This window comes from Hirundo rustica, chromosome 1 (genome assembly GCF_015227805.2).
Source record: "Hirundo rustica isolate bHirRus1 chromosome 1, bHirRus1.pri.v3, whole genome shotgun sequence".
In the NCBI taxonomy this organism is placed as follows: domain Eukaryota; kingdom Metazoa; phylum Chordata; class Aves; order Passeriformes; family Hirundinidae; genus Hirundo; species Hirundo rustica.
Window position 1 is genome coordinate 36609570 of NC_053450.1, and position 576716 is coordinate 37186285.

Genomic DNA, 576716 nt, shown 5'->3' on the forward strand with positions numbered 1-576716 from the left:
TCCATAATTCTTGTCCCTGGCCTGTGCCAGCCTTGGCAGGACTCTGAGCCAGCCTGTGACAACCATTCTGAGGAGACAGTGACAATGCCACGGCCGTGGTGGCCAAGGGCTGGTGCCTGAGTCCCCGTCCTGCATGGTGCTCTGGGTGATGCAGAGCCTGAACAGCTGTGGGCAGACCCTGGCCCCCCTCTGCAGACTACACTTGGGGGAAGAGGGGAAAAATGAAGGAATTGGATGACAACACAGGTTTGCTTTGGGACTGAGGTACAGCCTTGCTCCTTTGTCTTCGCAGCAACGTGACCATCTGGAGTCAATGGAAATTGTATCTAGAAGGTGGCCTGGGAATGGCTCCCATGCTCAGTAGTCAGCAGCTCTGCTAAATGAAATAAGCCAAATTTGAGTAACATCCTGTTTCTGTGAGCAAGCCCACCATAGCTATTATTATTCTCTTTTCACAGGGTGTTATACCAAGTGATTAAATTATGACAGTGCAAGTCCCATGGTGTCACAGCCACAATACAGTGAGTGCCATGAGGTTGAGGTCTCACTCAGCTGGCAGCATCGCTGTTTCAGAGAAGTCCCAGAGTGTCTGCTGTTCCCTTAAAGTTTCTGTGGCAGATCTAGGCTAGCAAAACACCTTGCATTTTCCTAGCATAAAGAGAAAAAGCACAAAGAGCCTGCATTTTCTTCTTGGTTTTCCAGTTAGGCTTGGACTTCAGGGTGACAGCTGTGTTAAAATAATTAGCCACATCTGCCAAGGAAGTTGAATCTTCATTCTTCTCCAGAAGGACAAAGGCAGATCTACATACCTTAAATTACTGATGCAATGGCCCAAGCAAGTTTTCATCAGTCATTTTAAATGTCATTATAGGGGATGTGAGCGCTTTCAGAAGATCGCTTTTGGAGTATGTATTGCAGTCAGCTTTATGTAATTTGGAAGCAGAAATTGTATTTATTAAGGAGTCCCCACTTCCAGCTTGCTGCCTAATGTTATGCAAAATTATATGTCACACAGAGCAGATCAAGAGTCATAATAGTTACACTGGATGAACAGAATGAATCTCAAAAAGGTAGGAAGCTGGTCCTGCAATACATTATTTATGGCTGGCCAAATCAGCTCCAGAAGCTGGAAGTAAGGCAAAAGGGGATAATTTATAGCTTTCTTTACTCTCCAAAAATTCTGACTCCAGTGTTGCATTTGCTTTGTGCATGATCTCCTTGCTTAGGCAACCTCTAGAAAGAAGTTTCAGGGTGATTAGATACTCCCACATTGTAAGTGTGCTTACAGCATTTTTGAACAAAAACATTACTATTACTACAAAAATTTTAATAAATGAAAGTATTTTGTTTTGCTGTAACTATCAATTGCTTCTGAGCAGGTAGTAAATGGTATTATTCTGATGAAGCTGGGATTTTAATTTATTTGCATAGTAAGTTATCCTTTAAGAATAGAGATTTTCTGGCAAGACAGAGAAATGAGGACAATCCCTAAATGTATCAGTAATTTTGTGCTGCAGATTACTGCTCCAGGAAGTGGATTCCCTGGACAAGAGAGATAGAATCCATCCATAGCCTTTCTAGACATATAAATCAAAAGTATTTTATTATCTCTGAGTCTGCATCAAAAAACAGGGCACAGACCTTTTTTCAACTACATTAATAAGAGAATCTGAATATAAAAAATGCAAAGAGTGACAGACTTTCACATTAACTTTTACACAAACTTAACCTATAAATCTCTTGCTGACAGATAATGCAGGTAAGGTTTCTCTATCACCTGCTGGGATGAAAGACTGTGGTTCTCTCTTGAGGAGGTGTATTAAACTATGCAGTCATTTCTCATGTGTCCTGGATCACAGGCCATCTGGTTTGTGAGTTAGCCAAGTCATAGAAAAAACTCTGAAGACCTAACTTTTTCATGGATCATTTCCACTTCTCATGATGCCAATAAAGTGTGTGTGTGCCTAATTAATAAATTTTTCTTTAAATTTTTTATTTTTACTTAATCTCCTCAGATTTTACTTTATTTCCTCAGATGCTCAGAAGCTGACCATACTCTGAATTTTCTGCAGCCAAGAATACTTCATTGAAAGATCAGGAAAGTAAAATCACAGGATTTGGAAGTACATTTGTTTCACATTCCTCTGACTTTGGGTTGGACTGAGATGCCCAAATTAAGAGCATGATTAGCACAAACCTCATACAAGAGCAAGGGAGACACAGCTCCTTTCCTCCTGCTCCTTTGCTAATGTCAGGCCACTGGGCTGATAAACTTCAATATTTTGTACTAAAAAATGCCCAAGCTTAAGTAAGATTATTTCTATTCATGCACGAGTCCTCTGAGTCTAACCCATTCATTTTAACAAACATTTTCTCCAAAGTAACTTTAGTGTAGCCAAGAGTCTGGCCATTCCCCAGCTGACTGTGCACTCAGGTCACATCAATTCAGCCAGCTTCCACTTCTACTTCGTGTAATTTATTCTAATGGAAAAATGTAACCCGGTCTTTGCATGGGAACTCTTGGCTCTAGTGAAAATCATATTCTTCTGAAGTTTTGGATTTTTTTATCTTAGCACTTTTAGGTCATGGTAAATTCCAAATTCAGTACTTAAGTGTATGCTATATACATCCAAGACTGTAATTTCATGTTAGTTACCCAGTTGTAACTAAACATTATGTCTTGTTAAAGAGGCAAAGAGATACTTCCTGGAGTGGATAAGAGTGTGTTCTTCCTTCTGAAACAGGCTGAACACAGAAAGTCCACAGTGGGAGGCATTTACGGGCTAGTACCAGGTGAAAGTTGAATTATATGTTATATTAGCGATATGTTGGCAGCAAAGCAGCAAATGCAACTGTTAAAAGGAGATGTGTCTTACCGTGCTTTGTTTTATATATAATTCAAAGATTTGATCTTAGCACTCTGCAATGATTGATCCCAGTGGGACTTCTGACGTTTCAGCAATATATACCAATAACTGAGATGTGCTACTCTTTTTCCTGTGTTGTATTTCTGAAACGCCACCGAGTGTGGTGGTGTTCCTGCCAGTAACCATGAGGTGGCACAACGTGCTCAGCAGAACAGCAGCCAAATCTTCCTTTTAATATTCCTTTGTACATCATATTTCTTGGCATATTAGGTCCTAATGGGGAAAGACAGGCTGTAAAATTAGTTGAGCTTTTAGAAACCCTACTCTATTACAAAAGCAATGACAGAGATACATATTTGTGTGCTTGTGTTTTGTGGTGCTTTTCAGTCTAGTAAACAATCATTTTGAGCATTCTGCTACATGATGATGTTAAAAATAAAGATAATTTTTCTTCTCCTTTCTTTTGTTTGTTCGTTTGCTTTCTACTACACAGTTCTGTTTTTAGTGTGCTGTGTTTTTTAAGGCTGATTTCTTTATTTTCCCAAATCTCTTTTTCAGGGCCTCTTTCAATGCTTGCCTGTCCAGGCTTGATTTTTCCTTTCAGATTATTGTGATGTGAAATAGGTTGGATGAGATTAAACTAGCAACAAGTCTCATTTCTTACTAACTAGGCAGATTATTAGAAGTGCCTTTTAAATCAGATACTTATTATACATCTGTTAGATATATACCTGAGTTTAGTATTTCCCCAAGCACACAGCTTACCTTAGATGAAGTCCTAATTTAGATAACATCTTTATCAGAGTGCATGAATTTAATATTTCATCATCAAAAGCACATCAGGATTCATTTCTTGAGATCAGCTTTTTGTATTTTGTTGGGGTCAGGGGGATCACTGGCCAGTCACAGACAGAACCACAGCAGAGCACAGCTGAGCACCACAGGAGCAAAGTTTAAAGGCAGGTAAAGGCAGCCCCAGAGCAAAGCAGGAGAAGAGTCCCATGGGGGTTCCCAGGGCTATTCCCCAGCAGGCTGCTGCAGGGTGCAGAGCCCAGAGGTGAGACCTGCTGTGACAGTCACAACTCAGGCCTCCCCAAGAGATGCCAGCCAGTGCTGGCACCAGGATGGGTCCTGGGGGTTCTTCCACGGGTGGGCAATGATCTCCAATGGATGGTGTTACTCTCCAAACCTCCAAATGCTTGGAGGAAAACTTCCTGTGGCAGCCCAGACATATCCTCTTCTGAACTTCAGGGAAAACATTTATTTGAATAATAAAATCTTTGAAACCAAACCATGACTATTAAAATATCTGTGTGTGTGTGTGTGTGTGTGTGTGTGTGTGTGTGTGTGTGTGTGTAAAAGTTGCATAGAAGGTTTTTCATTATCACACACCTGAAGGTCTGGATGCAGTTTATATGCCAGGCAGCTTTATTTGCCAAGAGAAAACCCAGAAATTGCAGTGTGGATTATAAATATGAGATGAAGGTTGCTTAAACAAACTGTTGGCTTGCATTTGCCCCAGCACTTGGGACTCTACCTGCTTGCCACCCTGGTTCTGGCTATGCAGATAAAGCAGCATAAGAACGCACCAGTGACATTTTGTGAATAGCATGGGCCAAGACGGGAAGCTGATTTCTTTGCTCATGTGTAGCACAGTTCTCATTCCAAATCATGTGCTAGGGGATGCTGTAACCCCTCCTTGTACATGATGCTCTACTAATTGGGCAGGCACGCAATGTTATGGAAAATGAGAAATTAGATTACTCTTGGAATTACATGCAGCCAACTTAAAATTTAAGCTTCAGCAAGTCTGCTTGGCACTGACTTACAGGAGTGTTTTGAAATCATGGCTGCATTTGGGTGGTGTGAAATAAATAGGAAACTGGGACAGAAAGCTTGAAGAAGTGATATTAGGTCCTAGGGGAATAAGCAAAATAAGGGGAATCCTTTTTGCATTCCTGGGATTATTTATGCATGGCTGTTGCTTAGAGGGACTATCTTCAGAGTCTGTTGCTGGTTTTGAGAGGCAACGGACCATACAAGGGCAGCTATTCCACAAAGCTGTCACATCCAGGACTATGTTCTGTGACTGATGAGCAGGTACTCATGTGGAAGCAGGAATTGAATCCAGATGTTTAATTTGTTTAAAATTAAAGAGAATCATTCAAACTGTGACTTCTGTGAAGGAAGTGAAAATTATGTCAAGAAACCATCATTTATTAGCAGATAAATAAAGATGGTTTGTGAGCCTGGGGAAAAAGGTACAACCTATATGTAGTTGTCAAACAGCAAGCAGTGCAAGCTAGATCTGTGTCCTTAGCTTCTAAATAATTATTTAGGGTCTTAAACAGCCTTGTGTCCCCTTAGAGTGAAGCAGAGTGCTCCCGGTGGTGCTGGGTGATCAGAGTTGACACGCTCGGAGCACACGCACTGCCAGCATGCAATGCAGACATAGCTCTAAGGGGCAAACACTGCAGCAGTAGCCTTGACATAAAATATCTTCTTTGTGGGCCCATTTTCAGAGATCTGAATTCCCTGGTTATCTTATCACATGTGTTAGTTTGCTCACAAAGCCTCTGCAGACTGATGAATCTTTCAGGCTGATCCCCAGGTGCGGTTGCAGGGATAGTCAGCTGCCTGGGCAGAGTCAGGAAAGAGACCACTTCTTTAGGGCTGCATTGATGAGGGCACCCTCCACCTTATGCAACCCTAACCCATCTAACATGACCTCAGGATGCAACCTGGCCACTGTCCCGTAAAAGTGCTATTGTGCCACGTGGCAACAAAACCCCATCACTGTGTTGGGCACTAAGGAGAGGGTTTCTGTCAAATTGCCAAGAATAGCAGGTAAAAGATGAACTCATTTGTGAAAAACACCCTGCTGATGTTCAAGTTTTATCATGGAAGGAACATTTTCCCAACCTGAATATTTTTGTCTAAAAAAGCTGCCAGGTTGTAATTTGTTATCATTAAACTAGATGAGGCTGATACTGGAAGGAGGTAAGCCAATTAGTTTGGCATGTCAGTTTTTGTTTTCCACTGTCAAAGTCTGTTAAAGGACCTTGATAGATTGCTGGATTGGCTTTTTCAACCTGCTAATCCCCACATGAAAGACAGGCAGGCAGCTGTGTGCAGAGAAGCACGTTGCAGCCAGTGTTGAGAAAAAGGCTGCATCTGCCAACATGGTGCTTGGCGGTGACAATGGTGTTGCAATGCCTGAGCTGTGGGCAACTGGAGCAAGAGGTGAAACTCAGGATCCAAACATGGAGAAGATTCTCGCATGGTAGCTGTGAAGGAAGAAAGCCTGCACTTGAAGTTGTTTGGGCTAAAATCTGCCATATTTTTGGTGCAGAACTACAGGCTTTTTAGTAACTCAACTAAGTGTTCTCAGGTTTTAAATAAGAGAACTAAGTATTGTCTCATGCTAACCAGAAACCAGACCCCTAGCTTCAAATTCCAATTAATAATACACAGTAAATATCATTGTCTTAATTACAGAATCACACAGTCAAATAAGTTGGAACAGACCTCTGAGGTCATTGAGTCCAACCCGTGACCAAATACCACCGTGTGAACAAGACCAGGGCACTGTGTCACATCCCGCCCTTCCTCAAACACTTCCAGGGATGGTGACTCCACCACTTCCCTGAGCAGCCCATTCCAATGTCTTATCTCCCTTTTTGTAAAGAAATTGTTCCTAATACCCAACCTAAACCTCCCCTGGTGCAGTTTAAGACTATATCCTCTCATCCTATCCCTAGCTGCCTGGAAGAAGATGCTGAACCCCATTTGGCTACAACCTGCTTTCAGGGAGCTGTAGAGAGTCGTAAGATCACCCCTGAGACTCCTTTTCTTCAGCCTAAACAACCCCAGCTCTCTCAGGTCAAAGACTTGTGCTCCAGGCCCTTCACCAGCTTTGTTGCCCTTCCCTGGACAATGTCACCTGCACTACTGAAAGCAGTTTCTGGATAAAACCAGGCATCAACTCCCATGGGTTTAACTGATAGAGCTCTATTGAAAATGATCTACAATAGTTAATATATCTTATACTAATATAAATAATATACAGTGTCATATCTTAGCACTAAAAAAAACACCCTTCAACCAATCCAAAGTGTGAAGTCTTTCATTTTAGAGAGTTCCTTCAGATCAAAACTGAATTTCAAAAAAATTCAAATTTTATGTAAAAAATCTCTATGGATATGAAAGAGTCCAATCAATAATTCTACAAATTGCAATATGTAATCATGGTATGTCATTGCACCAGGCAAAAATCTGTTCATTTCTTGTTACAGTTTTTGTTTTCAGATCCTCAAGACATCAGCTGCTCTTTTAAGAAACTACCAGTACCTGGCTCAGCGCTTAGTGAACATGTAGGGCCATATTTCTGCAGTCTCATCCCCACTTTTACTGTCATCTAAAGTACTGTGGCAAATCTGACTCACTAAAAAACTGGAATGAAACAGAAACTCTGGAAAAGGGGAAAAAAAAAGTCCAAAAGTTTGAAGGACAGATCTTCAGCTGCCCTAAAGTTTAACAGTCTGACTCATTAATGCCACCAGAACAGTGTGTAGCAACTGATAATCTCCTAGGTTTTAAGATTGTCAGCAAATCCTGTTTTGCAGTACAAACCTAGTCATTTCCTGAAATTGCATGGTTCAGTTAAGCTTAAGAAAACTATCCAAGTTTATTTAGAGAGTCAACATTTATTTCGTACATAGCTGGCTGATCTGGCACTCACCTAACACCTTACTGAAAGTATGTCTGGCAAAAATAAAGGAACTACTACTCAAAGCTTCCTGCAAAAATGTTTGCCAATATGTCCTGGTACATTACAGGACACGGAAATTAACAGTCATTTATTATTCTCAAGATTTTTTTTACCCCAACATGTACAGGTTGATTGATACTATTTTGGGTGTCTCCATTTAGAAAAGAATGACAGTTTCCTTTGGCATTTCATTCTGCATTTTTGCTGGTTCTAATGAAGACAAATTCTTCTCAATCAGGATTGTTCTGTTTATTAAGTGAGACAGATGGCACACTCACTGTATTGGTAACGATTATGAGATTTTTAGTGTATTTGGGGCATTCTGGTTTTTGTCCCCTAGCTAAAAAGTGATCAAAATTTCAAATGGAAGAGAACTCAGGTTCTGTCTTTGCAGAGTATTTGTGATATCTACACAGTTCTGAAGGACCTACAGAAAGAGAGGTTTTAGACACATTCAGACAAATGTGTAAACCATGGTCCAGCAGACATGCCTTGGCAGAAAATCCAACACACACTTCCAAAACCCCTGCCAGAACTGCATGTTGAACCTGTGCCACCAAGAGGCGTGTAGCACTCATTCCTGTTCTTCTCACCTGGCTCCTGAGGGCAGCACTTGGTTCAGTTGAAGGCTTTTATTTGAGGTATGTCCAGCCCCAGAAACACTTAAGAAGGGATTTTTTCAGTTGCCATTTCTTGTTCACTTTGTCTTAATACTTACATCATACTTAGTTGCAGGGAAGGTTAACCAAAGTTCAGATTGTGTTTTCTCTAAAGTCAGTGAGGTCTTTAAGTTAACTAGCTGGAAAGCAGGTGGATGTACCACAAAACCCATGTTACCTGAAAATATTGGACTCTATTTCCATTGTATTTATTAGCGTGCCTTATAGGTTCATATTGGTAAATAACACAGATTTTATGGGGGAAAGAATCAAGACAAGCTTTCTTCTAGCTCTCACCTGCTCACACTTGAAAATACACGATAGAAGACTGTAAATTTAGGACCTAAATGTTGTTTAGATCAGCTGAAGATTTCTTAGGGTATCTATAGAGGAACTTTGTGAGCATCTGTTCAGCCTCTGGTGCAGAGTTAGAGAACCACATATCAGAAGGAACAGCCTTCCTGGCTGTCCCACCAATGAAATGTTTAAGTGAGAACAGTGCAAAACCACAGACTCAAAACCCTCATGATATTTCTGCTCAATGTTGAGGCATGCAGACTTTGTAGAGAGACGTGACTCTCTGGGGCATACAAATCTACACAGCACTTTATATTGTAATTAAGATGAAAGAAACAAAGTGTTCTGTTAAAAAGAACAGCTCTCCAGAGAAAATAGCTTTGTGTATCACTTTATGCTAGTGGTGACAGAATAGAAAACAAAATACCACAGTTACATACATGTTCTTTGTCTAGAAGTATTTACAAATAACTTTACAAATTTTTACACACATTTTTCAGTTTTGCTTGTTTACTTTTAAATTAAGAGAAAAATTAGTCCCCAGAGGCTTCTAAGGCTTCAGTTGGTGCCTTGTACTGTACATTCATGCTTGGCTTCTTCCTGGGAGAGGGGAGGAAAGGAGTTTAAAAATGTGCAAATCACAGACATCTAAACAGCCCGGGGTGTAAGGTTTCCTAGAGATGGAGAGATGGACATCCATTGAGCAGTTGTCCTACATCTCTTCAAATCAGAGACAGCTACTCGAGATGGACTTGGGGCAAAGGAGATTAGGAAAGGAGGAGTCATATATGAACTGCAATAGTTAGGTGAGTACATTAGTGCTTGAACCTCTGGGTAAGAAGAGTCATAGATCAATCCCTACTGCATTCAGCAGTTCAAACATTGCAAGAAGTGGACATTGTGTATTTTAAGACAACATTGAAATGATCTCTTGAGCACTGTTAGGGTTTGACTCCTGCTGCATATTTTGGAGTCAAAATTACTGTTTACTGACATAATCTTGACCAGGCACAGTATGATCCTATCAGTCAAAAAATACTGATTTTTTGAGAAAGACGCACCCTCCTCCTAGTTTTCACAGGTTGTTTTGTTTTCATGCCTCAACACTAAACATTGTAAAAATATTGAAATTAAAAAAGAAAAGAATTTACAATTTACAAGTGTCCATATAAGTAAATTATTTAAAAATTCAAGATCATCTACAAGGATCTACGAAATAACAACGCTGATAATGACACCGAGCCTGTGGGAAGAACAATCCACATGCCGTAAAGAACAGATGTGGTGGGTTTCTTCCAGAACGATGAGTCACAAGGTTGGTCTTTTTTTCTAAAACCTGTTTCTTCAGCTACAGCAGCAGAAGTCTTGAGTCCATGTTCATTACTTACTTCGACCTAAAAAGCAGGATATAAGAATTACTTACAAAGGAAAATCTATTTTGTTTATCTTCTAATATATTTCTAATTTGTAATCTGTAAATTCATACCAAATGAGAGGTTAGTAACTAATGAACAAGTGTTCATTAGTTCATTTCTAATTTCATCAGCTGTGAGACTCACCTATATGGCCAAGAAAGAATGGCTGGGTACAAAGCAGTAACTTTGTACTTTGGATACCAGAAAAGCAAAAAACATTTAGGAGAAGTCCCAAATAAAGCATATCTGAATCTCATACAATAATAGTTTCATTTTAGCATAATATATTTCAATAGCATGAGACATATTTTCACCCAGTTATAAAATTCTGACATGATCTTATTACAAACGTGAGCATTTGAGCTGGACTCATGCTATTTATAGTCCTCACCACAGTGACACACCTGCTGCATCTATGTATTCTCACATGACTCCCTGTAACCATTTTCACTTGTGTAATCTTGGAAAATCTGTGTTGGTCTTTCAGAGCAATTAAAAGATGGGTAAAGTCTCAGGAGAAGATACAAACAGGACAGGATCACGCAGATGCAATTATGGAGCGGTCACCTCTCCACTGGCACAGATTCTCATACCGTGGATCAGTTCCACAAGCACAAATTAGTAATGTTCTTAAAAAGGCTGGGGACATCCCTAACTGGAATTAGGAATTCAGCGTCTGTCCAGAATGAGTTGTTCAAAGCTCTAGGAGTTTTATTTTATTATTATTATTACTATTACAATTATAATTAATTTTTTCATTATTATATTAGTACATTGCTTTTATTACAGCACGATTATTATATTATATAATATTATTAACATATATTATGATATAATTATTATTATTATTAATAACCTCTAATGCAAGCCAAAACTTAGCTTCTTATTTTTCCCTTCTAGCCACCATGCTCCTCTCTTTTCCGCATATCAGTACGTGAAGCGTTTCTGAATATTACTGAGCGACCTGGCTGTCGATACTGTGATTCAAACAGGCACAACAGCCTTCTTGATTGTCCATATGCTTTAGTCCCAAAGAGAACACGAACCTTTTTCTACTCCCCCTGGTGTTTTCTGCCTTACACACATCTTAATTGAAACTGCGTGGCTGAGGGCAAAGATCCTGCTCCTCCTTGTCCTGTAGCCTAACAGAGTTACAGGCAGAAGAACAAAGAGCAAACAGGCAAGCAGTGATCATTCATATTTGGATTAAAAACTGGTCCCCGTGGGAACAAGTTCAAATTTAACTTCTTCTCAGAGGTGAGAAGGAAAACTGATCTTAGTTTTGCCAATCGTTAATGATTATGGTAGCACTGAGCAGACATTATACTGAATGTGAGCACCTGATAAAAGCAGACTGTCTTCTGCATAGTTTGGATGAGAACACAGTGCCTTGTATTTTCAATGGGCTATGTTAAGTTAATTTATGAATTAAATAAGGGATATAAAAAGGATGAGAAAAAGAGAAATATAGCCAAGCTTTCATCTATAAAGTAACATTTATAGAGGTGTTGAATGTATTTTTACAAGCATTATTCATGTTCAGTTCTGAGAGAATTCTAACTCTCAGAGTTTTGCGCAGCCTGGGCACCAGAAGTTGCATTTTAGAGATATGAAGGACTTTCAGAGTGTATATGACTGATACAGATAGCAATTAACTTATCAAAAGAAGTCACGAAGGCTAATGTGCTGCAGAGAGATAAGCATCTGCAAAGTTCTGGCACAATCCACTGACCAAATTATTTCCAGCAACTTGGCTTTTAATTCAGACTTTGATCACTGACAGTAATTTCCCTCCCAACTTAGATAAAGGTCCTCTATATCTTTCAGTACATACAACCAAAATATCAATAAAGAAGGAAATGCAGTATAATTTCTGAACCAGTTTTGTACCCCTTGAAGCAATAAAGAGGCCAGAGAAGGCCCTTCCAGCAGCACAAGGATACCCGCTCATCGGAAATGGGAAGATAACTCTTATTCTCCAGTATTGTAAGACCACCAACAACCCTCAAATCCCTTGAGCTACTTATTGAAAATCTCCTGTCAAAGAACAAATTATCAGATGCTGTGACTTTTCTACTGCAAAACAAATGAATATATTTTGCAGGAATGTATTTGTAAGTATTTCATTAATATATGTCTTTTATTCTCCTCTTTAATTATAGTAAGTTCGCTAAGAAAGTACTAAACATTTACGCACTTGATGCTTAAAAACTAATCTGAATACAGGCTGAGATTAAAATCTTTTATGCAAATGTTGCAGGTATGGCCCTCTTGCTCCTGAATATCAATTTAACTTTATACTCTAGCAACTTATTTAGAAGGTTCAAACCCCAATTTCGCAGTCATCTTTCTGACAGAAAATGCAGCAAAATAGATATTTAGTGAAATATTACTACAGAAATGTAGACTTCAATGTAGAGTATGTATTTAGTCAAAAGTCAGAAGGTTCATAATTTCATTTAGTTGTCTTAATGTGCTATTTGTTCTTGTTCTAGTATACACCATGATTTTGGGCCTTCATAATTCTATAATGTTTAGATAAATTTTTAGTAAAAATTTGTGTCTTTTTATTTCTACAAATCGAAAGCTGTATCACGAATAATATATATTTTAAAAACCCGCAAAAATTAGTAAAGTCACGAAGTTCAGGTGTCAAGTTCCAACCCCAAACAATTCTTTAGCAATTTTCCATTTTAAATTAAAACTCTTAGCATGCGCACACATGTGTACACCAGGAAAAAACCTTCAACCCTTTCTGATTCTGTTAAGTGATAAGTAAAAAAGAGTAAGTCATTAAATCAGTTTCAGTCAATTAGGTGTATGTGCATTTCATTTAAGAGGCATGAAAGGCCCAAACGTAAATTTAAAGACAGAGAGCAACATCACAAGTTCCAGCCTTAAAGAATTTCCAAGTTAACAACTTCTGCTTTACCAATAATACTTCAAAAAATCATCTACTTGAGGTTGTATGAGGTTCTGCCAAAATACATATAGTACTAATGTCTCCACACATCCTAATTTTTTCCAAATAAAAAGAATAGACATGCATTCAAACTTATTCATTAAGCAGCAAAGCAGGAAGAGTCTATGAAAATGTGATTTTCATGGTGCAAGCAAATAATTGATGACAAGGAGATAATGAATTTCCAGTGCAACTCTATAGATAGATTTTAAGCTGACAAGCAGTTTTTCAGCAAAATGTTTTCTTTCAGTTGCTAGACAAATGTAAAAACTACTGCCTCTTTATAAATGGGTTAATCTCATTAAGGTTTCTGCAGATGCAGAGGATATAAACCAGCTCTTTTCGTGCTAAAAATTCAGCAAGAAAGCAATTCCATCCTTCAGCGAGAGCCTCTCCCTGCATTAAGACGAGGCACGACGTGGCAGACATGGTGATATGTCCTAATCCTTGCTTTAGCGGATATGCCATCAACGACAAAGTGTCCTTACTCGAATGCTTTATGTGGATTAATTTCTAATTAAGTTCTAATTAAAATATAATTAAATTATCAGTAATCTGATGCCCAAATTATTTTAGGAGAAGGTTAGCTTTCAGTTCAGTTCAGTTAGAAGGATTAATGTGGTCTGTGAGACCAGAACCTTACCTACAGGCTTTACAGGCTTTAACTCAACATGTTCCTGGGGGGGCTGTCGGTAGGAGTATGTGTCAAGTCCACCTATGAAATCAACTGAAAATACAACAGTTCCAGAAATGAACAAATGGAAATGAAAATATGTCAACTGAAAAAGAAATGTGGACAAATTCTGTTTTAAAAAAAAAAAAAAAAAAAAGTAAGTGCACACAGAGGCTTGCATACAAGAAATAAACCAAATAGATAAAGATGCTGTGGAAACTGCTTACAGAAGGTTCCATGCTCTGTCTTCCTGGGGGCCTATTTAGCCCCATGCCTGGAAAGACAGGCAGCAGTTGGATGAGCAGACATACACACTCCTGCCAGTGTGTGTGCAAAAGGAGCGTTCACGGATGCGCAGAGCATGTAAAGAGAAACCACCACGGGGTAAAATAGCTGGTTCTCTTTAGGGAAATCTCAGTGTATATATATAATTTATTTAATAATTCCCCTTTAACTCCTGTATAAATGTTTAGAAATTTGAGCAATGGAAACAGTTTAGCTTGTGAACCTAATTTCACCTAAACTCTTCAGGCTCAATGGACTTGTAGAAAAGCATCAACAAAAACCAAAGGCATGAGAGCTGAGTTAAGAATAAACAAGAGATCACTAAATACAGAAAAGCAGCAGCATCTTCTCTGGATGAACTTGTGGGGTCAGGACACCTTTTCAGGATCCTTCTACTTTCTATGTCAGAAATAATGTGCTCTTGAGAAGTTTTTAGCTCCTTCTGTGGTGATAATGATTTTTTAAAAAGACATTTTAGTCTGAGTCTTGTATTTTTTTATTTTGGTAAGATTTTAAGCAGCTCTAAGAGGCCACAATTTCAAGCTATCCTAGAAATCTTAAAAACAGGTTTGTGGAAAAGGCTACTCTATTGATTTCAAAAGGCCTTTTGCAGACAGGTCCAGAGCTGGATGCAAATTCACAGCAGGATTCTTTGGTCACATGGAAAGCAACCTCCTTCCCCTTTTTATATACAGGCATATTTGCAAACGTCCTCAGCAGAATTTTGATACTCATTGTGCCAATTGCTGTACAAGCAATGAATGAAAAAGCAGTCCTTTCCCAGTCAATGTGTGCTCTAGGTAGACCAACAAAGACTGCTTACCCAGGGTGAGGAGGTGGGAGAAAGAGGCTTAGAGATTGACAGACTAATGAAATAACCACTGAAATCTGTGGAAATAATGCTCCTGTTGATTTCAGTTTGCTTCTCCTCCTGAGTCCAGAAGTAGCTCAAAACTGAACTTGATGTACTCCAACCACGCAGCATTACCTCTTCCCCAAGACTGTTCTCTTAAAACTGCCTGAGCAGGACATAATGTGCTGAAGAGCTTGCCCAGCTCCAGTGCCTGCCCCAGCCTATCTGCACCTCTTCTTTCTACTGTATTTCTTTCATGCTGCAGCTCTCCTTCAGAATGTTGTCACTATATGCCATAACATGCATGAAAATTTACCTCAGCCCTACTGGGATCTAATCCTTGCAGAGGAAATAGTTGCAGATGGACTGTTGCAAAAGTTGATTTTTAAGCCACATAATCACAGAATGGTTTGGGCTGCAAAAGACCTTAAAGATCTTCTAGTTCTAACCCCTCTGCCATAGAAAAGACACCTTCCACTAGAGCAGGCTACTCATCCAACCTGGCCTTGGACACTTCCAGGGATGGGGCATCCAACTTCTCTGGGCAATCTGTTTCAGAGTCTCCTCAGTTTCACAATAAAGAATTTCTTCCTAAAATCTAATCTAAACCTACTCATTTTCAGTTTGAAGCCATTCCTCCTCATCCTGTCACTACATGCTCTTATAAAAAGTCCCTCTCCATCTTTCTTTTAGGCTACCTTACTTCAGGTACTGGAAGGTCAACATCAGGTCACCCTGAAGCCTTCTTTTCTCCAGGCTGAACAGTCCCAATTCTTCAGCCTTTCCTTATAGGAGGGGTGCTCCATCCCTCTAATCTATTTGGTGCCCCTCTTCTGGACATGCTTTAACAGATTGATCTCCTTCACATGCTAGGAACCTCAGAGCTTAATGCTAGATATCTAATACATTATAAATTTACTGAATATTTTTTAAGAATAAATCATGTCCACAGTGGTTTGGTTTTTTTTTTGTAGTTGAGCACATGCTAACACAAGGAGCTAAAATAAAGTTTCTGAGGCAATTCACCACTTCAGAACCACACGCCATTCCTCTCAGCAATCACAAGCATTATCTGCAATTGTAAGCAGGGAGAGAATTTAAAGTAACTAGCCTTTCTACCAACAAATCTTTTTGAGTGAGGAATGAAGCTGAGATGTATTAATGATTGACAACAGAGACATGTCTTTGTTCTGACAAGGAGAATATATTTAATAGCACCATCCAGCAAGTGTTCAGATGAGCTGCTCAAACCTGTTTAGCCAAGGCTTTCTCTTTAGCAATTCAAGATGCCTTATGTAGTATTAAAGCTGAAGTTCACCTTAAAATTTCTATGAAGCTCATTCTCAAAGCAAGAAGCTGTTCTATCACACAAGGCAATGGAATGTGCCATTTTTCATTATGCACTCTATTTTATGGCTGATAACTTTTTAATATGAAGATTTGTCCTAAATTATTTGAATTTTAAGTTACTTCTAGTTTTAAAAATTAATTTTGATTTTACCTGGTATCTTCATCCCTTATAATTAGTAGACTTACAAGACTAAGCCCACAAATGGCCATTAAACAGGGAAAATTGGATTTTAATTTTCATTGGATGCAAAGACATTATTACGTACATTTCAGTGTAAGCAGGCATCAAATATCTTAAAATTTTACACTAGATGAACTTTTTGATGCATACATACCTCTCCTTGATTGGCCAGAAGTAAATACTTCCAAGGTTTTCCAAGGGTAAAATATTGGTTTAAGGACAATATAAAAATTTTTTGTTGTTTATTTCTACCTGGTTAATGGATTCTGTATAATTTCTGCCCTAGCTTCACAGGACTACATTAAATAGCTTCAGCAGGTTGCATAACCCGGGAAGAAAGTTCAATTAAAAAAACCAGTGTGCTATACAGTTCTATAATTTTATGCTTTAAATTAAAAACAAAACAAAAACCCCCAAAATAAAAAATAATAATAATAATTTAAAAAAAACACCCAAAAAACACCAAAAAAAAAATCACCAAAAACCCCCCCGAAACTAACAACCGCAGCAGTAGGGATATTCAGTCACTAAATAATGAACACCCCATGTAGTCCAGTCATTAACCACAGTCATGCAGAGAGAAACTTAAAATCCTAGGGAGAGGATTTTTTAGCATCCCACAGATAATAGCAGGTTACAGCAGAAGCTGGTTATTTTATCTGCAGCTGGCTGCAAAACATGATCCCTATTCCCAGGGAATTGCTCTCTCCTTGTGTCACCTCAGTTTTGTGGTCATGTTGGATGCTTAATGGCCAGTGTGAAGTGTTCCTTTAGAGTTCACTACCTGCTGTGCTTGGAAGTGCAAATCTGTGCTGGCTGTCCACCCAGGCAGTCCATTAAAGTGATGTTCATCCATTCACGGCGGTATCAGAGCAACAGCTGTCGTAATCTGCCTGAGTGAGAAAAGTGCAGTGTGCTGCTGGCTGAAGAAAGTGTATCCACTGTCATCAGGAATTTTGAGGGTTATTCTTTTCTAGACACATGACATTTCGGGTTGCCTTACTACTATTTATCCAGCTCATTCACCCATATGCAAGTTAAAATTTGCTTTCCTTTGAAGTTAGCATAAGAGAATCAGAGGTCAGGAAAAAAAAAATCCTTTCTCCTTTTCCACCTTCTCATGCGGAATTCAGTTTCTCTGGCAATATCCTATTGACCTGCTGGCAGGCCCTTTGCAAAAAGCTGCCAGAGCTTGTCAGCTCATTGGTATATTATTAAATTCTTCTTTCAAAGTTGACAAATTCTAAGCATGTCTGGAGATGCAGCGTATGAACCGAGCAGCAATGTGGCAATAGCACAGTTCTTAGTAAATCCTGCAGTCTCTTGGCCTGGAATACCTTATATTCTTGCCTCCCCATTTTATAGATGGAGGTAAGCCCCAAAGCTGATGGCTCAAATGGTTGGCACCTCCCTTTCCAAGAGAGAGGCAGAGTAGCAGGTGCTCAAACTTGTACTTTTATGTACAGAGGATTTTCTTAACCTATGGTGTTCCAAATACCATTTTGCACTGAAGTATTCTCCTTGTAGTGAGCTTTTTCATTGAATGGCAATATATCAATGCAATTACTTTCATTAAGAAAAGGTATGCAACAGAGGGGGTTGTAACTAGCAGAAGAGGAACCAAAATCAATTAGGAACAGGAAGCAAAACTGGGGGGTTGATGATAAATCAGTGCTACAGGCATGAAGTCCAAACTTTGGACTTTCCAATGTTTGCACTTGTAGCTTACATAAACTTTCCAGATAAGCATGTTTTTTTCCTGAAAAAACTGCTTTTTCAGTTGCCTTCCAACCTCAAGAGATCCTCTGCCCTTTACACTCTTCACTGCACGAGCCAGCTATCCATCTGGAGCCAAAACTTCCTATTTTCCCTTCTTCATACTAAGCCTGGACACCTAAGTCTCAAACCACGTAGCAGAAGAATCAACATTCCATTGCAGGATCACAGGACTAGCTTCTCATTTATATAGAGGACTAAAGGAGGGAAAATGTGTGCAGGACAATTAAGAAAGTGAGAAGAAGAGGCATCAGTAACCATTTGTGGCACTCAGATTGCTGCTCTGTCTCTATAAAGTACCGGCAGATGGTAATCAGGTTAAAACAGGATAAAGTGGTAGAAAATTACTAAGAGGCAACCTTTTACTTAAATTTTTATTACTGGAAGCTGGAAGGGGAATATTTCAATGTTCCACAGTAATTATTAAGATATTTGCACCAGATATTCTTCTTAGTTTTCACCACTGGGATAGATCATAATTTTAAAAACTGCTCTACCTTGTAACATGTAAGTACCACACTTCTCTGCAGGGCTGCACTGAAAGAAGGATCTTCTCAGAAGCTGCCCTAGAAAGGGCACTGGCATGTTACTTAACTGTCTCCTCATTTTACCAGTGATGTGACATCCAAGCTATCAATATGATTTATTCTCTAAGGATATGACTGTCCAGTAAGATGAAGGAAGTATGAAGCAGATCCAAGATAGGAAGTGAAAATTGCTCAAAACTTCTCAACCCAGACCTCCCCAGTCATTCAAAATCTGAAAAGTATCTTTCAAAAATCTTCTCTGTGCCATGCCTTTGAACGATATTTACAGCCATACCATCCCATTACTGAAACTAAGTGACAGGCTGCCTGATGATGGTGTTTTGCTGGGGTTTTTTCCCCTAAAAGTAAGTATTTTTCAGTGCCTTTGAAGTCATTAAGGACTCCTGGCCACTGCATGGTAAAAGTCTCTAGAAAAATATGGTTATCACACATAAGGCACATAGTAAAATATCTATTATCAAGTAATATTTACTACAAGTTTGCTATCACTAATTCGCTATCAGAAAAAATAATACTTTATGCTGCAGGTATGTATAAATTGTTTCCTTTAGGCTTTAGAAAACATTCATTTTTCCTGACATTGTGCCATCTGCCAACCCACATTCAAAGTTTAAGTTTATGAGGAGTAGTTTTCCATTTTGCTTTAAAATGTTATACTGTAATCTCTCTAAATACTTGTCATCTTGGGCCTCAACCATCCCATGCATCTCATCATAGCTGGCTGTGACTTATGTTATTCTTCAGCAATGCAATTCAAACTAAGTATGTCTGATGATACATTTTCTTCCTTTATAGGTATTTATGTTTTTCTGTTCCTCATTTTAATGAAAATGCTAACATCCTAGTGAGAATACTAATATATGGAAGTCATACTTTAAAACATTTCAGACAAATAAAGCTGGGGTTTTTTTCTGAGGCTTGTATTTAAAGGTACTATTGCTAGTTCTAGTCTGAGATCTCAAATACAGTGAAGGGTAGCTTTCTTTCTGAATATGATCAAAGTAAATTGTAGACAATTTTAATTGAAACTTCCTAGATATTTTTTTTTAATATACAGTGAGAAAATTAGAGACGTAAAATTGGTAAAATTTAGTCTTCACTAACTACTTTTTTTTCCCTTTCTGGCACCCTTTTTGATCTATTCCCTTTTGGTGCAGAATGTCCAGTGTTTCCCTCTTTAAGTTACTATACTGCCTATGTACAAATTAAGCCTGCAAAGGAAAAATAGTCCTTGCATAAAAGACATTAAATGCCCAGAAACTACATCTATCAATTACATTCACATGATATCAGGACAGAAACAAGTCAGTGAGTTCTATCCCCTAATCCATCCAATCTATCCACTAAAGTGGCAACTCAAATAGTCCCAAGACTATTTACAGAAGGCTGTTGCAGCTTCGGTCACACCTTCAGACACGTGATCTTCACAATAAATGTGTCCAAGTTGACTTCAAAAGAGACAGAACTCTGAGTCTGCTTTTTGAAGTTATGCTTTGATCTTTTTTTTGGTATTCCGATCCAGGAATACACGCTGTGTATTAGTGTGCCTTTATATTACTGCTGAGGCTGATGCCATAAACTACAGCATTCTTTCAAAAATGGTCAGTGCAGATGCTCAGACCGATTGGAATTGATCTATTCCACTCACAGTTCATTGTTAGGCTGCAGGTTAGGTGTTTTGTTCTTTCAAGTTGTTAGGGGTTTTTTTCCTATCAGTTGAGTCCTGCGAGGCTCTGTTCCTGGCCTGTCTTTCTCTGTCTCCACAGAATTTCTCCTGGCTTCAGTTATTTGTCAGTATGGTCCAATTATTTATTTCTGAGGCAGCACTTAAGTTATATATATATAACTGCCTCATTATTATATACCCAAAAATATCACAGCTGCTTTTTCTAACCGTAAGTACAAGCCACTGATATTTTAGTATGAGAAATGAATGTTCCCTGTTTTTAAAATTAATGCTGAACCTGTTCAACCCTAATGAAAAATTAAAGATAAAATTCCAAGAGAAAAGTATTTGCAAGATCAAATATATGACATACTAGAACACATGTGACATTTGGAGGAAAGGATTTCTATGTATTGAAGAAAGTTCACATAATCCATTCACAACAGAACATTAATTTTATTTTAAAAAGGTAGGTTACAGGACTGAAGGAATTCTTCTTATCACTGATTCTGGATTTTCTCAGCTTCCCACCTTCCCAGGGATGAAAGGCTGCTCCTGAAATTTGTTACTATCATCCTTGTCCTGGTTTGGGACAAATTTGGGAGAAAACCCCTGTAGAGGATCCCTCTAAGGAAGCAAGCCCAAATGGCCTCTCCCTCCAACCGGTCCGGTAAAAAAAAACCTCTTTGGAGAAAAGTGGAAAAAACTATTTTACTAAACAAACAAAGTGCATACAAGTACTAAGAATGAATAATATGAAACAATAAAACCTCTTGTTCTGGAGTGAGATGGCAAATTGAGAAAGCCCTTGCCGTGGGTGTAGCTCGGCTCTCTCTCAGTCTCTCCTCAGTCCCAGTCTCTCCGGCGCTGCTGGAAAATGCCGAGGTCCAGGCCCCGGTGGGCCACAGGTGCAGCCCCCAGTGCTCCCCTGGGTTTTCAGTCCAGAGCAGGTTTAAACAGTTCCAAGAAAAAGGAAAAAAAAACAGTCCAGGGAACTTCTCTGCCCTAGCTAGCTGAAACTAACTAAAAGCAAAAAAAAAAAAAAAAGATCTCTGTCCTGCAGTCTCTCCAAGCCTCCGCCGAACACGCTGTCGGCAGAAGAATGTGGAGGAGTCAGGCAGTTTTCTCAAAACAAACTCTGCGCTTCTCCTTGCTCTTAGAACCAGTCTTAAAGGCACAGGACTCAATATACAGCACAAACAGAACAGACAATTGGGGATACAAGCATCATAAAGTTACCCTAGGACAATCCTCTATGACATGATAGTTGCTTCATGCGTTCGTATCTTTACTTGTCTCAAAAAAGCGCAAAGCGAACCAAGGACCTTTGGGAGAGTGTCTGCGTTCATGGCACAACACAGGATGCAAGCCAGAGAGGGAAGGAGCTGCCAGCCTGCTCCTCAAGCAGAGACTGCAGTGGGGAGCAGCAGACCAGGCAGGCCTTGGAGGCAAGGAAAGAACCTGGGAGGCCAAGCAGAATTCCTGCAAATCAAGAAGCAAGAGGCTTGTCTGAGACTCAAATGGTCCTCCAACTACACAGATGTAGAAAACGATGAAGGAAATGCTATAAGACTCTCATTTCTGTTCTGTATGATCCAGTAACTTTGAGTTTTCCATTTTAAAAGCCTGCTACTTTATAATGCAATTAATTCTGCCTTTTATGAGTTTTGTGTTGCGGTACTTTTGGGAAGTTTTCTATAAAAGGAATCACACACATCCACTTCAAAGGTCTGGCTGACTAAAGCTCTGTCACATGCAGCCCATGTTGCAATTTTTATTTCCTTTATAACTCTTTTTTATTTGCTTTAAAATCTGCTTAACATGCCTGCCTGTTAAAGTCTTTTGCTGTCAGTCAGGGAAGTCTCCTTTGTCCCTGGCCCTTCCTTTATCAGTAGCTGACTTTGCTGGGATCCAGGTACAGAACTACCACCTTTACCTCAAAGAGTTGATATCTTGAACTTGCTACAGATGCTAAAACTTGTACTTCCAGTAACCTGAGAGGTCAGATGTCAGTTTTTTCAAGAGTACCGATCTGATGCTATTTTCCACTTTATGACATCAAACTCATTAACACTATTGAACATTTTTTTTTTTTCCATTTCAGATGAGGCTGTTTCCATTTCCTCATCCTCCTTTTCATTTATCATCCTGACTTTGCCCTCATGACTACGAGTGGCATTCTGAGCAGAAATATTTCTTCACCACATGACATTTTCTCCTTTGTGTGGGGCACTGTATGCATTGCCCACCCTACATCTACACTGCACTCACAGCTACACCTCCCTTAGGGGTGGTCTGCTTCAATCCTTGAAGTGGCAGTCCCCAAAGTTTTCTATCATAAACCTGCCAGGGTTTTAGTGTCTTTAGATCCGAACTGCTTTACTCCTCTGCTAAGCAGGCAATGTTTCCTTCAGCAACGATGGAGCCTCCTCTTATCCCAGCAGAACATCTCTCCCAGCCTATGGCCCTACTGTGGCTTCTCTGAATCAAAGTCTACAGATATGCAACAGAAGTGGATAAATCCCTTCAGTGACCTCCAGATTCCCTATATCTTCCTTTTAATTTTTTTTATCTCTGTGAATGGGTGCAAATCAATAAGCTCTAATCTTCTGTTTCTTTTGCTTTTACTTTCTCAAGATGAGGAAGCCAGCAAAATAATCTTTTATCAGTATCATGTGAGACTTTTCCAGCACCAGTAAATGCACTATAAGTTTTTCAATGGTACCCTCATTCTACCCCGGAATATATGATCATCCAACATTTTAGAGCCATTGTGGATATATCTGATAAGTTTACTACTTAATCACATCCAAGTGAATCCATAAGTAGTCATTTTTCTCTGTGAGTGTTTCTCTGCAAATGAGGAAATCTATTGCTCCATGTATTTTTGCTGCTTTTTTCCTGCTCTATCTTCACATTCAAGGGAACTTCCTCATCTCTTAATATTGCTTTTGGTATTACCATCTCTTGTCACCAACTCAAATCAGCTCCTTAACACCCCAAAACATAAAATAGCTACTTTTTCAGCTTTGAAAATAGAGCTGAGAATGTAGAGTATTATAAAATGGGAGCTTACAATAACTAGTGGTCTTCTCATATATGATGGAGTGAAAAAAGAAATATCACATGTGTTAGCAAACATGATGGTTAGGAAAACGGTTTTCACACTGTTAGGAAGTGGTATCCTTTCATATTAGGAGAAAGATGAATGTCTGGAGTAGAGTCTGTAACAGGATTAATACTCACTTTGAAGCCACCACTGAATCAATCTGCTAATGAAAAAGAAAGATAATGGAATATTGCCCTCATCATTAAAAACTCTCCCTGAAGAAGGATGAAGTAAAAATACACTTTTCTGAAAACCTTGTAACTCTCAAATTTCAGTCCTCCAAAAGAACACTTTGTCATGATTAAGGAGGAAAAGAGAATGAGTAGAAATCAATGCCAAGGAATAAGAGCCATCATATAAATGGTGAGAGTCACACAGTGTCACCTAATTTTGCTGTATCTAGTCTGTGATATTGAGAAAAACACAGATGAACTGAGATTAAATTTCTGCTAGCAAAGCCAACTGTATATTTACTGATTCAAGGCAAAAGAATGTCAAATGAAGTTTAAAGTGAGTCCAGCTATGACCCAAATCACAGAGCACTGGTAAGAGAAAGACTTGTTATGACACAGAGTTAATAAAACACATCAACAATACAGACTAAATGCAATAAATATAATGTAGCCTTTTTGAAAAACAGCTTTTCTAGGAACAGACAATATATTTTATTTGATCAACTGGCCCAGCTGGAAAACTGTAACAGCTATATCTCCTGATTTATTAAGACAACACCTCTTGCTATAAATCTTGCTTATCTTATATACTGAAACCATTAAACCTGTTGAAATAGAACTAGAAAATCTATAAAGCACAACATATAGACAACAAGTCAAAGTTTAAAACAGGAGGAATTTTAAAAGGCTACTTTTTGAAAAGTTGAAGCTGTGATGACATCAGAAACACAGCAAAGAGAACTAAACAAGAGGTAAGAATTTCACAGAATAAAAAGAAGTGTTTACCAATCATCACCTAAATCAGTTTCAATATTTTAATCACAGAATATTCTGACTTGGAATACTCACAAGAATCACTGGGTCCAGCTGTTAAGTGAATGGCCCATACAGGGATCAAACTTACAACCTTGGTGCATATTAGCACCATGCCCTGACCAACTTCTCCTTTCCCTTGCTCTGTGACTGTGGCTCTCCTAAGGAATTCTTCTGATACTATATTTGCAACTGTCTTTCTCCTGTTCATCTTATCAGTAATCATTGGTTATCCCACTCTCTTAAAAAAAAAACCGACAATTTTTCTTGGTGGAAGATGCTGCTTGTCATTAGATTTATGAGATTCAGACCTGAGATTTTCAAAGATATACAAAGTAGTGGATAGTTAATTCTTATTCAACTTTATTCAATTTTGCCACATCTTGAGAAAGTATCCATTACCAAATAAAATTATCTTCAAAATTTACCTGACAATGGTCTGAAATTCATGGCTAGGTTCAATGTAATTCACTGATTTGTGGGGGTTAGCCATCTCTTTATGAATTTATAGTACCTTCTTTTCTAGGCAGTTTGAATATCCTCTAAGGCTCTAATGTATGATTACATACATAGGAACCCATTAGATAAAAAGGGACCCATATTTTATGATTTTTGTCATGGATACTCCCTTAAAACAAGAAACCAGCAGCTTTGGCTTTTCTACTGCTGTGCTTCAAAGCTTAGTGCTATTAGAATTGTGAACAAATCTTATCTTCAGGAAAAATCAGTGGCAGTTTCTCAGCTCAGGTGGCCTGCATGGATCTGTTTTAATTTTTGAGGCAAGTATCTGTAAAGAAGAAGGAAGGACTTTTCTTTCTTCTGAGATGAAACCTCATCATCTCTCTTGCAGGCCAGGCATGGGCATAAAGGAAAAGGCATGGAGAACTCTGACCACTTAAACTCCTAATTTATCTGCAAGTCTGTGGGGTGTGTTGAACATGTTGAGTTACGCATCATATCAGGGAAACTGTGGGTATAGATGTCTCAACTGTAACTGTTCACTGTTCACTGAATTACCAGATTCCTTATCAGCATATAATAAAGACAGTTGACATCCCAGGGTAGAGCCTGACTAATCCTGTGCCCCCCTTGGCTCAGCACACCCTTTCATTATGGGGACACAACATTTTCTCCAGGCTTACACTTCCTACACCGAAGGCAGCAGTTATTACAAGACAGAACTCTTAGACAGGATTTGCTGACTGGGAAATTACCACTCAGGCCACAGTAGCAATGAAATGGATGTTACTAAAGCTGAGACCCAGAAATTAGGATAACCTACTTAACTAATTAATTAACTGCATGACAGTTAAGATTTGGGAGAGTTGGCATTTGAACAGAAGAGTGGGAGTCTGAAAACTTTCTTTTTAAACTCCACAAGCTAAAACAGACACAAGACTGCTGTCACTCAGAAATGAAGACGTAAGAGGATTGCTACTGGAAGTGGAAAATGGATTTGTAAAGAGGTTTTGTTTTAATGGAGCAGCTGGATGAAAGGTACAGACAGGAATGGGCACCACTTAGGCCTGTATGTGATGTTGAGTGGAAAGCTCAAGAGAGCAACGCTGGATGCTGGAGTAAGATTGATTTAACAATAGATGCAATTTAAGTGAAAAGGCTAAGGTGCTGGCAACTGGGGGTTGGGATAGCATCCATTTAAAGACAGATTTAATTTAAACAGAAAGGCCAAGGAGGTGGAAGGTGGAGACTAAAACAAAATCAATATTAAGTTAGGCTAGTAGAAGCTAGGATCAAATGAGCCAGTTAAAAAAAAGGGCATATCGAGTATTTGGGAGTAGGGAAGCAATGCATGGGTCTAAGAACTATTGAGGAACTCTCATTAAATGATATAACCCCTAAAATCAGAATTATTATTCCATTTTTGTAAGAATATTATTTATTAAAGTAGTAAAAAGAAATCTTAAAGGAAGGTAGGATCATCAGTTTTAAGAAAACTGCATGATTATAAGTATATTCCTACTTGAAGATAATTCTCTTCTATCACAAAATCACAGACTTGTTGGAGTTGAACGTGATCTCTGAAGATTGTATAGTCCAACCCCCCTGCTGAAGCAGGTTCACCCACAGGAGTGAATAGCTACAGAAAGAGACTCCACAGCCTCTCTGGGCAGCTTGTTCCAGTGCCCTGACTCCCTTAAAGTAAAGACTTTGGGTTTTTTTCTCTTTATACTCTAGTGGAGCTGCCTGTGTTTGAGTTTGTACCCACTACCCCATGTCCTGTCACTGGAGACCATTGAGAAGAGTTTGGCTCCATCCACTTGACACCTGCCCTTAAGATATCTGTATGCATTGATACTTTCTCCTTCCGTTCATCTCTTCTCCAGAATGAAAAGGCCCAGCTCCTGAAGCCTTTCCTCATAAGAGAGATGTTCCAGTTCCCGAACGACCTCTGTAACCCTCTGCCTTTTCTTGTCCTGAGGAGCCCAGAACTGCACACAGCACTCCGGACGAAGCCTGGCCAGGGCTGAGGAGAGGGGCAGGATCACCTCCCTCGGCCTGCTGGCAATGCCCTTCCTAATGCAGCCCAGGACACCATTGGTGTTCTTGGCCATGAGGGCACACTGCAGGCTCATTGGCAGATGTTGTCCAGCAGGACTCCCAGGTCCTTCTCTGCAGAGCTGCTTTCTGGCAGGTCAGACCCAGCCTGTGCTGGAGCAGGGGATTATTCTTCCCCATATATATTTCTATATGTGATATGGCATATAATCACAGAATCACCAAATCATAGCATAATTTGGTTTAGACGAAATCTTTAAAGGCCATTTAGTGCAATCCCCTGCACTGAGCAAGAATATCTTCATCTAGATCAGACTGCTGGCCTTCAGTTTTGTTTCCACTGATGGGGCACCTGGCACTTCTCTGCACAACCTCTTCCGGTGTTTCACCACCATCCTTGTAAAAAATTCTTCCATATATCTAGTCTGAATGTTCTGAATCAACAGTGAAAATGTACTTGTACATTTAATTAATTGTACTTGTAAAACATAAACTGATCAGGTAGTAGTGAACTAGCCTTTAAAAACTCTCTAGCTATCAGTCTGGAAATCAATTCAAAGTTAAGGGGAGTCTGTACATACCTGTGTTTGCACCAAAATATGTATATATTCAACTGCATACCCATCCATATGGATATACATATCCACCTACATACATATATACATATATATATTCATGTACATATTATCAAAACAGGTCAAATTGTCTCCTGACGATATAATATTGTTCTGACACATCTCTGCTCAGAAAACTGTTAGCGCTTTCTGAAAATAGTACATCAAATCTATTTTTCTTTCCTTACAGATATTTCTTAATACTTTACCTGCACTCCTGATGTCTCATTTCAATGACTACATGTAATATATATGCATATTTCTACAGTCAGAATCCAGAACTGTGGATGGAAGCTAGTGATTGCAGCTCTGCACTTTTTGGCAGCTGAATGCTCACACAACTCGTTGGTGTAACAGAGATGTTTAAAAAATAGTGAATTTTACTTTCTTGAAATCTTCCTCAACTTTAAAAAAAAAAAAAAAAAAGAAAGAGAACTCCAACTTGACCTAAGTGACCAAGTATTTCAATGTATGAAACAGAGGAGAATATGCCTCACCCACTGAGCAGTCTGTAGTGCCAGATAGATCTGGCTCTGGGCACTTGGGATTTCTTCATCCACAAAATAATTTTTCAAAACTGTGTTGTGAGTTAATCACTACTGCTGTGACCTACTGATATTCTGGAGAATATCCAACAATTATTTTTTTGCTAAAGTGATTGAGGTGATTGTTCACTACTGAATTTCATGGAGAGATTTCTGATTTGTGCTTAAGGGAGGAATTGTGGGAAGGCACTGGAAGTACTCTTAATATTTGAGTGATTTATCTCCTTCCTTAATGAAAAATCAATGAGCTGCTGGCTTGCATGGAAATGCTTTCTTGAGTCCATATTGTTATCTCCATACCTATTCAAGCAACCCAACATTAAGAAATTAATTCTTTACTGAAGATAGACTAAAATACTTTACTGGTTTAGAAACTCAAGTGGGATTTCCTCAAGTTATTTGATTCACCCCTTAGAATAAGCTATGTTCAACCAATGAAAAATTGGAATTAGCTTACACTTCATTTAGATGATGACATTTCCTCACACCTTGTCTGCACCCTGTCTGGACACATCTTACATGCTGCATTCCACATGAAACATATGGTACTCTCAAGCAGGTAACTTCTGCTCCTGCTAGAAATATCCCACAGTTAAGACTCCCCTTTCCATACACTGTGCACAATCTATTATTTAAAGACAATCTCTTAGAACAGTGTTCTGTAACTGTCAATGGAGAACACAACTGAAGTGAAGACCATTTTGTATATTTTGTTAGGGAAATGTAAAAGCAGACAGTTGCATGAGTGTGTGTGTGTGTATGTGTGTATGTGTGTGTGTATGTATGTATATATATATATATATATATATATATAATATTTGCTTTCCTGTGACAGATTATACATCCACGGTTTTTAAGCAGAAAAAAAATAAGGGGGGGACACCATGCACTTGCTGCACTTTTTTGCCAACAACCTATCTAGATTCAAGACGTTTTTCCTAGTATTTATATTTATATTGTTTAATTGCTTTTATTTCACACTACCTCAAAGATTTTACTCTTGGTTTTGTGCATTATATCTATGCATGTTTCCATAGGAACTAGAACAAGTGCTTTCTCACGTAATGTATGATAACTGAATGTAAAAAAAAAAAAAAAAAAAAATTGAAACAGTATGTAGAGGTAATTTTAATAGTGCAACATCCCTGCAGTATTTCTTCCTTTATTAAATAGTTCAGAATTAATTGTGTTAGTTAGTTAGTGTAGGAATGAGCATGCATTTTCAGGTAATTCACGCACGAAAGCTAATAAATAAAGAGGACACCAACAGGACTGTAGGACCATACAATGCTGTTAAAACATAAAGTGTTGTTAGAGCAGAGGTTTATCCTTTATATTTCCACTACAAGAGAAAGTGGAGTCAGGTATAAGTAGGGTAGTAAACAGATGAGACTGCATCTAATCAACAAATTCCAGCTGGACAGACCTCTAGAGTCTACAGAAACTGCACCTTGACATTTGTCTGGTGGGGCTGTCCCGGGCCACAGCTGAACTGAGAAAGCCCCCTGGGACATTTCTAGTCATACCAAAACCTCTCCTTCAGTTCATGGCAGGCATCTGCAAGATGATGATAGAGGCTGCTAGCAGGGAATGAGCCACCCTGAAATGTGCCTGAAATGTGGGCAGCACCTCAGTGCAAGGAGCAGCAGGAACCACCTGTGGCATTGGCTGGGCTCCCTGGCTTTCCAGATGCCACAGACAACCTTTGAGGACAGGAGTGTTGGACACCTCAGATCTGCAGGAGACCACTTTTTATTTTTAGAAGACTGTTCAGTTGAGCTACAGAATACATCTGGTTATGAATCCATGGCTATTCTATGCCTAGCAATATGTATGGCAATCTGGCAAAAACACCTGATTCTGTTGTTTTTCCAAAACAGATGAATCAAAATTCTGAGGGTTTGGGTTTTTTGTCTAGATGAACAGAAAGGTGCTTTCAAGCCTTCCAAAAATGCTGGTAGTCACTCTCATTTTCCAGAAAGGCTAAAGTCAGGACAATGCTGTCTACATGGTAGCTTATAGTCCTGTTTCACTGCCAAGCAATAATGCTTACTATCATTGAAAAAGTCTGCATCAAGCATAGTCATCCACTGGTCAGGAACATTTTGTTTCAAGTCATTATGCTTTAAAAGTGAGAGTGGTGAGTGCTAAAGCCCAGCAATGTCCTGTGCTGGTGTTTGACAGGTTTTGTTAAGTCCTCATTTTTCAAGGAGATAATTTAGGACAGTAGTTGACTGGGGATGTTTGATTCTTGTATTGCCTAACAGAAGAGTAGTGCAGAATCCTCCTTCTGGGTGATCCTTGATATTAAACATTTTATCACAAAAATTTTCTTCTCAGAAGGAAAATGGACTGAACTGCATGTACAATTGCAATTAATGTAAGAATAGTAGTAGTAGATTCCCAAAAACTCCTTAGTTAAGGAAACTTGGATACTGATATATAAAGGTAATCAAATATTTTTAATATTAGCTATTGTTAGCTAGTTCTTCATTTGCTTTGCAAAAAAATGCATACTTACATGGAATTTATCACTGCTGGACCTACTGTATAACTATAAATATTAAATTAAATGTGATATAAAATTCTTTCTCTCTTGTTTGATTACTGACAACAGATGCTCAATGGTGTATATGAATGTAATGCCATATGTCAGATAAAGCAATGCAGTAGTTTTTCAGAGGAAGTAGCAATGTATCTTGTTTTACTTAATATCTTTCTGATGATAGCATATGGAGGGTCATATTGATACCACAATATGGGGAAACTTGTAGTTTGTAAAAACAAATTCATCTTCCGCTCTGTTCTAAAGGTACAGCTGAGCTCTGAAAACAACTAGCGTAGAGCACAGACAAAAAAAGAAGAGAATCCTTTCTTTCTTTATTAATTTTGTTCTTGTGCTTTCATTTAGGGGATAAATCTTCATGGTGAATGGAAGCCCTTTCCTTTATTTTTGCCCATGCACAAAAGAGGCTTAAGTTTCATTGGATTGGCTGTTTTGCATTTCAGCCTTATTTTTACAAAAATGTTGAAATCACAGCTGTAGTTTTGTGGCAAACCTTCCCCTCTGATTTCACTGTTATTTCCTTATGCAATTTGTTTACAAATCAGTTTCCACTCCACAAAATCCAGTACAGTACAGAACTATCACTTTTGACATGTGTCAGTCACATTTATGAACTAGCATTTAGCAGTAATAGTGCTATCAACTGTTTCTCAAAAAAGTACAGAAACTATTTAGAAATGTATTCATGATTTTAGCAATGTATTTTGCTAAATATCCAGACTCCACTGAATTAAAACAGTTAACTCTGACAAGGTAGAAATTAGTTTCTGAGTTCATTTTTCAGAGAAAATGATTCACAAACAGGGTAGTGACAGGCTTTTATGATTACAGATTTCACATATTCTACTCCTTCAACAGGGCTTATAGAGATTGATAGATCTACAAAGAAAGAAATGAAAAAATGAAGGGAAGAGATATAAATAGACTTTTTCATTAGGATGAATGATGGAAGGTATTAACCCCACTACCCTTGTGTGCCTTTTACATGTCTCTTTTTTATTTTTTTTCCCCGATCCTTTTGACCTCCTACCATCTTCCTTCTAAGTAAAAGTTAACTACAGAATGAAATGGAGGTAAGGTGAGCAATAGCTGGAAATAAATGTTTCCTCAAGCATTATTACTGTTCAGAAAAGTGTCCATCAGCTGAAATGTCAGGCTCAAAATCCATTTAAGCACTGCACAGAGGCTAAACAGGCAGCTATTATTAATTTTTAAGACTGCCTGATGGGTTTTAGACCAAGAACTGGGGTTAACTCAATGCACTGAATATTGCAGAGTATATTTAATTAGGGAGGCTTTGACACTCAGATGGCTGAGGATTTATTCTGTGCAAACTACTGCTAAAATATGACGGAATAGCTGCATCTACCTGAGAAAAAGACCCACTGCATCATATTAAAATGCATTAAATTGGTCTTAGTTGCAGGTTTTTGGACTTTTATCCTAATGTAAACACTGTCTACTTTCAACCTGTTTTGAAGCACCACTGTGCTTACATCTAGAATAATTTTCTGTTCATTATGCTGCAAGTTAGCAATGTGAATTTCTCCAGAGTAAGTCCTGTTCTTCTCAGCTAATTACCAAATCAAACCATTTTCTCACTGTGCCTTAAGCAGATGTTCCTTTATTCAAGTCATATCAGTGGGACTCCTATGAAGGGGTTAACATTTGTCTATAATGTATTTATCGATAAGCATAGAGGGCTCTAAAACACAAATAGACACGAAGTGATATATTAAAGGGCTGTTTATTTGCTTTTGATTCAATTCAGAATCTTAGAAGGCAATAAAAAAGTAGCAAATTAGAAATAACTTCTTTCCAATGGTTATAAAATCTCCTAGCTGCGTCTATTCCACTTATTTGCTCCTCTTTTTCCTTTCTTTGTGCACCACTCTTGCCCCTGCCCCGGTCATTCTCTATCAACCAAAAAAAGCCCTATTTACACAAGAGTATGGAAGATCAAATGCAAAGATAGAAGTGAAATGGGAAAATTGTCCATTACTAACAAAGGACATTACTTGTAACACAGAAGAACAAATTGTCATCGACAGTTCTGAAAGACAAGCAGAAATTAAATGCAGACCCCTGTCACTGAGACACACAAAGAAATCACACGCAGACAAGAGATTTTCGCAGAGGTTCCTCTGATCCAGCTCCCAGCTGAAAGAGCGGAGAGAAGAGACCCCTTTGTTTATTTTTTTACTTTTTATACATTTCTGGGTCTAGCAGAAGGTTGGCTTTTTGGGGTTTCCACCCCGCAGCCTCAGTGGCCAGACGAATTGTCAGTTACAATTGTTTTCAGGTTAGAAATATGCAAACAAAAGACAGAGAATGAAAAACAAAGGATTTGTTTATATTACTTCTGTGGGAAAGGTAGAAAACTGCTCTAATATTCTACAGTAACTAAAAGATCTGACTCCATTTATGAAAATCAAAAGGCTAATAAAGAAACTCAGAAAAACCAGGGTAACAGACCCCTGAGTCATTTGAGGAGAATTGGAACGGGGTTAGTTCATCATGCTGGATCACCTTAGCACTTGATGTGCTTTATTGGTTGATAAATATGTTATCTGCTCTCCATTCTCAGCAATTTAAATTTCCATCTGTATTGTATGGCTCGAAACCCTCAAAAGACAATTAGGTGGGCTCAGCATCAGAGGAAAATGAATCAGCCCCACCTCTTCTGAAACAGATATGTTTTCAAAGTGAGCAGGGCCCTTAACTTGACAAAAACCCTCTTGTGGGGCCTTGAATATGTAAACCACAGGCTCTGTAGCACATAACTGCAATTTCCATGAACATCTATTCTTTGTTGGGAGTTTTGTCATTCACACATGCCCAAAACAGGGTGTTGTGAAGCACACTGTAAGGGGCTAAACAAACCCAACAGTAATGTAACATATTTCTGTAAAAAGCAAAGAATCTGTCTGTCCAGGTACAGATGCATCTGTGTTTGCATGTGGGTGTGCATGTGCACACACGATTATTCTTCACAGGCACTGTAGTTTGTGTCTTTCTCCTCAGTCTGAACCTCTAACACCTGATGTAGCCTCCCTCTTCCAGGCTTTTAGTTAGTAATTGTCTCATAGACAAAGTTTCCAGCTATCCCCATGAAACCCTGGCTACTGCCCTGACTCATCACAGCCCTATGGAAAGGAGTAGTGTCTGGATTTCACTGAGCAAAGGCTGAGTTTATACATCCCAAACTGTACAGCCATTGTGCTGCTGTGCCATCTGCTGATACCCTGAGTTACCAGACCCTGCCTAACTGGCAGTTTCCAACTTCCCCAGGAAGCATTTTCTGGGCTGTTTCTCCTCAAGCCCTACATTTTATGTTTCTTCCCCAAGTGTTCATATTTCTCCTTTACAGCACCCATCTTTATCCAGGCTCCTTTTGTCTTTCCACTTGTGCACAACATGTTTATGGCTCCTTACCACTCAACCTTATCTGAAAATCTCTTTGATATATTTTTTCCTAATAAAAGCCTTTAATTGAAAGTGTTAAAATAGACTTGATACCTTGATGCCTGTTGCATTATGGTGGAGAACTGAACATTGTACCATTTGTAGCAATGGAAAAATATTTTGTTTATAGTCCTTCACACTGTTTTAAATAAAACATTCTGCTTTTCCATCACAAACATGAATTACTTGAATTATGTTTTCAATAAGGTTTTCAAGTTATTATCAAAGACTTTCCTACAAGCTAAATTAATTTTTCCTATGATATTCAACCACTAGACCTATTTGGTGAAGAAACAAAACAATTGTGTAAAGATTTATGAATGAAAGTTTATTTATAAATATTTGGTTACACCTATAACCATAAAAAGCTATTGACACTCATCCTCTTTTTCCCTTAGAGAGAGCTATTTTTCTATTTATCTCTTTATAAATGAGAGGAAGTAATTTAAATGATCCCATGTTGTCCCTTTTTAAATTTGTTCTTGTATATGCTCCTCTGCTCATCCAATATTTTTCCATTCTCTCTACTGCTTTTACCAATGACCATCCCAGTCATGTGGGTATGGTGACATCCTCAGGCAATTCTCTCAACCACTTTTCACACAGCATCCTACCAAAATACTCAGCTTATTCAGATTTTTCCAATACCCTCTTAATGACTTTTTGAGAAATACTTTCTTAAGGTGTGCACATCTTCAAAGTTTGGAACAATATGAGTATGCATATAAGGGTTTCATTGACATAAGCAAGTTAAGAATATGGGGTCAGCATTTTAAACACATGGTCTAGGTGCCTGTAAGCACAAATCAGGTTTACCTACTTATTGATCAGAATGATACTGAACACTGTAAATGGCTTGGTCTGTCCTCTCCATTAATTTTACTGCTGATAAAGCTGTCAATTAGAAAAATAGATTAAGAGGCTTCAAGAGCTTTGATTGTAAATTGACATACATAAAGGCATACATGTATATCTATATGTATGCAACATAGACCACATAATTTTGATTAATGTGACTGGCTCCTGTGAGAGGTTCACAAACCTCTATGAAGAAGCTCAGAAAGTTCAATCCTACCTCGATAACTTGTTAGTACCTAAGTAAGTATGTCCTTAAGCATAACTGAGTGTGTACATGAATGCCAGATTCTGCCATTTTTCAAACTTTGTTCTTTGCCTTGGTAGTTCAATTCAAGACTAAGTCTCAGCCCAGGTACCTTGGCTCCAGAGATGGTGAGGTGTGTATCAGTACTTACAGCTGTCCTCCTCCTCCATGAAAATACTGATCACATAACAGGCGTACACAAATCCAATCAGCTGTGTGAAAAAAAAGAGTAAAAGCCATCATTAGAACACACTGAACACTTATAAAGCTTTTACTACAATGATATATACAGGTATCACGGCTAAATTTTAAAGATATTTACTTCTATTTCCTGCATTTCCAAATTCCGGTGCAAGTGCTCACAACAGCTAAATTAATTTCCTCTCTTTTGCATAACATGTATTTTATATATAAATATGCATTTTATAGTTTAAAATATTTTCCTAGTCCCAGTGGAATCAGTATTGATGAATACTGCTATTGAGTAATAATAATGGTGGAAAACATCTGCACCTTGATACTCAGTTATTATTTTAATTTCTTTGTTCTTCAATACCTCTGTTCTCACATGGCTTTTCCCACATGAATGTGGGCCCCCTATGCACCTCATATGCTTACTAAAATGCCAAAATATTTATTGACTGCTGCAGAATTAAGTCATAGTAACACTTCTGTGGAATCCACAAGAAATGTCTTTTGGTCCTGCATAAAGCATCCCAGTGAAGAACTGTTAAGCAAAATTTTAAATTGATAGCTGAATTGTCATGATGCAGATGAACAGTAAAACTGGGTTATGATTCACTGACATCAGGAAACACCTTATCAGTAACTCATGTTAACTATGCACAAAATGAACAGTATAATTTCCCCAAAGAACAACAGTCAAACCATGCCATTATTTTAAGAGCAGCACCCAGGAAAACATCCTCCTTAACCCAGATCTGCGTCACTTGTGCCACCAAGGGGAGGGGATTAAGATCTTTAGGATCAAGAAATAGAAACTCCACTCACTCTTTATCCATATAGACAAGAGGTTTTCTTATGACCATGACCAAAGATGAAGAAAATCCCAGTGGGCAAGGAAAAGCTATTAAACTGCACGGCCAGACATGTCCAATCTTGAGAAAATACTGTTTGTGCAGCTGTACACAATTCATGCTATCTGAAAGCCTTGAAAAGACTCTTCATGAGAGATTTCAAAAATAGCCCAGAGATTAGTTTTAAGAACACTCATTTTTCTCTGGTCCATTCAAAAAATCTAATTAAAATAGTTATTCTAAGGATGTCACGGATCAGCCATCTGAGAAAGAGGTAATTTAATAGTATCTAGACAGGCATAAGCTCCTTCAGAAGCAGAGAAATCATTCCAACCTGCTTTCTGGTTGGGCTGCACCAGGAGCTCCAAAAGCCTCTCTGCAGACAAAAAGCTTGTCCACACAAGGGAATTTGGGGAAGTTAAGATGAATTAACTAAAGCTGTGAAATCAATGCACATAAGATAAAGTACATTAAATCCCTGTGTGGCCTTTCCCATTCAGAAATAAAGTGGCCCTAGTTCACCGCAGCTTAATCCTTCTCCAAGGGATTAATCTTCCCATGGAGAATTAAGCTACAGTATGCTGAAGCTGAGCTACTTGTGAATGAGGGCTGTCACAGCACTGTGGCACAGTCCTGTCGGAGCTTCCTCTCCAGGGCATTCACCTCACTGGTGTTTTGACAGTGACTTTAATCCAACTTTTCTCATTCTGGGCAGACTGTAGTATCAGCAGCTTCCCTGACTGCCTTTTCACGTCCAGTTTGCTGCGCGGTATTGCCACAGCCTCTCTCAGGTGAACGGCACTTTGTTGCACTGATGCTCTGAGCCAGCTAAACGCAATCCAGCTCTGGAGGAGGCGCTCGCTCGGGACGGATCCATGGCTGCGCTGCCCATCCCCAAGTGCCTGGTGCCACGGGGGCTGCAGCAGGATGGGACCCGCAGACACAGCAGGGCTGGCTGGGTCACGGCGCGCTCACTTCACCTGCTGGGAATTCTGTGGGTGATTAGGAGCAGTCCAGCTCCTGCTGTAAATGACAAAGGGATCTTTCCGTTCTGCTGGCAGCGCATCCAGGGACAGCATTGGCTTACACACTCCTTGACAGATTAAGCACATTTTTTCTCTAAACTTCACAGTTTAGAGTAGCTTTCAGGCATGACAACTAGAACAATACAATATAAAGGCTTCCAAGAGATCAAAAGACAAATCATACCCGAAAGGCAGTGCTTGTGCCACCTGAAGGTTACATATAATTAAAAAAATATTGCGTTGGTACCACGGAAAAACTGGAATACATGTGATTTTTCATAACAGGATGTCACCTGTTTATTTAGAATGTTTTCTGATCACCATTTGTGTTGTGCAATTTGACTACATAAAGGCTTCCAAGAAATCAAAAGACAAATCATACCCGAAAGGCAGTGCTTGTGCCACCTGAAGGTTACATATAATTAAAAAAATATTGCATTAGTACCACAGAAAAACTAGAATACATGTGATTTTTCATAACAGGATGTCACCTGTTTATTTAGAATGTTTTCTGATCACCATTTGTGTTGTGCAATTTGACTACTTAAGTCACCTGGGTTTGTTTCATTTTCCTAAACATGACTGAAATATTTTTGAAGAGTAAAACTGCTGAACAAATAATGAACATGATAGAAATTAATTGTAGTACAGGCTGTGGGTTAAGTGTTTGTGAAGGAAGATCAAGTACTGCAATTATTTACTCTTTCTCCATAATTTATTTTTTTTTCTTATTAGCAGTATTCTGTATTAAATTAACTTTTTTAATGCAATTTCTTCTTTATATGTACATTGTACGCTATATCCATGCTTATTCTAGAAAACATAATTAAACATTCTCTGTAAGTGCTTCCAGCAGATTTCTCAAATGTCTAAGATGTTGGACAAGTGGATAGAGCACAGCAAGACTTCTACTCTAACGAGTAATAAATTGCCTGACACAGAGAAAGCAATAGGGAAAAGTACTCAAAAAAGTCTTCCAAAATATGTGGGTCATGACAAGTCTGAGTTTGAACAGTCCTAAGAGCTTTCACCTTGCTCTTTCAGTAAACCTTCTCCTTAATCTTTTCCCATTCTCTTCAATGTTTGAAACACACTTTGCCTAACATATGACATTCTTGCAAAATCAGCAGCCTTTCTCTACTTCTCAGAAATATATTTGTTTATATTCCTCAGCATTAGAAATCACTGCTAGCTGTTGTATTTATGATGTAGATTTGTTTAAAACACACCATTTCCCCCATCTGTTCAGTTATTAATACCAGGAGAAATAAAAATTAAAAAAAAAATACATTCACCCTCTTTCAATGTTGTGGTCTTTCCAAGGGGAAAAAAAAAGATGAGGTGACTGACCATAACCCTCCGTAATCCAACAATATCCTTCTGTAGTTAACTGTCAGAATGCATGTTTCTGAAAGAAAAAAAAAGCAAGGAGAAAAAAGAGCCCTTGGGCTGCTTGGGGGGTCAGCAATTCTTGGCTTGTAGCTAACAAACAAGTGGTTATAGTTGGGTAACTGATATCCACAGCACCATTAATAAGAAGTGATAAAGTGAGAATATACTCCTTGACAGATTAGGCCTGTTTCCAGGTCCTTAAACAGAGTTACAGCCAACACTGTGTGAGCATTTTTGTAAATAAATTAATTAAAATCTTTTATTTTGTATTACTGATGGACATGCTAATAAAATATTTATCCCAACAAATTACTTTTGGTATCTTGATTAACACAGCTGCTGTTTGATTAATAGTGTTATGCACATGTGAACCCATCTAGCCATCATGCTAATTGCCAATCTTGGTACTGGAAATGTTGGCTATTGGCCTGGTACCAAGTGATAGACTTAAATGTGTGTTCCCTGATAACTAAAGCAAATACGATGTATCTGAGATGGAAGATTCTTAATTTGGTCATCTTGAATTTCAGTAATCATTCAAAGGGACCAGTGAAGTGGTTGGAACGGGCTGTCCAAAGCATCAAACATCACTACTAGCACCTGAAAGTATAAATAGGAGCCTCTGCTTGATCCAGAGAGAAATATAGATGACCAGGAGGCCTGGTCTTGACAACACTGAGTTTAAGGCATGGAAACCTTCTGGGATCCCCGCACTGTACAAGACTGCCTGTCTTACCTGGAGAGCCCAGTCTAGTTAAGAGTCTCAGAAGACACCTGTCAGTGCTATTCTGCAGAAAATCAGGTGGGAAATTGTGGGTAGAGACTGCTGTCCCCAGCCTTCATCCATCTATGCAGTGGTTGGGGTATACACCTTTCTCTAGAGAGAATAAATACATAAAATACCCAGCTATTTCAGGAAACCACAGAATGGTTTTTGTTGGAAGGGACTTTAAACCTCTTCTGGTTCAACCTCCCTGCTGTGGGCAGGAGGATCTTTCACTAGGCCAGGTTTCTCAGATTTCATCCAACCTGTCCTTGAACACTTTCAGGTATGGGGCATCCACAATTGCTCGTGGCAACATGCTCTAGTGCCTCACCACCCTCATTGTAAAAAATGTCTTCCTTATGACCGATCTTGATCTCTGCTCTTTCAATTTACAACTCTTACCCTTTGCCCTCTCACCACAGACCACGGTAAAAAGCCTCTTTCCATCTTTCTTATAAGCCCCCTTTATAAATTGAAAGGCCAAAATGAAGTTTAAGTAGTCCCAACTCTCTCATGGCCCTCCAAGCGGATGGAGTATTATGAAAGCAGAGTTAGAGGGGTAGAATCACCTCACTTCACCTACTGGCTACACTTGTGATGCAGCCAAGGCTACAATCGGCTTTCTGGACTGCAGGTGCACTTTGCTGACTCATGTTAAATTTGTCATCCACTGTGATCCCCAGGTTCTTCTCAGCAGGGCTCCTTTCATGTCATTCATCCCTCAGCCTGAGCTGATACTACAGATTGTCCTGAGGCAGGTGCAAGATCTTGCATGTGGCCTTTTTGAACTTCACATGGTTCACATGGGCCCCGTCCTTGAGGCTGCCAAGGTCCCCCTGGGTGGAGTCTCTTCCCTCAAGCCCATCAAGAGCACCAATCAGCTTGGTGCCATCAGCAAACCTGCTGAGGGTGCACACAACACTGCTATGTCAGTAATAAAGGCATGAAATAACACTGGTCCCACTATGGGCTCCTGAGTGATACCACTTGTAATTGAACATTGAGCCATAGTTCTTTGGACATGACCATACAACATTTTTAGACCCATCAGAATTTTCCTACCAAAACCCTTATTTCTTCAATGACTAGCTGATAAGTGTTGCTGAATTCTCTAAGCCATAGCGAAGGATAGACTCAGGATGTGAGAAACAGTTGTCACGTAGGCAATGATTTGGCAGAGACTTCAGTGTGGAGTCCACAAAGGGATTTCTTATTAGTGGAACATGGGTACTCTGATATGATGCTATTATCAAGGCTTTTGATGCATAATTTATTTTCTGCTGATATCCTTAGGCAGAAATAAAATAGTAGCCTCTGTTATTTTTCTCTCATGCAGGCAGCAGAGTCTCAAGAGGACCATAATGCTTTTGCCTAACTAAAATCTCCAAGCTTAAGTTATGGACATCTGCATGAAATGTAAATACCTAGTTTAATAGGACTGAAATTAGATTATATAATTGTCCATCATTAAACTGAGAGAAACTATTAAAACATGTAAGAAATTAAAAAAACTAATCATTTGAGCAAATATATGCTGTGAGATATAATTGCTTTAATAAATGGATATTACTAGAATATATCCTATTAAAAACAAGAATCAAACGGAGTGAACAAATGTATGTTTACTTGCTAATTCATATATTTTAATAGTTACTACTTAATGTGGATTAACCTTTCCTTAGGAAAGCAAGGATAAATGCAAAATAAAACTAGAGTGATGATTTAAATCAAGGCTGTTTTCTACAGACTGAAATACTTTTTATTAAAATTGGTGATTTGGATAATTTTGATTTAAATCTTCCTGCTTTGATTTGTCATCATCAGCTGTGCGCTTTAAATACACTCTCACAGTATGAGATTACTTTCCTATCAGCTTCACATACTGCTGTTCCACTGGTTCAAAGTAGATACGTGAGTCTTCCCTAAGTATTTAAGATTACATGAAGCAGTGCTCTGGGCTATCAGGTTAATCTTCAAGGTCAGGTGTACAACGGCTCTCTTACCACTGTTAAGCAACTACACAGAGTTTTGTTGCGACAGCATGGAACCATTCACATAAACAAAAAAAATGTACAGTACTCCTGGCCCCAAGATGTAGGTGACATTGTAGGTAAACTAGGTTTGGAAGATTTCTCCAATCAAAATGGAAACTGTGCTTCACACTCTTCCTTGTACACATCAAGTCCACCCAGACTGTCACAGCACTGAATACAGCTTTTTCTTGACTTCTGTTTTGCTGATGAGAGCTGAAAATCATTATTTATTATTTAACTCTGGGGTTCTTCAAAACTGTAACTTGAAAAACACAATTTCTTTTTTTCTGCAAGATCCTTCACTATTATCCAATTTCTCACAAAGGCTGAGGAAGTATCAAAGGATGAGAAACTTTTAAAGCTGAATCTTTATGCATAAAAAATTTGTAGGATACAAAGCTTGACAAGATGTCTTAAATTTAACTTATAAAATAGAAACTGTGTAGCAAGAGTTTACTAAGCGAAAAGGTAAAAATGCATTGAATTACAAAGCATCCTGACTATTACTGTCTCCTGATGAGCATTTTCAGAAGAGCTAACAACTACTGAGGAAAAGCTGAAACATGAGTAGTTAATCTTCTTAGCTACCTACTTGCCATTAACACTTTTATTACTCTGCAGAGAGGACTATAAAGCCCTTTTCCTCCATTAAAGACTAGAATAGTGCTAAATCAGAATGGGAGATACATAAGGGAAACAGGATATTATCCCAGTATCTCTGTGCATATACCATTCAGCAACATAGAAATATGACCAAGATTATCAGGCACAAAGAAATCAGAACTCTACATATTTCAAGACAATGACAAAGGAAAGAGATCCAGAATAATAGAAGTATATAGTTGGAGCATAATAAAAAACATTTACTACTATGGTATATAGTTATCCAATTATATGACTCTATACAATTATGCACTCTATCTGCTTGATTATAAATATTCTACTAGAAACATATTTTAAAACTGTATCATTATAGATAACTTCAAAACTGAATACATTTTTTTGAATTAAATAACAGACAGTCTCAAAGTTATGTCTCCATTTTCCAGAATTATATGATGACATGCATAACATTTTACACTGGCAGCAGGGGGAGGCTCAACCTGAAAGTACTTAGAAATCTCAAACCGTAAAAGCACACAGCAGGGAAAAATGTCCAGAAAACATAGCAGGAAAAGGTAGCAGCAATAGCTGAAGTACCCTATGTTTGATTTTTTTTTTCCTCTCCTTCTTCTTCCTAAAATATATTTGATTTGAGTTGAATAAAATTCAGGCTGTAGGGGTATTGTCTACCAATTTAATCAGCACAGCATAGATCTGGTCTGGTCCAGCTGTACTATTTGCAGCTGTAGTGGAGAGCTCCTAGAGACTACAACTCTCATCACCCTAAATGTGCTAAGGACTCTAAAAATGGGTGACAGGAGCTTGAGGGTACTTTTGCTATATATATATTACAGTCATAAAAACAAGAGAAGCAAATGAGCAGATACTAAAATGTCTGCTCTTAAAATACATAGAGGTTGTTCTTGGCTGATACAGCAGGAGACAATTCCTCTTGAATACCATCTAGCTAGCACTGGGAGCGCAGCAGCAAGCTGGAAAAGACTACTACACCTGTTAGCTAATGTGCTTTTTTAAGTTCTACCCTGTATTTGCTGTTCTCAAGTCCTTGTTCCCATCGTGTCTCTATGACTTAATTTAAAAAATTGTATTGGTAATCTTATTTTCCCAGGCCAAGATCAGAAACTTTGTTGCCTGAACTTGGTCTGGGAATTTATTTCTCCGGCAGCATAAATGTATAATTATCCCTGTTACCCAGTTGGCCAAAATGACTTTACCAATTAAGAGGGAGGACTGATGTGTTATGCTGCCAGGATGTGTCCCAGCTTTGTTAGGGCTGAGAGCAAGAAGGGAAAACTTAGTGTTTGCCCTCCCCTCTTGCTCTTCAGCTTAGCTATTCTCCCTCCTCTGTTTTTGCTGCAAGTCCTTAGAAAAATTATTTTGTGTTCTGAGACCTAAAAGATGGATGATTTTGAACAAACTGTGAAATCCAATCTTGTGTATAATTTCATAGGTCACAGAATTTCACCTAGGTACTCTGTTAACACAATGATAATGTCAGAGCAGCCCTCACAGACTACTTTGGGGTGCTCCAAGATGAGTTATGGACACAGAAGTAATCTGGGAACCTGTGTCCTTTACTCAGAGAAGAGATTAGAAATAAACCCCAAGCATTAATTCTTATCTATTTGGTTATCTATTGTGTGATAGAGATCTAAATTTCCTATTTGGAATGAAAAGTAAGTCTCAATATGCAAAAACACTGAACATAGTACTTAAACATGACTCGTCAGAAGAGGGTTTTATCTTGAAATATATTAATTGCTTGTTAATGATACAACTGGATACAGTGAAAGTCAAAAGCGTAAAATAAAGGCAACTTTAAATGTTGAAAGTTTAAGAGCAAAACAATGGAAAGAGAAGGGGGTGAGGGTGGTAAGAAGGAAGAGAAAGGAGATCTACATCTGAGCAGACTCTCAACAAAACCACCAAAAAAGAGCTGGATAAACAAGTGAGACTTTAGATCTAGCTTTTCTCCAGTGTGTAAAGAAAATAAAAGTCATCCTAAGAACAGGGCCAAAGTTCTCATATTTAATTCAACGACTAATTAGTTTGTCAGCTGAATAACAGGAACTGAGAGAACCCTTTACATCTAATCGTACAATAAGCAAGCGAAAAGATGACCTTCCTCCATTTCTGCCAAACTGACTTTGTGTTATTTGGTTTTATATTTTCAAAATATCTGCTTTTATTTGCTTTCACCTTACTTATCAGTGTTAAGGATAATTTTAGATGTACTCGCAGATCACACTATATTTCACATCTTTTGATATAACAACAAAATTCAGGTTTCATGGTGTCTTGTAACCCAAAGTATTTCCTAAAGTACTCATCAGGTAATGATGAGTTACCTCCACCAAAGCTGCATGTACCATTTTGGAAGCTGGTAATGAAATCAGAAGAAAGAATGAAAGAAATATCTGCCTGTGACTAAAGCCAATGTAAATCTCTTTGACATGAGACAAGGTGCTTGGGAAGATTTTTTGAATCCCAGGGAAACCGATTATGCACGCAGGGGGTACAAAAGCAAACTGCTTTCAGAACAGCAGCAAATCTTGGCCATTTTTTATGCTAATACTCCTTTTAAAATCTTTTCACTGCTTCTACTGCAATTATGAAAGATGTTCTTTGTTGATAGAATGCCAAAAGATATTTTTTCCCTCCTTATTAAATCTGAAGGCACATAATGAGAATATTATTCCCACTTACTTCTTACAACAGACGCAGAGAATGTATTTTAATTCCAACAATGCATTGAAATCTGTAAGAATGACTTCTTTTTTATGGAATCATTTCTTTCCCTTCATGCACAAGGTAAATAACACATACATGAAACAATTATATTACCATGAGGCAGTACACATTAAAAGACAAACAAACTGTGACATGGAAATAAAAATATCTAATTCAAGATTTCAGTGAATTATGACAGTCTGATTCCCACTATCAGCTAAGCACCTTTATAGATATATCTTAAATACCTAAGTAATAATAGCTAAGATACACAAAATATTATTCTGGCTCCTGTTAATCCATAAAGATGGCTTAAAAATCAAGTGAAAAAAATTGCAAAGCTTTCAGCAACAACAGTTACGCCACAGCAGTAAGTCAAGGGAGGTGATTCTGCTCCTCTGTTCTTGCAAGACCCCACCTGGAGTGCTGTGTCCAGCTCTGAGGCCCCCAACATAAGAAGGACATAGACCTGCTGGCGTGAAGTCAGAGGAGGCCATGAGAGTGGAGAAATTCATACAAAGCAGCATGAATGAGCACAGGTTGTCTGAAAACTTTTCTTATAATCTGGTTTGCAGGACAGGGTGGAAAAGTAGCATACAGTATTTCTCTCTGTGGGTATCAATTCCTAAATATTTTTGGACATTGCATAGTTCAGTGTTCTTTTTCTATTACTATTTTTTTAATATATGGAAGGAAAATCACACCAAAAAAACCTTTCCATGTTCACCAGACTCTGACTTTTTTGCTTTTTTGGGTGTGTTTGTTGAAATATTACAGTGACGAAGAATGTCAGATGACAGCTAGAAAAGGTGGAGTTATGATGATCTTTCTTGATCACCCCTTTGTTTTTGCTAATCAATTTACATCTAACAGCATATTTAGTAGATGATCTATCCCCACATGTGGTTTGTCTTGTGTATGAAAATGCCATATTTAAACCACAGAACAAATGATTCAGTTTTGAGCCACAGCTGAACTGGGGTTTTTTGTCTTTGGAAGAAACAATAGTATAATTAGAAACATTTCAGAATTTATGTGCTTGGCAGCTAATATAGCAGCCTCTTCACTCAGCACAAACTGTAATTATTCAATATGAGGATATGGGGACAAACATGACAGAATGGTGTAGGATGAAAGATGGTGGAAGGGGAAAGCTACATCCTTGTTTGATCCTTCCCACTGTAATTCTCACTATGGATAACATTATTTAATTTGTCCAAGTTACTACCTGAATGTGCAGGAACTACTAAAACATGCACGCACACACGCACACACACACACACACACACACACACACACACACACACATCCTTATAATCCTTTGTGGAGTGGTCTGCTCTGATATGCGAGAAACAAGAATACCATAAAAGCTGCAATCTTATCAGTTTGCTCAGGTATTCCCAGTTAAACTGTGTGCTAAAAGGCTTTTGTGCTGGATTCCCACTGGGCAGAAAAGCTATCAAGAATTGCAGTGAAGCTTTGCTTTCTATCAGTGCCTAATGAATTTCCAAAGCTGCTTCTCCCGTCATGTCTGACCCAGTGTGATCTCTTATATCACATATCCCTGGCGCAGTTTATTTGCTTGCAGTAGGTGGTCCCTGTATATACGTTGTGGCTTCATGTCCTATTCACTCCTGTTTCTTACCAGCAGCTTTCACTTGGCACTGCACCCCACTCCGCTGCTCCCTTTACCTTCATCTGGGTCTGATTCTGCAGCCTGAAACCCAAGGTGCTTCTGAAAGGAGCATTTCCTTTCCAAGGTATCTAAGCTCAGCCTGTAATCAGACAGCATGCACATACACAAGCTACACTGGAGACATTCTAGAAAGGACTTTTCTCCCACTATCAGTACAAACCCACCACAAGCATCCCGTCATGGCTGGTGAGTGTGTCCCCACAGGTTGGGTGTGTGGGAGGCATTTTCTTGCCTTTCCCCAGAGCTAAGTGTCAAGATGTTCTAGCACATGGGAGGTAGATTTGGCCCTAACTACTGCCTTGAGGCTATTCCTGAAAAGAAAGGCAAAACCAGCAAGAAGAGTCTGCACCCGGCAAAAGTAACTGCTCATTTGCAGCACTGAGATCATTTCTCCAGTCCTGACTGGAGAAGAGTCTTTGGAGTACCTGGCTCTGGCTCATCTAGGCTGAGCTTCTGGTTACAGCAGGTAGTTTCTTTCTGGGAAACAAGCTCAGGTTTAATCTAGGACACGGGTGATGGTGCTTATTCGGGGTCATGTCCTGGCATGAGGAGAGACTCTGGATCACCCAGACTGAAGGCGATTATGTCAGGCAGAGAAAATGTTAACCTACTTCTCCTCCTTCTCCTTGCAACTATAACTGGGATGGATCTTTGCCAAGAAATCTTCGCCTGTACATGAGAGACACCAGAACCTCAAGAGAGTGTCTTTAGAAGAAACCTTATTATACATGGGGGAAGTTGAAGGTATCACCAAAACAGCACCTTTGGTCGTCTGGAATGTTTCTAGGGTTCCTGTGCTCTTGGACAGGGTGTTTGAACTCTCTTTCTTTTCTTCCCTTCAGGTACAAATAAGTTTAAGCCTACCAAGACATGCTGTGCAGCTCAGACTAGCTGAATAAATACATGGCAGGTTAAACTTTATGTCACTCTTTCCCCTGAGGAAACAATTCCCTCATAGTCTGAGCAGAAGTAGAGCTGGCTCATTTAAAGGTAGGTCTACTTTAATGGTAATTCTCACAGTTCTTTAGAATGTTAAATTTTACAAAAGCCAGTTTAGACCAAAAGGAAAATAAAGGAGAGGCAGTCTGACTTCTGTAATAAGCAAGTTGGCAGAAAATGTAATTATTCAATGACATGGGGTCAAATATGACAGAAAGGTGTAGAATGAAAAATAATGGAAGGGGAAAGCCATGTGTCATATTAAAGCCCTTTGAGGGATAATTCAAGTGATACAGAACAGTTATACCTTGAGAAATTTCTTTGACCAGATCCCTAACCACAGCTTCTCAGTAATTACATGCTGTCATAGAATAAAAGCTGTTCATCTCTTAATCTCATAGATGAGAATAGAATAGGACCAGGCTATTTCAAATGGAAGGGACCTACAACAATCATCTCATCCAAGTGCCTGACCATTTCACTTCTGACCAAAGGCTAAAGCATATTGTTAGGGACATTGCCCAAATGCTTCTTACACACTGACAGACTGGGAGCATCAACCACCTCTTTAGGGAGCCTGTTCCAGTGTTGCACTCTTTTCACAGTCAAGAAATGCTTCCTAATGTCAAGTCTGAACCTTCCCCAGTGCCGCTTTGAACCATTCCCGCATGTCCTATCACAGGATACCAAAACTGAATAAAAGATCAGGACTTGCCTGTATACTTGCCCTCCTCAGAAAGCTGGAGAGATTAATGAGGTCACGCCTCAGCCTCCTTCTCTCCAAACAAGCTGAATGTCCTTAGCCGTTCCTCACAGGAAGTGCCTTCCAACCCTCTCACCAGCTTTGCTGCCTTCCTCTGAGTGCATCCAAGGACTTTCACATCCTTCTGAAACTGTGGGGCCAGGAACTGCCCACAGCACTCCAGGTGGGGCCACAGAGATGCAAAACACACCTCTTTTGACTGGCTGATGATGTTGTACTCGATGCACGCAAGGGTGGAGTTTGCCCTCCTGGCTGGCAGGGCAAACTGCTGACTCTTCCTGAGTTGCTGCCAACCAGCAGCCCAAGAAGTATAAGAATATATAAACCATGTATGATTTACACGATGCAGCAAAGCAAAACAAAAGTCCACTGCAAAATGCTGGGAAACAAGATGAGATCTCATGGCATTGAATGACTGGATGATAAAATCAGAGCTGAAATTCTATGTCAATAAATTCAAAGTAATGCAAATAAGGAAAACCAGCTGTAACTACACATATACAGTAAGAAGCTCTAAATTTGATATTAGCTCTCAGGAAACTTGTGAATAGTTCATTATAAGCCTCAGCTCAGTGCTCAGCTGCAGTCAGAAAGGAGAATCAAATAGTAGAAAAGCAATAGAAAAGAAAGTAGAATACATCATTATGCCACCATACAAATCCCTTGTGTCCTGCATCCTCAATGCTACACACAGTTCTTTCTCCTCATCTCAGAAAGGAAGCAGTTGAATCAGAACACTTACAGAGAAAAGCGTCAAAGATAATCAAAGATATGGGTGGGTTTAGAAAAGGGAGAGATTAGACAAATTTGGAAAAGAGACAATTAATTACAGAAGCATAGAAAAAAATAAAATAATGAGTGGCTTGGAAATGATAAATACAAAATACTTAATCCCACGTTTCATTATATAAGGACAATGAAAAATCAAACCAAATTACTAGATCACAGAAAGGTATTGTCTTTAATCACAAACTGATGGAAGGACACTTTCCACACAAATCAGAAATAAACTGTGGAACCTAATGCCCTGAACATGCTGAAGAGATGAGTCCTATAGATGATTCAAAAGCTGTTCTTTTCAGGGAAAAACGTCCATAGAAGGCTGTGAGAAACCAGACTTCCCATACGACAGGAGATGTTAAACCCTCATCTTTGGCACATTGAACATGTCAATTTATTACTGTTTACATTTGCTGAATTCAGCTGCAAATGTTATAGTTGGAAAATTAGGATCATGGAAATCTAATGCACACAATGGGAAAGAGATTAAAATATTAACTCTAGGCTTAATGTACATATTGTAATATCAGCCCAATATTTGTTGAATTGAAATGAATAAATTGAAGTCCTTTGGAATCAGGTTTTGAACTTCATAAGAAATTGTTTAGCTAGGTATGCTACCTATTCCAGATAAAAGGGAAGATGTGATGTTGATGCTTCCACATAAATATTGAGAATAGATGAGTGAGGCTCAGCTATTATGTTTGATTTCTAGGATTACTCTCAGCAGTTCATAATCTAAAATTTCCTGGCAACCTCATTCATTGTGAAAAATATGGGTTGTGATTGGAGCTGGGCCAGGAAAACTTTTGTTTAATTATGACTAAATTGGCTATTACAAAATGTCAAAATACTTCATAGATTTCATTCTGAAGTCTTTCAAAAGTCAAAAAAGTTACATTAATCAGGCAGTATTTGCAGTAATAAAAAATTTACTACTTAAGAACAAAAACAGGTGCAAGGGGAAAAAAGGAGACCTCTCAAATGAAAAGAATGATGTGTTACATTAATTGTCACATTTCTAAAATACGATTCAGCTCACTGTGGGATGCATTTTCACAACCATCGCTAAAACTGATGTCAGTCTGGCAAGTACTAAACTATGAGCTCTTCGTATTTTTCAGATTTTTCATCCACTGTCAAGTTAGTAAATAGGTTGCAATATATAGCAAGGCTTTTGACATTGTCTCCCACAAAGTCCTCATAGCTAGGCTCAGGAAATGTGGGTCAGATGAAGTGACACAGAGGTATGTCAAGAGCCACCAGAATGGCTGAGTTCAGAGGATTGTGATCAACAGAGTAGAATCCAGTTGGAGCCCAGTAGTTAGGTGTCCTAGGTTACAATGGAAGATGTGCCCAAAATATGTATTCTATCACCATCTACATGAGCTGTTGAAACTAGGTTGGGCAGCGTTTCCCTTGCCCCCTCCCTCCAGACTATCTTCTGTTAATGGCCCTCAATGCCCTGCTGCATGACTCATAGATAACTCCCTCCAGGAGCTATCTCTGTTTAATGGGCAATCAAGGACCCATTGCAAGACTGATAAAATGGTATCAGCCCACTGTGAGATGCTCCACCCAGGGGGAGGAGCCAAGCATTCCCACCTGGATATAATCTGGGATTTGGGACAGCACAGGCAGCCTTACCCACTGGATTTCCAGAGGACAAGAGCTACCAGACCTTTCTGTGGGAACACTGCTTCAGCAAGACCACTTCATCTGGACTGCTACCACCACGGTTTCAGGTTGTATTCTGACTCTGTCAGTGATCTTTTGTACTATTGCATGTGTTTTATTTTATTTTATTTTATTTTACCTTTTTTTTTTTTTCTCTCCTATTAAATTGGTTTTTTCTGACTGGGAGTCTCTCGCTGGTTTTGCCTTCAAGCCAGCACATCAGGGCATTCCCCAGGGATCAGTACTGGGTCCACTCTTACCCAATTTGTTTATCAATGACCTTTCATCCAGGTCATTGATAAACAAATTGGGTAAGAGTGGACCCAGTACTGATCAAGTTTACCCTTAAGTTTATCAAATTCTTATACAGCTTTTTATAATTCTTAAATCTGGCAATTTTGGGAACCCGGTGCAAACATAATAGCTGGGGTTTTTTTGCAGATTTTACTATTCCTAGATAAATATTATTTGTTTTAGAACACAAAGTCATTCTGTCTTATGTATGGCTTTTCTAAAAATCTGCATCACTGTGAAGAAAACAAAGAAATATTTCTTAGAATTCTTTAGAGGTAAGAAGTGCGCTACTACAAAAACTTTAAAATTGGTATGATTTTACTCACTTTCATGAAGAAAGTCCTGAGATATTTCCTTTTGATGTTGTAATACATAAACCAAATAATATCTATAAAAAATAACAGTGAATGGGAAAACAGCTGCACTACAGCTGCCCTGAACTATTAGATGAGACAATTCTAGGAGGAGAACAGTGGAACAAGGACATTGAACACCCAGGAACCAGATTGCAGCGACCTGAGGTGGAATGCAGCTTCCAGGGGCAAAGAGATCCATAAAAAAGAGAAGTTCAGGAAAGTGCTTAGACTGACTGGGAGAACACACACTGAATGAGCACAAACTTTTCCAAGAAGAAACATAGAAAATGATGGATTTGGCTCAATAGTGGTCTTCTGGATGCCCTGCACACAGATTAGAGAGAAAAATATAAAATAACACAAACCAAATATAGAATAACATCCCAGAAGTGTATAGGGATGAGCTCAGAAAGGTCAAGACAAGATACAACTAAAAAGAGAATAAAACATAACAAGAAAATACTCAGTGGCATAAACTAATAAAGGCCAAGCTCAAGTAATGATCTGCCACTGTCCACAGTGATACAACCCTGCCTGAGGCTGTAGGTTTGTGTGGCAGCTGTAATTATATTCCAGATGGAAACATCTCTTCCAGGACTGGAGGCATGGGTTTGAGAGGTGGATATAAGGTTTGGCTATGTTCCATGGCATTGCCTTCAGGGGACTTCAGACCTTAAGGTGGCAAAAAAATTCAATGTCTTTTGTCTTTATTCTCTTCTTCAGCAGAAAGATTACCTGTGGTTGGTGAAGTAATGCAACTGACACTCATAAGACACTCAGGTGAGAATAAAGAAGAGTATGTTATTGATCATCTACCTAAAATAGAAAGCTGAAATAATTCAGATGTACTAGTCCTGGTAAATTCACCTCAAAGCATGTAGAAGTCTAGCTAAAGCAGTCTCAAGCATGTTAGAATGTATTTGTAACAATTTAATGAGAATAGGAGAGGCCAAAGATCAGAAAATCAAAGATTGTACCCATCTCTTTACACAAAGACAGGAAAAAAGAAGGGAAACAGAAGACACAGAATTCTATCCCTAATTTAATTTACCATAAACTTCTTAAAAAAAAATATATATATTCGTTTGTAAATAAACATACTAGTAGGTTAAGGTGTTAAGTACTGAATCATGTTATATCAAGTCTGCTCCTTCTTAGGAGAGATAATGGGCTTTGTAGTTAGGGAAGGAGAATCAGATGCGATAAATCTTGATTTTTAGTAAGCATTTTGGCACTGCTTGGCATTCTTAGAAGTAAACGATGAAAATGTTGCTTAGACCAAAGTACTATTGGTATAGACTGAACAACTGGCTTGAAAATTGCACTCAGAAGTAGCCACTCATTGTCCTCCATCAACTTAAGAGACAGCTGTTGGTGGGGCTCTGTGGAACTCCACCTGGGCCCAGTGCTGCCCAGCAGTTTCAGCAGTCACTGGGTTATCTGGATAGAGATACTATGACATTCACAATTCCAAATAAAATAAGCTGGCAATGGTTGCAAACCCCATGGTGGACAAAAATAGAATTAAAATAATATTGGAAAATGGACAACGGATTTGGAGAAAAATATAGCCCAAGTGTAAATTATTGTACTTGAGTAGGAATAAGGAATAACCAACTACCTGAAGACAAAACAGGGTGAACAACAGGCTACATAGCAGTTCCACAGAATAACGAACCACACCCAGGCTGTGACTGCCCAAAATCATAGTGTTGGGGCAATAAACCGAGACATCATGCTGGGATGCAAAACTGAATTTCAAGGTTAATCAGAAGTGCCCTGGAACACAGCAGCAGTGTGACATCAGGTTGTGTATATTTTGTAGATTGCCCTTCAGCAAAGAGGAGAACCAATCAAAGAGATTTCAGGTGAGTTATGAGGATGATCAAGCATCTAGAAAACATGACATCTTTGGAAATCTTACAATACTAAATTACACGCTGCTTTAAAACTTCTGGACCTGGGAGTCTGCATTTACAGTGTATTGTTAGTTTTCATTGTTCACAGAAAAGTGAAGTGCAAACGGCTTCTTCAGAATGCTGCCACTGAAACCACGTATCAAACAATTTTATTCTAGAAATAATAAGTTACTGTCAGAGGATAAAAATCTTAACAGAGCTTTTCAAATTCAATTACAACATGAAACAATTACCAATATCAAAAGACTCAAGGCTTTTCTCATTAATATTTTAAAGCAGCATGACAGATTATTTTGAGTGTGTCAGTAATGATTCATACTTCTTGTTGAGTACCCATTGTAAGGGAGAATGTTAAGACAGTGAACTGTCTTTTTTCAGACCAATATATGAAAAACATCATTAAAGTCGTTATGCATCTAGACAGGGTATAACCTTGTCTGACAGCTGTAACAAGAGCAGATGAGATGCAAAGCAGAATCTGATTGCTTCTTCAGGTTTTGTGCTGGCTACTGTGTGGCAAGATTCAATTATTATGAAAAAAACTATGACACACAAGAAATCTGTCCAAAGCTGAAAACAGAAACAAGTTGTGTGGGTGTGTTATTCTCCAATGGTGAAGAGATACTATTCAAGGTGGGATATTACCTTCCCAACAGGCTAAATCAAACATCACCATGAAACAGTAAATATCCTCAACATGAAAAAAAAAAAAAAAAAAAAAAAAGAGTACATTACCGCAGGACGCTGGGCTGTACGTGAGAATAACTCTGTATTTCTTTTTCAGAAGCACCTTTGAAACATTGCCAGGTAGATAGATGTCCAAATGTCCACACCCACCCAGAAGGTAAAGAGATGCCTAACATATGCATCTACTATAAATTTAGGAATCATAAAGTGTTCTGTCAAGCCTCCAGCTGCCACTCCAGGAGGCTGGTACCTTGTAGGTCTAACCTCACACCCCCTTACCATACACAGATATCCAAGGCATTTAAAATAGGCAGCTGAAATCCTGGTGGGATAGGACAATCACACCAAATACTTTCATTTAGAAGCCACAAGATATTTTCCCAGCTGAGGAGAATGAAAAACTACTGAAACAAACAAACATGAAAAAAATTAATTAATATTACACTGAATGATAATATTTTATAATTTCAACACATTAGTTTCTGAAAGCTGTATCCATCTCAGATTTCTACAACGGATCAAGAGGTTACACCAGTAAAATAACCATTGTTTTACCTTTTTGTCAGAAAATGAAATTTTTGCAGTAAAAAACAATGTATGCAATTCGCTTACTATGCTTTGTTCATTTCCTTATTTTTCCTTTTCTCTATTTGCCTCTCCCATCTGTTTTGTACTCATGCTGAGTCCCATCTGCATTACAGAAGGCGAATAACCCACACAGGAAGAATTTTCTCTGCTTATTTCTCTGTACAAAACCCTGGGAAATTAGATATTTTGACAGATATTTGTAGTTTCTTTTACTGTTAGTTTTAGCATCTCCCAATACTTTCTAAATATGTTTACTTCTTCTGAAACTTCCTTAGATGAGTTGCACAGAAAACCAATCATTGTATTACAATAGTATTACAATATATAAAAACTAATTCCTACTGAAGCTGAATTTCTACCTGTGGGACACATTTAATTCAAAGAGAGATTTAATGTGTCTGAAAATCATTTTAGGTGCTAAGCTACAAACAGAAACAGACATAAAAAATATTGTCATATGGGCAGTTAGGTAAGTAACTCTTCTACCATGCATTTTCTATGTTTTTGATAGCATCTTATTAGCATAATGTATCCTTTGTGCTAATCAAGTGCTTTACAGATCAAGTTCAATCTATTCAAAATATCCTTATTTTTTAGAGGGTTGAACTAGCAAGAATAAAGAATTATGGTAAGTGCAGTACATATGAAAATATAACTTTCTTTTAGGTAAGTGGCTGCAGTTTGGGCTTCTGCCCAGCTTAGTTAGTTTAACATGACTAATACACAATAGGCATTAACAGCTTAGCTCACCTTGTTTCCTAAAGGTGGGTTTTTTGTTTGTTTGTTTGTTTGTTTGTTTGTTTTTGTGGGGGTTTTTTGAGTTTTTTTTGGGGGGGGGGGGGTTGTTTTGTTTTTGTTTTTGTTTTTTAATGTGCATGATGGAAATTGACAGAAAAGAGAGGTATATGGAAAGAAGAAATATTAAAATATTAAATGCCATGGGAAAGAAGAGATACTAAAAGTGAAGCAGAGGTTGTGTGGGAAAAAACTCTGCCTAAGCCAGAGCAAAAGCCTTCATTATATTTTCTCATTCCTTGCTTGCAGGAGGCCAACTGACTCCACAAAGGGCTATGGAAATAGCTGTGGATAATCTGCAGCTTAGCAAGGATTTCAGACTAACTGTGCTTTCCAAAGCTATTGCCTTGCTTATTTTACCCTTCAAAGGAGGATCTACTGGAAAGTTATTTATTTATATTGCATATAGATGGTATGCTTTGGATATTATGGTTAGTGTCTCCAGCTGCAGAGCTCAAGGACATACTCCACCATGGTGCTTAGCAATTTTCTGTCCTCAGCTCTCACAAAGATAACTTGTAGTCAGAGCAGCAAGCTAAGATCAGGAAAAGAGAGATTTATTTGTCTAGATCATCCAGCAGTCAAAGCTCAGCTAAATTCAAAGAAAAGCACTTATGGAAAGCAATTTCTCTACATTGAAAAGAAGCCTCACTCTAGGAGTAGATCAGCTTGGCAACTCTTAGAAGAGACACACCTGGGGCTTCTGGGGACCTTGGGGGTGGACAACAAATCACAGGTGAATCCAGCTGCACTGCCCTAGTGGTTGATTTATTAACAGAAGAATGGGTGACCATAGAAATTGTTTTAACACAATACAGGAAAACCTTTTCTATTCCCAAAAATGGTTTACATCTTCCTAAAGATGGTTTACAGTGCCTGACCATAACTTATTTGTGCTCTTTTATAGTATATTCTAAACAAGTGCTTCATAAAAATACGGCACCTTATTGGACAGAGTATCTAAGCTAAATTAAGAAAACAAACACCTGACTAGATATTGCAGGTGAGGCAGCTGAAAGAGAATTTATTTCTTCAGTGAATAAAAGCCAATACTGGCATAGTATTTATTGGATAAACATGGTAGCATTCAAACATGGGTTTATTGAAATGTTATTTTAATACAGTTTAAGATCAAACGATTCCAGATGGTTAATCTGGAATCCCTGCAGATGGGCTTGTCAGATATACCAAAAGTTTAATCAGACCTTGAACAAACTGATGGGCTTTGAACAGCCTGGAGTCTTGGGGAGAAAAAATCCTTAGGAACAATCATGAAGAGATTGATGAAGATATCTGAATAATAGGCAGCAGCCATTATGAGCATCAAGAGAATGCTTGAGTGCACTAAATTAGGCAAAATGTAACAGCGCATAAAAGCAAAGCAACTGTAGCCAAGAACAATACATTTCTAAGACAGGAAGCTGTGCTTTTGATTTTTCCCTACCTGGCTGAGACTTCAGATCTTGAAAAGAAAGACACATATATAAAGGATTAGCAAATACTTATTTTAATACTTTGAGCAATACTTAGACAAAGATCACAGTAATCACTATCTCTAACATTTGACTACTGACAGAAGGTAGCAAATGTCTGTCCCTGTTTTGCAATGGGCAGAAGCTGTTCAAACTAGAATAAGTCTAGAGCAGATACTTTGCCACTCCCTTCCTTTCACAGAAATGCAAAAATCATGCTAACTTCTATAAGCACATTGCTAATTAACCTTCATATGAGGTACATAGCTACATACAGAAATATCAGTTTAATAGATATCAAATCAGAATGGTTACAGAACCACAGAATGTTTTGGGTTGGAAGGCACCTTAAAGATCATAATCCCACAGGTAGAGACATCTTCCACTAGACCAGGTTGCTCAAAGCCCCATCCAACCTGGCCTTGAACAGTTCCAGGGATGGGGTATCCACAGGTCCCTTTGGGCAACCTGTTCCACTGTCTCACCGCCCACTGTGTAAAGAAGCATATGGAAGTACAACTTCTCAGTTATTCCCTGCCCGCACTAAGTGTCACACAGAACAAGAATAAGGACCAAGACCTAGCAGCTTATGCATTTCCATCAGCAAACCACTTAGACCTTGTCTCAGCTGTTAAAAAGCACACCGGGTGTGAAATGGTATCAAGCCAAATAAGAGTAACTCATGAACATAGTTTAGAGCTTTTGTGATAAGGGCCCAAAGAGACAGAGGATCTTAAAGTCACATTAAGAAAGGTTAGATAGTGGATTTTAATTAAAACATAGTAGATAGAATAAGAGAAACATAGTCCTGATCCCATGTCCCATACTAGCCAACATCCTAAATCCCACAGTAACATAAACAGCGTAAAGAAAACCTCCAGGTGAAAATCAGGTCTCTAACCCATCCTCATCTGTTTTTCTTCACTTTAAAATACTTTTGATAGTACTTCACACTGAATTTTTTTCAAAGTGAAGCAGACAACAATCTAATGTCATGACACTTCAAGTAGTGTTTCTGAGTGGCTTTGAGATATAGAGAGTAAGAAGCTGTATATAGAGAATAAGGAACTGTTCCGACATCAAAGAAATTTGGTTTCTTTGCCCAGATCTGCTAAATCACTGCACTGTGCCCTATCTGTTTCACCTACTCCATCAGCAAAACCAAGTGAAAGGGTTCACCTCTCTCTTAGGGTTGTGTCATCCCATCATCACCTGAAGCTTTGAAAGCACCTGTATCTCTCAGTTACTCCCTGGAAGTGCAAATCTTCTCAGAACAGCAGTTCATACTGCTCTGAAAACCTTGTCTGAGAACCACTGCACCCAAAGGCTCTTGAGCAGCATTTCTGTGGATTTCCAGAGGCTCATTTGAGGTGGCTCCACACCACCCACCTATCCCAGCTTCCCAGAGGAAAATCCTCTCAGTGCAGGAATCTGAGCCACTGTAACACTGTACTCCACCACAGCCATGCAGGTGAATAAGGATGTGCCCCACAGGTAATATTGGCCAGACTAATGTATCAAAGTCCCTAATAACAGCATACAGATGCTAAAGCCCCACAGAAGCCCTCCTGCTCACTGGTAATTATTTCTGCTGGGTATTTCTGGCTTCACAGGGTGATTATAACATGTTCTCTCATTATTAGACTTTACAGCTTCCATGTCAGGTCTCAGCCTAATTGTCCCATAGGTAAAACTCATTCAGAGCAAAATGAGGGATCTTATGTCCTGACAATTAATGTCTCAATTAGTGACATTATTAATATGTTCTAGCAAAAGAACAACTGCACTTTACTGCATTAACAGGTGGAAATGTTCGATTCCTAATTAACATTATGGGACAGAAAATTATTAGACTACATCTAGAAAGGTCAAATTAAAGGGTAAGAAAAGAACAGAACTATACTGCAATAACTGTGGCCAGGGAGCCCATTTCAAGTTGTGGACCCCTTTGCAAGGAAAGGAAAATCAAAAAGCCAAAATCTTATCACATGGGGAAAAAAATCTGAAGGTATATGCTGTGTTCTTCTAAGAAATCAATACTGCATTTGTAGAACAAATTACTTCACAAATGCCAACATGCAGATACACTGTTGCCTGCTGCTACATTTAGAAATTCAGTCATCATTCACAGTAACAGGAAAAGCCTCCCCAAGCTGCTTTTTCACTGACTGTTTAGCTAGCCATGCTGCAGGAATTCTTCTGCCTTTCAGACCCTATGGCCTTCTATTATCACCCTGGTTTCCACCCTCCTTAGCTGAGAAAATATGATCTGAGGATGATTCATAACATAATAGGGAAGAAGACAAAAATAAAAATAACAGCTTTTACACAGAACTTGCAAATAGTGATGAAACTTCAAAACACAATAATAAACAAATCTAGGGTCTCCAAAATTCCCAGGATTCCAATTAACCTTTTTTAATTTTTTTTTTTTTTTTTGGTAGCCCAGGCACTCTCTTTTTTAACACTCTTTTTTCTGTCCATTATGTTTTGTTTTCCCAAAGGATTATCTCATATAGTGTTTACAGAATTAGCAAGTGGGTTTTCAGAATACCACTAAATAGTGTGTTTGTGTGGAGGAATTAGTTTCAGTCTTTAAAGACTGGAACTATTTTCCTCTAATAAAGCCTGTTTTCATATTTTCAGTCCTCACAATTTCACTGCAATGGAGCTAAACAATTGGTATTTCACATGCAAACTTAGCCATGGAAATCCAGAACAAAGTCTTCAAGCTCCATGTCTAGGAATCCAGCAGGTCAAACAGTCTGAGAGGGTCTCAGGGCACTTTCCCAAATTATTTTGCACGTTTTTTGTTTTGTTTAATTTTGTTTGTTTATTTTGTATTTCAATGCTGATTTAGACTGGAAACTCACCTTTGTCCAGAGTTTTTGACAGATACTATTAAATAGTTTAGACACAGGTCAAATCAGTAAATAATTATATATTTAAGAAGATTTATATGTATTTTGTAAAATCTTATGTCCTTGCAATAGACATTGCCTGCTCTGCTGAAAAGCCTTTGTAGTTGGTATGGTGCCAAAGCTGCCTTTCAGATTTTGTGTGGCCTCATTGAAGTTGGCCACGGAAGGAGTACTAACAGCCAAGGAACAGGCACAAAAGGGAAAGAACACTTTGGGGATGGGAATAACACAAGACACTCAGTAAGGAGGCAGAATTAATATGAAAGTGAGCAGAATACCATGTGCTGTACTGATTCCTACGCTCCTGGCAGCAGACAGATGTACTGAGTGAAGAGCTTTTCTCTCTTTATCATTATTATGGTTATTATTGCTGTTGAAAGGAAATGGTCCCTGAAAATTTATTGGAGACTGATGTGCTATTTCCTTTTCATTAGGTGTTGTTAGTACCTAATCTAAACTACACTTATCACTTATAGTCTCAGCATTTTTGATTTTTAAATAGTATTGCAGTATTTTGTATATGTGGTAAATCTGTACAAAAAAAATATCACTTCTTATTTAAACTTCAGTGAGAGTTTTGAGATTCACAGCACCAGGGCCAGGCTTTCAACCACACTCTTAGCTTCTCTCAGATTCTTCCTTGTTTTGCTAACAAAAGTGATTTCTAAAAATAATTTCTCATCTTCACAAGCAGCTAACTCACCTTTTCTTGTGCTAAACTGCTTCTGTTTCTTTTATCTGACAAGGGAACAAAAGGAGGGATTTAAAACTTTGGTTGTCTTCACATTTACAGAAAAAAGCAAAATATTTTGCTTTTCAGCACCCAGAGTATTTAGCAATGGAGGCTGAAATAACTCAGCCACTTCCATCACCAGCAAAGTGGACTCCTCACCCTGAATCCTCGAATCCTCCTTGTTGTCTCCTGTTTGTCTGTGGCATGATCTGCCGCTCTTCTCCCACCTTTGTGCACAGAGGCTGAAAGACTCAGTCACAGAACTGCTGAAATTGATAAAGTCCTTTAAGATCAACGTAAAGATAAGGGTAAAGACCTTTAAGGTCAAGTCCAACCACCCACCAAGCACTTTCAAGTCCACCACTAAGCCATGTCCAAAGCACCACATCTACATGCCTTTTAAATATGTCCAGGAATGGTGACTCAAGCACTGGCCTGGGCACCCTATTCCAATACTTGACAACTCTTTTTGGTGAAAAAAATTTTCCTAATATCCAGCCTTTTGAGAATTCTGAGCTTTTGAAACATGTGAAAAAGAATTTTTAATAAACAATGAAGAAGAATATTTAAATTCTTCAGCACAAGAATTTCCATCAATAAAGACATGGAGTTGAAGCATGCTGGGTCAGAACTCTCCAAAATTGGCTTTCCCACTCTGAAAGCAGATTTCTAATGCTATGCCTGGAGGGGCTGCTCCCACCTGGAAAACTCTCCCGGTGTGTGAAGGTTGAGGGTCTCTGCCTGCATAGCACAAGCAGGGATCCCATGCAGAACACCCATCTTGGATTTTCATTCCTTATTTGTTTGTTAGTGGAGACCCTACCACATTGTTTCTTTAAGGGAAACATTAACTGAAGGATGGATTTTGATTCTTGACTTTTTTTTTTTTTGTCAAATCCATAGCATATTCACCAATCAAAAAAATAGCACCATTTTCTCCCCGACTTCTTTTCATATCTATTATTACTCTGTTTACAGGTTAAACTGCAGGATACAGAAACCTAAATATCTTTACTTTGAATTGATAACTTTCAGAAAGCACATAGAGCCTCTGGAAGTCCTTATGTAAAGGGTACATTATCTCTTTTAACTTAACAGAGCTTTCCTTTCAAATAAATGACCCATGACCTCAAACAGTCTTCAACTTTCATAGTTTTCTCCCTCTCTCTTTTTCTCTACTAAAATATGGAATAAAATCACATTTTTGTCTGATGGTCTTTCATCATGACTTTGAATGAGTGTGAAACTTTCCCTGGAAATAAATGATTGTGTTAATTTTCCAACAGTTATTCAGGAAATGAAAATGCCTTCATAAGTCATGTCTCTATAGATTTGATTGAGAGTCTATTTTCTGGTAGAAGGGAACAGTCACATTTATACCAGAGTTCCCCAGATCAGCCTCTATTTTTCTTCTCTCCTCTTTAACTCTCTAAATAGATATTTTAGAACATACTTATGATACACACAGTGACTATTTTTAATCCAGTAGATTTATGCCTAGACCTTTAGAATCATAATATTGCTTAGGTTGGGAAAGACCTCTAAAATCACTGATTCCAACTATTAACCCAGCATGGCCAAGTTCAGCACTAAGCCATGTCCCTGAGTACCATGATGACTCAAGTATAACAATTTAGCATCTCATGTGGTGTATGTCTAGAATGGGTATTGTACCTCTCTGCAAGGGAGTATACTTTCTCCTAGTTTTACCTACAGGATAAAAGCAGGGTTTAAATATATATATATATATATTTTATATATATATATATATATATATATATTTTGTCTTTAAAGAAAAGCAGGAGACAGCTGCTTAGTTTTACAGCTCTTGTCTCCACTAACATCCTCATTTGTTCTTATGGGAAGATTCATTTTATTCCTTCCAATCAGAACCAGTGGTCAAATGCAAAATGTGAATGGCACATAACGAAGTAAATAAGGCACTGTATGGGGGAAAATTTGATTGGTTAGAGCACAGGTCTAGGATATAAGGACAATAATAGATCTCTAAAAGTGCCATATGGTGACTAAAAGGCTCAATTTGTTTCAGAAGTGCTGCATTACATTAGATAAAAGACCTTTTATATCGGCTTCTTTGTATCTCATCTTTGCAAATCGACCCTGCTTTATTCCTTCACTCATTTACATATTTTTCTGTTGTTAATAGCAAATGAAAGAAAGCTCCAAATTTCTCAAGATCCATAAAAAAAACCAGATTTAATCTTTACAAGCTTGTAAATGTATAGATAGTCTTAGAACTACTAAATATATCTTTTACACTTTTGCCCAAGACAAATATAATAAAATAGGCTGTATGGATGGTGATAGGAGTTATCTATAAAACCAGACTTCAGTAGCATATTCCAGATGAGATCTTTAATCAGCTAGACTGTGAAATAAGTCACTTGCATTTTTTTACTTTCAATCGACATAATATCAGTTTCATGTACACATACTAAAATATATGTTATCTATATTTCAGATTTACAGAAAATAAGGCAAATGCAGTTTTAGGAAAGGAAATCAATATCTGCCTACAAAGAAAACAAATTACATTGGTTTGTTAGTTGTATACACCCTTAATTTAACCAAACCAAGCTTTATATCTAAGTAATTAACATGGTTTAGCTGAAGCTAGTAACTAGAGTACCATGAATATGCTTGGTCACTCCTTGCTCCTTCCTGGTGGGGAGGAGAATGGGGAAAAAAAAAGGAGTAAACCTAATTGGTTGAGATAAGAACATATTAATAACTGAAGCAAAATATAGAACTACTAATAATACTAATGACAGCAATAAAATTAATAACAGTAGTGTTAATAACTAATATCACTAATGTAATGCTAATAATACTAATGATAAAAATAGAGTTAGAAATGAAACGGAGAGAGGGGGCAATAAAATCCAATACAGATGCTCACCACCCACTGACTGATGCCCAGCCCATCCCTAAGCAGGGATTGGTGGCTCCTGGCCAACTCCCCCAGTTTATATGCTGAGTATGATGTTCTAAGGTATGGAATATCCCTTTGGCCAGTTCAGATCAGCTGTCCCAGCTGTGATCCCTCACAGCTTCTTGTGCACCTGCTCAGTGGCAGAGGATGGGAACCTGAAAAGCCCTTGACCTAGGGTAAACACTGCTTAGCAACAAACAATTAAAACAGCAATGAATTATCAACAGCATTCTCATACTGCATCCAAAACACAGTGGTGTACCAGCTACTATAAAGAAAATTGCCTCTATCTCAGATGAAGCCATGACAGTAATTGAATTCTTTGGGTTTTCATTTCTGTACAAATAATAAAAATAAACGTAAAGCTAGCATTTGATATATATAGGACTTGGTTTTAATCTTCCTTAGCATGAATCAAAGGTCACTGAGTTAACAGCACAAGAAATACAGCAATGTATGTGTGAACTGAGAATTAAGCCATATTCTCCTTTTGACTTTTTCTTTTTCTCCTTTTTCTTTTCTGAGATGTAGTATTATGTGCAATCCTCTCAGCACCAAAGATACTGTCTTTGCCAAGGCCATAAAATGTATTGGCTGGCACACCAAAAAAGCCCTCATATTAATGCAGAACTGATGCTTTAGAGTAGGAATTTGTTTGCCATATGTTCCTGAAAAACATAGTAAAGCATAATTGCTATTTTCATTAACTATCTCACTTACTGAGTTACTTGCAGTGGTTTAGAAAGCCAGCAACCTGGACTAATCCCAAAAAAATCACAGATAGCTGTTTCTTTGATACCCTGGTAGCCAGGGGCAATATTCAGTCCCTTCTGATAGACAGTATCTTTTAATTGGATGCTGGCCCTTCTTTATACAGTCAAGCAAAAATCTGGAAAGTAAGAAGGAGAGAAATGAAAACTGTCTGAAAATGTTTTGACAGAGAATTGTATCATACAAACATTTAGAAATAAGTGTCAGAAGCTCAAACACAATAAAAGGTAGAGTAGACCATCAGGATATGGAGTACTCTATTCTTGAACAACTAGTTTTCTGGAAAAAGGATGAGGGAGTCGCTTGCATAAACTTTTAGCAGTGAAAGCTGGCCAAAGAAGAGATAGAAAAAGGAGATGGCTAAGAGAAGACAAAAGTAGGAGGATCTGAAATTGCCTTAACTTCCCTTCCCTTCCCTTCCTGTCAATTCCTTTTCCCTTAACTTCCCTTCCATTAAATGACTGAACTTGCATACTTCACTGACCTACCTTCGTACATTCCTTCAATCCTTCCCTTCCCTTCCCTTCCCTTCCCTTCCCTTCCCTTCCCTTCCTCCTTCCCTTCCCTTCCCTTCCCTTCCCTTTAACCTCTCTCCTTCAGGTTCATTGCTTAAACAAACAAAGCAAAACAAAACAAAAACCAACATTAGGAAAACCTCACTGTGGTGTTCCAGAAGCACGCCCAGTGAAGTATCAAAGAGAGAAGTGTTATGGCCTGGGGAGTACAAGCTTCCCTGCTCCATAAATAAATGAGTACACTAAGAGTCATAGAGCCATGTATTTTTCATGAGAGAAAAGAAGGACACCAGCATGTAATGAGAGACTGACATTTTATAACATAGAATGTCTTCTCATAGTTAACTAAAAATAAATGAGATAGTGAGAGCATTATATGAGAAAAAGAAAGACAGAGAATTTATAAGAATTTTGTTTTAAAAATGCCATTTTTATGCACCTCAATTTGGAGTGGCCTGTATCCTCAAATGCGTCTCATTTCTGAAAATACCAAAATTTGGCCATTAGCCATAGCGCCTAAATATCATATAAAAAGATTAATTTCTGCCACATAATTTAAAAAAAGTGAAACCTTTGTACAATATCCATTCTTATTTTGTTAAATTTAGCCCCGTACTTTTAAACACTGATTTAAGGGAAAAATATTTCCCTAGTGTTTTATGTCTTGATACTTAATGAACTACACACACATATGGTTGCTGCCATGTGCTCTTGGCTTGTGTGAGTGAACTACGCTGCACAAAACTGTCATTCCTGACTTTTAATTCTTATTGGTAATTAAATGATTGATTGCTTTGAAATCAAACCATTAGCAGTGGTGCAAGCAGGAACAGGCTGCAATTCATCTGGGAGACCTCTGGAGAGCAAAGGTCTGATCAGGTGTACAGGAGCATTAGAAGAGCTGTATTTCCAGCGAGCTTTACTGAAGTGTCACACGCCATCATCACCTTACCCTGTAATTTCCTGTGTTTACTTTGCAGATGTCTAACACATGTAGCAGGGAGGCTCTAGTACCCTCCCACGCTGGAAAGCTGAGACAAAGTCTTCTGAAATCTGTAAGAGGCGTAGCATGTGACATCCATTATTACGGTCAGCAGAAAGTACGGGCTCCTCGGGAGCACATTGAGTATTCTCAAGTGTTCATTCAAATTTTATCCATTCCACCCCCCCTTTTTTTAAATTTTTTTCCCTAATCAAACAACTTAGAGTGTAATTATCTTGATATACTAAAGGAGAAGAGCTGACCAGAAACAATTAGTACTTGCAATACTTGCTTCATTTGCTAGCAGCAGACTTTAACACCCTTCACTCCTTCACAATGTCATTTAATTCTTGCTTAAATAGCTTCAGTGTTTTTATTTCTTCAGCTGTGACTGTTGGACCATTTACTATAGTCTCAGCTCTCAATATCATAATGGCTTTGCAATCTTCAGGTACCTGTCCCAGATCTGTTTTCCTTCAAGTTTACTTTATGAACATATTTCTTCTCGAGTTACTATCTAGCGTGAATAGAATAATATACCAAGAGTATATTAAATAAAAGTAATACACACAACTAATTTTAGAGGATTTTTATCAGCTCCTGTCCCTCCTAATATATGCATTTATGTGACTCCCATGTCTCTGCTTTTTGCTTTTGTTGTGCTAAAATACATTTATATTGATAGACCACATTTGAATTGAATAAGTAAACCCTGTGTTGAAAAGAAAACCAATCCTGTTTGGATTCTGAACACACAACATTTCAAGTAGAAAAAAAAATTCCCCAATTAAATGTGCATGAAACCACACAGACAAAAGTACAGACTGATCTTTCAAAATCATGTCCTTTAAATATGTATGTAATAAAAATGGGCCAGTTTTTTTCATAGTCACTATCAAGTAATGAGAGAAAAGAAAGAGATTCAAAATGACCTGCTGAAAAGACAAAGTGATTTCCATTTTTCTGCATCCTCATTCTATTTTTATGGCAATTTAACTCATTTTGCAGCTGTCCTGTGCCTACCTCTCGAATCCAAATCTTAGGCTTTTAGAAAGAGTTTAGCCTGTCAATTTTTATCAGGGGCTTCTGAAGCAGCTAATAATTTACATCACTGGATGTAGACTGCCATTAACATTGAGCCTGGGTAAATGAAATATTCCTGAATCCTAACTGACCATCTCTAATGAGGCTATTATAACTCTGTATTCAGTAGTTTTGCATCCAATATGTCCTTGATATTCCTAAGGAACTCATTCATTGTGGACTTTCCTCTAAAAATTCACATGAAAATGAAAGCATGTTAAAGATAAAAAATAACAGCACTCATTATGAATCAGCTTCAGGTCGACCAGCTGGTCTAATCCCCCTACATATACCAGTAAATTTAGTTGCCCAGAAACCATTTTAAACTTTTTGTTTCTAAACCTCATTTTGTTTTTAAATCCCATGGACATTTCTCTGGCAACTAGAACCACATAATTCAAGTCTATGAACATAATAAAGGATTATTTACATGAGTGAATATTTCTAGGACTGACTCTTCAGCTCTTCAATCCCATCTCACACCTTCCATTGTTTCACAGTCAGATTGATAAGAATTACTTCAATAAAGTCTGAGTCTGAGCATGCCTAACATATCCCCAGAGATTACAAAAAAAGCACATCTTCTTCTTCTTCTTTGTTTCTTTCTCTGCAGTCCTGTATTACTTAACTCTTGAGGGAGCTCGGGGATGCACTTTCTGTCTAAATGTCTGAATGAAAGTTGCCACGGTGATATATTGCTAAAGAGGAGATAAAACATTATTCTTCAGAGCCAAGAGATCTCCTTACTCTGAAAATAGTCTTTAAACTCAAATGCAGTCCTGAATCAAGATATCTCAGGGCAAAGAAGTACAACATAAAAGCTGTTGTGACTCTTCCCACACACATTGTGGAGAACCAAAAACATTCAGCCTGTTACTCAACAAAAATTCAAGAAAATTAAAGAGGGGCCATCAAGAGAAACAGTATAGACACTGTTGGCTACAATAAAATGAGCATTCCTCTCCTTAGTAGGAGCTCTAAGTATCACAGGCTACTGCGTTGTACCACTTTTCAGCCCTATCCTTGCCAAAGAGATTTTCACATCCTACTGCTGCTTTCCTACTACTTTTCTCTATAGTTTGCTGATAAAATGATTTATTCCATGGAGGCTGAAGGACAGAGATAGGATACGTGTTCTTTTCTTTGTCCCATATTATTTCCTTTTCTTCTCATAAGGTTAACTATTTTACTTTCTCTGAAAAATGTTAGTTCCATGCTCTCTGGTCCATCCTCTATTACTTCTTACATCACAAACCATGTGATCGTGACATCAGCTGCATCTTTGTGCCAAGTTCAAAGTCTCAGTGTTACCCATACTGTTACCTCCTTGCTTCTCCATTTGGTCACTCCTTGTCCCCACCCTTTCTCCTTTTGTTATTAATCCCCATCAGCTCCTATAGTCCTTTAGATGCTATCCACACTCACAGCTCTCAAACACATCTCTTCAGCCATGCTGTGACTCCCTGATCATGTCACTTTATGTCCCTCTCCTTTTTCTCTCCTTCTCCCTGTTTTCAGGAATGTTGACACTTCCAAAAGCAAAACTTCTGCACCTCTTCCACAGAAAGCACTTTCATATTATTTTTTTTCCAACTACTCTATTATCTGTTACTTTGATATAAAATATTAAAGTTGGTTTTGATTAGCTTCCCTTTCCCTCCTTTTATGTTCATATCAGTATTCTTGCACACAAACTAATCTTCTTACTTCTCCCCTTGTAGCTGTTCTAAATTCCTCTGTTCTCCTCCACTGTTATCTAAAACTATGTTATGGCTACGGCTTTATTATTTCTTTGTGTTTTATCAGAACAACAAATCATATTTTAGTCACCTCAGACCTTTCAGAAATGAACTTAGAACTATTTTTAGCAACAAAAGTGGAGGGCAGTGTCTGGAAGGGCAAAACGTGCTTGCTAAGACTGGAATGAGTAATCTGTCACAGGACGTACACAAGAGTGCACGCTCATTAAAAATGCATGTTAATTCCTTAAGCAATGCTCCTCATAGCCTTTCTAACAAAGCAATGCTCCTTATAGCCTCTCTAACACAGCCTAAGCCTTTGACTCTTAGCTGGCACTTCTCAGAAAACAGATATTAACAAAATCTTGCAGTAGCAGCAATGAATAGAAAAGAGTAGATCCTTCAGCTCTCTGTGAAGTGAAAATCACTTTTAGTGGCAGAAAATTAGACCTTTATTCTTTCTGGTCCAGAGGGAACTTCCAAATGGCATATACTCATCTCCATTTACTGGCAGTATCTCTGCTGGCTTTATCCTTGGGAGACTGGTAGTATTATGCCATTTAAGATTAATTGAACAAGGTTAGGAATTAAATTAATATGTTTTCATTAATATTTGAAAAACATATTACCACTGCTTGTAAGATTATTTGTGGCTCTCTGTGTGCCACAATATTATTAATAGATTTGTCTAAATAGAATGAAATTCTATTCAGAATGTGTCTGATATTGTGAATTAAAATACATACTGCAAGGTGAATGCATGCAATAAATGTATTATTAAAATAAATGTATATGTGCATTAGCTAATTATTTAATTCACTCTTCCCAACTAGCAGCAGAATAAATCCATTTGTATGACACAATTCCATAAATTAGTCACACCATGAGTAAACTGACCTTCCTTCGCCCCACTAAACAGCTCTAGAAGGTTGAAAAAATATTTTTGCATGCTGAGAAATTCAATTACTCAACCTCCAAACCCCAGACCCATTTATAAAAAGAAATGTATTCTTCTGAAGTGAAGTCGTAATTTTAGTTTTACGCTGTTGGTTCAAGAACAGGCAGTAAATTGGGAATAAGGCTCAGTAAGGACTCTCTGGATTAGCAACCACCCAGTCTACTCAGCAGTCAATGCTTTTTAAGAGGAAAGACCAGATTTGATGGTGTGCAGAAAAAGAAGTATATAGTTTCCCAAATTATGCACATTACGCTAAACTAGGAAAAGCTACAAGTAGAGAAAAGAAAATAACAAAGAATAGGGCAGCAATATGAGCAGGATTAGGAGCTTGAGCTTCAAGTGACCAAAAAAAAAACACCACCCCCCGCTCCCAAAAAAACCAAAAAAAACCCCAAAAAACACACCCCCCCAAAAAAACCCAACCAAAAAACCCCCCCAAAAAACCCCAAAACAAAAACAAACAAACAAACAAAACCCCAACAACAAACAAAACAAACCAAACAACAAAAAAAGGCAGGCCAGCATATTCTGAAAATAGCAATCTAAACCATAACTTCTTCTGATGGAAAGCAATACTTGGAAAGCAATAATCCTAGGAGAGACTAAAGGGATATACAGGTCGTAAACTGGTGAATCTGTGCTGGGAAACTAAGAAAGCCAGGATGATTTTGAGCTGGATACCCATAAACAGCGTAGGCAAGGACACCAAGAGCCACGTTCTACACAGCACTGACAAAACCACATCTAGAATCTCCCATCTCAGTATTAGAAACTGTCAACAGAGAGAATATTTGAGGAAAATAAAGAAATATGTACATGTACGAAATGGAGTTTTCACACATGGAAAGATGAAATTCATGAAAAAAGCCTAACCAAGACTTGAGAAATGGGAATATAACACTTAATTCCTGAATTTATGTCTCTATGCCTACATTTATGACTTATTTAAAATATCTCAGTTTGGCATAACAAGAATTTCTCCTTGACACCTTTAAAATAAAGCTACTTAGTAAGAAAAAGCCAAACTTAACACATATTTAAATTTGGCAGATAAACCCACTTTAGTTTACTTTTGGTTTTATTTTGAGCTGCTGGTGATAATGCATCATTTAGATGTAGTGCTGACACATTTTAAACAAACAAACAAACAAACAAACAAACAAACAAAAAAACCAACCAAAAAACAGGAGGAACAAAATAAAAAAAGGTAAAATTAGAATAGAATTTCCTTCAAATATATTATGATAGAGTTGATAGAATTTCCTTAGGCATTCTGCACTTTCATATGTCCTGAGCAAGTGCTCACGTCTTGCACTTCTCACAGCTGTAGCACTGTTTCCTCGCTCCAGTGTGTTAATTTGGAGAGGATATCAGAATATTTTATAAGCACATATGCAAGTAAAAATACTTTTAAAAGATGAAAGAATCTCAAAATATTTGTGATGGTGAGACAGAATGAGATTCAGATTTTTTCGCCCATACATTAAACAAGGGGAAATTTTATAACCATAATTTAAAAACTGATTTGCTTTGAAGCGGGCTTCTTTTTCCCTGTATGGATGTTGACCAGAAGAACTGGGGTGTTTTTTTGCATCTGTCATTTAAACAGGCTGGGGTTTCTTTACCTTCTCTTGTAAGAGCAGTGACAGAAAGAGGGCAGGAAGTCAAAGCCAACCCAGCCTCTACTCAGGGCAGGACACAGTGAAAAATTGCTCTGATTCACCATTTTCAATGTGAAAATTAGTGAGGTCATGAAGAGAAATGAGAGCTGCCTAATATTTCCTGACAGTCCCAGCTTCATCTGATATCTCTTTCTCAAGGACAGAAAGACACTGGGTTCTCTGGTTTCCCCAAGCATTTTTCTTTCCTAAAGCTGAGAGATTTGCTACAATTTATAGTCATAACCAGAACAAAATGTCAGATGGTTTTAACCAAGTGTTAGGCCACAGAGCAGTGCCTTGAGTTCATTAAAGTAACTCAGGAGGCATTTTCAGGGAATGCTCTAAGCCTTTACTCTTTTTCATATCAAAGAAAACGTCAACTAGGCAAAATTGGTCCAGTTAGAAAATCTGCCCAAGGAAAAAAGTCTGATTAATATTGAGTTTATATAGAACTTAATTGTAATGGCAAAACTTGTGTGTGCTCTGAAATGAAGGTAACATATAGACATATCTGTGTCTTGGATGAATACTTGAAAACAAACTACTTGATAGCTTGAAGAAATAAGTGTGGATTACTGATGAAAAGAGCAGGTATTTAATTTTCATCCTAGACTCCTGGAGATTTTGGTAGTGATACTGACTTTTGAGGCAAGTTAATTAGCTGATCAGAGATCTACCCTTTAAAAAGCCAGAAGCAAGGGTCACTTCAAAGGTTTTTCTAAGTCAAACTCTGATACATTTTCAAGGCCATCACATTTTGAATTTGATACTTTTTTTGACTGTTGTGGCTCCAACAAAGGTATTCAATTTGGAAAAAGAAGTCTTGTGAGATAAACTTAAATGAACTCACAGAAAAGCTGTTTTATGGAAATAAGAGCAGTGTTTTTGAGGGTACAGATGTCCTCAGCTCTTAGGGGTATCTTTATCCCTGTAATTCAGGGGTGTTTTAGTCAGTTTCATCACAAAAAAATTCCTGCAGACAATTCTTTTGTCAGTTTGGTTTGGGCAGTAACCTCTTAAATTTCTCCACAAGGAGTTGCCTTGACTGACCTATACACCCACTGAGCTTCTCTTAAGCAGTTGAGCAACAAGGAACTTTTGGTGCTTGCCGGTTTTCTATCTTTACAACTTGATGCTTACAGTCCTTTATCTTCTGAAGGGAGCTGCATTGATCAGGGGATGGTGGCTGCCCTTGGGAAAGGATGGCTAGAATGGAAAGAGAGCACAGCAATACACGTGGCAGCAAGTCAAAGGATGGGGAGGGCTGGTGGGAGGAGATGCCAAACAGCCAGGTCAAGTCTTGTGCCAGCCCTGGGATAGCGGGGAAGGCGCACAGCTGAACCGGGATGCGATTCAATCCCATTTGGAATGCACTGTCAAACATCTCTTGAGGTTAAGGTCAGAGGCTGGGCCTCAGAATTTACTTTAAAAAAAAAAAAATTAGGTGAAATTAATGGATGTTTTTATCAAACTGGCCAAAGCCAAGAACATTTTTGTTTTATGCATGCATATTACAAGTTTATGAAATTAGCAAATTTAGCAGTAGATGCTGCTGGCTTGTCCTGCTATAGAGTGTATCTTGATTCAATATGGAAAACATAGGTCTTTTTAAATACATCTGGTGAATATTCAAACAGAATTATGCACAGAAAAGTCTAACTTATCTTAAATAGAAAATTGCATATATTTTTTTCCCCTGAAAGCACTTTACCAAACTGACCTTTGAAAAGCTCTCATCCAAAATTAAGCTAAAGAAACCAAATAACCATTAAACTATTTATCATTTAAATAGTATATTAATCAATTAAGATGCATAAAGATTATTTTGAAAATAAAATTGCCTAAAAATATTATAAATGTAAGACTTTTTCTCCATTTTATTCTACTCAACAAGCAAACTACAGGTCATAATAACTCCCAAATTTCAGTATTTTGGCCAGGAAAAGGAGGACAGGTTGGCCAACAAAGCTACATTATGCCCTGGAGAAAACCAAATATTTAAAATGTAATTACTTACTGTTGTAGCAAAGCACAGTTTGAAATGATTTTAAGAAAATGATCTTCCCACTTTTAAATATCTTTCCACAAGCCTAGAATTTTGAAGTACTTGTAAAAATGTATTCATTTATGAACATATCTATAGCATATATAACATTTATGCACTTATATTTTATTATTATAATAATATCTTTTATGCATTGCTCTTCTAAGGGCTCATATCTGTGTAATCCAACCACAAAACTAAAACAACAGAAGGGAACACTAGACTTTTTGAGAACATACGTTATTATTTATAGAAACCATTTAGGTTAATATGAATTTTTTCTTTGAAGACTTTGGAAGGAGAATGCAGTTGGTCCATGAGACAAGCCCTGAGAAAGGGTGGCACTTTATAATACCTGCATAAATATTCCTGCAGAAGTTTCCTTTTCTGAGGAGGACAATATTTATTAATGTGCCATTGCAACAAAATTAGCATCTTATGAAACCATTTATCTATATTGCTTCTTCTTTCCTGAAGACATATAACAGCTTGCAATGTATGCAGGCTGTATAATCCTGTGAGTAATTTGAACGTAACAAGATAAAGCAGAGGTCGGCAAAGTGCAATGTTCCTCTCAATTTTTCTGCTTGTAAAGGCATTTTACAAAAAGGTAATAAGGCAGAAAAGACCATAAATGTAAAAAAAGTGCCTGCATGCACGTGAATCACACTTCCAGATAGCACCAATATAATGAGACGAGTTCAAACTGGGATCACTTCCCGGCCTCATTTCCACCTGCAGGTCTTCCTCAGACACTGGTCCACGGGTTCATTTGAAGCATGTGGGTGCTCAATTAGATGTTTTTATGATGCCTATTAAATTATACAAGGTGTTCTATGCTCAATCCTGTGAAGCACTCATTAGCACGGTGTTATAATGGTGAGAGAGCTTGATTGCAAAAGCAGAGGTTGGGAAGCTTGTTCACATTCTCTGAATCAAGCTGATTTTAATTGCCTGCCACCATGCACACTTAGTGCCGCTGCAATCCCTCATCCTAACACAGAGAATTAAAGGCCCTGCCAGCTGTGCCCATGCTTTCATCTCCCTTTCAGTAACAGCTTAATCAGTGGGACATAGGACTGACGGCAACCACGGGAAGGCGAGTGCTCCTTGGCTCTAAGAGCCCCCTTAGGAAGCCAACCAGTCCTCCAGGCAGTGAGATCAGCACAGCTTTGTGCTGCAGCCCTGACAGTATGCTTGGCTCTCCTGTCAGAAGCAGCCAGCTTGACTTGATTTCCTTAACTTGCTCACAGCTGTCTCTGTTGCTGCTCTGCAAGGCTGCTGGAGCCTGCTGCAAGTTTTCAGCAGCCTGGAAGCTGCTAGGAGCTTTTCATTTCATTCGATATTTCTCTCAAGCACTTGTCTTCAAAGGGAACCTCGATTACTCCAAATCAGACTGACAGCTTGCATGAAACACATCTGTGAGTCCCATGTCCCTGAGTCACATCCTTGCTTTTGCTCACTATTAACCCTACTGTTACTTGACTTTTAGTGTCTACCTTTCTTGCAACTACCTGTGACTCAGCAGTGAGCCAGGGAGGACATTGATCTGTGGCTAACACTGTGAGCATGTTGAAATACTGTGTGATGTTGTGTCAACACCAGAGAGAGGTCATAGGATTAAGGCACTTATTAAGACAATACTGGCTGCACAACGCAGCACCGGAGAGGGATGAACCTGGCAGTGCCTCACCAGGGAAGAAAAGCCCATAAGAGATGCCCATCAGAGAGACCTCGTAGTCTCTGTGAATATCTAGTGATTTATTTGCTGTACAGCTCCTTCAGGGGTGTACAGCTACTTCAGGGGCTCCCTCTGCACTTGAGAGCTGCACAGCTGGAAAAGCACAGCCTCACGAAGCAAGGGCATGAGGTAGGAGGCAAACCATGGTCTGCCTGAAGAGGGAATATCCCTGCTTCTCCTCCACAGGGGAGTTTCAGGCTACATTAGACAGTGCATAACACATTTCACACAAATATTTACTAAGGGATGACTAAGGTGATAGTATTTAGAGATCTCTTAATGGCTCACAACGGTTTGTATTCCTACACTGACCTCCTTAAGAGAGAATCTATACCTTCTGCATGTTTCATTTACAGCAAAAGTAATTGAAAAATCATTTTGCCTCTCGCTGCTATGTGTAAAATGGGGAATTGGCATTTCCTAGGGTTGCTACACAATGCTCCTTTCATAGTAAGGAGTCTCTAAATGGAGAAAGTGGCTTTTAGCAATTACCTCAGTAGCAAAATAATATACACAAGATAACAAGATAACACCTGTTATCAAATCAGCTACCAGACATGAAGAAGGACTCGTATCTGTAACATTGTTTGTTCTTAGCAGCTACAACCTTTGGTCTGATATCTGTTTCCTGTGTTTTGTACAACCTTTGTAGGTGCCTGGGCCTCACAGGTTCCAGCAGAGATGTGACCGAAGATTAGACTGGCAAGACAGAAGAGGGCCGAATTCAGGGACTCTGCAGTCGTACCATAAGAACAGAAGCAACCCACGAAGAAAGAGGGTCACTTTATCCATGATATAAATGGCACTGAACTGAACTCATCATATAGAGGGTGAAATTTTTAAATGATGCATTTTGGAAATTCAATGCAAGTATGACATCAGTGCTTGAAGACTACCTTAGCTGCCGTGTTTTCTGCTGGGCACCACACCTCAGGAAATATTGTGGAGGACCCAGAGCACAATGGCAATGATCACAGACCTGGCAAGAGTTGGGAGGGAGGTACCCCAGTAAATAGTGACTGAAAGTCACAATTGGAAGAATGAGTACAGGTAATCTGGAGAAGAAAAGACTATTGTACATATGATAGTAGTTTTAAATATTGGGAAAAAAAATAGAGAGAAATCTAAAAAAAGTTTGCCTGCTCCATTGAATGAAAAAAGTGTGAGGAAAATGTTCTCCAATTTTAGTAAAGAACATTTAGGTTGAAAAACTTTCTATCTATTTTCAGTCTAGGAAGACTGGAAATGCTGGCTAGCCAGACTTTGCAGAATAGACTGCATGAACAACTAAAAAAGTGGCAAACATTACTTGATCTTGCCTCAGTAAGAAAGCAAAACCCAGTGATCTCTTTGAAATACCACAGAACATTTTTCACTTATTCAGTAATGTCTTATTAAACAAATATTATATGCTAAATAAACAAACACTAAATTACCAAAGGAAGCACTTCTAGCAGCAGTAATTTTCTTTTTCCAGCAAACATATGTAACGCTGAACGATACTTATAAATGTTGTAGACTAGAAAAGGATAAAATGAGAGCAGATTAATGTTTCCATGGCCATATGTCAAGGTCAATTGTTTATTTACCTGTTTTCCCCAGCAGCTATGTCTGCTGTAAGTTAATCTCATAGACTACTTTCTCCCAGGAAAAGATAAAAAGAAGATAATAAGTCAATGTCCATTTATTGCTTTCTCTTGGATATTTCATAAATATGTATTCCAAAGGCTTTCTAGGGTTCTGGGAGTTTGAGCGGTGTTTTCACACACGTCTTTATGTGAATGCATGACGTGTGTTAGGAAGCTAAAAGCAAAACGTGTATATGGTGTATGATAACAGGAGGAAAGAACTAAGGAATTCCTCCTGGGCTGTAGGTGCTAATTGCTGCCTGTATGGCTCCATAACCTGGGTTGGTTGATTGCAGTGGTGAAAAGGTTTGACGTAACGGAAATAATTCCTTGTGCATTCCTCCAATTTGTTGTTTCTTTGGAGGTGTCTTTCAAAAAGGCACCAAAGAGCTCTTTGCAGAAAGGCAACAAGAAAACAGGGCAAAGGTGGTTGTTGTTATTAACTCCAGAGCTAATATAGAAGAGGAAGGTGCAAAACAGTGGCAGCAGGATGAGGAGAGCTGCATAGCAGGGCCTGGCAGGATGGGCTCCATACAGAGAGAATACAGGACACCATGGTGCTCATTGTCATTCCTGCAAACCAACACACGGGGCACTTCAGACTTCAAAAAAATTACAAATAAAAATTGGACAACTCATCTTTCAATATTTCGTATCTGGTCAACGTAGACTCCTTACATGCAACCACAAGACAACTCTCTTCTTTGCTAGTTTTTTTTTTTCCCTGCCTGTTGCCATAAATGTTCTTTTTTTCCTTGAACGTTAACCTGGGCAGCCCATGAAGTCCCCTAACCCTGGGTACGGACAAAAAGAAGGACTGAAAAAAAGCTGCCCCATGGCTGTGTTGTCTGCTTAGGGAAGTTCTAAGTATTTGTATATTTTATCATACATGTCCCATTTTGAGCAGTGGGTGGTAGCAGGGTGGGAGAAAAATGTCTGAGAGCTCAGGAGGACAGGAAGACAATTAGAATGGTGCTGATGCCATAGTGCTCACCAACCATCTCTTCTAGACCTTCATACAACCATATCACACTGGGCTGGTCGAATTTAGTCTCCTCTTATCTTTGGGCCTCCAGCACAGGCTGGGTGGCAAGCCAGGTATTGTGGGGCACCCGTGAGAGGGCATGGTCACTCCACCTCACTTCTGGGCTGGGACCCACCAAGGCTTGCTAACAAGAAAGGCAAACCTGAAGTTTTCAAAGCAAGTGTGACAACGCTCATGGAGATGACATAGTGTACCCAGACACAGGAATTATTTATGAAAGAAAAACATGTCAATGAAAATAAATCCTAGCTCATCAACAAGAAATCTGAAGTTTTGACACATCTTTTTTCCCACAAAAATTTTTCCTCTTGACTCCGTAAGAGAATCAAGGGTTTTGGCATCTGAGCTTAATAGTCCTATTCTCTATTACAGTCTTTTAGTTTCAAATAACTAGAGAACTGGGCTTAAAGCACAGGGATGAAAACCCTATTTCCAGTTAATAATTATAATTTGTACAGTCAAAAATTGTGTCTAAAATGTATTTATGCGGAATATCTCCTGAACAACTTTCTGTAATAAAAGCAAAAAGATCAGTCTATTCACATAAGATTTGTAAATGAATGTGAGAAAAAAACTATCTGTAATTATTTCCTGCTAGTAGATGGGCCTTCTAAATATTCTGTCCAATTTAACAGAACCAGGCTGTGAGTGCACAATCATAGATATCAATGGTGGAAAAGAACCAGAAAATTCTCTTTAGTGGAATACTGTTGTCCTTTCTCTTTGTGATGTACTTCCTAATAAAAAGCCATGAGGAATTTTTAAAGTGTCTGTGCATTCCTTTGATGCTTTGTACTTGCCCAGTTTCAAAATTTCCAGCATTGCTTTGAGCATGTCTGCTCAGCTGAAAATGTTTTAATGACAGTAGGTTTTTTACTGCTTACTGAGATTGATGTTTTCTTTGAAGGCTCCTTGCTCATTTAAATCCTTGCCTGGTAGCTAAAAAGCAGTAGTACATGCCTGTGTGACAGGCATCACTCTTCTGTCTGCTTCATACCATGTGCCTCACTGTAAATCATAACTCACAAACAAGACACTAATAAAACTTCAGTGAATGAATGTTCAGAGAAGATCAAAACGCCAATTAGGAAATGACAAATGCAATGAGTTCTTATTTATTCAGGATTATAACTTCTAAAATAAATTCATTTTGGTATCTAAACCTTGCGGGGGTTTTGTCACTAAGTTATCCAGAAGATCTGATAAGTTTCTGATTACTACTGAGCATCTTGTGCCTGCATGACAGTAGACCATCATCAGGCAAACAGAGTGCTGAAAGCGATGACCCGCCCTGTCTTAAAAAGACTACTTATTTTCAGAAATATATCACTGGAGAAAGCCTAAACACAGTGTCCAAGCAATTGCTCACCACAGAAATGAAAATAGCAAAGAGTGGGAAAATATGCCTTACAGTATCGTGTGGTGCAAACAAGGAGCCTGCCCACTGCAGTGTGGAGCACCTTTCTCCCAGGGCTGTCTTATTTCACTCACTGGCAGATGAGGGTGTTTCTTTCTGCTAAACACCAGCGTTGTGCTCACCTGGACAAGTACAAACAGAATCACTCAGCCAACTCGTTTATATCAAAGAGTTCAGTCTGGGAAGTACTCATCACATTCTGAAGATCTTAAGTATTTTTTACAGAATCAGAAAGATGAGAGTAAAGTTAGCAAAGACACTACAAAGGAAGAAAAAGAATGATAGTTTAATTTGCCCTAGATTGTACTGTACATGTCACCAGAGAGGCAACTAGCAATTCTTCTTAATCTTTGCATTTTTTTTTTTTCCTTGAGAAAGAGTAAACAGCAATTAGTCCTAAATATAAACAGGTATGAGATAGCCCAGTGTCAATTACTGTCTACATAAATGCATAGAAGAAAAGTGAAGAGAATTGGGGTATTTCAAAATTGGTACTAAATTAGTAATGCTCTTTCACTTGAATTCAGACATAGTAACTGGAGCTAACACTTAACCTAGAAATGTCAGGCCAGATTACATGTGCACAACTGTTCAGGTGCTGATATGGAAAGGTGCTTAACACTAAATCTGAAGGATGGATCAAAATACGTACAAGAAATAGAGCATCTGTACTTTTGTGAATATACTTTGTGAATATACTGCTTAGAGTGAGCTTATATGTCTTCTCTAAAGAGCACACCTGATGTTAGAAGCATCTTCACACATTTTTCCCTTTTCTGCCTTCTCTGTGAGTCCTTGCTTACTTTGCCTCCTCACTCTCACCAGCAAAAGCATGAGGCAATGCCTTTTGATGACTCCTGGAGGAGCTGCTCTAAGTGAACAATTTGCTGGGCCTTTGCAACTCACCTCTGGTGTCAGTGCAAGACAACCATGAGGGATGAAGCCTGCTCTGAATTAACACAGAATTATAGACTCTTTAAGGCTGGAAAAGGCCTCTAAGATCATCAAGTTCAACCATTGCCTTGGCACTGCCAGACCCAAAACTAAACCATCTCCTGAAGCACCACATTTGCGTGTTTTTTTCTAACACTTTTCTGGGCACCCTGTTCAAATACTTGATCATTATTTTTTTTTTTTTCCTAGCATCTACTCCAATCTAATAATAACAATCAAAGGATAATCAGAGAATGAACATGACTTGTTTAAGAGCAGTTACTGAAACAGGATTCCACCATATTTCTGTGTAGTCAGAGAGCAAAAATACTGAGGACTTCCCCTCATCTCTTCCTCTCTGCAGACTTCAAGTGCCTGCTCTACAACAAAGATCTCCTTGGTTTTTCTAATTGGTAGGGTTGAACTTTTTATCTCAGTCTTCTCATTCTCAGAAAAGCTCTGTTAGCTGAGCTAATTAAGCTTCAGGCATTATCATACTAGGGAAAAATTTAGGCAGAATGTCTAAAATTTGGTAGAATTATATGAGAATGGATGATATTTTGTAAAGCTAGGCAGCTTAATGACAGTGATGGCCACGGTGTACCTACAGTAGCCAGCAGTGCAGACCAAAAAGCACAGAACTCTGTAGTCAAACAGCTGGACCTGAGACTCTCATACCCTAGCTCCACACATATCAGGTTCTTCTGGTTTGGTTTGCCTTTTAGTTATATACTGGTTGTGGTCTGATCCATCAGCTGAATGCCTGTTTCAGGCTCTCATGCCTCATCTGTCCTTCAGGAGCTCCTCTTCCAGTTCAGATTAATGCAGAAGGAATCCAGATCATGCGCCTGGAGATGTCACCCTGATGTGAACCCCAGCACTATCTGGCATGGTTGAGAGGTGTCTTGTAAAAGCCAACTCTCATCAGAAAACAAAAAAGAACACAAATTCATGGTATCGCTACTAAGGGTATTATTGCAGGAACTATATTGAGGTTATACACCAAATGCTTTCCTGTTCCCATGGGTCTGGCATAAACTGGTGCTATTGGTTTTTGCCTATGTCCACTCTTCAGAGTGACAAGATTGATGAGCAGAAGAGAGAAATGTCAAAACAGGAACATCAGTGACTTAGCCCTCAGTTCAGAACAACTGACAAAAAAAAAAAAAAAGTCCTAAATTTGACAGGTAAGAGAAAATTGGGAAGGGAGCAAATGCCTTGCTCTACAAAGAGAGTAAATTACAGTTATTTGATGAATAAAGGTGAATCATAGTCAGGTCAGTGAGAGCAGCATTGAAATTACTCTCAGTTGAAAGATAATACTAAAAAATTTGACTCGAGCATGTGTCATGTCCATGTGATAATACCAGAAACAAAATGAAAGATCCATTTCAGGAACAGGGCAGCCTTGCAGACCATAAGGCTCACAAAGTTGCCAGCTGGCATTCTTAAAGCCATTGTACCTATAAAAATCCAACCAATAAAGTCTAACTAGATTCTATTAAAAAAAAAAAAAAAATTCTCTCCTTTACTTTTCACTAGGGTTATTGTTCAGTGTGAACTACTCATTTAAAAACTACTAATCCACAGAGCTCAGCTGATGCTACCGTAGGTCGAAATGCAAAGAGCTCCTACCTTTCATCCTCTCCAATATATGCTGCACGTATTGGCTTTGAGAATTAGGTGGTCATAGCCTAGTTCTTCCTGAATTACACCCCAAAATACTGTCTGTGTATTACTGTCCAGAGAACAGCTATACGTGATGAAGAGCCATGCTATTAGAAGTATTAAGTAGCAAGCAAAACATTAGGGTTTACTTTGAACTAACACGGTGCGCATTATAAAATCTCCACATGCTGGAAGAAAGAGTAAATCCTCCGTGGTTTACTCATAAATATTTAAAGGATTATTCAGTCCATTGTGCAGTGAATAACCGAATGCATTCTGATGTAAACCAGCCCAGCTCCTGTGTTTATATTGTCTCTCTGATGGAACACAATTACAAAACACTTTTTTCATTTTCAAATTTCTACTTGAGCTCCTTGAAGCAACTAGAATTTGAACTTGGCAATGTAAGACTGAAAGTGCCCAGGGACCTGGCACCTTACAGATTAGAAGTGCAGGTATTCTTCAAGGACAAAACTATATGCTGTATAGTTTATATTCGCAGAAATGTGTTCTGTAAGGGCAAATCAATATATTATAAATGTACATCTTATATTTTTGCTCCTGGTAGGGAATTCTATCCCCAAGTAGAGCAAATCTACAAAAACGACTTAACTCTACAGTTTTAAAAAAAGAATACTGAATTTACTTTTTATTACTCTATTTTATGTTCAGAATGAATATGGCTCAGGTGTAGACTTTTGAGCTTCAATTTAACATATTCATAACTGGGGCAATTGGCAAGGTCTGCTATTTCTGATGGATGTAAACCGTCAACCTCAGCCCTAAATGTGTCTTTTCTTTGGGTATTTTTTTTTTCTGCTTGTTCCCCAGTATTCAGTTTATTTGCTGTTGAAAGTTCTCTTTTATCAGAAAATCATAAACTGAGCCAGGGACTGAAATGCTGATTTCAGCCACAAATTAGAAACTGAAAAATAAGAGATGAAAGCAGTGGGAGTCTGTACTATGCAGATATATTTTCATTTTTCAAGAGCCTCTGTTTCCTCAAATGAAAGGCAATCTGACAAAAAAAAAAAAAAAAAAAAAAAAAAAAAAAAAAAAAAAAAAGGTTAATTCACCATGGAAATGTGCAAAACTTTTCAAGGCAAAGTCTTTGCATATGCTAAAGGCACAGATGATGTTCCATGTAAAGCACTACTTTTATCTTTATTGTTTGGAAAATGTTGTATCATAAGAATGGACACACTCCAACTACCACTTCAAAGCTCTACATATAATCCCACATCCCACTTGCTTTGTTTGCATATTTAATTTTGCTGAAGTAAAAGGCAAATCAAAGCTCATTCTCTGAAAAATTTCTGTACAACCCTCCTCAGCAGTCCAGAGCATCTAAACCAAGGTAGGTTACAAAGATTCCAACTCATTTGAGGATATTTCTATAAAATTATATTATATTATATTATTTATATTATATTATATTATATTATATTATATTATATTATATTATACTATATTATATTATATTATATTATTACATTATATTGGTATTTCTATAAATAGAAATGTGTCTCCCTTACTTTTCACGATAAAGTGCTTATTTTCTCACTGGATTGAAGTCATCAATCTCCACCATGTTCAAAAATTCTTCCTCTGTAGATCAGGGGGCTCCTAATCTGTGGAGCAGGTGTTGGGTGTTGAAGCAGGCACAGCTAGAGGAATGTAATTGTTTCTGATGCATGAGGCAGTCATTGTCAATCAGTCTGCAACGCAGGTGTCAACACAAGCAAGGTCAGACTCCCAAGTTGCAGGATATTTTTGCCTGTTCTGATCCCTGAGACTGAAAAATAGGGATGAGAGCAGGCAGTCTGTCCCCAGGTTTCATATCGCCTGTCTGCAGGCTTTGTGGGAAGATGTGGCGCCTGCGGTGACTTGCTCAAGGGAGGAAAGAAACAGCTGCAACAGTAAAACGACTTCATTCAATGAAAAAATGTTTCCAGATGACAGGGAGCAGAGAAGTCCAGTGTCTCTTCATCTGGCAGTTTTCTTCATTCCCTCCTTGAAATCTTTGAATCTCTGTTCAGGCTCTAAAGGAGACTCCAAAAGGTAGAGCTCTACTGCTGAAAGTCTTTCAATCCCAAGAAAGAGGTCAAGAATACTAATATGAAAGAAAAAGAGCTAGTTTGGTAGGGTTTAAAGATCAAGAACTTTTCAATGTCATTTCTATTCAAATAATTTCAAACTCCAAAATATACTCAAGTTAGGAGAGCTTTAAATGAAAAAAGCCTTTTCTTCTGGATTACATTATTTCCTCATATGACCTGATATGCAGTTAAATATGTAATTAGAAATAAATATATCATGATGATACTCCTTTGGTCTTTCATGAAATCTGGCACCCAACATAGATAATATGTGGATTCACTCCTTCTTGCCAGAGGGAATACTCTTTTCATTCCCTCTGTAAAGCCCTACAAAGAATTGAATGTCTAGAAATACACTGTCTATTGTAAAGAGTGCAGTAGGTTCAATAGAATTGCTAGGAAATATGTGAGAACCCTGGAAACTGCAGTCTACACAATCTTCTCCTTATTTATTGTTTCCTACATAAATTCTTTATCAATGAGCACCTAGGGACTTCTTTTTAGTTGCATCAGCTTTACTACTGTGTATTTCCATTTATTACATTGTAATTATTTCCGGTGAAAAAGGTGGTGTGTTTTAGTGGTGTTAGTTTACAATATTTTAATAAAAAATGCATTACTCCCCTACGAAAAAGAAAAATCTCACATCAGCTATTTTCAAGCAGCACCTCTAGACTGAAACCAATAGACCAAAGGAGAAAACACCAATAGCGATAAAATATTCTTAGCCTGGAGGTATGAGAATCTGCCAATTTCACATCATGAAGAAACAAGCATGTAAAAGATTATAATGTTATTTATCCTTTTTGCCAACAAACCTCCTATAGAGTCCCATATCCACTGTCTTCAGACAAAACCCACAAATCATTAAAGTAAGAAGAATTTCTGAAAGATTTATAACCAAAAGCAAACACCTGACTCTTTCAGACATTCTATTACAAGAGTAAATTGGACATCCCCCCATGTTTGATAAAGGAGTTGAAGAGTTTGTATGAAATTGCTGGCATGGTACCAGGCAGTCCTGTTCCTGTGAAATTGAGTACATTTCCTCAGGAATTCCTGGTAGTGAAGTATGAATTCTCATTAATGTAGGGCTGTGTGTAATCTCACAACTGGCCACTACTGGACAATGAAAACCAGACAGGCAATGTGGAAAACAGGGGAAGGGGAATCAGAAAAGACCGACACAATCCCAAACCCTAAACAGCTTTTGTGACTGCATCAGGCACAAACACCATAGAAATGTCCCATTTGGGATGTTGAATCACAGAAAACCCAAGCAAAGAAACTCCACAACACCCTTGCTTCCATGGACAACAGGGCAGTAGTAAATAAAACGGGCCAAGGCACAATCCCAGCCACCTCAGGGTAAGTGGTGTGTCTGCCATGGCCCACACCTCAGCACCTACGTCTTCCTTGTCTCTCTCCCAGCACAGACAAACAGGGTGGGCTTGTGTGCCCAGGTTCCTGGGCAGAATCCCTGACCTGTGCTGTGCCCACCACTGGTGGTCAACACGGCCTTTTCAGATTTCAGTAAAGCTTTTGATACCGTCTGTCACTGTATCCTTCTGGACAAAATGTCCTGCACACAGCTGGACTCTATGACCCTATAAAAAACATGATAGTAATATGCACACACAATAGGGAGAACAGAGGATGATGCTAAAACTCATTTTCTGGACCTCTTGGGTTCATCGGTTCAGACTGGGCTACTGAATTCTGCAATGAACACTGAGTGTGTTGTAAGCCTGAGGACATCCTGCTAATAAGTATGACCAATACAGAAAGCAAAGCATTGGAGGGGATTGGCAAACTGGGGGTTTTTTTAGGACTTTCAGAATCCATTTTAGCTGCCAGTGGAAAGATATGCAGATTAAAAATATTCTGAAGTCTTTTGTGCCTTTTTCCTTGGTGCCTATTTCCTTGCCTATTCTGTGCCTTTTCCTTGTATCTAATGATTTCAAACATATTGTAATTAGATAAGATTGCTAGGGAGAGTTACAGTATTACTATTATTAATTGTATATCATATGATATTATTAATATAATAACACATTGTACCGTAACAATATAATTTTATATTAATATTCTATGTTGCATTAGAAAAAAATCCATGGTTAAAAAAAAAGCAGATAAACTCTCTGGTGCAACAAGCCCTGATTAAAGCACCATGTTTACATCACCATGTAGGATTTGCACAAGAAAATAAAAAAGCTAAAACAAAAAAAAAAAAAAAAAAAAAAAGGAATATTTCTGAAGATAATCACTATTTTTAAAAATTATATCTATGAAGATTTCTGCTTGGAAGGGCCTGTCCCAGATTATCTTTTGATAAATCGTACTACTTGTTAAAGCTTGGTAGCATGAGGCTGATATGGTCCACATTACCAGTGAACCACAAGATGGGACAGATAACATGACTCTGATTTTTGAAGACTGAAGTGTGTTTAAATAAGGCTGCAGTTTAAGCCCACAAATGATCATGCTCCAAAAATAACAAATGGAGCACAGATAATTTTCTTTTCTTTTATAGTTCGGTTTTGGTCAAGCATCACATTGATGGTTCATTTTCCGCTAACGTGGGCAGTAAACTCACTGCCTTCCACAATAAAGGGGAAGCTTCAAATGTGTGCTGAACGTGGCAGGTGCCCCTGTCCATGGCAGGAAAGTGGGAACTAGGTGCCCTTTAAAGTCCCTTCCAACCCAAACCATTTTATGATTCCAAAAACCAAAGACCCTGTGAAGGGACCATGACCCATACATAGTCTCAGATGCTGTCCTGCATTTTGAGTGGGAAAGGGAATTCTGAAGCATGTTTATTGGGGAAGCTGAAGTAAATTACCTTAGTAAACTTGTGTGCTTTCTTTTTCTTAAGAAGCAATCCTCTTCTCTACTTGAAAGTTCAAGGAATGGCATTAAAGTTGGTTCCTAAAGTAGGATAGGTGGTCTGGGGTAGCTGTTATTGTTAATTAGGCCTAAGACCCTTTTCAGGCAAAACAAGATAAGCACATACAAAAGAAGAAAGACATCAACCAAAAAATTTGCAACTACGCCTTCTAGCATGGCCTCTTGTGTGTGAGATTAGTGGGAAATCCCAGCATGGCATGGGTTTCTGTAATTTACTCTCACTCTTGGTCATTCGTACCCAAAACAAAACATGTAGAAAATTGATCTCAGTTGCCTAAAGCAACTACAGAGTCATGGCAGGGAAGGGAAAAGATGTCTCTTCATAGTTAAGCCAGATCTCATTGCACAAGTGGTAGAGAAAATAAGAAAATAAAGTGGAGAAGTAAAGGAAATGCAAAGCTTGCAGTCCAGTTGTGTTCTAGACTCAGCTCCTTGGTGGGCTCGTTTGGGGAGAGCATCTTTATATGAGGTTACTGGTGAAATAATGATCCCAGGAAGAGGAAAGGGAGAAGAAGTAATAATGAAACACTTTTCAGTTCGCTCCTGCTTGCCTAGGTAAAAAATCACTATTCGGGGAAGGGAACTTGGCAGTACCTGGACCCACAGGACTTCACTCTTGAAAACTCTTTCTGGGAATCAGTGTATTACTTGAATAAACACTCAAACTGTCTCGTATAATTGACCAGGATGTAACTTTAGTTTTCTATGTTGATCTTTATATTTTAATTTACTATTGAGATATAATATTTTTATATTATGCATGTATGCGTGTGAAGATATTAGGTACATTATAAGTTAAGTAACATGATAAAAATAAATAAAATAAATCACAAGTAAAAATGGAAATTATCATGTTCTTTTAAGAGGCTGTTTAATTACCTACCACTTTTTACTGTCATTCACAATGATTATCAATTAATCTACATAGCATTAATTTACATAGGAGGTAATGGAAAGTTAAGCTAGAAAGTTTCACATCACTAGGAATGATTTCTTGAAAAATCTTTACTTATGACAGAGAATCAGACAGATCCAGCAGATGTCTTTTCCCACACCTGATTTATTCAATTATCATTTTCAGACTAACATCAGCATCATGGAACAACACCATTATTCATCACTATTCTCCTTCCCTGGGGACAATTGTTTCAACTTAAGCCTTCTACATGGGTGAAAAGAAATCAAATTTGCTTCTCGGGCTTAATATTTTAAGATGATTTTGTCCTTTTGGAACAGTTACTGACACCAAATAAAAACTATCCAAGTGAAAGTAATTTACATCAGTCTCCCTTTCAAGACCACTAAAAATCTTACCTATTTAGATCATAACCAAAACACAGGAAAGAAATGCCTCAAGCATCCATTTCACTCGTATTCTACCTATTCTGAACCTTCAGAGAACACAAAAATCCTTACAGTTACTTATTCCTAGGTATAACCTCACACTATCTGTCCTTCTCATCTGTGTTTTTTGCTTTCCTTTTGATGACAAGACTCACTTCTTTTGTTCTATAAATGTGTAATAAAAGTGCTTACACCCTTAGGCAAGTTTGATAACCACTGAAAATTTCAAACTTAAAAAAAAGGAGAATTCACTAGGCAACTCTGTAAATTATTACTGTGATATTGTAAAGCATCCCTTCTTGGGTTTCTATCAACATGCATCTTGACTGCACTCATGTACAAACTTTTTATTAGTCTCTCTTGTTATATTGTAGTGGCACCCAAGCTCTGCTCCCTGGTACCTCGTCTTGTGGACTACAATCCCTCCCCGCTTTCCTTCCTAATCCCTCTCCGCTTTCCTTCCTCCCCCATGGAGCTATTCACACACCTAATATGTGAATGAGGAGTGTCGTGTAGCGATCTCCTTTGGCAGGCTCAGAAGCAGCAGAAGAACAACGCCTGCATCACTGCTGCAGCACAGTGCCTTTCCCTACACAATGCGTCCGAGGATTTTGCCTGAACTGGGCTCTTTCCAGCACCTTCCACGGGAGAGCTGAGAGAAGATAAGTGAGAATTTACAGAAAGGGATGAAACAGCCCCTTAACAAGTCCACCATGCCCTGCAGTCAAACGTGTCAGCAGCATGGGTGCCATACAGGAAAGCACATCGTGAGCCAGACCTAACCATTTTGGTGGGATTCCCTGCTCTGCTGTGAAGAATATAAAGGAAACAGTTACATTTTTAGCAGTTTCCATAATACTAGATAGTGAACAAAGAATGGTCACAAGATGAGAAGATTTATTACAGAATTTGGGCAAGACTTAGCTACAAAAGCTATGAAGGCAACATTTGGAGAGCACAGGGCTTTTAAAACTTACTCTGCACTACAATCTTCCTGTATCAAATTCTCTTTTCCTAGAAAATCTGGACTGTTTTTCTGTGAGTAGTTCTGAGAGCAAGTAGTTCTATGAGCACATATGCACCCTGACTTCCTTCCTCAGTAAAAAATCAAATAATTTCCTCAGCTCTTGAGGAATATGGGTTGCTTCACTGCTTGTTTAATGAAATCCTTCCCCTGGCATCTCCTATTTCCCTAGGAAAAAACAGAGAGCATTGCAAATCACTGGGACTGTGTTTGGGAGAAAAGAAGAATTCTTTCTGCAGTCCAGTCACATTCAGGCAACAAATTTTAATGGAAGAGCTAGGCTGTGGATTGAGTACATGATTAAAACAAAAATGTCCTGTCAGTGGAAGCTCACACAGAGATAGGTTTTAATCAGTGGATATTTTTCCCCCATATAAGAAAGTCTGGGCACACGCGTATCAACTACAATATGCAGAAAGAATCATGCTGCTGAGCAGTAGTGAGCACACATTTATTGCTGTTAGGCTCAGTGAGACTGCAGTGGGAGGCTCACCTCAGATGAGCCTTTGTCTTTTACAATACATGTGCAGGCTAAGGAATCAGTAAAATAGTAAAATACGTTTTCTTTACATAAAATCATATCTACATATAAAAATCAACTAGAGAACTGTGTTCTTTGGAAATAAACAAAAACAAACAACCTCCCCAAACAACAACAAACCAACAGCAAAATCATGCCTATCCAGAGCTGTCAATCACCAAGTGAACTCTTATCCTAGAGAAAGAGTTAATTTCCTTGGTTGGTTTATCAGCTTCACAGCTGGAGCAAACCTGATGCAGCAGAGCTCTTCACATTGAATCACAGCTTGGCAGAAAGGTACAAATTTTATTCCACCTTCCAAGTAAACTATCATGCACTGATTCCCACAGGCTGCTGAAAGCTCGTAAGTGTCCTGAGAGGCATGAAGGCAAATATCTTAGGAAACAATGTGCTGTGGCTTTCTGAATTTCCAGGATCTTTGATGTCCCAGTGGCTCATCAAAGAGTTAATGGTTTCCAAAGACATATTCAAGAAGATATCCCTAAAGTTCAAACAAAATACTGCCTTCACTTTTCTTAATAAGAATTATCTGATTTCTATGTTCTGTAAAAAACAAACAAAAAAAAGTTTTTATTAGCAATCTCTGTCACACTTTTCCACTTTATTCTCTTATAATTTCCAAATTCCTAGTGCAACATTCAGCATTCTGCTCAGCTCTAAAGATAGCATGTAGGCATACAAGTTTGCTGAAGCACTTTAACCTGTCTTTACCTCTTTTACCACCTCTCATGCTTATTTGCAGAGATACTCACTTGTTTTGGAACCTGTGATCACCACATTTACTGTGCATTGGGCTGCTGCATTTCCCAGCTCAGTGCCAGTAGAAGTTAACTTCAGAAAAGAAGTCAAATTAACAAAATGAATAAGAATTAAGGTATCTATCTGAGAGCTGCAGTAACTCAGTTGCAGAATTTTAGTCTATTGCAGTGTTTCTGCCATGGGCATAGCAATTATAGGCAGAGGTTGAAGGGGCGAAACCAACTATTTTCTAAATGTCCCATTTACTTCCAGTTCTTCTGCATAATTGGCACTGAAATATTACTGAGCTCCATAAAACTTAAAATAAAAAATTGAGTTTTATTTTTACTAGAAATACTTCTGTGTAAATAAAAGTATTTCAGAATTCCTGCCCAGATTTTCACTAACATTTTTGGCAATTCAGAAATTGTCACAGTAATTTTCAATGTTGTGCAAAATGGCGAACGACTCTATATCAAGTACTAGAAAATTCAATTAAGTTCTCCTGTAAATTAACTGTCAAGGTGAGGGCACTTCTGTCCTGCTAGTGTTTGAACTGTTGTCTGAAAGAAAGTAACATCTCCCCTCAGTCGTGGCCAGCTCTGGTGCAGAAGTTAGCCAAATTTTTTTTTTTAAATCCTTATCACAACAGTTAATGAATGAAAATGCAAGTAGCTACAATATCATGGTTTTCAGTTCCTTTTAAATGAGATGCTTGAAAAAGCAGATGACCTGGATTGACAACTGAGATGGAAACCCACAGATTTATCTTGATCCTGTCTCACAGAGTTGCTTTATTGACCCAGACTGGTAATTAGACAAATATACGTGTGTATTTTACTATCTACACACTACCATGAATAAAAATGTCTAACTAAATTCAGCAAGAAAGGACAAGGCCAATTCTAGAAAGTTAATGCAGATACAATCTCTCACCATTTTTCTTTCTCTTGGTTATACTTTTTTAACACTGAAGGCTTGTTAATGGCAAAGGTGAAGTGGGCTGTATGCATCCCTGAACCAATACTACAAACAGTGGAGGAAATGCACAAGACATAGATCATGATACAAACTCAGAGGAGAACTAAAACAAAGCATTGGAGGCAAAGTCAAATTTGCATAAACCTCTGTAACCTCTTTGCAAACCATTTCGGAGATTGACAACTCCTCTGTAATACTGCTCAGGCTGACAAAATTCTCCTGATTTTCAATAATCTGGTCATCTCACTAAATAAATCTGTGAGAAACCAACAGCTCATTGTCACTGTCTATTCACATGACCAAGAGAAAAGTGCTCCTGGCTATTTTTGGATTAAATTGTTCTTGTGATGATGATGATGGTTGTGATGAAGGACAGGTATATCTTTCACACTCTTTTTTGAAGTAATATTGAGTTCAGCTCTGCAGACAAGAAAAAAGTTAATTTTCCACACCACTTGTGCAATTGTTTATCATGAAAAAGACATAAACTTTTCTAAACAAAAAATGTGGAAAGGGTGCAAACTAAAACTAAAGAAAATATGGAATACCTTCAGGACAGCTACATTTTACTCATGCGACATTCCTGTAGCCCTTAACTCTAAATTACCTCATGCTTTTTTATCACATGTGGATGTTTACTGGCTTTCTTAATCAATCACATGTCACTCAAGGAAATGGAATGAGAGCAAGGAGACTGAGCACTAGTGTCACCCCCTACAGGGGTTTTCGTTGGAGAACGACATACATGACCCACTTCCTTGCATTCTTTTCTGTCCAATTATAAAAATAGCAGGGCCACAACTAAAAGGAAAAAAGGGGCTGCTGCAGTGCCCCAGAGGAGCCACATTATATTTTGCTATCATTGAACTTTTTGTTACATTTAAATTAATATAAACCAAACTGCAGCTCTGGCTGACTGAAGGCAGGGGCAAAAGCTGCTTTGCAACCTCTTTTGGAGCAATTCCTGGAGCTTTCCCAACGACATAGAGAAGGCCATCCGAACATCAGGGATAGAAGAAGAGTCATCCAAAACAACTCAAAAAGCATTCAAATTTATGGGTCAGTAGTAAAAGCTTGGTCAATGACCTCAAATACATTAAGCCACTCCAGCACTGCACATGATCATAGTCTCTATAGCTCAGTAGCCGCAGTGTTTCCCTTGATTAATTATTTACACAAGACTCATAACCTCCATTTTAATGTCTGTTATACTAAATATCTTTTTAAATTAAATTCTGTTTTTCTCTGATAAAAAAGCACTTAAGTCTACCAAATGTCATAATTAATTCTTACATCAAATAATCAACATTTGGCAGATTCTTTGAAGACAGAAGGGCAGAAATAATACACAAATGAGACAATTGCATGGAGTCAGTATGAGGCATTGACTGGTGACAGATATTCAGAAATTAAGTCAGATCCTTGCTTATCATTTCACTGTGGATGTGATGCTTGTATGTACTGGAGAGAAAAACAGAGATTAAGAACATCAGAGAACTGTGAGGAAAAAGTAAGAGGAAGAGAGTCCTCAAGAACAAGAGGATGCATTGATCTTTATGACACTTATGATTTTACTATTATGATTAATAATAATAATCATAATAAAGAAAACTCAAAATATTTGAAATCATCATACCTGGTTAATTAAAGCAGGATAACCCTGCAAATATATGGATGACAAGTCTAAGAATACTAACAAGTAGATTTTAAAAAGTGTTTAGCATCAATTTATATCAATAATTATGAATCTTTTGGGCAGGTAGGGACAATTTTTATAGAAAATTACGTAGGAGCTTGGGCTGTATTGGGCAAAGTACTGACAGCAGATGAAGGGAGGTGATCCTGCCCCTCTGCTCAGCACTGCTGAGGCCTCACCTGCAGCCCTGGGTCCAGGTCTTGAATGGAGTGGGTAATGAGGATGGAGCCAGGCTCTTCTCACTGGTGCCTGGTGCCTGGTGCCAGGACCAGGGGCAATGGGTACAAAGTGGAATATGGGAGGTTCCCTCTGAACACCAGAAAACACTTTTTCAGTGTGAGGGTTATGAAGCCAAGGCACAGGCTGCTCAGGGACATTGTGGAGTCTCTGTCCTTGAGATGTTCAAAAGCTGTTTGGACACAGCCCTGGGAAGGCTGTTCTAGGTGTACCTAGCTAAGTGTGAGGGGGGTTGGATAAGATAACCTCCAGAGGCATTCCCATCTCAACTCTTCTGTGATTTTGCGATACAGAGCTTGAAATTTTTCTACTAGTTGTAGACATGCTACTGAGCATTCAGACACTCTATTGGAAGCTGCTTTAGAAGCCTGTTGCCTCTTAGGGAAGGTATATGACACTTATAAATTCATGAGTTGAAAGAAGCACTGGGAAGGCATCTTTTTGGGACATACACTTCAGCAGATACTGACTCTGCTCACAGTGACCACAGAATTCAGTTTCCAGTTTGGCTACCAGGAATGCTTTTTCTTATACTTCTGATATTACAACTTCATTATATTCTATGGAAAGTAATGTATTTTTCTATTTTAATGTATGTTTTACATGTGCTTAGCAGTATATGTGATAAGCTACTCCCCACTGATAACTTTACCTTAGGTATACATGCTCACTGCTTTTTACTTCACTATGGAAAAATGTCAATATTCTTAATTTCCCTATATCACGTCTTTGTCTGGACTTATAGATGACTCTGCAAGAGTGGGTTTGGGGTTTTTTTGGTGGCTGTTTTTCCTCTGTAGGTTCAGCAGGCTGCCTGAGGGTTACAATAATTGACACTTATGAGAGGCAACAGATGGACCTCCACAAAGTAAACCAGAAGCTTCCTTCACAATATCCTGAATTTGCATCAACATGCCAAAGAGCTTCCATGTTGCATGTTGTCATGGGTTAGCACAGTTTATTTTTTAGTCATAGAGGAATGTGGAATGATTTTCTGGGTCAGGACCTGAGAATTGCTTTAGAAAAGACAGGGATCTATCAGAAGGTTAGTTGGAATATTGACATCTAGTTTGACCACTAAAAATGTCAGTTGCGACTTTGGGAGTATACATATAAAACCCCTTGATTTCCTGCAGGTCAGCTCTTTTTCCTTTGACCAGAGAGAGAAAGGTAACATTTTACAGCAGCCAGGGGCCGGCTGGGCCTCCTCCGCCCTGGCCGGGGCTGGGCTGAGCCGGGCCCAGAGGAGCGGCCCTGGCCCGGCTGTGCCTCCAGGCCCCATCTGCTGCCAGCAAGGGCGGCCAGGCAGGCCCTGCCGGCTGGGCCCCTGATAAGAGCTATGGTTTAGACCAAAGCCCCCCAGATTTACACTGAGGGGTGGGCCAAAAAGGCATTTCTGATCCTGCTTGTATTTTTTGATTCTGGGCTGTCCAGGTGCTCTGATCTCTGATGTTTCTGTGTGAGTTCTTCACCCCCCCACGAGCGCGGCCTTGAAAATCTAACACCATGAGCTGCAACGACAGAGAAAAGACTCCGAGCAGATTTAGCCCTTTCCTGGCAACATGAAGCTTCCAAAGCCTAACCCTTCCCTGAGAGAGAAGAAAGGGACAGAGTGAACATAAAGAAGGAACAGCATGAAGTCAGTGGAGTGAGAGTGAAAAGACTGTTGGGACAGGGGGTTGAGGAGTTCGTCATTCCATCCTTATTGAGCCATGAAAATGAACTTCATATGTAGATTATCCCTTTAAATCATGGGAAAGATATGCATTTGGGGAGATGATTATTTAGATTTGTGTGTGGATTTGAGCAAAGGTGTTTGTGATGGACTAAGTGATATTAATCCTATAAGATGCTTGAACAGAGATAGAGATGAGAAGCCCTCTGCACCAGTGAAGAAGTGAGAAAATATCTCTGTGCCTTGAGATGAAGAATCCTTTGCTTTTAGAGTTATTCATCTTTAAAAGCTGACACTCCAATATGCAAAAGTCTAAGACCCATGACCCATCAGCAGCTTGGGAAATGGCTAACTGGAGGGGCCACAAAAGCAGGTTTCTCCAGGTGGTTGTTTTTGTGACAGATAAAAAACCCACAAGAGAACTGTTCCAGGTTGTCCGTGGGATCCATGACTCTAAGAGAGACTCCTCTCCTAAAGATTAGTGAAAGACTATTTTCAAATAGTGAAACTGACTGAAAATTACAGGTTTGGCCTATTTATGTTGTTTTGTAAGAAAATTAACAGTTTGTAAGGGGAGGGAAGGGTGGTTTTGGAGTTCCATTCTGTTTTGTTTTAGTTTTTTCCCCAACTTTCTTTTTCTGTTCTTTTAGTGTATTAATAAAATTATTTGTTCCTTTTTAAGCTTGAGCCTGCATTGCTTTTCTCCTAATCTCTCTCCCACAGAAAAAGAATAAACACTAAGACCACTACACTAAATTTGGCAACCAGAATTTGGTGAACGTGAAACCACTACACGTTTTTAGGGTTTTCACTTTCTTTGCTTCCCCTCTTCCTTCAGTGGTCTAGATTTTAGGTTATCCTTCCATACCACAATGAGAATTGTGCAGCACAGTATTGAAAGAAAGTAACATCTCCTGGCCCAGAAGCTTCTAGTTGAGTCAATCCATTGGTCTGCCAAAATTTATTAATTTTGCTTCTTCTGCACTGATGAAGTTATGTGGCTGCTAATTCCAGAGCTAGCACAGTGAACCCTGGCTTGGGGCTTTGTGCTGCACTGTTAATGTCATATTAGGCTCTGGGGCTAATACAAATCTCTCTGGAATAACTTGGAGAACTTTTTAATGTTCAGGCCAGTGTATACCTGGCATTTAATAATCTCAGTGTGCATTATCTATTTTCAAATAACAACAAAAACTGTATGAAGTGTCTTTCTCAAAGATGCTAAGCTGTTACCATTTGGACTGTATTATTAATACAGTCCTGAAAGTTGAGGTTTCTGGAATGATGATCTGTTTTACATTTTAAAGTTGTTGTGCAGAAGAATTTCTTCATCAAAATAAGAAATATATTATGCCCTACATCAAATAAATATAGATTTTGAACACAAAATTTAACTGTAATTATTCCTTACTGTTGATTGCATCATATTCTCTCATACTTCTCTTGATTTTCCCCCAATTTCAAGAAACATTAAACATCTTCAATCACCAATCACTTAAATAAGCACCCAGAATCAGGATGAGATACAAAGTTACTGTTTTACTAATAAATATATATTTTTAGAAACCACTGTAAAGCAGATATAAAAATAGCTTTACTGTGTTAAAATTAAATAAATCACTGTTAAGCTTATTTCCTGAAGCAGGGTTTAATGTAGTCACAGCTGCAACATTCTGTGCATATAAAAATCTTTATACCAATTTAAAAAAAAAAAAAAAAAAAAAAAAAAAAAAAAAAAGTCACCTTTCAAAAATGCTGCTAGTGAGTTATATATCTCGACAGGTATCCAATACTTATCCCCAGAGGTGTTTCTTCTTTCAGAGGCTCTAGCTCCCTACCAAATGGAAGTGTTTGCATTCCCAGTCAGTTGGACAAAGGTTAGCATGATAAAATGATTTGTTATGCCAATAAAGCTTTTTGTTACACTGTAAAATGGTTTGTTACACTACTATTGCTACATAAAAATGTTATGAAAATTAAGTAGGCTGTAAGGTCCAAAAAGGAATAGTCTGCTTTTGGGACTAGCTACCAAAGGAAAAGGTAGAAAGAATGATCTTATGATGTACAGCTCCCCGGGCCTTTGAAAAGACAACCTAAATGACCTTTTAACTAACAACTGAAATTGGTACCCCAATTAGAAAAGCAGTTATGCATCCATATGGATGGGAACTTCCTCAGGTTAGTAGTGTTCAGAAAATGGAAGCAAACTGCAAATTACTTGATAATCCAGGTGGTGACTTCTGTCTTGTGTGACAGTACATGAAACAAGCCTAAATTACAATTCAGAATGGAAACTGATGTACAGGTTCATGGTATGTTAATCATAACACGTCACAGATTGCATAGCAAGATTGTAAAACTGGAGGAAAACCTTACTTGCCATAGAGTATTTTAATTTTAGCATTGTTTATATCCATCAAAGCAGTATCTGAAACTGACAACTATTTAAGTTACAGTCATGCCTTATAAGCTCCTGGCACACTTTTAATTTTCAATTTAATTAAAAATTTGAATATTTTTTTTTAAATTCAGCATGGCAATCAGTCACTTCTTCAGAAAGAGAAATCCAGTTACAACTTATGCTTTACCATTATCACAGAATTTCTAAATTTTTTCATTTTCGTATTTTTAGTTTGTATATATTAATTGTGTTTATTCTAATATTCTAATATTAATATTTGTGTTCTTGTCATTTGATAGAACTTTAATGCACTGATATGTGCAGAAGAAAACACTTCCTGTGATCAACAACCACCTGAATTTTCATCGAATTCTAAATTGGTTGGTAATCACAAAAAAATACTAGAAAAAATTTTAACATAGACATTTTTTTCTTGTAGAAATGAGGAAGTATTTGAAATATTTATGGTTTTCTCCTTTTAAGCTACCCACACTTTGTTTTTCTTTGTACACTTCACTGATGCAGAGTGAATAACACTGCATTGAGAGGGAAATCTACTGCAAGTGAACTCAAGGGTGAAGCAATCTGCTTTGAGTACCAGGGCCCCACAAATATAAGGAAGGTGCCTGCAGTTAAGCCCGACTGTGCAGAATTGTTTTGGAAGGCCCACTTTCACAGTAATGTTATAATTTATGCTGGCATACACAGGGCTGGGCTGCAAGAGAAGCAATTGGAAAAGATCCTGACTCAAAGTCTTTGCTTCCTGGCTGAAGGAAGGCCTGGAGAAGGTCTTGTGTAAGTCTTGTGGTGTCCCTGATGCCTGAGAAGCTGATAGACCAGGGTAAGACACACATCTTGTGTAGGTGCAGGTGATGTCACTGGTGTGGAAACCAACTGCACTAATTCCAACCTGGATCTAGTGGAAGTTCATTAATCACAGATGTACAAGTTCATCTGTTTGACTAAAAGTAGAGGCAAGGCAAAAGCACTTGGGATCTTACAAAAGGCATTTAGTACTGGAGAAGAATTATCTTGAACTTTCAGATAGCTGGACAGAATGATACAACCACATATATTGATTTTTTTCTCTTTTGAAAGAGAAATGTCCTTATGATGAAAAAATGTAAAAATTGAAATTTAAAAATAATTTTAAATTAACCAGTGAGATTTATTCCGCAGATGCCGTTTACTTTGCAAGTAGTAGCATAAACCAGATTTTTAGTAAACCAGCTTGAAATACTCAACAGAGCAGAAATATGCATCCCTTCTGGCTGCTCAGACCAGGTAGCTCACCTGACTAGCAGGTGTGGGCTGCAGACTGCACCTCTTCTCTCACTGTCTAACAGGCCCTGGTACGACCATGAGCTACGAGCATTTCTATTCTCAAAATAGGTCTGGACATCTGGGGTGATCGATCCTGTGTGCAACTACATAAGGTCAGCCAGTTGCAACACACTACACACAGATATGAAGAGCAAGAGCTAATTCCAGGAGATTGCACACAGCTCATGCCAAACAACCTGTTAATCACAAGCAGAAGCAGCCAACACACCGAGAAAAAACTGTGCCCAAGACTGGGCTGTTTCTCCCTAAGCAACTCATTGAGTCCCAGTGCTTCCCGGCACTGCAAGCTTTTATAACAACTTCTCATTGTTGATTTTTTTTAACAGGTGTTACAACAAGTGTGGACAATGGAGGTAGAGTGTTCTGATAATGTAGATCTCAAGGAGAGAAAAAATAACACAGCTAAATATGAACACATACTTTAATTCCTAATATTTTTCTGACCTTTTTAAAGGATTAATCCATAGCTGAGCCTGGGAAGAAACTTAGCTACGTATGATGTAAAATATATTTACAATCAGGGCTGAATAAATGGCATCATTGGTTGTGAACTTCAGAAAGGTTTAGGCAAATTACTTTTGGACTAGTCTGCTTTGCTTTGTTTTACATCTCAATGATTGAGAGCCAAGGACTCAAGTTCATTTCCACCTATCCCAGCTATGGCCAGAATGGGTACTATGCCTGTACAGGGCATTAAGAGATATAAGGAACGAAAAGAACAGTGCTCATTTTAACAATGTGTATATAATTCTCCAATTCAAAACACAATTAAAAATATCTGAAGCTCTCTATCAGCCACTACACCCCTTTCCAGGACAAGCAACAACAGCAGGCTGTGTGTGAAAGGACTGATGGAATCCCAGTATGGAAAGAAACGTGAACTTACCGAGAGGAGTATTTGGATAGCGCTGTGAATGACCTCTAGATACTGGAAATCAATGATGCAGCCTGTGACAGAGACGTAGGAGTAATCCTCTAGGATGCCAGGGGAGGAAGGACGCACCACCCTTCGTATGCAGCCGGGCCCATGTTCCCGCCACCAAGAGCGGTGCATTGAGATGTTAAAGGTCATGAGATCTGTCTCCTAGGAGAGGGAGGGAAAAAGTGTGAACACGTTTGACTTTCTGTTTTTAAGGTAAAGAAATGGGAAATAAAAGACCTTTTCTGTTATAAGGGCAATGGGATAATTATCCTTAATCCTCACCCCAGCAATTCTAGCACGAAAGTAGAATGTTAAAGTGGAGTGATGAAATTGCAAATATTCATTGATTATTTTGTAGTTGTGAACAGGAACTTCTGCCGGGCATAAGAACCATCATATCAGGTACTGTACAAAATACATGTTCCCTTGGACTTACAGCCTGAAAAGCAATTTTGATGTTACTTGATTAGAATGTTACTTAAGAACTCTTTTTGTTTGTTTGTTTGTTTTTTAAGCAGACAACAGAGCCAGTACTGGAGACAACCTAAATCAAATTTATGTCATATTTTATGATTTCCATCATCAGATTCAAATGAGATGTCTCCAGCCAAGCACCCTGCTCTCTTTTCTTCCCTCTGCCCCTCATCCAGATGACGAACTTCTCATCTTAGTGAAGAAACATACATTTGTGAACTGATCTGGGTTTAAAATAAAAGCAGTAAGTTCTCTTCACTCAAATCATCTTCCTGGTCACATATTAAACCTTCCCAGATTAGTACTGGTTGCACTCTAACCCATATGGGATGTCTAATGTCTGTGCATTTTAGTAAACTTTATACTACTTCCACTTGGAGCGGTGAAAGTAGCAAACCTACTAATGTACTAAAGATTTTCTAAGAGCTTACCTATGAAGTACAAACAGGAAAATTAATTTGAATTAACAAAAAATTAGGGTCTTTAGGTCATGTATAAGTAAAACACTGAAGTTGAATGAATGCCATTTAAATGCAAAAAACCCTCAACCCTCCCCACTGGAGATAAATGAGAGTTGAGTTATACTGATATTTTAAATAATTAATTCAGATTTTTGTTTCCATGTTTCCCATTCTGAACTCCAAGTAAAAAAATGTCTGCAAAATTGTCAGCTGTATGACCACAAAATTCCCCTGGGTTCCATACACAACAGTTTGTGGCACTGTCATGACACCAATTTGCCCTTTGCATCCCACAAATATGTCCTGTCTGTGTCCATTTACTTCCACCCTGACCAAAGGGAAATTTGGTTCAGATTCCAGTTGCAGAAGTAGTTAATTTGTTGTTTTACTTCATTAATTGCCTTTATTCTGGCCACACCTGAAAACTAACAAGGGAATTAAATCCTGCCATCCTAACTATATCCTAGTTATCAGTAAGAAATCTCCTTTGTGATCTGCTGTTTTTTTCTACACAACTTCTCTACCCTTCAAATACAGAGATGCTAGATTTCCAGATGCATTATTTTCAGTTGATGATGCATTTGTCTTTTGACTTTGCATGTCAGTCCTTGATAGTGGTTCAAAAAATTTTCAGCTGCAACATGAAAACAACTTGTGAAGTAAGAAGCTGACAGACAACACAGTTTTATGAAAATATAATCATAAATATAGAGTCACAGGAAACAGCCAGGGTTTTCTGTGTAGAGCAATGCCAGAGATTGCACAGTGTTATCAAGTGCTTTTAAAAACTGTCAGCTCTAAGAAATGCCAGTTGTCAAGCAGCACACACATATTCAATCTAACCTATTTCAGAAGCTCTTTATTGAGAAGGAATATGGACTGGGTTAGTGTGTATCAAATATTGTGAGGTAACACTTTGTTGTCACAGCTATGGGAATAAGTTGTGATGTCTATGGTGTTGGTGTCCCAGCTTTCTTTGCTCTTGAGGATTTATTTATCCTTTATTGGTTTTTGTCTTTATACTTTTAAAATTATAGCCAGTGTTCATACTTGGTTCACAGTCGATGACAAGATTCCATAGGGAAACAGCTTGAGAAATTTTGTTAACACATGTACAATATAAGATTTTGGCACGTGAACAGTACAAAAATTGCTTACTTGATGACCATGTTCATGTTTCAAGGCTGCTGGCGATTCAGGTAAGAAGGAAACAGGGGAAAAAACAAAAAAAGAACAAAAAAACCCCAAACAAACAAACAAACAAACCCCAAACCCAAACAAACAAACAAAAAAAACCACCCAAACAAAACAAACCCCAAAAAGTAAAAAGTCATCACAGCATTTGCTACCTTTAAAAAAATAAATTTTTATTCAGAAATTCTGGATAAAGTCTGCAAGAGGAGATTTTCATAATTACTTCTCACTTTGTGTATTACATCCTGAGCTCTCAAAACAGGTAAAAGTAGATAATGACAGCCCAGCAAGGATCAGTTTTAGAAATGCAAACAAGACCACTTGGTGCATTAGCTTGACCTCTGAAATATCACTGCACAAAATGGCAGCCATAAGCTGTTCGAGCTGATAAATGTTAAGCTGCCAATCAATAAAAGAAAACCTGACAACAGGAAAAATCAATTTTTACTATTTTTTTTTTTTTTTAGCAGCTGAAACACTTCTCTCTAACTACTTGTAGATTCTTAATCTGTAAAGTGAGTTAAATTCGACAAGCATTAAAAAAATTAACCTGTATCTTTTTATAGTCATTTACAGAGCCATAGAAAATTCTAAGACTCTTTACTGGGATGTACAGGTTTTAAATATCAGTGAACTCCAGAGAGTGTTTTGGTATTTGTAAATTCACAGCTTGGAAACCCTGAGCATGCTGGAAAAGCTGCTGCCCAAGTGGCTTATTTTCAGTACTACGTTTAATGAAAGAAGTTAAGAATTTTCAGAAAGTACAAGCAGATGCCTGAATTTTTTCAATAGATCATTTACTATCTTCCAATTTTTCATATATTAAAAAAAAAAAGGTATAAAATGCTTAATCATCCGCAAGTGATAATTCAAATGCTTATTTCCTTGAACAAAATGCTACTTCAAAGCAAGAGACTCAATTTCAGGCTCTGTACAAGAGAAACCAAGTCATCCTTCTAACTAACCCAGTTGGGATTCATTTAACAGTTGAAATTTCAATCATGGATGGAAAATTGCTCTCTTCTGAGTATCTATCTTGACTTTAATTCCATACAGAAGCAGGTAAACTATACTTTCTCAGGTGATAACCTCTCAGATAGACACCACGAACAGAGAGGGGGCAGAACACAGGCTACGATCTTCTAGGAAAACTGTGAGATTTATGGAAGTGACACAGGGAAGTGAAGTCCCATCTCCTGCTCCTCTCTTCTTTAGTCAGCATTAAAGCAATACTCCAGTCTGTGGTAAGAAGTTTGCCCCTGACTATAGGATCAGCCTCATAATCATACTTTACTGCTGTAGAGTCCCACTTTAAGCCTTTAAACTATATACAGGATTTGTGTTGGCTGTCAGCCCAAGGATTAATTTTGATTATTATTGGAAATCATTGCTATGGCAGATACGTTCTTTTAAGGTGAGATGTAATCCCTGTGAGTCTGAGTAACGCTGTTTCTAAGTGCTTGGAGATAACGTTTAATTTCATTATGTCTGCTTAAATTCTGCATTTGGTTTCAAGTGGATGTTTTCTACTGGGCAGGGCTTTTGAGCAACCTGATCTAGTGAAAGATGTCCCTGCCCATAGCAGGGAGGTTCAGATGATCTTTGAAGGTGCCTTCTGATCCAAAGCATTCTGTGGGGTTTTTTTATTCAATTTTTAGGTGGTGAATCTAGGTAAAATTTAACAAATCATAGCATAAGAAGGCTAATTTTAAACCTATACTGTAGTACCAGGGATGATGTTCCTTTCATTTATTTGTGTAACAGTTACACACAGTGTCTATAAAAACAACATTAGAAAAAATTAATGAGAAATTAGGACTACCTAAAATAACTAGTTTTAAAGAAAACAAAAAGAAGACGCTGAAACTCTAGGGAGAAAACCCAATGCACCAAGATTGTCTTGCATAACAAACAAATATTATGCTGTGACATGATTACCACCACAGTGTATGCTTCTGCTTTATGACATGTTATTTTATATTTCTTTCATTCCTTGCTAGTATTTAAAAATACACTCTTAGGAAAAGTATAACAAAAACAGTGTGGTGTTGAGCAGGATGGAGGAAAAGCACGTATTTCCTTCAATAAACAGCAGTCAACACTTGAAATTTTATAGACAAGTGAAAGAGCGCAAAGGTCTGGCAAAGCATAATGTTAGAGATCTCGACTTTATTGTTGCTTATGTGGTAGCTAGCCCTTCCTAACACTTTTTATTTTACTGATACATACTATATTGCTTATTATAAATGGACATTATGCTGAGGCATTAAGTATTCCCATTCCATTTCTTAAGTGTGACACTGATGCTCTATTCTGACTTGCTACACATATTTTGTTTAAGCAGCAAGGAGAAAAGATTTTCAATCAAACACCTGCTCAACAGGAAATAAAAGTTTATACGCATATTGCTAGAAAAGGAATAGTACATTTCCTTGTAATTCCCTACATCCAATTATGTTTGTAATTAAGATGCAGGGGTGCTGGCAGGGACAAGGGACACACACATTCCTCAGTATCTAATCTCAAGGAGACCTTAATCCTCACTAGATGTAAATGATGTGTTCCAGCATTAAATCCACTCTAATTGTGTACGTACTTGGAAACATGACCATCAGCCATCAGCCAAAGACCCCCACTGGCAGCATAAACTTACTTTTCCACCCTGTTTTTACTGGAAACAACAGGTTCTGATTGCACCTTCTACATTCCATCTCCTCTCACTGCTCCTGAGCAAACAGTTTTGAAGGCCTGGGCAGACAATACAGAAGAAGAATGAGGCCATTTCCCATTTCCAAATGGGGAAACTTGCATCACTAGCTCCCACATTTTCTTTACTGGGATGACAATTTTTGAATATTGATTAATTTTTTGTCCTGTTTGTTTTGAATTTAAACTCTTGATTCACTGTTACACTGATGGCTTTTACCTATTCCGTGAGCTAGAGGTTGAAAGTAGCTCGCTCAATAACTGTGGTAGCCCACTCAACTGCTAATGGGATAGGGCAATGAGCCATGTTGATTCCAGGCTGCTCAAGATATAGTACAGTCAGTATCTTTACCTCATCCTGAGGTGAATAAATGACATGAAGAGCATTATTAAATTGAAGCTTGACTCTATTGGGACTATTCATCTCTCTGAACTGGATGGCAGACTGGACATAGTAAATTCATCTCTGTGCTAGCAATGCACACTAAACCAGAGCAATAGCGTGATACACCTAAATTAATTACCACTAAAAGAGAAAATTCACAGTACCAAAATCTGCAGACATAGGCCAGTAGGTAACCCCAGCATCATGGGCTGAGAATGGTTAAAAGAGGTACAGAGGCAAAGCAATTTTTTGCTTGGTGTGATTAGAGGCTCATGGTTCCCACTTACAGAGATTAGAGGTTCACAGACTGTAATCATAGCATCAGACCATGACTAAAGGAAGAGATTTCCATATTGAGCATAACTTTTTTTTCCCCTAATCTATCTCCACTACAATGCTTTTTAACCATTTGCCAACAGGCTACTCTCCACATCTACAAGCCTCCAAAACAAAAAGTATGAGTTAAGCTCAGCCAGCACTGGCTTCTCATCCTTTTTCTACTTTTATTCCTTTGGCTATGCAGTGTTGCCAGATTTTATTTAATTTTTTTTTAAAGTGAACATAATATTTTGGAAATTTATTTGGAAATTAGGCAGATGATATACCTATGTTTTAAAAATAGTTTCCCTGCATTGTTTAATTTGCTACACGCTCAGAGATCTGTATATGGGTTTGCAAAGCGAGCAATTTTAAAATTAGATTTACCAAAATTACTAGAAAAGTGGAATGCAGTGGAATGTCTTTAGGAAGCAAGAAGGCAAGTCAAGAAGAGAAGCAAACCACTGTCTTCTTCACACAGTATCACTTGCAAGAACAAATTAAGAGAACCAACAAGAGGCTGTTTTTGAACTTGTTGTTCCTGAAGATGAGCTCTGATCTTTGGCAATACTCAGATACATGCTCAAATCCCAGCTCCACATCTTTTCCTTGTTTGATCTCCCTTTTGTGACAGTCTCTCTGTGAAGCAGCCCAGAGAGGTAACAGAGTATGGCAGGAAAAGGCTCCAACACACAAGGAAAAAGTGGCTGAGACAGGGTGATTTGATCAATATGAGTCTTACCTTCCACTTGTCATAGGAAATTCAACATGAGCACAAAGAAGTCACAACTGCCCAGAAAAGCTGTTGTGTTCCAGTGGAGTCCTTGACATGTGATTAAGCCAAGCACTTGCTTTGAAAATTGCTCTCACCTATTCCCTCTGATGATCCAGAGGTATGAAAGAACACCGATTTGGAGTGATGCCAAACTCTAAGCTCTGCTTTGAGTTTTGAAGACTGGGAATACGACAAGGGTTTGTATAAAGCCAAGGGTTTCTGCAGATTGATGTGTCCCTGTTGTGGTTTCAGGCAGATTTTGGGAGAAACCCTCCCACGGGGGCCCCCTCCCCTCCCCCAACCGGTTCGGGAAAAGACTTCCTCAGCGAGAAGTGGAAAAAACCTGTTTATTAAACAGGCAAAGCACTCCCAGCACAGTACCCGATGACAAGAGCTTCGTGCCGCTTACGGAGGATAACAAACTTAAAGAAAGTCTCCTCTTGAAGATAGTCACTGTGCTCCGCTGCTCCGTCTCCGCTGGCGCTGGGAGAAAAGGAGATGTGCAGGGCTGGTCTTGGTGGGGTGAGTCCCCTGTGGAGGCCCCCGGTGCTTCCCCAGGTCCTTAGTCCGGAGAGGTTGGAACAGTTCCGAGGAGAGGGCAAAAAAGAAAAAAAAAAAAAAAAAAAAGAAAAAAAGAAAAAAAGAAAAAAAAAAGAAGAAAAAAGCTTCAGCTATTCTACAGCATCTAACTACGCTAGCACTAACTAACTCACTGCCGGGGAAAAAAACAACAGAGTTTCTTTCGTCTTGCAGTGTTCCAACTCCCCTGCTTCAAGGTCACTCCGATGAGCAGAGTTTTCCTGGGGAAAAACAAACGGCGCTTCCCTTCCCCTTTGCACCCAATAGACGATTGGGGGATACACAGTCACCCTAGGACAGTCCCTAACTCAAACCATACCCGATTTTGGGTGAAATGAAGAAGCAAGGCAGAACTGAAATGTAACAGATTGAAGAATTAGAAACATCTCTGGCAAGCCATATACAGCCATCTTTACCAATGATGTAGGAAAACATCTCGGGCCAGAGAGATGGCAAAGGTTAAAAAAAGCTTGAAACATCTTAGTGTACAAAAATAGGAAAAGACTGCAATTATGGGCCATAAAAAATTCTGTCCAAAAGGTTTATAAACTACAAGCCTTTCAAAAAGGAGTTTATAACATAAAACAATTTCAAGGCTCAGCAAGAACATTTTAACTTTGTTGTTGTTGTTGCTGGTTTTGAGCAAAATTGCTGAAATCCCTGTGGACTCATTCATACATTTGAAAGATCACAAAATTAAAATTTAATGCCTCAAAAATAAGCTGCTGCAACACTTATAACAAACTCTTTCCCACACTATTTCATAATATTTACCATATTTCTTACAAATTTTTCTTATTTAATATTTCTCATTAAAGCAGACAGGATCAGATTCATGTGCCTGAGTACCTCACCATATTAACAATCTAAACATTCAAAAAATACACTGCTTAAAGAAATGGAGAAGACTTTTGGAATATTGATGGGAACTGGATTTCTACAGTTAAAATGGAGAGGTCTGGATTGGGCTGATCATACTAAAAAGTATTAATTGTTTATAGCACCTTGCCTTGTGCCACAGACATCCTAATATTACAAACCTTGCATTTGGTTTGTCATTTTTCATGCATTTCCTAGTGATGTAGAACCTTTTTAGTTCTAACATCACTAGGAAATGCATGAAAATAGAATACACAGTTTGTGCCAAAACCCCACACAATCCCATATGAGGAACAGATGCAATGTAGCCTCGAGCCAAAACAGGATTTAACTTTGTTATTCTCCAAATAACCGTATTTTGTTCACAGTGGTTGTGAACAAAGACAAAGCACGGGGATAAAGGTATGATTAAGAATATAATGTCATAACAATAGTACAATTAATTTTAATATTTACCCTACTTTCTGGTGGGCTCTGTGCTTTGTCTGTCCGTCTCAACTATAGGAATACCATAACATCTCTTGCTATGCAAGGAGATAAATTCTATTCTAGAAATAAACACAGGAGAGCCTGGGTCCTAAATTTAAAGGTTTGTCCCAGAGTCTGATGACACTAAAAAGGACCATAAAAAGACTTTTGAAAACTCACTTAAGTGTTAAAATTTCTGACAAGAAAAATAACTCCCCATTTTAAGACTAGCCAAAAAGCTCCTACCTGCACCCAGGAACATTTTAAAGATTAATAGGCCAGTTTAAGTAACTGCTGTTGTGTTCTCTGCTTTGCTTGCTCAAAGCAATGCAATTGTTCCTGACATTGCCAGCTCTTGTTTTATGACAAGTTTAGGTATGTTCAGCATTTTTGTTAAAGCCTTCATTCCCAGGCTGTCCCAGGGACATGAAATTACAATAAGAAGTTTGCCTTGTTATGAGAAAGTGAGCTGAAGAGGAAAACTTCAAAACTCATGAGCTCTGCTGCTAGGCACTTCCACTCTGTGCAGTAATTTTCACTTTTTGCTGTTTCTCTTAAAGGTGGGTCCTGGAGCCCAGAAGGGAGGCTTCTGGATCACAAGTTCAGATCACAGTTATCCAGGGCATCACATGTCATAGTCCCTCATCTTGGACCATCATGGATCCATCAGGGTATAGGAAAGGGCCAACTGTTCTTCAGTGTTTCAACAAAGACCCAAGTGCACCCTAGTAGCTTAAAAGAGAGGATAAGGAATATTAATATATAAATCAAACTCTATGATTCATGGAAATTTTGTAAGAACATCCAAATTTTTGTTTTAGAGTGTGTGCAAAGGGCAACAAAAAAGATGTTCTAATTCAGTCCACAGATTAAACGAACTCTGTACAGCTCATTGGATAAGACTGTCTTACTTCTCAACTGCCGAGAATTAAGAGTACACACTACCGAAGCTCTTCAGAAGACTCAGAATACAAAATGAGACACGAAGCAATAAGCAGCAGAAATTATTGAGCTGAGAAGGGTCTGTTTGCTTACTTGCTTTCATTTCAAAGAAGCACAAGATGCTCTCAGAAAAATACCTTTCCTCACAACACTTTTGTTTCTATATTTCTTCTCTGCAGTTACAGATCATCATATTTTTGCCACTCCCCCAATTTTTGTGGTGCTGTTTGCCAATGACCTTGGCTTTAGCAGAGCAATCCTTTATCAGAGGCTTCATCTGCATTCTGCTGAAGCAATGACAGTCTCCAAAAAGAATTCAATAGCATTTTTTTAAAAACAGCAAAGACATTCCCTAAAAAAACTTTAAAGTCAGATGATGAAGTTTTAAATCCTTCCTTTCCCAGCAGAAGTGAAATACCTATGACTACAGAAAAAGAGAACCTGCTGCAGCAGAACTCAGTTATTAAAATTAATTTAATTATTCTTTTTACATTTACTACAGGCATTAGTCCACATTTTAGGTTCCTTGAAACATTTTTTACATGTACGTAAATATATAAATATATGTGTATATGTGTAGAGTCTATTTTATTTATGTATATGTATGGTATACATATATTTATACATTCATATTTAGCTGTAAAAATTAATAACTCAACAGTGCTTTCCCAAGAACAAATGCCAATTGTGGTCAAATAAGGCAGCATTACAAATTTCCTTCAGCAGTCCATTGTACTTTGATCTTAATCAGATTAATTTAATTTGCAGCCTAATCCACCTCCAAACCTCAATAAGCTCACAGACATTCACACAAAAGAGACTTTTTATTTGTTCTCACAGGAATTTTCAGGTTTTCGGAGGACTATTTCAGAAACAAGGATCCTTTTTTCTCTGGCATCACCTCTCTATGGGTAAGTCTATAATCATAATGATCAAATTCCTCAAATTCATTTGACAAGATTAATCAAAAGTATTTGACAGTGTCCAGTAACTTTCGGACAATTTCAAGATTGCCATGCTGAAGAAAATCAGTGAGGTGCTAAGCCTTATTTTTTAATTTATTTTTTTAAAATTTTGAAGAAATTTCTCACAGAAACTATTTTAGTCAATATAGTTGACTATGATCCCCAGAAATATATATTTTTTAACTCAAGAGGCAACTATAAAAGTCTCTGTTAATAACAAGTCTGGGTGGATTACTTGATGGTCCTTTAACAGATGTTATATAAATCTGGTCACTTTAAGAGATCCATAAAGTCGCAGTGAAGCCTAATGATCCATTCACTCTGTCATGTCACAGACTTGTCACAGACTTCATCATGCAATTTTTAATATATTCTCCTCAAATAAATAAGAATAAAATGAGACCACAACAAAGATATAAAAGCATATTAATATTTGAAATTATTGTTTTATTTCACTCTCAAATTTGAAATTATATCAACAGACAAAGAGAAGAAAGATGAACAATTTTTAGATGTACTGATAGAGTTGTGAATGACAGCAGGACACAACGGGAAAAGAACAAGTAGTATTAACACCAATTTACATATTGACTGAAAACAAAATCATGACTACTATATAAAGTCTTTCCTCTAACACATATATATGTATTAAGAATTTTCAGCTTCCCTGAGGAGAAAAAGAACCAAAATATCATCAATATAATTTTTTCTGTAAGCTCATGAGCATCTACAAATTCCAATATATTTTGGAAATCATTAAACTTTATACAGTGGTAATTATTAGTATCACTAGAATTTTCTCTTTGCAAGTGTTTCTATTTTTAAAACTGGTTTCAGGAGCAGTGATAAAGGATGTCAGTGTGACTCCAGGAGACAGCTGAGAGCCTGAGAAGCCTACAAAGCTACAGAGTTGATTTGATAAGCATGCATGTGCATTATTTAATTTCAACAAGCATCCCATTGACATAAGGGATCTGCACATATTTGCTGGATGAGGGCCAGTAAAAAAAGCTATAAGAAGTATATGAGAGGAAAAGGACAAGAAAGGTATGAACATGTGGGCACATTTACAGGCCTAATTGTGTATTTCTTAGGGAAAATACAGAATTTCTTTGGGATAATACAGAATTTCTTTTCAGTATAACATGTCCTATATAGGGTTGTGTAGCACACTGAGGCATAAAAGAAGGCTTTCTTGAACAAACGTGGCATATTTTGCTATAAAACTCTAGTTAAATCTATTAAAACTGTCCACAGGTAACTGTAGTGGATTTTAGAATTTCAGGTGCAACTGTTGCTGGTTTAAGAATATGTATTTAAAGATTTCCCTTCCAGTCTTTGGGCAAGGAATATGAAGAGAGTAAATGTTTACGTTTAGTTTATTCCTCACATGTAGCCAGCTGATGTCTGTGTGCTGTGTGCTGGGGCTGGTTTTTAATTGGGTAAAGTTAATTTTCTTCAGAGTTGCTGGCATTGGGCTTTGCTTTGGATTTGTGCTGAAAACAGTGTTGATTACCCAGGAATGTTTTTGTTATTGCTGAGCAGGGCAAGCTGAGTTGTTTTCTGCTCCTCACCCTGCACCAGCAGTGAGTGGGCTGGGGGCTGGAGCTGGAAGGGAATACAGTCAGGGCAGCTGAAGCAGCTGTGCGGTGCTTAGCTGCTGGCTGGAGCAACTAAATTCCATGACAGTGCTAAATAGCAAAGAGAGAGAAAAATTCAGTGCTAAACTTGTCTTGGGGAGATGGTCGACAGGAGAAAGCAGGGAAATTTAAAGATGTGGAGATATTAAGAAGCATGGGAGAAAGCTTCCTGCCTTTGATTGCTCCCTGGCCTTTGCAGACTTTCCCACTGCTGTTCCTTCACTAATTACCTCTTCTCAGAGCCACAGACTGTGCAAGAGTTTTGCTTCTAAAAGCTCTGCTGAGGGCTGTGTGGATGAGAGGGGATGGGTCAGCTTTAATTGCACGCTGGCTGGGCACAGGAGGCTGCATGGCTGTGGGCATCAAACCACTGCCAGCTCACGAGAAGGCATCTGTGGAGAACAGCAATCAGCCCTGCTCAGGAATGCTGCCTCAGTGTTGTGCATTTGGATATTGTCTAACAAGGACAGGGGTCAGGAAACATGATGGGAAAAATCTCACCAAATGCCAGCCCCACTTGGTACTTCTAGGTAACGCTCATGTCTTCACATCTAAAGCAGGGCAAGTCTTAACACCCACACGCCTGGTTTTAAATGTAAATTGCATAGTTGTGATGTGTTCAATCAGCCACAGGTAATGCAGAGCCTCAGGACTTCAGACAGCTTTGGAATGGATCCCTTTAAACGTAACTGTGGACAGGGAAGCACACACAACGCTAAACCAAAGGGATTTGAGATGACAGCACAGCTACAGAGGCATATCAACATGCACACCTAGAAAACAGATACACCTTCACTGCTCTCCACTGAACTTCCCCGTTTGGCATCAAAATGGATTTTGCCAACTTGATAGGTCCATTCTTTAAAAATACAGCTACTCAAGCAAACACATGGAGGGCATTAAATCATTCATACACTGTAACCAGGCAGGCCTTTGCACAGCTGGCAGAATGCTGTGGGGAGAGAGTACTTAGCTTTGCAAGGTGGAAAGCAAGGTAAACAAAGGCAGACATCTGAACTTGGCAACCCTTTTAGAAACTGTAGCTGTTATTTATGATACTTTTCCCTTTCCAGCAAGAAAAGTGAATATTATACAGTACAGACTTATGGCCTGATCATGAAAAAGTAAAATACCCAAATAGAAAAGCACCCCACCCCCCAAAAATCCCTGAATGTTCACATTGTTCTCTTGAATTTTAAATGCACTCAAAATGAAGCAGTTTTTTGGCTGAAAATGCACTTCCAAAGTAAAAGTACTAAAACCCAGTAATTAAAAAACCATATGTCTCAAAGTTTTTCTCTGAACAGGCTGGCTTTCTACAAAACACCTTATTTCTCAGAAGGCAAACAATTTGTTTTCCCTGAAATAAAAACCATAAAAGCCAACAAACTTTATATAGGAATCTGTTAGTAAAACAAAAAGGAGGAAACATCTCTAAACAAAGAGGTTTGCTTACACTCACTTTAAATTCTGTCACAGATGATTCTTTGGACAATCGTTAATTTGTAAGAGCTTTCTCTGTATGGACTGTACTAACTCATAAATGAAGGAAAAAAAACCCCAAAATTAAAAAATCCATACTGAACAAAAATTTCCTATTAATACAGTATCAAGAAATCAAAGAGAAATAAATCACACATTGTGGCAGCCAAACCCTGGTCACAGAGAAGTACTTTTTCAGCTAAACTATTATGATTAGACTGTCATGAATTCCACCACCATAGAAACAATTAATAATGTTATAAAGGCATTTTAACCACCCTTCTTTTTGTGCTGTCATATGGAGACTAAACGGTAACAAGATGAGGAGGCTTTGTAATTCACAAACGTAATAATGACCAGTTGTGACCACACAATTTCAATAATTTAATTAAACTAAATTTAACTCCTAACTCTTGTAGTAGCATTGCTGTTTAGCCCAGGCCTTTACTCTGTGTAAACTATAAGAGTAAATTGCATTTTCAGAGTAAATTAGAACCCGCCCTTCACTGAAGCATGACTGAAGAATTCTGCATATGGTACTCACAGACACTTTTTAAGGAAATGGAAATCTGTTTCATCTGCACACATCAGCTTCACCAGTAATCTACAAAATTCTGATAGTGATGTGTCGAGTTTCTGGAAATACTAAACAAATGAACACAGCTCATGTGCAGAGCCGCTCAACATCAAACGTATATTGTGCAGATGTGCTGTGTGTGCCAGGTGAACTGAGTATTTGCAGTCCATTCGTAGTGAGAAATGTTGGACCTGTCTGTCTTGAATGTCCAACACTCACAGGTGTATAAAAAATCAGGCATGCTTTTTTAATCTCACCCTACCTGGTTTTCATTTGGTTTCCTAAAGAAAGAACACTCACAGCTTCTCAGTACATACCAATTTCTGTCTCTCTGTCCTTTGGGGCATTTTAGCAGCTATGCAAATGTCTCACATATATTAACTTAACCTCAAGATTTCATTAAAATAAGAAACCAGGAAGAGAATAAGATCCCCAGGGAAAATTTGTCTTTTTCTGATAACAGAGAAATCACAAGAGAGATTGATGTCAATGCACAAGTATAAAATGAGGCACAATTACTTCTGCTGCTCCTACAGCCATTTACAGTATGCATTTACTGGGGTTTCAACAAGTTACAACTGAATGTTTTCAAGTAATGAAATTACTACTTTTTTTGGGAGAATAGCCACCAGTAATTGTGAATTGTTATCAAATTATCAAACTACATTATGTACCCATTAAAACTAAAAAGAAATTAAATAAAAGCTTGCTCAAATGGCATGGAGAGGCACAGGCTGACCTTTTCCTGCCTGATACATTCAGGCAGGATGCCTAGGGATGTTGGACATAGAAGATTCTGTAAGAGCAAGGAAAGCTGAAACGAAACAGATGGATTGTATCAGATGAGAGGTTCAAAATCCTAAAAACACTGCTCATGGTTAACCCAAGACCATGAGAAGAAATGTGTTTTCCTGGAAAGCCTTGATTGTTGCAATAGGGAAAAGCAGCCAAAGAGCATGCTACTGTTGAGTGTATTGGTACAGAGGAATTTCTGAAGACTGGGCTAAAGAAGAATCCCAAAAATGGTTAGATAAGTTGTGTTGAAAAGTTACAAAGGAGCTTCTCAGGTTTCAGCTCCTTCGTATGTGTTCCCAACCAAAAGGGACTGGTACTTCCTATTTTGCTTTTTGATACCTTAAGATGCATGGAAAAAGCAACAGAAGTCTGATCTAGAATTTGGAAAGAAACATAGTAAAAAAAAAAAAAAAAAAAAAAAGAGAGAGAGAGAGGCTTGAACAGAAAATCATACACAAACAAGTGATCTAACTAAGAGAGTAGAGGAAGCTAGGAAACTCACTCCCAAACCTGTAAACAATACTTGCTATTCTAGAGTATCTGAATTCAATTTTAGATGAGAAAGACAAACAAAAAATCACAGTAGGAGGAAAAAACAAGAAGGTTTTTTAGGTTGGAGAAGTATAAAGCAGTCTTTAAAAAGTCTGAAAAATATTCCACCAGGTTTCTGGACTGTCATGATCCCGGGGAACTGATGAAGGAGAGAAAAGATAATGCATGCAAGAAAGCAGAAGGGCTTAGGACTTATCTTGTTGAGCTCTACATAACAGTAAACACCACTTCCTGCAAAGGTTAAAGTAGGGAAGTCATCAGAAGAGAGTTCCCCGTTTAACTCTTGTAACATTCACTTTCAGTATAATTTCTTCCAATTTCCCACCACTGCTTTTACATCTAGCCACATGTATTATACTAAAGAAGCCATCTGGGTCTTCTGTGTAATTATATTTTTCTTAGATTTATGTCTTGTTCTAGCTGTTAATTCAGCAAATAATTACTTTTTCTTTATTGTTCTATTTTGATAATACTGTTTATTTTGCATATTTTGATCTGTACAGAAACACCTGCAAAAATTACATAATCACATCTGACAAAATGCTGGTCTGCTGACACCAGCATGTATTTCTCTGTCAGTTCTACTGGGGCTGAAGTTTGACTCCACATGCATTACTTCTGCTTCTGCCTCTGCTTAAATTTTCCACATCCTATATTGCAACTTTGTCCTTGTTTTCCAGACCTGTCTCATTCCCAACTCAGATGCCATGCTGGAATGGTTCTCCTATCACAATTTTTGCTCCCTTATATTTTGCCGAGTGCCAAAAATAGGCACTTTTTTTCCTGTGCTTTTATAAAACCGAAAGACAACAACTCTTATCTAAAACAATTCTTTTCTAAAAATCACAGTATTTAAAAAATATTTTTCTTTAAATACATCAGAGAATTTTTTTCCCACTATGGTTCAATATGCAAGCAAACTATATGGTCATGGAAATTACTGCTACAGAACATGGCAGGAGACTGTGGCAGTAAGGAACAGTATGTCCAGGAGAAAAAGGTTGTCTCTCTAGGATATTATCTTTCCTCTTCCACTAAATCCGATATCCTGCTAGAGAAAGTGGGCAATTAAAGGCACTGATGCATCTGCACTGAAGTGAATGAGAGAAAGAACATTTAGCATGCTAAGAATTTTCATGATGGGAATGTAGTAGTCAGGGAAGAAAAGCAATCTGGCATGAGATTTTTGTTTAGGAAAGCCAGTAGTAAGAGAATAAGAAACACCAACAGCTATGGATACAGACTCCAGCATCAGTTGGGCAATTAGTTTCTCCAGCTGCACTATTCTAGGCATTAATACCTTTGCCACTTAAAGCCATAGAGTGATTATTAAAAGTGTAAAAATTGCCTGCGACTAAGGTTTAATGTTGCACATTAGACTTCCAGTTAGATATCTACTGCCATCATATTTTACAATATTTTCTATTGCCACTAATAATTCCAGGTGACTGAACTGAAAGATAAAGTGATACCAATATGATCTTGTTAATATTTCATCTCTGCCATGATCAGAGAAGTCTGTTGTGTTATATTTTTGCTTTCAGCTTTCAGAATATAATGGTGGATTTTCACTAATTTTTTGAGAAAAAATACTTGAAATTAGGAAATCGTAAATATCGCAAACATTTCTCCTATTTCAGTATCTAATTTTGTAAACTGTATGAAATACTAAGTCTGAAATCATGCAAATGTTGACCAATTAATACAAGGTCACTGCAGCCCTGATTATTATCCATTCCTTAGGTTCGGTTTTTATGTGCTCTCTGGCTGTCTAAGAAAGGGGGAAAGTAGCTCTAATTCAGCCTTACTCTTTTGCCAGATCCTGATGTCAGGCTAACTCAGTTCAATCATTTTGTAGCTTCTTATTTCACCAGGCAAAATAATCCTTTGTAATGGAATCTCCTGTACATACCGCACTTCTTGGAGTATTTTATTTAAACTCTTAATATTCCAAATAGGTGAGAATAGGTTTATTACACAAGAGTCTCCTTAAAGGAAATCCTCAACTACTTAGTAAAGCAGGATTATTTGGACTTTTTAAAAATATGTTTCCAAAGAAGTACAATGAGGAGTGGCATCTCTCCCACCCTCTGTCTGCTCATCCCTCCAGTTCTTCAGAAACATCTAAAAGCGGCGCCCGACAGACACCATCTGTACTGACAGGAACATCAGTAAGATGTCACAAACAAAATGCTGGAGGCAATGTCATCATTACACCTCCCTCCTCAATTTAGGCATGATTTTCTTTTCCCCCAGTAGCACAATATGTAAAATAGATTAGCACTACCAGCCAGGCTGGGAAATACCCTGAGTACCATCAGCAATCACGTAACTACTCCCATTTCATTACCTCTTAGACTTCACAGGAAAAGCCTAAACTTTCAGTTTTCTACCATGTGGCCCATTGACCCAGATTAAATTTGTGCCATAGCAGTGGAAGAAGTTTCTTAGTCTTTAAAAACAACTATGGATTTCAAAGGGAGGGTAAAAGTGTGAAAACAGTGTTTGTCTCAGAGATCTTTTGTGAGTTGTTTGTGCTCTTAGTCCATCATCCAGTGTTTTCAGTATTGCCAGTGATAGTTCAAGAGAGAAAAAAGGACAAACACAGAAACTAATGCTGAGAACCTCATTTTAAAATTATTTTTCTGGAAATTTTCCCAGATTTCACATCTGCCCTGGCACAACAGCCTACATTTCAGAAAGCGGGTCTCACTGGAGATGCAGTGAGAACAGCTACACTTTCTCAAGTGGGTAAGCTGTTTTTCTTCTCTCAATTTGAAGTATTGTGCCTGCTACTTATCCTTAAAAAAAAAAAAAAAAAAATCCAGCTGGCCAACATACTTTATAAAATCCACAGGTAGGTCCCTTTCCAGTGCCCAGTATTCCAGTTGCAATATCAAGAGCAGAGTAGAAACAGAGCCCTGTGACAGAGCTCTAAAATAGTTGCTTTCTTTTGTTATCTTAGTTCTGAAATATTTTTAGATGTTTCCTATGTTTCTGTCCTTAGCTGTAATAGTTAAGGTCAAGACACAAAAAGTACTGTCTCTGACACTGATGTTTTGGAAAATATTTCTGTATTACAAATATCAGATTCAATTTTATAGAATCACAGAATGACCTGAGGGGAAAGGAACCTTAAAAGATCATCTGGTTCCACCCTCTATGCCATGGCAAGGACATCTTCCATTAAACTTGGTTGCTTAAACCCTATCTAACCTGGCCTTGAACGCTACCAGGAACGGGGAATACACAACTCCCCTGGGAAACCTGTTGCCGTGTCTCACCATCCTCTTAGTAAAGAATTTCTTTCTAATACTTCACCTAAATTTTCCCTCTTCCAGTTTAAAGCCATTCCCCTTGTCCTGCCACTTTTTGCCCTTGTAAAAAACACTTCTTCAACTCTCCTGCAGTCCCTTTTACATCCTGGAATGTTGGTATAAGGTATCCCTGTAACCTTCTCTTCTCCAGGCTAAAAATCCCAACTCTCTCAGGATGTATCCATAGGTAAGGTTCTCCAGTGCACTGAGCATTTTCATGGCCTCCTCTGGAGTGGTCAAACAGATCCGTACCCTTGTTAGGTCGGGAGTCCTAGAGGTGGACACACAACTCTGTGTGGGGTTTTTTCTCTCCCATAGGTTTAATTTTTAGAATATCTCCATTACTATAGCTCAGCATTCATAGCCATGTAATGTTAAAAAAAAAAAAAAAAGCTAAAATAAATTGCATGACTTCATGTAAATCTTTGTATTTATTCCAGATAGCAAAGAGCAATCACAGCATATCTGAAGGATTTTTCTCATTTCTGACAAAACAAATGAACAAATATTCAAGGGTGTTTTTTTTCTCAAAATGGCAAAGAACAAATGGATACAAAGCTATACAGGATGACTAGCTGTTATTTTGACAAGTTCTTAAATTAAACTACATAAATTTGAAAAAAGTGAAAAAGTTAGAGTTTCTAAGACGCAGCCAATTCTTCCCTCTAAAATTAACTCTGTCTTTTCCTTCTGAGGAGAGTAAAATAAAGAAAATCTTAGTAAGAAAAAAACCCAGACAAAATTGTTTCTTTCACAACCCACAGAACGTTTAAAGAAATCCTTGTTTATTGCAGAAGGATTTTTTTGTGTTTTGCAGAGGACTATTTCTTTATGTGTAACACAATGTAAGAGTGGCCTCTCTTTTCTTTATATGGCTAAAGAGGACACATGGACAGCCCTTCCAGTCCTTTCTCTTCCTCTGGCTCTCTCCAAAGCAATTCTTTGAATGAAAGCCCCACTTCAAAACCTTAAAAGAATTTCTAAAAAAGAACCAAACCAAACACCAAATGCTGCAATAGACCCTGTAAGTCCCTATTTTTGTCTCATGGCTATTCATCCTATGTAGAAAATAATTTCTCTATTGGTAACGGAATTTCCTTTGTTCTGCACTCCCATTAAGGCACTGATTTGTGTGTTCCCCAAGGACCAGGGCACATCTTGAGACAATCATGGGCTCAGGTGTGCTGAAAAGGTTATTCAAGAGATTCCAAGGGCAGCCATAGTCTCTTCATTCATGTACCTTTTGTCCCTGATGAAGCTTCAGCATGCTCATACAGTATGGGACATTTTTTTTTTTAATATGTTTGAGATCTTCCTCATGTGCTGGTTCTGTGCTCTAAATGGCCCATAACTCAGCTGTAGATTGTAGGTTTCATTCTGATTTCCTTAAAATATTACGGAAGACACTCCAATATCTGCATTAGTGCAAAACCACATAATCTGAATTCTTGACAGGAAAAAGAGAAATAGAAAAAACAAAGACAAAAAAAGAAGGAAAGCAAAAACTACCATTAGATCAAACAATAAGAAATGAAAAAAAAATAACATCTTTTTACTCAGCAGAAGGAAAACTGACTGCTGATGATATAGATTGGGGGCTAGGAAATTACTTGTTAACTGCTGAATATTGAATTACGGTAGTGGGGCCAGTGAAAATAGTTACTGTTTGTTAATGCAGTTTCATTTCATTCAGAGGAAGGTATAAACAACAAAACTGGGTAGAACAGAAAAACCAATTTGAATTGGTGACCTGGGAGTAAGATGTGCACTGTTCCTCATATGACTTGTCAAAAAAATGATCAGCTCATATCATAACTGAACCTTCTCCAATTAGAAGGCAGACTCCAGGATACCAAATTTTCTGACATTATGGAATTAATAATTACCATTACTACTGGAGAGCAGTCCCATCTGATTTCTGGCTTTCCAATTACTATATCTCAAACAAATATCCATTTTTAAAGATTTTAATAACTATTTAAATAGAAGGATGAAACAACACAGGCTCTCAATATTTTTCCTTGATAATAATCTTTTCACACTTAAATAAAAAAGTAGAGGAAGATTTTTATGGAGGACAAACATTTCTGAGTCAATTAATAGAAAGGAGAGTGACAAAGAAAGAATCTTAAGCATCTTTGAGGCAAGAGAGACAAAAAGAGAATTTTGTCTTTCCTTATCGGTTCAGTGGTTTAAGCTTATGCTTAATTTTACCAATTCTTACTACTTCTTAGGTGAATTCAATTTGTAGAGCCATGCAGTCCATTCACCACTTATCTAAAGTATTTCAATGGCACCAAGTAGGAGTTTTCTTGCAGGGTATTAAAAGGAAACTAATGAATAGGCTCTCAGGAGAAGAGATCAATCTCACTTATCCTCAGCTCTTCACTGTTGAAAAGTTAAGTACCTCATTTCACCCCATTGTCTATCCCTCCTGGAAAGTGAGATGTACCTCTAAAGGGCTCTAGGGTTGTTACTACAAATGCGCATTTAAAAGGTCTGTGACAGGCCTCTGGAGGATGTTTCTCCCTCTTCCTACTGAGGGTGGAAGGAGCCCACATAATCAACCTAGACTAGTTTGAGATGATTAATCCTTCAAATTGTTTTGAAATGTAAATCAAGACCTTAAATCCAGCAGACGGGATCTGCACTATATGCATTTACTTAATAAATGTCATTTTTTTCATCATTTAGAGGCACTGATGAGGCTGAATCCATTTATATGTATAAGTTGCTTTCAAATCCTGGAAGATGGTGTATAATAAGGTGATTACTTCATATTTTTAAATATCATGTTGAAAAGTTGAAATGTAGTAATTTAAGAAGCAGGCAACAGCTTGGCTTTCTTTAAATGCGGTAACCATACCAATAAATTATATTAGCATTTATTAATAATAATATTTTCTTTTAATAAACTAGTTCATTCCAAGTTGACATTTCTATCTTTTTATTTTATTTTAGTGGCAGAAAAAAAAAAAAATCCAATTTCCAGCTGTAAATAACGCTGTTGTGAGCTCTTTGGATTTTGAAAAATGTTGACAATTAGAGGATAAAGGAGAAGAGAAAAAAACAACTAAGCAGCAGAAACGGGTGTTCTGAGGGCACAGTGGAGGAGCTGGACAGGCTTAAACATTTTAAGTACCAGGTACTTAAAGAAGGACAATATGTTCAAGTGGATAAACTGAACTTGGAGACTTTAAAAGACTGTAATGGGGTCCTAAGAAGAAAGCCAAGGGGTCTTTGGGAGCACAGGAAGAATAGCATGCTGGGCAGCCCCACAAGGCTGCAAGACCTCCATCTACATTGCTTTCAGTAGTAACCACTGAAGACTGGGTTAATTTGTTCCCAGAAAAAAAAAAAAAAAAAACCCACAGAAATGCCATAACCTCTATAAGAGAAACTTTATGGTCTACCTTCACACAAAAAGGGCAAAGACCTTAAATTATATGATATCAGAGGATGGCCTTCCATCTGTGGAAGTGGCCAAAACATCCCCAGTTTGCAGTCTAGAGCTGGCCCAACACCAAATCTCAATTTGCTTTCAGATTGTTGCATTGGACTTCAATTCCTTTCTTACCTAACATGATCTCTGTTACCTTCCATATATACCTTACTTCTGCTGGTGCAACAAACCTTTTATAACCCAAAAATCTCTGGGTTCTAAAATCTCCCCATAAGGCGCTTCTGAAAGGAATGGTTTACATATATTTATATTTCTACCATGTGTAGAGGGAAAAAAGGATTTTTTGCACACTCACTATTTATCAGTATCTACAAAATCGCCATTTCGTAATTACTTGAATTCTTCCAAACTACAAAACATGAAAGCAGCCTGCAATCCCAAAGTAGACATGATCAGTGTAATTCCAGAATAGCTTGGCATTTTGTAGCAGATAACTTACGCTGCATTTATCAAACTGAAAAGAACCTTTCCTCAGGGGTGCATAATCCTTTCTGCTTCTTGCCTTATAATAAACTAGATTTATCCCTAACCTTCTCTTCTGTTTAACATTTTGCAGACCTACTACATGTAGGTTTTAAACCAAATCTGCAAAGATAGTGCTTTCCAATTTTCTCCAGAAAGCACTCCTAATTATTTAAGGAAGTTGCTTCCTACATTTCCTTCTTGTAAAGCTTCCAGGCACAGAAATCAGACTATTAATCTCCATAAACATGAAAAAAAAAAGAAAACTTCCAGTAGCCAATATTTTGTGTGTCTGTTTTAATAGTTGCAGTTACTCTTGCCAGTAGAGTGCCTGAATTCTGCACTTAATTCCAGCTACAGAATTGTGTTATATATGAAAGTACAAACCCAAATAATACTCCAAGAGTCAGCAATTTTCCCAGTGAACAGAGGGCCGTGGATAATGCTAAGCAATATTGATGACAGTTTGCTCAAGTCCAGAGAGGAATTGGACTTCAAAGAATGTGCTACAGAAGATGAATACATGACAGGAAAAAACCCTCAAACACTCCTTTAAGAATAGTACGGAAATAAATTATTCAATAATTCACTACTTTCCTCACTAACTTTTTATCACTTATAGCTTAAAACTTACAAAATGAAATTTGCAGAATGAATAAAGAAAAGTGTTATTTTTTTCCCAATGAGACGTAGTTCTTTTCACCTATATAATTTGAAAGCAAATTGGGCCATCAAAGTTAGGTTGTCCAACAGTCAAACATCAGTTCTACTGCATTCAGAAATAGTCAGAAATATCTGTGAAACCAAATCAAATAAAAATTCATGTTTTCTCTGAACAGCATCCAGTCTTGTCTGCATAGGGATACAGACGTGAATCTGGCAGAATAGCTGCTCTCTTGTGATAAAATGTCAAATTTTCCTAAGATAATAAGGGTATCAGCAATATTTGCCCTCATGAAAAAGTTGCCTTGGAAGAATAAACATTAAGAAAATTAATTACAGCAAGACAATTGAATTATTCTTGCAAAGACACAAGTTTCAAGAACAGTTCAGAGAAATGTTCTCATGCATACATGAAAAGAAAGATACGATATAGGGTTAGGTTTAGTCTATTGAATCCAGCTCATGGGTATGAAATTGAAATGCAATAGCTATGAAATTGCTTGAGATTAAGTGGCATATATGGTGTGAGCAATAGTGTATTTGATTTCTCTACCACATGGGAGTCCAGGCTCAGGCCAAAACCAGAAATAAATGTGGCATCTTCCTCCTATGATTTATTTAAAAAATCAAAATTTTAACAATTTTCCAAATAAAACAACAACAACCAGAATTCTTTGTTAATTACAGGAGACAACTCAGACTCTCCAGTCTGATGGAGAGTCTTCCCACAGTCTTGCTGGCTTTTCCTGGCAGCAGCATCTGTGTTCACCAGCTGCTCTTGGTAAAGAGGTACAAATTGATGGAGCACCCCTATGAAAACTAAATCCTTCAATAATTTAATGAATAAAATAGGAAAGTTACACATTGAACTCATATATGTCCTCTTTCTTGAAGCTTAGTAGTGAAGCAAAAAGTTACTCTCTGAGAAAGATGGACTGGAACTTTCCTATGATTATAGTCAGGATGAGAATTTGATGTTACAGCTACATTTAAAAAACAAACTCTGGAAAACCTGTCTTCTGCTGCCTGTCATCAAACTTAACTTTATACAAAACCCATAAATAACACTGTCTCTGTCCACGTGGATGCAAACAGGATGATCATTGCATCAACTGAAAAATAAAATACGTGCTTTTAGCAAAAAAACTTTTGCTGTACCAGCAGGAATTTTGAAATAAAGGCAAAGCAACTCTGACATCAAGCATCAACAGAAATGTCCTTTATCTCCATATAAATAAATAAGGTGTAACTCCTTTTAGATGACAAACGAATGAATGGGTACATTGGCTGTAAAGAGTTGCCAGCAGACTTGTGTTTTCAGATCCACAAACACAAAGTGATGAAAAATGTCATCCTCAAGTAATCAGGTGTATTTTGAAGCTACCAGAAGCATCTTTATATAATCAACACCAGCAGAGATGACATTTATGTAAATTACTTTCTAAATGGCTATTGCAATAAGTAACTGCTGTACTAAATTTCAGCGAAATTATGGCTTTAATTTACAGCACTTGGGAGAATTTTTTCCTATCTATTTCTTTCAATGTATGCATAAACATGAAAAAAAACTTCTATAATTCAATGAGAAATGTTTTATACATCCTAGAGAAATTAACCATTTCTGAAGAACATTTGTCAAGCACATATGAAATAATCCATTTTTTAAGTAATAAATTATCACAAACTTGCAGACTTTCAATCTCATGAAAATGGTAACTTTTAGAACTCAGAAAAAAAGAGAAGATATAATTATGTACCACTAAGGGTACTGTGTCATCAGTTTTTACGGTATAATTAAGATTTTACATTACTGTATAGAAAAATAAGAGCTGACAGGCAGTGAGGCTGCACAATTAGGGTGCCACCTCAATAGTGATGTCAGATGAAAGGCCAAAGAGTAAACAATTTCTTTTCCCAGAAAGATGCACTCCCATAGCACGGTTTCTGATATGAAATAGGATTTAATTCAATGAGGGACACCAGACTCAAGTGTCATTGCCCAGGCTCTGACTTTTAATACCATAGCAAGCACCAAAGAACATTGTGAGGGAGAAATATACCAAAGGTTTCACAGAGAGTCATATAGGGAGGGGAATGCAAAGTTCTTTTTGAGCATCTCAGGCAGGTTCTTATTCTCTAGCTACCCAAATCTTAACCCTCCATGTCATGACTAAATATTTCCTAAATAAGGAGTTATTCTGAAATACTGAAAACATTCTGTAAAATTAAAAAATTTGGCTGACAGATAAAGAGGGCGTGATTCTAAGTCATTCAGATTCCTCTTGTGACTCTGATGTCTCCTGACTAAAAGAAGAAAAAAGTTAACTAAAAAAGTATTTTCCAATTTTCTAAACTAACTTTCTGAAACATGGGCAACTACACATTGGATTTTTGGCTTAGAAGGGTCCACATGATTATCTTTCAACTGATTCCTGTATCTATCCACAAAACCCTTCCCAGAGCCTTGTAGATAATGTAAGACCTTCAGCATAAAAGACCAAAACTGATAAAAACATAACTTAGTTTCTCTGAGTTCATCATGGCACTGATGTGATTGAATATATAGATCTATTTCAAGAAATTGCCTTGTATCCAGATTCCTTCATCTTGTGGATTCACAGAGCATTTCTCAAATCAAAATTAGGATATCTAAGGCCATATATGCTCCATTCCTCTGCAGCACCTGGGGGCTTTTGTGGGTTTGCTGGTAATTTTGTACAGACTGTGTTATCAGAGCATCTTTCGTTGCATACTGGATCACACAGTCAACATTTTTTCCAACATAGTTTGTACATTTTTCCTTTCTAATATTTCTTTTGGGGAAAACCGTTTGACTCTGGATTCATACTGGCAAATGAAGGATCAAAGCTAGGTCCATGTCATGCCTCCCATCTCTGAAACAGAGATGAAGAATTATAAAGCCAAGAGCAATTCACTTTATTTTATTGTATATATTATGATCTTCCAGCTGGGCTCCTGGCAGGCTCACAGAGTAAACCTCAGCTGGGAGAGATTTGGGGCATCTGTGCCTTATCTCATTTATGTATTTATACCTGCCAAATGGTCCTGAAGGCTCTGACCTCCTGAAATACCACCCTTTGCTTGCCACAACAGAAAGATTATTTTAATTTCCCTCTTGCAGCCGCTCAGGTTTACTGGTGAGGTAGCCCAGATATGAAATTGTTTCACTATCTCATTCAGATGACTGTGAATCTCAGCACTGTTTTCTTTTAGGAACAGCATGAAACCATTCCAGCTCCCTTTTATAGGAAATGAAATAATCTATTTGGGAGTATTAAAAAGGCTTGTCACTCTGCCCTTCCTGCAAATCCTACAGTTTTCTCTGTGTGCACCATAAAAGACGGAGTAACATACAGACATCACAAAGTTTTGAGGCTAAATGTGCAAAACCATATTTTTAATAGCTTCAATTGAGAAAGATAAAGCTATTTTAAAAGTACAGCTTAGTAGGAAAGTGAGGAGGAAGGAAAAAAAAATAATTGAAAAGAAAGAGCAGCAATGTCACTTCTATTCCACTCACTTGTGTTCTGACTCTTCATAGTAACAGAATTAAATTAGAAGAGGAGAGAAATAAATGAGAAATAATACCAGGGCAAAGGAAGCTGAATCGAGGTTGTGGAAGGTTGATGGGATAGGACAGAAAGAGGACTAGAACTGAAGAAAAGGTCATTAGCAAGCTTGAGAAGGTAGCAGTAGCAGAGAAGTCCACAAAAAATGACAAAGGAGAAAACAAAATTGAAAACGGATAGAGAGAGGTGAGCAGGGAAAGACATCACTACAGATAATTCAGGGAAAGCAAGTCCAATCATACAAAACTCCCTTACTTCCCATGCTCATTGATTTAAAAGGTCCATCTTGAAACTATACTGACCTTCATAACTATTCATCCTGCCAAGAACAGAATCACTTTTTCATGTTCTCCTATACTTACTCACCTCTTCACAAAATTCCATTACTGAGATAAGCCATTAGCAAAAAGGTACTCAACATTAATTTGTGAGCACATTAACTTCTCCTCTGTTCTGTCTCTTCATAAACTCACTGTGCTGAAGACTCTTAGACTCTTCCATGGTGTTTTGTGCACACCTTTATTTGTCCATGCTCAAATATTTTTTACATAGAGGACACTTTCTAATAGTTTTGGAAGCAAGATGGAAGTAGAATCATTAGCAGACTCGTCCAAATTTAAACTTTTCACGCTGCCTTCTTTGACTTACTGTCATGTTGTAAAACTGTATTTAATTCTCCTTCCAGATCTTCAGCAGCAGAAAAGCATGTAATAAAATGTGAAACCCTCCCAAAGTACCTCTTGCCGAGTGCATGTAATGTAATTTGTCTCTGTAACATTTCATGTGTTCACTAATGATCTGGAAGAGATAGTTTGTTACCAGCAATAAAGTTCAGGTAAGATGTCAAGCTAAAAGATGTTTCAAATTGCAGCATAGGAAAGGGATTTATGGGCAGCTTCAGAGCTGGGAATAGCTTAGAAGGATACTATATAAGGGAAAGAAGGTGAGAAGGGAACAAAAGGTCCTGAGAGGAAGATCGGGACTGTTAGTCTTGGTCTAGAAGAAATGCAAAACTGAAGGATGAAGGGAAAGGCAGAGATGCCAAGGGAATGCAAATCAGAGGATATGGCTCCTGCATGCTGGAGTGGGACTGACAAGTGATATCCTTCCTCTGCTAGCACAGGAGGGAAAAACATATAGGAAGAAAGGGAGGGAAGAAAAAAAAAAAAAAAAGTGCAATAGAAGAACACAAAGAGATGGGAAAGAAATTGAGGGGTGTCTCAGTCAAAAAGAAGCCTCCTTGAAGAGGAAGGATTCTAGAGTAAAATACTAGTCTACCTTTCAATAATAGACCATAGACAGATAAATATGGAAAATAATTATTTAGGGGGATATGTGTCATACATATAGAAGGTATAGAAAGTGAGGAAGCAATATAAAAGGCAAGATATTTATAATAGATTTATTATATAATGTAAATTCTAAGTAAAATGTCAGTCCTTCAAAAGGAGTATTTCCCTCCCTCTGTGTGTTTACCCAGCGTGTGGATGTGGGAGGGTGGTAGTACATTGCAGAACTTTAAAGGGTTTACAAACTACTGGGTGAGAAAGAGGAGTGAAGCAGAAATGAAGCAGTAAAATGCCTTTTGTAGTGTTGCAGATTCTTACGGATAACTAAGGAAAGGAAAACTAAGAAAATCCAGGTTCTTAAGGTAGCTAATTTAACAATGACAACAACAACAACAACAGAAAAAAAACCCAAAAAAACCCAAACAAACAAAAAAACCCCCACCACAACCCCCCCTCCCACAAAAACCCAAACAAACAAAAAAAACCCCCCAAACACCTCAAAACACAAAATCAACAACAAAAAAGTTAAAGCACCGTGTAAAGAATACATTATCAAAGACTAAGATGGACTGAGGACTTAAGCTTTTGTTACTGGACTTTGCTTCTTGTGTAATTTTCATGATTCAATACTCTTGCAATTTATGTAAAATAAAAAGGAAAAAAGAAAAGCACTTGTATGTAGAAATACAATTAGCATGTAGGTAGGAAGGAGCCTAGTTCATCTGCATAAACATAAATACATGTAGAGGGGGGCTTTTTGGACCAAATACCAGCCCATGGAAACCAGAGGGTTTCAACAGGGAGGTCATTTGATGACTGTCTATAAATTGAATTACTTGTACTTTTCCACTGTAATCTGAAATTTCTTTATTTTATTATGTAACTCTGTGGCCAAGGACCACACTGCTTCCAAAGAACCAGCGATGGTAGAGGGGCACATAAGGTGACAGTTTGAAGTGTCTGTAAACCAAAGACACTCAGAATAAATGCAGAAAGAATACTGGGATTTTCTTGGCCACAGAAACCTCACAAAAAAAAGTAACGGAAGAAAACAGATTATTACCCACAGATGAAAACCACAATTATTTCAATTTCTTCTGGCAATACTGCATCTTCAAAGGCAACCTAGTAATAATAATGATAACAGCAATAATAATAAAAATAATAATAACAACAAAAATAATTTTGCTAGAAATTACATTGGAAATTCTGTATCTCTATTGTAGAGCTGAATGCAGACTAAAAGAAAGAATCAATAAAAAAAGGAGGCTGCAAATGCATTGTGCTCCACAAGGAATTAGCAGCACCACAGTGTAATTTGTGGCTGCCACAACAGTTGTTTCAGAGGCCCAATTCTTATTTCTTATTCAGAGAACAGAGATGAGCTGGATCCAAGGGAAATAAGATTCTCTCTTAAACTAAGAGTTTCAAAACTCATAAACCACATTTTCAGATAAAATAATATCTTTATTGTATATTTTGAAGTCTAGGACTAGGCTTGTACTACTTTTTTTCCAATCTAGGCTGTGTTGCCTGTATATTATTTAATGCACAGGTGGTTTAAAGCCCTTCTTTCAGGCTGTCGTAAATTACAGATGCACCTCATTCACTTCTGGGCACTTTTACACACAACACATTTGTATCATCATGTGCATAACTCTGAATGGTTCCTCACATACAGGTGACTTAACGATTAAAAGGTGATTTTTTGGCTTATTATTTTAGCTGAAATACACATAAATTTCAAATTTTAGATAGAAAGATCTTCACTTTAAATAGTTTATGCCATACAAGCCTGGCCTAGATTTCATAGATGATATCCTTATCTCACAAAGCTGCTTCCCTGGAAGGTATTTGATTTAGCAAAGTCCTATTAGTTGTCTATATAATTGTTATTGATTAAGAACATATAAAGGTGACAGTCAGAAAAAGGGTTTGGTACTGCTGAAGTGAGTAGTCCTATGGCATACAACGTTGAAACAGGATGCCAAGAAACTCCATCACCTTCCTCCTTATCAGGTGTAAGTCAGACTCCAGGAGGTTTCAAGAATTCCTTTCTGTTTCTGTCCTCATGAAGTACAAAACCCCTCTATCAGCCTTTTTCCGTGGACACTTTTATCCTGTTACTACAAAATAACATTTTATAAAAGTTTAGCAGGGTTACCAAAGATTATAATGAGTAGTATCAACTATTAATAGTTGTTCTGGCAAAAATAAGTAGTTATGACCTAGTAAAAATTTACTCTCTGGGACACACCAGAAGTAGAAATATCTTAGAAAAACCTAGAATCCGAATAATAAGTGGTGCAAATGAACTGAATTTTTACTAACAGATTAAATCAAATCCTCCCAAAGTCTTTCACTTCAAATGACAAATTTTACATGTTATAAAATGACTTGAAAAGGGCTGAGTTGAAGCAGGACCAGACACAGTAGCGTATTTTGGAGTGATTCAGAGCTGCTAGTGTATAAAGGAAAAGGCAGATACGATCCATTGGAGGGAATTCCCAAAGAAATAGGGAGGCTGTGATGCAAAGCACTGGTCACAAATGTTCAGCTCAGACCATCCAAGCTCAGAAACTGAAGCAGAGGCAAAGATTTTTGGGACCACTCAGGGAAGACTGGAAGTACAGACTGGGAGGAGATCAGCAGACTGCCATGTTTAGGCCAAGCAAAATGAAAGCTAAAGGGTTTGTGAACCAGTCAGGGAATAAGGAAGGAGTGGAAAATGCAGGTGTCAGGGGCAAAGGGAAAGGAGATATCAGCACAAATCCATCCCCACCACTGGCACCAGCCAGTTTTGTGCGTCCCTTTAAATTGTATTAATTAGGATCACAATCCAAAATGCAGGATCTAGAGAAGATGCACAGCAAGCTCCCTAGAATACATCCAAGCTGAAGGTGCTCTGCAGATCAGATCCATTCCTTGGTACCTTCCTCCCACAGCCCAAGTACAGGATAATAGCTTCAACTCTCACCATGAATAAAATGAGGCTATTGCAACCTAACACAGCTTTGAAAATCTACACATTACACACGTCCCAGGTCTCAAAGACTGCCAAAGCAGTGAAAGAAATCACCTTAATATTGCTTATTCACAATTATTTGATTCTACATTACAAGTAATGATTTTATTGATCTATATCTTTTTAATAATAAAAAAGTTGTGGATATATGAATCTAAATCTAAGCAAAGGGCTCCAGAAGCAAATTACAGAAATCTTCTCACCTTTCATTATGGAAGAAAGAGTCATGACATTTCAAATAAAATTAAAACATATCACTCTGAAAACTTACAGGTTATGCAACTTCAGCTTCCTCAGAAACAAGAAGAGACTGAAACAAGATATCTAAAACGAAAACACCTACTGTTTTATTCTGAAATGTCAAAGTGACGTGAATTACAAGGAAGAACCAGGAGAGGATACGTAAACCAGAAAATATTATTGTTTTGTCCTTTCATGACACTGCTTTTCTCATTTCATTGAAGTACTCAAGTCTTGAGACTCAGTCTCCGTTTCACCTAATATGTGATACTGTCGTGGATTCCTTTTTGATCTGTTAGTTTAGGAGGACGCTATTCATTTTTTGACTGAAAATCTCTGAGGACAAAATCTTTGTGAAATTATCTGTCTCATATGCTTAGCCTATGCAGAAGTGAAAAGTGCCTCTTAAATTACTTCAAAATCAGTATAGATTTTCCCCCTATACTCAGCTTTATTAGCTTGAATAGGGGAGGTGAAGGCAGCTTTAGCTTCCAACAGTACAGCTGCTGGCAAATATAATCCACTGGCCCAATAGTTAATTATCCAGCTCAGCAGGAGTTAAGATGGCTCCATCTATCATAGGTCATCTCTTTCCATATGACTGTTCCAACCAAATGAATGCAAAATAATAATTGTTCTAAGCAGTCAAAGGAAAGATTACATTGAAAGCACAGTATAAACTCTCTGGACACTCCAGCACTTCTTGGAAAGGTTTCCTTTTCTCTGTCTGCCTCAGGTTCATTTATTTTCTATTCTTGAAATATTTATTTCGATAGTAGAGACATTACTGTGAACATTGTGTTGCAGAGCACATTAAGACTTTCTCATCCAAACAGAGATTACAATACAGAAAACAGGATTAAGCAGGACTGACAGCAAACTAAATGAATACAGGCAGGCAGATCTTGGTCTCTGGTCCAACAGTTGTATGTATAGTACTTTTTTTTTTTTTTTTAAAGAAGATGAGCTAAGAAAAAAAAAACAAAAAACAACAAACAGCTGTCACTTAAAGCAACCTTAAAAATGTTGCTTAAATTAATGCCAGAGATAACTAGAGGACATAATCTGATAACTAGAGGACATAATCTTCTATTAAATTTTTTAAGATTTAGAACATTAAAAGGAACATTTACATTTTGTGGAACATTTACATTTTGTCCTGAGAAGGATACATTCTACAGAAAACATTCAGAGTTTTTATACAAATGAATTTCACAGCCCCTGTGAAGGATCTGAAGATTTATTTTGGACCATAGGAAAGCAGTTCCTAAGGCTGTGATCTGAGGTCACCCACGACCTTTGAGTTCATACGTGAGACTGAAAAGTAATTGAATACACTAGCTCTGCTGGTTTAAGGGATTTTATTTAAAAGCAAAGCAAGAGAATATACATTAACATGTCTATAATCAGTGCATTTAGTGTAACATAACTCTTCATTAAAACAGAGCAATACAGTGATCAGTCTGAAGCTGGGGCTCAGTGCCAGTGTATCTTCCAGTTTCATGAACACTGCCATTATAGCAATATTTTCTGTTCTCAGGTTAGCTGTTTAAAAGCTGCCTAGCTAACTGCCACAATAAGGAGTTCAAGATCCGGGTCCAGAGACTTCGCCACCAAATCGTGTTCAGTTCAAGGATATGAGGGTTCTCAACACAATCTATTTGCAATTCATTGCTATCAGAAATTACTGACTGCTTTACTAACAAAAGATTACAATGACCAATTTAATGACTGATTGACTTACTCAGCAAAAACATGTATAAATGAACAAATAATAAATGACATATCAAACTCTTGTGTCATCCATATTTAGAGAAAAAAATACTTCGCCTTTTATTTTGCCCTTTTGTTTCTTGAAATATAGCTTTTGCAAGCAGTATTTTCTCCATACAGATGGGATGAGGTTGAAGCCTTTCCTAAAGTTGCAGATTCTCAGCTTAATCCTCAGAGTTTTCACCTCTTTTTTATTCCAAACAGTCTGTTTAGAGGGCTTATAACTTTGGAATTTGACAAAGACACACGTGGAATGAGAACTACCTGCTTATCTGTCTGCCCCGTTGTCCAGTGGATATTTTTTAGGCTTTAAAGCTCAATTGTATCAAATTGAGAGTTTTGGAAAGGCAATGCTGAATTGTTCCTTTTATAATAGACAGTCCTAGACTTGTTCATGTACAGAATCTAAAGACCATGAGTCCGTTCCAGGACTGTTTATTCTGAAAAGTTATGGACATGCAGAAGGACTTTGTCACATTGGGCTGGAATAATCACAGAGAGACGCAATATGAAAACATAATCTCGTTCTCACAAGGACAGCTCAGATTTGTTTCAGAGATACACAAAGCAGGCTTTATGAGGAAAGTTTTCCTTTCAAACTTGAGATGGAGTAGTCACAGCAAAGACAGAACTGATGCAGTTTTCTGATGAAAAGGACATTAGAGGCCCATGGGCTGCATCATGTGCAGGAGAAATCATGCAGTTGTGTCTTCCCACCTTTCCCCCTCTCATTCATTCACAGAATCATAGAATATGTCCCCATATTACAAGTAGGGTCCAATAATTCCTTAATAGTGTAAATGAACTAAAAAAAAAAAAAAAAAAATCTTTAGAAATAATTAACATAATTCTACTAAACACAGTCTTCTTTATGACAAGTACGCCAATGTTCTCCATAATGCTTTAAATTTCATGATCTTTTTAAAAAATAAATAATCTAAAAATCAACACTGGAAGACAAGCAGAACAGCCACAGCTTTCCCTAATGGCTTTTTTTACTTAAGAGAACTTAATATTTTACTGGAATGAATTATTTTACAACTTTTTTACTTACAGGTGTTGTGGCAGCACCATCTAACTGGAACTTTCTAGAAATAATTCAAATTAGGATGGTTCAGACATCAGGTCTGGAAATGATCATCATAAGTACTTTTATAAAAATAAATTGAACTACAGCTTTTATATACAATAACTGTGAATGGCAGAAGAAGTGCTGAAATGTATTCTAGTGGGGCTATTCAGTTGTTTTTAAAAGCTGGATGAGAATGGTCAACACCTTGGAACCAATTAACACATTGCCATGCTGCTACAAAACTGGTATTTTCGGTCATTTAAAAAGCCTTAGCCAAATGTTAACTAACTGATGCATTAGGCCCTTGCTGCCTTGAACTGACATTTGCTGATCACACCCGATGGACTGACAGGAGCTTTTGCACACAGTGTAATCTCTCAGTGAAAGCACAAAGGCTTTTGCTCAAATGCATCTAACCATAAAAACTTTCACTTATTCAACCAGAAAGATTCTACCCCTACGTGATCAAAGGCAAATGTACTGTTGAATTTTGATCCAAAAGCCCTAAGCATTGAGAAAATTGTGTGTGATGGCTTTGGGAAGGCATTGCTCCCCGTTTTGTGCAGCAGACCATACAAAGATATCCCCCCTCATAAAGGGAAGCTGCTCATGATTGCAAGGAAGAATATCTGCGCTGTAATGCACCATTAAATCAAATTAACCCAATCATCCACCTGCTAAGTGAACAAAATAAAGGAAAATCTCATTCTCAGCATGTTCCTTTGCTCATGGTCGGCAGGGAATGGAAGTATCATGTGAAGATTTCCTTAATGTCACCAGTTAGCCGGTAGATCTTTCAAAGCCAAGCAATGTACTTTGTTCATAGTGTTTTAGCACATTTATCATGGCCAAATACAAGTTCTTTGTCAAAATTAATGGTAGCATGTAATTCCTTTGAATGCTTTTGTCTGTTTGCCTGTGAAGTGGGATGGGTTTATTTGTAAAATAAATAATTAATTAGAAACTACCAAACAAATAGCCTCAAGCCAAAATATTTAATATTTCAGATGTCACTACACCACTTTTTAGTTTGCTAGTGTTGTGCCTCCACCCCACCTGGGCCTGGACTTCCATCTAAAACTACATTTTTCTTTATTTACCTCCTCCTTACAGCAACATGATGCACTGGAAACTCCCAGAATTTGCTGGTTCAGAGTAAGGGCTACTTTGCTTTTCTTCCTTACTGAATCAGCATCATGAAAACAAAAGCACTATTTTTTTTCTCTGTAAGACGAGTTAGAGACTGAACATCAAGGAAATGTGTGTGAAATTGCAACAGGCCCATTATCAGGAATAAACTACTACCTAGGAAAATTGAATCCTAGTCCTACTTCAGTTTTACAGATTGAAGCATCATACTTTTAGCCCTGCAACAGCATTTCTGTTAATGTGTTATGACACCAGGTGGTTTTATTATTCATATAAACATAGTACCTTTCTTTCTTTGGTAATTTATCAATAACACACAGTTTTCCTACCTGGTGAAAAAGTGTTATATTTTTATAACAGTAAGGTCTTGTTTAAGGGGAGGGTAGGTGAGAGAAAAATCATGACATAGTGTCTTATATAGGAAAATTTACAAGCCACTTTCCTATTAATATTGACAACAAATTAAATCAAATTATCTTTCTATCTACACATATAGATGAGCTTTCTTGTTTATGATGGTAAAATATACAACTGTTTCAAAATACAAACTGGAAAAACAAAAAGAAATCAGGAATGACTGCAGCTGATTTGACTTCCATTGCATTTAACAGGTAAAGTATTGGGGATTAAAACATTTGAAAAGATGTGGAAGACATGTATTTATTGTTTTTATTAAAGTAAAGAATGAAGAGATTTAGACTGGAGGATAACTTAAAAACACTGAAGATCACACCAGAATATCAGATTATTTTTAATAAGACGAAATGTTTCTTGTGATCCTATAAGTAAGCCTTGGTTTTGGTTCTGTGGGTGTATGTACATGTATCATGATGAGATTTTAAAAAAAAATGCAGCAAGAAAAATGATAATTTAAAATTACATGCTAAGATTTCTGTTTAAGATTAGTTTTTTCTCCATCTTGGTCATTCCATTTTATGACTGTTAGTAATGCAGTAAATTTTGAACTTAAAACGTGGAATAAAACAACTATACAGAAAATCTTGACATTCTACCACTATAAGTAATAAAGACATAGTGGAAAAACTGATCAGAAAGTATGCAGTAAACAGAAAGTGAAGAAATGTGTGAGAAATAAACATTTTATTGCTCAAGTTCCTGAACAAACAAGAAACATTTGGCCTACATTTCAGATAAGGAAAAAACATTCCTAAAATAGGAGAAGCAACTTATATGTGAAAAATATTAAATGGAACAACTTACTTCTTTCAGGAATACACAGGTTTGCGTAAAGAGTTTTGTAGGTTTTCAACATTTAAAATTTTTGCACATACCTAGTGTCTCCTAGGATGTGTGGCAAACTCACAGTGGAAAAGGTTTTTGTGATCGGTGCTGTGGAAGTAAAGACTCTACTGACAAAGAAGCAAGGTCCTCGGCCCAACGTGATCTGCTATAGCACAGGATATTGGAAGAAAAAGTACAGGCTGAAGAATAACACAAAATCATCATCCTTAATAGCTTGACAGTCATCATGAAAATAAAAATTGCATCGGAAAAACTACACCCTCCACACATAGAAAAAGGCCAGAGAATAAGAAGCATCTGCTTTCAGAGCAGCACACCAGTAGCATCTGGTGCAATCTGGGCCACCAAGGACGTCGTCTGTAGCTCTGGCCCTGACCTTTTTGAGGAGGAGCAACAGGTGGGGCCAGTGTTTCCAGGATCTATGGACACCTCTGGCTTCCAGCAACGCTGCAGGTCGTGTACAGTGTGAATTCTCTCCTTTACCCTTGAGCTGGCCTGGCAGTCAGGAGTGCAAGTTACTCTTTGCTCTCTCGGTGTTTAGGACTTGATCCAAAGGGGGAACCTGGTGCCCCTGCGTCCCAGAGCAGCGAGGTGTACATTCATGCAGTGTCCAAGAGCTCTCCATGATCTTAGCTGCTGACAAACACCAAGTATATTTTCCTTTTTTGAAGAGGCTGTTCGGGAGCGACTTTTACATGACTTGTATCACCCAGACTGAATCCCTACAGGCAATGTTTCGTCTACATCAAACCTTTTCCTGCAAGAGCAGGTTCACCTGTTTTTGCACACAATTATCTAAGATAACACGGGCTGCTTTCTAAAATTTAAAACTTAAGAAAGCTCACTAAGTTTTACTGCTTTTCAGCAAAACACTGAAGCAAAGGATTTCCTGAGAAAACAAGGTTCTCTGGATAACGTGATTTCACTGCAGCATTCCACACTAAGGACAAGATCTTCACCTGCGTGGTTGAAACACCAGGATACTTGGGGGATGCCTTTGAATCTCAAGCAAACAGTGCTTATGAATGTCCACACACAGAACTTGGGGAAAGGACTTTATGGAATACAATTAAATAGTGAACAGAAACAAAAATCCTTGCAAATGACAGTCAAACTTGATTAGTAACAGGAAAAAAAGAAAAAAATCCAACAAAAAACCACATAACTGTCATGGCATATCTCATGTTACTTTGAACCTACCCGCCCTTTATTCTCAGCCCCTGACCAAGATCTCTCTTATAATGTTTGAAGTCCTCCCACAGCTAGATATGATGTGCACCTAAAACTTTTAAACTGAGGAAGAGCTTAGAAGTTTAAACTCTGGAGAAAAGATTATAAACTCTAAAGTGAAAGACCAAAACTTGAATATGACTTTGACCAAGAAGAATATCAGATGGATCCACATTTTCAGGAACTACTTTCACATTTTCCACTAAATATATTTTCCTCTCCCTGTCTCTCTCTCTCTCACACACATTTACTGTGTGTTTTTCATACCACTTATGAGTCTAAACAGATAGGATAGGATAAGTCTAAACAGATAGGATTCAAACTCCTTGCTACACAATAACACCGAACACAGAATTGTCCTTTATAAAATTCATATTACTGTAGGTGAGGATGCTAATCAGCATATGATAGAGGTTGATACAATCTTTTAGTTGATAATTAGGCTAGAAGCTGGCAACTAGGACCCAGTATGTGTCTGAGCAATGCTGAATAAAGCTGAGTAATACTGAATACTGCCAGGCAAAGGACACAATGGGCCAGCAGTTCAGATGAAGCTGGGCTTGTGAATAGCCTCATATATGCCATCTCCTTCAAAAGGTCACTGGCAAGCTGGAGCTACTCCAAACACAGCAAGGATGTGCAGGTGATAATTGGTGGCAGAAGACACATATATATCTGTGCACCTGAACTCTACATCTATTTTTGAATGTAGTATGTAATGTCCTGAAATAGAACATACAAAGAAGTTTTAGTTAGTAAATGTTAGATTTCTAGCTCTAGACAGTTAGAAATTTCTTTGTGATCCTGCTTCCTGAGGCATTACATAAACCAGGTTTTTGTTTTGCAGCTTCCTCTGCTGCCTTACAATGCTCCTATTGCATTTGATCGGGCTGAGAAACCCAGCAGGAGGGGCAGGGGCAGGCATCACATGAAAAGACAAAAATATGTTACCAGACTAAGCTCCACACATCTCTACATGACAGGTAAACCACGGGGAAGAAAACACAAATCCTGTGTGATAAGCAAACATCTCATATCAGTTATAGATGCATAGATATAGAGATGTATACCAGTTACTAGGTCGTGCTACTTTTGTTTTCTCAGTGGTCAAGAGCAAGCTAGGAAATCCCTGTGTAAAGCATGCCTGAGCAGCAAGTAAACCTCAGGCCTCTGGCTCTAATAAATACAGATCACAGAAATTTTCTGCCTTGCTCCAAGGATTTTCTATGTCCTTTCACTCCCAGTTTCACAATTAACTCAGCTGCAGGATGGATGGCGTGAAGGAAGAGTTTAGAGGGGATGCTGAGCAGCCCAAATATCTGCTTGAGTCTCAGGAAATATATTGAAAGTATCTTCAACAATGAAGATCAAAAAATTCATCTTTGGGATGCCTCATTCTACTAAAAATGAAGACTCACAGAATCACTACAAAAGCAGCAGTGCAACAATAAATACATCACGCAACCTTCTGAAAAACATGGTCATAGAATCAAAGAATCATAGAAAGGCTCGGGTTGGAAGGGAGTTTAAACGATCATCTATTTCCAACCCACCTGGCAGGGGCAGGAAGGTAGGTCCTCCACTAGACCAGGTTACTCAGAGCCCCCTCCAAGCTTGCCTTGAACATCTCCAAGGATGATGAGACATGGATGCTGGATCTGCTCAGTAAAAGCACTGGCAATCGTAGTGAATTGCATATACAAATTACCGAAAAAGGAGACACTTTTCAAATTTTCATTTTATTAATGGTTTTCTCCTATGAATAATTTTGACTTTCTGGAATAATCTTGGAAAGAAAAGTGGAACCTCTTTTATCATGCAAATGTCAATGCAAAAATGAGAACCAAAATTAAACTACAGGTTACACAAAGAAGAAAGAAACATATCAAAGTTGCTCTGAAAAGCTCACTTCTCCCTAGGGAAATTAAACTTGCAAATGTATTCCTTTTCTTTTCAAACATTTGTCCTTCCCCCCCGCCCCCCCCCCCCCCCCCCCCCCTTTTTTTTTTTTTTTTTCTCCTTTGCAGGTGCTGGTGGGAAATCAGGGAAGGTATTCAAATGGAGATTAATTTAAAAATATACATCTGATTGGATACTGTATTTGCTGTGAGGTTTTACTGACTGCAATTCAAAGGTTCAATTAAGACAATAGGAAGAGACTAAGACAAGGCTCTTCTAATAGAGGTTCTCTTCTTTCCATGGAGAGCAAAGATTGCTATTATAAAAGTAAGGCCTTATACAGTCAATTCCATATGTGTAGCTGAGACATAGAAATCTTTATTTTTAAACAATCTTCCATAAGTGATGAACACACACATGCACACACACACACAGAAAATAGCATGCTGCAGACACACACACAGAATCCAATATTTAAATCTACATATTCTGGCAACCTGACACATTAAAATTCTGGCATGAAGAGTTTAAAACATTGGTGAGTATCCAAAGGAATTACTTGCTTTCTTCATCAATAATAACTTATACTTGAAGTATGGGAAAGAGGAGGTGACAATCCATTAAAAACAAACAAACAAACAAACCACCACCACCACCAACAACAACAACAAACCTGGAAGAAGAACACACAAAACATTACAGAGAAGGCACACCTTTCCCTTTCATATACTCTTGCTGTGGTCACTGCCTGCATGTCCTCTTGCTGGCGTCTGTTTTGGGACTGCCAGGTGTGTGTGTATGTTTGGTCCATGGGGTGACCAGATCTGGAAGTCCTCTCTCCCAAAGTGTCCCAAGTCTTCTAGTATGCAATCTGGTGACTCACCCAGAACAGCACCACCACTCTCAGCATCCTGTCAGAGACTGAGCTACTGCCATGGATTTACACAAAGAGCTACCATCACCAAAAAAGAGCAGAGGATGACGAGGAAAAGTCAGGCTATTGACAGCCACAGCATTTCCAATGTAGAAATCCCCAAAGATAAAGATATTTTCTGTTTAAAAAAGGAATGAGAGCAACTTTGCACATTCAACTCCAACTGCTAAGAAATCCATCCAAACAGAAGCCTCTGGAAACTAATATATCAGCCAGCAATTGAGCCCCTGACATTCCTATGCAGAATCTCAGAGCACAGGGAATGTACTTTTGAAGTGTCTTCATTTGCTGCAGTGGTGTAGGAGCCCTGAGAAGTGGGGGTCAGCAGCATCCCATCTTGAACCCTAAAGCTGCCTTTACAGCAAAACTCTTCCAGCTGGAGCCACTACTTAGTGATCCCTGCTCTGTGCTGGAGTTGCACAGCCCTGAGTACCCCTTCACTGCTTCACTATAGCTACACAACTCTATTAAAAATCCACTTCTTATGTCTCCCCCATGCTGGTGAAAAACATAAGACAAGTTAATGTATTCAGAAGTGAGGTCTTCAGAGACTATGCTTTATCTCCAGGATTAACTATATTGAATTTAATTATTTTAGGTATATTTATATTAGTAGTTCTTATATTAGAACCCAATTAAACTGCTTTATTCTGAGAATTATGAGAATGATGTATCGGTAATTTTAGTTCTGCTTTCATCAATACTTATTACTATGATGTGTTTTGCTTGGTATTGTTCTTAAAATACTTGGTCTTGATGTTTTTTCAGCATCAAGTTGTTTTTCTGTTAGTGGCACTGTTCATTTAAACCGTTACAAGATACGCTCCATGTGCTGCTGAGAAGATACTGCGTCGCTGCTATACATTCATGCACAGTTGTTACCCTGAAGTTTTTTCTGCTACTAAATAACATCTGACTATGATATTTTTCAAATTATTTCAATTTTTTGATCTTCAGCTCTGCAGCAGATTTAAATTAAGAATAACTGGAGAAATATGGAAAAAAACCATGTTGCTTGGACAAACAATAAAATATTTTTTTCATATAATTGCCATTACCACAAGCAAGACTGCCACCCTTTCTTACAGAAAGTCCATTGATTGCCACCTCCTATTCAGCAAAAAATGTTCATAGAGGTTATAGGTACAAAGGCAATACAATAGCTTCTGTGCACAATGTGAGGTATTTGTGTTAAGGGAGATAACATCCTCTTTTTTTTTTTTTTTTTTTTTTTTTTTGTTCACAGATTTAACAATACATTTATATACATCTCTATACAGGTACATATATTTCTATATACAAATAGATGCACATGGGTATCTATCAATATATACACACATACATGTATACACGAGCCCAAATACAGTGCCTATCATGAACATAACCCAGATGCCATGGGAATGATGTAAACAAAAAAATGCTGGAGCATTTAGAAGAGAGCAGTATTTGCCAGAAAAGTAAATAGTTACAGGCAGAATGTTTTGCACAGAGGTTTATATGGTGTGTCTGAAAGGCCAAGCCAGGCTCGAGAATGAAAATATAGACCCAAACTCACTGTCTCTCAGTGTCTTTAAAGGTTTTACCAATTATTATTAGTTTCTTGTTTGTTACGTAATTTATGGACTTCTGGCATTCCTTTAGAATACTCTAATGTACATCTGAATTCCTATCACTTGCCACTACTTTTGCCCAAGCAATTACATTTTAATGCAATAGTTACTTATTCCAGGTTAAAAAGATTCATAGAATCCTAGATTCTTTTTAGAAAACATCATAAATCAGCAACAGACATAGGTTTTATAACTTACTTTTCAGCTTTAAAGTGGAAAAAAAAAAAGTATTACTCCTCTTGTTGGGGAACGTAGCTAATGCACCACCTCTATGCTGATGAATAGCTTGTCTTTTAATAGCTAGTTTACATAAAAATTACATGTCTGTGAACAGTAAAATTATTCTAGAGTAGTGTTATATATAGAATTATTTTAATGCATTGGTTTAATACATTTCAGTAGCACTCCTACAGCATGTTTTCAACTAGGGAGGAAAGAGTGGGCAAATTTTAATTGCTCAAACCTAGTTTTAATGTAAACTGGCTGCTCAGCTGTATTTCATGACTCTAAGGCCTCTTACTATGGTGGAACAATAGCATGGTATAATTACCAATTCTGCCAGAGCACACAGTCAAACAATATACTTGATAGAATTCAATGACCTCGAGACTACACTGTCTGTGCTCTCATATATAAAACTGTAAATGACAGGAGGAGTAGGAACTCATCTCAGAAAAGAAAATGACTGCTGCCAACAACTTGCCTGAACAAGAGGTATGGCTCAACTGGCAATGCTCAGAAAGCACATTCATTTGCAAATGTAGACACAGAAAAGCAGTGTTAGGCATCCTCAGAGAAAGGACCGTCTTGATCTAGTGTGGAAATATTTGCTCATGGCATCAGTGAAAAGTATAATATTTATAGTATAATCACATAAGCCATTTGGTGATAGGTCCTCAGCTAAAACGCATGTAGCCCAGGAACCCCTCTGGTGTACTTCATGAGCAAGGAGATTAAAACAAAGAAAACTGAATCCCACAGGAAGAGCAAGAGAAAATTCTTACTGCAATGCATCACTGGTCTTACTTGTATTTTTGCCAGCAAAGGTTAGGGACCAGTACTTCAGCATATATGCTTCCCAGGCACTTTATCTCATTTGTTTGCTCTGTATTTGGCACATTTCATTGCTGAGATCTTTCATCAAGGAATTCAAGAATGTCCTGGATTTAACTCAGAAGTCAGACAGGCATTTAAGGGTTTGGCAGAAGGATGGTCTTATGGAAGGCTCTGGGGAGACTTTATTGCAACCTTTCAGTACATTAAGGGGACTTGTAAGAAAGACGGGGACTGACTTTTTAGCAATGCTCATTGTGTTAGGACAGGAGCTAGCGGTTTTGAACTGAAAGAAGGTAGATTTGCATTAGCTATAAGCAAGATTTTTACAATGAGGGTTGGTGAAGCACTGCAATAAGTTGCCCAGAGAAGCTGTGGAAGCCACAGTCCTGGAAGTGTTCAAGGCCAGGCTGGATGGGGCCCTGAGTAACCAGATCTCATGAATGACATCCCTCCCTGCGGCAGGAGGGTTTGGAACTAAATGACACTTAACATCCCTTCCAGTCCAAATCATTCTGTGACTCTATGCATAAAGTGCTATGCATATAAGCACAAGACCTGCAGTTGGTGTGAAATCTTTTTTTAGAGGTGTAACAAGCACAATTGTTGCCAAGCTACTTATTTTATTTCAAATGTTGGAAGAGACAGAGCATACAATGAGTCTTTTCTTGGATGGTTGCTTTAAGAAGCAAATGGTCATTTGGGGACTCCTGATTTATTTCTTTTATTTGCATCCATTTTATTTTAAGTCAAAGCAAAGCAATAAGAATATTTTTTTTTTCCCCACAAGATGTTAATGGAACAGCAATACAGCATCCATTTATGGGACTAAAATTTTTCATATTATTAAGGCATCCATGTTTCTCATAAATGGAACTCTGGGTTGTGCTGTCTTGTATTGGTCAAAAAGATTTACAGCAGCCAGTCAGTTAATCTTACATTTATCTGAAACTACCAGAACACTCTTGCAAAGAGAACACTCTTGCAAAGCTAAAGATATATAAGGTAACGTCAAGACAACAAGCATCTGAACAACCACATATTACTAGGAAGTACTAAGTATTACACAAACACAGCTTTGCTTCTCCTTATGGCCTATAAAAACTAGTAATTTTTTACCTTTAAGATCATAATGGTAATGAACATGTCTTTCACTCATTTCCTCACTTTAAAGTTCTCAAAAGAAATGTCTGAAAGGGTGACATTGCTTTGTTCTCCAAAGCTGTTGAGTTCCACATGATTCAAATTATCTTCCATAGGTTGGAATCCCCAAGGAAGCAGCAAAAGATGAAGCATCATCATTGTACATAAATGTCCAAATATGCATATTTTTAAAATAACATTAATAATTTTACTTTTCAGCTTTCAAAATAACTCTGCATAAAAAGAGGTTTTTAATTGTAGAAAATACTAAAATAACCTGGGAAGAGTAGGAATACTTGAGCAAAATAAAAAGACAATATCATTATTTTGCAGTGACCTGTCTCAGCTTGATTTGTTTGGGCGATGGGTACTAATGAAGCTGACAGCCTACTGAGGGAAATAGTCAGATGAAAACTCTTAAAGAACCTAATAAGAGATTAGGATCATTCAAGGGTCCAAACTAGTCATAGATTTCAGTATTTTGCAAAATTAACTCAAACCCTCAATTTCCCTAGTTTTGGTAATTTTGAGCATACAAAAATACAACGTACCAATTCATCTGCAAGTAAAGAAATAGACAAAATTTTAATCAAGAGATTGGAGACTGGAAGGAAGCAGTAACAATTAAGAATTAATAAACCACAAATGATTGACACAGGCTTAGACCTGAGAATCAGACATTTCTTGTATAAAGAACATTTTTTTTAGATCCTATTACTAGAAAGTCATTAAGAGGTAACCTTTTAACCTTTATAAACCTCAGAGGATGAAGGACAAAGGCGATGCTACATTATTAGCTCCCCGTAAGAGATTTTGCTTCTTTTGCTTTAATTTTCATCTGAGTTTAAAGCTGGTAATTTCTTTGAGGTAATACTCAAATCAAGCCATTGACAAGAAATTTTAAAATTTAAGGATGAAGTGCAGCTTACCACTGGTGTCTCTAATGCCTCTCAGTAGAAGCATACACACCTAAGTTAACGATCCCATTATTTCATTACTACCCACCAGGAACTTTCCTTATTGCAGCTTCAGTAGACCTGTAGGCACTGTTTATCTGTTCATTTGGGAACACCTGTGCTGGAACAGCTCAGCAGGCAGCTCTCCTACTACACTCTGGCACTTTCAGGGAAGGCTTCTAGACCTGAATTGCTTCACCCAGACACCGAGGACAACAGGAATGTTTGCAAAACTTTAATTTCAGTGCTGCATTACAGATCATTGGAGCCTTGGAGCTGTCCGTGGGGTAAAAGTGTATGATGGCTGATCCATCCAATTCCATATCTGTTTCTGTTAGTGTCCCATGTGGACATAACTCTACTGTTGAGTCAAAATGACATTCCCTGGCTCACCTCACACGTTTCTTGTGATTCAGCAGTTATAAGGTACCTTCTTCTTGAAACTCCACTCTATCTTCTTTTCAGTAAGTCTGCTTATTTTAACCCCCTGTGTAACCTCTTACCAGTAGTTATACCACTACTTTATCAGTAGCTGAAGCACTGATTACATTATTAATAGAATATATATTATTATATTTTTTCTATTAAAGTGCTCTGCTACCATTGCAGCAGAAGAATGTTTAAGAACTGTACCTTGCTCAAAATGCAAAGATTTTCACTTGTTATTATAGACATCATTATAGAGGATATCTCGATATCTGAGAAATCTAAAGGCAAATGAATAGAATTAATATCTTAGTTAGAAATCTCATTATTTTTCTGGGTTTGATTAATTACTTTTGATTGTCTAGGTTAGCAGTACTTTATTTTACCGATTATTCTGAGACAGTAATGGACTCAATTCTTTTGAAAGATATTTAAAAAAAAAATCTAAATGAATAATTGGTCTTTAAAAATCCTTGGGTCTTTCACAATACAGAATGACAGTGTCATTGCCAGATTTTCACATTGCACAACCACTCAAGAATTATCTCACAAATGACTCAGACAAAAGCTATTACCTACAGAAATGTGCTGATTTGGTAACAAAGATTACACAGTGACAAAATGGATGACAAGATTGACCTAGCTGGACACCATCCCTTTCCCTGGTTCCCCTGGCTGCCTGCAAGGAGAACTACCAGCAAGCAAAAGCACTGAGCACACTTATCCACTGCACACAAAGTCACACAGCAACTCTGGTTTCACTCCTTTTGAGTTCCCTGAACAAGGTCAGAGTGCTGCCAGCAAGGAGAAAAGAAGCACTAGGTGCATAATAAACAGTGTTGTTAATCAAGAGAGAGACTTTCTCTAGCCCTTGCCCAGATGCACAGGGCTATAAACAAGCATGTAAGGAGTTTTGCTCTTTTGTGTACCCTTTGGGCAAATCCAGGCTTTGGGGAAAGGAGTGACTGCTCCTGTATCAATCCCCGAAGTGTGAGTTTCCCTGGAAAGGAGAAGCAGTGTTTCATCCACAGTCCTGACTCACACTGGGGAATTGGGCAGCTGAAAGGAGCCTGCGTGCTGTTATCTCTTCTGGGCAGAACCTCTCGTAACTAATGTGTACCAGCAAACGTTGCCTTGCACAGTTTAGTTTTGAAATGCTGTGGAGATGCGTAACTAATCACCAGAACAGGCAGGACGTCATCTCTTACCCATTCCCTGAAAAAAATCAATAGAATAGAATTGTGCTCTGAGACTAATTCAGTCCCATTAAACACCAGCGTAAATAACCATGCTTTTTCCATTTAAAATGCAATTCCAAATTAAATTCAAGCAGCACCAATAATGCTTGGGTACACAGTGCTCCAAGCAAGTACTGCTCATAGCATATCTGCTAATTTTGCAGTAACTTCTGTCCTAACAGTTCTAATCAGCAGTCAAGCAGAGAGGTGAGCCCATGAGAAATTATAAAGTTTAACACTGAAACAATAAAAAATATGCAGATAATAAATTAATAATATATAAAACAACAGATAATATCTGTTGGTCATTAATGTTCAGCTTTGTTGGTTTAATTCAAGAGCTCATCTAAGAAATGCTCAAGACAATTCTGACTGATTGGACAATCAGACTGACTGCATAAGATATGGAAATGGGAGGCAACCAAAATAAACGGTTGATGTCTGAATTTTCCAAACACTACATGACAATTTGCATCCGTACCTTTTGCAAAAGACCTCCTTGTTAACTGATAATTTCTACAAGAAGATTAGTAGCTCACAGAAAACATTGGTGGGTTTGTTTTTGTGTTTTTTTGTTGGTTTTTTTTTGGCAGAGTTACTAAGAGTGGCTTCAATTTTGCAATACAGAAGCGACAAGACTACAGGGTCTGGGTTGCTGTTTTTGGGTGGTTGGATTTTTTTGTGTGTCCAGCACCAGAAAAGAGGCTGTGACTGGGAAGACAAGATTTGTAATTCAAATAATAATGAATTCTAACACTAGAAGTCATTTCCCACTTTTTTTTTGACAAAAAAAGACTGTTGTAAGTGATTATTTATCAGTCCCATCTGATAAATGCATCCAAGAAAGAATAACATAAAATTCCCATTTTAAAGTGAATTGCAGAAATAGGCAAGAAATTGCCAAAGAAATATTCATATGCACAAACATGAACATACATGTACACACAAAAGAAGTATTTTAGAAAATCCTAGTTGCACACTACAACACAATCCTCTCTGTTGTTGACACCTACTATTACTTATCCACAGGTTTTTTTTAAGATGGAGATGAAAGGATTGCTTTTCCAGCATCCATCCTCCAATGACTGAACCTACAGTAGCAAAATAGTGATAAAAATAAATCTCTGAGAAATGCTGTTGTTTTAATTCATGATGTTGTGTCATCCTGAGAAATCAGTCTCTCTACGAATATTAAGTTGGATTACATAGGAGTCAAACATCTGTTTCTCTGAGTGCAATTTATACCTTCATGACAATTCCTTTGGAATTTTTGACTGTCTTTATTAACTGCTGGAACTGTCTGATGTTTTTACCGTAACTCAGTAGCTACTGTATCAAGTAAGACTTTGAAAATTTGATTGCCAAGAGCTACTGCCCTGTTTACAAATTTTCCAGTGTGGTAATTTTCCAGATAAAGGAAGATGTTGTCAGTCACTGTAAACTACACGGGACCTCATTACTGAGTACAGACATTCCAATTATTCTTAAATACATGCAGTGCCAAGAGAGTAATTAGCAACGATAAATTGCTGTGATTTTTTAAAATAACAATTGCTCCTACAAATCTCATTAACGCTTCATAAACCCCAAAAATAGGAAAGTGTATTATTTACTAGTGCTATTTTTAAAGACAGTTCCTTTCTGACTTTCACCAGTGAGCAACCTCATTCAGTCTCTCTACCAAACTCCTTCATAGAAGCCTAAAGCACCTAAATTTTGCAAAATCGAGCACAAAAACTTAATAAGTGCAAGACTTAAATTTGCTTAATAAGCCTTTACTTGGCCCCTTTGTACACCTGCAGTTTGATACCATCTTCAATTCTATGCACGTCTTTCTTTCCTCCCTTAAAAAAATATGAACTTGATAATAAATATTTGCATAATTATTCACTCCTTCCTTTCATACCTGTTATTTAGCACATAATCTTTACTGCAAACAATCTACTTACTTTTACTGGATGTTGATCAAGGAGGCATGCTTTAAATTTTCCTCCACAATTTCCTTGAGATATGAAAGGGTATTGTCAACCCTGTTTTACAAAAGCAAGAGCAGATCAAGAAGGAAAAGATTAAGACCAATACTGTTTTCTGCTTTTAAAACCATCAAGTAAAGCATATACTTTGTTTGTGCAGCACTTCTGCCCCTCTGTCTAATCAGTAAATGAGAAAAAAGAGGAACATGCAACTAATGACTATTACAATGTTTGTATCAGGAACTGTCTCATGCTGTGCCAGCAACAAAAGGATTAGAAGAGGCTATTAATCTATTTGGATGTTGCTAATGGGTTGTCCAGCAATAGGAAAAAGTTCAGGGTGAGATGTGAAGATGGGGCTGCCACAGAGACAAATATTCCCCTGCATGAGCCTGTTCATTATGGAGCGGCTGAAATATGAAAGAACAATCACAACTCTGACAAGGAGAAATACTAGGGGGAGGTAAATCTCTGCATTCCTCTGCATCCAGAACCATCCCTAGAGCAGCAATGTGGACCACAAAGTCAGGTGAAAAACACAGCAAAGTGACAATTCTTTCACTGATGGCACAAGCACGGGCACACAAACTTCTCTGGCCAGTGCCAGAGCACCAGAAGGAAGCAGAGCAGCAGCTCCAGCAGCTTAGAGGAGATGGGCAGCACTGCCTTGGTCACCACTGGGTCCCTTGATGGCCACAGTCAAGCCCAATAATAAGATGTGGTTGAAGAGGCTTTATTTTTCCAAAAGTCAAATTGTAGTTGCGTGGACTGAGGCTTATGACCAATAGCTTTACACTGCTTTGAGGGGAGCACACAAGCAGTCTGCCCTGCTCTGACTCAAAAGCAGCTTGTGGTACCCAGCTGTGAGTGTGGCCTTACTAAACTGGCAAACCGGGTTGTGAGAAGAAGGTTGCATACCACACTTGTGCCAATCTTTTTTTTTTTCTTAATAGAATCACTGCAGTAACTGGGTTCAAGAAGAGTTGGGTAATAGCTGGTGGCTTCAGGCAATAGACACTATTGCACATTATCCAGTATCATTTCTTCCTGTTCAGTCACAGCTGATCTTGTAGCAGCTGGGCTCTCGCAATTTTGTGAAGACTGTCCTAATGAGAGACTGAAGAACACATTTCACTCAATTGCTGAGAGACAAACCAACCCACAAACCAAGAAATTGATTTGAAGCTTTAATCAAAAGAAATGAGAAAAAGCTTCACATAGATGGGCCTATACCACTGGGAGATGATTCTCCTATAATTTCAGATTGCTATAAGAGAAATTTTGCAGGCCTCAGCTTGCTTCTCCTCTCCCCCTCCCCATTTGTTTTTGTTTTTTTTTTTTTCTTCCTGGAAGCATTTGAAGTCTAGGAAGAGAATGCTTAAAACCACAGATGGACCTGTTCCTCCATGACAAATTTTGCACAACAGTCTCCAGGAAGTCCAGCTGGTACCAAAAGGATTTACAGAAGGCATTTTTTAAACATGACAATCAATACAGTTCTCTTACTCTAAATTTCTGAAGAGACAACATGAAGATCCATAAACGTACACCTTACAAAGTTTAATATTCAGACTGCAAGAAAGAGAAATTATGTTACTTAAATTAGTTATAGGATCACAGGATTCTTGAGGTTGAAAAGAGCATTAGGGGTTCTCTAATCCAACCTCCTGTTTCTGGCAGGGTCACCTGTGAGATCAGACCAACTTGTTCAGGGTTTTGTACTGCTGGATCTTGGAAAAAATCTGTCAAAAGTATAAAAGATTCTCATAGTCTTCTATCTGTAGAACTATGAAGTGGAACCCAGTATAGATCATTTAACAGAAAATCTTAACCTCTAACATAGGAGTGAACATTACATTTGAGAGATGCCTTCCATGTCTAAGATCTAAAAGAGATGGAGGGGTGGAAGGGAATATTGAAAGAATAATATTCAGAGAGCTTTCAGCTATGTCAGTTTCTCTTCTTCAACCCCAACTTCCCTAGAATAAAGGAAAACATCTTTGCACAGACTTAGGTTCCCATAGTGCTTGATTTGGGAACTTGCAGTAAAAAAAGTGCCAGAAACCAAGGCATTTGCAGAAACTGTTCTGTAGGCACTAAATTTTCAGTGCTAATAACACCTCTGACTTCTATTGCATTAACCTTATTTCCATCCCCAGGAAGTCAGATTTCTTTAAGAGCTGTCAAGTAAGCTTTGTGTTGTAGAATACAGGCTGCATTCATCTTTGCAGCTATAAGATTAAGGGAAAAGGGCCTAATCCCAACAAGAAAAACTCATTAGTAATCCAGTAATGCCTAATAGCACATTTCCTTCTGTGCTGGATTGCACTAAGTAGCTTGATGAGAAAATGACGTTCAGGATAACTGGAATGAGACTTTGTGCTACTTAAAAATCACAAGATGAACTTGTTAAACACACAGAAATATTTCTTGAGAGAGCTACTGTACCTATTTAGCAGAAGCTGAAGGACTTCTCAGAATACATGCTTTTTCTTGGAATTTGCTACAATTTAAGTAAGTCTGCCTCTCACTATCTCCTTTTGTTTAACTCTTGGTGTGGATAGCAGTATGCTCTAAGTGAACCGAATTAATTCATATATTTTAGGGACTTGGGATTTTCACAGTAAGTGCTAAGATATAGTAACTAATATAAATTAAAATCTCAGTGTCCTTTGGGGATTTTCCAGGGCAGCCCATAAGAGGAAGTTAGATTTGAAACCTGTGTGAACATAAGAATTAATGTTGCAACTTTATCACACTGTTAATACAATTAAAAAAATCCTCAGATACTCAGCTAGAAGGAATATTCCTTGGCATAAATATCCTCTTTCTTTGTGCTGGAGCTGATAGAAAATAGTAGCTACTGCCATTAAAATGTGAATCCTATTGCACTAGAAAGCCTTTTCTCGGGTGGTCTCAGCCTTGTAGACCATTCCTTCTTGCTTGCAGCAAAGTCAAAATAAAGGTGTATTAAAAAAAATGTTTTACTGTGTGATTGAGTTATTTTCTAGGCTAGCTTAAAAATTCCTCTGCTCTCTCTCCTTAAACTCCTTCATTCTCTGATAGCATTTATTATTAATTGCGACTCATTTTTTAACACAGGGTTTACTACCTAGTTTGAAGGTAGCTTGAAAGACCATACAGGGAAACAACACAGCCACGTGGTACCTCTGTTTCACTACCAAGTGTGACAGGAGATTTGTACATCTGACCCTTTCATATAGCTGCATGACGACCAGGTTTTGAAGGAAAAAGGACAACTGACTCACCCAGTTAGAACAGTGCTACTGCAGCATCCCTCTTTTAGAAAGGGAAAGAGACTTCTCCCAGGAGAATTCAAACTATGAAAGATTATTTTGCCTTCATAAGGAGGCAGAAGAGGTCTAGTCATACCAGTTCATTGAAAAGGCAAAATCATGTCTCACCAACTTCAACAATCTTCTCTCTGTTGTCTTGCAGACCGTCTACTTTTTGTGCTTTTAATTCATTACCCAGAGTATCCGTCCAGGAGTGATGCAGAAAATCTTCCTGCCTTTCCTTTTGGCTTTATCCCCTGTTACAAATGAGGTACTAAATGGAATCAGCATCCTTATATATCTGTTTAGTGCTGAAATAATATTTAAGAGCCAGCAAATAAGAAAGTGGCTGTTGAACACAGCTTGAGAAAGGAGTCTGCAAGGCATTTGGCTGGTGGCACTTAATCTATAACACGAATGAAAGATGTGATCTCCTGCAATCTTCTTCCCCCTCTCCCATTTGTAAGAGCTGAAAGATAGTGTCCTTGCACTCAGATCCCTGGGAGACAGATCTTACTGACTGAGTGATACACAAGAGTGTCTTCCTCTGACACATAGTGCAGGTATGCCACAGCATAATCCACTGTTCCCAGCCCACTAAATGGATGCTCAGTGTCTAGGGTGCTTGACATTCAATATATCTTTTTCAAAGCACACTAAAGCAGGCAGTCCAGTGCAGCAGCAACCATTTTTCTTCTGAAATCTGGGTTTGTATCTGCCCCTCGGAGGAGACCAGCTCCCTTTATAAGTTTTTTATAGCATGGAATACTATACAGAATAAAAACAGGAAATACTTTTAAATATCCGTTCTTAAGTTTTGCCTTGCTGCAGACAGCCCTTGTGACTGAGGCAGTGCCATCTGTGCAACAGAAGATTAGACCATGACCCCCTTTGTCCCACATTGTGGTTACTTGCTCTGATCATTGATGACTTAAGAAAAACCCCAGACACCTGAATCATCATTTGCGATTTGTGAATCTAGAATGAGGAAGAAATCACCAAAAAAGCCCCAAACTACTGAAACTTTGGGGGAGTTGGGATCAGTCACTTTTGCTGCTTGATTTTCAGGAGATGAATCTTTTACTGGAAAAAATAAGCACCACAAGAATTTAAAATTTTCTATCTGTGTCCTTCCAGAACACAGAATAGTTCATTCTTGATGTTAAAGCAAGCTTATCTAGCTGACATAAGGGAAGTACAATAGACCTCTCACCTATTTAAGGCACTCCAGACCTCACCTGATGGGAGCAGTGCACAAGGGCTTCTCCTGTTTCCTATAAAGCAGCACTACTTACCAGAAAATGTTATTAAAATCTTTACCACATCTTATTCTTTCATCAAATTTACTAAATAGTTTTCACACATTAATGCTGTATTAATATAGTGAAAATATATGTGTCTAGATGGATGATGTGTTGTACATACATATTTAATTTTTTTTCCCCTAATGTCTGCATTGGGAATGGTGCCAGTTACTGCATTTGAAAAAGGACATTTTAAAATGCAGTTCATTAATTTTTGGCCGGGGTTAAAAATGACTCCCTAATGGCTGGGCTCTGATCCAGCATATAATGTTTTTCTGTACCTAGTTGCACTTCTGTAGGCTGTCCCATATGGATATGGATGCTGTAAACAGAAGTGAAATAAAGAGATTGTTTACTACTTTAGCTTTATCTAGTAGTTTGGATAAATAAAGACCAAAGAAGGTGAAAACACATTGTTCAAACAGCCCTGTTAAAATTGTTTTTACAGGGGTGCTCTGTTCACTCCTGGAGAGTGAAAAATACCTGTTGTTTAGTGACATCTTAGCCTTGATATACAGAAATAAACTCTCACACACATAACTATCAGCTTTCTGATAACAATTTGGAGTGGAAAAGAAAGGATTCTGAAACATCATCTTGATGTCAATGGTAACTGTACTTTGTTTCTTCCTCCTTCAGCTGACTACAGATCACAGTGCCATAGTGGTTCAGCAAGAATGGATAACATGGGTCAAAAAGGATGTGTGCACCTAAGATCTCCAGATCAGAAATAGGAATTCTAGACACAAGGCTGGATGTTAGTCCTGTGAGATGCTATAGAGCACATCTGGCTCAAAATATCCAGATTTCAAGTAAAGGTGCTGTTTCATTGGGAAATTCTTAGTTTTCCATTTACTTGTCTTGAAAAATCATGAGTTATCCCTAAAGATATTCTTAGTATTTGCAGAGGTGCTTCTCAAAGGCATACGAAGTTCTGCCCATCATAATAAATACTTCATTTTTTTGTAATATTATATTATGTATGTAATATATATATTATATATATTACATATATGTATATATGTAACATATAATACCCTTACTGCAGCACTGAATTGCTGTAAACATTTCCTTAATTCAGTGTGAAACAATCATTTTGTAGCATAAATACTGAAAAAAATAATGATACAGTAGGAAAAACTATTCTTATATTCCACATTTACCTTTTCCTCAACGAGGTCAGAGACAGAGCTGTAGCCCAGAACGTACTAGATGGAACAGTATTACTTTGAGCTGCATCTGAAAACCGTGGTCCCAATCATACTTGTCCACAGGCAACAGTACTGACACAGACTGAGGAGCAGGCAACATCATCCTTCACTTCCTTTGAAAGTCCAGGTATTATTTTTATGTTTTTAATTTCCTATACCCACAAGCAAAGCTGAAAAGTCTGGTACGCAGCACATTGTATGTGACCCTAGGATAGAGAACGGTGTTTTTAATATTTCCCCAACACACATCAAAAGATCACTTATGCCATGTCTTAACTTGCCAATTCCTCTTTGTTTTTAATATCTCATCTCAAAAGTGATGAGCTACAATTTTCCATATCTCTATCGTAAAAGAAGGCTAAGAATCAGGAGAAAGAATTAAAGTTATGTACTTGGAGCTCTTCATGCAAAGGTACAGCTTGTAATTAACAGCTCTAACTCAGTATTGAAAGTACTGAAAGAAGTCAGTCTCTCTTGGTGGTTTGGTTACAGTTATCTCTGAACACAGAAAAAAAGGTGTTTTCCTTTGCAGCAATGTAACACTTGAATAGTCCAATAAAACAATATAATTACCCTGGCTCAGCTGTAACCTTATCAGAGCTATCTGATAAGATAAAATTTTAATGCAGTTAAATTTAAGAACAAACGACACACAACTATTGCAAGCACTTTTCACATGGTTGTGACCAACTGCTTATCTGAAAATGGATTCAGCTCTTTGTTTTTGGTTGTTTTTTTGTTTTTGTTTTAGGCTTTTTTAAGATGCTCTATCGGTTCTTCTCTGGAAATAAAAATCCCAGTCTACGCAAAGTAGATCAGGGATGGTGTCCTGAAATTATAAAGCAGATGCCTTGGGTGAGAGTCTTTGAGCAGTTACAATGCTGAAGTGAGAGAAGGAGTTAAAAGAAGAGACAAGATGACTAAAGGGGTTTAGTAAGATCATAAAAAATACTTAGGATCAAGAGAATTCCATCGTGTTATCCACCAAATCCAAATTTCACAACTGCAAATGATTATGTGGTACGTGGATCATAACATTCGTGTATTTTGTGATATGGCAAGATAACACAATAGTGGGTCACACAATCACAGGATACATAACAGATTGCTTAGTTTATGAAGGAGATTATGTGACAGCCCCACGAGTTTTTCAAAAGACTGCACTTGGTGACTAAGCGTGTCTTATGTTCACTTCTCTTAATCCAGCTCCCTTTTACCCACTAGCTCACAAAATCGAAATACCCTTACCAGGATGCCCCTCTGGATACTACTTGCTCTTGGATTATTTTCTGAGGTATTTGCTTCACTTGGCTGGCCTAGGAAATACCAGCTGTGTGTGCCTCATATTGCCTGGGTCACAACTAATGGATTTGGAATCCAAAAGCCCTTTTATACTATAGTGTCTCTGAAAAATGGGAAAAAAATCAGAAAACCCTGAGGAAAAAATAATGAAGCAAATACAGAAACTGTGAAATCTGCAAAGATTCATTAAAAATGGAAAAAGCAATGCCACTGAGACAAAACTTTCAAAGCAAAGTTACTTTGACAGATAAATATGAGATTTTATTAAAATAAAAAAAGATTTACATACAGTAGAAAGGTTTGAATGTGGAAAAAGCAATGTAAAATGTACAACAGAAACATATAAATCATTATAGTTAAAGCTAGTGTGCAATTTCTGCTATAGCAACTCTCAATTAATTTAAAACTGAGGTTTGACGGAGATTATATATTCAATCTTTCTTAACCACAATGTTTTTCAGAAAATGTGAGCCAAGTGGAAACCTATTCTTTAGCTGTTCAAGGAAAGAATAAGTACCTTATTTCATCACTTGAGTTGATAGACATAATACTTATCTTTGAGTATACCTAAGGTCATAGGCTGTGAAGAATTATTTACATATTTTACAAAAGCATTTTCTAACAGATTCCTTTACTCTGAGTAGTTTATTTAAACAATGTTCAGATTCCAACAATATTTTCTACCCCTTCCAGCTGCTTTAAAATAACATAGTATCATGGATGTTTCCTAAAGGAAGATCACAGTACCTCAATAGCGCACAGAGGTGGGGAAAAAAGAGTAATTTCAGAAGTGGGCTTTTTTGATCAGTGTACATGACCAGTTATAGCTACTGCATTTCATTGCATTCAGCTCTCCTAGGGGAGATTCAAAATATGTAATATTTCAAGATGTAAAAAGGATTTCTGTCTTAACCTTCTCCTCTGTTTGATGTAAATATCATTCACTCCAATAAAAATCTGCAAAAAATGAAGCAATACTCATTTTAGTGATCTAAAGGATGCAAATTTGAGAGGGTAATGAAAGGTTACATCACTGAGTGTAAATTGCGAGGGCTGTACCCAATACACGGAATGAAATGTCAACACAGATGGGATTTCATCATTGATTTCTACCGATAACTTATTCAGAATTTAACACACACCAAAACGATATTATTTACTTCTTATCATGAAGTCACAAACATACTAGAAAATTAAAAAAAAAATAAATAGTTGTCTTCTAATTGAAGGCAAATGTCAAACAAGAAAATTAATTTACATCAAACAGAGCTTCTTCCTCAAAAATGCTTAATAAGAAGTCTAAGTGCATCTTGCATTGGCATTCCTGATCCTCCTCTCATTTCTTGGCTATGCCTTAATTTTTTTTAGACTCTTAAAAATAATGAAGCATCTCTTCCATTGTTCTGGAAAAAACCTGCACACTCATCAGAGAAAACTGACTGTACCAAGGAAAGCTGCATCAAAATATCACAATACAATATCACTCAAAATATTCCCTGATGTTCCAAATAAAGAATTTTTCTTTCCATGTCAGATATTAATGCAATTGTATAAAGCAGCAGGTTAAAAAATCTAGAGAATAACCAAACTTTTAAATCAGCATTTTTTTGCTAAGATCTAACATAAAAATTATTACCAAGCACAGAATAGGTTTATTCCTCACATCATTATAAGTATTTAAATGATAAGCATCTTTGCAAAAGAAAAACAAGAATAAATTTTAACAAAGCTACTGTTAACTGTGCTGGAAAAACACTGAGATGTCAAAACCTTACTGCTAAAGACTGTCCTAATTTAAAGGCCAATTTCATTACCACAAGTTTTCAAATCTGTGATATTAATTAAGAAACAAAAGGAGACAAATGGCCTGCAAAGAGGTGTATCTGCCTTCTGGCCTACAAATGAGCACTCACAATCTGTGTAATCGATACCAAGAAACTCCCTGGAATTAATGCCCAACCCCACAGCTTTCTGCACCAGCTCCTTCATTTACCTGACCTTTCAGGTAAATGTATCCTGTGGTTCTCAAATGACTAACTTGCACCTTTCACTACTTTAATCATTGACCTGAAAAAAAAAAAAAAAAAACAACCCTATGTAAATTTCAGCCTTTCTAGGACCACATTTTGATATATCCATAATTTAAGTATAAAAAAGATGTATCAGGAGTCTGATGGCTGGGAAATGGTGTTGCTCTAGTAAAATTAAAATGATGTTCACTCTCAGCTGTAACAGTGTCAGGGTTGCTGCTTGGTATGCAGCAGAAGAGACTTTACATGTTATATCAAATATTTTCTGATATAAAATAACTGGATAAAATACAGAAGTCCCAAGTCTTGTAAAACTTATTGTACCTTCTTGAACTTCAAATCACCAGATAAAAGAATGAAAAATTCCAGAAAAGCAACAAAACCATCTGCCTTAATAAGACTTGCCAAGAAAATCGGAGAACCAATAGATTTTTCTGAATGAAGACTACGAACAATCCAGAAACTTCTTACTCTCAGTTAGTGATATCCAAAAAAAGGTTACTTCTGATAGAGTAAATATAAGATTGAATTTCAGATAAACTTTCTCTCTGTGTTTCATATATATAGATGTGTCTATGAAGTGATGGCATATCATTCCACTGATTCAAGCAAATCTAATTACAGGGAAACTATCAAAGAACTTGGTTTTTGTTTGTTTGTTTTCCTGTTTATGGGGTATTTTTTTTGTTTCTTTAATTTGTCGTTGGTTGTTTTTTCTTTTATTTGTTGCTTCTGTGGGTTTATTTTATTAATGGTTTGGAACTGTGTCAGTCGGGGTTTGGACTTGGTATCAGGAAGCATTTCTTCAGTGAGAGAGTGGTCAAACACTGGAACAGGCTCCCTAGAGAGGTGGTTGATGCCCCCAGCCTGTCAGCGTGTAAGAAGCTTTTAAAAAATGTCATCAGCAACAAGTTTTAACTTTTGATTAGCCCTGAATTAGTCAGGGAGTTGAAATAGGTGGTCACTGTATGTCCTTTCCAAATGAAATAGTCTACTCCGTTCAATTCTAAAAGTAAGCATTAATTTTTTTAATATAAAAATTAACATTAATGTCTCCAAACACTAATTTATCATAACTGTATGTAATTAAGGAATTCTAACCCCAGAAAAAACTGACTCTGGAAAAACGTTTTAAAGACATAATTTGGGATAGCTCATGATCAGGAATCACATTATGACCAAGAATGGTCTCTAGAGAACAGTACCTTTAAAACTTGTGCTCCTGGTCCCTCAACCCCTCACAAGCCTGTCCCAGCTGAAATATAGGTTTGCTCAGGGATTCAACTTATGCATCTTCTTGATCTTTCTCTCCTCTCCAGAATGTAATACAAGCTTGTTATTTAGGTAGAAAATGCCAACATTGTTTTAATTTGTTATGTAATATGCTTCAAATAGAAGTACTATATGACACTTTCAAAAAAAAAAAAGTAATCTGATGAATTTATAGTGTTTCCCCTATCTTCGGACATATGCTTGTATTGTGTACAAAGATTAGTGATTAGGTAGGATGAACAATAGAAGTCTTGATCAAGAGAATAACAGACTAAACTCAAACTAATTTACTTGTTCACCTTCATGTGGAGTTAACAACCACCACCATATCCTGCTTTTCATTCATAATGTTCTCTTCCATTTTCAAAGCAGAACTCCTGAGTTCACAGTCAATATGCTCAAAAGCAATACATGACAAAATTATATTATTTTTTTCATTAAAACATGTCCTAAAAATTAGTTGTAAATTTGGTTATTTTCATAAAGATCTTGTAATCCCAAACTACTGAAATTAGGAATATATTTTTTTGTATTTTTCAGCAATTTTTTACCTTCTTTATTCATCAAAAGGCATTTTCCCAAGTGAATTGACCCCAGATGACTTATGCCTCTAAAAAATACTTGGTCAAAAGATGTCACAGCAGCTTACATTTTCCAATACAAAAACTGATGATAAAATGCCAGGGTTGAGAGCACTCAGAGATTCTAGGGGAAGATACTGCCTGACATACTCAAACAAAAATCTACAGATAGCAGAAAGCAGTTTGTACAAAGCTGAGCTTTCCACAAAGTCACTTGTTCCATTTTTGATCTTTTTTACGGAAGCAGATAAAATAAGATCCTCCTTGCAGCAACTGAAAAAACAAAGCTAAAACAAAGACTCAGAAGCTGACAGGAACAAGTTATAAATTATGTGTCACAGAACATTTTAAAGTATTACATTTTAAAACATTGATAGAGAATTCCACAAGATGTTTCTCTATTTCTTAATTACATACAGAAGTCCAGGGATCTTCAAACAAGCCAGTAATTAATAAACTTTCACTCATGATTTATTATTTTTTGATTATGTTATTTTGACATGTTTTCATTTCAAATGGTAATGAAACAAAGAAAAAAGCTTCTCTGCAGGATTGCTTTTTATTAGAGCACATTTTAAAGCTGAAGATTCCAATGTATTTTAAAAGAATGATAATTTCACACTAAAAGTTGACTGCGCCTTGCTCAGATCAAAATCAGATGTGGTGCATGTATAGATTGAGAAACATTAAAGAATCCCCAACTGTATTGTTAGGTGCATTTAATCACAATGCTACAGTCAACTTCTTTAAACCAAGTCCTTCTAAACAGGTTTCAATCAAATTGGTTTTAAAGTCAAATATTTGTACTTGAGACAGGGCAATAAGTGTGGTAGCAATTTAACTTATTGCTCTTTTCTTTTTGTGTGTGGTGTTATTTGGTGCTTACAAGTATCTGTTTAAATGTCTTGTGTTTGTTCATGTCAGGTGACCGGGAACGGCATAAGACATTGCAAAACATGAGAGGGAGACCAACAGCAAGCAGCTCAGAGACAGTTATTTGGAGAGACTTGCATTTGTAGAGTATCAGAAAGACAAAGCAAATGAGCTCACACTAGTGAAAAAAGTATTTAATACTAATACAAAACTGTGCTTATAAAAATTAATTTGGCCATTTCCCTTGTTTAGATATAACACTGGAAATAGAGCTTGTTTAAAGCAGTTCAAAAGAACTAGAGATTTGAATTCAGTGATTCTCAATGACCAGGGTAGGTTTTGATTTATTTTTTTCTTAAGGATAATATGAGTAAAGGAACTATGTTTCTTCCCCATAATTCAAAGCAATGATTCTGTTATTACATCAGGTCTTCTGACTTTGCAAATAACATGCAGCCCAGATATACTCCATGCTCGAGGTGTGACTGGTAAAATACTTACTATAGCAGACACAATTTAAACTGTCTTTCAATTATTTGTGAAAAAATCAAAAGCTGACCGAAGATTTCACAGGCTACTTCAAGCTAGTTTGTGTAATATTGATCTGATGTATGAAATAACACAGGTAATACCAGAATAATGGAATATCATTAATCTGTATTCATTGACAACTTCAGTAGTTAATTCCTGTGATAAAAGTTCTAATATTTTCTGGTTTTGCTCATGGAAGCTAAAAATGTAAAGAAAAAGAGCAATTTATTAAAGAGCTGCCACATCTTTCCTATTTGAGAAAAAACTGGGTGAAGGTTGCCATTTAGGCAAACCAAAGTTGAAAGGAGACACTAATTTGGAGTAGGCTGATTTGTAATGCAAGGAATTAAAAAAAAAAAGATTCTAGGACACCTTTAGCAGTGTTTGTTCTTGCCTTGCTAATCCACAAAGGAGCATGACTGAATTCCCCAGGAGGCTGCATAACTCATACTGGCACCCAGTGAGGTGAATTCCCGCACTTAGGTGTGAGGCAGGAGAAGAGCAGAACTCTGTATCACCATTGGCACTGTGGCAGCTTTGTGTTGTCACAAGGTCTCGTCCAGGCAGACCAGACTAATGTTCCACCAAAGAAAACAGAACTAAGTGGCCTGTATACCCACCTCACAGAAACAAAAATAAAGTTTCTAATAGAGAAAGAGGGAAGAGGAATCTTTCTGCATGTAGGCATGTGTATATTTGGGGTACTGGAACTGAATTATAAATCAAAGATGCACCAGTAAAATGTCATTGCAAGAAAGCATGCTGTTAAGATTTCATATCTTCAATAAATCAGGGACTAGAGACTTTATTACAGAGAAAGTGACTAAAATATCAGCTAGGGACAATTAGATCCCCACATATTAACTGACGTTTTTTCAACACCCTGTCTAGTCTGGTATGATGAATAATCCAGGTTCCCTCTGGAGCAAGACTTTTACTTACAGAAGGATAATTCCATTCATTCTATTTCCCCCTCTATTTTTACATGAATATTCTAAAGAACATATTTTTAATGAAATATCCTAGTATCAACTACTCTGTGTTTCAACCTTATGGGTTTAGAGTGTTCTTCCTACAATGCTGTTTAAAAGCAAAAAGAACGGATTTTTTCCTTGATATTGTCTTTTTTGCCTGTTTCACCACTTGCTTTTTTCCCCCTCACCAAATTCTTCACAAAAGCAGAATTCCAAAGACAATCCCACACAGCTCAACTGAAGAAGGCAGTGGAAGTCTAGCTTTATTGATGAATACTAATACAAACGGGCAGTAACAAAAATAGAGTGCATATGAAACACTGAATTCACTGTTACAGTACAATAGTTCCCATTAATTCCATATAACCGAACTCAAATCCACTGTCAGATGTGTTCCCAAAATGCCTGGTGGCTGAAACCTTTCATCAGTTCAGCCATAGTAACAGGAATGGCAATGCCTGAGGATCACTTGGTTTCCAGAAGACCAAACTGTCACCTGACTGCAACAACTGTAGCTTGTCTGGTTCACAGAGAGGACCATTTTAATTTTTGTGCTTGTCTCTGTTAGGTTTGCCCCACATTTCCATTGCTGTTGTAACCATCTGCCTATAATGCAAGTGTTCATCGGGTCCTGGTCATTCCTGGCTCATACAGGTGAACAGAGCTGTCTCTGGATCTTCTCCAATGCACTTGTACATGTAATACAGATCCTAGTGGTCTGTGTGTTTTCCTTTGTCTCTTTTTTGATATATGGTACTATCTCACAGGAGATTCTTCTGAAAATGTTGAGCTTTCAAGTTACAGGGCATTTCCTCGAATGTTCTCCAATTTTTATTATCACTTTCTGCTTTAATGTCTGAATCATATTGGTCAAATAAGTTTCAAAGTATGCAGCGCTACGAGACATCCTTCTTTGTGTCCATCTCCTAGAGCAAAACAGTCTGGTGTATCCACAGAGCAACAGCAAAGGAGAGTCTCTTGTTAATATTGTTAATTTCTGGGTTTACTCACTTGGACATGATATCCACAATATTCCAGGCAACGCAATTTTAGGCTGACCAGCTTTCTTTCAACTGCAATGACTTTTTCATACCAAGGACTTATCCAGAACAGCCTGCAAAACTGGCCAGGTGTGGTTGAGTGATTATATCAGAAAGTACTTTGAAACTGTTTATAAGACAGAGAACTCAAGCAGAAGCTATTTGATGTCAAAAGTAAGTTCTGGGGAACATCAAGGTATCTGATTAGAGCATGTCTAAGTGCACGTTCATTTCTGATGGTTACTAGAGAACCACAGTGAGTGTCACTTATACTGAAACTGCTCTCAGGATGTCAAAGAGAAGGCAGTGAAGACAGTGATGAAAAATATTCCTTATGGCATGTACTGCATGTCTACATGCCATGGAAATTTAACAGGAACTAAGTTGGTAGGACAACTCCTAGTTTAGTTAATAATTTAGAAAAAAAGAGAGTAAAGATGAATATTCACCCGTCTAGCCCAACATGACTTTCTGGAAGCCAGCAGATCATCTTCAGAAACTATTTTGATAACCATTGCTTAGAGACAAAAATGAAGCCACTGCATTTCACGAGAGTACACGTGTATGTAGCACTTACAGCAAGGTATGTCTGAAATACATTCCATTTTGAGATGTAAAATGGCAGCACAGCACCATACACCATTAGAGTACATGAATGTCTAAAAAGATCATGTATAATTTCCCTTGAAAGTGCTAATTTGCATGCATTGATATTTCAGTTGCAGTAGGAGGTCTACATGCTCCTCTCTAACCAAGCAGAAACACAGTTCAACCTCAGTGGTAAGAAGTCCCTCAGTAAACTTTACAACTTCATTCCAAACTGACTGTCAGTAAACAGCTTTTCAGAATGACAGTGTAAATCAAGAAAATGTCACGTGTATAGTAACAGGTCCAATCTTTTCTTTAAATTGTTGCCTGTGATTTTCAGAAACACAGTCAATTGCTGGCGATTTGCAATGAGTCTCACTGCAAAGATAACTTGACTTTAACACATTTAACCAACATTCTTAAATTATTCATGCATATCATTCAATGTTTGGGCAATTTTGAGAGTCATTGATTTCAGGAACCTGTAGTGTACCTTTTTACTAGATAAACATAAATTTAATAATTGGCTTTTGCTTCTCAAGTGTAAAAATCTATCCTGGTACCAAAGATCTGTAATATATCTGATCTCACTCATCAAGGGTAAGTGGAGAATTTTTTCCAAATTTTGGAATTTTAGGTAAGTGGATTTTTTCCAAACCCCCAACATGTACACTTGTTTAGACTATATTTGTATATAGTACATCAGGTACCTCAGAGTCACTGGCATCTGCAACACAGTGATCCAGAACACTACGGCATCCATGTTCCTTTTAAAAACACAGTGAAGCCAAAATTGCTTTCCATGAGTCAAACACCTAAGGAATGGCTGTCTGAAAAGCAAGGGATAAGAGAAATACATAGGGGTAAAATACACAGCTCGTGGTGAAAAGCAATGGCGTGAGTTGGTGGACAGTGCTCTATGGAAAAAGAACATCAAAGCAAACTTTCTTCTGTGCTGGTAGATGGATGAGGTGGGACCGTGGATGGGAAGAGATTTAGTCTATTTATGGAAGGACATAGTAGGAGAAGTCCTGAATACACAAGATGCCTCTGAAGAGGCAGCAAGACTCATTGAGAGAAAGTTTCCTTCCCAGCATTGCAACTAAGACAGAGTCCTCAAAGGAGACACTCCATCCTTGCCCACGGGAAGCTCATGTGAAACCTGTGACTGCATCCCCAAAAACATTTTGTGGATGTCAAGAATAGCTTTACATCGCTGCCCTTCAGGGGCTTCCTCCTCAGAACAGGTAACAAAACCCACTCTCTCCTTTGATGTTACTTTGCATACAAGTATCTTACTTTTCCTTAAAGAAATGGCTGACACAACAAGGTCAAACTTTTATATAATCTATATGATCAAGGTTTCAATGCATTTTTCTTTAGCCATGTCAGTTTATACCATCTCGGCAGAAAGCCAAGTACTTTGAAATTTTAACAATTCACAAAATGAAAACCTGGGGTTTTTTTCCTCCTAAAATAGTATCTACCAACAGCCTATACAGAAAAATGTGCAAGCATTGAAACACTATGTTTTGGTTTTCAGTACTATGAATAGCTATCATGTCATACCTTTCATTTAACATCCTGCAACTTGTAATCTCCTGTGTTTCTTTCATCTACAGTGCAAACTGACTTAAACAGTCACTCACTGGACTGACAGAGTAATCTATTAAGGCAAGTGGAATTACAAGTAAAATGAAGTGATAATTCTGCTAGAAAGAACACAACCCCCTGAAATACTAAATCATACTTATTCAATGTTCCAACTTATTTTACTGTTGGCAAAGCATTTAAACACAGAAACACATTTATATTTCCATGCTAATAAAGGACTCAAAATACAAGTACTAAATTAAAAGTCCATCTATGTTAGAAAGATTATTTATTACACTATTCACAACCTTGGTGATGTGATGTAGCAGGACAAACTGTAATGACGAAGCTGCAGAACATAAAAAGCAACATATTGCGCAGTCTTTTTCACACAAACCTAATACTAATACTAATAGAGTACAAATTTCTTAATCTCTAAACCCTTTTTGGGTTCTAAGACTAGCTTTAACACTTAGTGATTTTTTTATTCTCCTTTATAAGGATGACTTGTTTTTTAAAATCCTGAATGTTTCAGAAATGCACTGAAATAGTAAACTAAGGCAGATGTTTGGTTAAAAAAACAAATATATAACACAAATTTCATGCATCTACATATTCTTCCCTGACTTTTTTTGACTCAAGTTCACTGAATTTCTCTCACCTCCTATTATCTATTGGAAGAAGTTACAAAGCAAAAGCAGAACAGAATCACACAGTGCCACAATAATATATACAAGATCAATACAAGCAAATGCAACCTAGATTACTTGAAAAGGCGGTTAAGAGATACTATTAGGCAATATTGTAATGTGCATAATACACAAACAGAATTATATAGATAGACCAACACATAGCACTTATTTAACACATTGTATTTCAAGCCTTAGAATTTCAGCTTCAGTGCATATGACAAGATTTGGGTACCTGATGAATTCCTAGGGGTTTTTTCAGCTTTGATATTAAAGCTCCCTCCCTTTCTCAAACTTTTTACATGAGAAGTAGAGAGGTCTATGGATTGCCTCTTATTTTAACGCTGATCCTGCAAACTACTTAAATGCATGGTAAGCATGTGAGTAATTTTATTGAGTTTAATGAGACTACTCATGCATTTTAAGTTAATCTTGTGTCTGAGGCAGCAGATAAAGCCCCCATACAGAAATCTAAGCATTAGGAGTATAAAATGTTGCAGGACAATAACGACTGTAATTTGCACACAGTACCATTGTGCTTTAGGCTATAGCAGTTTATTGGAAAAGTGATGCTCTTGCTGCCTTTCTGAAGCAGAGTTTGTGCACATTAAGAACACAGGAAAGACTTCTCAATGAGGAACAATATATTTGTTCAAAGAGAATTTGTTCAGGGACAATACAGGAAGAATGGCTGCGGAGACTTTAGGTGAATGGCACATGGAGTTTCAGGGGTCCTTCAAGTTAAAGACTGTTCCAGGTTCAGGACTAGGATGCTTTGGATGACAGACAGAAACTAGAAGAAATACAAAAGATCTCTTTCTGTTTTCTTCCACTGTGGTCTTCCCTCTGGTTTAAACTAAAACCAGGAACTATAAAGCTTCTAATGAGAGACAGCAGCAAGGTTTCTCCTGGTGGCATAAAACAGGTCCTTTTGCCCACCCTCTTCTGGACACCTTTCCTCATTACTAACAGCCCATATATATAAAATTAACTATGAAACATTCATCCTTTGTGAATATTTCTGTCAATGGGTACAAAATCTTTCAGTGTCAAAGAAAACCCAAACAAATACACTTACTGTGTCATCCCATTCCTCAAGAAACAAGAATAAAGATGGCAAAAAAATCAGCCAATATAAATTAGAAGATATATAAGAGAGAATATTTAATGTTGAAGAAAAATAAATCAGGTAGGATCCATGCTAGCAAGGTTAAAGGCAGTAAAAAGTTGTTCATTAAGTTTATTAATAACAAGAGAAAATATAGCCCTTCTAATAGATGTTTACTGTGATTTTTTTTAAGAGGCAAAAGAAGTAGACTGTTTAATACATTCTTCTGGGTTTTTTTTTTTTTTTTTTTTTTTTTTTTTTTTTTGTTTTTTTTTTTGTTTTTGTTTTTTTTTGGTTTTTTTTTTTCCCAGTGAAGAATGACAAGAGGAGGAACAAGCATTTTCTAAATCACTAGTAAGAGGTCTGTGAATTTATAACTCATGTGCAATCTTTACAGCTGAACAGCTAGCAACCAAACAAAAGCTCTGGCTATCAAGGTCCATAAACGCAAATAAGTTAATTTTTAATAGATCTCTGGAACTACATGAGAGTGAAAACTTTAAAGCCTATAGAAGATTCAGAAAATGCACACGCAATGGCTCAAGGATCATTAATCTAGCTTGAATCTCAAAGCAAACGGAAGAAAAATGACTTAAAAACATGCTGGAGATGCAGCAAAAGCAGTATAATTGATGTCAGTCAATAAAATTTCTTAAGACATTAGGACCTGTTAAACAAACTCTATTTCATTGCTTCCAGAGGTTAAATGCTGAGTTGATAGGAGCTGCAAGAAGGTAATATACTTAGAGATCTATAAGGCATTCACAAAACATTCTTATTGAAAAAAATTGAATGACAGTACATTTTAATGGACTGAAAATTAAATAGATTGAAAATTAGCTAATTAACATAGTTTTCAATGGAAAATCATAGCTGAATAAGAGTGTTTCTAGCAGGACTCCCTTGGGATTGATGCGTGTTCTGATGTAATTCCACATTTTCATCATTGATCTAGAAGTACGTATAAAATCCCTGCTTGCAGTGGATATATTCACAGATGACACAAAGAGAGGGAGGAGGGTAAATAATGAAAAGGCAGGCAGCTGTACAGGGCCATCTGGACTACTTGGTAAGCTGGGATCAGCAAAACAAAATCCATTAAACTACAGGCAGGCACAAGCAAAATTATAGAGCCTGGAAACAGGAAATACAAGTCATGACACAGATCTGTAAACTGCCTTCTAGAAAACAAAATGTTTGGATAAAAGTTAATATGATCCTGGGATGTTTAAGCAAGCTGCCTAGCTACAGACGTAGAGTGATCTTAGACATTCAAAAATTAATATCCTGGGATACTGATAGCATTACTAAAACATTTTAGTAATGCAACATTACTAAAACATTTTCATAATTAGGAACATTTTAAAACTCTTAAATACCTCTTAAAACCATTTGGTTATTTCACATATTATAACAAGGTAAATTTGTGTCCCAAGCATATTTTAAGATGTAGACATTTGCACAAAGATTAGCATATTGTATCAGAGTAAAGTAAGAAGTTTCGAAAGAAAATGATGCCACAAAATTATTTAAACTTTTATAGGAAATCACAACTCTAAAACTGTTATATAAAGTATAAACTAATCAGGTAGTCAATTGATTCATAAGAATAAAATATATGCAAACTAAACCTAAAATAGATAAAAATATCAAGGAGTATTAATTAAAAGAAATTATTAAGAAATTATTAAGAAATTATGGCTTTTCCAAATTAATTGTTTACACCAATTGTGCTAATGTTTTCAGAGTACACAGTATCCACATGCCTAGAACATTTAAGAATAAAAATAGCTACCTCATGTGAAAAACAAGACATGGAAGATAGCCTGAAGCAAACTAAAAGCTGCAAATCAGGATAGATGTGAAATATATGAAAATGGTCCCAACACAGCATGAACTACTCTGAAGTTAAACAATGTACAAGTGTATTTGAGATAAGATTTAGTGAAAATCAGTTCCTTCACAGCTGGACATGTACTGACTACAGTCTTTTATCCAACAGCCCACCTCTGAAGTGGAAAAAATAAGAGCACTTGTGAATGCCCTGGTAACAGATAAAGAAACATCAATTTAGTCAAGATTACGTGGATCAAAAGGAAAATAATCTGTCCTGGCAAGCTGGCCAGCAGTTTCGTCATATCTGATCAAACTGAGGAAAATTTACTAAACTGAATGAAAAGAAAGCTGAAAGAAATCCAGATATCATCAATAATTCACAGAAAGGAAAAGTAAAGTGAATCAACTGTGTTATATCTGCAAATAATCAGGGGTTGAGGAACAACACCTATGCCCCTTGGAGCAGAAATAGACAGACTTCAGTAGGCAGTTCAGAGAGTTTGAACTGTCTCAGCATAAAACATATCCAAGCCTTCAAACATTTTTGAGATAAATAAGGAAAATCTTCAGCCAAAACTTTCAAATCAAACATAAGCTCTTGATCTACCAAGGAAGAACAAAAATAACCAACATAAACAAACAAACAAACACAAAAACAAAACAAAACCCCCAACCAACCAAACAAGCATGGCTTCCAAGCATGTGGAACAGTACCACAATAACATAGAGCAGCAAACCTCAGCAGATGGGTATAACATCTCCCCCTGGAATAGAATACTTTGCTCAAAACAACATTTTAAAGAACGTCTACATGCTCTCTAAAGAGATAAGCAGAGAGGGAATCTAAGTGTACAGAATGCAATGCTGCTATGACACAGACAATCAAATTACTCACACAAGCAGCATTTGCCCTTGGAAGACTGTGTTAGTCAGGCACTGTTACCATCCCTGTGACTTCTCTTCCAATATTTCTGCCTTCCCCATTTGACTGAATAGGTCAAGAAGACCTGGCATTATTCCTGCTATACTAAAGCCACTCAGACAATAAACCTCCTAGCAAAGCAAAGGCCAGGAGGGCAGCTAAATCCCCAATATGATTTTCTCACCCTTTCCCCATTAATCCAAACTGAAGAGGTCTGCTCAAAGGAATTCTGATACTCATGAATAATAAATTCAGTCACATCATCAACATGAGCAAAGGATTTCCCTGAAGGACAGCTGAAAGAGTATAATAACCTAGACAAGGAACAATCCCTCCAATTCCCTTGTGCAATTGAAAAGGAGTTCTCAAAGCCCACTCACCTTATAGAGGTTAAATAAATTATTATATGAAAATCAGATTTAGGAGGCAAGTTGCTCCAAGATTCAAACCACAAAGAATAAGAGAATTCTTCCTATGACATTACAGAATTGAAAACCTTCCTCTAATTAAGACATTTTAACACAACATAAACATTAAGCATTCCACAAAAGAAGAAAAGATTGCCAAAACAGATATGTGGGAAATACATTTAAGGCTTACCTAAGGTTATGCTATTGAACTAGAGCTTGTTGTTTGCTGAAACCTTCAAAAGAAATTTATATGGGAAGTAAAGGCAGGGACACTGCCATATTGTCCACCAAGAAAGAACCAGTTAAAAGGAGCTGAACAACATTTTTTTTTTCCACCAGCTCTTTTGAAATATCTGGTGAAAGTTGGGTTCAGGTAGGAACACCATAGTTACAAGGTTTATAAAAATCAAAGGCAAAATTAAAACACCAGATTCCTGTATAGAAGCAATTTAAGGAGGATGTTAACAAAGTATAGGATTACATAAATCTAATGACAAGACACTAGAAAAGAATGGAGAATAAGGAAAATTCTTAGTGGATATAGATGATCTATGTAGTTAGAAAAAAATCTCCTTGGTTGTTAAATGTAGATCTATGAAAAATAAATCAATATTTCTCCCTTGTTTTTACTCTAAACTAGAGTTCATGTATCCCAAGGGATGTAAGCAGTCACCTGGATGACATTTAGAGATAATAAACAATAACCTGCTTCTTATATTTCTTTTACAGTTCAAAAATAAACCCATGTTAACACACCTATCTAAGTAATATCTAAAGAGGGGCCTGGACAGGCTGGATTGATGGCCTAGGCCATTTTTATGAGGTTTGACAAGGCCAAGTGTGGGGTTCTGCCCTTGGGTCACAACAACCCCAGGCAGCTCTACAGGCTGGGGCAGAGCAGCTGGAAAGATGCCCAGTGCTAAAGGACCTGGGGGTGCTGGTCAGCAGCTGACTGAACTTGAGCCAGTGTGTGCCCAGGTGGCCAAGAAGGCCAGTGGCATCCTGGCTTCAACCAGCAGAGTCATTGTCCCCCTCCACTCAGCACTGGTGAGGCCAGACCTTGAGCACTGTGTTAAATTCTGTGCCGCTCAATTCAAAAAGGACATTGAAGTGCTGGAGTGAGTCCTGAAAAGGACAACAAAGCCAATGAAGGATCTGGATCACAAGTCTAATGAGAGCTGGAGAAAGAGAAGTTCAGGGGAGACCTTATCATGCTCTGCAACTACCTGAAAGCAGACTGCAGTCAAGTGGGTGTCTGTCTCTTCTCCCAGGTAACAAGTGACAAAAGGAAATGGCCTCAAGCTATGCCAGGTGAGATTTAGATGGGATATTAGGAAAAATTTCTTCACTCATAGGGTTGTCAAGTATTGAGACAGGCTGCCCAGAGAAGTGGTGGAATCGCTGTCCTTGGAAGTGTTCAAGAATGGTGTCCATGTGGTCCTTGAGGAGATGGTTTAATGGTGTACCTGACAGTGTTAGGTCAATGACTGAACTTCAAGACCTTGGAAGTATTTTCCAATCTTAATGATTCAAGGATTTACAACTATGAAGTCCCATAAGAAACATAGTGTGCTTAAAAATCCTATGACACTCAGCATCAAAATTTATGAGAATAACTTTTTCAGATTCTACTGAAAACGATCAAAGAACATCAAGAACAAATATTTGCCTTGCACTTTCATCAAGGTCTACAGCTGTCTCATGTGCAAATTATTACAAAAAAAAAGGTACTTAAAATTACATTTTCTTCTTAACAAGCACTGTCTTGTAATGGAAGGAAAAACTCCAAGTAAGCAACCTATGAATAAGTGCGAAACTCCCTTCAAAACAGTTAAACTCTTTCCAAACCAGACATCAATTAAATAATTAAATCTTCATCAGAAGACTGATGAAATGACAGATTTCTCCATAATTAAGATGAAGTCCTTACTTGGCAATTGTTGGAATTAAAATCCCAAAGGATACACTACAGCAGTAAAAATACTGTATAGAAATTTTTATCAAAAAACATAAATTTGACCTTAGCAGGCAACAAACAGATCGGGCACTAAAATAAGTATACTGCTTCACATATGGGTCGGAATCTCTGCACAGCAGTCACTTCACCTCAGCAGTTAGAAGGTGCTGGACAGACAACGATGATCTAATGTCTAAACAAGAATATGATTAAAGAAATAAAATCAAAATATCTTCCACTGCAGTTTTATCAGAAGGTCATCACATTTCTAAAGAAGAAAAATAAATACCAACAAAAGCCTTCCCACTTCTACAAAAGGAGCATAATGATCACTACAAAACATATCCAAATATCAATAAGTAGGCAAAATAATCCCCTGAGAAATGAAATTTAAGTTCACCCTTACCTGCAGATGAGTGTGTCATACTGTTTACAACCAAACCACAACTCAGAGAAATTTCCTTTCCTCACTCCATGAACAATTCAATTTATTTCAGAAACACAAGGTTAGAAGAGATGACTAGATGGTCCTTCCTGCTCTTGTATTCTCTCATTCCTTATTCCATATATTCTTGGTTCTACAGGTAAATATCCACCATTTTTTCAGGTCTTTTGCTATGGGCTTCAGACACAAACCCTAGGTATGCAGGAATTACTCTCTCTGCATCTGTAGCCATGGCAGCATGGATTCCTGAATCACAGAAATACGTTTTCATATCCAAAGGTCTCTTTGGAGAAATATTGCAAGCTACTTGAGTTACTTACTTCCTTGCCATAAGCTGACATTTTAGGTTTTTTTCTTTTCCTTTAAAAAAACTTCAACATCCTAGAAATTAAGCCAATGAACTGAAACAAATATGACTGTGATGCTTGTATTAATAAATTTATCTGTGCAGCCCTTAGCTAAGCAGATATATCATACCCATTATTCCCAGATCCATTTAATATTAATGTTATTAAATGGATTATTTAAAAAACCCCACAGAGTTAAATAACTTCAGTTATTTAAACCAATGAAGAAGACGGTATCCTCCATTCCAGATATCAGCATTAGAATTTTTCATCATTAGGGGTTATAAAAGCAAACCAGTTCTGATTGAAACACCTTTTTTAATGATGTTCATTGTATACAATAAATTGAACCACTGTAAATGTCACCTGAAAGGATATAAAATTCAATATTCGCACCATCTGGAATGTACTCCTGATTAAGTTGTTCAGCAATGTGATTGTATCACCTAAACAAACTAATTAACGTCAGAATGACACATTTTTGCAGTTTCACTGGCATTTATCTATGTCCCATTTATTCTACATAAGTTTTTGCCCAGAATGACCTTATGCTCAAATAGTGCAATGAAGCTAGTGCATGTTAACTCTCTTTTCAAGAATAAGCATATTTTTCATTAGACCTTACACGATGCAACACCTTTGTGCAGTAGAGTAAAACAGACTGAACAACACATTAGTTTTGGAACATGAAATCTGGAACATCAAAGTCTTCAGCTAATGAAGTCTCCTCAGCTACAATAGATTTACACCCTTTTGCTCCTCAATTTCCTTCTTCTCCTTTTCTTTTCTTTTCTTTTTTTTTTTTTTTTTTGAAGAAGCACATATTAAGTCATTTTTGCAAGTCACCTTTTTTGTCTGAGAAATTTCAATTGCAAATAAAATTATATTTTCCATAGCTTCCTCATTATGAATTCACAGTTCGTAGCTAATTCTTCTCTAACTTTTCTCTAACAGTCATGGTATTCTATATAAAAACTACCACATAGATTTTCTGCTCCTGCACGTACTGATGTCAGCCCTAACACAACATCAAAAAACACTGTTTGCAAATACCATTGAAAGGCACCCCAACAACATGTTAATTTATGATTAATGCTACCTAACACCAGCTAAGGCCAGAGCTATTATTCTGAAGTGCTGAAATGTTGTTTCTGTTCAATATTACACTGCATAACTTCACAGCAAATTGGTTTCCAGGTTTATTGCCAAAGTAATTAAAAATTCAAAAGGTGTCTGTTAGAGCAGAACATTATGGAAAAGTATTAAATACATTTGAACCTAGAGATTATTTCTTTTTATAGTTAGAGAGCAGCAGGATGGGAGGAGCAACTTGAATAAGGAAGTCATATTAGAAGTTCATATTTTAGCAAACACATTTCATTGAAACCTCTACTGTAGGAAAGGGCAAAAGAAAAACTAAAAGGAGGCAACTGGTTCTAAAACCTTTCCATAAAAAAACCCAAAAAATTACTGCTGAGAGCTGGTTCAAAGAAAGGCCAATGGATTATATGATGCAAGCATTAAAAATTATATTTGGTCTGGTTTCCCTTTATTTTATCTTAACTCTATTTTCTAAAGTACTTTTTTAATGTCAGAGAGGATTCTGGAGCATTACTTATAAAAAAAAATATTTTTTTTAATCCTTTGGGAATAATAAGGTAGAGGAAGTAGAAGGTGAGAGGATCCAAACCTCAAAGAAACAAACCTGACCTTTGTATCAGGTTTAATTTCTGCAAGCTGAATTTTACTAGTGCATATATTCGGAACAGATTATATTTAACCACTACTATAAAATTAGTAATTTATAATGTCTAGAAATTGCAGAAGGCCTACAGCCACGTCAATGCTTCAGCATGAGTTGTCATTGTGCACATCTCAGCTGGTAGCAGCTGATGGCATCACTTGGAGCAAATAAACACCCAGTAGTAAAGAGAATTAGAAGTTAAGGGTGTGTAGTCCCCCAAGAGAGATGGTGATCAAAAGGATGTGATGATGAGTAAGAGGTGTGTGGGAAGAAATTCTCAGCTGAGCTGTGCATTAATGTTTACACTATGTACAGCAGCAAAGAAATCACTGTTATCACTCTTGCTTTGCCCTCAGTGAAGGCAATGATTTGTGTTCAACTGAAAATCCATCAATTGAACAGACAGCACATGAGTTTTGTCTGTAACAGAGATCTAATCTCTTTCAAGAGCAAGCAGCAATGACAGCATTGTCTCCCTCTTGTTGTCACACAGCTGAACAGTAAAACTTCACCTGTGCACATCCAAAATCCAGTGTCAGCCTCTCAGGAGACTTCACTGGTGTCCCCTATTTTCTGGGTCCCTGCACACCTTCTGGGGAGAAAAGCCAGAGACAACCTCAAGCTCCCCAGCAGGAATGACAGTCATGATGAAATGTTTAAGGCTGTTAATTAAGATGAGATTTTGAGTCTTCAACTTGTATTCCTACCCTAAACCATCCACAGACACTCACTTGGGTTTTTATCTTGACAGAAGCTTATTTCCATAGATCAAAAAAAGTGGAGTAGAAGAGTTGTCCATTACTAAGGCTTCATAACAGCTTTAGATCCTCTTCAGGGTCCTTATTATCAAAAAGCTTCTCTTGACCTCCAACCATATCTTCTTTGCCTCATGCTCAGCAAATTCTTTCTTGCTCTTCTTCCCAATGGATGTAGAAAAAAACGTATTCCTCCACATAAAAGTCACTTACATGTGAGTAGATGCACAATGACTGTGCTTAGTCTAAGGAACTCCTTTATCCTCCAAATATTGATTTTCCATATAGGTTTTATGGATGCTGCCAACTTTGTCCCTGAGCTTTTTGGGGTGGGTAATTCTATGGAACTAATTATGATTATAGTTAAACCAAAATTATGTTCTCTGTTTTCTCACATCAACACAAATAAGAAAGAGAATCACTTTTTCTTTCATATTGTTAATGTAAATTCAACCAATGGTCTCATTTCACATTAAAATAAAAAGACACAAGCCCAAGCATGCACCATAACAACTCTATTAATAAAAATTAGCATTGGTTCTGAGATTAACTTACTCCATTTGAGATGATTAGATATAATTGCACAACAATTAAGGATTGACTGACATGCACCAGACAGAATAAATTTGATTTCACAAGCAGCCAGTATAAAGTCCACGTAATTAACCCTCATTCTGATATACAACATTTTGTTTGGAAAAGAACACCAAGTTTCCAGTCTCTCACATTTCAATAAGTAAATTATTAGTCCAATTTTTCCTCAGATGGAAGAAATAATTAATTTTATCAGATAATTTTATCCTCCAACTACAGATCCATATAATAATTCAGTCTATAGTTCTGTCTCCAGTTTAATAAAGTTGGATAGGAGCCCAACAAACTTTGATCATCCATTGACCAAAGTAAATATTACTAGGAAAAAACATATGAAAAAATATTATTTCCTTAAATGACATAAAAAAAATTTTCTTCAGCTTCAGGGGAAAGGCTAATGAAGTTGGTGCCACAGGCACATCAGAGAGCTCACATTCACTCAATATGTAAAACTAAGGACAAGATAATAAACATAAGCTGTTTACCAGTAGTCTCCTACTGAATATATGAGTGTGTGTCAGGCAAATCCTTGGCCAAAAAAATTAGAAGAGTCAGTTGACATAGAGCTCAATTTTGAGAGCAAAACTTAAATCCAGAATGAGGTATGGTTCACAGCAAAGAAGCATGCCATGGAAAAGTCATGCAGAACAAAAAAATATCCTTGAAAAAGAAAAGAGCTCATCAGTGGACCCTGGCTGCTTAGGTAAGGTATATGAAACAACAGGAAAGGTGTACACAATACCACAGTGCTGCTACATATTTACCAAATAAAGGTTTTAACACATGGAAAGAAATGACAGTAACTCACAAATACAAAAGCAGTAGAAAAACTTTCTATTAAAAAAAAAAAAAAAAGGAATAGCAATAGCAAATTATAAATATGAATAAATACAGCTGTTTTCATACTGAATCTGAAATACTGGAGGGACGTAAACAACAGAATTATTAACTGTACACTCTAAACAGATGAAGACTCCCTTCTACAAGAGTACATAACACCATGTATTGCTGCAGATGGAGGGCTGGCTTATACACATTAGAAATCATGTGGTCCATATTTAACCACATACAAAACTTCAGAAAAACAGTTTGTGTTTTTGTCTACATGCTTTAAATTGCCTACACTCTGAAATGTGACCATTAGATCTTATTTTCATTTTGAGACACAGAATGAGATCAAAACAATTAAGGAGCTTATGTATGGATGTAGCAAGCTGTCATCCTGCAGCGGAGAATTATAAGGTCATGTTATAACAGCTTTGTTTCTCATATGGAATGGCTAACACTAAAAATTATGTTTCCAATTTCAGAAAAGTAGTAAATGAAAAAAGACAGGCAAATTTCATTTATTTCATATGAGCAGTTTCATTGCTGCTAAAATCAGAAAGAAAAATACAAATAAAAATATGTGTATACATGTATTTCTTTTATTTCTGATCAAATACAATTTCTTCAGCCCTGAGAAAAGCATTACAATTTTATTTGTGCATCTGTAACGTAGGTGAAAAAGGATCTTGACCTCTATGTTGTTTATAAGGCAGTTAAAGAGGAAAGAGCTGCTCATTAGATTTCTACTGACAATAGCCGGCTGTGGGAGAGCTTTTGCACCCAAGATGGCTTGAATCTATATCATCCTTTTCTCAGGAGGCTGCCTTAATCACCATAGTGTGGCTATTGGAGGGTGCTTTGTTTATCAAGAAAATTATAACAGAAGGTAATTGAAGGGAAAATGTTTCAAACTTTCACAGTAAACAGGCCTACATTGCCTATGTCCTTCTTATTCAAATTTTTCATTAACTGCAGTGGAGCTTCCTGGCAGAATTCAAACTGTGAATATTCAAAGAAGATCCTCCTCCCCACTTCAGAAATAAGATCTGAGCAAAATTTCAGTAATGTTGAGTTTGTATTATGACATTTGAAAAGTCTGCATTGTATGCATACTCCATGGACAGATATTGAATTAAAATTACCATTTATTATTGCACCAAGTTAGATTTTCTGAAGCATTCATGATTGAAGACTTAATAAACTCATGGGACTTCAACCAAGAGCTAACTCATTCTGGTCAGAGCAAATACAAACACGGCAGTGCCTAAAACAAACAAACCAACAGAAATCAGTCACCTGCCAGGCAGCATTACAATTTTCCCTGATAGTATGTCAACAGAAGTTTAAAAATGTAACCAATCTGTATTCATCTCAGAGACACAGCTTCTTTTTCTTTTTTTAATGGAAAAATAGAACAATAGGAAGAAAAAAAGCACAAATATTGTCTGCCAAGATTTCAATGCTAAATAAACAGCCATGCTTGGAAAGCTTATTATGGTGTTTGATTTCCCAACCATACTAATGTGCTCTGATAACAGCACTTTTCTATCATGTCTGACAGCACAGGAACACATTAATGGAAGAAATGATGATTTTTTTTTAACTAGCATCTTGGATAAAATGTGGTTCCCAATTAAAGCTGGTGTGACATATTAACCAAATGGTAAATACCCAGGATTTTATGCACATGGGGCAAAAAGACCCTTGATAGTCTCATCATTTGTAGCATAATTTTCAGAAAGACCAATAAATAGACCCAAAATACCATGATGTACTGAAAAAAAAAAAATCTTAATTCTATCATTGCTAAGTCAGTCTCGATACTCACACCTTTGGCATAATTTATACAAGAGCAGTTAACTTCTATGGAAATGATTTTGTGTCTATCACCTTGTTGAGAAACACTTTTCAAATGTAATTAAAAGCCACAAGATAAAAGTTCCACAAAAATGTTGAGATTAACTGAAGTATACACTAATAAAAGGGAATTTGGCAACTGCCAGGTAGTATTTTTGCTACTATTTCTCTGCATTGTGGTTTGTCGTGCATGTTAAGCAAGAAGAGCAAAAAAGGGAAACACAGAAGTGAAACTGGAAGATGAAGGATTTCAATTCATACCTGCTGATTTATGAATCTCTTAACTGAGGATATGATCAGAATCTGTTGCAAACAAATTTAAGGGTCAGATTAAAAGCTTTGCCTCACTTCCTAGGCCCTTAGATAAACATATTACTTATACGTAAAATATAATAGTCACTGCAAAAACAGACATGACCCAACTAAATAAAAGTATGCAACATCTATGTATCATAAGAATGAACAATTATTTGGCTAGTCATCATTTTGTGTGTTTCTATGTCTTCTGTTAATCTACTAGATTTTTAAGCCAGAACATACCATTAGGATAATTTTATTTTGATCATCTGTTAAGTGTACTAATTTCTTAATGAGTTTGTGACTTCTCATGAGCTACATATTTGAAGGAAAAATAAACCGCTGCAGCTTTTCATTACGAAATTTTATAACCAAAGGAACGTATAACTGAAAGCTTAAATTTAAATGGAATTTCTACCGAGAAAATTAAGTCTTATTTCTTATTAAAATGGTTTCCTCAGTTTTCTGTTTGTTGTCAACCAAAAGCTAGGAGCTTTAATGCCAGCAAGTACATAGTTCATAAATGTTCCACTCTGAACCGAGTGGAGTAAACAATTCACAGAATCACTGAATGGGTGAGGTTGGAAGGATCGACAGTGGGTCATCTGGTCCAACCTCCCTGCATGAGCAGGGTCTTCCCAGGGCACACAGCACAGGATTGCATTCCCTAAAAGCATTGCATGACTTAACAGCGAAGCAGTTCACATCACTAAATATACAACCAGTAACAGTGACATTTATTCTATTAATAAGGCTGGGATCAGCATGTGCCATGGGCATACTGTGCCTGGAATCATTTAAATGTGGTAAATGTGGTAAACCAAGATCTGTATCACCTGTGTCCAGCTGGAGGATAAAAACCAGCAGGTGTGGTATGAAACTCCCTGCAGACACAATGCTAAACATAACCTATGCTAACATAAGTGCTACCTTGAATGAGAACACACATCTTTCAATAACCCCAGCAAAAATTTCTGCTCTAATCAGAGGATTGAATAAAGAATTGGTGACCTAGAGCACTGAGTGTCACATAAAGAAAAGTTTTATTCAGATGTGCAAAGTCATCCTTTGCCATTTGTTCCTTTTTTTATAAAGAATTAACATTCTCACTGTGAGATCGATTTGCTCAACAAGTTATTACATCAACCTTCTCAGTAATTTTCTTTCAAAGCAGTTTTGGAAATTCACACTTTTTTCACACACTTGACAATTCAACCAAAATGACACTGCCTGCTTTTCAACAATCAAAAAGGACCTCAAATTTACAACTGAATACCTTCCCACCTCTCACCTTGGGATGGTACTTCAGGCGACAACTGTAAGTCAGATTCATTGTATTTATGTACTTCAAACCTGTGGCTATTTACTAGCAGGGAGAGAGGTTCAAACATTACAGTTCTTGTTGGAGGGAAACCCCGAAGATCAAATTGTAAGTTCAAACAACCACATTTTTCCTCCGTGGTTCCAGTCTTCTAAAATCCGAGAGTCCTGCTGTTGAAACACCCTCCCATAAACCTGAAGAAGGATAAGTGACCTACCTTAGAAAGCCCGCCTACTTCCAAATAGAAGCAGATAATGAAAACATTCCAGGTGACCCACAGGGCAGTCCACACCGTGTACTAAACACAAAGCCGGATGAGAGCAAAAAAGAGAGAAAAAAATAAAACGTGAAGATGAAACGACTTCACACTGAGCAGATCAATAATAAAAAAACTGATATCAATAAACATTGTTCTTCTGGGAACAGCCAAGAACAGAGAGTTCAGAAAAGGAGCTCCCCCTGCAGAAGTCCCCTAAGAACCACCGGAAATTACAAATTCAATATTCATTGCTGTACTAAATAAATACCAATAAAACAGATTTATTCTTTACAGTTTTACACTATCATAGTGATATCTATTAAGTCCAAAATGCTGACTGAAACACTGGTTTTGGGACAACTCTGAGTCATTTTTAAATAATAATTTAGCTCTCTTAAAGGAAATTTCAGATAAGCAAAATACCTTAAATAAGTAAATACTATTGAAATAACATTTAAATATTATGAAGAAAGGCGCAAGAAGAAACCCCACCACCAAACAAAGGAGAAGATCTATTGATCCAGTAATCTATATTTTTTTTTTTTTTAACAAATAGATAAAGTGTAAATCTGATCTCTTGAGAGTCTTTCACAGAAAAAATGTACTTTATTACATTAAAATTAGCTCACTACTTCTCCAAGCCTTTTGCCATGAGTCTGACCCTACAAAGCACACTTAATAGTTGAACGTATCCATACCGCTTCTGGGTTCTCCAGAACTCATACAACACCCACAGCATGAACGGGGCATTAATTCACCTACTTTAAATCATCTTTTGCTTTTTAATTGTCAGCATAACAGACTGACACCATTTCTTTATGAATGCACTGTTTGCTGACATACAGCTGCACACTATTCCCAATGAACTCCCCAGGCACTCCACCTCAGGAGCGTTTCATCCTGATGGGCCAAGTGTCCATGTAGCCATGCTGGAGCTACATCCACTGGAACAAATCCAGTGAGCAGCAGCACTGCCACTTTCCATTTACACACTTAGAGCCTTCACAGTGGAGAGCTGCTGCTAAGAGTTTCTGCAAGTCTACTTTGCTGTGGCCAGGTGAGGGTTAGTGTCTACGGTTTTGCTTCAATATAATCAATAAAGCTCCACATACTGATCTGCAATGGCACCACCAGTTTAGCTCTGGGCAGTTTTGGGTTTTGTTCCCCTCTTCGTTCCTCTCCCTGTCATGTAAAATGAAAGGCTCAGGTAAAGAGGATTGAATTTTTCCCCTCCTTGATTACTTCCCCCTGAATAGGGCCATTTCTGTTCCCCAAAAATGTCAACTGTTTTAATATAATTTCTTCTAAGGTATGTAGGCAGTTGGGCAATGGCCCAAGAAGTAGGTCATTAATAAACAAAACAAGAGTAACAGTCCTGGGCCATTTCATCTGTCTTACAGAGAAAGGCAGTGCGGCAGCTGAAGGCTGGGTTATTATAAAATAGACAAAGCTGTTGTGGTCTGTGACCAATATGAGATCTGTTCATATGACTAACCTAGAGTATATCACATTTTACTACATTTATTGACTTTGTAGTAACTCGATGTCATTATCAACTACTGATTTTCTAACTTTTATATTCAGAACATTACGTGCAGAAAGTTCAAAATTAATGAACAACTCGTACAATCCCAGTTGCACGTAAAAAGCAGAATTGAGACTGTTTGGAAGTATTCTCCTTTTTAAGAAACATTTTTTTATCTCTCTGTGAACTACATCTGTCACCACAACAAAAGGAATTCTATTTGATCTGCCAGGCCAAGCCAAATCTGTTAATGGCCTCATTCTGTCCCATGGGCACCAATGACAATTCTGTACTGTGCAGGCAAAAACTGTCTGAGCCTGCTTTTCCCAGGCTGTTTTAACACAGTTAGGACCAGTTTGGTTCCTGATCCACCATGAGGATTACTGAAAGAGAAGTGCAGGTGCAAAGCAGGTGTGCACCTTGAAACCCAGCTGCTGTGTATGGAGAGGCTTTTTGTACACTCTCACTGAGCTGCAGAAATCTAAATTTGAGCTCCATTTGCTTTGTAAACATAATCATTACATTATATTCAATAATAAGTACTATGTAATTCTTTTAAGTAGGAAAGTTATTGTCTTCTTGGATATTCAAGGAGCAAATTCTCTCCTTGCATAGTTTTGTAGGTACTTGAGGAAAGGTAATAAAACAGCAAAGGCAAGAAAGCAAAATTAGGAAACGTCAGAATTTGGGCTGTTCATGCCAACTTAATTTTTTTATTTTGTGTCTGTGCAATGCAATGCAAAAATTAATAAAATCATCATAGATTTATTTTTATTTTAAAAGAATCTTACTTCCCCTAACACATTCTATGAACAGCTAGCTCAATACTTCTTTTCTCCTTGTCACTCAGACCCTGCTCTGAGGACAGAATATCAATTTCCTCATGAGGTTTACTAAGATGCTCATCGTTGTAATGTGTGAGAGCTGCACAAACATCAACTAATTTATTTTATGTTATAAGGGAATGATACAGCTCTCAGAATGCAAATGATGTTCTGATACATGCAGAGATTACATTCAGAAATATTCATACATTATAAGCATCCAACTTGAGGTCCTTAAGAGTTGATTTTTCAGACTGCTTGAGGTTATACACTCAGTTTATACATTCAGTGTTCAGCTCCCTGTGGCTGAATGTGCAGCACTTGTGCAAATCAGACCACAAGGTCTCAAGACAAGAATCCAGACTGCAAGGGGAAAACAAAGCATGTGACAGGTTTTCGTGTCAAAAGATGTTTCAGTGGTTGAGAGCAGAGATAAAATTCAGCTACTGAGCACAGCCTTCAGAGCAAAAGCCATCCTTTTTTTCCTGGTAGCATGTGCCTCACTCTTCCCATTGTTTTCTGTTTTCTGAAAGTAAAGTTTCTATTCTACACCTGTGATCTCCAGAAAACCCCTAAATGTCTGTCCTTTCTACTGAAACTGAGGCAACAATATAAGAATTAGTAGGTATCTATCTAGTTCAAATCTGCAAATATATAAAAGCATCATAGTAAGACTGCACAGAAGGGCTTTAATGGCAGCTTTTCTAAAATTTTGAGTGTTTCTTTCTGAAAAAATTGTAATACTTTTTGACATTACATGAGCACCAAGCAATATTCCATTATGTGGCATCACACTAACACCTGCTTTAGTCACTAAGAGAGGAGTAACTTTTAGATCCATTATGCAGATTTGTTCTTTTTGCTGGCAGAGCAAGAGCCCAAATTGCCATCCTCTGTGAAGGGACACATCATGCATGCTGGCAATTTTCTCTCAGTGTAGGAACGGTTAAGGTCTGAGACATCAGGTCCACACTGACCCTCAGGTTTCATTTCTCTCCTGAGGCACCTAACTGGTTTCATGGTCTGACCTGCCATTTAACCTCTCCCACTCCATATCCTGAACATTATGCTGTCCATCCTGCTGGGTCTGCTCACTCTTATTTCCCCACCCTACGCCACACCCAATTCCTGCCTAGTTCTTTGGCCACCCACATGCTGTCCACCCTAGCTCAGCTGGCCTCATACTCAGTATTACAATCCTCACCATATTTGGCATGAAGAAGGAATTTTCCACACAGGTTGAATCAATAAGAAGAGTTGGTATTATTTTATACCCCAAATGATGCACCACTTAAAAATCACCTGGACATTTTTGTAACAGATCCCTTCTACAAGAAGGACCTAGGACCAGGTCTTTGCTTATTTCTCCCCACGATGCACTACATCTTTTCTTGCTTTTGATCTTTTGCACTAAGGATTGTATAGGATGCAGTGTGAGGAAGTATTTGAAGTCTTACCAATAACTGGAGGGAGCATTCATTAAACCTTATAGGTTAAACACCTAATAAATAACCACTTTCATAATGTTACCCTCTCTACAACAGTGAGATTTCTATACTTCTTGATGCTACAATCATACTGAAACCAATATGCAGAGATACACTTCATATATGAATGAAAGAAATACACACATTGCTAGAGTTAAAATGTTTGCACTGGATAGACACAATGTCACAAGAACAATTTGTTAAAAGAGAAAAAAGGGAATTTTCTAAGCTTGAATATTACAAGAATTGTGGGATAAGTTTAGCTTTAATAAATAAATTATCTCAAGAGTATATTTAAATCTGAAGTGCAGCGACTACTCTGACAGTGTCATTCATGGCATGAGAGAATGAATGTTGGCTTGGGGATACTTCAGGGGAAAGGAACAACTGCTGACTTGTCAAATCATCCCCCTGTAATACCTGGATCGGTACTTGCAGAGCCTTATTAGCCATATTTATGAAAGATGGCAAGGAGAGTGACATAAATCAGCACGATGGAGTAGTAACAACACAGGACTTACAAGGAAGGATATTCAATGAGTAATTTTTGAAGCCTAAATATTTCACATGTATTTTCACTGTCTATGTAACATTTGCTTGACTACTGAATAAAGTACCCTATACAGTCTTTCTTCTGCTGTTCTGATTTTTTTTTTTTTTTTTAAGAAATTCCTTCCTTGCTTTTCAACTATATCCATTGCCTATATATAATATTATTTAATGGAATACATTAAGGCAAGTAAAGCAGATTTCCACCAGAGATTCTCCCTATTTAAGTGTATTATTTTCATTCTTCACTATTTATTAACATATTTTTTTTTCAGCTTTGAGCCTTGCTTTTGCAATTTTAGCAATATGACTCATCATTCAGAAGCCTTTTGAAGTTCCAGATCAGAAGTAGCAGAGGGAGAAAATCCCCAACTTTAACAAGTATCCTGTCGTCACCATTAATCAATTCTAACAGCCTGAAAATCTTGCTGGTGATAGCAAGATCTATTAAGAAAAGAAAAGCATGAACTTCATGGAGCTTCATGACAAGAGTGAAACAGTGTAGTTAGAAATGAAATTCAACTTTTTCTTTCCTCTTTGCAAATGTTTGGGTAAATTTCAAATGAGCTAGTCTGGGAAAATTAGGAATCAGCTCTGCACTTTTATGTCCCCTGGGAACTTTGTACAGATTTAATTCAGTCACAAAATATTCAAATACTGAAAATAGTACATCCACTTGGTGACAGGACAAACTGTTCACAACAGTTATCTAAATTACTAATTAATACAAAACCTATTAGAAATAATTATTGGATTTAAACTAATTAGGACACTTGGAGTCAATGCTATCACTCCCTCCCTCTCTCTTTCCTAAGCTCTGAGGACTTGAAATTTTAAGTATGCACAAGTGAAATTCCAGATTTGTTTCAGAATCACCATCCATATAGTTCTGTATTGGAGGGACTGTAGACAGTGAACATGAACCACTATCTTTAACTACTTGGAATGAGAATTCTATCCTACAGAGATGCCTCATTATCAGCCACTGCACGGCAGCTCTTAGATAGTGGGGCATTTTTTTTGTTAGAAAGCTCTCATGACAAACTTTATATCACTCAAACTAATTTCTTTATTTAGAATTTTAATCTACAATGGCTATGCTTATGGTGCAGCTTATGTGGTCCCTAAGTCCTGGTGATAAACTGGCCAGCCTGTCTTCAATGGCAGTGGAAGAGTCAGAAACATGCAGCTGCTATTGTTTCTATCAGTTTCTATTGCAGCCCTCACCGAACTCCTTGGCTCTATGTATCTGCAACAAAAGCCTGCTCAATTATGCCTGCAGGAGCAGTTTCATATTTGGCCGCAGTATAGGTGTGCTTCAAGTTATGGCCCTACAGGTATTATATTTATTCACTTACTTTCCCACTCTTTTACATATTCTAAAATTTGAGGAGACTGAACATGGCACACACAGCATAGAGGACAAAGTGAAAGCTTTTGTGCAACTTCACTTACCAGGGAAACCTTCAGGCACAGACTTCATTGTACAGAAGACAGATTAAAAACATTCCATTGAGGTTAAACAATGGCTCTAGAGCTGGTCAGCTGAAGTCATGATCACCACAGATTATGACAGATTATCATGAGGACAATCTGTGAGCACATGTGCCAGATTAATTTTGTGGAGATCATTTACAAAAGTAAACCATTGTATCTGACATGATTCTCTCATCATTTTTTTTTTAATATTGTGATGGGATCATCTGCACTAGTTAAGCTGATTTCCAGGGAAGTCTTCTGGAAAAAACAATGGATACTAAGCATAAATTTCTTGAAGCAATTAGTTACTTTTCCATTTAAACTGGATTAAACTTAATCTAAATCAGAAGCTTCATCAACCAGAGTACATAAAAGCAGGACTCAAAATATTTCTTCAGCCGCAGCACCAAATTCTTGGGATACCAACCACTAACAAATCCAGGGGTTTAGATGGGGCTCAAAGTGGACTGATGAACATGGAAGGCCATGAAGCTTCTCCATAAATTTGAAGCCTAATTCACGCTACTCAGAGCCTTGGTAAGAAATCTCTCTGCATAGTGTTGAATACTGAAATTCAGGACACTACTGAAGACTTTCATTAAACAGACTTTAAATTTAAAGTCAGCGATAAAAATTTACAGGTGGACTGTCCCTTTTGCCTTAGTGAGTACAGCCAGTATGCAGCTGGCACTGGTAGGGGTCTTTACTGTCAGTATCACTGACTCTTTCTGGGGCTTCTGGGGACAGTGGACAAAGCTAAACTGTGGTTGGCACAGCCCTAGGAAGCCCAGCTTCTGGGGAGCATGTGTCGGTATAGACTGGAAGATCCTCAGGCTATGCTCAACAAGAGCTTCAAGCTGGTGTAACCCTGCACTGCTGTAGAAAGATTCCATGCACTTTTCTCCTTCCTCTGGCTGCTTGTTCCCATTTCCCCTTTCCCATCTGCTGGAACATGCAAAACAAAGAGCTATACTTAGCAGTAAAGAAAATAGTCGCTTTTAACCAGGATCTGTTCTGGTTTGCCAGTTTACCAAGTGGTTGAACTGTTACCTTTGCTGGTGCAAACAAACAGCACAGGGACTGAGGGCAGCAGCTGAGCAAAGGGAGTGTTGCTTATGTTGGCTTGAGGTATTCACTGAATTCAGCCTGAGGGCAAGGTTAGGCATGAGGCTGAACTGACAAGATTTGGGGCTAACAACAAGAGAAGTATTGCAACTCCTCCTTTCCCTTCCACCTCCACATTGCTGTTCACAAACATGCAGTCCCCATCCCTGCCTTTATGCCAACCTTCGCAATGATTGGAACTTCACAGACTGGATTTGGGTCACCAATTTAGCAAAAAAATCTCCACTTTTTGCTAGGTTGGTTTTCTGACAGCTCAGAAATAGAACTGACATACTGACAGGTCCAGTTAACTCCTGCCAGAAGTGGGGGAGAGGATCTGGGGAAGTGTTCAGGCAGGGAACAGTGGGAGCAGGAAGACATGACAGCTGCCCCATTCTGCTGATGTTGAGTTGTGAGGTCAGTTACAGACACCCTGAGTTACAGACACCCTTCAGATTTCAGGATTTGACTCAAACTATTCCTGCTTCACTGTAAACCCTGTGTTAGTAAGGATATAATCACAGATTGCTCAGAGAGGTGGTGATGGGATGAAGAAGTGGGTAATCACAGAATATTCTAAGCTGGAAGGGATGCACAAGAATTATCACGTCCAGCTTTAAGTGAATGGCCCCTTACAGGGATCAAACCTGGGACCCATGGCATCATTAGCACCATGCTCTGACCACCTGGGCTCTAAAGCCTTGATCTTCCCCAGGAATGAGTATTGGCACCTGCTGTAGCTAGAGCTCCTAAATATATGCTTAAAGATAAATCAGAATATGAGTTCAGTTAAATCAGCAAAAAGTGCCTTGCTGGGGAGGTGTTTCTTTCTTAAGAGTTTTCTAGCTCTACTTTAAAACAACTTTTGTACAGCCTAGAATGTTCAATTTTATTGGAAAATATATAGAAACAGTCAACATCTGTTGCATTTTATTTGAAAATTTAAACAGAACTTGCATCATTGAACAGCAGTGCTGAACCTGAGGGGCAAGAAATTTTGTAGTGTTGCACTGCAGACATGAATTTCCCACATAATTTTACAGATGCTTACACTCACTTCTTATGTGTAAAATGGAGAGCAAGAAGCAGAAAGGTGAGTCATCAATACATGGATGCCCAGTCCTTTAAGCACAGATAATAGATAAAAGCACTATTTTTTTATATTAATCCATTTTCAATTCACTATAGCCTGCTTGTAAGCTTAGCTAACATGAGTATAATCTTGGATGCACTTTTTGTTCACTTTTTATTTTAAGACATGATGAAGAATTACAGGATTCCAGGCTTGACTGGAAAGGATGAAGCCTTTTAAGTATTTGTTTAACAAGATTTCCCCAGCAGAAATTTATTTCATTCCTTTGTGAGGACAAAGAAAGATAACTTTGGACTCTTAAAATCCATTACTTACAACGCAATCAAAATGTTCCAAATACAGCCATTACCAGGTAAAGACATAATATTCTTACATTCAATAATGAACATGGGGGAGGAACTGAGGTTTTTTTGTTGTTGTTGCCAGTTAACTTCACAGCTTTGAAATTTCTTTTTATTCCTGGCTACATTGAGAACATAGTGGAAAAAAAACAAAAACAAAAACAAACCAAAACAAAACAAAACAAAAAAACCAAACCAAACCAAACCAAAACAAAAAAAACAAAACAAACAAACAAAAAAAACAACCAAAAAAATCCACAAAAAAACCCCACCACAGAGGAGGTTCAAGTTATAAGCATCAGAGAGAATTTAGGGTCAAAGACGTAAATACAGGTCTTGACAAAATTGCATGTAAGTGAAAGGGAGACTTCTTTGGAACCCATGGGTTCCAAACCAAAGAAATTTCTACAATCCTTGCTCCTCTTTGCTTAAGAGAAAGATGTAGTTAAATATAACTTGGCCATTGCAAATATTTGTTTTAATCGCCATCAATTCTGCTAATCTGTCACAAAAAGAACAACAATTTGTACTTTATTTATTTACATATAGTCTAATTGACTTGTACCACAGTCATAATTTCGGCAGCACTTTCTCCAGGTTACTTGTTTTTGATAATGTCCAAAACCTCAAAAAATTCACTTAGTAGTCCTAAATTTGCAAAAAGACATGGAGACCTCTACAGTTTCTACAGAAATACCATCTAGTGTTTTGAAACCAAGGAAATTATGCTTTGTAATATGACAGGTTTTATGGCAAAAAACAAAACAAAAATATATAATAAATGAGACTTACCACAACTATATATCGAGGCCTAAACTGGATGGTTCCAAACAAACCCAAAATGACAACTATTATTTGCAGGAAATTGCCAAGGATAGGAGCCCACTGGAAACCCAGGAAGTCAAAGATTTGTCTCTCTAATGCTGCCAGCTGTAAGAAAACACATAAACAGAACATCCACTTTTTAATTATGGGCTGGACAGAACACTTGGTATTTTCTGATTTGCACCAGGCTTCAGCAGCAAGTGAGCAAAGCTATGCAAACCTTGCTATTGTTCTGAAATACCATCATGCTCCCTCCCTTCCCCATGTCTTTGTTACCTAAGATTTACTCTCAACTAGACTCAATTGGAAGTTCCTAAAAGCCCAAAAGGGCAGAGCAGGCCCAGACAAGCGCCAGATGTGGCCACGGTGATCCCAGGAGTTCCTTAACGCAGGAATCAAGGAAGACTGCTGGGAGCTCCTCACTACCTGAGGCACAGACAAAGGCTCAGTGGCCAAAAGGCAGTAGAAAATGCTGGAAGACCTCGGAGCGAACTGCTTCAAAGCCAACAGCCAAATGAACCATCTGTGCTCTACAAAAGCTGCTGCGTTACTTCTGGGCAATTACGAATCAGAAAGAAATGGTGGCAGCGTAATAGCTCTCTTCCCACTGTCCTCATGGCATTTTGGGTCTGGGTTTAGCTGGGTGTGGAAAAGTAGGAAGCTAAGAAGCATCAATCTTCATCAGCATGTGGTTCTTAGGTAATTCTGCATTTCTGAACATTAGGCAAAAAAGAAAAACAAAAAAGCCAGATATAAAATTCTTCTGCGAACACATTTGCTACTCATTTTTGACTGTTCTAGAAACAGAAAAATCAGCTTTCTTAGCAGCATATTTGTTGGAGTTTAAACTTAGTTCAATATTTTTGCAGCTGCAGCAAGATATTCTGGAGCAGCTAAATAGAAATCTACTGAGAAACAACTGAGTTTCTGTGCTTGTTAGAATTTATTAACATCTACTTGATTTTACTGCATTGTTACAAACCCTAAAATTTACTGAAATACGCACTTACAATATTTATAACAGACAGATGGAGCAAGAATGGCTCTATGAATACCAACCAAAGTATTATCATATGTGGGTATTTCACATAAACTATTTCATTTTACACATTATGGCCAGATTCAATCTTCACCTGCAAGATGAAGCTAGGTGTCACTGAGTGCAGAATCCATTTTTTGTATACAAAACCCCTCCCTTACAGCAGACATGAAAACCTTATTCTCTGTGCTGAGGTTAATAAATATAAATCTAAACTATGAAATGAACAGAAGTTGAATCATCAACTTGGTGCAGCTCCTTTGCAATCAGTGGAGTTACACTGACTTTTATCAGCTAAACATCTGGCCCAGCATATATAAACAAAAAATCACACAGTACAATACAAGGGCGCCTCAAATCCCATGTACAAGATGGTAAATAAAGAGTTTTGAAAGCTCTTTGGCACAGGCAGAACTTACAGTCTATGGTCTGGCAACAACATACTGAGAGTCCTGTACCACATAGGAAGGCATTTATGGCATCCCTGACCAGAGTCAGAGACTTTTTCATTCCCATTATAAGTGGAAATCCTCTGGGTCAGCAAAACAGCTAAAAATTCACAGACCACCAGTTTTCAGAGACAATGTGTCTTCTTCCTGGAGACATGACTTTAGCAAGCAGGCAGAGGATGGAGCTGTCAAATCAGACTAGGACTGGCTTGGTGCCGCCTCTGCCCTGACATTCATTGAAACTCTCCTGCAGCTTTGGTCCTCACCTACGCCAATAAATGGAGTGTGTGCTGTCACACTCCCAGCACTGAAGGCAGCTGGCACAGCACTGTCTCCATTGAAGTGTCCTTGGCTCTGAGACAGGGCAGCTGTGTGCAAACTATATACTTACCTACTCAAAACGGCCCTTGGCCATGGGTTTCCCACTCTTTGGGAAGACCACTGGTCGCAATAACCCTGGTTAATGTGACAGCAAACTCTAATGGCACACTAACATCCACAGTGTCACCGCCTGGCTACTTCCCCAGGCATGAGAATGTGCTGGTGTTGGGAGCAAAGAGCTTGCCCAGAGTGGGTAGTGAGGAAATTCACATGGTGGGTCACTGATGCCGTTATGCATTCTATGTAGCTTTGAAACACATAGAGCTATCTGAAAGACAAAAGCCTCCAGCACAGATATGAATGAAGCCCTTTAGTATCTGTTCCTTCTTAAACTGACCCTTGGGATAAATCTTCAGATCATCACCTTAAATGCCTGAAAAATGTAATAACAGAACATAAGTGAACACAACCATTGCACTTCGCCACCAGACTCATGCTAAAAGGCTTGGTGTTCAGCTCATGCCTAAACTGGATCAGATAAAAAGTTAAAAAGTTTGCCTTCATGTGCATCTCCCTGATATCTGCCAAGCAAGTCCTGAGTACATCCATCAGGCAGGTCTGGGCTCCCAAAAAAATAGTTCATTGGCCAGAAGTTTATTACCAAAGATGAGGATGCACATGTGTATATTCACCGTAGTCAGAGTTATGCATAAAAAAAATTATTAATCTTTCCATGGATTACTGTGGCTAAGGCACCCACCACAAACACAGAGAAGTTCAATTTCCTCTCCTGCTGCCAGTGAGTTATTCATTCCTCTCATCCCACTTCCTATGCATTAGGATACCAAGGGAAAGAGCTTCTCTTTGATGTAGTGTCACAGGCAAAAAATAAAAATTTGTATTTTGCAAGTCAAAAAGAGAGCACAAGTAGAAACACGAGGGTACAGCCTATTGCTTTTGGCACTTATACAAAACTAGGAGAGTTGCTCATGTTTCTTGCCTACAGGGCTAGCTCTTTATTTTATATACAGTGACAGCATGAAACCACTGAAGGAGCACCGGAAGCAGGATGCCAAGCATACAGTACCATTCCTTTCTCACTAAGAACTGTTTTCACCATCAGGCTATGCAGAGAGACCTTTCTGAACAGCTAAGTCTCATTTATTTTGCTCTTGTCACCAACACAGAGTAATTTGTCTCATCCCCAAAGCCCACAGAACACATTAGCAGGCATGGTGAAGGGGAAGAGGGGAATCTAAAGAAAAGAAAGAGGTAGGAGGCATGTCTTTCCTTCTCAAATTGCTACTCTCTTCTAAATTATAACACCTTGCAGGCAACACAGGCAGAAGTTAAAAACCTAATAATCCACGATCATGGCAGAGGAAACATATTAAGACCTGTTCTCTTTATACCATGACCAATATGGACTGATTAGAGGAAACATCTGAGTGCTGCTGTTATTATGTCTAGTATTTACCCAGTGAAACCCCCAAGAAGCAGTGAAGGCCACAAAGTTTTTAGCTCTGTGCAAACAGAAAGACAATCCATCCCTAACATAGGCTGTGATTCAGGTAATTGATTTGACAGAACTCATCAGAATAAAGAGAAGGAAACAGGCCCTTGAGCCCATTTTTACAGGCTGGTTTTGCATAGCTCTTAAGAGCCCATACTGTTGATGTTTCCCCAAATCCAAAATCCCTGTGTCCATCAGTGGACACCGAACTAGCCTAGATTCTGTGAAATATGGTTTCACTGGGAGTTATGTGCATGTGAGTACTTCAAAATGTTACACCAGATGTTCAGATTCTTCTGAAAACAGCCTAAAAACCTGAAGGGAAGGGAGAGGTTCCCAAAATTAGCTGACCTAACCTCTCCCATTGCTAGAAGACAGTAATCAATTTAGTAGGGCAGAGGAGCTCGAGGCTGCAGCTAGGGTATGCTCGATGTGACTGAGGTCCTCTGGGGGCTTACTGTCACACCAGTTCCCTACCAAGATGGGAGAGGCTGCACCTCCTTTACTTGTGACAATTAAGACCACAAAGTTTGCAACTGTCCATGACAAATTGTTGTTTGATACCTTTTAAAATGAGTAACATAGAAGTGGAATAAAACCTCAAACCTTTCTTGCAAATAAAAGAGGAGGGCTTGTTTCAGCAACTTAGATACCAGGTGTATGTTCGTAATGAAACCTAGTTGAGTGAAATGTTTTCATGAGAACTTCTAAAAATCTATCAAAGTTGATGGGAAATAACATTTTCTTATCATAACAACACTTGGAAAAGGATATACGATATTTCTTAATACAGCTGGCAAGGGAGAGCTTTGTTATTTAGTCATCATCATCACTGACAATCCTGTAATGCCAAGTGCATGACTAGCAGTAAAATGCTCCAGTGGGAGTGTAGCACTTCACTTAATGAAGCCTTGGGTTTTTACCTCTTTGTTTCACTAAGTCTTCCAAACATTTCCCATTTCCCACTTCCTGCGGATCGCAAGGAGGAGGTACTAAACTGCAAGACGGGGCTGCAATAAAGTTACTCAGGGTGAACTTTCTCTTCCAGCCATGCTCAAGCCCATTTGTATTAAGGACAGCAAAAACTTCAGGTGAAATAATCTCTTTGAATCTTGAGCTTCTTCTCCTAGAGGGATCAACCAGATGCGCAGCACAACTGGAATCTCCAGAACAGAAAAAGTAGTGCAACTGTAACATTAATGTTTGACAAGCAGCTTAAGGCAAAGGAGTAGCAAAATAAAAGGCAATGCTGCATAGGGTCTGCAGAAAGAAATCACCAAGATGTTCCTCATTAAAAGAGAAATCAAAAAACATTTTTGAGAGAGGGCATCAAGAGGGAGCCCTGTGTATTAAACCCCTCCTCTAAATTCTCAGGTCCTATTATACTTCAAAATATATATCAGAAGCTGTCGGAGTGATGAGACACCACAGCAGAGTTACAAAGTCAACTTTCCAAATACGTGTTAAAACTCAATTTTCTCTTCTGTCAGAAACACCAAGGAAAACAGTCAGTTTTATATTTTAATGGAAAAGTTTTATAAATGACATGTTAGTTTGAGATTAATAAATAGAACCAAATCCATAACAGAAGTCACTGTATCAAGATGAAGAGTTTTCATATGTAACAGATCATTTCATACGAGAAAAGACCCAAAAGTGGCACGATATAAACAGAAGACTCTAAAATTGTTAAATGTAAAAATAAAAGGTTAATGATACAGCTGCAAATTTGATAGCTTATAAATTACTAAATTTAAAAACCTGGGAAGCATAATCTGCTCTGCATTTGATATCAAAAAGTTGCTTCAATCTGTTATGCAAAACAACCCCTAGAAATTATAACAACCAGAAAAATATCAGTAGTATATCTAACAAACTTGTATTTGAGAAATCTAACAAAAATCAAAGAATTATTTAATAACTGGAGAGCTGTAAAACTATATAACTTTGAAATCCTTTTCAAAATTAAAACAATTTTACAAGCTAGGGGAAAAAAAGGAGAAAAATTCTGACTTCAGAAATGGACAGTGTTACTGTTACAAATGGACTCAGCTTTCAAAAATTAAAATAGTATACAAAAAATGATGAATCAAAAAAATTACAGTTCATAATACCCATTTTCTAAATTCAGGACAGGAATTGTCTGTAACATTTGAATTATGCATGTAAGACCCAGAGTTGGCTGATAGTGCTAGTACTTATCACAGGAGAAGTTCCAGGGCACAGCGCATCATCCATACTAACTGCTGATCCTCAGGGTAAAGATGTTTTCCTCAAAATTCTCATCTTCATCTTATGATCATAAACTTAACCAGTGGCTTCAGGAGGAGTTTCCTGGACATGATGAATCTCTGAGGATTGTTGGTCTTTTTACCATTACCACTGGTTCCAATGTGCTGTGCTAAATTACAGTTTAGTCCAGTTTGGCAGATGCAGCTGTTAAAAACTGAAGTGGTTCCCCAGCCTCATGCAAAGAAGCTCCACCTGGAGCTTTAAGTGCTCTGTGTTCCAAAGCCCTAGGATACCTCTGCTAAGTTCAGCAGTGCAATCATCTTTTCCTCCCATGCCATGCCATGCCATGCCATGCCATGCCATGCCATGCCATGCCATGCCATGCCATGCCATGCCATGCCATGCCATGCCATCCCATCCCATCCCATCCCATCCCATCCCATCCCATCCCATCCCATCCCATCCCTCCTTTCTTCTTCCCTTCCCTTCTCTCCTTGTGTGCCCGGATTGGTGGGCACTCCCAAACAGCGACACACCAACACAAGGGAGAGGGCAATGGCAAGGCAGGAGAGGAGCAGTGGGAGCCTCCTACACCACCTTGCAGCCTGTGAGTTCGGCTGGAATACACAAGACCTTGGATCAAGGTCGCTCTTAGCACTAGCCACGTTTGACTTAACGTCTGTCTTCACATAGGACTCTTAGGTGTGCATTTCTTTTTCTTTGACAGATGTTCCACTGAGAAAACATTTTTGTAAAACCTTGGGGCAAAGGCTCAATGTTCACATTTGGAAAATACGCACTTTCTAATTTAAGGGGAAAAGACATCAAAAAGCTGCCAAGCTACTCTGGATAAAACCTCAGTATTGGAAGGCAAAAAATTGACTTCTCACATGCTAAACCCCAGGATTTCTAACAGGAAATTACAGGTGATGAAAGAAGAAGGTTAAAATAAATACGTAAATAAATAAGCCGCATCAAAGACCAATGGTAATGAATAAACCATTTTTTAATACAAATTTTATACTCCTGCTGTGATTTCTGAATTTTACTGACAGGCTTGACTTCAGTAAAAAGGAAGATAAGATTTAAGACCAGAAAAATGCCAGGTTTTTAATGCAGGGGGGAGCATTTAAACCTGAAGAGGAAGGGAGGTGTCAGATGATCACTCTCAGCTGAAGAATGCTACTTAGCAAGTTACTGTTCCTCAGCTAAATATTACAGCCTTCTTATCTGTAACCTACCATCCTTCAGTAGAGGTTTCATTACCAAAGATGAGTGTAGTCAGTGTCACAATTAAATGTTTAACTTTGACTTAGATCACTACTTCATAGCTTTAGTGACAGTTAAAGGAATCATCTGACCATAGAAGAAATTCTCACTATATTTTTAATGATCTGTATTCACTTGTCCAATTGAAATACTACCTTTTGGGTGATTTTAAGACAACAATCCTTTATAACAGCTCACTAAGTACATTTATAAGACTATGTGTCATGGAGGTCATTGAATGTCAGGAAAGATTCTGACTAAATCACAAATATTTATAGTTAAGTTCAGTTTAATGGAGCAAAAGAGAAACTCGGCTTTCTGACAAGTAATTGTCAGAGAAGAAAAAAACCCTGATGATCAAAAGTGCCTTTGCAGTCTTGGTCAGACAGATAGGTAATTGGCTGTCACTTGCATAATTTTAAATAAAATATAAAGCAAAAGAAATATATGTGCTGAGGGAGCTCAATAAAAGAGCAATAGCAAGATTAGCGAAGGCCAAAGTATAAAAACAAAGAAAGGCAAATACATTGTCTTTTTAAGACAGTCTGTGCTGCTTTCCAACAGTGAATGCTATTCTTATTCAGCTGTTCAGCTCACGTGGAAAGTACTCTTCTGAGTAAGTAAAGGTTTTCCCACAATTCTGGTAATTGCTTTGGTGAGCTAATACAGTGGAGGGTGAGGGTAGTGACAGCACATAATATTGCTGAAGACATGATATTTGAAAGAGACAAAAATAAAATTTCTGAGGAGAAAGAAATTCTGAGGAGAATTTTTTTCTGTTTAAGAAAAAGGACAGCTAAGCAGAGAGCAGTACATGTACAATGATTTTTGAAAGCCAATACACTGCTCTAACAACTCAGAATCAAAAGACTCCACTATATGAATAGCAAAGAATTTGATCTCATCAAGTAATTTCCCTAGTATAAAAGGGAGAGCTGGTAAAGGGTCCCTAGTATAAAAAGGAGAGCTGGTAAATGCCAGATCTTTAAAATCTATAAATGTAATTAGAGGGTGCTGAAAATATTATTTTCTCCACATTTTAATAAATTATATATATATAATTTATTTCTATTTAATACATAAATATCATACGTATATATATTTCTTTTAATAAATAAATATATACACATATATTCAATATCACTATTTAACATTATCAGACAGACAAAAACCAAAGGTAATTCTTAATAGAAAACTGTTTTTTCTAATTATGTGTACTACAAAAATCCTGCAGCTGTGATGTGCAGGAAGATTTTGAGTGATGTTGTTATGTATTTCACTAAACTGAACCCAACCCTCCAGGTTTGTCTCTGACAAAGCTCACATGAACTCAAAAGAAGCTATGACTGCATCAAGGCTGCAGGATCTGACTCAGAAATGCAACAGCAAATTATCTAAGAATCCCATCAGCATGAGAAGAAGAGTTTGTTAATATTTATTCTGCAGGGTCACCTGACTGCAGTGATATAAAAGGCGGCATCAAATAGTTCCAGTTCCCAGCACACTACAGGTGCCAGGGTGATACACCCGAGGCTGATGGCTACATCTGTACCAAAGAGACCACATAAAAATGCAGTTGCAGTCTATGGGTACCCATGATACGGAAGAAGACAGCTATTGTAATAAAAGCCCATAGCGCCAACTCGTTACAGCACAGTGATTTAAGATTGAATTTCAACCCTCCAATGAAGCTGTAACTGATCCCAAAACACTAAAGTCAAGCCCCTTGGCTGCTTGACCTATAAAATCCTGCAAACAGCTGGAATGAACGTGCTTATAATGTCATTTAAGACTCCCTTGGTTGTTTCATTTAGATGCCAGCCCACATCTGGCAAAAGACAGCGTAAGACATGGTTATAGGTGAAAAATCTTCAAAGATTTCTATCTTACTATGAATGAAAAACGCCATGTCAAAAGATACAAGAGAGAATGAAAATTACAATTGACTTCTTAATAATTTTATCAAGCTGCATTTGTGGTAGATTTAGTCCAAGAGAAAGTTTTCATTTGCCACACCATTATATCCCTTCACATCTTCAAATACTAAATTCTTGAAATTGTAATTTTTTTTTTTTAGTTTGTTTCCACATTTGAACACATCCAGTAAATCTTTGTACCTCTACAGGCTTCCTCAATGCAGAGTTTTAAGACATGGTGAAGTACTTACTGACTAACTAACAGAAGTGAGAATTGAACAGGTTTACTACTTCTTTAAGTTCTCAAGGCATAGTAGGCAAGGTAAGGTGGTAATAGATAAAGAAGAAACTTGATAACAATGAAGCTGACAGCTCTAGATCCTTCCTAGACTCTCATGACTATGGGATTCAGTTTAAAAAAGAGAGAAAAATGAGATAAAAAGAGCAAGCTAGAAACCTATGCTGCAGGATCTGTACTCAACCCATCCTCATCATGAAGGATCTGACTGTGAGGAAAGAGATGCTGAGATGGGCACCCAGACTGCAAGGGGAAAGAAGAATTGAAATCCCTGTAAGGTAAACAGGTAAAACCAGTATTTAGAACCTGTAGTAGATGAATGTCATGCTCCTTCTTGCCAAAGAGCAACCCTCTACTCTTGAAATGTCTCTTTCATGGCTCTTCAAGGACCTCTAAACTTGTGTTTTATTGCAGGTTCCAAAAGAAGACAGAAATTAAACCAGATGGAGCTCTCCTTCCATGACTACAGAAGATACATGTTCAGAGTTTACATGGTCCTGGACAAGTTGGACAATTAGAGGTCCAAATTTAATGAACTAAAATGATTTGATTTGAGCTTTGGCATAAAATATCAAATGGCACAAATTTACTCATGCCAGATCTTGAGAAACATAAGGTTTCCCACAGGATGGCGCATCTTATGTTTAGTGTTTGTTCCAAAACAGCAGTGTATCTTCAATCACCAACTCTCTTCAGGCAAAACTAAGTATTTAGCCAAGGAAGCCAAATAATAAAAATCTTGTGCTGGCTGTTACTCCTAATTTGAGCCACAGCACAGAGCCTATTTCCACAGCAGGCAGCAGTTCAGATGTCTGCCTGGATAATTTTTCAATTTTTTCCCCCAGAAAACTTCTCTCCAATGCATCTCTCGAATGCCAGCCATGCAAAAATATAAGAACGAGAGACTGCTTATATTTGACAGATGCACAAGAGGGAAAAAAAGCAGTTCAGCACCAGCTCAGAAGTCTGATGATGTGTCTAAATATGTTCCTGATCTGCAGGTCAATTCACTTGCTCTCAAATGCCAATTTCAAGCATAGTAGCAGCGCTCATGGATCCTTTAACTCCATCATTGCATATGACAAGACTGCATTGATGTTGCCATTGCACTGACATGAAGGCTCTGATGCTGGATCATTTCATGTTGTCATGTAAAATACAGAAATATCCTTCTTTGTTTACAGCATAGCAAACATGCCTCCATCTCCTGAGTTATTTGGCCTGGAAGAAGAGTTGAATTAGGACTGAATAGTAGCATGACAAATATTTTGACCTAATTTTATCTTAAGTAATTTATCAATGAAATAAGCCCCCAACAGAGAGCTATATGAGCATTTTTGTCTCATTTAGACATACATATAAGTATGTTTTGATTAAAAAGAATGAGAATTCTGAGATAATTCTCAAACATGAAAGAAGAATACTGTAGTTAGAAGTGAGTGACAATATGGCCATATCTTGCTTTAAATCTCACTTTTTTACAGGTATTCTAAGATCTGGCCATTCTCTTGCAGATATAAAACTCCAAATTCACGTTATTTTCTGTGATTTTGTGATTCTGTGATTCTGTGTTTTCTCACACAGAATAGAGAATAAATTTCTCAAAGGATATATATAATTACATGTATACTTTACTAGAAAGTTGTTAGCAGAAACACTCATTCTGGAAAATGTTATAGAGCAACAAAAGAGGGAAACAAAGGAGGGAAACAAAAGATATATTTTGGGTCCTTTAATTACTAAAATTAACTCCACTCCCAAGTCTTCTTATGGAGTTTAATTTCTACATAAACTCTCTTGATTCACCTAACCCTTCTGGAATGCCATTCCAAAATTCCATCGTTCAAACAGCACCCATTTCACCTTGAATTCATCTTCCCTAAACACATGTGGCCAGCACTCTTCTAGATGTGCAGCCAAACTCCCACATGTTACTTTTCCAATGGAAATACATATTTAATTTGGAAACAAATAAGAAGATCTTGACTTTGGCTTGTTAAAATTGGTAATTCATCCTTCATAAGAGAGAAAGATGAATTATGGTCTGAATTTATAACAAGTATTTAGAAGTAGGGATGATACCTTTTAGGGTAATTTTAAAACTCAAAGGTATACATATAGAAGTGTGAAAAGTCTGTGTGTGTTAGATATTTAGATCTTTTTCATAAAATAAAGCGTTCAAATTGTTTAATCTTAACTTTGTGCTCTGATTTTAACAGAACTTAATTCATCTCTCAGTGACTTACTTGCATTTGTCTAGTTATTCCCATTTAATCCTCCAACTTCTGCTTTTTCTCCATTGCAGTTGGACTGCAGTGATTCAAAAAAGTTTATCTAACCTTGTCCTTGCAAACCACAGACGAAGTCATTATCTCCCTTTACCTTCCCAATTCCTGCCACTATTCACCAGCCCCACTAGCTCGGCACTATCCACTGCTGGTATTTCAGTATGCACTACAAAAAGATGATAACTAGTAATGTTCAGTGGAGCTGCTCATTTATCTCAGTGGTGGTCTCTCCATTTATCCCATCAGTCAAACCTTCTCCAGCAGCTCTTTTGTCCATTCCTAGGCACAGCCAAGACATAACTGTACTTGTTGTCTCTCTAAAGGCTTGGAGCAGAACAAACAAGATGAGGAAAGCAGGGGGCCTACCAGAATGTCACAAAAGGCACCAGTGCTCTTCAAAGGCTGAAGGTAATTATTCCTAATTACCTAGAGATGCTCAGCAAGACTACACAGGCAAAAGTGAAGACAGAGACTGATCGGAAGTCATGAAGTATAATAGATTCCTATGGTAGAAGGTTTCTCCTTTGGTTTTTAGAATACTGATCCCCAAGATCTGCAAAATTCCTCCAATGTTTGTCAGTTTGAGTTAATGCTATGCACGTAATGTTCACGTACACAGCTGAGGTACGAACACAACAGCCTTAATTAGTTGCAAAGTATCATACTTTGCAACTAATGTGCTGTGCTTTCCTCAGCTGTACCACAATAATGTTTCCTCCAGACTACCTGTGATGCTGTGCTGGCTATCATCCAGAGCTGTGTGAACTTCCCCAGGAAACATCAAGAGATCGGACAGCTTTACAGGAGACCAAAGTTTAAGGTAATGCATAGGTCCTACTTGAGCACTAGTAGAGGAAAAACAGTTCATGGAATGGTAAAGGTCGGAGGGCGCCTCTGGAAGTTACCTGGTCCAAGCCCCCTGCTCAACACAGGCCAACTAGGGCCATTTCCCCAGGACCCGTCTGGATGACTATTGAATATCTCCCAGGGTAGGGACTCCTCTCTGTGAGACCTGTGTCAGTGCTTGGCCACCCTCCAACAGTAAAAGTGTTTCCTTTTTCAGAGCCTGTCAGTACATGACTTCTAGTGAATTCATCAGGTGTGCTATGATATAGTCTCTGTGGAAAAGGGAAAATTTTTAGAAAATACAAGAAATTCCAAGGCATATTTCTGTCCTCAAAACCATGCTGGCTTCATTGCTGTGGCAGATCTGACACGATTCAACCAGCATCAAATTTATGGACTTGAACAAGTTAGTTTTCATAAAGAGAACAAAAAGACAGAGTGCCAAGTAAGAATCTAAGACAAGTTTAGAGCAGAGGCCCTGGCAAAACTCAGAACCTGGAACCCTCAGTCTCATCAGTTATCCCAATGAAGCCAATAGGGTTCTTTAGGAACACATTAGCTACAGGATGACATCAATGATTGAATAGTAAGTGTGCAAAATGGTAGAACTCTCAAAACTCACCCTCAGCTCTACAAGATAAAGGAAGATCTTTATAAGCTGCCTGGAACTTCACAGCACTTTGCAATTTCCTCTATTCAATCATGATGTTAACTTAAGCAAAATGAATGTCAGATGAATCAGAATCTGATTAGAGATACTTGCACTAAAGAAAATTGTAGGACCAAACAATCAATTGTTAAGTAAATAAACATAAAATTTTAATCAGAAAATAAACATATCTCAAGCATCTGTAGAAGGAAGATAGTCTTGCTGGCTCCATGGCTGAGAAAAATTACACTTGGGAAAAGCAATTGTGGCCAGAAATCTCCAAGATTTTCTACCACAACTATTGGGACCACAGGCCACAGTGACACTTTTGGAAGATATCATCTAGAGATACTTATTACAGAACTATTAGAGTTCGTATTACTGATAGCAAAAGCTGTTGGAACATTGGAATACCATTTGTCTCCTCTGTGAGCAGGCCATTATACATGCCTGAGGATGTTTCCTTTGCCTGCTTTTCTGCAAAAGCCACAAATTACATGCATGTACTTTGCAGTGCCAGAATATATTCTCACCTGCCTAACAGGCATAAGACTGGAAAGCATATCTCTACCAAATTTGACTTTACTAAATTATATCTTCTTCAAGACTTTCAAGAAGTTGTACTATTTATATGATGGCAGATTTTTGTCTAACATTTCCCCACAGAAGCAGAGTTGTGGTCTTGAACTTTCAGTAGTATGACATAATTTCAAGATACAGAAAAAAAAAAATAATTCAGAATACTACAAAATCTTATTGGAGCACAAATACTATCAAAAGTGAGAAATTATGATGACCAAAACTATGACTATCAAATTGGTATGTTTCATCTCTAGTATATTTATCGGAAGGTCCTACTGCTGTAAAGTTAGTGCAAAGAATCTTTAGAAGAAAGAGTGGATAAAAATGTTACTCGCCTTCTTCCTTTACTCACATTTTATCTACACAAAATAGACGGATTAGTACAAAATGTGAAGAGAAGCCTTTAAACCCAGGAAAAAAATCTTGCTGCAGACCTTCTGCCTCATTTAATTTTACTGTGCAAGTTCAGAAAGGGAAGACTGTGGAAAGAAAAATGTAATGCTAGGTGTCTTTGTGAATACCAGTAACCACATTAGGCTGTCACAGACTTATACATCCAGTAGATTTCAGTCACTGTAGACTTATTTATTCCAGCTTCATCTCCCTGGAGAGAGACACCTGTTTTCAGCAGGGCTAAGCAATCAGTCTATGACAGGAAGTTTTCAGACCCCAGGGAAGGTGTGCTGTAATCTCCTTTTTCATCATTGCTGCAATAGGCATAAAGACAAGGTGAGCCTGCCTTATCTGATGCCATGGCAAGAAATGATAAGCATGCATTACTATCTTGCAGGAGCTCGGGAAAATCCACTGTCAGAAAAGACACCTCTTTAACCCAGTGATTCAGCAGATGGGAGTTATATGGAGGAAGCTTATACAATGAAAACTTTCCATATTTCTCCATGGGAGGCAAGTCCCCCATATGTCTCCTTTGTCTCATCTCCTTTGTAACTTCAGAGTTGGAGAGGCGGCAAATGGTTATTCCTGCTTCTGCTTGAGCTGCCACACCTCATTTTGTCCTGCCATAATGCTGCCTTTGCATATTCACACACCTCCCTAGGGACACGCTGCTCACTAAATCCACAGGTCTCCCTTTCACTTCTTTAGGACCAAAGGGTCTCCTGTGCATCTCCAACAAACTCTTCAGTAAACTCTTAATCACAATGACTGCTGCATTTTTGGATGACCTGGAGTATATTCCATCATCTGGTGTACTAAGTATTTCTAATGGATTCCTAGAGTTTGGGGCAAATCATATACACAGGAAGGTGTTGGTGAATTTATGTTTGCCAAACAAAATGGACAGCAAATATATCACATAAGTTGTGCTTTGATACTTAATGCTCAACGAGGTGACAGTTTATTTTTTCAGAACTACACCACTACATGGCCACTTTGACCATTAAATTTGAACCTTACATATCTCTTATTCCTGGCCCTAGTAAGAGTTGATATCTAGCTGTTCTGCTCTAGGGTTTCTTTGGAGACAAACAGCAATGATGAATTTTAATGACATGCCTCTACTTTCACTGAAGAACCAAAGTGAACCACAGGAAAGATGCAGTTTATGTTGGTTTTTTGTGCCCTTTGCATTCTGTCATCTGTCCATCCTTTACATCCTACAAGAGAAATATGGAGAACAAGATGCTGTTTCATGCTCAAGAGTCAGCTGCATAGCATGCTAGGAAGGGATAAAATATTTCTTACTGCAATTCTTTGGTAAAATTAATAAAATTACAAAACAACAACCCTTTTTGATTGTAAGTGGGCAATATATTAACACTGACAGTCTCTGTCTGTCAAAATCCCCCGCGAAGTCCCTTTATGTTTCTTGCATGCTTTCCCTAAAAATCTGAGCACTGTTACAGACAGAAAAATGGATTACCTAAGTATTTGCTCTGATTCAATATGACCACACTCATGTTCTTGAATGTTCTTGAATTCCTAGTAGTTCATTGCAATCTCTTACTACTTCCAAGGCTATTGCAACTCAATGAGATGAATAAAATTTCAGCTTTTATCTCTAACTACTAAGAAAATACAGTGAGAGGCTATCATCACTACTTTCATTCTCCACTGTAGACTCATCAGATTTCCTTCATTATAACATATTCTTCTACAAAAGTGATGAAACTTCTGCTTCAATTGAAAAGCTTTGTGTTCAGATAAGGATGTGGATGCATGCAAAATATTTATACAGGAAATAGGTAATTTCCTCTACACAAAAAAACAACAATGACAAAATCCAAATTCACTTTCTCAAATGTAATTTAACTTTCTCATGGATTACTTGCTCATGGTAGTTGATTTTTAGATCCACTCTTAAAAATATCTTGCACACAAGTGGCCTCAGGAGGCTTTTGATTTTCAAGGACTTCTACTTACTCTCATACTCAACCTTCCTATTTCCCCTACCACTGGTAGACAATAAATACTTATCTGTGGGCCTGACATCTCTAAGTCTGAAGAGATTTTAGCCTGCTAGCAGTGCTGTTTCCCAAGGGAAAAGTTCTCAAGAAAGCCTCTTCTCAAAATAATCTTGGCAAAACCACTATCTTTTCCCAAAACAATCTTTCTCCAAGTGGTGTTTTGCTGTTTCTCTAGTTTCACCAATGGGATTAGAGAGGTATTGTTCCGTGTCACCAATCACGTTAAGCCTGTAACAGGTTAAGCCTGTAACCACTTATAAAAGGTGGTAAGAATTAGACAATAAAGTCTTCTATACTCTTTGCCTTCTGAAATACTTGGAGTTTTTAGTCTTTCTTTCCTGTCCTACAGCGACACATATCAACACCTTTAATGCTGTAAAAACACAACTCAGATGCTGCAACACAGTTTGCACTAGTTATTTTAAGTTTATGTCTTGGAAAAGAAGAAAACCAACTAAAAGAGCAGTTGCAGTTTTGCACCACAGGCACACCACAGAAATCACAGAGAAGCCTGCTATTCTCTTCTCTCTTTGATTGTACGGCTGTATCCTGTGCTTTAGTTCAATTTGCACTTGGAGAGCCTTTTACTAGGCTTTCTAAGTTTCTAACATAATGTACACAATGCACAGTAAGATAACTGTTAGCTGTATTTCCTATTCTGCAATGAACACCTTTTTAACCAGGTAAGATACCCATCTTCTTTCTATTTTTCTCCAGAGTCAAAGCAAATCCATGTCTTAAAAGTGAAAAGTAATTAGAATGATAGGAGAGGGATAAAGTACAAGGCACGTATGTTCTCAGGTACACCGTTAATCTTATCTCCATTTTGACTATATAATGATCCAACTTCTGGTGTATTTTCTCTAATCCTAAATTTAGGACACTACTGCTGATACACAGTATATAAAGTGCCTTGTGGTTTAAAAAATGTGCATGTTCTTATGAGTACTTTGTACTGCCCACATAAAAGAACTGAGTGCAGAGCTATGAAAATGTCTTCAAGCTCAACTGTAAATTAAAGGTATCACTTAATATTAAAAACCTGGAGATGCTACACGGCTTTAGGAACACAAAAGGAACCATTACCTTTCTATCTTCTTTTTCTCCTCACATACTATATTCCTGTCTTATTCCAAGCATTTTTTGGGGAATAAAGATCTTCCAATTTGTTTCTAGAGAGGATTTATTCTCATTACACAAACACAGGATTACACTATGAGGCCAAGATTTCAAATCATAAATCCATGAAAAATGCTGAGTCTTTCTACTGGCAATACTAAATCATGACTGTGATTTTTTTTTACTATTTGCAAATTTTATGTAACTAGATTATGCTGTTGCATTACACTTTCATCCACGTTCAGTGTTCATTTCCTTTTTTTCATGGAAGCTATTAGAAGGTAGACGGTGCATTCCCCGTCCTAAATTTGTAGGAAGCCAGTGAAATAAAAACATATAATTTATCGCAAAATATTTCACTGAAGTCATTCAATCAAGTCTTTGAAAGAGCTGGATGCAGAACAGAGTTCTCTGATTTCTATTTCTAAGCATTCTCTTCAATATGTCCCAAATAAACCCTTTTTAAACAATTAAAGAACAGGCTTGAAGTTAAAATAAAGGAGACACAAAAAGCTCCTGTCCTTCTCCTCATGAAGTTGTATATAATTTAAGAAAGCTGACATCAGACATGTGGCCAAGTCATGTATGTTCATGCAAATACCCAACTGTGCAGGGAGTTAGTTCATAGCATGTATCTATACAAATTACATATATATGTTAACATATACATATATGTGTATGCATATATACATATATTTATATGTGTGCATGTGTGTGTAATTAATTCAGTGCCCCAAACTCTTTGGATAAACAAGCAATTCCATAGAATTCATTCTGAAAATCTGGCCTGATCACACATGCAATTTATCTAGATACAAAATAGTTACCTCTTCTGAATAAAAGAAATCCTGCACGTGTTGTAAGTATGAACATTAGAATAGCATAATCATAACATAATTTAACCCAAAAGCTCTTCCCTCAGAAAAACGACGAGGTTCAGTAGAGGATGCACTCATTGAGGAGGGCAGGATTATATCTGATGTCCTCACAGCTGCTCCCATGCCTGCAGAACCACCCAGAATAATCACCATGGTCCCCACATCAACACAGAATCCAGTCACCTGGTGTGAGGCCCTTATTCCTTGGGAAAGAACAGCCTTGGGACTTATGTCCATCAAGCACTAGGACAAACTCACTTATGTAAGTCGGTGCCCTGCAGAATCCAGATCCTGGGGATTGCCACAACACCAGAATACGGAAAAGGTGTGGGCTGGTGGTGGGGACCAGCTATTCAGGGAGCCCTTTCTCACCATAGCTACTTGCACCTCCAAATAATTTCATATAGCTGCAGTCAGCTCTGTCAACAGGGCTTTTTGGCCCTGAATTACATAGTTATTGTTGAATTCTTGCATCAAATACAACTCTTTAGGTATTCTCTAACTTTACTTGTTCAATATATTTTGTTCTTGCCTTTTTACATTTCACATTAAATTGCTTTCAGAAACACTGTCAAATTGGCTCCTATTTGGTAAAGTCTAACACTGCCTGAATAAGAATTAAACTCCTATATTTGAAATAAAAGAGCATTTTGAAATAAAAAAAGTTTATGTACTATATGTATTCTACAGTAAAAGATGACCTTTCAGTGATTAAATTAGGGTACAGCACTAATATACTAGAAATAGTTATTTTCAAATAAGTTAATGTTGAAGTTCTTTTCCAAGAACTAAACATTTAAGTTCTTCCTTAAGAACTTAAATATCCACTTTGATGTAAGGAAATATTTACTGAACTTGGAAAGTCTGCTTCTTCAGATACAATGGTAACTTGACATAAGGCTATTACTCAACACTGCCACATAAACTTTTCCTCAAAGATGCTTTCTTTGACTGACCAAAAGCACTGTATTTAGCCTCAGACTACAAGTCCTTCTTGGACAAAAGTATGTCAGATATAATAAGTTAGAGTTCTTCTCCCACGACATGATAAACCCATTTTAAAAGCCATGGCAATAAAGCTTTTTTTTTTTTTTTTTTTTTTTTGGAGACATGTGAAAGTATCAGGTCATCAAATCATGCTAGTTTTTTAAAAATACTCAAAAAATAACTGAGCAATCATGATATAACAGTTATAGAATTCGACATACTTTGGAGGGTCAAGGCTTTTTGAAGACAAGAACACTAGAATTTCAATATTTATTTTTGTTATTTGCTACTTCCTTACCTTTCCATTTCTGTAAAATTATTATATAACATAATGCTATAAAAATTATTATTCTGCTGGTCATTGTCGAAATTTTTAGCATCAAAAGACCCAAAGCACTTATACAACCATTAGGACTTTAACCTTAAACGCAATATTTTTAACAGAAATCTCAGAGGAAGTGGTTACATTTGGATGAGTAAAGATAATGTATTATTAGTGCATTTGAGGAATGCCATATAATTTCCATGATACTTTTATTTCTTGATGGAAATTTCATAAGGTTTCCAGTTAAGAACATTGCTAAGCACTGAATATAAATAATATAAATAATTTCCTTAAGACTCCTTCTAAACTATTATTATCCAACATTACCTCTCTTCCAGAACTTCTTTGGTGTTCCAAAAAATGGTGAAAATGAAGATCAGATCCTGAGAGAATTCCTCACCTACCTAAGTCTTTCAAAACTTCTGAATGAATTATAAATGCTCTTTTCAAAATGTCTATCATTGTAATATTTAGTACTAGGCATTCTCTCAAATTATCACAGGATGAAAAAAGGTTTTATCATCATTATCTTTTCAAACACCTCTATCACTTACTTATTTTTCCAAAAATGAAGAAGAAATACTGAGATCACTTCTGTCATTTATACATTTTTAAGAAATTTGACTAGTCTATCATTGTTCAAGAGGTCTGCATCACTGTTAACATCCTTTTTACTCCAAACATATTAATATTTATTTTTTTCTCTATTTCCATTGCCACAGTTTTCTTCAGTGCCCTCTTTTGATGATTTCAGCAATTTTCTGACACAGATATATTTTTTTCCTCAACATATTGCAATATGTATTGATCTTTTCCTGACGTACTTTTATTTTCCTTTTTATATATGTTTAAATGTTACCATTGGTTACAATAAATTTAATATTTTTTGTGTCAACATAAAGTTAATGAAGTGGGTTATTTAGTGAAACTGACCTACATTTCTTGACTTTTAAGTGAAAAAACAGGAAGACAAATGTTTTCCCATGGGCTAAGATGTACATTCTGTAGCTAGACAAATGCCCAGTAAGTGGTACAGTGTGACCACTGTAGCCATTTGGGTTTCTATACGTTGTACATTTATTAAACAATGGAAGTGAAACTGAAAACTTTCAGTCATTTCTAGATATAGGGTCTTGGTCATCATAGCATATCATAAATTTAGATCTCTAGAAGTTTTTAAAGAAATGACAAATACTTCTAGAAGTATTTGCCCTGCCCTGTAATTATATGAAATAACTGCACAGGCAATCTGCTAGAACATTAGAAAGATACCATGCTTTGATCTTTCCTCATTATGATCCTGCTGAATTTCTTAAACTAAGCAAACTAAGGAGCTGTACTGGAAAAAAACCCCTCATAAATGAAGCTACTGCTTCCTCTTTCCTTTTCAGGAGGTTTCCTTTATTTCTATATTAATGAAATGGCTACAGCAGGATGCCAGTGATGAACCAAGCTTTTGGTTGCCACAAACTGCTTTATGCTAGCAATAATTCTGGTCTTATATTTTATTGTGGACCTCATGACACAGCCCTAGGGGAACTAAGCTACTACAAAATCTCTGCTGCTATGAGTACGTGCGTGCAGAAAAGGGCAGACATGGTGAAAAATAAATAGCTGCTGTTAAAAAAATCATATTTAACGCTATGAGATGTAAAAGTATAGGTTTCATGGCCTGTATTTTTAAATTTTACTGCTCTGCTTTTTTGCTGCTATTTTCATGGAAAGGCAGTAAAATGTCAGACAATATTTACTAAGCAAGTATCTGAATCACAGTTTAGAAACAGGACAATAAATGAGTTGAAGGAAACACGTTACAGTCAAAGGCCTGCATTTCAAGGGAATTATTCTTCACCTGATATAAATTACGGAAAATTTATAGGACCTTACATTTGGCCTAATATCTGTAAAAATACTGTATTTAAATAAATTGGTGTAGTCACTATGACATAAGAGAAAACAAAGCTAGTGATGAAAACAAGATAAAACATCTAATCTAGAGACCAAACCTATTGAAAGGTCTGCATCCAGTCTCAGCTCATTTTCCATCAGGAAACAGAATAACCTCATTTATTTGAAGGTTAAAACAGAATGTATTTAAGTTAATGGAACACTTGTGTTTGCTTAAAGTTAAAAACTCCATCAGCAATAAGAAACTTTATGACAGCAGGCAACACTTGTAGTTAGTAGAACCCCTGGATCTCAAACTGGGTAAATGGGGTTAAAGACAAACAGATGACACCTCTCTTTCCTAATGCCCTATCGTGACAATAAGAAAGCTCTGTCATCTCGGAAGAATTTCCCAGATGTGATGAGACCTCAGAACAGTCATGTTGAGATGGGAATATCAAGCAAAACATACCAAGTCCACTCCACACTCCATGAAATAAGTCAGTGCTACTGCCCTTGGTATTCTTTCTCATATATTGAAATAAGTATATGGTGTGATTATAAAGAAAAGGTAAAATAGTTACTGTCCAAAGTCCCTCTGGTGACTGAAACAACATCTCATGGCACTTGACACTTCCAAAATGTTGTGGGTTGCTGAAAATCCTTTTCCTCTCTCCATAACTGTGCATACTAACCTTGGCATGTCTATAATTCCCACATAAGAACACTTTTATCAATAAATTTTAATATTATAAGCACTTATTATGAGAATTTATAGCATACTTCTCAGCACACCACTAACTCTTATTTGTCAGCCTGCAGAATTACAGATCTGGTGCTGGCTGAAGAAATGAATATGAGCATATTCATCTCTTTCCTAAAATGGCATCAGTGAAGATGGAGTTGACAGGGTTTAAAGGATTGGTATTTTGTGGGCTCTGATTTCAGAGAACTTTATGTTAATCCTCATATGCAATCATTACATTTTACTTTGCATACACTGGAACAGTTATTCAACCTGAGCATGGTGTATGCCCCATATATATTCACTTTCAAAATGTCAGGATGTGCTTGGGAGCAGGTGCGGAACAGTCTCAATTTTCTCTAGAACGGGGAAGATGCTCTTTAGAATAAAACAGTATAAATATCACAGGTGTTACGCTGAAAATCTTTAAAAGGAAAGCAAAGCAACCTGAACACCCTCAAGATCTATTTTGGCAAGCCATGCAAATGGCATCTGTTACGAGGAGGATTTATTTACACTGGTGCACTTACTTCATACTGCAGGAGTCAACCAGGAGTTTTGGAGGTTAAACCAGAAGAAGGCTGTGTCTTCTCTTCCAGCCTAGTTCTTAAATGACTCCTATTGGATCATGTACATTCAAGAAATTAAACTAACCCAATAAGTATATTTCAGTGTGAAATTACAAAGGAGTTTAGATATGCCTATAATGATTCAGGGATAATGTATCCAATCTTATGGCAAAGAGTGACACATGTTATTAACTACATGAGGTTCTTAGCATCTCAGCTGCCCATATTATGAAGTTCTACTCCTTTCACACGAACAAGGCACTGAGTGTTATTCATATTGAGATTGATTCTCATACATGGGAGAGGATGCTTTACGCCATTATGGCATTATAACATAAACATGGTGTAAATACATTTCATATACTGCATAGACATCAGTGTTTCTGGAGTGTTTTAGGAGTATGAATAAGTTTTATATCTCCTCTCTACAAACAGAGGGGGGAAAACAGACCATTATGAGCTGCAGTTTTGCTCAAACTTCATATGGGTGAAAGGAGATAAAAATTACATCTTTATATGGTTATGAGAGATAAAGATTCCAAATGCATAGAAAGCAAGTAAGGACTTGCATGCTCTGCATCAAATAAGGAGTGAGTGATATGGAAGCTTTAGCAGCTAAACTAAGCCAATGAGCAAGTGTACATTTATGTTAGGCATTCTGTGTTGATGTTTAGTAGTTTTACTATAGACAGAGGTAAGCAGCTGATTATTATCCCCCAAGAGCAAAAGGAAGCCAGTAAGCAATTATTCTGAATTGTGGTATGAGACACAATGCCTCCCAGAGCTATTTGTAAGCTGATTCAATTCACCTACCATTGTTTGCTCAAGCTTGTGTTTAAAAAACACTGTTTATCCAAGGTAATATTGTTGTGCATGAGCAGTCAGGTCTGAAACTGAACAAGCTTTTTTGTCTCATCACTCCTTACTTGTTTTCAGAAATAGTCTGCAGCTTTACTGGTGGAAATGGAAGATTGTCTCCTTAAACAAAAACACTGGCTGAAGAAGCCATGTTGTTCCTGGTGCGTTGGTGGGACACAAAAGGAGGTGTGTATGCTGGCTATTACAGGACACTAGGGAGGGAAGAAACGGCCAGAGTGTTTGTCTTCCATATATGCTGGTGGAAATGAAGCAAAATACAAAATCTAACTGTATTTCTGAATAACAACTTCTAGTATTTGAAATATTTTTCCATTTTAAATACCATAATATTCCCTTGTTTCTGCCAGGATGGAAATCCCTCTTGGTTCCAGATTCCTCCTGAACTAACACACAGAAAGGGGTCCGGGTGAGCAAGCAGGCACAGATGTAAACAGGCAGCAGTTATCTCTTGCTGCCAATGGAAACCTCTTAGACTTCAGTGGAAATCTCGCCAAACAGTCACATTCAACGATTCTTTTTCATTTTTGTTTTCAGAAAAGTTTTAACCAGCCTTCAAAAAATCCAAATGTCAATAGCATCTGCTTAATAATAGCTGGCTCAATCAAAATCTGTAGTTGGAATATGTTAATATAACTCCTTGAAATGTGTGAGGTATGTGAAAAATTGCAGGTAGTTGAGTTTGTATATAGAGAGATATCTGTATGTAACTAGATCAAAAGGCAAAGGTTTAGCAAAGATGGCATATAAAGCTAATATGAAGACTTCTTTTATATACCTATTGTGTATTTTCATTTGGAAATAATTTAGACAAGAAGACTTTTTCTTTTTTTTTTTTTTAACCTATCCTGTGGTATCATCCTTTAAATCCTCATTTTCTTATTTTCAATTTTCACAAAAGAAAAGCAAAATATAACCATTATCAGACTATTTTCTCTGTTTAAAAATCAAGTTTGTTTCTGTAGTCTGATATACAAAATGTGAAAAGTCCAGACTTTGCACAAACATAATGGTATGTAAATTAATTTAGACCTAGAAGAAACAAGAATGCATTTCATACAAATTATTTTGTATTTATACACATCATATAAATTATTGAATAATCCATACTGTGACACAAGTGTACAGTTTAGCAAACTATATCATTTTAGACAGAAACAGTTGCAAGCAAATCTGGAATGAAGAGAGCAAGCTAAATTAAATTAGAATAGGTGATTTGGGATGTATGTAGAGCCAGCCTTACAAGGCATTCACAGTGAGTCCTGGTGTTAGGCTCATTTGATTCTCACACTTTAAAGACAGCCCATATTTCTCACCCTGCAGAAGCTGAATAGCAAGTTGCCCCTGTCCTGTGGTTAATCAGAATCAACATCTTGCTACTAAAGCAAGGAAAAGGTCACCCTGATTTTAGCCCATCACTGTGGAAAATCCATAGTAACCCCTTGAAATGTTAAGCAGTTAAGCATGCTCTAAAACAATGTAAATGAGAGAAGAATTAAATCCCTGGAGACAGGTCCATGCCTGGTGTAAATATCATAAGTTCATTAAAGGAATTTCATGTATGACATTACACAGTGAGTGAGGATTTTCTTACATGTTGTTTCCTGCCGTCCCCCCATTCCTCAAATAATTGTATCTTATATATATATACACACATACATACATATATATACACACACACAGATATATACATACACACACACACACACACACACACACACACACACACACACATATATATAATTAATCTCCACTCAAAAAAATCCCCCAGAAAAACAAATAAACAAAAAACCCCTACTAAAATAATCTGCTCTTTAGTTAAATTTAGGACAGTAAAAGATCTAAAAGGAAGTATGTGGAGGAGAGAAGAGGTAGAGGGGAAAAGAAGACTCAAAAATTATCTCTCTTCATAGTTTCTCTTGTTCCTCACAGGTAAAACTATATTCCTCATCTGTTAAGACATAATTGTATTTTTGCAATTATTTCCTCCTGTCAGGAGACAACCTGAGAAAAGACCTCATTGTCTCATTCTTTGGAACATACAAAACTTCATTGGTAAGGTTGTTTCCTTCAGTTTACCCTATCTACTGAAATTAGGCTGCCTACACAGGTTCCTAGTCTGCTAGAAAATCATCTTTGTCCTCTTCTGAGGCTCATGATGGATCTTGCATGAACCACGCCTGTCTTAAAACCAGGTATTTTTGCTCATTTTGTGATTGTTTTATAATCGGCATGTCTGACTTCCTTTAAATTCTATGGGTATTTTTTGGAAATCATTCTGACAGTGCAGATCCTCAGCACAAGCTTTGCTGAGAGACTCACCATTGCAGCTCATTAAAGTTAAACCCCAGTTCCATCTCCTTCCAGTTTCTCAGGGTTGTTATATTGTGGGCTGTCTTGAATGTTAAATCAAGAAAGTTCTATCTAAATAATGTCCTCAAATACCTACACTGTAAATAATATATAACTGTTTCAAGCTGAGGGGATGTTCAAAATGCTTGTTTCAAACTAAAATCAACAACATCTCTTCAAAGCAAATCATTCATACGCGAGAGCACTGTCTATTAAACAAGCGCAGGATTGATTGGGCTGCCTCTCATAAAAGTCATTGAGCAATAGTTATTTACTGAAGTAATCTGAAGAGAAGCTCTACTCTATGGTCTTGAAACATTTTATGTTTTCTGTGTGATAGACCATGAACCTTGGCAAGAAAAAAAGTTAAAATTTTCTTGTAAACTCTGTTCCTCAAACTCTTGAATAGAAGCACAGATACACAATTCCACAGAAGTCCAAAATGCTTGTCATGACCCTGCTCCCCGCAACTGGATAGCAGAAGAGCCTAAAATAATCATATAAGTACATGGTTGATGTTTCAAAGATAGTACATAATGATTTAATATCTGGGGATGCATCCAAGCATCCCTTAGGCGCCTTAGCACATTAACTGTAAATTTCTACAGGCAACTCTGAAACTTGAGTTCTTACTCACTAGAAAACATCTTATAGACAGAAAGTGAGGAGATTCCTTTAGATTTAGATGAGATTTCCCATTTATAATAGAAAGATTATGACCTGAGGCTGTTTCTCTCACTGATGACCCTGAGACACATTTAGCAGCTTTTTACTCTTTTATTCTGTCTTGAACCAGAGTTTAGAAAACCATCAGAAGTTTTTATATTTGTGTTCTAAACCATGCTTAACAAATAAATGTTTGGCTTCAGCTGTTTTCAAATCATGCAAGGTTTGGGGGTGGGTTTGTTGAAGTCTCATTCAACATATTTATCTATCACATTTACGGACTATTTGATTTGTGCTTTATTTGAGGTCTGTGCTCCTCTGCAGTTCAAATAATCAGCCATGGCAGTTCTGAGATATCCTTGAGGGAATTGAGCTAGGTTCCTCTGCAAAGAGACAGAGGGAGCAGTTTCTGCATCATTAAATTTCAATTTAACCCTTCATATAAGGCTTGAGTAAGTACTGAAGTGACATACAAGCTTTGTGCTAACCTTCTTCAGAGGAATGAAGTTGATTCTACTGTGATTATCCTTTACTGCGTATCTGTACCCCTGCAACTCACTGACCAATGGAAATACCATTCTTAGCACAGTGTTCTAGCCAGGGCTGTTAAACATTTCATGTTTCCTTCTAGTCATAATTTGAGACAAGGGGTCATTGCCTTTGTGCTGTTGGTTTTTTTAAAAGGACTCTTACTACTGTAATGAACTTTGTAATGAACTACCTTTTCCCGTAACAGTAACAGTTTAATTCATAGTTCATCTTCCATGCATATTCATCAAAGCATTGGTATAAAAGCACCTGACAACTAACATTTTAGATAAAGTCTGCTGCAACACCATAATTTGAACTAATTCTACTGACAAGGCACAAATATACATGTCTTAAATGATTCCATTCAAAGTACAAAACTAATACACCTTTTTGTTTTTTTCAGGCTGAAGGAAACAGATTGCCTGGATCAATTTTTACTTATTTTCAACTTTTTAATAGCAATTGAAAAAGGGATAATGAGCATTAGCATCACAAGAAAAAATATCAAAGAATTTTGCAAAATCCGTAATTCTGGCTGACTGTAAAAGTGTGCTAGCTTTTTCTTCCTCTGCTCCTTTCATTTTTCTTGAATTGACACCTATTCTTTCATGGCATGATTATCAAGAAATGCTAACCTGATGAAAGTACCATCATGATTCATTGTATGTATTCTGTGAGATAAGTATTTTTCACTGTCTTGATGGCCCAGGCTTAAAAAAATGCTTCTGTTTTTCAAAGGTACATGCTGAAAAATGACAAATGTCAAAATGTCAGTATAATCAGATGGGACCGGAGAGAAAGAAGGCATATATCTCAGCTACTTGCCTAAGAAGCTGCAGCAGAGTTCCTTATTACTATTTCATTTGCAGCTGAAATGTCTTTCCACGCAAACAAATCGCTGAAGTATGTGCATGGCACTTAAGTTCTGCTTTAGCATCCTAAGTGAGGCTTATTGCTAGAGCCTCTCCATTTAGGCTATTTTCAGCATGAATGGGACATGCTTTATATAATTCAACATATGGCAGTACAGACATATCAGAGAGGTTTACAGTGATGAGTCTGACAAGAAAATTATTCCTGAAACAAGCTGAAACACTTGAGTAAGGTAGTCTGAGTTAAGAATTGCTATTACTATTCTAGTGGCATAAACATCCAATGCAAACACAAAGGAAGAAAATGATTAGGAATCACTGAATCATTCCGCTGGAGCAGACCAGCAGCCATTCTTCCTATTCGCACAACTCACTTTGTTTTGCCAAGACTGTCTCTCCTGCATGCAAACAACCTACTATGCTATGTGCTAGACACACGTATTTAAATGTACATATGCACATACTGATCAATCACAGCAAAAAAAAAAAGCTATTTCAAAGCACTTTTATGGCTTAAAAAAATATCTAGGCCTATATGTTAGAAAGTAGCACAAACCAGCACGGTGATAAGAGCGCACCTACAGCACTTCGCATGAATAAACTTTACATTTTATACTTCAGCATCATATTTTTAATATGATTTGCTAAGGAGATGTGTGTAATCACCTTATTCACAAGCACGTTTTTGTGTCCGTTCTCTATCTCTTCTCCCCATTTCCTTGCATGGTCTGTTTCAAATGCTTGTTGAATAGGAGCAGAGGTCTCAAAAATTCAAATATCTCAAAGATATTTCAAGAAAATAAGGTAAAAGAGACATCTGACAAGGAAAAGTCTACAAAAAGTCCCATTTGGAAAAAGCTGGGCAGAGCTTACAGCAAAGCCTACACCAAAGTCAGTTAACTGGAAGACTAATCTGAAGAAAATCTGGCTCCTTGTTCCAGAGCTCATAAATCTCCTTGCAAAACCTGGAGAAAGGGAAAGATGCAACTCGTTCATTTCAGCAGCTGGGCAGAGAAAGGCAAGGCAGCTCATCTGGCTGACCTTGAAGGAGGTAGTGCCCATGAAGTTGAGTTTGTTTCTTCATCTACACCAAACATGCAGCCTGTCAAATGAGACAACCAGCATCAAACACAGGTGCGTGAGAGAAGGATGCAAAAGCAGGAGTCATGGCCAGGTTTGTGAGTGAAAGCACTGGCAGGGTCAGGCTGTTTAAGAGATGGGTTCCACTCTCTGGAATTGTCTTTGAATAGAGATGGATGGTTTTTCATGTTTTATGTATTGTGGAATGCCTCCGTTGTTCTAATGTATAATGTATATGTGACATTCCAGTATCTCTATGGAAGAGGAACCTTTCTCCCACCTATAGGCCTAAAAGTGTTGAACAAAAGAAGCTAACTATCACATAACCTCTTAAATAAGTGCCAATGAGGCAGTGATTTGGCATAATGTGAAAGTTTATGGTGTGAACTAATTAGAGCATTCTGTATTTAACATCAATAATAGGGAACAGTGACTGTTATATGCAAAGAATAGAGAAGATAAAGATATTTGCTCACACCAATATCTCTGTTGGCTCGAATTTCACTAGCAGAAAGTCAACAGCACAGGTCAAGCAACAGACTAAAATTTCACTTTCAACATGCTTAGTTTTACTGAAAGGAAGCTGTGGAATCTGAAAATATGCTAAGATCCTTGATTTATATTCAACACTACTACTCTATTAAGTGATTCATACTGTATATTATAATCAAAATAGGTACTGAATAATTATCTCTGAAAGATTATTAGAGAATAATGTGTTTATGTGAATACTACTATATTGAAATATGAATATTAAAATAAAACAATGTAGCAACAGCAACAAATTGGAATAAAAGCATAATGTTTGATTTACTAACAGCTATGTATAAAGTAATTTAGCATATTCTAAATATTCTTTGGAATTTTTGTTTATTGAATGCATATTTACCAGTAAATGGAAGGTGCTTTCTTTATGGCTGACAGAACTGTTACTTAGAGCCACATTTTTACCGCAAAATTGCAATATTCAACCCATTTGATGCTTTCCCTAAAATCCTCCAAAGACAAAATTCTGTCCTATGCTTATTCCACAAAGTGTTACGCGGCAGCATGGAAAATAGTCTAAGGCAATCCTACATAAATCATCAGAATACATTACACACACACACACACACACACCCCCATATCTCAGGCTTGCTGATACATGTAAGTTTGCTTCTATCAGAGAGTAACTTTCTATTACATATATTTAGCATTTAAAATATTTTAAAATTTGGTGACCATACCATGAGCTTTCAAACTGGTAAAAAAGGAAATGATTGCAAAATACACAAGCTACCATTTTGCATCAGGCAGTTAAGAGGGAGCTATAATATATGTGTGTGTGTGTGTGTGTGTGTGTGTGTGCGTGTGTGTGTGTGCACGGTAGTCAAACACTCTATTCTGTGGGGAAAAAAGTGAATAGAGCAATTCTGCTCCAGGCTGTATGATTCTAAAGTTGGAATTAAAGGGGAAAACATGTTTTTGTTAAGAACATTCACCCTGTGAAGACCCATATCCTTGACGTTCTGAGGTATTCATATCAACCCAGTAAAGCATCAGCCTTGTGATGTGGTGGTGTTGGGCACAGATGTGTTTAGAGTAAGAAATGGTCTAATAGTATTTCACTAAAATACCCACAACAGTCCCTGCGTGTCTGCTAAGATAACCAACAGTGAGAAACATACTGATTGTGAATATTGGAGTTGTTTTTTTTTTTTTCTGTGGTAGAAGTGTAGTTAATTACCATAGCAGTGTATGGTATAGGGAAAATACAGCTACAACCACAACCAACCTAATGGTATATAATTACCTGTTCAAAAGATGTATACACACTAACTCTTTTGAGTGCTGTTTAATGAAGGGTGTTGGGACCATCTCCTTCCACTGGTCACTGATGGGTACCAAGGCTTGGCATCCTTAAACATCAGTCTTAAAATGCCTAAGCCACATGAGGGCAGATGAAACAGCAGACTCTGACAGGTGTGAGGAGGTCCCTAAGTGTTAAACACCCAAATGCGTTTGACTTGGAGAATACATTTTTGCTCATGTATCACTGTCCTCCTTCCTGCAAATGCGACCCTTTAAATGACCCCCTTTTCTTGAATATATCTCCCTGTGTCTTCGCTTTCCTTTCTTCTACTGATTATTCTCCACTCCTCTTCAGCCCTTTGCCCTTACTTTTCCCACATGCTGTTAAGCCTGATATTTAAAGAAAAAAAAAAAAAAAGCAGTCCTACTTAGTGCAGCTTAAGTTAGCAGAGAGAAGGGAACAGTCCTTTTTCTATGTTTTCTCTGCTCTTGAGACAATTTGTGTCAGAGAAGGTTGGTTGGGAGTGGGTGGCTGAGTCCCACCTAAGATATTCATAGAGATTCAGTCAAAATTTTATTTGGAAATCAATATTACATTAATATAACATAAAATTAAATTAATACAATATGATAGCAAAATGGGCAAACGAGCAGGATCTTTCTTACTGGGCAGAATGGAAATGTTTAAAGGCAGGTTTAAAGGATGACAGGCCTTTCTTTAAAGACCAGTGGAAAACTCTTAACAGAATGTGTTTTCAGAAGTGGTAGTTTTACTTGGAGAAAGAAGGAAAAATCATTGTTCATCAAGGGAGTGCCTGCCGTCTGTGAAATTCCTAATGGTAGAAAGGGCAGAAAAGTGAGAGGAGAGCAGATTCTTTACAAGAAATTGAATTTTAAAAAAAAAAAAAAAAATGTTTAGAAGGAATAGGGGTCAAAGCATCCATGATTCTGCTGCGAGCTTTCTTAAATTATTCTACAAGTAGTCCATTTTTGTTCATAATCTGTATCTACATAAAGTCATCCAGGGAAATTGAAAAAGCAGTTACTTCACTGTAGTGCCAAACTATATTCACACAGCTAATACTACCCATCCCCAAAATCATTAATATCAGGCTTGTCATCTATGAAAAATTGGTTCACATATTAAAAGAATCTTTACTGTAATATTTACAACATTTAACATCAAACCCAAAAAATAACCCTGGCAGTAACAGACACCAACAGCCACCAGCCAGTTTCTCTCCAAATATGCTTTTTCACTCTCTCTCACCTTTTCCTTTCTGTGTGCCTGTCTTTTCTACAGGGTCCCTCACTGGCATTTACAATGGGCTGCCTCAATTCAGATGTCTACTCTCTGTCTCACAAATCTCACCAGTAAATGGCTTTTTATCTGCTGACACATTTGCACCATCTGGGAGAAAAGCAGAAACAATTTGGCAATAACAAAGAAGTGCCAGTCCTGTCCCTGTGATGTCTTCTAGAAGTCTTTGTTCATAAAAATCAGAATAGAAGCAATTTCAGCTTTGTTCCTCCCACTAAGCCACAACGTACCTTCAGTGGAATTAGTGACTTCATGGAAATTCGCAGAAACAAGGTCCTATAGATGTCTATGGAAAACTGAGCTAAAGCTGAAGATATGAATACAGCTAAAGCTGAAGATAATAATATTAATAAAGCCAAAGAAATTAATAAAAATAGGTACAGAAATCTCCCCCTCGCCCCCTCAAAAAAATCTGTATTAGCATGAGGAAAGAGAAAAAGTAATTTCATTGCTATATACCTGTCTAGTAGAAAGGAAAGGACTTCGACCAATTCCACAGGAACCAACTCAGTCTAATGATAACAAATACATTTTATCAACATTGCCATTGTCTTTGTCCACAGGTTAATTGTGTAAGCTTGTATACTGAGAGCATACAACTTGGAAACCAGGGAGCTGAAGCTCACTCCAGTTGGTGCAGGATTTACTCGTCAGTGTAGCAATGTGTTGTGCCACCTTTGCATAACTGAGCACAAACTTCTTGGTGAAACTGAAATCCAAGTTCTTGAGATTCACTTGGGATTTGCAATCTCATACAAACTTCTCTAAGTTAGAGATAAGCATTGACCAGAGGTCTCACACTGGAGGTCTCACACCACCTGACTTTCTTCTGCCCCAGAAATTTCAGGGAAGGCAATGAAGTGCTGTCCTGGTTTTAAAAGACAGGTGTCTGCTAAGGAGAGGCAGGCCTCTCTAGGAATGAGGACTTAAATCCTTCCCTCCGTGTTATTATGATTTGGAAGATTGAAAAAAAACTTTTCAGTCAGAGCTATGGGGAAAGGAATAACAGTCCTTTACTAGTAAATATAACAGGACAGACAAACAACAGCAGCAATTATTATAATAGTAAAACAGAACCAAGAACCCCGAGGGCAAACGGTGGAAGCTCCGGCACTGATGGCTGGAAGCGATGGATTGTCCTCCGCAGGCAGGGGGTGCCCTGGCAGGCAGAGGTGGCAGTGCCAGAGAACCCGCAGCGGCTGGACCCGGGCTGACCCAAAATCCAGCAGGGCAGCGAAGAAACTCCGAATTCCTGGGCGCTCCAACAGATGATAGAATTCCCAGGACCAGAGTCCTCCATTATCCGTGGACTCCAGGCAGCTACCTGTTGCCTGACCGTGCTCCCCGGAAGCCGAGAGCAGCAAGCCCCCCCCACCCTCAGCTCTCCCGGAGCTTTTTTTTTCCTCCCCCAAAACTAAGTGATCCACTCCCTTTTGTCCGGGTCAAGCACCCTTTAACTACCAGCATTTAGTCTCCTAGCAACTTATGGGGGGGGAAAAGTTCTACAGGAAACTTAACCCTCAACAAGTGCAATGCATTACTTTTTTTCACAGTGAGGTCGCATTCAGGTTCGAAGTACAGTGGAAATGGAGCTTTCATCTCTTTGCAAGAAGTAAATTTCAAATGCTAGCAGAGCTCATAGGTTTTCAGTACTCTTAAGTATGCCTAGCCTGCAAGTCTTAGATGGTGAGCAAGATAAATATTCCAACTGCATGTACTACACTACGTGTGTTTTCACACATCCAGAGTTGCCAGGAGTTCAGAAAAACAGGCAAAATAAATAAATGGTTTAAGTCAAGTGGTGAGATGAATGGCTACTAAATACATTTCTTTATGAGAAGCTTGCCTCAATGCTTGTGTCTACGCAAGCAAGTACAGAAAGGGAAAAAAAAAGCACTGAAAAGTGTAAAAGACCACGTGGGTGGCTACCCCAGGAAAGAAAGCTAACAGAAACACAAGAAAGGAGAAGAGAAAAGAAGAAAAACATGGGAAGAGTAAAGTACTACAAGGGCAGACATGGTATTTTCCATTGCCCATGAAACCCATGTACTGAGAGGCAAAGCAGCCTTAGGTTCACTTAATGGGAGATCAAGATGTGAAGGAAGAATGAATTCCTAGATTTCACAGTATATTTCTCATGTACCTGAGTTCAAAAAAGGCTGATGCCAAATATGAGGTTTCATTTTCATTGTGATTTATCTCCAGTGATCTTCTCTACAGAGAATTATGAACTTCATTAATAAGAGGAGCCAAAGAGTTACCATGTAAAATAGCTTCCCTCACACATAACTGGCATACCAACTACATTTACATCACATTATCAGTTGGAAGTCACACAACCTCGACAAATGTTCAAGACCACATCTCTGACATAAATGTTTATTTAAAAAATTGGACACTCCAGTCAAAGGTCTACACCTTGCAGGAGGCACTTAGAAACACATCACAAGACAATGATTTCTGATGCAGAAAGCTTTTCAGCATCAAGGAATTTACTGTATTAACCTTTGAAAGGCAGGCTGGATTCACTCAGAAAAGAGTGAATCTAAAAATATCACTGCAAAACTACTACTTTTCTGTGGCAGTCAAGAAGGACAAACTCAAAGAAAGCAAAATGTTCCTTCTCTTCTGTAGGGTGAGCAGGCAACCAGATCACAAAAGTATCAGCATACAGCACTCTGAAGAGCAAAAGACTAGTTAGGTAAAGAGCGGGGAATTGAATTGATGTCAAAATTTATGGAACAAAATATTTATTTAAAGCATCTAGAGAATCAACATCTTTTCATTCAGAGGCAGAGGTAGGTCTGAATATGTAATGGGCATAAAACCACTTAGCTAGAAGGTCTGAGGTATTTTACAGGATCCTTTTATAACCTAAGAGACAAATTTATTCAACTTACACTTTAGAGCGACATAAGAGGTCTCACTCTCGCAGAATAAGTGCTCAAATCACAACAAACTTGTGCTTTGGCAGTTTTCCAACAAAGGTTGAGCATTTCTTGATAATTCCTGGGAGCATGTTATTTACATACTTGCAATCCATCACAATTCAGCTTACCAATGATATCTTGAGAAGTTTTCTGCTTCATCCTTTAAGTAGTTTTGTCATTGAACGTAACAGGCATCACAGAGTAGGATTTTGAACATTTCTGCTCTTATATTTTGATAGAAAGCACCTTTCTCTGGGAAAACCACAGATAATAAATCACTGAAATACTAAACTATGTTGATAGCACATATGTTTTAACAGTATGCACTGTCACACAGTGTGCTGCTGAATAAACTGTGCCTCTGGAAGAAGCTTTCACATCTGTTAAAGTGTCTCTACACACATTCGCACAAATTCACATTTCATGTTCTAATTTTTTCTTTCTGAAATAGTATCTGTACAAAAAGATCCAAAATCTTAGAAACAAGTATGACTGGGATAGAGTATAGCAAATTCAGAGAGTAAAGATAGAGTTTTCTTTTTTTTCCCTCTCCCTCTCACTAGGTGAATCAGCGGAAATCAGGTGAAAACCCAGTGATGGGAGTTTAAAAGGAAGCCACTACACATCAGAAATGACATTACAGGAGACAGAGAGGGAAGCAAAGGGAATCCAGAAAACAAAAGTATCAGCCAAAAAGAAAAAAGTAGTGGTCCTATCAACAGCATGTTAAACTTGAATTCATAGAAACCTCTTTTTGATTCTGAGCTGTTGGTACTATGTCCTTCAATAACCTTGATCATATAATTCTACCACTTTTCATCTCAACTCCAGACACATTACATGCGGACTAACACTTTCCTTACTACCCAACAGTAACACTGCCAGGATAATGGCAATAATGACTAGATATGTCTAGGCACTCAGAAGGACCCTGATCACAAAGTCACAGTCATGGGCAGAATACTAAAACCTAGTAGAGAATGGCACTAAGAACAAAAGGAGAAACAAACAAACAAACAAACAAAGTAGTACAGGTCTCAATCAATCAACCACTTTGCAAATATATTCCCTTAAGAAATGTCTATATAAGAAATGAACTATATTAACTAGATCAATGATATTTCACTTAGACAATGTATTTTTTATTACTTTCATAAGATCATTTTTTAGAACTTAAAAATCTTCTGAGTGTCACCTATACTCCGATGAAGCAGTTGTTTTCTTAGGTTTCAGCAAGAAAGCTCCAGATTTTCATGTGTAATCAGCCTTCAATTTAACTCTTTAGAAGTCTTAATAAAAAATTTAATCCCTAATAACAGGACTCATTTTACACAACCACTAAACAAACAGAGTACAGGCATATACAGTATATTTTGACGCACTGCATATCATCAACCCAAAGCGTATGGAAAAGGAATGGAGAAAACTACCAGTACAGGCTTCATCACGCTAACAGGTTTAAAAGGAGGTTGGCCAAGAGTATTCCAGACAGCTGAGTTTTATATCAACTGTTCACAGAGTGAAATGGGCTGTTGCTGTGAGTGATGTTCCACATTAGTAAATGTTGGTCTTTCTCATCACATAAATCATAAGTTATCTATCTTCCTGATGCTATCAGTCCTCTCAAGATGCCTCAACCATGACAAGAAATAATGAGAGATTAATTGAACTGTTAACCTGTTCTGTAGTACTAGCCATTGGGAGCGGCAAAGATGGTCCTTCATGGAGAATCCTGTCACCACACCACACCTTGGAGAACAAATGCTCTGAATTAGCCCAAGACTCTAAAGAACAAATAGGATTAGCAAGAATGACATTTTAGATAATTTTATAAAAGAGGGTTTAGGCTGCTGTGATTACAGCTCATGCATAAAATGATCCACGGCTTTGAAGGGTATAAATTATGACAACTTTAGCAAAGTTGAAGGTATCCCTTAGGCATCTGATAAGCTTTCATGCAATATTTTCCAGGAATAAACATATGCTGCAGCTGGCAGGGACACAAGTAAAACAAAAAGGCAAAGCTACTTGAATATATCAAATACTCAAAAAATCACACACAGCAGTATTGGATGAGATTGGGAATAAATTATTTCTGTTCCTTGTAAAGAAGAATACTTACACAAAATAATGTATAGCCTTGTTGATTTGCACTCATTACTAGGAAAAATAAGCTTGTGTGTGCAATAAAAGCAACACAGCAAACAGTGCTGTGTAGCAGAAACAGGTGTAGCATGTGGGGGCTTACTTTGAATTAGTCTGGTATCATGGAATGAATGCTCCTGATTTATTTTCATTTGAAGGAACCCTAATTCATGTAGTCCATGACAGAAAGCAAGTGCAGACAGAGGAGACAATAAGGATATTCCCTCCAGAAGGGCTAATGCTAATATTGACACAAAGTTTTCTTACAAAGAAAAAGAAAGAAGCATAATACATAGTTAATTGGTGGGGTTTTGTTCCCGTAAGAATGAATTAGATCCTCAAAAAGAAACACCAAAATTATAGTTCAATACCACACACATGAAAATCCGTATTTTTTTGCACATAAGTCTGTACAGCTTGCCTTCACTGAGACTATTATATGCTGCCATTTCAGCACAACAATTATTAGAATGTGTCTTCACAGTTACCTGCAAATACCTCCATTCACATTTTCAGCTGAGTTACCTGAGCACAAGACCCTGAAAAACCCATCCTACAAAGTAATGCAAAATCACAGGCTGGTTTGTGTGCTAGTCTCTGAACCATCCACAAAGGACAACTCACTCCCTTGGCGAGTGTGTGCCCCCTGCACTGCTTCAAGTCTCCGTAACTCCCGTTTGGGAAGTCCCCTTGGGAGACTTCCTTGTGCTCAGGGTGAGCAAAAGTGCTTAAACCCATGCTGCAGCCCCTAGACTGCCTCAGTTCACAGGGACTCTCCTTTGGGAAGTCCCTTTGAGCCCAAGATGAGCAAAAGTACTTCAACCCATGAGCCTTTGCAGTTCTATGTTAATGTTTCATACCCCATTGGTTATTCCCCTTGTTCCTGTTTTTGACCCCTCCTGATTGGTTCTTTTTTGTATCCTTCCCCTGATTGGTCCTTTTCTCAATTCCTTTTCCCATTGGCCAAATTGTGAAACCCTGCCCCCTGGCTACTTATATAATCCCTCTCCCCTGGACACATAAGGCTATTTTCTCCTCTGGACCTGGGGAATAAAGAAGCTTTCCTGGGAATCATGAAGACCCCCGTCTTGCTGCTTTTACTCCTGTGTCACCTGGGGTGGAAAGCACAGCTCTGCTGCTCAGGCAGCCTCACAAAGAGCAAATCACTCTGCACCTGAGAGTGCCTGTGCCTCCATCAAGCTGAGTGTGTTTTAAAAGATGCTTCTGATGAAGGTGGTTGTGGCACTTGCACCACCGGGTCGGACTGCAACAGATACATATACATGAATTTAGCACTACATATCGTTCATGTTTCTCCAGGTCACTATGCCAGGTCTGCACTTGACTGGATAAACGTGCCCTTCACTGTCAAAAGGGCAATTCTTGGCTAAATGGATGGTTTAAGGTTCTTACTTTAAACAGGTCTGAGCAATGTAAGCCAAGTGAAATGTAGGAGGAACTATGGAACAGAGTACATCATAAATTGATGACACAAAATAATTATTGCTTTAAAGGGTTGATAGTACTAGATATAAATTTCACATATGTAAAAAATACAATCACTTGCATTCACATATTTTCTCTGTTTAGCTGGAATTCAAAATTTGGTATAAAATCCTGATATAAATAGCTCTTTGTTATTTGCAGGTGAGTAATCTGAGCCTGTTCCTGGGATCATGTAAATCAGTTGATTCATTCAAATGAAGCAACATATGAAAATATAAAGAAACTTCCTTACCAGAATATTCACTTTTCACAGGGCAGTAAGTGTGGCAAGGGAAATTACTTGAGTTTTTCCTACTTGAAAAAGACCCTGAATCTATGCCTTCTTAATTGTAAAATGTATTAAGAGTTTTCAGAAATGACACTATTCTCTAATGCTCCTGTCCATTAATGGAGCACATTCATTGTACTTATTAAGATGATGAAGAATCATTAGACTGGTGGGAATGAGGGAAAGAAAATTGAAACATTCCCTGCTAAGAAACTAATTTAACAAAAAATGACAGGAAGTCAGTGGAATTGAAAAGCAGGAGATGTTAGAATTAGGTCTACTCATTTGAGTCAAGTTTGATGCCATCAACAAAGACTGCTTTGAAGAAAATCATCCTGGTCCTCCAGCTCTCTGTATTTTTTCAAAGAGTACTCCATGTTCTTCTACTGTCTTCTGACAGAATGTTTGTGCCCCTATTATATCCTTTGTAATGCTTTCTGAAACAAGGACTGAACACTTTAACAGTGCTGGTGTGTTCTTACTGCACTGCCCCAGGTGGCTTTAAAAGGCTAAAGCTACATTGTGATATTTTCTGGATATATAAATAAATTGCAATCCTTTCAGTTCACCAATGCACGTGAAAGCTTGTTGATCTATCAGGGCTGTGCGAAAGGCACAGATAGCAGGAACATATGCAGCAGTGTTAGGAGGGAAACACTTTTTTTTTTTTTTTTTTTTTTTTTTTTTTTTAAATATTTCAGAATGTACCATATCGCTACTGGAATGACTTGTGCTCATCCTAGTGTTTTCAAAAAACCCTGGGATGGCAAATGCTGTGCTAGTGGTCATCTAACAGCCTGAGAATTAACCTGGGATATGAGAGCTGAACACATTTTTAGATTTGACCTGATTCAGATTCAAGAATTAGATCTTGCTGGTCTGCATCCACAGGAATTGTCCTAACACAGATGAATACATCTGTGGCATGGCACCTTTTTTTTTTTTTTTTTTTTTTGTGTGTGTGTAAAAGATAAGAAATAAAGAGTGTCCTAAGTTTTTAGTCTGGAGTGGTGGGTTTCATACAGAACACCAGATACTGATATTTACTCCCTAGTCCTAGATTCTAGTACTGAACATCAGATCCCCACATCTCGGCTGAATTTTCCAGCCTTCAAGTATTTCTGGGGTCTTGGGTTTCTCTGCTTTTGTGGGAAAACAAAAACGAAACAAACAAACAAAAAACCCCCTCACTTTTGGAATGCATATTTTTTTTCCCAAAATGGAAGACAGAAAGGAAGGCAGCTCCTACCAAAAGGGAAAGTCATTATCATATGATTCCTCACTAGCCATGATCTGTGGTAAAACACTAAATAGAGATGATTTCCAAAACAAAGTCTGCAGCAATCTCAAGTCTTCTAAACTGGTAAGGTGGTTGGTTGACTGAGTCTTGCTGTTTGATAGATTCACTGCCCAAATTGTTACTACAGAAGTGAACTATAAGACTGATTGCACCTATGGGACAGCCCCCACCACGGCACAAGGACAAAAATACTAGAATTATCTTTTCCACATCATTAGAGATAGTGGCCCAAAATTCAGGTCAAGACCCCATTTTCCAAACTTTAGTTTGTAACTCAGAACCTTGGCGTTGCTCTATCCTGTTTCTAGTAGTAACTTGCAGACATACGATCTGATTCAAAACACAGCCGAACAGGAACAAGAGAACTAATCTTCCATTCACTGGTTTGCTGTTTTAAATCCAAGAAAGACAGCAGCAGTAACTGTGGAGCTGGGGGTGTGGGGAATCAGCCCAGGGAGAACAGCATTAGCATGGCTTTAGTGTGTAGGTTGCTGGGAGCAGAGGATTCAATATGTGGGTTTGAGCAACCAGGGTGCTTGGGGAAGGGAAATCAAGCAGGTGGTGAACAGGAAAGCTGGATCAGTAAGTGGAAAAAAGCTGTCGGGGGAATCATTAGGAGCAGTTGCCTGGCCAGGTCCCATTTAGAAGCAGCAGCTGTGCCAGCCTGATGAGGGGAGGGGATCTGCTCCACGCCAGATGTGCACAGCGTGAGCAAGCTGTGTTGGCTGCCAGACACGGGCAGGAATAAAGACGGAAGCCGTAGGGAGGGTGATATGGAGAAGGAGGGAAGCAGCTGCCAGGTTACTCCAGGAGCCAGATGCTGTGCGCAGAACAGCGTGTGCCACTGCTGCAGCCCTGTGATCTCTGCGGAGTTCCTGCCTAGGAGTAAGGGGTTAAATAAATGTCCAGGGGAAAAAATATTTCAGAGGCTGCAGGTGCTGATTAGGCTGATTCCACGCCTTTGTGATCGCTTCCTGCAATCAAGATGAGCTGGTATTTTCTGCTTGAACTACAGCTTTATTTTATCACTGTAGAATACCTAAGAATTATTTCTTGGACTAGGCACTGGTTTAAAACTGCAGTGAAGGGTATTAGATTTTGTTCTGACTACCTTACAAAGTCTTATTCTTCTCTTCTTCAGCTCAACTGTAATTCATGAATTCACTCAGAATGGACATGTCTGACTCCTCCTGAAGCTGAGCTGTGATGAACACCACAGAACACAACAGATCAAAAGTCTCAAGACAGTGCCTTGGGATTATAAATATTTATTGCAACTTCTCATGGTGCCATGTGCTACCTCTGCATTCTCTTTTTTTTTGCCATCTTTTGCTGAAACTCTTGTAACATATAGAGAGATTATATTTCTGACCATTTGGGGAGGTCTGAGCTTTTAGCTGGAACAGTAGAATCCAACAAAATGTTCTGTCTCTTCTCCTTCACTGCAAAATTTCATTATTTCATACTTAATTTTCTTCATTTTTCATTAAGTTCCTGATTTGCCCCACTTTCAACAGTAGTATCAGTAAGATACTCCCTGTCTGTTTAGGAAGGCCTCAATTATTTTTAAACTGTAGTTTTTTATACCTAAATTTTTCAAGAAGAATTCTGACAACCCATTCCCCTATTGTTGCTCCTGGCATACAAAAGTACAAGTCTCTGAAGTGAGCTAAGCTAAACCAGCATTTTCTTTACTTCTACATACATTGCAATTCATCAAAGGGTGCATATCTGGTTTATGGAGCTTCTTTCTGCCTGTTCAAAAGTCACAATATAAATAAATATCTATTTTTATTTCTCCCAAGAGATCTAAGCTAACTGTTATAATATATAGAGAAAGTAGGAGCATGTTTTATGCAACACAAAATTCTATCAGCAACGTTGTACAATGAGAAGGATGAGACAAATAATTCATAGTGATTATACTATTACAGAAGTTTAATCTGTTTATTGTCTAAGGCACCTATGTCAGGAGACTTCCAGTCTTTTAAATGTATTCAATGTTTATGTCATTTTTAAATGCCTAAAGGGATAAAAACATGCACATGCTAATACTTCCTAGCTATTATTCATGGATTGAGTTATACTGTAATTGATCAGAGAGGTCACATAGCATACATTTTGAATCTGGATAGAAGTTGCATAGAAAAACATTTTAAAGCAAAAAGATGCATGGGCAAATGCAAAATGTTAAACTGGGTACTTTGATAGACTTTCTTTTTGGTCCAGTAAAAAAATAAAAATAATATAAATAACATTATTAAGATTATTTTTTATTTTAAAATGTTTCAAAATCATGGAGAAAAAACCAAGCATTGCAGTAAGTTTTCTTAGGATATTTTTACACAGCTTTAAAGAAATATTATACTGTTAAAATACTAGGGACTACTTGTATTTATACAGACTGACACTTTAGTGATCCACACATTTAGATAAAAATATGATTCCCTGCTATTATATTATTATTATTGTTGTTGTTGTTGTTGTTGTAGCAAACACCTCAGAAAACTTCTATAATCACCTTATGCTCCAAACTTAGATCTTTAGTACAGCTTAATTTTGTCTTCAATTCAAATAAAATCAGTTCTTGGGTTTATAGTCTGAATTGCTAGCATGAAATAGAAAAGACCAGATTGTGGTCCCAGCTCATGAAAACTGAGTAAATAGTCCTTTGTGAGTTTGCACTCTGAATTAACAACAGCACTCACAAACTTCTCACTTCCACATGACTACGAGAAAGCTGCAGAGAAATTATGAAGGCGGATCATGGGCCGTTAGTCAAAAAAGAAATCTGCTTTTCTCGCTAGTAAGTCATTCTTTAACTGCTTACTCCATCCTGTTAAAACCCCCACAGAAAAGTTCTTTTCTGCTGGACACCAATCCTCCCTGACTGATTTATTGCCTTCATCTCTCCCTCCTACTCCATATATAATTTGAAGTAGGCAATGAAACACTATAAAATGCTTTGTTTAAGCTGATGGGTGTAGTAGAGAGCCCATCATCAAAACCAGAGGACAGGATTCCAAGTTGCAACATTAAGACAGCTTAACAGCAGCATCATTATTGAGTTCATCATTAAGAGGTGCTTTTGAATTTCCCAGTATTAGACAATATTTAAGAAGCATATCTTGTTCTTCACTGAAATCAGTATTTATATTTGTGATACTAGTTATCATATGCTTTTTCAGGACTTAGCCTCTACTTAAAATCTACTGTGGGGTGCAAATATATCTATTTAACTATAAACGGATGATAGAAAGATGTCCAACATATTTGGGCAATTTAGGCCTGACAATATTTATTCAGATGTTTAATCACTGTAAAGAGTACAAATGGACTCAAAGTTTCTTCTTTGGGTTTATTTACATATAAAACTTGATCACACACACTGCAGCTCACAAGGAATTTTGTTCACCAAGATATACACTGAGGTCAGCACAATGCACTTAACAAGTATTTTCAAGCTTAAAACATTGCTTCAGCTCTCATATGCACCACAGAAAAGGGAACTGCTGCTTGAACTGGGGAACTGAGACAAGCCACTAGACCAGAAACTGTAAAATGAAAGAGACAAGTAGTGCAAACCTTGATAAATAGTTATCTATCAAGGTGAGATGGAAATAGCCTTGTTTCAGAGACATTTGCATAAAAGTATCTTTCCCATTTAATTCCAAATCTAAGGAGGCTTAATATAAAAGCTTACACACTTTGCATGAACCCTTCCCACTAGAAAGAGGTAAAGATGATACCATATTGTAATTGTCTCAGATAATTCTGCCAATTATAATTTCAAAATTATGTTCTATTTTGTTCCGAGAAGCTCATACTGCTTTAGTCAAATTGTGGTCAAAAACATTCCTCTGATTAATTTCTCCTCCAAAACAGCAGATTTTTATCTATTTGACCACCATCACACAGACAGAAACAGCTAACTGAGGAATCTGCGTGAAAGAGGGAAGGCAGAAACACAACGCCTGTACTCCAGGCTACTTCAAGCAGCACTTGAATTAACACACATCCTCAAAGTAGCTCAGCTTCCTATTTTACACATTGTTTGTATCTTGTTTTCTGCAAATAATCAGAGACTTCAGTGGAATTAACCCCATGACACACTCATGTCTGACTTGCCAGTCTGACTTAGCTTTTCCTCTGCATTCTGCTACAAGCCCTTACAAAAAGGAGTCAATCAGAGAAGTACAAAAAATTTCCTTCGCTTTTATTTTTCATCAAACTACAGTATCAATTCCAAACTCATTTTCTGGAAGTATCTCCTTATTGTTCACCCTTTACAAGAAAGAATACTCCCCTTGGTCCCAACACACTCTGCCATAAAAGACAGCCACGTAACTACCCCTTCATGTTGTATCTCACCTCAGATAAATACAGTGAGATGGTAAATACACACTTTATCTATACATCTCCTTAAACTCAAACCCCTTTGCATTGGCCCAACAGGAACTGCAGTGAAAGAAAGCTTATCTTTTTAAGTTACCCAAGCCATTGATAAATGTTTATTGTTGTTGTTTGTTTTTTTTTTTTTTTCCAAGAGTTTCTTAAATACCCATAAAGAAAGAGCCTGATTTGGAAAATTCTGCAGGAAATGCAAATATTAATTTAGTTTTCCTTTTTCTTCTCATTCTCACCCTCTGCCTAAGAGCTGTCTTGGTAGTTCTCCTCATTTGAGCAGTAATTTAGTACATATGTTTATTCCCTCTTGTATACTTAAAGCATTTTATAGTTCCTAATTTCCTAGTTATAAGATTATACCCTCTGATTTCCACGGCTCCCTGCCAAATATAACAGCTCATTCTGTATTATTGAAAACATATGCAGAAGCTTCAGCTAGCCTGATTTCCCTTCTGCCTTTTATTTCTTTCACAAACATACTTTCTGAACAGACCAGTGCCTCAGACTTTTTACATCTATTTCTTCTCTTCATGGACTCACTGCAGTCACTGCACCATCCCTTGCAATATTAACTGCTTCAAAAGCTGCTCACCAGGCATTTAGTAAAGGTGGCAAGCTCTGAGCAGGAGTAAATTGTGCAGATGGTGTTCCATGAGCGTTCAGCTGCCCTACCAGTGATGTGGGCTCACCTAAAGGAGGAGGCTTTGGACTCCCACCCTGTGAAAGGCACTGCAATGTCTGAGGATTTGCATATGGGGCAGACTGATGAAGCAGCTGCATCCAGCAAAAGCAGCTGCCACGGTTATATCCCAACACTGTGTCACTTGTGCCCAGCAGAAAAACTTTATGCATTGGGTTTTATCTTGTGCATCACCTTTGCTAACAATTCTCTTTGTCTATTAATGCAGTGATAACACATCATCTAATTCAAGTCTATAAGAAACATGTTAAAGATTTCAGGCAGCTCACGAAAATCCTTTCCGAAATTGTTCCCACTAAAATCCTGTAGGGAACACTACAATTTTGACTCGAAGGACAGTTGAATATATCCTCTGAGCTCAGTGTCCTTAGCCTTCCCAAAAGCCTCTGCCTCCATCTGCATAAACATTTCCTAGTCTGCCTTCTTATTCTGCCCTCAGAGATGTGAAATAGTTCCCTGTGATTGCTCTTATGCCTTTCCTGTGCTTCAATCAAAGCTGTCTCTGCACTGGTAGCCAAACCACATGTCATTTCATCCTTCCATCAGTGTCCTCCTTTGTCTCCCATAGCGGTGCTGCAATCCATTTTAAAGTGTCTGCGACCCCGTTAGACTGCGCAGGGGGGAGAAAGAAGCACATAATGTGTAATCTTGGAGAAAGGGAAAAAAAGAGATGAGACAGAGTGAGGAAAGGCCTAAGTTTGAGGCTTTCTACTTTATCTAGTGAGGCAAAGCCCCCACCACCTGCAGAGAAAGCCTGCTCATGAAAGGAGGCTCGTGCCCCCTCAGGGCAATCGTCCACCTTCCCACTCCACTCTGCAGGTCGCCATAAAGGCACAGGCATGCTTTTGAAACCTGATTCAACTAGAAGCAGTACTAGGAAGAAAACCAGAGGTAAAACTGTCCTGGGCCACGTAATTCAAATAAAAGGACCTGCTGGTTATTTTTTCCTCGAGCCAGACATATTATTGAGACATTTTACCATGATGCTACCACTCCCTTTAGCAGCTACAGGAGGGGGTCTGAAGAAACATCTGCATTTTCACTGACCACGCAGTGATTTGTCCATGTTTCCTTTTACAGTTCCTTGCCATGCTCCATTTGTGACTTAAATCTAGCTGGCTGAAAACTTCACAGAGTATATTTTGTTTAACTAAGTAACACCCAGTTAAAACTCCAGGTAATTGACAATGATTTTGTGCAGAGCTAACAACATGAATTGGTTTGAGGTCCCCAGTTCACTGTCACACAGCTGCCTGCTAAAGCACCACACCCACAACTGACCTGCACCCATACCTCTCCTGCACATCCATCTGGTGTGGCCACGGGACATGAGCAGTACAAACATGCCTCCTGGAAAGCAATTCATGCTTCTCCTAATGCAAAACACTCTTCCTATGCCATGCAGATAAAGTCTAACAGCTAACGAGGTAACAGGGAATAAACTTGTGGCCATTTATCGATTTATGGGGGCTTCATTATAACTGGCTTTCATCTCTGCTGTGATCAGGGTGAGATGAGTTTTGAGATGTACCCCAGAAGGTCTCGACTGGGGCACTCCTGTCGCGTAAGTATCCTCAAAAACTACAATAAATATTTTAATTATGTTTTGAAGCAGATACTGTGAATAAAAAGCACGCTTGCTGTATTTTATACAGTAGTTCTGTTCAGAAAAGTCATAATTTGAGTGACAAAAATTACGGTTTTAAGAAAGGCAACAGTCTGTTAGTTGAAAAACTTAATCTGTAAATACTGTAAAGTTATTTGAAATGGATACTGTTTGTGAAAATTAATTTTTCACACTGTATTGCCTTTCTTGATCAAATTATGTACCATTTTTTCTCAAAGGCTGAATTACAGTGAGCATGGAAGCAATGAGGGGAAGTCATCCAGAGATAATTCTCAGACAAGGTGACCAAAATTACAAGAATGCCCACAGACTCTGAGTCTTTATTTCTGGATTGATTTTAATTTCATCAAAAAGCTAAAATGACTGTTCTAAATAATAACAATAAAAAAGGTTTACAGTTTTATTGGAAAATCTATTGGTCTGTCAAGCTAATTATCTGACACCACTGTTGCAGTACATTAAATTTTGCAGTAACAAGGTATTTGGCATCCTCATGAGTGACTCCTTGGGAGACTGAACATTTGCTAAACAGCAAGCTATGAGGCAATAGCACTTCTGAAATTCCTGCTTCCCAGGATCCACTTCCCTCACAATGTGCATACACTATGCTTTTCCCTGTGCACACCATGCATCCTACACGGGGAAGGGAAAATGAGCTAACAAGCAGGGGGAGTAAACTACCTTTCCAAACTGAGGTGCCCTGGGATTTCCTGTAAAGGAGAAAAATCACATTAAACTACCCCACAACTAGACCAGTGTAATCCTCTTCTTTGACTAAGTTAACTTTGCTTGTGTGTTGGTTTACAGTTAGACACAGCTATTGCAAACGTGACACTGTTTAAAGCCTTGGGCAACATGCAGGAAAAAACCACTCAGGTATTCACTGGAAGCTTGTTGGGTCTTCCCTTTGCACTCAAGAGTCCAAGGAACAAGACTGATGAAAGAAAAAGCGTTATCTAATACCTTTGTATTTCTCCGGTCTCACAACTACCAGAAGGAAGGCTACAGGGAAATTCTCTTCTGATTACTTGGGTTTGCTTTAGTGCTGCTTTGTGCCAGAGGAGAGTACTAAAGCTACCTTAAGCATACTGTGACACAGAGCTGGGAGCTTGGGGCTTCATCCATCTCGAGGCACCAGCTGCTGTAATATTCAGATATCTCCAAATATCTCAGTTGCAGCATAAGCTAGTGTTAAGAATCAATTTAATGTCAGAGGTTGGACAGGAGGAACTTTTTAAAATTTTATTTGGCAGTTTGTTTCTATAAAACTCCATTTTATATTTTCAGTGATTTCACTATGTTTTATAATCTTGCTAAGCTCAGGTACAGGCAGAGCTGATGAGCACAAAGCTTGCATATAAAATGAATGAGCTTTTCTAATTCTTGCTGATAAAATAAAAACTTTCATCTAAATTAGTTTGAAATATGCATCTATTCTCCTGCATTTATGTGGCTTTATTAAAGTGCCTCTTTGTACTTCAGTGAACAATTACAAATCATTTTACCAATTTCTTCAGACACTCAGGCATGCCAAGAGCTAATTAACTAGTGTGACAATTGCAAGAAGAGGCAACATAATTCAGTTTTTTTAACTGGCTGGAAGGTATTTAATTTGAATAAAAGAGCAATTAAATAGCAGAAGTAATAAATGATATTGACAGGTAGGATGCACATATCAGAAAGGTCGCTAACAAAGTACTTGCAGGTACTTTCAGAAACTCCTCTTTGGAGTTTTGAAATTAGGATTAATTGGCTGGAGCTGTTTTATAGACTATTTCACGCATTTAATACCTTACAATCTATCGAGGTAATCAGCCATGTGTAAAGAACAAGTTTTGAATCGATTCCCTGATTAAGTAAAATACAAGGTTCTTTGTATGCAAAATGTAGAATGTTAATGCAGGATTCATCTGGCACAGTGGAATACAAGTAGGAAAGACATTTTCAGTATAATAAATACCAGAATTTAACAGAATTTGAGTGTTCATTGGCACAGCTTAGAAGTAACTCCTGCTTTTGCTGTGGAAATTTGTTAATAGTAATCACTGGTCATGTAGACTCTTATTTTGTAACAATCAGTATTATTCTACATCCACCTTTTTGTTGTTGTTTGGTTGGTTTTTTTGCTTATTTAGTTTAAATAAGCTTTCACTGTGTCTTTCAAATACCAAAATTTACTGGTGGGAAAATATTCTCTCTTTCTCAGTACAATAAAAATACAATTATTAGTAAGTTCCACAAGAAGTTTGCAAAAGAGAATACAGGTAATGAGCTACAAATGACATTGCTCAGAAACACTGGCCCTGTGGGAATTGGATTTTGCTTGACATTCCACCTCAGCTGTCACTGTCACATTATGGACTCCAATTACTCTTTATCCAGGGCAGTCCACAATTCCAGGCCCTAGTTTGTGAGCTCCCATTAAGGCCCTTAACTTAAATCAAGTATTTTATAGAAGCAAAAACAGTTGGATAAAATACCTGGTGGATTTGAAGGAAAGAATTACTCCCTACCAGAGACAGGTCAGTCAGATCTGGGGACCACTACCTACACCATGTGTTATGAAACCCCAGACCCTTCCTAGACATCAAATAGTCTTAAAAAAAAATTAGTAAGGTCTCCATAACTTGATGATGTCTGGGCCTCTCCTCCCCACATCTGTGGTCAAAACCGTGAAAGATAAATGGAAACAGTTACAGAGTAAAGAATCCTAGAAAAGCCTTTGTCCATGTTATTTCCTCACTCAATATTTGGTAGAGTGACCCACTGAGGACTCACAGACCAGAAAGCAAAGACCAGTTTTTGCTTGAAGATGCTTGGGAAATGAGTAGTGGAGATGTTAGATCTGGGAGACCAGCCTAACTCCAGCCTAAAGGAACTGGTGCCTTCTATGCTTCAATGAAACGAGACTTACATACTTTGTACATGTAAATTTTTTTTCCTAGCTGTTCACTTAAAAATGGCTAACCAATTTTTAAGTGAACCAGGTTAAGAAAGGCAAGTGCAAATTCATCTGTGTATAAAATTAGATGAGAAGGATTCTTATGTACTAGCTCTTGCTGGAAACAGATGGGCTTGATAACAGTATACTCTAGTTGGGCAAACATTTTGCGCTCCTGTTCCTACGTAAAGTCTCAAACATTATTTAAATTCTGTGCTGGGAATGTAAGCACAATATGTTGTTAAACCAGTAATAGAACAACAATCTTTACATTCCATTGTGATAAAAAAAAGAAAAAACACATAAATTAACATTAGAGTCAGTTGAATTTTTTCTCAACTAACATTGACTAGGACTCCGGGCAACAAGATGAATATACAAAGTAGTTCCTTACCTTTTGGGGAGATACTCATTTGCCGCAAATCTCCTGTTCCCTAGTCTGGCTGATATGTGTCTCCAGGAAAAAGAGCATCAGCTCTGAACCAGTTATCTTCTCAAGAGAATAAGTGATTTGGTAAGAATAAACTTGGAAACATTCAGTGTGTTGGATTAGCCATCATGTGACCAATAGGAACATAATTATCTATCTGGGGGATGGGTAGTGTTGAAAAATATTTTTCTGGTTTGTTTGGATTATTACAGAACAAACTTACTAATAAATTCATCACATACTATTACATAACTGATTTTGTTACTAAACACTTCCCTGTACTCTTCCCACTCATAGCATGTTCTTTACAGCTTTTTACTCGTTAGCCATCCTTTGATCTCTAAGCTACAGCTGTTTGTGTTACAAGCAAAACAAAAATGCTGTTTACATCATGCATGACCAAAATATACAACTTTAGATCTTTATGTATCAGAGTTAACCCTATTTCAACTTAAGACCTTCCCAAGAGTAGTTCAACCTCCTCATTAAAAGTGAAGCAATCATGTTTCTTCAGAATAAAATGCAGACTCTGCTGGGAAGTCAAGACATTAAAAGCAATGAATTTTTTGTTTGGTTGGTTTTTTTTTTGTTTGTTTGTGTTTTTTTTTTTTTTTTTTTTTTTTTTTTTGTATTTTTTAAGAAAGTAAGTGCTTTGGTAATTTTTTTTTTTTTTTTTTTTTTTTTTTTTTTTTTTTTTTTTTTTTTTGGCAGTTGTCTTTCTCATAAACTGGACTGCACTCAAGGACAGATTTTCTTGTCTTAGTTTCAAACCTTAAGTTCCATCTCCTGTTTTCCATTCCCCATTGAGAAACAAGAGGCTGGAAATTACAATTTAATAATGGTACAGAGGAGTCACTTAGGTCGTTACCTTTCTTTTGCTTCTTACATTTTTGTTAATTTTTTCTGTAGAAATATGATAAATACTATGAGCCATTCTAAAAAAGCTTTTTTTTTTTTTTTTTTTCCTTGCCATTTCCTCATTAACAGTACTGGAGTTACTTCCTTCTTGGTTTTTAAAGACTGTATCAAAAGTGTGAAAGACAGACTTGTGTATTATGAGGAAATTCCCTCAGAATGAAAATATATGGATATATTCAACCCTGGTGGCAGTCTTCTAATACATACTGAATTTTATCATGAGTTAACTTATTCAACTTTTGAGGGAAATGGATTGAAAGAAGAAAAATCTTTTTGGCCCAGGAGAAGTCCCTCTTATTTATTCTTTTCATTTATACTGGAGTGGGATTAGATTACTAATCTATGAGGGACTGAAAATGTGCAGTTAGAGGAGATTGAAAATAATTTTCTTGTAAAATTCTTCTTTTACTATGTCAGCCATGTATTTTACTCTGTAGGAACCAAATTTGCAAGAGATCCTCTCAAACAATTTGAAAATAGAACTAGCAAGAAAGAAAACCAAACAAACCAAACCAAACAACATTTAAATTTCAAGTGCTAAAATTCATGATGAAAATATTGTAGAGATAAGAAAAGTGGCACAAGCTCCATATTATGTGACCTTGCTTAATCTCTGAAAGCACTACGCAGCAGCATAAAAAATCTCCCATAATTTCTTTAATGAGTTGATGTACACTTCATAGAATAGACAGTTGTTGACCTGTTGTAATAAATGTTTGGTTTCCAATTACACAGCTGGAAAAACATCAGGTCCTTCTGAGAATATGTAAATATTATCAGTCAAATTTACCTCTTATTACTTCATTGTAGTCAAGCTATTCTAACGGAATTATATCATAAATTAATTTTGTCCAATGTATCATTTATCCAGTGTATTTTTTACAAAAGAAAATCAAAATATCAATTAGCTGATTTGAAGAGAAAGATAAAGAATATCGCAAAGGGCATTCAGTTTATTCTTTTTTTAACTTTGGATGTAAGCCAAATTCCAGAGCTCTCTAAAATGTTTGCATTGTGAGGAGACATTAATGGAGGGGTCTAGTGTATTTAATGTGACCCTACAAAATCTATACAAAGACCTGTTACTCTGAATTCAGTAGGCTGTTCTCTGGTGATGGCTTCAGCACTGCTTAATTAAGTGTTCAGCTCACGAGCTGCCTCTCTAAGTTCCTTTCTCATTTTCCTTCTCTGACAACAAGTAATGAAGCCACCTAAGAAGATGGAGCCAAACCCTTCTCAGTGGTGTCTAATGATAGTACAATATGCAGTGGGAAGAAATTAAAAAATAAGAAATTTTATCTGAACCCTGAACACTTTTGTAGTATGAGGGTTGTCAAACACTGGAATAGGATATCTGGAGGAGTTGTGGGGTCCCCATCTTTGAAGCTATTAAAAAACTGGCTGGACAATGTCCCAAAAAGTCTGCTCTAGTTGATCCTGCTTCAAGCACAGGATGCAGAGGGTAGTAGATTAAATGATCTACAGACATCCCCTCAAACCTCAATTCTATTATTCTATGATTTATATGTAATTTAGGGGGGTTTTTTCTGAATTTCTTGTTTATATTAATAACCAACAAGCAACTACACTTTCTGAATATCCTTTACCTTTTTCTGTCATCCACATCATACTTACAGTTCCCATACCTTCCTCTAAGAAACATTTTCCTTCCTTACACCATCTTTTCTTATGACTCTTCTTTGCTGCTTACCCTTCTCTTCATCAACTCCCAGTAATATTCCACCCTCATTTCATGACTTCTCCGTACATACTGATAACTACATTCCAGCTCCAGAGAAATTCTTAGTTCTTTCATATATGCCTGACGCATGTTAAATTATTAGGAAGACACTTGGGAGCAAAGTTTTCGTCTGCATTTCTCTCTCCGCTATTATGTATTTGTCTACCACCCTTGCTAGGAGCTTTTTCATGAAAAATTCCACAAAAACGGAGTAGGCATCCTTCAGCAGGAAAGCACTGGCCAACAATAAAAATTGCAATACCCAGAAAGCATCAACCACCACACCTGTTATTGCAGGTGGACTGTTACATTTATCATTCTGCCTACTTATCACACAACCACTAGGAAGAGTCCTTGTAGAATTTCCAAGATGCAGATTTAGCCTACAACCGTGAGAGACACCTTCATTCTGCCTCAAAGCCTTTTGAAACTTCTTTTGATATTTTGTAGCACCCTCATGCCTCATCATTCTTCGCTGCAATTATTCTTTCTTACTATGGGAGCAGTAAAAACTGCTACTTACGGAGTCAAGAATTCTTCTGCATGACTGGACTAGAAGACTCGCTGGGCATTCAGTGAAATAAAGAAGTATTAACAAGAAAAGAAGAAAAAACACACACAAACCTGAAAGTAAGACACTTAGAGAACTATTTTTTTTTTCTCTTGCAATTAAGTAATGTGAAGAAGGGAACATTTGACCTATTCTATCGCAGCATTTCTTTTCAGAATGCAATTAAGAAAGAGGGAAATTGCAAAGATACATGTTCAAACACGCAGACAAAAAGATATTACCCAACATTTTCTTTAGTATTTTCAAGCTTTTTTCGAGAAACTTTTGTACGTACTAAAAATGTAATGTCGCTATTAATATGTCCAGATTCCCTTTAAACAAGTTGAAATAAGTCATAGTAGCAAGAATAAAAATGTGATAAAGCACTTGCATCAACACTTGCCTTTCTTCCATGTTGCCATTCCAGCTGTCAATTGATAATTGATGTAATTCTCCCAAGAAACCCAGTTCACTAAGAACTGGATGGAAGAAAAGTGATTCACAGAGTAAATTTGAATCTGCATCAAATTTTAAGGAACATTTGGACAAGACAAAAGTGCACAAAAGGAAAACCCAGCTACTAATATGTCAGCAGTTGTCTCAGATCAAGGTGCTGTGCGAAATGCACTTTTGTGCACTGTCATGGGGTGACTGTGTATCCCCAATCGTCTGTTGGGTGCAGGGGGGAGGGCAAGCGCGGTTTGTTTTTCCCCAGGAAAACCCTGCTCATCGGAGTGACCTTGAAGCGGGGGAGCTGGAACACGGCAAGACAAAAGAAGCTCTGTTGTTTTTTTGCCCCAGCAGTTAGTTAGTTTAGTGCTAGCGTAGTTAGACACTGTAGAATAGCTGAAGCTTTTTGCTTTTTTTTTTTTCTTTTCTTTTTTTTGTCCTTTTTTCCTTCCTTTTTGCTTTTTTTGTCCTCTCCTCGGAACTGTTCCAACCTCTCCGGACTAAGGACCTGGGGAAGCACCGGGGGCCTCCACAGGGGACTCACCCCACCAAGATCAGCCCTGCACATCTCCTTTTCTCCCAGCGTCAGCAGAGACGGAGTGGTGGAGCACAGTGACGACCCTCGAGGAGACTTTCTTTAAGTTTGTTATCCCTCCGTAAGCGGCACGAAGCTCTTGTCATCGGGTATTGTGCTGGGAGTGCTTTGCCTGTTTAATAAACAGGTTTTTTCCACTTCTCTCTGAGGAAATCTTTTTTCCCGAACCAGTTGGAGGAGGGGAGGGGGGCCCTGTGGGAGGGTTTCTCCCAAAATCTACCTAAAACCACCACATGCACTTAGACAAGGATTGTGGCTGATCAAAAATTCATACAAGAAGATGTTACCAGAAGCCCAAGAACAGCAGGATAACTACATCTCCGTACACTGGCACCCCTTACAAACACTATGTCCACCAACTCTTTGGTATTAGTACCCTTATATTTCTGTTTAGACCTTTTCCTGCCTGAAGTCTAAATTCAGTGAATCACATATAAAAATTACACCAATGATGAGGGGAAAAAAAAAAAAAAAAAAAAAAACAACCAAAAAACTGTGACTTTATATTGTCAACTTTTAATGGATAGAAAACTAAAGTTTAATTAAAAAAATCAAATTCGAGCGCACAGACAGATCCAGATACAATTACTAAAACCTTTTTTACAACTGCCCTGGCCATAAATGGAGTTAAATAGATGTGGTTTATTTCTAAACTTCTCACAGAGATATAAACCAAACAAAACAGACAGAAAATCACTATATGAGCAATAGTGAAAATACTGCAGTTACTCAGGTGGTTTCTGGGCATTTGTCTAACACACAGAAATAACAAGGCACAAGTACATGCTATGTATATGAGCAAAGGGCAAATTTTTATTCTATTAATGAAACTATTTATTTTGTAATGTAAGGTAAAGTGATAGGTTTAAAATGTTTCTTTGCCTTATGTAAATTGTGAATCCTTGGTGAAAAACAGAATTCGTAACAAATTCTTCCTGTAACCATTGTATGAAATACAGCTACAGTGAGGACCAAAGACCTCTTAGTGAGAAGGAGAATCCAATTTTTATGACGAAGAACACACCTGTTTAAGTATTTTATTCAGCTGGATAAAAGAAGTCTTGCAGTCCATCTTTACATAGACATATTTATCGTTATACAAAACCAGATCTGTTAAGTACAGATCTGAACAAGATAATAAGATAATAATCCCATTATCCCAAATATTGAAGGTTGCAGATTATTTCAATGAACAGTAAGTTTTCTTTAGATATTTTTCAGGAGGAGCAATTCTAAGTCATGGTGTGCTGGCAAACAAGTCTTTCTAACAAGCTGTTGATGTAGAAACACTGTGATTCTGTCCTAATGACTCACTCCACCATTATTTTGTGTTGAGCTAAGATCCTTTCCTCAAATAATATCTTAGTCATTTCAATAGGATAAGATATTCCTCCAAACATGGCCTCTTCTCACTAACATACAACTCAAACTGACAAACATGGAAGAATCTATTCCAAAGTAACTATTACACAGGGGGCTATTGATTATGTGATGTTGAAATATGAAGGCATATTGTACTTTATACTCAGGTAAGTCTAAAGCCAATGGCTGTTAAATTACATGATCAAAAAATGCCTCCTCTTCATGTCTGAAACCAGGCCAAGAAATGTTGTAAAGTTAATAAACTCTCATGCTCTTTCTTCTATGCCATATGACAGAAGCTCAAAAGTAAATTTCTTTGCAAGAAAATGTGCAATTAAACAGGACAGAAAAATTACAGTTAAAAAAAAGCTTAATCAGAGAAGCAGCTAAACAACTTTTTCTTCTTTTTAAATATTCAGATATTTGTGTCAGAGATTAACAACCAGTTCATACTCTCTCTCTCTCTCTCAAAAAAAAAAAAAAAAAAAAAAAAAAAAAAAAAAAAAAAAAAAAAAAAAAAATCCACCAAAACCAAAACCAAAAAACAACCCTGTGCAGTAGAAAACAGCAGCTTTCTCCTCTTTTTCTGCTTGAACTGCACTATTCAGTAGAGTGAATGAATGATTTAAATAGAAGTTCTCAAGTACACACAATATGCTTTGATTTGCACCTTCAGTAACGTCACTGAAGCCAATTAACTCAACCAAGGTTTTGGCTTTTACCTGCAATGTACAAAAAAATATGAAATTCAAGTGAGTACATATAATGAATAAGAGGTATCTACTCAGAAAAAAAGCTGGCCAAAAATGCAGAATTGCTTTTTTTACAAAACACATATTCATTCAGAATTTGTATTTAATCCAATTTGAGCCTTTTTTCCTTCCAAATAATTTTCCAGTGAACTAGAAATTATGAGAATAACCTTTTCAAGCAACGAAAGAACGGACTGTGTCTGCCTTTTTTTCAGTTCTCACATATGATCAGCTCCTTTCTCCCCAGGCAGTGATGAAATCGGCAGACAGGAGCTCTCAAACACACAAATGGTCAATATGCTAAAAACAGTCACCCATCACAGAGGCTTAAATATGACTTTCAACAAGATACAAAGTTTTTAATCTCAATTTAATTTCAAATCAAATTCTACTACTGTTGGTAGGAAAGTCTACTGATAGTGGTACAGCTCATACAGTCCAATTTCGGCAGGCCTGCAACCCCCGACTGCAACCGAGTTTCTGTGGAAGTTTCCAATATCCCTAGTCAGGACCTGTGCTAAAGGAGCAGAACACATCCATTTGCATCTTGAAGAGTGACAAGGCAAGTCATTTTGTGGGACACTACCTGGCAGCACAGAGGATAAATGCTGTGGCTGATGCACTGAGACAGCTCTGAGAACCACTTCAGTACCCTCAGCTCTCAGCAGTAATGGCCTGGATGTGCCAGCAGCAAACTGCAGGTCCATCAGCCCTCTGCTGACACCCACATGGATGGTGAGGGTGAAAGAAACCTCTGCTGGCACCTGTCATTGTACCTTCACAATCTGACTGGAACAATACTCTCAACAACACCAGCTGAGGGTCTGGCCTAGCAGCTGAACCTTCCATGAAATGGGTAGAAAGGACCTCACTCCTGCAAAGCCCTGTGCCGAGACACCCCCAGCATCCTCTCCCATGCGCTACACCCCCATGTGTGCAATCCAGCAGCTACTGCTGAGATAAGAGCTTCCCTGTATCAATTTCCAGAAAGAAATGTGCTGGAACTTCCACTGTGGGCTCACAGGAGATTCAGTCAAGTCAAATATTTAACCTTTTACATTAAAAAGAGTAATTGAAAAAACAACAGCAACAAAAACCTGAATGTGCATATCCCTACAGTAGCTTCAACATACCACTTCATTAGAAATGCAGAATATTACCTAGGAAATCCCAGGCCAACTGGCACCATGGTTATTAAGGAAAAAAAAAAAAATCCCGATGGATGTAAAGGGCCTTCTTTATTAACAATACTTTCTATTACAAAATCACATCCTTCAAGCAGAGTGTTATTAGTAATGGCACAGGACACATATTTTGATTTGTTTACTGAACCCTTTGGTCTTCTGTTTTATTAATAGGGGACTTCTCCAGGTTGGTGGGTCTTACTACAATCCTGTTTAATTCTTCTTCATTTGTCATTATTAAGCCTTTACACACTTTAACCTACTACTTTTTTCTGTTTTCTGAACTCCAGGCAACTTAGCCCAAAGACTCAGCACAGGAATAGATTGCAGATAAGGAAAATAAAAAGCCACAAAATTCTAAAAATGTTTTAACTGGATACTTCCTGGAGGGAAACTTAAAAGGCATTTTTATTCAAATATCCTCCACTTCTTCCCTTGGGACAGTAATACTCTCTTTATTCTGCAGCTGATATACATACCCTCCCACACATTTCTGCTAGTCAAAGCTTTCAGGCTAAGCTGATGACAGGTGGCAGTCCTAGCATGAGAGGACCACATGCTGTGGACATTAATGAATTTCCTTCAGGCCCAAATGGAAGTCTTATAACCTTAGGTTGACTTACTCTCCTCTTCAGTTAAATAAAAATATTTCACCTCATACAAACAGCTCAGCAAGATACAGAAACAGCAAGAGCCAAATGAGCGGAGGGATTTAGAGCTTTTCCAAGGTGTAATTCCAGTTCAACCATTTTCAGTCATTCATTACAGAATGCAGTAAATCTCTTTCTTACTCTGTTTTTTTGAGTCCAACATGCATTATCCAAAGAATGGAAGACTGGGATGGTAGAGTATATTCCAAAGTTTATTTTGACTTCTGTGAAGGACTTGACTGAACTATAACAAAACAGCTATTCTGACTACAGATAAACACAGTGTAATGTCACACCTATGGAATAGAGCATTTTGGACTTTGCAGTGCCTTACAGGCTTTAGATATTTGATGCCTTTCTAATTTGTTAAAGTTTCCAGTATAAAATGTAAAGAAAACAGAATACAGCAAGATGCCTAAAGCAGCAGATCATTAGGACAGAAACATTCTTAGGAAACTTAAAGTTTTAATTGTAGATTAAATTAACAGAGCTTTGGCTTTCTTCATTTAGCTGGACTTTTGAAAATCTTCAAGTTCATGAAATCAAACCTTAGATGGAAGAAAAGAAACATGATCTCTGCTCATAATATTCTTCTATATGCCATGCCTGAGAAAGGAAAAGAACAAAGTCTGTATTACAAAGTGTTTGGCTCTAAATGGCCTGAGATAGGTACTGGATATATAGTCTCTCTCGTGGTACTAATAATTCACATTTATTGATGACCTCTGGTCTCACTGTGACCATTATAAAGATTATGATGTTGAAATCCAGACATAAAAAATGTCTGGACAAACAGAATGCGTATCAGAAAGGTAACACTGTGATGCACAAAGAGTTTTAGCTTACTGCAGGACATCAGAGAGCAACAAAGTCTTTACATCTATCCACTTTATCTTCCTGAGGTTTAAAGTACCTCACACTGTTTTTATCGTCAGGATAAAAAGAATCCCAGCAGTCTTCAGGTGACAACAGTAACCTGGACTGAGATTTAAATGAAGGGCTTTGCAGTGAAAGATTCTCTTTTTCATTACCAACCACGTGGTTCATAACTCATTTATCTTGCCCTTAAAATAAACCACATTTCCAAAACTGTGCCTTGACATCTCTTCTCTTTGCCTTCAGTTATGACAAATGGAAAAAATTGTACAACATGTATTTCTTCTCTGACTGACAGCTTATACAAATCATTCCTTTATGTCTTTGTAGTTTTACATTCAATATTTTAAATTCCTGAAATTGCATATAGTTGTACTGAATCCCATCAGGATTCCTGAGTCTGTCAGAGTAATAATATATTTGAGTTTTTGAACTTCATACATACTTCATTTCATTTACAATGGTTATGTTAAAAAGTCTATTTTCTCCTTTTAAACTAGGTACTGAACAAATTCCAGTAATTATCCCATGAGATCATGAAAAATTAGTATTTTTCTACCTGTATTTGAAATAGTCTTTCAGGGAGGGCTGCAGCACATGTACTAAAATAATATGCACCCACCTGAAGGCCTTTCAATAACTTCCCCAGTTCCCGTGACACACTCAAGATTACCTCTCAGCTTTAAGAACATGGATGCCATTCAAATGGTCCCTCCAATTAAGTCATAGCAGATACTCCCTACTGCTCTAAGAAATAAGTAAAATGGGACCCTAAGAACTGCAGGAAGAAGAGGAAACAAAACTGTACACTAATGCGTGATAATCTGCATATCAATAATAGAATATTGTTTTACTCATCCTCCCAACGTTAAATAGAGCTAGTTAACCAACAAATGCTAGAAAAGGTCATTCAGCCAATTTCCACCCATTACCAGATGATCTTGCAGTAAATGCTTACTTGGCCATTTAAAGCTTTCAAGGTCATACAAGGCAATCAATCTGAATGCTGAACTTTCATGCATTAAGTGGGAGAATGCACCAGATACATTTAGTCAGGAGCTGGAAACCCTATTTTGTAGTTATATCAAGAGATGTTTGGCATACACGTTACAAACAACATACATGCAGGCTTTGAGAGAAAAGGGCTTTTTATAATGGCATAATACATGGACATAATATATAAACATAGCACGCACAAGGAGTATATCAGAAATTAAAACTGTTATAAATCTGGATTCCTATCAGCAAGGAATAGAATATTTGAATTATGCATAATGTGGGGAAAAGAAAAACAGAGCAATGCACACACTAAATTACAGGATGAATATCAGAGTCCATCATATTTCACCCTCTACCTCCCCTTCACTAATAAACCCTGCCAATGAAATAAGCCTCAACAAGTTTCTCTCCTGCTTTGTCAGTTTCTCTTGTTCATTGCACCTTACATATCACACTGATTTACTAGTCTTTTCGTAGCGCATCTCTCCTGAAGAATTATTTTTCCACAATGCCCCAAATAGGCAAATAAATAGCACACACTAAATCTCGTGATACATTCTTCGTCACTCCTTGCAGTACCTCCCGCCTTCCTGTGTCTTCATTTAGATTTTGAATACCACAGGTTACAAATTTCATTCATCTGCTAACATATACAGTGACAATTAAGAAAAACTCAATCACCATGATAATTAGCTCCTTGAGCTGGCAGCCAGAGGCTAATGCTAAGGACAGGATAAACTGCCCAATATCCACAATCTCATACAGAAAATTTACATATAAACTCAGTAGAAGACAAGACCAGTCTCAAAATTGTTTACAAAGGCAGGCACCTGGCTGCACGGAGCAGAAGATGAGTCTCCACCATGGCCAAGTAGGTGTAGGACACAGCCAGGGCAGGCAGAAGGTTGGCCCTGGCCCTGGCCCTTGCATGCAGCTGAGGTTACTCCACAGGCAACTGCCCCTTCCTCCACTTTTAGCCAGATGATTGTAAAAATCATTCTCATGAAGGTGACAAGAAAAAGGTAGAAGAGGCCAGGGACAGGGAGAGAGGATACACCTTGCTATAGGAAGCTTGGACGTCCAAGGGGACAAAAATTTGAAATTCATAATTTTCCCTTCTGCCTTCCCCATCCACTCATCGTAGCAAGTGGATTGCGAAGTCATAAAAACATTTTTCACAGTTTAAGTAGCTGTTATGCTCTGTGTGGGCACTCCTCATTGCTCACATGGATATCCTTTCAGCCAAATGTCATCTGCAGGCAGAACAGGCCCAGACAATGCAGCCGTGACCTCCAGGCTCTCCCAGTATGGTCCAGTCTCTGGCAACAATGGCCCCGTTCACATATACCCATTTGTGTCTAAATGTTTACAACGGTAAAATAAACCTGGTTTGATTTTGAATACATGCATTGACCAAATCATGACTCGTAGGTTTTGATCATATGGTCAAAAGAGATCTTTGTGTATAAGAAATTTCTTTTATACTTTAGGTTTTTGCCTGTCTGCAGGGATTATGCCATTATTGATTAGATGAAAAATTAGATCATAACCTGACTAAATAAAATTTCCTTTCATATGACAGTACTTTGGTCTCTGCTTCCCATGTCACTTTATTACTCATCATGCAAATTATATTAAAATTTTAATTTTCCTTTTCATGTACAAAGAAAAATCAAGATATCAGACTGCATCCAATTTACATCTATCATTCAAAGTGACAGAACAAAAATAAACCTGTCTTCACATAACAAATGAGTATGGCTTCACAGTTTTGATTACAAAGATAATGTGGTCTCTTGCATAAAAAAAAAACAACAACTCTAAAACATGCTTTCCTGCTTCTCTAATTCTTATCTAAGTCTACTTGTCACTATTTGGCAATTCCTGACACTTAAATGGAAGCTGTACATTATTTCCAAGAAGAACTTAATCCCAGAATCGTATGGTGTTAGACATCTTGATTGTATTGTCCCCACAGTATCTGACTTTGCACATGGTCAGTAAAATAAAATAACGAATCCTAGCAGAAATAGATTTTCAGTTAATACAACTCTGTTCTACATCATTTTTTATCCTTGTTTATTATGCTGACTGATACAAACATTGCATGGCAAAGACCAACAACACAGAAGATTTCAGGTCAGATATTCAATACTGTATTTAACATATCAAAACCATCTCCTATGAACAAAGCATCTCTAAGTCAGGTGTTAGCCAGGCAGCAAAGTCATGTTCAGCTGGAAAAGAGTGAACAGGCTAAGAGAACTTCAAAGTATTTTAAACTGAAATTCTGAGGTTAAAATTTAGGTAAAAATTCCCACATGATTCAAGTTCTTACAAGTTCTGCCTGTTAGCCTCCCAACAGTGTGAAATTCTGGGCCTAAGAGAGAGTTTTGAGAGAAACAAATCCTGTAATAAAGAAAAGGGAAAAAAATTAGAAGAAAGTTTGGCCTCTGCCCTGATTAAAAGTCCATTTTTGAAGGGAGTTGGGTTTTAGTCATGAGTCTGTCTACTGACAAGCTTATCTGTAAGGCAGAGGCTTGTCTTTTTTGACCATATCATTCAGCGTGTTGATTTCCTCACCAAACCCACCTGAAAGGCACAACAGCAACTAAGGTACAGAGGGATGAATATTCTTATTATTTTTACATGACAGAGAAACCTGGAGAAAAAAATGTTAGGGCTCAAAAATTAAAAACTTAAAGCAAAACCTGAAGGAAGCAGAGAAATTATAAAATTGCAAACATAGAATCAGAAACCACTCCATAGCGTAAGCCAGCTTGTCTACAATGCAAGTCATACCTGAAAGGAGAAAATATACCTTTGTACAGAAAAAGAACAGTCTATTCACTTTTCAAAATCCTGTGATTTTAAAATACTATGTCAAAACAGAGGGAGTTCAGATATTTCTGTGCTTCTGTTTCAGTTTTAATAGCTGTCATATCCCCAAGAAACAGGAGAGAAAAAAGGTCAGCTGAGCTAAACTGCATGAGGGAAAGAGTTACTAATGGAGGGAAAAAGAGAGAAGTGATGAGGAGCGAGATATACTGTAAAGGCAATACCTTGGGATGAGAGAAACCTACTTTTTATTTCTCATGTTTTGTCCCTGGCCCATTGTACAAATATCAGCAAATCACTGACACACTTTGCAAATCTGAGACAAGCTGTGCTCCTCACAAACTGGAGGGAGAAAAGAAGCAGAGGCAGAACAGAACAGCTCCCATGGCATTGCTGTAATGAGATTTCTCATGTCACCAGCTAACAGTCCCAGCAGAAGATACTTTTTACTGTTGGGGCTGAATTATTTATCTTGCAGATGCATGTAAAAGCCACCATTGGGGCTGGCTTAGTTCTTTGGTGTAATGCAAATGCATACATATCATGGAAAGGTGAGCACTGCCCCAAGGAGGTAACAAGCCTTCCGTAATGTGGGGAGCAGCAGATGGAGGCTTCCCAAAACCTGAGGGGCAGCACAAGGTGAGCACAAAGCAATTATAGTTAATGTCACTTCTCACCACCTGCCAGATCTTCACTGAGTGCTCCTTAGTCAAAAATGCATCTGTTATTACTATGTTAGCCACAAAATTGACAGAGATGTAAATCCCTCTCCTTTGCCCAGGGAGACTTCTAAAAAACCCAGCCTACCCTCCAGTATGATTTCAGTTCATGCAGGATTCACACCAGTAAGTATCCAGGGCTTTCAGAAACATTTTCAAGAAGAAATTGTTCCAGAAAGAAGCCAATGTGATGAAAATGAAACTCTGCAAAAATATGAATTCCATTTTGTTGAGGTTTTTTTTCCAGCTGTGTCCACAGCAGGGTTGGAGAAAATTACCCTGTACAACCATTATGATAAAAATTAAACTACTCCCCCTGAATATGAAAATTTGTGCAACACAGGCTACAAACTGTTCAATTAATCTTCAAGGCCCATGGGCATGTACTTACAGTCCAGTGAGTAGTCATTGTGGGTGGGGTGACCTGTTCCACCTTGTATAACTAATAAACTTCACTGGGGTGGGAATATGAATCTGGTGTGCCCATATGCCTATTAATTGTGGTACCCTCTGGACTTTGGTGCCTGTAATACTAAAATGAAAATGTTTCAGCCAAAGACAGTGAGAAAGTGAGGTCTCCTACTGTCTGTGGGATATTGTAATTCCCTGTCCTGGTTTCTAGCTTTAGTCAGTGTTTAATTATTGATACAAAAATAGATGTCTATAAATAGTAAAAACTGAGGATTATTCACCCTTACTCCTAGGTCAGTGGGTAAGTGGGTAGGAATTATTTGAGCCCAGAATTTCCAGTATGAGATCGTGCAGCTGCACCGCTAGTTCCAAGAGAAAGAGCATGCACCTTCTCCAAAGGGGGCATGCAAGACAAAAGAAACACTCAAGAAAGAAAAAGAAAAAAAAAAAAAAAAGGAAAAAGAAAAAAGCTTGACAATTTCTTAGAGAATACTTAACACATTAAAAGCTTCTTTTCATCCAACTCAAATTTTGGTACTAACACATGGTCTAATTTTCAGAAGTATTCACAAGTGTCATCTACCATCTATGTCAGCAAGAACGGAATTTGAAGTGAAGATGAGGTCATGAGGCTTTAGGTTTTCTGCCAAATGCAGAAAGGTATAATGCTTAGCTTTGCTTTGCCTGCCTGCTTGGTTTGAAGGGGAGACAGGAGATGGTGTTTGCTTTTGTTGAGGCTTTTCTAATTACCTGAATAATATTAAGTACTTTTAATCAGCTAGAAAGAGTCAGAGAAATGTAAAATTTTGAAGTTTTTTTCCTCTGAGCCCCGTTGGTGACCAGCAAAGAAGGATAAATAAAAGGATAACTAAATTTTCACAAATGAAGAAAAGGTCAGTCTTGTAAATGCTTACACACCTTTCAGAAAAGGAGCTTCTGCACTGCCCTCTGCTTTTTTTCTACCATCTAGAGACCTAACTCAACACTCAGCTCAGGAGAGAGGAAATAAAAGAAGATTTTTACTAGAAGATTTTACTAAAGTAAACTACTTTACTTACAATATGAAGTTGGCAAAAGTTCATATGAAGAGAGGAACATAAACATCAATGAAAATGAAAATTTTTGTTAACAGCATTCACAAGCAAGTCTAAAGTCTGGTGACAACCATATCACTTGAATCTTTCACTTCAATAAGAACAATTAGAGGATTGGGACTACCATGAACATGTCAGTAAGTACTGAGTACCACCTTCTTTATGTAGCAATTTGTTACTAGTCCAAACTTTTAGTTTGAACAAAATATCTTCTATAATTGTGGGATTTTTAAACAATATCTCCCTAAAATTTTTCCTCGCTCTATCCATTTAACCTCATAATCCTGGTAATATTCTTTTTTTCTTTTTCTTTTTCCTTTGTTTGTTTGTTTGTTTGCTTGTTTGGGGATTTTTGTTTTTGTTTTTTGATCATCTTTTTCAAATTTGAGAATAGTTAAGAAGATATTAATGAAATTTATTGACTACATTCTTCTATTTTTTCCTTTTTCCAAAGAATATATATAAATACAGATATACAATGTTAAAAATTATTTCTAATTTTTTTCTAAACAAAATAGCTTAGTGTACCACTTATATAAAAATATTACCAATGCTTATGTTATATTATTAAATTTACATCTTACTCCTCACAATGTTATTCATATGTGCTAGTCTTGCTTTCATGTTACTCGTTAAAATAACAGTATTGCATCTCCTGATATGATGACAAATTGCAGTTCTTACATGTTCTAGCAGGGACACATCACTGGACAGGGAAAATAGTATTCACATATAAATGAGTGTTTCTTCATTTATGAAACATTCCACACACTTTCATGTTAACTTTGTCAATGCTCATTAATATTTTAATAAATTCAAATGACTTTTCATCAGTTCAAAAATTTATGAACAATGACTGAGTGTGGGATTAGAAAACTCATAAAATGGATTTCACTGTTTCTATTTATAAAAATAGTCATGGATAATGTTCTGGATATACTTGCAATCTTCAGCTCTCACTGGCTAAAGGTAGGATTTGAAAGAGTGTGCTCTTACTGCAACATCTGCAGGCACAGATGAGAGTTAGGCTTCATTTCAGTCTGCTGAAATGGTATAAATTACAATATAAAGTGAGAGAGGATCCCAGCACCAAAGGTGAAAATTACAGACAAAAGGAGGGAGAAGCACAAAATCAGGAGAATCCTGGGAATGATTCTAAGGAGTTAGATGTGCTTTTCTTGTAACTAATTCTATGCAGTCATATAATAAAGGTTGTTGTTATCCTGTATGAAGACAGAAGATTAAGTTATCTAATATCAGTCTGGGCACGTTTCAAAACTCAAGGAAGGAACCATTATTAGCAGTGGGATGAGTATCAAGGCACTCACTGATAAGGATGACAGGACTTATGAATCCTGGCACCGAAGAGCTGTGTCTCACCCACGCTCTTGGCACTCTCATCCTCTCACCCCTTCAGAAGCCTGAGAAGCCTGCCAGCTCTCCATTTTAGCATCTCTTCATTCCAATAATCGCAGAAACACTGTCTTCAAATTCTAAATAAATTTAATCAAAACCGGTGGTAACCTTTCATTGATTTGGGTAAGAACTGGTCAGGCCTTTCAACTGGGAGAAGCGTGAGGCAAGAACTTAGCATTTCTTTGTGCACTAATTGTATAATAATTAATAAAAGTAAATTAAATTAAATATAACTTAGAGAAAACCACTCTCCTGAATTATGGCTGTTGAAACATAGCCAGAGGAGCACTTTTAGGAGCCTGCTTGGCTGTGCAGTGCTGATTTAATTATGATGTTTAGACATGGTCTACTACAGAGATACCTGCTGTAACTTGCAAGCTACACCAGAGCTCAGACAGATGAGCTGATGTGTCACCAGCCAGCAAGACAGAAGTGCAGTACACCATATTGTGAATTTACATGGCTTTCCTTCTGGGGGTTGTCTAAACTCTTCCTTCCTTGGACCCAAGAAAATTCGAACCAGTGATTTGTCTGAATTCTGAAGTTTTAGAGAAATTTTGTTAAAGCTCATCCTTGCACAGTTTTTCTGCATTAAAACATTACTGTACACGACTTTGCAGATTCTCAGTGATTTGGACATTAAATCCATCAGTCAGTCTAACTAACACATCAAGTTCTAGAGTCTTTCAACCCTAAAGTTTCTTCTGACATACAGCTGTGGAGATATAACAAATAGCTACAGAATCTGCTAATGAAAGTTCAGTGTTACAATCACATCATTTTAACAAAAGTAAATCATGCGCTGAAAAAAATCCACTAAGTGCTAACTTTAATACACATTATATATTTTTCTGATCTCAGGAAACTGAATCTAAATAGCAACCCAATTTTTCTTTCCTGCTTCTGATAAGGTGGGGTTTTGGTTTTTTGGTTTTGGTGTTGTGTTTGTGGGTGGGTTTTTTGGGGGGTTTTTTTGGTTTTTTTTGTTTGTTTGTTTGTTTGTTTGTTTTTTCCCCTGGTTTTTGAGGTTTGTTTGGTTTTTTAAACTAATGAAAACAAGCAATCCTGTATTTTTTTTCATAGTGCTTCCCTGGGGCAAAGATAAACTTCACTCTTATCTGTTCTTTTGTTGTTCCTAGAGTGATTGCTCTGTTCATTATACTGTTTGATGTTGCCATCTCAGCTTTCCAGTGCCTGATTTGTTCACTTCATTCTCAAAGTTATTAGGCTCTTCATTCCAAAAATAAGCTGATTTTCTCATTTAAAAGCCAATATCATCTTTGTGTATCATAGATTTACAGTTCACAACAATAATACATCATGGGAACAGTGACTTCAAAGATTAAATTATGAAAATGTATTTCACTTGCATAAAAAGAAAATGAGTGATAGTCCCATATAAGTGAATATAGATCATTACTGCACAAAGATCATAATCAATAGGTCCCAATAAAGCACCTGAGTTGCAGCCCTCAGAAGTTCACAGAATGCTAAGAAACAAAATCTGAACTTGTGGATTATGAGATAGTGTGTGCACCCACACTGAATTTACCTCTGAGGTGGGAATGACCACGAATCTATCTCACCCACTACACCTGTGCATATGGACTCTGGAGCACAATAGGAATCAGAATGCTGTTTCTACCATTTTGAGTCATCAGACCCTTCCAAAAACAAATAGTTAAGACACCACCATTTTGGGGGGTTGTTTTAAAGTATTTCATGTATCCCAAACCACCATTTCTCAGAAGGACTTATATGTGACAATCGAGTAACAATATGGTGACTCAGCTGTATTTTGACTTGAACTTTCAAAACTGTAGATTTTCTTCTTGAAAACACTCCTCCAGACATCCTCTGCAATGGTAAAAATAAACAGAAGTCCTTAAACTCTTTCATAATATATTTTCTAATTATAAAAAGAGAATTGCTGATAAAATAAATAAAGCTAACAATCCCAAAATAAAATCTCCAATCTGCTGTTATGTGTTAACATACTGGTTTTCTTAAGTATCTTTAAATACCCACCAGAAATAACAAGGAACACTGGAATTGCCTTTTACAATGCAATCTTTATGTAATGGCTAAGTTTCAATTTCATATGGAAGAACATACAACAACCTGACAGAAAGCCACCTAGATTTGTCTTGTTAAATGCTCACCACAAATCCTACAGGATCATGAGTTCCCAAAGACTGGGGCATCAGTAAAGCTTAGAGGCCAAGATCCACGTTGCCTCCCCAGGGTAAAGAAGCTTGAGCACTGCATGGGAACTTGTTGCAACAGCTCATGCCCTTCAGTCTTTGTCCACACAGCATGCCAGTCTACTGCTTGGCTGTGCAGACAAAATCAATGCAGAAAGAAGGCCAGCACACAGTTATGGAACATTTGGAATCCCAAGAAGTCAGTATCAAGGGGTTCTCCACTACCATTTCAACCTTCTTGTAAAGACACCACCATGAATCCTCCTGTCACTTGGATCAGCAAGCTGACACTTAGGCACCTGTTGAGAGCTGCTGACTCCCAGCTAATGCCACAGTCACCCTGACCATGAACATGGGCTGAGCACGCAGGACTGGCTTTAGGCTGTGGGTGTGCAGGTATCTAAGCACACTTAGTCCTTTTCCTGTGTACTTACTAGCTCATGTTGCTCTGACATACTGTGAGCCCGTTCCGTTCAGTGAGCTGGCATCAAACTGTGATGTTGTTCATTACAGGGAGTTAATTATATGCCTTATCAGTGAACTGAACTCAGTTCCTGCTGTCAAATTAGGAGGACAATTCTGTGCTGCTCCTACTAGAAGTGGGTAGGTTCACCTTTGTTACCTAATCCATCCTGAAAAAAAGGGAAAAGAAAGGCCCCTTCTAACCCAAGCCATATGAGGATGTCAAGATGGGCAGTGGTAGGAAAATAAAGACAGCAACTGCAAATTGAATTAGAGGTTAATTCAAGAGCATGAAACTTGAAAGTCTCTTTAGAACAATGTCATAAACACTTGTTAAAGGAAAACTTGCAAGCAACAACCATCCTGCTTATCTGTGTCTCATTAAACATCTTAAATGGCACGGACAGGTCAATCATCTACAGCTGACATTTATTCAAATTTAGAAATATCCATTCTGTAATTTCAGCAATCAGAAGTATGCACTTTTACAGAAGATATGCTTTATTATCCTTTCATTTTACAGAAATGAAAGTAATTTTGTTCTGGTTTGCAACACTCATGCTGCACGCTTGCATTTCCTTTAAGGGTCCTATTCCCAGCCATGAACTCTGCTCTCCAGAAAGGATGAGAAACAGCATGAAAAGTATGAAGTCTGAAACTATTATGACAAGGTATCAAGTATCATGTTAATATGCAATGTCTGTCACAGATTAATTTTAATGCACGAGCCCTTGGGTCACATCAACATCACAGAGTTTTCTGGGTCACCAAATTAAAAGGCATGGCATCATCTCCTTTTGACACAGAAGCAGTTCATTAAAAATATTTGCAGAGATATAGCAAAGTAATCTTGGTCAGGCATATGCTTTGAAAATTATTCTTCAAGTTACGCTGGCTTGAGTAGAGACTTGAACAGAGACAAGGTCTTCTGGGAAGAAAAGTCAAACTTGAAAATTAAACTAGATTAAAGTTCTCAACTGGACTTTGTTGTCAGACATGAAGTACACTCTGAGAATGTGTAAGTTCCTGGCATATCCTGTACAGACCATAAATGCTGATTTTTTTGACGAGTTTCTGAACCTACTGTACCTCTGATTTATCATGAAAACAATGTTGGTGGCTGTTGTAATGCATTAATTTGGTTTATATTGTGTTTCATCGGATTTGTAACCATGTGGTTTGTCCTTACTCAGCTGTAACCCAACCCTGTTCCCCTCCCACTGTATCCCTGATTGGGCAGTGGTTTGTCCCTGCCTCTGGGCCCTGCCCCCTGGGGAAAAAGCCCCAGCATGGGCGGGGTCATGCTCACTCTGGCACTGGTGAGCCGCTGGGAAAGATGTCCAGCCAGGCAGGGCAGGACTCGAGAATAAAGCTGTTATATCCCACCCGGTCGGAGAGGGCAGACTCTTTCCTTTTGCCATTGGCAGCCGTCTAGTCTCATAAAGAAATACCACAGGTGGTTGTTCAAGAATGATTAAATTTTCTCTCCAAATAGCGCTCTATTCCAAGTGTCAATTTTGATGAATAGTCTGTCAAGTCATGACACAGTCAAAGGGTTGAAATGACTCCATCATCACATGGTGTTTGTCATTAAGAAAACAATTTGAACATTCTTGAGCATCACGTTCATTTGCTTCTAATTGTGAGTAGAGCTACACAAAAGTATTGGAGTTTCTTGCATTAGCTAAGCAAATTACTTGTCAACTATAATCAGAAAGGTTGCATGTTGCAGAAAACATTAATTCACTCCTTTTTATAAAAGTAGTTTCAAATATTTTTGAATGTCTAAAACAAGATAATTAGAGCTCAAGGCACTGCTACTGTCAGTCTTCACAATAACCACCAACAACATTAGCAGAAAATAAATGAGATTCTAGTGTCAAGTTACCTGAATACAAAAAATGTTGTAGCTAATTTAAAAAAAAAAAAAAAAAAAAAAAAAAAAATCAATATAACACAAGCAAATAGTGATTTCAAGTACAAGACTACGGAGAGGATGATCATAGACATCTATCAGATACCTTACAAAATCTTTACTGTATCTGAATGGAGACTGTACTTGCACATTCAGCTGTTGCACTCTTGCCTCTTACATGTCAGCAAAGGCAAACTCAAGGACTCAGTACAGAGCTCTGAAGCTGACCAGAGTTTGCAGAGAAGCTTGCCTGGTATGCATCTGACACATCAAAAAGATGACAGAAAATGTTATTGAAATATTTATTTAACTATGATGATGTTTGAGAACATTACTCAGTTTATACCAATCTCATGTGGTTTGGCCATTCTGTTTTACTTTTCTTGTTTACTCTTTGCTTGTTCCTTATGTCAGTGTCCTTAAAATTGAAAACTGACCATTTATTTATGCTAGTTGATAAGTGTATTCATAGAATTTTAACTTTGGACACCTTTAAATGTGAAAAAATAAAGAAAAACAACAACAACAAAATGTAGGTGTGTAGATACATCAGAAATTATAACTGCATACTTAAAATTTTAAAAAAATAAAGTCTTTTATTATCCATTTTTGGAGAAAGAGGTTGATATGGCATCTGAAGTCACAGCTACTCCACACAAAATCATTGTCAGTATAAACTGTGCTGCCAGTACCTTCAAACTGAGAGATACCCGGCAAGAGAGACATTGTCCATTCTTCTTGCACCCATTTCTGTTGTGCTCTGTTCTTAAGAGTCCTGATAGAATTAAAGTTTGTACGTGCACTTCATTTCATGAAGACACTAAGTCCTTGTCTGTCCTTTCACAAATATTATTTCTATTATTGTTATGATCAAGCTCCAAACACCTGTGGTGGTTTTGTTTGACTAGTTTCACTGTTCTTCCCTTAACTGATACCTATGAGTAGATAGAATAGTCTAGCAGTCACCTAGGTAGAACTCATTAATTTTGCTGATGATAAACCATAGTTATCCACACCATATTTGTTATACATCACCTAATTAGTGGTATGTAGGAGATCCCAAGGGATAAAGCATTTTCCTACATTCTTCACAGCTCTTCTCTGGCTACTGTTTGTCCTCCTCTCTCCCAAAAAAGGAATCTGCTCTACCAGATGCTGAAACAGCCCACACACCTTCAGAGAACATAATACTCAATATTTCTGAGCTTGTATGATGCTAGTTTACTAGCACAATTATAGCAGGATACTATTGCAGCATATTGAAGTCTCCATGCAATAGAGTCAATCCAATCACCTTTTTAAATTTATAAAAACCAAATAATAAAACTATCTTATCAACAAATTAATTACAAATTACGGTGGCATATCTGAAACAGAATTTCAAAAATTTTTCTTTTTACAAAGATATTAAAAAGTTCTGTTTAAAGCCATCTGTGGGAGAACATAGTGCTGAAGGCACTCTTGCCCCTGATATATTGCAGCTGTGTTAATTACCAAAGAGTGGGATCAGCCTTGCCCTCACAGCTGTGGGTGATAAAAGAGTGAGTTAGTTGGTAGAGTGGTCGGTCAGCTGGAGTCAGCTGGAGTCAGGTTGTTGTGCTGTGAGGCTGAAAGGACAGGAGGTTGTGCAAGGGGCAGAAAAGGTAAGACATTGTACAAGGGTCAGACAGGGTACGGTGGCTGTGCGAGGGGCAGGAAGCAATGCAGGAGAAAGAGCCAGAGCTGTGTGGGGCTGATCACAGGACTGCAACTTAGCAAAGGTATGGAAGACTTTTTAAATAACATGGGACCAGAACGTAGAGAAGGTGTTTTAGATAATGAGGTTCTGATACTTGAGGCCCCCTGAAGTTTTTAAAGAAGCACTCTTGAGTGCTGTGGCCATCTTGATGACAACAACACCATCTGTTTTTCATATCCAAGCTGCTTAATACTAGCTGTGGAGAGAGAATCTTAGCTAGAGTAAGACCCAAAGTTTCAGGTAATAATGATCTTAGGATTAGTGGAGCATTGGGGTAGGACCTCTGCCACAGTAGTGGATTGGAGGGAAAATATATCTGTATAAAAAAAATAGGAAAAGTAACCAACCTTCTGCAAAATTGTGGATAAAAATATGCAAGTGTGAACTTAGAAATGGTTAGAGAAGAGTTGTGGTAGTTAGTTATACTGCAGGATGTCTCTGCATCTATATGAATTCCTGCCTAGAACCTCTTCCAAACACAGGTGCAGGAATAGTAACTGAAGTTTTGAAAACTGCATTTGTAATAGTTTTTGCCTGAAGTATTTGAAGTCAGTACCTCAAAACCTGGTCTTCCTAATCCAACTGATATTTTGGTCAGAGCAATAAAGATAAAATTATTCTGTGGCTAGAATGATTTGTCTTTGCTGTTAATATGATAAACAATGACACTGTCATGGTCAATAAAACTGAGATACAAGAGTGCTATGTTCTTTTCATTAAGAGCCAGCTTAAGGCTTTGAGATAGATAATATAAGCCTGCCAGGAAGGAAGAAGCCTTATCACCTGGGTGAGGACTATGCTATTGCTTTTAGGTAAATGGCTATTGGGAAAGGAGAAGAGGAAGAAGCAATAGGCATTTGTTGGAATATAAAGGGTAAGTGAAGTAATTTCCGAAGCTCTCTGTCCCTCCTTTAGCACACCGCAACACCTCATTCACCCATTAATTGAAGGTAATGGTAACACTAGCTGACAATCTGACTTTTCAGAGTTCCTGATTACATGAAGTGCTCTGTCTGCTTTGCTCCACCATAAACACTGTGCCTAATTTGCCTCTATTTAGAGGCAGGCCTGTCCTTTATTATCTGATAAAGGAAATAATTCTGATTTCCAGGATTGCACTGTTGTCATATAGCATCAACCAGAAATGAGGCTCTACTGAAATGTAATTTGTCCAAATAGGTGGGAACAGGGTGAAGTTGTGTCATTAAACAGTCCTATCAGCATCACATGGCACCATCCAGTCAAGTACTTTGCAATGAAATAATAATCTCAGAATTACTTTGTGCATTGGAAATGCTATCTCTTAAGTCATAGGCAGTGCACTCCTGCCAAGAGTCCAAAGCTGTGGACACAGGTTTTTCACTTAATTTACTTGTTTCTAGCAAAATACTCTTGCAAAGCACAAATATGCTGTATTCAGTTATGGCATGAATAACTTCAAATGTTCAGCATGCTTCCAGATGGATTTAAGTAGTTATTTTCAGGTTCCCTACTTTGTAAGCTCTGAGACTTTCACCTTTTCTACAAATGTATGATTACAGCCCAAAGAGAGAACCTTCTCTCCACATTAGAAACTGTTCCGAGACTTTTAATAGATTATCTGAAACACAATAGTGAATTGTGCTTTATAAGTACATTTAATAGTCTGCCAGACAGGGTCTTGATAAAGAAATGTGGAGGAGGAGGTGATATAAGAAAGAGTACCAATGCAATGCATTCTTAGTTCAAAGACAAAGAGAGGTTCAAAACTGATCAAACTGTCAGACAGAAAGTCCTTTCTTTTAAAGGCAAAAAAAAAATTTATCTTTTACATAACTGATCTGTTATTAGCTTTTCTGTCTCCATGGAGACTACCATTGCTGCTGCTGATTTTGTCTAAGTGGTCAGTATGTGTTTGCATCATCACCTAATATCATGCTGACTCTCCAGTAGAGAAATTCATATTTATTACTAATTAATGTCAGTCTAGTAAAAGAAATTATTTGATTTTTCTTGTGCTGTTTTTTTTCTATTGTTGCTTCCTTTATATCATATACAAATTCCTGTGAACTTACTTTCCCTTATCTCTTTCAAACACAAATTCCAGAGCTGATACAACTGTAATCAAGAAGGCACTGCTGCTTTCACTGCAGATGATCCCCCCCTGTTTTTACTAGTATCTTCCATTTATCAAATCCTATAAAAAAAACTACATTGGCTGAGAATGTAATTTTGGCTGGGAATATGATGTCTGAATTCCTTCCTCAAAGTAGAACAGAGAAGACACTAAATATCACTGAACCTGCATTCAGTTTCTTCATAGTAAGAGCAGAAAATGATACAATATCTGATGTTCTCTAACAAATACTGTCTGGTGAACTTACAGCTGTAAAAATCAGATATTTATTTTTGGGTAGCAGTATTTACACAGTTATTTATAACATACTAACAGAATCTTAGCAGTATCCTTTCAGCACCAGCAACATGACAACTTCCTCTTTTCCTTTTGGAACAACCTCAACATACACAATAGTGACTTTATTCAAATTTTTTGGACATTCAAAAATGTAAAATAACTTGTGGAGCATTGCTTTTCATAAAGCAATAGTACTGTTTTTTCCATAGTACTGGTTTCCTCACAAGAGGGGAAAAAAAGTACAGCTCTTCTCTGAAAAGTTATAATGAGAGCCTAATGATTTGGAAGCAGGTAAAGAAAAGTTTTAAAATTTCCCTGCTCAGACTCCCCCAAATGAAACTGAAAGAGCAGGCACTACATCATCTCCTTTGGTTACCTTTTTGGATACCCAGTCCAGGTTTCCTTCCTGAAACTAACTTTCCCTCTAGTAGCAAATAATGTTTTTCACGTTTCCTAGAAACACAGGATTGGACTGTAACATGGGTGACTCCTGACATGACTCACGTTGCTCACATTTTTATCATATCTTGTCTGGACCACAGCAGTGAGACACAGATGGACGTGCTGCCCTCAGTGCTTAGCAATTGCCACCTAGTAAAGACCACTACAACACATCTCCTCTGCAGAATGTGTTACTATGAGCTAATCAAGCTCTTTTCTTGTTCAGTCTGCTACTGATTTCCATGAAATTGCAAGTCAGGTGCAAGGTCTAGTGTTATCTCTTCAAGTTTAAGAGCTTGTAACACTGCAAGGTGACAATTATGCTTAATGACAGCATCTGTGGTGGTACAGGAGAGAAGGCTGAGGAGACAGAACCGACCTAGACTGGGAATGTGGCCTGGAATTTGGGCAAGAACTTTCTGAATAGCTACAAAAATTCACAAGTCTTGCTACTTTCTCTTCCTAGAACAGAAGTTACTGCTTTGATATCAACTTGCCTGACGCATATGTTCCTTTTACAGAACTTAGTTAAATCAAACAAACAAAAACACTAGCAAGCTTCAATCACCACAGACAGTGAAATGACTGAAATATACTGCTGACCCATTGCTTCATTAGCTGAGGATAAAGGATCCACTAAGGAAATATGGCAAACATTAGCCATGTTGGCTACTGAAGAGAACTCAGATGTTGGTGATGAGCAAAAGTTACACAGAGCGCTGGCCACTCAGCTGAACTTCAAAGAAAAATGCTTAATTTCTCTGAGAAAGCACAGAACAAAAAATTTCCATTAACACAGTGGAACAGTGGAAACAAAGTATGCTCTTGCTTAACCAGGACTTTGAATAGGAAGATGTGTTTTACTACCTGTAGAATGTAACTTTTTCATGAAAACAGAGCAGAATATCATCCATTACACTGCGTAAATAATGATCTAACCCTCTGGCTTCTTACACTGGTGAAATTTTGCAGTGTGGACCAAAAATTTGTGCTGATCAAAGCTGCAAAAAACATCATCCCTCTCCTCAGGATATTTCTGCTTTCAGCCTTAGTATATGCATTCTGGGTCTCCAACTCCAAAATCACCCTCCTCCTGGGCATGTATCACTGATTTATTTCAGATCTAATGAAACAATACTTTCTGCACAGTTGTGCAGCTTAAACAGAAGGGCATTCCTCAGTTTTTCTGCTGTATCCCTTAAAAAAAAAAAAAACTGGAAAGGCTATCATCAGTTTAAACAACATCCTAGAACCTGCACTGGTTACTCATCTGAAACGTGACTGAAACCTCCTCAGCCTGATAGAATCCGTATCTCACGATTGAGCAGCCTAGTGTGATTAGTACAGATAGATTCTTCTTTACAGATAACCCACAACAGTCCCTCTCAAAATAATGCAGTTCCTTAATGTACACAGCTCTTCACCACACCTTCTAGAGATCCTTCATTGGCTCCTGCTGTTAGAAACATACTGGAGGACATTACTTGACACGAACCGTTACCGAGAAGAGAAAAAGCTGTTAAATTTACAAGCAGCACAGTGAACTCCCCTTTCTGCCCCTTCAAACAGACTCCTTCCCCAAGAGCATTCTAATCTGCACGCAAGCACTGTGCCAAGGCAAAACTGTAATAGCCCTTAACCCGTAAAAGTGATACAATATTGACAATAGGCTGAACCTCCCAAATGGAGTCAACAGATAATTAACTGATCATCCCTGACTAGACAAATTTGTTGTTTTGCTATAGATATTGTCTCTTACACATGTAAAGAGTAAAACTAGTTTTGAAGTCATTAACTTACTGGGTTAACCCATATTTCCACTACATAAGCTTAAGCACTCTTAAAAACAGACTAACACCTCAAAAATGTGTGGATCTCTCAGATGGATATTGCCTTCAGCTTCTCATGGTCTTTGTTTATTCTTGGGCTCACCATTCTCACCTTCATGCTTTCCATCAGGCTCTCTAGCTGAGGAAGAAAGAGGCAAAACTATTTTCTATGCTAATATTTTAGTAAAACAAAAAAACTCAGAAATTTCTATGTTCAGTTGAAGATGTACTTTGGATTAAAAACTAAATATGTTGGATTTTGATAATGACTTAAGAGACAGAAATGTACTAAGCTGGATGTGGCATCTCAGCCTACAAAAAACCCAGCTCAAAGAATATTTCTGGCATTTTTAAACTGTAAGTGCTTTCAGGAGACTAATTGCCCATTATTGAAGTAAACTATACAGATGAAAGCTGCACTCAGAAGACAGGAAATTCTATATGTACAACCATAAATAATCTGTATACACTTTAGTTCTGTAATTAGAGACAGCCCAGGCCTGATCATACTTTCAGGCCTTTCAAGTAAGATTCAGTCAGTTCATGAATCATGGTTAAGTTACCAACAAAAATTCACCTATGTTTTGGAAGAGTTGAGTTTTTACTTTTCTGGAGCTGGAGTCTTCAACTACACAAGAAACAAGACCATCAACCCAATGAAGGAAATACAAATTTCTTATCATATTCAACAATGGAGTATCCTTTCAGCCTGGCTTAATTAGTCTTAAATCTATGCTTCCAAGTGAAACAGTTCAAATTTCAAACCAAAATAGTTCCAGTTCCACAAGACTCTAGACTAAGGAAAAACTTTATGCTGCTTTCTGTTTGTAGACAAATACACTGCACAGGTATCAGTCTCCCAGACCTAAGACATGTAATTGAGACTCATCACAATTTTCAGTCTTTCAGCTCAGCTTCCTTTTATGCAAGCATTTAATAAAAAAAATTGCAGAGGTTTTAACATGTGCCAAACATGACTTTTAACTTGCACAGTGGATACTGCCTTTTTTTCTACTCTCTTAGTGCTGAACTTCCTCCATAACATTTAAACTATATTAAAGATTAATATCACATTCTCTTCAACATCCCAAATCAAGTAAGTAACCCGTAAGAGATAGCTTATAATCATATTTAAAAGTCTTCTTCCCTGCACTAATCTCATTCTAAAACATTAAACCTGATTTTTTTTTTAATCTGATTTATTTCTTATGACATACTATGTGTTTATTTTTTACACTTTGCTGGCTGAATCAAGATCTGTGCAATACTAGTATATACTTCTTAAGGTATTTATGTGGCTTAACTGACAGTTATTATTTTTATTTCTCCTTTGCATCATTCCTGGCGCTTTTCCTAATTCAGGAAAGACTGAAATATCAACATTCTAATGAGAAATTATTGCCATAATCAGCATGCACATTTGAGACTATTCAGTTATATGTCCGTAACTAAGCAATATATATGAAGCTGAAGGCGACCTCTCAAGCTGCTTTAATTTATCTACAGATATTTCTGAATGTAGCAAGACAAGTCATTGAATATAGGCAGACATTTGCAACTGAAAGCTCAGGAATAAAAGAAGTCCTGTCCAACAGGTCTTTACAGACCATGCTGCTGGCAAAGTTAAATACTTCTGTCAAAGCTGATTGCTGAAAAGACAATGAAGGCTTCATTTTAAAAAGCACCAGAGAAATGTCAAAATAAAGGCAGGAATGAGAGTATCAGAGAGTTTTCCTAACAATTGCATGAAAAGTTTAAAGACCAGCTGCTTCCTTTCTGAAACTCAAATCTAACTGGCTGAGTGCAGAGCTTATCCTGACCTTCTCTCAACTCATTTAATTTCCAGCCACCATTAGTGCTGTCTGGAGTCCTGTGACAGTTCCCAGAGAGAGCAGGAAAACTTTACGCCAACACTGGTGCCTCCCTCATCCCTTACAAAGCTGGCACAGAAATCTGAGGTGTGTCTTCTCTCAGGAGCACACCTGCAGGCTAAACAAAACAGTGCTAATGTCACCTGTGCTAATGTCACCTGGGCAGTGGAATCCTGATGCCATTCACACACAGTGCATCAGTAATTATGTATGTCTCATTCCTCTCAGTGCCATGACATGTACATGGAGCAAGGAGATTTTATAAAACCTGGGTTTGTGGTACAGCAGCACATCCGCTCCATTATCTTGAGGACTGGATCCCAGAACTAGAGTACCACCGTAACTGGGATTTTGGAGACTGAGGCCAATGCTTCCTGCACATTGTTATTAAAGGTCTAATCTTAAACCAACAGAGAGAATTCCATCGACTTCAGTGCATTTTCCATCACACTTTTCATAATCCCACCAACCTTGCAATACAGTTTTCAGCAATATATGAAGTAAATATGTATTATGTGTAATGTCCTTGAAAATTCAAAACCTCTTTCTTGTTCAAAATAGTTCAAATGTCTTCTAGAACAGTCTTCCCCAGATCTCAAGGTGAGAACTTGCAGTCCAGAGCTGGCCTTCCCAAAACTGTAGTATTTGACCTTTCCACTTTCTTGGACACAGAGTGAATTAAAACACTTATCCAGGCAATGGTGACAGTTCTGTGACAGCTACACATGAGAGTCAGACTGAGAAAATCTAAACATGAAATCTGAACACGAATAGAAACCCCAAACCTGTACACAGATGCATAATTTCCACAGGCTAATTCTACATTTGGATTCACATTCCTGATATCTTATACATGCAGTGTGTCACTCAGATGAAGGGAACTCAGGGAACTAATAACTCATTCAGACAAAAAAACACAGAGGGGGCTGGGAGGTGTACAAGAAAGAAGCCTGTCATGTCTTTCATTCACGGGTCTTCAGTATTTCATCTTCTCTGTTAGATTTTCTAGCAAAGAAAACCTTTGTATTATTCTTTTGCTTTTTTCCTTGCATAATGTGTAGCATCACATCAAAGGAAAATTGAAAATAAAAACCCAGGCCAAATATAATATTCAGGCTAGTTACAAAACTAGCAAGACTGAATAGGAATTGACCTGCCCTTATTAATTTTGATGTATTTCATATAAACAGCAATACTATAAAATGCATTTGAAATACTACATTATTAATTGTTGGCTTTGCATATTCCAGAGTGGATTCAGCACATTTTATATTTTAACTGTAGTTGAGATGAAGAGTGATTGGATTAGATACAATTTATGTGTAATTGAAATTAATGAATTTGCTAATGAAATATTTATAGGTGACCTTTCCCTGAATTAATTAAAAAAAAAACCCCACTCCTGTTTTGTTTAAAATATCTTTGATATTTACAGTCTGAGGTTATATTTAAATTATGTCTTTACATTAAAAAAGGCAAATAGACATCTGTTATTCCTGTAGATTGGCAAAAAAAAAGAAAAATCAGCCATATTGCAGTTTTTTCCTGCCAGGCATATTTAGTATTTTTGTCAGGTATACAAGTGCCATTCCCAAAAGTTAAAAGTCTTACATAAAACCGTTAATGAACTTGTTTGTATGTGAACAATTTATTCTCATCGTGGTCCACCCACCAATTCTAGTGACATTTAGATGTGCTCTAGTCCCGGGCATGTCGCCATTAATATTAAAGCAGCGTGAAACTAGGACACAGGCCTGTGCAGCATTAATGATATTCTTACAAAGTGAAGTATGTTACCATTGTCAGAATTAGCAATGCAGAAATACTAATGTGATTCTCCATGGGTTACAGCTACATATTCCACCTTGTTAGAACTCTGGTGTTATGATGACTACTACAAAACCCTGGCTGCAAAACACTGACCTAGCAACTTTGTAAACTTTGAAATAGCCAGAGTACTTATCTCTACCTAGCCAGATGTGAAACTATATTAAATTGAAATCAGATAGGAAAATGCATTAAAACTGCCTCAATGTATTTTAAAGCGTTGAGATGACATAAAATGATAGCATTTATTGAAGTCAGAAACCTGCATGTCTTACTCGTGCGATTAGCCCAATGCTGTTTGATGGACCACTCGTTTGAGAAAGGTGAAAGACATTTGGCCTTTAAGAGTTCCTCTCTCCCTTCTCCTGCTGCCAACAGTTTCACCTTACCTGGAATGTATAAATGAGGACTAGCATCTGTGAGATCCACAAAATTAATCAATCTCCTGCTTACCTGAGCATGAGCAAAATCTGTTCTGGAGGGCTGCACAGTTTTGATCTCGGTATTTCAGGAAAGATGTGGACATAACAAAAGGTATTAAGAAGCAACAGCAAGAATGATCAAATCTAGAAAACTTGATCAAAAGAATGAGGAGAATCAGGACTCAGCTCAGACTGAGGGGAGGCAGGATAACATTCTTCAAATAAACCAAGGGCAGTCATAAATAGAAAGGTGATTTTTTAATCTCTCTAGTTCCTCTGAATGTGGAAAGAGAAGTGATATCTTAAAAAGCATCAGGGGCCAAGCAGAAAAGATTTAAGGGGAAAATACAACTTTCCAGTTGTACACAGTCAAACAGTGATGCAGACTTTATGAAAGCTTTGTAGAATTATCACCTCTGGATGTTTCCAGAGTACATTAAGCAAATACCTATCAAGAAGTGAGTAAGCACACTTGGTCTTGTATCACACCCAACAGACAGATTGGATGGAGCCCTTCAATCCTTTCTTGCCTTATTTATGATTCCACAGACTCACATGGGATTCTTTCTAAAATCCAAGTCTCTATAGCAGTCATTTCAAAGGCCAACAGTTTGCTTTCCTACAAAGCAGATGGAACTAGCAGTGACATTATCTCCAACACATGCATATCCCAATTCACACTGGAGTACACATTATTCTCAGGATTAGAGCATTAGGGCATATTTGATACTCCCAAGGTTTTACTGAAGCAAAAATCCCTCTACCATTAGTTTTATAATAGTTAGATTTCAGAGAACACATGGCAAACACAAAGGCAAATAAAGAAGTGACAGCTTTGTGCACAGAAATAAACAGTAAAGTCTGTGCCCTGCCAAACGTGCTTTCTAGAGGACTTAATGATTACTAGTTTAGGAGGCTTCATCAGAGGGTTAGATGGATTTAACTCTTGGCAAAACATTCTATGACAACTATTTTGCCAGCTGTAAGTTATAAAAAGTGCTAAGACATATGAATATGAAAGCAAGAAGGGCCATTTTAAAGCCTTTAAGTATCCATTTATATACCTCCTGCAGTGTTTATCTCTTCATTTTCTTCTTTTATGCCTTTAATGTGTAGATAATCACTGGTCCAAATATCTCTAAATACAGTGCACTTTAAAACGGCACATTATCTTTATAATAGGAGATCTCAGATAAACAATTCTTGGCTGGTCTCTAGAGACATGGAGCTCACTACAAAGTGAAACCTAAAGCAGTGGAAACAAAACAACAAAGAACATATTACAGTCATCATTTAGATTTACAGTAACAAAGGTTATGCAATGCAGATTGACAAGTGTGGCCTTGTGTGAATAAATAAAAAGAGAAAGACGTCAGCACATGTTCTGCAATAAGTTTTCCTTACATTTTGTGGCTGGGGCTTGCGTTTTTAATTCAGCACAGGGAAACTCCAATTCCAAAGCTAGTAAAGGGGAGCTTCTACCCTACTTGCCCACTTCCTTGTTTTATTTCTTCTAGGAGATTCCTTTCACCGTGACATGGGAATTCCCACCTACAAAGATGAAGCTATAGCTCTGCTCACTCCCTCCCCCTCTCTCCCTTTCCCTCAGAGCAGATAGTGCAGAAGCCGGAAAAAAGAAACCTGGTTTAGGGGAAAATGGAGATCTGCATGCAGAACCATGACAAAATGTATTTTTACATATAACAGAAGACTTTGAACCTCCACCAAGGAGAATAAAAAATGTATTCTATTCAAACACAGCCATTAACTGAGAGGGAACACTGTCAGATTTTGCAACACCCTGGACCAGCAGTGTAGGAACATGGCAGGTCTGCGACCTCAGGCAGGATTACTGATACTTCTGAAGTCCTCCAGCTCCAGAGTTGCACCATCAGTAAGCTGGGAGCCCTGAGATATCTGTCACAAGGGTTGGGGGTGGAATTTGGAGCCTCCTGCTCCAGAGCCAGAGTTGAATCTACAAAAGCCCTCTTTGGAGTTTGGGCTCTCCCCGATTCCCACCTTCCCAGCTCAGGAAGCAGACTAGAGGCTTAAAATTAGAGGCAATGCATCTAGGACAGCTACCTGGAAATTAGAAAACTCAGAAGGTTCATACTTGCATTTTACTGAAAGTCTGTAAATGCATGTACATATTTAGACTTCAATAAAGTGGTGCCTTTGAAGACAAGGAGTTCCTGCCTGTCTCTAAATGTGGTTAATCATTACAGTAGGAAATAAGTGATCAACTGAAGACTTGGCCACTTGCTCACTATCAAAATACAAATGAAATCACAAACACAGCACTTCTCCAGTATTACTTTCTCTAGCTGCCCAGACACACTGCAGCAGTCACAGGACAGATAGAATAGCAATTGCTAAGAAATTAGGATATGGAAGTGTTTATTTGTAGATTTCAGCTGCTAATCGATAGTTTTTACTGCATTATCATTATGCTGAGACAATATAATAATAACTATATTAAGAAGCATTCTATCTGTATTCCCTGTGTTTGAACAGGTATTGACAGCCTGAATAATGCAGGAGAGTCCTCCTTTCCCTCTCTTTTGTAAATCTGTTCCTTGGAAATTCTGCATCCATCAGTGTTGTCATGGTGACAGCCCCATGAGTCCATCTACGACCTCCCAAGACACTTGGCACCTACCCGTAATTCTGCAAAATCCACATCAAAGAGAACTAAAACTAATTACCATATGGATTTGTAATTATTATTTTAGTAATTTAATATATATTGGAACATACATGTGGCCTAAGGGACTGAGCATAGACAAGAGGGTGAAGAGATTGAATTCTGCTCTTGGGTTGGCTGACTAGTTGGGCAAATTTGAGTTTCACAGGTGCTGAACACTTAAAACTCACCATGACTTCATGTGGAACTCTAAATGCTCCATACTCCTAAAGTCCTCCACGCTCTCTGTCCTTAACTCTCTGGCCTTTCAAAATACTCATTTTCGCAAATAATTTTGTAGTTTCTATTACAAATTAACTACACAATTACACAGTATTATTTTTACCCTTAATAAAGCACAGATTGTATAGCAATATAATCCACATTTTTATTATTTTTCAGAGAAGCATAATGTTCCCAGTCAGAAATTATTTTATTTCTTTACCAATACCAAATCTTTAAAAAGAAAATGAGAAAGCTTGGAAACTTCTTTTGCAAGGCACAGATAATTCCTTTCCTAATTACTGTGCCTCTTGCCTAATGAATCCTTACTTCATTAAGTCTGCTCTGGGGCTAATGCACACCTGAAAGGATAAGCTCTGTTAGATTTTTGTGCCTATGTATAGAATCCTAGATTTCAGCTGAGCTAAACTGATGAAGTGATAGTACTGTACCTGCCTAGGTGATTTTTAAAGAGAGGATTTACAAAGGTGGGGAATAAAAGAGATATTGTAGAAAAGTGAAAACATGCCTGAAAATAAGAGGCACACTCAATCAGCCAGGTTATAGGTAAGCTGTGGGCAAGGCTTTCCTGAGCTCCTTAAAAGGTTTTAAGGAACATTACTATAAGCACCCTTAACATAAGGATCGTATGTGTATATATATATATATATATATATATATGCATGCATGAAGCAGTTGGATCATGGAGATTAAATATTCATGAAGGGCAACATTCTTCATTACTCATGTCCATGCCATGTGTTTTAACAAAAACAGCTTTATTGCTATGTCTATAAATTCATCCTGTCAAGATTACCTGAGCTAAGGCAGCTCCACAGCCACACTTAGGTCTTCCTATTTCCTCAGAAGCTAAATACTCCAACCAATGAAAATGGTGAATTTCCTGAAACAAACTCAGTCTTCTTTCTCCTGCACGGCTGCAGGGATTTGCAACAGTCCCTCACCAAGACGGCACACCACACTGTGCAAAAGGTAAGGCCAGGTGCTGCTCCGTACAGCTCTGCATCTCAAAACATCACAGCCTCCCACTTGTATGCCAGAAGACCAGTTCTGCAGTTATATAAATCCCTGTAGGTCAATGAGAAGATTTCAGGACTTGCCCCTCAAAAGATTCCTACCCACCTCTTGCCAGCAGCGTAATGTGGCACCTCAGCTTACAGAATGACAGACTGCATAAGGGCCACAGTGGGTCCTAAGATGAACCATTCTACAGGATCTGAATCCAATTACTTTCTTTAATAAAGACAGACTTGCGAGCTATTCCTACCACTGACTGTTGTTTAATCATCATGGAGTTAATTAGGTCAAACCAATAATCAATCCACCACCGTCCTCCCTGTTAACACCAACGGTCTGTGGTTTCCTGTGGAACGCAATAAACGTGATTTGAAAGAAAGGGAGTTCACTGCATTAGGAAGGAATATTGTGGTGACTCAGAAGGAGTTAAGGTGTAGTGCAGGTGAGTTGAGAGAAGGTTTCAACATGAGTTAAGTTAGTACTAACCACGTCTCTAAACATCCTCGCCTAATTTTCTGATAGTATTCCTCCCATCACTCAGAAGGATCATGCACATAGCATGAGCTGTCCAGACTTAAGAACTGCTATAGCAAAAGGCTCAGGTAAATTACTTTTAAATTTAAGTGAGAGGTGAAAGGATTTGAATTCAAAATCTATATTCAATTCTCCATTACGCTGGTGTAAATCCACAATAGCGCTGTCAGAAAAGTTATTTCAGACTCATACTTGCTTAACAGTGATAAGAATCCAGTCTTGTCATTTGAATTCAGTTAAAGCCAGATATGGAGCTGTGTGCTTTTTTTTGTTACTAACGGATTAAACTATGTCAGGCTTTTTACAATGTAGTGCCGTTTCACATTGCCGACTTAAAACATGATATAAAAACATTCAGTGTATCTCCAGTGCTCTTTCCTTTTAATTCAAAATATATGCATTACTCACACCAAAAGTTTAATTGAAGTCCCTGGAATGCAAAGGAGTTACTGACATCGCATATGTAAGGCTTAAGATGTAATAGAAACAGGAAAGCTGTCTAATGTAATATATGAGAAAGGTAAGGGAGCCAGGACTCCAAAACACTCACCAGTTGGGACCAGAACCCACAGCAAAGTATAATCACTTCACTGGGAGCCCAGCCTGCTCCCCTCTGTGCTGCAGGTGTTCCATTAGTGAACAGTAGAACTCAGCAGCACAATGTGGTGCAATCCAACAGACATATCTGCCATTTATTCTGAAGCAAATGGGTTAAAAACTATTCATACCCAGGAACTCTTCTCAGAAACAAAACATACAAATGGGAAAGCAGCAACCCACCACATGTTCCGTATTTCTCATCTGCCAAAGCATCAGTCTATTCAGATAGAATTGGGAACTGTGATCACACTATTCCATTTTGTTCATTTCTACTGAGTGCCGCACACATTCAGCTGTTTCCTTTTCTTCTGTATGTCTCTTTTGTCTCTACAACCTCTTCTACAGCTTTCAAGCTGGCAAACCTCTCTGTAGGTCCTTAATGCAAACATAACTCACCTATTATGCCTTACCTGTTACTCCACGAAAATATCACCAGTGAATAAGAAATCAAACTTTTTGGCAGCTAACTAGAAATATTTCATGGTGTATCATTACAAAGGATCAATGCATGTTTCCCATTTATTTCTAATCTAACACTTTAAAGATTATAAGCACACATGAATCATAACAAAGCTCAAATAGGGAAACTCTTATTAAAAAATGGGGCTCCACCATTCACATTGACAAACAGTCGCAACATTTTGACAAGTCGTCAGGCTGGGCTTTTTCCTCAGTATCCACCCAAGTTTCATGCTGGCCTATTAACTTTAATCACTTGCTGGACTCCATTTAATGGTTCAATGAATACTATAAACTGGTGCTTTTCGCTGCATAATCAAGAGGTTCAATAAGCAGCATAACTTTTTTTAACTTAATATACTGTTTCTGAAAATGTTATAAATGTTTCAACACTTTCTTTATGAATAAAACTTCATCTAAATTATTTTTAAACTAAGCTTCATGCCTTTCACCAGACTTCTGAGTATATTACCTGCTCCCAACCATGCCAGATCTCAATTCACTTTCACTGTTCAAGATGCATATCCTTAATAAGAATAAAGAGCTTAATCCTGTGAGATACTGAGAGACTAAGCTCTTCTTTTTCAGCCTCTTACCAGCATACTCAAATTGCACTCTCTTTGGAGTCATTCATTCTTTTCAGGGATCAGGTTCTATTTCCTGAAAGTCTGATGGGTTTAGGACTATAATTAATCCTACAGTACACTGAGTACTAAAATCTACACTGCTTCATAACTCCCATTGCAAAGAAAAAAATAATTTACTTCAGCCAACCAATTTCATAGGCTTCTAGGAAAAAAGTGCATTTATAATGCATATTCTTAATTAATACTTTCTGATTCAGACAGATCATACATATTTTTCTTCCACCTGAACAACTATAATTCCTCTGCACATTCGCCCTTGGCTGGAAGTCAGAGAGAAATTATAAAACTCATAGAAGAAAGATACAGAAACAAAACTATTACTGCACTTACAAGAGCCAAAGAAGAATAAAATTAAGTGAACTGAACTTTAACATCAAAATCATGGTAAAAAGGCCATTTCTTGGCCACTTTAAAGTTAAGGTGATGAACAGGTAATTATAGTAAAGCTGCTCAGAACCAGATCCTCAGGTTCTCATCATGAAAACTACAAACCCAGAAATTTTAACTTATCTAGTTGATCAAGCCCTTCCTCTTTGTTAAGGTGGCCAAGCCTTTTTGAAAGCTCCATAGTTTCCAATGGTCCTAAATTCATGGTAAGTAATCTGGAAATCGTAAAATCGTCAATTTAAGTGGAGCATCTTTGTGCCTCCAGCCTCCCTGTTGTGAAGCTTTGATTCAACTGGAACTTTGCTACGAGCCAGGGGCCAAGATCCATCCAACATACAAATACCCAGCTTTGCCAGCCTCAGCTCTCTGATCACACAGCAGCAGCCCCCAAGTAAGGGACTGAATGCTGAACACTCCACGAGGCAGCCCTGAGGATCCTGAATGATTAAAAAAACTTTCATATCAGTGGGACCAGAGTGAAATTTAACTGAGATAGAATTACTGACTATTAAAGGTAAAATTTAGGTATTTCCTGGTGTGCAAAGGTTTATCATTAGGTAACATTCAGCCTGTAGGAGTTCCTTGACTGGTAGTCTTGAAGACCAAAGAGCTCCTCACAGGCACAGAGTGGACACAGGACAGAAAAAGGGATGGGAGTTGAAGTGTGCAGCATCACTGACCTGTTTCCACATGTAAGAACCAGACTCTGAAATTCACAGAAACTGGATGAAGACTGCTTTTAGCCAAGCTGATGTGGGCATTCAAACATCAGCAGAGGACTTGGACTGTCTCAGTCATTGAGCAGCCATGAGATACTAGCACTTTTTATCACTTTTACAGCAGCTGGACAAGAGACAGCAATCTACAGATAAAGGGCTACAAGTGACTTAATGTACACATTAAATATGTCTTATTTAGAAGCACTGAAGATCAATGAGTAAAATGAAAGTGAAAAGATAAAACTGCTAGGTGACAGTTTTACTTAATCAAAGAGCCTCTGGGGCCTGCAGAATTACGTCAGGGTCACTGAGATTTATTTTCTTCCTCGTTTATTTAGACAGATCTATTTTGCACTGTTCGTACAGAGACTCCTTGTATTTACACTAAACAAAAGCTGTGTTAAAAGACAAGGGCAAAGGTCTCATACTAACAGCCCTAGCCCATGGCTGGCTGTCAGTCTCTGCTCCTCACAAGCTTGCTGGTTTTAGATTACTTGCTGATGCAATTCAGATATCAAGCATAGCTAAATCTAAAGGAAAACAAGTCTCCCTCTGCAATGACAACAAGGGAATACATAATGCTAAGTTTAATTTGCGTTTAGGCACCTCACACATTAAATGTAATAAGTTGTTCTGAATCTAGAACAACTAGATCTCTAACTGCAATGTAACAGATCTAGATCTGTAATTACCCATTGACTGAAGAGTAAGACTAGGCTTTTCTTGCTGAAGCACTTCAGCTACGTGTTAAAAGTAAGACTGGATGAAATTTAGGGTATAGCACAGTGGATACAGAAGTGGACTACCAAGCAGAGATGCCAGCTCAGATCCCAGAGCAATGTAAATCCATTAGCTAAGAGTCTGATAGTTAACAGTCTGTGAAGTGGGAACAACTGCATTTCCTTATTTCACAGTGCTATTAAACTATACATATGAAAAATTATTCAAATTTTCAGTCTGTGAACATAAGAAGCTTCAAATCACTGTATGTTGCAAAAGAATGTTAAAGACAATATTTAGAACTTTAAAAGCACTTGAATTAAAGGATAATCTTGGAAGCAACAATGTAAATTTTTCAAGGTCATTACTTACATTTTCTATGTTTGGAATTCAGATTAAATACTCACAGGTTGTATTTTATTTAAATAACAAGAAATTTCCAACAGAAGGAAATATCTATGGTACAAAAAAAAAAAAAATTGGAAAAAAAACTCCTACTAAAGGTTTGTTAGAAGAAATCAATTAATATTTGTAAGGCAGTGAAAAGGCAGATAAATGCTCTTGAGAATTTCCACGAGGAAATTAATAACCACATATTCAAAAGGACTGAGTACTACTTGCAAAAGGACTTTATTAGCATGCTGCCCTCCATTACACAGTTGTTGACTATCTGCACATCTACTGGATCCTTTGTCTCTTAGCTAAATTTAATCAGACATGAAGGACATGAGCCTCTACTATGGGTCACTGCCTGAAACTCACCAAGCAACAAAGCAAAGCAAACTATTGAAAGTCAGTGGAATTAGATACTACTTCCTGCTATAGGAAGGATGAGGCTCTACAGAAACAGAGATCAGGTTCTGAGTCTTAGCAGAAACATCCACAAGCAGAAAAATCCCTTACAAAGGAAAATGAAAAATCTGTTAGAAAAGAAACTTTTTTTTTTCAGCATTCAACCATCTGCAATTTGGTATAACTAACAAACCAGAATGATTCCTTTGGCAGGATTATTCTAACTACTACGCAAGATTAAAACCCTTAATGGTGATTCCAGAAACAATAAGTAGATTGCTCAAATTGTTGTAACAAAAATTACAATGATTATTCAAATTTACAAGTAAGCATTTAGCGAGTGCCCCTTTTTCCCTTTCTCTTAATAAGATGGCATACAAAAACAAGCTTTATTTGAGTGTTTTCCACTAGAAACCTAGTATTTAAAGTATCTCCTTTTTCTGGAAGTATAAAGCATTCACAGCAAATTGAGAATATGCACTTACTAATTTGGAAAAATTGTAGCAATACATGCCCTAGCTCTAAATTCTGAAGGCATTTTTAAGCCATTCTAGGAACTAGCAGGTGAACAGCTTAAAATGAAACTTCTTAACTAGACCATGTTACACCTGGGAAAAGTTCCTTGATGAGCAAGCTAGCTGTTAAATTGGGGAGAAAAATCACATTGATTATGGTCATGAGTCCAAGACAAGCTTAATTAAAATCAATGGAGAATTTTCAAGTGAAAGAAAAAAATAAGAGAGCAGCAAAGTTTTATCTCTTAATTATGTTATGGAAATTTTCTCTAAGTGATACCTGTCCCATGTCACTAGACCTAAAGCAATCTACAGATTTCAGCACATAAATATTATTTCACAGTATCAGCCCTTGAGCTTAAATAAGAGATGGTCCTTTATCCTTTCTCTACTCTCTTCACTGACTTCTGCCAGGACTGACAGCCCTGTTCAGCTTTTCCTTGGTGGCTTTTCTTTTCCTGGAAACTACGGGTGGTGTCCTTAGAGAGAAGGGAAAGAAAGGGGCAGCAATTCAGTCTGTGGCTTTTTCATTGACTTACATGATCTGCCTGGGCATGGCACATCTATTTTTATTTCCCAGTACTGAAGTGTGTATGATTATTCTTTAAATGTTCAAGACATTGCTCACAGTGCCAAACACTGGATATTTTTACTCACATGCCATCAGTCTATCCAAATACCTTCAGCTAGAGTTGAAGAGGAAATTAGAGTCTTACATTTTGCATTTAATCTCTGTTTTTGGTTTGGGGTTTTTTTTTTCCCAACTAGCTGCAAGGGCTCTCCAATGCTGAGCAAGCTGGTGCGACTAAAAGCTATCCAGCAGTTCTTGAGGAATGGCAAAGTACCAGAAGAAAATGCCAAAGCCACAGAAAAGAACAGCCCTACCACATGGATATTAACTGCTACCTAGTGCTCAGGTAACATTAATCTCTTGAGGTTTTGATAGAAGAGTTCTTTGGCATTGATATACATGTTGTACATACACCTGCCAGCTTCCCCACAAAGGTCCCACAGTCACAACTGCTGCTACTGAAATCCATCTACCACTTCTTTGAGACATCTCTGCTTAGTTGTTCTGCTCTGTATCTCCTCCTTTTCCCCAGTTTTTTACCTCAATCCAGTTCAAAACCCACAGGTAGAAATCAAATCTGATATCTCAGGTCAGAGTAAAAATGCACCTGCATTAAAAATAAGTGACTAGGATTCAAGGCCTGTTGGTATCCCTGATCCAGGGTCTTAGCACTAGCTGGATGATTAAGAAGGACATAGTCTAAACTTTTACTGGGACTCTTAATAGGGTAGCACAGCTAAAATTAATTTTGAAATGATAAATATATTTGCATTGATCACCCTGTTCTTAAAGGAAGAGCTGATTATTAGGCCCCAGTGAAACATTCCCTGTGATTCTGCTGGTCAACAAACCAAACCCTGCCATTCTCTTGACAGCCTCCTCATTTTTACTTCCAACACAAACTCCTACTCACACACACAAGCAGTGATGCTGTAGTCAGGTTGGTGTTAATTATTTGGCAGTCATGACTGATACTGCACAGTTGATTAGGAGGTGGTCTTTAACAGATTGACACTGGTGTTATAAAAAGCTCTAAATGGCAATAAAAATGGTGCTTCATCCTGTTAAAAATACTTTACTCCACTTTAATGGACCACTGCCCCAAGTAGGTATTCTTTTTATTAAAACTCAAAAAGGCAAAATCTTAAGCTGACTTCAGAGAAATGTTCAGCGCAAGGTATATGATAATAGCAAGGTTAGAATTCTTTCCATCTACCCTCATTACATGCATGCTAACAGGACACTAATTAAAACAGCAACTCATGCACAGCTACATTAATTACTCTGTCGCATTCACAAAAGAGGGGGGAATTCCCGCATAGTCTTTTTTTTTTTTTTCTTTTTCCTCTGTCAGGGTCTCTAAACTTAAATACCCCCAAAAATGGAATGGAATAAACTGTTAAATATTCTGGTAATCTTAAAGGAAATACTACAGGTAGCAATTATTTTAACAGCAGAGCTACCTGAAAGCCTTTCTGCCCCAGCAAGAACATTTTCAAAAGCTACCCATTTGTATACCAGGTGATATAGAAGATCTCATATCTTAGAGGCAGTTCCAAGTCTCTCAATGGACCTCTTATCCAATGTTCTTATTTCTCCAAGTAAATAGCTTAAAGTGAAATCAAAACTCATGGTAAGCTATAACAGATGTAACAAAACTGTTGAACTCTGCAGAATTCTTCCAACACAAGAACTTAGAATGAGGTAAAACTCAGTTTTACTGCTCACTGATTTAACTTAGATTACATGTTCCAATGGTGCAAGGAAACAAAGAAGATTTACAGCACAACAGTACTACACATTGCAAAGGAAAGCAAGAGTCCTTAGCACAAAGAAACCAGACAACAAAAGAGAAGTGCAGGAATCCTTGTGACAGAGAATGCTGGTCTCCATTTGAAACACACTTTCGAAGGGAGAGCAAGAAAGATGGAGAGTGAGTGCCAGTACATCCCCCGAAGGCCTTGAAAGAAAAGCAATACCAGGCTTTATAAAAGATTATATTTTATGTTAAAAATGTGAAAAATAAATATAATTAGTTAACAAAATGCAATTTTATTTTATTTGGAGTAATTTTCCAATACATTTAACTTTTTCATTAGAATTCAGTTTTGTTTTGCTAAACAAAAGGAACCTCTTCAACACCTGTGGCATGAAGAATCATCTACAAGACGTGCTGTGCCCCAGATTACTGCAAATAATTGAATGCAACTTCTGCACAGTAACACCAAACAGTGGCACTTGGGGAGACAAGCCTAGCCTGACTGAATAGGCAGCCAAGATAATCAGCAGTGCCATTCACATGTCAACTAAAAAAAACAAGCAAATGGAACAAAACAAAAAACAAAACCCAAGCACACCCCTATTTGGAAGTAGTGACTAAACAGTAGGAAGAAAGTCCAAATTGCTACTACATTTTTTTTCCTCTCCCTCTTTTTCACTCCTGTTCCATAGTCTCCCATGTGGTTGCTCATTCTCAGCAATCTTACACGGTGAAATTAAATGCAACAGTCTGTTCTTGTAATTAATTTTGCAATTAAAAAGACTTTGCTCCACCAGTGCAGAGAGTCATCTATCTACAGAGCTTATGCATATAAAATGGCTACACTAGCAAAAAATTTTGTTGTATAGACAGTTTTGCACAACTTGTCTACAAGTCAGTTTATGTTACACTAGTACAATCACAAGAGTTTGATGGCATTTCTTTTTAAATTGCCAGACTGTCAGGTCAGGGACTGTCTCAGTACAGCTCTGCTCAATTTCTAATACAGCATTACTATGATTTACTGAAGCATTGTGGTACTTCTGGAGCAGAAACATATCTGAAAGACAGGTGATTATGAAAAATAGGGACAACTAGGCTAATCTAAATCTGTGTCAATAGGAGAAGCGAAAAGGGGTGGGTTGTCTACTGATGTCACTGTTCTCAAATTCATGCTGTTTGTGCTTCTTCATCTAAACAGCCAGTTCAGCTAGGAGAAGCAATAATTTTACTCAACCACAGACTTAAACCTGTTCCCCATGTTCTCTGGCCATAATGAAATACAAAAACACACTCACAAAAATGTCTGCTATTATTAAAGACAGCAGCGCTTGCTTGCATTGGCTGAGTTGCTATACTGCTGATCAGTTATTATGAACTTTAAAATCTCATCAATAACTCCATGCACTGCTCAGAGAAAAAGGTAAGTCACTACCTCTGTTCTTGAGTTTTTTCACTTCCATGAAATGAGTTTCAGTTATCTAAAACTACAATCTATAAAGAAAACAAGCAATCAAAGGAAAATAACTGATATAATTACACATAAATTAAAAATAAAAATAATAATAATAATGAAAAAAAAAAGACAAAGGGAAGTTTGGAAATACCAGCTCCACTTCTAAGGCAGAACAACCCTCAAGCTAAATACAATTTGGGAACAATTTCACTGAGTTTAACTTAATTATGTTAATCATTTAGATAACTGATTGCAAGAAGAGTATGGTGAGCATCTGTGAAGCAGAGCAAGGAGACAGATGAAATGCTTGTTTGTCCCTGTGGGACAGGGAGAAAAGAGAGAGGTAATTATGCAACACAGGACACTGCAGCTGGGAGAAAGGCACTGGGAAATTGTATGTGTCTAAACCATTGCTTGTACTAGGTCCATGAATTTTAGATTTGTCTTTTGAAGACATTTTACATATTTCCTGGTAAATGGAGTTTAAGGTGTCTGCCAGTAAGGTGGCTCTGTATTATTTAACCGACTCTGAAAGCAATACAGTGATTATCTATCTGTTGATAGGGCTGCTAATTCCCTGTTCCAAAAAAACCTGAGAGGGCCCACTGAATGTAGAGATGGTATAATCTCTTCTGTTTTATCAGCCTGGCCTTTATTATGACAAGATGCTTTAAAAAAGGGGAAAAAATATCTTAAGTCGTTGTTAGGTTTTATTCAAAATTAAGTCCCACTGGAACAAATTTTCACAAGTGCTATTAATTTTAATCTGTCATTAACTCTTCTTTCTTTTTTACTTAAATAATTAATGAAGTGCTCAGTTTCTCTCCAAGTGGCCCAGTACTTCCAGTTCCGTTCAGTTAAAGAGGGAGGAAAATCTTAGTAAGATCTTCTGATGTATGGCTGTGATTCATAGCTTCATATTTTGGTTATTATTGTTCTTCAGTATTGAGGTGCTGTGAGGGAGCTTTTCAATACAATGCCACAGCACTATGACCTTTCTTCTATGTCTCCCTGTCCCTTCAGTGCTGCTGATGAAATCAACAAGTGGTGCTCACAGAACATGAGAACTACAAAATTACTTTGGTTGGAAGGGACCCTTAAGATCATCTATTCCAACCCACCTGCCATGGACAAGGACATCTTTTACTAGGGCAGGTTGCTCAAAGCCCCTTCCAATCTGGCCTTCATCCAGGGATGAAGAAGCCACTTGGGCAGACTGTTCCCTTGTCTGCCCACCCTTACTGTGACAAATTTCTTCCTGTGTCTAATCTAAACCCTCTTTAGAATGTAAAATCATTGCCACTGCCCTCTTTCAGTGTAAAATCATTGCCACCACAGGCCTTTGTAAAAGCCTCTCTCCATCTGCCCCACAGAAACTGCTCTGGCCAAAGCAAATGTCCTTGCATTATCTTTGTGTTTTTACACCTTTGTTCATGATCCATCCTATACTTTACAATGCAGCTCTCTTTGTTGCTTGGCTCTTGTACTTCATGAAGCAATTTTAAATATTTAGGATATTAGACTCTTCTAGAGATATTCTGCTCTCCTTTATTAAAAAAAAAAAAAAAAAAAAAAAAAAAAAAAAAAAAAAAAAAAAAAAAAGTCATAAAAGTCTCAGATGTATTTTTTCACCACTGAAAAACATGCAGCCATATAATCACTGCCGAAACAGTCTCCCTCAGAACTACACAGCAACTTCATGAACGAGACTGGTACATAATTCTATTTTTTTTTTCCCCTTTTTTCCCTTCTGGATTGTAACCACACAGAAAGTGCAGAAAATGAAAAAGGCCTATAAAAATTAATTCTCTTCCATATCTGAGTACAGAAGCAAATGTCAAAGAAAAATTGTATTTGTCCTTTAGGACTTGTGTGATTGCTAAAATCAACCACAGCACACAAACTCTGAATGCATTAGGATTCAGGTATTTGTCTATATACACATGCACAGCACAGTGAGAAATATGTACATATCTCTCAAAAGTTCACTACAAGTAATTCTTCAACTTCGAATTTTGCATCATTCTCTTGTCCCTTCTTGCTGAAACTGCATGGCTGTTTTCACCCTTAAGTGACTTACATCTCACAACCTTTTCTTTTCACAGGTCACTAATATTTGTGCTGGCTGAGAAGGCATTTTAACCTGCAATTTGGTACTGGCAAGCACACCAACTGAATGTGTAGTATTTGCAGGTGAAATTTCTTCCCATCCCGTCAGTGCTAGGCCAGCTCTGAAGGCAGCTAGCACCAATCAAACAACAGAGGGTAGGCAGGGGCTAATCATTTAACCTGATAGAAACTTAGCAAGATTCTGGCCCAAATGGTGTCCTGATTCCCACAAGTATAAGGGTAGTAACAATGTTAAATCTGCAGCGTGATATAGCCAAGTCTGGAATCCTTTATAACTTGCCAATAATCCTCGTTTTATGGGGCAAAGTACGAAATGACATCAGGAACTTACAGAAAGCAGAGAGTTCTGCCCATTTTTTCCTTTGGCAGCAGAGATATTCTTTGGTTTTAACTGTAGAGACATCTCTAGAGGTGCAGAATAATGTAACAGCAGTGTAGAGTCTGACATGCCTTTCAGTTCAGCTCTCAGTTCAGTAAGGCGGGAGCAGTGCTATGTAGCTAGAACTAATGTATTTGATTCAGTCTTTTGGAAGGCTCTCACTTTGCGTATAGAACTGCATTTGAGGTGATTTTCAGGGATCGTATTTGCCTTAAAATGGTTCATTTTATAGCACCACATCTTCAAAACCTGATGATGAATACGCTGCTAAACAAAGGCTGAATTTTAAAAATTTAAATGACTTTAGCATTCAGGGCTACAGTAACAGAACATGCCTTAACATTGCACTGAAAATACACTTGGTAAGTAAATCCTTCATGATACTGAGGATGAGAGCACAGTGGCTGATTGGAGTACAGATTAGAATTCCACCCTGCATACAATAGGGGAAACTGTGTTCTGAAGGAGTGTTGTCATTGCTCTGTAGAGGACATCACTGTTTGGTTTTGTTATAAAACATGCTGTTTGATCTAAATAAACATTGTGCGTGCTTAGTCTGTTAATGATGCAGATGAAATGGAGTCAATTGGATTTTCTCCCATGAATACTGTGTCAGTGATTTGTGGATTATTTGAGAAGAGGTTATATGTAAAAAACTGCAGAGTAGGCTGGAAAAAGACATCTCTAGAATGTGGTTTTCTTGGAAACTGACACATTATAGCTGTTGTGCCACACCATTGATCACCTAAACTGCACGGACTGGAGATAAAGTGTTATTTACAATACGGGGAATAAAAAAAACCTCCTCTGAATGTCTTCTAGAAGCAGGGAGGAAAAATTCAACCCCCTCCCAGTATTTCTGAGCAGAGAGCAACAGGACATTATAATGGAAACAAAACATCAGAGGTGACGCCAACAACAAGAGAAACAATCTTCAATATGTAAACAGCATGAAGGTCCCTTTAAATCAAGCCAAGTAAATGGGCAGACTAAGAAAGAGAGAGTATGCTCCAGTTCAAAAGGCTGAAAGCAAGTAAAATACATTTGTTTTTTCAAACCCTAAGAACCAGGAGCAAACAAACATTTCAACTACAAAAGTTTCTGAACAACTTCTAGAGGAGATGCAGGAGTAATAGAAGCATCTAGATCTGATATTATGTGCTCTAGATGATAGAATGACTTCAGCCCTAACTCAAGATTTCCCAAGCCAAAACTATCATATGCAGAACATAATCCAAGACACAGTAAGACAGACAACTATCTGCCTTCTGCAACAATAAGAAATATCTATTTTTCTAAATTCTCTCTGTTTTCAAATAAATAACTCCAGAGAGTAAAAAGAGAGAGTGAAAAACCATTAATCCTAATTCTGAAAACAGAAAAAAGTTAAAAGGGAGAAAATTAAGTGTAAAAGGGCAATGTAGGAAGGGCAAACAAGTCCATTTATTCTTTCTAAAATACTTTTTTGGTCACAGAGCTCCATTAAAAGACATTCTTAATGTGGAGGGAGAGGAGAAGGAAGAAGAAATTCAGCAAAATACAGAAGAAACTGGGAAGAGTGACAAGAGATAGATTAGAAAAGTCATAAAGAGACCCAGCCAAATGAAAGAAGAAAGTACAAGTAAGTACAGGAGAAATAGCGTGTTCACACCAAAACCCATTCAAGGAAATGGAATGGTCACCAACAAAACACCTTCATTCACAGTACTTCAGTGAGTAGCTGACAGAACCTGACAGCACCACCTATTTATCCACAGCAGAAATCGGAAAGTTATCACAAAAAAGGAGAAGGGGAATAGTAAATATTTACACTAGGCTCAGAGGCCAGAGGAGTACAATATACTGTGTTTCTACAGCTGAGAGGTGCCAATGAAAACCAATGGTGTAAGAAGTCACATCTGATCTCCTTCAGATGCTGTGCCACAGAAGAATTGAAAATGAGGTATTAGCTGTACTCAGGCACCTGCCTTAGGCTTAATTAGAAAGTAATTGCACAGGAAAGACTTTAATCAAAAGCTCCACTGCCCACCTGACTCAGGCCCAACTCAGATTCACTGGGGAGGCACCTGTGGCTTTGCAGTTCCAGCGTACTCCCCGACCTTGTTGCATTCCTATCCCTCCAACAACCATTCAATCACAAAAATACTTTTTAAAACTTTTCCAGGGGAGAATCCTTTAGGAAGCCTCCTTCTTTGCTTTGGGTGCCTGGGTAGCCAAGGGACCAGGGCAATTCCCCTGCACGCCCCTGCCAGCCTCACTACCCATGGAGCAGCACATGAGAGCGACAGACATCCCACTCACAAAGCACCCCTGGGCTGCAGGGGTAAAGCTGCCCCACTGCAGCTGCACAAAGAACAGCTGGCTGTGGGACACCACCTGGTCAAGAGTGATGAGCCCTAAGTGTGGCCCATGATTTCATTCACCTGAGCTGAAAAGCAAAGGGAAGACGTTGAATGGCTTTATAGAAAAAAAAAAAAAAAAAAATTTTGCTTTTGGGTCACTCGAGTGCAATGACAAAAGACAGTAAAAGCTCAGCGTACCTTCTACATGGTAGCTGCCAGATGATCAGTTACTGATGTAACAATGCTTCCTTTATTCTTGATAATGAAAGAAAATCTAATTCACACCTGGCAGCCCTGCTGGAAATCTCACTGGAGAGGGCAGAAATTAGATGGGTATACAAGGTCAGAACGATATTTTACCTTGCAAAAATGATCTTTCTGCACTGGAAAGCAGGGAGTGCAGCAAAAGTATATAAGCACTGAGAAAACCCTTGCAGGTCCACTTACACGGCATCAAATATTCAGGCTTGGCTATTTCACATTCTCCTATGGCGAGGAGAAATGTATAAACAGAAAAAAAATATGAAATTCTGGTTTAGCTCAATTTAAAAGAAAAGGATTTTTTCCCACTTAAAGCAGCTAGCTGTTTACATTTTATCAACAGCCTCTGAGAATACTGTTTTTCTCTCATTCAGATAAGATACTTTCAACATGCTTAAGACATGTTCAACTTTGTTACCTAAGAAAACAGCATTCTTCTGAAAGCCATTCAGAAATAAAAAGAGGAGGAAGGCCTGCCTGATGAGCCAAAAAACTACCAGCATCATTTCTAATTAAATGTACAGCTTTTTTGGTGGCATACAGCCACCGTTTAAATGATTAAGACCACAACAGTAAGAACATGGCTCTAAATACAGTAATAATAATTCTAAAATGGAGCAGGGCATGACACATATGTGTGGGAAACTGGTGAAAAGATGGAGTCAAATGCAAAGCCTTAGCCCATGAAAATATGACAAAAATTGCATCTATTTAAGGAAAGGAAAAAGACTTTTGAAAAACATACATGAAATTGTGGGGGCAAGATTTATTCTACCAAACAATTTTTTCATCCTTCCATAAGAAAAATAAATAGTTCTATGTACAGAGCACTTGCCCAAAATGGAGAAGACCACAGCAAAACCTTCTATTCTGATTAATACTAGACAAGGTTTTGACAGCATCTCCCACATCCCACTGTGTCATCAACCAATTAATTCCATGTGTACAGTCAAATTAGCTTCTTACGAGAGAAACTTCATCTTGTATTTACTGGAAGAAAACATAATTTCAGCAATGCAATCTTCTTCTCATTCCAAAGTATCCATATTGTGAAATAATCAGGTTTAATTATTTACCTAAAGTAAGAAAAATTAAAGAAAAGCTGCATGTTAACTGTATTGAGGTCTTTTGGGTTAGCCCCAAGAGCGGGTGAATTCTTCCAGGCAGAGAGGTACCCTGGCATTAACAATTACTCAGGCAACAGACTTCATGCATCATGAGTAGAATTTCTCTGACCATAACTAAAAATTTTAGACTTAAGGTCATAAAGTGATTAATAGCAGAAGCCAGAAATGTATTCTTCCATTCAAGTATTCGTTGATCTTAAAAACCCATAATCAAAATTACCTATATTATGCAAAACACTGAATAAACTGAAGCACTTGTGTGCTGTACTTCATTTCTGAAGCAATTTCATTCACTGAGGAATGCAAAAACTTATTTCTGGGTTACCAAGGCCTATATCCTCTTCGCAATACTGCATTTCAAATGCCAGTGTCAAAGAACACGTAAGAATCACAAAGATCGACTGCGGACACAACAAGCTCCTCAGATGATTTGTAAGTTGTTTCTCTGCCCAGTTCTGGGTCAAGACTCACAGGCTAGCAAGCCTTAAAGCAATGCTCTCCTCAGGATACATATTATCCATTAGATCCTGATTCAGAAGCAATGAAGGAATTACACAACTTCAGTACTGTTCTGCACTCCAGTCCCTCACAGTAGGTACTGATGATGCAACACCATATAAAGTCCATTATAAAGCATCCTTACCAGATTTGATTTGATCTTTTTCATATAAGCTAACATGGTACAGCTACCTGCTGCTTCTACTAATAGCTCAGATATTGTGGTGTTCATATCATTACCATTTGGGACAGATCGAATAATGATATGTAAAACTCTGGTTTCTTCAGAGGGCTTATGGAAAAAGTTTATTGAAAGACAAGGTCTTTTATACAGTATTTTGGTACAATTGGACCAATTGGTCATTTCAGACCAACGCCTCTCAGTAAACATCTTTACTGTAAACAAGTTGGAAAAGCACCAGGTGTCAGGAAGAGGATATCTACAAGGATAGTTTTGGGTTCCTCCTTATGAATTCCCAGGCCCAAGTGAGTTATGTACTTGGCTTTTTCCACAGGCTTCGAGCTACTGCCTGGAGCCTAAAAATCTATTTTTTGACCACTGTCAGTTCCCACAGTGTTCACAGCAGGGACTGAAATTGCCAAGTCAATAATTAAGTATATTTCAATAGGCACTGCTGTTGCTATTCATAATTTTGTACAGGTGACATTTTAATTATTCCTACTGTTTGTGAAGCAGCTTTCTTCAGATTTCAGCCATGTACACTTAGCAGAGACAGACAAGCATAAAGGTTGTTTAATGGATAACTGTTAAGTAAATCCCTCTTTCTCTGTCTCTCTCCTTTCCATTTCCTCATACTTCAAGTTGTGAGTTTTGTGATAGGATTTTGTATAACTCTGCCTTCATAGTCTAGCTAAAGTGAGAATGGAAGGAAATTCAAGATACAGCACTTAACTGATCACAATTCAATCTGATTTATCAGACAGGACTATTGAAACACCTCTTGGAAGACAGCAGCTCTTGGCTCAGTCCTCATGTATTTTACAGGAATATCAGTAAAACAAATTGACTTACTGAGTTTCCTGATATGACAACTCATTCAATCAAGTTCTTCAGACAAAGGCATCTGCAAAGACAGGCATACTACATCAAATTGTTCATTCCACAAACCACAGACAGTAACGCCTGCAAGTGGGTTCACAAGTGCACAACTCTACAGCCTCCTGTTGCCACAGTGAGGGAGATGTTAAAAATCACCAAATATTAAATAAATAAATATGCACAGCTAGTGTATTGCAATCAAAATCTTTCTCTTAGTCAGGCAGATTTCCTGTACAGGTCGAAGAGGTATAGTAACCATACATTACTGGCTTCAAATCTTACACTCAGGAAGCACTTTGCTTGTCAAGTGAGGTAATACATTTTTAATTTGAAGCCTCATTTACAAAGGAAAGGCAACATAATACATATTCTAAAAATTATTATCAGTATCGAAACAAACCTATCAGACTCTTCACACTAATCCCTTTGAACACACACATTTGCTACTACTATAACTGATTTTTCTCTCATCACTGGAGCTTGGACAGAAACAGCACCAGTAAGTGCCTCTAAATTTTGTCCAGTAAGATACAAATCAAAGTTTACTGTTGATTTGGTTTCAATTTGTTGAGCTCTGTGTTTCATCATTTCTACAGGAATCCTTTAGGCTTTAAGCTTCTTCAAACAGAGATTCTTTCTTTATCTTTCTGTACAACTTCCACCATAAACTGGAGTTATGGTTGAAATAAACATTAATGCTGAATGGACAAGATATTAGCAAAAGTTTTGACCAATTAATTTTTCTGTGCATCCATTACACCGCAAATACTTGTTAAAATTATGCTGTACAATGGGAAGAAGCAACTGTTTTTTAGTTAAGTGCATTCTTTATCAGGCAGACTGCCTTTAGGACTTGAATTTATACAGAAAGAACAAAGTTTTCACTGAACACCAAAAGCCTACATTAGAACAGCACCAACACAGAAGGTTCAATAAAAATTTGCTCACACACTGGTATGAGGAACATATACAAGGAACAAAGGTCTCTGTACACATACATGAACAAAGCACCACAGAATAAATCCCTTTTCTTTACAGATCCTAAAATGCATTTTAAGAAATGTGCTTTGATTTAGAAAAAAAAAATTACTGGACCTAAAAATGGAATAGAATGATGGAAATCCCCTGTCTTCTGTAAGCAGGATATTTTGTGGCAAGGACATCACAACATCTAAAATTCTGAGTATTTGAGAAAGCAAGAAGACAACTCAGATTGAAAAATACATTGCTGATTCAGGTACAGTTTCACCTGAGATTGTATTCAATACCATGGGAGTCAAGACAAAATTAAAGTAATGAATCCTCTGTCCAGTCTTTTTCCTAGGTGGACTTTTGGTGAATACTGTCATAAGTCAGACAGAGTGTCAGATGTACAGCTGTGATGAGGGATGACCACACACCACGTTCAGGGCCTGAGCCTGCCCCTTGGACCATCTTTGAAAATGTCCCCAAACAATACATTGGGAACGTTTCCTACAATCTCTCTCTTTCAGAGGAAACAGTGCTCACACAAAGAGTTAAGAATATAAGATGGTAATTAAGAATATAAGATGGTAAACTTTAAGGTCACATTCTAGAAGGCATTCTACCACCCTGATATTTTTGAAAACAGACTTTATATACGTCCAAAAGATAGTTAAAATCCTATCAGTGTGGTTCATGTGTAAGCTCGGTGTGTTATATAAATTTAGACAAAACCTGCCAGACAGCTCAGATTACATTTAATTCAAGCTCCCAGGAAGCAATTTTCTTTGTAACTGTGGTATGAGTTGTATTTAATACGAAAATGCCAACACACCAATAAGGAAGGCACTGCTAGTGGCATGACTTCACTCTTGCTAGATGGATTGCCAGACCTTTGTCACCTTACACTTAGCAGTAAGTGATGGCGAGCATCTGCACTTCCCCCACAAACACTGAAGGGAGGAGGCTGACTGTCATGGCTCCTGGGAGAACTGCCATCTAATCACCTGTGTTGCCTGCATCTCTGAATTTGGAGCCCTCAGTCTCATTCTGGAGCCAGAAATGCCTGTCTTTAGCATAAGGTAAGGAAAAAGGTAATTTCTAGTACCCAAAGGCAAGAGGTAAATTTTGCACCTAGTGATGGGGTACTCCTCGGGGTCTACTCTTCTGGAATCACCTTCCCTGCATAAATTTTATCAGCTTAATAAGAATGGACACTCAATTAATTCTTCAGAAAGCAGTAATGAAGAAAGAGATCTTTAAGGTACATATAACAAAATGTACTTGTCATGGTTGTTTGCCTCTATATTTTGAAAATTATTTGAGGACCAGGAAGGATTTTTTTTTTTTTCCCCACATTTTCTTTTTTATTAAAAGCTCTCACATTTTACCTTTAAGGCATTATTCTGAATTTTATCTTGTTAATTGACTGCTCATATGGCAATAATTTTACACCACATTAAGCAATGTTCTAATTTGTTTTAATGCACTTGATGGGGGAAAATGCAGCATATATAGAAATAAACTCCTTTACATATCCAGTATCTATACTTGTCATCTGGTTTTAGCTAAGAAGCACATGTATACAGGAGAGAGAAATACAGCAGGAATATACGTGCAGGAGAGAACATGAAAGGCAACATAATAAACTGTCACATTGAGAAGAATGGTGAGAGACCAAGCCATCAGGCATCAATTCCACATTTTTATGTACATGATGAATGCTTTCTGCTACTTCAGTTGGGCCAAAAAACAGCAAGATAGAAGTAGGAACCTGATTAAACACATGACTGAATAAACCAGCAATGACAGATTCAATGAATGTGTTTCTATTTAGACAAGGGGAGCATCTTAGTTTGTGTGTATGACTTGTAAAAAATCAGAAACGCTGGAAAAGAAACTGTTAGAGCTGTATCCCCATGCAGCACAGAGACTCCCTCCATGGCCCCAGCTCATCCACAAAATCCATGAGGCACCAAAGCAGAGGGCATTCTCTCTCTGACACATTCCTTCTGCTTCCATAGGGATCTGACTCCATGCCTGGCTCCATCATAGTTCATTAAACTAAGGTAAGAATAAAAAAGCAGTAAAGGACCCATTTCACAAATACTCTCTGAAATCTTAGGTTTGGAAGGTTTTGTGTATCCAATTAAAAAAAAAAAAAAAAAAAAAAAAAAAAAAAAAAAAAAAAAAAAAAAAAAAAAACCACCACAAAAAACACCAGCTCAGGCCTTTATATATAATATTCCCCCATAAAAACTACAAGAACAAGAATACTTGTCCTACTTTTGTACACTAAACTATATTAATGACTAGAGATTGAACAGCATAAATTGAACTCCCAGCTGTTTGTATTCTTCTTGGTGGCTCTCAATATTCCCAGAGGTACCATTTGGAAACTTTTCTGTCACTCACTACTCTCCTCCAGAAGGTCTAATGAACTGCATAGATCAGCTTTCTCTTCTTGAATTAGAAACAAGATCTAACGTATTCTCATGACCTGATCTGATTTTTGTTGCTGTACCAACACAGTTACACACTTCATCACATTAGACTTTGAGAGAATTGTGTACATCACTGAGGACACAAAACACTGTAAAGGACTGAGACAAACTACAGAGATAAAAAAAGCTAAATTGTAATTTTTTTTTTCTAAATCTGTTGACTGTTTCCAGTGTCAAACTGTACAATATTTAGAAGCAGGTTTTTAATTTAAATTGCTACATGGGAGCCTTTCTTATGCACAGAAAACAAGGGCAACTTGTTTCTTTCTGGAAGTTCTCAAGAATTTAATAAAAAAAAAAGGGGGGTTTTATTGTACTCACAGTTAAACAAAACTTGTTAACAGTTCATCTTTTCAGTATCTTTCAAGTGTGATGTCAACTAGGACACACCTGTTGCATGATAAAAGCAGCAGTGCTGCAGAGAAGGACCTGGGAGTCCTGCTGGACAACATCTGTCCATGAGCCTGCAGTGTGCCCTCATGGCCAAGAACACCAATGGTGTCCTGGGCTGCATTAGGAAGGGCATTGCCAGCAGGCCGAGGGAGGTGATCCTGCCCCTCTCCTCAGCCCTGGCCAGGCTTCGTCCGGAGTGCTGTGTGCAGTTCTGGGCTCCTCAGGACACTCTTGTGGACATGGAGCTCCTGCAGCAGGTCCATCAGAGAGCTACTGAGTTGGTCAAGGATGTGGAGAATCTCTCTTGCAAGGAAAGGCTGAGGGAGCTGGGCCTCTTCAGCCTCAAAGAGAGGTGACTGAGAGGGGACCTCATTCCTGTCACCGAGACACACAAAGCAATCACACGCAGACAAGAGATTTTCGCAGAGGTTCCTCTGATCCAGCTCCCAGCTGAAAGAGCGGAGAGAAGAGACCCCTTTGTTTATTCTTTTACTTTTATACATTTCTGGGTCTAGCAGAAGGTTGGCTTTTTGCGGTTTCCACCCCTCAGCCTCAGTGGCCAGACGAATTGTCAGTTACAATTGTTTTCAGGTTAGAAATATGCAAACAAAGGACAAAGAATGAAAAACAAAGGATTTGTTTATATTACTTCTGTGGGAAAGGTAGAAGAACTGCTCTAATATTCTACAGTAACTAAAAGATCTGACTCCATTTATGAAAATCAAAAGGCTAATAAAAAACTCAGAAAAACCAGGGTAACACATTCCTGTGTATAAATATCTGAGTGGGTGTCAAGATGTTGGAGCCAGGCTCTTTCTGGTGGTGCCAACCCATCAAAGAAGAGCCAATGGGCAGAAACAGATTCACAAGAAGCCCCACTCGTGAAAAGTTAACAGAAAAGTTAACAGAAAAGTAACAGAAAAGTTAAGTGTTATTTGAACATGAGGAAGAATTTTTTTACCTTGCAGATGACCAAGCCCTGGAACAGATTGCCCAGAGAGGTTGTGGAGTCTCCCTCACTGGAGATATTCAAGAACTCCTTTGATGCAATCCTGTGCCGTGTGCTCTGGGCTGTCCCTGCTTGAGCAGGGTGGCTGGACCAGATGACTGCTCTGGTCCCTTCCAGCCTGACCCATTCAGTGACAGTACATAAACTTGACCCTGAATATACAAATCACACATGTCTTTCATTCTAGGTTCAAATAACACTTAACTTTTCTGTTAAGTGTCCTCTACAAGTGTAGAAGGTACTCAAATCTGGACTAGAACTTTTTCATTTCCTTTGTCTCATACTTGTCACTAGCCAGTAAGAGCTTCTCCTTATTACATGCACCAAAAAGGTCCTAGGAGGAATGTCTTCTGCTCAAGCACAGTCTACACATGATCTATTTCCCTCACGAGGAAAGGCTTCCATGCAGCAATTTAAATTAAAAACCTACCCAAAGGGCACCTTCTTCTAAATATTGTACTATTTGATACTGGAAACAATTTTTCTTTTCCTCTGTATCATGATATCTTAAGGGCTGGAGGTCTCCCTTTCCTCAGCAGGCTACTGTTTTCAGAACAGGTCAGCATCCGTTTTCATTTCTCCTCAAAAATGGCAAAAACACCATTTGCCACAACAAATGAGATTTTTTTATCCTTTCCCCTCCCTATAGTGACTTGCAAGACAGCCCTTTCAGAAAAAAGTGTACGTTGTAGGCACTGGAGAGAAGGTAATACTAAGGAAAATTTGCTAGAAACAGTTGTTAGGTGAAGTAGCTGGAGATGCTGGCAGAAAAATCCTTTCTCAGCATTCTCCAAAAATACCAGGTTATCCCTACTGCTTTCATTTATAAAGGCTTCTTTTACTTGAGACACTGAGAATATTTCATTTGCAGGGCATGAGTGTCCAAAATTTCAAAAACTTGTCTGGAAAAGACAGCACACAATTTGTTTTGAAATTTTGATTGCTACATTTTAAAATTTCTGTAACTTTGTTGCTACTGTTACAGCAGAACATGTCAATCCCATGGCCCACATTTGACATCAGACTGTATTAAAGCACTTCTTGACACAAACCTCAGGAAGAGCCAAATACCTTTTGGCAGCAGAGGAAGATGGAACAGAAAGTAGGCAGCAGAACATAAAAGCAGTTCAATTGAAACTTAGAGAAATCAAGAAACTGGGATTCTGGAAAGAAATTCAACATGGCATAGCATTGTTAAAAACTGCCTTTCTTTTTCACCCCAGCACAAAGTACGAAATGACAGCTCATTCCTGAAAAGCCTAACTCACCTCATCATGAGGAGATGCAGCTGTCAGCAGTAGTCGATCACTTGTTGGAGCACCTTATAGAGAGTTGCAGTCTCTTTTAACTGGAGAGGAAAAATGGAACTCTATTTATGCCTACAGATTTAATGTATAATGGAAAAGAACCTCTCTGTCCAGCTTACTTTGCACTGTATCAGCTACCACTAAAATACTTTAAATAGCTCAAATAATGGTGCCCACTTAACCCGCATGGTATCTCAGCATTTCTAATTATCTGTAATTTGTACCTAAATAAGAAACACGGCCTAATTACCAAACTACCAACTTGAGGCCTTTGGAGTATTAAAAAAAAACAAAAGGCAGCATATTAATTAGTTCCAACAATAAACTTTATGAACTTCAGAAAGTTCAGCATATTAACATCAGAGTATGTGCTATAGTTTATCTAAATTGGAAAGTTATTTCGCACTGCAATCTTCCACTTAGACTAATTGGAGAGGACTATACTACACGTTGTGCATCTACACACTTTTGCTACAGCTGTCTCGTGCATTTCTCTTCAGTTGTACCCACACAAATCCCCAGTTTTCCCAAGTAAATATAACCTGTTTTGGGGGAGGTGCTAACAGTAAACCTCTGCACAGCCACCGCAAATTATGGAGCTTCTATTATTATTGAGGTAGTTTTTTGTGTATTTTTTCTCAGTCTTCAAAATTTTGATCAGATTCACACAACCTCTACCCGTGTTATGCTTTTATCCATCAGAGATCAGTGTCACCGTCATTTTCAAACTCCTATTGAGCAGCATGGTCCATGCACTGAACACTTTATCCCTTGATGGGCTTTAATACAAGTGGCACAGCTCAACAGTGACAGAGCCTGGTGACTTTTGGTTCTTCGCAAGGGTCTCACTTAGGAGCCACAGAGGGGACACTGCAGCCCACGAGGAAGGTTCCACTGCTGTTTCCAGCATTTTCACAACTCTCCCCCAGTTCCCTCACTTTCTTGTAGAGCAGAGCTCATGCCAAAACAATGGCTGCTCACCTATTCCAGCGTCCCATCAACTCCACAGCTGAAACAAAAGATGTCAAGAAAGTCCTGGACTTCAGCATAAGACAAGTTCAAACAATGGCTGTTTTGCAACTGATATGACATGGTTTCATGCACATGGGTCTTGCAGAGCTAGAATTGCAAAAGATAGCTACTGTAATGAAGAGGTAAAACCAGTGAAGCAAGCCTGGTTAAGCAGTTAATAAATTTTAAAAATAATAGAATCAAAATCAAGACAGTTTTGAAGTGGGTTTGTATCTACATCTAGCTTACAAAATAATTTCTTACAAATCTGAACATTTGAAGAAGTGTAAAATTACAATGCAAATAAAAGAAGACAATATAAATAAGCAATTCACATTCAACTGCCCCTCAACTTCCAGTTATTTTTCCCAGTTACTTGGCAACTTAACATGCCTTGCTCTTAAGTATTTATTCCTCAGGCAGGTCTTTATAAAAATATTTCAATGACCACTTTCAGATGTGAATGAGTAACAACAACAACAACAAAAGAAACTGTTCCTTTTTTTGATAAATTAAGATTTTTTTATTTGCCATAAAGTTAGAACAGAATACTTTCTATAACAAACCAACTAGAGAAGCTTACATGAAGACATCTCCCATTATTTTAGAACACACTCCAGGCTGCCCTTGGCTTTGGGAAGGTAGCACTGCAGAATAAAGATGAAAAATTAGTTGTATGGCTTTTCTTATATCTGTAATTCAGGTAAATTATGTCTATCCTAAACTGACTGGCCCATCCATGTTTGAAAGTGACAGGGATAAAAAGCTAGAAAGATTTGACAAAATCACTAGCTTTCTCAAATATAACATCTAAATATCATTTCAACATGAGGGCAGAAAGGAAAACAGTGTAAACTGCAGAAAGAGATATATTTATAGCAGAAAGAGTCTCATTTGGGAGTGTGAATTACATTTGCTTTTTCTCAAATCAATGGACTGTTTTGTGATTGTGCTTAGTGAATAAGGATGGCAGTGAAAGGATAGAAATTTAGTAAACTTCTTAGATAGACACATAAATGTCACTTTTTTGAACACTCAGCAGTTCTCTCATCCACACTCAGAGCTTTGAGGGAAACACAGATAAGCAAATGGGACAAATAAAATTAAGTGATTGCACAGATAGCACCATACAGTTTAATTACTGCATTTATCAGATATGCCAATCAGGGAATATACAAGAGTTACCTAAAATGTCCTGGTGCTCAGGCAATTAATCAAATAAAAATGGGAAATTACCATACTCCCTGTTCATAAGAGGCACCCTATGCAAACACAAGCATAAACATTTTGTGCTCACGTGAGAGAGGAATGCTGACTCCAGTATTTACCCAACAGCCAGGAGGTGTTGTATATCTTGCTCTCCTTCAGGCCAGGGAGGCATTTTAAATCTAGGGTTATGGGAATAGCTCAGTCCCCAAACCTATCAAGCATGTCCTCATGCTAAGCATCTTAACCACCAAAAATCAATGACTGTTGATAACAAAGTTGGTGAAAGTTTTTCTTAAAAACTGGGAAGGGAAATCACACAAGGTGCTCTACAGCAAGTGGAAGAAACTGTCATCAAAGACAGAAGTCTGTACTTTCATAGTTACATAAATTTACTGCTGGAGAGCCATTCATTAAAAAGAAAAACTCTACTCAAAACCATCCATAACAAATAATTCAGTCCCCTCCTAGATAAATATATTCTTGATTTCCATCACCAAGTTGCACTGAAATAATTTGGATCAAACTTCTGCCAAATTCCTGGTACTGAGATCTATTCTCTAATTTATCTAACAGAGGTTTATAGTGATTCCTAGACAATCTGTAACCCCTTTTTTCAAAAGTCATCTTAAATATCACAGAAAAGCCATTTTGATTTTTTTGACTCACCAGTAGTGAATAGTTCCCAGCGGCACTAACAGCCACTAGAAATTTAGGTTGGAAAAAATACCAGAGACCAAGATTTGCAACAATTCACAGTGGAAAACAAAACAAAACAAAACACCAAGAGGATCCTCCTTTTAAAATGTGTTCTACAATTTGACTGGGCTGAGATAGCTATTTAGTGTCTCCACTCACTCTATCTTCTGATTTTGGATGGCCTCCATTACTGGACTGTGCTGAAATTTTGTGTAAATTCCAGAGGGATTTTCTTACTTGGGAAAAAAAAAAAAAAAAAAAATCAGAATTATTCAGAGAACCACATCTGAATATTCCTAAAATTAAGCAAGACTGCTTATGACAGACTACAGGAAAGATATATGCTCTTGCAATGTAATTTTTTGATATTTCAACTAAAAGTAATAGCAAATGAATCTGGAGTGCAAACCTAAAACATATCAACATGGATGACAATTAGGTCTCCTTTAGGGGAGAAAAAGTAGGTTTATACACCTACACTAGTATAGGTGATTGTGGGAAAGGTAATTACATTACTAATATCCACTGAACTCACAATAATCCTAATTTGAGATAGCTTAGCCAAAGACTGGCTTTCTCTATGCTTGCAAAGAATGACTGTAAATCTCCTTTGGTCATTTCAGTGTCCCATAGGAGTAAATTCCTTAAAAGGTCCAGGACAATTTATACTCAGACCTCATATATTAAAGAGCTTGTGAAATGCCTTCAGGAGAGTTATTACTGGGAGAGTAGCTGTATCATTTCAGTAAAAAGTATGTGACAGGAAAGGAAACAATTGCAGAAGTAAAGCCTACAGAGATTTTTGAAAAGATTAAATACTCTTGGACAGGTGTATCCTATTTCACAACAGCACATGATCCATGGGGTAAGTTTATTTGATTTTCAGAAAGGTGCAAATCAAGCTCTGCTGCCTCACTCAGCTCATTGATGAATCCTAAGCGAGTTCTCCCATCTGTTTTCTAATATGGCTTGCGGTTTCTCTTGACACCTCTGCAGAATGTTCCTTGTGAATAAAGCCCAGGGGACAGAGGGAATGTGACTCTCCGGCCCCATTCTCTCCAAACAGGCTGCTGAAGGACTCACTGGCTGTACAAGACAACTGTTGACTCTGGTAATAGATTCTCCTCAGGCTCTGTGACAAAGGATATAAGCAGACAGTGCCACATAGGCTGTGGCTGATGAGATAACCCCTCTTACGTGCACAAACCCAGTTCATCAAGAAAAGAGGAGCTGAATAACTGTGCCACTGGATCATGGAAATGAAAAGCTCTTGGAATTCCTTTGTTCAGCAGCCTCCCCACTCCAGCATCAGTGAGGAGCCAAGAGCCTGCTGCTATGCAAGGGAGGGGGGTTCAAACCCCTTCCATGAATGCAGAGTGCAAAAGAATGAAAAGCTCTGTTACAAAGGAAAAGCACAAGGATTGCATGGATAGCTCAGCTCTCAGGGGAGGTCTTGTCACCTCTGCAATGGATGTTATTAACTGTATAGTATGTTGGGCCTCAGCAGCAGAGCTTGGTTGCATGACTGCTTCCCTTAGAACAGCAATAACAAAGCTAATACTGCTAATACTATATTTACTATGTTTACAGGTAAAACTCCTTTATTCACAGGGAGATTTGTCTTCTTATTAATGTCCAAAGATTAAGGTGAGCCATCATCTCTTCCTATAACTAAAAAGTCAAACATAACTAAGTGTTTCATTGCCCATTTGCCCAGCAAACTTGAGAAATGTTACTCAACTGCAGAGAAACTGGTTTTCTTAATTTTCTGCTGAGTGACATCTTCTGCTTGCTTATTAACTGGACAGAACAAGGTTGGTCATTCTGCATTTGTTTATCTACAAGAGAAAGGCATGAATTGCACCTTGCACCTTCCGGGAGGAAAAGTGTTCTCCAGTGAGATTGCCTGATGAATTTCATAAGAGAAATTCCCTGAATTGAAAAAAAATTGGTAGACTAGGGTTTGTTTAAGCACCTTTAAACATACGTGAAGTCCTAGTCAACAGTAATTATCAGTGATTTCAGTCAGGAGTATCAGAGATTCCATGTTTCTACTTAATAATTACATACACACATTTGCTGCTTCTCAGCAAAGACCGTGCAGGTCCCTCTGGCGCGAGGTTTTTCCTACGTCTCAAAAATGGTGTAACTTTCAATCCACAGACAGAATTCAGTTTTTAATTGCATAACTCCACAGAAACTATGTGAGCTGGCCTTATTTATATTAGTCCTGGTTTATGTTTCTAGAAATATTTTTCCAAATAATTTTTTTTTTCCCCTAGAAACTGGGGCAGTGCACTGCTGCTTCTGAAAATTTGTGAAGGGAAAACTGCCTCCATGGTCCAGAACGATTTTGCTGCTTGCTTGTTTTGCTTATGACTGTTTTAAACACTTAAGCTCCTTTAGAAATAACAGAAAACAATGCCTGAGACCATGGTTTCATTAAGCAAACAGACTAAAACTGCAAACAGTTCAGAAGATATTAAACTATCCCACCTGTCACTGGGTTTGAGAATAAAACAGAAGATAATATGGAGCGTAGTGAAATGTAATTCAAAAACTCCATTAGTATAATAATAGGTTTGTCTACTGGATCTGTTTCCCAGCTACAGTGCATTAAATGTCATTTAACAGTTCCAATAAATTCAGGCTCGTGGGTGCAGTTGATAAGCAGGAGAATGGAATAAACCGGTATAAAAGATGGATCAATAGACAACATGAAGATGTAATGAGCAGTTTATGTATTGAGGAGGTAACCAATATAAAAAACATTATTAAGTTAATTGTTCTGAAATTTCAGCATTCAAAAGATTATCTTCTGAATTAATAGTTAATTTATAGTATGCTGCTACAATTGTCTGTTGTTCAATTTCAAATGAGTTACAGCTACAAGTTATTTAGCAAGAGGAATGAAACATTTGCAAACACAAAGTTGTTCCTGTCAGATATAAACTTGTAACAAGATCATTAGCGCTGTACTTTAAAGAGAAACAGAATATTTCCTGGGATTTTCTGGTTTCCCTGAAAGAAAAGAGCACTGCAAGAAACTGCCCTGTTTACCATCAGTGTTGATACAGCAGGGAGAGTCTTACAAATCAAGAGATTTATATTTTCACAGCTCACTTGCCTACAAATAAATATTTCCAAATTAAATGTTTTCCGTTGTGTAGTCCAATTTATTTTCAGAACAGCTTAGGCCGTTAAAAGCAGAATTCTCCTCAGCCACGTTCCTGTCGGTGCCTCAGCACCCAAACACCGTCCAACACTCTTAGAGCTGTCCAAGAGCTGCCAGAGCTCCTCTGCTGGATCCTGTGCAGCCTTCACCAGCAGGGCACTGCCACACACCACACTGCTCACCTGCATGGCCCCTGCTGCTGAGGGAACAGACACTGTGGTTTTAAACCTGGCTTTAAAACCATGGTTTCAAACCTGCTCTGCTACACCGCTGCCTAGTCTATGATTTTAAGCCTCCTTACAGGCTTTTTCAACCAAGTTAGAATTACCTGCTGTTCTTCAGATGAGGGAAAAATCAAACCTCAGAGAAATTTATTAAAAGTCACCAAGAAATCCAGCTGCCTTAATCAGAACATGGCACAGAGCTCCCCACTGCAGAGACACCGCTCTATGAGGCAGATGCTCTTACTCAAAAATCAAATCACACACCCCACAAGGCAGGTAGCAAACAGGCACATGGGCATACTGAGAACCCTGTCTATTTATTCCATTTTATTTCTGACAGATAGTACAGCAAGAAGAGAGATGAGAATGATAAGATAACAGTGGTTTCCAAGTACCAAGTCCTTAGGCTTGGATTGGAGGGGAACACTGGATCAGGCAGCCTTCTCTCTGCAGCTGATGCAAGATGTTGCTGCTATGTCCCCCCTAAACAGGACAACAATGATTTATTCTGAAAATCATTGCGCAAGGGGTTTCTTATGTCCTACAGTGACAATCACAAAGCCAAGAATCTGCCTGTTTCCCACTTTTTTGCAGATCTTGTTCACTGGCACAGACTGGGAATGCAACCACGCTGCCAAGACTGCTCTGCTTCCCTCCCTGCAGATGCACAGGCTTGGCCGTGATCTGGACCACAACTTGCCCAGCTACAACAGAAATGTTACTATGTCCAGTCATGCTGTCTTTATTGTCAGTGAAGGAATCACTAAGGCATTGAACAATTCTTTTCACACACATTTAGCCCTTCACAAATCACAAAATTCTGCTGTAAATTTGCAAGAAAGAACTGAACTATGCTTCCAAAATTTTTTTTTAAAAAAAACTATGGAAAATGCATGTTTTCAAAATTAGGTAAAACAACCTAAATGAAGCACCACAAGCACAGATACAGGCTGGGGAGAGAAGAGATAGAGAACAGCCCTGAGGAGAAGGACTTGAGGTGTCAGTAGATGAGAAGCTAAATATGATCTGGCACCATGTACTTGTGGTCTAGAAGGCCAATTGCACCCTGGGCTGCATCACAGGAAGCACAGCCAGAAGGTCAGGGGTGCAGATTCTCCCCCTCTACTCCACTCTCATGAGACCCTGTCGCTGTAGGACATGAAAGAAAGACAAAAGACTCCAAGTATTTTTCAGAAGGCAGAGAGTATAGAAGGCTTTATTGCCTAACTCTTACCACCTTTTATAAGGTGTTCTGTTACAGGCTTGATGTGATTGGTGACACGGAACCAATCCCATTGGTGAAACTGGAGAAACACCACCTGGACCAAGATTGTTTTGGGAAAGGATAGCTGTTTGCCAAGATTGTTTTGAGAAGAGGCTTTCTCAAGAACTTTTCCCTTGGGAAACAGTTAGCACTGCTAGCAGGCTAAAATCTCTTCAGACTTAGAAATGTCAGGCCCACAAGACCCCACCTGGAACATTGCATCCAGCTCTGGGGCCCCTAAAGTAATAACATGGACTTGATGGAGCAAGTCCAGAGGGGAGCCACAAAGATGCTCAAAGGGCTGGAAGTCTGCTCTGAAGCCAGGCTGAGAGGGTTGGAGGTTGTTCAGCCTTGAGAAGAGAGGGTTCCAGGGAAACCTTACTGCAGCCTTCCAGTACCTAAAGGGCTGGAGAGGGACATTTTACAAGAGCATGTAATGATAGGACAAGGGAAATGGCCTCACACTGAAAGAGGGTGAGTTTAAATTAGGTACCAGGAAGAAACTCTATACCCAGCAGGTGGTGAAGCACTGGAACAAGGTGCCAGATGTTGTGGATGCCCCACCCCTGGAAGTGTTCAAGGCCAGAATGGATGGGGATTTGAAGAACACGGTCCTGTGGAAGGTGGCCCTAACCATGGCAGGAGGATCAAAACTAGATGATCTTTAAAGCCCCATCCCACCCAGGCCATTCTATGATTCTATAACTTGTTTGTTTGTTTTTTGTTTTAATTTTTTTGTTTGTTTTCAAAATAGAACTCAGCTGCTCATTAATTTACTGGACTTATGATGTAGGCCCTGTAAGGAAAGAGCCAGTTTCTTCCATTATTTTGCACTTAGCAAAGTGGAATCCTGATTTTCACACCTAAATATCGCTACAAAAATTAAAATAATACCAGTAGTAATAATAGATCTTCTCCTGGACATCAGCTTTTGAGATTAACTCTTCACTTTGGGAAGTCTACAAGAGGAAAATGGTACCAAAAATGGCCTGGCATCTCCATTATGGCTAAGCACTTTCCTCAGTCAGAACTATAATCTGTGAACTAGGTAATTATTTCAGGAAGGTCTTTTTCCCCACACATTTGTTCAGTGAGTGAACAATGTTGGAATAAGTAGGCTTGAGATTAATTATTTTTCTCCGGAGCCCCAGCAGGATACAGTGGGAGGTCTATTGCAGTGATTTTATTAACTGCTTTGAGGATTTTTGATCTGAATTTACTATTCAGGGTGACCAAAATTGTGCAATATAGGTGACCTTCCACTGCTTTTTAAACCAACAAAAGGGAACATGTGCAAATTTGGTTCAAAATTGGGGAAGATAGGCAACTAAGAAGTTGTGTTTCCCTGGATTTTTCTTTTGTTGGGGCAGAGGCAAATGAAGTGCCCCCTTTCTGACATTCACAGTCACTACCTGTGGTGGTGTGAGAATTGTTTTATTAGGTTTTTATAAGAAGTTTATGTTATTGTTCATTTCACTGTATTCCCAGTTTTGTAACCCTTTTGTGTGTTCTGTATAATAAGGTGTTTTGTGTCAGTCCTCCCACCCCTCACCTGACTTGGAACATCCCCCCTGCCCCCCCTGCTCTGGGGCAGCCTGCCTATCGCTTCGGGACCCCCTCCCAGGTTGTGAAATCTCAGGGAGAGGGCTTCAGGTGATAGGTCCCCTGGGGGGAATTCTTTTCCTCTGGAGGTGGTTGGTCAGAGGCTTGGGGGTGGGCACACCTTGTTACCCCCTGAATCCCCTGATTTGTTGTCTTGTTGTAACCCCCCCTGAACCCCTCCCCTGCTTATAAGGGGTAGGAGGGAGATTCAGACTCTCTCTGCTCTTGGTCTCTGGCCTCTCTGGCCTGCGGTTTGGACCGGCTGTGGACTTCTCGCAGCTGGGCCTGAATAAATATCTTTTAACCTGCTGAGAGCCATCCTTTTTTCTTACTGCCGTTGCTGTCATGACACTACTTGGTCCAGCTGCTGCTGAGAAGCCGAACCAGCAGGTAAAGATAACCTGTGTGCCCATCCGAACTGGGAACATTCTGTAGCTGTGCTGACCAGAGCTAGCCGGAGGTCAGCGCCCGCCCAGTGCGGGGACAGAACCAGCTACAACTACCTGCACTGAGAGGTTTTTATGAGTGTTTCTCTAGACTTTCCAACACAGGGAGAGAAAGTCAGACATGGAAACAGCATGGAAACAGCAGGCACATATGGATGGATGGTTTCACTACTATGCTCCAATGTAAGCATGTCAGCAGGTGCAGCTTCTCATCTCCCCTGGCAGGCACGTACAATGTCTGTCTTGGCCTTCTTGTAAAAATTAGCATATGAAACACTAATGATTTTCAAAACATAACCAGATGCACTGAGTGGCCCAGTCATAGAGTCAAGCTTGATTCCCATTTCTTCCATGTATGGTTCTGGCTAGTTCTGTGACACCAGGTTTGAATCCTGGTTCTGCTACACTTCTTCCAGGAGCCTTGTTAAAAATTGTCTTCTGTCTTAAGAAAAATTACAGAAAACAGCACAGCAGCAGCTATCAGTATTCATCTAAATTTACTCAGTTTAGTGATTGCAATTTTCTCAATCTCTCCTATCTGACTGGTATATTCTCTTCTTCAATTATCCACAGTGATCCATTAATCCTCTCTTGAAGCATCATCCCCACGATTTAACACATTGCTCGACTTCTCCATTCTTTTAATAGAGGGATGAAAATTTACATCAGAAAAATCAGTCATCAACTGATCAAGCAAGTCTCTTTCTGCTTGGAAATATCAGCTAAAGCACAGGATGCTATACAACCCATGAGTGTCATGCTAGAAGCGCATGTGAGAACATGCGCAAAGAGGCAACAAGGAATGGAAATAAAATAAGGTGGAATTATAGAAGAAAGAGGCTAATTTAGCATAAGGGGAATATTTACAAAGTGTCATAGCTCATCTTTATTATTGAATTTTGCCAGGCTTTTACATCTGTCTTAGGAATTGCACACTTCTGTGCTACTGAGGTCCAAAAATGCCTCACAAGGCTTTTTACATAAATCACACAAAACAGACACGGCTTATTTTTTTCATTCAGATACAGCATATAAAATTCAGGTTCCAGGTGCACTTCTCTATGCTACCTTAAAAAACTAAGACCTAGAAACCTAGGTTTTCAACAGGTATGAATCTGTTGATTTTGTACTTTCTCAAAACAGTTAAATATGTCCACAGTGGCCGAAGCTTTTGACAGAGAATGCTGGACAGAAAGATTGGAATTCACACATCCCATAGAAAGTCTATCAGCAGCTGTTGTATTTCAGTTTTTTATTTGAAGGAATGTAAGCAGAAAACATCTTTTTTAGTGAATACAGCTCTTCCTATCTATGAGATTCCCACTGGTGAGATGTAATTTTTCACCCTTGAGCTGTTAATAATTAATAATCATTCTCATTAAATTTCTGATATACAAGTCCTTGGGCACTCACTTTCCTAAGCATATAGAAACTCTTGTCTTACAACACAATTAGGATTATTCATAATTCACCCGCCACAATCCTAGGTGTCATTTGTGTTTCAACAACAAATTAGCTGAACAATAGATTTTTTCCTTAACTTTTCATGAGTCAAGTAAAGCTCCATGTTAAATAAGGATTATTCATTTATACATCTCCAATTTGACTTCAATAAAGTGACTTGTCAGAGTGATTTACTATATCACTCACACAATGTAAAAAATTTTGTTCAGAGAGCAAAGGTTGACTAATGAGTTATTTTACAAAGAAAATGTCTCATCAGCAACCTGTACAGACATTGGTAGACCTCAGGATACTTATTTATGTTTCTGCTCTAGGTTTCAAAATAAACACATGCAATAGATATTTTACCATCAGTTACAGACTTTAGTCACGCAGAAAGTTCCTCAATGTTTTTGGATGGAACAGGCTATGCTCTCAAACATAGTGAAGTTAATTCAAAGCATGTTCTTAAAACAGTAAAAGTTGTTTAAACTCCTCTGAGCAGTGAAGCAGAACTTGAATTTCTATTCAGTGTGATGGACCAAGGTCAGAGTTTCTTGATGTACAGTTTATTTTCTGCATATGCTTGATTGCTATTTAAAGTTCATTAAAAGGAAACCAGGGTATGTTTTCTGGGCAAGTTACAAGTTACACCACATGAGAGAAGAAAGAATATGCTGATGTGCTAGGTGTTTCATGCCAAAAGGGTGTGAAGAAAAGCTATTATGAAGATAATAAAGTCGCACAAACAGCATTAAATAATAGATTCTACTTTATTAAATACAGTTTCAAAAGTGTTGCAAACTGCTTAAAACTGTCAATACAAAGGTGACCACTGCATAAATAATTTCATAATACTATAGAATATGCTGCTCACTATTTAAAGTGATGTACAATTGCATCACTTAAAGTGCATAATGAAAAAAAAAACCCTTTGAAAATGACAAAATTATTTCCTCTTCAAAGTAGAACACAATATACTGAAAAGGAAACTTGTCAAAAGTATCATTGCTTTACTACATTACATTAAAAAAAAAAAATACTGTTTTGTAGCTGCTTAAGAAAAAAAAGGTTTTTCCAGTATACATTAAAGACAAAATTATACCACTCACCAAGTTCTTAAAAAGGATCTCCCTGCAGTGAAAGAGAAAATGCATCTCTATCTACAGATATCTCTATGTGAGTTATTCCAAGGTACACGCAAAAAGAAGTACAAGCAGCTTAGATCTGCAATGCCTTTGGGACTGTGTGGGGGTGTTTATTCATCCTTACTATGTGCTTGATACAAGAAGGCTCCCAAACTGTGTCCCACCTGAACCTGCAGTAGAAGTTCTTATGGTAATGCAGGCGTTCCATCACAGCCAGGCAAAGAGAACATGAGAAACTCAGTAGATGACACAAGAAATTGCTGGACAGCAACAAATGACAGTGCGAAGATGACAGAAGTTACAGATGGTGCCAAGAAGGATGGTGGAATTACATGGATAGCTAAGGGGAAGCTATGTGAGAAATGGCCAAACTTTGATGAGAAGCAGGGAGGAGTGACAGCACCTCTAAAGTGAAGAGTTTTGCAAGGCCAAGAACTCTTAGGTGGCCATAGTAGTGATACCATTTAAGACTGAGAAGACCTAGGTAACATTGTTGGTAACATCAAATTTGGGTATGGATGTGGTGAAACTGAGATTAGCAGGAGAAAATAATTAGGAACAGGGGTTTTTGTGGGTTTTTTTGTTGTTTGTTTGTTTGTTTGTTTTTTATGTGGGAAGGAGACAACTGGGGGGGGGGGGGGGCGGGGGGAAGGAACAAGCAGGGAAAAATGCAGAGAAGGGGAGATAAAAGGGCCCAGCCAAGAGTAGCCAAGGTGCCAAGCCCAGCACCTGATCTACCCCTTTCCTTGTCTTACTAAACTCTAAAACTGTTTTCTCTGTAACTATGCTTAAGTGTGCCTTCTGTTCTTGTGTGAAATGTTAGCAAACTTCATATTGTAGTAGCCAACAAGTAGGGTAAAAAAGAAAATTACATATAATAGCCAAAGATGAGATATATCTTCTTCAACACATCCCAGCTTGCCACCACTTTTTTTTTTTTTATTTTCTTCCCACCTCTCAACCCCCAGCTCTAAAAACACCAGAAATGTGTCAGCCAAATACATACCTTACTCTGTGAGACAAAATTATGTATCTCTCATTTTTAGCCAACCTCTGAATCTAAAGGGAAAAGGTTATATTATTTTCAAGACCATAATCCTGTAATGTAGAACTTCTTGCTGACCTTCTCCTCAGACCACTTTGACCTCACACTCAGCCACTCCCTCTTCTCATGGTACCACACTCACCCCTTTTGGTGTCCCTCATACTTCCCCAAATGGGAAGGTCATGCTTTTGTTTTCTCTTCCTCCTTTGCAATTCAATCCTCTCCTCCCATCTCAGACATAAAAGCAATTTATCTCCATAAATCACACCTTAAAGCCTTGTTTTGTCCCTGTTTTTTAATGATAACTTCCTTCTGAACCATTTTGTGATATTTTCTAAGAATGCCACTATATAATATAATTTATCTTGTTTTTATCTGCTGGAGCTCCATAATAAGTTAAGAGATGCAAATAATCATGCAAACATGCGCATCATTAAACACTTCCCTTAAAAAAATAATTTAATTAGAATATTCTCTTCCTCAAAATTGCAGTGTTGAATGCACAGTAGTAACTGAGACAGAACGGAAAATTAAAGCATTTCGATCAATACAGAAACATAAACACTAAGCTCCAGGCAATAGGGTAGACTATCATATTCCATCTATTATTGCAAAGTCAGAAGAGGGTTTTTTTCCTGTTTTATGTAACTTTCCCTGAAGCTTAGTGTCTCTCAATTACAAGCTGCAGTCTTCTCCGAGTCAGCTATAAAGCTGTATGCACAATTCATAGCTTTGCAAGCATATAAAAGAGAAAAAAATTATTCATTTGAATGTCATCAGCTGATAACTCTTTATTCAGAAACACTGAATTAAGCAAAAGGAAATAAAGAATGAACTGTAAGTGCCAATATTCCATCAAGCACTACATGCTGGTTTATTCAAAATACCGCTTGTAAAAGTATATATACAATGCTGAGACATCAGTTATTGAACATATGTTGCTGTATTCACTTTTTCTTTGCAAGCAGTAATGCACTTCTGTCAAGCCAGCAATTGATACAGGAACAATGAAAGGAACTTTATGGGTCATCATATCCAGCCTGTTGCTAGTGCACTTTTTCCCTAACTGCTTATAGACATATTTTAGCAAATGATAAAATAATGGCTTTCTCTTCCTCAGCTATTTTCAACTAAGTGGCTCTATGTTAAAGGCCCAATAATCCCAATACCAGTCCTTAAACACAAAGTCTTGCACTTTTGCAATGTTGACTTTCCGCCCATTTCTCTCCCTTCAGTCACCCTGCCTTGGTTCTGACAATGCCTCCGGGCTTCATCAATCACCACATTTCACAAGTGCTACTTCTTATGAAGGTCATCAACATGGATGCTAAAACTGGCTCCAAAAACACCCTCAAGGCACTAGACCAGTATCCTTGCTCTAAGTCAACAATTTCACGCTCAAAAAAACCTGCCACCTCCTCTATCACACAGTATTTAGACCTTAAAAAAAAACAAAAAACAAAACACCACCACCACATTTCCTATGCAGATTCTTTGGGGCTTTATCTGCAGGATGATTTCCAAACTTTTAAAACAGTAACACCCCACCTAAACTCACAACTTGTCTTATATGCTTTGGTGCTAATTTATGCTTATTCTGTCTAGTGAATATTCAAGCCTGAAGCAACATAATGTACACATGTAGATTATATCCGCATAACCTCAAGCAGAATTCAGGCTTGAAAACTGGACATAAAGGGTATGGTTTTTTCACCCTACCAAATATTCCAATCAGAACCCAATTAAAATGACAGCATCAACGCACTTTTCAGTGTATTTTTTAATATATTTAATGTAAACAGTTGTTATGTTTATATGATATAAAGTTATTTATTTTCATGAAAAAGCACCTAAAACAACAGAGGTTCCCACACTGAAGGTATTACTGAAACAATCAGCAATGACATAATACTTGCTCCTACAACTTTACTAAGAAAATGTACAATATCTATATATATTAATGTATAAGTAACTGGTGAGAAAGGGGAGGCATGAAAAGAAACACTGAAGTCTTGAACACAGCTACAAGTCAGTGAAAACAATGTAGGTTTCCAATCACCTGCTTTTACAGTGTATATGGAATATGTGAAACAGCATTGCATTAATTCAGTTCCCAAGCAGAGTAGAGAGAATTAGTAACACATGAAAGCAAAAGCCATCCATTTGGTTTTACTCAGTTAGGGACCCATCCCTGCTGAACACATTAAACTGCAAATCCTGAAAGAGAGAGACAGTTTTGCAGCAATGTTCTCTGCAATTTAATTGCAAGATCCCTGCAAAAAGCTCACTTGGGTATTTTGAAATATAGTGACTTCCTTCCAAATACCTAATTTATTTTTTTGTACAAACTATATTAAAAAAACATGATGTAGGGGTTGAGTAAGCCAGAAATTAGACCTGCACAAATAGGCTATCTTTCAAGAGTCTTGTGATAACCATAGCAAATTAGAAGGGAAAATATCTACTCACATTGGTAAGCATGATATGGCCAGTTTTATTGTGCTGAGACAGAGATAATTCAGCACTTCTACACATTTCATTTTAATCGTCACAGAATTAGTCATCAAAGATTACAGCTGCTTTCAAAGGAAATGTTAAATCAATAACTGGAAAAAATGTATTTGAATACATTTTCCCAAAAAATGCTAATTCACTTTTATTATCAGGTTTTAGCCCATAGCATCCTTAATATGCATCAAAACTATGACCATATAGAAATTAATCTAATTCAAGTCCTGATTTCTAGTTTATAACTTTGCTGGGAGGCTTTCCTCTATGTTACTTTCCGTGTCCTTCCCTTCATCTGTCCCTGAAAGACCCATCAGCCTCTGACTGAGCCTGTCCTTGTACCAAGCAAGGTGCACAACCTTGTGCGGTAGCACAACCAAGAGCACCTGCCCAGGGCTATTGATTGCTTTTCTAGGGACTCTAACTCACTGAAGGTTGGAGAAAGGAAAAATTCATGAAGTGCAAGACTGCTACAGAACAGCAGGATCTGACTTTGACCATGAGCTGGGTAGGGGATCATGGTCTGCTGAGGACACTGACAGCCCCAGACATGATGTCAGGAAGGCAAATGAGGAGGATTTTGTGGTAGACACCTGTGTTTTTTTAGTGCCTCTTGTGCTTTATGTATGACAGAATGCACATGGCTTAGACTGCTGTAAGACTCTTCAAGGTGAAATAGCAAAGCAGCACGCCCACAAGGACAGAGCTCTGGAGGGGTATTCATATCCTCCACAAAGAGAAACTGAATTCTCACGACTGATCTTTGATCATGCAGCAACCAGAGAGAGGTCCACACCACAGGGAAGTGCAGTATTCCACAGACATAAGGACACGTTCTGAATATTCCTCAGATTCAATCATCTTGAGATGCAGCCCTTTACACATCCACATATATACTTGTGGATGCCTGGTGAGCATCCACAAGTAGAAAACAAGCAGAGACATGACTGTAACAAAGATTTTATAGCAGTCTTATGTAAATAACCTGATTTCAAATTCAAACAATTCTCTAAGAAAGTAAAATGCAGTGTAAGAGTGACAGGTTGCAATGTACTCTTTAAAATCTGAAGTACTACATGGCACCAGAGCAGAAACTAAAGTAAGACTACTACAAGTAAGACATAATAAACACATGGGAAGAACAAAACCAGCTTGATGTATCTATCAGCCTCTTTTACTTTATAGGTTTCTGTTCTAACAGACACTGTGTATGCCATCCCTCTGAATCAAGTCCATAAATACAGGCATAATCCATGACCTTGTCCATACAATCATGAAAAGCTCCATTAACTTGAGAAAACCCCAATAAGTAAAGTCAACTCCTCTGTGCTTCCTTGTTGAATGGAACCACCCCAGGACCAGAAAATCACTGAAGACTCATGTCAAGGAGCACATTATTAAATCCTTTTCCTCAGTTTCTTCTGGTATATGTACACAAATATGTATATTTATATATATATATAAAAATACGTATTTCCAGCCCTTGAATGTAGCTGTCTTCTGTACAGCAGTGAAATGCTATGGTCATGCCACCTGTGCTCTTTTATCATTCTCCTGGCACATGCTGTGGCCCACATGACTGGAACTGAAACTGTGATACAGAAAGCAAAGGCACAATCAAAACCTCTTCAGAGACAGATAGCCAAATGGACAATGATGAGTTCCAAAACATCAGACTTAGGCAAGCAAAGGAAATAAATACAGAATGAGCTAAGCATAAACTGTAAAAGAATGATACTGCAGTTTGTCAGTTGACACCTGTATCTTCATTAAAATTATGTTTTTATTTTACCTAATTTCTACAAGCTCCTATTCTTTGTGAAAAGACTGCAAATGAAAACTTGAAATAAATTCTAAAGAAGTGTCTCTGTAACTCTCCAGCATTTTTCTCTCTTTTAGAAGCAGTCAAAGTTTCTATCAGAAAATGAGACTGTTGTCTTAACTATGTGCTAATAGGTACATTTGTAGGGGTTGAAAAATAATTTCAACTGAAATTAAAAAATTCTAGCAGATTTTATGTAATCTTGGAGGAAAAGGATTGATTTTCTTATTTAACTCGCACTGGTACATACATTTCCGGGAAATACCAGTGCTGGAGTACCAAATTACCACTAGGGTCAAATTAAAAAACAATGTGCCACAGTGATAGTGTAACAACCAAACAGCGTAAGCGGCAAATTGCAAAAAGAACCATAGCACTGTGTAAGCAGCAAACTGCAGAAAGAACCATAGCACTGCACAACCAACATGCTTGTTAAACTTCTAAACAATCTTTCCTCTGATTCCCTCACCCAACAAAATCCTGTCCTTCCTGCCCTTGCAGACTCTGTCACGCTTTCTTCACATACTACACAGACTTCACCTGACAGGAATATAAAGGCAAATACAGCAATGCCCTAATGTGGAGCCATTACAAAATGAAGCAATGTTGTGTTTTTAAGAATGACTGACTGTACTTCAGAAAATATGATTTTCTTCTGGTTTTTCACATAGTCTTTGCCAATACTGGAATCAAGACTGGATTTGCAGTAGTTATGCCTGCTGTGAGTGACTTCTGAGCCTTCTAGGCATGCAAGAGAGACAGAAAACTTCCTCATGTTCTTCAGTGTTTGGTAGGTAGATAACTTAGACAAAGAATGGCTTACTACAAGGCTGACCAGCTGACTTCTCATTTCTAATTAACTGAATGGATGAATGGACAGAAAGGAACCACTTGAGACTTTCTCCCAAGGGAAAACTGGATACAAAGATTTTAAGACAACACTGGCAGACTAAATCATTAATAAAAAGCTTTAAATTGGAGACCTTAAGTAAGAAAGTGTAAAAGGCATTCTATATTCCCACATACACCTTTGTTGTCTACTCTCATTACTAAATGAAAGCCCAAAAGGGATAGTTTCTGCAATGCCATGCATGTGATCCATGTGTGTGTGCTCATTCAAGACAACACAGCAGAAAGAACCTATGGCTTCTCAGCAGACAGCACAAGACAACAAACAGGCTGCTCAGACTGAGGCTCGTGAACACTGTTCTGATGCTTTTTCATTTGAAATATTTCCAAAGTATTAAAAAAGAACATACTTTTTTTTTTTTTTTTTTTTTTTTTTTTTTTTTTTTTTTTTTTTTTTTTTTTTTTGACTCCAGCATAGGAATTCTGTCTAAGCCAAACTCTTTCTGCAAACAGGTGTGCTTGTGGAGGTGTGACTGGCAAGCCTACTTTTTCAGGAGAAATATTACACAGAAAATGTCTCAGGAACCCTAAACATTAAACTTGAGTAATGTCATGAAGAAACAGCCAATAGTGATAGTGCCTTACTAGGAACTGTGCATCAGAGTGCTGCCATCCCTCCTTAGGTTACCTGCTCCATGTATAGGACAGCACCCAAACCATTTTGACACAGAGAATGTGCTGAGCTTCTTTTCTGTACCAACTAGGTACTGATTCCCTCAGGACATGCTAAAAAGAGTCACAAATGAAAAGTTGCAATGGACAAATAAAAGACGTCCAAATTTCTTTGCCCTCAGTGGACATGCCTGAAGATCAGTTGCAAACAAATGAGACTGTATGGTATCTCACATTGCACAGCTCACAGCAGTAAATTTCCACTTCATTTAACTCAGACAGTACACACGAGCACACTTGGGGTTTATCTAGCTGTGCTTCTGTTAACATTAATATCATTAGCTCACACAAGACCACACTTTAGTTAATACATGCATTAAAATGATACAGAATTAAAGATACAATCGTAAAACTTAAGTTTAAATATTGCCTCATGAGAAAGGAATACAGGGTTTTCTAAAATAAAACCTATAGAAAATCTGTAATAGATTATTTCACATTTCATCAATTATCATTTCCTCATGAATAAACTCACAAAGGAATTATGAGCTTGCTAGAGCAGATTGAGGTAACAAAGTAAGCTACTGTGAGAAAAACTGCTTTAAGCTGGCATGATAGTAAATTGGTGGCTATGTCAGACAGTAAATGTGAGTACACTAACTCTGTGTCCTCTAGGGAAAAAAAAAAACAACAAACAAACAAACAAACAAACAAACAAACAAAAAAAACAACCCTAGCCATCAAAATTGTATTTTGGATAGGAGAGGGTTATGAAGGTAGAATACAACTGGTACAACTGGGTGGTTTTGGACATGCATATCAAAAAGACAGCCATCACCATAATCTCAGCTTTTCTTTGTCTGTAATAATTACTGGGATTTCTGTGATGACAGATGAGTGAGAGGGAGGAAGAAAAAAAAAAAAAAAAAATCAGTGTGTGGCTGTAAAATTCCATTTTGTACAGTGGATTTTAACTGAGGAACACATCGGGCCAGCAGCCCTGAACTGCTTTCTACTAGTAGAAAATTGACTGACAAAGATAAACTGACTGATTTTTTGCCATAGAATGGTTTGGGTTTGAAGAGCCTTTAAAGGCCATCTAGTCCAACCAACCCTCCTCCAGTGAGCAGAAACATCAACTAAGTCAGGATAGTGCATCCACCTCTTCTCTTTGCAACCTGTATCAATGTTCCACGACTCTCATTGTAAAAAAATTTCTTCCTTATATCTAGTCTGAATTTACCCTATTTTAGTTTAAAAGCATAACCCTTACCCTACCATAACAGGCCCTTATAAGAAGTCTGCTCACCCCTTTCTTACAGGCCTTCCTTTAGGTACTGAAAAGCCACAGTGAGATCTCCCTGGAACCTCCTTCAGGCTGGACTCCCACAGCTCCCTCATTTTTCTCTCATAGGACAGGGGCTCCGTCCCTTGGATCATTTTTGTGGCCCTCCTCTGGACCCACTCTAACAGATTCATGTCTCTTTTGTATTTTCTCTGTGGTTTTGATGTATTACTGTCTAGACTGAAAACCAGAACCTTTAATAACAGAGAGGTAAACGAACCTTGCTTAGATCAAAACACATGGCTCTGCCAATTAGTGACTGAGTAAACAGCAGCATGAAAAATGGTAACCCTTAATTGCAGCCTCAAGTGTAGTGCCAGGCATTCTGCATTTTCTGTTTATCCAAAACAAACAGTAAGTAGCTTGCCACATGTTTCTGATGTCTCCAAGGACCAATTAAAACTGGCCATCCCTGTTTCTGACCACCTGAGTACCGATTAAATCTCCCTGGGTAAACATTGCTTCCAGTCTTCTTTCACTGATTGCCTCTCTGACCCTTCGCTCCTTTCGTGTAGTAGTTCACTACTAAATTTTGCCTGCTAATTCAGCAGAACAGTGCTGAACTGCAGCTGTCCCATTTATTTCAGTAAAGCAGTAACTTACTGAGCTACTGCACTTAAACATAACGAGTCCTGTTGATTTCTCTGAAGCTGCTGGTAGCAGCCTCAGCATGCTTTCACCTTTGGTTACTGCCACTGACTGCACAGAATAGTCCTGTGTGTCCTCTGTAAGAATCACAAAAATGTTTCCTGAAGGGCCACGTCTCAAACTGGACCTCCCAAGCTATCCTGCCAGTGAAGTTTCTCCTTAGAAAGAAGCTGGCCCTAGAGAGGCACCTCTTTAGTGAGAAACCACAAGGGTACTGGCACCCATAGTAATTACTGCTAAGTACCATGACACTACTAGTTGCAAAGACACAAGTAAAATGATAAGTCTCCCTGAGATTAAAAAAAAAAAAAAAAAAAAAAAAAAAAAAAAAAAAAGCCAGGTTGATAGAACTACTTAATTGTGTGGACACCAAGATAGATTTTGGAACCAAGGCATCCCAAATTATCCCTTCCACATTGTTTGGCATGTATTCATAATGAAACGCTCAGGCTTTCATGACACTGATTTCCATTCACTCTTTCTCATTAAAATGCCCAAATTTGCTGTCGGCAAATGTGCTGCAGATGACTGCTAGTCCCTCCCCTCTCCCAATCTACTGGCAAATGTTTCCATCAGCACCTCATCCAAAGGAGGAATTAAGTTATCATATGGCTGTATAAAAAAGCCCTTCAGATGCCACACAGCAACTCTTTATATTCTAAATCATGCCAACTAGACAAGTAGTATTACTAGTAACTATTTCTTCCTAGCTGATTTTAATGCTATTGAACAAAAATAGATGGCAAAATATGTATAATCCAAAATCCTGATGATTTAAATATATTGTAGAAATATATGAATAACACATGAGAAGGGAAAAACAAAGCTGGGAGTAGGCATCTTCTTGGAAGGGGCCAGCATGGAGCCATGACTAATAAAGTAACTTCTGCCCTAAAAGGAGAATTTCTTTAATTTCAGCAGTGAAACTTACAGAGACTTGTATCTAGACAACCTAACTTTGAAAGGAGTAACAATAGTTTCTTTTTAGGAGAATAAATGGGTTAATGGAAGGTCCTCTTAGAGAGGAAGCTGCTTCCCCTTCCGTACAAAAGCGGGATGGGTGATAGGAAAAATGGGATGGGTGATATAAGAGACTGAAAGACTTCACTGTGAGACATTGCCAAGGAAGCCACATAGAAAAAGAGATAGAATAGGAAAGCAAGTGTTTCTATATATACATCACAGTAACATCAAGCCCAAAGTAATTATTACATGTTACTCTTCATTCAGTATCATCTTGTATCAAGATAATGTGGGCTTGTTACTGATTTGTAACATATAACATTTATAATCTATTGTACCGCTCATACATATTTAAATACAAACAATGACAAAATCATATGAAAAAAACATGAGCTTTGCAATTAAATCACTTCAGTACATGGTACTGGGCTCCTGTAAAATGACATGAGGTTATTGTTCTCAGTATCATTACAAAAAAAGAGCCCAGACAAACACCTCTCATGAATAAAAATTCACATGTATAAAAAAAGAGTGATATCACTGGGATAGTAGAATTTGCCAGCAGTAAGCAAGTTCAGAGAAATACCAATATCTGTCTACAGAAGAAACAAAGTTCTGAGATCCAGCTAACTTTATCTGCAAGGAGTAATAATAAAATAAATTTGTGTGGAAATACATTGAAAAGGGCTTTCCAGATCTGAATTCATGCCTTGAAGAGCACTGTACATTGATGGCATCCCAATCAATCTCCCTAGGCTGCTGGTCTGTTTGTATGGTGGCAGAGGATATCAGTTCATGTCACCTGGGCCTGTCGCCTCGGCTAGGAGGCACACAGCTAATTCATCATGAATCCATTTGCTATGAAACAACAGCGCCTGACAGCTCCTCAGTCTCATTGCTCTATCACGCTAAAAACCTCTGCTTGGCAGAAATACCCAGTCAATTAAGGGAGATGGCTGCTAGCAACCAAAAAGTGAAGGTATTTTTCTTCTACAGTTCTCTGCTGGGTCTAAAGAAAGAAATTTAAAATGTTCCAAAGTAGTTGACAGTGCTTGTACAACAGGGCTTCTGAGCAGCCACTTAACTGCAGCAATTGCCAACATTTTCACATGTGAAAGACAATTGCCCTTCTAGATCATTTAGGAAACAAGCTCAGCTCTCAGCTTCAAAGCTCCAAACACTTAGTGTCTAACCTTACTTAGACATTAAATGCCTTTCCTTGTAAACTAAAGAAAAACAACAGTAAACAAGTTCTTTATTTTTAGGTGGAAATTCATGCACATTAGCTTCTGCCTGTTGCCTCTTGTCCTTTTGGTTGGCACCACCAGAAAGAGCCTGGCTCTAACGTCTTGACACCCACTCAGATATTTATACACAGGAATGAGGTCCCCTCTCAGTCACCTCTCTTTGAGGCTGAAGAGGCCCAGCTCCCTCAGCCTTTCCTTGCAAGAGAGATTCTCCACAACCTTGACCAACTCAGTAGCTCTCTGATGGACCTGCTGCAGGAGCTCCATGTCCGCAAGAGTGTCCTGAGGAGCCCAGAACTGCACACAGCACTCCGGACGAAGCCTGGCCAGGGCTGAGGAGAGGGGCAGGATCACCTCCCTCGGCCTGCTGGCAATGCCCTTCCTAATGCAGCCCAGGACACCATTGGTGTTCTTGGCCATGAGGGCACACTGCAGGCTCATGGACAGATGTTGTCCACCAGGACTCCCAGGTCCTTCTCTGCAGAGCTGCTTTCTGGCAGGTCAGACCCAGCCTGTGCTGGTGCTTGCAGCTGTTCCTCTCCAGGTGCAGGACCCTGCATTTGCCCTTGTTAAACTTTGGAAGGTTCCTCTCTCTGCCCACCTCTCCATGATCATCTTTTCAGAAGACATTGTCCATATTATTTTTCAATGTTTGGAAGATGCCAGCAGACCAATGTGAACACCAAAGACACTTTCCTTGGTTAGAATTATTTTATTTTATAAGCATGGCAAAAAACAAACAGCCTACTTATAACTGTGAAAAACATCCTCCATATCATACAAATAATGCCCATTCAGTAACATCAGTTTTGCCTTTGCCCCAGCTCAGCTAAAGCTATTGGTTGGAGTGCTTAGACAAATATATAAATGTACATTCCATATACTTAAACCAAGATGTAATTGTTCTGTATATCTTTTAGCTTCAACTTCTGATTTATTTCAACCAATGTGTGCAATACAGAATAAAAGTAAAAATAGTTTCTTTGTATTTCAGGAAACTAAACTGCTATCTTTTCTAAAGATCCCATGGACATCTGATATATAGAAAGTATCCTTCCAACATAAAACACTAATTTTCTTCATGCATTTTAAACCCAACACACATTATTTACTGAAGATTTAAGATGAATTTCTATTCATAGACAATGTTCAGAACATAAAATGCCTACTGACTTTCTAAAAAGGAAGAAAAAATGCAAAGAGCTTATTAAATTCAGTTTCAAAACTGAAAAAAAATGAAAACTTGAAAAGTCAAACTATTTTCTTTACAGACTTCTTACATATTCCAAATCATCAATTTATGATTGTAACAGGAACAAGTAAATTTTTGGGAAACTAAGGAAATCAACTGGACTCTTTCTAATCTAATTGTTTTCTCCCAAAGGGATAAACACATCTTGTGACAGGGTTTCCTCTTACAGAACTACTTAGATTTATTCTCTATGCATTTCAAATCCAAAGATCAAAAGACATAAAGATGGGGGAAAACCTCTTAATCTGTGCCCCAAAGCTGCAAATGTGTTAATATTCTCATCTTTCATGTTTGCAAGGTAATTACAGTAAAGAGCTCCATACTGCATATTTCAAGAAGGAACTTCACCTCTGATAATGGTGAACTTTGAAACAAGAGACAATACTCCCCTTATTGCAGAAGAACTTGTTAGCTATTTCCTGAGTTTAAATTTGAAGTCTTTATATCCACTGTGTTTACAAACACTCTAAAATGTTTTATCTTTGGAAAACCAAAAAGCACCTGCTGTTAATTGATTTTGTTACTTTTACAGAACGCAGAGATAAATAATACTAAAACTTTGTGCAATGTATGCTCTAACTCAATTTAACACAAAACTGTTCTCAAACTTTTAGAAATTCAAATTTATAATACAGATTTCATCCTTAATAAATTAACGTCTCCCCACATCCTTTTTCTAATTATAAATAAGAACTATTCTGTTTATACTTCAGAAACAAGTTGTGATGACAAATGGGCAAAAACCTTTCTTTACCTTGTGGACAGTTCCAGTAAATACATACAGGCATTATTATTGCAGATCAATATAAAAATAATTTTGCTCCAATTTTTTTATTAAAAAAAACACCACAGTTTCTTGGTTGGCAATTTTTAGCTGTATTAATAAAAGCAAAGACATTTAAGAACATAGACCTGGATTTAAAGGCTTTTGATACCATTCATTGAGGACATTAATTAATAATGCCTCATGTCATACCTCTTAATAATTAGGAAATAATATGAATCTAAAGAAAACTCGCCCAGAAAAGTTTCCTTGGCCAGATATGAAGTTTTCTCATATGAAAATTCTTTTCAAAATGCACCCCCCTATACCATTTATCATCATGCTACAGTCTGCATGGGCCACTAACATTGATATACAGTATTTAAAATACTGAAAACTTATCATGTGCTACATGACCTGCTTCATTTTTTTTTAATATTTGTTTTTATTTCATGTTAAACTACCCTGTGAACTTGACCAAATCTACGCATAGCCTATCTGTGCTTAAAAACACATATCTGATTCAGATTGTAAAAATTAATTTACTAATATTTAGAAACTTCAGTAAAGATTTAAATGCATACTTAAAGATTTAAAATGTATACTAAAATCTAAACAGCATCATTTTTGTAATCCATGTCATTGAGAAATTGACTTCTAAATTGTTTGAGTATCACATTTCAGCAGCCAGTGAGAATGTTTTGGGTTCTTGTCCCGCTGACTTCCTATATCTTTCAGTGAAAAAAAAAAAAAAAAAAAAAAAAAAATATTACAATTTACAGGGCATGCTTAACTGTGCTCCCTTTGTTAGAACTATTTAACAGCAGACTTTCTTTTCCTTCCTACATTCTGGTTTCATATTTGCATTGGGGGTCATTAATAGCTTCTGCAGATTTCTTTCTCCTCCTTTTGCTTTTGCATTTTAAGTCTGCCTTGAATATTAAATAGCATAGAAATGGAATGCATTTCAGCTCAATAAAATTTTTTTTATCAAAAAAGCGTGATGTCCCATGTCATCTATAATCCTCTCATGGCTCATCAGAGATCAAACAGATGACAATTCATCTAAACAGAAGTCAGTTCTCAAAAGGTTACAGCTACCTGTGCTAGAAAGACAGTAATGATTCCCTGAGAGCATCATAATAATCAATAAACCTTTGTCTTGAAAAATATCAGCAGCTTACTTCTGATAAACTACAGGAATTAAGCAAGACAATAACACACACAGCTGAAGGCCACCCACTAACGATTTAAAATGCATGAAAAAATATTTCTTAATTCCTTTCAATTTTTCTTAAATGGCCAAAAATACATGGACATCCACATGTAAGCATACTAAATTCTGGAACAAGGAAGAAAAAAAAGTCTTACAACCTGATGTACATTCTTACCTGATGGCATGTATGGACCACATGGCTGTTATGAGCACTCAAGAAGTTTTGTGCTGCAGCTCTTGGACTGCAGCACAACAAATAAAACATAAACAATTATGCTTTGATGTAAATCTGCTTTGATTTTTAGGCCTTATTTTCTGCAACCCATAATTGTTCTAAGCTTAGAACAGGAAACGCAGCTGGAAAGGAGCAAATAATTGTGGGTCCTGCTCCCTGCATTCACACTGGTAAGCAAGAGACTTGACATGGAATTTGCTTTTGTATATAAGTAATTGCATAAGTAAGTATACCACAGACTTCAGAAAAGCAGTTTACATGGTGTTTTAAGGATTAAGAGCGAGGCAGTGGGTGTCTTGGACAAGTATGGCTAAGAAAGGAAAGACTTGCACCTTACAGGTACACCCTGGTGGACAGGAAGCAAGTCATAGTTTACATTATGTTTTCTTAAGCCAAAGTGGGTTTTTGATGGAATGATGCAATGATTTTGGGTGTTATGAAAGAGCGCTCCCGGAGAACCATGGGAGGAAAGTACAAAGATAATATAGGACAGAAGTTTAGAGTAATGGAGAATCACAGATTCACAGAGTGGGTCAGGCTGGAAGGAACCCCAGTGGGTCATCTGGTCCAACCATCCTGCTCAAGTGGGGTCATCCCAGACTACATGGCACAGGATTGTGTCCAGAAGAGTCTTGAATATCTCCAGTGAGGAAGACTCTACAAGCTCCATCTCTACCAGTGCTTGGTCACGCACACAGGAAAGAAACTCTCCCTCATATCTGTCAAATTTTCTCTTCATATCTTCTCATATCATACTCCTCATTTCTTGGGAAAAGATCCCAAGGTCAGTCAGAGAAGCAAAACCACCCACAGTCCTTCCCTCAGATTCTGAACTAGATTTCATTTCAGTCAAGCTTGCACTGCCTTTTCATTGCTGCTACAACATTTCTGTTGACTTTGTTTTTTCTCCCAGGAGCTCTGAGGGAATATTTAAGGCCAAAACTGATATCAGTAAACTAGTGTTATGAACTGCTAATCCTGATATTGGACCTATTTTCCCCTGAAGATCCACTGTGATAAAAGGAAACACCTTAAGAATAGGAAGCCTACTAGATAAGCAGTTCTAAGATTACAGACTAAAAGTGCTGAGAAGACTTTGATGCCAAATTCTGAACCTGATAAACTCTGAATTGTTGGGAACAATTAATGACTATTCACAACTTCAGTTGCAGTGGCAGTTGTCTCCTTAGGTCTCTCTTGGCACTTTAAAATGTGATTTTCTGCTTTATGCCAAATTATTTTAAAGAGGGAGGAAGTGTTTAATATCTAGTTCATGCCTAAATCAACTTGAATCCACACACCAAGGGGATCTGAAATAGCCTAATTTGGACATTTCAGAGTTTTCACACTTCTTAACATCACATTTTTAGAGTACCTTCCAGCACTAGTTTTTTTTAAAGCATCCTGCAGAGTTCCCTGCTTCCTCTCCAGAGCAGTGAGAGCACTTGCCTAGGCAATGGAAGACAAGCTCAATTCCTCCTTCAGCATTCCAAAAGCCAAACCCATTACTCTAAACACTAGGTTGCCAGCTAGTTTGACTCCAAGAGTGAGTATATGAATTGAGAAGAGAAAAAGGATTTCAAAGGGACAGGGGAAAGGAGGGGTATCTGTTTCACTCTCTTTGCTGGGGACAGAGAATAACATAAAACTGTATTTCAGAGCTTCTCAGACCACCTGGAGTTTGGGCTCTACTCCAGGCTGACTACGGTATTTTGGCATTTAGTGAAATATATAAGCAGACCTGAAAGGACATCCAGAACTCCTTTCAGTCTTAACAGACTCATTCACAGCTGACAGGATAATGTATCTTCATGCAATTCTTGGTATCTCTCCAGCCCAGTGGATGTCTCAGTGAAAAGTGACCACTTCAGGAGGTGCAGTAAGGTCCTCCCAAAAGAGTTTTTGGCAGTGCTGTCCTAGCCAGATTCATTCTCTCTTTGAGGAAATCAGTAAGATCAAACAGTGGTTAATGCCAAAAGGAAAAGTCAGTGTCAAACAAAGATAATCCCATGTGATCTAGGCAACTGATCATGTAGTTCTGATATCTGGAACAATCACCAGAACCAGAATTTCCCAGCAGACATGAGCCTGAAACACATTCACATAAATTGATTAACCACTTAGCTGAATAATGCATACAGATGTAGAAACTCAGATCTGTATGTGCAGAATTTGCCTCCACCAGCTGGAAGAAAATATGTCTAACGAGTAATGTTATCCGCTCTGCTACAAACAGCGGGCATCTTCCATGCTGCTTACATTAAACTCTCAGTGAGTAAGGCAAATGACATAACTTCTGCTCTAAGTTAGCATTTCCCCATTACAAAAGAAAAAAGATCAAAACCTTGCCATTAATCACATCTTTGCTCGTAAGCAGCACCACACCATTACTCCAAGATAGGTTTCCAGTAAGTAATAAAGTACTAACAGGATAATGGCAGTGGAATAGCAAATGAAATCTGTTCTTGCTCACATTTGTTCCACTTCTTTGCACTCACAGTAAAAATACATAAAATGGGATACTGGAGATATCCATATGCAGGGCGCCAAAATGAAGAGGAAAAAAACACCCTTGTGGATACCACTTTCTCTCATGCATCATCAACTACTTTCTGCCAAAGTCATTCTAAGCTGCTAAGAAGTAATAAAAAGCTGCAGCTGGAGAGCTACAGAAGATTCAGGGCATGTAAACATACAGTAGCCTGAAAAAATAACAGTTCTCATCCATAAAGACTTCCCTATTATCCATCTTCTTTTATGTATTTTTCACATCTTCCCAAATGAGAATTTATATTTAGTCAGTAATTGGATGTTCACCCCAAAACATTTCTAACTTCAGCAGCCTGTGAGTATAGCAATACATTCCAGTCAAAACTGCCTTCTCAGTCTACAATCCACCCACATATTGACTTCCCAGAAGTTTTCCAGCAGAAAAATGTGAAGGATGTATTTGCCTTATGATCACTTTGCATCCCCAAATCCAAATCCATCTGCCTTTCTAGGTTGTAGGGAAGTGATCAGCTCAAGAGACCAGATTGCCATTAGAACAACAGGATGAGACTAATTGTGAAGAGACTCCTCCAAGCAGGAATCAGTGCAGAATAACAGAGGACTACATTCATTGTGATTGTATGAACATCTCTATCCAATACACTCAAATATTCAAATACACAACACTTCATGGTAAGGAAGTTAAAACTTAACCCCCTAAGGAGGTTAAACCCCCCAATACTTGGGATGTCAAAACTACAGCACGTCAGCAAAGCATGTCATACAGAGAGTAACCACGTGATTATACATGATGTACTACAAACTAACAAAAAAAAAAAAAAAAAATGAACACAAAATTCTGCACATGCTAGCCAATACCTACATGACAGCAAGTAATGGTATGAACCATAAAGTTAATAAATGTGTATATTCGGCAGAAAATAATAAGGAACTAAAGAGAAAAGAGCATATTTATCTTATTCACTTGACTAAAATCAATTTTGGTAAAAAATACAACTACAATTGCTATTACTCATGAAAAAATGTGTTTATGAAGTAATTCATACTACATCATGACATTTTCATTAGATGCAGTGCTTTTTCTCAAATAGAACTACAGTACAGTATTAAAATGATTGCCAGCTGCTAGCTCTGCTGTCTTGAGTTCAATTAAAAAACATGAAAAATCAGCTTTTGGTTTGCAGTGTTTTAAATATTTTCAAAAAAACTTACAGCAAAAACAAGAATGTAAGTTCCTTCTCAGCACTACCTGGGACTGTATACACAACTTTCAATTACCAAGAACTAGTTTTAAAGGACTCAACTGCAACAGTGGAACAGGAATGTAATAATTAATATGCAAATGGTAAGTGCATATTAATGTAATTAGTACAAGGAGATAGCACTTGTCAGATAAAGACTACTCATTTGAATTCTTTTGCAAGTGAGCAAAATTTGGCCATGGTTGGATCTCCATGTACACAGACACAGCACTGATTCCTTGCCACAGCTGTAGATCAGACATAACACCAGTGAAGACTGAATTCCCACACCGAAAAACATTACAAGATGTGATTACAGCCTTCAACTCTTCTCATGTGTTTCACTGTTAATCTATTGCAGCGAATCTCTTCCTGTTGGATTTAGTTATTACATTCCTGACTCCTTCTGACTTTATTACTTTGAAGCTGATTATCAAAGTACAATATGCAACGCCTTCTTTCTTCATTCTTCAACTCAAGTGACTTATGTGCTTGTCCTCAAGGAGGCACAAGAGAAGCAATATCTAAACTAACAGAGTAGTCATGAATAAACCTGCCCTGGAGTTTTATACCTACCCTAAATGTTTCCTGAAGAATAGTTCCTGAATAACAGTACAGAAAAAAATAGTTCAAAAAATAGTATGCATGTCCTTAACTAAACCAGAAGAAAGAGCAATGTATAAACCAAGAGGTTTTGTAAGCTGCTTTAAAGACAACCAGTTATGAAGAAAATGGGTCTCTAGTGCCAACCCATGTATTTTTTCTCTATGATGTCCGCATGTTTGACCAAGTCACATATAGTTCATTCTAATTTTGTCTCACTAAAAAGGATATATGGCGCATTTGTACACCTTATCCTTCCACAATTTCCACAAATGATAATTCATGCTAGGAATCTGCTCCACATAAAGCAAGGAGAACACAATCCGTCTGCAATTTTATGAGTAGTTTCAGCTTCATAAATGTACTCAGCATACTATTTCCAGCTTCTGTTTTGACCTTATTCATAGTTCCTAGTTTATAATCTTCTAATATTGTATTTCTCTCACACCTGGCTGCTGTGGAAACTTCACTAAGATACAGTGCATAGCTAAAATAAACTCTGTTGTGATATTTCTATTGCTAATAAACCTCATCATTATTTACAACATGAACACTTTTGCTCTGTTAGAACCATGTTCACAGTTGCACAGCTGGTGGCTCAAAAGGCAACAGAAAAATTGTTTTCAAAATAATTAGGAATATTTTTTTGCTTAATTTTATACACACAATCCTCTACACATAAGTATACAAGCAGAACTAGGGAAAACGGTCTTTGTGTTTGGGGGTTTTTTTTGGTGTGTTTTTGTGGGTTTTTTGGGTTTTTTTCTGTTGTTGTTGTTGTTGTCGTTGTTTGGTTTTGGTTGTTTTTTTTTACCAGGGTATTCAGTGTTATTTTGAAACATGACAATTGTGGTAACACTCTCCCTTTTCAAGCCTCTTCAGAAATGAGATACAGACCTTTGATTAGGAAAAAGTAAAAAAGAAAAAAAAGGGGGGGAGAGGTGGTGAAACAGTGGCAAGGTGAGGGGATAAAAGGCCCAGGAAGGTTTGGTCAGGATAGATTTCATTAGAAGACAGAAGCTACTGTCATCACATATCTCCAATCTGCATTTCCCCCATGATGAAATAATTACTGGTCCTAAACCCGGGAGACACAAAACTTCAGATAAATAATTTCCATCTCAGCACAGACCACACCTGCAGCCAACTGACCCCTGGAAATATTTTCATGGGTTTCTGCCACATTTAAACATGTTTTCTGAACATCATCTACTGGGCAAAGAGTTAGCACAAATTTTCTATTTAGTGAAAGGCAGTGGAGAGAACAGTCAAGTCAAAGGTTTACGGAAGGAAGAAAAGCTATCTGTTTTAGTATGTAGCTGTCAGGAGTTATTTTATGGGATGTATGAAACCTAGAAAATCACATTCACATCAAAAAGAAACTACATCCAACACTGACTCAAATACATCCCCTTGCTGTTGCTGTAGCCTGAGAGTCTGACCTTCACATTACATTTAATAGGAGACAGAAAGAATGAGAGCCACATACAGGAGCAAATAATCTAGGAAATCTCTTAAAAATAAATATTTGCAAAAGATTAAGAAATAAGAGGTGTACGAAAAATTGTTCATGAGTTCAAACATAAAGCATCTTTTTTCATACGCTTATAGATTAATTCCTTTGCAGAAAGAAGAGGAAGTCCATGTGAGCATATATCACACAACACAGAATTCCAACAATTACTTATTTTTTATTTGTATCTATAAATTTGAAAATGCAGTTGCCAGCTATTTTGGTGCCTACTGTAATTTTTGGTGCCTACTGTAATTTTCATGCAGCAACTAGTCTCCAGACAATTTATTATAAGATTGATACATTAAGTATGAAGTGGTTTCTCTATTTGCCCTTTATATCACATCCAAAATTTACTTAACAACCCATTCCAGTTAAAATAGGAGTATATACTTTAAAAAAAAAAAGCCCAAATAAAATTGGTAAGGCATAATTATTGATAGGCTAGGGCTCAGCCTTAGATACACTCTTGAATACATTTACTGTCAGCTATATGAATCTCTTGAATTTTGTGCCTGTCAATCTAAACAAAACAAAACACTAGTTTGTTCTTCAGTATGAGAATCTTTTCCCAATATAGCTATTTCAAATTCTTAATCTACTCAGAATTAAAAACAACCAATCCAGTGACAGCTGAAACTCACATCTCCTTTGGAGGAACACTTTTTATCCAAAAACATCGATTCAACAGTAATAAAACTATTCCATGAAAATCCATTAACTGTTAGAATCATTTAAAAACAAAACAGATGGGCTTTCTACAAGTGCAGACCCTCAAATTCCTCACGCCACTGCTCTTCTGGATTGACTTAACAACTTCTCAAGGATTAATTCCTTCCCAGGAGTCAACCACACATGGAGGTAGGCAGCAGGAAGTAACCAAAAACTGTTTGCACACAAACACACACACATACACAATGCATACTATTTTATTTAGTTTTAGTGACATTCTTCTAAAATACTTCTATTTTCCTGTTCCACATGTGCTCATATTTTTTACAGGGATGGCTCAAGTTTCTCTGCAATAATGGTTGTATCACAGACAGACTTTTGAATAAATTAAAATTTTCACATTATGTGAAAATTTGACTTTTCAGTTTAAAATAGTCTGCATGAAATTCAAAAAAAAGGAATTTGACAGTACTGTTTAATGTTTCTTGGAAAATTTTGTGCAGCTTTATCTTCCTTCTCCTAAGTGCTCTTCACCTGTATCTGTCATTATGCATTAAGATTAGAGATTCATATCATGTGTTAACAAGGGGAAGGATGTCACCTTAATCTAGACATGCACAAAGAACCCTGAAAAAACATCAACAGGTGTCAACTCTCAGAGAGGCACCACAGTAGTATTTCTGAATAAAGGTAATGTTCTCTGTGAAAAAATTTCTACTGAAGGGGGTTTTGCCTATCAGAAAAACCCAACCTTTTCTTTTGTTTCTTTACTAGTTCTGACTTTTTCAAGTAACATTACACCATCATGTGGTAAAGGAATATGTAATACTTCACTTTGTATGGCAACAGCATCAAGTGTTTTAGTTTACATTAAAAAGACAAATATTGAGAGATCTGTTATCAGCAGTTCCCAAAAATCCTGCTGCTTTTCTAGCTGTAAAACATCTGGCTGAACAATGAACTTAGTTATACTATATTAATACTCAGTGTCAATACTGAGCTCTCTCACAGAGAATGTATTTTATTTTATAGCTAGGAATAGGTAACAAATAGTGCAGTCTCTTTTAAAACAAACGTATTAATGGTGGCACCCCACAAATTAACCTGTAAGATTTGATCTTTACACATTATCTTTGCTGATTCAGAACCTACCATTATTTTACATACCCTATATGCTTATATAGTTCATAGACTCTAATCAACAGAAGGTAGAAAACATTATGAATTTGATATGGATGTGCCTCAGCGTTCCCTTGGTGCCTGATGTTGTTCAAACTAAGAGATTGAGTAGAAAATTGTCAGTTATCTGAAACTGGGCTCCCACTGACTGAACAGAATGATCTAAATTACTGGGATTATAAAGATGAGCACATGCACTCATTTATTACTTTGACCACTTCATGGCTGTTTTTTCAACAGCAGGAAAGCAACAAAATCACGTATGAACCTTTGATCCCAAATAACCCATAGTTCCAAGTGTATTTAACCTGGTGCTTGTGACAGTCCTTGAAACGGCATCGCTGTTTGTTTTGTAGGCCCACTGAGAGTGGATGCTGGGTGACATGACACCTGAAAATCATTAACAAGATGCTGATCTTTTTTTTTTGTTTGTAAAGAACAGAACAAATCCTGAAAACTAAGAAATAATGATGATAATTGAAAATACACCCTTGCTAGAAACGTATTTTGAAACTCCAGTAAGCTTTGAGCAAAGAACACCAACAAGTAGAAGACAATTACTACCATCAATATGCAGAAAAAAAATCCCAGAGCCTCCAACAAATTTACAATCTTTGGATATATTATTTTCAAACTGAATAAACTGAGTGATTTAACTTCTCAAAAATTAGGATGAGCCATAAGTGGAAAAAAAACCCTATGAAAATGCTAAGTGCCAAGACTTGCCTTCAGGAATTTACAGCAGATCTGTAACTCTTAGCATGTTAGTCCCCCATGACAATATAGTATATTATCAACAATATTCCCAGCTAAATTCCAGCCAAGGTGAAGATCTCTCTCCTGAAAATTACTTTTTGAACATAGTTCTGTGAGGATTTACTACTAGATATTCACTAAGCCACCAAGAGAAGACATTCATTTTAAATTGTTTGGTTTCAAAAATATTTATTTAGCAGTCTAAGGTGAGGACAAAGAAAAAAATGCACAAGGCTGAAGATTAATCAAAGTCTAAACTGCCACTCAAACCACTTTTTTTTTCCTCCAAATATGTGGGGTTTTCCACTAGCCGTATCCACTTTAACCACTACATTGTTCACTCACCAACTATAGTCATGGGCAAAACAGACTTGACTTGGTGAAATGAATTTACTATAAGCCAAATCACAGCAGAAAAAAGAGAAGCAGAACTTTTTCTCTCACATATCCTAACTCCTGGATGCAATTACTTCTGCTCAATAACTTTTTCTCTTTAATATGTACTACAGAGGCATTACTATTGTTGCTGACTGATGCAGCCTTGGCCACTGGCAGATCCATCTTGGAGACAGTTGGAATTGGCTCTATAAGGCACAGGGGGGAAGCTTCTGGCAGCTTCTCACTGGAGCCACCGTTGTGGCCTCCCTGCTACCAAAATCCTGCCATACATACCAAATACACACATTAAAATGGAAAAGAACGGGAAATAATTGTCTTACATTGGAGCAAATGAGAATTAATATGCACTAGGACCGGATCTAGCAGCAGTGTGAATGAGCAGCATTTCCATGTCATGCATCTAAAACTTTTTATAAGGGAAGGGGATACTTACCCCACCATTCCCAGGTAAATCCATGTCTGCACAAGGCACTGGGACATATTTTCTAGTCATAAGAAACTTAAGCAGCAGAAAGAATAAGATTTCAACAACTAGATGTTTTTTATAAAGGAAGATGTATATATATATATATATATATATAAAGGCCTCAGCAATGGCTTGCTTCAGTCTTGATGGTTCCTCTAACTTGAGTTCTTACAGAATCATAAAATCATTTAGGTTGGAAAAGTTCTTTAAGATCATCAAGTCCAACCATCCGCCTAAAACTGCCAAGGCCACCACTAAACCGTGTCCCCAAGTCCCACATCTATGTGTCTTTTAAATACCTTCAGGTATGGTGACTCAACCACTTCCCTGGGCAGCCTGTTCCCATGCTTGACAACCCCCATTCAGGGAAGACACTTTTCCAAATACCACTTGTTGGGAGAAGAGACTGACCCCCACCTCACTGCAACCTTCTTTAAACTAGTTATAAAGGAGCAATAAGGTCCTACCCGGGCCTCCTTTTCTCCAGGCTAAACAGCCCGCCCCAGCTCCCTCAGCTGCTCCTCATAGGACTCGTGCTCCAGACTCGTCACCAGCTCTGTGGCCCTTCTCTGGACAAGCTCCAGCCCCTCAATGTCTTTCTTGTAGTGAGGGGCCCAAAACTGAACACAGGATTTGAGATATGGCCTCAACAATGATGAGTACAGAGGGAAAATCCCTGCTCTGGTCCTGCTGGACACACTATTTCTGATCCAAGCCAGGATGCCATGGGCCTTCTGGGCCGCCTGGGCACATGCTGACTCATGTTCAACTGGCTTTTGACCAGCATCCCCGGATGCTTCTCTTCTGAGCAGCTTTCCAGACACTCTGCCCCCCACTCTGTTCCCAGTCTGTAGCGCTGGATGAGGTTGTTGTGACCCAAGGGCAGGACTGGGCCTTGCTGTCCTATTGAATCTCTTAAAATTGGCCTCAGCCCATGGATCCAGCCTGTCCAGACTTCTTGCAGAGTCTTCTTGCTCTCTAGCAGATCAACACTCCTGCCAAACTCAGTGTCATCTGCAAACTGATTAAGAGTGCCCTCAACTGCCTCATGCAGTTGATAAAGATATGAAACAAGTCAGGCACCAAAACCGAGCCCTGGGGGACACCACTTGTGACCTGCTGCCAGCTGGATTTAACTCCATTCACCACCACTCCCCAGACCCGGCCATCCAGACAGTCTTTTACCCAAAAGTGTACGTGTCCAAGCCACAAGCAGTCAATCTCTTCAGGAGAACACTGTGGGAAATTGCATCAAAAGCTCTAATAAACTCCAGGTAAAAAACATCCTTCCTCCATCCACGGGGTGGGTCGCCTTGTCATAGAAGATCAGGTTGGTCAGCAGCATCTGCCTTTCACAGACTCATGTTGACTGGAATGATTCAATATGAAATGGGCAGTCTAAGGCATGGGAACCCTTGTACATCCAGTAAACAGCTACAGAATAACACGTATATGGAAGAAAACTATCATAAAATCCGAGACTGAGGAAATGCATTTCTAAGTCACCAGCAGATACTCAGGGGACATGGGCCTTTTATCAAGTTTGTGAGAAACCACAAGCTCTTCAGATCAAAGACAAAGAAGCAGAGAAGATGACCCCAGCAGGCTTACTTGCTTTATTTAGAATCTGAGCAATGAGGAGTACCCTTGGGATCAATATGTTTATCAGAGGTCAGCTGATACTTGAAAAGAGTAAGGCTGGAATGATACAGCAACAGAAACAAGATCCTCACATGCAAAAGCAGACACGTATTCTTTTCTCCTGCCATTGCCCTCCTTCCCATCCTTTCAACTGTTTCTGTCATTATTAGAACCCTTGACAGCCACCTTTCAAAGCAACAAAATACATGCATAAAACTAACATATTTGGCCTAATCCATAAATAACAAAAGGTCTTTCTGATAATCAGTGTTCAAATGTTGCATACAATTTTCTGCTTGCCATTAATGAGGTTCTCATTCTTCAAAACATACTAGTTAACTCACTATTTTTAAAGGAAAAAGAGCTGCCTTAAAACTCTACAAGCAATAGCAGAACGGGCAGTTTCCCAATTCATTTGTTAGAATTGACAGCAGTTGAGCATGTTTCTCACTTTTGCATAAGCAGGTACTATCCAATTTATATCAAAAAATCGTGCCATAACTGCCCTGTACTGCTATTAACTCACCCTGTTCCTTGTCTCTCTCACAGAGCTCCCAGCTCCGTTCTCGCCCCAGCTAGCTCGAGAGACAAACCACAGTTGGAAGGGGTTTCCTCAGGGTCCCAAAAGCCAGGAGGTGGCTGAGAACCTTTCCCTTAGCACAAGAGAGCAAGACCCCATCGATGGCAGAGGGAGGAGGTCTGCACTTGCCCCAGGGAGTAAAACCAGGGCTTTATTCAGTCTTTCTTCTGTGGTCTTGCTCCAGATCTCTGCCCTGTCCGACTGCCCGAACCAAGAGACCTGGCAATAACCAGCTTTGCCTTATATATAGGGAAGAGGGGCTAAAGGCGGGGACAAGCCACTACCCAATCAGGGATAAGGTGGGAGTGGAACAGGGTTGGATTACATTCAAGGAAGGGGACTGGGAACAACGTGGGAGATGGGCTGGGGGAATGGCAGGGATAAATTTTGGGATATCACATTTTCCAGGAGAACGGGGGGTATAGAACAAACCATTATGAAACCCAATATAAAAATGAAATACAATATTAAACCAAATAAGACACAGCAACACACATGAAAACTTAAACACCATAGCTATCTGCTCCAGGATTGCAAAGCCCCTGACAGGGATACAGCTGCATCAGTGGATAGATGAGAGCTGTCTTAGCCTAGTTTATACATTTAAAGAGGTGTCATAACAGCCTAGAGAAAGAAAGAAAATCCTGTTGACATATGTCACATCTAAGCCAAAAGGCTCCTGTAATGAAGCTACGACAATAGCGCTAAGACTACAGCCCACAAATTAGAAAAAGACTAAGCAATATGTATTACTACAAAGTTTTTGTTAAATGATCTTTAGATCTGACTTCTGTTGCAAGTCCTTTGCGGGTGTTAATTCAGCCTGCATACTTTTTCTTTCAGCCATTTGTGAAATCAGCTACAAGAGATCATCTGCCTCCAGACAGAATCAACTGTACAAACAAGACATTCTTAATCAAACACCCCTGTAAAAGGACCCCTAATCCTGGGGAAATTTTTTGTCTTCATAGAGAAGTAAAGATGGAGCAGTGTTTAACCCATATAGTATATATACTTTGCATGTAAAAATAATTCCTCAGTCAGGAAGAATGGGGGAAAATAGGCACAATTCAAACCAGAATCATAACCCTTTTGCCACAAAATTCAGTGAGAATATTTCTCTTTCTCTTCAAAGGGAATACAACTAAGCCAAGTTTTTCTTCACCTGCATAAATGAAAAAGTGCATCTGCATCTGAAAACGTCTTTAAAACAAGGGTTTGCCTTTCTTGTTGATATAGGCTGCCCAGGGAAGTCAGGGAGTCTTCCCTTCCGGAGCGATTGAAAACCCACCTGAATGTGTTGCTGTGTAACCTGTCCTAGGTGATCCTGCCTTGGCAGGTGGTTGGATGTGATGTTCTCTAGAGGTCCCTTCCAACCCAAACAATTCTGTGATTTTGTGATAATCCCACTGCCCCAGTTCTTACCCCTCCTCAAGAGAAGAACTCAAATTATATGTATTTCAAGAATCTTGTCTTACATTATCAGAAAGGTGACTATTTATTACATTTTCTTACCTTCCACCATTATTTTAGCATGACACTGTGAAATGTATTGGTTGCAGCCCTCAGTTACAGGTTTTGCTCACAACTCTTCCTTTCTTCTGAAAGGTGAACAACAGCATTAGTAATGTGTCTCTCCTCACACCGCTGGAAAGGTCTTTAGACAACAATTCCAGCCACAATAAAGTTTCTACCCTGTCAAGTAAAAGTGCTAAATGTGAAGAATTCTGTTAATACAATGTTATGATTAAGGTTTTTAATAAACCACAGCAAGGGAAGCCTAAATTTTGCCTCTTGCAGCAACTCTAATAGAACACAGTTAATCATCTGGGGGAAAAACAAAACAAAACAAACGAACAAAAAACAACAACAACCAAAAAAAAAAAAACCACTGAGGAAAACTCTGCATGGCTACATCCAAAACCTGTAATCAGTCTGAACATACTTCACTGATTTCCAATAGGTTTTGGATCCCATCATTTTGGGTTTGTTTTTTGTTTATTTTCCTTCAGTATTAAAGAAGGCAATATTATTTCCTGAACATACTTGTGTGTATACTGGCCATATTTTTAACTTCCTTATCATCATCCCTCCATGCTAGTTCAAAGGAGATATAAAAACATGTTCTGGAAAGGTCAGAAGTCACAGACTGAGTCTTCCCTGTAACAATAGCCTTCTGCTAAAAAACTGTGAGGACCTTTACACTTCCCAAAATAGGACAAGGAAAAATGAAGACAGAGTGCATAGAGACACAAACCCTCTAAAGAAGACGTGGTGATGGTGTGAGAAATTACCAGTGACACTATTATAATCTCAAACTCTGCAAAGCATTTTATTGAAACATGGAGGTAAGAAATATTTTTAAATATACATTTAATATCAAAGCAATTTTTTCAAATATGTGAAGAACACTTAAAATCAAGTATTCAGCTGTTGTCTTTTAAAACTGATATTCAGCAAGTGTAAATGACCAAACCTCTATTGATGAAAATGGATTTACAGAGGCTAGAGAGCCACAGAAAGAGAGTTTTGAATGATCTAGTAATAGAAAAAGCAAGGGATATTGACCTCATTTGTACCACCACCACACACCTTGCTGCTTGCAAACACACCATTGTGATATGACCAAAATTTCCAAGGAAAAGTCTGTATTTGTGCTATGAAAAAGTATGAACACTTCCAATTTCCAGGCCATCTTTTCTGAGAATTTGAAAGCATCAGACAAGAAAGACTTACAGAAGATGAATGGTTATCTTGTGCTTAAGACATAAGCCTGAGTTTTTTCCCTGGCTTTGTCTCAACTTCTCTATGGCCTCAAGCAAGGTCTACCAGCAGCAATGGCAATAAAAGGCTACAAACTCATTTTTGAACATAGCTCTGAGATAGTTCAAAGCTCCCTAAAGGTTAAAAATAGCTTCCAAGAAGGACAGAAATAAATAGATTAACTACGCAGGAGGGGTTATTGGTAAGATTCAATGCCTGTATATTAGTATTATTACTGGTAAATAAAAGTTAATCTGGAAATTACCAGAATTAAAATGGCACACTTAAAATTACACCTACATCAGCTAAATAATTAGGAGAAAGTTTATTCTAGATCCTGTGTGCAGTTTTAGGAAACAGAACTCCAGAAATCAAAATAACAGGAGATTTTCAGGAGAACTCTAGAAAGTAGAATGCAATTTCCAACAGAGTTCTGAGATTCTGCTCCTGTGCTGAGCCTCAGTCATGGGGGAACAAAGGCAAAACCATTCCAGATGACCCTGGCCATTAGCAGCAGGTTACTAATGCAGCACTGAGATTCTGCTGGTGTATACTTCTTTGCCATGAAAGCTCTCTAAGTCTGTCTGCTAACTAACTTCACAGTTCCTAGGTGCACACCGGCTTCCCTCAAGCAAAATAAACATGCCACTGCCTCCATCAACTTGTGTAAGCAAACGCAACAGTACTTCTCTAACTTAAGAGTTCCTTGAATTCTTTATGCATGCCAAATATCAGCTGTTATATGAGAGAGTCTCACATTGTCATGCAGCCAATATTTCTAATGCAAAACTGGAATTGTGCATGAATATGCACTCACATAGCAAAAAGGGAAAGATTTTATAAAAACAGTGTATGAGGCTTAAAGACATCATTATATATGAAAATGGCCTCCGAATTGGATGTATTTTCTTGCTTTTTCAGATACCAGCATATATTAACTTCTGACATTTGAAAAGCTTTTGTTCACAACTAATAGAATGAAAGCAGAACAGACCTTAAAAGCATCTTAAAGTAATGGAAGATTTAATAAGAAAATAATATACTTTTAGCCTAGCAAAAAATGTGAGCATATTAATAATAGATGACCAGCACTACTCAGCACAATGTAGGGATCGTGCAAATGTTACAAGGCTAAGTCTCATAGTGGTGAAATGCCAGCTGGTAATCCTGATAGAGTCACTATGTGTGAAAGAAATCTTCCCTTGAGGATGTCCAGTGGGTGTATTCTCAACCACAACACTTTTCAGATTGGAAGAGGGTACACATTTTTGCAGGCTTCCTAATGGTTCCGTGACTTCATCTAATGGCACCCTCTAATAGTGCTTGCACTTGCCAAGCCCAGTCAGTAGCGCAGCTGCCTCAGTTACAGCTCGATCCCTCTGAGCAGTGATGCCACTGAGTGAGGATGCCAGCACCTGTAGCTCCTGCTGCTCTGTGGGAGATGAGGTTACTCACTCAGATAGAGGAGGTGCTCAGCATTTAGCACAGTCAGACTGGTGTGCCTCTGATAGTTTATGCTCTTTAAAGTCACAGAGATTACCCCTTAAACACCAGCATAATTTACTGGTTCACTTTTAGAGAAAGAGAATTGAATGTGAACAGGCTGTCGTGGAAATTACTCCTCTGCTTAGATAGTTGGGATTCAATGTGCATTTGTCATTCAGAGAAAATGCAACAATTAAGGTTTGCCACCCAGGGGTTTTCGATTTCTTCTTCTTCTTGCAGTGAATATCCTGTAATTTTTTAGCCAATTCCAGTCACCAAAAACTGGATTGCACAAATGAATTGACAAAGTACCATAATAAGAAAACCATGAACTCATGGTCCTTTTGGTACGAATCGAACAGTGCTTCTATCAGCAGAAACAAAACTCCTCCCTGACTAAAAACTGCCCCTTCCCTGTACACAGATGGCCAGTTCCAGTATTTTGGGGATACTTGATTATTTTCCTGTTCTCCAGAATGTTCTTAAGAGACTGACTCTTGTCTTCCCCAAGTGCCTGTGACCAGAGGTGACAACGCAAGGGAGAATCCCCAGAGAAATCAGTGCAGATCTAGGCATTTGCAAGTCTCATTCTGCAGAAGGGCTAATTGTGCAGGGATCAACTCAAATCTGTCACCTCCTGAAAGCAATCATTCCAGAAGAGAATCCATGCTTACTACATTCCCCCTGAAACAGAGATTTTTGTCCTTGCAATATATTTTAGCACCTCTAAACCACGTTGCAAACAGTGCACAAATAAAAAGAAATGTATTCTCCAAATTATGAGCCCACCCAAACACACTGAACTTGCATATCAGTGTTAATATGCTCAAAGTCACATGCGGCCAATATAAAAAAAGGAATAAACCTACCTATGTGCAGAAACATGAAGAACCACTGTAGGGGTTTTAGTATTTATTCTTTTTCTGTGGGAGGGAGAGATTAGGAGAAAAAACAAAGCAGGCTTAAGCTTAAAAATGAACAAAAATAGTTTTATTAACATACACTAAAAGAATGAAAGAAAAAGTTGAGAAAAAGAAAGCCTAAACTAAAACAGAATGCCACTTTAAAACACGCTTCTCTCCTTTTACAAACTACTAATTTTCTTATTAAATAACACAGAAAGACACAACTTGAGATTTTTCAGTCAATTTCACTATTTAGACATAATCACTCATTACTTTTTAGGAGAAGAGTCTCTCTAAGATCTTTTCATGAAGATGTTTGCCACAAGACAAAATAGTCCAGTGCTCCCAATGTCACACATCTGCTGCCGCCTGGAGTTTTCACAGACTGTGATGTTCTATCAGCAAAGCTTCTCAGTGTACCTGGGGTACTATTTACAAATACTTCTTCTAGTCTAAAATCATCTTTGTCTCAAAGGCTGAGACCTCCTTTTAACTCAGGAGGGGGGGCTTTAAAGTTCTCAAATAAATATCAATTACTTCAGTTCTCAATTTTGATTAGAATAGGATTCTACCCAACAACACTAAGATGCTGTAAAGAGCAGCCCATTTCTCCATAATTTACCTTAGAGAAATCCAGTTAAAAATGTCCACTTCTTCAATCCTATTCCAATATTATTAGTTATTTCACTTCTAATCTACTGACTTCATTTGGTGTCTGTTCTACATACCCTCTGTTTTCTTTCTTCTTTCTCTCAAGGAAGAATTGTGCTTTAAAAGTTCCATGTTGCTAGGAAAGGGTTAAATCTGCCTGGGCTTGCAAGGGCCAAGTGCAAGCCCCGGGCTGCAGGATCTGAAGAAAATACAAAGCTGTGCTGATGGAGGAAGTTGGTAGATGTCCTTTTTTCCACCCCTCGGTCTCATCCAGGGCGGTCCAACTCAGAGTTGTCATGGAGCTGCAGGCTTTCTTTCTCTGCTGACAGCGGTGATTCAGCTGGGCCATGTTTTGGCCCCTTCTGCCGCGGTGCGAGCCCGTGGCCAGCACTGCCGAGCTGCAGCCGCCTCTCTTCGCTGCCATGGCAGGGGAAAGGGGCTCAGCCGGCCCAGGCCCTCCCTGTGCGGGCAGCGGCCCTCAGAGCCCGGCTGAGCCCGGCCCGGCCGCACAGAGGGGCAGCGGGGCCTGACCCGGGCCAGCCCACCGCCCATGATGTCACCTCATGGCTGATTCCAAAGTGAGAGGGGGCAGTCACCAGCAGATTAGTTTTAAATGTCCCCTCCAAAGTCTCATCAACTTTTCCCATTGGTCAACCTAGCTGCCAATATCCCGGCCAGCTTTTTGATAGGTCCCTGTCCTCCCTCCCCCAAAGCACTCCACAGTCGGGGCAGGGAAAAAACATCTCACATTTCTCTATAACCAGAAAACAAAATTGTGCCAATGCATGATAACCACCAAGCATAAAACCAGCCTGAACTCCAGAGACTTTCTGTAGAGCGTAAAGAAAAATACTTGCATGCTTCTCTTTCTGACTCCATTACCTGTTTTGGTTTGTAAGTGCTTGAGGCAGGTTGTATCTCAGACAAACATTCTATTCCAGAACCAACCTCAGCTTCAGTGTGCTTCAAATGATCTCTAAAAGAGCAAACCCAGCCCCAAACTTGGGGCATTATTTACTTCAGCTTCTCAACAGATGAATACACACAGCGAAACCCCAGCAGTACTAGAGCCCTCCAGCACAACTGGCATGCGGACCACACTAGAAATCTCTGCGAAAATGAAGAAATTCATGTGGCCAAGAATTTCACGGGTCAGATAGGCCAAGAGAACCGAAGACATAATAAAGCTAAAAAAATAAATAATTAAATTAATAGAGCTGCAATGAATATACCAGAATCTCAGCTCAGTGAGATCTTGCGTTAACCTTGACACTCTTTTGGCCGCAAGGCACTGCACAAACAGTTCCTTAGCTTTCAGTGCAAGTAAATATCACATACTGACTTTAATGCTGAAACCTGGAACCCTTCATGGATACAAAAATTGCAATGAAATTATTTGACATCACCTTCTTCGCCACCCCTAGATGATCCAGGTTTGTTAAAGGTGACCAGAATAGGTTACATTCTTTGTTACATAGCTTACATGCATTGATCTCCAACCATCATGCATTATGCTTCTTTTAAAAACACAGGGTGGGTATAGAAAAGTTCAGCAGATGAAGGTAGACACAGATTTAGAACCCGTCCCACAACAGAACAAGCAATAAGGTTCATGTACCTGTGTGATGGGTGTCAGTATCATCCTGGTGAAGCTGTTTCACACCCTGCATTACCGCTATGCAAGGCAGCACACCATGTCTCAGCTGCACAGGATACACTTTGGAAGAGTCATCAGGGCATTCAATTGCTTATGGCTGTGCTGATTAACAAATGTAACTGGTTACAATTAAAATGTAAACACACTTACCTTCATGATGACTAACTCATTAAAAAGTATATTAGAGAAATGAGAGAAATGAAGGGCTTCATAATGTAATGCAATTTAAATAAACTTTGGCACCTTGTGGTTACTTCTGGCACAACTCACTCAGCTTTGGCTTTCAAGGTGGTTTCATAGCGGCTTTCAGCCACTATGACTAAATTATACATTAGTAATATACAACTTAAAGCCATTCATGTCATCTAATATATTTCAATGTACTTAAGACTCTTCTCTGACCTTTGAATGAAGTTTGGATATAGGCTACTGCCATCTATATGTCTAATTTTTCACTGTAAATCCAGGCTTGGAAGCATTTTTTTCAGTCCCTCCTAACACTCCCATTCAAAGTGCTCTAATAACTGCATTACAGTTAATGACACTACTAGTTCATCTGTTATCACTGGTTCACATTCCCTTCTTTTCTGAACTAACCAGACCTTTTCATAATGCTGTGCAACCAACCTCATGTGAAGAACCACAAACAGTGGCAACTGTGCAACTTAAGAAAACTCGCATTGTATAGTTGCAAAACACTCAGATAAGAACAACATATAGGGCCCATTTACAGCCAGAAGTGAATTTTAACAGTCTTGACTGGTTTGGGGAACAGGCTCTGAATCTTACTATGACAAACAGATGAAGATCAGAATTTGGATGTTGTTCAAAAATAATTGGGAGGAGAGTTGGGAGCAAATCATTTGGCTCCAGGGGGAAAAAAAAGAAAAAGAAAAAAAGAAAAAAATAAAAAAAAAAAAAAAAAAAAATGGAAAAAAAAGAAAATTGAAATAATGTATCATGAACAGAAACGGTTTATCAGAAGAAAAATGAGGCTGAGCACAAATCTCTGACTAACCAACATAACAACTGGAAACAGAGGTAATTGAGAAAAATACGTCCCAAATTTGGGCTTTTATTAGGTTTCCTGAATGTCTATGTTGGTGGGTACACCAAATCAGGTATTTTACAAATGTACAGCTCCCTGACTATAGTCTGATTAAAGAATCTTCAGTAGCTGTGAGGACCTCCATGGGAAGACCATATATTTCAGTATTCTGCGTAGCTCCATCTGCATTAGAGGACACAGAGGCTTTTCAGGTTTCTATGATGCAAATTATTCAAACAGTTAGGAGCAGCAAGGCTTGTTCCAGTTACAATATAAACATACTTACCCTGGTGATGTCTACTTAATTCATGAAACAAATACATGTCAGAGAAATTAAACACCCTGCTTACTCTGCAAGATTCAGCAAACTTTTAGCAGGAAAAATAAACTGCTCACAGGCAGAGGCAAATTATATATTGTTGTGATGTTATTCCTATAGTATAATGCACTACAGTTTCCAGCTTCAGAATTCTTCAGCTTTTTATTCGTTGATTGGGGAAACTGAACTTCCAGAAGAATGTTTTTCTATGTGCTCCATTTTAACAGAATTCTGTTTCCAAAATGCATTTAGAGGGAGCTCTTTTCAGTCCATTTAAGAAGCTGCCCTTAACTGGGAGGTTTTTTGGGGGAGTTTTGTTTTGTTTTCTAGGCTGATACGGATTTACATGCCTACTCATTTCCACTGTGGCTTGTGCTGAGCTTCACTTGCACACTCCTAAACTCCAGGGGCACTTTGCTCCCGGGAGACTCCAGGAACATTGCTAACAGGGCAATGAAGTTGCAGCATTCCCAGGACAACAGAGTATTCAAGGCTCAACCAAAGGCAAAAACTAGAGCTGGATGAGAAATATTCCGGTCACTCCAATCTCCCTAGAAAACATCATCATATGATTTTTCTTCCCAGGCATTTTTTATTCAAAGGGTCTGACACTAACACAGTAACTTTACAACAGAATAGTGAGAAGCTGACTTAGCAGCAGTATGTCAGAAGAGCAATAAAAATCTTTTCCTTAAGATCTTATTCTCAGTGAAACCTTAACCAGGAATTCCTCCCACACGCAAAGAAAACTTTGATCTCTCTGATGAAGAGGGCTTCCACATCCCACTTTTTTTACACTCTTCTAGATACACCTTTCTACACTTTTCATGCCATGCTCCCACATTATCCCCTTAACTATAAAAGCATTTCAGTATCATCTTGCTCATGCTTCATCTCCTAAGTATTATTCTACTTTGCTATATGTGTATTTTCTTTGATGTGTATCAAAACCCTCGTCAGAGGATTCCATTGGGCTCATTGTCAAGCATATACCCTTTATATATATTTATACTTACTCAGCCAAATCTTCCATACTGACAAATCTTAACACACACACACACACAAAAAAAAAAAAAAAAAAAAAAAAAAAAAAAAAAAAAAAAAAAAAACCAAAAAAAACCAAAAAAACCCCACACCTGTGGAAGAACCAAGCATGATTATTCAAGATTAAATTAAACTCTCAACATAAATAATAGGCTAATTGGCTTACAATTATCTTCCTTCTGCATTTCACAAGATTTTCAATTTTATTTCTTTGCAGCATTCACTTCTATAAGGGATATTTTTTTGGCTGAAACTGGTTGTTGTATTAAGTAGAAAATTTTCCTTTTTCTTTTACTGTACTACTGGTATTCACCAGGTGGAAGGGTTTCATTGCTGCCTTTGCTTGAACCTACCATTATAAAGAGCCTATATGTAAAAGAATGACTTTCAGCAACTTTAATGAGAGCTGTAGGGCATTCAGCAACTTGTAAGAACAAGTCCCAAATCACCACAGCATTAAAAAATCCATCTGAGTTGAGATTGCATGCAAGATAGGGCTGTGTTTGAAGAAAGACAAGATGATAAGGAAGTATAGTAAAAAGTAAAAGGTCTAAAATAAAATCTTTTACTACCATTTCATTACCAGGGTCTTAAGCACTCTGTATGTTCCTGAGATCAGAGTACAGTGATAATGCTGCTTACCACTGTCCTTTACAGACCTATCAAAGGCACAGATCCATAGCAAGACTACAAAGATTTCACTGGTCACACACAGAAGAAAAGAACAAAAAACCATAGCCCATGACACAGTAAAACCTATCATAGTGCTTCTGGCACAGCCGTGTCAAGGAATTGCAAGTTTCACTCAGCGTAGGAGTGTCTGATCCAAAACCTGCTGGCATATCCTTTAGGAAGGTATGCATTAACTTCTCATGAAAGAGGAGAAGAAAACTGTTTCATCTTGGACAAAACTGAGCTGCTTCCAGAATCAAAGTGAGACACTTTCCATTTGCTACTGCCTGAATTTTGTTTTCAAGACAAATTGTACTGAATAAAAAGCAGTAAAATATTCTTTCTGAGCAATAAAAAAAGATTACTTTTACAGAAAAACAATGCAATTAACATTATTTTTCATTTTAATTTAATGTCAGTTATAAAGCTTACAAAGATATCATGTCCAGTATGAGCTAAGGCAGTGGTGCAAACTTCATTGCACAAGCATGCTAGCACCCCTCATTAGCTGAAGGAAACTTTGGCAAAACCGTCATTTTGGTCTTCACCCTACCCACCAACCTTCACCCTTCTTGTATTAGGAAATTAAGACCAATCTCTATATTAAGATGACATTTTTATACTGAGGCTATAGCAAGATCAGTATCATTTCATATAAACTTTTCATAATGACATTCGCCCTCATCTAACCGGCAGTGAATTTCAATATGTGACCTAGAGGCAAAAAACTCTGTATCATGTTTTCAGTTTCCTGAACCACACAGTCACTTATTACTGCTCCTTTATTTTAGCCATCTAGAACCAAAAATGTGCAGAAATAACAGGCTTTTTGCCCCAAAATGACTGCATAGTAATTAATTACAAGACTGATTGAATGAAATATATTTTGCTTCAATATTAATGAGTTCAGAAGATCTGATATACTACATTGTATCACAGCTTTGTTACTTATGACACAATAAATGTCGAGGAAATCACAGGTACTTCTTGTTTACTTAAACACTGAGGTTTGACACCAAGAGATACAACAGAATACTAGAACTGTTATTACCATGTCTAGTCTATTTCCACTACATTATAAACACAACAAATTAAGAAACTAATTATTTCAAAATAACTCAATTGCTGTGTAAATACCCTCCTAACAAAGAATTGAAGACCCTTATTTCTTATGCTCTGGGATGATCATACAATCACAGGATAACCTGAGTTGCAAGGCACCTTAGAGGTCATCTGGTCAAACCTTTATTCATAGCAGGGCCAAATTTGACATCAGATAAACTTCAGTTAGGTCAGGTTTTTAAAAGCTATGTTTAGCTCAATTTGAATTTATTCAGAGATAGAGTTTCCAAAATTTCTTTCAAAAATGTGATCCAATAATCCCACTATGATTTTTTTTCCCCTAGTATTCAATCAATTTCCCCCGTGTTGCATCCTGGGTCCTTTGCCTCTCAGCTTCAGTGAGCACATCCAAGAAGTGATCATCTTAGCAAGCATGGAACACATTAATTTACTCCAGTTCTAATCAAGTGAAGTACAAAACCTCCATTCACTTTTCTTGTACAATATCAGGGCCAATGATTAGTGTGACTGGTTTGACGCTCTCTTTGGTCATCTAATCAATTAAATTCATATCATAGGGTGGCCAAAATGCAACACATTTACCTGAAAACTTAAGGGACTGTGATTTTATTACGCATTTGTCAATATATCAAATTAGTCCTAAAACTAAAAGGACCTTTTTGTAAGATCCAAGTAAGATACAGGTTGAAAACATGAACTAAGATTAACTAGTCTTACAAGTTTTTATTTCAGATCCAAACCTCACATAATTGACAATATTTAAACACCACCTAAACAACTGCAAGTGAAATCGATCCCATATGATCTCCAAAAATAAACCTACAAAGTGCTCAAGGTCTGTAATTCCTACCCAAATTCCATTTAGATCCAAACAATACTATCCTGAATTCCAATGACTTTCCAAACCACAATATTTGTTTCTTAGTCCCAAGAATGGGGTCTAGGTAGAATGTAGCAGAAATAGAAAGCAGATCAGCAGCACATTTGAATGTCCTTAAAATAACTATTTACAAAACTTACTGGTCTTATAGACAGGAAGAGCAGCTATATGATTCACATTTTTCAGTGTATTAATTGCCATTATTATCATTGAAATCTTAACTCTTTCACTTCATCACTATAAATACATTCATTAAATTATTTATATGACAATTAACTGTCCCCCAGTCATAGAGCAGCCAGGAATTGTAGAAAAATAGTCTTATGAGGTGGACAGAGCCTAAAACTAAGCAAGAGCTGCATGATTCCTTTCAGAAATTGACCCAGTTCAGAAATGTCAGAGGGCTCTGAAAGTTCATGTTTTCTCACGTTTTGAATTTCTACCTTTGGAACACTGAACAGAAGAAGTCCTACATGCAGCTTTGACAGGAGGGGATTTCACTTCTGAAGCTGAATTTTTGGTGCATGGAGAGATTAAATCCAACAGTGTTGATGAGTTCAGAATGTGTGTTTTACTAACAGATAACTCCCAAAAATTTTGAAAAGTAGAACAAAAACACAAAGTAGAAAACAGCGTTAGTTTTTACTCTTTTGTTCCTGATGAGAGAGATCCTAAAACATATATAATATCATGTATTTTTTGGACTGTGAGTACGTAACTCAGGTAGTTCTACTGGATGCAGTGTATTGCTTCCAATGTTAAGGTTAAATGCAGCTATGCACTCACATTACAAGTGTATCAGCCTCTTAGGTATAGCCACCAGCAATGGTTACATGTTTGGGGAACGTTAATTGAGTTGTCGGAGGAAAACACTATTCCCACCTCAGCTCTTGTAACAGAAAGTGCAACATCCTGCCACCAGGGCACTGTTGAGGGCTAAAACCCCAAACTTTCTCCATCCTTGCTAATACAAGAGGCACTCCCTCAACTTCCCCATCTTTTATCAGTGGACAGATGATTCATCTCCACATCAATGGGCTGGTGATTCTTTTATCAGCATAAAAAGTGCAGCAATGTATTGCTTCAAAGATTTTACTTTCTCAAATGTATCAATTCCCTTAAATCCCTGAGCTGTTAACTGAATAACTGTATCTGTCAGTTCTAACATCCAAGCATCAAGAGTCAAAATCATAGAGTGTCCAGCTCTATAAAGTATTTAAAAATAAGATGAAAATATATGCAAGATATATACATATATCACTTCCCCACATAACTGCTGAAATTTCATGATGTCCAATGACAAATGATGACACATTATTGTTCATTCCAACGTATACAGTCTCATCTCCAAATGTAAGAATTTACATACATCAATCTAATGAATGTTAATGGAAATCATAAATATAAATCTACTGAATATTGAAAGAGATTAGGCTGTTAAAATGCCCAATTGCACTTCCCAAACAAACGTGAGTCAAAACAATAGTACATAGAAGCTGTGTTTCCACTGGAATAATTTTTCGGTTTGGACTGCTGACACTTTAGTTATTTGGAAAATAACAGGTTAAGTAGGGAACAGCCTAATTTGCAGTAGCTATAACTGGATAAACCACACACTTCTAAATCAGGATGTACAGAATGAACACAGTGCAGAGGAGCCCAAGGATAAGCACATGAAATGAGACTGTCAAAGCCATGAAGGGACTTAGTCATACACTTTCCATCAATTGTCCTTTCACCACTTTGAAAATCTCATTCACCATCTCTTTGTATTTGTTTATCTGCCTACTTCTAGGCCCCAAAAACTTCCACTTATTGTAAGTGTTGAAACAACGTTATCCTGCTAAGGTAGTTTCTCAGAAACACCTTATCAAAGCGGCGTGAAGGTTTTCACTGTGTGACATTTATTAACACCAATTGGAATCACACAGCTAAATCTTGCTGCAATTTATTGTCAATTTACCCCTTCCAGAATTTAATATTTTTTGAATTAGTTTTATTTTCCAAAAATGTTCAACTTTCAGTGTTTTATGGCATGGTGTCTGCAACAGCACAGGGGCAATCTCCAACAGCTGGTTTAATTTTTTTAGTACAGACAAGGCCGATGTCTCAGACTTCCAGTGGCATCAGTAAGAATTACGGCTGTAATCCAAAGGATCCGTGTATCCTTATGATATATTTTCCCAATGTATACATAGCTCCTAATAATTTTAATGACATAATTATGGACAAAAAATACACATACACTTCATTGTACTTTGCTCAGACATCTTTGACAATGGCATATGACAATGCTTCAGTCAGGAAGAGCAAAACAGTGAAATATCAAGGAGGAGTGGTGGGGCAAGATACAGTTCTCCTTACACAAAATTTCCTTGATTTTCAGAAGCAGAATCCACATGAAGGGGTCTAATGAAACCCTGAAAGCGACTAACAGCTTTTCCTGAACTTGTGCCACCTACACTTCCATCTCAGTGGGTTTTTTTCCAGAATTCTGTATTGATATAATGATAACAAATAATGATATGGATTCCCATTTACAAATGAAGTTGTTATTATTAAATGATAGAAGACTAATTACAGACTGTCCCTAGGATTATGGAATGAATAATTTAAATGCATTCATTATAAAAAAGTAAAAGAGGTTAGCCAAAAACCTCCACTTTCGTGGATTAAAGCATAACTGAAAATCTCTATTATTGCCATTTTATGTCAAAATCCCCTGACAAACAGGAATGAAAATTACAAGCAAATCTTCTTGCAGTGAATACACTTAATGGGTTAACATTAGAGAAAGATATTTTATTTACAGTAATGCAATAACTGTTTTCCCCTTCACTTTTGCCTAGGCTGTTTGTTTATATATTGCTGGGATAAAGAAGAAAAAAATTAGACAAGATAAAAGTTTTAAAGAATCAAGAAACTGTGCTTTGATGACACTGAACAGTGCACTCTTCTTTAGAACAAGAAGAAAATCTTGTTTATGAACATGTCTCCAGGGATTTGGCTTTTTTGACTTTCCTTCTTATACAGAAGAGAATCTACACAGTACATGCCTGTGTGTTGCCAACTGTATTTAATTAGAAACTTCTTTCTCAGGTAATATCGAAAGGTTAATCCTAAGGCTAAGCCTGAGCTGTTACCAGGCCCTTCTCTACATGATCAGAACACGACTAACTGTTCTTGTAACTTTAAAAGAAGTAAACAACTTCTTTTTTAAAAATACGTGCCCATCTGTTTCTTTTTTAAAGTTTTTCCTCAAGTCACATAAATCATCAGTACTTCTGAAATTCTACAAGTTAGCACTACAAGTGCTTGGATTTTGCAAGATTTAATCTAAATATTGTCTACAATCACTAATATCTCTTTCACCCCTCCATAAGTGGATGCAAAGTAAAATAAATCTCACTTAATGAGAGTAATTTCCTGGAATGCAGTTTTGCTGCATATGTTTTATATTCATGACCTCTGAGATATTAGAAAAAGATTTAAACTCTCTGTGGTGTTAACTTGTGCATGTATAAACTGAACACTACCAGCACTGAGATCATGGAAAGCATCTGAGCTTTAAGTTCATGTGTCGTGGTTTGGGAATGATACTCCCCAATTTAGTTCTCTGACTGAGAGTCTCCAGATCACGCTGCCACTCGCTCCTCCCTCTCCCCTCTCCTTTCCCCCTACAGGTGCCTGGAGAGAATTAGAGGCACAAAAGGCAAAGATCGTGGGTTGAGAGAAAAACAATTTTCTGGAAACAGCAATGAAATAAGAAAAGGAGCAGTAACAGCGACAATATTAATAACAAAAGCATGCTAAAGAGAGAGTGATTGACATGAAAAATGCTGGCCCCAGCCCCACCAGACCACAGCCATTCAGCCATGCTCCCCATGGCTTGGAACCAGGGCTACCCACTGCTCTCTCCAGCTTGGGACTACCCCAAACAGAAGGAGCCCATTCTCCCTGGAAGACAGTTCTTTTTGTCCACCCCTGGCTATGATGTGAGGTAGCACAGAATAACCTCCGGGTTCCTAGCCATGTCTCCTCCAGGCTGCTGCTGCTGCAAAAAATAAAACCCGTCTTGGCTGGAACCAGGACTTAATATCTACTATATAACTTCTTGAATATAAAGAAAGACTTCTATTTTTAAATGAAAATAAAATAAAATGACAGCATTTTGCCATACAGCCATTTATCAGCACCTGAAAGACGTAGGTATGACAGTAGAACATCACTATAAAAGAGGTAAGAACAGAAGAAAACACCATGCATTGAAGTAATTTTTGAAAGTTGTTATATCATCTGATAGGTCATTCATAAAACATGACTCTTTTCCTGAAAGACCTTTTATGCATTTTTCTGCAGATTATGGTGGCCATTCACACTTTACTTCAATTTTTATAGCCTCCCAGTAATTCCACAGAATAGTAAATACAGTTATTATAATCCTCATAACCGGCAAGGAGATATATTTGAAGAAATAGGAGTTGTTTCCCCTCCCACATGCATGATGTAAATCAGGAGCGATTCTGCTGCAGTTGTTAGCACAAAACTGATACAAAAGAAGAAATAAAAAATAACAGCAATGTATACTGAACTTTCCTTACACTAAGAATACAAATCATATGCCTCCTCCGGTTTTTGGTAAGGTTGTGCCGTTCAGTTACTTATACCACTCTAAGCCCATCCCTCTATTCACATGTGAATAAGGTCCAGGCTCACACTGGAAACAATGGAGACACACCAGTCTACACAGGCTAAGAACCTGGCACAAAGCCTTAAAATTAAAGGGGATTTTCAAATAAATGCAATATGTACAATTACTTCTGGAGCGTTACCTCAGAAATAGAAGCAATTTCAAAGTGTTGTAAGAGACAACCAGAAAGATCACAAAGGATCACGAATACAAACAACCAACCCGCACACACACACACTAAATGCATCCCACTTTTCTTCTTTATACAGGCACACACACACACGAAGAACACCACTCATTTTAAGAGAGATCTTGTGGCAAAATGATTACGCTGAGTCACTAGAAAAGAGAAAAAAACCTTTTAAAACACTCTTGGGACCAGGGACTACCGTTAAGGGGAGAGTATTATTTTATCATCCTGCTAATGAGCCAGATGAAGGATTATTGTTGTTTGGCGGTGATTTATTTCAACAACTGTTTTCTCTAAAATAAATATGCCAACTCCACTAAACAAAGAGAAGAAGCGGCACCGTTCTGTTGTTTCAATTGCACGCTGAGGAATACTTAAGCAGAGGAAAGGAACCCCAAGAAAAAGTCACGAGAGTGGGCCGGCACACGCCGCTTTTACACAGATTAAGAAAAACAGAAAAAGAAAGAGGCGGCGATGCCGGTCCCCGCATCCTGTCACCGCGCCGGCAGCGCCCAGCAGTGTCCGGCCACGCCGCCGCCCAGCGGGCACTGACCGGGGGCACCGTCAGCTTCTTTCTTCCCCTCTTTCCTCTACTTTGAGCAGACGGGGGAAGCCCCTGCCCGGAACCACGGAGGAGGGAGCGACACCTTCTCGAAGCGACACCAGGGCTGGGGAGCCGCTCTCCCTCAGGCAGGGAGCGCTGACAGCCGCTCCGTGTCGCCCACCCTCTCCGTTCCCCGGCCACGGGGCCGCTCTGGCCGCGTCGCACCGCCAAACTTGCGGCTCGGGGCGCGGGGGCGCCGTCGGGGCGGCGGGCGCGGACAGCTCCGCGGCCGGGTCAGCGCCGCTCCGCGCCCCCGGCGGCCGTGCCCGGGGCGGGGGAGAGAGCGCCCGTCCCTGCGCGCCCCCCGCGAATCCGAAGCGTGCCCCGGCACTCACCAGCTGCAGCGAGCAGAGGAAGATCAGCGTGCAGCGCCCCGTGCAGCAGCCCATGGTGGCAGCCGGAGAGCCGCCGCCGCTCCGCTTCTTCCCCCCCGGAGGCGAAGCGGGGGGCTCACCGCATCCGGACGGAGCGGCCGGGCGTGCGCGTATCCCCCGCCTCCTGCTGCCTCGCTCCTTTGTGAAGGGGCTTCTCTTCGGCGGCGGGAAGCAGCGCGCGGAGGTCGGCGCGGCCCCAGCGCTGGGAGCCGGCGGCAGCGGAGCGCTCTGCCCGGCTCTGGCTCTGGGGAAGGGGCAGGGGCCGGGGGTGGGCGTTCGCGGACCGGGGCGGGGTGGGCAGAGGGAACGAGGGTGGGGAGGCGGGGGGGGCGCCGGTGGGCGTGCGAGGGAGGGCGGGAGCTGTGCGAGGTGTGAACGGGAGAGGAGCGGGGGCGGCGGCGGGCTTTTCTCAGGCGCCGTGCCGGGGATCCCCGGGCGGGCGGTTTGCGGGGCTCTTGGAGGCTTCGAGGGTGGGCTGTGCTTGAGGGGAATTTGGCGGCAGGGTCGGGGGGCCGTGCGGACAGCGGCGGCCGCGGCAGCCCGGCGTGGGCTGCTTGTTGCGAGCTCCCGGGGAAAGTTCAAGGGACTCGGGCGGCCGAGGCGGGAGGGGCGGGGAGCGGCCGCAGCCGAGCGGCGGGGCGGGCCCGGGGCAGCCCGGGGGCGGTCGCGGGCCATTGTTCGCCGTCCGCGCTGTGCCGGGGTCGAAGCGGGCTCCGGGGGCACGGGAAGCAGGCAGGACCCCGAACCTCAGGGAGTCCCGCTGGCAGCGGCTGCGTGCCCTCTCACATTGAGCCTGCTCCCGTCCCGCTGCCCCAGCCGCGGACGGGGAATGTCTGGGTGCTTGAGGCTGCCGCTCGGGCTGTTCGGTCCCCTCCTCGTCCGCCCACCAGTGTTGCTGGGGGAGGGGGTTTCCCTTCCTGGCAGCGCCATTGTGCCAGGAGAGCCCGCCGGCCCCTGCTGCCCCTCGCGGGTATGAACTGGGAACGGGCTCCGGGGAGAGGGACTCGGCTCCGGCAGTCACCGCTCCTGGCCGTGGTAAATCGTAGAGTCGTTTGGGTTGGAAAAGATCTAACATCGTCATGTCCAATGTAATCCAGCACTGCCAAGTCCATAGCGTACAAGGAGACGGATGAACGGACAGTGCTTTCCAGGGGCAGTTGGGAGAAACAGGATCAGTGAGATACTACGGTCCCTACATCTGCATATGTAGTTTGGTCATAGACAAGTAATCTTCTGGGGCGAGATAATAAATCCAAATATACACACTGTCTCTTAAAGATACGGTGTGGGTATGATGTGTGGATGAAGTGTCGGCTACTTTCTTTTTTCCCTTCTCCAATAAAGTATAGATAAATTAGATTATTTTCTGCAGGCATTAAGGCATGTTCCACTCACCAGACAGCACTTTCCTACAGCCTGTTACCAGCTGCTGTTCCACAACACAGAGACTTCTGCCACAAAACACTGAAGCTTGCCCTGGGGAAAAAAAAAAAAAAAAAAAAAAAAAAAAAAAAAGGCACAAAAACAAAACACCAAACCAAAACCTTATCTTCTGCAAGGCATTTTAGTGAGTCATCTGATTAATGTCTCTTCATTTATATATTAAATAGTAGTGACAATAATCAAATAATTACAAGGCTACTGTAAAACAGTATTGTGTCAGATTAGATTTGGAAAGCTGTCTTTTTCTACCCTTTTTTCTCACCGTTTTAAGTAGGAAAACATTAAGACAGTTTTAAATACCAAACTGAAGGAAAAAAAAGAAGACAAGTAAGCAGCAGATTCTGTTCATCCAGGATGTGTATTTGACTAAGTAGGTATTTGAGGAGTGCAAAATATAACTCACATTGCACAGTATACAAAACTTTTAATAAAACCTCCTGAGATTTGTATTTCTATGTATGGCTTTTAAGACAAAATTCTACCTGGGGCTAAAGTTTACTAAAGTTACATGTTCTGAAAACATATGTATTTTGAAGGATGAATACTTGAAGATATGAAAGTAAATTGAAAGGGTGATCGTTGCCAAAAATACAATGTGCCAGACTTTGTGAGCTGGTAAATTTTATGGATAATTGATTTTTTATAGAGAAGATTTAGGGGAAGCATAATTTCTCTGGACTTCACTAAAGTATTTAGTAGACTACAAAATCTTTTTACTTAAACTCAATAATACAGAGATTAATAATAAGAATGGCAGGATGGGTGAGGAACCAGATCCATGAAATGCCAAGAGGTAGTGCTAAAGAGATTTTATTTGTACTCTTCATATTCAGGCCCTACTTTTACATCACTGGAATAAGGTCCATGACTTTCTTCTATTTCTCCCCAAGAATAGTGCTCTTCTGAGAAGCAGCAAAATCCTATGGAATAAGAGTTGGAGAATGTGATAGTTTTGGCTGCATTAGAGTTAACTTTCTTCACAGTAGCTACTACATGACTGTGTTCTGGATTTGCACTGATACAGGGGTGTTTTAGTCACCTCAGAGCAGGGTTCACAGACCCTCAAGGCCTTTTTCTTCTCACCTCTCACCACCAACAAGGGGGCTGGGGGTGCACAAGGAGTTGGGAGGGGACACAGCTGGGACAGCTGACCCCATATCATATTCCATATCATATGGCATCATGCTCAGCATATAGTGCTAGGGGGAAAAGGAGGAGGGGGACATTTGGGGTGACGGCATTTGTCTTCTTCCCAAGTCGCTGTTACACATGACAAGGCTCAGCTTTCCTGGGGATGGCTCAATGCCTGTCTGCCCATGTGAAATAGTCAATTAATGCCTTGTCTTGCTTTGCTTGTATGCATGACTTTTGATTTCCCTATTAAACTCATGGGTTTATCTCAAACCATGAGTCTTCTCACTTTTACCCTCTGAATCTCTCCCCTATCACATCAGAGGAGAGTGGGGGAAGAGTGAGTAGCTGCATGAGGCTGAGTTTTCAGCTGGGGTTAAACCACAAGTGAGAGTAAGTTTCTTAGAGGTTTATGAATCTCTTACGTTTTTCTTTTTGCTTTCCCGTGTTCCCATGCATTTAGTTATTTATGTTGTCAAAATTGATCTCTCCCCCCCAAAAAACCCAAAAAAGATAGTTGTGATAAAGATTATCCCTGAGTATAAGGTTTCACAAGGAAAAAAAAGTTACACAACAGAATGCTCTAGAACATGACTTCCATAGGAGCACAAGGAACTAAAATAATAGAATCACCTTGCACTGCAGCTGAAAGCACTGGACAATAGGAAAAGTACAGGAAAAAGAACCTGGATCAGAAGGAGGCTAAAATTGAAGTATGGTTATGAGAAGGCATAGGATATCAGAGAATGCAATACAAGGATAAAATAATGTACAAAGAAAATAGGAAGGACTGTATTTTACAGACTTTTCTATCCATGAATTGGGTATACAAGCTGATAGCCAAGTAACCATAGAAAGTAATTTCCTACCATATAATGAAGACAGCCCTAATTCAGCACCATGCATGCTAAGTAGGTGAAAATATTGTGCAAGTTCTAAAAATCCCTGTGGACTCTCTTAATGCCCAAGAATATGTGCTGTATGGATGCAAATTCAGTGCTCTTGAAAAGAAAGCATGTCCTCAAAAGCTTTATGATATGTCCATATACATACAGCCATACCCTCACATAAGTGTATGATTTCCTGTGCTAAAGCTGTAATCATAACACATCAAAACTTGTGCTTCTTATGTGGTTGCATACAAAGCAGAAAAACAAGGTGGTTTGCTTAATTTTTAAGACAAAGAATGGCCCTTTCTGTTGTGTGGAGATTAGGTAAATACATTTAGGGTCTGCAGAATCAGAACTTAAGAACAGATTCTTGTGGCCTCAGATTTCACCTTTAATTTTGGCATTTAATGCAGAAAGATTGAGAAGAAGCTTTGTAATTACTTTTCAAGCTTTCCCAGAATGAGGGAGGATACAGGGATCCAAATGTACCTCCATAAAGCTATCAACAGGTCACACTTCAGGCAGACTTACAGTTATGATGGCTTAGAAAAACATTCCACTGTGTATTCCCCAAGCAGTCTTGGAATACCTCAAGCAAACTAGAAACCCGATGAAATTTAATATAGCTTTAAAGACAAATGAGGGTTTCAAGATATTATCAGTGTTTTCAGTAAATCCTATTTTCAATTTATCCTTCTGAAAGCAGATACACAATATAATGATCTAATTTTTCATTTCAATGTTAACACCTGCTGCTAGGAAACTGCATTCTTCATTAAAATGCAAGTACTTTATGGAATGAAAATATATGTTCATTGTGAATGACTTCTTTCTAATTTTAAATAAGTGTTTTAAATGATCAGACTCAGTGTGGGGGACCACGGTGAGGCACAGTCTCTCAGTGGCTAGGCAGATCCATGGGGAAAGGAATGTGGACTGGTCAGTGTTAGAGACACAAGACATCAGCCCAGGCTGGGCTTGTGTCTGGGGAGACAAAGCTGTGGGGAGCTGTAGATCAGCCCTGCTGCTGAGGCAATGCTGGGGCAGGGGCTGATGGTGCTTTTGGAGCTGAGATGGGGTCCTGGGCTGTGGGCAAGGTTGGGGGAGTTCAGAGGGTAGGCAGGAAGGGGTAGGATTGGTGGTACCCTTGGGGCCCTGACAATATGAAAACAGTTTTAAGAACATGAGTGCTTTGAGTGCACAGACTGACTCCCTATAACTCATTCTAGTTTGTGAGTGGTAAACTCCAGCTCAGCTTTGGTGGGGGGGTTTTTTGGTGGTTTTTTTTTGTTTGTTTGTTTCGTTGGTTGGTTGGTTTTGTTTTGCAGGGTTTGTTTTGTTGTTGTTGTTGTTGTTTTGGGGTTTTTTGTTTGTTTGTTTTTGGGTTTTTGTTTTTGGTTTTTGTGGGGGTTTTTTGTTTGGTTGGTTGGTTGTTTTGGTTTGGTTTGGTTTGGTTTGGTGGGGTTTTTTTGTTTGTTTTTCTGTATTTAGCTCTTATCTTTTTTTCTTAACAGAGTTCAAGAAGCATTTGGACAGTGCGCTCAGATGTGACTCTTGGGGTGTCCTATGAAGGGTCAGGATTTGGACTTGATGATCCTGATGGGACCCTTCCAACTCAGCATGTTCTATGACAGTCATTATAAAGCTTTCTTCTTGCAGGTCAGTATTAATTTTGAACCATTCATTGTATATAAACATTGGTACAAGCCTCGATTTTAATATAGAAAAACTTGACAAGAAAACTGACTTACATATTTATGTAGGAAAGCCTTTCAAAATGCAAAGCTGAACTTATAGCATCTGAAATGGAGTATAGAATGGATTGTTTTTCTTTGCTCACTGAGGCTTTTGTGCTAGATTTGAAAAGATGGCACCAATACCAGCTGTGTTATTCACAACCAATGATTTTAGATGGTAAATTGGTCTGATATACTTGTGACATTTGCTGCACTCAGGCTCTGCTCAGGTTTTGTGACCTGGTGAATAAAATTTTGCATCCAGGGATCAGTGATAAACCATCACAGGTCACGGCAGAGCTTTTGCCACAGTGAGAAATGTGGGCAGTACTTCCTGTTCTGGGTCTGTTCAGAACTCCCACTAAAGTTTGTGGGGGTTTGGGAAGGAACACATTACTAAGGCCTGAATAGAGCTCAGAAGGTAGGCTGAGAGGTTGTTCCATGCAATTGTTCTAAAGTTTCTGTTGTTGGCAACATTTTTCTCTGAGTAATTCACACTCATTTCACATCTATTTTCAGGTATTAAATGTCAGCTTTCAACAAGAAAGGCAAAGCTGACTTGCCCACTTGATTCTAAATAACAAAATTTACCTGAATTACAGTTATTATATTTGTAGTTCAGAAACCCTTCTTTTGTTATGATTATGAAGCAGAAATATTTTCCTGAAGTTTTCTTTTTACATGAAGTGCAAGGCTGTTATTTGCATCAAGCCTCTGAACAGTGTCCATCTGAGGAGATACACTGGGGGCATTTGATTCAGGGACACTGTACACTGTCTGACTGTCAGTGGAAAAGAGACTGGAAAAGGTAATTTGTTTCAAGATGTCTTGGGAGCTTGGAATGTGTGGTAGGGGGTGGGTCAGACCTTGCTCTGGTGAGGTGGTGCCCTGTCCCCCATATCCCCACCTGCACAGTGTCTATCAATCATGGCACACTGGAGGCAGCCCCACTTTTGCCTACCCCAGTCCATGAGTGACCAAGAGACTGGAAGTCCCTCCTGGGAGGAAGGCCCAAGATGGGCCAAAAAGGTTTAAGAAGGGTCACTCACTACAAGGCAAGCATATTGTCCTTTGACCCTACCTGCACCTTGGAGTTTCACATCACTAGAAACAAGGAGTTGGTAGCTATATGCCTGTTTTTCTATATCTTTCCTGTCTTTTTGTTTTTCTCCCTTTCTTCTTCTTCTAACTGTCTCACAGAATGTAACATCAAATGGATTATTAGGTTTTATATGTTCAACGGAATAAGTCTGTGCTGTGATAAGGGACATTATTATAGTATTTACACTTTTGTCAATGTTCTTTAACTCTCTGTAGTTTGCCAGTAAACTTTTGTGTATTTTTGCCTCGAGAATATTTGGTTGGAATTTTCTCCTTTGTGTCTCCCCAAAGCAAAAGAACCTTGGTTTAGCCCTAGGTTTGAGTGACTGGGCTGTAATCCTGACAGAATTTTAACCCTCTGGAACCAGCTGTATTCCTCATAAGAAGGGTCAAGGAACTGCATACGCATCTGATGCAAATTTCTCTGGCTCCATTACTGCCAAGTGAAAAGCAGAGATAGACCCAAGTGGAAGATATGGCTGCATAAAGCTGCCTTACTGTTTCACAATCAATACTCGGGGTAAACAACTCAAGTCTTTTTGTGGAAAGCCATCAGACTAGGCACTAGTAACAATGAATTCCCGTGTCTATGACTCAATTGGTGGAGTTTTTTCTCTAGAAGTCTTTTCTGCTATGTTAACTTTTTTCTTTTCAGTGAGCTCATAGTACAAACAATAACTTTCTGGGATGTAATTGTCTTTCAGCCTTTCATCAGAACAAATTTCTGTTTGTTAAATCACCCTGATTTACTAATTAACATTTGGATCCTATGTACACACTATGCACATACACAATAATACCACAATTATATTATATTAGCTTTTTAAGGGCTCATCTAATTTTACTCTATACATAATCCTTGAAAATTAGATTTGCATAAAGTAATTTAAAATAGACAGAGCAAACTAGAAGTATATAATTATGTGTAGCTCTGAAATAAATACATTTTCAGTTTCAGTTTTCAATTTCCATAGCTGAGTTCATAATTTAACCCCTGAATATCTGAATTAATAATAAAGTGACAATATTCTCCTGTTGTATATGTACTCACATAGAATTAACAGACAGGGTCTCCTTTGTTATACTTAGTGGATTATCTATGGGGTGAGTAAACCTTGATCCTCCTCTAGAAGCTGGGGGAAAGGGAGAAGCTGAGAGGCACTCTCCACTCTAGTCTGTTAAACAACTAAAGAGACTTTTTCCTGCCAATTTCTACTGCTTCCAGTGTGTGGAACTTAGGCTTCTAAACTTGGTTCTCTACATTGTATTGAAATGTGATGCTTGCAATAACCTTAAGTCTACAACAAAATATCTACCTACCTTTCAAAGTGAACCTTTTTTTCAGACTCAGTGTTTGTCTGAACCTGTTTCTGCTCACTCAGGGACGCCAGTTGTCGGGGGCTCTTTTTCAGGAGCTTAAATTCCCTGGCATTCAGGTGGTTTTAGAGTCTTTTTTGCCCCCTGCAAAGCTCTGTGCTAAACTGAAGGAAGAGACAGAGTCTTCAGGTGTAGATTTTTTAAGGTTGCATACTTCATTTATTAGTTCTTATCTTACAATTTTCTCAGTCCAACAAGATGTTTGCCGCGGCTTGGACTTCTCATGTCTCTCTCTGAGCTGGGTTGTCCTTATCTTTTTTACTAATTGCTACGTATTTCTTATTTACTATTTCTCGCCAATGCCTATCACTAATACTAAAAAGGTCATTTTTACTTTGACTCAGTCCTCACTAACTACTTTGTGCCAACGTCACTGTAGAAATGGAGTGAGGGAACAAGAAGGAAGAAGAAGGAGACAACGCCCCAAAATCTCCATCTTGCCCCATTCACTTCAATGCCAAGAATCCCAAACCCACTGTTTTTTCACCCTGTGATATACTAAACTACTATTTTTTCACACTCTTGTGGCCTGTAATGCTTCCTGCAGTGCAAGAAGCCTCTCCCATGGACTGAAATCAAATCCAGTGTCTCTCTGAGCTCTGGGCTCTGGGCTGGGGTCCCAGACCCCTCTGCCCAGGTCCCTGACCCTCCAGGGCAACCAAAGGAATGCCCTGGACTCCAACATGAGCCTATGAAATTACCTATAGGATTTTTAACGGTTCTTCACAGAGAGTTGATAATTATGGGTTTACATGATAATGATCTATGAGGCACAATGAAGTAAATACACTCCTTCTTGGTTTTGTCTATCAATTTTCTACACATTGCAGATATATTTCTATAGTTCTAATTCTGGAACTTCCTACTAGTTCCATTGTAGACTTTGGATTGCCAGTACATAAGCATGCTATTCAATGTCCGTACATACTGGCAATACATGTTACCCCTTATGATGATGATTTTACCATGTTTGCTAATATTCGTTAGTTGTACAAGGCCACCTCCAGGAGTCAAATAATTACACAGGAAACTTTGTTTGCCTAAAGAAAAATAAACTGAGTCTTCTCCATGACAAAATAAAGCTGTAAAGTGTGTGAGGATAATAATAAGACATTGGTTGAATGGAAGCTGAAGCAGTTCCAGAATTTGATAGCACACACTCTGACTGTTAAATATAATCATGCATCTATACATTGATCAAGAAGGTGGTGCTGATGATGTTTCAGCTTGGATGACCAATACTGTCTGAGAAGGTGTTTTAATTATTTTAACACACATAGTGTGGTCTCATAGTTTTGCATTCATTTAACATTTGTGAAAGTTACAGCCCTATGCTTAAATACATTGTTGGAGCTTTTTACTACTGCATCAAGCTCTGCACTTGCTTTTAAAGGGCTCTTAAAGGAAAGAAACCCATGGTCCCAGGATTTGAAGGAGAATGTGGGAGGCAATATTATGACAGTGACTCTATGCTGGGAATTAGAAGGACTCCAGTCAACACAGGAATGTGATTCTAGAACAACTTTCCCAAAGCTGTTTGGAGAAACAAATTAAGCCAATGAGTTTTTAGACTGAGTTGACAAATTAATGAAGGGAAGTGGATGACACATAAATACTTGAAATACCAGGTCCCTACAGAATACCAGGAAGTCCCTTTGAATTATAGAAAGCTGTCAAAAATTCTAATACAAAGACAGCACGAGTAGCTAAGGGAAGGAAATGTGTCAGAGACAGAGAGCCATCATGTCAGCCAGGCTAGTTTACGAAGACTCTGGACAGCATGGATGCCTCTAGGCCACAGACCCTGCCCTAAGTTAAGCAGTCCTCCAGGATGCTCAAAAGAAAATGAAGGCAACATTAAGAAATGTACTTGAATCATCCCCTGAACAAATAGCAAATTATGACTGGCTCATACTTGAGAAAAATAACCAGAGTGAACAGCTCAGGAGCAGTGCATAAACTCTTATACAGCTGCATAAAGAACTTGCTGAATAACTCTGAATGATAGGACAGCACATAAAAATCAGACTGTTTGCAGATAAATTTCAATAGGAAAAAGAAAAAAAATTAGAAGGTTACATTCTCTGAATAAATGCTTTACGGCAAATACTTTTCCCAGCCCTAATGGAGAGGGTTTGCTCTAGCAGAAGAGAAAACAGGGCTGTGATGATAGATGATCATTTGCTCATTTAAAGCTGCAAGGATATTTTCTTCCATACCTGATTTTTATCCATTGCTAAATGAAAAGGACATCCTTAAGTCATTTAATATTACATGAAATGTGACGTCCAAACAAATCAAGCAGATCTTCAGTCAACACTCAGGGAAGACATGGCCAGCCAACAGTGGAAGGAGCAACCTCTTCAGTCCTGGGCATCAGGAGAGGGAGCAGTGCAAGCCCTCCTTTCCCTGCCCCTGTTGCCACTGCAGCTGCAGCTCAGCTTAAGCCCTTAAGAGTAATTCCAATTTGACAGCTTGCATGGGTGTGAATATATTTAAGTAAAAAGAAACTCTGCCAACTTTAGATGAATTAAACAACTGTGACACACACTGGGCCAGATTCTCTAATGCATCACAACAAATTTACAACTGTGACTGTTATCTGGAGTCCCAGTTCATTTTTAATACTGTAGTTAACAAAGCTATATGCAGATGCAGTGATTGCTATGGAGGTTAGAATGTTTCAGTGTTTCTGTCTGAGACTGCCTTTTGCAGTGGATTTTCATATCACATTTTAAAAATGGTAATCTGTATTGAGGGCCATATTTGCATTTGCATGTCTAGCATCAGAGTCTGCTATTTATCCTTTCAAAAGTTTTCTGATATATGTTGTGATATGTTGTGATACACACATATAACACTTCTAGGCAGAGATTGTGTTCCACTAACTAATCTCTCTTTGGTTCCTAATTAATGTCTCAAAGAATGTTTCCATGGTAAACATAAAAGCCTAAACTTCAGAAAAGTTTTTGTGATATTATTCTAAACAGCTCAAGTTTCTTTTTTTTTATCCACTTACCTAAGTAAAGCAAAAAAAGGTGTTAAAACTTGTGAGCTAATAATAATTTGCATAATGTTTCTGCAAAAGCCAATAAAATCCATGATATATGTGTCTGTCATTTGTTCCCTGAATCAAATATTTCAGAAGAAATGTAATATGTTAGTTTTAAATTTTCAAATGTCTCAATTCAATAGAAAATGTCATCTTTTCAGCAGGAACATGGAACTTAACAACAGCATAATGAAACTGCAGTGAACTTCTGGATATGAATTTGATCTACCCATGGTTCGTTCTTCATGCTTGTGATGGGTTCTGGTAGCCTTGAGGAACTGAAAGGTAGTATGAGCCAAGCTGGAGACACACAGGGACTCAGCGCATGCAACTCCATTGGATTCTAGCTGTGAAGGTACTCTTGTTGCCCAAATATTAAATACTGAAATCTGAGAGAAATCTCTGCATTAAGATTAAATGTTTTGCTGTCATGTACGGATGTTATCAGCTTCGATCAGCTCTTATCTGGCAAAAAAAGAATTAGTAAGAAAATAGCATCAGTGAAGCAGCTGTTTAAAAGATTGCATCCTTTTATTCAACAGGTTCTGCTCCTCTGGGTGAGGGACTGTGCTCATTAATCTTTCTTTTGGAACAGGATTTGAAGCCAAGTACCTAAAATCTGAGTGGTAGAATTGTACAACCTTTTTTATGTCTGCACATCTGCATTCTTCCTGATTCCAGTAATACTATGCTCTTCTTGACGAGGTGCATATCTGGAAGGTAAAAATAAAGAAATGGTCCTTGCTTTTTTGTTAAGTAGGTACTTACCAGGAAACCAGTATCTCTGAACATGCAAGAGATGTTCTGTTCATATTTGTCCATTCAGGAGATTACACCATGTTTGTTCCTCTGAAAAGAGAGTTCCATGCAAAGTACATTTTCTGTGTTATGTATTGTCAATAAACATGTTTCCGTTATGGACCATTGATAGGATCAAACCAGGAGGAAAAGTGCTTTGTACTCCAAATTAAACTTCAGATGACAAGGGCCAATAAAAACACCTTAATGAATGCTTTTTAAAAGACCTCAAGTGGGGATTGAGAGAAGCAGAGTAATAAGAACAGGGTAATAGTGTCATTTTAAGGGCATTTGAGAACAGGATCACATTTATACCACATTTCTGAGAAGTGTAAGCCAAGAACAGCAGCCTTACCCTTCATCTGCCCCTAAGTACAAACTGCTGCCCTCTCAGTTGCCCTCTGCTTTTGGCTGACAAAGGCATTCTCATTACTGAGCAGCAAAACAGTTTGAATTAATCTGGATTAAAATTAATCATGACTATTTTTTCTTTCAAGTGAACTTTGAAGCGGACCCATTCTCCCATTTAGCTCATTGCTTGGCAATGCAAATACTTATACTGGCAGCAGGCAGGGAGCAACAAAGGGACAAGAGCAAGCATTTGGGAACAGAGAAAGGGCAGGGCTGTTCTTTTTGGCAGCAATATTATACTGTTTGCAGAACTGCAATGTTAAAGCATCCCATTCCGACTCTGTTAGGTTATTTCTGCTTATGCTAACAGAACCAGAGCAGAAGAAGAGCAGGCTATGTTGGATGGGAGGCTTGAACAAGGCAATCAAACCGCACGCTGTTATACAGTGGCCAGAGTGTTCCTTGGTAATGAGGGCTCGAGTAGTAAATAGTTTAAAAGCCAACAGTGGAGCAATCAGTCATGCAGCTTTTGTGAAGCGATGTGGAGACCAAATTCTGGTTTGTGCTGCAGCCGGTTAGCACTGTGCTGCTGACACAAAGCACCTCTAAAGCCAAGGTAGCAAATTAATGCAGGCAACTGGCATAGCATGTCTTATACCATTGCTCACCTGGCAGCTAGTTACTTCTCTGCCTGAAAAGGGAGTGTAGTCAGATCATCCCTGATCTGAGACTCTCTTATCTGTCCCAGGGGCTCTTATTTGTTGGTACAGTCCTGTGCCTGTATATCTCATTTAAAATTGCTATAAGAACAGGGTAGGAGTGAATGTTTACATCTTCAGGTTGCTTCTGCTCTGAACGAGGTATGGGGTCTTCGGCTGCACAACTTTCCTTGTTCCACAAATATGCCCTCTAACAAAGAAAACCAGGAAAAGTAAATACCTTCCAGTAAAATGAAATTATTCTCTTTATTGTTTATGTATATTGGAACACTTGCTAAGTGATAGCTTAAAACACATATTTGATGGAAATGAGAAATTGCTTACGATTTGGAATACACAAAGCATTTGATAGCTATCTGATCATGTAACAGTGCATAGAAAGCTTACCTCCTAGGGCTCTCTGGGCAAGCTGTAGCTTAAGGAGGTGCTTAAAGCAGGTAATTACCTCATCTTTTTCCATGAACATAAAGTATCTTTCACGTGATCAAAAAGTCATCTCCATTATGTAACTGATGCTTTTTCAGTCAAGAGTACAGGAATCCCATCAAGCATGGAATTCCTGTACTCTTGACTGAAACTAGTGTGATTAGTGGTGGGATGAGATGTGTGCTTACCGGAGCCAGTGCCCTGGCAGGAAGCCCACCACATAAGAGATAAATTCTGCTATGGTGGCACAGGATTGCTAGAGGATTCACCAAAGGACTCTTGGGAGGGTACACTGACCTGTAGCCTGCTCACATCACTGTGTTTTCAAGAAAGTGGGAAACAAGGAGAAGGCCTGAGACTGTTCTCACTGCTTCTGCAAATGACCAGCATTAGGGAAAAGTGAGAATTCATGATGCAGGATGACCTTATTGTCTTAATTACCACTGTATGGTATTAGGAGGAGATTTTGCTGAGGCAGCTAAACACCTGTAGATCATAGCAACACAGCGTGTTACCAATCCATGGATCTGAGCAGCATTCCTTACACTTGTAAAATCATATTTTTGGATTGTTGCATCTGGCTGAAAGAACTTACTGACAAGAACTGATGAAGAGATATGTTCTCTATGCGTTTGCTCAGACTGATGGTGATTCTGGGTTCATGAAATACGTAGTTCAAGGTGCTCTTTCTGCAATCAACATGCTGCCAGAAACAGTGAAACTGAAAAATTTCTGCTCATTCCCCATTCCAGCCTTAGAACCATATTTTGCACTCAAGAAGAAAAATGTGCAGTTTCCTTTGTTTGTGCAGCTTTTAATCATATCTGTAAACATGAGAAGTGTTTGAAATTATTACAGACTTCTACCTCTTGATTACCTCAACTCTGTATTGCATGAGAGGATTTTTTAAGGCTATGGACCCACATTTCTAGCAAAATTCTTTGTATTTAAAATCTACCAATGGCCTCATATATCATTCTTTTTACACACTTTTATTCCTTCAGCTTTTCTACTCATCTGTTACAAACAATTAAGTCACTGGATTTTTCATTGTTTGAAACAACTGGTTGCATTACCATCTGGAAACAATACATTTTAAGTGCATAATTACGGATGTTTAAAATCCCAGGAAGCCAAATTTACATGCACAGGTCTAGGAGGCAGCATGCTCGGAAATGGGAAGTGTATTGTCAGCTGCATGATGAACAGTCATCATACAGCTGACAGGAAAGGAGGAACAACTCTCCACCATTTGTCTGCTGCCTTCATGCCACTAGCCTGAGAAAACTAAATTCAAATTTGACTGCAGACCAAAAGGAATGTTTTAGACTGCTCCCATTTGCACTGAATTTTAATGATTGAAGTGGCGCAAGGGACCCTTGTTGAGCTGTAGCTTATAAGTCCTCACCCTTCTTACTATGAGGCTGGAAACTTGACTTTATACTGGTTTCCAGGAAGTGCAGAGATGAAGCACATTACATGACAGGACTGTGGAGGATAACCATGTGCATAATAACTTCATGGTGGAACCTGTTTCGTTATTCTGCAACAGAAGCTGCAATATAGGATATTAAATGTCTGCAAAACCATCATATCTCAAAGATATGATGGTTAGTCAAAACTTAGCTAAAGCACTGGTTATTAGCTATTTGACTAGTCTAAATGGCTGACTCCATCCCATTTCCTACCCTTTCTTTCCTTGCATGTGACCCATTTCACAATGTATTCATCTGCCACAAGGTATTCCAACTGAAAATAGACAGGTCTTCCAGCTTCACCAATGTCAGCTGCAGGCCCAGCTCAGCCCCACAAATCACATCAGAGCAAGTACTTCATACTGCTGAAAATGTATCAAGCAACTACGCAAAAAAAAAAAAAAAAAAAAAAAAAAAAAAAAAAAAAAAAAAAAAAAATAAAATTCATTACACACAGGCCCAAACACACCACCAAATGTAAATTAAATTCTATTTAGCTTTGATTTTATAATATCTGTATTCCCATTTCTCCATTATCTTTCTGATTTTTTTCCCCTTTTCACTGAAAGACATTTAGCTTTTAATTCTTTCAAGTTACTGTCTGATAGGGCACCCATCCCTCCATTCCCCTGCTATCAAACTTCAGTACTGGTTGGCTGAAAAGAAAACCTCAAACCCCTGACCTGCATAAATGTCTGCTTGATTAAAAGTACTCCTCCTAAATCAACAAGTTAAAACCCACACAACCAAGTTTGCCTCTGTGAAATTTATTTCTCCATTTCTGAATCAGTCTATTTCAGGGCAATAGATCATGCCTCTTCTGTTCACTTTTGTAATGCAGATATCACTTTTATTTGAATTAATGTATAAAATGCACATGCAAAGATCAATATATCACATTTCCTAAAACACACATGTGGAATTAGCTTTTCACACCACTAATTCCCACACACACCTCAGCTTTGCTTTACCAGCAGCTTGGTACAGGCATATAAGACTATGCAAGAGTACAATTCATTGAAGGATAGCATAAGACACATGACAAGAAGTCCTTGACATAGTGAATGAAAAGGGACTAATATATTGCATTAAAAAGAGAACAAAGCCTATTTTAAAATAAAAGTCAAAACCAATCCCAATTTCAATTGGGAAAACCAAACCAAACCAAACCAAACCAAACCAAACCAAATCAAACCAAACCCCACCCCCCACCCACCCCCGCCCCCAAAAAAACCAAAACAAAAACAAAAACAAAACAAAACAAAACATGCCCAAGCATCTGATGGAAGGACTAACTAGCTTTACACTCTTGGGCATTGAAAAAAAAAGCCTTTCCAACTCCCTCAGACTGTGTCTGGGTTGTTGGTTTTTTTGGTATGAAGACAGATGTCCTGCACTGCACTAAGCCTACTTAATATATTGCTAAAAGTTGTATATAATGCCAGATGTTTCTAAACATTTTAAAATATTTGTAGATATTTTCTTAAATAAAAAAGATTCAAAGAAAATCAAAATGGGGGAAACAATCAAAATGAATAAAGGCATTTCTTTTTCTCTTTGGAATAAAATAAATGGCATCTATTGACTCATGATATACTGACTGAGACACACATAAGAATCTGATTAAATAGCATTCATTTGGTGCATTGTTTATGTATTCAGCTCTGATTATAATGTTCCAAAGACAATCAATCATTGATTTTAATTTACTTTATTGTGCTAAAGAAAAGAGTAAATTAAATGTAGAATTTATTTAGCCTTTCTCTTGTATTCTGTAATAATCCAGATGGAGCATATACATTTTCTATTTAATGACACTAGCATGATTAAGCATTAAGACTTAATGAGTAGTGCATTTTTTATGGTTCATTAATAAAAGTTAGAGATAGAAAAGATGTATTGGTCATCAGCTTTGTCTCCTTACTGTGTTTGTACATTTATTAAACAGTCAGTAAATTTGTTTATATATAATTGCTTTTGTGAGAGGGACCTTCACTGACTTTAAACTGCATGAGATCTTTCTATCCTTAAATGCCTCAAAATCTAAGATGTGTGATTCCTGCAAGACACAAACTGGATCTGGCACAGATAAATGAAGAAAGAAGACAGTCAAGAAGAGCAATGCAGGAATAATTTATGGAAGAAACAGGTTTGACAGAAGAAAGAATTTTATGTAAAAAAAGGCAAAAGATAATGCTGCATCAAGAACTAGGAGACTGATTTTAAAACAAAACAATATGAGAGAATGCACACAGAGAAAAGTGGGGGGTCTGGGAAAGGACTTGTAGTGATTCAAGTCGTTTATTAACTTGTTTCAGTGCAAGGATGATAAAGTACACCAAGCTTTAGACTTGAACATTGTCTAGCTACAGCCAGACAATGGCTACATTACAGCTGTAACACAGGTACAAGCATTTTCTGGAAGTGCCTTTTGAAATGAAAAAAGACTCCAAAACTAATAGGTGGTTTATGTCTCCTAAAACTACTTCTGAATACAAAAGAGGATCATATGATAAAGGGGGATATTCCAAAAAGCCCCAGATACATAATTTGATTTCAAAGGGCAATACATTAGGTCTACAGCTACTCCATCTGTCTTCTTTCCTTAAGACAAAAAAAAAAAAAAAAAAAAAAAAAAAAAAAAAAAAAAAAATCAGTAACATCATTTAGAGGCATAATAAAGTAATGAATTGTAACATAAAACAGAAAAGAAGCAGTGATGGAGGGCTTTAAATTAAATAATTTCTGATAATATGTTTCTGGTTTAAATGATTAAATGAATTCACATTATCCTTTTTTTTACATATTTCTATCTTTACCCCCTAACACTCATACACTCTCAAGCCTCCAAACATGATGACTAACAATGACAGTATCAGGTGTATAGCTACAAAAATGGAGCCTTTAAATTAGAGAACAAATTTTTACATCCCATGTAGCTTTGGATTTGCAGCCAGAGCTTTGCATTCCTGGCACAGTTGCTGGAGGAGTCCATACTCATAATGGTTTGTCTCCACCATACCAGGAAACAAAGCTACATGCAAGCCCAGAGCCAGACAACTGCAATACAGAGGATGTGTGTCAGTGGCTGCACTATTTTCAAAGGGGTTGCTTCCCAAGTAAATTGTGCACAACATAATTACAAGTGTAAAACCTGCATTCATTTGTTATTTTCTTTACCTGTTCATGAAGGAGTCAAATAGCTGGTCCACAGCCAGACTCACTCTTCAAATCTCACTCAAGCTATATCTGGAGTTTCATTTTTAATAACAGAACCCCCAGAACTTGTCAGGAGACAGAAATATAGCCTAACATTTTCAAGCCTAGAAATGCAAAGCAGGAGCATGGCTAGGGACAGGCTGTGGTGTGCTCTACCAATTGTTACATTGTATCTTCTGAAATCATGAAACCATTTCAAATATTTCTGAGTTTATTACAGGAGTACCAAGGGGCCCCAATCATGGGGCCAAGAAGTCCAATGTGAGAGATGATATACAAACACATTTAATTAAAAGTTGTCAAGACTTCTATTGACAAACAAGGGGGAATTCTTACACTCACAGATGTTCAAATATGCCAAGCCACATTCTGACAGAAACTGAGTCAGTGTGAGAGAACAATGGAGAATTTTTTTTTTTAAAAAAAAAAAAAATAAAATAAAATAAAAAAAAACTCAAGATGAAATTGAGAAAGAAAAAGAAAAAGAATAAAAATAACAATAACGAAATGGGATGGGGAGGGGGAAGGGGAAGGGGAAGAGGAAGGGGAAGGGGAAGGGGAAGGGGAAGGGAAGGGGAGGGGAAGGGGAAGGGGAAGGGGAAGGGGAAGGGGACGGGAATGGACAGGGGACGGCAGGGCAGGGCAGGGCAGGGCAGGGCAGGGCAGGGCAGGGGAGGGCAGGGCAGGGCAGGGCAGGGAAGGGCAGGGCAGGGAAGGGAAGGGAATGGGAAGGGAAGGGAAGGGAAGGGAAGGGAAGGGAAGGGAAGGGAAGGGAAGGGAAGGGAAGGGGAAGGGGAGGGGAGGGGAGGGGAGGGGAGGGGAGGGGAGGGGAGGGGAGGGGAGGGGAGGGGAGGGAAGGGAAGGGAAGGGAAGGGAAGGGAAGGAAGGGAAGGGAAGGGAAGGGAAGGGAAGGGAAGGGAAGGGAAGGGAAGGGAAGGGAAGGGAAGGGAAGGGAAGGGAAGGGAAGGGAAGGGAAGGGAAGGGAAGGGAAGGGAAGGAAGGGAAGGGAAGGGAAGGGAAGGGAAGGGAAGGGAAGGGAAGGGAAGGGAAGGGAAGGGAAGGGAAGGGGAGGGAAGGGGAGGGAAGGGAAGGGAAGGGGAGGGAAGGGGAGGGGAGGGAAGGGAAGGGGAGGGAAGGGAAGGGAAGGGGAGGGAAGGGAAGGGAAGGGAATCTATGGTCATATAAATTTAAAAATTCAAAACACTTTTGAATGATCTCTGAAAATCATGTTTATGTCATTTTTATGCAGATTAACTAATTCAATCTTTGCATAATTATTTTCTTATCTTCTCCCCCTCGAAAAGCATTTTTAGTTTCAGGAAAATTATTTCCCATACAACATTCTAAATTTTTTACTTTTCTGTTCTCAACAGCTTCCTTAAAAGCCAGTTATTTACTTATTCAATTTCCCTTCCCTTTAGCACATGCAGCATCTTGAGTAATGACTCACTGTTTTCTCTTGGGCAGGTAACAAAATCCTTCTATAGATTATGGGAGCAATGAAAATCATGACAAGCTGCAGTAAATGTATGATAGTTATTGTTCCATGTTTGATGATAGAATTTCAGTACGTATGGAGTCATTCCTTTCATTTAGGTATATGTGCCAGCATTTATCTAGCATAATATTGTGTTGATGTGGGACTCTCTTCTCCGGCAGTAAGGAGGCTCATTTCTCACTCCTATCCTCTGCTACCTATGAGAAAAAAATAAGCAGGTGCAGAGAAGAAAAATCAAGTCTGTCTATACTTCAGTGTACAGTGGTGTTGTGGGAATGCAGGAGACTTAGAAGATCAGAACACACATTTTTGTTGCCAGTGGCAGCAGCTGTAACAGTGCTCATCTATTAGTATCACCACTGCCAGTTTAGAGAGCTGGTAGCATTTGCCATATATAATCCTTGGGGCCTTTCAAGGTGAATTGAAAGATGAGTGAAGAGAGGTGGGAGAGGGAGAGAAATGTTACAGCCACTGGCAAAGCAGCTGGGGTGAGGGGCTATAGAGTACTCTCACTTACCATCCTTAGCTTGTAAACAAGGCTTCACTCTTACTCTTCTCTGTAGTTATACATAGTTACAAGTATGGGAAATTTACAAGCAGTTGTCAATGCCCCCTGCCATAGTTCCTGCTACAATGAATTATTTATCCCATTATTCAGCCTACAACAGTGCCTAACAGTATCGGCCATAAATCAGGGCTCTACTATGTTCGCTGCTGCGTGCACACAGAGTAAAAGCAAATCCCTCTGCCGGTGTCTTTGCACCTGAGGTAAAATAGCATGAGCTCGTTGCCAAGTTGCTTCCTGCAAAGCAGATACACATTTTGAGCAGCGTCTAGAAAGAGGAATTGCCTTTCATCTCATTTGGCCAGCTTTCAGGTGTGAGGTAGGCACGTGAATAACTGCACATTGGCATCGTGGATCCTGTCTTCACTGGGAAACTGAAGAAGCAGCTCAGACATCTGGCACACCTTGGCAGATTGTCACAAGACTACAGGACAGAACTACCATAGATTTTGCACTGGCTTCTGAAAGGGACTGTTTGTCTTTTCCTTTCACACACAGAAGTCCTGGGGATTATTTAGGCTGTCTCCCGATCCATTGAATCCTGAAGTGGAAACTTTAAATGGCATTATTTACATAACATCCACTTGTTGGGATGAGGGCTAAAACCCTAACACATGCTGAGAAAGTCAATTTTTTTTCTCCTCCCTGATAATAATATGCATTCTAAATGTTGCTTAATGATGCCATAGAATCAATTCTGCATTTTTAAAGCAGTAAGTATGAACCATAAAACCCCTTCAGCACCTACTAAAACCTTCCTTCCTCCTCTTCTTTCCCCTCAAATGCCCAGGAAAGACTAGTAAGATTAAACATTTCACCAAGAAAACCATTTGGATTGAGATGGCTTTCTTGAAAAGAGCTGACATTATTTCCAAACAAGAAAAATAGAAAATAACAAAATCTGACAAGTTAAATGTAAATATTACTTAAGGCAGGCCAATAAAACTATCACAAACATTTCTCAAAAACCTTTGAAACTAAAAATAAATCTTGGTCAAATACACAAGGAAGAGGAAGCTGACCACATAGTCTGTAAGACTAATAGGTCATGAAGAAATAATGGAGGATGTGAATTAAAGCCGCAGCAGAAATTTAGGTTTATATTTCACATCCCTCTGACATGCAGAACTCTCTTCAATATCCAGGCAGGGTCCCACACTGAAACATGACAGCAGATGCACCAGAGTCCTGTCTCAATTTGAAGTGTGAGCTGAAAACATTTTTGGCCAAATTAACATAATAGATAGTAACAAATCTCCAAGATGGTCAGGGCTAAAGGATCTTAACTATGAAACAGCTGAAATAAACACTGTAGGATGTAACCTTTCACTTAACTTTGCCTCAGTGATTACTTCCAAGAAGTATCCAGGAAACATTAGACTAATAATACTATACTGCACAAAACACTGTAGCAGTGAATAGAATCAGTGGGCATCTGGAGAAACCGTGCTAAACTTTCAACAGTACCTAGAAACTCTGCTCAAAGACCATGACCCCATTATGCCACACACTGCAAAAGCACAGAGCAGATTGCTTCTAGGCCAAACAACAAGCAGTAAAAATACACAAAGACTGATAAGGGAGGTGCAGTAACACAGATTGACTTTCATAGACGTTTCAGATGCATTTCTGACTGCTTGTATTACAGTTTGTAAGTTAAGTGTTTAACGTGCACAGGCAAAAATAGAAACGGCAGGAGAAGAAGAATCTAAGGAGACAGATATTGGCAAGAAAATAAGCTAACTACAAAACATTGCATCTGCTTGTCTTATTTGTGTTAAAGAAGTCTTACACTGGTGATGAGATGCCCAAGGTAACATCCCTATGACACTAACTTCTACTGAGATCTGTAAATGTGACAGCCTCATTTATTCGCAACTTAACTGCTTTTTGAACAACATTTAGCACCTACCATGTCAGGGTTTCTTGAAATTTTAAAACATGTTAAAAATTTAATGTTACATTTATTCCCTTCTGTTAGTTTAAAAACATTGCATTATTTATACAGTGACATGATATTATCATTATATTATTTTCAAAACATTTTCTTTTGAGTGCTCAGGACCTGGTTTACTGCATATGGTTGGGAGTCAATACTACAAAACATTTAAGAAGAGCTGACACGACTTTCATGAAGTAAAGTAATGTTTCACAAATCTGCTCCAGTTCTGTGAAGGAGCCATGGACAGGTATGTGAATCTTATCATTATAACTACTTAAATCTCCAGAATAATGCCATGAAGACCCCTTGAAGATCTACGGAAAACAAACAAACAAAAAAATGCTGCTTTTGGATAAAGGGAAGCTAACTGGCTGGCTAAAGGGATCAGCAAATGGTTAATTTTCACAAAAGAATGAAGTCACTAATGGAGTCTCTGTGAAGGACATATACTCAAGCTGATATGATTTGTCATATTCTTAAATGATCATGAATATCAAAGTGACAAAGTTTAAATCACACACAGAAATAAAACTGAAGACTGATTAAGAAGGGTTGCAGTAGGACTTCACAATACTGTGCAATAAAATACCAAATGAAATTCAATAAAGACAAATGTGAAATAATGTCAGGGAAAAAATGACAATTCTAAATTTATAAAGTGAATGTGAAGCTCCCAGCTGGCTAATGACACTCAGAAACAGAATCTCAAGGTTATAGTAAACAGTTCTATGAAAATGTCAGCTCAGTGCCTCACAATAGTAAAAACAAAGATAAGCAAAAATGACCAATAATTTATTGAGAAATAGGAAAGAAATCAAAAAGATGTAGTGATGCATAATACGGTGACATCATTGGCAACAGTGATAAAGATGGCTGTCAGGCAAGGAAGAAGTAAGTCAAACTAAATGCCTTGAACTGGAAAGAAGATAACTGAGAGGACTGTGACAAAGATGTATAAAATCACTAGAGGAGTACAGAAGGTGTAAACCACCTACTCAAACCCAGGGAATAAATTTTAGAACATTATGTACAGTCAACAGTCTTGTTTTAGGACATCATGGATACCAAAAGTTTCTAGGGTCTCAAAAGGATTAGTTTGTGGAGGACAAATACATGAAGTAAAGGTATACCTCTGAATAAGAAAATCCCCATGATCCATTTCAAAGTCTGGGAGATCACATCCGCAACAAATGCTTTACCAGTTGCTAAAATAGGTATAACTTTTTAAGTTGCTTCTGTCACAATTCTGTGTTGCAGCAAAATTATAGACTTAAATCAACAAACTAATTGAAGAAAATTTAAGTATTCAAAGGTATGAAAACTAGAACCAGTCACAATCATTCTCTAATTGCACTAGATCCAAAATTTCAATGTAAGTGAGAAGAACTACTTTCATTGAAAATGAAAGCATCTAGGATCATCCAAAGTAAAAACAAGTAAGGCTGATATTGGTGAATTGCATGTAAACACCTACACAGACAACTGCCTGAGATTTGGACGTACATTCAGTTTTGCTTCACCTGTGACAACATGTGGATGTTGCTCCTGTACTAGACACAGGTTACACCTGACTAAGCAGCTGAAAAGCAGAAAACTGCATTGTGCCAAACTGTCGGCAGGTACTTGCAAAGACACTGTGAGTAATATACTCTATCAAGACTAGAAATGGTCCCTCCAACTGTAGAACATTTCATCTGCTGTAGGAATACAAGTTCATGTTTCCTCCATTTGCCAAATAAATACTGAATTTCTGTCTTTACGTCTGCCAATAACTAAACTCATATGTAAGTATGCTCGGGTTCAAAAATTAAGTATTGCTGAATGACTTTAAAAGTGCAGATGAGAACAAAGTCTTACATTGTTTTAGAAAGCCAAGGTTCTGAAAAGGCACTGATTTGGTGCTGGGCCATGAGGGAAATGAAACAGGCAAGAGTTTCAGGTAGGATTGTTCTATGGGACAGAGAAAAATTCTGCTTACTGGTACACTGTTTCTGTGTTGCTGTGCAGTCAACCTAACATTGAAGGGAGCTATGTACTCTAACTCATATAATGGAAGAGGTCCACTGACGTTGTCTTTGCTCTGCTTCCTTCCAAGGTAGTTCTGGCTTCTCCTCAGATGCAGGATTCCTTTCCTTGCTCCGGCATGGGGTCTCTCTCACAGGACACAGTCATAGACAAACCTCCCCATGAGTCCTTCCCAAAGGCTAGTTCTTCCAGAACTGCTCCACCATACATCTATTCCAGAGGTGCAGTCCTTCAAGAACAAGCTACTTCAGTCTGGGTTCCCCAAGGGGTCACAAGTCCTGCCAGCAAACCTGCACCAGCCTGGACTCCTCTTTTCACAGGTCCTACCAGGAGCCTGCTCCAGCGTGGGCTTCCCATGGGATAGCAGCCTCCTTTGGGCACCCACCTGCTCCAGTGCACGGCTCCTCCACAGGCTGCAGGTGTCTATCTGCTCTATGGACCTCCATGGGCTACAGGGGCACAGCTGCCTCACCACTGGCTGTGCCATGGACTGCAGGGGAATCTCTGCTGCAGCACCTGGAGCACCTCCTCCTTCTTCACTGACCCTGTGAGGTCTGCAGAGTTGTTTCTCTCACATACACTCTCTCCTCTCTCTGGCTGCAATTGCTTCTGTGCAGTAGAACAGAACTTCTTTTACCTTCTTAAATATGTTTTCCCAGAGGTGTTCTCAGAATTGCTGATGGGTTCAGCCTTACTTAGTGGGAGCCTTGGAGCCTTCTGGCATTGGCTGTGTCAGATGTGGGGGAAGCTTCTGGAAGTTTCTCACAGAAACTGCTCCTAAAGCTCCCCCACCACCTTACCACACTATCCCAATAGAACATTCCAGATGTGGAAAGGTCAGAAAAGGTGGCCTCATGACAACAGTGGGTATGCTTTCAGGGCAGTGCAGGTGCAGCCATTCATAATCTTAGGTTTGAAATAAACATTATAGAGTGTTGATACCTTCCAAGCCTTTCTCCTCTTTCATTTCAGAAATATAATTATTACAATATTCCAACAGCACATAATACCAAGTCATGTATTTCTTTGAAATGCCATTGTTTCTGTTACCTATGCTATAGAATCAATTTGTGTAAGTGTTGTCACAGCAGAACTGGACAAAAGATTTGGGGGAGGCATCCACAGATTCCTATGACGTGGTGGAGAAATTGCATATGGAAGTTTCTAAAATGCCAGACTTCAAGGTCAGAGCAACAGAACAACTATGCACAACATACAGTGCCAGTAAAGAAACAACCAATAAATAACAGGTACAGATGTGATCAGCATACATCCTAAGCAAAGTTAATGGAAGCATCTGCAGAAAAACTATTAACAGAGAAAAATTAAATCCAAAAATGAGAATGTTGTCTTTTAAATAAATAAGTCTTGTGTAGAAGTAAGGCAGTGCCAAAACTGAGAGGATGAGTGAAGGGTAGGAGGTGGCAGTTTGCCATCCAGCAGTAGGGCTACTGTGGGTTTTCTGCTTTCTATAAAAGTGCTGCTCTGGGTTTGCTACAAGGTTTTTATGGGGACTTACGTGCCTAATTAAAAAAGACTGCAAAAGACACCAAAATTGGAACACTGTTTCAGGCATGCTTGAGTAGGGTAAAGGAAACAGCAAAAAAGCCAAGAAAAAAAGCTGATGTCTACTTGAGCCACAATCTTCAGATTCTAAAATGAATGCAATCTGTCCTCCTGTTTCTACACTTCCTTTTCATTCTTGGAGAATCTGCCAAATCACATGAGAAAATTGATGGCAAAAAAGATCATCTGTTTCTTCCAACTGGTTTGTTGAGTACTTTAAAAATTGGAAGCCTGGAAATTTTTTAAGCCAGAAGGGAAAATATTCATGTACCCACACATCAAAGTGTTTCTAAAGGCTGAGCATACATAGTTATGAACATTTCTCAGGTGATCAAAATAAGTGTGTTTCTAAGATGCTGCTGTATGAAATGTAACAAGCAGTAGGTCAGGGACCACAAAACTGGTTGATCAAACTGAAGCTTTGACTTTACAGCTGAATAAGAAGCAAAAATGGTTCTCTGGAGTACTGAGAGCAGGAGGAAATATTAGGTGGGGAAATTATTGGTACTATAAAGAGCAGAAGGGTAATCTTGCTAAAAGAGATGAGTTATACAGAAAGAAACAGAGCTATACGGCTAAAAAAAAAAAAAAAAAAAAAAAAAAAAAAAAAAAAAAAAAACAAAAAAACAAACAAAAAAAACCCCACCACACAACAACAACAAAAAAACCCCAGGGAAATAGTTAGGGGGGATTAAATAGCCAGCTATATGAAATAATTTTTGTTGTTGTTTTAAACTTGAGGCATTGCAATGTATCTGCAGATAGAATCAAGTGGTCTTCTGAAATAGACGTTTACATAAAGATGGTTTGTCCCACTTTTCATCCTTACAAAATTGAAGGCCCAAAATAATTTGACTGAAAATTGAGCCCCAAATTAATCTGAACATTTAATTTTAATCCATGTTTGCAAAACTGCTAACTCAAATTTTCATGTAATCAGAATACTGTGCTTTGTCCATCACATACTGCTTGCTATGTTCTGCACTGAGGGAAGTTTCACCCAAATATTTTCTTATGGAGACAACAGCTTCATAGCTGGAAGTGAATTAAAATGTAATATGTTTTGAGAAGATTCCCTTTTCTCTCCTTTCTCTAACTTTCATTTCTACTGTAAAGCTGTAAGTTATGATCCCACAGAGATATCCAGAATCCTGTATACACAGATGTCCTTTTGGAGTCCTCCCCACAGTGGAATAAGGGTGTCAGTATGCAAAGCCACCACACACTCTTCAGGACTTTACAAACATTTTAGAGGATATGAGACAGGTAGAACATTAATTTGTGCTAATTTTACTTAACAGTCCTGTACTTACTAGTGCAAATCAGCCTGAAGTGAAATAATACGGTGAGACAATACTTACAGATCTGCCCTATGCAGCCATCCAAGGATATAGACATGATGGAATTGTCTTTATTATCAGATAATTCTTCTTGCTTCTTATCATGGAAATAACCTGGAAGTGAGATAGGAGACAGAAGCTTGATTAACTCAATCTCCTATATGACAGTCATGTAAGCAGATTTGCATTGGCCCCACTTTAATTCATTAGTGTTTTCACAATGCAAATGTTGAGTTACAAAATGAGCAAACTGAAACAAGCAGCAGGGACCTGCAGTGTCAGCCACCAAAACCATCACTGACACTGGAACTATGTTGGTAGATTAAGAAACAAAGAGAAACAAGAGTTGAGTCAGCTTTGCTGAGAACCATATGAGAGGAATACCATGTTAGCTCTCGTTTTGTACTGCACTGATGATTTAAATTGTTGGCAAACATTGTTTTCAGAAATCAGAGTTGGTCTCAGATGCTGCCTCCTTAAATAACATTCAACTTTCCTGCATTTTTAATATCAGGAGAATTTAACACCTCAGAAAACAGTCTAAAAGTGGTCAGAAAGGATGAGCAAAAAGAAGCTGATATGCTCAGTTTGGGTTTTCATTTTACACAGGTGGCAGCAATGCTGCTCTGAGAATCATGCAATTCTTTACTGCTTTTGTACAGGTGAGAGCAGGTACCATAAGTAGCACAAGAAAAATATCTAGTGCACTAGTAATGAAGAAGAGCTCTAGAGAAAAATACAGAAATGGATCCAAGCCAAATATTTCATATCCAAATTGCTCCAAATGTTGTAGGGTTTTTGTTCAGACTCAATGGTTTGAGAAGCATTTGCCTCTAGACAGCTATTAAAAGGAAACAAAATCATCAAAAAGAAACTAGTCTGTTACGAATTTTGTGCAGCTGCCTGGGGGTAGATGGTGCTCATACATGCAAAAGAGACTGAACAAGGCAGCAAGATCTTGGACACACACAAAAAATTATTTTCTTTAAGTAAGCTCTTCTTTTTTCCAAAGGCATATCAGCAAGGTAATGTTGTAATGTGTAATACTGTCCCTCCCCACAGGAGAGCTCCAGTGGATTTCAGAGGATTAGAAACAATATAAATAATTGGTCAGCAAAATCAGTGGGGCACAACAGGCATATTAGAGTTTGGTGTCTGGTCAGTAATGATGTTCTCCAGGGCTCAGTATTGAGCATCTTTATTGATGATCTGGACAAGGGGATGGAGTGTACCCTCTGTAAGTTCACAGATAACACCAAGCTGGGTGGGACTATGGATCTGCTGGAGGGTAGAAAGGCTCTGCAGAGAGATCTGGACAGGCTGGATCAATGAATTGAGGTAAACTACGCGGTGTTCAATGAGATGAATGGCCAGATCCTGCTTCTGGGTTACAACAACCCCAAGCAGCTTTACAGGTTTGGAGAAGAGTGATTTGAGAGCTCAGTGGAAAGGGACTTGGGGATTTTTGTTGACCTCCAACTGGATATGAGCAGCTGTGTGGCCAGGTGGCCAAGAAGGCCAATGGAATCTTGGCTTGTATAAAGAATAGTGTGGCCAACAGGACCAGGGCAGAGATTGTCCCCCTATACTCAGCACTCACGAGGCCACACTGCAAATCCTGTGTTCCGTTTTAGGCCCCTCACTACAAGAACACTGGGGTGCTGGAGCGTGTCCAGAGAAGGGCAATGGATCTGGTGTGGGGTCTGGAGCACAAGTCTTGTGAGGAGCAGCTGAGGGAGCTGGGGCTGTTTAACCTGGAGAAGAGAAGGCTTAGGAGGACTTCATTGCTCTCTACAACTCCCTGAAAGGAGGCTGTAGTGAAGTGTGACTTGGTCTCTTCTGCAAGTCTCAAGTGAAAGGACAAGAGGAAATGGTCTTAAATTGCAGCAGGGGAAGTTCAGATTAGATATTAGAAAAAAAAATATTCACTTTAGGAATGATTAGTGTGTTAGGCATTCGAATTACTTGCTCAGGGAGGTGGTGGTTGGACTAGATCATCTTGAAGGTCTCTTCCAACCTTGATGATTCTGTGATTCTTTGAGATAAGAACACATTTGACATATCTTAAAGTACATACATTATGGTACCATACATTATGGTCTGTACAGTTATTGAAGATACTAGAACTTAAACGCACAACTCTATTGTATGCATTTATTTTTCTGTTCTTCATTGAGACTAGAAAATAGTATAAAGAAAGGGAACTAGCAGGCATCAGATATCCCAGTTCATATCCTGCCCCAGCAACTTTGCCACAATTTCCTCCGGTTGAACCCTGGTCTGAGACAACTGGCCTGCAGAGCTGCTGTTTTCACCTAACAAGCGTAGTGTGGTTTGCTGAGGAGAAAAAAAAAAAAAAAAAAAAAAAAAAATCCCACGTGATTTTTCTGTTTCTCACTAATAGCTGATGGTCCTGCACCGGGGGGTTAAAGAACCAACCCTCATTCCCAGCCCACAGGCAGTAAGAGGCCTATGATTGACACCAACATCCAGTAAAAGCTGTACTAATGCTGCCTTCAGGCTCTCATAGGACCACCTCTTCCTTCCTCAGTTCTGCCTGCTATTTTGTTTTGTGCAGCCTCCTGCATATCTCCTACATGATCTGAAACAGAATATGTTGAACATGCTACAGTTTACATCATCTGCAAGCACGCAGATAAGCCTATTTCATACATTCATTACGTGTCTTGCATGGAGAAGGACAAAGCTGGACAGCGAAAGTTTTATTTTTACTTTCTTACTTGCAAGACAGTGAATTACAATCTTAGGTATTATCTTTCAATGTTTGGGATGCAGAATACCATAAACCAATGTTATGTTTAGGTCTGAGTTGGTGTAAGAAAGCAACAGAATAGCTAATATATGATAATACATGAGACAGGTCCAGAAAACCAGCTTGACCTTTTCTGCACAACATTATCTTTTTATTATACATACAACCAGAGTTTTGTCTAATGGGCATAACAGCAATTCCAGAACATGAGAACTGAAAATACATTGTACTTGGGAAGGCTTTGCTCCACGAGACCTGTCTATCTAATCTGTGCTAGTGCAAACACAGAGCAAATTCATGTCAAACAACAGTGGGTTGAAACAAGCACCAAGAATGTCAAATCTTTAACCTGACACTGAAAATGTTTCACCATCAACAGCTCTTTTGGTTTTTTCCACATATCAGAAAGGTACAAGACATAGGAAACAGATTTCAGCACCCTACAATATCAATAGGCTGATGAGGTCTTTATTCTTCCCTTTGCTACCCCTCTTACTTTAGAAAGAGGAATATGGGAACCAGCTCTGTCCGTCCCACCATTGCTCTTCCCATCGAAACAGTGATGGGCAAAAAACTAGAGCAGAACTTCCCCTGTGTTATTGAAAACTCCCGAAGAAGCAGGTGAATGGAACAGAAATGATTTTGTCCACTGCCTTGTTATCCTTATTTTGTTATCTGGCCCACACATGCATAGCGCTTTCTGAGGTTCATGCATTATCCATGCTGTGAGACAGGAAAAAATCAGGTTCTTGAGCTGTCAGATCCTACTTCCTCTGCAACATTTTACATTAAACAATTTTTCACTTTCTGAGTCCTTGTAAACAAGTTTTATAGTGCTTTCAACTTGGCTCTATTCTGTGTTGCAGAAGAATTGCAAGTATTTAGGATTTAAACCCTTTTCTCAGAACATCAGTCTGGAAAAACAAATAAAGGCTTTGTTTTGGAAGATTCTGAAAGCTTTTAGAGATAAAGTTCTTGCATCTATCAGTATGAGTTGGCATGAGACACCTGGTGAACAAATTGTTCACTCAAATGAGAAAAGTACAAATGAAAAATGAATACAGGGTTTTAAAGTTCTCTGTTGCATCTGTCTCTCCACCTACACTCTTTGTTCATAATTAGAAACACTTCAGGCATGGACCCATCTTTTCATATCTGCACTAAGTGCCTAATCCAAAATGCACCACTACTGATGCACAAGCTTCTGTACTTCAACAAGCTTCAGATTATGCCATATACAAATAGCTATACACAGGAAAGCTCCTGGCAAAATATTTGGAAACTTTGACTCTCTAATCTTCACATGATTATTACATGATCATCCTTTCTGCTACCACCAGGGTGCTTCTTCCACCTCTCTCACTCCCCTCCTAATGCATACATGGGCCATAGAAGGTCCCCACGAAACTCATTGCAAAGGAAAGAGGCACTGACCATAGGTTCACAGGCGAGTTGAGGGCTCACCATGAGGTATGGAATAATGCATATTCTCCAGCCAAATCCCAGGAACCAGTTCATTGATGCTGGGCCTTAGGGAATGCAAACATGGTTACAGTCCATCCCGCTGAATTTTGTTTTGAGAATCACTCATTTGTACTTTTATTTATGGAGCTAGAATACTGTATTGGAAAATCTAATGAACTCTATATCCAAGTCTTGGAAAAGACTGGGCAACATTTCGAGGCAAATGACATTTCACTAATCCAGCTCCTTGGACACTGAATGGGGACACCACATCCAGGTGACTGCCAGATTGGCAGTTTGTGTCAGTCTTGCAGTTCTATAAGGAATGAATCAGGACAAGCATCAATGGCACAAACTCTGCTGCACCAATATCAATGCAAAATCTCCTAGTGACCTCAAGCACTGAGCGGACCTTCTGGGAAGTGCATATTCTCATTTACTGGGATTTAGTTTCCTTCCAGAAACAGAAACATTCTTAGTGTGACACCTAGTGTCAGGAACAAGCACCTTATAGACTCAGACTCAACAGACCAAGGGAATAGCTAAGTCAACGGAACTGAAACCTCAAGCAACAAAAATTACAACAAAACATCATAAACATGAACTAACATCTAAAATACAGAAAATTCTGAGGACAATTTTAATAAATAAATAAATAAATAAATAAATAAATAAATAAATAAATAAATAAAAAACATACTGGTCATCCTCTGTATTTAAACCCAACACTGACTTATTACTGCTTTGAGCAGCTCAGCATATTTTGTTCTCTGGACTCTGCTTATACAGCAACTACCACAGTCCAGTTTTATGGAATTATTTCAGGTGTTGTTTTTGGATGTAAACTATTCTTGCTGACTTCAAAGGGCTCAAAGAGAAACTATGGGGAAGAAGACTTTAGAGGTCAACATACTGACTTGAGCTATTGTTACATTTGTATGTTTTTAGATCCCCACAAAACAAATTCAAAAAGAAAGTAAAGCTAATACAATGATGTTCAACATATTAAATTCTCTTCAAAATCAAGTTAAGAGCACCTCAAGAAAGGTGCAGGGAAATTGCTGACATTTTCAAGTCAGCAATTCAGGGAAGTGATTAATTCTAAAGAGTAATTACAATTGATTAAGATCTGGCAATTTTGGGCTTAGATATGTTTAAACTCAGAGGGTAACACTGTTGGAAAATGGATTACATAACTGATAGTATCTTTTGACCAGTATTTTTGTAAATGCAGGCCAAACACAAAGGGAAACATAGGTTTGGTGCCAAGTTTTTGGAAGCTGAAGGCTAATCTGGCAGTCAGGCCTTTGAAGACAGATTGATGGCTGAATTTCTTGATTTAGCAAAGAGGAATTATGTTTTGAGCAGGCACAGTGACATTCACTGCCATCTTCTGGAAATGCCTCTGAAGTACGTATTCAGGAAGCATTCAGAGCAATATCAAGGACTTAGCAGTGTTAAAACCACAAACAAATCATTGAATCAACGCCAGCTCTCTTTCAGCCAAAAAATTCCTCCCAAAACAGGAATTTCCCTAAACAAAATTTTCATCTTTATAGAATACACTTTCCCACAAAACATGACTGCAATGGCAAATCCCTGAGTACTTTCACGTATCAGCTCAGTTTCTGAAAAACTATACAGAAAGCTCTTACAACAGCAAATTTACATGCATTCTGAAAAGTTCTGTTGAAAAAGGCACCTGTACAGAAGCTCATTGCCATGATTACATTGATCTGACCATTTCATTCTATGAACAAATGTAGTTACAATGCAGGAAAGGCAGCAATACCTACAATATTTTCACAAGCATTATACAAAAGAAAATAAGCAAAACATGTCAGATTTGTAAATTATATACATTAAATAAACAAATTTGTTTGCTTGTTTGTTTATACGCAAGTAGTTAATTTATTTTAACTGTCTCAATTAACAGGCCATTATTTCCTGGTTTAGCTGACTAAATTCCTGTAGGGATTGTGATTTTAAAAGACCAGGACAAATACGTTCAAGGAAGCTGTTCTAGACATGAAAATCAAGGCTATTATTAAATGTATTTGTGCAAAGCAACCTGTGGACATAAAACCTATCTGCAAAATATCTGATGATGACAATATTAAAAATGATGAGAGCAAAATAAAATCTCATACCCTGAATTGCATGGAGTTAATTTCTCTTGTACTAAGGTAAACAGAGACATTGGTAAGGTAAACATGATCATTGTTCCCTTCTCAGCAGGGTCCTTTCTGTGCACGACACAGCTGATCCTCCTCATGGATCTGGTTTTCCACAGCTACAAAAAGCAAAGCAAAGTCAGGATGAAAAGTATACACACCATCAACTGCTACAAGCCTGTGAGGAGTCCACCAAAAACAATAAAACAGACCCAGAATCTCTTTTCAGCATAACTTTGCATGAAATTGTGCTTTCCTTCTGCAGGAATCACATGGGTTAGGCAAGCCATGGATGAAAGATATTGCCGGACTCTTACTCCTGAGGGCTGGAGAGCCCACCAAATGCTGGGAGGGGTATTGGGAATCCTCACACGTGGCTGGTCCCCCAGTACGGACAGAGCTTCCCATCGCTATGACAAATGGGGGTATAAGAACTTTTGTCTCCTTCAGTGTACTCATAACTTAAGTGTTAAAAAGGTTAGGAAACCTGTAAAGCAGGGCACAAAGAGATCTATTTTTACTGGTTGCTCCCCATATGCATTATTTCATGAGTCCTTGATTCCAGCCAAAACCTCTTATTTAGCTATAAGAGAAATACAGATATTCAATTGAGAAAACAGATTTTTTTTTTTTTCCCCCAGTTATTTTAATTGGACATGACTTCAAAAAAGACAGAACTCTAAAAATATTTTTTGTAAGCTTAAACTTACATCTGTATGCAAGATGTTCAGCAGAAATTAATTATCTCCATTTATTAGGGAGCTTCTGGTAATCAATAAGGTGTCTGCTTCTTCCATGTAACACATTTAATGCCCACTGCATAAGCAATGTGGAACACATTTACTCTTTGATTATGGTCACAAGAGATTTATTCTGCTGCATCATTGAGTAATCAGTCATCTGTTATCTTCATGAATTTGAAGTATTTCTGACTCGTAATAAAATTACAGAGCAGAAAAATAAGATCACAAAAGGGTTTGTATTTTCTCTATAAGTTTGTTTTAAGGAGTTATCATGGATTGGCACAATTTTGTTTTCTGGTTATAGAGAAATGTGAGATGTTTTTCCCCACCCTGACCGTGCAGTAGTTAGAGGGGTGAGGACAGGGACCTATCAAAAAGCTGTCCGGAATATTGGCAGCTAAATTGACCAATGGGAAAAGTTGATGAGACTTTGGAGGGGACATTTAAAACTAATCTGCTGGTGACTGCCCCCTCTCACTTTGGAATCAGCCGTGAGGTGACATCGTGGGCGGTGGGCTGGCCCGGGTCAGGCCCCGCTGCCCCTCTGTGCGGCCGGGCCGGGCTCAGCCGGGCTCTGAGGGCCGCTGCCCGCACAGGGAGGGCCTGGGCCGGCTGAGCCCCTTTCCCCTGCCACGGCAGCGAAGAGAGGCGGCTGCAGCTCGGCAGTGCTGGCCACGGGCTCGCACCGCGGCAGAAGGGGCCAAAACATGGCCCAGCTGAATCACCGCTGGCAGCAGAGAAAGAAAGCCTGCAGCTCCATGACAACTCCGAGCTGAGCCGCCCTGGATGAGACCGAGGGGTGGAAAAAAGGACATCTACCAACTTCCTCCATTAGCACAGCTCTGTATTTTCTTCAGCTTCATGCAGTCGGGGCTTGCACATGGCCCTTGCAAGCCCAGGCATATTTAACCCTTTCCTAGCAACATGGAACTTTTAAATCACAACTCTTCCCTGAGAGAAAGAAGAAAGAAAACAGAGGGTATGTAGAACAGACACCAAATGAAGTCAGTTAGATTAGAAGTGAAAGAACTAATAATATTGGAATAGGATTGAAGAAAGGACATTTTTAACTGGACTTCTCTAAGGTAAATTATGGAGAAATGGGCTGTTCTTTACAGCATCTTAGTGTCGTTGGGTAGAATGCTATTCTAATCAAAACTGAGAACTGAAGTAATTGATACTTATTTGAGAACTTTAAAGCCCCTGCTCTTGAGTTAAAAGGAGGTCTCAGCCTTTGAGACAAAGATGATTTTAGATCAGAAGAAGTATTCGTAAATAGTACCCCAGATACACTGAGAAGCTTTGCTGATAGAACATCACGGTCTGTGAAAACTCCGGGCAGCAGCAGATGTGTGACATTAGGAGCACTGGACTATTTTGTCTTGTGGCAAACGTCTTCATGAAAAGATCTTAGAGAGACTGTTCTCCTAAAAAGTAATGAGTGATTATGTCTAAATAGTGAAACCGACTAAAAATCTCAAATGTGTCTTTCTATGTTATTCAATAAGAAAGTTAATAGTTTGTAAGAAGAGAGAAGTGTGTTTTAAAGTGTCATTCTGTTTAAGTTTTCTTTTTCTCAACTTTCTTTTTTTCTTTCATTCTTTTAGTGTATGTTAATAAAACTGGTTTTGTTCATTTTTAAGCTTAAGCCTGCTTTGTTCTTTTTTCTCCTAATCTCTCCCTCCTACGAAAAGAAAATAAATACCGAAACCCCTACATTAATTGGTGTTTCCACCCAGTTTTATTAAATTAAAACCATTACAGGATTGTAGCAGGTAAATTAATTCTGACTTGAAATCTTTCACTCTTTTAAATATTTCTATAGGTATCTTCTAATAGAAAGTATAGCCAATGCAGTTTTAAAATGTTTGGATGTAAACATAGAGCCTAAACAAACAGCTCAAATTTCATTTCAAAATCCACTTTACAGCAGACAGATAGTACTTTAACACAGAATATTTATTTTCAGAGGTGTTCTTCCTAGTGAAAAGAAGAATTTCCAAAGGAAAGGGTTCAGTCACAGTTAATGCCAGATTGAAGGAACGTGTTTTCTAGAAATCATACATGCATTAATAGTGAGTAACCACTTACAGTGCTTAGTATGTATGACACGCATTGAAGCCCTTATTCACTAATTCAGTCTAGTGCAGGCTGAAATATTTTCTTAACTCTTTTTAGAATCACTCATTAAAATCAGTGTCCAAGAGTCCAAGCTTTAACTGAGTAAAGATGCTCCATCATGTCTCTAAAATGTGTGCTTAGCTCTAAGAGTATGTTTAAGTCTAATTAAGTGTTCTTTAGAATCCACAGGGTGGGTAAAGAGTTCAGCTCATATAAACTTAAATAAATATTCCTGGCATAAATATTGCCAGAAAGAATGGAATATACATTTTACTTTTTCATATGGAACTTAAGAAAATTGTTTATTCAAAAACAGTGTTTTGAGAAACAGTACAAAACTTCCGTACTTTTCAAAATTAAACTTTTCTTCAAATATTTTCATCATTTTTCCAAATATTCCTTTTCCCCAAACTTGACATTGATCATGAACAGCTTTGTCGCTTCCCAAACAGCATTTTTCAGTTAATTTACATTCAAATGAAGAGCAATACAGTTCTACTGTTATTTTAAATTTGCTCCAATTTGATTTTTTCAAAATACAGAGGTTTATTTGATAGAAGTTTAAAGCACAACCGTCAGGAGCAGAAAGCTACAAAGCAGACCTAAGAACTTCAGCTTAGTCTGGAACACTGAAGGAAATTTGGCGTACGTGACTAATATCCTAATAAAAAGATCTTGTTGACTTGACAGAATTAGTTAATTTAGTACTGCTGTGATATGATTGTACTTCCTACTTATGATTCTGGGAGACTGTAACCGTCCACAATCCTACATGCTTTCCTTTTGAAGGGCGGAATTTTGCATTAGAGGAAATGCTCCTCTGCGAGCACCACTTCCTTTTTTTCAGTGCCATAAAAACCCTTTTCTAGAAACTCTGTGAAGCCTCAAGACTAGAAGGATCAGCTTAAATGGAAATGGACAATAATATTAGCATTCTTTGATTTTTTTGCTTTCTTGACCACATGTAGTTTTACTGCCTACCACTGGCCGACACATAATTAAGCAATAGTTCAAGACGAAAACTTGAAAGTACTTCCAACTGTTGCATTTCAGATATGGGTCCTTGTTGCTGGATGTTCTAGTGCATCTGGGCTGTTTATCATAGTCCAGTGGCAATATGGTTTTAGTCTGTCCCTGCTTGGTAAGTCAAATGCTGTTTCCTTTTTGCACTGTTGAAACTATGAAATCATAACATCATAGAATATGTTGAGTTGGAAGGAACCCACTAGGGACATCAACTCCTGGACCTGTTCAGGACACTCCAAGAGTCACACCATGTGCCTAAGAGTGTTATCCAAATATTTCTTGAATTCTGTCAGGCTTGGTGCTATGACCACTTCCTGGGGAACTTATTCCAGTTCCCAACCACCCTCTGGGTGAAAAATCTTTTTCCTGATATCTAATTTAAACCTTCCCTTACCCAGCTTCATGGGATTTTCTCCAGTTCTGTCACTGGTCACAAGAGTGAAGAGATCTATACCTTCACCTCTGCTTCCCCTCTTGAGGATGTTGAATCCTTGAGACAATGAGGTCTCCACTCAGTCTTTTCTACGCTGTACAAACCACAGGAGCACAGCCACTCTTCATTAGGTTTGTCTTTCAGACTTGTCAGAATCCTCATGACCCTCCTTTGGACGCTCTGTAAGAGCTCAATGTCTTTTTTATATTGTGGCACCCAAAACTGCCTCCAGCACTCGTGATGAGGCTGCCCCAGTGCAGAGCAGAGGGGACAATCCCCTCCCTTGCCCAGCTGGTGATGCTGTGCCTGATGCTCTCCAGGACAGGGCTGGCTCTTCTGGCGCCAGGGCACTGCTTACTCATGTTCAGCTTGCCATCCAAAAGGACCCCAGGTCCCTTTCCATAGCGCTTGTCTCCAAGTTCTTGTTCCCCACACTGTTCACACAACTAGGATTACCCCATCCCAAGGGCAGAATCCAGCAACAAAACACCCAACAATTTCATTCTTCCAGGACAGATCAGAAACTGCCCATAGGACTTGCTGGATTAGAAGCTGATTGTATAAACCAAGATACTTTTAAACACCCTCTCAGATGCAGATATCAATTTTTGATCTGGGGAAGCATTCAGTCAGAACTATTCTGCTCCAGAATTGGTCTCAGGACAATGTTTCCAATGCATGTGCATTACTATATAGGTGGTAGCCTTCATTCTGCTCACCAAAATGCCTCAGGCCTTTTGCAGCATGGCCTGTCAATGAATGCTGCACAGTGTTTTGTCCTGTCCATCTTTTTTATACCTTCTTTCTTAGAGGCAAAGATGTAACTTTTGAGCTTTCAGAGAAGGTTACACAACAGACATGAAAGAAGACTCTCTACATTGTACAGGTCTGTGAAAGAACTATCCAGAATTTAGTCCAAAATAACTTGCTATTGGTTATTTGAGATTGTCAAGATACTATTTAATTTCTACCCACTTTCTTACAATCTGTCTTTACCACAGACCAGAGTATGCAAAATGTCTTTAATCCTGTACCAGAAACTTAAATGGGGAAGAAGCATCCCCCTCAGACTTCTGTCAAGGCATGAGCCAGCCACCTGTCCTTCACAGAAACAATTATTCATGGAAGAAAAATTAAATGTATGTTGATTGAGAATTTGCCTAAGCTAATGGTGCGATCAGACATTAATGTGACTAATGGCAATGGCCCCTCTGAATGAGTAAGGTGGTAATAGTGCTCCAGCTGCTTTGGCTTTGCAGAAACCAGACAGACGACTGAGAAGAACTAAGAATAACTTTTCTGGTCTTCAATTAATGTCTTTTGACTGAAATAACAAATTAAAATTATGAGCAGTTCTGAAACTGCAGGGTGGGGAGTTATTATTTCTGTAAGGCATTAAAGGACACTTAAAATCTCCTTGGCTACTTGAAATTCAAATAATCACTTAATAGCTTCTCAGGATGTAGATTTAGCATTGCACTTACCTGAAACCATGGCCTAATATGGCAATCCTCATTCACTGAAGGGCCACAGTAACGTAAGGGTTGTATCATGAACTTGTTACACAAAACAAGTATGTCTCAAACCCCCTTTGCAGTTACTGAGCAATGTAAAGGTTATAAATGAAACTTGCAAGGCTATTAAATTTCAAAGGCCTTATATTGTATTTCTAATATGCTCTTGATTATTTTTAACAAAGTATTTTGAACCAAAACTGCCCAATACTTCTCAGTGCCCCATATTTCTTGCCAGTGTGTGGGTTCTCAATACCCCAAAGTTTCATTTTCAAAACGTCTTTGTCCTCAAATGCATGAGTAAATACTTCAAAAAGAGAGCTTCTTTTCAAAGATTTAGGGAACCATGAAATTTGGTCTAAGTCTAAGGTAAAATCATTTGGTAATTGCTGTGGTGCAAGATGCTCATGGTTACAGATTACCAAGGTAAATACTTTGTTTCACAGACAACATAACAGATGTCTGAACAAAACTTTCCAGGGCTACAGTATAGATGAATGTCAAGTAATGGTGTGAAGTTGGTATCTTTTGATATAAAATTACTGATTTTTCTTTTTAATTACTGGAATAGTTAGTGGAACATATTCTGGTGTAGTTTCAGGAAAAAGTGTCTTATTTTCCAAAATGCAATTGCTGAGATTAAGACTGAGTGTAGTCTGATTATATACACAAGGGAAATGCTACCTTCATGTTCACTAGAGTGATTTTGAAAGAAAAGAGTGCTTGCAATGACAATGTTATTGTCTATCCAGAAGTATTAATTAGTATTACATACTAACTCCCTTCCTGAACACAGATGAAAAGGTGGCAACAGAGTTAGGATATACCTGCACAGGTTTTTAAAAATACAAGTAGAGACAGAAACAACATGTGGTAAAGCTATAGCAAATTACAAAACAAAAAGGTTTGAATTTTCCAGTTTTCCCATAAGTGCTGAACATACAGGGAAAAAAAAAAAAAAAAAAAAAAAAAAAAAAAAAAAAAAAAAAAAGGTAAAATAGAAAATATGTTCAACGGTCTTTTTAGGAATCTTAACTTGCCATAGACAGTTGCAGAATAATGGAAACAGGAAGATACCCAAAGAAATACCCTTTCCTTCTATTCCTTTTCTGCATGAGATTTGTTTTGCCTCTGGGTTTGGTTTTACACAGTGAAATCATGCAGGAAAAAATAACGTTTGTTAGTGCAGAGTGTTCTCAGATCAGAATTTTCAACACTTTAGTACCAATTAACACCATATTACATAGATCAAAGTGCCAGCAAATTAGAAGGTAAAGATGAGTTAGGTCCACAGCACACTTGCTGTGTTAGTCCACTTCTCTGGAACATTTCCTGAAGAGAAGACCAGTACAATTGCACTGAACCAAGCACAGACTGCCTAGGAAGCTACAGCAGTTTTCAGTGTGACCTGCAGCAGTACCTGGAAGTTAATAATTCTCTGTCGGACCAGCATGTCTTCCCTGCTGCTCCACTGAAAGAGAAATAAGGATAAAAGATCAAAATATGTTATAATTCTCTGGAAGTTGAAATCTAGCATAGAAAAAATTTTCCCCCATGCTTCAGTCTATCGAATAAGAATAAATAGAGAACATGCATCCTCTACAATTTAGACAAATGCTCCACACTGCCATAGCCAAGTGCTAGGACTGTCTTCATTTGCTGGATCTCTACACTACTGTGTAGTTATTTCTCTTGCATGTGCAATAGAAGCATGACATGATAAAGATCATGGAATGATGTTAAACCACATTTGTGCCTTTCTGCTCCTTTTTCTAAGTCCTCAAGAGAAGAAGAAAACCAAACATTCAAGGAAACTGATGAGCAAATCAAAACACCTCTGCTATACCTGCTGTTCTCTTCCTCAAAGAAGCCCTGGACTAGGGGAATCAAAATGCCAATTCAGATCAATTTAGGTCTAGCTGGCTATACAGGTCACACCTAATGGAGCAGAAAATCTGGCCTTTTATTTGCTGAATTAACCTAGAAACACTGCATAGCTCAAGCAGCCTGGACTCAGAACATGATGCCCCATCATTCCTCACCATGCAGTACCCAGAGGATCTGCCCATGAACTTGAAGACATGCTGGGTACAACCAGGTACTTAGATACCTATAAAACATTGGGCCCTTTCAGTATCTAAGAGCACTCTTTGCTTAGGGAAAGTCTACAAAGTCTCACAACTTTTGCCATTACCCACCAGAAAGGAAGAGAAAGGAGAAGGAGACAGAATTACATTATAATCGCAAGGATTTATTTTCTCATTGCCTCACAATGCACATTATAATTGCACTACATGCAGTAGAAAACTAAATAATGTTATATTATTTTTTTTTCCTGGAGAGGGTGCATCTCTACTTCCCTAAATACAGGTATGGTTACATCTTACCTTTGAGGCCCATCCTAAACATTGGGTGAGATCCCAAACATTTACATTTTATTTACTAGTCCCCTACTAGGAATCTTCCACAATTAAACCTTCATCTTAGGCAGTCTTCCACTGAACAGGACCAGTTCCAGAACCTGAATATACATAAGTCCCTGAGATTCTTTCAAAAATGCAGTTGATCTTTACTTACCGCATTGACTTTACCACCTCACTTTAAAAATGTTTATGTTCCTGGGAATATTTATCTCCTATGAGAATGGTAAGCAGAATATGCTAATGGGTTTCCTGGTACTTCAGTCTAAACGGGTAATTCTGTGCTGTCCATCAGAGCAAGATTCAGTTTTGAGTGTCTGATTTCTTTAGGAATTTGAATATACTATATTTAACACAAGTCATATTGCAAGCTGAAGAAAGGATTCCATTGGTTTCACTCTTGAGATTAGTGTGATTGCAACCAGATAGCTTAGAAAGGGCAGTGGATGGAGATGGGTATATATCCCTGATACAGATGGAAGGAATATTCCCTTTTTTAAAAATAGTTGTAGCTTCCAGAAAAAGCCATTAAGAGCTATTTGTTTGATTTCAGTAGGAAAGAGACCAGCTCCTTGCCAAGCTGATAGAATGAGATGGAGACAACACGGAGTGAAGTTTTTGGATTCTTAAGGGCACCCTTTTTATCTTTAGGTCAAAACCTAAAACTTCCATTAGAGAGAGGGACATGTTTGTGCTGACTGATTGTGATTTTTATTCTTATATGTAAAGGCTGAAATGCTCACGTGAAGCTTTGAGCAAAACCTGAAGAGGGGATGAGGAAGGAAGATGTTAAATGCAGAGACTGCTGGGAGTGGTTTATGAGGAACTGTCTTGGCAGCAGTTCACAGTAGATCAAGTGCTGAAAAACTGTCTTTTGAAAAACTGTCTCAGACAATGTTCAGAAAGCACCTGAATGCAGTAAATGCTTCTATTGATTTTGCATTATTAAATCCAGAAAATAACCTACCTTTGTATGATATGCAATTTACTTGATTTAGTAGACTAATTATTCTGTCTCTAAGACCGAAATGAAAATCACAGTGATAATTCACTCTGAAATAAGATGACTGCAGAGGATTTTTTTTTTTTTTTTTAGATTATGTAAATTACTCAAGAATGTTTAAAAGCATTGTTTTTAAGCTGTTAAACTGCTCCACTTTTTTTACCAATATGAACTGTTAGTCCCTTGGAGTCTACTATTTTAGGGTGCTGACAAAAAAGTCGGTAGGAGGCAATGGAGTCTTAACAGTGGTGAGACTTGGGTTGAAGCCATAATGGGCCTTAGAGGAGAGGGGAGATGGGTCTTAATAATACATATTGAAACTGGAAGATCAGATGTCTTTTTAGCACATCAGTGACCAAGTGAGAGTTACATCGCATGCATTTGTGATTTGACATCTACATTAAAATACATACAAACTGAAGCTTTAAGATGGTACTCACCATATCCCAATAACACTGATTAGTCAGAAATGAAGACAACAGTCACTGTCCTTAAGGCAGCAATGTGACTTTCTCGCATGTAATATATCTCTGTTGGGAAGCATATTGAGATAATCATTACATCTTTAGTTTGTAATTTAAATCTGTTGGGTTTGCCTACAAAATCATCTAGCTGGAATTCAATTCCTGGATACTCTACTAGAATATAAAATAAATATTACCAAGGACTTAATTACTTAAATGTTTTATCCAGTTTACCATAAACTATATCCTCATTCATTTTAACAAAAAATCTCTTTTAAGAGACTTTAATTAAGTTCTACATCTGGAAACCAGATTTCTTTTTCCTATCTCAAATCCTGAACAGAAGGGACAGAATCCTTTAAATGCCTGCTACGCTCTTCTTTCCATCGTGCTTCACTACTGACCTCTAATGAGCAGTAAGGAAACTGCCTGAAATTCATACTCCTTAACAGAGAAGAAATGTGCTTCTTGATATGGGTTTATCCTCTCAGAGTAAGCAGGAATGATTGCAAGAGTTGCTGGGTTAGATTCCTGTGCTATGCTTCCTAAGAAGTTGCTTTCCAGAGGAACATGTTATACAATCAGGAAATGGTATTTTTAAAGCACTGTAGGTTAGTAAAACGTCCAAGATACTAGCAGATTAAAACATATCTGCAGATGGCACATGATACTGAAACTCCAGGGTGCTCCTAGAATCAGGTTTGCAAATGCCACATGAATACAGTGAAACCTGAGTGTTTGTGAGAAGCAGCTTTATTGTATATTGTAAAAATAGCGCACCATTGAAATAGTCTCACATATCTCCCTCTTGGTATGTGCTTGACTGGTCAGGAATTTTACTCCTGAGGAATACTGTGTACCATGTCAAGCGCATGACATTGAAAACAATGTAAGACTTTGAAAGTATTTTATAGACTTAAGATAGTTAACGTATTTTTATTTTAGTATTTATATTAAATGGCTGTCAATTGTATTAACGTTCTGTTTACCCTTATCCTAGTTTACAACATAGTTGATATTACATAATTTGACATTCTGGTAAGAATGCCTAGGTTAACAGCTCTTACAATTACGGTAATTACAGTACTTCCATCTTCAAAGAGTCTATTAAGTTTATCATATTTTTTCACTATAAAACTATCTTTAGGTGTTACTAAAAGAGCCTCCATGTAAGGGTAAAAATAAAGCAGAAATGTTTCCTTGACCCAAACAACTTCAAATATCCAGGGATTGACAATGTTGTCTAATTGTGGGAATTTCTCTAGGCTTCCCACATGTTTTCATCCAGGTTTCCAGGAGAATTTCACTAGTGGTAGTGTTTTTAGCAGTCCAACACAAAATTTCTATTTCTAGTGACTGAGCAATTCCGCTCCCAGGAAGAATATAGTGTACCTGAAAATTGCTACAAGATATTTCCTAAATTGCTGACAATAATAACATTTACAGGATCTAAGAGAAAAAGTAATAATTTTTTAAAAAATGGAAGTTTTAACAGTTTCAACTGCCGTCAACAAAATCAAAGGAGGACATTTTATCACTTAAAATAGTTTGGTGATAATTAGTAGAATAAGATTTTTGGGTTTTTTTTAAGAAGACACAGGGGAATACCAGACAAGTGAATGATAGGGTCAGTTGTGTGCTATGAACTCCCACAGCAAATATGGTGAAGTGAGGGTAAAGTTGCACTTTCCCCCAGAGGGCTGCAGCCACAGTCCCCTTGGACCCGCAGCACACAATAAGCTTGACCAAAACCAGATGCTGCAATAAAAGCCATTTTGCAACAGCCTCAATGGGGCTCTGCATGCCATTATTCTGGAGTAAACAGTCAGAACAGGGTATTATTCCAGAAGTGCTATTGAGTTTTAAATTCTCTATGTCATTGCATAATAATTTTCCTCTACTGAGAAGCCTGTAGGCAGTTTTAAACTTATGTACAGATTGGGAATTAGTAAAAGTCATGGGAACAGCAGCATGTTACTTGTACCCCTGGGAAAAGGACAAACAACACTATGAAAAGACACATATTAATGAGCTCTCTGTGTACACAGCAGCAAGACAGACACTGAAAAGTGCTGAATCACTCAGAAGGAACTCAGAGCACTCTTTTCCCTTGGTGCTGCCTGTTTAGGAAGCACAGAAAGGCATGGGCAGAGATTTTTTTCAGAACTATCACTGAAATTAATGCTTTCCAATTAATGCCACAGCGTTGCACGACTGCAGCTGTACTCAGCTGTTATGACCATTGTGTTAAAGTGTCTGTGCTTCAACAGCAAGGCTTCACCAACACTTCACACAAGGGTTTGCTTCACCCCAAAGCCGTGGTAAGCTCGTACCTATCCACTGAACCTGGGCAAGAACTGAGTCACTGTAGGAGAAGCTTCAGGAGCTACCAAGTCTGCAACCTCACTGCACTCACCAGGAGCTTAAACTGGCAAAGAGAGAACCGCACTTTTCCTCAGCCTCAAGCTGAATATTGCTGCTGGGTAGAAATCTCTTCAGAAAAACTTCAGGAAGTTTTCTAACCCCTGCCCTGGATTAGCTTGGCTAGAAAACAAATGAGCGGGTTTATGGCATTACAATTGCAAATGTACAAACTCTAAAATTTGAATTATATTTTTTTACTTCCTTTGAGACAAAACACATATTCACAGCAGAAAACCAGCACAGCTGTAATTACTCTCAAAAACTTTATAATCAAGTAACTAGCAAAAAACCTGAAAAATTAACACAAAAGAAGTGTTGGCTATGTACAATATCTTATAATTAGGATACAAAGATGATAACAACTTCTAACATATTTTTGAAATTATGAAAAAATAATTCTGTCCACACTACAAATAACAGCTGTGTTATACGTGAGAAAGATATAAATTGCATTTTCCCAATTATCTGAATAGACCATGAAAAACAAAAGTTAATTCTCCTTTTGTTTTCAGAGACTGTTTAATAGCACTATAACATTTTTATGTATTTCTCCAAAGCTCCACATTTTGTCAGTAGTAAAGGTGAATATTTTATGTTAATAAACCCTAAAAGTATTCATATTAATATGTCACAAAAGCTCTTGATTAATAGTCTTAAGCAAGACTTTTTCCAAAATAAATAAAATTTCAATCATATTCTTACTAAAAGAGTAAGCAGCACTATGTAGGTGTTCTAAAAGGTAACCACATGCTCAGCTAGAATAAATAGGAGTCATTTGTTGCCATGGAGGTAAAAAACTAATTCACTTGGTAGTGTCTCAGGTCTCAGTAAGATACTTGAGAGGAGATGGGATGTTAAAATTCCTTGGAGGAAAAAGAAAACCTAGGTGATAGATTAAACACTGTCATATATTATCTAAGAAGAACACAGAATGTACATGGGAACGCAAACACAACTTAGTGATTTCAGTGCCTGCCCCATGAAGAATACTCACTGTCTGTTAAAGCCCTTTGTAACTTACATCTGCTCTAAGCTCAAACTAACTCACGGTACTAGTTTTGGGAATTGCAACCAGAAATCACGTAAAGGAGAATTGCACCCCAGGACAGAGTTATGGGGTACAACCTGAGCACTGTCAATGGCCTCCTATACAGTGGGGTAGTATTTAAGTCCCTAGAGAAACTGGGGTTGCAAAACCCTCTCTCCTTTCAGCCTGCTAAAGATACAAGACTATTTCCTTTTCCAAGGTATGAAAATCGGCTTTTCAGTTTACAATCCCATTTAGCAGTCCCTAGTAATATCCCAAAAAGGCATTGCTATTATACCAAACAGAAATAAATCTGGTAAAGAGGTGAGTCAATGTTTAATTGACAGCAGTGTCAGAACATTCTTCGGATACAACAAAATGTAAGACGGTCTTTCACTTTGAGAGCCAAAAGTGATCATACAGACTGACAAATATCTTTCTCTACCAGAGTGTCCCCATTGTTAGTCCAAGGTCTACACTCATCTTCATCCCAGATAAAACCTTCTGCATTCTGGCAAGTCTTTTTCTAATCTTTGACTGTAAGTAGCCCAAATCGCCAACATAATGCAAAATGAATCCAAGCCTCTTCCTTCTAATCCCAATGTAGTCCTAAGGTAGTTTCTTAAGAGAAACATAGAAATCATCCTAAAGCAGAAACCTGAATGCGCCAGCATAACATCTTTAGTTAACACAGAACACTCTGCTGAGGGGAAAGTTGTGTACATCAGGACCTGGGCATCTGCATCAGGGTTCTGAGTCTCAGACAGGAGACAGCCTAAACACTAGTTCTAGCATGAAAGCCACTGCCTAAATTTGGACTGAAGCAAACTGGAAATCTCTATTAAACCTTCACTTGTCCCATCATGATTTTCTTTTCTTGCAAAAGCCTTACTAAGAGATACAACTCAAAAGAGGAAAGAGCATATCTAACACAAGTGTTCAGTATGTGCTAATTTATTCATCTCATTATTTTGTCTCTCCTAATGTTGTAGCATAAGGGTAATTTCTTGACAGATGAATTACATAAACATTGATTAAAAAAAATTCATTTCTCTCATTAAATTGCATTTATCCAATTACCCATTAAAGTGATTTGTAATGCGAATGCACATTTCTCACATGACATTCCAAAGCAATGAACTGGAAAATGACACCTTGCCAAAATAGCACATTGACACATCTGATAATAGAATTGAAAGACAAAACAAAACCAAACCAAAACAAATAAACACCAAAACAAAAACCAGACAACCCCCACAAAAAACAAACAAACAAACCAAACAAACAAAAAACACAGGAAAAACCCCCACCATAAACCAAATCCTAAACAGATCCCCAAACTATTGTAGGTGTTTATATCTGTTTTTGTTACTGTCTCAGAATCCATGATGGTGTTTCAAACTCATTTATCTAGAATAAAGTAATTTTATTCTTCAGCAAATGGTGGTAAATCGAAGCCTGAAAAACACTCTACTCAGTGCCCAAAAAGTAGTTTGGAACTAGACGAGTTCTAAGGAGCAGAAAAATCAGACTCATCTGAGACTCATTCAAAGGACACGGGAAACAATCTCCCAAATCGCTCTGCATTGATGGGTGCAGACAGACCTCAATGGGCTCTGACTGTGCTGAGCATGGTGTGGGCCCAGCATTCTCATAGGAACCTAAGAACAATGAGCCAGCTCCAGGCCAAAAAGCAACAAAGCTGCATTAGTGCAGCTCTGTGCCCCAGTTATCGTGCAGTAGCAAGAGTCGGAGCTCATTAGCTCAGGAACTGCGCTAAGCTCATTTATACACACAGTGTCTTCAAAACTAAGCTGCTAAGTCCGTGAAATGCTGCACTGTATTTGTGAATCTACTAGGTCAGACTGCATCTCTGCACTTTGTGCCACTTCTAAGCAGAAGTGAAGACTCTCCCCTGACCTCAGCCATGGTCTAAGGCAGTGCAAATTGACTCTAGAATCTAAACATCACATAGACAGCTATACCTCAGAAAAAACCGTGACCTTTTATCCCTATGCATACAACAGGCCCACTTAAAACCTTTCTACTAATACAAAACATGTGACTACAATTAGTCTTTTTTCTTTTTTTTTTTTTTTTTTGGTCAGTATGGGTACTCAAAATAGTCTCTCAAAAAAGACTCAGACTAAAGCGTGGTCTCTCAAAAGAGAAGAGACACTTTAAACACAAAGGCTGAGTCAGCAGAGATATGTGCAGGTATTATTGTGCAGATCTTATGTGCTGTCTTTTATAGATCTTTTTACATTCCCTTGAGTGACCTGACTGTATCTGCTTTATTTTGACACAAAAGCAGAAATTGCTCTTTGGTGCTCAGCTGTACCAACAGTCAGCTAGGAATTGTTCTCATTTATGACAGCCTTCTGAGTATTGCTTAAAGAGTTCTGAGCTCCCCAAATCTTCATGTTACTGCAACTGTCTTTCTAGAGCTACTCTTTGTTAATGCAGGTGCAATGGTTAAATAACACTTAAGAAGGTCTATCCTATTCCAATCCTACTGGGGTTGAATCTTCTCCATAACACTACTGTGTCAAATCTGCTTTGTACCTCTAGGCACGTACAGGCCAGCCAGGTGCTCTGGCCTATGCTTCTGTATTTGAGAAGCTAAACCATCTCTCTGTTCACCTTCTCTTTATTCTCAAATCCAGAGAGGCTTTGTGAGCAGGGAGACACATATTTGCTTGATAGCCAACTGTTCAGAACATCTCTGGTGACTTTATCTACATTATCTAGGAGGTGTCTCAACCACATTATTGGAGGCAGTCATCTGAACTGCCTCATGAAGGGCATGTTCTGAAAGCAGTACAGACACACCTTCACTATCCACACCTACAGTTTGGCTCAGCTAGAGGATCTCTGGTTTCCATGGCCAATGAAGCTTTCTCCTTTTTCCAGTCATATCTTGCATTACAGTTTGCTGGATTTGTTTGTTCATTAATTACATTTACTATGTTTCTGCCTATCCAATCCCTGAAAAACTGAGATCTGATAGTACATATGAAAAAGAGGAGTGAGGAAAGAAGACACACAATTGTATTTCTATTAAATGTGCACAATTATGAGTAATACACTCAATAAAAGGAGCAAAATCTACCATGTAACAGAAGTATGTTCTTACCATTATTCCTAATGCTATCAGGCTTACTGAGATACAATTTAGCCACAAAAGAATTGTGCCCATGGGTCCACTGAGTCATTATCTCAACTTGGCTCTTTTTTCACATCTGTTTCAGTCAAGCAACACATGTATCACACAGTTCTGCTTCAGAGTGCTTTGGCATGATTCATTTCTGTGACACGAACTCTGCCAGGTTTGTGGTGTTCAGGTTTGTGCTGCCTGCTCGGGTAAGGAAAGCATGAACTCTCTGTACTGCAGCACAGCTACTGTCAAGAGGACTCTTCCTGCAAATCAGCTTGGTGTTACCATCAGGCAACTACAACACTTCTTCCTGAGCCAGCCAAGGAAAGTCCCTTCTCTGCTGCTGTAACTGACACATTTCAGCCTGGCCCCACGCCAGTCCTAGCCTATAGGATCCCACGGACTACATCTTTTCTTATGTCCTCAAAATGAAGAGCTTGGAACAAGAATGCTAGTCTTGCTCTTGTTTATTCAGAGAGCCTTTTCCGGTTTCTTGGACAGAACTACTGATGCTTCCCTCAAAATAACAGAAAAACTTTGGCTGGAAGGGAACTTTGGAGGTTATACTGTCAAACTTAAATACTATTCTCAATTCACAATTCCCTGCCTATTATGTCAGGATGATTCTTAACACTGAAACAAATGACAAAATTTGTATTTTGTACTATCATGATTACAAAATATTAACAAGAAGATCTAAAGCAGGAAGAAACAGTACTGTGTGGAACTAGGAATAAATAAGAGAATGATTTATGTAAATTATATTAGACAGAGTAGAGTCCTCCCCTTTGTCTTCGGTGCCAAACAGCTAATCTTCTCTCCCAGCTCTGATGCTTCTAATGCCCAGAAGAATTGAACATATTGGTTTACAAACCTCTTGAAAACATTTAGCATTCTTTTGGTTAGTTTAAAATAAGTAAATGCTTGGCAGAAACAAAGACCAAAAATAAAGACAGTGGAATATCAAGTCTTTCCTAGAGTAAAAAACAGGAATAGAAGTATATCTCCCTCTAGGGAAAGAAAAGTTGTATTTCCAGAGAATTATGAAGTTCTTAATAAAAACAAATTCCTGTTTCTTGAAATTAGAAGTAATTAATCACCTTTCTAACTAAAGGACATGCTATTTAACATAAAAGGGATTTATATTAGTACCATTACATTCCCTATGACATGAATACAGCACATACAGATTGCAAGATTTTTTAAGGGGCTGGAAAATTATTCAGCAACTCAAGAATAGTCACTTGCTGAGCCAGCTGAAGGTAATATGAACACTCCAGGGTCCCATGCCAGGGCATAACCTGATCACCTACAAAGATTAGAAAGGAATGTTCCTCACATGTGCAGTCCTGAGTAGCTGGCTCTCTGTAGTATAGATCTTGATACTTGTTTTTTAACTTTTTCCTTGAGCAGATGCTTATTACTTTTCTAGACTAGGTGTACAACAGATCTGATTCTGTATACTTAATCTTGTCCTCTTATCTTTTCACTGTTATAGGATTCTTTGGTGAAAAAGAATAAAGTCCTATTATATATTATATTTTAATACACAGATGACTTCCAAGGTAATTTTATTTACATTAAATATTTTACTTCCAATTTATTTTCATGATCCACCAGGCACTGCAAATGAGAATGCTATACAAAATAAAAATGCATAGCTTTACACTCAGGCAAATAAGCTCAGCATCATAAAGTTATTCAAATTTATAAAAAATATGGAAGACTTCCTTGATTATAACATATAAAGTATGTATTTTTACATGATTTAATTGATTGTACTTACTAGATAACATGATTTAAGAGGCACCCTTCAATACTGTAGGCATCACGGGCAATATTTTAAAGATTTCAATAATACATAAACAAGATTACAAACATTCCTCCGACCAAATCACATAATTCAGTAACAATGTAAAGTAAAGAGATCCTCCTACTCCCCAGAACCTCCACATTGCCACTGGCAACCCCCAATGAAAATCCAGCTACTCAAAGTCACGGGGGTGAGCAGAAGGGCCGGCTTTACAATCAGTCCAGGAAGCTCAGATCTTTTACAGATATAAGAAAAGAAATGTAGAGGAGAAAAAAAAAAAAAAAAAAGGTACTTCATCTGCCATTTTCTCATTTTCTCTTTTTATTCTGACTTAAGTTCCTCCTTTCCTCCTTTGGCAGTATAGGCTAGCCTGGGATGGAAAACATTCCAAGACACACCTTGGCCTCTGTAGGTCAAAATAAACCCTTTAGCATTATTTTTAAAACTTGCAAAGCTCTATGAGAAAAAACTACCACATACAAACTCACACATTAAGACTGCATAAAAACTTACTTATTTGGGTTGAAACAATTAAAGTTTTGTTTGGGTCATGTTTAACCACCTGAGCACAAAAAATTCCCTAACTCTACTTGCCACTTCTTCTCACTTGTCCCTTTCCTGCATCCCCACCCTTTTCAGCTCCATCCCGAAGTCCAAATACCTTTCCATCAATAAGACATTTTGTTCCAAACATACTAGCATGCAAAAGGTTCACAGGCTGTTTTTCTAAATTAACATTAATACCATTTTACTAGCCAGTCATGAGTAAAGCAAACAAGTTTGTGAAATAAGATATCTCCTTTACAACATTAGGCTCAACACTTCACTACTTCAGTTAATGTGTTGTGATAGGTGTTGTAGGTTCATATTACTATCTTCCTGTACATCTGCATTGAAGTCTCACAGTGGAGTGTAATTGGACATTCACAATGTCACCTTCCACCTACTGGCAATGGATAATGGCACAGTTTGTAAAACACCTTACTACAAAGAACGTAGTAGCCTGGTAAATTCAGACAGATAAAGAATGACTTTGTAAAATGGAACTCAGTGGATATTTCACCACTAAAAAATTAATTTGAATTTTCATTAGAGAAATACATACCAATAAGTCTAAGAAAAAAGCATCAGAATTTAGTCTTTAACCAAGATGAAGATGTAATGGTAGTTTGACCTTAGATTCCACAGGGAAGTACGTTCCAACCAGATAATATAAACTGAGAGCTACAAGCCTGTGGCCAGAGAATTTACAGAGGCAAATCAGTAAAGTTTACTGAAACCAAGAGAATTACAGTTGGTATGATCCAGGTCTATGTGCCCTTCAACACCATCTTGGAGCCAGTGTAGGAGCTGTGCTTATGAATTTCACACAGGAAAAAAAAAAAAAAAAAGGCAACAAAGGGCAGATTCTGTTGCTGGCATTGCTCTATTCAGCTGTTTCTCACTCATACTGCTGTAGCAGTAAGGATCAGAAGACCTCTACCATCACAATAAAAGACAGGCTCCCCCTCCCAGCAAAGGAACACATCCTGTAAGTCAGCACAGAGGACCACAAATGGCTGGCCAAGTACTAGGAAATGGTACCATCCTATTGATTACAGTGCGCCAGTCCATACCATGGGCTAATTTTCTTTTGTGGCCTAGAGTTTTAATGTAGGGTGTGAAGAAGAAAGAACACAGAAGAAAGTACACCAGGGCTTATTATAAAATGCAACATATGAGCAAATGAAGTCAGCATCTTAACTGATGAGAAACGATAACTTTGATCCTGATATGGAAAGATATATCTGTCTGACAGGCATCTGTCAGCTTGTGGAGCTGGGACCCACTCACACTCTGAATTCCAGTCTGTTATTTGTGACTGTATAATACTCAGAACTTGGCACCCCGCCTCCATTCCACAGAAAGCAAGGGAATGAAACTAAAGGCCCTAAAAATGCAGGAACTTTTGCATGTCTAATGTTAAAAGAAGATCTTTTTAGCTTTTTTTAAACTTGCCATTTTGAATGTTAGCTTTTCCTGGACTTAGCTTTAAATTTGACTAACTTGACTAATGAGATGAAAATAAAAGCAGTTTTGAAGTCCAGAATCATCATGAATGCATGATAACCCTTCAATGTAACTGATCTTTCATAGCCACAAACAAGAAAACTTTCCATTGGAATGATAGTGCACTCCATGGTGAAGTAGTCTCTGCCCATAATCTACAGGATACGCTATCATGACCACCACACCTACAAGAAGCCTAAATTGTAGGGTGAATTACTATTACCTGCTCCCCAGAGGAAAACACTAGCTTATATCTGCCAGAGGGAACTGGCAGCTGGCAACTCAAGGCACCATAGAGACTTTATGTAAATAGGCTCTTAACAAGTGGGTATTCTGGCTTCCTGTTCCCAGGCCAGAATAAGTCTAACACCACTGACTCCCACTCCCCAGATTGGTTGGCTCTTGGACTCAGCCTTTGCTCCTGCCTAATTCAGACTACTTCATATATACACACATAGACATACATGCACACTTTTTATTATTTATGTATTTTATCACAGTAAATATTAATTACATATATTTAATCAAAGACATTGCTTCCAGTTCACTTGCAAACAGACTTGCTTTAGCTGCATCTTGTCAAACAAAAGAAGTGACATATTTCTGTGTCACAGACTTTATCCTTTTGACTACCAAATACATATCGCCATCCTCTCACTGAGGGAGGACAAGATTAATAGTACAGCAAGTACATATACTGCTGCCCTGAATGTTCAGTACTGCCAAGTGTTTTCTCAAGTTAGGCTGCACCCAAACAAGTGTTGGCACACCTAACTACTTCAAATAAATGAAAAAATTGCTCTTTCAGTTGAAAAGTTTAGCAAAAAATTGGCTTTTACTTGTCTTTAAGTGCAACCATGAAAGAACCTTACTAGTCCAGTATTTTTTTTTAATCGAAATTTCTGAAACTATTATAGTGAAATACACAGGAAAAAAAAAAAATAAAAAGCAACCAATCAAAACAAACAAAAACCCCAAGGGCTATGTAAACAAATAGCAAAATGAAAGTGTTCTGCCCCAGCAGTAAGGAAAGACATACCTATGGAAAACTGAAACAAATCTAATAGAAGCATTACAGGTGGGAAAAAATGCTCATTGCAGAATGCTTTAAAAATACACAATAAAAAAAAGAAAAAAAAAAAAGTATTCAAATACATTATTTATAGTCATGCAGTAAAAGCTAACCAGACAGAAGATATGAAGAAACTTCATTATCTGCCTCAAGAGAGTCATGAAATACAGTGAGTTTTAGACCAACTCCACTCAGATCTGTCCGCATCCTACTCACATCATCAAGCTCCAAAGATTAATTAATAAAATAGAACATTTTATTACTAAAAGTCACTTACCTAATGAATATAGGATATTGAGTGTGCCAAGAGTCTATGATTAAGTTATATTTTTTCACTGAAAAGTGAAATAGGCTTAGAGAGAAATTGAAATAGCTTGCTTCATGAAAACAGCAACCTTAAGCTTGTACAACGTGCTCACCTTGTACAACAAAGGACCAGGTGAGGGTCTAGAAATGCTAGCAATAACTGATATATCTAAGACTTTGTCTCTACACTAAGAAGTCCCATCTCTTGTGGGTTTTGAGGTATGTGGGTGTGCTTACCCTAGGCAGAAGTAGTTTCCAGAGGCTGGGAAAAACACTCATGGAGCTCATGCTACAGGTTATTCCCCCAGAATTACTTGCAAAAAAAAAGAACATGACAAAGTTCTAGCATTTGATCAGTTCTAGTTTACTGAAATGTGCAATTTTGAAGAGAGTACTATAATTTTTGATGCCTTGCCCCTTTACGACAGCCAGACTGACACCAGCTGTGAGGAAGCCCTAAGAAGTGGTCTGGACTGAAAAAGCTTCCTACAGGGCAAGCTCTATCACTTACAGCTCTTTTGAAAAGCAATACTAGCTATTGTTTACTTATTTTCTGCAGGTGCTTTCAGCTTTTAAATTCTTCTAAATACCGCTAAGTGAAGCCTCTCCATTTTTTTTCTGGAATGACGGAGTATGTAAAAGCCCCTCAAGGCCACAGAACTTTTCATATGCTAAATACACTTGAGTTTTATGTATTTATAACTGAAGATACAAAGTTCACTAGAGAGGACTCGGTTCTTTAATTTGCCAACAGGATGACTAATCAGCAAGTATGTGCTGGCCAAAGCATGGCAGCCATTCAGCTATGCACTAACCAGATAATACACACTATCTGAATCCATGGGGATGATCACAATTCTCTGGAAGATGGGAGATGAAGCAGAGGTGGGAGAGAGTTTAGGGAGACAAATGAAACAAATCTTCAGGAATTTAGGCACAGCATATCCCGCTGCTCCTTGGACAATTTGTTCTCTTTCCTAATATGGAAAATACACAAAATTATTTTTTTAGACAGTGTGAACTAACAAGACTAGTTCAGACACAGCATTTGGGGTAAGCAGCTACTGGTGATGGCTAATTTCATAAGAATAGTCTAGGTTGATTTTGGAAAGCTGCCAAGTCACTCACAGAAATGTACCATCCATCAGGACAACTTATTAAATCCATTGCTATTTCTGTTCATTTAGTCTTCAAGCTTAAGAATCCTAATTTATGGCCAATAGCTTTTGCTTTTTAAGAACCCAAAACTCTAGAGCTTCTGACTAGAAATTTATGTCATTCAGATAGCTCTTTTAATATCACTAATTTTGCTCCAGTGGTTTTACCAAATGCAATTGTAGGCTACAGACCTTTTTGATTGTTTCTTGCTTTTGCTAAACAATTCAGATGTCTTGAAAAGGGCAGGCAGTACATTGGCACGGAAGTACTGTCTTGTTCTTATTTTTCCTGCTAATTTCAGTGGCATGTATGATTGCATAGGCTGGGAATGGCTGACTAAGCCTCATTCTCTTGATGCCACACTAATGAGGATTGTAATTGAATCTAAGATAATCGAAATAATACTGATTCTGGTTTGATGTAGTCTTTATCTGTAGTGTAGTACTATTTGAGCTCCATCCATTGCTCTCCTTCTGGAAGGTATGACCTCCTTTATTGAGGAATAATAATACAAAGGTATTTAACCCTTCAAGGCTTATTTCTCATGGTCTTCCAAGAATACAGATTATAACTCTTACAGATGCACAAATAAATGTTGACTCTTCTATTCTGGGCATCTCATGCCATAGGAAACAAATCCACTCTTTACTGTATTGGTGCACAGGAACATGACAAAAAGCATCAATTAAATTATAAATATCCTCACAGTTTATGCAAAATCTAATAACCAGATGAAAAATCTGAGAAGTTTGCTTCATTCTCAGCTTTGATTACACTCACAGGGATCAATTTACCTGAATCAGACCTGGCAAAATCTGCAGTAAGACCTCCAAAATCCCAGCAATACTGTAACAAATCCCAGTCTACTAGGCCACACTACCAATCAAAAGGCCAAATGCTATTTGAGTTACTCCTCAGTGAGGTTGATCAAATCAACTGAGAGCAATGAGAACAAGCTTTTGACCTACATTTTACCTTAGCAATTTAAAACCAAACTTTACTTCAGCTTTAGCTATGTCTGAACCAGACGTGCTTTGCCTGCATCAAGTTCTTTGTGTCTTATATTCTGAATAATTACATCCTTCTGAATGCCTCTCAAACAACTGGACACCTTCTATTTGTCAGCAGCAGCAACTATTTAGATAATGTTCTAAGATAATATAAGAATGCACAGTTATAACAACAGGTGTCTACCACCATAGAAGCACTGTTAAAATAAATTTTAAAAAATAAATAAAATAAACATTTCCTCATTAAGAATAACCAACTCAACTACACCTTACTTTACTGCAGAATCAACTAGTTATAAGTGGACCACCAACACAGAAAATGCAGTTGTTTATGTTTGGAAAACTGAGACATTCTTCACCTTCTCTTCTCTCCCCCTCTTCTCAAAACATCCGATCTGTTTCTCCACAAGTGGTTAGTGAAATTTGGCTGATAAATGCAAATGTCTGGATGTTGATTCTTTGAACTGACTGTAACCAGAAAAATGACCAGCAGTTCAAGTGTCAACTTGATAATCCAGAAAACAAATAGTAAAACCTGTTCATCACCCTCTTTGCCCTATATTTACCCAAGGCACAGGGTTTTTAAACAGAGCCTGCTGGTGGGAACACCTTTTCCAACTGGCTAGCAAGGTGCATAGTCCACTCACCACGCACAAAAAACATATTATCTATGCAATAAAAACTTTAAATTCTAAATGCTTAAGGTGTCAGACAAAAATCTTATACTTTCTTGGACTTTTTAACATGTTAGTTTTAATGCCATCCTGAGAATTCTCTACCTCTTTTAAATGCAGTGTATTAAGACATAAAATATTTTTTTCTCTCTTGCTGGAGAATGGGCTTTTGCTTAACAATCAATTGAAATAAGAAATATATAATTGAATGTATGTCAGAATGATCAACATGAATAACAGGGACACCAACAGAATAAGAATAAACCCTTTAAGCTTTCAATTATTATACTTTTCCATACAAGAAATGTCACAGCCTGTTAGCTGTATGACAGATGCCTTCACAATAAAGTCATATAAAAAACTGTGAATGGAACTAAACTCAGAAAATTATGGCACTGATTTTGGCAGAGGTGAAAGGGGATTTAAAATGACTTATTCAGCCACGTTACAGGAAATGAAGAATATAGGGCTAATTTAATGGTTCCTTTAAGGAGATGTCACTAATTTTTTCATATTATTACTTTTCACTCAGCATACCATTTCACTGTTAAAGACAGGTCATATATTTGCAGTTCCCTTAGAAATTAGGAGATTAGACACTGAATTCTCTTCTTCTGTAATTGTTTCATTACTGCTTCTGCTTATCACCTTGAACATGATTCTCTCTGTCAAACAGCAGAGTCACGGTGCTTGAATGAATCAGGACAGTGAAACAGCTGTGACTGCACAAATGCAAAGGTATTTATGGAAACAAAATGCGCAGCAAAAACATGCATTTATTTTCCAAGCAGGAGTCATTAATTGGTGGCATTCTTTTAATGCAATGATTTATGATATGCAGTATAATTTAAATTTAGTATAGCTGTAGGCTCAACAAGGAGTCAATTAGGACCGTTTGGAGTGAGGGTAAATGTGATTCTTGCCAAGAGAAAGGTTTTTTTTATTTCCTCTTTCTAAAAGCCTGATACAAGCAGAAAGACTCCAACTGACTGCTGTGTGGTCTGTCTCATAGCCCTTGCCTTTATTTAGAACTCCTGTTTTTATTACTTCTGCTTTTTATGGCTTTAATTTCTTTTGCCTTTGCCTTACCAACCAATTGCTACATTCTTTTTCTGCCCTGCTTCTTTTCCTCCTACAAAGCTGATATTTATATTTTTGTGGTTTCCTGCACACCCTTACAATGTACCAAACATGTAGCTCTAAAACAAATAAGCAGATTAAAAAGTGGTGAGCCATTCTCATGCACAATGTTGGCTTTTCTCTTTGTCATCTTTCCCAAAAAATGACATTTTAAATATTAACTTCAATTTTCACTACATTTCAGACCAGAAGGCATTGTCATATCATTTGTAGCAACAGTCACCCTGGCAAATCTAAATCAAATTAGGTGTTACTTTCTCTAAAAGATCAAGCTGTCAAGGACAGCTATCAAGCTGTCCTAAGCTTCTTCAATGGTGAAACGTGGATCACATAGCCTGTGATGAATTGCACTCAGGTAATCCCGGTAGGAAAACCAGGCCTGCTGCTTTCTGCAAATTAGTCTGAACATCTGCATCAGCTAAAACCATATATTATAATCAGATTTAAATGTATGATCAGAGATATCAGGCAGAAATATAAGAAAAACACTATTTGATCAGTAGAAGACAATTGTCCCTCTTATTCTAATGTTGCTCTTCAGTTTACAGGTGCCTGTGGACTGGGAGGGAAAAGTCCTGATGCTATAGGAGATCAACAGAAACATCCAAATTACAAGATTGTGCAGAAGGATGGTGATCAGTATAAACATACAATACTGTATGAGCATTTGTACCCCTGTACAGTATATTCTAATCTTCCAAGGGAAACTTCTTGGGCAGAAGAGCATACAAGCGGGTACTGAATACACCAATTAATTAGAAAATGCTGGCAGCTGTCTGCCAAAATACACAGAAGTAAGGAATTTGATAGTCCGTTTAAAGTCAAAAAGTTTGTTCACAGTGAAAAAATAGCAATATCCTTCTAAGTGTGCCTGTCTGTCCAGTGGCTTCAATGTTCTCAGTATCTCTTTTCTTAGCAAACTGCCATTTCTAGTAGTATAGCTTCAGGAAACCATGTCCCACATTGGCCACAAACAGCTGTTGTCTCACACAATTGACAGTAATTGCTACTTGCAAGAATATAGTCACACATCCATTTTTTACTAATTATTGTATTTTCAGTAACTGATTATATTTTTTTTTTGTGCTTTTCTTAGGACAATTTATTCCTTGCATTGTACTTTCCAATTTGCTGAAATGTTAATAATTCATCCTGCTAGCTTTTCTGTGATAAATTCTATATAGTCATGAGTACACCTACTCCTCCCTAGCAGCTTTTAAACTTGTCCAGCAGCTTTAGTCTCGCCAAACAAAAGAGAAGCATCTCAAAAATATTATGTACTAACACATCATGTAAAAAGAAGACTCTGGTGGAGTGCCATAACCAAGATTCAGATACTCATCTGTACTAGATACCAATTAAATCACATGAGAGACACTAAGAAGTAGGCTTCAATATTTTTGATGTTCCTAAAACTAGTTGCTTTTACTTCTACTGTCTGAAGTGATATCAGTGTGTCCACACTGATATCCTGTTACTTGACTAAGCATTTAAGTGCAAATCCCCTCTAAAAATATTAGTTAATGCTCTCCAGTAAATTACTGTTTCTGGTTAGCTTCATGGCATTACTATCCAAAACAGTGCTGAGCTTTGATTTGAGAAAAGGCTTCCTTCTCCACACATCCACTTGCAAAGCTCTCAAATTTGCAAAATTGTTTGTTTTGACTCAAAACACTGTATTTATGGTCAGGACTCAAAGCTGCGGTTTGCTTTTTCTTTCAGACTTTTAGTGTCATGCCAAACTGGTATTTAACCCAATCTCAAACTGTATCATCAGTACCAAGAGGCATACGGAACTCCTACAAAAAGGTTTATTTTATCACAGCCAATTAAAGGTGTTTTTAAAGCCTCAGAAAGCCTTGTTGGGGAACTCATCATCTGGTGCAACAAACTTCAAACTCTGTTGATTGCAAAGGTGATCTCTGGAAGGTTTGACAAGTTGTTCCGTAGAATCTGTCACAGAATGGGTCAGGTTGGAAGGACCAGAGCGGGTCATATGGTCCAACCTCCTGCCCAAGCACGGACATCCCAGAGAACACGGCACAGGATTGTGTCTGGACGGTTCTGGAATATCTCCAGCGATGGAGACTCCAAAACCGCTCATCTATTCTAGTGCCCGGTCACCCACACAATAAAGAAGCTCTTACTCATGTTCAGGTGGAACTTTCTGTTCTGGCATCAGTTCCTGCCCATTCTGCCTCTTGTCCTATTATTTGGCACGATCGAAAAGAGCCAAGCTCCATCCTCTTAGACCGTTAGATATTTATACACATCAACGATGTTTGCCACAGCCTGGGCGTTTAACTGGATGCGGAGCGCATTTTAAAGCACAGGGAGGGACGCTTTAGGCGGAGTCTCCATGTAAACGCCACCCTCTCGCCCACGACGCTCCCGCTCCCCGACCACCCCTGCCTGCCCTCCCTCAGCGGCGGGGGCGTCCCCGCTCCCTGGCGGCGCGCGCGCGCCCCAACCCTCGCGAGAGGCCGCCGCTCGCGCCCACGTCTGCCACGTTCAAAAGGGCCGGCGGCGGCCGGGGAGCGCGGCGGGCGCGCGCAACCCGCGGGCCGCCGCCCCGCCCCCTCGCTGCGCCGCTGCCAATCGGAGGCGAGAGGCGCCACGCCTCCCTGGCGCGATTGGCTGGCGGTGGGGCGGGGGCGGGGCCGCGGGGCGCTCGGGGTCGCGCCGCCGGGGCCTCAGCGCGCTCCCGCCGCACGCAGGGCTCGGGTGGCGGTGGCGGCTCCCGACGCGCTCCCGCTCCGCCCACCTGCGCTGCCCGACGGGAGGTGCGATGGCTTCCCGCAAGAGCTCTAGAGCTGCCGGCGGCAGCCCCGGCCCCGGCTCCAAGAGAGGTGAGCGGCCCCGCAGCTGCGAGAGCGAGGCAGTAGCTCTGCGGGGAAGGGGCGGGGGCTCCAGCGGCGGCCGGAGCCGGGGGAAGGGAAGGGAAGGGGCCGATGCTGCCCCTCCCTGCGGTGCGGGACAGCCGCCAGCAAAGCGCTGGGATGCTGCGCCTTCTCCTCGCCTCTGCTCCTTCCCTCCTTCGGCCCCTCTGGTTCCTCCTGCGCTGCGGGAGCTGGGGAGGGGGGCGCAGGGATGGGCCGTGATGTGTCCCTCGCGTTTCCGTCGTTCCCTATCCGGGGAGTTCACGTGGAGGAGAAAGTTGTCGGGCCTGGGCGGCGGGGACGCCCCTTGAAAGATCCCTAGAAGGGATGAGATGAGCGCCGGGCAGACCTCAGCATCCGTAGGTATCCCCGAGACCTCTTCCTCCGAGAGGTGAGGTAGAACCGAGATGCCCCAGTCTCAAATCTTTCATATTCTCGTATCCAAATTTGGGTCTTGAATATGTCCTCAGACTGACCTGGTTGGGTCAAAATTATTACATCTGTTGTAAATGGAGCACCTAAGCTGATGGTTACTGTAACTATCGATGCAAGGAGGAAGAGTCTCAGAAAAATGCGAGCAGGAGGTTTTTTTGAGGCAGTGATCCCCCATCCCACCAATAAAGAACCCCCTGACAGATCTGACTGCTCACAGACCCCTGTGTGTGGACAGTTTATGTAGGGAAAGTTTTATGTGCATTGGCATTTCTCAGCACAGCAGTACGTGCCTGAAAGAGGAAAAAGTGTCTGTACTTCTGGAGTCACTATGCAGCCATGCACACTGTGCTGGAGAAAGGAGGGGTTTTTTACCACACACTGAGCGTTTACGTGTTGTGGCTTCTCTTGATTTGAGCTTGGTGTGCACAGAGCTCCAGTGATAAAATGTGGTGACGACAGAAAAATATCTGTTGTTCTTCTTTGAATATAGCAATAATAGCGAGAATGTTGTTCATTAAAGGCTGAACCTTATAGGATTAGTTTGCCTATCACATGATTAATTAAGAGGGAAAGATTTCAAATATACTTAAGCTTAAAAGAGTTTAGAGATAATACTGCAATGTTTGTAGAAGGTTTTTGTTTTTTTTTTTTTTTTTACTTTTAAGTCCTCTTTTCACGTGTTGACCTATGCTGTGCAGTCAATGTTAATTACCATTTTTGCTTGGACTGGACATGCTGTGATGATCACCCAGTATTAAGCATGCTGAATGCAGATTTTCAATTTAATATCTTAAAAACTTGCATGCCTGTTGTAATTTTGAGTACTGAATGTGGTAGTTAATATTTTAAATATCATCTTATGTGTTTGTCAACATCTGAAAAACAATCTATCAGTGAACTGAATCTCTGACTGAATAAAAAAGACATTCCATGGGTTTTTATTTGTAGCCTGAGTAAAATTTTCTCTCTTTATATTAAAAGATATCTTTGAGGGGATGAAGCAGTATGGGTAATGTGTTAGCAGTTAGGGTAATGTGTAAACCTCTTAAATTTGTCAGTATGCGACACTCCTAGTTGGAATCCCTTAGATAGCCATAGCAATTACAGCGTGAAGCTGATGCTGCTTTCATAGCTGCAGCTGCAGAAAGAGGTAAGGGATGGTAACTCCTGTGTGAATAAAGGAACAGCTGGAGGAGCAGAGCGCTCACAGCAGCCAGTAAGCTTTCCACAGTCAAGGGATGTGAGAATGAGAAGAGGAAATGAATTGGAGATGGCAAGTAATTGAGACTTGTGACGTATGAAAACCTCAAGTCTGAGGCAGTTTTTTCTTGATAGACGTATTCACTTTCACAGCAGCTCTTGAGAGAGGATGTGGCTTCTTGCCAAGGCCTTGCTCACAGCTCAAACCACTGAGGCTAACAGCTTATTTCAAAATCTGTGCACCCAAGACAATGCCAGCATCAATAATCTGCTTTCAGGTTTTTCTATCAGAAAATATTTACAGTAATCTACAAATAGATTAAGTCCAAAGTAGTTCTAACTGTAGTTTATATAGATGTTTTCAGGTACACTGTATTGTCAGAAGTGGAACTAAAAATCTTCTATGAATAGAACTCTAGCTTTTACTTTCAGAGGTCATATACTAGAAGCTGTCAAATCAGTCCTAATTAAAAAAATTAAATCTTTATTTTAGCTTTATAGTGCTATTTGTTCTTTGAAAATTACATTTACAGGATTGTATGACTATACCAATGATTTTATTTGGAGTACAGAAATGAAAACCAGGGAAAATTTTGACAGTTCGGCGATACTTAGAGAGGGAAACATGTTTGTTATTATCTTTACTGGAAAGTTTGTCTGCTTGTTACTAGCTTGCAGAATCCATTGTAAAGATGGGGCCTCTCAGAAGGATGAATATCAGTTTTAAAGACTAGATGAAATAATAGATACTTGCTGCATTGTTACTTGAAGCATCATTAGATGAGGGACTGTTTTGTTACAGAAACAAATGCATAATACCTGGTCATGAATCAACTCCTTCAAGTTTCATGAGATGTGAAGTAAGGAGATGTCTTGGGCATTGGCAGGTACCCGTGGAGAAGCCTTCCAGCAAGACTGAGGATCAGCAGCCTACCTAACTTTTCAGATATGGATGGCTGAAAAAATATGGATTACTTTGTAAACTATGCTTACCTGTAGGAGTCCAGATCATAAGACAACTCTCATTGTGCTGCTGTTTGAGTGTATTGTGTCTTACAGTTTGTAGGTGAGGACTTACTTAAACATAAGTTTTATTGAAGATAAGTTGTGCAATAATTGTTTCCTTTGCATCTTTACTGTTAAGTGGGAGAGTTCTCCATTAAGCTAGGCACCAGACAAACCACATATTTCCACTGCAAGGCTTCATCTGTATCTACAGACACCTGTGTTTTATATTAAAAAACTCATACTCCTATCTCAGTTCTGAGGCTGTGTTGCTTTCAGTCTCTATGATCTCTATAATAATGACTGAGAATCTTCTGACATCCCCTACTTCTCTGTCCAAGATCCCAGGAGATGGTAGTTTTGTCATTTTCCTGTTTTAACATATTGTTTCCTTACATGTGCAAATGTATTGCCATTTTTTTTCACTCATCATTTGGACCATCTAGTGCCCCTTGCTGTAATTCTTGGACTAATTTTTGGTGTTTCAACTTGCTTCAGATTTGTTTGGGGCTTTTTTTGGTATGTGTTCAAGGCAACCCAATGTACTTATCTAAATGTAATTTTGTGTTATCATTAGAACTTTTTTAGTTCACTGTATCACTTCTAGAAAGAAGTTGTGCCTGTTAATTTGCAAGAATTTCCACTTTTTATCTCATCTCTGTTGTAAAGACTACTTTAGAGTGTGCTTTTATCTGGCTGAGTATCTTCATTAGTTTTCTAGTTTACCCAAAGAACAGAAAAAAATTCATCAACTAAACAGGTCATATTTTGCTACTGAAGTTCTTTTGTTGGGAACACTGAACTTCACATCAATGCTTCCAGTGCTTAAAGTGGGATTGCCCATCCATTCTATGGTGTTTCTCAGCTACCCAGCTGTGCTATAGTATAACATCTCATTTTCTGACATTGTAGATTCTGCTAAAATAAGATGCTTTTATCTATCTAAGAACATCGTCTCTCTGATTTCTGACCTCAACTGCTGTCCAGTGTGCTTGTTTCTGCTCTTTACAGTCGTGAAGCATGTCATCTGATTTCTTGTATTACGGTCTATCCATTATTTGCTTCTTCATGTTAATTGAAATCGTTAGGATGAAGGTTGTTAAGGTGTTGGAGGTCATAAGTGAGATGTAAATTTGGGATGCTCTGTGGGGCTTCATAAATGTTTTGACTTGTCAAACTGTTTGCTGACCAAAAGTGACCGAAGTCCAAGCGTTTGCTGAACCGAAAAGAATTCTCCTGATTCAGTTAGGGTGCTGCTCTGTGCTTTGCTTTGGCTTTCTAAACTCAATGTCAGAAAGTTTTCTTGTAACATTATTGGTCTTCAGAAAAATACAGCAAAGTTTTATTACTATATTAGAGTTTCTGTACGTCTGTTGTGGACAAATTCGAGAAATACTGTGTGTCATCACTGGTGGAAACTTTGTATACTGTTTAAGAAATTCTGCAGTGATTTCTTTTTGAAGTTCAATACCACTTCCCTGTACCTGAATTATTGGCTGTGCAGGTGTAAGGTGAACCACACAGGGAACTAATAAGCAGTAAACTGATTTTTTTTTTTTTTTTAATTTCCCCCCTAGACTGGCTCAATGCATGGCTTTATGGAAGGTCATTTGGGGAGGAGGGAAGAGATGACAATGAGTGGATGGGCATTAGGGAAGGGTGAGGTTAAATCCAGAGTTTTTTGTTCGATCATGGAGTCATGGTGTGAACACTGAAAGGTGACTGGTTTAGTTGTATATGCTAATGTAATAGCTGGATATATAATGGCTTCAGTAAAGATAACAAAATTTACTAGCAGTGAAAGGCCTGTGTGTCAAGATTATTTCTAGTTACAGAGTGCATAAAGAGGTGACATTTCAATAATGCTGTCTCTTTAAACTGAAAACCCCTTGTCTGATCACCTGTATGAAAAGAAAGCGTTCATTTTCAGCTGGAATCACTTTGAAACATGTAATAAGAATTCCTGTGCTAATTTATGTTGAATTCTTCATTGTAGAGAACATGAGCAATGAAGTTCTGATTTGCCCCAAGCGGTTCTTTCCTGATGAAGATCACAATCTGGTAATCTGTGTGGTAGCCTGCAGCAATCTTTTTCCTAACTGCATCTGTGGGATAGCTCTTTGCATGGAAATGTTTTGAGCTATGCTTTGAAGTGGAACTCCTAACATTATGTGTCTTGAAACATGTTGGAAATTAAGTATGCAGGTAATTGTGCACTGAGTTTGAACGTACTGCAGTTTGTGTGGTTCAACTTTGTTAGAGCTTTAAAGGTTAAACCAGTTGTAGTTTTCTTCATGTGGAGTTGCACTCCTACTATGCATGTACTTAACCTGATGTAATGAATGCTACCAAGTTGTTTGTTTGAAGACTTTCTTTGCAAAACATCTAATGGTTAGGGGGAGTTGTAACTATTCAGTGGTTTTCTGGTTTTGCAGTTTTATTTCCTGAGGTTCTGTTTGTTAATTGACAGTTAATTACCAATGCAACATATCTCACCTTCTCATTCCTCAAGCTGGTGTTTTTTAAATTTCATAATTCCTAAAGGAAGTTCACATAGCAGTTTGTAACTGTAGTCCTGTTTCTTTCTATAATAGCCAGAGGACACATAGTGGCTAGAAGACACAGATATATCTTTTGAAGCCAGAAGATTCTGTAAACAGCAATTTCTCTGCAACTGAGATCTCCTAAAAACATACTTTAGTAATGTATGAGACACCTAAAACCTCTTTTGTGTTCGGTAAGAGTTGCAGGTGCATAGCACCCCCATGGACAAACACCTAATTAAATTGCCTTAGTATTGGACTTGAAACTCTGATAAGTTTTTGGCATTTTAATTATTTTAAAGTGTTCTTTCCATGAGTAGAAACTCATGTGAAAAGCAGAGTTGTAGGTGCTTGCATGGCAACTGTAGTTTTTTCTATCTGAACTCCCTCAAGGCATGAGAAAAATTTAAAGAACTAAACCAACGTAGTCTGTTTTCTTTATTTTGTGGCTTAATTAGGACTTGTTGCTAAAACAAATTGATGTGACCCACATTACAGGATAGGAAAATGGAACAAGGAAAAAATACCCTTAAATTAATGCCAGCATGTTATGTATGGAGATGAGGATTTTCAACCTTATGTAATAGAATCTTTTTTAAAGGTCACCACCAGCAAAATTTGCATGTTCTAGGCCCAAGTATTTCTTGTATTTCCTCTGCACATTTACCTTCCCTGAACTCTGCTCCGTCCTAAATACAACCAACTATTTAATTAACCTAGTAATTATGTAGGACTGTTGGCTACATTAAATCATTCAAATGCAAGATAGATAGATTGTATAATTTTAGATCTTATTTCCAAATGTTCTGTGGAGGAGAGCTGGTTAATCAAAATAGCAGCTATTAAAAATCTTTAAGTAATTTGTACAGGTAAAATCAGTATTTTGTCTACTCAGTGGTGTTACAGAGATATTGTTCCTATAGCAGGAGGCAAACTAAAATTTCTTTTTAAGCATGTGGTCTTAACCTTGAACCTCTTGGCTTGATGTTTGAGTCAAGTAAGTTTACAAGAGGCACGTTCTACATTGTTTTGGACTTTAATTCTATTTTGTGCTTTTTCACACATAAAAACAAAACTAGAGAAAATTGAGAGAAATGTTTGCAAAAAAAAAAGTACTTTCCTGTACAAATCTATTTAGATTGGGTAAATAACAAAATTTTTTTGTTCTGTCTTTATAGGACTTTTTTTTTTTTTTTTCCCCTTCTATTGCTAATTGTCTAAGCCTATTATTGTACTATCTTTAATTTTGTGGAGAAAAGGTTTTAAAAAACAAAGTAATTCAAAGTAATCCAAAATATTCAGATAGTGACAGGTGCATTAAGTATTGATTTAAATACATTCCTGTTGACAGTATTCATTATAAAACTCAAGTTGTAAGCAATGTCTTTTTTAGTCATTTAAGCTGTGCGCATATCTGTGTGTATTTCTTCCTTGTAATAAATCCTGTTTGAGGATGACTACCCAAAAAACAGTCATCCAAATAATCAAAAACTAAAATAAAAAGCTAAAACACTGCTTGGACAAAATTTGATTAGGTTTTGGAAGTGATCATTTTTCTCTCACATTTAGAAAAGAAGCGAGTGCAGATTCGGGATTTCCTCTTATGAAAGTACATCTCTGTCTTCTTTTCTCCTTCTCTGACTTGAGCAGTTATGCTTAGATAAACAAGACTTGGGAAGAAGCTGTTAACAGCAGCAGCTCTTATAGGGCAAACAGCTGGTTTCTCCAAACCTCGCTGAGAAGTGTGGAGCCAACACTGCAAGTAGAGTCCACTGCTGTGCTGTATTTAGATCAAGCGCTTTTGACAAGTCTCTTGAAACTGTGCAACCTCCTAGGACAGAATTTCTCACTAAATTGCTCCTTTTCTTTCATTTATGACTGTTTTTCTTACAGAAACAAATCCTTAGGGTTTTAAGAAAACCCCAAACAACCAACAACCCTGAAGCTAGTCATTATTGTGATGGGTTTTATGAGTAGATTTCTTGGGAATACATTTTTCTTATTTTTGTTGTGTATGCCTTAAAAGAATCATGTAAATGGAAAGCAAAAGGATTTGTTTATAGTCAGAAAAAATGTAACTACTGAAGAATAATTAGTAAATGTAAAAAACCCCACCCTGAGCTTGATGCTTAACTTCAGTTAGCCAGATGGTAATCTTGCTCTTTTTTTGGAATTCTTTTTTCCCCTTAAGAATAAATAATTCTGACTTAGTAACACATCACCTTAGCTTGAAACCAAAAAGCTCTTCTAAATATTGAAGAGTAAAATATCTGACTCTCTGTGAGTCAGAAAGCTATTTCTAGGCTTGAAATATAGCAGCTTATATTCAGAAATTGAGTAATAGACCATCTCTTTATAAACTGAATATAAAACAGCTAAAAACCTATATGGCAACTGGAGTTTTTCAGTTTCTTGTACCTGAAGTGTATTTTCAAATAATAGGATTTCAGTCTTGAGGGACTAAAATGTCTTTGTTCGTATGCCTTTGGGTATACTTAAAAATGTCTTTTAGACCTATGAAGAAATTTGGTGTTCCCTAGAGAAGAACTGAGTCTGATCTTTCACATCCTGACTAAGTGCAGAATTTGAGATATTTCAATGGAATCAATCTCTTGAAGGGAGGATCTTCCTTTCACTAGGGAAGTTCAGTAGGATGCTTATGATCCTAGAGATTTATTATATATTTTGTGATGCATCCCTTTTTTTTTTTTTTTTTTGGTCATTTATTTGTTTCTTCCCCTCTAGTTGGCCATTCTCAGTATTTTCACAATCAGACTGCTTTGTTGTCTAATCCTGAATTTATGACTTTTCTCTTGCCTTCAGTATTTGTTTTTTGATTGTTTAGATTGTATATTTTATTGAATATTTTACTGTGAGGAAATCTTGTAGGGAGAATTAATGACATAAAGGTTTATATTTGGATTGATTATATATGAAATAAGGAAAAGTTCCTCAAATACTAAAGGGAAAATCTGTTAAGTGTCAGCAGGAGAGCCAAAATTGCATTTCAGTTAGTTAATTTTCATTTTAAATTTACTTTCTGGCCTTTGTATTTTCTTTGAAGTTAGTGCTTTTTCTGTTCCATCAGTTTCCCCATTCCTAATCAGTAAGTTTCTGATACAGATTATTAAACTCATTCCGCAGCCTGCAGAGGTATCTTTATAACCATATAGTCTAGATTGTACGAAGTTCAGATCAGAGATCTACTTTTTAATGAGAAAATAATAATTTAAAAAAACTATTTTCCCCCCTCCTAATTTCCCTTAAGGTTGTAGTGCTGAAGAAAATTTCTTAGAAACTGAAAGGAAGGATCAATTTTATATTGCAAAGATTTTTTTTATTGAATTTACTGAAAGTAAACGTTTACCTTAAACTTTAGGTCTTACCTCTAAAGACCCTGCTGCCATGATTGTAAAACAAACAACAATTTCTGAGTATGGATATTAGGGAATATTTAAGGTTGGAATAATTCATAAACAATATCATAAGTATTTTAGTAAAAATATCTGTTCCATCTGTAAAGTAAACACAGAGAAAATAGTAACCCTATCTCCCTTTACAAAATAAAATAGAGATTGTACAAGCACAGATTTGTCCATTGAAGGTGTATTATTCTACCCTTGATGTAGCATAACACTGAGTAAAAATAGAAGATGAAAACAATTTTGATTTCAGGATAGTGCTTGGAATCATTATGATGTAGGGACTTCTTAGAGTGCAACAGTTCAATATGTGCTTATTGAGTCAATTTTAAAATACATGTTACAAAAAGTGTGTGTGTGTATATGTTTTTCAAGCAGAGACCTTTCAGTTCTGCACTTTTTCTGGGTTAAGTGAAGGTGGCCCGTCCACCTAGGTCGAAATCAGTGATTTTGTCCTAGTTTGGAGATGGAATTGGGTGTTGACATGCTCACGCCATGTTGCCGCGTGGTGCACAGAAGTGAGAAGCACACCAAGAGTCCAGCTTGCCTTCAGACTTGGGTGTAACCGGATGCACTACCAGTGACGTGGCCCTGGACGGCATGAATGCGAGGACCCTTCAAAACAGCCCGCTCTGCCGTCAAGTGCACAGTGGGGTTTGGTACAGGGTGACGAATTGCAACGCTCAGACGCCCCTGGGTTGTGACTAGCGCCGAGTCTGAGTGACAGTACGCAGCAACGGGTCCAGACATTCCCCACATAGTCGAAACAAACGACCTACAGGCCTGGGCCTGCAGTCCCAGGTCACAAGCCCTATTGGACAGTTGCCTGAGTTAATGTATGTTTCCCTCCAAACACAGAGGCCAACACAGGCTGGCCCTTGGCTAATCCAAACCAGCACACCTTGTTCAAAGTGGGGGTCCCAAGAGGCATGGCAGCACTACCCCCAAGTGCTGCCTGCTTTACCCAGCCTGGCCACCCCCTGGGTCAGGACCTGGTGACTTGTGCCATCAGGCTGGGGACCCCTGGCTAGAGAATCGTGCATGTGCACAAGCTTTTGTCACCAGGGTACTACTGTGTGGTTGGTTAGACCACTTGATAGGGCGTCAGTTCCAGTTCCAACTGTTGCCTATGTGTTTGTCCCGTGGACAACGCCTTTGGGGAGAGTGCCATCTCTACCATCAATTTTGTTTCGCCATGTTGTGAAGCTGCTCTTTGGGTGGCAAGTCCAAAAGCAGGGAGGGGTACCATGTACTTCCTCACTCACACTGGGGCTGAAGTCAGCTTAGTTACCCTTTGCGGGTATCCAGCGGGACCACTGAGAGATGTGACTTCAGCAGCTAAGCCCAGTTAGTAACGAGACAATCAAAAGCTCCATTAAGAGAGTCATAGTTACATGGCCTGTCTCAGTAGAGAGAGAGTTAAAAAAAAAAAAAAAAAAAATCTTGTATTTTAATAGAAAGGGGAAAATCAACAGAAAGGCTCTGAATTTCCTTGAGACACTTCAGTCAATATACTTGTTACTGACCCAGCCAAAAAAACCCCTCTCTGTAAAATCAGTTTAAAATAATTACATGCAGATCTATTACTGGAAGGGACTTGCAACAGTTGCTTTATCATTAGTCATATTGGACAAGATCATTTGGCAAAAATTTCAAGCAGTAGTAGGCCGTGCTCATAAAATAGAGGTTGTTTTCTGTCTTTGCACTGCTACTAGTTCTGCTCTATTGGTGATAAGATAGTTCTTTTGTACCTTATTATAGCTTTTTAATTCTCTCCTGTATCTGCTTTTTATCACACTGGATTTTGTTCTTAAAAGAACTTGATCTAAATTCTCCCTTTAATCTAGCTGATTGATACTTTTTACTTCTGAAATGTGATTTTTAGTTGTTTCTTAGAGGTTAGTGTTTTATTGCTTTTTCTTTTAGTGTTTATTTTTAATTTCTAGTAATTGCTTCCTTTTGTGCATCCTTATCTTCAAGTGATAAGTCATAATTTCTTCCATGTAACTTCCTAATCACCTTTCTGGGAAATAATTATAAATGTTACAAAAACTTATCTTGATGATTTGAAGCCTGACATTTTGTGTTCATAATTGACTATTTTTGTCCTTTAAATTTCTTTGCAAACACTTTGGTAGTGACGTAGAGGTGTAACTAATGTTGCTAGTCTTAATTGTCAATTATGCTTCTGTAAAATTAATTAAAATACATGGGCTGCATAGTTGTAGCACAACTAACTTGAAAATAGTCTCTAAATTTTAGAACGGTTATATAAATCAGGTGAGAATAATAACTTTGAGTGTTAGGGAAGCAATTTAATTGCTTCGAAAAAAAGCAGCAGTCACAGCATTTGAACACAGTAGAAATGAAACACTGTAAGAAGTCTGCACTGTTGACTTTGCTATCCCAATGTCAAATTGCATTGTAAGTAGATGTGTATTCAAATTAACCTGTGTCTTTCAAAAAACTAACCAAAGTTATATCATGTGATATTTTGAGCTAACCTTGATCCGCCTTTCTCTTGGTCCTTTTGAATAGTTTGAAGAGTTTCCCCATTTTAGCTGTAGCCTCCCCATTCAGGTAGGAAGATGTTAGTCATTTTTGCAATCAATTAATTTTTAAAGAGCACAAGATTAAAGCTCTGGGTACTTGGCTAGAGGTCAGCATATATGTATTAGTTCAGATTTGGAGTGTACATTTGAAATTAATTTCTTGATTCTCTCAGCTCTCTTTCCTTGTAAGCCTTGTGTTGTTGTCCCTGAATGGAATACGCTCACTTAGGTCTGAGTGAAAGATGCAAAAAGGTGTGCTGAAATCACTATTGGCATTCAGCCAGGTAAGGTTTAGTTCAGAGCAATTTCCCCCAGAATATAAGTTAATGGGTGGGAAGGTTCTCAGCATCAGTTACATGCTTTATAAATACACTTATGGTAAGATCTGGTGTCTGCAAATGCAGGTGCAGCTGAAGTGAATTTGCTATTTGCCTAATCTGATGCCTGTCAAAACACTGTGTGGTTTATGTACAATAAAATTCATTGCATGTGAAATTATTTTGTTTTGTTTTGATTTCTCCACGTTCGGTTTCACTCTCTGTAAATTTCCCTGTTTTGCTCTTAATTGTTCATATGTAAGTTATGTTACTGAAATGTACTAGTCAGGAGATCTTTCTTAAAGCATCTGTCCCATTTAATGTTTTCGAGTGGCTTTAAAGATAGTTAAAAGATAGACTAGTTTTAGAATCAACTGCCTGTAATTTCTTTTCATCCATATGAAAAGTCTTAAGCTCTAGTGCTGTTTCTCAATTTTTCTCTCTTGAACTCTTGGGAATTGCATTTGGTAATTAGTTGCTGGATGTTAAAATCACAGGAGATATGCGTTGGTTTTCAAAGTAGCTGTAACATTCTTCTGTTTACTCCATCTACCTGGTAGCTGTGCTATTTAAAGAAGCATGGGGATAGCAGGGCAGAGTGGTAGATACTAAAGCTTTTTTTATGGTTGTAGTGAATGAGAATTTAGTTTTTCTGACTTCCACCTAAAAGGACTTGGCTTTTGTTTGATAAGCAATGGGAAAAGAATAGTTTGCTAAAATTGAAGATGTAAAAAAAAGTTGAAAAGTGTATTAGTGGGTTTTTGCTCTTTTTCTGGTCCTTAAGAAGAGGGTGTATTGGTGATTTAGTTTATATTAACTTTAAATTGTACAGGCAGTATGCGTTTTGTCAGAATTTAAGGGAGGGGTGAGTGAGATGAGTTAGTGTTAACCCTTTCTGGAAAGGGTCTGGCAGAAGTAAATACAATGTGTACAGTTCCGATATGAAAATTCTTTGGCAAGAATGCGTGAGGTTGGTTTCAAGTAATTCTTTTGGAAGACTCAAAACTACATTATAGAAAGTAGTTATCTCTTTTTTCTTAAAGTAGTTAGCACATTTCAAATGAGCAGTCTCTGCAGGACACTCAGAGCCTGGTAAGGGAGTGCCAGCATGGAGAAAGTTTGTTGGATGAGGGCCAACGTAACAAATGCAAGCAGGCAAGCTTTGTGTCCAGACTTGTGTTTCAGCTTATGTAAATGGATTTAATGTCCTTAGAGATCAGGCACTGTGGCATAAATTGCAGCAAAAGTACTACAGTACGACGTGCTTGGTTTCATTCGCTGTTGTTTTTGATGTTGGAGGATTAAGGGGAGGGGCAAGGATCAACTACCCAGGATGCTCTGTTTGGAGGAGTAAGTGAATTTCATTGTCGTCAGAACTAGATTGCCATATGAGTTCTGAAATGCGTTTGGCTCCTGAGGATAACTGCTCTAAAAATAGATTTGGAGGAGAGGTTTCTCTTGGGTCCAGTTTCAGGTTCCAGCTGAGCTGGCTTTAGGAAACTTGTTTGCTCCTGTTGCAAACAGGAGGATAACAGTAAGGATATTTCTTATTCTGCCTTCAGCATTAATTTTTGGAAATACTGACACGCTCTGTGGAAATCGAGCGCTAATGTTATGGCTGACGACACAGGTATAATCCTAACCTTTCTTTTTGTGTGCAAATGGAAAATGTGTACTCGCAAATACCAGTTATGTCTGATTTTATAATCAGCAAAATAACTGGCTTACTGTTGTATGTTTTCTTGGCAGTTTGCTGTCTAATCTGTGTTACAGGCTGTCTCTGTTCTCTTTGATTATGTGTTCTCTGGGCTAGAGGTATTCCATGAGTTTATGGCCGGTGGTTAATTGCAAATAATTTTTTTGCCTAATAGAGCCTACATTAACATAGGAGATATTGTTTGTCTTCAAATATCTGACTTCAGAGTTATTTGTAGAGTATGTAAAATTGCTACATGTCTTGAAGGTAAGCTAAAGTAAAAAAGTTTTTATACATTTTTAGCTAGATGTGACTTAGTGGTGGGTAGGTGAGGTATAGCATTTTACAGATTTACTGTTGAGCAGTAGACTTTCTGATGTCTGCATAAAGACATCTGGTGGTGTAAGCACAGGCTTACCAGATATGGCAAGTGACCTACTTCTGACATGGCTGGCAGCATGTGCAGGGAAAGGGCTTGAGTTGAGAATTAACTGTTTGGAATGAGCTCTGAGCCAGCTTCAGTCCTCACAGTGTTTTGTTCTGACTCTGCATGTAGCATTACTTGTGCAAATCGTAGGTAAATTTTGTGTTACATAACCTCCATTTATATAAAAGTGTTGCGTGATCAAGCTGCTGTGCTTGAGTTGTTGTTCAAGAGTTTTGTAGATAATTTTGCTATAAAGGTAGAAAGCCACAGCATAAAAATATGTCTTTGTGATTACTGTGAGCTACATTCTTATAGCAGAATCTATTTTTTGAGGAATTTGCATGAAACAGTTTTTATACTGGAAAAAATGTGAATTGTTCTGCTTGATTACTTAAATAAGTTGTATTTTCTTTCATTTTCCTGTTTTTGTGATAAGTAAAGCTTCTTTCTTCAGAGGCACATAGCAGTAAATGGTAGAAAACAGTAAGGCAAATGAGTGTGAAATGCAGTAAGATCCTCTTTCCTGTTTGCTCTAGGACTAAGTTGCAATCTGGAATAAATTTAACTATTTTAAACCTAAGGGTTTCATTATATACAATTATATATTATATATGTATATACTTCATATATACATATAGAAGTATATACAAAGCTTTCATTGACTTCCTTGCTACACAGATATAGTGAAGCCCTGCTGTTACCTACAATAATTGTTTATTTCTCAATATTAACATTACCAGTGCAAGGGTACTATAAGTAATTTTCATATTGCTGAGCATATTTCTGAATGCAGACTCTGCTTGTCTGTCCCTCAATTTTCAGGTTACCCATACATTTCCCACAAGAGAATATACATATACACAATGAGCTGTGTATATGGACCTTGCACATATGTAGAGGACTGTGCAGTAGCAAATGATATATGCCTGATGTGAGGCTAAGTTGCCGCAGTTTCTCTCTGAATGTTGTTGGGCATTTGTGTTTAATGTAGAGAAGAAACTAAGTAGTTGGTCTTTGATCTTTGAAGGGAGTAGTATTAATAAAAGAATTATTTTTTTCAGTAAAATGCTGAGCTGCGTAAGAGTTGATGTGGGTCAGTGGTTTTCATATTGGTCTGAACTTGGTATAAAGCACAATGAATGTGATAAAAGACTATTTTATTACAGCTGTAAACCTGCTGGCAAACAGGGTCAGAGAGTACTTATATATAGTTCCTGTTAGAAAAATAAGTCAGTCGCCCATCTCTCATTACTTATCTTTCAGATATACCATTTTATTGTAAAAAACAGCTGTGTTGATATTTAGCTTCTGAGAGTATTTTTTGTCTTTTTCTATGCTCAGTGTTGATAAATACATCAAACATTACTTTCAATTAGTATAAAGATAACTCCTTTCCTTATATCATCACAGCAATCATGACAAAGTTTCTTGCAACATTCTTTAAATCATGGAAGAAGTAGTTTTGCTTGAATAACTGGGCCTGCATGTGGCTGAGCAGGCAAAAGTTGGTTTTTAGAATGGAGTGAAGTGGAATAGACTAATATACACTCACATCCCTCTTTTACTAAAACAATCCTAAAAAAACAGACCAAGCAATTTTTGTCTTGTCTAGTGACAGCGCCCATTTGCTACACATATGCTGGGTCAAGGTCTTTCACAGTCATTTGTTTACAACTGCATGCAATTTTTTGTATATATTTAGTTTCCATACAAGTTTCCATACGTGCAGTTATAAATGAAACCATGATTTTTGTTATGTCTCTGTGTTGTCCTTTTACTTTTATGTTCCATAGTACTGAAATTCTAGAGTTTAGCATGGAGTGAATCTCTGCTTAATTCGATGCGTCAGGGAAGATGGTTTTAGTTGGTAAAGTGTTTCGAATTTGAAGTCTTACCCTTAACATATTTCAAGTTTTAGTTTTCTTAGACTGTTTGCATTGTCACGTTGGTTCTGTGAGCTATTTTGACTAGTTTTGAAAGTCGTTTTAGGAGAAGTGCTTCTCTTGCGAAGCTTTTCTGCTGGCCATACTGGCCTCTGGTGGCAGTCTGGGAACTGCGGGGGAACAAATGCAAAGCATCTCAAAAATGTGAAGCTCTGTGTAAATACACATCAAAGTGGAGCAAGGCAGAATTTTCAGCTAACTTGTAAGACAAATTAAATGGGAGCTTTTGGGTGCTTGGTTGGTTATGAGGCTTTTGCTTAGATAATCATCAAGCTTCTCACAGTAATTCACAGTGGAATGGAAAACAAGTAAAGGTGGTGAAGTTTAAAAAAAGGCAACCAACCAAAAAACTCCACAACAGCAAAACCTGGAAAAAAATTGTTGCTCAAATGTCTTATATTCAGTGTAACCATAACCATCTAGTTTTATAATTGTATTCTCAGTAATAATTTTCTAACTCTTACATCCGTTTTTTTCTTCTTGTTTTATTTTAACAGAGACTAAGCATGGAGGAAGCAAGAATGGAAAGAAAGAAGGCCTCTCTGGAAGCTCATTTTTCACCTGGTTTATGGTAATTGCTTTGCTGGGAGTTTGGACATCAGTAGCAGTTGTCTGGTTTGAACTTGTAGATTATGAAGAAGTTCTAGGTAAGAATTCTAAATCTTAAGATTTTTCTAATAATGTTACGATATGCGTTAAATGAATGCTATTTTATGTTTTTAGATAGACAATTTGTCTACTGTAGTGTTTGCAAATTATCTACATAAGAATAGGCAGTATAGTTCAAAATATATATTTTAATGCTGAACACTATTATGATGTTAAAATGAGGTTCTCATTAAAGGGTATTAACATCCTGTAGGATGTCTTTATAACATGTATACATTAGTTCATTTGAGAGTTCAGCTAAATATGCAGTTTGAATTTAAGCTCTCAGAAACTCGCAGCAGTGGTTGAAAGTGGACAGCTAATGTTAGCTCTGCTCTGATGGACTGTGATGCCTATAGGGTCAGGACAACTGATCAGTCATCCTTCCTCGAGTGAGATGTTGAATAACTTCAGTTTTAAGCTTACAGCAGTGATAATTGTATATCAATATGACAGTTTTAAGACAGTACTGTTAATATAATATTTAAGGTTAAAAATGAGTATCTCAAATTTCAAGATGTATGCCCATAAGTACAGTTGATATTGTAGGACTCAACACGCACTTTTGCACCTGGCAGCTTTACAAAATTTGCAAATCTGTTGGTACATGCTTTTTTTTTTTTATCTGGACTGATTTTTTTCAGAAAACATCTTCTGGTTTGAAACTTAACTGGGTCTAGTGATGCAAATAATGTTTTTTGTATTTTTACCATGCATGCAGCCAAAGCAAAGGATTTCCGTTATAACTTGTCAGAGGTCCTACAAGGTAGGATATTAGAGAAATAAGCTTGCTTTACAGTCCCTTGGCTGAAAGTTTTGGTTTACTTTATTATGGTTTTAATTTTTTTTTTTTTAAGAATTACTCTTCTTCTGCAATGACATGAAGCTCTGCCATTTCTCATCTGTCTCATTCTTCATGGTTTTGAAGATGATGTATTTCTTATTTCTAGAGTTATATTTTTGTACCAGTCTGCTGTGTTTATCCATCAACAGATATGGCTCCTTTCTAATGGGTTGATTCAATGCAATGGTGATGAACATATTTTTCTGTTCTAGACCCAAATCTGATTTTTTTTCTTCCACAAAAATGTTTTCTAATTTTCTAAGTACCAAATTAAGAACTCTATTTCATTTATTTTGATAGCAAGAAAGTTCTACCTCCATTTAGGGAATGACGAGTGTAGTGAACTGTCAGACTATAAGGACACAAAGTTCTGCAAGCTCTGCAATGTTTGATCCTGTTGAAAGTTGTGAATGAATTTTATCAAACCTCTAATTAGATAACTCTCTACTTGTTTGGTCATCCCAGGAAACTTCAAAATCTGGATACCATGCTTCTATGCTGAAAATTCACTTTTAATAGGAACTGAGTTCTCCTTTTGCATATACTTTGTGCTGATAGAGTTGCAGTTTCGAAAATAGAAAGTGAGAAAACAGATTTGTTAGTCATATAAAAAGAAAGATGGACACCTTTTTTTGTCTGCATGGAAGATTATACAGTTGTTGATAAAATTTTGAATTTTCCTTTGTCTGGGAAGTAGGCTGCTTACTTTCTATTAACTTAGCGCTAAAAACTATGTACCTGTATACCTATCTCTTTTCTGAGAATTTAGAATTGCAGGAAGCATATAATCAGAAAAAAAAGGCAATTATTTTGCAAATTTTTGTTTTATCATTTTCCCTCAAACATGTTGAATGTTTCCCATGAATTTAAATTTTATTCTGAACAAAGCATGTCCATGTCAAGTACATAATTACAGACTTGCTTTAAATCTACAGGCTGCAAAATCAGTGCACATAAAAAAGACAAACTTGTGTCTGGTCTCAAGTGCAGGAAATACAGAAAGAAATTTGAAATATTTGTATTATTTCTGACAAAATTTTAAATGTGGCTGAGAATATTACAGCTAGATTGTTAAAAAACATATGCTAATAACCTAGCATTGACAGTCAACCATCTTACATTGAAAACTGTGCTGGACGCAAATGGCCAGATCCCTAATTGTCTTTTCCTTCTCTCTTTGCACTTTTAGGCAAGCTTGGGATATATGATGCTGATGGAGATGGAGATTTTGATGTGGAAGATGCTAAAGTATTGCTAGGCAAGTACAAATACAGGTGGAACAATCTATATAATTTAGTTGGCATGTTCATGTTTGGCTTTTTTATTTTTAAGTCGAAACAATATTTCTGGTTTGTTTGTCTTTTGGTTTTTTTTTCCTAGTTCGAAAACTTAAATTGATTTCATTGTGATGGGGGCTTTTTTCAGTGCAAGTTGTGGGATTGAATGTGTACCTCACAGCAATTTCTCTTCTTTTTCTTCTAATATAGCAATGTTAGTGGAAAGCGTTTAATTACTTACAGGATGATTTTGAAATTAGGTAGTTGATACTACTGTATTGAATGTTGAAAGATGGTTGTGGTTATCAATAAATTTATCAGATGCAGGAGTTAAGATGCTTCAAGAGTGAAAACATTATTTATGTTAACATGTTAAACCAGGTCCATTTTAAAATTACTTTAAATGTGCCTTTGTACTTCTTAGATGACTATTTGTGTACTGTATTTTTGTATTGTCTTTCCTCTATTCTGAATTCTCCACAAGTCTGTTCATTTTCTATGCCCTTCAGAAACAGTACATAACATGAAGTTTTCTTCTCTGGCGTTGGGTAAACCCCCGACGCTCTGGCATTGAAACACTGGGTTTAGGCTTCTGTTCCTTGTAATTTGTGAGAATGTCTTTCTGCTCACTGTGTATTTTCAGTGGGAAATTTCAATCTCTAGACATGCCTTATGGTGTTATTGTTTACTTGCATCTTTTAAAGCACTGCCTTCTTCACCTTCATTCTAGCATTGGATAGATACTTCTTGCATACCTGATGGTAGAAATTTGACTTAAGTTTACTTTTCTTTAGTTTTTCTTTAGTTGATTTGTTGAAATTTAAACCTCTGCTGAGCATGCAATCCTGTAAAATTAAACAAATGAACAAAGCAACGAACCCCCCCAGCATAGTAACTAACAGCTTGAGCAGAGGACAAAATGCAATGTATCCAATTAGTCAAAATCATCAGTAGTACATTAGGAGGTTATGGTTTGCTATTTCAAATTCATACTCCATAAAAATCAACCTATCATAATTTTATTTTTCCTACTTTTTTCTGGAGAAATAAGCCAAGTCTTTGGGATGATGTGTGTTCATTTGTTTAATCCCTTCATGGTTTATAGAAAACCCACGTAATCAACGGAATCAGTTTGCAGTGGTGTGAATGTGAGAGTCACTCAAGAATCTCCAGCACTCTGAATGGCTACAGAGCTACAGATTGGGTGTTAATTATAGGTGGTGACTAACATAATACTTGGTATAGTTATAATCCTAATTTTTCTCTGTCTATTATGTAGTGTCTAGAAACTGGATATCCTTTTCTTGATGGTCATATGCAGGCAGAAGCATTCTGCTGCTTTGTTCCGTCTCTGTTTTATGTGGCCTGATATAGCTGGGAGTTCTGCCAGTACATGAAAGTGTTTCTATTATAAGCTTGTCTTATCATGCATTTAGACCTTGTACTTCAAATGTGACCTTAAAAGGTCACAGATGAAAATTTATTTTTATTATTTTTGAAAAGTTGCATAGAAATAGGATTTAATGTCATTTAAATTTGAGAATAATTTTTGCAATATGAAAGAAATTATAAGTTTTTAAGTTTTGTGACACTGAGAAAATTATTAATATAAAAATATATTTTTTCTAATAACTAGCATATTATTTTATTAACTGAACTTCCCTGTAAGTTACTGTGCTTGCTTAGATTTAAAATGTAATACAAAATAAAAAGTGAGCACCACAATGCAGACTGATATTATTTCATTGATGCAGAAACTAGAAGATTGCATTCCCTCTTGGGGAAATTTGTCTTCCAGAATTAAGTCACTGTAGTAAAGGAAACTGAATAGTAAGCCGACTTTCTGGACATTGAGCGCAAAGCTCCTTTTATTTGTGAGGATTTTGTTAGCACATATGCTGTATTTGAAGGCTTATTGCTTTCTGGGATTTTTTTTTCTGGGTCAGACTATCATAACAGCAAGTGGTTTCTCTGGTACAAAAGGAGTTACTGCAGTTTGGTGTTTCATTATAGGAATTCAGATGCTTTTTTCTCTCCTGTTCTTTAGCTATTACAGCACTAGTATTGTGTATTGAAGCTGTGATATGTACAGTGGTTTAATGTTGTCCACTTCCATAACTCCTAGTTTTCACTACAAATTTCAAGATTGAATTTCGTATTAGTGGTAGCTATCTTTTAAGTTTTAATTAATTTAATTAGCATTTTGAGAAATGCTTCTACCAGCATGAGGTTTTTTTGTATTTCAAATAATGGTTTGGTAGCTGATAATTTAATAATTTTCTTTACTGCTTGGCCATACCTAAATAGAAGAATTAAAATTTATTGGTTTATTTCTTGTTTATATAAGGTATGATAGGATCTGTTCTTTTGAATTTGTTGGAATCAAAGTGAATTTCATGATTAGGTTCTCGAGGAATTTGTGTAATTTTCAAAAGGGTGTGCGAAAGGTTTGTTCTTCCCCTCTTCGCCCACTCCCCATGGAAGGGAAATAAAAAAACCAAACCACCTACACCCCCTCCAGTCAACCAACCCTAAGTAATTATGAAGTACTGTAGCATTTATTAAACAATTATCTGTGGTGGAAAAGCAAAGTTTTTGAAGCTAATCTGCCATTATCTTGCTGATTTTGTCCTTTTCATTGATATTTCTGAGGTTCTGTTTACAGAATTCCATCTGGTAATGGGAAGAGAGGCTTCGTGTTCTGCTCCTCTGGGGCTGCTGTTTGCAGTACTTTGCTTCCCAGTTTTTGTCCACTTCACTCTGGTTGTCCTTGGAAAGGCGTTTTTCTTAGGGGGAATGCTACACATCTTTCCTTGCTTTAAATCAGTGCAGCAAAGCAGTGGCTTTAGTGGTATTACCAAATAAAAAGTGTATAGGGGTACCAATGTCTGTTGTAACAGTGACTTTGGAGAAACAACCTGTTTCTTTTGTACTTCTGTCCATTTTAACAGGCAACAATGTCCTGAGAAATTCTCCTTAAATGGTTGCAGTAGTTAGTACAGTTTTGGAACTTCACCTACAGAAAACAATCCCTTTGTTGTTCTTGTGCATTAGTTCAGAGTAGTCCAGCTATGCAGAAAACGGCAAAACCCCGTCTTCCTGTACCAGCAGTCAAACAGTAATAAGCAGTAGAATCCAAGTAAAAAAATCTTCTTTTCCCTTGGTTCACCTACAGTAGAAAAATATGTTTGCAGGCAGTCACACTGAGATTGCATGTTCAAAGAATCTGTAGTGAGATAATAGGTGTTAAAAGAATGCTTTTGGACAGTTCAGGTGTTTAGGGTGAGTTTCATGCTCTTCCCTATTTTTCTCATGTTCTACTGTAACACTTTCAGATACTAAAAGTTGGCTTGTACTCACTTTCATAAAAAGCGATGTTTACAGGAGAAGAAATATTTTGTCTTGCTAAATGCACGTAGGGAAGTCCTGTGCCCTGCTGCTTGTTGTAACTATTGAACAGACAAATATTTTGACTCCTTTGTTCACTTGGATTTAAATTGTCATGTTAAGACTTCTCTTGAAATAAAGTTATATCTTCTGAGTCCCCACTTTAGTAAGGTTTTGCTGCTCTGCTTTTCACCACCATTTTCAGATACTTGTTATAGTGCTTTTTGTGAGCTTATCAGTTTTTTAAAAAGCAGTTTTTCTTGATTGTGGGGGTGAATGAAGATGAAAAATAGAGTTTTAATTACTGGTGGGTTTTTTGTACTCTTTCTTAGAAAACAAGATAAGCATATGAAATCCCGTGGTTTTTTTCTTTAAATCAGGCTGAAATGTTGTCTGAGGGGTTTTTTTTGATTTTGTTCTTGTTTGACTCTTGTTTGAATTTTGTTAAATTCAAAGGTCATTATCTTCATCTTGGATAATTATTGCAAAGAATTGTAAAGAAATGGTTTAGGGGTTTTCGTTTGGTGTTTTTTTGACAAAGTCTGTAAGACATATTCTTCCAGTTTCTGTGGTTCCCTTTGGAGTCCTAGTATTTTCAAAGAAAATATGATGCTGTACTCCATTTTACAAATGTAATTGCCCAAAAGTCTTATTCTTAGTGCAAGAACAGGGGCATCTGTATGATTCTGAACATGTGTACAAAAATTACTTCTAAAGCCTGTAGTCTTTTGGGAGTAGTGTGTTGGTTTTTTTCTTTTGGACTTTTTGGGGTTTTTTTCCCCATTTTGTTTTTATATGTGATTCTGACAGGCTAGAATGACACAACTATTAATTCTGTATTTATAACTTAGATTGTACTTTTAGGATTTTTAGGTTCAAGTTTCCATTCTTATATTGAGATTTCATTCTTCAATAAATATCCTTACTTTAGTTTATGTCTTTACATCTTGTATGATCCAAATTTTGAAAACAAATTAGAATAATTGAGTGCTGTGCATAAAGTTGTTTATAAAATTTAATTTTTATAGAACTAAGCCATGGAAGAAGTTGGAGAGGGATATTTATAATACCTTGATTGCCTCCTGGATTCAATCTGTCATTTTTAAACCTTTGGGCTATCCAGTGAAAAGTTAAAGAGAATGGCTGGTCACTCAAGTAGAGGTTCTGGACATCCAGGTACAAGGATGTGGAATATCATGGACTTGGAAGTTTCTTCAGAATTATCATTGATAATTTCACTATGTGCTGTAAGAAAAACATGTTGAAATGTGTTAAATGTCTCTGCCATTAACTTCTCTCTATCTTGAATGTTTCATTAACCTGCATCTAATATTGCTTTGTAATCTGCATGTGCAACATGTTCACTTAATTTTATGTTTCAACAATCTGTCTTCACCTTTAGCTCACTTTTCTGCTTGTCTTTTCAACACAAATGAAGGTTTGTTCTGGTTAGAAGTGGGGGAAATTCCTCCCTCTGCAGCTTTAAAGCGTACCAGTAATTGTTGTTGCCTGGTCATTCTGTTGTGCTTTTCCTAGAATGGAAAATATGAAATGTTATTTAGTAGCAACTGTAAAACAGTGATTTTAATTAAAAATACCAAACAAACCTAGGCAAGACCAACCCCCCCAAAAAGGAGGGGAAAAAAGCATTAGCTGTGACTTTATTTGTACTTTGCAAATGCCATTTAGATCAGTGGGTCTTGTAACGTCAAATGGTAACTATTAGACCCTAATATTGGGGACTTTAGCAGTGATGAGCCCAATCTTTGCAGTTCTGGCCTTCTCTACTTCAGCTCTTTATCCTGCTTTAGATTTTCGATATTACAAAACTTACACCCTATATTGGCTACCTATTCATTTTAATCTGGTGTTCTGTAAATCCTCAGGTGTGGAAATTCCTGAGGATCAAGTACATCATATAGGAAATCTATCACAGAAAAAAATGATTGAGAAACACATTAAAAAACCCAAACAAGCAAACAAACAAACTGCAAAACGACCACCCTCAGCAATTAGAATCCTCACTTCTAAGCAAAATCAAAATTCTGCATGGATAAGAATGGTATCCTTAACAGTGTGTCTGTGACAAGTTTGTTTATATACTCTTTGCTTTTAAATGTTATTCTCGGCCATCAGTTGCAGGCTCTCAAATTTGAACATGATGGTTTAAAAAATAAAGAAAACAATTTGAGTGATTTTAAAGTAGTAGAAGATTACTGATAAAAAATTTTGTAAAGGTGAATGCTGTGGCAGAAAACCAGAATATAAATGGTTTTAGTTTTAGGACTAGGAAGAAGGGAAAGAAAAGCTACTGCCTTTTTTTCTCTTCTTTATTTTTTTAAAAGTAAGATTCTGGCATAATATTTTGCATGTTTATTGCCCAAATTATAGTCTGTATTTGAAAGAGTTAACTTTCTTAACATCCTTCTATTTCCTAGTTAGCATTCCTGTAAAGACTTCTGCCTGTGACAGGAGATGTCTTTCACAGATCCTCCTTTTACAGTTTCCTCTTTCCACCTAACTGCTGTCTCTTTTTTCCCCTTCCCTCTCTCTCTCTCTCTCTCTCTCTCTCTCTCTCTTTTTCCTCTATTCTTGTATAGGCCTGACCAAAGATGGCAGTAATGAAAATATTGATTCCCTTGAGGAAGTCCTTAATATTTTAGCAGAGGAAAGCTCTGATTGGTTTTATGGCTTTCTCTCATTTCTCTATGATGTATTGACTCCTTTTGAAATACTAGAAGAAGAAGAGAGCGAAGCTGCAGATGATGTTGATGGTACGTCACAGAATGAAGGGGTTCAGGGAAAAAAGACTTGTGTCATTTTGGATTTACAGAACCAATGACTGAAAGACTAATTTGATTGGCTTTCGAAAATGTCCATGAAATCATCAATCTTAATATAGCAAGAATTTATGGCATTGGGGGGAACCTCCCAAATGGACGCTCTAAAGTTAGCCACACAATGCTGTTTCAATAGTTGAAAGCCTTTCAATAATTCTTCCATTTTTGTGACAGGATGACAAGTATTATGCAGGTGTGTAAATATGTAGAATAAAACATGTATCTGTGGTTGTGTAGTTGGTTTCTGTATGTGCTTCAATCTATGCATTTTGTGCACAAAACTGACAAAGCTTAAGTGTAGTAATCTCTACTGTTACCACTAACATTTGTCTTTCCAGCAAACATTAACTGAAGCATTTTGTAACAGCCTTGATTATAAAGTATTCTAGCATGACTGCGTTTTGTAAATACGTATTTTTATGTTAATTCTTAATATGGACATGACAATGATAATTCTCTTGTGAAATATAATTTTAATAAATAACTTATTTTGTGATTCACTGCTTTCTCAGATAGGTTCTTTTTACCTGTTTGAAGAAAAGCACTTAATTTATAAGTGCTTGAAAATTCTACAGAAACATTTATTTCTAAGTTAGCTAACATCTTGTATTCAGAAGCTACTCTGAATATGATTTATTCCCCCTGATTTGTCTGTTTTCAAACCTTATCTTCAGTCATTTCTTTAGTATGACAATCACATCCCAAGGGCTGTTCCAAATTTCTTTTAGTTTTTAGGGTGGGCCTTCTGTGAAAGTGGGAAGCTGTAGTTATGTATTTCTAATGTAATACTGAATATATTAAAGACTAAGTGGAACTTGGAATTTAATGTCTTCTATTCCTTGAGAAATTGAAATATTTAATGTAGTTTTGCAAATTTGAATCTTTTTCTTGTGAAACTGTTTTACCACAGTTGTTCCAAAAATACTTTCCATGTATGTGCATTCCGTCTGCTAACATGAAGTTACTGGTATAGAAAGGGCAGTTTATAATTGTGTCCTGCAATTTGTATCAGGCATCAAAAGCGGAAACTGAGCTGTCCTTTTAAAACATGAATAATGTACTCAAGCAAGTTACTATTAAAATTGTATAAAATTGTTTTTTGTAATCCCTGCTTTGCTTAAGTTTGTATTCATTTCCTATATGAAGTTGATACCCAAGTTTAAAGACTAGTAGTTGCAGGCTGAAATTTTAACTTCTTTTTAAGATAAATAAAATTTCACTTACTTTGGCATGCCATTTTTAAAGCTATTTAACATGCCTGTTTGAAAAAACTCCCTCTAGATCATCCAATTCAGAATACTATATAATCTTTTAAAAGTAATAAAAATGTGCTAGTGTTAATCAATTGAAATGTGATGGGCTAATACTGTTGCTCAATGTTTATGAATTAAATATAGCCATGAGAATGTTCTTCCAAATATTTGGAAATTAGGATATAAGAAAGCTAACAACATATAAATTTAATGGTTTTAAAAACAAGTGTAAGGCAAAGAAAAGAAAGAAATCCCTAAACATTACAAAAATAAATGCTAGTAGGTCTGGAATATTACTGAGCAGTTTGTTAGCAAGTGCAAGAAACTTGAGGTGTCTGAGATGCTGGAAATAAGTGAACTTGGATTGTTTTGTTTTGTTCAAGAATTTTTTTTAATCTAAATTTTAGAAGCAGATTTGAATTAGAACTAAGAGTTTCATTACTGTTTTTGGATAATAATACCTCTCAGTGTTAATGAAAAAATTGTCATGGAACATTGAATTTTATTGTAGACGCTTCAGTAATGGAAGTAGATAGCTAAAAAGAGAAGGGAAACATCTGCTTATAAGAATTCTATATAATGAAGTTTATACAAAACAGTTTAAAAATTAATTGATAAACTGGAAATTTGGCAAGTGATACTGAGGTGGATTGCTTGATCCACAAGAAAGCTATGGGTACTGAGATAGGTGATGTATTAGTTTAACGTGTGCTGCAGATACGAAATGCAGGCCAGCAGATTTCTGATTTGACATCATGCAACTTCCTTGATGGTTTTAAGTATGTAGGCATCAGCTTGAAAACAATTAGAGTGAGAATGAAGAATTTGTCAGGGGAGGAGGGGTGAGGGGTAGGTGCAAAGACCTAGTGTAAGTAAATAACTTTATAGGGTACTTTGTTTCTGGAAAACTGTTCACTCTTGCCTGGGGTTGTTCCTGTTTACAATTGAACCCTCACTCTTGATGAGCGGAGCTCTCCAGACTCTCCGAAAGTTTGGGATGGAGGAGCTTTGATTTTCATGTATTCTATTAATGGCTGTGATTACAAGCAGAACTTGGCTAGTAAGGATGCTAATAAGATTTAGTTGAATCTTTGGTTATATTAGCGTAGCAGGCTTTTTTGTTTGTTTGTTCGTATGTTTTAAAAAAAGGCATTTAGCAGCAAAAAACGTTAAGCTGAGCATGATGTGCAAACAAGCAACGAAAACTGAACAGTATCTCAATTTGCTTGTGAGTCCGCACAAATTGTTTGAAATTAGTTGAGGAACTTGAAAACTAAATTTTTAGTTTGATTGTTTGTGACTATAAAAATACAGTAATTAAATTTTTTTTTAAAGTATTTTTAAGGTGTGGGTGGAAAGCTGGCATTTTGCCTTCTATTATTTTGCTGTAATTATTTTAGAAAGCAAGGCTACTGCTTTCTCCTGCAGTTCCTGGTCTGAGAATTTAAAATAGGAGAAAATTAGTAGCAAGCAATGTTTTTTATGTGGAAAATATATTTTTTAAGTGATAGGAACTTGCTGGGTTTTATACCTAGAAAGGAATGAAACTTCACAGATTTTATATTAAATTGGATGTGTGGTTTTCTTTAGATATACCCTCATTTTCCTCATATGTTAAATTTTCAGAGCTCCAGAAATAAATGTCTGTGACTAAAATTGTAGCCTTCCAGTTTGTCCAGCATTTTTAGAAATCTGTGGGATGTTTTACTTTGTCATTTGTTGGTAAATGTTTGTTATTTTAATTGCCAGTCTTCAAACTAAATACTGCATTAACCTTCATAGCAAAGTGTTTGCTTGCTTTCTTGTGATACTAATGGAAAGAAATTTATAGGGGAAATAACCCTTAATACCCGTACATCTGAAATGGCTTAAGACTTTTGGAAGCTTTGAACCCCAGATTTCTGTGACCACCTTCAGCGGTATTTATTTTAAAGTAAGAGTGTTATATGGCAGAGAGAAATCACAAAGCTCATAATGTGTAGAATAACTTTGAATTGAAGAGAATAAAGAATACATTGCATATCTGTTAAAATTCTTATTGCAAAATTTTTTTTTGCCAGTATTTCCACCCTGCCTCCTTTAAAAAAAAATCATTATTAGTTAATCTCTATTGACTGGCTACAGAAGAAATCAAATTTTCATAACAGTTATTGGTATAGGTTGCATTTAGATGGAAGCATAGAAGAAGAATATATTGAAGCATTAGAAAGATTTTAATTCCATTTCATGGTCAGATGGGAGAGGTAAAACCCACCTGTATTGTAAATGTAATTTGAGAGCTGGGGAAAGCTGTTGTACAGATAGTCATTTTGGAGAGATGTGTTACTGTATTCCCTGTTATTCCATCAGAGAAGCAGCTATCTTAATAATGTCACAGTAGCATGAAGTACATCAAGTATTGTCTTTCTCAGGGTCAGTTAGGATGTATGTCTCAAGATGAGGCTAATAAAGGCAAGATTTGCTTGTTGGTTTTGTGTATCTGCTCATACAGGATGCAGCATAAACATCTGTGACTTCAGAAAACAAAAATGCTTTCTACCACGTGGATCTGATCTGATCTGGATTTTTCTTCTGATATTAGGTAGTTAAATAAGCAAGAAACATTAAAGCAACATACAGAGAATATACTGAAGTTTGGTGTTTTGTTGTTTGGAGGGGTTTATGCTAGTTGTAAGAATTAAAACTTGCACTTGGAGAGTTAGAGACTTTGGTAAGACAAGTGCTCTGAGCTCAGTTTAAGGTAAGTGGGAGTTAACTTTCTGTCAATAAACTTATTTTGTTTAGCGGATGACCTTGGGTGTCTAACATAGCGTATTATAAGTGCACAATCAGTAATAATTATGTGCAGGGAGATAAACAAACAATTATAATCTGAGTTGCAGTTCTTCTGGAAAAGGAAAATAAAAAGGAGAGAAAAAATGTTAATAATGATTTTGGTTTACAGATTTGTATTTCTTCTTTTGGCACTGCAATTTTAACATCTTTTGCTAATTTTCTGCGTTTTTAAGGGGGTTCTTCATGGAATATCATAAATTAAGGCAAGAGTCTGAACACCAGCCCTAGTTTTTTTAAACTTGACACTTTATATTCTGTTATCCAGGCTTTGCATAAATTGCAGAAGGGTAACAAGTACTGTGTCAGCTGCTTAGTGCTAACGTGCCCCAAGTGCTTTCTGTGGTAAATGCAAAGTAGCCTCTCCCTTTTGCACGTCTAAGTGGAAAAACCACCTTTATTAGCTTACCTTTGTTTTGTGATGCTGCAGGTTACAAGTGTTTGTGCAGGTAAAGGTTGTAGAGAAATTGACTTACAGGAATTTTTTCACATGGCAAAACCTTTTGTCTACCAAGGCTATTTAAGTTTTCAGGACTATTAAGTGAATAAATTGTATTTGCCCATGCCAGGTTGTTCAATATATTGTTTAATATGAAAATGTTATTTGTCGGCATCTGGGAAACTACTCAAAAACTGAGAGCTTTTTGCCTACTATTTTTGTTTTGCAAACCTTATATTTCTAAATAAAAATAGTATTTATATATTTTTCTTCTGATGCATAAGTTCTAAATCTGTGCTCTCACTTGGGGGCTGGTTGTGGAGAATGTTCTTGAAGATTTTTATGGGGAAAAATAGAGGAAATGACTGAACTTTGTTGCAGAATGCTTTGTAATATTCCTGAGCTTCAAAGGATCAGTTAAGATAGCAAGCTGACCACTTTTAAGCACTATATGAAAATAACCACTTTGTGAGGAGTATTTAATATATAGAATGACTGTTTAAAGCACTTATTTAAAAATAATGTAAACCTATTCACTTATGTTAACTTTGAATTCAACTCTTTAATTAATTAACTCCAATAGTAGCCATTTCTGACATTCCATTATACCCACATTTGATGTTATAAATTGTATCTTTTATTCTTGCTTTGCTGGCATTGGACATTTTTAACGTGGGATTGAATGGAAAAAAAGAAGGAACTTTTGCTCAAAACAGGTGTGAAACCACATGAACTGGACTTCAGAATAAGAGTCCACAGGTTCAACTACATGATTTATAGAATTCTGGACATTTATTTGTTTGTTTGCACCTATGCTGTAAGAGGCTGTCTTTGCCATGAATTCCCTTAGGTGGCAGATTTTGTCACATGCCCCAGACATTGCTGTTTCGGAAAACCAGGTGGTTTGCACCCATTTTGCTTCAGCCTAATTCGGGCTGACAAGTGAGACTTCCTGTGCTATAGGGATTTCCCCGTGTAGGAATCATATCCAGGTGGAAATCAAGATGCAGCAGGATTTCGGGTCTTGTGAATATTACATAATACTAATGTTTTAAAATACCTTATTTTATATACTTCCCTTGTGAACAGGTCTATTAATAATATGTTAAACTTTGCGTGATTTATGTAAATATGTCATGAATCGATAATTTGCTGAGAACTTTAGTGCTATTCATTGCGTAAAAGCAGATTGAAACAAAATTACTGCTTGTCTGAATATTTAACAAGTGAAATAACAGTAATCAGTGAACAAGGTATTTTGTAATCATCCAACAGTTCATATGTCTTTATTCAAAATAATTTGAAATAGCTGTATGATGGTTTTTTGTGTATACTGATACTTGTAAAATTTTACTGTTTTCCTTGTCAACACATGCTTTTAAGTGTATCTTAAAATATTCAGTAATGTTTAATTTTAATATGAAAAGAGGAGGAGCTGGAAATTTAAATATGGCTTTGTACAACTTTTCTGAGTACCTTTTATGGTTTATATTTTCATTGATGATGTAAATGAAAGCTGGAGGGTTTTTTTCCCTTTTATATGAAGGAAAAAAAAAAAAAAAAAAAAAAAGAAAGAAAAGTTAACTTATTCTTCCATGCATTGAATAATGACTTAAGCCAAGTTAGAGCTCTGGACTTCAGCAATGGTGGTAAGCTATGAAGGAAGAGCTTGAAAAGACTCATATCTCAGGTATGAGTTTGCGAGGAAATTAATCTAAAGCTTGTATTTTTACTTGACTAACCCTTTTTGAAACAATTTTGGCCATAATGTCAGCACTTAATATTTTGAAAACGTGTAGTATAGAAATTAAATGCAAGGTGACTGTGTCATAGTTTTAATTTCAAACTGGGCAGAAACACTAATTAATGTAGTGGTTTTACGTTCACTAAATTTTGGTCTTGGTACTTACTTTTTCTGTGGGAGAGAGACTAGGAGAAAAACAAAGCAGGCTCAACCTTAAAATGAACAAATAGTTTATTAACATACACTAAAAGAATAGAAAAAAAGAAAGTCGAAAAAAACCCTAAAACGGAATGAAACTTCAAAAAACACTCTCCCCTCCCCTTACAAACGGTTCACTTTCTTACAAAGCAACATAAAGAGACAAAACTTGTAATTTTCAGTCAGTTTCACTATCTGACAATAGTCTTTCATCAATTCATTAGGGGAAGAGTATCCTTTTGAGTCATGGATCCCACTGACAACCTAGAACAGTTCTCTTGTGGGTTTTAAACTGTCACCAAAACAACCACCCAGAGAAAACCTGCCTTTGTGACCCTCCCAGGAGCAGGTTCCCAAGCTGCTTATGGGTCATGGGTCTTAGACTTTTGCATACTGGGGTGTCACCTTTTAAAGATGAATAACTTCAAAGCAAAGGATTCTTCGCTTCAAAGTACAGAGGCATCTTCTCACTTCTTCACTGGTGCAGGGGGCTTCTCATCTTTATCTCTGTTCAAGCATCTTATAGGATATTACTTAGTTCATCACAAACACTTTTGCTTAAATCTACACACAAATTAAACAATCATCTCCCCAAATGCATATCTTTCCCATAATTTAAAGGAATGACCTAAATATAGAGTTCATTTTCATGGCTCAAGTAAGAATAGAACAACTAACTCTTCAACCCTCTGTCTTAATAGTCTTTTTACTCTTGCTACTGACTTTATGCTGTTGGTCTTTATGTTCACTCTGTCCTTTCTTACTCTCTCAGAGAAGGGCTAAGCTCTGGAATGCTAAGAAAGAGTTAAATCTTCTCAGAGTCTTTGTCTCTCTTTCTGTAGCTCATGGTGTTAGATGTTCAAGGCCGAGCTGATGAGGGAGGAAGAACTTACACAGAAACATCAGAGATCGGAGCACTCAGGCTGTCTGGAATCACAAAAAAACCAGGCAGGATCGTAAATGCCTTCTCAGCCACCCCTCGGTGTAAATCGGGATGGCTTCAGCCCGAATAGTGCCCATAGCTCTTATCAGGGGCCCGACAGAGATTTCTCCCTGCTCTAGAGAAGTCTGAAGAAAGTAGCTGTTGCAAAACAGCAACCTCTCTCATTGCCCCCCCACACCCAGGAGCCGATGGAATCCGGCCAGGCCTCAGGCCAGCTCCCCGCCCAAAAGGGGAGAGCAGCAGGCCCAGCTCGATGTTACCTGTCTCTCTCCAGCCAAAGGAAGAAGAAAAAGGACCCATCTACAGGAAATTCATGGGGTTTTATATGGTACTTCCCAAAGTCGTAGCCAACAATTTCAGTAGTCGGAATCGATGTCAGTATTCTAACTAACTCTCTGATAGGTCCCTGTCTCTTCTAAAGCAATTCCCAGGTCCTGACTTGGAGAATTATTTTACATTTTTCTATAACTAAAAAACCAAACTGTACTAACCCATGACAGACTACAATGACTTTAATGACTACATTTTTTTAATTAATGTGGGGGGTTTTTTTGTTTGGTTTTTTTTTTTTTTTTTAGTATAGGCTATCAGAATGTTCTTTATTTTTTTCAGATTAAGTGTTGATATATGACGCAGTTTAGGTAGATATTGTTTTCTGGAAACCTAAGCTCACGGTGCAGATATTCAGCATAGGTGTTTTGTATGTCTGAATGAGATCCCTAGTGTTGAGGCACGGGAATATCTCTCCTTGTTTAGTAAGTTTATATATGAGTTTAAAAAGACATAGTTACTATATTTTTCTTTACTTTCTCGTTGGCTTTTAGGTAGCAACCTACTTGATTTTTATGGTTAAAATTGCTGTTTGTGGGATTTAAGCCTTAATCCACAGCATCATGATAGTGATAATCCAGTCTCTTTTAATGGTATTAAAAAGCTGAAGCTAAATATTATTTGTATTTTTGGAAAGGCTTTTGACTTTATGCTTCTTGTGGTACTAGCTATAAAGTACAATCAAGAGGCTGACTGCTCTCAGTTTGTTAGCTACAGTGGGAAGAGAAGACAGCACCTGATTTTGGAGAATAAGGTTTATTTTTTAAAATAAAAATCCTTTCATTCTTAAGTAGAGTGAAGTAATGCAGTAAGTATTTTAACTCAAATGAAATGGTAACTGCTTTTGGATCTGAGCAATGCCTTTATTTATTTTCCTTTGGATAAAGAAACATATTATTGTAAGAAAACAGTCAATTTATATACTCTGCAATACCTGTGTAATTGAAGGCCTTTTGAGTTAACATGTTGATAAAATATTTGTGAAATTTTATAGAAATATACATTTGTGCATTTGCCAGTTCCCTCTCAAATACTTTGCAGAGGAATCAGAGGGGTTGTTGGTTATAATTATGTGGCAGCACTTGACTGGAGAGAACTGAGCAATCTCCAAGACACTTCACAAGTAGCATGCATCTGGTAATGTGGTACTTTTCTTTGATTAGTTAGTCTTTCACAACAGTACTTGTCATGGTCCTGCAACTGAAGTTGCTTTATTCTTAATGACTTAATATTCTGTATTTTTCCATAACATTGTAGTGTGAACTACATATAGTGAACTTTTTACATAACATGTCAGGTTGGGAAATTTCATGTCAAGTTTATTAAACATCACAAATATGTTCATAACCTATTTCCATTTTGCAACTAATTAGGTGAGGAGCCAGGAGGGGTAGCCAAGAAAAAAACTAAAGTCAAAGGTATTTTTAATGTTCTTTTTCATGCGGAACTTTATGCAGATAATGATGTATGAAATGCATGTGCATTACAAATACCAACTGTGGGTTATAATGTTTACTAATACTAGCTATCTTGGCTAAATATTTTCTAATGGTGCAGCAAACTATTGTTCTTGCAGTTTTTCAGTATTTTTTTTTACTACTGATTGAAATTTAGTGGCAATGTGAGTGCTTTCCTAACTAGAGATTATATTTCATTTGTGTGGATTTTTTTTTTTTACAACAGATGTCTTGTTTGGATTGTATGTAGTTTATGATAATCTGGTATTCTGCATGTTTTTATGTAAGATTTTGCTTTGTGTGAAATCCTCTTCGTTATCATCCATGAATTCATGATACTATTCCTTTACTGTATTTGGACTCAAGTGCCTTAATTCTTCTAAGACTGCGCTTTAATAGTTTCATCTATTTTTTTTTGTCCCGTGGGAGTTGAAGTTTAGGCAAAGTTCTATAACTTCCCCTTTAATAGTACTTGCAGGATTGATTGCAGCATTTTCTAAATCTTAGTGTGGGATAGCTTGCAACCAATTTATGCCATATATTTATTTATAATGACATTGCTGTGTGAACAGGTCATAGTTTTGAAGACAAAAAAAAGCTAATTAGCCTCAGCAAACACCAGAGACCAGATGTACTTCAGGTGCTTAGCTTTTTATATCTGCTCAGTTATCTTCAGGCAACATGAGTATGGGAACAGTCTCTATGTTACATTAACCACATACAGACTGTAAGGTGCTTCTTTCTAGTAGTATATGAAAAAAAGTATGCTGTTCACCTTACAAACCTTCATGAGGAAAAAAGCATATTTGCTAAGGAAAGCTTGCTGCTTTGTTGTCAGTGTCACTTTTCTCAGCATCTTGCGTCAAGTTGAAATTTTTAGCATTTGTTCCACATTGTGCTTGGTGTAACTTGGTTGCAAACTGCGTGTTTCTAAAAATGTGATAAATGTCACTTAGCAATTCTTTCCCCAGTTTTGGATTATTTTTCAAAGTTTGATATAAGAATAAAGAAATGGCATATTTCAAACTTTTTGTGTCAAAACCATTTGGAAGGAAATATGATGTCATTCCTTTTAGACTGAGCTATGTAATTGAATTGTTCATGCTGCAGAAACACTACACAGTGGCTAGAGGCATACCTGCTTTTTTGCCTGAGCAGACTGCGGTTTCTCTCAAAAGTCTGAGTAAAAATAGAGCTGTTTATATGTAAAAGTAATTTTCACTTTGTTAATAATGTGGGAGTACTAATTTCAAAATTATATGCAAATACTGCTTGCAGATTTAATGGAAAAATCTCTGAATTTTATTGACTTAAAAATTCCTTATTCTGGAGAATTCTACTGGTACTGACAAATATTTTCAAAACTATGGCAAAATATTGGACATTAAACATATTGAACATAAATTTCAAGGATTCTGTTCTGATTGTTTTATGACGTATCTGTATACCCTGTCACAGCCAAATGTGAATTGAAGTAGAGAAAATAAGCACAGGAGACACAACTCCAAAAGTAAAACAAAGAAAAAAAGTTGCTGGTAACCGAAAAGCAAAATTGTAAGAACCAATTTGCAATTATTGCTTTGATTTCACTGAGTTTAGTCTAACCCAGTTAACTTTTTTGGACTTGATTTAATTAATCAGGACATTGCTGTTTCTTTTTACTTGCACTTCTCAATACATACTTCAGTTATCTTTTTAAAGTTACTGCTTAATATGAGGTAAATATCAGTAAAACATTGTAGTATAAATTTGTGTAATAACGTTTACAACTGTTATGCTGTTGTGAAAGGTTCAAAATTTATCGTAATTTTCATGCTCACAGGCAAAAGTGGTTTTAGCATTTTGCAGAAGGTAGCAGTAAGATAATAGCGGCATGGTTTTCTCTAGATTAACGCTTCATTTGGATACAGCTGCAGTTTAAGCCAAGGGTATTTTCTGGCTGCATGGTGTGAAGTGTTCCTAGAAGTCAAAACTAATTTGTTTAAATTGCTTAAAGCTTAGGAGTTAATTATACTAGTTTAAATCTAACAAACATTAAATAATAATTTGATCAAAACTTTAACATGGTTGTTCATAAGATGTTTTTTGGCCTAAGATTGGTTCTCTCATTGAACATTTCCTCTTTTTTAAATGAAAAACTAAAAAGTAAAAGAAGCTATTAAAGAGTCACTCAAGAAATTAAGGGAGAAGCAGGAATCCAAGAAGGAGGAAAATGAAGAAGAAAAAAAGAAAACCAGGAAAGGAAAAGATGCTACTGATCGAAAGGACAAGAAATCTGTTGATATGAATAAGTTAAAGAAAGATTCTGACAAGGCTAAAAGAGACAGAGGAAAGGAAAAAGGTCAAGACAAAAGTATAAAATCCAAGGAGACTACAAAAAAGTCAGCCAATGAAAAGGATGGCACTGTTCAGGTGGGAAAAGACAAAGAAACAAAAAAGATAGTTAAAAGCCAATCCAAGGAAGACAAGAAAGAAAAGAAATAAATAAGAGTTCCTGTTCTGCTAATGAGAAACAGACCTGAAGGATGTAAAATTCAGCATATTTATATGAATGTGGCAAATATGGCAGTAAGAAAATAATGTTTTCTAGAAATAAGTGTGAACAAAGGCTATATATAATACTTTTTAAAACTGTTCAGTGTGAACTGGTATTGTAAGCACAAAGCAGACAGATCTGCTATGAAACTCAAGTATGTACATATGTTAATGTGCCTGGCTGCCACGGTGTATTGAAAACATTCAAATGTCAAATTGATGCCAGCTGCTCTAAGTCTACTCTCAATATGGGTTTGGGTTTTTGTGATTGTTTTTTTTTCTTGCTTGTTTACTTGTATTTGCTTGATATGGAGAGGAAAGTCTAATGTTCTATATGAAGTGCAAGTTTAAAAGCAATATTAAAAGGTCTAGCTGGACACATGTAGTGGAAACTCATGAAATATTTCTATTTCACAGAAACAACCAAGAGGAGCATTAATGGACTGTAGTGTCATAGGAACTAAACAAATAAATGTAATTTATTCTCTGCCAAACTTTTTCCCTAAGGAAACTATTTTTTTCCTGAGAAAACTATTTTGTACACAAATAGTCAAACCAAATTGAGTGTTGCACTTTATCATGAGACCCCAGGGTATACTCAAAATGTTCCTACATTTTTTGTCTTTTGAGCCCATGACAATATGTTTCTGTTTTTCTTCCATTCCCGATTTATTTAATTATTTTATTTCTCTGTATTTGTGTTGGAAAGCTTGATTCATTGTAACTTTTTATTTAACTGTGTCCTGATTTTTTTCCAAATTTGCAAACCTTTTGGTAATGAATACTGCTGAAAATTAGGCCACCTGTTTCATCACTGATAAGTATCATTGTATTCCAATTACATTTAAGATGGGATATGCCAGTACTATTCTATTCTGGTTGAACTTGTTTAGAGAGCGGCTTATATATTTTTTGCAGATGTTATCTTCTTCAACACTTTCAAGTGCATGATGCTTCTATAAGCAAAATCTTGTGTTAGTTTGTTTTTACAGCTTCTGTATTTTTAGCATCAAGGAAGGATTTATCCAGCCGTCTCATTAGAATAAAGTTGCAAAACATTACTGCAGAGATAACTGAGAGATTTCAGAATGCATCTATGAATGAATCTATGGTTGCTTTTAAGTTTATTTAGAAATGAGTATTTTCTAAATAAATTTGAAAGCATGTACATTGCATGGAATGGCACAATATAATTACACAGGATTGAGAAAAAAATTTGTAATGGAAGTTTAAGATTAATTCTTGGTATACCACAGCATTAGTTTCAAGAAAACAAAACTGAGGAGTAAAACTGAGAATGAGTATATATATGCATGTGGATGGTAATTTAAGATTGAAGTCCTGAAGGTTAATTCTGTTTATGGTTTTGCTAAAAATTTTGTGTATAACAGTCAGCAATACACTTCCCTCAGCCGTTCCATACATATGTCTGCATCATACTTTGATCCATAGAGTTATAATATATGATAAAAAGGTTAAAGATGATTTTATTTTATTTTTTTAGAGAAAATGAAATATTCAAATAGCTATGAAAAATAGTTCAAATTAAAATTGTAGAAAACAGTATAGTATCTTAAGATTCTGGCTGTGATAATTAACAGAGATGATCTACTCTGAGGTATTTTCTAAATATTTATAAATTCATGAAGAGTGAGGGATGTACATTGTGAACATTACAGTGCCTAGCAAAAAATATGAGAGAATGAAGATCTAATAAATGCAGTTCCATAATGAACATTCTGTAAGGTTTTGGTGATGATAGATATATTTATTCAACTTTGCTTTGGTAAGTGTTAAAATGCTTATTTGACCAGAGGAGCATTCAAATCACACTTGTCAAGGATGGTGGCACAGTGGTATAGTGCACATCACTTTTTATTTTCTCCCGTAATGTGACAGAACTTGTAACTGTGTGGGAGTGAAATTTGAAATTAATTGCTGTTCTGATTAACATATTGTATCTATGACCCAAAGTTTATGGGGTTCTGGAAAGGTTGGGTTGTTTTTTTTGTTTTTCCTTTCCAAAGAAAATTTTATTTGAGCAGCACTCCAGGCTATACAGACAGCTACAAAATAAAGTATTTTTGCTCCAGAGATCCGTTGTGTTGTGGTATATCTCTATGAAATAATTTTGTCATTAATCTTAATGCAGCAAGTTACCACATAAGCTCAAAAAATGCACAAGACAAGTAAAAGCTAAATGTAATTATAATAAACAGATCAGAGAAAGTTAAAAAGCAAATTATTTAGTGTATTACATACTTGACAAGATTGAATAGAAATCAGTGTTAAACATAATAGATGTGTATAAAAAGCTTGAAGATCAAGTTGGGAAATGTCCAAGTGAAACAAAGACACACACTTTTTTTGTTCCTTCTTTCCGGTTAAATACCCATAGTGCTTGGTGGGTGTGGAATATTTGGTGTCTTTTGAAATGCTTTGAATTCATTTCTTGTTCATGAAGCAGAGCATGTGGTTGTCTGGAACTGAACATGTATGTTATTGAGGATATGAAAACTTATTTAAAGCAGTGGATGTGTAAAGTAACTGAATGCTGTTTGTGAAAGCAAGGTGGCTGTTTCCATGCTTCTGGATTCTGGAGTGTGAGAGAGTGGTTAATATGAGTTACTGGTTTTGTCTCCATCCTAAGATGATTGTAGAAGGAAGTAACTTCTTACACTTGTAGCCATTAATATTCCTGCAGAAAAAGATGAATGTCATAATAATTATTTTTTAATGTTCTGCGTGGGTGGTTTTTTTAATGACAGAAAGAAAATGGACAAAATCTAAGTGTAAATTTGGCATTTTTCTTCTAGCTTATTTTGACTCTGAAGTGGTGGACTCTTGGTTACACTGCTTTTGGACACAGCCTACCTACCTATCTTCAAATAATTTAAATTTAAATCATATAAAAAGATAGATTTAATTCTGTTATCCTGTAACCATTACCTAAAATAAACGTTTTTCTCACAATGCATGAAATAATATCTCTCTAGTCTACACAAATTTGGTTTGAGACATACTAATCCAATTTGCGTTGAGATATGTTTGACTCCAATAGAAATGTGATAATTTTTTTTTAATTGTACTTTATTGAAAGTACAAGAATATTTACCACTTAAGAGTTGCTTTTACAAGATTGCTAGTACTGCAGGAGAGTTCATTATAGTTCAGCCTCTGCTTTTTTACATACTATCTTTTCTATTGATTTCCATGTATACCAGCTGTTGACAAAGTAGTTTGCTTTGTGCAGTGGTGTGTGTTGAGAAGTGAGTCTTACCTTAATTGACCTTGGATGTAGGATTATAGGCAAATGCCATTTGGAAGGGACTTTGGGAGATCCTTATTTCCACATCCTGCTCAAAACACGGTAATTTCAGAGGAATGACCAGGTTGCTCTGGCTATTTTCTTGTGTGATCTTTCAAACCTCCAAGGATGGGAATGCACAGCCTCTCTGTGCAGTCTTTCCCACTGATTTCACTACCCTTGTAGTGGTGGGGGTTTGTGGGTGGGTGAGTTTTTTCTCATACCCAGTCTGAACCTCTTGTATAAGTCCTGCTTGAACCCTCCTAAAGGAGAGTTGAGAGGAGAATTAGTCTAATACCAACACATTCTTGAGCATATGGTGTCCTTAACATGTGACATGATCTTTCACAGCTATATCTTTTATCTCCTGCTGTGATAATGGTGTTTACTTCTTTCTTTTCATTGTGTATTGATGTAGAAAGAGACTGTGGTATAGATGGTCAGGATCTTAGTGGTAAAATTCCATCAGTCATACTTCTTCTATAGTCATTTATTTGTCAAAACAAACTAATCTTAATCGAGTCTTCTAAGAGGTAACACATGAATTTAAAATAACTCTTCTCATTCTGTCCAGCTTTTCATAAAGTTCAAATCAATTCTTCTTTTATAGAGCCTATAAAATTGATCATATGAAGCACTTTTTGCACAAATTGAAAACACAGAGAAAATTTTTTTACTGGATACTGAATAGATGTTGAGAATACCATAGTAATTAGTTCAGTTACTTTGAAATAAGGGCAAGTGCTTAAATTTCTGTCCCTTTTTACCTCTTCATTGTATGTTTGTCTTCCAAACATCTTTGTTTACTATCTGAATACGCTTTAGTCTTTTTATATATATATCACTGTATATTATGACAGCCCTGTATTTGTGATTGTTTGAAATAATTTTTGGAGAGTGTAACTTCAGTTACAATTTAATTAAAAGAACTTTCTTATTTTATAAGTGAATCAGTTCAAAAAGGGCATAAAGTTAACTTTATAACTGAAAAATGCAGGCCTTAAAGAAAGATCTGTCCCAGCACAGCCAACATCACCAGAATCTGAGGAGAGTGACCAGCCTGCTGAAAAGTCATATGTCGAATCAGGTAAGACCTTTCGTGAATGGTAGGTGCAACAAAAGACATGAAGCTTAATTTGAATTACAACTTTGTGTCATTAACATGCAATTATTTTATAGATTTTGTGTTGCTTATCTACTGAAGTTTAACTTGAATCACCGTTTATAGCTTTGTATCAATCACTGACCAAAAGTATTAAATTTCATGGTTACCATTGTAGGTGTATCACATTAGAATAACTTTCTGATGATGTATTGTTGTGGTTTAGATTGATTTCCAACTGTATATCCAACCAGAATTACAGCAGATTTTTCACCTTAAAAACCAAACAAAACTCTCTCAACAACCCTCTCAATAAGATAATAAAGTACTCACTTTTCCATTAGAACTGCTAATATATAACAAATACAATAAATGGAGCTCCTACTGTTAAAAATAAACATTTTTAAAGCCCTATACTATTAGTAGAATGTATTAGAATTAAGAGGAATTCAAGAAAAAATATTTTACATGTCATATTTCACATATGTGATTTGCATTAGTGTTATTCACAGAGTACATGTTTTTTCCTGTTTATTGAAGAGGCTTATCCTATGTGATGTTTATGTGAACCTTAATAAGTAAACATACAAATACAGAGTGGATGGTCAGTGGAATCTATGGAATATAGATTTTGCTTTTAAAGACTTGCATTAATTTTCTTTAGATATAGTTTATAAAATGTATCAAGATATGATTTCCTGGTTGGGCGGGTTTTTTGGGGGTGTGTGTGGTTTTTGTGGGACCATTTTTCATACCATTTTGGATCCTTATTTGAAAATGCAGCTGTTACCTGGTTTAGAGCTTTTTTATCAGATGGATAGGATTTCTCAATATTAATTTCAAGACACTTCTATGAAGACAATCCTTCATACAAATTCCTATTATGTCCTGTGCTGGTCTGTTAGATGGCAATCACTTGTCCATGAAACCTGTTTGTGATTTCTTCTGGAAATTTGTAGTGGAAAAAGACATTGATATTGTAATGTTAGTATCTGTTTTCCCTGTTCATTAAGTCAACAGGACTCTACTTCTGCAACTCACATTTTGTTGTCAGATATGACTTGATAGTGTTGCTGCCTAAATTGTAGGAAGATAATGGATGAAAGTGTTAGTAAATTAATTCCATAAAATAGAGTTCTTGGTTTGAATAGTTACCTGAAGTTATTACTACTCCTGGGAAAAATATATGTGCACAAAATGCCATGTAGATAAATTCTTCCAATTCATCTTCAGACAGACAAATCTGATGTGATTGTTGCAATACTTTCTATATAGGAGAGTAAGCAAGACAAAATTGTTTTTCTAATTGTGTGAGTTGCAGAGGTTCTCCAGGTCAGTCTCTAGGGAACTTTGTGAAAGGGATTAAGAACATTATGGAGCCTACTAAAAGCTGCAAGCCTTGAGTTAATGTTTAAATTTTGCCTTTTGCACTTACCTTCACTGCAATTTATAATCCTTTTAGAGCACAAGACTGCTGATGTAGAATTGGAAGAAGAAATTCAATCTGTTCTTCATGAAGATCTCCAATCGCAGCTTGGTAATGCATTAACACTTAGAAATCACTGAAGAGTTTATAAATACTGCCATAGGCTAGGTGAATCTCAGAGTCTGGTTTTGGTATGCATTTAAAGTGCTTTTGCCTCCACAAAACATTCAAATCAACTGATTTGTCATTTTTAATGAAATTAAAGAAATTAAGAAAGAAAGAGAATTCAGAAAGTTCGGTCACCAAATCCTAAAACTGTCTTCTTATCCAGACTTGTTTTGGCAGTAATAGCTCAAATCAGTCATTTAACAAAAGCTTCCTCAAAACACTGTGTAGAGGGCAAGAGTGGACAGAGCAGAGTTGGCCTTTACTGTGAGTAAAGAAGGTCCTGGCAAGTTGGGTTTATAATGCTGCACTGTGCAGATAAGTTTTCTGTCACTCCCCATTCCCTTTGGAGACTAGCTGGAAAGCACAAAGGGTGTACTGAAGGTTGAATATTTGCTGGTAATGAAATATATCAAAGAAAATTTATTCACTAACAATCTGCATTATTGATTAGGGGAGAGACATGAAGATGTAGATGAAAGTGTAAATGACCAGTGGCAAATAAAGGAAGAAAGACATGGAGAAACTTTTGAAGCTCCTGCAACAGATGACATGCTCAGAGAATTTGAGAATGAAATTCCAGAAGCATATGAGACACCAGACTCAGTTCAGAAAGGTATCTGAATGACTAAATACATTTAGTAAAAAAGTTTTGCAAAAGAAAACCCAACCCAGACAAATGAAAATATTTCTCATTAAACCTGGACTTGTAATTTCCACTTAAAATGGAGCCTTAGCAAGTGTCAGCCACAACATTATTTAGGAAATAAATATATTTTAAGTCAAAAGGGTTTATTTTAATGCTATGTGTTTTGGAATCCAGGTAACCATATATTAGTAATTACTAGTCCATGGGCTTTCAACAAAATTAATCTCTGCTCCAATTATGCATCTCTCCCCAGCAGAGGCATGAATGTAATCATATAGAAAGGTTTTGGTTGAAAGATTCTAACCCTTCTGCCATGAAGGACACCTTTCGCTAGACCAGATTATTCAAAGCCCCATCTACCTTGAATAATTCCAGGGACGAGGCATTCACAGCTTCTCTGGACAACATGTTCCAGTGCTTTATCTCCCTTACAGTGAGGCATTTTTACTTTATATTCAATCTAAACCTGCCCCCTTTCAGTTTAAAGCTGAAACCCCTTTTCTATCTCTACATGCCCTTGTAAAAAGTCTCTCTTCAGCTTCTTTGTCTACCTAAGATACTGAAGAGCTGCAATTAGGTCACCCCAGAGTTTTTTTTTCTCCAGGCTGAACCCCAGTTCTCAGCCTTTTCTTGCAGCTCTGGAGAGGCATTCCACATCCAGTCTTTCACCTACCAGCACCCCCAAATGCTTCTTGTTGTGGCTGCTCTCAATCTGTTCATCCCCCATCAGTAAAACCTGTATGGAGTCTGCTTCTGGAGCTTTTGGTTTATTAAACTAAATTTTAAAGTTAATTAACACACTAGTTTCTATACTTTATTCTCATTCTTCTTTCATTTAAATATGGTACCCTAGGAGCATATTTAAGTCCTGCAGAGATGCAGACATCATATAATATATAGATGGTCATATCTTGTCACCTTGGGGCATTGACTGGACAATGAAAATTGCAGTCAAAATATTAAAGCAGAGTCATATGATCTAAATCCCGCTAGGGGGAAATTTTTCTGAATGCTTTTATTTGTATTGCTGAAAATTTTACCTATCTCTTAATATCTCTTGATACCTTTTGATAAAACCCATGTAATCAATGTCATCTGAAAGTTTTGAAGTGCACTGAGATTCTTTCTTCACAACCATAGTAACTCTTCAGTCTGAGTCTATTATACCTCCTCAGATCTGTATCTCACTTACTCATCCACAGTACAAGTCAAAGTAGGAGACTAGAGGAGAAATTGAAATTCCATTTACTTTAAATCCTTGCAATTAAGACAAAGTGAATATATTCTTCATTCTTCCAATTTATTCAGAAATTTCTGTGGAGAGTCCTCTTTGTTTTGAGGAAATATTTATAGAGTTTCTTCATACATACACATTCTCAATATTGTATATAAATAAAATAGTTTTTTTCCAGTCTATATATACATATCCTGCTGCCATTAGGAGAAGTTTGCTTAGGAATATTTCTGTTGTTACATAATATCTGATAGAGGGTTTGTGGTATTGTTTTTTGATTTAAAAATGTTAAAATTTAAAATTTAAAATTTGTGCAATGTATTTGTTTCTCAGATGCTGATTCCATGGTGGATGATGTTGGAGCAGTGGAGTCTGAATCATATGAAATTCCAGGTATCTTTGTTTTTCCATACTCAGTAATAATCGTTTTCTGCCTCAATATAACAAATTATATGAGAAAGAAAAATAGAAGAGGTTAGACTGGTTTAGAAATACATCATTTTGAATTTGTTTTTTTTTCTCTCAATAACTAGTTGTTATTGTCTTGGAGAATTTTACTTTGGGATTACTGTATCATACTTGCTATTGAAAAATCTTTATTACAAATACCAGGTGACAGGTGTGAAAACTTTGCTTTCATTGGTGCAAAAACTTTTTATTTACTCTGTGTTTCTGGCTGTTGTGTATGATTGGGGACTGGGTAGGCAAGTGATCTATGGTTGTACAGTCTAAAAAAGTGAGAATGAGATTTATTGCTTATGTTGTCTTTGTACAGTCTATAATACTAAGGTTCTTCTAGACTATTTTCTTGGCATTAGGAGCATCCAATTTTTTGTACCTTTCCTTCAGGACCGCATGTTTCTTTGTGGCTCACTCTGCTATCAGAGAGTGAGTCAACACCAAGGATGTAATTCTGAACTATTCTTGTTCTGTCTTTCTGCACATCTTAATTCACCTTGAAAGCTTTTAGAAATTTGGCTTGGACTAATCCTATTACCTCATAGTCATCTTTGTGTTATGCTTGATATCATGTACAATGGCATTAGCTCACCTTTCCCATTCTGAAGAAGCATTAAGTGGATATTGCAGTTTCCCTACTGTCTGATAAGTATTTTCTTCAGGATTCTAACAGTGTTTCTTTACAGTATGGACAGTCTCTTGCATTTATATTAGACATTGATTTCTACTCTAGGCTTCCTATGTTTGACTCAGTGTTAGCTCTAGACTTTGCAGTTGTGTTTGGTGCCACAGATGTGACAGAAGAATAGTTGTATTTATTTGATACAGCTAAAACTGTTTATTCCAAACTGTATGGGGGATTACTGTTTTAGAATCCAAGCTATACTTCCAAAGTAAAAGGGTAAGTTACATTACCTTCAGTACTGTGTTTTCTCAGATGTGTCATAGTACCTATATTAACAGAATTTAAAAGAATTATAGAGGAAAATAATCCCCGAAATTAACTAGGTAATGAACTAATTGCTCTAAATCTGAGATGCCAGAAGTGAAGTACACATTTTGCAAGGTCAGTTTCTAGTTCATGTCTTGTCTTCTAATGATCCATCACCAAGTGAGCTTCCTGCACATTAGTAAAGGAGATGCTTTGCAATTTTGAAGATAGGGGATGTTTGCATTTTTTATTTATATGAGAGAAAAATATTTTAAAATATTGATGGAGACTAATAGCTCCATTGTTCTAGTTTTTCTACAGAGAGTATAGCAGAAGGCTGAAAGAGGGAGTGGCTCAACACCTTCCATTAGATTGCCATGTGTCAAGTTGCAAGTGTCAGTTTATAAAGTTTGAGTTTTCAGTTTTCTGCTGAGGAGCTATATTCCGTCATTGACAGACTCATGGACAAGTTAAAACAATGAAATATTTAAAATATATAATATTCTTAATATAAAGAGATTTATTTGTTTATATTTAATTTACAGCCTTAGATGATTATGTTGCAGATTTGGAAGAGAGAGTAAGTGATCCAGACACCCCAGGTTTGTATATTTTCATTACTTCAAATGATAATATAATCACGCTTTTTAAAATGTGCTACAAAGTGATGTGTCATGTTGACTGTTTCTTCACAGTTTTATTTTCAAAGGAATTTTAGATAATTTCAAGTAGGCCTGATTTTTATGCTGCTGTTACCATTACATTTGTGAGCATAACACTCCATGTGTCCAATCTACAAATGCTTACCTAGGTATTTTGTTCTGTCAGGAATTTCCCAGTCTAATCAATGGATTGATTATCCAACACCTACTTGTATTCCTAACTTTGCATGAACTTACTGTACTCTGTGTTTTATACTCCTGAATGTGTTTTATAATTCAGTTGTCACTTTCAAATGAAGTATTATAGTATTAAGCCAGTATGATTACTTCTTTCATTTTTGAGCTAAATATGTGACCTTTTTAAGCTCTCTTGTGTTATTTAGCTATTGTATGAAAATTCAATTGGAATATAAAAATTAAATATTTCTATTTAAGGTGACTCTGAGGTAATGCCAGAAGATGCTGTGGAACATTATGCAGGTACAGTCCAAAGTCTTCTTTATTTTTATTGAAGATGCATTGAATTTTGGCCCCAAACCAAGACAAGCACGCACATAAAACCCCGCCCCCACAAACAAAGCAAACCACAACAACACACAATACTCGAGACTTTGGAGTTCCTAGGTAGTATTTTTTCAGAATGTAAATTGAAAATATTGATGTAAAACCTTCCTAAGGAAATGATGCTAAAACCTACATGAGTACTACTTCCCTGTAATGTCAGCCAAATGGATAGAATAATATTTTGAGGGTTGAATTTCCAAGAGAATGGATATTGGTATTTTAAATTGTATAGAAGTGTTTCTGTGGATAAAAAAATAATTTAAATATGCCAGAGATGTTGCAGTTAGTGTGATTTCAAGAAAAAAGTAGTATTTCTAAGTGTTTTTAAGAGCAAGTAAACCATAACAAGTAGATGCCAAAATGACTCTGTAGAAGTTGGCTCTATATAGAAATGATTCATAAGTAGTTCAGAATGAAAATATTTATGAACTCTGTAAGAAAGCCTGCTGATATTGCTCTTTTTTAAATCTGTCTTTTGATGCCAGAAAATCAATCAGTTCTTCTCACAGGATCTTTTAGAAATCTTCACTTTGCACTCTTTATTAAATTTATTACTGTATGAACATCAAGTTTCAAATATTTTTTTTTTGTTCTGAATAAACTTGACACTGTATTGCATTTTTTGCGTGTCTTTAATGCCTTAAAATTCCATGAATTTTCCTGCCCACTTTCTTTTTCTTTACACAGAGGATAGAGTGCATGAAGATTACAGTGAAGACCAAGGTATGACAACTGCTGTATTTTATGAAATTACAGTATCAAAATCTTTCGTTAATATGCAAGTGGAATTACTTTGTTTTAAAATTTCGTATGCTACCACATTACTTTGCAAGTTCTCAGCTAAGGTTTTGGGTTGTTGTGTGCTCAAACCCCCTGTGTTTGTAATCAGTCAATCAATCGGTCTTTTAACACTGGTCTAAGTGTAGGGTATGCATACTCATTATATTCCCATAGTGGTCCTCTTTGCCATACTTTGTGCCTATGTGGAATGAGAACACTGAAGGCTTTGCCATGCCTTTTTCCTTGTGAAACCCTGGCCAGGTCAGATGTGGTTTATTGCATCTGTTTAACTCAGGATCACCTTTTCATCTTGTCTGCCACTACCAGTTCTTTGGACATTAACCTGTTTTAGTTTGATTTGGTTAATGATCTGCTAATGATTGCTGAGACTAAATCAAAAAGTAAACAAGAAGTATAGTAGTCACAGCCTTGAAACAAATGTGTGTGGTTGTGATTCCTGCTGTTACATCCTTCTACCACACTTAAGGATAAACATATCTTTAAGGCACTCTTGTTTATTTCCCATGTTTATGTAACCTGAGCAAAGGGTTTCTTAACTTCAAAATATTTACAACAGAAAACCTTGAGGTTCATTCTTTGTTATCAGGAGGTAAATTCCAACATCATTCTTTGGGATAGAAGTCAAAATTCCATTGAAAGACTCTCAGTGGCCCAGAGGTGTATTTGGCCCTTAGCATGTGTCTTTCTCAGTCTGCAGATAATTACTTGCCTCAGTTATGGTGCCCTTGACAAGACATCTTAGCAGTAGTAGGATAGAAAAGCAAGAGACTTGTTTTTTCATTTTTTACTTGCTTTTCCAGGAGATAGTTATTTTATGATCAGTTCCTAATCAAGAATCACTTCTCTTGCTTCTCACACCTAGATATGAAGAAGTGCAACTTCTAATCTTTGCTTTTCATGCGCTTTCACATGTAGTGGTAATACGAACAGAAAATGCTTCCATGCTCCTGTGAAGAGACATCTATATCTGCTTTTTGACTAAGTTGATCAGGGAGGTTACAAAGTAAATTGCATCACCTTTTTTAAAATCAATTCCACAAGCATTTAATATTCTGCAGTCTCTTCGGGTACCTCAGCACAATAACAGTGAATCACTGTATTTTGTGAGTCATTCATTTACTTCAGGAAGAAGTGGTTTCATGTACAGTTGCCTCTCTGTACTGCAATGAGAGTTTCAAATATGATCAGATAAATCCCCCTACTCTTTTTTATTCTTGCTAGTCCTCTGATTAGGATGAGAAGGAGAATAGGAACTTCCATTCTTTTTCTTAAATGGAGATTCTAAGGTAGCATGTGATTATCAAAAAAAATTACTATTCTTGGCTATTAAACTGCCAGGCTTGTTTATGGAGTAAATTATTCCCACAGTTCAACATAATCCTTGGGAAACTGCTTTCCTCTTGATAAAATTTGCATTTTCACAACATAATTTGACCTTGCTTTCAAGTTTCACCTTGAAGGCATTCTAGTTGTGAGAGAAAGCACAATATGTCCTTTGTACTTTATAGAGGAATTTCATTTCAGAGCTTCAACCTGGAGCAATGTAGAAGAAAAAGACCAATGAAATGAGGCTGCCTTTCTGTCACACACCGTTTTTTCTTTCTCAGTTCAGTTTGAGTTCAGTCCATGGAGTTTCAGGGCATGGTCATGTTCATGTGCTAAAAACCATTTTAGCAATCGTACCTGTTTTTCATTCTTTTGTCTGTAGGCCCATCTTTTGACATGGTTTTGGTCGGATTGAAAGTGAAACAGATTAACTTTGTTTTTGGAGAAGAGCAATTTTGGCTCTGTTTTTTTAAAGTCAAAGAATGGTTGGAGGCCATGGTGGAAACTGAAATACTTTCTCTCAAATGTAAAGCTTGTGGTTTTGGCATGGGCTTCAAAACTGCAGTTGAACCCCGCAAGAAGATTCACATTAAAGCCCTTATACTAAATTGTCTGTGAAATCAACAGAAGTATAGGCTTTGTGTCAATTTATCGTCCCCATTTCTATTACATGTTTCTCCTTTTCTGGCAAGACCATCTGGTGAAATATTTTCTCCAATCCTGGTGCTTTCTGGAGTTCTCAAAGATGAAGACAGTGCAAGATGATTGCTGGCCAGAGCATCCAATTTCTTTTGTGACTCTTGCTTTGTGAAGCTTGGTTCTTAATTCAGATCCGGAACTGCTCTAACAGGATTGCTGTGATCTCATCACTGCGGTTGTTGCTAAGCTAAAAATTCTTTGGTGGAAATAAGTGTCCGTGGTGGGGTGTGTAAATGATTGGTCATAGAACATGGAATACAAGAAGTCAGTTATTGTATATAACTTCGAGTTTTATGAAGAATTTCCTACAGTTTGTAGCCATGGAACTACAGAAAGAAAGCAAGTTAGTGATTTTGATTAGAAAAATAAATAGTTCTAGATGTTTTTTTAGGGATATTATATAAGAACTCTTTTTCAAAGGAATATGAGGAGGGCCACATGATTGTAAAGACATAAGATACAACAATGTCTTAAAAGATACAACACTAATATAAAGGTCGTTGGGGTTTGGGGGTTTTTTTATGTGATGTAAATAACCTTTTTCAGATGAGGATTTGTACCTGTTAAATAATAAAATTATCCAAAACACTGAATGAACGTTGAACTTTTTTAGTCTAAAATTCACAGTAAGTATATATTGAAAATTCAGACAAGGGATAGCATTTAGTCTATTTTCAGACATTATCTAAAATTAAATAATGAATATTCTTGACCTATTTCTTCTTCAGAATTACAAAAATTAGACTGACTCTGCAAAGATTAGGACTGTAGGAGAATTATAACAACTGTCCAGAATGATGGATTTGTTGTAATTGTTTTCAACACTTCATCTGTGTGATACAAAGTCTTGAAATTTCAGCAGTATGTACACATATGGGTTTTTTGCTATTTTTTTTTAATGTGGGTTTCCTACTACAAGCTCCAGAAAGAGTTCATATATCTTTTCAGGCCGCCAAACTAAGGGGAAGTTTTTTTAAGTTCTCTGCTTTTGTCATTAAAGAAATTAACTGTATGCTTAACCAAAATAGTAGAATACTTTGTGAGTATCAACCACCCAGGAATGTTATTTTTCTTTCCTTTCAGAACCAAAACATGAAAAGCAGATTGAGACTCAAGATACAGGTATATACGTGTGTATATATATATACACACAAAAATATTTTAGGCAAATTAGCTAAAGATAATAAACTTAATCTTGCTGTTTATATATATTTAAGTATATAATCTGTGTGACCTTCAGTCATGACATTGCCAGGTATGGCAATGGTTCATTAGTCTTTATTATTATAAAATTAAATTTTTGACTATGAACTTAGAAATTTTCTGTTCTTGAGGATTCATTTTGAAGGTCTTAGGTGACACAGAGTGGGATGTCTGAGGCTTTTAATGGACAACTGGACCACAGTAGTTCATCACAGACACTGCTTCTTACAGTGAACATTGCTCATAACCTTGCAACCAAGTGTGTAAGATCAGTCAAAATGTAGGCTGTCAGTACTAGCTCTGCTTTGATGCAGACTTCTTGCTGGTGCATTTGTCTAATTAATAGAAGCAATTACAAATTATATATCTGCAATATCCTCTCTGGGTTCTGTATACTTTGTTGTCTTGAAATGCCAGCTCTTTTGAGAGTCATCTCAAGACAGCTGACTGAAAAAAACCCACCTTTAGTTTAGAAGGAAGTCAAGAAGTTCTCTAGTGTAAATAATTTGTAAATATCTGTTTTGTCACCTTTGCTGTCATAATCTTAAGAGGACAATCAAAGCAATTAAAAAGTGCCATATTAAGAGAAAACAAAAAATTTTTTTTCTGTAGAATCCATAATTTAAGTTGTAGAATTTCTTTGTTGTGCTTCAGTTAGGAAATTAGGACTCACAAATTAATTGCATGTTTATCCAAATAAAAAAAAGACTTTTAAAGTTCATAGGTATGCTTTTTTTTTTGGTTGGTTTTCACTATGTCTAGCAGATGGAGTTGATGCTGCAAAAGATGAAAGTGGGAGTACTTCAATGTATTTAGGAAGATTAAGAACTGCTTTTAAAATTTCAGTTATTGTGTTATAATCCAAAGAGCAGTTGTTGGAAAGGTACCATTTTGAAATAATTAGCTGATGAATAGAAGAGCTATTTAATGGAACAGGAAAGAATATTTAGAATATTTAAAATATTAAGGTGTCTGTTAATAGCAGGTAAACATGTCTATGTGCTAGCTGTCTTCTTTTGTGTAGTGTGTAAATTCCATCACTTGGGGGCTTGACTTCATTATTGCTCTGAACTGAATGTTTTCTTAGCTGTTGAGGACCTTCCAAAGGGGGTGAATGAAGCCAACAGGGCCAGGTGTATATTTTATATTTGTGATCTTGGTGTTTTGATGAATTATATACATCTGAAAAACAAATGTTGAAAAAGCAAGGTGATGGTACACTTTTTCATTTTTATACTTATGGAGGAAATGATTGAAGATTTTGATATTGCTAAAGATATCTCAGGTATGAAATTTTATAGTTTGCAAAAACTTCTTTCTTCCATTTATATTTATTAATATAATTTAAAAAAAAAAAAAAACCACAGCAGAGAATAAAATCATGGAACAGTTTGGGTTAGAAGGGATATTTAAAAATCATCTAGTTCAATCTCTCTGCCATGTCTAGGGACATCTTCTTCTTAGTCATCTTGCTCAAAGCTCTGTCAAAGCCTTACTTTAAACTCTTCCAGGGATGGAGCATCCACTGCTGCTCTGGGCAACCTCTTCCAGTGTTCCACCAAATTTATCATAAAAAGTTTCCTTCAGTCCAATCTCTGTCTCCTCTCTTTCACTTAAAATCTATTATCCCGTTGCTACAGGCATGAGTAAAAACATCTCTCTCCATCTTTTTTACAAGATCCGTTATTGAAAGGGTGCAATAAAGTTTTACTGGAGTCTTCTTTTGTCCAGGCTGAACAACCCCAGTCAGCCTGCCTTCTTAGGAGAGGTGTTCCAACCCTCTGATCATCTTCATGGACCTCATCTGAACCTGTTCTAACAGGTCCATGTCTGTCTTGTACTGAAAACTCCAGAGCTGGATGCAGCACTCTGGGGCAGGGTCTGATGAGAGACTTCTCTTCAGATACGGCCATGGATGCAGTTGGCCTTCTGGGCTGGGAGTGCATGCTTTTGGTTCATGTCCAGTATTTTAGCCACCAGAATATCCAAGTCATTCTCCACAGGATGTATTCAGTTCCTTCTTCCCCCAGCATTTATTGATACTTGGAGGTTGCCCTGACCCTTATGCAGGACCTTGTACCTGGCCTTGTTGAACTTCATGATGTTTTTATGAAGTGCTTATCCCATTGCTCCGATTGGAGCTCTGCAATAATTTCCCACTTTGCTACTCAGAAAGGTTACATTGGAAATTATTGTTTGCTGTATTGTTCTTGAAAAATTTTAAATGAGTACTGTGTTAAATGTAATTTAAAGATCTTAAGAAGTTTAAACATTTTTAAAGAAGTTTTTCTCAAACATGATGTTGATCGAGTCACCTAGAACAAAATGATTTAAGCAGTTTAGACTGAACACTGTGTGTAGGATTTGATGCTATATTTATTTAGGTTTTCTGGTTGAAAAATGCATTCTTGTATGATTAAGAGGGATAACTACATTGTTTCACTCAAAGAGCGGTTGTAACTAAAATTCTTCTGGTGTGTGCAGTGGAAGTCCTACTTCTAGTAGCTAAACTTTCGAATGTGAAATGCATTTAGTACCCTTTTTCCTACTCTTCAGTTAATTGAACTTGTAATTTAAGTCTTCCTTTTTGTTTGATACTATTTCAGTTGTGTGGCTGCTGGGAAATAAAAAACAATATTATGAATGTTATGTGAATAACTTTTGAACATTTCTTTTCAATCTAGGAGTAGAAAGTAAGCAAACAGAAGATGATGTGGTCATTGAGCCAGAGGAATCAGGTTTGTATATTGTGTTTTCCTTGCGTTTGCTACTTAAAAAAATTAATAATTAGGAATGATAAATATTATGGAATAGAATTCAATGCTGCAGTAAAAATATATTAATATCTTTTCTACAGCTGTTTTTGTTCAAGGACAAACAGATCTGTGTTTTTGGAATCTAGTATCTTGGGCTTTTTAATGACATATTTCATGGCTTAGAAAGCACTCTTCAGTTTTAGAAGTTGAGAATGCTCCCAGTTCAGAAAAAACTTGTGTCGATAAAAACGACCGTATTTGGTTATATGATGGAACTGAAAATTTCTTTTTCATTCTCTGTTTTCCACCAGCCAGTCAGGAGTGCATGCTCAGAAAATAGGGTATATGTAAGGAGTAAATTAGAATGTCCCCTAAGCTTTGAGCTCTTTATTTATGGGCTTCCTAAATCAGAGAATGTATTTCCCCTCTTCAATTCTTCCTATTATCTACTGGCAATTGTGAATTTTTTTCTGGTGAGCCTGACTTCTTCCAAGCATTTGTGCAGACTTCACTCTATTAGCAGTAGTAGCACTTGGTGAAGTGTGACATATCTAATTTAAACATACATATAAAAATAAAAGTTATTGAACTTTGAAGCCAGGTATTCCATAGTTACAGCTAGAAACATAATAGGTATATATGGACTTTTTCTAAGCCCATACTGTAGCAGCGTGTGAAACTGGGATGTGTGTGCTTTGGATAGTACAGTTTCAGAAGTTTGAAGTATTATTTTTGAAACTCTGCAATCCTACAATGTACTCACTGGCCTACTTAAGTATGAATCTTTCACTTGGAAAAATTCAGCTAAGGAAGGAGTTTTCATCCCACTTCAGCAAAAGTAGTATTACAAAGCAGTCTTAATAGGTCACTGCTTGGAATGTAAGAGGAAAAAAATAAAGAGGCTTTTTGTAAATATTTGGGAAGCAGTCCAGTTTGAATTATTTTTACATTTTTTATTTACAGAAAAGCCTGTTAAAGCTGAAGATCATTCAAATGATGTTCAAGTAGGTAAGTCAATCTTGGGTGCTTCTTTTTATTTCCTAAAGAAATGAAGCTGTAGCTACATGGAAATTAGTAATCAAATTGCTTTGTGAAGGGGTATTATTATTGGCAAAGTTGCTTCTTGGTTTAGAGGCAATAATTTTTCTGATGTACTTGATAAATGCCAATGATAGTTATTGGATTATATGAAAGCATTCCAAATAAACTGAGTAGTTTTAATTAAAAACTTAGTTTTTAATGATTGCAGGCAGAGCTGAATACTTTTGAAAGGGAAATACAACAATTTCAGGTCTCACTATATGTGTACTTCCTCTCCGGAGCAACTATCATGGACAATGATAGTGGTACTTCTCTGTGTGTCAGTCGGATCTATTGGAATCTGACTGTGGCACATTCTTTGGGCACTGATCTGGAAACAGGGATTGTTTTGTCATGCTATCACATTTTTCTTGGCATAACTGATTTTAAGAACAAGAGTTCCAGTTCTTTCATCTGTTGCCTGACAGTAGTAGGCATTTACCAAAACCATTTTTAGCATAGTTATGTGGCCTCTAAATTCAAGAACTGCATATTGTTACATTTCTTGGAGTTAACTATTACAATTTACTTGTTTGTTTGTTGTAACCAAACTAGTTGTGTTGAGTAGAACACAGAGTTATATCTCAGGGCAGTACAGAGGAGCTGCAATCCAAGACCTCTAACAGCTGTATTTTTGTTTTGTGCTGATTAGCCAAACCTTCTTTCTGGATTTCAGGATTAGTTAATCTTTGTACTATGCAGAAGCTCTTACAAGATGTGGTGCCCAGAGTCTTTCAGGGTGTTTGGTTTTTTGTTTTTTTGTTGGTTTTTTTTTTTCCTTTACAGTATTTGTATTTGGTTCTTAATCATGCCAAAAGTAGCCAGACAAGGGAAGAAAACACAGGAGGCATTTTGTGGTTGTCCAGTACAGATTGGAGGCATGGTTTAGTTCGTGTTTGAGTTTCTTTGCTGAACCTTAGCTGAGGTGGATTGAAATGCTCAAATTGGTGCTTAACTGTGTTGTCTGTGAGGTCTTTCCAACCTGTTTTTCACAACAGCCATATGGTGTGTTGAAAAGTTTGAAGCCGTAGCTATTAATTAATGGATGCATTAGCTGAAAATGTTTTGTTTCATAATGAGTATAAAGTATTCTTAACCAAAGTTTGTAATCAGTGTAGGAGCAAACAGTAGTTATCTTTGACGGCATGGGCAAGAAGTTCAGCAGACAGTCTTTACTCAATTTGTTATGCATTAAGTTGGAACTGGAGAAGAGCAAAATATGTTTTCTCTCAGAAAAGGTTGCTGTTTAAAGTTAAAATAACAAAATGGCTCTTACAGAACTATTACAAAATTTCAACAGGTTCCACCACACAATATCAGTTGAGGATATTGAGATGATTTCTTGACTTACAGATAATATTTTAAAATCAAATTCAGAATAGAAGTGCCAACTTGAAATCTTGGAGTTTTGGACCACATTTCTATCAGTTTTTGCATTGTAATTTATGGCTCAGTCTTGCAGCTGTAAATTAATTTTTTTACCTTCACAAAAAAAAAAACCAAAAAAAAAAACCAAAAAAACCTTAGGTGTTTTATATAGTAGTGATGGATTTTGAAATGTGCCATTTTGAATAATAGCATCATTTAGATTGGAAAAGACCCTTAAAGTCAAGTCCAGCTGGAGACCTTACACTGGCAAGTCCTCCACTAAACCATGTCTCCAAGTTTCATATCTACATATCTTTTAAATACCTCCAGGCTGAGGACTCCATCTCTTCCTTGGGCAGCCTGTTCCAATGCTTGAGGAAGAAGTTTTTCCTCACACCCAGTCTAAACTCGTGATGCAACTTAACGCTGCTTTCTCAGATTATCTCTTGCTACTTGGCAGAGGAGACTGACCCTCACCTGGCTACAACCTCCTTTCAGACATTTATGGAGAGCAGTAATGTTCCTCCTGAGCCTTCTTGACTCCAGACTAAACAGCCCCAGCTCTGTCAGGTGCTCCCTATGAGACTTGTGCTGCAGACTCACTCCCAGCTGTGTCCTTCTTGCTGTGAGGGGCCCAAACCTGAACACAGGATTTGGGATAAAGCCTCACCAGTGCCAAGTGGAGGCGAATGGTCTCCCCTCTAATTGCAGATGTGTTGGGAAGGATGAAACTAGAAAGCCTTATAAATATGACTGTTTAGATTTTGAGAATATGAATCTTATAAGTGAGATAGAATTGAAAGCAAGTTTCGATGTCTGAGATGATGGCCAGCTGAAGGTAATCCTCCCTGGATTAAACAATGCCCCTTACCTACAGATAGGTCCAAAGGTCAAATGGAATGTCCTGTCTCACCCCGCAATGTATGGTTCATCCCACACCTGTACCCCTCCCCTGCAGTATCAGGTATCTGTAACCCCATTGGCCCAAGTCTTGTTCCAGCCCACCTTGAAGCCCCCTGATAAGGGGGCCGGGGAGACCGGATCAGCCTCTTGCCACTTCCTCCTAGGGAGCTTCCTCTTGGAACTTCCTCTCCCTACCTCTCCCTTCCCCCGCTCCCTGGGACCTGCCGCAAGTTGTGCCTGGCAACTCCAAGCAAGGCCCCACACCCTTTATAACAAACCACATCTTCTAAAACCTAACTTCAGAGATCTCTCGTCTCCATCCATCCAAACCGTGCTGGAGTCCAGAGCCCTCGTTACACAGATGTATTTGCAAATAAGATGGTGGAATTGAACCTAGTTATTCACTCTCTTTTTGTTGTATTGTGATACTAAGAGACTCCTTGCAATTTTCAAGTACTGCTAGAATGAGAAATAGCTTGTGTTACTTTGAAATGGTATGTATTTCTGAATAAATCTTTTAGATTTATTCTTTTTTTACCTGTGGTCATTTTCAAAATTACTGCAACCACACCACTTAAATCACAAAATTACCTTGATATCTATCCTGGCATAGCTTTTGTAAACACATAATTCATTCCTTCTAGTGCTGCTGCTATTATTTTCTTCTTCTATTCATAGGGAAAAAGAGAGAGAATCAATCAAAATGTGTTTTAAAGAAAGTTATTAAAGACACAAGGAATTATTAGATGTAGTACAATGTTCATGGTCCTTTGCTTAGGAAGTGGAAAATGAAAATAATTTGATCAGCACAAAATCTGAGCACTGCACTAACTCAAGAATCCTTATAATTTGTGTAGTTATGTGGGAACCACTCTGAGGGTGGAAGAACCAGTATTTATAATATTTTCTAAATATATTATTGTTTCATCACATTAAGTAAAATTCAAGTAGCATCTTGGGAAACTGGCAAACATAGGACATAAACTACTGACATGGAATAAAATTTTATTAAATTATTAGTTCTTCTTGCTATTATTTTATTAAATTATTAGTTCTTCTTGCTGTCTTTTTTTTAATGTGAATATTTCAGTTTGAAAGCAACATTACTCTCAAATTTTCGTCTCAGATTATGACATTCATTTTTCCTGGGGATTTTTTATATCTTCTTTGTGATGGAGGATTCAGTATGGGATTTTGTAGTCAGGAGTCTTTCTTTGTGTGTGACTCTTTCATCAGTTGTTCAAAGCTTATATTTCCTGTTCTTTAAGCAGTAACAAAAACAAATTCAGGCAGTGTAAAAGAAATTCAGAAATATCACTATACATTCCTTATTATTCGGTAGTTTAAAATTCATGTAACTGTATTTGAAGCATGGTGGCACCAGTTTGTATCAGGTTTGGAGCAATTGTTTGGTTTTCAGCTGAAACATAGGAACTTAGTTTTATGGAAGGGAAACAGGAGATAGCTCAGAGATTGAATTTAGCTGTGAGGAACATCCTCACATCACCAGGGAAGAGACTTGGGTGTGGGATTTGAATATGCTGCAGGATAAGTCAAAAGTTTTTTGCTGACTGCAGGGCACATCACAAGAAAGTTCATACTAGTCAAGTACATCTTTAGGCATCTCTAAGTACTGCTTTCCAATTCTCAGAGTTTACTTCTGAAAATTATTGCCAGTATTCTTTTCCAGATGTAGGATACTTTAGCTGCAGTTATAATCTGCACTTTTATAGACTATTGGACTTTATAAACTAATGATTCGATAAACTAGCTTGAAATATTACTGATCAAGGTTTTCTGCTAATCCTGCTTTACATTGGCACATAAATTGCAGTGGTTGTGATAGAGTGGTACTTACTGGACACATATTTTAGGGAGACATTGTGAGTTTAGGGGATACCATTGCTCTCTGTATTTGGATTTTGATCCCTCTTGTATGTGTTTAGATTTAAAATATCTACGAGCTCCTCCCCTTTCACCTTGTCTCCTTGATATTTTTATAATTCTATATTTATTTTACCAAGTGCTGAAATCCCTCATGTGTAGAGAAGTTTCCACTTTAGAACCTTGACCCTTCCTCATTCCCTGGCTCCTCTTTTCTGGTTGTCTTTGACTATTAACAGATAAAACCCAAAATGAAACCAACACAAAAAACCAAACCAAAATCTAAATGTTTAAATGGATTTGTGGCATGGCCTAGATATCCTTTACAAGGTAAATAAAGTGCCATATGGTAATAAATTTACTGCCTGGAAAAATATTTAAAAGTTTGTTTCCCACATTATACTATATATATTCGCAACTTTGTGTACATTCATTAAGGTAGCTCTTAGAAATTATAGCTTTTTCATATTAACTAGTCTGATACAAAGTTGCATTTTTTAGCATTTAAGATTTTTTTTTGTTGTTTTAGAGGAAGATGTGTTTTGGTTGGTCCTTTAATATAGATTTCCCCTTATTTTTTCAGATACTTAAAGCTTCAAAAGAAAAGTCCCTACATCAGGAGGACCAGTCCTAACCATACGCTACAAAAGGGGAGCAGATGGTTGTAATAGACCTTACGATGTAATTACCAAGCAGTTCAGGGTTTGGGAGAAATGAACACTAAGATGTTGTAAATGGGTTTTAGCCAACTGTCATTTTAGTAAGCATTTTTAACACTTGGATGTTTAGTTTACATTCCTGTCTGATATTTTTTTTCCCTTGGTCAAGTTTAGTGAATTCATTACTTTTCTTCTGTGTTTGTGACAGAGTTACAATTTAGAGCTGCATTTCATGTACTGTTTAAGCAATTGTTAATATTCTATTTATAACATAGCAGCAAGACATTTTTTTTTCAGATTTTAATATATATCTTTTTTTGTGGATTCATACAGTATGTACAGAGCTGTTTGGTCAAATGAAACATATGATGTTATGAATTTTTAAATGTTTTATAACTGCTGATATAGCATACAGCCTAATTGCATTTTATTAAAAAACACTAATCAGTCACACACTATGCTGTGAAGTTTGACTTGTATCTCTTTGCACTGATGTTATGTCAACAGTTAACAACATGAATTTCAGGTGATTTTTAAAATATCCTGAAAAGCTATGAAATGTGTGTTTAATTCATACTAGTAAAAGGACGGATTATGAAATCACAGTTTTCAAAACCCCTTTATGTATGAATTAGCACTTTTTATTTATGCTTATCTGATTTTTCAAGCCAAAATGTCTATAGAGGACATGCTAGCCTGACAGGAGTCAGTGGAGGTTGCAACAAGACTGAGTTGCTGGAATCAGGTAGAATTCACTGAAATTATTCCATTTTGGTTTGACTACCAATATAATGATCTTAAAGCTGGCTTTAATAAGCTTTATGTTCAGTAAATTATTTTAAAAGTCAAATTTGCATAAGCACTTGATTTGCAAGTTTTATTTAAAAGAAAATGCTTTGGAAATTCTACTTTAAGAAAAATATTATGTCAAAAATTAAGACCTACAGTTATGAATGCTCTTGAAAATGGTACATCTGAAATTTAGGTACTGTGAGTGATTTAGAATTTTAATGTAACAGGTGTGCTTTTTACCTGTTCTGTGCTGCTGTTCCACAATTACGAAGACATATTTTATTCTTTGATATCTTGCATGTGTTCCTTTTTGGCTCAGGAATAATTGCTGTGATTTTAGGAAGTTGCCAAGCCTGTTATAGGAGCTTAGGAAAAATAAAGTAAGATAAATTTATAAAAAGAAAAAAAAATTTGGTAACCGTAACAGTTGGTTTCCTTTTGGCTTACAGGGAGACTTTCAATTTCTGTAATGCTGTTCTGAAGTCAGGGGTTTAGATGCTTACATTTGTAGTGAAAGGGGCATCATATATGCTTGCCCTTTTTTTGAGTTTGGGATGTCAGTATGACTCCACGTGACTGTTACATGTGATCAACAAATACAGATGTCCCAAAGTGATTTCTTTAGACTTTTCAGGAAAGCAATAATACTATTAGACTGTGATGTGTTTTGGGATGGTTTATTCTAGTAAAATTACCTGTGATTGTGAATTGCAGAGCAATAATTTTTACAAAGCCATATTTTGTGAGGAATCTTGGGAATTATTTTAGAATGGTGAATGGAGAACTTTTTACATAACAGTGGCAGCCTATTTGTAGAATTACAGGACTATGAGAGTGTATTACGCTGTGATTGAATTTTAAGTATTTTGTAACTGGGTATGTGATTTTACGTGCTTCATGTTTACAAAAATATGCCAAGCTGAGCAAGGTCAAGTGAACTATTAAAAATATGTATATTTAATCCATTTTAATGTTTGGCTGCAATAAAACACAGAAGAATATCTTGGTCTTTCTAGTGTCATTATTTATTCCCAAATGTATTAGATATTAGCTATAGGGATAAATATCTGACTCATCCACTAGTTAATGCTATTTTTTTAATTGTGAATTAGAATATTTAAAAATATATTTGAAAGTATTATTTACAAGAAGGAAATAGCAAGTAAAATAAATCAATTTTATTTCTGGCTGCATTCTGCTGGTTACATGAAGGAAATGGGCAGTACGCTGAGGTCTATGTCTTCTATAATTGTGTTGTGATTGTACTTTTGGAGTATTTAATAGTCTGCAACCAGTTAGACCTGATTTTTTTCATGAAATATTATTTCTGTTTGTAATTTATAATAGATGAGATAGCACTTCTTAACAAACACAAATGTCTGGGGAAAGTGATGCATCTGCTTTGCAAACAGAATGTTATGGTTATGGTCCATAGTTTAAATCAGAAGTCTAATAAGGTCCATGCACTTCTGTGAAAGCAGAAATCTTCCTTGACCTTTTCAGTTTGCAAACACCTCCATAGCTTTAGTGATCTGGTATTGCTGAATAGTAGTTTAAGAAAAAGTCAGAAGGTTACCTTTTTCTTTATATTTTCACATTGCTACATAGCCTCTTGCTATATGCCAATGAATCTATGAAATCTCGGATTCAGTTGCTTTTTTTGGAAATCACAGGAAGAAATACCAGTGGATAAAGAGTAGAACACTAAAGTTATATTTTAATACTCCCAATTTACTACAATTTAAGTGACTTTCTAGCATTCTTTATAATTGAAAAGGTACCATATCATGGCACTTCTTTCTAAGAAGTAAAGAAAACGGCTAAGATTTGATGTAGAAAAGATATTGAAAAATGTAATGATTTTAGTGAACATCATTTGTAATTTTACATGTTTCAAAAATTACATAGCTGTAAATGTGTTGTGCATTTATGGTGTTGATTGAAATTCATGCAAAATCTACATGGTCTGAAACACATTTTTAATTGTAACTTGTGTCATTCTCATATGCTGTCAAGCATTTAGTTGTATTGTTATAGGAAAAATAAATTTATTCTTCCTGGTAGAAACCTTCTTGGGAATCCCTGGTGCGTTCATTTTATAGTGATAGCAGTTCCTAGCCCATAGAAATTAGCTAAAGCCGTTTTGTCAGTGATTTTCATCTTGAATTATTTTGCTGGAATTGAAGACATCAAGTTAATTATGGGAGTGGTATGAAGAGCTAGGATTTTTTGTTTGTTTGCTTGAGCAGTTTAAGTTGATGAAAAAATAGTCTCAAGATTTATTATCATATCCCTGTCTTTAAGAGAGCACATTTTTAAGGCTTTGTCAGAAATAACATAATTAAAACCTTTTGCACCACTGAAATATGCTAGGGATCAGTGTGGAAGGAACAAAGCAATATGTGTTGAATATGATGCTGAAGTGAATTCTTAATGGAGTGTGAATTCTTAGCTTCAGAGCTAACAAGATCAAGTTGTGATGAATTCCAAAAGCAGCTCCCTAGAAGAAGAAGTGGGAGTATTTAAAGATCATTGGAGAGGCTTTGGTGAAGTCAATGGCAACTAATTTAGCAGACTACAGGCTAAAAATAGTCTGAAAGTTTGGAGAACTGATTCTAATGCATATATAGGTATAGAGGGCTGTAGGTTAATGCATTGCAGTCTCAGGAATAAAGAAATGTGAAGCCAGACAAGAAATGGGAGATAGGAGCAGGCTTTAGAGTGAGGAGGTCATACATTGTTCTTCCTGTGATGGCAAAGAAGTTGCAGAAGTATCATGAATGTCCAAGATGTGTGGAAGTGACCTAGAATGTAGTAGAGAAAAGAGGCCAGGTGAGAATCTCAAGTGTTGCTGATAAAAGAGAGGATACATGGAAAGTGGGTGGCTAACTAGCATGATGTGTCATGGTAATGGGAGGTGGTACAAATAGAAATAGGAGTATATAAACTAGTTTGTGTGAAAACTGTGAAGCTAAACTATAATTTCATCTGGAGCTGCATTGTTGCTCTTTTTAAAATGCAGTGTTTTGGATGCCATATGACCATTTTACTGACTGTGTGATATATGAAAAAAAATAGAGAAGTCAGGGTTTTAGGAAGTACTGCAAAATGCTTTCATTAATATACTGCTACAGTAATAATTGTCCCTAGTATGTAATTGACTCTGTAGATATTTTGTCATGTCTTACAGTTTGAGAATCTAGATCTCATGATGTAATTGAAGAGGTGAATGACTTTCAGTGTGATCATGTTTATTTAATTTACCCTATAATCAAGTTAATGCTCGTTCTGCTTGTACTGAATATAAATTAGAATTGTAGTGTCCATACATTCAGGGTAACAGTTGTCAGCCTATAGTAAAGGGTGAAATTAGAGTGTTAAAAAATTTGATTTCATGTGTGTGCATAATCCAGTTTATTAATGAAATAATGCAATGTTTACCTGCATTATTAAATGTTGTATTCACACTATAATGCTTCTGTGCAGTCAGTTAAAAAAAAAACAGTGAAGACTGAGTATTGAGACCAGGTGTCTCTAAATTACTTGGAAATTAAAGAAAAATGATGAATACCTCAACATTATAGGTATATATATTAAAGTATGTGTTAAAGAGGTCAGTAACTAGCTAAAAAGGCAACAGACCTCCCTGTTTAGTGTTCTCTAAGTTTATTAGGAAGAAATATTGGAAGTTTATTGGGAAAAAAATGGAACTGGACAGTGTTGGAATTGAGGCAAGATGCTTTATATGTTATAGAATAGGGCTGGATCAAAAAGAGTTTAGAGGGGGCGGAAATGATTTTTATATATCTACCACCTTCATGAAACACACATAAATGATTTTTGTCCAAGACTTAGTTTGGCTTTGCAACAGACTGTCTTAGTGTTTACTTAACATTAACTTACTTAGTACCTCTGCAGTCATATTTTGCAAAACACCTGTTATATTATTTTAAAAGTTGAAAAAAGACAAAAGCTTCCAAGTGCCCAAGTCACTTCTAAAAATGAGACCAAAGTTCTCAGTTGATTTTGTTTTTCACATTTGAACCAATTGTATGTATTAAGCTAGTGTTTCTAACAGCTTTTAATTAGTGAACAGACTTTCTTGCAAAATAGCTCGAATTGTAAGTGTATATCAACAAAACATATTAAATATCTAGAGGAGAAATTCTGTGAAACATTTTGTGATGGAAGCAATATTGTAATATTTGAAGCATCTGCAAGGAAAGACCTTTTAGGTAACTATAAAGTTCAGAAAATAATCTATGGTTATTTTAAAAAATAAAAATGAAACAAAGTCCTGTTGACTCAATTATGTTATGAGTATAAATTGTAATTTTCTTGTATCTCTTTCTTATTGTAAAATGTTAACATAAATTTATTTAAATGAAATTATATTTTTAATGTTCTAGGGAAGAGTGAAAAAGAAACTGAACAAGACATAACAGAAAAAGGTAAGTCTGAAAGTAATATTCTGTTCTGAAATTCAAAACTATGCTTTCTGAGTGGTTTGATTTAAATCAGATTAAAGAGTAGTGAAGCTTTGCTCCTGTACATCTTATGTAGATAAACTGCAGATGAATAAACATCCAGAGAGCATGGGCTTTTATAGGTAAGCACTTGGTTGTTTGCAAGGCTGGCATCAACATATGCCAATCCACCAATCAATCTTACCTGGTCACAGAATGGAATGATAGAATTGTTTAGGTTGGAAAAGACCTTTAAGGTCATCTGTAGGAGAAGGGAATACAGGACCTCACCCCTGATGAGTCACAGCTATATCCACTAAGATAAGTGTGATAAAATGGAGTGGGTTAGCTGGTGAAGGGAGGATCATCATGGAGGAGAAACCTTGAGAATCATGAAGAAGAAGGATCCTGGGGAGAGAGAATCACTGCTGTAAGGTCAGTCTGGGTCTGCATTTAGAGCATCTTGTTGGAACCTGCAGTGAGAGTCTGCAAACTGGTATGTGCAGTCATAGTTCAGCAGGAAATAACCAGCAGTCAGAGGCTGCAAGGGAAACCTACAGTAGGAGCTTGCTGCAGCCAGAGTCAGTGAATAGTTGAAGTGAGGATGGCTAAGCTGTAAAGAGGAATAAACCAGGACCCTTTTCACGCTGTGATGAACAAGGAGTCTGTGTCTGCTCATTTCCACCCTCTATCAAGAGGGCTGCTGCAACAGTCATTGAGTCCAACTCATAAGCTAACACCGAACCATGTCCCTAAGTAACACATCTTTTAAATGCCACCTGGACAGCCTGGCAGATTTTTCCTATGTCCAATCTAAACCTGTCCAGGGGCAACTTGAGGTCATGGCCTCTTGTCCTGTCTGTTGTTACCTGGGGAAAGAGACTGCCTCACTAGAACCTCTTTTCAGGGCACTGTAGAGAGCAATAAGATCCCTCCTGAGCCTCCTTTTCTCCAGGCTAGACACCCCAAACACTTCCAGCTGCCTCATCAGATTTGTGCTCCAGACCCTTCACCAGCTCCGTTGCCCTTCTCTGGACACACTCCAGGACCTCAATGTCTTTCTTGTAGTGAGGGGCCCAAAACTGACACCAGGATTTGGGTGCAGCCTCACCAGTGCTTAGTCCAGGGGGACAATCACTGATGCTGCTGGCCACACTAATGCTGATCCAGGCCAAGATGCCATTGGCTTTCTTGGCCACCTAGGCACAGGCTGGCTCATGTTTGGCCAGCTGTTGACCAGCACCCCGAGGTGCTTTTCCGAAGGGCAGCTTTCCAGCCACTCTGCCCCAAGCCTGTAGCATTGCACTGAGTTTTGCGATGGTTGTGAGAACTGCTGTTTCAGGATTAGAATGTTCAGTGTCATACTCCTAGTTTAGTATTCTGGAGATCAGACTTCCACCAAGCTCTTTCTGCATCTGAGGGCAAGAGGCAATGTGGGCTACCCGGCCCCTGGAGCTGGGTTCAGCACTGCCATCTATGCTAAGTGTGAACAGGTGATAAGAAAATCAGTCCTTGTCAACACCATGATTGTCTAGTCTGTCTTAGGCTAGGTGCAGAGACAGATTGGATGGAAAAGAAGTGAGGTTTTGCTGAAGCGCACTGTGAATCTGCTCTCCATACAATGACATTTGTTCTGTCCCCACGTGTTCCCTGTCACTACACAAAGCTTGCAAAACCGCCTTCACTTGGGGTCATGGCTGGTTGCTGACAATGCCCAGAAACCTCAGGGCCTGTGCCAAGGGATTCAGTAGCTCTGCTCCTTTTTCATTCTGTTTGCATTTTCTGTGTGACTGTTATTTTATATTTGAGTACTTAGGAACACTGTTTTTCCAATATTTTGTTATGGTTTGTTTGGTTTGGTTTTGTATACTGGTATTTTAAAACATGAGTTTCTAGGACTGGCAAACTTCAAACATTTTATTTAAGTATTAAATATGTCACATGTAAGCATTACATATAAGAAGTAAAAAAACAACCAAAACAACTTGGAAAGCTTGGCAATTACGCCTACATTTCCATTTATTGGCAGGGAATATCTTACTACAATGGATTTACATATGTGATATTAGGAAAAAACTCGCCATTATGTGCTGCTTTTACTGACCTGTTAGAACAGTATAATAAAATGACATACAAGAGCCATCCACTATGGGTAAAAAGCAGTAATAGGTAAAAATGCCAGCTTGTGTAGGAAACTTACTATTATGCAACATTACTCATCAGAGCCTGCACAAGAACTTTAGGACATGAAAGTATGATAAAGTGGAGTTACTTTCCTTTTCTACCCTAAGTGCTTTGTGGTTTTGTTTCTTTTTAAACAGCAACTAAATAAATGCCACTGCAGATTACAGGATTTCTATAAGGTGGAAGAAGGGATAGTTTTATTTTCCAGGTTAAATAGATAGAATTTTTCATCCTACTGAGAAAAACAGCTCTGCATATTTTTGATGAATTTGTTTATAGCTACACTATGTGTGATTTTCATACAAGTTGAATTTTGTTGAACTTTTCTCATAGTTTGAACTGTTTTAGGCTTCCACTTTCAATAAAAGTGGCTAGTTACAGATGTCTTAGTCACAGGAAGTGGTATAAGGTACTATTGATTTGGTTTACTTTAAACTACCCTAATAAGATGCAGCAATAAATTGATGAGAGATGTATTATAAAATATACTCTACTGTGATTGGTGTATGTAGGAGATTTGGAAATCTAAGGAATTAGGAATTTGAAACTTCATGTTTGGCTTGGGTTTAGGGTTTTTGCTTCTGATTCTGAAAGTACATTCTGATCTGCAAGTTTGCATTTGTTTTGTGGTGTTTGAACATACAAGTTCCAAAGAGCCTTCTGTGCAGCAAGTATTTAGAGCTTTGAGGAGTTCTTACAACATAAATATTTTTTACTGCAGCAGCCTTCATAGTTAACATAGGTTAACAAAGTGTCCTAATAATTGTGTAGATTTCAGTATTCAACAGAATTTCATCAAATTTATTAAAAGTCCTACTGAAATGTCTTTGCTATTAACAAAATGCCCCCTCTGGAAAGTCCTCTAAAGAAACAAAAATGAGAATAAACTTGTTTCTAACACAGAGCTGCTTCATAGTTCCTCTTTGATATTTGAGGTGGATTCTTCATCTTCTCCATAAGAATATAATCAGACTTTATATTTAAACAAATTGAAATGGGATGGGTATTCCAGGTGAATCTGAGAAATAATTCTTTAAAGGTTTCACAGTACAATGCAGGACATACATGCCACATCCATAAGGTGTCTTTCCATCTGACATGGTTTTAGTTGTTTTTGATCACACAGACTGAAAAAAAAAAAGTATGAAGACTAATTTTTTTTACTTCAATTTGTACTGGACATATATTAAATACTCATTTACATTGGTGAACAGATATAAAAACTGAAAAAATAGTTTTCAGCTATGAACATGTTTGTTTCCTACAGTGAACTTCAGCATATGTACTATTTTTATAAATAATAATTTTGCCTTTTTAAAACTGATAAAGCGTGACAGTAAAAATGAATGCTATTTGGCTGGAACACTCAACTGCACTGCTTTAGGAAGAGAAGTACACATAAGCCAGGCTTAGGACAATGTCATTCCACAGGTGGCCTTGCCACTTGGTGTTCTTTTGATAATGGGTCAGCATTCACCACTGTTTGCTCAAGGTATTTACCTCTGAAGATATGTAGGATTCCACTGTGATACCAGTAGAGATCTAATGTGAGGAGGCCAAAGTGTTGTTCTTCTGACTAAATATAGGGGTTTGCAGCAGGGTAAGATCAGGTATCTCCTAAATTGAGCTGGGAACCTTCACCAGAGCTCTGGTGAATGTTGTCTGGACAAAGAGCTTGCATGATTAGCTCACTTCCAGCATTGTCTCCTCGAGTTAGGTGGGCTGAGTGCCACCCTTGCAAGCTCTGCTTAGAAGAGTATACACAGTACCTACTGATTTGCAAATTTGATACAGGCTACAATTAAATATCTGTGAGCTGTGTGCAGAATGACCAACACAGAAGTGTAGTTGTCAAAGTCCAAAACTGCTGCATAACACCATTTGGAACTAAATATAGAGGACATTAGAATATTACAGTGTATTTTTGAATAGAAAGTCAATGCAGAAATTTCTTTCTGGTTTTGTCAGAAGATTGCTTGAGTCTAGCCTTTGAGTGAAACCAAAAGTCTTAATGGTGAAAGAGAAGTGAGTGATGGAAATACATGCCAAAACCAAAATTATCATTCTGCTGTTGTTTCTTATGATCAACATCTAACCAACCAGCAATAATTTCATACAGAAAGCCCTGTAGAATACTTTTTACTGCAAAGGAAATTGTTCTGGAATAACTGCAGCTAAAGATTTATTATAGTCATTATATTCCAGCTTTATTAGTCCCTAAAATGCCTCGGGTTTTATTGTCTGATTACTTCCCCAGCTAAGTTTATTATAGTGGTTTTGCCTCTTCTACCAATACAGTTTAGAAAGATCTTTTAATTATTGTAGTGCTCCTGGCTTTAAATTGTCTAGATGAAGTTTACTTGGTTTTATACCTTCTAAGTTATCATCTATAGAAGCCCATAAAACAAGTAGATAACTTACACTCTGTGTATCTCACCTAAATGTGCTTCCCAAACAACAGGACAGTGACAGTTTTTCATCATCATCAAATTCTCATTCAAGTACCCACTGAGAGGCAGCACAATTTCCAAAAGTAATTTGGGTAATGATATGGGGCTAGTATCAGGAGGGAGAACAATTACATGAGCAAATGTTGAACTCCAAGTAAAAGTCTCGTAATATATGTATATGTTCTTCAGAACGTAATTGAAACTTTGGAATGGGAAGGTGTAGTATTGGTGGTGGATGGCAAAGGGAATTAGTGAAACAAAAGGTCACAAAATTAGTTGGAAAACAACTACAGACCATCATCATCAGTATCTACTTGTCATTGTCCCACAGTCAGAAATTGCCATTGACAAGTTGCCAAGAGCATTATTATTGAATTTGTATCACAGCAGGGATGGGAGGGTGTTTAGAAAACGTGGGGATGCAAAATCCCCCTGGGCCCCATCCACACAGGCCCAGGGATGTCTAGAAATGTGAGGGCTAAATTAGAACCTTCAGAGAAACTAAGATACATTAATCCACACAGACATGAGGTAGAAATGCAAGTTTAGTTTTAAATAAGTAGAGAATTTTTGAAGTGCCTTAAGCAAATAAGAGACAGAATTAGTTAGTAAGAAAAGGACCTAAAGCCTAAAGTTCAGTGGCATTGCCTTGTGCAAAGATAGTTAAGCTCTAGACATAACAAAAGCAATGTAGCCTTGCTAAACATTCCTAGATGGAACAGATAGAACTATATGCGTAGAATTGCTGTGAGAAATTATGAATATTGTCACACATCAATCTTTAGCTTATGATAGGTCCAGCAATACTATAGAAACATTCTAGTTTTACCTGATTGCTAAAAATAGAATAAAATGCACTGCTTTGAGAGTGCTAGTATGCTCACACTTATGGGACACAGATTATGGGTGCTCTTGCTGCTACTGCTGATAAAAGATGCTGCTGCTTCTGCTAGGGACTTAGGGACTCTATGTTAGAAGGCTTCCTGCATACTGGCACGAACTGTAACGCCAATACCTTCCTGAGAATGATTTCAACGATGCAATAAAGGACTTTGCTTTTACAACTACCCAGCTTTTGGTCTTCAGTGAAGATGCAAAAACCTCTCCACGTCAAGAAAACAAAGTCTATGACCCACCCTGAGTCATAGTTTTTCAAAGTTTAAGAGAGAGAACTGACAGGAGGAGCCTTTGCTGCAAGTGACTTATGAGACTGCATCACATGAAAGGGGTTTCTATTTCAGATTAACTTTGGAGATGGCATAACATAAGGAGACAGAACTATATAGTTATAACCACTGCAATTAAATAATTATAACTTCTATTAAAACTTTATTTAAGAATCAAATCATAAAATTATAGAACAGTTTGGGTTGGAAAGGACCTTTAAAGGCCATTTTGTCTAACCTCTGCATTGAGGTAATTCAATTTTCTGGCTAGCAGTATGCACAGCATACAGTCAGTGCAGCAGGATTGTTACAGTGTACTTTTCAAATCAGAAACTCGGGACCACGTGTCCTCAAGGTGGCTGTAAAGACCAGCCTTTATCTTAAATCACTTATATCTTATAAAGTAATTAAAACTGGAGTCCTAACTCCTCTCTGTTTTGCATGTGAGTAATAGCAGATGTAAGATCAAGGAAGCCACCAGGAATGCTCCCTTGACATTATAATGACAGTACAAATGAGTCAATAAGTGAATAAAAAATGTAATTACAAGAACCAAACCACATTTACAAGGTGGTTTGGTAGATAGGGAGTAGTGTCTTTCCATCCTCATGTTTTCTCCCACAAGACCGTATAGGGATTGTAATACTATTGTCTCGCTGTTTCTGAGGAACTAGAAATTTCATTAGACATGTTTAACAAGAAATACTTATGCAGATATGTAATATGGACTCTCATAATCACCAAGCAGGCCCCTCTCAGTTGAGTGTAAATTTTATGGCATTAGTTTCCAAAGACTGAAGCAGCACCATTTAGTCTGTGTGGAAGGCAACCTTCCCCCCAAAACTCCAAGTCAGTCCAGCCAGGCTGTCACTCACTGCTCTCAGTGAACAGATCAGGTTCAAAATGTCAGCTCCAGCACTGGAGGTAAGCCTGCCCTCCCACCCCACCAATTTTCCTAGGCTGTAAATGTAAGAAAGGGAGCAGAAGGCTTAGGAAGGGAATCATTAGTTCTGAGAGCAAGAGGGAGGAAAAGGGCAGCAAGTGAAAAACTGCCTGAGGTAGTCCCAGTTGAGATTTCTTCTTGGTCAGGGTTGCATATCAGCTAACAAGCTCTCTGTTTGAGGTGTCCTTCCTGGCATGTCTGTTGGGTCAGAATAAAATCACAGAATTGTGGAATATCTGCTCGCAATATTTTATGAGAGAGATGTAACGAGATGAGAGATGATTTGTGTTAAGTGGATGGAAGTGCATACTGGTTTTTAGATACAAACACTGATTGTTCTGGAAGCGTTAATAGCAGCATGGTTTTATCTCCTACTTACTTTGCTCAGGAAGAAAACCATATGTGTATGCTTTGATCAGAGGCTCGGAGTATGTCAGCAAGGACAAAACAGTTCCTCCTATGTGTTGTGGCAAAGATACCTCATCTTTTAAATTTAAGGAAACAACAAGTTGAAGCCTTTGCAGTGTAGAAAATACCTTCACCCACTTAAATTTGCTATCTGTTAAAATGCCAAGTGCGTGGCATCTCTCTAGGGTAAAAGTGTGTTAATTGTGAAAGATAATCATGATAGCATTCAATATTTTTGTCCAGTTCTGGCTAATGATGTAAACTGTTTTGAGGTACCAGGCTGATACCTAATCAGGCAGGTCATGATTGTTTTCTCTTTTAGGAGAGTGAGGTTTTTCTTAGCCTGGATGATGGTGTTTTATTTCAGATGAAAATAGGAAATGGAGAGATTTCACACACACAACCATTCCAACTTCTTTGGAAGCTAGAGAGGATTAATTTACTCCATTATAGAAGTGGTATTACTAGTTATTTGTGACATTTCTATGAGTTTTTTCTCTATTGCTTTGGAGTTAGGGTGATATGTAATCGATTTTTTGGCCATGTACTAGTTATCTCTTTTTCTTTTCCTTGTTATCCATGTAACTGCCTTAACATAATTGTCTATTTGGTCTTTTATACTGATTTCCAACCTTGGCCTCTGCTCAGTTACACAGGAATTTACAGACATTTGCTCATGTAAGGACATTAGTCTAGAAATTCAAGAAAGTTTAAATTCCTTGATTATTATATCTTCAGGCAGCTTTTCACATTAAAAGTTATCAAGAAATAGAATTCTGTGAATAAATCAACAGTTTGCAAAATTACTTTTCTGATGCTGTTTGGGCAGTTACTTAAGGTAAAAAGATATGCTTCAGATGAAGATTTACAGAAGTTGATTTTTAGAATGTTAGTATTTTATTTTTTAGAGAAAAAGCTAATAAGAGCAGTGGTAATTGAGATTGCTTTCCATCACAAGACATTGGTTTTAGTCACTTATGGCTTTTCTCAAATTATAACACTGAGGTGAAATTTTTCATTGGGGAAAGTTTTGGAGCTTCAATATTCTATTGCTGGCATTGGGCTAGGAGGAATCTCAGCTACTGTGATAACTGGCACAGTGAGCTTCTATGGGGATTTCTTTGGTTGTCAAATGAGAGATTGAAAGCTACCTGTGTAATTACAGTATTGGCACTAAGACACATTGATATATAATAGTATATTACAGAAATTGTAGAACATATGACTAAGTGGGACTCTAAAGCTTACTTTGTCTCTTTAATTGACTGAAGGCCCTATCAGCTATGTGCATTATTCTTGGCAGATGCTTACACAACTTGTTATTGCAAATTTTCAGTAATTAGCATTCCACAACTGCCCTCAGCAACCTGTTCTACTATGCTTGCTCAGAGATAGCAGTTCCAGATGTTCAAGTCAAATTTTCTGTTATAGCCATTTTAAGCTTTTTCTTCCTTATCCTGACTACGGTGATACAGAAAATAATTTAGTTTTTTCATCTCTGTAGCTATATTTTACAGAGTAGTGTGTACCCGTCTTCCCATCACAAACTCTTTTTACCCTTTGTTCTTGCTTATTGTTGCTCCCCTCCCCACCCCAATTAAAGGCGAAATATTTTTACACCAGTCTTCAAGGGTATTTCAATTAGGTTTAATAATTTGGTTACTTTTCCTTAATTTTGATGTGATTCTCTTGTGTTCTTAAGAGTATCTAGCAGTGTGTTCATTATTATTCAAAAATAATTTCTCTGTCCCTTTTAGAAGTAAGAGTGTCACTGCTTTGGTGATGACAAGGTGCTTTTCAACATAAAACCAAAATGCGCCTGGTCTTTTAGTTTTCGAATGCCAAAACAGTTATATGAAAGATTTTTTCAAATTTCATTGGTGATATGACAGGCTATTAAGTTTAATGGACATTTAATGCAATAGATTGCAATACATTGCTACTTCTATTTTTTTTTTTTTTTTAGACTCTGTATCTTTTTAAGTGAGATATGAGATTGCTTGTCATCACTGGTAATTGTTTATTCTCCAACACAAAAACTAGCATAGGGTTTCTTATAAAACTCCTTCCTAGCTTGCTGCTTTTTCAGTGGAAACTGTTTTCTCTAAGGAAGTCTCCAGGAATCCTATGACAGCAGTCCTAGATAGAATGCATATTCTTACATCCAAGGCTATTATTGAAAATCCTCAGTAGTATTCTTGAAAGTCCACAGTATGATACATAAAAGGATTATTACCATTTTAATGCTTAACCTGATTTGGACTACAAACCAACCAAGCAGATCATGCATGACTTTCAGTGTCATGGTGAAATTTGTCATTGAAGAAAAATTACATATATTTTCCTCTGAAAACAGATGAGTTAACTTCTTTGTATCATTGAATTTAATATATTGGGTCTCATCTGCTAAAGGATTATTGCACTAGAAGGAGGCAATGGATAATTTATTAAAATACCCCTGCAGGGAGATAGCAGGCTATCTGGTTAATATAGAGGAATGCCTCATGGTTACACTGAAAGCTCCCTGGTGAATCCTTTAACATAGGAATAGAATGGGAGATGAAAATGATTGCTCGTTATATAATGTTTACTGTGTTACATTGGTGCCTATCAGATGAATAATATTTATGTTAACAGCTCCTTTCCAGCTTTTTATATTGATCTCATGCTGGTCTAGGGCTGATATATAACTGTACTGAAAATAGGAAGATAATAATTTTCTTTTGTAATGAAGGGTGGCAAATAGGTTCTTCCAACACATCACCCACGTTGGATATGAAAGGAAAGATAGCGTATCTTTGTGCCACAGACTTGTAAGATTTTAATTTACTTTTTTTAATTTACTTTTTTTTTTCTGAGCTGCTTCCCATCTCCTTGTAAACGTAAATGAACTGCAGAGTGTCCCACAGGCAGTGAGAGTTTCTTACTGGGTGGGAAAGCTTCTTTCCTTTGCCTCAAAGGAATCTCACTGTTGCCATACTTACTGAGTTTGAGAAGGACCAAATGACTTTGTCTTTCCATGAATGCCAAAAGCTAAAGGGCTGATAAGTAGTTGTCTCATTGCAATATAGTTCCTGTGTAGCTGGCCAACCTTAGATAAAGATTTTAATTCATGCCGTAAGAACTGAGAACTAGTATTTTAGTTGCAGTTTATGTTACAGAACAGAAAGTAAACCAAGTGTTTGGTGGTCATATCCCATTGGAAGCTCCCCAGATACTGTACCCAGGGGAACTGACATGTCTGCGTTTTCTTGCTAACAACAAAGGATTGTTTCACATGGCAGCTAAGAGCAAAATGAACCTAAAAAGTCCTCAAGGTCAATACCTTTCATTGGTTCCTTGGATTGATGTTTCTGGGTTCTTCTATTCCTGCTGTTAAGCAAGCCAGGCCTTAGAAATAGCAATGGTTTCTTGATAAACTGAGCTGGCTTTTTTTTTTTTAAAGAAAACAAACAAACAAACAAACCTTTTGCATGTTATGGGTTATTCTTTCCAGGCCCAATGACATTTGAGAAACTTCTCACCATACCTGTCAGTTACTGTGGACTGAAGGTTTGGAGTGGAGGGATTCTCACACTTGTAATAAGAGCTGTTTCTGTGAATTTTACTTGATTCAAGGGGTGTGAACACTTGGAAGAGAGCCAGTGCTATGCTCCTTAACCATTATTAACATTAAATGCATGAAGAAGCAGTAAAAACATTGCTTTCCTATGAAATGGAGGACAGTAAAGTAAGACTGAGAAAGACTGAGGTCAGCAACAGACTGGAAAGCATTTCTCCTACATCATCTATGGGGAATAAACAAAAGGCATTAAAAACATCTATATTATTAAGAAAAATGCCGTACTTCACTTTAGTCAGTGCATGTAGTTATCCATGATAGTTACATTCCTTAAGAGCATTACTGTGTACTTCAGAATAAATGCTTGATTTCAAATCATGTTACAATACAAAATTTGGAAGAATTTAGGGAAGCAAAACCAACATATTAAACTATACTATTTGTGAGTTTATCGTGTAAAAGGTGTAAACTCCTAAATGTCAGGCAGGTTTGTTTTGTTTTGTTTTTTTCTTCTTCTTGGTAGCTAATGTAATGAAAACTTACAGTCCCTACTATTATAAGAGGAATCAACAGAGATACAGTAATACTAGTGCATTGCTGCTTTCATACCTTTTGTTTATAATTTTTTTTTTTATGTTTAAAGCTTTATACAATGTTTGTGAATTTAAAAAATGGAATTTAGTAGGATAGCTTAAATTCTGTTCCCTTCCTGCTCCTGAAAAGCAATTACATCTATTCAGCTGTGAATACCAACACTGCAGAAGGGTTTAAAAAGGTAGTGTAAGAAAATCTCCACTCACAGCTGTCCGAGTTCAACATTGAAAAGAACAGTAAAAGTCTTAGAAAGAAACAAAAGTAGTCAAGAGTGGTTATTTTTCCTTCTATACAGAAGTAGTTTAGACTTATGACATCCTCTAATGATTGGATGGACTTAGTATGGGTTTAACGTTACCCAAGGCATTGGTCTTTCTCTGAGGTTTAACACAGACAACGTGATTTGTTTGCCTAAAACTGTGTAGGATTAGAGTCTTGGAGGGACAGTGTCATTTAATGAATCGCAAGCACAGCTTCCAGGAGTGTGTGGGCTCTTGTTATTCCTGAACAGTGCAACCGAGGACTTGGGAAGCAGAATAAAACATGGGTCATTACTGTAACTTGGTATCCAAAATACTTGCTAAGGCATTGCAGCAGATGATGTTTAACTGTAGGATGTTCGATTTAAACTTTACACATACGGGTTACAGCATTCCCTATTTAAACTTCTAAGAAAATAGTGATTTTACTTCTTTTTCTGTTATTAATGACCCACTTTACATAGAGGGTTAAAAGCAGTAATTAAAGCAAAATTTAAAAGCACAATTAAATCAAAAATTATGTGCTACTAATTACAGATATACGTAACTCTCAGTTCTATCAGACAGTATGTATTTCCTCTACTTGTGTCAGAAAAGGTGGAATCTTTTTTTCTAATGAAGTGTAAGTGCAGAGTTAAGCTGTAGCAAATGTGGAAGAAACCAGTTACCTGCTGTCATAGCCTTTCAGTAGCATACTTGCATTTTTTAACCACTCATACACTTAATGTAACCAGGTAGACATTGTTTAAGAGTAAACTACTATGAAGTAAATAGCTGTTTAAATTGACACCATTTACTTAAATTTGCTTCAAATGCAGTTTACTTTACACAATTTATTTCAAGGCTGATTTGCTACATACTACTGCTGCTCTACTGCTGTGTGATAACTTACTAAGCTGTAGAAACCTGATCACTTGAAGGGGTCTTAACTTGACTTTTCAGTGTTGAATTTGTTTTCATCAAAAATATCAATTACTTGACTTTTTGGGTCCCTCCTAACCTGACTAACTACGATTTCTATGAACTCATCTAATCATAGAATGGGTAATGGTTTAAAGAGACCACAGTGGGTCATCTGGTCTCTGCTCTAGCATGATCTTCCTACAGCACACGGCATAGGATTGCATCCAGGCAGTTCTCAAATATCTCCAGTGAGGGAGATTTTACAATGTCTCTGGGCAATCTGTTCCAGTGCTTGGTGATCTGCACAGTAAAGAAGTTCTTCCTCATGTTCAGGTGGAACTTCCCTTGCATTAGTTTCTGCCCATTGCCTCTTGTTCTATTGCTTGGCAGCATGGAGAAGAGCCTGGCTCCATCCTCTTGTCACCTACTCTTTAAAATATTTATACGCTTTGATGAGGTCCCCTCTCAGTCATCTCTTCTTGAGGCTGAACAGGCCCAGTTCCCCCAGCCTCAGCATCAAAAGAGATGCTCCAGTCCCTTAATCATCTTTATTCCTCTCCACTGGACCCACTCCAGGAGTTCCATGTCTCTCTTGTCCTGAGGAGCCCAGAATTACACACAGCACTCCAGATGCAGCTTCACTAATGGCTCTAGGCAAAGACATATATAGTCACAGCTTTTGGAAATTACTAGGATACCCTGATGATCGTGGTTTTCATGATACTATAAATGTAGAAAAATAACATTTTCCTTTGCTCTTCCATGTCAATTGAACCACTTGGGGAAAAAAAATCCTTTACTGTAATGTGATGAAAAATGCTTTATTCTAAACTTAACTGCCAAGTTATGCAATTTGAATGACTGAAGCTTGCTTTTTCATATAGGAGTTTGTGATTGTAATAAGTAAGAAGTCAGTTTCTTTTCAATGTAATTTGGAACTGCCCTGGTTGAAAATGATGCACTTGGCCAGCACAGTCCCTGGCTAAGTGTTACTCCAGACAATTGAAATACAAAAGAAGTAATGAACTGTGTGTTTGTTAAATCTTCTAGCTAAAAAGAAGAAGAAGCCAAAGCTCTTAAACAAGTTTGATAAGACCATTAAAGCTGAACTGGATGCTGCAGAAAAACTACGTAAAAAAGTAAGTTTTAAATGCTTCACTCAGAAATGTAGGCAGTGGACAAAATAATGAATAAACTAAAAACTTGGAAAAAGGGATAATGAATTTTAGACTACTTTCTGTGAAATTAACTTTTTGAAATATTCAGTGTGTATTTGTCCTTCAAGTTTCATTTCTGCTGGGTAGTTTATCTTAATTTCTTTAAAATCATAAACGTGTGTCAGTTCATGTGTGTTTGCTCACTGTTAACCTTGAAGATAAGTAGCTTAATCAATGAATTGCTACTTAAATGGATCACATGGGGACAGGGTTAGTTCTATCCTGTCACTCTTGTCCAGTTGACTAGTGAAGTTAAGTGCTACCAGAGAGCTTTGTGCGTGTTAGCAGGGAACTCTCAGTAAGTGCTCTGATGCCTCATGAGCATTAGGTGCAGATCATGGATGTAGGTGTTGTTTCTGTTGAGATTCTGTGTGCTGGGAGTGCCTCTGCTGATGCACAGCTGCTTAGAGGACAAAACAGATGCTCTTGCATCTCACCAGGGGCAGCAAGACCTTAACATCAATCAGTCAGGTTGGATAGTTCTGAATTTAATAACTTGACCATGAAAAACAAGCAAAAAAATCCTCAAGCTCTTCAGTCATCTCTCCTTACAGCTTCCAATTTTATACTTTTATTTGAATATTTCGGAAAATAATACTTTTGCAGGGATGTCCCTTTTCCAGATGGGAGAGTAAATAGTAAAGCAAGACTGTGGATGTTAAAAATGAGATACATTAAGTCTTTTGAATGTAGTTCTTGTTAAAACTCTGATACGTCTCACAGACAGTCTTAGCACATAGAGAACAACGGCAGGCCTTTGTTGTACCCTAGATTTGAGGTGGATAAGCAGTGAGATACACTGTTTTCAGTATAGTAAAATAAAAACCAATTTGATCATTGCAGATACAGGATTATTCTTGATTTTCAGGGCATACTGTGCAGTTTTGCACATACCAGAGTTCTAGTAGTTCTGTGATGGGACTGGAGGGCTATTGCATAGGGGGCACTAACCTTTGGCTGACACTGCTGCTGTTCCTCCCTAGAAGCCTTCTTTACATGTTAGAATACAAAAAAAAAAGGGGGGGGGGGGGAAGAAAAAAAAAAAATTCGTGCTTCTTGTTACTTAAGCAATTGGTTAATCAAAAATAGACATAATAGAGACATTTGATGAGCCTGTAGGGTCAGCTTGATGACTCTCTTTTCCTGCAGTATCTCTTGGTAAGTTAGAGATAGTCATGCACGTCATGTAGGAATCAGGATAAATTTAGGAACAAATCAGACATATTTGAAGATAGCAGGACAGTTGTGTATCATTTATACACATATATATATAAAGCTGTAAAGAGATGGGAGTGACAGCAAGGTCTATTGCCAAATATTGCCAAGCAGTGCTTAGCACCTGTTTAACAGTGGGGTTGGTTCTTGTCAACTTCCATCTGTACTTGCTAGCCAATGTCCATCACAAGGTCAATATCCATCATGAGAATACCACTTACATTTGGACTTGTGTGAGATGTCCTGAGAGACGTTGTCACACAAAAAACTTGGAGGAAACAGCCAAACACTATGGATGGGTCTATAGTATTTCCCGTAGAAGAACAGTAGTTATGATACTGTTCATCATGACAGCTATGCAGAGGGAAAATTTCCACCTATGTCTGGAATTTTCTTCCTATTCTCTCTTATTTCTGGTCTGGAATTTGTTATTAGCAGTAGGATCTTTGCTTTTTTATACAGACAGGTTATTTTCATCTAAGCATTTTATCCAGTCAACAAAGGGAAAGCGAGTAAAGTATGAAAAAACAAGTTAGTAATTTTAACCATGGAAAGTAGATTATATTGTTTTGTAAATAATGACAATTAATCTATCTTAAAAAGGCAATCCCAACAAAAGTATGAGTGAAAGCTGTTGATTCAGTCTGCATTGTTTTATGTTTGTTCTTTAATTGTGAAACTAATGTGTTATTAGGTCCAGCATCCTTCAGCATTTTTATTAGATAGAATTGCTGATAAATATCTCTGCTTTTCAGGGAAAAGTTGAAGAAGCTCTAAGGGCCTTTGAAGCATTAGTGAATCAATATCCACAAAGTCCTCGAGCAAGATATGGGAAAGCACAGGTATGTAGAAAAAAAGTGATAGGTGTTGAAAAAAACCTAAAATAAGCATTTTACCAATAGAGTTATAAAAGTTTTACTAATAGAGTCATAAACACCAGTTGGAATTAATTTATTAATTTATGGAGATTTCCTAGGTAAAAAAAAAAGAATCATGTGATCTGTCATATTGTATCGCTTTCAGTCAGCTGTCCTTCCCCAATTACTTTGGCGGCTTTTGTGGAACTTCAGTGGGAAGTATTGTAAATAATAAAAAAATAAGGTACATCCTGTAGATCTCAGGAGAACTGTCAGGTGAATGGCAAGAGATAAATACCAACTAGTGGCCCAGTGCAGGAGCAACAGGCAGAATCTGCCTGTTACATACTATTTGCTGTAGCTGGTAAATCAGCACATCTGTCAGCCTGGAATAAATGCTGCTTTTTGCTCTAGTGGGAATAGAGAAGAGGATTTGGAGTATTTAGAGAGAAAGAGTTAAAGGATAAAGAATACAAATTCTCAGGCAATGAGGTTTGGTTAGTGGAGTGAGCTATGATAGCTCAGGTGTTTCCCTTCAAAAAAAAAAAAAAAAACCAAAAACAAATCCAAAACCCAGAAGACATCAGAAAATAATCTCTGCATTTATAACACTTCTAGGCTGTGTTGAAATGTCTCAAAAAGGGAATAGTCTTTGAATTTTCCTAAATAGTAGGATAATCCTGCTGCACTAGGACTAATTAAAGACTCCTTGAACTCACATTAATCAGGATGAACAAAGTGAAGCCCTCACTGTAGGAAGGAATGGTGCTGTTAGACAATTGACGCAGACCTTGGAGTCACAACCAGTTTCCACTTGGCTAATAATAGTCATGCTAAAACCAAAGCTGTGATTACCCAAATATCTATCACACAAGGGCTTGATGTGAGAGCAGACCAAATGCTTCAGTGCTCTCTGTGGTGACAGTTTGCTGAACTCTTTGCCTCTTTACAGCAGGAGACCACTTTGTTCATACAAGTGATGAACTTATCTCTGTGAAGTTACACTTTGAATACTTACTGTTTTTTACAAATCTACTCATTATATCTAATAGAATATGCTTTGTGCCTCCTCAATGGCTTTAGGAAGAAGGGCAGATCACTGCAGCCAGTTGTGAAATTTATCCTCATTCAGAATTCCCACCTCAGTAACCCAACTTCATTTGTCCATTTACAGCAATTTATAGTTGCTTACTACTACTTTAATAATCCATGAAAGGTCAATATAGACCAAGATCTGAGGAAATAATTAGATGCATTTTCTGGGAGTGTGTAAAAACAATGATAAATTAATTTTCTGTGGCCTTTGAAGGTTCCTACTAGTCATTTTACAGTTATATTAGTATTACCAATGACAATTTTATTGAACCCAATATGTTTAAGTTCAAGCTGTTTTGAAGGAATAGGAAAACCATGGGTGTCCGAAAGATTAATAATTAAGATTTACATTGTAACACAGTATTATTTTTAAATGGGTATTCATACCAACAGAAGTCAATTAAATTTACTATTTCTCATCTCTAACTGAAACTGCAAAGCATAAGGTTAAAGGCCTTGAAGGTTAAGGGTAAAGAAGCTCAGGAATTCACCACAAAAGCGCACTTCTCCATTTCTTTGAAACGTGAACCAACATTACATGCTAATTTTGTAGATTCAGTTTTTAATAAGGCAGGAAGACTGATTTTTTTTCTGTATCTTTCAATGGCTTTAAAAAGGCAACTGTTTTCCCAAAAAAAAAAATCTGCAAAATATTTCAGTCTTGGTGCATTTTTCAGAAATATGAGCAAGTCTTTGTCTTTATTTGATGTCTGAATTGCACTTGAGCCAGATAAAATGATACTCTACACAATTCATTAATATCTTTACAGCTGAAAAGAACAATAGATAGGTTTTTAACCTCCTTGTATGATTTATACTGGTGAAGTTATGCAGACTTTTTGCTGGCAATTTTTGCTTCTTTGTTTTATATCTTTAATATTCTTTGCCCTGTGCAAGGATTGACTGACACGTTGTCTGATCTCGGACAGATCTGCAATTCCTTTGAAGAAAGGAGAAATAAATTTTATAGTGAATGTACATTAAAAAAAAAAAAAAAAGTTATTGCTTAAAACTGATTTCTGAAGTTGTCTTTGAAATCTGCTTGATGAGCTGTTTGGTTGAGTAACCATATTTTTTGGTATTTCCAATACTAAGTTTTAAAGTAATTCATTCAAGGAAAAAAATTAAAGGACAGAAGTGCAAAAATATTTCAGATGCTTGCTATAACATATATAGATAACACAGTTGAAGCAATTTCATTTAACGTGTGGTTTTCATGCAACAATGAGCTTAAATAGACCAACAGCAGCTTCTGTACCATCATGCTTGTGATGTATCTGCTGTGGCTCTTGTCTTAAGAAAGAACATAAGCCAGTAAATACAGAAGTATTTGAGTAGAATGCATTAAACATGGGAAAATGCATGCATTTATATAAACAATATAATATTTATATATTCTAAGTAGGCCTTTAAAAATTCTGCATTTGAGACACAGTCTTTTTCAGCTATGGAAGCAAAGGTTGAACATGCCTTACCACAGGTGAGATCAGTGATAGCTTCTGTTAGATTCATTGAAGCTGTAATTTCCCTATAGAGAGCTCATATGTCCTTTGGTCTGCTTCTTTGAATTTGATTAACAAGTTTAAGTTTTGAAGGAGTTATAGGGTACCTATTCTATCAACGTATGCAAGGTAAAAGGCAATTCCTAATTCATTTTGCAAGAAAGAGTGTAAATAAATTTCTCAGAACAGATGAAAATGTTTGTTGGTTTTCTTTGATCTGTATATTGCTTCCGGAGTGAGGCTTAATATACGAATAATCCATAGGTAAAATTTTGCATTTCTTCTGTGTTATTAAAACAGATTGCTTAATCTGCTTTTGAAAGCAGAAATTATGAATTCTACAAATATTAATCAAAAATACCTGTTAATGTATGTTTTAGGTGCAAATTTTCTCATATGCCTCCTTTCAAACAGTTTGTAGGTAACAAGATTTAATGGCAATCCTAGTGTGCTTTCCCATAAAGCACAGCCCACAGTCTAACAATTGCATAGTTTGCCAGGTAAGTAAATAGTTGGTTTTAAGACTAGCAGATTGTTAGGTGTTCTAATAATGGTTTTGTTATTCTTTCTAGTCTGAGGATGACTTAGCTGAGAAAATGAGAAGCAATGAGATGCTGCAACAAGCTATCAACACCTATGATGAGGTGGTTAGTCTGCCAAATGTCCCTTCAGACTTGATAAAACTGAGCTTGAAGCGAGAAGCAGACAGGCAGCAGTTCCTTGGTAAGTTTTGAGGATGGTATAAAAATGACAGAAGTCGTCTGAGCAAGGATTTCAAGGCATCACTAAGGATTTTAAAGTGACAGTTCCATTGAATTTTTGTTGGACTTGTCTTCCTAGTATCTTAGGTGAAAACCATTTTTGCATTATTCAAATTTTTTCTAGGGAACTAGTGTCTATAATTTAGGATGATAGTGCCTGTAGAAAGCTGCAGTAGATGCTGTGAGAAGCTATGGTGATAAGTGGTCAAAAATTTATTGACAGACAAAATATAAAATTTTACTACTGAAGCTGAAGAAAATCAAGAAGAAATTACTGGCATAAGCAGAGTAAACATACTCAGAATAAACTTCTGGTAAACCTTGAAAAGAATGGAATTGAACATGGCAGAATACCCCAAGATTTAGGTTTAGATTCTAGTTTTAGATCTCAATTCTGTGATGTATGAGAAATGATGATTAGAATATGAGGCACAATCAAGAATTCTGTTCCCATGGGTTGGATTTTTAATATAAAGTTGTTTTGATTTTGCTTTTCCTTAGCAAGACCTCATTTAGGAAGTCAAGAAACATACTTAATTTTAATCACATAAAGCATGATAAACCTCACAATGGAAATAGAGAAGAACTATTACTTAACACTAGAAATTAATTTAATTTACCTAATTAAGGTGAGGTTTATTATTATATGTTTGCTTAGTTTTGTCCAGTGCTTGGCTGTGTATGATAGAGCAACCAAAGCTTATGTTACTTCTGCACTGTGAAGGGTTCTCCACAAGAGGCTGCCATAACACTGCGTGATTGCAGTGATTCCCTGAAATATTCCTGGTGCAGCTACACCCTCAGTGACGGACAGGCAGCTGAATGCGCTCCTGTCTGCGCAAGTTCTTCCAGGTTCTCCTTCCTGATTGTCAGTGAAAAGTGGACAGCTTGCCTCTGACTTGTGTTTCCTTAGTTGTTGTGTAAACGTCTTGCTGCTGTTTCTTATATCTGTGCTTGTAATTAAGTCTTGTTCAATCTATTCAGGTCGCATGAGGGGGTCCCTGGTTACTCTACAGAAATTAGTTCAGCTGTTTCCCGGTGAGACTTCATTCAAGAATGACCTTGGTGTTGGTTACCTCTTGATAGGAGATAACAGCAATGCTAAAAAAGTATATGAAGAGGTGAGTTTCCATTCCATTCCTGTGTTCATTTCGAAGATTGATTGATTTAAACTATTTTAGTTAAATATGTCACATGTGAGATTTTGAAGGGTTAATAGAGATGTAATTTTTTTTCTAGTGCAGTTATCTTCTAATTTTAATTTATATTTTCTGATGCTAAGTTTTTCCTCATCGACAGAGGAATGCAGATTATTTCCATATGCTTAATAACAGTTTAACTCTTCTACCTTCTGGTAGTTAGGTTTGGAATATATTGACAGCACGTCTAGATATAATATGTAATGCTATAAAAAAAGATAACCAGTCTTCAAGACAAGGAAAGCAGAAGTAAACCAGTTTCTTCACAGGAACAGCATTTCTAACCATGTGATCAAGTAGATCAATACTCACAAAGCTATTTAACCTTAGTTTTTTCATCTTTTTATAAGCAGCTCAAAATCTGTTTTTCTTTCATGATGTTTGTAGTGTGGACAATTCATTTGATTTCTATTTCTGTCTTATACTGTGGTTATCTGGCTGGAGAAACTCGCTCCCAGGAAAGGCCACTCTGTTCCTGTGATCTAGAAACCCTGGTAACATCTGGAAACCGTCTGACAGATGTGGAGTCTGACATCATTGGTAGAGCACGACTTGTCACTCCTGACCGCAAATGGTCTTGTTGATGTTGGCACACTCATGGTGCTTGTGTAGGGCAGGCTTGGTGATTGTCTGGTAATGGAGGCTGGAAAGGGATCAGCAGGATTAGTGCCACCTCCTGAGAATAAAGGCCCGATTTTCCATCCCCCACATCTGGGAGGCTCAAGAGATTCACATCTCGGATAGCTTCTCAAAGAGAAGGAGGATGTTCAGCCACATGGCTGGAAGCAGAATGCAAACACTAGGAATACCATTTTTTTTCCTCAAGCTCCTCTGGTAGTCTCAGATGCTGCCGGAATAATGTTTGCTTTGCTACTTTTGCTACTTCTTAGGCCCTTCCATAAAACGTTTCTGTCCAATAATTTTTGGCTTGCTGTCAGAATTTCTCAGAGAATTGGAAATATTGGCTTTTAAAGATAGAATTCATTAAACAAACCTGGTACTCATGCTGCAAGGAATTTGAGAAAACAGAAACATACTCCTTTCAGGCAAGATTTTCCTGTGCAATTATTCAGTGTTTTGTTGCAAACAACGTAATTGTTAGAATTTCTCAATAATCACTGGGATTTTTATACATGGAGGAAGGTCATGAATTTGCTATATAATTACTTTGATACCGAGTTTTATATACTTCAGAAGAAATATATAGGGCTCTGATTAAGAACAGATAGACAGCTGGTGTAGCTTTTAACATATTGTTTACCATTCTTCTTTATCCCTTGTAATTACTCTGTTTTGCAGTTCAGTAACACTAAAATAGAATAGTCCATAGTGATGTTCTTTCATTGTAAAAGGAGGACAAATAATTTTTTTTAAGGCTTAGATTAATTTATTTTTTTTAACAATGGTGGATTCGTCCATATTTTAAATATTACTCAGGCTGAAGTCCAACACAATAATGTAATTTTTCTGTTGTAATTCATGGTAGATTTACACTAAGGGTTTTAAGTAAGAATACCCAAAGAAGCGGAGAATCTCGTGTACCTGCTTTGGTTCTTGGTTCTGCTGAAGGCTTCTTGCATGATTTTGGGCACATTGCTTAGGGGCTACTTGGCTTGCTCTGGAGTGCTTTGCTCAGCTGTTGCATGTGTAGAAAGTGCTTGATTTTGAGCTCCTACCATAGGTGCTCAGGTTCTCTGCATGGTACAGAAAGGGGCAAACTGAATAGTGCTTCTGAGGGCCTCAAGGAGATGTCTTGCTCTTCTCACGATTTTTGAAAAAACTGGGAAACCTCTGAAGTGTGACTGAGTTCTTCTCACTTGTGTAATCTTTTGATACAAAAATGTTAAGAGAGCAGAGACAAGAGCATGAACTCAGTGCTGCAAAGTAGATACCTCCAATATTTATGAATCCTGTATTCTGTTTCTCACCGTAAGGATGTTCATGCATTTTATTCAAGTGTTCTCTAATGCAGAAAGCACCGGCATCTCAGAGTTCAGTACATATCCTCAAGAGAACACGCCCCTCATTCAACTTAAAGTCTCATCTTTTTCTTGATTTCCCTTTAGCATTATTCATGGTTGTCTAAGTTCCTGTGTATGTGCTACTTGTTCCTGTTGCTCAGGAAGATTCCCCAGTAGTTAAACACTCCTCTGTGGAAGAACCTAAACTCAAATTTCCCATTTCCTGGGGATCTCCTAGATTAACGGGCAAAATCTTTACTTCCTGCTGTAACATTTCAATCTCAGTTCAGTGTTACTGACCTGTGTTAAGCATGCACTGAGCACATGCAACCAGCTGAACCCTTCACAGGCACTGTTCCCCACATGGGATCACAGTACACACACATTTCAGACCAGACTAACCCAAGCTTGCATCATCTCCAAGGAATTGAATAGAAGCCCAGGGAATCCTAGTGGGTGAAAACTTTCTGCTTTTGCTTTACATTTAGTAGCCAGTTTACTTTTTTTCCAGTCAATTCTTATTTTTCTTTCCAAATTTGTTACATTTTAGCAGCTTATTTTAAAAGTCTTTAATACATGTTTCTTCTTTTAGCTACAGAAGCAGTGTGTTTATAAACACTGAACTTCAGACCAAGAGAGATTTTTGCTTTCAGCTGTAGTGTGGTATAACTTGCCCAAAATGCGCTTTTCTAGTTTGCGTTTACCAGAATTTTTGCTGGACCACAGATGGAAAATGGTGTCCAGCTGGAGAGGATTTCAGTTTTGCCTCTAATATGAACTCATTTTCTTTTGAATATTGCACTTAGGGACATGGAAACATAATGTTAAGGGTAATCCTAGTAGAATTCAGAGCTATTTGTATTTTCAAAGAAAAAGTAACTTTAAAAGTAGTCCTGGTAGAATTAGAACTATTTTTGGTTCAAACATCCACAGGTTATAAAAAAATACAGTGAAAGAAAACTTTGGTTGCTCAGCTAATAGCATTTTTTCTGCCTCCATGCTGAGGCTCAGTGCAGTATTATGGAGACATGCACAAGCCAGCTCTGATTGAGCTATCTCAGGTACCAAAACCAGAATATCCACATGAACACAGTACTCTGCCCTGGCTAATTAGCCACTGATAGCCCCAGAGGTTAATTTCTATATTCATGATTAGTATTTAATGGGCTATGAACACTTTAGTAAAACTTATTTCTAAACATAATTAATATTGCATGCAGCAACAGCAACAGAGTAATACAATTTACATTAAATACTTCCAGTGTAATTTCTGCTGATGGTATCTCTTGGCTTCTCTTTAGGGGCTCTGAATGTAGATCATTCCTTAATGCAACTCGTCATAGTTTAAATGAACCGTAATACAGAAAATTCTATTCTGTCTTAATTAATCAGATAGCTTTATCCTATAGTTAAAGAAACTGTAATGAAACTATGTGGCTAATAAATCTTTCTGTCAGTCATTTCATTTCACCCTGCAGGTACAGATTCTTGGATCAAAATAATTATACACAGAATGCTGTAGTCAAAAAGGCATAAGATGCAGAAGGTCATAGTGTATTCTTACACTAGGGACCAAGATCATCATTACTGTGGTACTTTTTCCTAATAATGTCTCATACTATCAACTTCCAATAGATTCTCAAATTGTTTGTTCCTTCATAATAAGTTTTTTCCGTGAAAATAAGTAAAATGCTGCTATTTTATCTCATATCATTTTGTACCCTCATAGCTGTGATTTTTGGATTTGCTTGGATGTAGTTGGTGTGCATAGGATTTGAGAGAAGAGAAAACTTCTTATGATTTTGCTTGTAATTATTTTGAGTAAGAAGTGATGTCAGACAGTGACTGGAAAAGACAGAGGGAAATAACTATTATGTGTGCAGGCATTTTATCCATGGCATAAGTTTAGTAGCTTCAAAAATGGATTTAGGCAAGAGAAATTATTCATCTGTCTGTTGTTTTCTATTTAGCAGCTGTCTAGACATTCAGTGGATATCAGCCTCTGTAATTCCACTGCCTGACAGGCTCCTGTGATGATCCTCGCAGACTGAGGGTCTATCCTGATAAGACTGTCCACCCTTATTTTAAGGAGAGAAGAGGTGTAAAAACAGATTAACTTAACCATGTAATTGATATTGCATAGAGCTACAAATTGTACTGAATATGTACATCATAGAAATGCAGAGCTGAAAAGTAGATCAAGACATTCTCTCTAATTTTTGCCCTTGGTTGAGGCAGACCAAATGAACTTAAGACATCTGGCTGGTGTTGGGGGTGCATGTTACAGAATTCAGGTTGGCAGTTTCACACCTCCTTCCTCGAAACACTCCTCCATACTCTCATCCTTTCCCACAGCTCTCCTTGTACTAACAAATCCCTCTTTTCCAAGTTCCCATGAAATATCCATCTCTGGACATTTGTCCATGAGTTTCCCTTTTCTGCAAAATTAAGCAAGTTTGTAATTCAGATATGATCTGAATCTTGTTGAGGGTACAAAATCTTTTAGCTGAGTTTAGCACGCTTGGTCTTGGTCAAAGAGTGCAGCACACAACTATACAAGAATAATGTATCCATCACCTTCTAGTGTGAAAGCACGCTGAGTCACTACTGCAGTAGACTTTTTATTACCTTCTTTCTCATGGCCAGAAAAGTGCACACTGTTCCAGAATGCTGCAGTTCACCATTGTGCTGAGAGTGCCCTTGGTGTTCCAGGGTTTGCATATCCCCCTCTCACAATGCTGGCATTACATTACAGCTTCTTTCTAAATTGTAGTCATTATGCTTCACGTGTTTTCTCTTGCAAAAACTAGTTTGCCACCACGGGAAATATATCTAATTTAAAACTATTTCAGGTATGTTTCTGCTGCAGATTTTTTCAAGAGTATCTGCTTTCCTTCATATTAGTCAAATCTGGAATAAGTGACTTAAGTGTTAATAGTGGGTTTAATTCTGTAATATAGCATTCTATTCCTCAAGAGAGAAGACTAGAAAAGAACAGATAAGTGAAAAATAAAGCTAGTTCTGTTGAAATAATTTTACTTCTGAGACTTCAAAGTTTGGCTTGTCTGGAGAAAGCACAAAAGTGCGTGAGGAAAAGAAAGCACAGACAAGCCAAGGGTTTACTTGGGAATCAGTAATGAAAGAAAATACCATTGCATTACTAAATAATATTATGTACACAGGTTTGTTAATTCACATTGATTCATACAGGTGTATTTAATTCATTTTCTCTCAAACAGGTTCTAAGTCTGGCTCCAGATGATGGCTTTGCCAAAGTGCATTATGGCTTCATCCTGAAGGCAGAAAACAAGATAGCAGAGAGCATACCTTATCTACAGGTGCTTTTTCACCCACATTAAATGTTTTACTAGCAGAAAGTAGAATTGGAACATATAAAATGTGTCAGACTAGAAGTGTACTAATCACAAATCACTGCTTAAGCTATTTATTTGTGTTATACTGAAGTATCACTGCTTATGAAACTTGTACATTGAAAACTGTCAGTTCTTAAACATCAGGTATTTTTTTTTTTTATTACTAATGGTTAACTCGAAGTACAGAGCTCTGAGCCTCAAATTTTTTTGAGGTTGGCAGTATGCTGCAAATCCAAGGTTCTTGAAAGACCCAGAGAAGCCTTATGTGTATTTCTAAGTGTTTGTGAAGAAACACTACAAAACAAACCCTTGATCCAGCTTTATAAAATGCTTCTGTATGTGATTATAGGGTCAGGGCAAGTACCCATCTCTTAATGCGCCTCTGTCTTGGAGGGACTGAGGGGAGAGACTGGATTTGGAAAACTGGTGGCATTTCTCAATTACTTTCTACTGACATATTGTACTCATTCAGCGTAAGTTGCAGGTTAATATGGTTACGTTTTATACCTAATTTCATAGCCTGTCTCTTGTCAATCACATAGGATGGACAGACTATTTACAGCAATCAAATGAACTCTTTTAGAAGTCCTGTTAAAGTTTTCTTATGCCTTTCATTATTTATTTATTTTTTAGGAAGGACTAGAGTCTGGTGACCCCGGCACAGATGATGGACGTTTTTATTTTCATCTGGGTGACGCTTTACAGAGAATGGGAGACAAAGAGGTACATGTTTAACATGTTCTTGCTTTAAAATCTGAATCTCTGAGTGGCTGCAGAATCCAGAAAAGCATTTAATGATGGGCTTAATGCTGAAAACAAGAGTAGTCCAATTGCAATAACAATCCAGCATGTGCGTGGAAGTCAACATGGTCAGCAATACAATCTCTTGGCATCCCTTGCTTTAGATTTAGCTTAACATGTTTAGGCTGGCATAGGGCCGCTTGAAGCAAGGGACTAAAAATTTACAAGAATTTTAAATGTTTCTAGAATCTGTTTTCTGCTTATATCACAGCACAGATTTTAATCACAGTTCAAAAAATCAGTTAGATGTGTATTACTGTATAGAATTTCTTGTATAATAGTGTTTTATAAATCTTCCTTTCTTTCCAAGGAAAAAGCACCCATGAGTATGGGATAAAAGAGGATCATGAGAGGACTGAATGTGAGGGCTGAGTTATGACATTTTTTCAATAACTAAATTAGCAAATCAAACAGGAAAACTGAAATTTGTACTATGTATAGTGGCCAGCAAAAACAAACATATGACAGTGGAATCTGTAAGAGCTTTGTTTATCCGTAAGATATTTGTTTATTTGAAATCAAATTATACTTAAAAGCGACATTTAAATGTATGGTTTACCACTATGGTCATATAGGGGAGTGTCTTGGTTTTGAAAGACAGTTGTCTGCTAGGGAAAACTAGAGCCTCCCTTAGAATGGAGAATGTAACCCCCCCTCCCCTCCAAATTATAATTTTGCAATGAGAGGCTCTCAGGCAAAGATATGGGAAATAGGAGTAACAGTTCTTTACTAGGAATATTAAAAATAAAAAGGAAAATACAAATGTAGTAGTACAAAAAATACAAGAAAGAAAGCAAACAAGGATCCTGCAAAAAACCCTGACAGAGTCAGGGATATGACCTGGCACCCTGGTGGTCAGGGTGTTGGAAGCAGTCCAAATAAGTCCTCCTGGAGTAACAGATGTGGTTCTGTAGAGCAGAGATGGTCCTCTAGAAAGTCCAGTGACGACGAGATGGGTCCAGTCTTCCTCCAGGAATCCAGTGGAAAAACAGGATACCTTGTGTCCTTCATTCCCAGTTTTTATGTAGCTAGGAACAGCTGGCTCCTCCCCCAGTGGGTGGAGCATCTCACAATGGAATGATGGAATGTGTCATGTCATTGGTGGGCCCTAATGGCCCATTATCAGAAGATGTCCCCTTGGAGGATGGAGGGGTGCTGAAAGAGATAAGAAACTGCCCCACCTGGGTTTAATGGCTGGGCCATTATCAGGAGGCATCTGCCCCCCTCTCCCCTGGAGTTACAAGAGAAGGAAAAAACATCTCCCATAAAACAGCCTTCAATAGATGAAATAGAATACACAGGAAGAAAGGACCTTTTTGAAGACTGATTAGTCATGAACTTTAATAGGGGCATGAATTTAAAATCAACAGGGAGAAAAAAAAAATCTCTTTCCTAGGTGGGAAATATGAAAAGAGTAAGCATTAAAAATCAGAGCCATGAAAATAACCATGAAAATCACTGCTTTTTAATTACTTACCTAATAGTGTGTGCAATATTAATACCTGAAAAGCTGTAAAAAATGTTGATGTCTTTAGTACTGTGGCCCGGTCAATAGGTGGTTCTCCAGTATTAACTGTGGTGAAGCCGCTGTATGTGATCTTTCTCAAGCCTAGTTCATCAGGTTAGCTTTTTTTTTTAAAAATAATAATTCATGCAACTTTTATTACAATACCTTCTACATACAGTAGATCTAGAACAGTGAAATGTAATATCTGAATTTTAAGTTAGATTGCCTTCCCTGCAGTACTCTTCCAATGGGATTTTTTTTTAATTGTTCATTTATAAGTAGGAATTCATTTACCTCCTTTTACTTAGAAATGCATGCACACACAGACACACACATGGAGTCTACTTTCACATTCTTAACTCTGTCTCCTTCTCTCAAATCCCTGTACATTTTCATGGGACATTCTGGGTTGAGTTGCTGAACCTAGAACATACCATGTTTGAATAAAGATACCACACAGATGTAACTAGTGTACATCATCTCTAACCCCAGGATAATTATGTGTTAATGTTTATGGAGTTAATGGCCAAAATGGCCAAATCTGCTGTAGAAGAAGTTTAATTAATGACAAAGGAACCTATTGGGGTAGAGGAGACTTTCAAATTTATCAGTGGAAAGTCCATTATTCAGCTAAATTTTCCTCACTGACCTTGCTAGACTTGCTGAATTTCAAGATTTAATCAAGGAGAGATCAATATTTAAGTTACATGTGAAATTGCTATCACTGAAGGTTTGTTGAAGGGAGATATTAATCTATTGGAGCTAAATTAGGAATTATGAATGTGGCCTTGGGAAGTGGTAGGAAAACAGTATTGAGTATGTCCTTTCCAACTATAATTTGATAAAATGCCATATTGGCTTAAGAAAAGAAAAATTAAAACTGTGGAAGTTATTACAGAACAAAGTGCTCTTCATACAGAATGTATCTACTGAGTGCATCTCAAACAATTTCTATCTTGGAAGAGAGAGCTACACTGTTGTAGCTGTCCATGTTCCACTGCCAAGAACTGCATGAGGAAAGAAATATTCCTCACAGAGTCTTAGGAATGGAAAGGATGAGTGAGGCAACCTCCCTCTGTCTACTCTATCATGGTAAAGGCAACTTCCATAGCACAATTCTTCTAATAAATAAAGATTAACTGTATTATACATCATAATTATAGCTGATGTATCTTAAAGAGCAGCAACATTCATACTCATCACTCAGGGGCTGAATCAAGTAATTCATTCCCCTTTTCATTTGGGCTAACTCCAGACATTGCAAATGGATGCAGGCAGTCAGCATGAACAGTCTATTGGTATCTCACTGGTATTACAGCTTTGGGAAACAAATGTTACAAATCCTAATGCTTCCATTTCAGACAGTTAACCAAGATAACATCAAATTTTAAAGATATTAAAAGATTTTTTTTGACCATGCACGATTTTATTGAGCTTCTCTAGGGAGAAAGAGAGATGCCAGTTTATATATAATCTGTTATTCTGTTCATCCACACTACTTTTGTGTACTTCAAATAAATACTGTAAGGCAACAATGTATTGCAGACTTTCCTCTATACTTTGGGGCAGTTATAAAGATCAGAGTACCACATTTTTAAAAAACTTGAAGAAAATTTACAGACTCTCAATGGGGACTTTAGCCAGTTTCTGTTCAAGGCAGGGATTGCTGACTGCTTCAGTCCCTCTGCTCTGGAATTATTATTTTCATATTTCCCTACTTAGCTGTCCTGGTTTGGTTTTTTGTTTGTGGTGTTTGGGGGGGTGGGGGGAGGGTGGTGTTGTGTTTATTTGTTTGTTTATTTGGGGATTTTTTTAAAATCATATTGTTTGAATTCTTGCAGCTGTAGCAGCAATGGTGGGCAGGAAGGAGGCAGCTCTGTATAACTTTCTCTGCATGTGTTTGTCACAGTACTACAAAGGCTCGATCTTTTCTTTCCAAGCATCTCTTTTTCCTTTTTGCCTTTTTTTTTTTTTTTTGCTGCTATGCAGGGGTAAAACAAGTCGTGCAAAGGGAGAGTAAAGACAATCGAAGGTCCAGTATTAACTTCAGTCAGTTTCTGTCATGTGATTAGTTTTGGTGTGGTGAAAAATATTTGAAGAAACTCAAGTGCATTTAAGTATTAGATAATTGACACTTTAGATCCGCAGTCATCATTGTTTTTGTCATCACAGCGTCACCACTGGCAGCACAAGACAGTCATCCTTAATTTGTAGGTAAAGGATTGAAACAGAGAAAATTAAATTGACCAAGATGAGAAACACTTGGATATTCCAAGTCCAAGGACAGGGCATGAATTACTGGCCCATATTTGATGTGAATGGTTGTGAGAAGATTATCCTGTTTTGTTAATGTTGAACTGGACTCTCTTGGCCAGGTGATTTTGTTAGACTTTTTTGTTTGTTTGTGGGTTTTTTCCTTAAAGCGTGTCCTTAAAGTATTAGTACATTTTATTCAAAGAATAACCCCAACATCCCAAAGACAGAGTCTGCTACCTTGCCAGAAAGTGTTACTTTTTTCCTGTTGGGGCTTGGCTGATATGAGTTTGGTTGTTAACAACGACAATGTTTTAGGCATACAAGTGGTATGAACTTGGATACCAAAGAGGTCACTTTGCATCAGTTTGGCAGCGCTCCCTCTACAATGTCAAGGGACTGAAAGCTCAGCCTTGGTGGACAGCAAGGGAAACTGGATATACAGAACTGGTGAAGGTAAGGCTTCATTATACTTTTATTTTTATTAAAATTACAGCTATAATTTCAGTTATTAAGCACAGAAAATGCTAGTCAATAAGGTCGGAACTACTGACTGTAAATTTCAGACACCGCTGTCAGACTAAACACAAGGCTTAAGTAAGATACAATGAAATAAGCTTAAACATTTTCAAATTTGAGAATGGGGACAGGATGACTGAAATTATTAATAAATAGAAAATTTGCATGGTAGACAAATGTAACATCTCAAGTGGAAAATGATAGCACAATTTGGTAATGTCTGGAAAACCCATTGTGAATTTTTAATCAGTCAGGAAAGGCTGTGCTTTTGAGCCCTTGTGTAATATTTAGTGACTTTGGAAGTTTTTAATTGCACAAGTGAAACAAGATTCCCAGTGATGGATTTAATGAAAGATAATAATGCAGAATTTAAATTCTTTAGAAGGTTTTTTATTTATTTAATGCAAGGCAAGTAGTGCAGCTATTATTTATAACAATAGCTTTTATTTCCAAAATGGCATTGTTTTTATTAATTTATTATAATTGTAATAATAATTCATAAAAAATTAGGAAAAGCCTTTTTTTCCTGTATGTTTCAATTATTGGTGTGTGATTTAGAGAAACCATTATGGATAAATAATTTAAACCCAAAAAAGTATATTTGTAAGGAACAAAATACTTCAGAGTGGTTGTCTCTTTATATTTAGTTACACAGCATGTTTAAAAAAAAGCACTATGGAAGGATGGTTATTTTAAAAAAATAAAAGTAGTTTAAAAAGAAAGATTGCTCTTTGTTATGGTTTTGATGCCAACAAAAATAAGGCTAGAAATTTAGATTAAAGTATGATTCTCCAATTCTCTCAGCCACACCAAATAGCAGTGACCCTTTTGGACTAGCACCTGAAATGTGCTCATATTGAACCAATTCTTGAGGTATGTGTGGGAATTGATGCTTCTTGCCATAAAAGATATGGAGAAACCGGGAACTTCTTAATATGTTTTTGTCAAACAAAAAGGAAATATACATATTATCTGTTTGGTGTTTTAGAGCAACATGCAGTGTTGTTTTACAGTTCCTTACATGTAAACTTTTCAAACTCATATGTCACAGAAGGTAATGATCCATTCACCCTTGGCAGGAGTCAGCTTTGAAGGGTGAAATAATTCAGTTGATGTTATAAAATGGCCAGAGCTTCACCTTGAAGGGTTTTTTTTCAGATGAATCAGGCCTTGGTTTGGATCAGCATCTTGAGTGGCTCCTAGAAGAGCCGCTCAGGAAACCAGCAAAGGCAAAAATTCACTCCTGACCTCCACAGTACAACTGCGTCTCTGGAATTCAGTAATACCTTTTCATTCCAATCATTTGGTGGTATATGTTTTGGCTGTTTTATTAGCAATATGCCAGTGAATCTAGATTAAACTGAGACTGGTAATTTACTTACACAGGTATCATAACTGGGGAGTGGTAAGATTTACATTCTTTAAGATAACACTCACAGTTTAAAGTATAAAGCCAAAATGTAGTTATATGCATCAGGACAAATATTTGTATTGGTTTTTTGTAACTCAAGAAAGTATTTTGAAGAAAGCAGGTTTGAATCTAATTACATACAATGCTGCAAGCAAGACTAGAAGAAGTATTCTTCAGGAAGTAGCAAAAAATTATTGATGACATTAGTTTTCTAATTTCTGAGGTACTCCAACTTCTGTACATGGTTTAGTTTAAAAAATTATTTCCCCTTCTCACAGAGCAAAAACCAATCAAGAGTTATTTCCTACTGCTTCATTCATTACACTTCTCTTACATCTGTATGGGAAATGTGGGAAATGCTTCCAAATCACACTGGTGGAGTTCAACATGGATATATACTCTACACAGCACTGGAGGCCCTGACCCTCTCTCTGAGTTTCACTGCTTGTTAAAAGGGAATGAACTATTTTCACTAACTTGGTATCTTAATAATGCTAACAGAGCATTTATTTGGGGCTGGGGCAGTAGTAAAGCTGAACTCTCTTTGGTTCAGTCCATTAACCAGTATAGCTGTGGTCAGTCTTATAGCACAGACCTGGCTTTGTTTTCTTTTAAAAGGTCATCTAGTTTGTTGGGCCTAGAGATGGAGAAGTGAATTTTGACATTGCCTTGCTTTTTTCCACAGAAAGCCTAAAGCGAAAATTGTCTTTTTTCAGTATTCTCAGTTTAATAACTTCCTTCTGAAGGGCATTCAGCTTAACTAGCTGTAATTATACAGACATGAGGCATACTGTCTGTGCTAGTGGCCTTGTTTGCAAGTGAAAAAAAGGCGTATTTCCACAGGATGATTCATTTTTACGATGATAAATAACTGTCTAAGCATGGCATGTCTCCTTTTCTGGTGTTAACTGTCCTACTGCTTTCAAAAATGGGTCCTGATGCTTAACTTCCTGATGGGTAAGGTTAAAAAAAAGACAATCTCATACTTTACCCGTTTTTATATTACCTGCTTGCCTGGATGTCTTTAGGGAGAGGGTTTTGGGTTGTTGGTGGAGGCGGGGAAGACTGAGAATATCTGAGTAACGTTTTTCAGAACATGGTGTATCTAAATTAGTGGAACTGTGCTGAAGGGAAGCGGATTTTTGAATCTCTCTGCAGCTCACTGAGGCTTAATGTTTTTCCTTGAAAGTATATAGAGAGGCACTTGATTTCTCACAGAGAAGAAAATATAAACCTTTATATTAGGAAGGCTGCAGTGAGTGATTTGTGTAGAGATGTTCTGCTAACGTCTCTGATTTACTGTATTTTAGGCCGTTGGATCTGGGAATTCAAGAAATTGTCTTCCTCTTTTGATCTCAAAAGGAAAGGAAACCTTACTTTCCTCTTTGAAAACCCTTCCTTTTCCCTCAGGACAATTAACTTTCCTCAGCCAGTCTTACTGAGTCATTGCATCTTTCTCCAGTACCTTCTGGAGAATCTCATTTATAGCCTTATTCTATTCTGGTGCTCATTAAAAAAATAATAAAAGAGGTGCAATGGTGTTGGATCCTAGAGACTTTTCACTGGTCTGAAATTAATATGCAGGCAATGACTTAAGTAACTTTGTCCTTTCTGCATCCTTTGACTTTTGGAAAGGTCCCAGACGATGCTTTGCCAATAATTTACTACAGTGAATAGCTGATTGATTAAAGTAAATCTTGTATTGTTGCTTTTCTGTGATGGTTTAGATTTTATTAATTAAAGTTTCAAGTGCATCAAGAAAAGTGCAGAAAGACAATGAAAGTATTGGCAACAGCACATATCTTTATAGTTTTCCATAGGTTGACAGCTGGGCTTTAATGGTTTAGGTAATAATAGCTAAACATTCATAAGCGAGGGAGACATTAAATTGAAACGTGTTTTTAAAGTGTGGTTGGGTGTTTTAAGGGGAGACTTGTGTTGAAAAGAGCAAAGATGATGCATACAAGTGCTGATGTTTAAGCTCTGTGGGTGATTGAATGGGTGTAAGAAACCTATTTTGAACAGTTTAAAACACTGCCCCTTGCTTGGAGGTTATCAGCGTTACCCAGTGGAGATGTGGTAACTGAATGTGAACACTTTCCTATTCTGTGTCAATAACAAAGTGAAGTATATTAAACTCTTCACCACGATTCTATTTTATAGTTCAGTGGATTAAAATGGATGTGTGGTCAGTAGTTATGCCTCACATGAAGGGTAGCAACCTCTTAATCTCTTCCTGTGTCATTTATAACCACGCATTGAAAGGGTTTGACAGCACAGATTAAGGATAATTTCAATATAATAGTCTCACATAAAAAGCTCCAATATTAAAAAATCCCTATTTAAATAAAATCTACATTATTGCCAGATGTACAGCAACTGTAAACTTCAATTGTTATTAGGAACTGGATTTATAAAGCCATATGGAGGTTTATGGGAATCAGCTGCTAGCAAACAAGTACATATGCTCCCAGTGCTGGTTGGCTCCTGATTTTTCACTTGTAATCAGGATACTGCACCAAATATAATATTACTTTTTTTCTCTAACGTTGATCTTGAATCCTTACATATCACGAAGCCATAAGTATATTTAACTTTTTTCCTGCAGATACCAACTCTTGTATCAGGAGCTGTAAGTCCAAGTCCTGGATTTAATCATTATGCTTTAATGTTTCTTTGTGTTCTAACTATTCAAGGTATCCCTGAGAGTCTGTAATATCAGGGAGACCAGGGCTGGGTGGTATTTGAACTCCCCACTTTATTTCTCCCTAGGAGCTGTCTGTTGGTCATTATAAAGCACTCTCAGTGTGTGTTACAGATGGGGGTCTTTGTTTTCAGGACAGAAACCTTATTGATTTCTGAGTAATTTATGTCTAAAACCATTGAGGATTTAGTTCAAAATCGATAAGATGTATTCAAATAAATTTGTATCTTACATGTTGGGGAGGGAGCCTTTAAACACAAGGACAAACACTGACCTTTATGGGTTAACCTTCAACCTGTGGCACTTGAGAGAGAGTAGAGGTGACAGGGCAGCTGCTGCCTACAATGCCTTGGACCACCAGTGCTCTTCATGTGTCATTTTGTCTGCATGGATGAATGCTCCCTCTTACCTTTTTCAGCTGAAGGAGTAGGAGGAGTTTGAGGAAGCATAGAAGAACTTGTAGTATCTTTTAAAGTTTTCCAGTTTTGGGGTCTTTTTTGCTCTATATCACTTTAAATTGAGGCTAGTGTGGGTGTAGGTTATTCTTTACTTTCTCTTCCCCAGCCAGTGCAAAACCATGTATTCAAGCTGGCATTTCCTTTTGTAGATAGGGTATAAATAGCATAATAAATAGCTGAATAAATAGCACCACTGTTCTGGTATCCATCTCTGATTAGGTGGAAATTTTAAGACTTATTTTATACCATACATTTGGAAAAGTCAGTTTTCCAAAGAGACTCTAAAAAAAAAAAAAAATCCCAGAACAGCTCTCTGCATTTTTACTTAATGCTAACTTTTAAATGAGTGTTATAGAAACCATCAGTGAGGGAGAAAAACATGAATGCAGCAGGAAAAATAAGTGTTCTTCCCCATTTTTTGATAGGTGAGAGAAAAAAAACCAATTTGTTATGATAGAGATTACTATAATAACAGAAGTGAAATCCATATTTTCATACATTTTAACCTAGCTAAAATTGTTCTAGTGGGACAAAGTAGCTGTATTATAGACAACATGTTCTAGCCAAAGTTTGGTTTGTTGAGCCTTTTATGATCTAGCAATATAAACCTATTTTGTCAGATCGACTTTTTATTTCAGTTAAAAAAAAAAAAAAACACCAAACAAAAAACCCTCAAGTGGAAAATGCAGCTGTTTAATTTACATGAGGATGGCTGGTAATCATATGAAGTTTTAAGACTAAAAGGGAGCACTTATATCACCTAGTCTGCTCTGTGTTAAAGAGACTTTTGAGTTTTATTCATCATATAAGGAGGTAGTGTGGGAACATACCGTGACTTATTTCAGTGTGAAATGGACTGAAAACATCTTACAGATATGCATTGTTCAAGAGCACAAAGGAAAAATGGAAACTATTCACCTAAAATAAGTTTTAGTGAGAAAAGTAAGCTGCTGGGCAATTGAAGTTACTTTTACCCAGATCCATTGTTATACTGTGGGTTTTCCATTTATATTCCTATAACATTAAAATTACTTCTTATTGGTAGAATAAAAGGTTTTCTAAGCTATCTGAATTCTCCAGATAAAATGTCCTAAGGCAGCAGAAAACAGAAATTTTAATTTCACTATTTTGTGGGTTTGTATGTATGAAGTGCAGGGCAGCTCACACATTTTTAATGGTTGTGTCCATAAATGATCACCTGGCATTTCAAGTTGTATATGATTTTTTTCAATAGCAACAACACATGCAAGTGAATCTCGGCAAGCCTTCTTGAAGGTTTAAATCATAAATTTCAACTCAAGTGGTGTGTTTTAAGTTTGGCCTCTTTGGTCTGTAATATTTTGCCAACACCTGGAGTTCCAGGTTATGTGAGTGGTTTTCCAGTTGCAGGAATGATTCCAGGTCACATGCCCAGCATTTAGGAAGATCAATACATTTAGCTTGCAATGCAGAATGATCACTTAAAGAGCCCTTAGGCTCATCAAAAAGCAAGTCAGAGCGAGGCCTCTTCTGCAAAGAGGCTGGCTGTTGTTGAAATCTTGCAATCCCAATGTAATTGAATCTGAAGAATGGTGTGGAAGTCATTTTTCCTGCCTTAACATGTCAGAAGGGAATAGAATTCAAAGCAACTTGATAATAATGACAAACACTTTCTTTTATTGCTTTTAAATAAAAACATAAAGTTAATAATGGCAGGCAAAAATAAAAATGGTCCTAAAGCCAAACACAGAAATTTCTCAGTGCAGTAACATGGCTCTCACAACAGTCCTTAGAGAAAAACTGGAAGCTCATTCGGGATGAGGGTCTTGCTGTGATGGATAAAAAAAGAAGCCTCTTCCTGCCTGAAGATGAGAACCTACGGGAAAAAGGAGACTGGAGCCAGTTTACCTTATGGCAACAAGGTAAAGCATTCTGTATTTCTTCTCTTACCTCAATTTCATGATCTCAGATTAACATAGTGTAATAATGAGTGGCAACACAGCTTTTTCTAGACCTGTTTTTGTCATCAGTACGTACAGGGGAAAGGAACTGATAAAACAGTGTTTGGGACCCCTGTGACAATGAACAAGAGTTCTTTATTCTAAACCATGTTGTCCCTAAATGCTTCTAAAGGACCCTTGGGTATGGTAACTTGTTCAATGAGTGTACTTCTCTTCTGGCAAGGCTGCCAACTCTTTACCTGCGTAGTACAGATCAGCCTGAGGGAAGATGGGAACCTGGGAGAAGGCACAGTCTCAATTCTGTGTTGCCAGCTAGGGGAGATCTGTCATTCAGAAATGGTATGAGCAAAAGAATATGACTTTAATAAGGCTGCTGCTCTGCCCCTGAGCTGTGCACTGGGCAGCCCAACTCATGGAATGACCTTAAATTCTTATAAAACTCCACATATGAAAGAGTACTGTAAAATAAAATATTAAAAGCAATTTATATCAAAATGTTATCTGGTGTTGAAATGTTATGATACTTGGGGACATTTTAAATATTTCTTTTTTCCTATGCATCCACATTAGTGATTATACATTTAAAATAATACTTTTTTAAGTGGTAGAAAGCCTGGTGTTCACAAATAATGTAGAAGTAAAATGTGTAGGCTGCTATGATATTACAACATGGAGGCACTTAGGTTGTACAGTGTGTAAACTGGGAATAATCGTATTTACCTGTCTCTCAGTCTCAGATCTTTGTCAGCTTTGTTGCTCTTCTGCAAAGCAGAAAATGGAAATGTTCATTCATTGCTCTTAGAAATGCTCTCCCCATTATTTTCACTAGGAAGAAGAAATGAGAATGCTTGTAAAAGTGTTCCGAAAACATGTGCTTTACTGGAAAGATTCCCAGAAGCTACTGGCTGCAGAAGAGGGCAGGTACCTGGCAAACTTCTTCAATTTTGCAAATAGTGCTGGGAGCAGGTGGTTTTGAGGAATAGAGGGACATGTATAGAGGGATGCACAATTTTGGTATATTTAATGATGCCTCAAGTTCACAATAAACTTAACGATAAAAAATATACCCTATTGTAACTTTCAGTAAATAGCAGGTGAAATATGTTAGCTGAAGCCTTTCTATGGACTCTTTAGTTGAGTCATTTAACCTTGTGTTTTCTGGGAGCTCATAATGCGTAAGTAATTTGCCATGGGTCAAGCAATAAGTAATGCTTTACTAAAACTCAGCCTGAAGTGACCTGATCTGACTCATAGCCTAACTCTGCTTTGAACAGGGGGTTGGATTAGGTCCTTTCAGCCCTGAGCTTTTCTTTTTTTCTGATCTGAACCTAATGACTAATTTAGTGAGCCATATTCTCACTGTGATAAACTTCACCTGTCTCCTCCAGCCTGGCTGCATGAGGCAGGGGGAGAATCACCTTGTGGAAGCCAAAAGGTGCTGCCCCATGCTTCTTTCCTGAAGGTAAAGGAAAGAAATTTTACATCCATTGTCACCCTGGTTTTTCTGATTTTTTTAAAGCCATTTGATTGTTCTTAAGATGGAGTCAGTCTTTTTAGCTTCTGTGCAGTATTAGGAGCAGGTTTTGCCTTTTCTCACACATGTAACATAAACAAATCCTTTGTTTTTCATTCCCTGTCCTTTGTTTGCATATTTCTAACCTGAAAACAATTGTAACTGACAGTTGGTCTGGCCATTTGGCTGGGAGGTGATAACTCCAGAAGCCAATCCACAGCCAGACCCACAAATGTATAAAAAGCAAGAAATAAACAGGCAGAGGGGCTCTCGGCCTTGGCTCAGCCTTGGGCTCTCTCGGAGGAACATCTCTGCCCTGCAAATCTCTCGTCTCCGTGTGGTTGCTTTGCATGTCGCGATCACAATCCATGAGTGTGGGTGCCAACAAAATTTGCTTCAATTGTCTATCTACAATGACTATTCAGCTATCACTTAACCTCATTTAATCGTGTAGTAGACCTGTATGGGTCAATACACATGCAGTGGTTCTGTGGGATGTAAGTTTTCATTTGTTTTCTTTTTTTTCCAAGTTATTATATTTTGTCTGTAATGACTACATGAGAATATCCTTCACATGGCAAAATTAAGGATGCAAAAGTTGAAAAGCACAGTGCTAATGTAGCCCTGATTCAGACCCTTGAGTGTATGTGTTCATCTTTTTGACCAGTCCCTTGCTTTTGATGTACAGAACTACACTGGGTTATAGTGAATATATCTGATGAGAAATCATCACACTCAATGGGGCTACAGAAAAACTGCTCTCAGTCACATCCAGAGCCAAAGTGGATCTATCCCTGAGAGAAGATTCCCTTGACAGCTACTGTTTTGATCATCATTTCTTGGTGCCCTACATGTTAGCACCACGATATGGTTTACAGAAATGTTGTATATTTACTGTTGTAGCTGTAGTCACACGTTTTGAACATATAAATGTAAAATAATCTGAAAAGTTGTACTCTTGAAGTCAAAAGTTTTATATTCACTATTATGAGATGCCTAGGGAAATTTTAGTTTTATGCTAGCCATGACTTGGGTGTTACTGCTAAAATAAACTTAAAATATCAGCTGATCTCTGTTCACATGCAGAATCACTGGTAAGCAATGGGAATAAACACAATCAGGAAATAAGGAATTCTGTAGTGGATAGACTATTTGGATGCTTTGGTCACCTCATGTAGTGACAAAGATAAAAGAAATGTAAAATAATCAACTACCTGCTGAGCACTGCTGAGACACTGTATAAAACAATAGGAAGTGATCAAAATTATAGCATTCTTCTTAAAAATAGCAGTAAACTGAAATACTGCAGCTAGTTTTAATTCTGAGCATTTCTTACATTGCAGCCATAGTACAACTCATTGGTAGTTTAGACCAATTTATCTCTAGCACTTGAGTACAGCACGCAGATGTAATTCACAGACATATCCAGACTGATCTGCATGGGCAGATAACGTACATGACAGTAATCAATCTTCAGTACTGGCACATTAGCATCACAGAAATTGTTTATCTCAGATATTGGTGAGTATCCTGCATCGCCAGTTGTTTGCATTGTGTTAGGGTCGAGCACATCACGACTTAGCAGCGTTGGTTGGGAGCATCTGTGTTCACCACAGCCACTGGAGCTTATCACTTGCTGTCATAAGAAACTGACAGTAAGCTGAAACCTCAGACAGCAAGAATGGCCAAGGCAAGAGGCACATGCTGTCTCCTGCTGGTTTTGTTAGCAGTTGGAGACCATGCAACACCTTAATCTGTGGGATTTATCAAAACTGCTCTGTCCCAGCTAAATGTGCAGGTTTCTCAATTGAAAAAGTGCTTCTCACCACTGTCATATATTATTCACACTTCCTGTTCTCTGAGTTGTTGTAGAATGAATCAAAAAGGTTGAGGTGAGAAGGGACATCTGGAGATTACTCACTCCAACCCCTTGCTCAAAGTATGATGAAGTAGGGCAGGTTGCTATGTCCAGCCAGGTTTGGAATGCCTCTAAGGATAGAGATCCTACAGCCTCCCTGGGCAACCTGTTCCTGTGTACAGTAGAAAAAAGTGTTTCCTTATGCTTAAATGGCATTTCCTGTGTTTCAATCTGTGTCCATTACTTCTTTGCCTTTCACTGGATGCCATTGAGGAGAGCCTGCCTCTGCCTTCTTCACTCTTCTCGTCAGGTATTTATGTGCATTGACAAGATCCTTCCTCAAACCTTGTGTTCTCCAGGCTGAACAGTGCCAACTACCTCAGCTTCCCCTTGTATGTTAGATTCTCCCGTCCCTTAATCCCCTTTGTACCCCTTCACCTGCTCCAGTGTGTCCATGTCTCTCTCACAGTAGGTAGCACAGAACTGGGTCCAGCATTTAAGATGTCTCACCAGCACTGAGGGGTAGGATAACCTCCCTCAACAGGCTGCCAGAGCTCCCCATAATGCAGCCCTGCAAGCTCTGTTGGTGGCTTTGCTGCAGTGCTGGCTCCTGTAGAATTTGGGCGCTGTGAGGACCCCACAGTCTCTTTCTAGAAACTTGCTTTCCAGACAGATGTCCATCAGCCTGTATTGGTGCATACCTCCCTAGTGCAGAATTTTATGCTTATTTTTGTCAGATATTTTAAGATTTGTGTTTCCTCCTTTCTCCATCCTGCCAAAGTCTTTATGAACGGCAGGAGAAAAAAAAAAAAAAAAAAAAAGTAGCTTATTGGCCATTTTTATTCAATTTTCAGTCATCTGCAAACTTGCTGAGCGGGATGCACTCTGTCCCATCTTCTGAGTCACTGTGAAGCTCTTAAACAGCGGTGGATCCAGTACTGAGCCCTGGGATGTACCTCTGATGAGTGGCCTTCAGCTGGACTTTGATCATAACTTGTTGAGCCTGGCTTAAATGCAGGTTTCAATCCTCTTCACTGGAACTTGTCTAGATTCTATTTCCTCCTCACTTTGTTGATTAGGATGTTTATGGCAGACTGTTCAAAGACTTAACGCTGAGGTAAAGAATATCCACCAAGCTAGAAACCCCACCACAGAAAGCTGAAAAAGTACAGAATCCCCTTCATAAACCCATGCTGACTACACCCAGGTACACTCTTTTCCTTCATGTGTTTGAAAATGGTTTCCAGGATTACTTGCTCCATCACCTTTCCAAGGGTTGAGGTGAGGGTGACTAGACAGTAGTTCCTCAGACCATCCTACTTGCCCTTCTTGGAAATAGGAATATTTCCTTTCCACCAGTTCTCAGGGACCTCTGCTGTTAGCAGTGACGTTTCAAAGATTGCGTGGATAATGTATGGATTCACCATACATTCATCCATTTCCCTCAGACCTCATGGGTGGATCCCATCAGGACCCAGGAACCAGGTTGTTGAGTTTGTTTAAATGTTCCCAAACCTCATCCTTCTCCAGAGAAGATAAATCATCTGTGCTCCAGTCTGTTTCACTGGTCTCAGGTGCCTGACACTGAAAATCAGCCATACCAGTAAAGACTGAGGCAAAGAAGAGATGTAGTGCCTTCTTCATGTCCTTTTGTCGTCAGATGTTTTGTCACTTTTAGTAGCTGGGCATGTTTTCTCTAGACTTCCTTTTGTTGCTGAAATATGTGTAGGAATCCCTCTTGTTACCCTTCAATTCTATCTCCAAATTCAGCACCAGGAGGGCTTTGACTTTCCTAACATCATCACTGCCCATGCAGAAAGTGTCTTTACAGTATTCCTGGGTGACCTGACCCTGCTTCCACTTCCTATATACTTTCTTTTTTGTGTTTCAATTTTTTCTGGGTTGCCTGGATTCCTGCACATAGGAATTACCGAGTTTGGACAAGACGCTACTTAAAAATCAACCAGCTGTCCTATACCCCTCTTCTCTCAAGGGATTTTTCTCAGCAGATCCCTGAGTAAGACCAGATCTGCTCTCATGAAGCTGTGGACAGTAATTCTGCTTTTTTACTTTCACCATCCTCTCATGAACTTGAATTCCAGCTTCTCATGGTTGCTACAGCCAGGGTTGACCGTGACCTCCACAGGCATGTCATCTGAGAGGAGCTGGCCAGTCTGGTGAACACAAGCCTTGTGTCTCCTATTGTCCATCCTTTTAAGTCTTTCCATAGGAAAGGTGTTTTTTTCTGATTGTACACCGAAGATAATTATTTGCAGCTTGAAATGTGAATACTGGTTATTTTATTAAAAATTAAAACTGTGTACTTTCACACACAAACACATCCCTGGTTTCATAAGCACACACCACAACACATATGCTTTGTAGTATTAACTGCCTTTAGGGTATGAGAGAGAATTGCTGCTGAAACCGAAACAAAAGATGGCATTACACTTTTCACACATCACCAAGGATGAGACTAAATGAAGTCCTGAATTCCCAGCAGCACAGTTGTGAAATGGAATGTGCTGAAAAATGTGCCCTTCTCTTCTTGCAGATCAAATATTCTGTCATGCACCCAGGGACTCATGTCTGGCCTCACACAGGGCCCACCAATTGCAGGCTGAGGATGCATTTGGGCTTGGTGATCCCTAAGGAAGGCTGCAGAATACGGTGTGCCCAAGAGAACAGGTATGGTTGCAATGTTAGGGGTTTTTTTAATTGTTTGGTGTGGAGAGGGGTTGCTTGCTTGCTTGCTTGTCTTTTTGGTTTGTTTTTTTTGGGGGGGGGCGGGGGTGTTTGGTATTTTTTTCACTTTCCTCAAGACTGAAGAAAGGATGGGACTGCATATAGTTAAAAATAAAGAAAAAAAAGGGTGATGACCGAGATGTGTAATGTATTTGCACTTTGACTCATAGCACAAACTTATTGCCAGGAGAAACTTTCAAGACAAACCTGCTCTTCTCTACTATGCCATGGAAATAACAGTGGGTTTGGTCAATAGGGTCTCTGTTTACTTTTACAATGCCAGCCGAATATTGCTCCCAACAGAGTTCCTGTATTTATTTTGATTTTGGAGAGACTTAAAATTTGTTGCTTCTTTGGCAGAAGCTAAGACTAAGATATATTTTCACTGCTGTGACAGAACACCATGGTACTTCTGGCAGAAGCCTCCTTTTCAGCTTGTATTATATGTTATAATTCAATTAAAATATTCCAGTTGAAGTTGATCTCAGGATGAAGACATCTATGAAGTTTTAGGTCCAATGAATTACACAGATGGCTTTTTTCTTAAAATGTGCTTGAAGTGAAATTTCTTACCCATTAGGGAAAAATTATACTGAATTTCAAGTCAGTTTTATCTCAGTCAAAAACAAAATTAAATGCAATAGCTTATGCATTTACAATCAGGGCATATACTTCCCTTAAAAATATGGTAAAATATGCTAAATTTTATATTATTAAACACAGAAAGAAAAATGTAGTATTAACTATACTACTTACTGCTTACAGGCTTAATTTTCTGAGACTTAAGTGAAATTCTCATGATGCTTAATATCTGTATATATTATAAGTTTCTTATATTGTCTGCAGCTTCGGATGGCAACTAGTGTTAATTTTGAATTATTTTCCATGTAATAATGTAATTAATGGTAGAAATATAATTAATTTGATATTGAGAAATTAAATTCTACTCTTGTCTGCATGACTGCAATACATAACAAAAGATGTTTTTTTGATAACATTTGAAAACAACCACAACTGGGAATCTTTGGATTTTTTGAGGACAGAGTATCCAGCTGTTAATAAAAAAAAAAGTGTTGTTACTGTACTCTCCTGCCAACATGTAGCTTATAGTCACTGTTACAACCTACACTACCTACATCTAGGGAGCAGATAGTAGACTGGGCAATTTTTTCCATCATTCCAAGTCCAATATCCAGTTGGGTGAAGGGAGAGGTAGCTAATTGCCTTAGAGGACTGGTATAGAGGTGTGGACTCTTTTCACTTAAGGACATCAATCTGAGTTCAGATTGGTGGTGATTGCATGGCATTACCATTAGGTGGCTGTTTAGTAGCTGGTGTGAACAAAAAAGAGTGGTTTTGCTCTGCTGCCGAGAGAGCAGGTGTCCACAGCTCACCACCTGTTACAAGGCTGGCACCCTTCTTTGTCTTAACCTGGACAGAAGGGATAATCCTGTGGAGAGTGAATTTAACTACCTCCTTGGTAGCAGCACTTCCTTGAAGTCAGGAGCAGAAAAATGCCTGTTGCTGCAGACAGAACACAGAGCATGTCAGTGTCTGTTGGAGTCCAGGGCATTCCTTTGGCTGCCCTGGAGGGTCAGAGACCTGGGCAGGGGGCTCTGGGACCCCAGCCCAGAGCTCAGAGAGACACTGGCTTTGATCTCAGTCCATGGGAAAGGCTTCCTGCACTGCGAGAGGGTTTACAGGCCACAAGAGTGTGAAAGATTGTAGTTTAGCTTATCACAGGGTGAAAAAACAGTAAATTTAGGTTTCTAGCATTGAAGTGAATGGGGGCAAGAGAGAGGATTTGGGGCGTTGTCTCCTGCTTCTTTCTTCTTCCCTCACTCCATTTCAGCAGTGACGGTGGCACAAAGTAGTTCAAAGAGACTGGGTCAAAGCAGAGATGACCTGTTTAGTATAAGTGATAGACTTTGACAAGTAATGATAAATAAAGAATATGTAGCAATTAGTATAAAAGATAACGACTGCCCAGTTCAGGAGGAGTTGGGAGCCAGAGTCGGAGCCCGAGCAGCTGCAAACATCTTTCGTGGGGCACTGAGAGTAAGATAAGAACAATAAATGAAGCATGCAACCTTGAAAATTCAGAACCTGAAGACTCCGTCTCTTTCTTCCGGTTGGCACAGAGCTTTGCAGAGGGCAAAAAGACTCTAAAACCACCTGAATGTCGGGGAAAGCCCACGACAAGTGTCCACATTCCAGAACCTGGGTCAGTCTCATGCATCAGACATATTCATTTCACATGTAAAATGCTCAAGAGCTGACTACAACTTCTGCTGAAATGTGTTAAGTTCAGTTGCTAACAGCAAGAGCTGTATATTCAGAAACAAGGGCGAGATTTTCCCTGGAAGTGCTCAAAGTGTGTCTGCTGCTGGCTATGAAAGTGTTTTTATGTATCCTTCCCCTTTGGCAAAGGAGGTGTATCAAAGGAAATGGTGCCAGGAGGAGGCCTTACCTTGAGCAATTTCCATTCCTTTCCTCTTGGTGGTTTCCAATAGGAGAGCTGGCTGGAAGAGGAAGGTTAGCATCATGCCTTTTCTGGCCTCCTGTGCCACTGCTGTGTGTGCGAGAGAGCGAACAGAAACAATGAGAATTTCATGCTTGGTTACCTCTGTGCCACCCCCATGGCAGTTCAGAGGGTGACAGTGCAACTCATTATTTGATGGACAGGCAAATCAGCACTGTCCAGTGCTGTTTTTTACTCTTTCATTTGCAGAAGAGTTTTTTGCAGCTGGTTGGAGTTGGTATAACTCACAGTTGAGGGCCGTAAAGATGATCAGAGGGCTGAAACACCTCTGCTATGAGGAAAGGCTGAGAGCTGGAGTTGTTTGTCTTTGAGAAGGCTCCAGAGAGACCTCATGATAGCCTTTAAGTACTTGAAGGGAACTTTTAGGAAAGATTGGAACCATTTGTATCATACAGGTTGCAAGAGGACAAGGGGTAATGTTTTTCAGCTAAAAGAGGGTCAGTTTAGATTATATATAAGGAAGAAGTGTTTTATAGAAGGCGTGGTGAGACACTGGAACAGGTCACCCACAGGGATTATAAATGTTCCATCCCTGGAAACATTCAAGATCAGGCTGGACAGGGCTTTGAGCGACCTGATTGAAGCTGTCCCTGCTCACTGCAGGTTTTGCCTTTAAAGATTCTTTCAACACAAACTATTATGATTCTGTGTCTCTTGTTCTGTATAGCATTGGTCATTTTAGGTCACTTGGCCATTTCATAAGTCCCAGCTCTGCAAAGTGTAGGGTATAATGCACAAAAATGGTAGGTAAATAATACCTAGTTATCATAATCCAACATCGCTGTCAAGGAAGGTAACCTGATGTTGAAATGAAGGTGAATGTACAGCCATTATGCAGAAGCCAGTCTGAGATCTCACCTTTAACAGGTGACACTAGAGCTGATATGGAAAATTATCTGGAAACTACCCCAAAGTGGCTCAGCACCAGATCAGAACAATATGGTCCCTGTGTTACCACTGAGAAGTGTTTCTCACACCATCAGGCTTCTTGAAAATATTTATTTGCATGCTAATAGTGGGGTTTGTAGCCTTTTCAAAAGGGGCTAATAGTCCTGTCAGCTTTATGACTTTTTCTTTGTTGTGCAAAACAGCCAATCCCATTATGATGCAAATGATAGATCCTGGGTTTTAACCTCTGAAGCTACTTCATCTGGGTGCCTGGGTTTTTATTGTCCTTAACTGAGTTGCACTTTCAGGCTATTTAGAGCAGTTCTTTTCAGGCTTGATTTAATTAAAAAAAAAAAAAAAAAATCACCAAACAAAAAAAACACCCTCAAAAAAACCCCAAACCAAACGAAAACCCAGCTACTCTCTCCAACAAGAAAAACAAGACTAGATCTCAATTGCTCCAGACAAAGCAAAATCAAATTCTCCAACTATCCCCAAGCACCCCCACCAAACACCCCTGGAGCCGGCTCCCAAAAAAACCCTACCCAAATCCACCCAAAATCACTTCCCCCACCCTCCCCCAAGATACTAAAAAAAAAAAAAACTCAAAAATAAACCAACCCCAAAAAAACCCAAACCAATTATACAACCCAAAGTTGGCTTGAATTCTTTTACTACACTATAGCATTGCAAATTATTTACTCCCATGGACTTTAATAAAAACCAGTGTAACTTTAGTGCGGTACCAGTAACTCAGGGTCTGTGTGATATACAACATTTTGTTACCAAATAACTGATGTGGTAGCAAAAACCCCCACATGATCATATCTGAAACCTGCAGAAATCTGTTTATCTGGGCCTTTAAGGCATGTGCAAGTCAGTGTGATTTTTTTTTTAACTATATTATGCTTTCTGATTTGTCTACTCTTGTTTAAATTATGTTTAGCTGATTATTTCAATTGATCCTATTTCAATTTCTCTTCAGAACATTACAGAACAACCCCATACATTTTGGTGGTTAGTTTCTCCTTTTCTTGAATTAAAAGTATGGAGATAAATTGGAAGTATGAACCTAGTTTTTACCCTGTTTTTGAAAAAAGAAAATTGTTTTCTCTATAAATGAATACAGCTGAATGAGCTTAAGCAATGCATTTCCATCTTTGGCTGGAAAACGCCTTTGTTTCTTTGCCACTGTTACTGTTCGTAGTGCTTACTTCCCTCTGAAGGCATCCATCCTCTTGGATTACTTCAGCTCCTGAGGGATCCTGTTAAAATAATTGAGTATGTGTTCATGGTACAGTGGCTTTAGGAAGGAATGTTTCTGTGACCATTGTTACCTTGACTGTTACTCATCCAGTCTCATCTGGAGGTGTATAATCAGGTGTTAAACTTCTTTTCAAAATTAGGAATCCAGGTCTCAGCAGGCTGGAGAAGCTGCCAGCTGAAACCTGATGAAGTTCAACAAAGGCAAAGCAAAGACCTGCAGCTGATAACAGATAAACACCTTGTAGCTGTAGTGACTGGGTGATGACTGCCTAGAAAACAGCTTTGCAGAAAAGGACTTTAAGGACCCTAAGGGGCCAAGTTGAACATGACTTTTGTATTGATGAAGCCAAGCTGTGTACTGGACTGTTTTAGTAAATTTGTAGGAAGCAGTTTGAGCAGTACAATTTTTTCCTCTCTCTTCTGCATTCAAGACACTGCTTCTGGAGTACTGGGTCCAGTTTGGGACACTTTAGTACAAAAAAAGTCATTGATAAACTAGAGGGACTCCAGTGGAAGGTGAGTAAGATGATCAAGAGGAGAAACGTAACAAACTGGTTTGGAGTCTGGAAACCTGAAGGCTAAAGAGTGGCCTAGTTACAGTCTTAACTACTAAAGGGTGACTGTGAGGAAGACAGAGCCGGACTCTTTTCTGAGAGGTGCAGTTGTAGAATGAGAGGTAATGAACACAAGTGACAGTGAAGGGACTTACACCTAGGTAAAAGGGAGTTTTCACAGTAAATGGTAGAGTGACTATGGTTGCAGATATCTCAAGTTCTTCAGTAGCGGATTTTTAATATTTCATCTAACCTCAAAGTTGGATCTAACTTTGCAGTGAGTCTTTCTATGAACAGAGGCTTGGACCACATGACCTTCCAAAGGCATTGTTCTGATTTTTAGAAAAAGCAGATCGATTTAAAATAATTTCTTTTTGAATGTATGACCATGTTACTCAGCCATTCCCCCAGTTATGTACATCACTAATATATCTGATTATAAATGAAGAAAAGTGGATTATCACACCAGTATTATACCCACTCCCTGCTTAATGGACTCAAGTCATTAAAAGTATAATAAATAACGTATAAATGTCTGAATGTGTTTGTGAGCATAACTGTGCAGAATGAAGGGGAAGGATCCAACCATAATATGCAGGTCTATTAGACTTATCTTTCTGTTGTTTATTTAAAGCTCCCATACTCCAGTCTCTCTGGATTAGGAAGTAAAATCTTGACTATGCAATCTGTATTGTTTAAATCTTTCTCGTATGTCAAAGAGCATCTTCAGAGCTGACCTCCTCCATGTAGCTTACCTCCTCCATGGCACTTCAGATACTACACTAAAGTATGGTTTTTTTTGTTTTACAGAGACTGGGAAGAAGGGAAAGTTCTTATTTTTGATGACTCTTTCGAGCACGAAGTATGGCAGGATGCTGAAAGTTACCGCCTGATATTCATTGTGGATGTGTGGCACCCAGAGTTAACAGCTCAGCAGAGACGTACCCTTCCTGCCATTTAGGGGGTTTCTTCTGGTGTGTGGAGCAGAGGAGTATGAACTCCTTTGGAGTGTGAGAATAGGATTAATCTATCCAGTATACAAAATATACAAGCATTTTAAGGGTAAGAAAAGATAAGGATGACGTTCTACAATCAGAGTGGACTCGGTTAAAAAAAAAAAAAAAAAAAAAAAGCCATGTTTTGTTTCATACTGATAGAGCACTGATGTGTATTGTTTTTCTGGCTGCAAGTCTGAAAACACAACTCTTGTCAGCCAAAAACCGATAGATCTGGATTTTCAAACTGAGGAATGTGCAGATGTTTTTGCCATGCCTGTATTTTCTTTACAAAACCGGTCAGTCAGTCACCTGCTCAACTATGTTCAGGCACAAGATTTATGATTTTACATCTAGGGAATACTTCCTGGCCTTCTGTCTGGGAAGCAGCATGTAAGATATTTGCAAACATATGCACACAATAGACTTTGAAAATCAGTATGCAGGTGTAATGTTAGCTGCTTTAGGCATAGAACATGTCCCTATGTTATCACTGTAGAGAATGTGAATGGATTATGTGTGTTTTGTACTTTTTCTACCTGAGTAACTGTATTTTTCTAGCTTAATTATGAACAAATCTTCTTTAATTAACCACTATTTTTTAAAAAAGGTGATATAGATATACAAGTGCATCTCTAGGTATCAGCAGAAGGAAAACACTGTATATGAACAAATTTAATTTTTGCCAAGTGTGGCCTCCTTTTGCCTTCCTGGAAATGTAAACCAAAACTTGCATAATAGCTGCCTAGTGAAGCTTCTGTTCTTCTAAAACAGAATAGTTCTCTTACTTAGCAGGTGACCTTCAGTTTGATAATGTGATTTTGGAAAATGCTGAGCAAAAATGACATTTTTAGGCTCAGATCTTAAAGTACTTGACAGTTTTTAGGATTATATGGTAAGCTGCTGTTTCTCCTATCATTACAAAAGCTTCTGGTGTGATACCCTTTTTCTGCCCAGCAAGAGTCTGGGGCCCCCCTCCTTCCAGAGGTTCCTCCTTGGCTCCCCTTGGGTGGTCATTCAGCAGAAACAAAAAAATATATGAAGAATTTCTTGTGCTTTGGGCAGAAGGACGAGGTCCAACTTGGCTTCCTGCCAGAATGTAGAGCCGACAAAGAGCTTCAGGTTATTAACTCACATTAACTTCCGCTGCCAGCATCCTACAGAGTGCTAGAATGATCCTCTAATTCACCTAATGGTGTTTTCCTTGTCTTGAAATGTGTGATGTAATGCTGAAGTAGTCTGATCCCAGTACTGTTTACAAGATGAATTTTCCATACAGAATTTACTACATGGTAAAAAGGCCTATTTTCAAGGAAGGAAACTAGTTAGAAGTTTAAGCAGTCGGCAGATCTTTTGGGTCTGTACTGTTTAATGGGAGATGGAGTGTGCAGGACCCTCCACTTTTGACTTGTCATAACACTGACAGGAGAGAGAGAGAGCAGAGATTGCACTGCTGATGTTTATGGCTGGCTGTCATCTCACCCACAGCACCAGCTGGGTGTGGACAGGGGTGCCAGGATGCTCTGGGCATCATTCCTGAGGGCTGTGAGTGACAAACACTAAGCAAGGAGACACTGAGGTTACTTAGTCTCTGCAGCTTTGACTTCGTTGTTCAAAAGATGTGGAACAGTTTTTATTTGTGTGGTACCCAGTGGTTTATTACTGCAGAGTCTAACATCATGGCATTGGAGTATCACGATCTGAATGTCACATTTGCTGAAGCAAACTGCAGATAAGAGCTTTGCATTCCCATAAACTGAATGCTTTTCAGATTTTTGTATTTTACTAGATAATTAAATTTTGTAATGCCATATAACACATGGTGACTGCACCATAAATTAGTGTAACCAGTTTCTGGAAGTGTGCACTTTAATTTCCTTTTTTGAATATTAAACTGATAAACCCTGTCTTATCAAGAGCCACTTTTAGACAGCTAAGATAATTAGGTTTTAACATGTTGTCCATATCAAAAATAATCATGAAACTATACACAATGTACAAGAAAGTAATAGTTCTCAGTTAACAATAATGAAAAACTGTAAAGATTTATAAGTTTCACACTTTGGAAAATATAAAAATACTTTTGTAAATCATCTGGAGAATCATGCAAAACTGGAAATAAGGTACTTCTTATTGTGGGCTGGGTAAAAGAGTAAAAATGTTTTTTAACTATCCTATCAAGTTATCAAGTCAGAGCCTATATTTTGTAGCTTTTCAAAGTGATCAAGCAGTACAAATTATAAGGTAATTCTCTAAAATAAAGACTGTGCGTGTAAAGAAAAATCAAGAACTTTTTAACAAAAATTGATGGTTTAGGAATATTTTTGTTAATGTTGCATTTTAGTTTCCATAGCTAAGAGTAAATGCTAAAGAAATTGTTAAAGTTTTGGAGCTTTATTTATGAAAATCCATACCGTCCTTCAGATTACCTCATTGTTCCTTTGAAGGCTCATAGTTTATTTTGTCTACTTGCAATTGGCAAATAGATAAAATTGGCAAATAGATAAAAGTAATCTCCCCAAGATGTGTGTGTGCCAGAGTAGCACTGTTTATTAGATTGCGTAGTGATACATTGGCCATTTAAAAATCTTAAGTGCCTCAAATAAGACAAGGTGTTCCTGCAGCACTGAAGTGAATCTATTCTATGCCCACCTGTCAGGGAGCTGAGAGTGGATAATTTTGTTAGGTACAGTTACTGGATTTGCTCTATACATGGGGAGGATACATAGAGCAGACTGCAGAAATTATGCGGTGAATTGCTGGCATATTGTTTTAGGTCGTCCTGTTTCTCAAGTCATATTCTGTCTTGAAAAAGCTTTTCAACATTGGAAATGCCAAGGGAAGAAGTGAATGGAAGTGGTTTTTCGTTTTTCCAATGGAAATTCATTGCAATTTGCCTTTTGTTTTGTTTTGTTTTGTTAGATTTATTTACAGAAGGAAATGGCAGACAAGGGCAATATAGTTTGTAACACAGCTATAAGCATGTACTCATCACGATGTTAGGAGGTGGGTTCCACCCTGCCTGTTACCTTGCTTTCACAGAAACTGTGTAAGAGCCTATGGTTAAACGCGGGCTTCGTACAGTTATATACAAGGCATCGTATGTATTTATTCATAACACAATTAAAGAAAGTAAATAATTTGTCCTTTGCAAGGTTTGATCCTTGAGATTTCAGTGGTATTTGCACTTCTTGGGCAGGACAAGACCCACTTTAATGAACTGTGATTGTAATAGATCATCACAAAGGTTCAGTGGTAGTGGGGGTAAGTGTATTAACAGAGAAAAATCACAAACCAAAGTATTTCTTCATCAATGCTGCAGTATAATAGCAAATGTCTGTCTTTTTTTTTGTCTCTTTGGGTTTTTACTTTCTGCTTTAAGCATGTCTCTTTGACAAATCCAAATGCCTTTTAGTATCTGTGAGCCCAGGGAAGAGAAAGGAGCTGCTACCAGGACTTGACATCCTTCTTTCCTATAATAGGTGGTGATGATGTCAGGTGGGGGGAATGGAAGAAACCCCAAAGATAAATGGGCTCAGTCTTATTTTTCTGATGTACCTGCAAGCTTCTGTTTCTTTTTCTGACTCCTGTGTTGCCTTGCTGGGACCATCCACTGCCTTAAAGACTGGCTCTCTACCGTGGAGGCCAGGCTTTGTGTCAATGACATGTTGCTGCAGTAAGAGGTTAGTCTGAGTGAGGTTATTCTGTACAAGACCTAGTGGGTAAATTGCAGGTATGTTGATAGGATCTGGCAGGATGTCCTTTCTGCCCTGTGCAGGCATAAAATCATGTAGATAAAGGCAGTATTTTGTTAGTCCATGTGTTAGGGCTGGCCATGTCCACTTGAACTGTATCATTGTTTCAGCCTAACACTTGAGAATTCAGTGGGTGTTCCAGTGCACATTAAAAACCCTTGTGCCTATTTTCATCTCATTTTGTATGTATGGTTTACACTGCTACCCTTGATATATTGTTGCCAACTGCTTGTTCTAGTAAATTGTCAATGTATGGCAATTTAATTGAAGATTTAAAGTGTACAGTGATTGTAACTGTTTTAGGAAATAAAGTCACTGCACATGCAATTTGATAATGATTGTTCTTTTATTTCTTTAATCCGGTTTCCATTTCAATGAAGGGATGGTACTCTCTTTGCAGCTAGAGCAAACAGAGATATAACAAACTGATCTTTGGCATTTCAGATCTTCTATTCTTCAACATTTCCTTCTAGCAGAAACTTGTACTGAATAATTAATTCTAAGTTTTCCTTTTTCATTTTAACCGTGGCCCACATCTGCAATCAGCATACCTTTCTGGCTACACCTTTCTGTGACTGCAGGAGGGGAGGGGGTAAATGGCTCTGCAAAGCTTTCATTTGCTGTTGTGACCTAAATAAAACAATACGTATTGAATCATTAATCACTGCTGGGTTTGTCCAGTGTGTCTCCCTTGAAACCACCCCCTTCACACATGCACACACATGCACACGCACATGTCTTATAGGCTCCTGTGTTACTTGTGGAAATTTTAATCATTATTAAAATCAAATAATTGCATTTCAAATTATGGGTGTCTGCTGGTCACACAGCTCATTCCACTTAGCTAATAGTTTTAGAAGGGTTTCAAAAGTTAAGAACAATTTTTGATAGATACTGAAATGTGACCCCCATACAAGTTGCATGGGTGAGGCAGTCACAAAGTGTTATGTTGAATGGCATTATGCTGGCGTCGGGGTTCTTTTCTAAATGCAAAATCCTTCTGTGAAACTCAAGTACTCTATAGATGCTGATGATTCTGCCCTCTAACCCGGATTACACTTGCTGATTACAGTGTGAAGTTTAAATTTGAGATGCTTTTCTTTAAAACTCTTACAACCTTCACTGCTATAAAATGAACATCCCTGATGGAGTCTTCAGGAGCACTATTAAGACACCCTGGTTCCTTTAAACAGAGAATGCAGTCCCACCATTTCCAATACTTTAATGTCACAAGTCAAAGAGGAAAAAAAAAAAAAAAAAATCCAATTCTTTGTGTATGGACAGACTCTGTGTCAGTAGAAGTTTCTTGGTTCTTCAGCGCGGGCCGCACGGACAGATGGCTGGTGACAGCTGTTACTTGGTCAGGAAACACGAAGGACTTGTTATCAAGCGAAACGCGTGTGCACGTGCGTGTGTCTGTGTGTGGTGTGCTCTGTGGGGTTCTGGTGAGGTGGAGGGCTCCTCATGGATCTCCGCTGGGCACATGAGAGCTCAGTCCAGAGCCAGCAGCGGCTGGGTGTTCTCACTTTCCCCCTGGTCTTCGTGTTTCAGCGTGCCGGCTTCCACCACAGACTGGGACCTGAATGCAGAAAAACACACATGCTAGCAAAGACTGCTGCAGAAGCACTCACCTCCCTGGGGTCCCCGTGCTTCTTTTTATCATCTTTGCTTTAGTCCATTTTCATGTTCATGGCTTTTTAATACTTTTCTGTGGAAAGTATAAGGAATTAGGGAAACACTCCTTTAAATACAAGCAGGGAAGGGAGTCATTGAAGATCTCAAATGCTTTCAAAATATTTAGTGCCCACCTACTATTCCTAGTGCTGAATGTGCTCAGCAACTTAAAGACCTGGGCTTGCAATACCCTGAGTTTTCTTGGTGCTCAATGTCTTCCCAGGCAAAGGTAGATGTACAGCTGCTCACTGGAAGGCAAAGTCATTTGCACAGGCGCTTACAGGAGTGAGTCACAGCTTGTGCTTGCAAATCTTGAGAAATACAAGTAAATCATATTTCCTGATATAGGGTTGTACAGGGCAGTGCTTTCATGAGGTACCCAAGACCAATGAAGAAGACAGAGTTAATTTGACAATGATGGAGCTTCTGGTGTGCCCAGTCCTGCAGTTTGTCTCCCTGTCTACACCCTCGAAGGATAACATTTTTCAGGGTTAGTGCATTTTAAATTCATTCCTGTCTTCAAGGTGGGAAGCATAGTTTATCCTTTGTTATTAATGAACTAAAAGAAAATCCCAACAGGAAAAAAAATGGATAAACGCTAGAGAAAGAGGAGCATTGTGACAGAAGCTGAATGGGCTCAAAACTGTGAGAAAATTCAAGACTATTTCATTTTCTGAGGTCTGTGTGCTGTAAAGTTGGCTTGCCGAGCTATGGAAGGAGGATCTGATGAGTTTATTGTTACAGAGATTTGCTATCCTCCATTTTCTCTGTTTTGGGCTAGGAGTTGCCTCCCAGTTTGGAGCAGACAGTGAGCTTCTGAATGAATCTGGAACTTTTTAGAAAAGGAACTTTCTCATAACAGGGGGTAGAGTCATCTGTACCCAGCATTCACATAGTGCATAGTATTGTTATAAAGAGCCAGTTTTCTCAGGGATAGCTTTTAGAATTAGGAGTAGCTCTCATTCCATACATGATACATTTGTAGTTCCCAATTGTTCATTTATACTTTAGCTACTTTGTGAGATTAGATGTCACCTCTCTTTTGATAAGAATCATTAATAAATTGCATCATTTGGTACTACAGGACTGAATACTGTGACTATGAATAGCTTATATAATAATTATTCTTATGCCTGGAGCTTTCATTAAAGCATAATAAAAAAAATTCATTTAAAAAAAAATCTCCAAAGAAAGATAGCAAAAATTGGATGCTCAGTGGAAAGATTTTATGACACAATTGTCAAAGAAATTATGTTTACCCAAATGTTTTCACTGCGTATTTTTTTACAGATATGTGACATGAATAGTGATTTATGATTGCATTTTAATATAGAAAAGCAACTGATTTGGGAGATTATATTAAATGGCAATTTACATATTTCTAATATGAGGCAGCAAAAAATAATGATATGGCTTTCAAACTGTTGTGGAATTGAAATTGCAACATCATCAGGTTTTTTTATTTTTGACTTATTAAATAGTACCTGATTAATACTCGTCACCAGTGAATTGTTTGTCTGACCCACTGCCCTTCAATGGATATAAGCTGTGTATCCTTTGCAGCATTTCCCAACACACAGCTGAAAGTTTCTGCTCTAAGTCAACTGAAAAATCTGAAAACTTTTCCTTTTGTGATCACTGCTGCTCATCTCCATTCTCGTCTCATTACACACTCAAAAATTCTTCCATTCTGTAACAGTGTCTTGGAGTATGTAACCTAAAAATGTGTATTCTATTTCATCTGTTGAAAGCTGGTTTTTGGAAGATGTGTTATCCTTCTAACTCCAGGGAGGAGGGGGGCGGATGCCTTCTGATAATGGCCCAGCCATTAAAACCAGGTGGGGCAGTGTTTCTTATCTCTTTCACCACCCCTCCATTTTCCAGGGGGACGTCTTCTGATAATGGGCCATTAGGGCCCACCAATGACATGACACATTCCATCATCCCATTGTGAGATGCTCCACCCAGTGGGGAGGAGCCAGCTGTTCCCAGCTAGATAAAAACTGGGACTGAAGGGCACAAAGGATCCCGTTTTTCCACTGGATTCCTGGAGGAAGACTGGACCCATCTCACCTCCACTGGGTTTTCTAGAGGACCATCTCTACTCTACAGAACCACATCTGTTACTCCAGGAGGACTTATTTGGACTGCTTCCAACACCCTGACCACCAGGGTGCCAGGTCATATCCCTGACTCTATCAGGGCTTTTTCCAGGATTTTAATTTGCTTTCTTGTTTTGTTTTTTATTTTGTTTTGTTTTTCTACTACATTTGTATTTTCTTTTTTATATATTCCTAATAAAGAACTGTTACTCCTATTTCCCGTATCTTTGCCTGAAAGCCTCTCATTGCAAAATTATAATCATTTGGAGGGAAGGGGGTTTGCATTCTCCATTCCAAGGGAGGTTCTAGCTTTCCTTGTCAGACAACTGTCTTTCAAAACCAAGACAAGAGGCACTGCGGTGACATCAGATAACTCTGAGGATTCTCAGATGAATCCCTTTAGGCCCCATAGATTAGCAGGAATCCAGCCAGAGAGGCAGATCCTGCACAAGTTCAGGGTTAGCTGGGAGGTGGTCATTCTCACAGTCATGGTCCTTCACCTCTGGGCCTTGAGTTCCCCTGTATTTTTGGGGTGTAGAAATTAACATAAGGCAAATACTATTTGGAAGAAGCACCCTATCTGTTGGTTTCACCTGGATTTTTTGTGTACCTAGCACACATTTAGTTCAAGGAAAGCAGTGACATTCTAGGTATGTGCAAGTTTACACACTGTTTAGGGGGGTTTGTATGTTGGCTCTAGCACTGAGCCTTGGACTAAGTCTAGTTGTTATTTTAAAATTAATGCTACCTGTTTTAGCTGCATTAACATCTTATTCAGAGGACTTCACAACCACATTTCAATTTTTTAAGACAATCTGCTCACGGTTTTTGAAAAGGTGTGTGTATCTAATTGCACCTTAACCTACAGAAAAATAAATTGCAGTAAGACACCAAAGTATCTTTGCCCTGACTAGTCTTTGTAAATTGCAACCATCTTTGCATCCAAAGCACCCTCTTGCACAGCAATTAAACCATTTTGATTGAAAATGGTAAATGGGTAGTACAAAACTTCCCTTGTTTGGCAAGCAGGGTTTAAGCTTTGGCCTTTCAATGCAGTGGATACTGTTCTGGTGGTTTCCCATGGCCAGCAGAAGTTGTTCATGGCACCAGACAAAAGCATTTCTGTCTTGCTGTCATTTCATATCAGTATGTTCAAATACCTGATGGGGTGGAGTAGTAGAACACTAAGGAATCCTCTCAGTCATACTCAGTGACAGAAGAGGCAACAGACATAGATGGAAACACAGGAACTTCCATTTTTTCTTTACTGGGCAATGTTTAAACACTGAAACAAATTGCTCAGAGAGGTTGCAGGGTCTTCGTGCTTAGAGATATTAAAAAATCCAGATGGACAAAATCCTGGACAACCTGCTCTAGCTGACCCAGCACTGAGCAGGGGATTGGGTAGATCACCAGAGGTTTTTCCTCAACATTTTTGTGATTCTGTGCCCACAGAAATATCAACTTTTTTGAACCATCCCAATTCATCTTTCTCTATCCTGACAGGGCAACTATTTTCTTTACAAGTCAATTATGCCTTTGGTGTGTCAGCCTTCACATGGTGGATGACATTCAGCTGCTAAATATAGATATCTATGGCCATTTAAGGCACTGTGCAGTATCCAAAATAACTGATTAGATAACTAAAGGTTATGGCTCTCAGTTTTATAAAACACTCTTAGAGGACTCATGTCCTTCTGGAGTAACAGATGGAGGCCAGGAGGCCATCATACTGCCTAAAACCATTTAATTATACTTTGCAGGATGAATGGAGCTACTTTGTAATGTTCAAGAAATGTCCGAGTCATTTTGACCTGAGCTAGATATGAACTAATCATCTAAGCAGGAAAAAGAAATTGCATTGGCCTTCTTCTGTCAATACATTTTAGTTACTTGTGTTTTGATTCATCTCATCATCAGACATCTGTGGTCAGTCTGTGCTATAAATGGCAGAGAAATAAACATTCTCAGGGTGCTATTCATCTGACTTGTCCTAACATATGGTATAAATATATGATTCATGGGTTACCTAGATTCAAGTCCCTGCTCTGATGACTTCTCATCTGTTAAAACCAGGGAGAACAGTTTTCATGACTTATGAGGCAACGTTTCCTCTATGTCATAGCCACAACTGCCTCACACCTTCCATATTAACCTTCACTCTATTACCTTCAGTACTCGCCAGACACATGACACTTGTCCTGTGTGTTCTGCAACTCTGGAATTATAAATGAGTATATTGCATTCAAAACCTTCTGGTTTCCTTCCTTTCTCAGCTAAAAATTCTCAGTAACCAGTTTGAAAGATACTTGGCTGTGGAGGATCTGGTTGACTTAAATTTTAACACAAGTAGACAATTGTTCGTATCACACAGATAGGGTCACTGCCCTCAGCTGGCAGACACTGTGCCTGTCTTTCTTTAACCTGATCCCTGTGAGAGCCTTAGCTCCTGTTAGAGTACATGATCACAGTGGATTAGAACCTAAATCTGAAGTAATTAAAAGACAAGGCAGTACCCACAGAATTTACTAATCTAGATTCCAAGGCTAGGTAACCTTGCTTAGGAGAACAAGATGAAAATGGAAAGGGAAATGAATTCTCAGTCTCATTGTGAACCCTAGGTACCATTTGAGTGTGGTCCATTTAAAGTGTCAATCAACCCCCCATGGTTGTTTTACTGTTCAGCAAGAATATTTGGAAGTCTGGAAAATCAACAATACCCAGCTGTTTCTCCAGCAGGCTGGCCATATATTTCAAATGACAGCACTGCATAGGTATGCACATCAGTGTCTAAGAGAACAGATGGCTTTATGTGTGTGGCCATTTTTATGCAACTTCTCTCCAATTCAGTCAAAAAACATGTTAGAAGACTGGATGAAGACCTCCTAGCTGTGCTGTTTTCAGAAAGCTCTTCTCAGAGTTTAGCTGCAGTCAGTCAGCTCACAGGAACTGATGTTTGTGTGGTATCAGTTTTGTTTCCTATAAAAAACACAGTACAAAATCCTGGGCTGAACTAATGGTAAGTGCCAGTGTATCACGGCATATTTGTCTTAGGAGACATCTTCCAATTCTCTGATCCCTCATTTTATGCTCTTCTTCACAGGAATGCTGATGTGCTGCGGCCCACATGAGTAAGGATGTCTGTGCTGGGCTTCATTTCAGGGGGTTTGTGAAGGAAAGAGGAGGATGGAATGTTCTCTTCCCTAAACTCAGGAGGCTTCAAGCTCTCAGAGTGACACGCTGCAAATCACACTGAGTGACTCTGTTTTCTACCTCTCACTGCCCATCTGCTCATTTCCCTTAAATTCCATTCAGATTTCACCAGTACCTTAAGGCTGTTCATCTCCCAATTATTCATTCCCTTTACAGAACATTATAAGTATTTTTTTTTTAAGTCAAACTCGTGAATTTGCTGACAAGGTCTGAGGGGCATTTCTTTCTCTGCCTGTCCCCCTCCATCAGACAGTAGAGGGGAGTGCAGCACCTCAGAGAGTGCTCTGCAACACACCTCACTCAAGTGTATGTCTTCACCAGGTGGGAAAAACAAGGCTTTCTCCTTGCACTGGAACAGTGCAGATGTACAGGTGTGAAGTAGTTGTGGCAAAAGGTGCCCTTTTGTTATTGAAAATGCTTGGAAAGGAAATTCTCCCCAGGTGGTGTGGGCAGATGAAGTAAGCCCTACTCAGCAGTGCACAACCCCAGTGCTGCAGCCAGGGCATGTGGTTCTCTGCCCAGGCTCACAAGCCTTGCTCAAATCCCTTGCCAATTCAATTTTACAGCTTCTACACTGGTGTTGGCTCACAGCTCTGCATTAAGGCAGCAGAGTATTGTGCCACAGAGACCAGCCCAGGGGCCAGCTTTGGTACACCAACCGCAGCACTGCAAAGAGATGCAGCAGCACCAATATCTAGGGGCCCAGGCGGGCTGGGAATGATCCACTGGCATGATGAGTCAGGGGCAAGAGCCATATGAAAACTCTGGCATAATCTTGTAGCTAAGTCTCAGCCCTCAGGACAGTGGTGCCAGGCTGCTGCATTTCCCAAGCGGAAGCTGACTTTGTGGCCGCCGTGGTGGCAGTGACCATCTTTCTCCTGGGTGGTGAGCACACCCTAGTGAGAGGTCTGCTGCAGGGTGAACCCCAGCACAAGACCCCTCATCCTCCCTGTGCCCGCCCGTTCCCACCATGCCCCTTTGTTCCTGAGAGCTGGCCACAGCTGCTTCTCTCCACCACAAACCCTGAGCACAGCTCACTGCAGGGTGTGCACACACAGGGATGGGGGTGACACTGCACCACATTTAACCACATTAACATGGTGACTCTAACCATGGCCTGGCTGCCTGAGCACCCAGTCCTGACCCATCCCTTAGCCCACACTACCTTCCAGCGCTGCAGTGTGTATTCTTTGGCACTTGCTGTAAAAACATGTTTCTGATGGGTTATGATAAATTCTCAGCTTATTGCAAACACTCTGAATTGTATAAACATACAGAAATGCTTAAGAATGTGACACAGCACGTACAGTCTCATGCCTTCAGGCCACTGAGACCCAGATGGAACCAGAGCATATGCGGGGCAAATGCAGCCAGGCTTCTCTGGCAGGGCTTATCCTTGGGAAATGCAGACAGGAGTTGGTCCGTGCAATCAGCCTTGGAATTAGGGTGCACATCTCAGTCCTTTTTCATCAGTGTGGATTTGCCTGATATCTCCTGCTCCTAAGTGTTCTGAGCTTCTGTGTCAAGATCCTGCCTCAGTCCAGGGCAGGGGAAAGGCATGGGTCGGAGATTTTCCTGCCCATTTCCTTTCTCTGCAATAGACTGAGTTTTCCACATGCTTTTTTTCTCATAGAAGGACTAGGAGCACCTGCTTCAGACAGGAGTTCCTGGAAGACTCTTAGTCCTCTGGAATCCAAGATGTCATCTACCACATGATAAACCTAGTCATAGGGTCAAAGAAAGACAACACTGCTGCATCAAACACCTATTTACATCAGATCCAGCAGAGCTATTATGAAGTCTGCAGAATTTGATATCTTAAAAGGTAATTTCAGTCCAGGTAATGAAAAAAAATTCTTCTCACACTTTATGAATATTCACACATGAACATACATACACTTGTCATGACCACTCATGCCTTTCCTGCTTATCCTCATTTCCTTGCCCACCAAGCTCTCTGTCTAGCCCAACAACTTCCTTTTTTCAGACAATCCAGTCCTTTACTCATCTTTTAGTCTGCCTTTTTTAGCTCCCGTTCCAGTGACTCCAGTTCTCAACATCTCAAACAGATCAGCCATGGAGTCACAGTCTCTTCACTGCTGTGTGGCAATAACAGGGAAGACAGAGCGCTGAGAGCAAAGGGGATCAGTCTTTCTCCTTCCCCATCATACATCAAAAGTTTCCTGTCCTTCTGAAGAACGGTAGTACAGCATGAAAGCAACCCTGCAGAAGGCACTATTTAGAGTGGCAAGTCAAGCACCACCACAGAGGTTGTGGGAGCAGCAGTAACTTGGCCAGGTGTGTGTGCGTGTTGAGACCCGTGCATTGCACCCTGGCCCCAGGAGCACGCTCTGTTCTTTCTGAGGGCTCTTTCCTCCCTCAGTGTTCAGCACACACAGTGCTGTGCTAGTAAGTGGCTTTTTATATTGCTTTCTTGTGGTGATTCAGTGTGTGGCTCTGTGACATATTTGCTGCACATTCGTCCAAGCCTGCTCTGAAGATAGCCTTTTTTAATTCCCACCCGAGCTCTTCTGTGGAATTTATCAATGCAGTACTTGTGTGCCTCTTAACTGCTAATTCATTTACTGCCTTGGCACAACTGTGAGAATCAGTTTTCTTTTAATTTTCATTTTGTATGTGGAGAGCCAAAATGCAGTGAGATTAGGGTACAAGTATTTCTCTAATGGGGTGCCCAATGCTGAGGGCCTGATTTTGCAGAGCCCCCAGCCTTAAGTGGCAGCTTGTGTGTTCAAAGCACATGTCCCGTGGATTTCTGTTGCAGGCAAGTGATGAATATTCCTGGAAATTAGACCCTACTGAGTATTTCTGGAAATTAGACCCCAAAGTCTATAGCTTGACAGGTTGAAAATAAGAAATGTACAATTTCACCATCTGTGTGAAGTTCAGCTTGAGCTACTTGCCAGGCTGACACAGGGGCTCAGGGGGAGAGCAGGATCTGCTTTTCAAGGGTTACACCCAACAGACTGAACCTGGTCTCCACCAGCCATTTTCTTGCCCACCAAATGTGGGTCCTAGCCCACGTGCTTCCAGTCCTTTGTGCCGACCTCATCTTTCCATCTGCCTCGTCGGTCCCACCCCTGTGACCCAAGTCTCCCGTACCCCAGATGGGTTCACCACTAAATCCTCTTCTCTCCCATTCTCCTGCCAACAGCAGGGAGGATGAAGCCCTGAGAGCAGAGGTTGTCAGTCTTCCAGATCCTGGCTCCGTGTCTTGCCACAGACTGGCCTAGTGCAGGGACAATTGTGATCACAAGTAAAATTGTGATTACTAAAGCCCTCTACTCCCCACGGCCTAGGCAGGAGATGCACATTGTGAGCATTGAACCATCAACCCAAGCTGAACAAGTTTATTTATGCAGGGAGGCCAAGCTAAAGCATGAGGCAATCCGTGGGGCCATTAAATGCTATAATTAAATATGTTTCTACAGGGCATGTGTGAATTGCCCTTTCAAAGGCTTGTAACTCAGCCAGATGTAGGCAGATTTTTCACAGGACAGCAAAAGACATAAGCAGTGTAAAACCGTTTGTTATATTAAGTGTCATGTCTCTAATCTAAACTACTAAACTTTTGGCAAATTTATGGCCAGTTGAAGACATAATATACAACATAATACTTTAGGCAGCCTGAACAGCACTGGTTCTGCCATTCCCACCTCTAGCCTGTGTTTGTGTACCCATGCACTGGGAATTGAGCACTGCAAACAGATGAAATGAAACCTGCACTGTCAATGTCCCCAGAGAGTAACTGATTTCCTCCTTGTCCCAGGGCAACCCCAGCACCAGGCCACCCATCCCTCCTGTCCTTGGTTCAGCTGTGGCTTTGCAACTCACTTGGCTTCTCTCTCTAGGGGTTCCTGAGGATATTCTGCAACATGTCCCCTCTGGCCTCCACAGGACCTGCTAATGTGCCAGATCCACCAGCTGCTTTCCATTTCTGTCTGATGTATTCGCGGGATTATGTTTAAAAGTTATAAAACTGTTTTAACAGCTAACACTCTATATTACTAGATAATGCATACATTGCATGATATACATGTCCGTGGGATACCTGCTTTACTACCAATATGTGTCTCATTCATCATCTGTGTATGGAGGAAGCATTTCTGCAGAAGCATTCAGAAATTCTCCTTTGTTTGAAATCATTTACAACAAAATAGTGAATGTAAGCCTTGTGTTGTAGGTCTCATGTATTATAGAGCTATTTTGTCACAAGTTTTTCCCTCTTCCCCCAACACAAGTAGAAATGCACCCCCGCTACAAGCAGAGCAACCCAGGTGCCATCCATGGCCAGTGGGAAGTGTTCACACATTTTCATACTGGTTTTTATTTGCTGGTATTTTACTACTTCTGCAGTAAATTGGTGCTGACTGTGAACCGGCATAAAACATGACCCATAAAAGCAGAAACATATGGTGAAGGAACATTAAGGTCACACTAAGGATAACAGCTAGAAAAGTCTGCCTTGCACAGCCCAGCTGGGCATATGGAGAAACAAGTCTGAATAAATAAAAACCTTACATAAGTCACCCCCCTGAACGGCCCCTTTTGGTTCTAAAATGGTTCCAGTCGACATTAGTGTGGACCAGTTGTAATATCCTTCTTTCTCGAAGCAGGATCCCAGTTCTGAGAAACTGCAATTAGTTTCAGAAGTGAGTTCATTTGAATATCAGGGCTTTTGAAAACACACACATCAGGAAGCAATAATGGCTAAACCCTCATCTGTGCTTTAAAATCCTTTCACTCTAATCTGGGACATAAAAATCCATATGCTCCAACTGAACATCATGAGGCAATGGGGAAATGCATTCCACCAGGCTTTTTCCACAGCATTTTCAAAATGCATAATATGGGGGGCTTTTAATGAACCACTAGTCAGGACATTGAGTCTTTGGGTGCTCAAGTCCTTTAGGAAACAGCCTCAAGTTGTGACAGGAGAGGTTTAAATTAGATGTTAGGAAAAAGTTTCCTTACTGAAGAGGTTGTAAACATTGGATCAGGCTTCCCAGGGAAGTGGTGGAGACACCATTCCTTGGAGGTATTTAAAAGATGTGTAGATGTGGTGCTTAGGCACAAGGTTGGGTGGTGGACTTGGCTTAATGTTGGACTTGATGATCTTAAAGTTCTTTTTTATTCTACAGTTCTATCAGTCTTAAAGTTTTTATTTTACAGCAGAAAAAACATAATGGTGTCTTAATGAACAGATTGTACATGTTCATAATTAGTATGCTTGGCTCTACTTTAAAAGTTTTACCCTAACTCTGAATTTACAGTCTCTGATAAGCTTGATTTGGTGCTAGTAATGCTCTTGCAACCCATGTTAACCTAAGAATAATTTTAACCCCAAATTTGAATAAAGTTATCATGAATTAAATTTTGATTAAATAGATTTGACTAAGCAAACCAGGTCGTTTAGTCAGAATATGTATGTAGTTGTTAGTAAAATTTTCTTTGCAAGGCAATTTTAAATTGTGGTAGGCTTTCAAACCTGTTTGCTCTGGCAGCGGGTTAAAAGCTAGTGCTCTTTTGGTGCCTGGGAGGGCAGAGAAGGAACATTCCGCTCCCAGGCTGTACTTGATGCCTGTGCAGGAAAGTGACCCAGATGCAGCTGAAGAAGGGCAGTTCTTGTAAAGAAAAGTGAGTTACAGAGAGGGAACATGCTGTTGCACCTTACTTGTTGCTGCAGTGTTGCTCCTGCTGTTGAGCATAAGAGCAAGTGTGACACTGGAGAATAAGGGAAACTTCAAAGAACGGAGCTCTTTCACATCTTCCCCAGTCACTGAATCTACCCCTTTACCTGGGGATGCTCACCCGCTGCTTTTTGGTACCCAAATAGATACAAATGTGGATCTCCTACTGTTGGGAGAATGGGGCTAAAAAATTGCGCCCTATTGGCAGAGTGATTCTCTGAGGGCAGTCTCTGACTCTAACTGCTGGGCTTAAGCTTCCACCACAACTATTTGTTAAACTGCACACTCAGATAAAACCTCCAGCTACTCCTAAAACCACCACCTCATCAACAAAAGCCAGCATGAATGTCTCAGGCAAATGCTTTGCTTTTGTGTGAGCTCCCGGTTGACTGAAGGTGTCTTTCTGACCATCAGAGATCAGGAAGACTTGGCCACAGCTGAAAGGGAGATGATATTCTTCCCTGTGCTCCAAGTTTTTGCACCATTTACATTGCTCTGAAATCCCAAAGCTCTTAAGTGACAGGATCTTTGGACAGATGCAGGTCCTTCAGAAGAGATGGCCCAAGATAAGGGCAGGGTCTGCTGCCATTGCTGCTCCCAAGACTGTCTATTGGATGCAACCAGGCTCTCAGATTAAACTAAATTTGCTGTATTGATGCTAGTTTGCATGTTTACTGCCTTGCCCATTTCAGACTTCACTGAGCTAAATCTAAATAAACATACATTCTGAATGGATTTTTATTATTGTTGCTTCCCCCTCCCTTCCCCCCCGGTCATTAAGACTCATTATGTGGAGTCATCAGCTGTTTTGCCTTGTATCCCATCTGTTCATACATTACTTGGGATCTTAGATAATACTGCAGATGGGGGTGCCATTTCCACTATTTTGATTTTGCTCCAGTGGGACTTCATGCAGCCACTGGTGGAAAAATTACAATGGTTTTGATTAAAGGTTTTCCATATTATAGACACATGTCAAATATTAAAATTTTCAAGATCATGTCACTGACTAGAGTCAGTGGCAGCCTTTCTCCTAGAGTATTTTCAGTCCTTTCCCCATCTAAAACACCTCCATTCTCTGAAGTCAACAAGGACTCTTTCTTGAGAACAAATCTTGTGCAAGTTCAAGTCACGGGGAAAAACCACTCCTGTCTGTGACTGGGAAGAAAATAATTAGTTAATAATTAATTAAGGTATCATAATAATTAATCAAGGTATACCTTGATCAACTTATACCCATTTGATCTCATGCCTAATGCCTAAATTGTCCTTTTTTCTCAAATACTTGTTCTCTCTCCCCAGATTTTATTCCCTTCAAATGCATTTCAACATTTTCTCTCTTGAAGATAAACAAACTTCTATAGCTTCTTGCCAGAAAAATATGCTTTCTGCTTTCCTCATCCTCCCCACAGTTCTCAGGCGAACTTGTTTCAATTTACACACGCCTGCTGTGGTGACAGGAGCCAAAGCATTGCTGTCAGTCCTAAAGCCAACATAAAGGCAGGTACCTTCTCCAGCTTCAGCCCCTCTCACTGCTGCTTGCTGCCTTATATTTTCCTGGTCTGCATTTGGAGATTTATTTTAGTTCTCAGTTTGGTCTCAGCAACATCTTGAAAATTACCTCCTCCTCCCCCTCTGCATTCATTTGCTAAAATAGGTTAGGTGGTTACAGCAGTATTTTGGTCAGTTATTCTCTGATTCCATTTCCTGGGACTTCTCTTCTGGATCTCTAAATCAGATCTTGATTTCTCAGCCTCTCTGCTACTAAAATTGCAAGACATTATTTTTGGAGTAGGTGCCAAGGGTGAGCTTCTCTCCAGGTGTAGAGGATGGTGGCATTTCATTTCACAGGGACACTTCTCCATGGTCACAGTGCAAGACTCTCAGCTGTTATAGAAGCACTGAGCTCAAAGATTCTAGATGCTTTAACACTCCTCTGGTCCAGTGGCAGCTTTAGCAAGGGTGGGTTTGTGTGGCTTTAGAGCAAGTGTCCACAGAGCCAGGAGGGGCTGCAGCTCTGCACCTTGTCACGCAGCAGGACAGTGCCACAGGGGGAACCACTACTGTAATTTCAGCCTAAATTAAATCCAAGTCTCGTAAGCACTGCCCTCCCCTGCAGCTGGTTACTGGGCAGGTAAACCTGCAGTGATACCTGGGAAGGCAGAGAGGAAAGGTCCCATAACTGTTTAAGCTTTTCAACTTTAAATTGCAGGAACCCAAGAAGGTTCAGTCTTTGCATATTTGCCCCTTTCAGTGGAACATGACTTCTAAAGAAATGGTCAGGGACCTTGAGCTTTATTTTTTGTTAAACAAATCTTTGAATTGGAGAAACACAAAATTAACTTATCTAAGAGTATGCCATGAAATGAAGAGCAGAGGAGAGATTTTAAATAAAAGTAGAAATTGCTTTAATAAGGGAAAGAAATTATAGAAAAATTGTGAGGGAGTTATATTTAAGACGAAGAATAATGTTAGAAGATCACCTATGCCTAGTGCAAACCTCTCTGGAGTATCCAGGAATCTCAGGCTGTGACTGAGTTTCTCATTGTGTTAGAGATATATGAACCTAAAGAGGCAAGGAGGGGAGATATATAAAGACAGGTAATGCTGGTAGAAGTCTGGAGACCTTTTAAGATGCCTTAGATATAAATCTGGTCAAATAAACCTAATAAAGCACACAATCGTGCTTTCTAAACATAGGCTTCTACCTGTGCTTGGGTCAAACCATAATTTCAGGAGAAGAATCAAAGCAAATACTCATAGGAGAAAATCTGTTGAAGCTGTGAACTTTTCACCTTTAACAGCAGGTAATGACCACAGGGTGCAAGATCAGATGGTTGACTTCACCACCAAGTAACGAAATCAGGCTAAAAGTTAGATCTAGTCTGCCCAGAGGCAACATGACAAATTAGATTCATCCACTCCTTGTATTTGTATTAGTGCACTTTTTTTGTTAGTGAACAGATTATAAAAGAAGGCTTTGCCTCAAGGCAGGGTTTTCTGGCACTGAACTAATTTTCAAGCTGAGGTTCTCCCCTGAGGGCACAATAAGACCCTCCTTCCTTTGCAGCCAAGAATCAGATCCTCAGCAAAGATTTACCTGTGAACCGCTCTCAATATATTTGGGGCTTTAAAAAAGTGCGGATTTCCTTCTATAAAGCTACATAAATGGAGATATATTTTATTAATAGTGAAATATTTAGTATTTTTCTATAATGATTCAGTGTGTTTCACTGACAATAATAAATAAAATAAACTGAACTCTCTGGAACAGGCTTTGTAAATTCATGCTGGCTCCCAGCTTGGCTGGTGGTCAGTAGTGAGAACTGCTGACAGTGCAAGTGGCCACCCCTCTTCATGACAAGGCTGCAGCTCACAGCCTCAAAGTCTTGTGGCCCCGTGAGCTCCCGAATTTGGTCATAAGTGTTACTGCTTCCAGCACGAGGCCTCACTTTGCAGACACAGCTGCGTGGCATCCCTCTGACCTGGAAGGGAGCTGTGAATAGAGAATGCATTTCTTTTTCCTCTGAAGATGAAAGACTTTCAAAATTAATTGCATGACATTATGGCTTGTCTGTGTTGTCAGCTTTGATTTTGCTGTGACAAAATGATGGCCGCTCCCTGTCACAGAGAGTGACGCCGTGCCTGTGAGCACCGCACTCATCAAGTGGCAGCAGCGAGGAAAGCACCACTGTGATCTGCATGGAAAGCAGTTTCGTGGAGTGGGATGCAAAGGGTGAGGCAAGTGCAGATGTTACACTCACACAGGGGAGCCTACACGGCCAGTGCTCACTGCAGCTGGTGTTGGCTGAGCCATACCTCCCACAGCTCTGTGCCAGGTATCTGACTGCCTGACCCCATCCCTACAATCAGTCCAAACTACCGAGGGTAACACTCTCCAGAGATGTCGTTTGGAGCATTCAAAGCAAAATCACTCGAACTAAAATCAGAACATTTAAAAGAGCATCTCTGCAACTGCCTTTGTGGGGCTTTTGTAGAGCAAGTGGGAGCAGGTGTGGAGGGAGAAGACCAAATCCTTTTTCCTTTAGAGGGCAGTGGTGTTCATTGTACAAAAGCCGCTTTTTCAAGGAGGTAAATCCCTCCTTGATAGCAACGGGGTCAGCAGCAGCAGAGCAGCGGCAAGGAATAGGGACCAGCACTGAAGCGGTGTCACCGGCTGTGCTGCACCATCCAGGACAGCATCTCACCCCCATGTACTTGCTGTAATGCTCTGTGCAGGGGCTCATTAATTTCCCCTCATTTTCATGCACAGTAATCAGACAAGTAATTACGGTTCCACCAAGAGGTTTCCTTTCTCCCACCACACCACGAGCACAGCCCAGAGGGGAGTGCTCCTTACCCTCGACGTCTGCCAAATGGCAGCCTCTCCTCGAGCCAGACGAGCCCTTCCTGTGAGATTTACGCCCAACCTGTTAGGAGAGCCAAGTAAGAGCTGGATTTGAAGGCAGTACTAACCTTTTCATGGGTTTGGGCGAGGCCTCCCGCTCCAAGCTGGAGGACGCGTGCTTCACGTGCATGGCGTTGTAGGAGGTGTGGGTGTACTCGTTCTCATCGCTGTAGTCGGGACCCAGCAACGTTCGAGCCCACGTCCCCATGTCATAGGGAGGCAGAGTCCCCCCAAATTCAGAGGGCAGGCATTCGGGGTGTATTAGCTGGTGAAGGCTGTTCAGGTTGTTACCGTGAAGAAAGATCTTTAACAAATGAAAAAGAAAGTTCAAAGTCATCATGGACTCCTTACTTCATTAAGTACAATAACAGCAGCACTTAATGAGGTGTGGAGTGTCATTAGTTGACGCTGCAGTTTCAGGTGGGAATTTCAAAAGCTCTCAGGGCTGACCCAGTTGGCAGGAGAAGGGGGATTAACTTTGGGGTGGGCAGCTGAAGAATTAGGCTGGCACTACCAACACTTCTGAAAACTCCGATTTGCTTGCTTTTGACACATGACAATTTCAGTTTCTTAAGTACCAGATCGGGAGAAGCAGAAGTCGGCAATTATGACTGATTATTGCTACTGTAAGAGGATAGAGGCTTGCATGAAGAGCAGTGAGAAGAAAAGGATGACAGCAGAGCTTACTTAAAGCAGGCATGAAGAATAGAACTTCAGCGTCAGGGCCACCAGCCCTGCACCCCTGGACAGATATTTTCAGGAGTGTATCAGGCTGTGACACCATTTGGTGCTGCTTCAGCAACACTTGCTTCTCCAACCCCTCTTTGTTTTCCGGTGGGTCCTACCCTTGTCCTGCCTACTCAGACTCATCTCAGGGTGGGCTCTGGGGTCTCCTGAGGGATTATTCAGCTGTTTGACAGACTGCAGAGAACAAATGGCTAGGATGACTGCAGAACCACCAATTCACTTGGGATTCAGTGGAGAAGATCAGCCTTTTCTGGAGTGTGAGCAAACAGCCTTCAGGCATGGGAACTTGTTGTGGAAGCAAGTGAGTTACCGTCATGTGAAAAGTCACCCTGCTGAAGGAATGAAATGGGAATCTTTACTCCCACAAAAAGAGTTGAGCTGAAGTTTCCCCCGCTTGCAAGTAACTTCAGCCAGGCCTGATAATCCCTCCACATTAGCAATTCTCTCTATCCCTGAGCATGTCCCAGTAAAATGTATCCATGCTTTGTTAGTGAAAGCAGATTTCTGGTCCTTGGCTGAGTTACTGCTTCAATCCATTCCAAACTCTAATTTTTAATAACAGCAGCGATTCTCTTGTACCATATGGAAAATGCAGAGAGAAAAATTAGAAAACAAACAAGGCAGCTACTTGGAAAACCCAGGTCTGAGGGTTCCTCTCCACCCCCACCCCCATCTAATTACCCTTTTCCTTGTCTTGTCTTTGAGGAACGGTTTGATTAGCGTGTACAGGGCATGGATGTACCAGGGCTGATTGACAAAATGGACTCCTCCAAAACGTGCAGGAAAGCTGTCCTGTAGAAAGAAAGAAAGGGAGGCAGTTAAGAGATGCAGTGCTTTACTCCGGCAGTCAATAGGATGAAAGTCGGAGGAAAAATCTGTCTCTTTCCATCTGCAAACGAGCGCTGGGCTTGCTGGGAGGGGGCAGGAGGGAAATGGAGAAACAAAAAAGATGCCTGTAAGCGTTTGTATCAGTTTCCTCTGTGGACAGAGGCGGTCCCTTCGAGCCTCCACACGCTGACACATCAATTGCCGATGAGATGCTGAGGATTTAAAGTCGGGTCTCCAGCCACTTCTCATGAACATTTTTTAACTCCGTCAGGGCATCTGACTCGGTCGGCCTGGGAAGTGAGAGGGGGTTGATGAGCGCCGCTCCCTCGAGGGGGAAGCTTTCTAATTTCTCATTGTGCGGCGCAAGGCAAGCCCCCGGTTCCCACGCACATCGCTGCTCAGAGCTCACCTTTTCACCCTTCGGCCTCCCTGCCTCCCCCTGCTAAAATCATCATTACAATGGCTGACCTTTCGGGGTGAGCAAGCAGCGTATTAGAGGGAGGAGGATGGGTGGGAAACGCTGGTAAGCGGAGGTGTGGGGAGAGCGCACCATGACAGCGCCATGGAAACTGCCGGAGCCGCGCTCGCTGCCGCTGCCGGGCTCCGCGCCCAGCCCCGGGCATTAACATGCAGGGAGCGTCCCGCTGCCGCGGGGCTGGCCGCAGCATCCCGCCCTGCCCCGCCCGCCCGGAGCGCCCCAGAGAAGGGGAGCTGGAGGCTGGCGTGTTCTTTCTTAAAGGCTGCTGTACCTTGTGGAGGGTGTTTTGTACCTACGAAGTTGTCTAACAAGCGTCAGTCAAGGAGGAGCCTAGGAATTTTTTTATTTTTTTCGCGTGCCATAAATAACGACCGCTGCTCCTGTGTGCAAATACGCTTCCAAGGGGAGGAGAGGAGCCTGTCTCTCCGCTGAGAAGGGAGATTCTGATGAAGCCGTCCTCATCCTGTGTGTGCTCCTAACCCCTACAGCTCAGCGTGAAAAGCAGAGTATAATCAGGTCTCCTCCTTCAGGGCTTTGGCTCTGGGACCCAGGCAGGTTCCTTCCCCCCACAATTAGCGCAGGGTGTCCTGGGGCTTTCTCTCGCCTTTCTCCAGAGCATCAGAGATTGAGCACAGCTGGTGTGAATATGAGGTGGATTTGTGAGAGGATATGAAAAAATCCCCTTATACACCTGCTCTGCAGAGCTTCTGTGCTGCTTCAAGGTCGAATTTTTCCCCCCAGATATAGTGATATGCATGCATACACCACCTCCTGCAACCCAGGGCAGATCATTAGGACTGCCCATACTCTTTAGCCATGGATTGCCCTGGCAGTCACCTAAAACCATACTAGGGTAATGTTTGTGAGCAGCCACAGGATCTTCTTTTGCTATACAGTGGAATAAGCCACATCAGACAGGTCAGTTTACCTGAAATCATTACAAATCTGCATATTGGATATACTGTGAAGTACCATTGGTAATCAGGCCAGCACACAGGAGGACAGGCAGCGTGACATCACAGATGATCCTATTTTAAATTCCAGTAAATGATGAATTGAGCTTTTGAGACTCCATCTGGTCTAGGGTCCTTAGCCCAAGAAAGATGTGAACCTGTTAGTGTGAGTCCAGAGGAGGGCCAAAAAGATGATCAGAGGAATAGAGCACCTTTCCTACAAAAAAACAGGCTGAGGGAAGTGAGGTTGTTCAGCCTGGGGAAGGGAAGGCTCCAGGGACACGTCATTGCAGCTGTCCAGTACCTTAAGGAGGCTTACAAAAAGGAAGGAAGGGGACTTCTTATCTGGTATCTAGGCAGATACCAACAGGACAAGGTTTTAAACTGAAAGCAGGATGGTTTTGATTAGATGTTAGATTGTGCTGAGGTACTGGAACAGAGAAATTGTGGATGCCCCATCTCTGAAAGCAGTCAAGGCCAGGTTTAATGAGGTCCTGAGCAATCTGGTTTAGTGAATTTCATCCCTGCCCATGGCAGAGAGATTGGAACTAGATGACTTTTAAGGTCTTTTCCAACACTAACCATTCTATGCTTCTGTTCAGTGATTCTATGATTCTATCATTCTCTTTAAGGATGGCATATGTCCTGTTGGGGTGTTCATTTTCAATAAGGAAGCGTGTATTTCCACTGCTTTTCATGGGAGTTTAGGATGCGGATTTGACTGAGATAAAGTACTGCACTGCTGCATGTTGCAGTGACTTCAACTGACTGCCGAGCAATTGCTGCAGAGAGTCTGAGCCCACATAGAAAAACACATGGACTGACAGAAGTGTGAAGCCCAAAGTGATTTGCTACCATGTGATAACTTAAAATTGTGTTTTATAGCAGACCAGAGCCATAAAGTGCCCGTCTCAGGCAAAATTCACAAATTCAGTTGCCTTCCTCGCACACGGGAATGAAGATTGTAAGATTTGGAGCTTTTCACACGTTATTCTAAAAAAAAATAAATTTTTTTTAAAAAAAATCCTAAACTGGAATGTTCTCTATTTGCCTTTATTTATTTGTTTATTATTAATTATATATTTGTCAAACTGGCTGCCATCCCACAAGTTGTATCTATAAGGAAGACATTTCAGACACCTTTTCTCTTTGGGAGTAAATTGCCACAGTTGTTTCCAAGCTGTACTGTAGCAGCTAATGTCAGTGTAGAAAATCCAATCTGTGTCTGAAGCAGAGGACAGTAAAGAAATGAAAAACTGAAAGAAGGGGAATAACTTCAAGACACAGAGATTTATACTGACTAGAAAAAGAAAAATTGTTTTGTCTTCTTGCTGGAATGCACAAATTATATTAATCATAATTTTCAGGGAGAAGCATCAGTCAGCCTTCATTTTCAAGGGGGAACATGTATTTTTTAGAACAAGTTGACCAGCTCTAACAATACCCAGAAAGACCCAAATACTGAGAATTATAGGAACCAGCCAGAGGTATAAGCTGGCAGTCTGCCTCTAGAAAAAAAAAAAAAAAAGGGGGGGCAAGATGCACTTTCCTGTATAAAAAAATAATTTTATGTCCACCCAACATAGATTGTTGAGTCTATGAACTAGATTCTATCTCACACATCTGTCTTATAGGAAAGCCCTTAATATAAGAACTGTATTTAAAGGCAATTGCTTTCTTTTCATTTTGAAGGTACACCCAAAAGTGCATAAAGACCCTTGAAAAGGAAACATGGGAGTCAGAAAAAAACCCCAAACAAACCAACAACCATAGAGCATTTTTTGTGTGTGTAACTTTCTGCTAAATTTTGTTCCTTGCCCTATTAAGCACATTAAGTTCAATGTGACCTTCATCCCTCAGTCCACCTGCATTTGTAAGGCTGTCAATTAGAAAAAGGACAAAGACTTAAAAAAAAAAAAAAAAAAATGATATGGGAATCGTCCAGGCACTGTTTGGAACTGCAACATACTAATTTCATAGAAGTTCCTAATTAGAGCAGAGGTGTCTTGGAAAGAAAACTCCTGTCTGGAGGTCTGCCTTGTGCAGCTCCAGTAAGATGTATAAGACATTTCCCACACCCCACTTAGCATCTCTGCTGCTTTCCCTGGGGCAAGGTGAAAGTAGCTGAAATTGATTTTCTGCTGGAGAGCTTTTGCTTTTAGGAATTCTCTCTTGATTTCTCACGTCTTGTGATTCCTTGGGAAGGTGTATTTTATAATGAGGTACATTTTTTGGAGTCTACTGTGAAATGGACTCTGGGATCAAGCCTTTTCTTACCCTGATTCCTAGTCAAAAATACCCAATCCTGAGGACATACTTGGGTTTTATTCCAATGTTATGAATGAAATATACTACACATAATTGGTCTAATTATTTTTGGGAACTACTGTCTTCTCCTCTGAAAACAAGACGTTAGCACATTGCTCAGCAATGAAATTCCAGGGTAAATTGACACATCCAATCCAGTCCTAATCAAGCTAACCTACTTCTTAGCAATAGCAGGGAATCACAGAATCACAGAATGGATCAGGCTGGAAGGAACTACAGTCATGAGGTCCAAGCTCCCTGCTGAAGCAGGGTCATCCCACACCACGTGGCACAGGATTGTGTCCAGAAAACTCTTCAGTATCTCCAGAGAAGGAGACTCCACAGCCTCTCTGGGTAACCTGTTCCAGTGCTCGCACTGGAGCACAGTAAAGAAGTTCTTCCTCATGTTTAGGTGGAACGTCTCACGCATCTGTTTTTACCCATTCCCTCTTGTCCTACTGAACTTGCTGAGGAGGCATCTGCCCCTTCGTTCAAATCATTGATGAATAAGTTAAACTGAACCTTGTGAGACTCCACTAGAGACAGGATTCCAGATTGACCCTGTGATACTAATCATGGCCCTCTGGGATCTGCCTTCAAGCCAGTTCTCAGTCCACCTCACTGTACACTCATCCAGTCCACACTTCAGTGAAAGAACTCCAGATAGCTTCTTGGACAGCTGGCCCACTCCACAGACAGACCAGGCCTTCTTCACTGGGACTTAAATTGATCTAAAATAAGAAATGTGTCTAACAACGCTGCAGTGGCACCTTCCCAGAGCGGTACAGGCAAACTAAGAGAGAGAAAATCATCCAAGCATAGAGTTTGAGTTGATTTAGTGAAACTGGCCATAGATGGGCCTATTCTTTTGCCTGATTTGTCTCTGTTTTGCTTTATATATTTGTTTCTTTGCTCTTTTCAGTTATTCTCCTCTTTATCATGCCTAAAGAGAAAGTAATAAACACAGTATAGCTGCCACAGGTCCCCCAAATCCATGCAGGCTTCAATACGTCTTTCATTTCAGATAAAAGAAGTGTCTCCAAGCTTGCAGGTCAGAGCAAAATGTGATGTGCACCATTGTTTCTTGTCTCTGCTCTGACCTCCTGTGCAGAAAAAATTTTGAACAGAAAACCTTTGGTATATAATATTCCAATAAATAGCTCAGGAGGGGTGCTTGGAAGCTATGAGGTTGATTAGAGACAACTGTTCTTTCTTTCTGCCTGTTCTTGCCATGACAACAGCTATTACTTTTGGCATGAGTATGCCTCAGAAACCTTTTACTATGGTGTTGTTTGGAACTGTCTGAAAGCTAAAAATCAACGTGATTCTCCAGCATGTCCTCACACCAAAGTGTGTCGGGAACACAAAGCCATCTTTGGAATATGAAAAATAGGAATGAATCCAACCTGATGATCAAGGTCATTCCTTTCAAACTACATGAATTGACACATCACAAACCAACGGCATGAGCTCAAAATCCATATTACAGTACATTTCTAGGTTACAGAACATCTGAATTTTGAAAAATAAGCCTTTTTAAAATGCTTTCATAACGTTTACCCTTTCTAATCAGAAAACCAACACACACCCCAATGAACTTCTCTCTCAACCGTACTTGCCAGTTTATTGCAAATCCAAATACAATTCCCCTTGAAAGAAAATAATCGCCCCCAGATTCAGGGAGATATCAGTCATAAACAAAACTGTTTAAGGCAAAAGGTCACGTAAACTGAGGATAAAACCAGCATTTCATGCCTGTGCACTTACATAATCAGTCCCCGAGGTGGATTAAAGCTCCCAGAGATCGTATTAATAGTTCAGGAAGATTTTATTAATAGTTCAGTGATAGTTTCTCCATGGAGAATTTCCATGAGTGTGTGATTTTAATGGATTGGCACAATTAGGGAAGGAGGATTTCTACTTTTCAGCTCTTCAGCTTCAGATCCAAATTTAGCCTTTGAAAGGGTGACAGTGCTTGAAAGTAGTTGTTCCCTGATTTTATGACTTTGTCAGATATTGAATAGGTTGTGTCCATCAACAACCTGCTCCTGAGCACGTTTGAGTGAATTGCATGCGATGCCCTAGGTATGGACAGAGTGGACTCTTGAAAAGGGCGTGCTAAGCAAGAAGGCAAAGTCCTCCCATCACTACAGCTTCAGCTTCTAATTTTAATGCAGCTCCTAAGAGATGGATGTTTAGTTTGGCAGGAGGCAGAGGGAGGCAGGACCAGGGCTATGAGGACACTGGGATTGGACTGCTCCTGCACCTGTGCAATGTTCCCGGGGGCTGCAGGAGCTGGGGCTGCTCTCCCTCACCTTCTGCAGTGCCTGCACGGATCCCAGGCACGTTTCCAATCTCCAACCCCGACAAGTTGCTTGTCTTTCCGTTATCTCTTTTGGCTCCCCTGTGTTTTTGAAGAGATGGGAATGCAAAATTAATGTTGCCGGTGGCAATAATTGCAAATCGTTTGCTTCTACCTTGGCATGCCCTCAGAGTACTCAGGGCTTGAAAACAGCTGCAGAGCAGGGGAAGACCAGTAAAAAAAAAGACATAAGTGCTAGCAGTATGCCAATCCTGACCTGCTTGAATACGACCATAAAAAGTACTCTTGTCATCATGAAGAATTTATTGATTTTGGGTAAGCTGTGACTGTAACTGCTCACACCAAAATGCAAAGGCAAAGGATTGGAGCAAAATCACATGAAATTGTGAGTTCTTGGCTTATTTTTACATCTCATGCCCACATATGTAGATAAGGATGTTTTCAAGAACTTCTGTCAGAGAAGCAGAACTGAAAAATGAACATTGGGATACATTCTCCAAGACATTTTTCGTTATGTTTGTTATCTCTCCTGCTACACTCAGTAACTTTTAAATTCAGTCATTTGCAGTGAGTTTCTCCTAGTCAGTATTGCACACTAGTGAGGTCCTAAAGAGCATCTGTTCTTGGGTGTTAGCAGATGGCACCAATAAATCAGGTTATAGAACACAGATTTGCTCAGTAAACTTTGATTTGTCCTGATAGAATCATGCTGTCATGTCATCTGGTCTAACAAAATAAGTTCTAACCTTGGGGCAGAGGGGGGATTTCTTCACTACCTTTTTGCAAGAAACCCATTTCTGAAGCAGCTCAGAATAATTTAGGAACAGAAAGTTTCCCAGAAGAAGTAACTTTGTTGGATTGACACCAAGTTCTGGTGCTACTTTTTCACTTGCCACATACCCCTCTTTTACACACTAAAGGTAGAGATAAGGCTTCTTCCAGAAGCAAACAAACAAACTTGAATAAATTATATTGACAGAGAAACAGCAGGTTCATTCAGGGGGTTGGTTGAGGAGGTTTGCAGGGAAGAGAGGAATTCAAAATGTGATTAAAAAGTAAAACTGAGAGCACTGAGACACTAATTTGGAAGTAGCCCATGCATGTGTGCTACTGGAGTGCTGCAGTTTGCTCTAGATTAGGTCATATTAGGTAAAGCCAGACCAGGAGGCTTCTGGTGGAGCAAGAAGAGTGACAGTCACCCACTAAGAAAAGGAGGGACAGTTTGGGTCATAGGAAGGGAAATGAAATAGCTGGAGGCTATTTTTCAGACTTAGTTTAGGTACTTGGTCTGATCTTTGCAGCCAGCTCCAGCAAACCAGGCTACATTTTCTGCAGTGTTCTAATTTTTGGTGTAAACTGTAGCTCAGAAACTTGTTTATACTCAGCTTCCCTAACGCATGGTGACTGCAAGCTGAGCTCCTTCTATTCCTGTATCTCACTGAATGTGAACGTCTGAAATGAGTTGTGGGGGAAGGAAAAAGCAGCAGGAAGATCATCAAAGCTGAAAGCAGTTTTGGGCTTAATTAGAAATGGCAAAACGTGCTGGGCACAAAGCAAGCCTGGCCTGGAGACCTGCTGGGTGAGCACGGGCGCTGCTGGCTGCAGCGTGTGACCACAGGTCGGCAGGGATGTGCCACACTCCCTGCCACACCAAGCCCTTGGCTTGGAGTGGGACCGCTGAGCTTCGGTTGCTCATTGGAAATCATCGTCACAATGAAGTCCCTGTGCAAGCTTTAGGTTACTGAGAGAAGTGACCTCCGTCCAATCCTTTCACCCTGACACCAGGAGATAAATGTGTCGATGCGTTTTACCTCCACTTGAGATGTTGGTGGGTGTTTGTGGGTGTGAGTTGCTCTCAGTGTTGGGAGTGTGGTAAATAAGTAGGTTTTCTAGCCAGATTTTAATGCAGGGCATTTTGAAGTAAAATGCCCACCAGCAGAATGAGTGCTTCCACCAAAGAAAGTAGCAGTCAGCATTAAGACAGCTTTAATGAAGGAGCATCCTTATTCCCTAACACCTGGAAAAGCAACTACCCAGGAGCACTGGGGTTGAAAGCTTGGCATTGAAAACTTGACCCAGAAAATGCTCTATTTTTAATACACACTTTTTGAAAAAGAATGGAGAGAATAGGGACTTTTTTGAAAGTAATTTTTTAGAGTTAAGCTTTAAACAAAATAAATTAGTGCCATTAACCCCTGTAGTAAAGAACACCGCTGTTTTCTTTAGCTGATCTTATCTGAAGCTCTCGCCTAGCTATTTCTATTTCCACAGGCAGGCCTTGCACTGATCCTGAAGGGCAGTAGATCTGCAGGACACTGTGACTGAAAGCACAGGGAGTGAAGGAATCCCAGAATCACAGAATGATTAGGTTGGAAGAGACCTTCAAGATCATTGAGTCCAAAGGAGTTAGGGCAAAGAAGATGTCATTGAGGCAAATCCAGTAGCATTTAAAAGGCTGTTGAACGGAATGAGTTGAGTGCATGCAAGGTCAGCCATGAAAAGCACAACATACATCACATTATTTCTTGTCCAGTACTGAGGTTTTAAATAAAGAGCCTTGTAGAGAGACTGCCACTCTAGATATGCATTGTTATGCTGAGATTCTCTACATTGTCTATGTAAAATATTTATTTTATATTTTTTCACATTGCCACTAACATATATGTACACATATATGCATATACACATATACATGAATATACACACATGCACACATATATGTATATACACCTGGTCTCTTCGGAAGCAGCTGTGTCTGACCATATGGCAATGAAGGCCAAACTGCCATGGTGAGGACAAATGCCCACAGCATTAGTTAAAGTCAGCCAGAGAAAAGCAATTAAAAAGGTCTTGTGGCACTTGCATTGCTTCTCAGGAGACCCATTGACTTTGCAGAGAAGCTTTTCATCTTTGCCCATGGAAGCACCAAGGTATTAAACAGAATTCCTGAAGTCACATTACACTTGTGTTACGACTGAAAGCTGATGATGGAGAAAAGGAGATCTTGTTATTTATAGTGCTAGGCAACCTATTCGGTGCTAAGCAGAAGACTGATCTATCCTGGCTTGAACGATGCGTGGAATCATTTTAAAAGCAGCATGGAAAAGAGATTATAAATTATCCTTGTGATAAGATTTTAACCTAGCATGGCCAGAAGAAAATTATTAAGTAATTTTTTTATTGGCAATTGTTGACTGGCTAAAACAAAGTATTTGATGGAAATTATTCCTTTCCCAGTAAATATCTTTGCATCTAGCAGTCAGATAAAATAATCCTTTGTGCTGACTCCTCCATACAAGTCCTTGTAGGTATCACAGACCCTCAGCACCCATTTTCTCAGAGCTATCTGTTAAACAAGAGCTAGATTCCTATCTTATTATACTAAGAATTTTGTATTTTACTCTAATTTGTTTGAGATGGAAGCCTCATTTTAAAATTGAAGGTTTCCCTTCACCTAGCACTTGCACAACCCCTTTTTAAAACAATTTTTGTGGTCCCTGTCAGCTTCGACCAATGTCCCATGGTGATAAGTGCCCCATGGTGAAGATAGTTTTTCTATTTTTTACTCTCTGTCGACAGGAGTGTGCGAATATATGTGCACGTGTGAGAGCAAACCCCATGAGCTACTTTGTTTTAAAGGGAGTCAAAATGCTAAATGCCTGGGCATTGAGAAAGACCCAGCTCTTGGTGGGTGCAGTATGAGGCAACTCACACTGCATCAGATAATTAAATACCTGACAGCAGCAGCACTTCTGCCTCATATGCAGCCTCTTATTCTGCAGACCTATAGAAGCCTGAGGAAAACACACACCCCCCCCCTTTTATTTTTTGCGTGATTCAGTCTCTGTCCTTGTTCCAGTCTCTGAGTGAGATTGCTTTACTGTCTTATCCTGTCACGTTGAAGGGAAAATTGTTTTGTGTATTTGTATTTCACAAAGTCCCACAGTCACCAGACTGATTTAACAGGAGCTGACCAATGTGTCAGGTCTGCAATAAAATATAATCTCTTTGTGTCTGCCCTTTTGTGATCTCTTTCTCTCTATATTTCTTTTTAATAAGAGACCAGTGCCTTGGTAATGAGAAATCTGACCATAATTTAATGTCCTTGAAATAAGTTTTGATAATAAAAATGTATGAATAATGTTAAAAATACATGTGGAAAGATTTAAAGATACATTGTGGAAAACATATTTTTAGGAAAGCTATTTTTACAATATCAGACTGAAATTCAAGTTTCACGACATTTTCAACAACATTCATGTAAGAAATGAGTTATGAAGACCATTTCCTTAGTGAAGAGCCTTGTACTATGCAGTACAAGGAACTGATGTTTTTCACTGATGTTTTTCCCCTGTGATTATAGAAGCAGGCATTGCTAATAGCACCACCAGCAGCTAAGATTGTCTGATTGTCTGACTTGTTGCACCTTTTCTGTAATTACACATTTTGGGCCCAAAAATTTCAGCAGGGACCCAGACATATTTTTATGTCTCCACATGGTCTTGGAGAGAAAAATAATGTTTTCTGCACTTCAAAATATTTCTATGATTATTGGAGGGTGGAGATTTAAATCTCAGATCTTTTGGAGCATGGGCCCATCCTTTCAGAGAAGGTTTTCTTGGTACACGTGACTTTAATGACACAGAGAATTTGCAACTCTGTGTATGTCCAAACTCACTCAAGAAAGTCTGGAGGCTGTTTCACAGTGATACCCTCTTGCCTCAAAGGCTTTGATCAGTAAAATTTTTGGAGTTCATTAGCTATGTTCTCCCAACAGAGAGAGAGGCTGCAGCCCCAACCCACAGGTGGGAGGTAGAGCTCTCTCTGCAGTGGCTTCCCCCAGGGACATCATAAAGCACCGGTGTAGTCAGGGCCCCCCGAAGCTGTACTTTGATACTCAGATTTTTTCCCTTTCCTAAGTGCGTGACTTTGCCATTTCAATGTTCTTTTTGTGCTGTGTGCACCACCTAAAGCAGTGCTAGGCAACAGTCAGTGCTGCTCATTGCATAATCACTCAGAATCAGGGCTTTTGTCAGTTTGGCAGCATTAAATGTCACATAAACTTTGTACTCTTTGCTACACGAAATACATGGTTATACTCTCTGCAACAGCTCTCTCATTTCCACAACACATCCTCCCTTCAGTTCACACTTTTTGTTCCTCACTACCTGGCTTGACTGCCACTTTAATCCTGACTACAAAACAGCTTTAAAAGATAGCAGTAGAAAAATGGTTTCTGATGTCTGTGTAGGTGCAAGAAAAGCAGAGCATCAATGAGTGCAGTTTCTCAGTCTTTCCAGCGTCATTAGCCAAGCATGGGTATCAGACTGTGGACATAGTACCAGGTCACAGTTCAGCTTTTTGACACCCTGTATATTATCATCTGCTCCCACTACAGATACTAACAAGAGGAGTTGGAGGGTTAGCAGTGAAGTTTACTGCCTGAGTAGCGCTTACACAGCCTTCTCCAAAAGGTTATTCTAAATTGTGTTTTCAGGCACCCCAGCATGAGTCTGCAAGCTTGTGATTCCCTCACTCTCTGGTTCTATTCCTTAAAAATTTGCTCTGATTATTTTTTTCAGGGCCAAGAGCAGGGAAAAAAAATTCTCTGAATTTGCTAAAACTGCAGTTCACAGAAAGGTGTGCCTCCATTTCTCAGCCACCTCAGATTAAAAAGCCATACAAATTTTCATTTTCCTCTTTCTTTCCATATTGGGTTAAAGTCACACATAAAGTACTGCTATATCAAGTCTTAAACAAATTAGGTTTTTTCCACCCAGAGACTTGAATATTCTCTGTCATATCTCTGGAGGTCATTAAATTTGCTAGGTAGGTACAGGACAGTCTGTACCTTCTTCTTTGAAGTCTTCCCCTCAAGAATTCTTCCCACCTAATTGCAGGTAGCAATATATACTCCTTATTAAACTCCAAGCACTGGGCACCAGTGCAAATTTGCAAATTACTTGGTGCCATTTACCTTGACTTTAGCAAGACTTTAGGCACAGTGGCATGCATTGTCCCTCTAGCAAATTGGAGAGATTTTGTTTGGAGTGGTAGTGCTTAGTTCTAATTTCAAAGTTTGCCCCGCTTTAAGCTATGAACGGGATCTGATCTTCCAAACTTACCCCATGATTCTGTGGTGTTTCATAAGTTGTGGTATATGTGCATCCCAAGTTGTCAGGCTGTTCCTGCCCTGTCATGCTCCACACTTACTGTTGACTGATCACTGGTTACTCAGGGCTTCGGGTTACAGCTTCCATTTAAAGCTGAAGCTTTTGTCATCTTTACAATATGCCACAGAATTTATTATAGAAATGGGCAGGAAAGTAAGGCTTATTTATTATCTGTTTTTCTGCAAAACCCATATTATGAGCATAAATGACAGCGATAAACAAAAGAAAATAACCTGTTCAGACCAGGAGAAAATCTATACCACTAACTCCCTGCATTGAACGGTCATTTCAAGAATGAAGGATTTCCTTGTTATTAGGAATGTGCCAGGTGAAGAGAAGTTATCAGAAAAGCTGCATTCCCTATTAGCTGCTACAGAATGCTGCACATGTGCAATGCATATTAATCCCACTTAGGTCCGCCAACTCAGTTAAAACCGCCCCATTATTGAAATCTATAACTGGCACAGAAAGGTATCTGAGCTTAGAAGAGTGTTCATTTATGCTGTCTACTGGACAACTCTCCAGTAGTGCTAGGTTATTTCTAGGAGGAGGTAAAAAGTTTTTGCTGAATATCCAGAAATTTGAAGAACATTTGGAGATTGCAACCAAGGCCAATGTTTGTCTGCAAGTGTGAGTGAGAAGCTAATATCCAGAAAACTGGATGATTTGCAGATGCTTAATCTGGGTTTTTAGTTTTTTTTCTTTTTTAATTTTGGCAATGACACACTTTTATCATATATATTCTGTAATGTGCATGTACAGTACATCTTTGCACAAAAATTGAAGATAAGGCCCACTGACAACACAATTAGATTGCAGAAGTTACATTAATATATTTCCCCCACACTTCTGAGAGGATCTGTCTGGGAAGGTGAGTTCATCACCACTAACCGGTAATTGGCACCATCAGCTTCAAAATGTTAAGAATAAAAAGTTAACTTTTTTTTTTTTTTTTTTTTTTTTTTTTTTTTTTTTTTTTTTTTTTTTTGTTTTCCCAAATGCTCTCCTCTAGGTACTATGTTGCTTCCATTTTTTGGCGCATCTAAGGTGCACTGTTTTGTACAACCTGGGAGATCTCTTAAATACGTTCTGCTGTTTAAACTGATTGAGTTGTGAATGGGTTCAGACTATGAAAGTCTGCTCAGTGTGAAATCCACCACTGCATACAGCAAATTCCTCACTCAAGGTGATTATTGAACAATTGATTTGCTCAATAATAAACAGCAAGGAAACCTCCTAACAGAAAAACAGAGAAGTTAAACAACTTGCCAGCATCAAAACTCCTTCAGACCACAGAAGATAGTTAAGTACTTCAACTGCCCAGTGCTTCAGTCTGTCCATAAAACAGAAGTGCCACTGTTAAGGTGGTTTAATTTCTGACAGAGAGGTTGTGAAACACTGTGATTGTTGAAATTATTTTAGGAAAAGAAAGTTTATTATGAAAGTTTATAACAGCAATTTAAGCACTACAGTCAAGATAAAGGGAAGCATATCAGATGTTTGTTTTCAAACAAACAATACCAGTAAGATAGTAAAAACTAAAATTATGGCTCTGATCTATAGAAAGGTAAAAAATGTTTTTAAAACGTTGGAATTCAGTTTGTGATAAAATCACAGATTCTGGGAAAAGTTATTCAAGGAAGTGTGTACTGAAACACCCAGAATCTATTTAAAACAAAGCATTTGAAGGACCTGCCTGAAATCTGAGAAGGTTAAATGTTGCTTTAATACTGTGGACATGAAAATACACCCATGATTTTTCTGCAAATGGGACTGAGGCATAGTACCAGCAGTGTGGGAATCCACAGAACCCACGATGGGGATACCCAGGGTGGACAAACAACCCATCCAAGATAATATCTGCCATCTGTAAGAGGATCACACCACGGAGGTGTTTAAAAGCATCAGCAGAGGTCTGTAGACGAAGGAACATGGCAGCCAAGGAAAACAGCATAACGTCATTATGGAATATGCTGATTTGGAAAGGACCCACAAGGATCATTGGAGTCCAACTCTGGCCCTGCACAGCACCACCCCCAAGAGTCACACCAGGGAGTGTGCCTGAGAGCACTGTCTTCTTGAGCTTCTTGAACTCTGTCAAGCTTGGTGCTGTGACCACTTCCCTGGAGAGCCCAACCACCCTCTGGATAAAAAAACCTTTTCCTTATACCGGCCTTAACCTCTCCAGACACATTTTCAGGTCATTCCCTTGGATCCTGTCACTGGTTACCACAGGGAAGAGATCAGTGCCTGCCCCTCCTCTTCCCTGTCTATCTGAAGGTTTATGGAATACCACTGATTCTCCATGATATTTAGGTGCACCAAAGACACCAGTATTAGCAAAGACAATTCACTTTTTGGTAGGAGTGAAACTCTGGTTATACAGAGGTTAACTTTTATTATATAACAAATTTGTGCCACTAAGTGTTTGGACAAGGAATAATATTAGAATTTATGGAAAAGGTAAAATTTTTAATAGTACCAGAAGCAAAAAGGAAAAAAAAAAAGCTTATTATAGAACTAAAATATGCCAACTTCTCAATCTCAGAGACTGAATTAATGCAATGGACAGACAATTGCTGGCAGCAACTAAAAAGGAACCTAAGGATGCTTCTGGGAAATAAAGGAACTCTCAACAGAGTATGAAATAGAAATGAAAGGGTCAAGATGGTCCACGGCTCATCTACTCAGGAAAGTTTCTCTTACCATAATTTGGGATACAATAAGAGAAACCTATTGCTCTAGGGAGAAAAGTATAATGAAGAAGAACAAGTGAATGTATTGTGCTTACAGATCATGTAGAAAGCAAGCAAAACATAGAAATGTTTCATTTGCATTCGAATGACCTGAAAATGGCATCTATTGCAATGTCTCTGATGAGAAACTGAAAAGGCAATAACGCTCTGGGAGGTGACCTTATGAAACTGAGGCATCCATGTATGCATGATCATACTCTCTTCAGGAAATTATTTCCTGGGAATGCCATTGGGTTGCACTTGGAGCCACAAGGCTTTTTCTTGGAAATACAAAATATTTGACAGTGAAAACAGTACTAAGTTACAGACAAATTATGTTAGATATGGGGGCAAATTGTAAAAAAACCCATTCGGAGGCCTCAAATAACTCAGGTCATAATTTAACAACCCGGTCATAATTTAACGTGAAATTACCATGGCACCAGTAATGCACTGGAGGTCATGTGAACTCTGCAGACAAGATGCCTGTGCTTGTCAGGCAGCTGTCAGAGTCACTTTGGTCTCACAGGTATCCTGAGACAGAGAGAGCAAAGCAGCAAGTCCAGTATGGTTTGTGAAATGTGATAAAGGTGGGAAGCAGTCATGCCAATGTGCAGTGAACCTGTCCCAGGTGCAAGCCACACTGCTGCACCAGATGGACACAAGCTGAGGTGGAATGGGTTTTCTCATCTGAGACAGCTGAGCTCAAGGACCCGAGACAGCAGGAACTGAAGGACCTGGCTGTGGCAGAAATGACAGCATGGATATTAAAACTGAGATCCAAGGGTCCGTGTGACGCTACAGCACACCTTAGGAGTTAATTGAACCTTGAAGCTGATGGTCTTTGAGATTCTGAACTGTGTTAGAAATCACTGATGGTGTGGCTTGAAAGGGGAGTTGGGGGAAAATAAAGAACTTGCAGGAGGACCTTAAAATAGACATTTGGCAATATATGATTACAGGTTCCTTTCCTACTTCCATCGATCCAGCCATGATCTGTTTATTACCCCCTCTGTTGCTGTGCTCACAGCTTGGAGTGAAAATGTGAAACAGCACTGTCTTTGTATTTCCTTTAAAAGTGGCAGGAGCAGCCTCTTTCCCCTTGCAGGGGATAGGATAAGGCCTCCCACAATTGCTTACAAGAACCACATCAGTAGGAACCAAAAGTAAGGGAAGGAATACAAGAAGGAGGCAGTTAATGTGTTCTCCCCAATGGCATTTTCACAACAGGATAATTTCTCTGGCTTCAGATCCCCTGATCATAACAGCAAACCATCTGCTTGGGAAAGAGGACACTTCAAGAAAGGATATTTGGCTTAGTCATCCTGTCACATCACAGCTCTGCAGGGTTTCTTTTATTCTAGTAAAGAGGTTTTCATTTTTAATCCTGTTTCTGCACTCTTTAAAGCAATATTTAGATGTTGCTTTCATAGTATAATCTGACAATTCTTCTAAAAAAGCATCTTGAGACAAATAACTGAGCATCCTACGGAAGTATAGAGCTAGTAGTACCAGCAGTTGCAGTGACAATAAAGCACAACTGCAGTTAAAGTATTAAGGAATCCAAAAGACAGTTTAAAGTGTTCATAGACTCTTTACAAAAGGAATATCATCCGTGTTTAACACCAGTGACAACCAAGGATATGCACAGCACTGGCATTTACAGGGATGCAGGACTCAGCTCCAATTCAGATCCAGTTGGCAGATCCAACTCCTCTTCAGGATGCAGTCCAAATTATGGCCCTGTGTGGGCTAAGTTCTTAGGGACAGCTCCTCCCTGTGTGTCCTGTGTGTGACCTGTCCTATGTTCATGGATGCAAACACATGCATGTTACCCAGTCCTTCATTTTCCCCCTGACCTTCCCTCTTGCCTCCTCTGGCCTCTTCTCTCTGATCTGGCAGTGTAATGTGGACAAGTTGGAGGCAGAGGTGCAGTCTAGGGGTCACTATTTTTTCATTTCTCTGCCCTCTGCTGACTTTTCCTACTCCTCCAAGAAAATCCCTCTAGTTGATAAGGAGTTTCTGCTATTCTCCAAAACTTGTCATAAGTTTCAGACTGCAAACAAAGACGTGATGCTAATGTTCATGTGCCTTTTCAGTGCCTTTCTCCCCCACCCCTTGTTGTCATTCCTTTACACTTCTTATCATTCATAGTCCTCGTCTGGCTCAGCTAGGTTTGTTGAAACAAAATCCATGACAACATATTTCAATGTGCATTGTGTCTTTCATTTTGATTCACATCACATGTGTTTCTAGAGCTACAGATCAAAAGCTTCATTGCCCCTGCTGCTTTATAAAGCATTCTTCTAAATAAATAGCACATACCACAGGCATGCCTGATCATCCTAGCAGAATATGAAGCTATCCACACCAGCCGGAAGCTGAAGAAAACAGCACCTGCCTGCACACAGTAATTCTGTGTAAATCTAGAGACAAAATGAAAAGCCTTGCCTCTGCTCAGACATGAGAAGATTTACTGTGCAGTGAAGCTCAACATGTGAAAACAAGCATTTCTGAAAAAACAGGAGAGGTTACTGTCCCATCACTGCTCATAACTTCCTTGAAGCTGCTGGTAACTATCCCTTGTGGGACTGGCTCCTCTGAGGGTCCCTATAACATTACATAATGATCCTTTCACCTAAGGATGGCTTAGGTGAACCTAGTATTTCTGCCCTGAGACATCAAAGAGTATTTATGATCCACAGCTGTGGAAAACTCCAAAATGAGGGATGGATACTAACATGTGCCCATCTCTGGAACTCCTCCAAGGGTACACTTGTGAGATTTGAGTTCCTCAAACCAATCTCTGCAGAGTTGCTCTGGGTTAATAACAACTACAACATCATTTTTCACCTCCCCCAATTAAAACATGGTAATAACTAATTTCTTATTAATTTATATCTGATCAATCTTATGTTTATTCTCTAAGGGTTTATAAGAAACTATCTTCCCTTGTGCTTGAGTATTTTAGAAGCCAGGTAACTGAATAAAATGTTAACACCTAGCACTTGCCCATTTTACACACAGAAGTATGGACAGTGCTTTCTCTGTTTAGAAGAGGACCTGAATATAACACTTGTCAGTGCATGAAGCAGTGAAATTTGTTGTGCATTATTTTTCTTTTTCCTGCCTGATGAATGTCTTGTTTTTATGACAGATTTTAATGTCAGTAGAAACTGTAGCTCCAAAGTACAGTCCCAGCTCCAATGGCTTCAGGTTACAGATTTGTTTGTCAAAACAACAAAGTTCTGAATGACTCTGGCCTCAAGGCTCTGACTCTGGTGAGCAAATTTAGGAACTTCTCCACTCATTTCTGCTTTCCCTCTGATTTTTCCATATTAAGTTTGTTTCAGCCTTGCATTGGTTTTGCTCATTTTGTAATACATAATACAAGTCAAGCATGTTTTGGTGGAACTGGCAACAAAACAGGAGGGAGGATTCGAGCCATGAGTTTTTGCTGCGCCGTTCAGCGCTGTGTCGTGACTCCAGACATACTGACAAAGGCAGCAAGCAATTAGGTGGGTTTCAGTGGTGAGCCAGGGGACTGGGGAGGTGGCAGATGTGACTCTGCACTTTAAACATACTGCAGTGGCTGTGCCTGCAAGAGCTGCACACACCCTCCCCTAAAGAGCCTGGTATTTCTCTTCATACTTTGTGACATCAGACTTTGAGGAAACACAATATTAACGCAGCGTATTTTAAAAGCTGCTTCACTGGCTTGGGTTTGGAATGATGAAATAATCTGACATTTAGATGGAACTAACACCGAATGCTGATCGTGTGATAATTTGAAGGACTGTGTTTACTGGTAAGTGCCCACAAAGAAGAGCTGGCAGTTCACCTTAATGTAAGACACCAGAGGGAATATTCATCAAGCAAAATGAAAGGGATCAATCACTCTGGCAGAAGAGTCTCATGAAGGCTTGACACCTGGGACATTTGCATGAGGATCTGCTCACTGTTTGCATTACTTTTCATTAAATCAAAGTGTACACTGAAAACTCTGCCTTGCCATCTTTGCAACCCCTCTCCACTGACTCAGTGGTCATCTGTGAGGCTATCTTCTGGGAAACTTCTCAGGCTACCTTCCCCTCTAAGATTGCCTTCTAACTGCTTCCCTCATGCTCTCTCCTTTGCTCTTGTATGGCTCTGGCAACATTTGAAGGTGGGCCTGCACAGGTGATCAATGACCCAGGTGCCCTCAGGTTTGGTACATGAATGTTACCTGGCCTTTTTGCTGTCAGGGAAAGCAGGAAATACAAGAGCAGGAAATTTCCCAAGTCACACAACTAGATCTGAACATTGCTTCCTTCTCCTCCATCCTTTGACCTTACTTGATTGTGTTAATGAGTACTGACGCCAGTGTGATCTCTGACTGCCTTTTATTTGCCTCTGAGTAATTAACAACAAGACAAATACTCAGGAACCCAACACTTTCTTGCTCAAATTCAATTTTTGAAAAAAAACTTTCATAGAAGAATAGGAAGGTCCCTGTTGAGTCAAATCCAGCAAATCCAATACCCTGTCTCTGGCAGCGACTAAAGGAAGTAGTACAAAACCAGGACTAAATTTGGTATATTCATAGAATACTCTCAGTGTTCAGTTAAGGCTTCCTGTGTTTGCTTTTTTCCAGAAAGATCTTTTTCTGCCTCAAATGACGTCTCTTCTGTAATGACAATTAGGTCATAACTCTCCAATCTATGGATTAAAAAAAAAAGAAAAAAGAATTAACTAAAGTGATGGAAATTCTGAAGATGTTTTATACCTTAGGAGTCCAGATAGCCTGCCTATATAATATTACAAGTTTAATAAGGGAATAAATTACAAGGTTTATCTTTCTCTATCAAAACATTTCTTACTAAAACAGAAGAGACCCAGTCATCTGCAATGCTGTACTGAGTTTGTTGTGAAAAAGGGAAGGAAGACACCATCACAGTTTCTTTTCCTCTGGTTTTGCATTTTCACCATATTTTAGTATTGCCAGAGTCAATAGCTAATCACTTGTTTCTCTGTAATCCTCTTTTGAGACTCTTTGGGTCTTTTAGGAGGATTTTCCACTGGAAAAAATAAAAAACATTTCTGTGGGCTTGACCAAGCCTTTTATTGTCCTGAGAGCATGAATCAGGATCCCAGATTTTGTAACACAAATTCTTTCAGTTCCTCCTCCTTCTTGTCCCAAGTCAGGTACCATCCTGAGAATAACACCATGTGTGCTCCAGGAATATTTCAATGTTAGCCAGGAAAATTTTACATGCGCTCCTCTGACACCAGTGAATCCTGTTAGAGCTCTGCACTCCCATGCAGTGCTTAAACAACAAGGAATAAAAACTTATTTAAAAAAACCCCAGGATCTTTATGATCACATTGGTTATGTTGCATATATAGTAGACAATTTTGCAAGTCATCCTTGGAGCTGAGAGATGCTGAGCAGATTTCACAGTGTGACAATGACCTCAGGACCCAACTGTAGCAGATCTCCTTGGACTACCTGAGAACCTGACCTGACTCAGCACTCTGGTGTTGAATATTTACAAGTACAGACTGTGAGTTTTCAAAACACTTGCTTGTTTTTCATTAGGCTGACATTTCCTTTTTAGATTCACTTCCAAGCCTGAGGCGTGTGGGCTTTCTGAGGTGAAAAAGGGTTGAATAAAAGTTGATGATTGATTGTAAGAAAACAATTTGCAAGGAAAGGGGAAACAACAGCCTGTCACTTCACCTAGAAGCACTTGCCATTTGAAAGCTCAGCACCTGCCACTCTGCGACATTCTGCAACAGCACTTCTAGACCTCCTGATACTGGCAAGTGTGTAGTACAACTCAGTGTAAAGTAATTGAAAAGGCTATTAAACCTATCTCAGTTTACCAATATACAATATATTTAAGAATCCCCCACAATTTGTTATATGCCTAAAATGCTAGAGGGAAATGCTGACTCTGAAGAGATCATGAAGACTACAGTAACTTCTAGGAGGTAGAATACATCCCTTATTAGAGTGCTCTTTATTTTTGTAGCTGTCTTTATTCCTGGGAATGCAGTAAAATTTATTTTCTAAAAATTCCACTAAAACCACAGTTGCACTTCCAGCTACTCAACACACTTTCTGTACAGTACCAGAACAGGTGAAGATAGAAACAAGCAGTCGTTAAAAAAAAATCTATTCTTCTAAAACAGAATGTCTCATCCATAAAACCCTTTGGGTTTATGTAAAAAATCAACAACCCACAACACCCATAAAGCTTAATTCAGCCTCTTAGTGGAAGCAATTCACTGAAGCCTTCCGGAATGCTGGAGGGTTGCAGCGCTTCGTTGAGAGCAGCAATGTGGTACAGTCGCCCCTGCTTACCTAGGGCATATGCACAACCTTCCCTTACAATCCAGACATGAATATCCTCACCACAGGTCAGCCCTCTGCCTCAGGATTTCTCTGTTTCCTGATCTGCAGGGAGCACTTAAATGCTGCTCTCCCTTGGCCCTGGCAATACTATTTATTCTGCAAAATAAACAATCTCCAGACTGGGAAACCACAGGAAGCCCTTTATAACACTTAAGCATCCTTGCGTACTATTTAACCCTTTAGATAGGCAAACAAAAAATGATTTTGCTGACAACAAGGCCACATCGAAGCTGCATCCCTCAGTGAAGGACATCTAGTCTTCCACCCAATGCTATCTAGTTTTTAACACTGCAAGGTGATACAACTGGGTACCAATTTGTTTCAGGTAGTACAGCTGGACCACAACAATAAAAAAACATTTCTTTTGGAGGATAATTTCTAGCAACATCAAGCATTTGCTGTCTGAGTCTAAAGTTGTTCAGGAAAGCTACACAGCTACACAGCAACACCGACATGAGAACATATTTCAAATAATGTACATGCACACAGCTCAAGGGGGCTTTCTTAGCTCAGGTGGTTGTCACCAGAGAAATTATCCAATTTTCAGACTAGCACCACTGAGTGGGGTGATAGATCATCTGTCTGCTTCAACTGTAGAGACAAGACCCATGAGGTCAAAATTTGTTAAGAAAGTGGTTTATTCACTGAAGAAGCAAAAGATTGGCTGAAATGACTTGTATTTGTCTGATGAAGCACCTTGCAAAAAAAAAAAAAAAAAAAAAAAAAAAAAAAAAAAAAGTTGACAAAATCAAGCAAATACACATACAAAATTATTTTTAAGTTTTGTTTTGATACATAGCTTGTGTGATGTGAAAAGGGAGAAAGAAACCTTCAAAAATGGCATGAAGCCTTCTGCAAGTCAAAGAATGAACTGGATGTTTTCTGTTTTGTTTTGATCCACAACAATCGCTTTTCCAACTGTAATACTGGGACAATGACTTAGAAAATCAATTTGTTCATCTCTAATCATTAAGAGTGTAATGAAGCATTCAGCATGGTTTGTGGCCACAATGAATAAACAACTTATTCAATGTCATTAACATTTTTGCCCTGTGAACTCATGAACACCCAATAATACTCCTTGTTGTGCCACCCATGTGACCTGTCTTCAGTAGGAATCACTGTCAAAATTCAAGATAATATTTTACTTTTATTGGGCATTTAAGTACTTATTTATGTCAGAATCTGAACAAAACAGCCTGGGCAAGGTGGTCTAATGATATACGTGTCTTTTTTGTCCAGTGGAATATTTGTTGGATTGTGCTGAACTGTCCATTAAACTAATGGGGAAGAAAAAGATACAACCAGGTGTAGCAGGAAAAAAAGTCTGCATCATCCTGCCAGCCATGTGCTTTTGCTGCATTATGTAGATGTCTCCCATATTAAGCTGCTGCAGGTATCCTATTGTCACCCTGAGGATGAATTTTAATTAGGCACAGTATAAGTCAGTTTAATTATTAAACTTATGGCACGTATTTTACATGGAAAAAGTGATATGTAAAGTGTAAAATTGCAATTTGATTTCCAGATCACCTTCGCTGTAATAGCACAGAGGAACTTAGATTGGAGCCGCAATCCATTTAGACCAGTATTCTGTGATAATCTCTCTCAGTTACTGATTTTAGTAATGATACTGAAAATACAGCTATTATTCACAACTCTATAACTGATATATATTCAAAATCCATCCAGAAACCAGAGACCCTCAGTGCAGTTCAGGCATATGCCTTGAATACATGTTAGAGGGTAAGTGCTGTTCCTGCTGTTTGACGCAGAGGAGCTGCAAGCTGTGAAGTTCTAGTGCTAAGCAGACATGCCTAACTGAAAACCTTGGAAACTGGGAAGCAATCCTATTCTTCCTTTTGTTTTCAGTGTTATACAAGAAGGCATTAAACAAGACCTGGCCCATACAAAGTGAACGCAAATAGAAATTGAACAGAAAATGCTTCTCTA

At 38.1% G+C, this 576716-nt stretch overlaps 3 protein-coding genes and 2 long non-coding RNA genes across 17 annotated transcripts in view; 3 read left to right on the top strand and 2 right to left on the bottom strand.

Moving 5' to 3' along the window:
* Positions 1 to 8971: 8971 nt before the first annotated feature.
* On the bottom strand, positions 8972 to 355317 carry NKAIN3 (sodium/potassium transporting ATPase interacting 3). 3 transcript variants are annotated; one of them, XM_040067990.1, is made up of 7 exons: positions 355118 to 355317; positions 189600 to 189737; positions 180364 to 180444; positions 99446 to 99643; positions 35359 to 35419; positions 13615 to 13698; positions 8972 to 9988 (listed from the first exon to the last, which is right to left on the bottom strand). In XM_040067990.1, the coding sequence occupies exons 1-7, from the start codon at positions 355169 to 355171 to the stop codon at positions 9975 to 9977; spliced, it is 630 nt and encodes a 209-aa protein (XP_039923924.1). In that variant the 5' UTR covers positions 355172 to 355317; the 3' UTR covers positions 8972 to 9974. The 3 variants fall into 3 exon arrangements, with proteins under 3 accessions (XP_039923924.1, XP_039923933.1, XP_039923942.1); XM_040067999.1 differs by lacking the exon at positions 13615 to 13698; XM_040068008.1 differs by lacking the exon at positions 13615 to 13698 and having other exon boundaries at positions 35320 to 35419.
* Positions 262419 to 266827, top strand: LOC120754453 (uncharacterized). Of its 2 annotated transcripts, none has more exons than XR_005701446.2 (3): positions 262419 to 262492; positions 263400 to 263461; positions 265440 to 266827. It is a non-coding gene; the product is annotated as an uncharacterized LOC120754453 (long non-coding RNA). The 2 variants fall into 2 exon arrangements; XR_005701444.2 differs by having other exon boundaries at positions 262435 to 262609.
* Positions 355200 to 368297, top strand: LOC131378702 (uncharacterized). The gene is made up of 3 exons (XR_009208498.1): positions 355200 to 355340; positions 360135 to 360279; positions 366048 to 368297. It is a non-coding gene; the product is annotated as an uncharacterized LOC131378702 (long non-coding RNA).
* Positions 368298 to 416426: 48129 nt separating this feature from the next.
* ASPH (aspartate beta-hydroxylase) lies at positions 416427 to 535049 on the top strand. Of its 9 annotated transcripts, none has more exons than XM_040066268.1 (26): positions 416492 to 416624; positions 432692 to 432841; positions 433564 to 433608; positions 434876 to 434944; positions 457226 to 457315; positions 458793 to 458867; positions 459376 to 459537; positions 461138 to 461197; positions 462740 to 462796; positions 463292 to 463336; positions 464108 to 464143; positions 467330 to 467368; positions 470134 to 470187; positions 471169 to 471213; positions 481301 to 481342; positions 494878 to 494966; positions 497015 to 497101; positions 500286 to 500436; positions 501459 to 501595; positions 506874 to 506972; positions 507642 to 507731; positions 511888 to 512025; positions 518427 to 518562; positions 519431 to 519522; positions 524527 to 524660; positions 530778 to 535049. In XM_040066268.1, the coding sequence occupies exons 1-26, from the start codon at positions 416564 to 416566 to the stop codon at positions 530926 to 530928; spliced, it is 2334 nt and encodes a 777-aa protein (XP_039922202.1). In that variant the 5' UTR covers positions 416492 to 416563; the 3' UTR covers positions 530929 to 535049. The 9 variants fall into 9 exon arrangements, with proteins under 9 accessions (XP_039922350.1, XP_039922240.1, XP_039922202.1 ...); XM_040066286.1 differs by lacking the exon at positions 416492 to 416624 and adding an exon at positions 429527 to 429758; XM_040066278.1 differs by lacking the exon at positions 467330 to 467368.
* A 327-nt stretch (positions 535050 to 535376) lies between these two features.
* CLVS1 (clavesin 1) overlaps positions 535377 to 576716 on the bottom strand; it is a 98802-nt gene continuing 57462 nt past the window's right edge. The window contains exons 4-6 of one of the 2 annotated variants that reach the window (XM_040066436.2): positions 553251 to 553361; positions 551891 to 552126; positions 535377 to 536296 (exon numbers count right to left, since the gene is read on the bottom strand). In XM_040066436.2, the coding sequence (XP_039922370.1) occupies positions 536209 to 536296; positions 551891 to 552126; positions 553251 to 553361 (435 nt within the window). In that variant the 3' untranslated portion in view covers positions 535377 to 536208. Of the gene's footprint in view, positions 536297 to 550749; positions 550911 to 551890; positions 552127 to 553250; positions 553362 to 576716 lie in introns of those variants that run through there. The other variant, XM_040066440.2, reaches the window with a different exon arrangement.

Excerpts from the sequence above, each read along its gene's own strand:
- ASPH (XM_040066268.1), top strand. The coding sequence starts at position 416,564 with ATGGCTTCCCGCAAGAGCTCTAGAGCTGCCGGCGGCAGCCCCGGCCCC. Across the intron at positions 497,102-500,285 it reads CAAGATATGGGAAAGCACAG|TCTGAGGATGACTTAGCTGA; the intron begins GTATGTAGAAAA and ends TATTCTTTCTAG. Across the intron at positions 506,973-507,641 it reads AGAGCATACCTTATCTACAG|GAAGGACTAGAGTCTGGTGA; the intron begins GTGCTTTTTCAC and ends TTTATTTTTTAG.
- NKAIN3 (XM_040067990.1), bottom strand. The coding sequence starts at position 355,171 with ATGGGCTGCTGCACGGGGCGCTGCACGCTGATCTTCCTCTGCTCGCTG. Across the intron at positions 99,644-180,363 it reads AAGTAGGCGGGCTTTCTAAG|GAGACAGATCTCATGACCTT; the intron begins GTAGGTCACTTA and ends TCCCTCTCCTAG. Across the intron at positions 35,420-99,445 it reads CTATCCAAATACTCCTCTCG|CTGATTGGATTTGTGTACGC; the intron begins GTAAGTTCACGT and ends TTTTTCACACAG.